The sequence below is a fragment of the Rhinolophus ferrumequinum genome, chromosome 17 (assembly GCF_004115265.2).
Source record: "Rhinolophus ferrumequinum isolate MPI-CBG mRhiFer1 chromosome 17, mRhiFer1_v1.p, whole genome shotgun sequence".
In the NCBI taxonomy this organism is placed as follows: Eukaryota; Metazoa; Chordata; class Mammalia; order Chiroptera; family Rhinolophidae; genus Rhinolophus; species Rhinolophus ferrumequinum.
In genome coordinates, this window is record NC_046300.1 from 4,415,441 (window position 1) to 4,956,292 (window position 540,852).

A 540,852-nucleotide genomic window follows, 5' to 3' on the forward strand; every position below is an offset into this window, starting at 1 on the left:
AAGAACATTGCTGTAGGTGTATCACTACAATCCAGATTTAGGTTTTCACTTATAAAAACCTATCTACAGATGTTCCCCAACTTGCCCTAGGGTTACATCCCGATAAATCCATCATAAGTTGAAAATATCCCAAGTCGAAGATGCATTCACTACAGCTAAGCTACTGAGCATCGTAGCCTGCTAACCCCGCCTACCTTACGCGTGCTCAGAACACAGTATTAAACAAATGCTGGGAACACACTACATTGTAGACCGTGGGTTCTTTATCCACGTGACGGCCTCGCTGACCGGGAGCGACGGCTCACGGCCACTGGCCAGCGTCACGAGAGAGGATCGGACTGTCTCTTGCTCACCCAGGAAAAGGTCAAAATTCACAGCAGTTTCTGTTGAATGCGTCTCGCGTTTGCACCATCATAAAGTCAAAAATCTGTAAGTCAAACCATCGTAAATTGGGGACTATCTGTATTGCAAATGTTTTCAAAGTGTGACCCAGGGACCCCTGGGATCTCTGTGACCACCGCAAGTCAAAATCATTTCCATAATAATACTTAAATGTCATTTGCCTTTGTTAACTCTCAATCTCTCATTTTCATAAAACAGTGACCTCTCTCAGCCTTGTATATTTGAATAAATGAATACATAGAAATGTCTTAAAAAAAATGTCTTATAGAAGCATATCCTTAACAACTACACGAGGATTTATACGTACTAGGTTGCTAACGTACTATCTGGTAGGGCGGTGGGAGGTAGAGGGAGGAGGCAGACCAAAGGTGGCAGAAACAGAAAAACTACTTTAAAAAATAGGTACGTGATAACATTTGTACATTTAGATAAAATAATGAAGAAAAATACATGAAAGCTTTTAGGAAGAAAGAAAAACAATACAAGTAGTTTTATAAATGATTTAAACTATAGGTTGCCAAACTATTTTGGTTCACAGTAACCTGTAGCGTCTGACTGTTTTTTTCATGACATCCCAAGGCCAGAGGAAATTCAGAAGAGTTCTGTTAGGTCCAAACAACTTAGTAACTATTTATGTCGCAACTATATAAAAGCCATTTGGAAGGATAATTCACACAAGTGGAAAAAACTGTATTTTATTCTTATCCATGTTTACTTACTAATGGGATGTGTGGGCCGATTGGTCACTGCACAACTTCTCAAACTTTGGGATCCGCTTGAACACTGTCATTCTCAGCTCCTGTTACTCAGTGATTGTCACTAGTCCTTGCTTTGCAGCACAGTAATCACCAAAAAGCCAGTGTCACACAGGAATCATAATACAAAGGAAAATGCCACAATCTAATGCAATATTAGATCTAGTAACTGGCACAGATGTTCAGTGTCACTGTGTCCCCTGAATATTTAAAATATCCTTCAGTAGCCTCCAACTTTCCTTCAACACCCCAAGGCACCTCAGTGCACTTGGGGAACAACAGATTTATAGCACAGAATGCTTTTCCTTGTCACCTTGGTTTGTTCTGCATTAGCCAGTTGTTTGTACCTAGAAAATCCCCTTGTTATCAACTAAGCAAAGCTTAAAGTAAATTAGCAAACCTCCCAGTAGAGGGGAAGACATGTTTCTGAAGCCTTTCTGACCATTCACGGATTTGGATAATGCCTGCTGCTGTTCTGACACACATGCTTCTTTTTCTCCTTGTCTGCAGAGCTCCCCTTTCCTAGCTCTATGGTAACATGAAAATTTTAAAGACGATTCCATGTAAAAACAAAATAATGACCTCTGAGATTTTAGGCACCTGCTATCTTCAATACAGGTCTATGACCTAGAAGTCTCTCACCAGAAAACACCTAGGGAAGGTGAGGCTTATACAGTGATATAAACTAAGTTCTTAATTGCTTCATTGTTGATGCATAAATGCCAGTTTCCTAATCTCAGAGAATATATCTGAGCAGTATGCAAATGGCACTGACAAGTGGAAAAACTATGTATGGACAGAATCTCCCTCTTGGATAACACAAAAATATCATCAGCTTTAGGCAAAGAATTTAGAAGCAGAAATTGTTTTATGTGTCTTTCCACTGTAAAAAAAAAAAAAAAAAAAAAAAAAAGAAAGAAAGAAAGAAAAGAACAGAATAAATATTCTAAAGCCTTTGGGTGGATGTGGAAGGATTCTGAAAGAATGACTCTGGTTGGCTTCCATCCCAAAACAACCATTCCCGGCAGCTTAGCACCTGGTTCGTCCCTCTAACCTCACTTAATATTGCAATATAATCATGTCACTCAAAACACCAGCAGTTATGCAGCCCTTTATTTCTAAATAAAATGCATTTCCTCCTACCAAGGAAGATGGTTTTGAGCTTTGCAAACTTCTCTTTACTTCCCTCCTTTCTTATTTATGGCTCATCGATGATTCAAGAAGGGCCTCGGGCCCAGAACTACCATCCTCTCTGCTGGCTCTGTCGTTATTCATTATTATCCAGCTCTTTTTTCCACCGCGCGTAGCGTAAGCTTCTCCTGGTGGGCTGCCGTCACACTCAGAGTGAGGGGTATTTTAACCTTACCCCAGTCAAACCAGAACGGAACTGGATTAAAAACAACTGGGGCGTTGGGGTGCTGAGGAGGAGGATGATATTGACAGATAGAAAGCCTGCGACGCTCAGACTGGAGGGAGGGGGCAGGGGGAGGCCAGGACAGCTCACCTGCGGTGGGGCCAGAAATCCACAGCCCCTTCTTAGCACTTAAGAAGCACTTTCCAGTATTTCCCGCCTAATGAAATCTTCGGGCCTGTCCTACGCGACTGGTATTACTATCGGTGAGGAACGGCTCTGTGAGAGCAAGGGCCATACTGGACCCGGAGTGGAAACTGGCCACTCACAGATGGCGTGCGGAGGGCAGGCCTCACAGTACGGCTGCGACACTCGGACACCTGAAGGAAGACTGTAAGGGACCTAAGAGGCTGGGCTTCCGCTCTGGCCTTCAAGCCAGGAGATGTCCAAATGACACCCCTTCTGTTCTTGAAGATTTCCTGAGAAGCACCAGCCCCCACCTTCCCCCTCCGTCCATCCCCCATTCCAGAGTTTCTGCTGTTGCCGACTAAATCTCCATCTCTCTTCATTTAAACCCATTTTCTTTGGTACCATCACCCCTATGGGGTAAAATGTCTGGTTATAAAGTTTCTAGCTGGAGGACACTATGAATTAAATATTGATATTTAAAACAGCACCTGGCACAACGGCCAACACACAGCAGGGGCTCAATCAGCATGTGTTGAATGACATGAAAAAATGCTAAAAATTAATATTTCTTATTATAAATGATTGTAGCATCGAATACATCGTGTTACCCATAAAAATGCCATGTTTGACAACTTGTACTATAATTGGTCAAGTTGCATTTTTGCAACTACTGGCAGATCCAGACATAACGAGCTCCAGACATAAGGGACAACAGGCAGATCACACGTGGCGTGACGACTGGCACGCTGCAGCCATTCAAATCTGGTAAATGCGTTTAAATCACGCTGGTATGGCTTTTTTATCACAGTTAAACTTAGACATTCCCAATTCTTAACACTGGGACAAACAAAATACGTTCCCAAGTTTAGTGTCTCTGAATGCTACTTTATATCTTTGTCAAATGTGTTCCCTCAGTCACATCAGAATGCCATGCCTACTCAAGTTACACGAATTTTAGATTGTATATACATGTGAATCTAAACGGATCGTGGCAAAAGAAAGCATTTCTCTGAAATTCCTCACCACAATTCCTGCGAGCATTTTCACACCCCTCACTTCAACAGGGAAAAACCTTGTCCAGTTTATGTAAGATGGGTATTCACCGTTTGCGTTCAAGTGGAGAAAAGGATAGCGTTATCCCGCCACCTTGTGGACGATTAGGGTATTGCTGCTTCAGAGCCCAAAGTGTGTTTTAAGAATGAGAACATTGAACAAACAGTGCTTGTTCATGCTTTTCCCATCCCCTCCAGCTCTTCTGCCCCTAATTCCACATCTTTGGGTCTTACCCATTCCTCAAAACACAGTTTAAATGTCCCCATCATAGAGCCTTCTCTAACTGCAAGTGAAAAATTTCAAGAAAACGGCTAAATGAAAATGTACGTCTGCTCACGACTCCTCTCATTTTCTGGTTGGCATCACGTAGTCCCGTCTCCCCTACTGGGGGCCTTCGGTGGTGTTCTGCAGCCGGCTCATAGCTGCTCTCACCAAGTCCGACACTCAGAAATTGTGCGAGCCAGTTGTTAAACTGTTCGCAGATTAAAATCAGCCACGGGAAGTATATTTATACAACAGAAATCAGAAAACATACAAATCAAGACACTTTTAAAAAATTTTCCCAGCTTTAACTTCTCCACATGTCACTTTCTCTACGTGTGATGTGCAGTGAGGACAAGTGGCAATAGTCCTACCTCAGAGGGCGGTAAGGACGAGACGAAACCCACACAAAAGGCTTTGTCTAGTGTCCGGCACACAGGACGTACTCACCAAATATCATAAGTATTCCCCACACCCATGACAGTGCCTTGCAAGAGGTAAATTCTCAATAAATACACGACTGTTAAGTGACAGATAAAATCAAGAATTTCAATGGGAAATTTTAAGATATGTTAACCCTGATAGTAGTCCCAGGTGAACAACAGGACAAACCATCCCCAGGATCAAGCCCTCTACTTCTTGGCCTCTTCCTGCTCTAAATCGATCAATACCTCTCTCTCTCTCTCTCTCTCTCTCTCTCTCTCTCTCTCTCTCTCTCTCTCTCTCTCTCTCTCCATCCCTCCCTCCTTCCCTCTCTCTCAGATATGAGAGAGAAGAAGAAAGATGAGATGGAGATGAGATGGAGATGGAGATGGAGACAGAGATCCTTGTCTCTTTCTGCATTTCTCTCCTATTCTGATTTACTCTAAAGTGCCTTCCTTTCTCTTCCTCTTTTAACTTTACTTCATAATGCAAAATAAATAATTTATGCCTCACTTTGTTCCAGAAAAGGTTTCTGGTGAATAATAGATAACTTGGTTTCGTGCTCAGTGAATAAGCATTTTCTATTTCTCCAAGGGAAGAAAATGAAGCAGCTTTTTACCACCTCTCTCACTCATCCCATGCTCCTGTTTCATTGGCCCTTGGCAGAAAATGGGTTCTTTATATTGACCTTTGGGGAAAGACAAAATTAAGTTTCCAAGTACAAAGTTGAAAACTGAATTACCATGAAGTCCAGACACTTTCCAAAAAGGGAAACAAGAAATGTCCTTGTCCTGTAAGGCTGATGTCACTCTCATAGCTCTTCACCTACCTCACCCCAATGCTAACACAGTGTTTCTTAAGATATAAGGCTGTTTCCAGAAACTAGCTAGGTTTAAGGGTCTGCCATAGCTCCATCTGCTTGCTAAAAAACTGAAACAACTAAGTAGTTGCAAAAAGGGGCTTAGAATGTGATTTACTCCAAATGGTTTGGAATTGCAATTGTGCAAATGTAAACTGTATTCATGTACAATAAGTTTTTCCTTACTTAGCTATACTAATTAGTGCAGACTTTTTTAATGGAGGAAAAACATTAAGTATTGGCTTAGTAATATCGCTAAAGACTATGTGTCCTAGAATACAGAAATTCTGTCCGGGATCATTTCTGATTTAAAAATACATGGAGGCTGAAACAAATAGCACGGCACAAGGCACTTTGCTGAGTGCAATACCTGCTTTAATGTCGGTTGACACAGTCCCCTTATCCAAGAACATGTAGATGACACAGCATGTGACAGGAAGGGGCTTCTCCAAGAAGGAGAAATAAGGTAGGTGAGTCAGAAGTTAAAATTCCAACTAGCCTGCAGGCATCTGTGAGAAGAGGTGATCTGTTATATTTGATTCACCTCCGGTCTGTTTCCAAAGGACACTGTCAAACACGATGATTCTTTTTCCCACCAGCTGTCACCAGCAACTTGGCTATACTTTACAATTTCCCTTTGTGTTTGAAAGCCAGACCTAGAGCAGATGGCTGGACTCAGTGCCAGAGCAAAGGTAAAATTGGCTGTCTCACCTGAAGAGGTACTGCCAGACTTTATTAAGACAGAAGTCCCAGCAACACCTACAAAATCTAGGGTCTGGAAAGCACGGTCTGAACTTCCTGTTTAATTTACCAAGTAAAAACAAAAGACCACTCTTTTGGGGAAAACTTTAATTAATTTGCTAAGAGGTGATGAGAAAACTCACATATTTCATCCTCCATGAGAAGTGGTTTCCTGTGTCATCCACCAGGTTATGTCCAGGCCCTGTAAGAAAGCAAATTATATTCAATGTTCTTCTAAGCTGACCTCACAGGTAAATTCCAGAACATGAAATTTAATCTTCCAGAGCTGAAACTTTATTAAAGCAAATAGGTTTGAAATTATTTGACTGAAAACAACCCCAGCAAATTAGAAATTACAAGGGAACAGCTAAATGAAAAGGGAGACTTTCCAAGTGTAGGGATTAAAGCTATAATCAGGATTAGAGAAAGGATTCAGGGCTATAAAATATGATCAGTCATTCATTAGTCACATAGTGAAATTAAAGTATCTAACTGAGGTGGAAGATTTAGGATGAGAATGACCCTGTAAAAACCCTCTTACTGTTGCAAAAAAACGTTTGGTCTCCCATAAAAGTAACCTTCTGGCCTTTCATTTTGAAGCTGAAAGTTTCTAGAGTTCAAAAAGCCACCTATTTTTGCCTCTCCCGAGTGCCACAGGAATAGAGTAATTTGTTGCTTCCATTTACTTATTAAAAATGCCTAAAAGATTAACAGTAGAACTAGAAATTGCTTCTATGGCCATTCATAAATTGGTGATTTTCTCTGAATTTTTATTATTATACTACCAAGAGAGACAGAATGATATATGCAATAGATTTGTTATTCAGCCCCCTTTCTCAGGTATATATAGTAAACCTATAGATAGATAGATAGATAGATAGATAGATAGATAGATAGATAGATAGATAGATAGATAGATAGATAGATAGATTTTATAGTAATGACGGTTAACTGTTACAAGGCTGAGACCTCAGAAGCTGAATAGACTGTCTCAGTAGTCAGGCTCCAGGAGTAGGATAGCCAGCAGTGGGATCAAGAATTCTTTTCAGGCAGACTAATTCAACTGATTGTTTTTTCAAAGTCCAAAGGCACAGCCCTTAAAAAATAACAAAATAAAAACCCTCAAGTTACATAATGCTCTTCACTACATGACTTACTATACTTTCAAACAAGATGAAATATTACATATTTTAATTTCATGATTTCTAATCTTTTACTTCCTCCATAGCAGCTGGAAGACAGACAACCTCTGAACATGGCAACACATTGCAGTCTTCAGATCTGGTCCCCAACCCCACTCATACATGTGGGAATCTATGAAAAATTGACTTAATTTATCTGAACTTCAATTCAGTTCCAGATCTTGTGCACTAGTGACAATACTGCCTACTTCAAGGAATTATCATGAAGATTCAATAAGAAATGTATGTAGTTTAGTGATACTGTCTACAAATGTGCCGTCCAATACAGTAGCCACTAACTATATATGGCTATTTAAATCAAATTTAAACTCATTAATGTTAAAAATTCAGTTCTTCAATCACACTACCCACACTCCAAGTAATGAACAGTCACTTGTGGCCGGTGGCTAGTGTATCAAACAGAATACAGAACATTTTCACCATCGTTGAAATGTTGGGACATTGCCAGAGGAGGTAGTAAGTGCTCAGTAAGCGTTCATTTGATCTGCCTGGCATTTTCTCTTCAGCAATTCCTCTAAGGTTCTGGCTCAAGGCGTCTCCTTCTCGGGAAGGAAAGGAATATGATAAAACGTGTATGGGTCTGCCACTTTTCTCATGCCCAGAAATATTGGAGTTCTAAAAGAACAGTGTGGTTTGGAGAAAGCAATGTTGACACAAGTGGGAGAACGTGTCAGGATGGGGTGTCAGGCACTGCGGTCAGACGCTGGGAAGGTCTCTCTGGACCATGGGGGCAGGGGAGCAGTCTCCACAGCTCATACTCCTCAGTGCATGCTTAAATGCCCACCTACTCACAGAAATGACGCTGGCTTTAACACACAAACACTTGCTGAGATTATGAAAAAGAAAGGGCTTTTTCCTCTGTATTTCATACCAAATTTTTCCTGGTTGAAATATCTAAAAATAAATATGTATCATCAACTTTTTTTCCTGATATGTTAGCCAAGGTTAGTCTTGAGCACTTGAAAAGAATTCTTCACGTTAGTCTTTCAGTTGCTTTGGTTCCACCTCCAAATACCAGAATCAGAGCTAGAGTGAAAATGCTGATAGGGGTCTAGACAGTGGCAGGAAGTAGAATTAAAAGAAGCTGAAATTTAATGTGATCCCTAAGAAGAATTCTGGTCTCAGATCATACTTGGGAGTATCTGGTGAAATAACCCTGTAGACCCTTGCAGATATGGGCTTAAAGATTCTGGGGAGCCTCCTCTGAAACAAGACATTTGTGGTACTAAACTTCAAAGGATATACATCTTTGCTTTCAAAACCTCAAGTAGCAGAGGTTGGCCCTTGTGTCGCATTATAAATGAGAAGGAATGTCTTGGACATTTTAAAAGTCATGATGTGCTGCTCATAGGTGGTATCCTTCTAGGTAATGTGCAAAGCTTCTTTCCCAAGTCAAAATGAAAATGTGTGAAAAGCTGTGCCTTTCAAGGTCAACTTGCAAACAAAGCAAGTCTGTTCTCATAGCCTTGGTAAGAGTATTTGAATACACCTGGTTATAAATTTGATCGTCTGTCTTTGGTGAGTGAAATTAATTTCTTGCTGGTGACATTTCAGGTTAAATAAGTACATAATTTTCTTCTTTCACTTCTACACCTATTATCAACAATCCCCATTTGATCGCATGCCATTATGAATTACTATTCTACAATCATCCATTCTGGATATTCACAACTAAAGTACTTACACTAATTGTTCTGATTGAGGTTATATCTGATTTTTGTTGTTGTTGTCCTATCAATAAGGAAATTTATGGATTTCATTAAACCACAGTGCAATGGTAAAAAACATATGACAAGATGCAAGTCTTCCATTCTGCTGAAAACATATATTTACTAGCAGACTAAGCACAAAAATATAAACTACTGTCTTTTGGGACGTATAAAGAACACAGGATCATAATTTTGTAAAATATGACTTCAAGTCATTTTAATCAACTGCCATAATTTTTCTTATTGCAAAATGATCCATATACCACACACTTTGACATAAAATTTCAGCTACTAAAAAGCCATTTTTTTCCAATTTATTTTCTATTTTGCTACCTTTTTATAATATTGGGCATATATGAGAAATATAACTATTATCTATTGCTACTACATTATTATCCCTTCCACTAGACAGAAATTTCATATTTTTTTACTACTTTTTGATATAAATTTTTATTCATATTGTTTTGGGTAAGCATTCTTTTTTTTTTTTTAAAGATTTTATTGGGGAAGGGGAACAGGACTTTATTGGGGAACAGTGTGTACTTCCAGGGCTTTTTCCAAGTCAAGTTGTTGCCGTTTCGATCTTAGCTGTGGAGGGCGCAGCTCAGCTCCAGATCCAGTTGCCGTTGTTAGTTGCAGGGAGCAGAGCCCACCATCCCTTGCGGGAGTCAAGGAATCGAATCAGCAACCTTGTGGTTGAGAGCCCACTGGCCCATGTGGGAATTGAACCGGCAGCCTTCGGCGTTAGGAGCATGGAACTCCACCCGCCTGAGCCACGGGGCCGGCCCCAGGTAAGCATTCTTTAGCAAAGACACATCAGAAAGGTAAAGTGTTCAAAAAACTTACCAACTTTAAAAATATATATAAACTTATCAACTTGTAAAATGAACAAAAATTCATAGACATCAACTCTGTACAGTAGCTGGTTATCCAGCCCACACTTTCTAATAATAATAATGGTACTAATAATTCCATCATTTTCACCGGTCAAAATTCTTTGACTAACGAACAGAAACCACACTGACTTAATCTAAACCCAAAGGAAGAATTTGTTACAAGAATACAAATATGTCATGCGAATCAGAAAGGGCTTGGAACCAGAAACGGACAGGTGCCAGGAACTAAGAAGTCCTCTCCCCTTGTCACTGTCTGGTTCATTTTTGTCTTGGAAGACTGACTTTTCTCTGCTTCTCCATCAATGTACCAAAAAAAGCTACCTGTCAGCTCCCAAGTTACACACGCAGTTTAACTGTTCTTTGGTCTCAGCTACTCATCAAGAGAATCTCATTGGCCTAGCTTGAATCAGGTGTGCACCCAGAGTCAAAAACGTGGGCCAAGGCTTAGGGGGTTGTGAAATATAAACATGACTGCCAGTGCGCCCAGCCCATATGATGTGCTGGCATGTTCTCAGAAGGGATAGAGTCAACGAATTCGGCAGAAACCCTAAAAAGCATCAACCACTATACACTGTTCTCTTCAAAATGATTTCATCACACCATCTTGTTTGATGAAAAAACCCAGTGCTTATACTAGGCCTACTTCATATCTAGTCGTGATTGTTATTATTGGAAAGCTAAGATGTTCCAAACTATTCTATTCATGCTGTCATTAACACCAACAAATACATAACTTCTGCTGACTTTAGACATTTCATCACTGGCTATAAATTATATTCCAGATTAAGCTCAGATAATGCTAGCGAGACTTTGATGAAAGAATGGCTTCTGAATATAAAATCATGCCAAATTCATTTAAAAATACTGTCAAAAAAAGCAGAAGATAAACATCTCAATTTAAGGCCATTCTTGTTAAAAGCAAACAAACAAACGAAAAAAGGCAAGGTCATATAGTCATACTCCATAATTTAGCCAAAGACAATTGAACCTATAGAATGTTAGAGTTTTACTATATTGTATTATTTTCTTTCTCTGTATTTTTTTCTTTATTATTGATCAGATTAGGTTCTCTTCTGCCAGTGAAAAAGCTAAAAGAAATTTGAGTAATGATATAACATTCAGACGATGCTTATTTATAGCAGTCAATCTGGGCAACTCATTCATGTCTGGGTATACATTTTTTTCACCATGTAGATATAATGGTTTTCAGAACAATTTCGAGGATCCGGGCTCCTGGTCAGTGAAGAACACTGTCCAGAGAAAATAAGATCGGTTCTTAGGCCTGGAAAAGATGAAAAACTGACTGCCTGAAATTCTAAAGACTGGTACATCGGCCTGCAAACATCCTCTCATTATTTTAACCTCAAACTATATAAATACTTTTGGATCCTTGCCAGCAAGATAAAAACAAATTAAACTGAAGGGCTGACATGAACTGAAAACTTTATTCTGGAAGCACCATCACTAACAGCTTCAGAAAATAAAATGAAATTGAATGGATTGTTCAAAACATTTTTCCAAAGGGCAGACAATACTACCAAGAAAGACTCAAAAAATAAAAACAGCATAATAATTCACAAGCACAGGTTCTCCTCACTGCTCCTATAGTCTTTCTTCTTCCACTCTCATAGATCTTATTAATTTCTGGGTGGATATAGTTATTTGTTTGCTGGACTGGAAGCTCCCCTCGGGTTCCACGTCCTCATCATGGGTACCTTCCCCAAACTGGTTAACAGCACTGTGCATGTAATCAATGTTCAAAAGCTTGTCTTAAAATGCAAGAACAGTATGTTCTTTTGCTATTTACAAAATTCCTTGTTTATGATTTTTGAAAAGTGAAATAAACCTGGTCTCCAGCCAATCTGACATGACTCTTTCTTATACACACCTTTCTCTTTATTCCTTTACTCCAGCTGTTCCTTTGGAGCGCCCTTTCCTAATCTTTCTAAATCCTATCCACTCATCAAGGCCTATGGCAAATAGCCCTTTTCCCATGAAGCTTTCCCTGATTTCCCCAACTAGAGTAATCTTTCCCTCTGTTGAAGTTCCACAGTACTTTCCCTAACCTTCCCTTACATCCTTTAATTACACTACAGCCAATTGCATTACACAAACGACTAATTCTTAGGAGCAAGTGTGCAGCCATATCTCATGGGGTTAAAAACAGAGCCCAAAGAAATAGGTAGGGTCTGGATCTTCAAGGACCCCATAACCAGGATGTAGAAGGTGGACTCTGAGATAAACATGGAGCAAATCCAGGATTTTAAACAGTGGGATATAATAATTGGATGTGCATCCTCAAAAGATCGCTGCAGAAGCAGCCGTAAGGGTATTTGGGGACTGTCAGGCTTGAACAAAACCTACTTCAATAGTTCAGGCAAAAAAAAAAAACGAAAAAAAAACACAAGAGCCTGAGACTAAGTGAGAAGAAAGGGAAAACGTGATGCAAGTAGAATCAACAAGATTTGGCGGGGAAGTTCTCGGTTCTGGAGGTCTGAGCGGAGGGATGCGAGGAAACGCTTTGCTGACTCCGCAGCTCCTCGCCAAATCACTGTCTCAGTTTATTCTGAAGGAGAAAAGGAAGATTTGCAGAACCAGTCAACTCGGGTCGTTCGGAGCTTGAGGTGCTTATGAGGCAGGAAGCAGTACCGTCCAAAACGGTTGGTTACCGAGTCCGGGCGGCAGGCTGGGCACCGAACACTGTGGCCCCGCACGCGGAGCTGTGGTCACCGAGGAAGCCCGGAGGGGGGAGGACAGGCCTGGGGCGGACACCTGAGTGACACGCCGCGCACTGCAGGGAAACTGAGGCAGAAGGAAGCAAGGGCGCTCTGCACACTCTGGAACGGAGGGGCACCCAGGGCACGGCCGGCACCAGCTGCGAGGAGAGAAGCTTCCAGAAGGAACAGGACTAGGGGCAGAACTTCGGTAAGTCAGACAGTATTCCACTGGATTCAGCAATCTCGGGGACGCAGAAACGTTTGGCGGGAGGGGTTTTTAGGGCGGTGAGGGGCCCCTAGGGAAGACAGCTGTCAGGGAGGGGGCGCCCCACAGGCCATTCTGACGCCCGAGAGCGAACCCTGCCGCGCGTCATCCAACCTCCTCGAGGTCCAGATCTTCAGAAGCGCGGGTGCATTTCCCCATCAGGCGAGCGCCCCCCTCACCCCCACCCCCAGCTTCTAAGCCCTCAGAAACCTGGACGAATGACCTCGCCTCTGAAGCCCTCCCTGAGGCTCACAGGAAAAATTCAATCACTTGATCCTGTGTTTCCAAAGCTTTGTCCATACCTTACAAGGTTTTGCATTGTTTGTTGTGCATTTGGCTCAAAACAAGGGGCGAGCCCGACCAAAAAGTTAAGGAAGGCTTGAGGGTCCAGGGAGGAGACGCGCTCACAGGCCACTTGTGACAGGAAAGGAAAAAACTGCATCTCCCATGAGGCAGTGGGGCCAAGGGACCACGACTCCCAGCAACCTCTGCGAGGCTCAACCTCGTCTAGGCGGCAGGCGCTTCGTGACCGGACGAAGTAGCTTTGCGGGATGGCAGCTTCTGAAGAGGACCCTGAAGCCCCCACGGAGGAGCTGGATGTCGCCTGCGGCCTGGAGAATTTGCCTGTCAGCGTGTGGCCCCCGGGCGCGGGGCCAGAGCCCTTCCAGGTACGGGGCGGGGCGCGGACTCCGAGAGAGTGGTGCGCGTGGTCCCTCGCCCTCCAGTGTGGGGCGGGGCTTGAAGGCCACGAGCGCTGCGCGCGCAGCCACTGAGGTAGGGGGCGGGGCTAAATGGCCGCGAGAGCTCTGCGCGCCCCTCTCCCACGTGGTCGTACTTCTGCGGGTGACTTACATTGCAGGTGGTCTCCAAACTTCTCCACCTTTTTTCTTACCCCGTGGCACAGCTATTTGCGGGCGGGAATAGCTCTTAAAAGCACAGATTTGGGTCTTTTTCTATTAACCCTCCATAACGACCTTAACAAGAGTATTCCTCTTTTCTGCCCATAGTCTGGCAGTTCCCTGAAAGGCAAAACTAAAAGTTTGGTGAGGTCCTTTGGAAAAAGTCCTGAGAACCTGGCTTTTTGCCCTTGTTCTGTCCCCAGAACTCACTGGGAGGTACGGGGCAAATCATATACCTCTCTGGTCTCAGGTGTCTCATATGTAAGGTAAGGTATGGGGCTTATTAAGGGATCTCAGCCAAGTGTCAAGGTTAAAAACTTGGCCCTTAGAGTCGGACTTAGCTGTGTCTCCCTCATGCTGTGAGATCTTGGGCAAATACAAACCGGCCTCAGCTAAGCCTTAGAGTCCTCCCGTGTACAATTATAGTAATAGTACCGCTCTGCCGGGTTGCTTTGAGAATTACAAGTAAATACAGTTCCTGGCTTGCTGAAAGAACTCAATAAACATTCACTACTATTACTACCTCAAAGCCCTTTCTTCTCTACCTTTCTCACTCCTCTGACTTGACCCGCATGCTCCCTAAGGAATAATGACCAGAAAAAGGAAAAAAAACAATGTTGGAGTGGAAAGAGCACTGGACTTGCAGGTAGGGGAGACAGGTTGAAGTCTTAGCCTCTTAGCTATTTCTCAGAGCCTGAGTTTCTTCATCCGCAAAATGAAAATAATTAAAACTTTACAGCCCTTGTCACGTCCATTGCAATCGAACCCTGTCTGTCCGTCCTGCTTCCTACGGTTGTTTGAAGATCAAATAAGACAGTAGACTCAATAGCAGTTTTGAAAGAGTAGAGCAGGATGTTGAGTCGGAAATGGTTATTTTTCCTCAAACTACCCTAGACAGTTTATGGTTAATGACACAGTTGGCATATTAAACACCGATTCCTAAAAGCTTATTCAAAGCCAAATACTGCTGAATATCTGGTCAAAAACACTGATACGTGTTTCTTTATTCAGCAAATAATTGAGTGCCTATAATGTGCCAAGGCACCATGTTAAGCTGGGCATATAACATAAAATGGTGACCACCCACAATTCCTGCCCTTGACCTTACAAGGGCAGATAGAAAGCACTTGATTGCTATAAAAAAAAAAGGGGGGGGGTGAGTAAGCCTTGTGACTGATCCTTACACCCACAATTGATGGGCATAAATGAAAATCAGGATACAGACTCCATCTCACAGTGCTCTAGCTGCCTGGCTGTATGCACAGCTCTGGGCAGAGTTAAGAGTTAAAGAAAGAAGACAAGATCCCTTCCTTGGGGAGTTTATAGTCTTACCAAGAAGATAAAAGTTGCTTGAAACATTTAAATGACAAGCCTGACAGTGCCTTCAACTAATTTGCTTCCATATATTAATGGAGCACAAAAAGCAGTCTTATAAAGTCAAAAAACAGCTCGCTTGCCCCAAAACGTGCCTTCACAGGCATATGCACACATAAGAATTAAGGCATGAAAAATTCAAGTGAAAAATACCTTTGTGTCTAGTTAGCTTTGGGGTACTCTGTGAAAAGGCAAGAACACTCAGATGTCCGGATTGAAAGCAAGCATATCATAATGCCACTGGTGTTGAAACCTAAGTAGAAAAAAACGCACTGATTTTCTTGAACTAAGAGTGAGATCTAGCCATTTTTCAGGTTTCTGAAACCAGCTTCAAACATCCTTTTTAAGATCTCAACTTGGCCTTGAAAAGAATTATCTGGCTCACAGTCTCCTAATAGCTGCTTGGAGCAAAAGCAAACTCATGGGGCTAGAGGCCAAGTACGAAGATTCTTGTAGCTGGTGTTTCAAAACAACCAAAAAAGGAATGAAGATTTTCACAGCACTTCCTTAAAATTCAGAATCAAGGCCTGGGTTTTAAGCCCAGAATATTGTGAGGTATCATACATACTTTAGTTTCTGGGGCTTCTACAGAATGTAATTCAGAAAAGTCAGACTCCCATCAAAATTTATCAAGAACTGCAATCAAGCAATCAAAAACTATTTCCTGAGTCACCTGCTCTGAGTTCAATGGATAGGAACCTGACCCCCTCGCCCTGCCACACCCCAAAGCGCATGACCACGCCTGTCCTTGAGACATGTAGTTGTTGAAAAGACAAGACCCACACACTTAGTACAACTAGAGAGCCCCCAGTCTATGCCATTACATCCCACAGTTCATGCCATTACATGCAGATCTAGTTCAGAGAAGAGAGATTGTGTATGACAATAGCAAGGAGGTGTATTTGCTCTTTAGCATGCTGCCCCCCACCCCCATTTTGGCTTCTCGGGTGACCGTGGTTTATGAAAAAATTTTCTCTAAGGTTTCTGTCAAAAAACTTGGAATCTCTACCCATTTTTTCAAGGCTCTGGTTTCTGGTGCATCCTTTGCACTGAGCATTTTCCATTCATTCTCAACTCTTGCATGGTCAATTTTGCACTTCACTACATTACCAGGAAAATGTAAAGCTTATGTTCGCACAATACAAAAAAAGAAATGATAAAAATCCCATCGTCCTTACCTCTTTTGTGTTTTTCTGAGTGGTTCTTCCTAAGTCCCAGCAAGTGCATGTAACAGTCAGTAAAACAGTATTTGTGAATGAACGAAAGAAGTCTGCTGGGGCAGCTCTTGGTTTTTCCCCCATCAAGTAATGAAGAACGGGAGGAGAACATGGTTTCCTACACATAATTTTGGTTTGAATATGTTTGAACCTGAGAAGTTTAACTGCAAAACCTGGGGGTTTTTTTTAACACCCGATTAGATAACCTGCATAGTTCATATCAAACACATACGTCCCAGCCACTAGAGTAAGCTTTCACATGGACTCATTTTTTTCCTTCACGGCAACCTGTGAGAAAGAAAGGAAATATTTAGAGAGATTAAGTGATATGCCAGAAATATATGATGTCTTACATATAAAATCTAGAAATAATATCTAGAAGAATGTAATGAAGCTTCTATTTGAGAATCATAAAGTGCCTGGCACTGACTAGTGTTATGTTATTTAAATTTCATGAGAACTTATCCAGATGTAGATATTGTTCCTATTTTACAGTTGTTAACCCAAAGCTTAGCCAGTCACTTGCCCTAAGTCACATGCTAGTAAGAGCCTGCTTCTGTATGTGTGTCCTGCAGGACATTCCGTGCTCTGCATTCACACGGTCTCCACTGCTGGCCCAGGTCTCCGGGCCACATCACAGTTTCCCTGTCTGGCCGCCTCACACCACTCTAGTCTCACCTCCCAATTCGAGACCTCACTGCTTATTTGCCATTTATGTCTTTCTCTAAATTGTCCAGTCATTTCCTGGAACCATTCTCAGCTTCCAGCCTTTGTAGATTAATCAACACTCATTTGTTTGCAAGAAACACAAATACGTACAATACAAACTAACTCGGGCAAAAAAGGGAAGGAATTTTCTCACTTAACAGCCAAGTTCAAGAGTGGTAAGCGGGCATATCTGGACCCAAGGACCCCAGCAGTGTCATCTGAATTTCTTGCTACCACCTTCCTTCTTTGCACCCCTTCTCCCCTTTCCTGTGGTTGGCTACACACGTCTTATGTGTGTGGCAGAACTGGGCATGCCAGGTGAGCACGCTACAGTTGCGTGACCCCAGTGGAAAAAGAGTGCGTCTTCCCTAATGGTTTCAGCAGCAGTCTCAGAATTGTATTTCATTGACCTGCCTGAGGTCCTGTGCCCGTCTGTGAACCAAACACTGTTGAAAACATGAGTAATGCTCCAATTAGCCGGGTTTAGGTCCCTGCCCAATCTGGACCCCCATCCAAACCACTGAGACAAGAAGTGTTCCCCTGGGAGGAGTTGGGGTGCTATTATCAGAAGAACAGGAAAGGATGCTGGATAAATAAAAACATATCTTCTATGGTCGCATCCCGCAATCTTCGCTCTCTCCTTGGCTTAGCAGAAGCACAGAAACCCTTGGGGTACCACCCTTTTGGATCAGTTTGGCCCTGGGCTTCATACCAGGAAATAGGGTACAGACTATGGAAAGAGTGTTACAAGTGGGAAGTATTTAAGCTCCTATCAGATGACTCCCAATTTGTAACACATTTAACGTTAGTTTTCAGATATTCAAAATTGGACAGTTCACATGGCATATAAATATTTGAGTAGAACAGGTCAATGACATCAGATTATTTCTGAAAAGAATAAATAACTTCAATATATAGTTCGATACCTGAAAGGATGGATAGTTATATAATCATGTTAAATTAGACCACAGTTTTCAAGGGTATACTTTAGAATAGCCATTTTTCTAAGTCAGGTAAATGCCTTTCTGGAATGGTATTTTACCAGCCTTTTTGGAGGAGAAACTGGAAACATGGAGATAATATGATTTGTGATGGTTATTGGTGTCAGGGTCAATGATTACGTGCATCGGGGAAAAAAATACTCTCTTTAAAGGGGAAGTTTATCCAGAAGTTTCTGTTATCCTTTGGAAGATGTCTGCAGTTCATTTGTAATAAGTTACGATTTGTAATCTGCGTCTCTAAAGATCTTAGATTGTGCATCCAGTTTAAATTGCGTAATTTTTTTTAAAAAATGTGATTTGGAGAATCACTACAGTCTCCAAAATCTTTTTAAATCTATAAGTAAAACTAAGCAAAAGTATTTTCGAAGCCTGTCCACATGCAAATAAGTTCAGCAAGGAATAATACGCTCTCCTGGTTAGACAGCTGCAGTAAGTCAGGCTTGATTTTAAAAGGAGTGCTTTACTTCAGAGTTTAGTGATTTATATAATACATTAGCACTATGTGTGCCTTTAAGAACAAATCATTTTAAAAGAATTGTTCATTAAAAGTTTAAGAGAGAGAGACAAATCTTCATTTTACAAGTACTTCTGAAAATGTCTACTAACCACTTACATTTCTATGTTGACTCTTTTAAAAGCCGGAAGTAGATTCTGTGTCCACCAGCAGTCACTGAATTTGACTGATGGGGCCTCTTTTTCTAACCCGTCCGTTATCCCTTTAGGGATCTCTGCTAAGCTAAAGCTGTAAGAAATGACACAGCCCAGAGAAGCGAGTTGCGTGCCCACCCCCAGTCACATTTTGAGCAGAGTGTAGGCCTGCTCTGCAGGCGCACCCCGCATCCCCATCTCTCAGAAGACGTCACTCCTTCCCACCAGCTCGGCATTTTTTCAAGTGCAGGGTTTTGTGTCTAATTGTGTAGTTCCACGGAGGCCCTTATGCTGTTCAATATCTTTTGTAAAGTTGGCCTGGAGACACGATATTAATGGAGGGTTAACTGAAAGATACAGCAGTTCCCCCCTTATCCTTGGAGGGTATATTCAGAGACCCCTGATGGATGCCTAAAACCACAGATATTACCAAGGCCTAAATATACTGTTTTTTCCTATACATATATACACATCTATGATAAAGTTTAATTTATAAATTAGGCACAGTAAGAGATGAACAACAACAAGAAAATACAACAGTTAAAATAATGTACTGTAATGCAAGTTATGTGAATGTGGTGTCACCCCCCACAAAAATATCTGATAACCACTCTGATAATGGAGAAGGCTACTAAGTGACTAACAGGTAAACAGCGGGAACACACTAGACAAAGGGATGATTCACAGCCCAGGTGGGACAGAGTGGGATGGCGCGAGATTTCATCACTCCTCAGAAAGGCATGCAACTTGAAACTTACGAAATGTTTATTTCTCGAATTTTCCATTTAAGATTTTCAGACTATGGCTGACCCCAGGTAACTGAAACTGTAGAAAGCAAAACTCCAGAGGGGGAGGGAGGCAACACTAGGAGGTTCGAACATTCCTCTAGATACTCAAATCCATCCCTGAATGACAGGCAGCGCAGCTGGTCCCTTGCAGGACTGCTCTTCCGACTGCGGTGGCAGCATGCCCACAGGTCAGAGTGAAAAACAGCCATGAAACTCTTCCTGGAAAAGAATGGTTTAGATGGACACTTTGGTTAAAGTCCTCTCCAGTCTCCATACAGGAAACAGTCAGTGCTGCTTCTGAGCAGGGAGGTTGCTCCTTATGGACAGTGTAAGCCACATGTCTAATCACATGTCCCTCTTGGAAACGGCTGCTCTCAGGCCGACAGGTGTCCAGCCTCCTCCTGCTGCACACTGTGTGTCTCAGCTTGCTCGACTAGCTTGCTCTTGTTTCAGCAAGAAACAAAGAAGTGAGCTTCGCCTCACTTTTCTTACCTATTGTTCATTTATCTACTTCTTCGTAGGCCTTATTAAACCCTTTTTGGAACTGAGCAGGTATGATATTATGATATATAATAAGAAAATATTTGGTCTTTGTCCTCGTTTCTGGCACAGAGCTCCTGAAACTCTCATAATTTCCTAAGTCTGATGAGAACCATAAAGGTGACTTTTGTTGTGCACCTAAGTGTGGGGACTGGTTGCCAGTAGAGGCAACATGTGATTGGAGAGTTGGAACTTTCAGTCCCCTGCACACACATGAACTCCGCCCCCCAAACTCCAGGGACGGAGAGGCGCTAGAGGTTGAATCAGTCACCAGTGGCCAATGCTTTAATCAATCCTGACTGTGTAATGGAACCTCCACACAAACCCAAGAGAACGGGGTTTGGAGAGCTTCCAGGTTGGTGAACACGTGGAGGTGCTGGGAGACCCACGCACCTGGGGACCTGGGGAGGGCATCGCTTCCATCTGGCTGTTCCTGAGTTACATCCTTTCATGATAAATCGGTGATCTAGTGAGTAAAACGTTTCTCTGAGTTCTGTGCGCCACTCTAGCCAATTAACTGAAGCCAAGGAGGGGATCTTGGGATCCTCTGACGTCTAGCCAGTCTGTCAGAAGCACAGGTGACAACCTAGACTTTCAACTGGCTCCTAAAGTGAGGGGTTGGCAGTCGTACAGGACTGAACCCTTAAACTGTGGAGTATGATGTCACCTGGTAGAGTGTCAGAATTGAGTTGAATTGTAGGACACCCAGCATCGCTTGTTAGACAGGTGGGGAAACCTCCCTCTCCCCGCCCCCAGTGAAACTGGGTCCAAGAACACTAACAGTGGTTATAAATACATGATTTAGGTTCCACATAAGCAAGAATTATTCTATTCATAAAGGAATATGCTGGGCTCATGAGAGATACTTAATCTGTAGGGTTTGAAAATATGCTTCTTTATGCCAGTGAGGAAATAGCCAGAGATCCAGGCTTCACACAGAGGTTTTAGATGTAGGACTTTCTTCTTTTCCTGTAACATTTTATAAATGTAAAATTTTGAGAAACTTTTTCATATTATCCCTTTCTCATTAAGAATGGAATTTCTTTACTTGCATACATCTACAATAAATTTAAATATCTGTTAATATCTATGTAACAAATATGATTTTTAGAATTCCATCTGCAATTTCTTAGCCAAATGCCTGTTTTTAACATTGTGAAGATTCAAATAGAACTATAAATAATGTCATTTTAAAACAGAATATTTAAGAATTTAGATAATCTTCAAATTAAAAACAAATTATTTCAAAAAAAATCCATGGAAGACTCTCTCCCAAAGGCCATTTTTCATTGATTTATCATTTATGAGTTTCTTAAAGGATCTGAAGTGACTCACAATAAATAATACATAAATGCATTTGTATTATCAGATAAATGTAAAAAGATCAAAAGCCAAGGGCAAAACACTTAACAGCATTCAAAAACTAAATTCAGCACTGATTTTCCTGACATCCAAAGCTAAAAGGGAAACAAAAGGGATCACAAAGCTTTAAATTTCTGACAGGAGGAGGAAAAACAACATATGTATATGTGTATATATATATATATATATATATATATATATATATATATATATATATCCGATTGTTATATAACAATCCGATTGTTGTCCCTATACCTAAAATGAAACCACAGAATTTTAAATCTTAAAATTAATCCGTATTTTTTTAATTAGATGTCTTCAGACTATTTTTATTGTTTTGTCTTATTTTTATATACTCGTATGTTGAAATAACAAGTATCTCTGCCAAAAGCTGCAGGACATCTCTGAACCACGTGCCAAGCCACGCTGACTTACCGCACTGTTTTCCGCAGTACACTCCGAACCACGTGGCTGGGCCCGGAGCGGACGCGGACCCGGCTCAGATCACCTTTCCCGGATGCACCTGTCGCAGCGCCCCCTGCCGCCCGGGTACTTGCTCCTGTCTGCGGCGTGAGGACAACTATGACGAACGCTCACGCCTCAGACACGTAGCATCAGACGCGCAGTGCGCCCCGCCAGTGTTCGAATGCAACGTGTTGTGCCAGTGCCCTGACCGCTGCAGGAACAGGGTGGTCCAGCGGGGCCTGCAGTTCCGGCTCCAGGTGTTCAAGACGGAACAGAAGGGCTGGGGCCTGCGGACCTTGGAGTGTATCCCAAAAGGACGGTTCGTCTGCGAATATGCTGGCGAGGTCTTGGGAGGCTCTGAAGTCCGGAGAAGAGTTCAGTCACAAACGATCCACGATTCCAATTACATCATAGCCGTAAGGGAACATGTGTGGAACGGGCGAGTCATAGAAACGTTTGTGGACCCTACGCGTATAGGCAACGTCGGAAGGTTCCTGAACCATTCTTGTGAGCCCAACCTGCTGATGATTCCTGTCCGAACTGACTCCACGGTACCGACGTTGGCCCTTTTTGCAGCCAGAGACATCTTGCCAGAAGAAGAACTCTCTTATGACTATTCAGGAAGGTTCCTTAATCGAATGGACCGTGAAAACCAAGCAAGGCTAGATGACGGGACACCAAGGAAACCTTGTTATTGTGGTGCCCAGTCGTGTGCTGCGTTCCTGCCTTATGACGGTTCTCTGTACTGCCCCCCAGAAAAGCCAGGCGTCAGTGAGGAAGGGAAAGTGTAGAAGGAACACGCCTGGCCTTTCTAGGTAGGAGAGTGAGAAGGCAGCAAGCGCGTAGCTCGGCCCTTTCTGGGTTCCCCTCGAGGGAAGTCTCTGCTCCGGGTGAGTTGCCTGCCCCCCACCATAGGGGCCAGTGGTCTTCTTAGCTCTGCCTCTGCCTCTGCCTGGCTGGGAAGTTTAACCCAGGAATGTGGCAGAGAGCACAGGTTGTCCAGAGGTATCCTTTCTCCACTCCTATAATGGAATTCCCAGTTTTTAGCTGGGTACATGGCTGTCCAGCTGAAAACTGGGCACTTTTCCTAGTTAGATGGGGCTGACCACATTCTCGCTAATGAGATATAAGCAAAAATGGTGTGTCCTTAAATGGAGACATCCTGCCCTTACCCCCTACTTCTTCCTGTCGGCTGGAATGTATACACGATGGCTGGAGCTGGAGCATCCACTCTAGACCCCAAGATGCCCTTGGAAAAGGAAAGCACAGGCAGCAAATCAACAAACTGACAGGAGTCTCAGAACACTGTACAACACCTCTGGACTTTTAGGTGAGAAATAGTCTCTCCTTCATTTATGCCACTGTAATTGTCAGTTTTCTAGCACTGGCATCAAACCTTTTCATAATGACTTCAAGGGAACCCTGACGGCTGCACAGCCAAGCCCTGCTTTCCAGTTTTATCAGTAATAAAGCTGATAGTTTGGTTTCTGTCTGTCTGACACCTGCATCTTATTTCTCATTTGTTTCTAAACATGAATCAAGGAAAAGGGCATGGATTGATTATCACCTGCTAAAACCCTCATTACCAGCAACAGTGAAAAATATAACCAGGACAGTGACTTCCAGTTATATAACCAGAAGTCCTAAAAAAAAAACAAATTGTAAAATTTTCACTGTGCACTTGGCTGTACCTCAGAGCTTGTGAAGTTAGGCTTCAAAACTTCAAACAGCCTCGTTTCTTCATGTACCGTGTTTCCCCGAACATAAGACCTAGCCGGACCATGAGCTCTAATGCGTCCTTTGGAGCAAAAATTATAAGACCTGGTCTTATTTTACTATAAGTCCGGGTCTTATATAATATAACAGAATATATTTATAATATTAGGTCTTATATTAATTTTTGCTCCAAAAGACGCATTAGAGCTCATGGTCCAGCTAGGTCTTATGTTCGGGGAAACACGGTATTTAAAACATGTAAATAAACCTGTCAACACCACTAAAGGGAATGGCAATTTTACGAGTATAATTCCAGTGAAATTTCTGGAGGGGCAAACATCTCAAACTCCCTTTTGCAAGCAAGAATGTTGCAAAAACAAGTTACTTACAGAGGTTTATTAGACATTTTGAAAGCTAAAGTAATTATTTGGGCCCTATACTGTAGTATTATTTAATCAATTAACATCTTCACTAGTACATTGAAACCCTACCACCAGGAGGCCCTGTACTTTCAAAGTTATCACATATCATCAGTACCCAAATGATACAGAACACTCCACCCAGGCTGATACAACAAGCATGGCTGTACACGTTAAATGAGTAAAATGTACGGCATGTGAATTATCTCTCAATAAAGTTGTTAAATAATAAGTATTTAGAGTTTGCTTGTTTATATAACATTATCAGGAAAGGTTCCATGTGACTAGGAGATACTAAAGTGGTCACAAAGTGTCCCAAACAAAGAATGAGTAAAGTCTTAAACAGAACACATTTTTCTTCCAAACTAAACGTTTCTCCCTACCTACCTTCCTCTGGAACTTCGACTTCCCCAAAGCGCTAAGGCAGGCTTGTAGCCCTCATTGAAAATGGCCTTTCTCCTCTTCACAATCTCTTCTAATAACCGAGCTACTTCAGAAGCACAAAGGAAATGCTCAGAGGGAAATGACGGGCTCACTGATTCCGCAGGTCCCCTCCCCGCCCCCTTCGGCCTTTACTGAACGTCACGGTCTGTGAATGAGACACAGGACAATCTCCGGGTCGGAGGCCTGGCCCTGGGCAGTCTGTCCATCATGGTGCCTCTGACAGAGACAGAACTACTGAACAGAGACCCTTGGGAGTTTCTGTCTTCGTGCACAAGTTTATTCTTAAATAGCACATAGACCTGTAAATCAGATTCCTACGGTAAGATTCGAAGACTCTTCACTCCAAGTCTTATGTTTTATTGCCGTGCTGTTAAAGACTGTTGACACTTCTACTTTTGAGAGCAAACATCAAAATGAATATATAGCGTTTCTTCTCTTTTTTTTCCATTATGATACCAAATAAAAAGGTGTAGTTGTTTTTTTTTTAATTTCAAAAAATTAAGGCTACAAGCAAAGTAGACTTGTTGGCACCTGTCATTTGAAATGGTTTAAAGTATAACAAGCATGCATTAGATATTCCTTACTGGGCAGAGATCAAATGGATTCACTTTTTTTAAAATTTCCTTTAAAAAGACTCTATTTCTTTACCGATTGTCATGCAGGGCGGCCTGCTGGGTTCTGTGGGGTCTCTGGTCCCGCTCCCCACACAAGAACGCAGGATATGGCTAGGCCAAAAAGGAACACCCACGGAGCCATAGGTAGGGGAGTCATACCACTATACTCTCACTGGCGGCTGGGTTGGAGACACAGGAACCAGGAGCCACACAATTCTCAACCCTCACTGTGCCGCTTGCAGACTCAGCCACCATCTTCTTGCTAGCTCCCCCTATTTCTGCTAGCCTAGCCACAGCAGTTATATTCATGGCTAATGGCTCACTAGTTACAGCTGACGGCCAACTAGCCACAGCTGATGGCCATTTGATCACAGTCGATGGCCATTTACTACCTGAGCCAGCACCTTTCTATGTGAGGCCGAGAGCCTGGAAACTGCTTTTTGGGGCTCTGTCCCCACACTCCACCCCTACAGGGTCTCACCTCACAATCTATGCGACAAGGGTCTTCCGCGAGGGGCCCTGTGCGAGCAGCCTGGAGATGAATGCTATTTCCTGGACACAGCCAAGCTCTCTGGTCACAGCCAGGGTTTCTCAGGGCACCACCAGTACTTCTGGGCACAGCCAGACTTCCTGGACTTCTTAGGGTACCACTAGTCCCCCCGGGCACAGCCAGGGTTTCTCAGGGCACCACCAGTACTTCTGGGCACAGCCAGACTTCCTGGACTTCTTAGGGTACCACTAGTCCCCCCGGGCACAGCCAGGGTTTCTCAGGGCACCCCCAGTACTTCTGGGCACAGCCAGACTTCCTGGACTTCTTAGGGTACCACTAGTCTACCCGGGCACACGAGGGCCTCTCAGGGCACTGCCACTCTCTCTGGACACAGCCAGACTTCCTGGACTCAGCCAGGGCTCTCAGGGCACTGCCACTCTCTCTGGACACAGCCAGACTTCCTGGACACAGCCAGGGCTCTCAGGGCACTGCCACTCTCTCTGGACACAGCCAGACTTCCTGGACTCAGCCAGGGCTCTCAGGGCACTGCCACTCTCTCTGGGCCTCTCAGGGTACCGTGCTGGAACAACAGCGGCTCACAGTCAAGGTGCTTACATATTCTCGATGGCGGCCGGTTAAGACACAAAAGCAAACATCCGCCAGTTCCACTACATGGTGGTATGTTCCCAAGCAGTCAAGTGGTCCATTAAATTAGGTATGGAAGGCAATTCCCCATAGTCCATAGTCATTCGCCAGGGCTGTCCTGGGGGTGAGGGATGACCTTGACCTCACCCTCAGCTCCCACGGAGGACTCAGCAAGTGTTTCCTCCTGGGACTACAAGTCCTGCATCCAGGCTGCCTCAGCAAGCACTTTCCAGCCCACAGAGCCACAAGGACCTTCGCTTTCTCCTGGTTGGGGGATCGTCCACGTCTTCCCACCCCTCCACGGGGTTCCAGCTCTCAGGCAGCTGCTCCTCCTGGTCTTCCTGCAACTGAGTGTTCATAGGCACAAACTGCTCCACCGTCCTTCGGAGAGCTTTGGCCGACACCGTACCCTGCTCGCTGCGCCATGTGTAGTGCAGGGGATCCTGCCGACTACGCCAAGTGTCGTGCAGGATGGCCTGCAGGGTCTCTGGTCCCGCTCCCCACACAAGAATGCAGGATATGGCTAGGCCAAAAAGGAACACCCACGGAGCCATAGGTAGGGGAGTCACACCACTATACTCTCACTGGCGGCTGGGTTGGAGACACAGGAACCAGGAGCAACACAATTCACAACCCTCACTGTGCCGCTTGCAGACTCAGCCACCATCTTCTTGCTAGCTCCCACTTCTTCCTTTTTTTGCTAGCCTAGCCACAGCAGTTATATTCATGGCTAATGGCTCACTGGTTACAGCTGACGGCCAACTAGCCACAGCTGATGGCCATTTGATCACAGTCGATGGCCATTTACTACCTGAGCCAGCACCTTTCTATGTGAGGCCAAGAGCCTGGAAACTGCTTTTTGGGGCTCTGTCCCCACACCGATACATCTATACTTTTGTGGCTAGACACCTAGGGCACCTGCTACAAAGCAGCAAGGGTGAGAACAAATGCTATTAACTTTTTTAAAAGTAAGAAATTCACTGGACTTCGCCAACTGCAGTTTCAGCACATTCATTTATAAACAGTACCACTCTGAGGGCATGCAAGGCAATAAGCAAGAATGTATCCCTTAGCACCAAGCCGACCTGATTACAAGAGTGTTGCAGACATTATGGACGGGAAAGTTCCAAAGCCTCAAGCTCATAATGCAAAGCCCACAGGGCCCAACACAGAAGCCCAGGCCACGGGTAACCAGGGGCCACACCCCACAGAGAAGCTGCCAGCCGGCTGACTGAGGCCTCAGGCCCAACAGATGTCAAAGCTCGGGGCATTTAGCCAACACCTGCGCTACATGCCAGCTACTGCTCAGGTGTGTCAGTACTTCCATCAGCTTTCTGCCCTCGGCGTTTGAAGGTCCCACAAAGCAAAGGCTACTCCTTAGCTTTATGCGGCTGCTTTCACCGTTGGGTTCACTTCACCCAGGGCCACAGTCACAGAATTTCAGAGTGAACGGGTCCCTAAAGGTTGTGCAATGAGGGGTCGACAACAGGTCTGTCACCGGAGGCACACACATTTGTCTTGCCTTCTTCCCAGCTGGGTTTGTCACTCCAGAAGGGAGTCAAGACATAGAGCCACAGAAGCAGCATCTCCTTCCAGGAACAGGGCCACAGGGCAATGCGCTGGTCGCCCCAGGGCCAACTGTGCTGTCCCGCCTCCAGGCCCGACTGTCCTGACAACCCTCCTCTCCTCCTTTCCCTTCAGGACAGTTCAGTGCATTCAAGCCCTCACTTTACAGAGAATGCAACTCAAGCTCCCAAGGGGCTGGGGTCCCCAGTGCTCAGGGGAAGAGGATGGGGACTTGGAAAAGTATCTAATCCTGTGCCTCACTTTAGCCTTACTCACTCAGTCTTCTGGGGGGAGGGCTGAGGACAGAGCACTTCTGACAATCTCCCCCGAGTATTTCTATCACGACAAACCAGGCAGGGCCCAGGAACCAGCTCTGAGGACATCAGATGGCGAAGGGAGCTGGGGGAGAGGAAGCTGGTGCCAGATAACACGTAAACTTCCTGACCTTCAATGATTTTTTTTAACTTTCAGGGAAAAGTACGTGAGGTCAGAAGCAACCCAAACAAAGCCATACATAGGAAAGGTCAGAATTATTACCTCTAAAAGGGGCTCTAAAAGGGGCAGGTCTCCAAACCACAGGGAGAAAAATAACATGGTCATGACAGGCAGCTAAGAGGTCACTGTGGGCTGTGGGCAGGGGTGGGAGTGGAAACAATTTACTCCCAAAGACTGATTTCGTTACCAGTGAATTACTTTTGCAGACTTGAGTCATTTGCAAGCAAGACTGGGCCCATTAGCATGTCTCAGGGTTGTACTTCAGCCACAGAAGGCTGAGAATGTCCTAGTGCTGAGGCCAGATGACGACCTGAGTTTGATTTCATTCACCTCCGATGACAACTATTCCTGAATCTGGCAGAATTTCCCCTATGCCGAGATACCTTGGTGGTTCTCAGATTTGTTTTACGATGAGAAAAAACAAAACATTGAAAAGCTGCAGATCGTGTGTGAGAATGTAAATGGCACAGCCGTTCTGGAGGGCCGTCAACGTCCACCACAAATTAAGATAACCATACGCTTTGACACAGGAGTTAGGCTCCTGGGAACTTCTGATGCAGAACTGTCTGCACAAACCGACAAAGATGTACCATGTTTCCCCGAAAGTAAGACCTAGCCGGACAATCAGCTCTCATGCAATCAGCTCTCATGCGTCTTTTGGTGCAAATATTAATATAAGACCCGGTCTTATTTTACTATAAGACCACATCTTATATAATATGATATGATATATGATACGGTACAATACGATATAAGACTGGGTCTTATAAGATTGGGTCTTATATTAATGTTTGCTCCAAAAGATGCATTAGAGATGATTGTCCGGCTAGCTCTTATTTTCGGGGAACGGTACGTAGGTACAACTAGGTTTACTGGAACATTGTTTAACAATAAAAACTGAAAATAACCTGGTGGTTACTCCTCTTGATGTTGTCCCATAGGTTCCTCAGGCCACCTTTACTTTCCGAAATTCTTCGTTCTTTTTGCTGCTCAGTTTGGGTGACCTCTACTGACCTGTCTTAGAGATCGCTGCTCCTTTCTTCTGCTTCCTCTACTCTGCTGTTAAAACCTAAGGCATTCTTCAGTTCAGTTACTGTATTCTTCAGCTCTGTGTCTTCTGTTTGATACATTCTTGTATTTTCTACGTCTTTGTTGAAGTTCTCACTGTGTTCAGTTCCTCCTGAGTTCAGTGAGCCTCTTTATGACAATGAACTTTTTATCAGGTAAATTACGCATCTGTTTCATTAAGGTATTTTCCTAAGGTTTTATCCTGTTCTTTCGTTTGAAACATATTCCTCTCTTTCCTCATTTTGCTTGACTCTCTGTTTCTATTAGGTGACACAGTACCTCTCACAGTCTTGTAGGAGTGCCCTTGTGTAGGAACAGCTTCTTGTTCAACTCTGCCCTAGCTCTTGGTTGTCCCTCCATCTTTTGTTATTGTCTACGCAGCCTGATTTATTCTCAATAGGTCCCAGTTGATGATGTGCCAAGCCCTGCCAGTGTCCCAAAGGGAGGGACCTCAGTCAGCCCCTATTTTCAGGCTGATTGAAAGCTAGACCCTCAGGCAACAGCTTTTAAAGTATGCAAATATAGGGGCAGCAGGATGGCTCAGTGGCTCAGTTGGTTAGAGTGTGAGCTCTCAACAACAAGGTTGCCGGTTCAACTCCCATATGGGATGGTGGGCTGTGCCCCTGCAACTAAAGATTGAAAATGGCGACTGGACTTGGAGCTGAGCTGCGCCCTCCACAACTAGATTGAAGGACGACGACTTGGAGCTGATGGGCCCTGGAGAAAACACACTGTTCCCTGATATTCCCCAATATTCCCCAATAAAATTTTTAAAAAATAAAGTATGCAAGTACTGTATATGTATAGTGGTCCCACAGGACTGTGTGTGTATATATATATATATATATATGAATATATATATGTATGTATGTATGTGTGTATATATATACATATACACACAGTCCTGTGGAACCACAATCATAAATCCCACTGGTCTCCAGACCAGGCAATCTAGAGGTGTCTCCTGGACCACAGCTGCAAAACTGAGGGCTCCAGATAAGTGTATAGGCTCCTTGCTGGAAGGTACCAGCAAGCTGCTGTGAGGATAAGGGACAGCCAGCTGTAGTGGGGCCACTGGGGAGTGCTGTGACTTTGAATGCCCAGCGGCTTTAGTAAGATAGCTAATTCAGCTATTGAGAAGGAGTTAGACCTATATAGTACTTTCATGAGGTGTACAAAATATATTAAATGAAGAGTATTTATAGTATGATTCCATTTTGCTTTATACAAACCAAACGTAAATTGTATATATTGTATGTGATTTGTGTGTGTATGTACATATTTATACATAATCTGTATTCAATATATATCAATATACACATGTATAATATGTTTGTAAATGCATAGAAAAGAAGTCTGGGAAGATACAACTAACAGTTGCTGCTAGTTACCTGCTGGCAAAGATTTGGGAGAATACCGGACCTCAAAGAATAAAGGGCTGCTAAGGATGCTTCGCATATATTTTAGAGTTTCTAGCTTTGCCTTATGCATTTTATTGTTCTTACAATTTAAAAAAATGAAGGTTTTTCTAATAACACTTGATGATTATTAATAAGAATTATTAATGAAGGCAGTAGAAACTCAGAAGATAATCAGTGTAAGAATTCCAGAGCCTTTCCTCCCATCTACAGATCACATTCTCCATTTGCATCTTTAAAAAGGTAGAGATCGGAACTGGAAGGTTCTCTAACTCTAGGTATTATTCATACAAAAACAATGTGGCCACTAGAGGGGGAACGTTACACACAAAAGCGTTCTGAGTTGCCACTTCACAGAAAAACCGTTCCCACATGTGGAGCCACAAGGGCTGATGCCAAGAGACCGTCCAGAAGAGCCAGGAGCCCACAGCAGTAACCAATGTGATTCAGCGTCTGGCTGGCCTAATATGTCCCGAAGCAAAGGCTCTCATTAAGAAATATAAAATGACAAATGTGAATATCGTTCCCACACTCGTGCGGTTTATTACCTCCCCACCAAACTGACTATTTACAAATACCCTGGAACAGAAGCAAACGCCGAGCTGGAACTCTCTTTGCAAACAGTGTCAGCTCTGAGCCCAGCAAGCAGCAGGGGAAGGAGTGGACAGTGAGAAGCTGTAGCTGAGTTTCACAAACACCAGGGATTTCATCTTATCAAGGCCTCCTGTGTGCGTTTCCAGAAGGCCATTTAACAAGCGAGGCGCAGGACACTTTTGTGTTTCATTCTTCACACGTGATCTCAGTCATCTTTATCAGCTGTATTCTTTACATAGATTGGAGCCTGGGGCAAGTGGGCCGATAATGCGCCTTTTGATCTTATTTCCTGAGGAAGAATGTTTCCCACAGACCCAGGCTTCTCCCACGTCGCCTCTAAACAAAACTTAAAAATCACTTCTTTATGAATCCATAATCACTTTGTAAAAAGAAGTGGCACATGCTGGGGCTTGGGGGTGGGGAAGGTGTGATGAAAGCACGCTTTTTGAAAAGGTTACCAACCAAGTCTTAACCTTGGACATTTCATTACCACATTGAGAATAATGATTGCACTGACCTTCAAAGTTTGGAATGGACGTCAAGCAGGTCAAAGGTTTACACACAGATCACTTTATACTATTTTAACCCTCCTGCCTGGAGTCTACCTTTTCTAGAAGAATTTCCACTTAATTTTCAAAATGTGAATAGGTTCAGGAACTTGTCCAAAGTCACAATACTAGCAAGTGGCAGGACAAGAACTGAAGCCTAGACAGTCTGGCTCCAGTGTCCACGCTCATAATCACTAAACCATTCCTGTCCCTCATTCTGTGTCTTTCTCCCTTGAGGCCACCTCCCAGGAATCTCCCCTCTTCAGCCTCCCCCCCGCCCGACCCCAAAGGCACAATAAAACTGCAGATTTAACAGTACAGTGGAGAGAACAGAAGTCAGAAGAAGGGTGAGTCCTGGTTCTGCCTCATTCAGCCATGTCACCCGGGCACCTTGCAAACACTCTGAGTCCTAGTTTCCTAAGAATGGAGGTAGGACAATCATGATTCACAGCAAAACGAAGACAAAATCCACCAAGAGAAAGTGAGCTGTTTCATGAAAGCAACACTTTGACATCTGTCACGGGCTTTATCATACAGCCACCATCTGAGGGGGCAGACGTTGGTGACATGCAGGGTCCATGTCACCTCCAGCAGAGGCTGCAACAGTGGGCAACCTTACACTACATATTGTGAAGTCATTTTGGGGGAGTCCTATATCAAAGTCATTCCAACGACAACTGGAGAGATTATAGGGGCACCCTTCCATGTCATTTAAAAGTAAATAAATAAAATTATATTTGGCAAGTGTCTGGAGCAGAGGAAAATTGTGGACTCCAAAAAATCAACCACAAAGGGCCCTTCCTCACAAGCCCCAAACTAAATGCAGGTGACCCTCTTATCAGCGCTACCTGACCAGGCAGCTTATCTCTTTTCCCCTGACAGTCTGCCAGCTGGTTTCACTTTTCCCCTCAGCCTTGATTCAGCGCTTCTCACGTTACCCTGAGGAGGTGCCCAACTGACATGTTGGAAAGAGCAGCTCTGATCCGTCTTCCATTTCCTCAGCAAAGAAAACAAGGAGTTTGTCCAGCATGGCCAGGACCCAGGGGCGGGAGCGCAATGATACCCGACCGTCGATGACTGTGAAACGGAACGGCCGGCCTTCCTGACAACTGCAACCAATTCCAAAGGCCCAACCAGCCTTCTCAAAATGATGACTGGGGTCAGTTACCATTTGGGGGCAGATGAGAATCGGAGCTGACGCTGAAAAATGCCATCCCTCGGTGCTATTCCCCAGAATTTTCCAATCCAAAATAGGGCAAGTTTCAGAAAGGAGCGTTTCTCATTTTACCACCTACCTGAATATTATCTGTAACGGTTTCACTTAATCAAAAAATTAATTAGACTCCTGCTCTAATGGTCCGAACACAAGAGTCAGAGGACGTCGGTTCTGGCAGCTGCCCCAGCTCCTCTCAGCCTCTTGGAGTTTGTCATTTCCATGGGGATTTAAGCATCTGAAACAACAGAGGCCAACTTTCCCTAATAGCACGACGGATTCTGGCAAACCTATGGAAACAGGGCCTGCTCTGGAGTAGTTTCTACTGCAGAGAATAAGTTTAATACATGCAATGAAACCAACAGTCAAGAAACTGACATTTCTGCTCTTCTTTGGTATCAGTCTGTAAACTTAGCAGTAAGTATTTAAGTTAATAAAAATGGGCCGTCAGTGGCACTGCTGAGATTCCCAGTGGCTGTGAGCATTGCTGGTGGAAGGGGTGGGGATGGAGTGGCGGCGCCCAGGTGAGACGGCGCTCAGGTGAGATGGCGCCCAGGTGAGATGGCGCCCAGGTGAGATGGCGCTCAGGTGAGACGGCGCCCAGGTGAGATGGCGCCCAGGTGAGACGGCGCCCAGGTGAGATGGCGCCCAGGTGAGACGGCGCCCAGGTGAGATGGTGCCAAGGTGAGACGGCGTTCAGGTGAGACGGCGCTCAGGTGAGACAGCGCCCAGGTGAGATGGCGCTCTTGGGCCAGCCACTGCCCTTCCTCACACGTGGAGATTCCTACCTGGTACACTACTTACGTGATTAGTCATTTTTCCAACAGAAATATATGGAATTTTTGTGCTTCATGAAATGAGTCGACTTTTCATCATCTAGGTTGAGAGTGGCACCCCACAGGCTGGATCTGGCTGCAGAAGCAATTTATTAGGTCTTCACAGGGTTTGGGATTTTTCCATCTGAATTGGTTGCCAACCCGAAGAGCTCAGAAGCCTTCACACGAACATGTGGGTGTACAACTGCTCTTGGAAAGTGGACGAACGAGCAGTTCTGGGCCCATTTGTGTGGCAGCAGTGGGCGCGAGCAGAGTGGCTGCAACCCCTTCAAAACGGACATCACTCACCCTCAGACTGCGTGAGCCAGGCTCTGTACCACTGGCCCCTCCAAACAGCAGCCGGCAGGTTAACTTCCTAAGAGAAGTAGTGCCGCAGGGAAGGTTAGTGCTTGTTGGAAGGAAGGAAGAAGTGCATGCAAAATATCATTTTATAAAGACAAAAAGAAATCCCGCACTAGCCTCTTGTGTGAACTACCTGAAGTTTCAGAACAGACAACACCATATTTCCACGTTTTTCTATCAAAATACTCCTTTCATTAACTCAGCTGTGGATTTTACCACTGGCAACAATTCTGCGTGTAGCTTGAAAACATGATCTGTTTTCACAAGGTGATTAGCAAGAGGACTAGAATTCTGAGGTTCTAGTGGAAGAGAGGTCCATTGCCTTATTTTCTGTCGACAACAGAATTCTCAGTAAAGACAGTCTGTGGAAAATAGAATTTACCAAAACACTAGTTTGGAGTCACTACTCCATCATACACCAGCCCAAATAAACACTTACTGAACAGCACCTTCCATTTCTTATTTTCCTGAATGGTCAAATGGACAACACTGATGCCTTGTCAAAAAAAAAAAAAAAAATCAGGGAGGGGAGAGGAGGAAGACAAAGAAAAAATGTCTAAATTGATGCAGATCTGTATTCCACTTTGAGCTGTAGGCTGAACCACACAAAATTTGAGGCATCAATGTAATTTGACGTTTTCCAACAAGGAAAAGTGACTCTGGGTCATGGTACCACCACCATCAGACCTTGTTCCCTACCTCTTTCTAATCATGTTTGCAAGGTTTTGTGAAAGAAGGTATGACTTGCTTCCCACTCAGCTCATCATGTACACCCCTGATGATAAATTAAGATTGTCCAGGATTCGGGACCAAGGCAGATTTGAGAACAAACCTCAAATTCCTTCCATGCTTCAGTGAAGCAGGAAATAAAGAGTTAGAAGCACAGATCCAACAAAAGTGCTCCTTGCAAAACAAACAAAAGCTGAGCGTGCAGATAAAGATGCTGCAAAGACACGGCCCACACCCCTTTAAAAAAATGACTGAGGAAGAAGTCTACACATGGATGAGATTTTGACTTTTGATGCAGGTCGTCTCCATCAAAAGCAAACGCCTTCAAGGGGCCCAGCTGAAGGCGGCAAGGCTGTGATCTGGCTACAGACGCCCCTGGAGATTTAACTGAGCGACTGGTTTTATTAGGAGAGCTGTTATTTTGTCAGTGCTCTACTTACAAAGTTCCTTCAGCTTTGAGTGGTCTGCCTCTAGCCCTATGTTTCCCGTACGTCCCCTACTTTTTGCATGCAGTTTTGCAGGAGATGAGGTTCTTCAGGAATGCATAGATGGCATTAAAGCTGAAATATCATACTGTCATCTTGTTGGCCTGTTCATATGTCGATATGCAATGTTATACAGCGTAGTAGTCACAGCTGTCTGTAGTTTGGCGCACTCGTTAGTTGGTCATATAGAAATGTGGTTCTGAAATGAAGGGCTTGTTTTGTTTAAAATGCTTTCTAATATTATGCTGCTGCTAAAAATGCAATTCTAAAGACAAAGCCAAAACACACCAAAAATATTTATGCTGTGTAACATTAATTAACAAGAGAAGAATCCAAAATATACACAGTAAAAATATAACCATGTAAAAAAACATAAGCAGGTGGGAGGTAACAAGTAAAAACAAAAATTCTACTGAGTACTGGTAACTTTAAGGATAAGATACGTACCTTATATTCTACATTAGCTTTTTCAATTAAGCAAATTTTTGCTTGTTTTGCTTGGAATTAATCAATTGGTGAAAGTTCATAGTGAGACATTTCACATCCACCAACTGACATTAATAAATGCCTCAACACCCTGGCAACAGAACTATTTTTCACAACAAATGTTTTGATGTCAGGAGGCTATACATAAACTGGCAATCAAGTGTCAGTTGAACACTTATGAACATTATTTTAGTTACTTTCTGAACAACAAACATAAAGACCAGCCATTTCTTTCAGATGACGGGCTAGAAATGTCTCAGGGGTCTTCCAGGGCTGGGGGTCAGGATGGAGTCCTGATGACAGGGACCTCTGGTGAAAAGCCATCACTCTAAACCAAGGGGCTTTCCTGGCATGTGAAGCAGCTGTCGGATGTCACAGGGTCACCCACCCCCCCACCCAGGCAACACCCTTGATGTTGCCTCCTCTACTCAGGCATGAAGCAGCAAGTTCAGAGTAAGTTCCCTGGAGAACAGCCTTGCTCTTGGGAATAAAAATTGCCACCGACTGCTCACGTGTCAAAGTTATCAAGTCGCTAATGGACACGAAAGTTTTCTAGCAAACAAAACACACACTTATCACAAAGTCATTTCTTTAAAAGAAAACACAATGAGGAAAACACAAAAGGGACCAATGAGCGTGAAGGATGATTTAGCAGGTACCAGTTTATTCGACACAGTGCATGATTCAAAGCGTCCGCTATCCCATGCCAACTCGGTTTCCTACATCCCTGTTACAAAACACTGGATACCCTGCGTGTACTTCATTCAAGGTTCTTGTTCCTTCTCTCCTACATCTGATTGTTCCACGTACCACACATTTCACATCCACCGAAGGCTTAGGGCAGAGAGGGAAATACAGCTTATAACTGCCCCCTGAACCAAAGGCACTTAATAGTAAAAGATAAAGCGCAGCCGAGGCACCCCACAGACACCCCTGTGTGTTCAGAGAGCGGAACGTGAGCGCACCCGTCACTGGCCCACGTGGGATTCATCACAACAATGTAACAGACACTCATGTCCTTGACAAAACAAAGTGCAGTATGAATATAAAGCGTCGTCACCGCCACTCCCATCCTTTTCTGGAAATAACACATCGGAGAACTCTTTACATGATTAGAATCACCCAGGTTCACACATGGAAAAAAATAGCTCAAAAATAATCTGTCATAAATTCTCACTATGAAATCACACTAGAATCTGAGCTAGCCATAGAATTTGTGAGGTGCAGAGAGCCTCCGCGGTCCTGGATAGAGGGGGTCCGTGGGAGACCCTGAGGTGTCACCCCGGGGGCAGAGCTGGGGGAGAACGCAGGCCTCCTGAAGCCCAGCTCCGGGTCCCCCCACCCAGTGCTCTTGGAAAAGGCTCTGCAAAGTGAAACATGGCGATGAGCTCGGGAAAGGCACCCCCGAGAAAGCGCGAACGCACGTGGGCGACCTGGTCTCCCCAGGGGGTTCCTCTGGCCACTGGGCGGGTACGAACCCACCTTGGGGCGGGGACTCCGTGGCCTCGCCGTCCCGAGGGAAGCCCAGCGCGCGTCACACGCGCCCTCCTCTGCTCCTTCTGGGCGCTTAGCCGGTGCTGGGCGGGCGGTCGGCGGCGCAGCGGAAGCCCAGGTTGGAGGCGGAGCTGTCGGGCGTGTTCTGGCTGCGGGCGGCGCAGCGATACCTGTAGCAGTAGGACTGTGCAGAGAGGGGAGGAGGTGAGCGCTCCGCGTGCTGCCGGGCGCCCCGACACAGCCCCCTCCCAAACCCGCTCCTGACGGCACCCGTGTCTTCAAGGGGCAGGCGGCACAACACAGAGGTGTGTCAGCACGGCTTCGCACGGTAAGAAATTACCAAGCCACGGTCACACAACTTACGACACATCCATGTTACTTACACTAGTAAGCAGCCATTAAAAATCATGTTTTTATGTAATACTTAAAGACACGGAATATTCTCATGATACAACGTTAAATAAAAAAGTCAGAATACAAAACTAGATGAGGTACATAATTACATGTGCTGAAGAAAAAAGACTGGAAGATTCGAAATGGCACCCCGATACAAACAGTAGTGACCCTCGGGCAGTCGAGTTTCAAATTTCCAACACAGAGTCTATGATGAACGAGCTCAAAAAATGTCTGGAGGTTTTGTTAGAAATAGATTCAAGGGTCTTGGAGTTGGCAAACTGGGAACACAGCTAGGCAACGCCCCAGAAGTGTTCCAAAGAAGAAAAAGAAACTCAAGGGCTTGGAGTCAAAAGTACATCCTTGAGAAGTATCAGCCCTGCATCCTTAGCACTAGGATTGGTCCAGGATGGTGTCAGTCTGGATGATGGATGCCAAGTGGTCCGGGAGACGGGTGCTGGGAGGTCTGGCCAGCCCGGTGGTCGGGACAGTGGCTGCCAGGTGAGTGTGTAGGTGAGTCCTTCAGAGGGTAACCAGAGGCTATCTGGAGGCCCACGTGTATATCCAGGCATTGACACAGGAATGGAAAGTGCAAAAAAGTTTAAGTTCCCAGGAGAGTTAGAACTAGAATGGAGTCGATCCTCATGCCTCAACCCTCGTGATGTTAATCATTTTAGCCACTTCCTCAAGGTAACTCCATTATATACTGTGTTTCCCCAAAAATAAGACCTAGCCGGACAATCAGCTCTAATGCATTTTTGGAGCAAAAATTAATATAAGACCCGGTCTTATTTTACTATAAGACCAGGTATAATATAATAGTATAATATAATACCAGGTCTTATATTAATTTCTGCTCCAAAAGACACATTACAGCTGATTATCTGGCTAGGTCTTATTTTCAGGGAAACATGGTACATTCACTATCTTCACTCTTTCCTCACATAGACTACTGTTATAATTCAAAAAGTTATTTTACATTTAGAATAGTATTTGACATTAAACCAAGTGATAAAGCTTAATGGCGACTGAGAAAAATATTAACTCAGAGCAACATTAAGACCCGATTTCACACCTGGCAAAGTGGCAACCACTGAGCCACAGGCCTAGAAATGTCCAGAGGAGGAAGGGTTGTGGAACACGTTTTTTTCAATACGGTGCTTTGGGAGTTTAAATCATTACTCATAAAGCTACACATTGGCGTGCGGGGTTGTTTAGCGTCTGTTTCTTTTGCAGGAGCAGAGTCCAAGCGCACAAATGCCCATGGACATCGAGCGCCTGGCACAGGCCAGGCATTGTGCCAGGTAGCACGTTTATCTGAGAGTTCACATGATTTTAACAGCCCGAGAACTTAAATACGTCACCGAGATGACAGAGTTGTGACAGAAAGTGGACTCAAACCCAGGTCTCACTGTGCGCTGGCCTCCCTGACGAGACTGTGTGCTAGATGTAAGGTATCGCAGGCCACGCTCGTCCCCACCCCCAGACATCCATCCTGCAGGCACACACAGACCTGCACAAGGAAGAAAGGCTAACATGGCCCCGGCCACCCAGTAGGTTCTCAGTGAATAACCACAGATTACTTGATTTGAATATTTCGAAAGTTGCCGTATTTCAAAAATAACCATGTGCAGAACTCTTAGGTCCTAGGATTGCTCTTCAAAGTAACAGAGAATGACAAGAAACTACTTGTCCTGTGTACCATGTGTACCAACCCTGGGTTGGCCCAGGGGAACTCCAGTCCCCGCCGGCTGGTTAAAGAAGCTGCACAAATCATCATGGGGAATAATAGCTTAGGGACTCATGAAGGAGAGACCCTTTGTGGGGGGAGAATAGGTCAGCACAAAAGAGGCAGTCTGTTTTCTTAATTCTTATTACCCTCCTTTCTTTTCCAAAAGTTGAATGTTTCCAATCTTCATAGAACCTATCTAAAGCTGACACAGGAGTTTCCCGGGGCACTTCCACCATAAAAAGAAAGACAGTACTTTACCTTCTGTAGATGGTGAAACAATAGCAACAATTTTCTCATTTTCCCTGGGGCCGCTGAGAAACCTAACATATTACCAATATCCGGCAGGCGAAGGGAAGATGAATAAAAACCACGCCTGAGAGAATGAAAAAAACGGATGGCATCGGCTACAATCTGGGACTGGCATGTGATGGAAGCTCTAAAAGGACGAGAGGTGACCACGCAGCAGGAGCCTCGGCCCCCACCCCTGGGCTGCTGTGAGGCGACACGGCTTTGGGACTTCTAGAATCAAGCTGGGGGGGTGGGTAGTCCTGGGCCCCATGCTCCCAAGTCCTGGGGGAGGCAGGCAGCCAGAGGGGACATTCTTGTTCCATAACTAACTGCACCACACCTGGCAAGAAACGACCAAGCGTTTCCTGGTTGCCCGCCATGCACACGATTACACATCAAACGGCACCAGAACACTCCAGGGCCAGAAGGTTCTGAGGTTATTATTAATTCATGTGAAGGGACGTCCCTTGTAGAATTACAAGACTTTTGGAAGGCAGTACTTGGCCGAGCGGGATTTACACGACTCTGGGCGGCAGTGGTCTCCTGATTTTAGCAAACATAGTAACAGCCAGGACAGCGTGTTTCAATACCTATTCCTGAACCACCACCCAGAGATTCTGATTCAGGAAGTCGAGTGTGGGGTCCAAAATTGGCGTTTCTAACAAGCTTCTAGGTGCTGCCGCCACTGTGCCCATGCGACACAATTTCAGTAGCACTGATTTACAGGATTTAGAAAGGAGAAAAGACAGTACCCTTAGTGGAGAAAACAATGATATCAGAGGCATGAACATGGAACAACTCAGGCAAGTTAAGAAGATATCAAGGCCCTGCCTGATCACGTCAGAGCGTGCTTTACTTCTTCATTGACTTTGAGAGTTTACAACATGCTCCACGCCGTTCTGCACACGAAGGATACCATGCGAACAAGACAGATGATGCATCTGTAATCAGGAAGCTTCCAGAAGCAGCCAGACAATAAATCACCCTGTAAATTACAGGCTGTTTCCGGGAGTGGTCAGCTTGGAAGAAAGTAAAACAGAGAGAGAGGGCAGGCGTGACTAGGTGGGGACTTGAGATAAAGTGGCCTGGGAAGGCCTCTCGGTGGGGGCACCACGCAAGCTGAGTTGCCCAAAGGTTTGGACAATGAGAATTCCAGGCAAAAGCAATGGCTGGCAGAAAGCTGATAAATGATAAAATGCAGGAAACGCGGGTGGATAAAAAAACGAGGCCGTCAAATTACAGGCGGTTGTCTCAGTGGAAAGAGGAATTGGGGCTTGATACAAATGGAAATCGTGACAAACATTTTGCTAATTTACTCACCAGGCAAAATCTAAGATTCATTAGCTATTTAATCTTCGGGAAAGCCTTCCTGAATCTGTTCCCTAATTGATAAAATGGGGCTCTTAATGGAATGTTAACTGCTCCATCTTATCTTTACATAAAAAAGTAAAGCACTAGACACGTGGAGGCACTGGAGCCGTTACTTTCTGATGAACATGACACTCCAGTACAGAAAGGAACTCGGCCTGTCTTCTCTGACCTCTGCAGGTTAACCTGCTTCCTCACTGAAACAGAAGCGCGAGCCAGCTTCTCCGCAGGTCTTCGCCATCTCGTTTTGCAAAGATGATACGCTTGCCAGCAGCTGAACGTGGGTCTACACTTACTACGCAAACGCGAAACTTAATTGCTATACAAGTGGGAAGTTGGGGGACACCCCTGCTGGTAAGGCACGGGGCTGAGGTCTTCGTGAGACCTCAGCCCCTGTGAGGCATATTTCTCTATGGAACTCATCTCTCAAATCACATAACAAACTTTTAAAATAAGATGCTGTTCACGTGTACAAAACACAGGCTGTAACAACTCCGATGCACTGTTCAGAAGGGTTCTGAGGCTGTCACATAAGACGGTAGAAAAGAGAGCCAGGAGATCCAGTATAAGATGTTTCCCGCTGCCGTGTTTGAAGCCCCTGGTACATACAGAATAATTCCATTTGGGGAAGGAAAAAAAGTGCACCAAAAAGTTTGGTAGAATACTATTAACAGTTTTCTTTAGGAAAGAGGACAAATGATTTTGTTTCCATTTTTATGCTTATTATTTATTTTCTAATTTTCAATGCAATGAAAATGTTTTGTTTGTGTAACAAAAAGCTTAAAATCAGTAACAACACAAAGAGCTAGTCCTTTATTAGATCACAGCAGTCCCTAAAATCTTAACCTAAATGGCTGTGAAGAACTAAACCCTAAAAGAAAGTCTCACTACAAGTTGGTGTAAGAGGTCACGACCATCATATGAGAAACCAGTCAGTTCACATCATCATTCCACTTCACACGTACTCATTCACTCAGCAAATATTAACCAAGAAGTAGTTCATTTTAAATTCCAATAATGGGTAACTAATGGAATACATAATTAAAGAGGAAAATGGCCTGATTTTAAATGTCCTCATTGCTCTTTTTTTCCAACTCTACTTTTAGCACCAGCAATGGTTATTAATGATGTTAGATCTCAGAGTGGCTGAAATATGGGTCATTTTATTAATTAAGAACAGAGGCAGTGGGAAGGACCTGCTTAGCCCTATTTCATCAAAATGGCTAATTACCGTATGAAATTGATCTCAGTATCTGTGCTAAGAATGTGATCCTGGACTCAAGAACAATCCACTTAAGATAATGACCTACCAGCCTTGGGGCTTTGAAGTCAAGTGGGACAGCAACGTGGTTTTTATGAGAGGAAGACTTTTAGGGATAAAGGAAAGCTTTAAGGCAATTGTAGCTCATTTTAAACAAAATCGTTATTAAAAAATCACACCGCTGAACCTAGGTCTCTTGATTTCCCATACACTGACATTAGATCAACTCCTGTTGCTGGTAATCTTGCTGTAAAATGGTGGGAGGGTGAGGATTTCCTCAGTGTTGTGGGTTGAGCTAAAGACCTCACAGGGATTCATTTAACAACAGTCAAGGACAACAACTAATATTTCTCGAGTACTTACTATGTGAACTATCCTAAGAACTTCACATATATGAACTCACTTCGCCCGCCCAGTAGTCCTACGGGTCGGTATTATTGGCATCTGACTTGTACATAGGAGGACAAACTGAGGCACAGGGATGCTAACAGTGTGTCACCTGGCTGACAACTGGTAGACCCAGCCTTACAGCCGTGCCAGTCCGTACCCTTAACCTGAACCCATGTTGCCTCACAGTTTTTCTTTCTGTGACCTCATCTCCTTGTTGAAACTGTACTTTGGATGGACTTTCAAAAAGTTATGAATAATCATCAGAGATTATCTTAGTCATGCAAACTGGCCCTGGCCTATGATCAAAAGTAAGTCACTTTCTAAGCAAAGTGAATTTTTTCAAAATGAATTACAACATTATTCTTTCTTTGTTTTGATTTTCACCTGCGCCTTAAGAATTACCAGGACTCTGCCTATCTAGTTAGGAGTTCATTAGCTACATCCTTGTTCAAAAGGGAAGTAGGGAGAAGAGCAATCTAATTACAGGAAAGATGATGGTTAAGAAAGATGGTGCTAACAGCAACTTTTATCATGAGCGAGGCACTGTACCAAGTGCTCATATACCTGGTCCACTCCTTCCTCATGGGAACCTGACAGTAGGTGCAACTATGAGGTCATTTTACAAATGTGGAAACCGAGGCTTAGAAAGATTAAGCACCCAAGGTCACCGACTAGCAAGGAGCAGCTACAGAACTGCAACCTAGATCTAATTCCAGAGTCCACACCTTAACAATTTAGTTATAGCTGCCACTTTTAATCTACTGGAAAGGAGAAGTGCTCTGAAAGTAATTCACAGCCAACACTGTGCTGTTTTCCTGGTATTCTCTGTTCTGGAATATTCTCTTCATCCTTCTGAGTCTGACTAAATTAAAACTTACCCTTCAGGTAGACTAAAAATAGTTAAATATACATACCATAAACTCTAAATCAATCCTTAAAATTTTAAAACAAAGAGCTATAGCTAATAAGCCAAAGGAGAGAAGTAGAGTGATGAAATAAAAAAATGAAAAATAAATATTTAATCTAAAAGAAGTCAAAAAAGAGAGAGAGGGGGGAAGAGAAAAAGAAACAAAAAACAGATGAGACAAAAAGAAAAACAAAGATCAAAATGGCAAATTTAAACCCAATCATATAAATCATATTAAATGTAAATGGCCTAAACAGCCAATGAAAAGGCAGATTATGCCAATAAATTCAATAACTCAGATGAAATGGACAAATTCCTTGAAAGACACAAGCTCATAGATATTAATCAAGAAAAAACAGATAATCTGAATAACTCTGCAGTTATTTACTAAATTAAAATTATGGTTAAACTCTAGGCCCAAATGGTCTCCTTAGCAGAATTCTATAATATTTAAGGAAGAAATAGCTAGTTCTATTAGCTAGTTCTAGACATGAACTTGTCTAGAAAATTTAAGAGGAGGGAATATTTTCCAATTCAATCTATGAAGCCAGCAATACATTGATACCAAAACCAGAGAAGAAAACTGACCAATACCCATCATGAACATAAATACAAAAATGTTCAACATCAAATCCAAAATATATAAAAAGGATAATACCTCATAACTAAGTGAATGTAAACCAGAACGGCAAGGATGGTTTAACATTTGAAAATTTAAAATCAATGAATGTAATTCACTATATTAACAGTCTGAAAAAAAAACCCACATAAACATCTCAAGAGCTACAGAAAAAGCATCGGGCAACATCCATATCCCTTTCAGGTAAACACTCTCAAAAAACTAGGAACAGAAGGAAACTTCCCCAGGCTGATAAAGGCCATCTTTGAAAACACTGCAGCTAATATCAAATTTAATTTTGAAAAGTTGACTGTTTATCCCCTAAGATTCTTATCTCAAAAATGAGTTAAGAATGTCTGTCCTCCACACTCCTATTCAACACTATATTCGAGATTCTATATAAAGCAATACAGCAAGAAAAAATAATAAAAGGCATCCAGATTAAAAAGTAAAAAGTAAAATTGTCTATATTCACCACCTATGTAAAAAATCCAATAGAAACTACAGAAACGTTACTCATAGATGAGTTTAACAAAGCTTCAGGACATAAGATAAATATACAAAAACCAACTGTACCATGTAAATGTATTATTAAAAACAAATATTAAGTTAAAACATATTTTAAAAGAATAAACTAGGAAGCCTATAAAAATACAGACTTAAAATAAGCAAATAAACAAGAAATGTTAAACCAGACACATTCATATGCATGGCATTGGCATATTTTAGTGTTCATGCTTAAAATGTTTCGTACACACTTCATTTTTCTCCATTGTTTCTTGAGGAAAAATCTTCTGGTCCTCAATTCTTACATAGTAAATGGAATCCCAATTAAGAAAAGTGCCATAGGTCAGAGACATAACTGGTGGAAATGAGGATTTTGAGATACTATTGTGCAAAGAGAAATTCACATGTTTTTCATGGAAGTCTAGCTCCCCAGCAAGAGGATTCAGATACTCTTGTAGTAACAGTTTGAATTAGAGAAAAAAATCTGGGACTAAAGACTGATGTGTATATATGAACATTTAAAAGTACTGGGACAAGGCTTTTAACTTAAAATTAGAATTTTAAAGATAAATTTGTCCATATCTTGTTACAAATGTAGGTGTAAAGCATATAGTGAACTCAACTTTATGAACTTCCACCCAAATAACTGGATTAAAAATTCTAAGAAATGCAAAAGAAACACACACCTCCAAACTCACATATATACATAATCTACAGAGGTCCTCTTTAGACCAGTGGTTCCCAAACTTTGCTGTGTGTTATCATCACCTTGAGAGTTTTAATTTCCTGATGCCCAGGTCACATTCCAGAAAAATCAAATCAGAATGAAACAAGAGAGGAAACAGGCATCCGTATTTTTATAGATCCCAGATGACTAATGTGCAATCAAGTCTGAGCACTACTGTTTTAAGGCAAAGTTTAACAAAGCCGCCAATATCAAATTAGTAACTCAATTTGGAGACATTATAGGTGGTTGTAAGTCTCTAATTGCCTGGACTGACTCAATTACCTTGGGAAGTGTCTTGTAATAACAATTTGCAAAATGCCATCTTTGCACAGGAATAGAAAGACAGAAGCTGAAGTGCTGAAGACACTAAAAATATATGACTTAAAGGAAAAAAGGGAGAGAAGTGGCATTTGATTTCCAAACTCCTTAAAATGGTTACTCATGAAACACCGAGTCACTTCGACTAACCAAGAACAGGCAGCTCTGACACTGAAATCTCAGCCCAAAGAGCAGAAACTCTCTCTGAGGTTGATGCCTATTTCAAAGCACTCTATGCCTAGGACACCTGGAATGTTTCCATTCCACACAATCCACCCTCCACTTATAACTCTCACCTAAATCTCAAAGGAAAATCCAGAAATTTACAGGGGTCTCAAATAAAACAAGGGCATTACTCCAGACTTTCATGCTGGAAAAGGTACATAGACCTGGTTCATGGACAGGTGTCTCTCAAACGGTCAAGATGCAACAGACATCTTGGAATTCGGTTGCCAACAGGTCACTCGCAACCTCTGCTTCCTGTACCACATTTCCCCGCACCTGTGCCCAAACTTGAGATGATGAGCCTACTTTCCTTCTGGCTTCACTGGGGACAGGTATGTATTAGCGGAAGTGGCGGGGGGGGGGGGACATCTGCGGGCGACTGTTTACCGCGGATCTTAAACCTGCTGTTACAACACCAATACAAGAGTTTAATGACTTGACTTACCTTATGGCACATGTAGGAGCCACCTTTCTTCACCCGGTCCTTTCCAGAAGGGGGGCCTTTCTGTGGGGGAGAGAACTCGTTAGTCCAGAGAACACAGGTGCCCCTCACACAGTGGGACAGAGTCCATTTCAGTCCAACCAGCTCGCTCGTGGCGTTTCTGCCCCTGGGCCTTGCACCTGCACCCATGTCCCCCCGCCCCGTCCCGAATGCCCACCTTTCTACATCCTATCCATCTTCTAAGGTCCGGCTCAAGGTCCCCTCCTTGGTGAAACCTTCATGACCCCGTACCCAATCCCACCTCTACATCCCTACAGCATTTCTCATTTCTCATGGGATGACGAATAAGTTGCTTGGTGGTGTCTCCTACATCACCGCCCCACGCTGACATGCAAATTTACCCTGTATTTAGCCGATCGAAATCGGCTTGCTCAACTACACAGGCGAGCCTCTCTGAATTATGTCTCTACAATCCTACTGTGCGAGACCTAATAAACCCTTCGCTGACTGACTGAAGTTGCTTTTTATCTCAAAATAATTTTAGGTCAGATTTATTGGTATAATTTACATACAGTAAATTTTTTAACCGTCTTAAATGCACATTTCTGATGAGTTTTGGCAAATGTAAACACCACCATAATGAAAACATAGAATGTAGTTTATCTGTTCAAAATGATTTATATAGGGCTCACTATGAGACAAGCATGGTTCTAAGTACTTTGCAAATATTATAACAACTCGCGTCATCTCCATAACATCTTCTGAGGCAGGTTAAGCAAGTGGCAGAGCGTGGACTTACAGGCAGCCTGGCTCCCGAGTCCACTGCTCCCAGTTTAGAGACCAGGAGTACAGGAAAAGAGGCTGGAGTCAGAAACCAGCCAAGGGGTAAGACTGTTTTTACTAGGTAGAGCTTTGGATAAAAGTACAATGGAAATGAACACCCAGAAGCTTTAGTTACCAGAATTAGAGTCTCAGCATCATGCAAAGAGCATCTACCAGGTCCAGACAAGCTCCCACAAACCAGAACCACACCTGGGAAGCCTGAGGAAACTAGTAGGATTCGTGGCTTTTCCTTTGTTATGCAAAAAGTCAGCTAACCATATAGCCGCCTGCTTGTGGTTTACTGAAAACAACAGAGGTCCCATAATACCTCCTATCTTAGTTCCCCTTTTTTTCTTGTCAACTACCGATTGTCAAAGGCCCAGCCATAAGTGGCATTAGTTCGGGGAACCGTGTTTTCTCCAAGCCTGGCTAATACACTGACTTGCAAATACCAACCATGTGGGCAGAAGTTTGTGTTTTCTAAGCATTTCCAGGTCCTTAAAAACGGTCACAGACTGAGCCCCTGGCTAGTCTTCATTCCATGGCAGGGCCACCATATTTCCATGACTTTAATGTTCAATGTTACACTAATAATGTTTTATTGATTATAAACAGGCAAGCTATAAATGAGAAAAGGTACACGTGACAATGGTGACTAACAGCACAGCTTTCGTCCCCAGAATATCTGCCATCTGACAGGCACTACATCAGAATCTACTGGGTGAGTTAATTATTCTCTAAAAGCACGATCAGCACCAAGAATTCAGTGAAGCAGTGAAGGCCCCCGCAGCACCACCATGGCAAGTGAATCCATGTGCTTCCTAGCAGCCTTCTTCACTGTCCAACATTTTTTAAAGGAAATTCATTTATTTACCTTTAGTACTTTAGAGTGTACATTAATATGTAACATGTATCTTACTACAGTTTATATATCTGTATCAGTTACATATCTGTATCAGTTTTGTATGTATCAGTTTATATCTTATCAGTTATATACATTTATATATGTTATATATGTATACACGTGTGTGTGTGTGTAGATCCATGACAATGTATAAAACCTCATTACTGATGTTACTTTACCAGTTCCAGTGAAGTATAAAAAATGTACCTCCCTTTACATCCCTTAGCCTCTCCTGTTTATAATATAATTGTATTAAATACTTCCTCTAAATACTTCCTCTAAATACACTTAGAAACATATCAGGCAATATTATAACTTATAATGTTTGATGCTTCGACCATCAAACAAAATTTAGAAAGTTCGATAGAGGAAGGAAAGCCTATAGAATATATCCATATTTCTTCTTACTGGGTTCTTGCTTACATCATGATGTTTAAAGTCCCTTCGTTAATCATTTCCTCTCAGTTTAGGGAACTTCCTTTAGCTATTTCTTTTGCATAGATCTGTTAGTGACAAATTCTCTGTGTTCTTTTGAGAATGTCTTGATTTCCTCTTACTCCTAAAAGACATTTCACTAAAGAATTGTGGATTGGCATTTTTCCTTCAACACTTAACAAAATATCATGCCACTTCTGGTCTTCATTAGGGTCTCTGATGAGAAAGCCACTATCGTTCACAGCGGGTTTTTTCTCTGGCTTCTTTCAAGACTTTCCTTTGTCTTTAGTTTCCAGAAGTTTAATTGTAATATTCTTGGTATGGATTTCTTTGGGATGATCCTGTTTGGGGTTCATAGCCTTTGAAATCTATAGGTTTAAGTCTATTCCTAAATTTCGGGAGTTTTCAGCCATTATTTCTTTGAGTTCTCTCTCAGCCCCACCCTCCTCCTCTGCTCTGGGACATCCATGACACAAATGTTAGATGACCTTTTGTCATAGTCACAAAGGTCCCTGAGGCTCTGTTTATTCATTCTTTATTTTCTATTTTCTCTCTGTTGTTCAGTTTGGGTAATTCCTATTGTTCTAGTTTCCAGTTCCCTGATTTCCCGCACCCCACCCCACCCCCGTCTCTTCAATTCAGCTGTTGAGCCCATTCACAGCGCTTTCACTTTGGTTATTCTATTTTTCGGTTATAAAATTTGCATTTAGTTCTCATTTATATCTTCTATTTCTTTTCTGAAGCTTTCTATTTTTTGTTTGTTTTTTGTTTTTTTTGTTTTCAAGCACCTTCATAATGGCTCACTGAAGTATTTTTATCATGGCTGCTTTAAAATCTTTAGCAGGTAATTCTAATATTTCTGTCACCTTTGTGTTAGCATCTATTGAATGTCTTTTTTTCATTTAGTTTGGTATCTTCCTGGTTCTTGATATGACAAATGATTATTCAATTGAAACCCGGATACTTTTTCATTATGTTACAAGACACTGGATCTCACTTAAACGTCCTGTTTTGGCGAACTTTCTATACCACCACATGGGCAGTGGAGACGAGGGAGGCATTTCATTACTGATAGGTGGAAACAGAAGTCCAGGTTCCCTGCTCAACCCCCACTGATACCTCCAAAGGGACTTTCATTACTTATTGCTGGATGGAGGTGAAAGTTCCAGCTCCCCACACCGTCTCCACTTACAACACAATGGGGAGGGCCTCATTACTTCAGGACAATGATGAAAGTCCTGGCTCCATAACTGACCTTCTCTGACACCACCCTGGCAGGGGTATCATGGCACCTCAATAAGGCCTCTTTAGGGTGCTAGTCTAGGCTCCCCACCTGGCCTTTGCAGGCATGGGTGGGAACACGGTGTTTTCTTGTGGTGTGTGGAGTGGTTACTGCCTAAAATTTTCTATATTGCTAGACTGTGCCTTTCCTACTTGCTCCTTCAGCTACAGATAGCAGGCTTTTCTTGGGACTTTTTTGTCTACATCCACTGGCATTTGTGGGTTGATAGCTTCTTCAGTTCCAAGACTGGGACATGTGGGGCAACAAGAAAATCCAAGGAACTCACCACCAGGTCATTCCTAGGGTCCCACAGTCTTCAACTACTCTGCCTTCCTCCCACCTTTCAGGGTCTTCTTATGTTTCTTTTATATGTAGCGTCTACAGTTTCAATGGTATTTAGTGGGGAGAATAGGGAAATGAACATCTACTCCATTTACCCAGAACCAGAAGTCAGACCTCCTTCATATTCATCTTTTAAAGAACAGTTTTGCTGGATATACAATTCTTAGTTGATAGTTGGATTTTTTCAGCACTTTGAATATATCACTCCACCATCTTCTGGCTTCCATTGTTTCTGATGAGAAATGAGCCATTCATCACTTCTTGTTGCCTTGGATGTAATAAGGTGTTTTTCTCTTGCTGCTTTCCAGATTTCCTCTTTGTCATCCAACAGTGTAACTCTGATTTATCTAGGCGTATTTCTCCTTGTGATTATCTTAGTTAAAGTTCTTTGAATTTCTTGGACCTGTAGATAATTTTCATCACATTTGGTAAGTATTTAGATCACGTCTTCAAAAATGTCTTGTCCCTTTCTCTCACTCCCTTTCCATCTGGGACTCCTATTATTACACTTGTGTTGGAATTATGTTGAAATGTTTAATATTGTAGCACAGGATTCTGTTGATTTGTCACCGTATTTTTCCCCCTCTGTTCTTTAGTTTGAAAAATTTGTCTTGATTTATCTTCAAGTTCACTGATTCTTTTTTTTTTTCTTTTTTTAAAGATTTTTATTGGGGAAGGGGAACAGGACTTTATTGGCAGGACTTTATTGGGGAACAGTGTGTATTTCCAGGGTTTTTACCAAGTCAAGCTGTTGTCCTTTCAATCATAGTTATGGAGGGCACAGTTCACCTCCAGGTCCAGTTGCCGTTGTTAGTTACAGGGGGTGCAGCCCACCATCCCTTGTGGGAGTCGAACCGGGAAACTTGTGGTTGAGAGCCTGCGCTCTAACCAACTGAGCCATCCGGGAGCTCAGCAGCAGCTTAGCTTAAGGTGCTGTGTTCAATCTTAGTTGCAGGGGGCAGAGCCCACCATCCCTTGCAGGAGTCGAACCGACAACCTTGGGGTTGAAAGCCCACTTGCCCATGTGGGAATCGAACCAGCAGCCCTTGGTGCTAGGAGCACGGAGCTCTAACCACCTGAGCCACGGGGCCAGCCACGTTCATTGATTCTTTCTTCTACAAATTCTAACCTGATATTGAGTTCATCTAAGGAACTTTTCATTTCAGTTATTACATTTATCAATTCTAGAAATTTCACTTGGTTGTTTACTTTTTTTAAATCATTTCCACTTGTTGGTTATGAATCCCTATTTGTTTACTCACATTGTATTTTCTACTAATTCTTTGAATATTTTCCTTTAGTTCGTTAAAAATAATAGCTGCTTTTAAGTCTTTCTTAAATCCAACATCTGGGCATACTCAGAGTCAGTTTCTATTCAACTCATCTTTTTTCTTAGTATGGGTCACACTTCCCTGTTAGTTTGCATGTTCATTATTTTTAAGGTAAAAACTAGAAATCTAGATTATTTATATACACACATATATATAAAATAGCAACTTTAAAGTCACTGTGTAAGGTCAAATCTCTATAGTAAATTCCTTATTACATACACTCTAATAGTTCTACTTCTGCCTGAAGCAGGACCGATAGAGTTAAAAATTGTTGAGGCTGAGTTGTACATTCTCTCTACTCTTACTTATTAGCATTTCCATAACAAAATCCTAAAACAGAAACAAAAACAAAAACCCTCCTATACTCATATATGCTAATATAGGCAAAGACTCTCCTCATTAAAAAAAAAAAAGTCATTGAAGAACTATTAACAACATTGCCTGAGGAGGAAAGAAAGGAGAGGTTGGGAGACAAGGGTGTGAGTTTTTCACCTTTTGAAATTCACATTCATGAATTATCTATTCATTTTTCAATTAAAAAAAAGGAACACATTCAGTGCAATGAAAGGCTCTAGCATGTATTGGTTCTGCTTCAGTGACACTCAGAGATAATATTGTTTATTAAAACTTAAAAGCATCTTTTATTTTGCATTTACTATCTCCTCATCATAATCAGTTCTTACTACTAAATCGCACAATACGTTTTTCAAAGCAGGAAACAAGGGTTGGCCTCGACAAAAGGATTAACCACCACATCATAGACTCTCTTTTCACCCCATCATCCTTTCAAGACTCCAGTAAGTGAGGCACCAGTCCAATGCTATGCAAGTGCTAGCTGACTGTTCGCCTTTCAGCTATTGTCAGGGTGTGGGCAGGTCTGCGAAGACTCTTCGCTTTAAAAATATTAAGACTATTCCCTTTAACCCGAAAGGGAACCCGAGCTGAACGGAAAAGTTGTGGACAGTGGCTTTACTCCTGGATGACAAGATTGAAATCAGAAGATGCCTTTGAAAGGAGCGACTCCAGAAGCTCCCATCTGAGCTCGTTGGATCTAAGAAAATAGAAATGGAATCTCTTGAACTTGTACAAGATTTCAAAGAGACTTTTAAAAGATCTCATAAATTTAGCTATGAAAAAGCTGCTCTGGCGAAACAAAAAAGATGTTTTTTAGGCCCAGTGACTTTCTTTCTTACCAACACCGTTTCTCACCATCACCCCCGGGACAGTGAGTTTCTCACGCCCCCACCCCAGTGAGACACTTGATTCTTTCTGCCTAATGTGCCCATCCCCACGGTTCATGAAACTCCTCTTCATCTTGCAAGATCCACCTCAAGTGTTTTAATGAAGAGCATGGGCTCTGGAGTCAGGCTACCTGCCCGAGTTCAAGCCATGGCTCCGACACCAATTGTGAGGCTGGTCTAGTTAGGTAACCCCTCTATGTCCCAGTTCCTCCCCTGTAAAATGGAGACGATAACAGTTCCTACTTCACTGGGTTGATGTGGGATTAAATGAGATAATTCATATAAACCACTTAGCAAGAACCACAGAAATCGCTTGACCCAGTTTTCCTAAGGCCAAACCCCCAAAGGGAGTCCGAGTTCTATTAAAACAGCTGACATGTTAACAACCCTGTAGAAGTAAGACAGATTACTGTATATTACAATGAAATCCACATAACTTATCACAGCATGCACAGGTTGTCACCACAGCATCAGATTCAGCAGGACACAAATATTTTAATGATAAAACCAGCACAAAAACATTCTGGGGGCTGTAGAAAGAGTGGAGTGAACTTCACCTCAAGAAGCTTTTAAAGGTCTGAAAATGTGATTTGCCTTTGTCCTACTTTCTCTCCGTTGGCAAGTTCAAACGATACCACAAACAACTCAGCAGAACACTGAAATTCATTATTTTCTATTGGACAATGGTTGCTAGCTTTTATTTAATAGCATTTCGGAGAAGACACAGCAATCCTGGGAATAGCTTAGAGTTTTAAATATCGTTTCCACCTGCAGATTAGATACTACTTAAGACCAACCAACGATAACACTAATAGCTTTGAAAAAGCAATGGAAACCCAGTCAGGGATCGAATTAGGAAAGGTCATACCTATTCCTTAGACTCTTCCTCAATATCGTTACATTCTACCCATCTGCTCAAGCTAGAATCCCGACGAGTAATTCTCGATTCCTCCCTCTCCCTCACCCCCACATCAAGCTGGTCTGATTAGTTCTACCTTCAAAGCAGATCTTTAACCGATGGCAGCTATCATCTCCATGGTAACCACCCTGGTCCAAACCACCATTTCTCACCTGGACTACTACAACAGCCTCCTAACAGGTCTTGCACTTCCAAAATGGTACCGAGTAGGAGGACAATAGTATTTGTAGAATAAATAAAAGACTATGCCATTGTGAAAGAAGCAAGAGAAAAAAAATACATACTGTATGATTCCATTGATCTAAAAGTCTAAAAAGTACAAACGAATCTACTGTCACAGACAGCAGATCAGTAATGCTTGGGTATGGGAGACAGGGAGGGGTAGGATGGAGGAATCACCAAGGGACACACAGGAACTTCTGGGTGATGGATGTGTTCACTACCTACATTGTGGTGGTTTCATGAATTGTGGTGGGTTTTGGGATCAGTATATACATAAATGATAAAACTGCACACTTTAGATGTACAACTGACACCAATTACACCACAATAAAGCTGGGGGCTTTTAATGAAAATAAACAAAAAAGATGGTGTTTTTAATAAAACATAGTGTGGGATTTGCTTCAAATAATCCAGGGGAGGAGGGGAGCAGGGGTGAGTAGGTAAAAATATAGATAAAACGCGATCACCACGAGTTGATAAATTATTAAACCTGGTTACTAAGGACATGGGGGTTCAATACACTATTCTCTTGTTTTGCACATTTAAAATTTTCTATAATCAAAAACAAGTTTTAAGCTAAAGGAGCGAAAATCATAAGCCAGGAAAAACTAAAAGAAGAAAACTGATGCCTTCCACAGCCCCAAAACACTAGGAGTCAAAGACCTCCCTAGAGGTTTAAGGGCAGGGGGTATGAATTTTAAAGCACAGATTTCATGCTCCACTCGCTAACCCTGAAATGCATGCATGCTCCTTTGAGAGCTAAGGCACCCTGGCCCTGGTTGGCTAAAAGCTGGGCTCTCTTGCACACTTGACTTCTTTTCAAGCCTTCGAGCTGTCAGATCACACGGGTTCCCACAAGCATGGTTCCAGCAGCCTGGAGTTTAGAATAAAAGCAAACGATGTTGCTTCACATGTGAAGCGCTTCACACACGATGAAGCAGATCCTACAGCAACAGGCAGCTCAGAAACACACAAACAGGAGCGGCATTTTTAGTTCTTCTTCCAGCCTCTGCCCCTATGTCGCCTGAGAGGAGTCTTCTCAGTCACCTTAACCGTTTCTCAAAGAAAGGAATTCTGCCTACATTTGCTTAGACCCTGCGAACTCGGTAGCACTGCACCTGATTCTCACAATAAGCTTGGGAAGCGGGAAATCTCATTATCCCCATTCTAAGGATTAGGAATACTGAAACTCAGAAAGCCTAACAGTGGAGTGGCCAAGGTCACAGACTAGTAAGTAACAGGGCCAGGAGTCAAGGTCCATCCCGCCTTTGAGCCTGTCCTGCTCGACTGTCCTCTAGGCACAGGTGCAACTCTGCCCAAGGTGGTATGCGAAACAAAGTCAAACTCCCAACAAGTCACTTTGTTTTCACATCACGTCAAACAAGACGAAGGATTTTAAGAGTGGGTAGCTGAAACCATCACTACTTCAAACAAACCCTTTGAAACTGTGTGGTTTTGTTTCTCTCCCACCACAAGGATCACTGAGGGGACCCAGGTAGCTGTAGACATTGCAGGAGGAGAGGAAAAGGAGGGTGAGTCCCAAACAAAGGTCAGAAAGAAAACTAGAGATCAGACTGGAGGAAACAGCACATGACGCAGCCAAACACACTGACAAGCCTGCAGGACTTTCTCTGTAAACCCCACAGGCCGGTGTGGCAATGACCCTGCTGGAGACATGAAGGAAAACGGCCATTTCCTCCAGGCACTCCAGGCGTTTCACCCACGCCAGGTAAAAAGGAAGAGAGTCTTCAGAACAGTGTTGAACTTGCTCTCACTGTGGTGGCTTTCCATTTTCCAATAAAGTGTCACTTCCATAGCCCAAGGTCCTCAGTAACGATTCCTGCTCCTGGGGTAACACATAAAACTGTGTATTCAAACGACTGAATCTTAGGGTAACTGCTAAGACTTACTGAGCACGTATTATAATCAAGGATTGTTTTTAGTATTCTTCATCTTCAAAAGGATCTTCTGAGGTAGGTTCTGTTATCGGTCGGGCTACCATGTATTTTATTCTCCAAATAAGGATACATTTGGGGATGAAATGGGGTGCTAGTCACCACTGTGCCAGGCCCAGGCAAGAACCAGCAATGTCTGGACACGCAACCATCAGCCACATTTTAAAACAGAGAATTAGCGAACAGAAAGGTTAAATGGTCCGTCCAAGGTCACACAGCTAGCAAGCTGCGGAGCCAGGGTTCAAGGCCAGGCCGTCTGGCTCCAGGCGACTCTGCCATCTGCTTCTTGTGAGCTGACACAGTATTGTGTTTTTAAATAAATCATTCTGCTGCTCCAGTTTAAAGCGCACAGATTTTTCTGGATTTCACAAGTTCACTGCAAGAAAATGGCTAAAACCCAAGGAGAACTATGAGTCAAGAGTTCATTTTTTTTTTTTTTTTTAATAAGGACATTCATTAGCTTTTGGAGCTGCAATATGTCCCTTGTTAGATGTGCTTCTCCTGATGGACTTCTCTCAGCACATACCTGTTTATTTCACTCAGGAATAAACCTACATTTAAAGTAGCAACACCTACCACTGAAACAGACATGCATATACTTAAAGTGACACCACTGACATCCTTCAGTTTCACTGGCTAGAACCCCACTAGGTTTGGGGATCTCAACCTCATACTACAATAGCAACTGTTCCAGGTCACAATCCTGCTTGGTAAAGTCTCCTCTTTGTGTATCACTGTAAAGGTTTTCAGAAACCTCCAAGGAAAACTCATGTCCCAGCCATAAAGTGGTAAGTAGGGAGTTCATTTTCCTTTCATGACAAAGTAACCTACAGATGCCATAAACCTCAGTGTCAGGTTGGTAGCCAGTGTTCTGGGCCTGCGCTAGACAGGCGGCTGTGCAAGGCCCTCTGGTAATGGTGTGTTTCCATCATCCCTCCTCTGCAGTCCCTCTGTGACCACTGAGCTTACACTCCGCTTCCTATATCTGCCCTCAGACACCTGCCAGGCCTGTGTCTCGACCATTTTGGGTCTCTTCAAATGACACGTCACTAGCCGGGCTGAAAGAGCACACCTCCCTCCACCTCCATCACGCCCACTCCTTTCGGCCAACACATCTCCTTCTTCCTAGCTGTGGTCTAATAAAAAAACAAGTATTTGGTCTCAGTCCCTGGTTCCTGGCACAGAGTTCCTGAAATCCTTGGAATTTCCTGAGAGATGCCTTTCTTTTGTAAGATAATGACATGTCTCATATCTCTGTGGTATGGGGGGTGGGGAGCACGGGGAGGAGTACATGGCTTCAGGATGGGGCCTGGTGGCCAGAAAGACCAAGCCATGATTAGACGGCTGGAACTTTCAGCCCCACCACGACCTCCAGGGAGGAAAGAGCGGCTGGACATTGAGTTTTATCACCAAGGGCGAAGGATTTCATGAATCCTGCTTACTTAATCACCTCTAAGAACCGCTCAAGGATGGGGTTCAGTGGGCTTCTGAGGTGCTGAACACATGGGTGTGCCGGGAAGGGGACACGCCCAGAAAGAGCAGGGAAGCTGTGTGCCCGACTCCCACGCCTTGCCCTCTGCAGCTCCTCCATTTGGCTCTTCCTGACTTGTAGCCTATTAACCACTGGTTGTACGTGAAGCGCTTCCCTGAGTTCTGTGAGTGGTTCTGGCAAATGATGACAGCCGAGGAGGGCATCCTGAGAACCTCCACATCTGTAATCCCTCAGGCAGAGGAGTGGCTAACCCATGCCCTCACTTGCAGCTGGCATGGGAAGTGGGGGCAGAGCAGCGGGACTGAGCCTCAGTGTGCGGGGAACTCCACGGGGTCGGTGTGAGCACCGAACTGAACGGAAGGGCAGCCTCGTGACGGCCAGAGAGTTGGAGAGTTGGCTGTTGATGGGAAACCCACACACATTTGGTGTCACAACTGTTGTGAGTCAAAATAGTTCAGCCCTTTATAATTCATCGATATAAAAGCACGTCATATAAAGTCCTGGCCTTAACAGAGTCTGCGAGTAGAAGGTATGAGCAGGGAAACTACAAAGACCCGACAGGACGAGCGGAGGCAGGGCACTGCCAGGGAGGTGGGAAGACCAGCATCAGCCGGTCCTGTCACTCCACTCGGCCCGAGCGTCCTCCCTTGGGACCTGCAGCTGCTGCCCTGGAGACCTGAGGAGGCCCTGTCGTCACCACCATTCAACATCCAATCCCTCCACCTTGAAGCTTCGCCACCCCAGTCACTTCACTTCCTGCAGGGTCGCTTCCACAAATTCGTGCCAAGATGGGACACAAGCAACACAGTCTTCTTTCCAGGGCCTCACTCAGAGACCTTAACTTGTTTTTTAAACTGGGGTGAAACACACATAACATAAAATTTACCACCTTAACCATTGTTACGTACACAGTTCAGTGGTACGAAGTACAATCAAATTGCTGTGCAACCATCACCACCAGCCATCTCCAGAACTCTTCTCATCTGGCAAAAATGAACCTCTACCCATGAAACACTAACACTCCATTCTCCCTTCCCCCAGGCCCCTGGAACCCACCATTCTGCTTTCTGTCTCTATGAATGTGACTCTCTAAATACCTTATGTAAGCAAACTCATACAGAGTTGTCTTTTTGTGACCGGATTGTATCACTTAGCGTAATATCCTCAAGGTTCATCCATGCTGCAGCAGGCGACAGAGTTTCCTTCCTCTTAAAGGCTGAATAATATTCCACTGTATACACACCACATTTGCATTATCCTTTCATCTGTCGACACTTGGTTGCTTACACCTTCTGGCTGTTGTGAGCAACGCTGCCGTGCAAACATGTGGACCGCTATCTCCTCAAGACCCTGCTTTCAATTCTTTGGGAACATACCCAGAAGTGGAATTGCTGGATCGTATAGTTCTATTTTTAATATTCTGAGGAACCACTGTGCTGTTTTCCATGGCAACTGCACCATTTTGCATTCTTACCAGCAGGGCACAAGGGTTCCAATTTCTTCACATCCTCACCAACACTTGTTACTTTCTTTTTTTAAAACAGTGCCCATCCTAGCGGGTATGAGGTGGCCGTGGGCCTCAATCTTTGTAGCCACTCTACCCAACTTCCAGACAGAAGGAGAACGAGAAGGAAGAGCAGTGAGATCCCTGGAAAACGGTTACTACTTGGACCAATAAAATGGTACGTACATATGATCTGTTCAAGAGGCACGGACTATAATAATTGTGAAAATAAATGGTAGTTTTTCAACAAAAGGCCATAAAACATCTGTGGCTGAAAACCAGTCAACATAAACACAGAAGAAGCAACTATTAAGGGGAAATAAGTAGCAGCCTGGATCTCTGCAACAAAGGACTAACCTTTTCATCACCTGCTAAGGACTGTACACAGACTAGTGGAATAGGTCCTCTAACAATGCAGGTGGTCCTTAATTTCAGAAAGCTTAATACGCTGATGGACAAAAGAACATTCATGGTCCCCATTCCTGGGTGGATTCATTCTAAGGCGTAGAGAAATCCGTCTGTTTCACCCTAAACAATGTCTGGCACACAGTAGCATCATCCTAAAGAAAGGTGGCTTCTGGGTCAACTGAAACCAAGCCACCGACACCCCAGAGTACAGACGGCGCGTGCTGAAAGGTTTGCTCCAGACTCAATCACATCACTTTCATCGCTCAGAATAACGGTGTCAAGCTGTTTAGTCCCGTTCGCAAAGCCAGCTATGGCTCTGAGCACTGCTTGAAGTGAGAAAAATAAACACATTTTAATCTTCCTAAGGATTTCATTTATCACATTCTGTCATACCCACAATCTCGCGTCCTTCAGTGACAACTCATTAGCGAGTTACGCGAGAGAATAAGCAATTAGCTTATTCCAAATGGTATGTGTGTTGAAACAGTATTTCCAAAGAATTCTCAAAGACTGCCATGATTTTATTTTGGACACTGGAGAGTGGACAAGTGCTAAGGGCCCAACTCCTCCGTAACTCCGGCCCCTTCATCAGAAGCAGTGTTTACTTCCGTCAGTGAGTATGAAGTTAAGACTGCCTGGAGAGGAGCGTAATTGATACCAGATGGCTAATCTCCATTCCACTCCCTCAAAACGTCCACAATAAATGTTTCCCACGGATTAAATTTCAAAGTGAGGTGTCATTCGTAGCTTGCTGGTTTACTGTATTTAAATTTCCACTACACATACAACATAGCAGTCATAATTAAGATTTATCAAGTGCTTCCCACATACCAGCCACTACAATAAACATTTTCTTTGTGGTATCTCCCAGAAACCCTTCACTAACTCCACAGGGGGTACAACTATTTCCTCACATGTAAATGAGGACGCTGATGAGAATTTAAGTGAGTTGCCCCAGGTCATTCAGCTAGAAGGTGGCTGAACTAGGACACCAGGTCTGACTCCAAAACGGCAGGCTTCTAACTCTCCCACTATACTCCTCTTTACGTATAATAAATACTTAACGCACGTTTATGTAATTACGTGTGTCTGCTTGATTCTTCAGCACATGTCAGCTCCATGCGAGCAAAGGGGTCGTATCTGCTGGATCCCCGGAACCCAGCCCACTAGTCTGGCATCCAACAGATTGCCAATCAATTTCGCTGGATGGATAAAACTATATATTTACATAGAAATCACACACGTGGATATGTATACCTATATTATAAATCTGTCCACATATCCACATTAAAAAAATCCCCAGAATAATCTGGTAAAAAAGACAACTGAACGGTTCTATTTTTCTCTTCTCAATAACATGGTTTTATTTCCAGATCCTTAGGGAAAGGACGAGTGAGGCACTATGGCACAAGAGTCACAAAAGGTAAAGCTATAGAGATGGAAAATGGCACTACATTACTTTACAATTCACTATTAAGTCCAATGTGAGGTACGAAAACCGACTTGCCAAATCAATAATTTAAAGAACAATTTAGAGGAAACAAGAGACGAGGAAGGTAAGAAGGGGAGGAAACTGATTTAAAATCTCAAGCTATAAAAGGCCATAGGTACAATATCTTGCCTCCGCCTGCTTTTGGAAGAAGCCACTGAATGACACAGCAATTCACATCTCTTAAATTATCTTTCATATTTATAACACTTCCGGAAATTCCTGACGTATGTAGCTTGTGATAAACGTATGCAGCTTGTGATAAAATACTACAAGGAAGTGAGCAGACCTTCACGTTGTATATTTCAAAACACATCTGGAGTCCAGTAAACCCTACATGAGTCTTGAGATGAGAACACCTGGCACTGAATTCTGACGCTGCAAATCAAATTCCAAATCTGGGGCAAAGTCCACACTTCTCTCCACTCCAAGAATTCTCATAAGAAATGGGACGAAGACCACATGCCTCCTTTTGTACAATCAGGAACATTTTGAGGATATGAGAAATAAACAAAGGGAGAGAGAAAAAGCACGTTGAGCCCTTCAAAGCGGGAGTGGGGGGGCCTATAATTGCAAAGTATAAGCGCTTTGACTTGAGTCCCCTCAAAAGCTCTAGGCAGCAGGGGAAAACAGGCCTCTCGCACAAGGAGGCAGGTCTGAGGCATATCTCTTCTTTTGTACCCCAAAACACACTTGTCACTAACAATCTAGAAAGCTCGAGTGGAGACAGGCTTGGCGACTGACTTCACATTGACAGAGAGCACGTTTTCTTCCCAAACAACTGTTAACGATTGCACACCTCTGACTAGGAGTGCTGCGGGAAGGGTTTATGAAGATGGGCTGTAGGGTGTGAACCACCATAAAGAAGAGAATTATCCTGTGTCAGAACACACAGATGTGTTAAGTGAGCCTTTGACTGACGAGCGTGATGAGATCAGGCCTTAGCTGAAAACATTAAGTATACACCAGGGGCTGAGATATTGGGGGAGTGTTGGGAGAGTCATTGTAATACTGAGAACCACAAGCTGTCCGGGGAAGCCCCGGGTATGAATACGACGGAAAGGGCGGCCCACAGAGCTGGACACGGCACGCCACGCCTGGTAGAGGGGTCTGGTCTGGACATAGCGCCGAAGCTGCTGGCTGTGAATTCACACCCCAAACCACATCAAGACAGGAAACAAGACCGCAGGCAACTGACCCAGAATGGAGGCCGACTTCCCCCCAGAATTGGGGGAATACCCCTCCTCTGCCCAGAAAAGCTGCTTAGGCCTGGCCTGTCAGCAGTGGACCCAAACAAACAAGGGGCCAGGTGAGAACACTGCAAGCCCTCCCTCCCCGCCCCCCACGGTTATTTCCGGGTGAACAGAGGTGTAGGGAAGGAATAAACCACCTCTGAAAGGAAGCCCAAAACCTGGGCTTGGGTTCTGACGTCCTAAGCCACTGGGGCAAAGCGTCAGTTGCCCTGCAAGTAAAGAACCATAATGAGGGAATTGGAAATTCAAACTCTCTGTAGACCAGGATTATGTGCTGCTTATCTCTGTCCCAGCACAGAGCAAGTGCTCATTTAATAAATGCTTATGAAATAAATGAAAGAAAAGGAACATAATCTGGTCTAATAAACAATAAGAAGAGCTGAAGGGGAAGGATTCTCACAAAGGAAACGGTCCAGCTGAGAGGCACGTGGAAAGGCATGTGGAAAATACCTGTTGTCTCCATTTACTGAGTGGGACAGAGCTAAGAGCTCTAATCTCTTCTCAATCCTCAGAGCAGCCTGACCGCCTTCAATTTTATTGTCACTCCCATTTTATAGATGGGGTCACAGAATCAAAAGATGTCCCTCCTTCCCCCAGGCCATCAGGTGGCAGGACCAGGATGAGGACGCAGGTCTGACTCCTCCTAACCGCGTTACGACCAGCTTCTTCTCTACCCACTTTCACCTACACTCCAGGCCAGCACACACCCCAGGGCAGCTGTCCAGACTTACCGCCAGCACCCCAAGTGTACTTTATAGATGAAGCACGAGCCAGACGAGGGCGAGATGAGTCACCTAAAGCCCCAGGACATCTGAAAGCTAAATCTCTACGGAAACATGGGCTACTGGCCTTGCGTCCATCATGGAACGGTTCCGTTATCCAGGGCAGCAAGAAGAACCTGCCCGGGGACAAAGAGCAAACCAGCAAAAGAGCCCACTCTGTTCGTCATGTCTGTTATGACCCAGCCCCCTGGGGGCGGGCCTCTGCCAGCCCAATCTTACAGCACATGCCTCGCACCCCCGCGAGTGCCGTGTGCCGTGGAAAAGCCTTTTCACAGAGCACACTGGGCTAAGGACGACGGCTGAAGGTCATTCCCCAGTGGCCCTGGCCAGTTAGCTACCAGTGTTCTTTGAACAGCTCTGATGCACCCATAGGAGAGGAAACACACCGCAGCAGAACTAGAAGGAACAAGCGGGCGTACACACACACACGCACACACACACACACACACACACCCCTTCACTGCCCTTCGGCTCTGAGCATCACGCCTTGGAACTGAAGGGTAAGCAGAGGGCAGCGGTGACTCACGGTACCGACGGCTCAGAATTTTCTTCAAGACACTGAAAGCGGCGGGGAGGGAAGGACGAGCCCCACCCCCTCTGCTTATCCCGAATTCCTTAAAACACCGTACCCTGTCTTCCCCACATTTGGAATCCAAGGACCGGGCACAGTGACCTCGCCAAATGCTGCCCCCTCTGACGGGCACCTGCTCAGAGGAGCCCCCATTCACAGCTCCAACCTGCAGAGGACAGGGCTCACCAAGGCGCCCACGCCAACCATGCCAGCGCCACGTCTTGGCACCGTGCGTCTCCATGTAGCTGATGACTGCCCAGCCTCTCGCAGGACTGTACGCTTCTCAAGTGCCAGGCCTGCCTCCTGCCTTGGCATCCCCAGGAGCAGAGGCAACCCCAACACACCACGTCCTCAGGCCACGTGGGTGGGTGCTCTGCCTGGAGCCTGTCCCATTCACCTGTCAAGGACAAGCACACGGGCGAAGCTGACGGCTGTAATAAGCTGGAAGGGGACGCCGACTGATGGTCACAGCGATTTCTATAAGCTCTCTCCACAACAAACTGAATTTGATGGAGAGACCAGATAGGCTCTGCATTAAGCTTCAAAACACAGCCACAAAACATAAAGACAAAATTCAAACGGTTTCTTTAAAAATCACTTTTTTAAAAAATAGGTGTATAACAATAATATTTGTGGGACTTAGCCTAAAATCAATACATATGAGGGGAAAAAAGGGAAGCTTTCGTTGGCCACAAGCTGACGAGGTCACAAGCTGTCACCACAGCTCGTGATGACAGTAACAGGACTCACGGGAGTAACAGTGGAGTACTGATGATGACTGACTGACACAGAGCTGCCATGGGAGGCAGGCATACTTTGCCAAGTGTTGTGCTAAGAGCCTGGAAACATTCTCTCCGTTCCTCGTAACAACTCTCTGAAGGAGGAACCTTCACCCCCATTTAAGAAAGAGGCAAACTGAGCCCCAGAGTCGTTAAGTGACTTGCTCAAGGTCAGTCACCTGGTAAAACCACAGTTACAGCAACAAAATTCAAGCCCCCCTAGATTGGATTCCAGCGGCTCAACTCTGAACCGCGGACCTACTCTGACAACTGATGAGAGAGAATGATGAACCGGACAGCCCACTACCATTTGCGTCTATCGGGGAACACCGAGGATGCTGTGTAGAATTCTGGGTGCCCACTTAGAAAGAGGGGCTTTTTTTCACTCATGTTATTCAGAGGTATGTAACCTGGGTTGCCCGGGATGGGAAACCAAGCTATCCAAGGCACAGCTGAAGGAATGGGGACGCTGGTCTAGAAACAGCAAGACAAGGCGCACTCACAGTGATCACCTTCGGTATCTGAAAAGCTGTCACGTACAGGCAGGAGAGAAGAGGTGTTGTGTCCTCCCCGACCGCAGAGTGAGGACCACTGGGAGGAAGCTCGGGGGCGGGGTGGGGGGACCACAGGAACCCTCAGTGACATCACCTGTCTCCACAGCTGCCCCAGGGGTTAGAGTGCCTGCTCTTCCTAGAAGCCCACAGCTGTCGGCCTCGGACAGGGCTTCCTGCCGGCGGGGGAGGCAGGAGTTCCCACCGCCACTGACCCTCCAAACTAAGAGGGGCCGTGACACATTTGGGCGTGCTGCTCTCGGCGCTCAGAAAGGCAGTAGCTGTAACATGAGGCTCTGAAGGTAAGTGTGTTGAGAAGTAGAAACCAACAGCATTTTTACAAAGTTCCAGATAGCAAATGGAAGTCAAGCAAGAAGCATGTGTTTGGATAATGTGTTTAGAAACGTGTTTACAGGATCTAAATATCTGAGCCATCGACATTCAAGCTCATTTCTATTTCTCAGCAGCTCTTCTTTGTTGGATGAGCAAACTTGCTCCAGAACGACAAAGAAAAGTGGCAACGAATTCATTAGCTCTTTCTCCAGGAAGGTTCCCATCTTCCATTAGGGAGAAGATGAAATTATTTTCCTAAACATAATCGCAATAATTTCATGCGATAGGTGTAATTCTTCCCAATTTGTAGGTAAGGAAATCTGAGATATATTCTACATTCTACATATATATTCTATATTCCTTTAATATTGAGTGGCAGCTATCATCCAAGTCACTGTGACATATTCCAAGACTGAAGTTCTTTCTCTTAGGAAAAAACAGCTGCCCAAATGAAACCGTGTCCCGTTAAGTTAGCTCAGCCCCTCCTGTCATGTCATCAGCGAGCAGGGCAACATGGCACGTGGCAGTGAGAGTGAGGCTGCAGGTGTGGAAAAGAAGGATGCTACATGAGCTCGCCACATTCCTTTACTGAGGGCACCACAGATGCCACAGACTAACCAGGGGCTCAAGGTTAGCTCGCTGCGAAGGAAAAAACACACAAGTCACTGCTTTTAACTTAAAATTAGCAGCAGCAATGGCCACACCCTGGACTGTGTCTGCATGGAAAGGGGTGATGCCATCTTAAGCAGCTTTAGAAAACACGTACGCACGTGTACACACACAATCCCCATAACCTCCGACCAGCTAAGACCAAACTGACCCTCACTTCAAACAGCCAAATACCTCAGCCTTTCTCAGGATTGTGTGGACACAGCACACTGGCTTCTGCCACAAATGATTGCCCAATAAAATAAATACTAGTCATTGGCCTTTGCTTCCTGGAAGACACTGAAATCAGAAAGAGAGAGTCCCTGAACAGCCTTTCGTACACAACACTGACTTTCCCCAAGCTCTCCAAAGAAGCTTTAAAGTGATTTGCCATCAGGAGTTAGTCTTGGAGCTGACATACATGCATGACACTGAAGAGGTCTGTTCCCATAGCAGAATGTTTACTAATCACACAGACATTTTGGTTCAAATCTTTCCCTGACATTGCCTGCTTCTAACAAGCCTTTGCTTTTGAAACGCTTGGAGTAGGAACAGTGGTCAAACCTCCCTCAGTTCTGCATATCTGGAATTGGCTTTACTGTCGGACCCACTACTATGCACCTGCTTCTTTGCCAGCCACTGGAGATGCACAGTCCAGCAGGGAAGGAAGCAAAGATATTAAAACCTCAGAGGAAATAGGAGTTTTAATCAGACCCGATTAGAACTAGCATAGCTGCAAGGAACTGCAAGGCTCGAATCCCAGATAGAAGGGAAGACCAGAGAGGTGAGCCTGTTTTCCCCTGTAACAGAAGTTTCCAGAAGCAAAGGTAAATCCTCTCTAGAGAAAGATCAGATGATCCAGATCTCAATAATCTTTACAGCTTTTCACATACAATGTCTGGGACTCATCAGAAATAACTAGGCATGTGAGAAAACAAGATGTGACTGAAAACCAAGAACAATAACAGACAACAGAAGCAGATCACAGGGTAGCCTAGAGTTATCAAATGCAGATTTTAAAATACGGTGACTGAAAAAACCACAGTGAGGCAGTACTACACACTGACCAGAACAGCTTAAATTAAAAATACCAACAATACCAAATATTGACTAGGAGAACAGTTTTTGTTCTTTTTCTTTCGTTAAAAGAAATACAGTAAATACAGTAAACTGTTAATATATGTTAAATCTAAATGGTAGGTACATAGGTGCCTGTTATACTATTTTGTGTACTCTCCTGAATTTTTGTAACATGTCATAATTAAATGTTGAAAAAAGAAGCAAAAGGTATGGCTAAAGAGAGATCAGCAAGGGCTAAATGATTTTAGCCTTCAAAACTCATGTTCAAGCGTCTGTACTTCATTCTTCCTACCAGAACCAATTGCAGGATTCTAATCGGAGGAGTAATGGTGCTAGATTTGCTCTCTGTGAGGACGGTTCTAGCTGCCATGGAGCAGAGGGAGTGACGGTGGGGGCCCAACAGGGCGCTGTCACTGTCACCCAGAAGAGAGATGATTGTGGCTTGTCGGCTGCCGATGAAGGAAAGTTGCAAAGATTTGAATGACGGGGCACGAGTTTTCTAGAGAGCTGGGGTGTAGTTCTCAAAATCGTTCAATTTTATCTGTCAAGTCAGGAAGCAACGAGGCCACCGTGACAAAGAGACAGCTTACATGAGCACAATTTATAGAGCAAGGACAACATCTAAGAGAGAGCCTGGGACTGGTGAAAACAATGCGAATTTTCCTGTAAATCCTTAGGAGAAACGCAAGCAATTATAAAACGGAAAGCTAATAAGTGCTCAGCTCAACAACAGATGGTCGGAGAGCTACATTCCCAACTTGCCAGGACTCTGAAGCCTGGTGCAGCCCCTTCCAAACTGGCAGATGCTTTCATCTGAGGGGAAAATTCTATTTCTGATTCTGACAGCAAAGGCCAAGTCACACGTTGCCAGTAGAAATGGCATTTCTCCGCCACAAACCCAGGGAGACGTTCATTATCTTGTTCTCACTTTGGAGACACGGGCTTTCTCTGACCACTACTCCCACCGGCCCTGCCAGAAAGTACAAGGAAAACAAGGGAGAAAGCACAGTTTCTGAAGAACTCAGCTTTTTCATCTGCACCCAGGAAGGCAGACCTGTGTATCTAGATTATTCATGAGCAGCCCATGGGTTCTGCTGTGGAAAGAAACCCAAGCACATCAAACAAATGTACCCCAACTTCTGAAAAAGGGCCTGAGGCACAGAGTCTGACAATTTCTTCAATTGCTCTGAGCTGTTTAACCCTCCACTAAGAAGAGATGGAAGAATCCATTTTCTTTTCAAAAGTTTACGGTGTCAAATTGAGCATATTGAGTTCCCAGTCAAGCTGGGTTGGGTATGAACACACATTGACTATCTAGTTTGCTAGAGATAAGATGTTTGCGTGGTGTTTTTGCCCCAATCTGTTCACACAACAAAAAATATTCAGATGTTCTTTTTCAACAAAGTACTTTGCACACACACACCATGTAGTGTCTCCATTTTTGTTTATTATGCTGGGAGAGCGTGGTTTCAGGAGCAGAGTAGTATGCTAGTTGCATTCAACATTGTTCCCATATCGGAAAAAATAAAACTGAGATGAATGTGGCTGTCCTGAATTTCTAAGCCACGTGATGCATGGACCCAATACATTGCAGAGTTCGGGAAATAATTACTGAATGACTCAACTTCCTGACCCAACCACTCAGGAAGCAGTACCCTTTCTCGTTTTCTCCAAAGAATGTTCGTCAATCAAAATTTCAACCGGTCAAAATTCAGGCAACTCATTACATGATAAATACCATCTAGCAGATCTCACTAGTCATCAATAAGACATTAACAAAGTTTGCATAGTTATTTATATATCTCACTCTGATCAATTTAGGGGACTGAATAGAATTTCTAAAGCTATCGCTGATTCCCTGAAATAATCATCCTCATCAGCATCGAGCAGCACATAAAATGCACACAGACACTTTTACACAATGCTTTCAGGTTGAAATAAGAGACATGTGCTTAATATCCCTCGGGGGAAATTGTGAGATTAATTCCAAGGTGGCGAACACACAATGAAATATAGACGATGTATTATAGAAATGTACACTTAAAACCTATATAATTTTACTAACCAATGTCACCCCAATAAATGTAATAACGAAAAAAAAAAACCAGATGAATTCCAAGAGTATGTAAATACCCCTCAGAAACACAGGAAGTTCTTGCCACCGACTACTCGGGGAGGGATCCGTACTCACGTACTCAGGACCATACTCACTGGGTTCAGCGTTTCTTCAGCGGAATGGTGCACGGACCACCAGTCTGAAGTCCACTCCCACGCGTTCCCTACTATGTTGTATAAGCCATAACCGTTGGGGGGAAAGGCGTCAACCTAAAAACACAGAAAGGAAAAATGCTATCAAACTACTCATCTTGTTTAGAAAATCTCTGTGGTGCAGAAATGCACTAAGAGCTATGACTTCAAGTCTGAATATTAATTTTCACCCCGACAGTCAAAATACAATTTGGCCAATGTAAAAATAAAAATATAGAAAATAAAGAAAGAGACACTGTTTAGCTTTGAGCTCTCAAGGGGAGTTGAGAAACCTGAGGCAAGTTTATACATATTACATCGTAAGGAAGCCAGCAAAATTATTCCTAAGAGAGGCACGAATATTGATCATAAATCAAATCTGTATCTGACTGGGGGATAGATGATATTTAGATCTGCAAAGCATGACAGAAGCATTATATTAGACCAAGTATAAGCGTTGTCATCAGAGCTCAGCTGGCCATACAATGTCTTTTAGCTCTGAAGACCCCAGGGCAATTCTGTGTTCTCCACCAGCCCCTTCCAACTCACACTATCTTACCTTTAAGCCTCAGCCACTAGTATCAAAACACTGAGGGCACTTATTTTTATACAGAAAATGTGAATTTATTATCATATGTATTTGTAATAAAGGGTTTGCAATCTCTGGAATCTGGAAACATGAGGCAAACTGTACAGTTCTTCAGCCAGCAATTATATCACATTTCAAAGGCACGTCAGACAGTCTGCCACATAATATTGTCACAGACACAGAACCAAAGTGAAAAATTTTTGTAAGGGGTGGGAGGGCGGACAAGAGAAAAAACTGTAACTGAACAATAGTCAATGCACAACAGTTTTGTATTTTAGTGACTTAAATTTTTTTTCCAACATTTTTAATGGAAATCCTCAAACTGAAAGAAAAATTTCATTTTTTCAAATGAAAAAAAAATCAAGTTATCTTTGAGGCTTATCTAAAAAATATTTTTGTAAATTCATATTGTTTTTTGTTTTTTTTCTGTACTGATGGAGAACTAAAGGAATGAACAAACTGAAATTCATTTCTACTTGGCTTCAGGTTTCAGGTGTAGACATGGATACGGAAACATCTGAGTCCTGGGCGATTGATTAGTATGGAGAACGTAAGCTGAGGAAGCTGAGGAGGCGGGAAGCTGAAGTTTTCACTACTCTGCCTCTGTACTCAGCATTCATTACGGACCAACACTACCTGGTCGGTGGTTCATCGGGTAATTCCATGCACGTGGGCTCCAGGCAGGAAGGAGTTCAATCACATAAGACGTCAAACTGCTTAATGAGGAAGAAAAGAAGAATGCACCAAAAATAAAAAAGTCCAATTCTACAGGGCAGAGCGGGATGAGTAGGAAAAGAGAAGAGTGGGAAGAGAATGGAAGCAAACGCCCCAGAAATTCCCAAGAGGGAGAGATTTCTGGGTGAAGGTGCTTCCTCCCCAACAAAGGTAGATGTGTGTGGGTAGCCCTGGGAGTTGGGGTCAGAGTTCAAAGGTCAGAGGGACAGTAAAGGAGGAGAGGCCACAGGCACAAACTGTTTCAAGAATCTGGAGATGATCAGAGAGCGCAGGTGAAATAACAGCTGGAAGGCACAGGAAGGAAAAGAAATTAATGTATTTCAGGGAGAGAAGGGAAGGAGCGAAGGAGCCAGAGGCAGGAGCAATGAAGAGATGGACATCCCGGGGGACTCACTTTTCAGACTCATAGAACGTGGGGGGGGGCAGGAATTTAATCTATCTGGCCCTATTAAACCATAAGATGAAGAAATAATAGTATCCACTCAGAGGTTTGCAAGCTCTTTTCCCTTTAAATAATTTGAAGTTCAGGTGATGTAAAATCAGCAGGTGACCACCCCCAAAATTATCATATGTGGACCTGCCACTACAAGGAATACAAATTTTAACTGCTTGTTGTTAAGTTAATCACATTAACCAAAGCTTCCTTCCAGGAATCTCAGCAGAGAACAAGCGTACATGAGAAATACTTCAAACACACTTATTTTCAGGTGAATGAGCTGAAACGTATTAAAATTAAAACACAGTAATAACCGCATACCAGTAGCCTAGCAAAATATAAATCCAGTTCTTTAGTGGTCAGAATAGTTGACTCAGTTTGAAATCACATGGGAAATAAAATACATGAAACGTGGGTGATTTCACTGTCACCTACCCCATCATCACGGCTAAATTCCCGCTCTCAGAGACCAGAGCATGTGCCACAACAGGGCAGCTCACTTGCCGTGCAAACAGTCCCCATCTGAGATACAGATCTTAAGTCTTGTTCCAGACACAGGTGGAAGCCACCTCCCTGTAGCTGGCTTGCTCCTCTGTCCTCAGGTCCTGTTTCTCAAACCGGTTCTTTGAGGCCTTCTGGTAATTGTTCTAACTTTGTCTTAGGAAAGTCCACGGCAATTTCTTCAGGTAAGTTCTGCTGAAAATACCCCAAGTGGACATCTGCTGAACTCCAAATTCACTGTACCAACTCGAAGCATCGGCAGAGTGTCCTAATTTCATATGGAACACTGTGTTTTCTGAAAACTGCACTCCCCTGAGAATTAATGGCAATTTTCGTTGGATGCTCACGTCCTTACACAGCGATATGAAATTCTGTAACAGTAAGTACTGTAAAACACTCATAACAGCCAATACAGCCTCCTCTAGAATTGACCTTTCACTAGCACTGACAGGCGCTTATATAATGGGGTGTTCCGAGGCTCAGGCCTTAGGCTTCAAGGCTTTGCAGGGGCGCTGCGTCTCAGAGCCTACGGGTCCAGGAAGGGGATCCAGGCTGTGGAGGCCCTTCTTGTGCCAGACTCCCCCATGTGGCCCCTGCCGAAGAAAGCTGGGTTTGGCCCCAACACTCCAGGCCCGTCCACGTTCAGGGTTAGGGCATTGCAGAGGACGTGCGGCACACTCCTTAGCAGTGTGTAATGCTCCGATGGCTGCTGTCCTGCTGTCGGCATCAGCCAACGTCTTTCCTGGGGTCTCACGAGCCTCATGGGGCATCTTAACCAAAATTCTGCTCATCCTGCCACACCAGTTTTGCTGACGGAAAGTACCCAGGAGCCACAGACTGGGCATCTTACCCACGCAGAGTTTGAGAAAAGTTGAGATCATTTAGTCCCCAAGACCTCTAATCACTTGTTTTACTGAATAATCGAAGTGTCTGTGAGCACCAGCGATCCTGAAGGAAACTTCGGAGGAACCAACTACCAGGTCTGAATAGTATTTCGCCTCCACTGAGCAATGCAGTCATTAGCCATTGACTTGTGTTGGTTCCTTCACCGTAAAACTCACTCAAATAAGGGACCTTACGTACACACGCAGGTGCTGTCATACCTATTCCAGGGCTACCTACGCATTCTCATGCAATTTTTTTTTTTTTTTACTAAAAATAAACCTGTAATGTTTTAACTGCTATAGCTCGAAATGTTTTTAAATTTCTGGTAGGTCAAGAGTCTCCTCACGCTTCATCTTTTCCAAAATGTCTTGTATATAGCAATATATACAAGATAATAGATTTATTATTTAATATTTCAGTGGAAATTTTGCAATCATTTGATTATGTTCTGATATGTAACATATCTGTGTTACACTTATGAATAAATTTTGGAAGAATTATTTTTGTGTGAAACAAAATTACAAATATTTAAGAAACGACAGCTGTTTGAAAGATTGTTGAAAGAAAATTCTTCTCGGAAACAACAAACTCAGGAAGGTGCGAATTCCCCACCACAAGACTGCTTTCCTCGCTGTGTTTAGAGAAAATGCAATGTTTTTAACATTGTTTCATTATTGTGTGATTTTGCCATCAAGAGAGCCGTGAGAAAGAAAGCTTTGTACATGCGTGGAGGGAAACATGCCCCACGGATTCTGGAAAACACTTTGGCCATATATCTAAAATGCTCACCAAGAAAACTTTCTACTCTTTGACTCATTAATTTCACTGCCTGTAGTCTAGCTTAAAAATATCATCAGAGAGACATTTAATATTTATGTACAAGAAGTTCACTGTGCTATTTAGCAAAAAATCAGATATAACCTAAATCAGGGTTCATTCAAATGACAGGTTATCCAGCTGCTAAAAGGCAACGTATTTGTGAAGAACTGTTTTCAGATAAAATGTTCCTGATGGTGAGCAGGGAAAAAGAGTAGGATGCTAAGTATTGTGTTTAGCATAACAAAAGCACTGTGTAAAACACATGTACGTACACACACCCCAGAAACACACGCACCGGCACATACGTGTAAGGCAGGGAAGGGCACCGGCTTTCGGACCAACCACCTGGTTCGAGTCCCCGCTGTGCTGCTTTCCAGCTGCTCACCTGGAAAACGGGGATAACGGTGCCTACCTGACAGAGCTGAGCCCACGCGAAGCAAGTATCATGAACCGGCTCAGCCCCCGCCGCACACGCAAGCACCCCCTGTCTACCAGCCATCTTAGCATCAGCTCCGGAAACGCCCCAGGGGCTGACAGGGGTTGTCTCTGGCTCCCGGCATTCCAGGGCCTTTTCATTTTCTCCTCTATCCCCTTTTGTTTTTCCAAAGTTTCTATTAGGTTGGTGCAAACGTAACTGCAGTTTTTGCAATTATTTTCAACCTTTTAAACCGCAATTACTTTTGCATCAACCTAACACAACAAGCATGACGCAATCAGAAAAGAAAATACATTATGAAGAGAGACCGCTTGCTCGCTTCTTAGTGTCTGCTCCGTGTGGTCATGGAGAACCCAGGAAGGGGGCAGCCGGGTGGTCAGAGGGCCAGCAAGGCCTCGCACGCACCCCCGCTCATTTCTGCGTGCCCGTCGCCGCTGCCCTCCTTGCCAGCCTCGCTACTCACAGGCGCCGTGCCGCGGAAGCCGTCCTCGCCAGTGTTGGTCACAGGAAACTCGCCCTGCCACAGGTTGGCATAGTGCTGGCCTCTCGGCTGCAGCTTGTTGCCCCAGGGGAAGAGTCTGTCAGGAGAGACACAGGTGTCAGACTGTCACAGCGGCACTGGCGTCTGGACTGAGGGCAAGGGCGGGAGTGCCATGAAACGGGGACCCCTGCTCACTCCTTCTGAGTGAGATGTTTTGCTGTTACTTTAAATATGTTACATAAATAAATAAAGCTTTTAAGCAGTATTTTTTTCACTTCTGCGTAACTAGCTCATGTCAAGTTCACAACAACCTCCGTCTCTCTGGAGCCCTCAGGAGGCCTGAAATAAATCACGTAACTGAAAGAAGGGCTCAGAGAAGGCTGGGTAGCCGGCATCATTCTGGACTTATATGGTAGCGTGATCAGGCACCGTCACACCACACTTTTATAAAGCTTCGCTATTTTAAGGAGCCTTGCCTAGAAGATGTGACCCAAACATGAGCCTCTGTCTCGTGGCTCTGGAAGCGGACAAACAACGCTGCCACAGGAGATGTCTAAAATGAGAAAACGCTAAGGCAGGCAGCCGGCCAGCAGGATGTAAGGAGGACCATGGAACCCCAGGGGCCTGGACTGCTGGGGGCCTTTGGGGCCCCAGGGAGCTTTGTGGGGCTGGGAGGGGTTGTGGGCCGCCCATGGGAGTCTCCCGAGTCACTTCACGGACATGAGGAAAGCCCAGGACCCAACAGCTGTGGTTGTGGTTTAGACCAACTGCCTAAGCAAAGCAGTCCCAGGTTTAGGGAAAGGCAGCACATGGCTGGGTGGGGCGAGCCCCTCAGAGTGGTACCTGTTCTGCAGGCCTCCTCGACAGCTGTACTCCCACTCGGCCTCCGTGGGCAAGCGCTTTCCGGCCCATGCGCAGTAGGCCACGGCATCGTGCCAGGAAACGTGCAGAACCGGATGGTCTGGCCTGTGGAGAGCGAGAGAGCCGCTGAAGCAGGGAACGGGACCCGGCTTCCTCTCAGCACCCTCAGTCACCCTCGGGTCACTCGTGACACTGTGGGGTCCTGGTCGCCAACACGAGCCCCAGCCGTGCCACATCTGTCCCCTCCACCGCAGGGTTCTGACATCCCAGACTCCCGAGTGGGCGATACTTCCTCTTTGAAGTACACTCAAAACATTTCTTCACTTTGTGCGAGGCCTAGACCCCCCCAGAATCTCACCTGGTCACTTGGTAGGTGGCTGTGGAGATGCACAACCCGAATCCCCTTTAAGGAACGGGTGCTGCCCCAGCCACTAGGAGTGCTGACAGCTTCCAGCCGTCGGCTCCTTCGGGGTTTTCCACAGCTGCAGAGAGCCAGCTCAGAGCCACCAGCGACTAACCACAGCAGGGGCATAAGGCCCAGCCACTTCAGCCCCACAGCGCAGTCCTGCAGGATGGGCTGGCTGGGATCCTTGGGCCTGCACTGGAGTCTTGGCTTCAGCCCCTGCCCCGCCCTGCTTCCCCCCTGCCCCTCCCACGGGTGTGAGCCCCCCGTAAGTACTCAGCACCCCAAGCTCCATCTCAGCCTCTGTGTCAGAGAACCCAATCTGTGACACTTGGCTTTAAACTTTGTGTCTTTCTACTACAGATTAGCCAGCTAACCTGCCTCACTCTAGCAGATTCCAAGCAAGTGTTTATTTTTTCTAAGGGTACAGAAGGCTAGGGAAGGTCAAGGGGAAAGTTTGAGAATAGGAGATACACACATTTACCCAGCACCACGTCACTTTCATTCCCCTTCACTCTTTTCCAAGTGGACACACATTCCTACTGCACCCCTCAAACAGCTCTGAATTCCCTGCAGTAATCATTCCGTGGCTTTACCGATTCTTCTAACAGTGTTTCCTGAGTGCCTGTTATGTGCCAGTCACTGCTTCAGCACTGATGAGAGAAGCACTTTTCTCAGAAGACAGACGCAGTCAGTAAAGCACACACCCCTCTGGGCTTGCCTTCTCCCCTTAGCTTTTTCTTCTATTAAATTCGGGGAGGAAAGCATTCACTGGGAGCTGAGCGGCCTCGTCCACCCAAGGAACCCAGGAATCCTGAGTCTGACTTCTCACCTTGCAGCTCTTCCCACCAGAGGCTGCTGACTCAGGCTCCGCCAGCTCTGTGCCATTTCTCAAGGGGCTGTGGCCCCACAGCTGAGCTCCACGTGCTCCCAGGTCCCTGACAATGAGCACAACACCCAAGAAAGTTGGGAAAAATAGAAGCTCAAACTCCCGTCTGAAAAAGTAGGTTAGGAGAGCAGGCTTCTTGGGCTGTTGAGACGCTGAGTCCTGGGCCAACCCTTTCTCCACCTCCAGGGCTTAACGGGTGACGCTATTTTTGCTTGAGATAATTATTTCCTTGCCACCCGAGAGACATGCTGGCCGACTTGCCGCTTGGCGGTCTTTCAGTCAGATGGAAGCTTCGAAGTATGTCAGTCAGCACCAGAGGCAGGGAGCAGGGCCCCACTGCCAAGGCCTGAGTGCCTGCCGTGGGCCCCTGGCACCACACAACTACTCATCTGTAGACGGTCTTCTTCCTCAAACCGACCCACTCAGGAGAGGAGCAGACAGGTTGCAGAGATTAAACACGTCATGAGATTTGTAACTGGTCTGCAAAGGGGAAAACAAAATCTACACGACAGGACAGAGGGAGGAAAGAGGCCACTTATTAAGAGTCTCTGTGAGCTTGGCAGTGGTTGGGGCTTAACGTACGTTATTATTTCCTGCCATTTTATTGTCCTACCTATCAGAGTTTGTCATTCTTGCCCCGTTACAGATGCAGATGGCATTAAGTCCCTTCGCACCAGCACAGGAATCGATTAGGCATGAAACACGTCCCGGGGGGAGACCCAGCCTCACCTGTGCAGGACAGTCGAGTCGGGCCCTTCTGGGTGCCTCCAGTTGGCGCCTTTGACAGGTAACCACCAGGGAGCAGCTGCAACCTCAAAGTAACCCAGAACAACAGCGGTTAGCGACGATGGCTCTAGAAAACACTGACTCAGTACGGGCAGTGAAAATCTCACAGTCTTCAACTTCCACTTGAGCTACCAAACAAATACCTTTACCAGCATATCAAAAAAGTAAAGATTTTCATGTAAGGAAATCTTTAACCAAAAAGGATTATCTCATCACAAAGCACCACAGTGACCAAATAAGTATGTATTTAAATGGTGTGTTTATGTCCAAGAATTTTTAAAAGATGCGCTGCTATGTAATCCCCTATCATGTATAACAAGTGAGAGCTGGGTAGTACAAGTCGTGGTTAAAAGACGGGGAAACAGAGTTAACCTTACAATCAAGTGCTGGGCTGACGGCAGCCCAGGTGGCCAGAGATCAAGCTGAAACAGGGTAGAAAGCTGGGGTGTTTTCAGAAGACCCTGGCTCCATTTCCAGCCCCAAACTAGCTGTGTGGCTCTGGGCAAGCACCTGCTTACTTGGCCCTCAGTGTCCTCATCTCTGAAATGGGGGCAGCCACTGCCTCACCGATGACCTCAGACTACAGAGGAGGCTGACGGAGGTAGGACTGGGAAGTGCTCGGCCAACTGTTCCCAGGACCTCAACTCCTACTTTACAATTCTGCAAACCCAAATAACAAGGGCAAGTGGGCCTCACTTAGTGCCAGGTTCAGAACATGGCTTTGGAGCCAAAGATTTGAATCACCTCTCTGCCACTCACGGCATGACCCTGGGCACCTCTGACCCTCTCGAAGCCTGTTTTGTCCTTTGTAGATGGAGACAGAAACCATACCAACCTCCCGGGTAATTACAAGGAAGGACTGTGACATAAGCAAGGGCTTATGACTGTGCTGGCACCGAGCGAGCCCTCAGCAGAGGGCCAGCAGCAAGCACGGCCTCAGGACCAGCAGCAGCACCGGGCCGTCAGAGAACGCCAGCAGCGCCACGGCCGCTAACACTGACTGACGAGCAGGCGTGTGCACATGACTCTTCCAATGTAAACGGGAGCAGACTCAAGGTCATCCCCAGGGCACACCTGGCCTCCTGACGAGCTCGCAGGAGGGGACAAGAAGGGGGTTGTGTTCCCACTGACAATCACAGCAATCACCAAACACACTGAACCCTGTTCTCGTTCCTTCTTCTTTTCACATCAGTACAATCAAAACATTCATGGTATTCTAATCACAATTTGATGGAAAAAGCCAGATTCTTTCATTTTTCAACAAAAGAGGCATTATGTCCTTAAAGGGCATTACTGCGAGGGGTTTTATTTTTCAGAGAGCAGGAGAGGTGAAAGGCATGGTCTCTTCCTCCGTCACCTGGGGCAGGGCCCAAACTTTAAGGTGGAGTGTTCTCCTGATTGGACTGCTTGCTGCTCAGGAGCCAGTGACGCGTAATTCATTCCCTGTCAGGACAGGGAGTGCACAGAAAGCCCAGGTCATCCCCTTGGGCTCCGGTATCTTCAGCTCACTCAGCCAACTCTACCCCACCCCCAACACTGATAAACTAGGCCACCAGAAGGTTATATTCTTAAATTTAAAAAAAGAACTAAAAAACACAAATATGGCAGAATGTTAACCTGAGTTCAATCTGGGCAGTAGAAGCTAGAATGCCTGCTTTCCTTGTATCTTTGTGTTTTGAAATATTTCATCATTAGCAACTTAGAAAAAAAGCCTGCTTTCTTGAAGCTGCTGTACTACTGATGGACATTTGGGTAGTTTCCTCTTTGGGGCTTTTCGGAACTGCGCCATTCCTCTGAACTTTCTTAAGCGCTCCTGACTTGGGGTTCATGCACACGCACCTCTGTGGATGGCACAGCGTGGAGGGGAACTGCCAGGGCTCAGGGGCTTGGGGCACATATGTGCACTGCTGTAATAGAGACCGCCAACACAAGTCTGCAGAGCAGAAGCCTCCAAGCCTGCCACCCCTTCTTCATGGGGGCACGTGCATGGACTTGGCGTATGGACAGCAGACCCCAGGGCAGCTGCTCAAGCCGCCTCTTAGGACATGCCCCGTCCTCTTTCCTTCAGTTCTCTCTGGTTACAAATACTTCCTGAGACCCACGATCAGCCAGGCAGTGAGCCTAATTCCCACAGTCCTCAGAGTATGATTTCCGACTCTTGGTATATTGACAGTTTTTAAATTATTTATATATTTATCTTGCATGGTAAATTGTACAAAGTGGGGTACAGAATGTGAACCTCTTTTTTCCTTCAGAAATGTCTACAAAACTCCAATTGGTGGGTCCAGGTAGTACCACCTTACACACATCAGTGCTTAGCTCAGACGCAGTTAGTTTCCTCCCCACTGTACACACACACTTTCTCTGTTCCTAGAAAACGGCTTTTCCTTTCTCCCAGCATCCCTTTTTTCTGACATCTTTCACATTACCTTAGAAACCCATCCAAAATGGACCACTAGCTCCACTTGAAGTCAGAGGGCTATGCAATGATCACCTGTCTCGGGGACAGGTGTGCAGTGAAACAGGACGAGCAGACACTGGCTGAAACATGGGGAAGGGGAACCCGTGAGAACACTGTGCTCGGCCCACAGCCACAAGCTGGTCTTTCTCCAATAGTAAGACCTGCAGTGAGTACCCGAAGATGTACGGACGTATTATAACATTATTGCTCATTACACGTTACAAAATAACCCATGCTTGACATCCATCCATCCGAAGAAAAACTATACAATTATCAAAACACACTCCAATGTGGACACATGTATATGTCATAAAGATATCCTGTAGAATAGAACACATTTGGTTGTTTTTCTGTAAAATATATACATACGAATGTATGTTATTATAATCAGAAGGGAAAAAGTCTGGAAGAATACACATGCATTTAACAGGGGCAAAGGCTGGGGGAGTAAGATTATACTTTTTCAGAATGAACGTGTGTTACTATAATAGGATTTCTCAACCTCGCCACTACTGATACATGAGGCCAGGTCATTCCTTGGTGTGGGGGGGCCGTCCTGTGCATTGTAGGATGTTTGGCAGCGTCCCTGGCCTCTCCCCACTGGACACCCCCAGTTCCCTTCCCCCCCACACCCAACTGTGGCAACCAAAAATGTCTCCAGACATTGTCAAATGCCCCCTGGAAGGAACAAAATCACCCCCTGCACTATGATAATCAGAAAAACACACTGTTCTTCTTAAACGTTAACATACAGTTCTTTGTGGCACAGAGGTAAGACCATCCCACCCTGCGGCCAGGCTGCCCGAGTCTGAACCACAGCACCACCATTTAAAGCCACATGACTTGGGGCTCCTTACTTATCCCCTCCGGGCCTCCGTTTCCTCATCTGTAAAATGAGGATCCTACCACTAGTACCTATTTCCTTGGGTTGTTGTGAGGATTAAACAAGGAAACTCTGTGAAGAGCTCCGAACAGTCCCTGGTACCCAGTAGGAATCACACAAGTGTTAGCTCTCATTATCACTGTTACTCATTCATGTCATTGCATGTTGCAATATTCTCTCAGAACTTTCAAAGAACATCTAATTAGTGAAAATCTATCCCCAATACGTCTTTAGCATGAGCCCCAAGCCTCCTGCCAGCTCACCCTTTTCAGAAGACTGACAGACAGAGAAAAGGGACAGAACATGTGTCGTTCCCAAAGAAGTGTCAGGAAGAGTGTGTGTTGTCATCTGCCATCAGAGTCATCACATGAGAAGCAGCTACACGGAATCTCACCCATTCCCTGAAGCGGGCAGTACCATGAGAGTGGGGCAGGGGCGGGGTGGGGGTGAACAGGAAGGAGAGGCATTCCATTCACCAAGTCGCAGACTAGACAAAGCTTGGGGCCTGCGGGCGTACCACACCAGCGCCCGTCTGTGAAGAAGACCTGCCATCCCGTGGTCGTGCTCAGCTACACTTCCCCAGGTGACACGTGAGCAAAGAAAGACAAGTCGTGGAAGTCACCCCACGACACAGGTAAGCCATCCCAGTCAAGCTGCCCTGGGAAATCCACAATGTTCTCTGGCCAAATTTATGGCAAATCCCATCCAATGTCACGAGATGACTTCCTTTTCTATAGTTCGCTGTTAACTCCATGTTTTTAAAAATGTGTTCTTAAACTCCTGGTCGTGTCTTGAAAACAAATATTATTCTACTTTGCTTTGGTGCTTATGAGATAAACATCTTTTGAGAATCACATATGAGCCAGTTAATCAAGGTTATACTGCAAATTATGTCATCGCTTATTCCTTTTCTTTAACAGGAATAGTTTTCAGGTGTGTTGTGTGCAGGGTGCCAGCAGCAACGTGCGTGGACTGGCATCTACCCTAAGCCTCATCCTAAAGAGAAAACTATTTTGGATGTGGTTGCCCACATTTTCTGTTCAACTGAGACACTTCTAGAATCATGGCGTTCCCTTATATCCAAGGGAAAAGGACTTTAACGTGACCTATTTCTAGTCAACCATCTCCATAGCAACTGTCTTGGGTTTAAGTTGAAACAGCTGTCTGTCCCAGACAGCCAGTGACCAGTTACAATGTAAATAGGACCCATGTGAGCACTGCTGTCCCTTGAGAAATGGACCTCAGAGAGCAAGGACGACTTTTCCCACCTCTCCCCAGGGACAGAACGAGACATGTAGTAACCGCTAAAGAAAAGAAAAGGGGAAGCTAGCCAGGTGCCTTCGTCTTGCCAGCTGTGGTCAATGATTCTTCGTATACACACAGTCTAGAAGAAAGTCAGCACAGGAAAAGGATGGCGCACTGTGTAATTATGCATATTCAAGTGTAAAGACGGCAAGTTCACAACTTTACAACTCTCCTCTTAAAGATTAAATGCGTTAAGACAAGCAAATTAAAAAGATTGAAGTGTCTCAAAATGTAGTATAAACATGACAGTTGCCCTATAAAAACAGCCTGGGAGGATTTTTCAACTGGCACCAGTGAACAATAAGAAACTGCAGATCCACTCAAATTCATGAAATATAAATAAAACCGGAGGAGAATCTAACAACTGAAGGAATCAGATGGAACAGAAAACACACCGTGACTAAAAATCTCTTTGTTCAGCACCCACCAGAAATGTGGAAAGTGGAGAACAAGGCTTGAAAAACAGTAAAAACAAATTCATCCGTAAAACAGATAGGTAGGCAAGTCTGACAGCTTAGTTCAAATTAATCCTAATCAAGTACCATGACTACTTAATAGAATGTGTGAGAAAAATACTGCTTTTTCAAATAGAGTATAAATATTTCGAAACTTAGAGCAAATCTGAAAATTTTCAATATTCTTTGCCTCAGTTCTTAGTGAAATTCCTCGAGCTAGAACACAGCGCATTCTCAGGGCACCAGTGGATGTATTCAGACACCCATGGCAAGTCCTCACAGGAGGCCTGGAGGCCCTAGGCAGTCATTCATTGTAGACAATGTGCAAAAAAAAACGGCCAAGGAATGTCTGGGCTCGAAGAACACTGGAAAGTGATCCAGTTTCCTCATTCTCAGTTGAGATCTGCATAAATATGGGGAAAGTTGATGTGGGCTTTTAAATTAATAGAAACAAGAGAAAATGACTTTTTTTATTGTCCAAAAATAATTTTTTACTTCTTTAGGCAAAGAAGTGACCGTGTAAATTGATATAACCTATCTTAAACACAACTGGACAGCACTCAGGACTATGTCACGTGCATACCCAGCGAGGAGACCATTGAGTCCCTTATCGTACATCCATACGAAGGAATACAGCCTAGTCATTAAAAATTATATGCAGATGGGGCAGCCAGTTGGTTCAGTGGTTAGAGCGCAGTGCTCATAACACCAAGGTCTCTGGTTCGATTCCCACATGGACCAGTGAGCTGCACCCTCCACAACTAGATTGAAAACGACGACTCGACCTGGAGCTGATGGGTCCTGGAAGAACACACTGTTCCCCAATATTCCCCAATTAAAAAAAAATTTTTAATTATATGCAGGAACAGTGTAATTACTTGGATAAATGTTCACCCTCTGCAGAAAGTGAAAAAAGCCAGTATATCTGTATAAGCCACTTAAAAATATGTTTATATATGGACACACATGCACATACCACCACCACCCCCTCCCCCAAGAAAAGATCAGTAGTACATACGCATACTGAAATGTCTGAAACAGTTATTGCTGGATAGTGAGACTGTAGGTGATATTTGATGTTCTTTTCTGTGCCATTTTTTTAAATTTCTAAATTAAGGCCGGCCCAGTGGCTCAGGCGGTTAGAGCTCCGTGCTCCTAACTCCGAAGGCTGCCGGTTCGATTCCCACATGGGCCAGTGGGCTCTCAACCACAAGGTTGCCAGTTCAATTCCCGCACGGGATGGTGGGCTCCGCCCCCTGCAACTAAGATTGAACACGGCACCTTGAGCTGAGCTGCCCAGTTGGTTGGAGCGCGTCCTCTCGACCACAAGGTTGCCGGTTTGACTCCCGCAAGGGTTGGTGGGCAGCGCCCCCTGCAACTAGTAATGGCAACTGGACCTGGAGCTGAGCTGCGCCCTCCACAACTAAGATTGAAAGGACAACAACTTGACTTGGAAAAAAAGTCCTGGAAGTACACACTGTTCCCCAATAAAGTCCTGTTCCCCCTCCCCAATAAAATCTTAAAAAAAAAAAAAATTCTAAATTAGCTACAGTGAACATATTTTTATTCAGACTTTCTACGGTTTTTCTTTTAATGGAACTAAGACAATTTTACATTGAAAAAAACAAAAGAAATATTAATTTTTTAATTTAATTTAAAATTACTTATATTTACCATTCTACTGAAACTTTATTTTTACATTCATTTTCCAGTTTCATCAATAAGCATACACATTTTTACATATTTTTCCAAAATTATATATTAATTGTTTGCACTGATTTTATTATTTTTTTACATTTTATCTGGACTTCAAAACAAACATTTTTCGTGGCTACACAACCATTTGTCATGTTGATATACCATAATTTACCAATCTCCTAACATTGAACCACTGAAGTTATATTCAACTTTGTTGCTTTTTTGCTGTTATAGATAACACTACAGTGAACATCCTCAAAGATCTTCATTTATGTTTTGCTTCTACTAAACTTCCAGAAGTGACATCACTGTACCTAAGAGTACAGCTCTTGCTAAAAGTCATCATTTAAAAAAATCCATAATGGGTTTTTATTAACTAAAGTTAAAACTTTACTTGCCATAATAATTTTAAAATGAAAATGCGGTATCTATGCTGTGTGTGTCATCCTGTTATCTATTCGACTATCTGTTCTACTATCCTGTTAGCTATTCTACGTTACAGTGATGAGTATTTACACATACTGCACTGGGGCTATTGGGGACACTTTGTGGGTCTCCCCTCTGAGGCTGTCGTTTTCCAAGGCAGAAGTCCTGGGCCTCTGGAGGTGCAGTAAAAAAATCTTTCTTTGAAATCCTATCTGTAGCCACAGCCCTGGTAGTGATGAGAACCCGGTTGGTGCACAGAACTGTCATAAATTCTGCAAGTGGAAAACTTATTCTTTCTATAGGGATCGAATCTTGCATTTTTTGAGGTCAAACCTCCATTTCCATTCAGCTTTCTTCCACCACTTTCTGGGCCATTCCTTGCACCATCTTTCCATGTATCTGGAGTGACAACATACCACCCTTCCACGAAGATCCCCTCAGCCACGGAAGCAGGGACAGTGTGAAAACATCAATACTACAGCCAGGGAAAGATCCCACTTCCGGGTTACAGCAACCCACTTCCGGCCCCTCTGCCCTGCCCATTCTACCCCAGGAAAAGCCCACAAAGGATTTTTTAATCTACAACATAATAGATGGTGTGGCCAGTCTCCCTCTGGAAAGAGGGTGAGTATATGTAAAAGCCTGGCAGCCCACAGCAAGGTGTTTCGTACGAAACACAAGCAGGCTCCATGGAGGCGCCTGAAGTTGCTATTGGCTGACTTACAGATCTTTGTCAATGTGTAAAACCGGGAAATTACAGAAAGTAGATTGATTGATTGAAAGCACAGTTCATTGATTCTGTGCTTTCCTCTTCATGCTTTACAAGCTCTGAAGCTTCTGAGAAAAGGGGTCAAAAATAGAAAAAGGCATCCTAAGCAGGAGAGATTCTGTCACGCAGGCTGTTTTGGAGGTACACCACCACGTGCACCTGTAAGAGAAGGAAAGGATGAGTGCCATCACCCCGCAGGGCATCGCAGGAAGGGACGGGCTCCTGCTGCAAAGGCGGCCCAGGCTCACACCAGACATGCTCTCCTGCCTGCGGGTAGACGGGCCTCTGGCCAACAGAATGTTCCTAATCCACAGCCAAACCCCAGTGCCTCCCAGCGGCGGTCCATCGCCAAGCCTCATTATGCTCCCATGGCGCACGTGGAATGCCGGACACTCCCTCTGGACCACCTTCCACACGTCTGTAGGACGATCCCGGTGCCGTCACTGCTCAGTCTTCTCCAGGTTCCGTTACAGATCCAACCGCCCAGGCTCTCCCATCTCAAGCTAAGGCCCCACCACCTCTCAGTCGCTCAGGCCAAAGCCTAGGAGTCATACTTGACCACTCTCTCGCCTTGCTCCCCTGTACTCTCAGGTTACTTCCAAATGCCAGACCGCTTTGGGCATGTCTCCTCCCACCGCCACGCTTCACGGCCCTACCATGGGGGCGGTGGGCACCTGGACTCACAAAACCCACACAGAAGCCACAGTGGTCTCTTTAAGTTGGATCCAATGGCTTCTAACTGCACTTAAGACACTCTGGCTCCTCGGAGGCCTGCTTCTCCAAACCTAACCCATCCCCACACCACAGCCCCCCTTGTTCATGCCTCCCTCGTCACTGGTCACACCGGTTCCTACTCATCATTTCGTTTCGGCTCAGGCGTCCCTTCCTCAGAGAGGCCATCCCAGACCCTACAAATCATAGAGGCAAAGAGCCCAAACTCATCACACCCCCATTCCTTTCTACCCAGGCCTCTGCATTGTTCTAACCACAGGTCATCAGCATAGTCAATTCTAAGCTCGTTTAGTCTCTTACTAGAATTAACACCTCCATGAGAGAGAACTTAGATCCGGTTCCCTGCTGTATCCACAGTACTTAGAAAACTGCCTGGGCCAAAGCACACACTGGATAAACATTTGTTTAATGAATAAACTCACCTGTTCCTGAGGTTTCTATGGTTTTCAAACCCCTTCCCATGTTGGCTGAGCTTCTTCTAGGTAAACACCAATCTGGAATATAACATTTGAGTGGGATATCCTTTTCTGTACAGAGAGAATCAGCCCTGGCTTGGAGGTTTTACGCAATCGCTACAAAAGGTGCCACCCTCTGCTCTACCTATTCCCCTCTGGGGCCAAGGCTGCCTCTTCTAGAAGACGAAGGCTTTCTTCCAGATGATTCTAAAAGCTCCATCCATCCTAAATTCTCATTTTTAAATACGACTCTCTTAAGGATGGACATCCCTTGCCAGGACTCCCTACTCGCTGGTCTATCTTTGTCTCATCATGGAAGTTCACGATGCAAATGCAACGTTTGGGAGGTAGGGGATGTCAGAATAATTTTTATTTCTTAATCCAAGTCTGACTTTCAAAAGACCCTTGTCTTGAAAAGAAACTTAAGGACACCTTCAACAGATATTTCAAATCTGAGCCTCTGGGACCCCAGCATGCTTCATTTTGACCGGGTATCTTATTTTGGAGCAGGGTGGAAAAAAACCCTGTGTCTGTTATCCTATTCTACGGGGTTCTCGCTTTCCAGGGTTATCATGCTTTTTGCTTCCTGAGCCTACGCCACACACTGACTCCTAGGTCAGGTAGACAACTACTCTTTTCAGAAACAGACACAAAATACAGTTGTGTGGCCATGCTCCCTATCTTATCCCATCAGCCATCCCTGGACTGCCTTTCCCAAATAACTCGCTCACTGTGAACCTACCCCAACCCTGACGACCAGGCCAATGTTCTCCTGCCAGGGAAGAGCTGACTGTGCGACATGAGACAGGTCATACCAGGTCTGAGCTGTGCAGCGTTCAAAAGCTAAAGGGAGGCTCCAACAGGTGGTACCAAATGGCATTCTATCTTTTTTTTGATTTGACAAATATTTATTAAGTGACGGTTACTCTGCTGGGGATGCAGTGGTGAATAATACATACGCATACTCACTCGCCTTCATGGTGCATATCGGAAAGGGAACGGCATTAGACAACTACCTACACACATGATTCTAAGCGAGACCAGTGACATGAAAGGGAGGCACGAGAAGCCATAAGAACAAATAGATGGAACAATCTAAATCTGGAATGTGGGACGACAGAAGGGTATTTCAAATGGACTTCCCAGAGCGAGCGTAGCTGGGACCTGACCGCACACAGTGAATGTGGGGACTCGGCAGAGGGGCACAGACACTTTGCCCTAGTTGATCCCCAAACGAGTTCTTCCTCGTCTGCAAGCCTTCTTCTGTGCCTCTACCGCACCCAGGCCTTCCCCCATCCACCCGCCAAATGCAGTTTTCCAGGCACCTCGCCCAACTCCTCACCAGGACTCTTTACCACAGCTCCTGCTGACGTCCTTCTAACACTTTTCTCACTTGGTCATTTCCCACCTGGACACTCCAGGATGCTACGGATTTCATACACTCTTATTCATTTTGATAATTTTTAACAGGTAATATATGTGTTTTCATTTTTGTTTCTCTAACATAGTTGATATAAAATATTCAAAAATCAGGTTAACAAAATATACCTAATTTTGGTTCCAAGTCTATGTTACCTCATTCCCTAGACTTGGAGAAGCTGAAGGGCAGGGAGGATATCTTTCACCCCTGTGATCTCAGGAACAGCATGGCACCTAGAAGACATTTCTGCTGCTTTGCTAAAAACCAGACCACATTTTAAGGCAGAGAGCACATCTTCAAACAGAGGCAGCTAGACTCATTTCCATCCTTAGGAGAAGTCAAAGAACAGACCCGTTAAGGATGGCAGACGATCAAGGCGGCATGAGTCCAAACGACAGTTCAAAAGCTATGTCATGGTACATACCCAAAAGTGACGTTACTGTATATACCCAAAAGCTATGTCACTATACACACCCAAAGACACCTGACCACCAGTGTTCGGGGCAGCAGTATTCACAGCAGGCAGAACTGCCATTGGCTCTTAAATAGCTGGAAACCACCCAAATGTCTGTCCACTGACAGATGAATGGACAAAAGGTGGAACACTGGTCAGCCTTAAAAAGGAATGAAATTCTGACACATGCTACAACATGAATAAACCTTGAAGACATTACGCCGAGTGAAAGAAGCCAGGCAGAAAAGGCCAACAACTATTGTATGATTCCACTTCTATGAGGCATCTAGAACAAATGAATTTATAGAGACACGAAGTATCACCTTGGTTATACCAGGGAATGGAAGGAAGGGAGAATAGGAAATTGTTGTTCAATGGGTACAGAGTTTCTGTTTGGGATGGTGAACAAGTTCTGGAAATGGACAGTGTGGATGATTGCACACCACTGGAAATGTACTCAATACCAATGAAATGCACGTTTAAAAATGGTTAGAATGATAAATTTCATGTAATGTATATTTTACCCCCCCCCACCCTGGTATATTCCTCTAACCAAGGACTCTGAGATAATCCAAGAGGAGATTTATTCCACAATAGCCAATCCTTTCAAAATATCACTGGAACTTGGCAGAGCAGCTCTCACAAATGGGCACCAGGAAAGCAAAAGAAATTCAACTCAGTTTTCAGTTAGACCAGGCCGAGAGATATTTCACTGGAAGAAACCAGAATAGTGACATTTAGAAAGAGGCTTTTTATGTGCTGGGTACTGGACTAGGTGGTTCTGAGTACATTATTTCATTTGGTCTTTACAATACTCTACTAGGTCGGCAATATTACCCCTCAAAGGAATGGATCAAAACAAGTAAACTGCTAGTTACAATGAAGAAAACGAAAATAACTACAGCACTGTGCTGGCAAGAAAGGAGTGCGCAAACACAGCTACCACATGGGCAGTGGGGAGTCAGAACTTGGGGTCTGTACCTAACCAGCTTAACAGGTTGATTGTCTTAAAGGGCGGGGGGGGGGCACCATTCTCGAGAGAATTATAACAGGACCAAAGACTCGATCCGGAAGGGAAAAGAAAATGAAGAGGTGCCAACCCCAAGATGACCCAGATGTTAGAATTGTCAGACGAAGACTGTTAAGCAGCTACTATAACCACCGGCTCTGAGGTAAAGGGGAGTCTCTGGAAATGAACAGGAAGGAGTTCCTCAGCAGAGAAGAGGAGCTATTTTTAAAAAGGAAACTTCAGAACTGCAAAATACAATATCCGAAATAAAAAATTCACTAGATAGGCTCAAGAATGGAATGAAAATGACAGAGAAAATAGGCAATTTGAAGACATCAATAGAAAAAATAGACACAATCTAAAGAATAGAGAGGAAAAAACCTATTTTACAAGAATGAACAAAGCCGAGAAACCTCTATCATAATATCTAACATTCATACACTAGAGTGCCAAAAAGAGAGAAGAGATTGGTGTTTGAAAAAAAAATAAAAATTTGGAATAATGGCTGAAAACTCCCTGAATATGGTTAAAGACATAAATTTAACAGACACGAGAACCTCAACAAACCCCAAAGAGGGTAATCTCTAAGAAACCAATGTCAAAATGCATCATAATCAAACTGCAAAAGACAAAAGATTTTTTTTTAAATATTGAAAAAAGCCAGAAAATAATAATACAATACATAAAAGAAAACAGTGGTTCAAATGACTGTTACCAGAAATCACATGACCAGAAAAGAGCACAACAACATTTGAAAGTGATGAAAGAAAAGAACTGTCAGCCCAGAATTCTGTATCCAGTGAAAATATCCTTCAGGAATGCAGGTGAAACAAAGACATTCTCAGACGAAGAAAAACTAGGCGAAATTATTAACGTAAGACTTGCTCTACAAGGAAGATTTTTAGGCTGAAGGGAAATGATACCAGAGGGGAGCATGGAACTCCAGGAATGAAGGGAGAGTAACAGAAATGGTTTAGGTAAAAATATAATAATAAATCATTTTTCTTCTTTAAAGTAAAAAAATGTATAAGTATTGCAAGCAAAAATTGTAACACTGTCTTGGGTTTTTTCAAGGTTTATAGATGTACTCTACATGACAAATGTAAAATAGGCGGTTGGGTAAAGGAAACTATATGGTTATAGGGCACGTATATTTACTTGAAGTGTTAAAATGTTAACTCTACAGTACACTCTGTGTGTGTGTGTGTGTGTGTGTGTGTGTGTCTGTGTGTGTATTATAAGTATATATATTATAAGTATATATGTTATAAGTATATATAAGTATATATATTATAAATATATTTCATATAAATATATATAAATATACAACAAAACTTGTGGAACTGAAGAGATCACTGAAACAAATCAGCAGACTTTTAGTTTTATGTTTCCATTGAAAAAGAAGACTCAAAAGTTTTAAATTAAGTATCAAACTTAAGAAGTCAAAAAAAGAGTGGCAAAGAAAAGTGACTTCACCCCAAACCAGCTGGAAAATAGCAAAGCTGAGATTCAAAACCAGGTCTCTTTGACTCAAAGGTTGTGATCTTTTCTTTATGGCTGCTTTGAATAAACAAGCCCCAAAACCAGTTTGGAAAAGAAAAGTCTTGGTGGTCGTGTAAAAGAAGAAAACTTCTCAAAGTTGAACTAAGGCAGCTCAGGAAATGATGGTTAAGCTACAAGCAAAGTACAACCTGGAACATCCAAACTGATGCCCAGCAAATTATCCACTGGGCACAGTTATTTTGAGTTATTTTCATTTAATTTTCCTATGCACTGGAACTTGCCTTTCTAACCACTTTCTGGCTTGGCTTACACTGTACTCACTAAAGTTTTTCTAAAGATGATTTTTGGGGTGTGACTTCAGAATCCTGCTGGGGTGCAAGGCATTTCTCATTAGGTAACTGAACCATATCCTCACCAATGGCTCTCTTTCTGGCTTAGAGTCTTCACCCCACTGTAATAATAAAAGAGAGGGTTAAGCTGCACTATTCCTTGCCTTTGACTCTGGCTCAGGTTATTTGTTATCATCCACATAACAACAGACCCAGCACTATTTGGACAGATATGAATATCTGAAAATTGTTTTTTATTTTAAAAAAAGAAGAAGCCTTGGTAATTCTGATTCCTCAATGAAATTGGCTTTGAAAAGAACTTCTCAAAATAGCTTACCCTCCTTCATTATCAAGGACACATATTCAGGAATTTTTTTCCTTATAATATTAACAATTTAGAAAATGTCAAACCACAAACCAAGAGATAATCATTGCTTCTCAGGCTCCCAGCAAGAGCAACGGCTTTCTCCCCATCACAAAGCCATACCTCCTGCCAAAGATTTATGAGATATCTTAGTAACACAATTATAAAAATGAAACATACTTTTTAGATATTAAATATTTTAAATACTATCCCTTCAACAATAGGAGGTAACATACCCTTAAACAAACAAAAATACAAAAAAGCTAGCATTAATCCTTTCTAGAATTTAATTTCTATACCTTTTAAGATTCTTGTTTCAAATTCAGCATCCAAATAATAATCACAACTAAGTCAATTTCATTAGGCATGTGTGCTCTGTTTTGAACCATTAAATTCATACAATTTCAGACATATTTTACAAGCAAACCCTAAAAGCCAGCTCAATGTTAAAATGAGTAAATGATAAAAACTCTCAACAAAGTGGGAACAGAGGGAACATATTGCAACATAATAAAGGCCACATATGACAAACCTACAGCTAATATCCTACTCAATGGTGAAAGATGAAAGCTTTTCTCTAAGATCAGGAACCAGACAAGGATGCCCTCTATCACTACTTTGTTCGACATAGTAGTGGAAGTCCTAGCCACAGCAATCAGACAAGACAAAGAAATAAAAGGCATCCAAATTGAAAAGGAAAAAGGAAAACTGTCACTATTTGCAGATGACATGATACTATATATGGAAAACTCTAAAAACTCCACCAACAAAACTCTTAGAACCAATAAATGAATTTGATAAGTTGCAAGATACAAAATCAATATACAGAAATCTGCTGTGTATCTACACACCAATAACAAACAATCAGGAGAAATTAAGAAAACAATCCCATTTACAACTGCATCAAAAAGAATTAAATACCTAGGACTAAATTTAACAAAATAGGTGAAAAAGACCTGCACTCTGAAAACTATAAGACACAAGAGAAAGAAATTAAAGAGGATACAAATAAATGGAAGGATATACCATGCTCATGGATTGGAAGGATTAATATGGTTAAAAATGTCCTTACTACCTAAAGCAATATACAGATTCAATGCAATACCTATTAAAATACCAATAGCATTCTTCTCAGAACTAGAACAACTAATCCTAAAATCTACATGGAACCACAAAAGACCCCAAATAGCCAAAGAAATCCTGAGAAAGAACAATGTGGGAGGTATCACACTCATTGATATCAAACTATACTAAAGAGCTACAATAATCAAAACAGTATGGTACTGGCATAAAAACATATAATGGAACGGAATAGAGAGCATTATATGGTCAATTAATCTATTACAAAGTCAGCAAGAAAATACAATGGGGTATTTTCTCGTCAGTAAGTGGTGTTTGAAAAACTGGACACATGCCAGAAAATGAAACTGGACCACTTTCTTATACCCTATACAAAAATAAACTCAAAATGGATTAAAGACCTGAAAACATAAAACTTCTAGAAGAAAATATGGGCAGTAAATTCTTTGACATCAGTCTTAGCAACATCTATTTGGTAATGTCTCCTTGGGGAAGGGCAACCACAACAAAAATAAATGGGACTACATCAAACTAAAAAGTTTTTGCACAGTGAAGGAAAACATTAACAAATAAAAAAGACAACCTACTAAGTGGAAGAATATAATCTCCAATGATATATCTAATATCATGCTCATGGATTGGAACAATTAATATTGTTAAAACGCTTTGGTTAATATCCAGAATATATAAGGAACTGATACAACTTAACACCAAAAAAAAAAAAAAAAGAAACAATTTAATTAAAAAATGGGCAGAGGACCTGAATAGACATTTCTCCAAAGAGGACATGCAAATGGCCAATAGACACATGAAAAGATGCGCAATATCACTAATCATTAGAGAAATGCAAATCAAACCCACAAGATATCACCTCACACCTGTCAGGATAGCTATCATCAATAAATCAACAAATAACAAGTGTTGGCGAGGATGTGGAGAAAAGGGAACCCTTGCAAACAGTTAGTGGAAATGTAAATTGGTGCAGCCACTATGGAAAACAGTATGAGAGCTCCTCAAAAAATTAAAAATAGAACTACCTTATGATCCAGCAATTCCACTTCTGGGTGTTTATCCAAAGAAAACAAAAACACTGATTCAAAATCATATATGTACCCCTATGTTCACTGCAGCATTATTTACATTAGCCAAGGTATGGAAGCAATGTAGGTGTCCATCAATAGATGAATGGAGTATTACTCAGCAATAAAAACAGAATAAAATCTTGCCATTGTGACAACATGGATGGACCTCAAGGGTATCACGCTAAGTTAAATAAGTCAGAAAGAGAAAGACAAATACCATATGGTTTCACTTATGTGTGGAATCTAAAGTAGTAAAACAAATCAAAACAAAAACAGACCTGCAGATACAGAAAACAAGCTGATAGTGGCCAAAGTGGAGTGGAAAGAGTGGATGGGTGAAAAGAAAATGTGTATGAATATCATAAATAAATAAATAGGAAAAGGACTCATAAGAACTTGAAGAGGCAGTCACTCCAAAATAGGAAATTTTGACTTTCAAAAGGCATGATCCCAAGTGAATAAACCCATAAAATATTTTTAAATCCATTAAGTTCATGAAAATATTTTTTTAATCGGGTGATTACATAAATCTACATTTGTGATAAAACTACATAGAACTAAATACACGCGCGTGCACGCACACACACACACACACACACACACAAATACATATAAAACTGGTGAAACCAGACAAAGCTAAGGGGTTGTATCAACTGTCAACTTCCTGGTTGTGAAACCGTCCTCGAGTTACACAAGATGTTATCATTGGAGGAGGCTGGAGGAAAGGTACACAGGACTTCTCTGTACTATTTCTTATGCCTACATGTAAATCTACAGTTACCTTTACATGTTTCATTAAAAAATATCAATTGATCACTTTTGGAGAGTAGTAGGGAACCGATTCATTGTCTTAAAAGCTGGTAAAGAATCAAGCATTGACCATACCTTCCTACCTTTCCTACATGAACTGTACCAATGGTTAAGAAAATAGCGGGTGGAGGGGACCATCTCTTCACAAAAGTACCTCAATTAATAAACGACAAAAATAAATTAGATTATCAGCATCTAACAACCCCCAATGAATTCACGGGTCCGGTCTAGGCACGGAGCACCAGAAGCAGGTAGCATCACAAGAGGGACAAACATATCTTAGGAACCTGCTGGTGAAAGAACACGCCACGCCCCGAGGTCTTGCCACAGGGTTCAAACACAAGTCTGCTCAGACCTGTGGATCCGGCTACCGGGTTGCAGGAAACACAGAGGACAGGAAACAGGTGAGCGAGGGCAACCAGCAAAATGCAGGCCATGGGAAAGTCTACAGGTTAAACGGCCTGGATTCTTCCAGAGGTGAACTGTTGGGAAGAAAGGGGAGACAGCTGAGCAACGGAAGGGAATCCTAGAGTGAGTGTAAGACGACACAAACTTCCTTTAAGTGGGAAAGATTAAGCCACGGTCGTCGCGGGATGTACAGCTGGTGATACTACTACGTATAAAGAAACGCAGGGACGTGTCTACTTTAAAAGGCAGCATAGTGACAGAGAGAGGTCATGATCAGGGTGGCACACGGACGGGGTAGCTGGGCAGGTAGCAAAAGTCCAATCCCTGACTAGGGGATGGTCACGAGCACGTTTACCTTAGGGTAACTCAGTCAGCTGCACACCTGCTTTGTGTGGCTTCCTGTGTTTGTGTTTTACTTTACAACAAAAAGGGTTTAAAAAAAAAAAAAGGAAATTTATCTCACTATTGTAACCTTATGACACATTTAAATCAATTACATTTATTTAAAATAATTATATGAAACATTTAAACTAATTACATGAAAGTAAATATTATAAAATAATTATATTTAAAATAATTACGTGAAAGTAAACCCAATTATTACATTCTAGCTAGCTACAGTAGCCTGGAGAAGGTTCCTAGGGGCCTATTTTCTGTGTTAAAAAGGAGACTAAGGAGTGTTAATGACAGGCTAGCACCCACAGGAGACTTTGCCTTGACTTAACCAGGGCTTGAAAGAGACCTGGAGAGGGAATAACTTCCTCATCCCGCGAGCAAGGTTATCTTCCGCTGGCTGTGGACCACCGTAACTCATCTCCTTTGTCACTCAGTGTCAGCTCATGGACCATCTGCTGAAAACATGGGGTTAAAAACAGGTCTGGAGCACGAGATACATCAGACCTAAGAGGGGGCTGAAAAAAACAAAAACTTAGCTCCCTCGGATCATTAGCAGGTCCCATTTATTCGTTCCGACCCTTTTAAACATGCGTAAAAGGTTTGCTTTTCCATTATGAGCACTGAAGCAAGTGGCTGGCACTCATCGGTGAGAGCTGCTCACCCTGGTCCTGGCTACGAGCACACACACCTCGCCAGGCACTCACGGGGCACCGCAGAGCCCACGGTCAGCCTCAGCCTTTCCGCCTAACGTGTTTGGAGGTGCTCGGTGACGAGAGGCCCTAGATCCGAAAGCGCAAACACAAAATTACGTGCGAAGGCCCTCCCCCATCTGAATTCCCTTATCTCGAAACAAGGGGCCACATCCTGCGCTGCTGACTCATCAGCACGAGGCCAATCTGACCTCAAAGCCCTTTAAAAAAAAGGAAAGAAAGCGTGTATCAGATTATATAAAAGGCCTGTAATATGAACTTGTGATGAGCTCAGAAATCTGTGACACTCAAATGGAGTTCAGACGTGTTTTCAAAACATTTATCTAAAATGCATACAAAGAAGTGGCCTGATCTCCTATAAATGACGTGAGAGCACGTCTGGTTTTACCTCGTCTTTTCCCTCCACGTTCTGCTACATTCGTATGAAGCGAAAGAACAAGAGAGCTAGGTCAGAGGAATTTTTCTGACACTGCTGCTCAGCAGAGAAGAGCGACGCCAACACAGAAGACCAAGTTAGGGCAGGAGTTAAAGGAACTTGAACAACAAAGGAAGATTCGGGCTGATTCCTGCCTTCAACGCCCGTGTTGTAACCCATCTCCCTGAGTGGCTGACCCGTGTCCACTCTTCTCTCCGCCCCAAGGCCTCTCCTGCCCTCTCTGGCCTCCTTGTAGTGTGACGCCTCCACTTCCAGCTCACCCACACTCCTTTCCTGTTATTATCTATTCTGCCTCCTCATGAGACGTGTGTGTAAACACGCACACACCCACGGGCCTGCTAACAGGTCTGGAACAGAAGCTGCAAAGCCCACTCCCCACACAGCTGCCTGTAGAGACGCAGTCCACTGGTGTCCACGATTTCTGAGGGAAACGCACCTAGATCACATCCCTGGACCCTCTGCATGAGAAGGGCACGCTCCTGGGTGTAGGGGCCGGTCCCCTGGGTGGAGGGGCCGGTCCCCTGGGTGGAGGGACCAGTCCCCTGGGTGTAGGGGCCGGTCCCCTGGGTGGAGGGGCCAGTCCCCTGGGTGTAGGGGCCGGTCCCCTGGGTGGAGGGGCCGGTCCCCTGGGTGGAAGGGCCGGTCCCCTGGGTGGAGGGGCTGGTCCCCTGGGTGTAGGGGCCGGTCCCCTGGGTGTAGGGACAGGTCCCCTGGGTGGAGGGGCCGGTCCCCTGGGTGGAGGGGCCGGTCCCCTGGGTGGAAGGGCCGGTCCCCTGGGTGGAAGGGCCGGTCCCCTGGGTGTAGGGACAGGTCCCCTAGCTCCAGTTCCCACGACTATCCAGGGCGAAAAGCCCTTTCATGAGTAACACTCTGGTCACATGAATTCACGATTAAATAGGAAGCTGTCACTCCACACCAACACCTGACGCGACGACAACTTGAAGAACAGAAGTTAAAACTAGTCCCATTTTAACCCTCCATGGCAGCAATGGCTAAGAGCAAATGGAACCCAGAAACATCTAGAGCCTGAGTGCGCCCTACTTAGCAACACCACGTGTTCTCAGTGCACAGCACAGAAGCTCAGGTCAGACCCGACCTTTCAGCCACCCTCCTGGGCTGCGCCAATTTCCTCAAGATAAGGTGCACTGGCCGCTGGGCGAATCTACGGTGACAGATGGGTAGGTGCTGGGGGAGGGGAGGGTGGCTTTGTCACCCGAGCCCTTTCCAACGAGCCGTAGAGAAATACAAGAGCCTGATTAAACATTACTTACTGCCTGCTGGATATCAGTCTTCACTTGCTCACTCAACATGCCTTCGAAGACAAAGGAGTCGCCAAACTTCTCAGCCTGTGAGGAAAAAGGAAATACAACCCTGAAAAGGGTAGGAACGTGTTCCACGTGTGCCATTTTCTCTGCACGTTGTTAACATGGATCTTTTAGTCCAAGTAAACTTAAGTTTCTCTTGTGACTTCCCAGAGGATTCAGAAATGCCTTAAAAGGATCTGGATTCGTTTTAAAACAGGTGACTGTCACTTACAGAGACCATTTTCAGTCAAGGCTCATTTGCAGACAGGAAGAGATTAGCTTTTGAGAACGCAATTCTTCCTGTTGATGAAACACACGTCCCCAAGTATTACAAATGGCTTTGGAAAATGCCGTATTCTTTACACTAGAGAATTCACAAACCACCACTGTCCTTCACTCCACTCCTGGAATCTGGCTGAAAGAATTGTATGGCATTGTTTGCTGATATTCTGACACATTCTGGCTCCACTAAGGTGTCAACCGTGCTTATAAATGTCAAGCAGCCAATGGAAATCCGCATTTCATTGACTTTTATCTAACATGACTGCATCTGCCTGGTTCTCTGTTATATGGGACCAGACCCCCCTCCTCATCCCTTGGTCTCCTCTTCTAGTTTTCCTCCTCTGTGTCTGACTCTTCCTACCTCTCCTGAAACCCACGGGCTCTCCTTCCAGCCCCTAAACACTTGCTGTCAGGGTCCTGCTCTTCCTCCTCTACACCTGAGCCCTCGCGCTCTGTGCAGGTGAGGTCACCTGGCCAGCTGGTGACAGGCCACACAGCTCCCCATGCCCTGAGACTGATTCGGGAGGTCTGGGGTGAGGGCAGGGCCTGCACGTGGGGACAGCTCAGCTGGGGGTTCTAACACCGGCGGTCCAGGAGGTCACAGTTTGAGACCCAGGACCTGCTGCCGGACACCCTCTTTCAGTCTCATCGTCGTCAAGGCGGCCAGAACATCAAACGACTCTCCATGTCTCCCTCCAGGCCTGTTCTGCCCTCCCTGGATGGTATCAGCTGCCTCCTGGATCCCAGGATTTCAGCAAACTCCTTTTCCTGCAGGGAGCCCCTTGTGTCCTCGTCACCCCGCTCTTCCTCCTGTGCTCCCCATACCACCCCCATCCTGGTACCTACGCCAGTCCTTCATCCAACAACATGCACCAAACACCTACCACATGCCCAGCTTTGGGCTGAAGGACACAGATTCGAGGTCAATATTAGATAGGCACGGTCCTGGTCCTTCTAGCACTTACATGTGAAGGCACAGACAAAAATCAAGTCACAAAAGGAAGAAAATAATTACAACTTCATTTGACCTTGTAAGGCAAAGAGTATCGAGAGAAGACTCTTTTGGAGAGAGTGAGCAGACGAAGAGTCCACAAGCTAAGATGACTCAGGAATGAGAAGGAGCCAGCCATGCAAAATGGGGGACCGGCAAGGGGGCAGGAAATTCGAGGTGGGAGGAAATGTGGGCCCCCAAGATGGAGAAGACTGTGCAGTTTTCAAGGAACAGAAACAAGACCAGCCGGGCTAGAACATGGTGAGTGAGTGGAGTGTGACGTAAAATATATTTGGAGGGACAGAAAAAACTGTAAAGTGCCATAAAAGTATGAAGCATTTTATCCAAAGCCGGGGTTCTTCACCCTTCTTGGGCCCCAGACCCCTCTGGCAGTACGATGAAGCTTAAAGGACTTCCTTCTCAGAATGAAATGTTTAAATATGTAAAATAAAATCAATACATTTACAAAGAAAACTCATTATATCAAAATATTAATAAAACAAATTAGCACTATAGTAATATATATGTGCTCTTTATTAATATATTGAATGAGATCAAGTGGCAAGTCTCATAATTATCACCATTTCTAAAGAGGGAATGAACACAAACAATATTTCGAGATGTCTGCAACAATAACGTGACACAAAATGTCTGATTTCTACCAGTGAAGTCGTAGGTCCTGCTACTACTACGGCTGGTTGTCTGCTTCATAATTAAAGGAAATGCTGAATTTCAGTTAAAATTAGTGAAAATCCAGATGTAATTTTCCCCCACCCCTGTTCCTGGACGCCCTAACTTCTGCTTTTTCTGTCTAACCTTTATGGCGAACCCTGGCCTAAGAGCCTGTCCTCAGAAGTATTCTGCGAACGTCAGCAGCCTACTGCGCAGCTGGACCTGAGAGCATCCTTACAAAATAGAAAGAACGGGCCTTCCGCATAATACAAACAGGTATGAAAAAAGACAACTGCTTCATACATTTTAGGAAATTCCAAAGCAATTTCCTAAATGCAAAATCAAATGTGATAATAATGCAAAAGTCAAATTTGAATGCTGTTTTGCTTCCAGCATTTACTCTCAAAATTTTTTTTAAATAAAAAAAGGATGTTTCGGGCTTTGAAAAGAAAATAAAAAGGACAGGGACTCCACAAACTGAGGGCGAGGATAGAGAGAAAATGGGAAGCCCACAAAACAAGTATTGTTTAGATACTTACAGAAACCTACATAAACTAGGAGACCTCTCTCTCTTCCTACTGCCATTTAGAACAGACGTCCACTTTCAGAACCTGGTGCATGGCTCTGTGACAATGACCACAGAATGAGTAGGGCCTGGGACAGCCAGGGATGGCGTACAAGTCATCAGGCCTTGGAGTAAAACCACAAAAGTCCAAAACAGCACTTCTGCACATGTCGCTCATGAAATACAAAATGCTCCTGGAACAAACGAACTGTAATTTTCAGAGGGGAAAGTGGCCTTACTTCATGTCAGGAAGCCTGAGTGGACAGTGCACTGCCCGTTATACTAAAGTGCCGACACAGGATTGTGTAATGCTGAAAAACACGGGCCCTGGGTCACGCTGGCCAGGCTGGAACCCCAGCTCCCCACTAACTCGCCGCAGATCCCTTTTCTAAGCCTCAGTTTGCTCCCTGAAAACTAACCTGCCTTGTGGAGTTGCCCTGAGAATTAAGTTCAGTAAAACCATAAGCAAAATGCTTAGCGCGGCACCAGGCGCACCATAAAAAGTGGGTTGGAAGGCAGCTCTCCCTCCCCATGTGACCCCAGTACCTCGGTCAAGTAGCCGGTGGAGTTGACGAACTTCTCAAATTCGGCGTTACTGACTTCGTAGGCGTCCATGTAAAAGGCATCGATGGTGACGCTCCTTGCGGGTGCCTCCCCGTCCTGCTTTACCTGAGGGTCGTCCGTGCCCATGGTAAACACGCCGGCAGGGACGAGGACCATCTGCAGGGAAAGGGGAGCGGGAAGTCACGCCGCAGCGCCCGACCGCCGGCGTGAAGCTCAGACCGCTGGCACTAAGAAGCGCCCAGGAGCCAGCAAAGGCCCGTCACGGAAGTCACTGTCACATCAGCCAGATCACCCCGTGCTCCAAAGGCAGGCAGGCCTCGTCGCCAAAAGTACAAGTCTTTAGAAAAGTAGTCTCTTTAGTCTACGTGATGCATGAAAGCATGTCCACAAAAAGGCAGGTGCGCCACCATTCATAGCAGCATTGTTCCTGAAAGCCAAAAAATACTCAGAGCAACTCACCTGTCCATCAACTGAAGAACGGCTCGACAAAATGTGGTACGTCCTACAAGGGAATACTATTCGGCCAGAAAAAGGAATGAGGTACACGTACACGCTACAAATGGATGAACCTTGAAAACACTGCACTGAGTGAATGAATCCACGCACAGAGGCCACATATTGTATGACTCCGTTCACAAAAAATTCCCAGAATAGGCGAATCCAGAGAGAGAAACACAGGTGAGAAGGGGAATGATTGCTGAAGGGGTACAAAGATTCTCTGCGGGATGATGACATGTTCTGGACTTAGTGATGATAACTGTGAAACCTTGTGATTATACTAAAAACCACTAAATTGTAGACTTTGAAAAGGTGGATTTTATGGTACGTCATCTACCTCAAGTTTTTTTTAAAAAAAGAACACAATCATACCATCTGTCAGAAATATACTGTGCAGACACATTATTTGCTAATCATTTGAGTGAAAAGTCAACTCATTGCCTTCTCAGCAGCTTAAGAATGGTCAAATCTCTGATCCAGAAAACACGGGTTCAAATTTAGAAAGGAAATAAAGGAAACCAAAGGAGATAATGAGTGGGAATAAAAGGAGAGAACGTGGCTTAGCAATAACAGCAGGTAAGTTAGGAAAACGAGATCAGAAGACACAGAAATGACCAATGAACAGCCCTTGGCTCCTACTTCCTATTTGCACCAACTGTCTTTGCTAGTGGTTCCCTTCAATTCTGTGCACGTATTTCCCAACAAAAATGGAGCTGTTTGCATCAGTGACACACGGGTAATAAATGTCCTATTCTTTGTCCAAGGTATTACCATTATCCTAAGAATTCCTACTCGACTACTCCCAGCCCTTATCCCAACATTACAGGTCACCTAGTCGGACCGGATCTCCCAAACATCCGTCCCTCTAGTCTCCCCTTTTCTATTCACGGACACTGCAGTCACTCACAATTGGTCTCTCAGTCTCGTCTCGTCCTTTCATATCCCTCCTTGCTCCTAAGCCACCCGCCTTCCATCCACTCATTCATTCCACAACCTGAAGCCCTTACTGAACTTTCTGAAATGCTAGTCAGTCTTCTGCACCCGGTACAATTTATGACAGCTATTAGTAACCGAAAAAGACTGGGGACAACCTCAGTGTTCATCAGCAGTGGAACTGTGATGCTTTTACTCTCCTGACACGGAGAGATGTGACCCAGGTAAAGAGCTAAGTGAACAAAACAAGACACACTCAGTGGGCACAGTCTCCTGTCACGGGGGTGAAAACGCGGCGGGGGGAGAACGCATCTTCCCACGTGTTCCTGTTTGCTTGTACCTGCAGACATAGCTCTGGGAGGACCCACGAGGACCTGAAGCAGTGGTTGTCTGAGGGGGCGGCTACCAGGCAAGCAGGAAACCTTGAGCTGCACACTCTTCTGTATTCGTTTTCACTTCTATTGCACGTAAATGTGCTGAGTATTCAAAGAACGAAACCACCAAGTAAGGTATCAGTGTGATCACGCTACTTCCCTACTTTAATTCTCCAGGCAGCCCCGTCTCCTCTCAGGGTAAAATGAAAGAACTAAACCTCAGAGCCTGATGTCTCACCATTTTGCTTAAATGAAGTCCACGTGCACTCGGACTGTTTGTAAACAACACACAAGTTCAAGGCTCAGCTCCTCCAGGAGGCCTTTCCTTCCTGCATCCCCCTCCCCTGGCGAGGTCACACACCCCTCAGGCGGGCCCCTCTGATGAATGCCTCTACCTGACATCTGACACACACAGTATTTTAATAACGTGTTTTCACCTTCCCTAGATCCCGGGCTCCTTGGGAACCAGAAACAAAGTTTTCCATTTCTATATCCCCAGCACCTAGCATGGTGCTTAATTCACGGCAGACACTGAAAAGGAAAGAAAAACTTTATTGACTGAACAAGTGAGGTCATGAATATAAAGAGGGATTTATCATTTGAATTATTCCAAATTGTAACAACAGGGCCGGCCCGGTGGCTCAGGCAGTTGGAGCTCCGTGCTCCTAACTCTGAAGGCTGCCGGTTCCATTCCCACATGGGCCAGTGGGCTCTCAACCACAAGGCTGCTGGTTTGATTCCTCGAGTCCCGCAAGGGATGGTGGGCAGCGCCCCCTGCAACTAAGACTGAACATGGCACCTTCAGCTGAGCTCCCAGATGGCTCAGTTGGTTGGAGCGTGTCCTCTCGACCACAAGGTTGCCGGTTCAATTCCCACAGGGGATGGTGGGCTGCGCCCCCTGCAACTAGCAACGGCAACTGGACCTGGAGCTGAGCTGCGCCCTCCACAACTAAGATTGAAAGGACAACAACTTGACTTGGAAAAAAGTCCTGGAAGTACACACTGTTCCCCAATAAAGTCCTGTTCCCCTTCCCCAATAAAATCTTAAAAAAAAAAAATTTTAACAACAAAAATTCCAATTCTTTCCCAGCACAGTCTCAGACACAGACCGCATGTCTGCCCACAAGTGAGACCTCTGAGACAGATTCTGCTCGAGGACTGAACCAGGTTCACACGTTATTCTCGTTAATTCCCCAAGCATCTGAAGCACAAGATTCTTGAGCCCTGAGAAAGTAGGGCTTTACACAGGTCTGCAAAGCAGCAGAACAACAAGAGGCCTTGGAGGAAAGCTTTAAGTGCAGTCTTAAGATGACTATTAAAATGATTTAACGAAAGGTTTCATAAAGACTTACAGAAAAAAAAAAAGCTTCCAGGCAGCAGACAATCAGGTCCTGTTCTGAGGACAGGTATGCAGCCCTCGGCCACAGGAAGCTCTGCCCGCTGCACCTCAGACCGCGCTCCGGGCACCTCATTTCTCATCCTCCGCTCCGTCAAGGTGAGTGAGTACCAGCAGTGCTACGACAATCTCGACTTCCGCTGTGGGCTCCTAGCCTCGTTTTGTCTTTTTCTTTTTTCCTTTTCTCTTTTCCTCCTTTCATTAACCATCAGAGATAGCCGGCCCTGAATAAGCCACATTTCCAGTCTGGAAGCTGTAGATAAAAACCGTCTGCATTGCTCTGAGTGGACCATAATTTCCCATCTGTACTAGTGCAGTGAGGTGTCCTGTCCTACACACGCGAGAAGCCGTTCGAGTGAAATCCAGAGGGTCAGGTGTCTCACTGCACAGGCTCTTAAGCCACAAAAAAAGGAACCGATTTAACCAAGGCCTCACGGAAAGTCCACATTCAAACAACCCACTCCTCCTCAAAAGTAAGTTCAAACGCCTCTACCACCCCAGTTGCTGCCACCGCCACTCAAGCCAGAAGCGCAGGTGACGTCTAGAATTACTAGAACCGTACTGGGCTACACTCTCCGGCCAGGTGCAGCGGGCACGTACTTTTACCCACATGGCACCAACTCCCCCATAAAAATCCCTGACACCCCTTGGAAAACCACGTCTTCCCCAGCGTAAGGACCTATCAGGCCTGGCCAATCATGGCTTTCTTCTGACCACAGACGTATAGTTACAGATAAGCCCGTGACCAATCAAGTTCATGAGAACTTTTGCTGGAGCTATGAGGACAGAACTTTCTTTTCTGGCTATTTGATCAGTAGGAATAGGGACATTACCTGAAAATGAAGCCAACATAGGAGACCAACCAAGAGACAGCCAGAAAGAGAGACCTGGCGATGCCGCCTGAGGCCCTGGGTCCAGCATGTCTGAGGTCCTTTGTACTCTTCAACTCGCAACTACGGAAGCCCATAAATGCCCTCCCCCCACCTTTTTCCTGCTTAAGCCAGTTCTGTCATTTCTTTCACTTGCTCCTATGAGATTTTTGTCTTACACACAAAAATGAATTAAGTTTACCTGCAACTCTTCTGTGTAGCTCTTCCCCCTTTCCCTTCTTTCCTCTCCTCAAACCTAACCACCTGAAAAGCAAAAGCTCAGGAGAAAGCCAGGTGAATAACAAAAGCAGCACGCTCCTTGGATCAGTCCAGGAACTGTGGCCTTCTCTGTACAGGGCTTATCTACCTCCACCATTCTCTCCCTCAATGGCCTGCACAGACAGGCGCTGACAGATGGAATGGCATTCGAGTTTCCTCAGGCCCTGGGATTCACGGTTCCACTCAGCCTCAGGTGCCTCAGCTGTAAAGTGGGAGATAATTATTCTCACTGGATTCTCGGGAGGATGAGACACAGCAAAAGAATACTGCACAAAGGGTTCTTTAAAAAAATACCTGATACCCTTTATTCTCAATATTGTATCCACCACAAATGTAAATAATCATTCAAGAATTGTTCCAGAATGCCTAAAATGTGTAAGGCATTTGGGGGATACAGAGATTGAAGCAGGTCTAAAAACGTTTCCCACGTAGAATGAGATATCAGACACTACACAAATAACATAACATTAAAGAAAATATACAAGTTGCCATCAGACAACAAAATGCTACGGGAATTTAGAGAAAAACCAGTACTTCTTCCTGGAGGGAAGGTTTCATGGCAATCAAAGCCATGACCTGATTAGAAACATCCTCAGACAGGAAATCGAGACTGAAATCACCCAAACATACAGAGACACCACAAACAATTTTATTATCCATCATTCTAAATGACTTTCAAACAACTGTTTTGAAAGATACATGGAGATTAAAAAGTTTGCTACTTTGTTACAAAATAATAAGCTCTGTAGAAAATTGTTGGGATCATTTTCTCAATGAGAATTGTATACTTTTTCAACCAGAGGGAACTTAAATGAAAAAATTCAAATATCTACATTGTTTCCCACACCATTTTTACTGCCATAACTTTTTAGTGAAACTGCAAATTCCTTGAGGATAAAGCCCGATGCTATTTATTTCTGTCCCTCATCTCGCCAAGCGTTCACTAAATGAGTATACAAAATAAGACACACCTGAAGTGTTACATTTAAAAGTTTGACATTTCGCCCACAGAACCATACTTGTTTCTGTTTCCCAGAACACTCCTTGCTCTGGCACAATGCTTTGTGCCCATGCCATTCTCCTTCCTGGAATGTCCTTCCACTTGCTCATCCATCTCAGCTCCTGAGAATGTCTCCCCCAAGGCATAGCTCAAACGTGACCTGATTTGTCCAGGAAGAAATGAATCCTTTCTTCCTCTCCAAGTGCTTTGTACACACTTCTCCTACAGTATTGTCACTATAGAAAAATGATGCTTACATGTAAGGTTTGAGAGACAGACAGACAGACAGACACACCTTCCAGAGGGAAATGCTTTGAGGGTAGAGCATAAATTTTTTTCTTTATGCCCAGGACATAGGACAGAGTTTTACATAATATATATGCCAAATAAACATTTGTTGAATTAAACTAAATAAACAGAAAACAAAGAAAAAACAGATTCAATACAACCTAAATCAAAATCCCAGGAAGTTGTTTTACGGATAAGCAACAAGACGAATGCAAAGTTTATATGGAGAGGCATCTGACACGGCATCACCAATACGATGCAGAAGGAGAAGAACAAGGTTGAAGGGCTGCCAGTTCCTGACTTCAAGACTTCCTATACAGTGATGGTCATCAATACAGTGTGGTATTGGAGAGAGAGACGAATAGATCAACGGGACAGGCCAGAGAGCACAGAAATAGACCCACATAAATAGTCAACTGATCTTTGATGAAGGAGAACAGGCAACTCAATGGAGCAAAGATCGTCTCTTCCAACGATGGTGCTGGGACAAGTGGACGTCCACATTCAAGAAAAGACTCTAGACACAGACCTTACACCCTGCACAAAAAGTAACGCAAAATGGATCATAGACCAAAATGTGAAACATGAGACTCCTAGAAGGTAACTTAGGAGAAAACCCCGATGACTCTGGGTTTGGTGATAAAACATCAAGGGCACCATCCACGGGAGAAATTGCTGAACTGAACTTCATTAAAAACTTCTGCTCTGCAAAAGACAATGTCAAAGGAATGAGAAAATAAGTCACAGACTGGGAGAAAAGATTGCAGAAGACACATCTGATAAAGGACCATCATCTAAAATATACAAATAACTCTTAAAACTCAACAGTAAGAAAACAAGCAATACAATTTTAAAAGGGGCCAAACTCCTTAACAGACACTTCACCAAATATAAGCAGATGGCAATGATGCTCCATATCACGTGTCAACCAAAAATGCAAATCAAAATAATGAGATACCACTACACTCCTATTGTAACAGAAAGGCCAAAATCGGGACCACTGAAAACACTGACTGCTGGCAGAGTGGGGAGCAGCAGGAGCTGTCATACATTGCTGGTAGGCATGCAAACTGGGACGGCCACTTTGGAAGACAATTTAGTGGTTTCTTATAAATTAAGCTTACTCTTGCCATTTAATCCAGCAATCAGGCTCCTTGGTTTTTAACCTAAGGAACTGAAAAGTTATGTGCACACAAGCCCTGCACACGAATGTTTATAGCAACTTTATTTATAACTGGCAAAACTTAGAAGCAAGCAAGATACCTTTCAGTAGGTGACTGCATAAATCAACTATGGCTCGTATACCCAAACAAGGGAATGTTATTCAGCAATAAAATGAAATATGTAAGATATCAAGCCATGAAAACACAAGGAGGCAACTTAAATGTATACAACTAAGTGAAAAAAGCCAATCGGAAAAGGCTACATACTATATGATTCCAACTATACATTCTGGAAAAGGCAAAACTATGGAGACAATAAAAAGATCAGTAGTTGCCAGTGGGGTGGAGAGGAATGAATAGGCGGGTCACAGAGGATTTTTAGGGCAGTGAAAATACTTTGCATGATACTATCATGATGGATACACATGTCATTATACATTTGTCCAAAGCCACAGAATGTACGCCACCAAAAGTGAACCTAAAGAAAACTCTGAACCTTGGGTGATTCTGACATTATCAATTGTAACATACCAGTTTGGTGGGGCATGTTGACAAGAAGGGGGGCTGTGTAGGTGTGGGCACAGGGTGTCTGGGAAATCTCTGCACCTTCCTCTCAATTCTGCTGTGAACCTAAAACTGCTCTAAAATAAAGTCTTTAAAAAATAAAGAAAAAAAAGTCCATCACTACAACCATGTACCTCTCCCATAACATTGTACTTCCTGAATTTAGAATAAATAGCTAAGTGTCAGATTTAGACCCAAGTCAATCCGCACACGAACTAAAATATGTGAAGCCAAGGAAAACGAGAGATAAAGAACTGCCTCCTATGAAGTATTTTTGTCTTGATAACAAGGCTACTTCAGGTTCAATCATTGAATTAAAAGTCTTCGAAGGCTGTGGGCTGTGTTCACAGCACCCCTAGCTTATTAACAGCTTGGGATGCCTCCAAACATTATAGGGAGTGAATGCAACAACTAGCCAAAGATGACCCACACAATACCCAGTCTGGACACAAAGCCACTCTAAAGGGATGGAAAAAACGTACATTTTATAGATGTGATTCAAGAAATATTGCCGCCCACATCCCATTCTGGAGCCAATAGCAAGTTGGAGCACTTCAATGAGGAATGTTCAGTACTGGCCAGAAGGTTCTAGGCAAAGTCTTGAGACCGACCAATGTGTACATGCAAATAAGGCAGCGGCTCTGTTAGTTACAAAGTGGACAAAGAGATGCAGGGCTCCCTCTTTAGGAGGAGAAACTGATCCTCAATCACCATGCAGATTAGAGAGGAATTAAAATCAACTATGGCCGATACGAGGACAGTAACCAGGGCTCCCCACCACACAAAAGGTAAACGCTCATAATGCAGGTCATCCTCTGAGGAACAACAGGAAATAGTTTAAAGGCCTGTAATTACACAGGATGGAGAAACAGTGAGAAAGCCAGCCACCAGCCTCCACGCACTCCGTACCTGAGACACAAAGTTCCGGTCCTGACCCCACCAACTTCCCAGCCTGCGTGGGGAACGGCACTCACAGACAAGCATCTCTAGTGACTGTTCTGTCAGAGTAAACCCGTACTACTGGGTCGGCAAATGGAAATACTGAAGGGGAAAGAAAGTGGGACGGAAAAAAGGAGGAATGGGTGCAGTTCTAGGTCTACTGTTAATAGAAGGAGCACTGCTTTGGGAGTCAGACACCTGGGTTCTCCTCCCAGGAGTTTCTCCACAACCGCACCAATGTGCAAAGTACCTGGCAGATAGAAAGAATAAAGCAATAGTTGTTCCTTACACATCCTAGCTCCTAACACAGCCAGGCACTGGGCCAGTGAAAGACAAATAACAGTAACAAAGCAACTTCTGCACACTGGGTCCTTCCTGGGTACGTGCTAACGGGCTGGGGATGACAGGATAGGACAAGTCCTCGCCCACAGCAGCAGTCTACTGGAACAGACAACCGATAAGTTTCCAAAAATACCAGAGACACTGAGACCCAGGGCCCTGGTTCCTTCACAGCTACTAAGAGAGGAGCGCAGGCTTCAAGCCGAATCCATCTGCCTTCAACTGGAGAATCTCACCAATAAGACAGGGTGAAGGGAGGAGGAAACAGGGAGTGAGAAGTAGGGACATGAGGGACAACTGTCCGCGAACCACACGCCCGGATGCTCAGAATTAAGCTGAGCCCCGAGAGCCAGCCGGCTGGGGGGTGAGGAAGGAGGAAGTCCTCCTCACAGGGGATGAGCAGGCGTGGTTGGCGGGGTGCCTCCAATCCTCACTGGCCTTCCTGCCACCCCATGCCAGCCCTGTCCACACCCCGGCCGCCCCACCCGCCTTCTAGGAATCGAGGGAGCACCTTAGCGGGCACCTGAGGTCGCTCTCCAGGGCCCGGGCCCGGGGCGTTCGCCTCACGCGAGTACCGGTGCGCGGCGGCGGCCGCCGAGCTGCCAGGCGCCCCGGGCCGCTGGGGAGTCCCGCAGCCGCACGAGCCCGCGAGGGATGCCGCGCCCGCGCCGGCCTCTTCGGCCCCCGCCGCCCCGCCCAGCAGCAAGAGCAGCGGCAGCGAAAGGACGAGACCGAGCCCGGCGCGGGGTCCACCAGCCGGCACTACCGCGGGCGCAGCCATGTTGTCCCGCGAGCCATGTGACTCTCTGGGTCACGTGGCCCCGCCCTCCTTAAAGGGCCTGAACCCCAGGCCGACAGGAAGTGGACGTGAGTCACCTACCCTCTCTCCAGGTACCTCTTTTTTGGTGCATTCGTTCCTCCTTGGCTCTGCTGACGTAAAAACCCAACAAAACCCTACAAAACTCATGGCCTTCCACAGACTTCCACTAATGTGCTCCATTATTATTTCTTGTTTGAAAAAAATCATAATCAAATTTATTTAGCACTTGCTAGATGCCAGGCACTATGCTAAATTAGCACTTTACTTTCTGCAATCTCATTTAATCCTCACAACTTGCCCAAGGTCGCATGGCAAAGAAGTGTCAAAAACGAGATTTAAACCCAGCTGCTGTGGGTCTCAGTGTCTTTAACACAGAACTTCAAACCCTGAGTTTTAAGCATTTTACTGTACTGTAGGCAATTAAATAAGCTTCTCTTAATAGGAGAATGAAAGATGAACGTGTTGAAGGACATGCCACCAACGGACGCAGTGCCAGGAGCCTAGACTGCGGGGTATGACCGTCTCTGAAAGTGGGGTCCCAGACCAGTAGAAGCCGCACCTGGCAACCGTTGGTCAGAATCTGAGACAGGACACAGCAATCCATTTTTCACAAGTTCTCCAAATGATACGAATGCACGCTGATACTCACTGAAGTTTGAGAACCACTGTTTTTATAGAACCCGATTTCTTCAGGGAACAAACAAAAAGGAAATGAAAACAAAAAGAAGATGAAGTGGGAATTTAACAGATTAAAAATAAAGTCTCAACCAACAGCAATATATGAACTTTATCTAAATACTGATTCAAACCTACTGATCTCAAAATTTTTAGGATAATCAGGGAAATGTGACCACTGAATCAAATTATGATAATCGATAAAATTAAGGAATTACTGTCAGTTTTGTTTTTAATTTTTTAAGAGTGATAATGGTATTTGTGGTATGTGGTTTTTTGTTAAAAGAATCCCTTCCTTTGAGATATATGTATTGAAATATGTATGGATAAAAAGATATGCTCTCAAGGATTTGCTTCTCAAAATATGGGTGCAGGGTTTGGGTGGCTGGAAATCAAACACGATTGTCCATGAGTTGATCACTGATGGCTGGTTTATGGATATTTGAGTATTTATTGCACTGTTCTCTCTAGTTTATGTTTGAATTTTTTAATATAAAGAAAAGTCCTGTGGTGATCATTGCTCAATACATACAAATACCAAATCATTATTTTGTACCCCTGAAACTAATATATGTCAATCATTTCTCAATTTTAAAAAGATGAAATTTTCAAAAAAGTTCTTTCCTCCGTATTTTACAGTTTGCCAAGAGCTTTCACATGTTTTCTTATTTGAGATCACCACCACTTGGTAAGAAACCTAATATTTCCATACCCATTGTACAGCTGGTGAGGCTAAGAGGTCAATGCTTTAACCCAGGTTTTATATATTCACTGTGCACAATGTAGATTCTAGGGTCTAGGTGACGGAGAACCTTTTTTAGTCTCTCTGCAAAAGTTCAGTCTCTGCACATGCAGTGTCTGCTCCCTCTTGAGACCCCAAATGCCTTTGACTTAGGGGGCTGCTACGTTATTAGCGATAAGCTTCATGAAGACAGGATCCTGCCTATTTGTTCACCACTGTATCAGCAAAATTCAGCCAAGTCCGGAAACATAAGAAACACTCAGGGAATAATTACTGAATTGATGGATAAAAGAATGAATGGCAGTAACCGCGATATCTTTCTTATAACGGGAAGCAAATTGTTGAGAGAATAATACAGATTTTAGACAGAGAGAGCAGTGTTTAAAGCTGGCCACCCACAAGAGGTATGACCAGGACGAATGACTTCACCTTCTGAGCCTCTATTTCTTCATGCATGAAATGAGGGTAATAATAGCACCTTCTTTGAGATTTTCTGAGGGTGAAATGAGATAAAGTATGTACAAGGCTTAGCATTTCACAATAGCTCAAACATGTTTGCTATTATTAGCAATCATTATCAAGGATGTAAACTAGTCAAGTCTCAATCTTCTCTCCAATCCATTAAATAATTTCTTACTGGTCAGTAATGAATGCATAAGTGGAAAAAATTGATGAGAAATCTTAGGCTTGGAGGCCTGTGCTAGGAATTAAGAGTTAAAAGTACAGCACATCACTGAACTCTACATAAATTAGGGCAATTTATCTAGAATTTCTCCAATCTCTGGTTGAATGCATAGACTACATCCCTACAGATGTCCCCACGCGAGCAGAGAACGGACTCCAAGCTGGCATCTCAGCTGTGCCTTCAGTCAGTTGTTTCTGTTCTCTGAGGCCAGCTGCTTTGGGTGGTGGGACGAGACCATCAGATCCCACGGCCGTGGTCTACCCCTCACTGTGAAGTGGGTCCCCTGGTCAAATGCTATGTTCCGTGGGAACATTTATTTGCCTGTGGGGAAGGCATTCTGTCAGTTTCCTGACAGTGGTGCTGGCTGAGGCTTTCAGAGCAGAAAAAGCATCGCTCAAAATAGGGTTAATTGCAAAGCTTTTCCATGGCCACTGTTTGGAAATGTCACTCCAGAGCATGGCTGTGATGCAGTCGCCATCTTTTTTTGAGTTGCATCCTGAGCCCAGCCATCCCTAAAGCCAGCTTGGGCATTTTTCTCCTGCTCCTGCTGCTCATACGAGCCGCCATATGACCACAGATCTGAGCAGAGGGAGGGGCACTGCGGCCATGTGGTTACGTGCAGGTGACGCAGGGCCTCAGGTGTTGCTCCGACTTGATTTGGGATGCGGCCTTTCCACCTTCTAAAGGATTGCCGCCGAGCCTGCCCGAAGTTAGGACTGGGTGAGTCTCACAGAACCAGCTAATGATGGCAGTTCTATATATATGATTACTTGGTGTTTTGTAGCCGACCATTCTATCTCTACCAGGGCCCAGTAGCATGTCAAGAACTGTGTTTTTCTTTTTGTTTAAGGTGCATAGTTGTATTAGAGGTCTCTGGAGAAACAGAATCAACAGGATGTATATAGATTTATATATAGAAAGAGGTTTATTTTAAGGAATTGGCTCACCGGATTACGGAGGCAGGCAAATCCCAACATCTGCAGGGTGAGTCAGCAAGCTGAGGACCCAAGAGAACGGATGGTATAAGTACTGGCCCAACAAGTCCACAGGCCCGAGAACCAGGAGAGATGATGGCATAGTTTCAGTCCAAGGGCCGGCAGGCTTGAGACCCAGATGTTTCGGTTCAATCCTGAAGGTGGGAAAAAGCCAATGTCCCAGTTCAAAGACAGTCAAGCAGGAAGAATTCTGTCTTACTCGAGGGAGGGTCAGCCTTTCATTCTATTCAGGCCTTCAACTGATTAGATGAGGCCCGCCCACCTGAGGGAGAGCAATCTGCTTTACTCATTCTACCAATTTAAATGTTACTCTCATCCAAAAGCACTCCACAGAAACACCAGGATAGTGTGTGACCAAATATCTGGGCACTCCATGACCCAGTCGAATTGACACATCAGTTTGACCATCACAGTAATTCTTTGCTGTGGCTGGCACAGCTTTGCTCCAGAATCCCAGGACCTAACTGTTGTGAATCTCTCACTGGGGCTTGCCATCATCTCTGTCCTGCCTCTTCCCCATCATTGCTAGTACCTCCAACACCACAAAGGCCGCCAAATATTTCAGGCTTCCTGGGCCACCTATGCTCTTTTGCATATTCTTCTTTGATTTTGTTGTCATTACTTTACAAACCTTTAAAAATGTACAAACCATTCTTAATTCAAGGGCCAGAGGAAAACAGGCTATGGACAGCTGTGTGTGGGATTTGGTCCCCGCTGTAAAGCAATATTTTACCCATTCCATTTTCACGTGAACACTTCCTAATCCTGTTCCCTTATTGGGATAGGAAACAAGAAGAAATGAAACGTATTTGCCAAACCCGTGGCAGTACATCATCTACCTGAAGCCTTACACATCTGCTCTGGTGGTGAGGCCACACCCAGCACAGCAGCTCAGATTGGGGCAGCCCTGGCTGCATGTGCCCTTGCTTAGGTGCAGCCAGGGGCCGCACTCTTTCTGAGGGGCCAGCCATGCTTAGCATCCTAACGGTAGGTGTGAAGCAGCAGTCTTGTCGGTTACCTTCCTGTTTACCACCCACACGTGCCCTGTGGGTCAGGTGTCCTTGGCTGCCCCTCCTACCGCTGTTACACTCATTGTGGCCCTGCTTGTGGCAAGGGCTGCCAGCTGGCTTTTATTGCCCAGGCCCCTGTCATCTCCGTCACGATGAGCAAGCTCCCGCTTGGTGGCTGCCTCACGCAGTCAGCGTTGGCCTGCAGGGACAAGCAGCTGAGTGGTGTGGGCCCCCTTGTCCAGTGCGTGCCCGATGGCTGTGGGGAATGGTGTGTCCTCTGGGTCCTCTCATGGAATCTAGTCCTTGGTGGGTCTTCTGGCCTCTCAGAATAAGTCCCAGCAGCATCCCTACTTCCCTGTACTGTGGAGTCCTTTCCTCCATTGGCTTCAGCAACCCATGCAGTTGACCTTCATTCAGAGCAAGACATGGCTTTCTCTTGGCTTCCAAGAGTGCCTCTGGAAGCCAAGTGTGTTTGCCCCTTTCCCTGGGGTCCGTGCCCAGGTACGAGACCCATGTCCCAGGTGAGTCCCTCCAAGTCAATACATTCTTGCTCATCAGTCTTACAGCCTGGCAGCCACAGAGGAGGCAGGGCAGCTCCTGGAGTGGGCAGGACCTGTTTCTTCCTGAGGGGGGGCTCTGCATTGTCCCCCCTGGGGGAACTGCTAGTTCTCAGTCGGGAGGGATGGGCCACCTCTGCAGGCTGTGAAGGCTCAGGAAGTCTGAAGAGCCACATTTCTCAGGGGCATCCACCTCTGCCCCATGTTTCAGGTGCCAGGTTTTTCCAACCTTATCCCTGATTTTTGGGAGACCTGCCTTGGCTGAGCAGCCAACATGTCCAGAGCTCAGGTTTCCAACAATTAGGTCATCAGCCTGCTGCCCAGCTGGGTCTGCTCTTGCACAGCTGTAGATTCCTGAATCAGCACACTGGCTCCGACGTTCCTTTCCACAGGGACATTCTCCAAGGTCACCACGAGTAAACTGCCTAACAGTTGTGCCAGGGACTATTCATACCACACACACCACTCAAGGTGGGTCCTCATTGCAGGCCCGGCAGTGGGGGAGCCAATCCCCAAGCCCCACCCATCTCGTGACCTGCTTCCTCAGACCCCTTCCAGGATCAACTGTCAGTGTGGCTCCTTTTGGAAACAGAAACCAAGATGTAATTAGAAAGGCCAGAATTATTGGTGGTAACACCTGTGAAAACTAAAGGGGCGAGGGACTTAGAAGGAATAGGCAGCAAAAGCCTGCAGAGTATGATACAGGTCTGACACCTGGGAAAGGAAGGCGCACTGGGCAGGAAAAGCCTCTGAGTCTGGTGATGGGGATGGATAATTTTATGGGTCACCTTGGGTCACCTTGACTGGGCCACGGATGCCCAGATACCTGGTTAAACATGACTTCCGGCTGTGTCTGTGAGGGTGTTTCTGCGTGAGATTAGCATTGGCGTCGGTGGACCGATCAGAGCAGACGGCCCTCCCCTACGTGTGTGGGCGGCATCACCCAGTTTCTTGAGGGCCTGCATAGACCCAAAAGGTGGAGGAAGTCCTCCGGACCCGGGCTAGAATCGGCCTTGGCTCTTAGGCCTTGGAACTATACCACGGGCTCTCCTGGTCTCAGGCTTGCAGGCAGTAGGTCCTAAGACTTTTCAGCCTCATTATCACACGTGCCAGTTCCTTATAATAAATCTCATTTTATATTTTTATATATATCTGTCTATATAAATGTATATGTAGGTATATAGATGTGTCTCCTATTGGTTCTATTTCTCTGGAGAACCCATGCAGTGCTGTCTAGGCCAGTCCAACAGGAAAGTCGAGAACAAGGATTAGAAGAGTCTTGCATTGAGCCAGAATGGCCGGGCCTTAGTCTTCCCACCATGTTCAGTCATTATAGCTGCAGCTGCCCAGGAAGAGGGTGTTGTCAGCTGGAACACTGGCTGATCCCACAGGAGCTGCTGCTAGAGGCTGTCGCATCCTATACTACTTATGGCAGGTTCGCTTTTCAAGGATGACCTGAGCACACACCTCCTGGCTGCCACCATGGCCGACAGACAAGGCCCCACCTCTTATTTCATCTTCCCTCACAGTCGTTGGTGGCCATGGTCCAGCCGAGTCATCCTTCTCACTGCTCCTAGAGCACAGGCTTTCGCACGTGCTGCTCCTCCTACCTGCAGCGCTCCACCCTTCTCATGGCTGCTGGCTCCTACCATTCCGGTCTCGACATGAATGTTACCTCCTCGGTGAAGCCTCTCCTGGTTCCCCAATACAAAGTGACCCGTCCTTTCCCGTTATGCTCTACCACATCTGCTTGTCTTCTGCACGCACATGTCACTACCTGAAATGATTCTGTTTAGCGCTCCTCATGGGGGCAGGTACAGCATTTGAGTGTTCGATGCTATGTCCTCCGTGCCTAGAACAACACAGCGTATGTGTCAGTGTTCACTCCATATTTGCTGAATGAATGAATGAATGAATGAATGAATCATAGAAAGAATTAAAACCTTCAGATGGTGATAGGATGAAATCTGAACATCACTCTTCCCCCAATACATCTGTAAGACTGACCCCGAAGTCAGGGTCTTCTTCCCAGCAGAAGCTTGCTGCCTGAAGCTCACATACCATATGTAGACAGTCGAGACGTGACTCTCCATCTGTGTGCCACAAGGGCCTGCAACTTGGATATCATAGCACCTGCTGTTGTATCCAAACCTGAAGGGTTTTGTGATGATCCACTTTAATTCAGTCAACAAGTATTTATTGCTGGTTGACTTGTTGCCAAACACGAATCCAGGCCCTGAGAATACAGCAGTGAGCAAAGCAGATGAAAAGTCTCGTCCTTGTGGAACTGACATTAAATAATTTCAAACATGTGAAATGCTTTGAACGTTGCTCGATTTATAGGAATAGCTCAAAAATCATTAGTTATGATTATGACCCTTATCAATCTATTTAATATGCGTATATAAAATAAGCATTCCTAAGTATTTTTTTAAATAATAGGTCACTTTTCTCTGTAGATTTAGACAACAGAAATGAGGCAAAAATGTTTTGCCATGTGGTTCTTTCACCGGGCATCCTTCAGAGTCAGGTGCTGAAATCACCTGATTGGAAAGCCTGTGAATGTAGGCTTCGTAGTTTTGCTGATTTGTGCTGCAGCCAGTGAGGAAAAGTGACAGAGAACTTTTCATTTCCTTTTTGTTTGGTTTTTGTCTTCTTTTCTTGTTCAAATGGTTTGGTCTTCACTCCCTCCTTGAAAACACCAAAAAAGGGTGGGGTGGTTCCTTAAAGAAAATGCAAAGATAGATACGTTTTAAGGACACATGGACGGAACAGGAGCTGCAGAAAGCGGAATGGTTCTGCTTTGGAAGGGACTGGAACACTGTGGAGGACAGAACCAGAACCTGAGGGTCAGCGGGAGCCCCCAGGACCTCAGCAGCAGGTGCCCTTGGTCTTCCTGGGGAGGGGGGGTCCCCAGTTCACTCCCACCTCTCCAAGGTCATCTGTTCCCTGCACACTTATTTCTTCTCCATCAGTCATTTTGCCTTCCTCACTCTCTCCTCAGTGTCTTTTTAAAGTTTGCTTCACAGCTTCTGCTTAGTCACAGTGCAGTTCCTGTTTCCAGAACACTCATGAACCTTTGTGGTCTCCACACTACTGCACAGGCCCATTCCACATCCAGTGTGCTAACACCCAAGATAGCAGTTTCCCCGTTCAACTGTCACAAAGAGGAAGGCTGCTCTGCCAGGCTCCGCTTTTTCACACCACTGCCCACCACAGGCCCGGAGCCTGCGGTTTAGCTGCACTGAGTCAAGTTGTTGTCTCTGGTCCAATCAGCTGTAATGAGAAGTTCAGGCGGAACTGACGTGTGCCTCAGCAATGATTGGTGGGCCCAGCCATCATTCAGCTGTTCTGGGGCAGGCCCGAGAATTTGCATTTCTAACAAGTTCCCAGATGTTGGTGGCACTGCTGACCGTGGCCATTTGTAAACCACTGCTTTCCTAAAATAAACCACTAGCACTCCCCTCCAGTACCTGTGCTGTGGGGCATTTTGCTCAGTAATGCCACGGGCGTGGCAAGCACCACGACTGACAACTCCAGCACAACCTATAATTTTCCTTCTCCGTACTTAGCATCCAGTTATCTTTCTGATGTTCCTGACAGTGGTGAGTGGAGAGAAAGATGAGAAGAAGCCAGAATGGCACCAAAGGAAGTTCAGAGCAAGTAAAAGATGCTTTCTGTGCCTTTGGAAAGAGAGAGAAGGACTAACATAAGAAATCAGTCATGGTTCCCTTCTCGATGCTAGCTTTCACAATGTTTGAAGTCAAGTAAAATGAAGGAGAAGAATAATCCCAACTTTGTCAAGAAGGAGAGCTCAATTGTAAAGGGGAAGTATACATATGTAATATATATATGGTGCCCAAGAAAAGTATACACATTTTAAGAAAGGAAAACTATTAAAATTGTAATACGCAATATACACTGATAACAAAAGATGAATACAAGTCACATTTGACTTCTGCAATTACAAGAGGTGCTCAGAGTGGTTCCCATCAGCGTCCAGACACTCCTGATTACGGCGAACCACTGCTTGAGCAACGCTGACCAAAGTGTCCTCTTGTACACATATAGTATATATCAGATGGTCTTATCACGGCAGTTTTACTTGTAGTATCCATTTGTTTTGAAAACGAAAACAGTACGTTAGCAAAGGAAACTGTATATTAAACACATCAGCACCTGTATAAATTTGAAAGGTACAAATGCGTATTACCTTTTCAAGCTTCAAACAAAACATATAAATGAGCTCCCAGTCTTTATAATCACTCTTTGGTTCCCCAGGGATCTGTGACCCCAAGCTTGGTGATCACTGAGGAAGTAACTTCTTTCTGGGGAGACTACAACTATCACCCCCCACTTGGGCAGCCTTGCCTCATACAATAGAGCCCGGGATTCATGTGAAAGGCTGGGCTTCGGGTCCCAGCGTCTGTTTAGGAGACTGTAGGTCTAGTCACTAAACTTCTAAGAGCCTGCGTTTCCTTTCTTGCCTACTTCATACTAGTACTTTATGGCGATCAATTGGGCAGGTACAAGAAGGGCAAGAAACCTGGTTGGTGTTATTGTGGCGTCACTTTGATTCTGAGACACACTTCCATCCCATTGTATCATTTCTGAAATCTGGATGTATGCTATGATCTATGGACACTTCTAATAAGACAGTGCTTCTTTTTTTCTCAAAAAAATGTTTTCAAAGCAGAGGTATATTTCAGTAAACAGTCTTAGAGTCAAGGAAACATGGCGTTACACAGTCCTCTAATTGACAAATAATATATGGATTTATCTTCTCTCCTTGTTCTTATCCCTTGAAATTTGCTGCTATAGTCTTTAAAAGAGAATGTCACCCTAGGCTACAAGAGAAGACTCTGCCAGGCAGCATAACATAATAAGCTGTCTGTTATTAGGACACAAAGATGTCTGTGTCCTAATCTCAGAAACTGTGAATATGTTACCTGGCCAGAAGGATGTTGCAGATGTGATTAAGCTAAGGTCCTGGAGGCGGGGAGAGTACCCGGGATGACTGGGGTGTGCCCAATCTAGTCACATTGGGCCTTAAAAGCAGCAGAACCCCTCCTGGCTATGGTCACAGGGAAAGGCGAGTATGGAAGAATGGTCAGAGAGGAATGGAGAAAGGGGCCATGAGCCAAGGAACGTGTGTGTCCTCCAGAAGCTAGAGAACGCAAGGAAACAGATTTTCCCCTAGAGCCCCCAGAAAGGAACACAGACCTACTAGCACCTTGATTTTACCTTCGTGAGACCCACGTCGGATTTCTGACCTATGGAACTGTAAGAAAGTAAGTCTGCGTTAAGCTGCTGAGTGTGTGGTCATGGCAGCAATAGGAAACGAACAAATAGGTGTTTCAGTCCTAGCATTATCGCTGGAGGCAGGCTGGAATCCACAGGTGCATGGGGCAGCCTCTGCAGGATCAGGCGATGTGCTTTGGCTGAGACACAGCTGGACCATGGAGGGTCTGTGCAGGAGAGGGGACTCTGCCCCTCAACCACTCACCCTCAAGTTCTCCTTTGTGGCTAGGAAAGTGTGGGTGTCTTCGCATGGCGTAGGGGCAGGAATTGGAGAGTGACGATAACCATTTATGATTCAGGCAGACAGTCTGAGCTCTGATGCTAGCTGTTCAGAGGAATTCAGAGAAAGGCCAACTGCCCCGCCCCTGGAAGTCAGGGGGCCTCAGCTCTCCTCCTGAGAGACAGGAAGCCACAGGTCCCAGCCAGCCCCAGGCCAGGCAACCCAGAGTTCCTGGAGTCATTTCCCAGATAGACTTCCCAGCTCCCTGTCCACAGATGTGATGTCTTCCTGCCTACAAAGCTGATTCTCTGACTTCAGCACCCATCAGAATCCCCAGGAGGGCTGGTGAAAACACGGGTGGCTGGGCCCCACTCCTTGAATGTCTGACTCAGTAGATCTGGGAAAGCAGCTCAAGAATTTGCATTTCTGACGATATCCGAAATAATGCGAATGCTGCTTCTGCAGTTTGAGAAGCACGGGCACATGGGGAATAAGGACTCAGGCAGTCATTGCAGCTTACAAGCTGAATGATCTTGGGCAACGTACTTAAATTTTGAAATTCTTCACTTTCTTCATCTATCTTATTAGCAGGGCTAATAAAACCCACCTCTTAAGACCATGAAGAGGATTAACTAGCATGATCTATATAAAGCACTTAGCACATAGTAAGACCTCGCTAAATGGTTTCTGTTATAATGTGTTCACCGTTATTACGATGAGCAAGGACAAGTTACTGAGTGTAACATGCAAAACACCAGAGGCACATCCCCGGATAAGCCAATGGCAGGAAATAAACGTCGGCTGGGAAACTGGCGCCTACAACTGTCAACATTTCTCAAGGTCTCCCACCCACGAAATAGCATTTAACTTTGTAACTCAAGAGGACACCTGGAGGAAGAGTCTGAATAAAATGCTTCACCCACAAAACAGAATAAAGAGGAAGCAGAAACTTTTCAAATCTTTTGAGAAAATTCGTCTAACAATAGAAAGAGGAAACTCATTTAGGTGTGATGCAATGGCTCTAGAAATGAATAGAAGTAAACTGGGCCAGCAGCAAATTAATCTGAAAATAATTGCAGAAAAGAAAAAGGAACTGTGCCATGCTCACTCCGCTGGGAAATCTGACAAGAAAGGAAGGGTTTGGAGCGTTTTTTCCCCTCCCAGTTCTAGGATAATTGGTGTTACAATCATGTAAAAAACAATGTAAGTCGCCCCTGGGACGACTCCACTGTCCTTCCTCTATGGGGAATTCTTTCTCTGGGTCACAGCAAGGGAAGAACAGTTTGGGTCATTGGGAAACCAGGACCTTCTTGTGATGTCCCCATGGAGAAGGGTCCCTGGTGGAACATGGCCACAGGAGTGGACCAGCCAGTAACTCAGTGGAATAAAACCCCACTACAATAAATAGTGGATGTATTACCATTTGTACAGCAAAATTAGTATAATAAAAATATGCAGTAAAGAAGTAAGCAGCCTTAGGACTTTAATTAGGCCTTCTGTTTGAAGCATACTAAGAAGAGTACAGCGCTGGTTAAGAGAACATGGGAAGTTTGCTAAGTGAGTTCAGTAACACTGTGTGGTGATCCGAGTCGGTGAACCGGTCGCCCCTGGGGTCAGGAAGCCTGGCCTTTCATCCCCGCAAGGCCTCTGTTTGGCTCTGTGATCTGGAAGGACCTGCAGATCTTTAGATGTCTGTTCCTTCATCCGCAAAAGAAGGGACTGAGTAGATCACTCAAGTGAAATGGGGGGTGGCATTTCTAAAATTTTCACTATCAAGTATTCTTTTATACAATTTCCCTTTCAACAGAAGGACTGCATGTTGTTAAATAACTTCATAGAACCAGCTATTTAATTAAGTACTTTTGCTTGCAAGTAGTAGTTACATTAATAATAAAAAAAAAGCGAAGAGTATTAACGAATAATGTCTCATTTATTGAGTATTCCCTATATGCTGAGTCTTTGATGCGTTATCTCATTTCATTCTTCCAACAACCCTGGGGAGTGGGGGGTTGGACAGATAAAGGCGACTGAGGTTCCGAGAGCTCAGGGAAATTACTTATCTGAAAAGGGGCCCCTGCAGTGCCTCGCCCAGCGTCACAGAGCTGGTACGTGGTCCCTACGCTGGGACGTGAAAGTGGGTCTTGGGCCTGTGATGTGATTGCATCCGCCTACTATTTAGCCCTTGGCTGTCTTCACAATGCTGGTGGCATAGGGCATGGTGACAAACGGCTTGGGATTGGACAAAGAAATGATCAGGAATTCAGGCAGTTCTAGGTTCTGGCCACCCCCACTTCACTCTTGGCAGTACTCCTTGTCCCCAGCATCTCTCTCGCAGGCCCTGCTGTCCCCTCAGGTGTTTCTGCTCCCTCATCACTTTGATTAGCACAAGGCTCACCCAACCCCTGTGACCCTGAAATTTAAACCTCACAGTCATTCACCCAAGTCTCTCTGTTTTTCCGTTTCAATCTGAAGAGCAGGAATGTGATTGGCCCAGGTCACCTTTTCACATGCGGCTAAGGTGCAGGCTGCAGGGCATGGGACCTGGGGTGCACCCTCAATGGTGTAAAATATAGCAGCATGGGCTGTGGACGGATCCATGTCCTTTCATAATGAATGATAGCTACCACTTACGTTCTGGGCATGTTTCAGGCTTTTCACCAGGATTACCTTTTAATCTTTACAGCAACAACCCCATGAAGTAGATACTATCTACTGTGTTTCCCGAAAATAAGACCCAGCGGGACCATCAGCTCTAATGCGTCTTTTGGAGCAAAAATTAATATAAGACCCGGTATTATTTTAATATAAGACAGGGTCTTATATAATATAATATAATAAATATAATATAATACCAGGTCTTATATAATACCAGGTCTTATATAATATAATACTGGGTCTTACATTAATTTTTGCTCCAAAAGATGCATTAGAGAGGATGGTCTGGCTCGCTAGGTCTTATTTTTGAGGAAACACAGTATATTGACCCCTTTTCAGATAAGTAACTTACCTAAGCTAGTAAGCAATAGGTCCTAGAATTCAAATCCAGCATTTTTTTCTTTTCACAGCTCTATTCAGAAATAATTCCTGCATCATATAATTCACCCATTCACAGTGTACAATTCCATGTCGTTTCACAGAGTAAAACGTTTCACAGAGTTTCATGAATAATCACAGAGATGTATAGTCAACATCAGAGTCTATCTGGAACATTTTCATCACCTCAGCAGGGAACCCCAAACCCTACAGCAGTCACCCCCGTCTCCCCCTGCACCCCACTCCCTGCCTGCCCCAGGCAAACACTGATCCCCTTTCTGTCTGTATAGACTTGTCCATTCTAGACATTTAGGAATCATATAACATGTAGCCATCTTGACTGGTTTCTTTCACGTCACATAATATGCTCTATGTCTGTATCAGTAATTTAGTTCTTTTAATGGCGGAATAATATTTCATTGTATGGATAGCCCACATTTTGTTTATCTGTTCATCAGTTGATGGACATTTGGGTTTGTTTCCACTTCTTCCTATTATGAATATTGCTGCTATGGACATGTGTGCACAGGTATTTTCATTTCTCTTGGGTAGACATCTACCTGGGGTGTGCGAATCCAGGCACGTTGACGCCACGCTGTTTGCAGGCATGGTCGGCTTCTGAGGACTGGCCTGTCCAGGATACAGAGAACTTACTAGTTAGTACTGGATGTATCTTAATTTAACAAAAAAAAAAAATTGAATGAATGAATTTCTATTAATATATACAGTTAAATATTAAATAATGAGGGCCATTTAGTTTCTTTATAGTACTTTAGGGACCTCCATGATCACTTTAATTGACCCTTAGAGATGCAGATATCCCATGCAAATAGAGATGCTAAGGAATATATTGACTCCATCGGGGTCTGTATGATAAATATATATTAAGTGTCCACCATGTGCTAGGCTTTGTAGGAGAAACTAGGGAACCCATGGAATCAAAGAACATAGCACTGGACATTATTCTGAAAGCCACCCCTGCATTCTAAGTTCTACCCAAATCTGCCCGCTGTCTTTGCTACTGTGTGTTTTATGGATGCCAACATTTGCCCAATATGTGTCATTAGCAGGGTGTCCCATCCTAGGAACAAAAAGTTTCCTTTGCTTCCTGAACAGGTTTCTTCTCCATGGGGGAATGATAGAAACCCACGATTTCTTTCCCTCAAAAATGGACTTTAAAGGCAAACTCTACAGTTTCCTCATTTCCCCCAAGAGTTTTCTGCTTTGACTACATTTTAAAGGAAATAGTGACACAAAATAAGCTCCATATTTAATGGCTGCAATTAATCAGAATTTAGTCGCTTGCTGACGGGGTTATTCCACAAAACACACGGAAGTACTTTCCTTCTTCCTTCACTTTGCAGTGTGGATTGGCCTGTCACCAAGTGCCACACCAGTGCTTCAAAACCTTGTTCCAATATAGATTGGCACTACAAGAAGTCTTTTTTTCCCTCCCTTTCCTTTTTAATATTGGTACCTCTTCCCTTGTGATAATGCTCTGAAAATAAGTTAAGTGGAAGAAGAAGGAAGGCTAATTTAACCTGGGAACCTACTTTCTCAGACTGATTTGGGATCAGAAGGTACACAATCTTTTTTTTCTTTTTTTTTTTAAAGCAAGGACAACCGTAACACAAAGATTTTTCTAACAGCAGCTTCTCACCCTACTTCTCAAACCAAGTGAAGTTTTCCATAACCAGAGAAAATTAAACATTTTCCTTGTTCTGAAGGCCAACTGATTATTCAATGATGCACAAGTTAAACATAACTAGCAGATACTCACCTGAACCATTTTTTTTGGAAAGACCAGATCTATTTAGTACTTGTTACTCCACGGAATTCTTTTCATTGAGGCTTATTACAACATGTCCTCATTCAGGTACAAAACAGTATACTCAGAAACTTAGAAACTTGCTTTTCCTGTGAGTGAGATTTCTTTTGGAAACAATAATCTTTCCCTTTTAACCATCCTTATTTATTTTTGATGGTAAGAGTACTATTAATATATACTTAATTTTTCCCCAAGGAGCACTGATCTTCACAGAAGGGCTCATTAGCTCCAGAGGTAGCCAATTTTGTCTGTTTCCCAAGGTATTTCAGGTGTCGAGTGAGGCTTAAACTGCCTTGAAAATACTAGATACACACTTTCTGCTTCCTTCTCCTTCTCCTAAGAGGTGACACAGTTATAAATGTAAATAAAAGGGCTTGTCTGGGAGAGAGTTGAGAAGAGAAACTACTTAGAAGAAGCTGTTTCCCTCCCTCACTTGCTTGATTACGTTCAATAGAAGTGTTTCAGTAACAAAGTGTCGTCTTGACAATGCATACCTTTAATGGAGAACTATTCCAGGGTGAACAGTCAGGTGCCCGATGGATGGTGAGGAAGGAAGGCAGGCCAGAGGACTCGGACAGCACCTAGGCAATGTCCGGGGTCACAGCTGATAAGTCTGCAAAATATTACTGGAAAGAAGAAATAATGAGGGAATCGGAATGAAAGACAAGCTGAGGACTACAAGCTAGGATTACAAAGCAGCCAATCTTCCCCTTTGTTCCCCTCCAAACACCATGTTTGAAATTCCTCTGGAGGGTGGAAGGAAGGTAGCAATAAAGAAAAAGGCAGACGGCAAAAGCATGTTGCACTCTACCCCACCTTTGCTCCTCTCCCCAGAGACCAGCACAGCACCTGTAGAGGGCGTAGGTACCCATTCACTACCAATTTAGTATACAGCCAAGCCCTTAAGGAACCAACAAAACAAGTGTTCCTGTAGAGAGCCCTCTACCTGTCCCCATCCTCTCCGACCCCTCTTCCTGGGCTGACTCTCCCTAACGAATCTGCTTTATGAAGGATTGACCTCAAACTCTCCATCTGGGTTCAACTGATGACATAGGTTACCCATATCCTAAAACTACAATTAGAGGGAACTATTTCTTTAAATCTGGGAACAAAATTAAGTGGGAACAAAAGGAAGCAGTAACGTTGCTTGAGCCTGGGTACACTGATACGGCACAGGAAGTGAAACAGCTCTCAATTCTGCTTGCCTGGTAACTAAACTGAGTACAAGTCAGTGCTGGGTCACTGACTAGGTCTACTGATCATTAAATCACTTTCCCAGGAGAAGGGACAAAATGAAGCCTCTGAAAATTCTCAAGCTTTCCACTTCCCTTTTCTCATGCATAATTCCCTTTGCTTTCCTGGTTGACTTGAAAAGACCCTAAGAAGGATATAGTGCAACAAATAGGATTCCTCATGAATTGGAGACTGCTGACACTAAAGGTGCCTCGCTATATAGTACCCAGCTTATCTTTCATTTTACCTAAAAAGTTAAATGTAGTTTTAAAAAATAATTTCTTGCACTTAATTAGCACCTTCAAAGGTATAAAGTAACTCTCCAGCATAACTGTAAAATGCCCACAAAGATGGTCATAGAAATATCTATTAATGTGGCGAGATTGTAGATAGCTTTTTGAATAAGTATAAATAGATTTATATACATATACACACACATATATGTTTATGTATATACTTTGGATTAAATAGATACGCATTGTTTCGATAGCGAGTCCAGACATCATGAGGTTCCACTTCTACATACTTTACGGTACCTCTCCTACGGAAAAGCGCATTCTCCTACACAATCACAATACCATTATCACATCTAAGAAAATTAATAATTCCACAGTTTTCCTTAATATATATATATAGTGTAGATTCCAAGTTTTCCAGTTGCTGAAAAAATGTCTTCTATCGAGTTATTTCTTTCTTTTAATCCAGGATCCAATCGAGGGGCACATGCTGCATTTCACTGTAATGTTTGTTGTAGTCTTTTTTCATCTAAATAGTCCTCCTGCCATTTTTTCTTTTTTCACGACACTGATTTCTTTGAAGAGCCCAGGCCCATGGTCTTGTGGAACGCCCCACATTCTGGGTTTGTTTGATGGCATCCTGAAATATTTCTGGCAACAACATTTCATATGTGATGTTGGGTACTACTTATAGAATCGTATCGGGATTCAAAAACTGTCTGGTTGTCCCAATGTTGTTGGTGGTAAGCTTGATTAGAATCTACACTATATATTAAGGAAAACTGTGGAATTATTAATTTTCTTAGGTGTGATAATGGTATTGTGATTATGTAGGAGAATGCGCTTTTTGGTTAATGTAGGAGATAGCCACATTGCTTCCTCACTGTAAAGCTCCATTTTTCGCTTCATAATTAGTGGGGAGCATGGGGGCTGATGTTTAGGATCGTATGAATATCCTGTTCCTACCAACCTTTCATCCTGGGGGTTTGGCATCTATTGATACCTTTGTCTAAATAAATTCATACACTGGAAGCTGCAAAATGGTGATTTTCTAATTTTACTCTTCTTTCTACATGTACTAGCTGAATTCTTCTGTAAAAAGAGCTTTCTGTTTTTCTTTTGACAACCAGATTTCCTTTCAGTTCAAACACTAGGCTAAGATAATAAGGCCTTTTCCAAGACTTCTTCAATTCTCCAGACTCCGCTCAGCTCCCAGAGCAATTTAGGATGACAGTCTTGCAGATCTGAAGCAGGAGATGGGGTGGGGAGGGTGTCTGAGTTGATAATAAGCCCCCGGTGCTGCATGTTTCACAGGCAGAGAATGTGGAAGAAAGAAAGTAATCGTGTTCTTTGTCTGCTTACATGGTCCCAGACGAGGTCGGCAGCAAAATCAGAGATGGTATCGCCATCACTTCCATGTGGTACAAAGTGGTAGTAACTGTTTATGTTTGTCTTCTTCTGTAGCTACTACGCTGCCTTCCGGATCCCACATCACTGGCGATGTGTCCATGGTCCCTCCACGTGCAAGGTTACTGACCAGCAGCCTCTTCGAATCTCCAGACAAGGACGGTGAATGTAGGGCTGCTCCCTGTTCTGGCTTCCCTTGGCCTCACAGGATGCCCAGAGCCTGGGCTCGGGAAACACATCTTACTTTTCTTGGCTCCACAGAAAACTGGTGTCTCCTGCTCTTGTTCAAACACCAACTACACTGTTTCCATCTCAAGTAGGGCTGTTGTGCATCTATGGATCATTTCTTCTGGTCACCCTTGTGGCTCCAATAGTCACCTAGCCGGAGCTGAGCTAGATGTTAGAAGGGTACACAAATATAGGATCTGATCCCTATGTTCAAGGAGTTTATCTGGTTGGAGAGACAATGTCACAAAGATGCCGCTGAAAGATAATCTAGTCTTCTGGGAGTGTCTTCCAGTGAATTTTGCGGGACTGGTACAAGAAACTGCAAGAACTGCTGCTAACATTTTGCATACCTGCGTTGTGCTGTGCAGGTGTCCATGGGTTTCATAAGATCCTCAGAAAGGGCTGTGATCCCATCCCGCCACCACACAGTTAGCAATGACCAGGAGAGACGAGTTGGAGGACTGGCTATACAGTAGCTCTTTCTCTTTACTGATAGTTCTCAGGTGCAATGGCCTTTTATCACACACCTGCGCCAAAAAATAGATTGACGTCTACGACTTCAGTGTCAGTCGTTCTGTGCTGTCATGTAAGAGTGACCTGGAGAAGCTATTAATTGAAGCACGCCAGGCTCATGGGACAGCCACAGGCGATTCTAATCTTTTGCCCGCGAGAAACCTGGGATTATCATCTGAAGTGTGGTTTGGAGCCGAGCACTGTATTAGGACACCAGCATTTTCTCCATGCCTGTTGCTCGCATTCTCTGACTTTGGTATAGCTTCAGTCAGCTTGCAGAGCCCTTTCATGTCCAATGACTCGTTTGATCCAGTGAGGTGAGCAGGGCAAGGAGTAGCGGCTTCACGCTATCAAACAACGGAGTCTTGGCAGGGTTAAGTGCCTGGCTAGGGGGTCGTGGACGTGCGGGTGCAGCTGGATGTCAAGCCCACTTTTTCTGACCCCTGCTTTCAACAGCATATCTTGCTCTCTTAATGAGGGTAGTGTTTGAGGATGGGCTTCTCGGCAGGTAATTCAGATACAGTTTTCAGCTGTATACTGCTGATGAGTCCCTGTTTCTATTTGTCTGGTTTCCCTTGGGGTAGGCCGGTGTGCTGGTTTCAGACATTCTTCCCACTTCTGCTCAGACTATGATACTATGCTGATTCTACGAAGCCCTCCCACTTCCCTGCATGGGCATTGACCAGGGCAAAGTAATAAATGGCAATTTCCAGAACTGGTCATCATTCGGAATCTGATCTGTAGAGTCAGGTTCTTGGTTTTCCAGACCAGCGTTGTCCAAAAGCATATGAGCCACATATGTCATTTTCTAGTTTCCTAGTAGTTCATTAAAAAAAAAGTAAAAAGAAAAGCAGGTGAAATGAATTTTAATCTACTTTATTTAACGCAATATATCCCAAGTATTATCATTTCAACATGTGATCAACGTTAAAATTACTAATGAAATAGTTTCCTTTTTTTTGTACTAAGCCTTTGAAACTCATCATATATTTTATACCTGTTTCATGTCTCAGTTTGCCACATCTTAAGTGACAAAATGATTAGTGGCTACTGTGTTGGGAAGCACAGGTCTAGAAAATTTTTCCAAGAAAAAGAAACCCTTTTCCCTCTATTGATAATGGGGAATGAGTTGGGCAGTGGCCTTTCTTTTTGTTTGAATGACATACTTCATCATCAATCATACATCCTCACAGAGAACCTCTTAGCATCACAGCAAAATGTGCAAAACTACTTTCTAGTGACCAAATAGCTTCTAGAACCTGATGCCAATTGCAAACTGCTGCATGGGCTCATTCACACATACACAGAGGTGAGGAAACAGTCTGTGATGTGGGTGGACTACAAGGTTTATGTGTTCAAAAAACATGTTCACCTAGCCTGCCGTATGTGTGGCACACCTCCTGTTAAAACATTTCTTTTAAACAAACATTTTTTTTTTCCTCACATATCTACTAAAATGTGCAGACAGAGGATGAAAGTTTGCTGGATTGGGGAGGTAGAGAACACGAGCACGAATAGAACAGTCTCTGCCTTCAGTGAAACTTGTGGTGTGGGAGGGAAGACGGTGGATAAAGTTAAGGCTCCAGGGTCCACTGCGTGGTGAGGATGAAAAGCACCGCACTCCAGCTCTCACACAAGGCCAAGTTTTCTTCAGAAAAACCACATTAAAATTCCATTGTGTTTCTGAATTAGAAGCACATGAAATAACTGCCCTTTTAGTATTTACCAGTTGTAGCAGCATAGACCGATTTGGTGAATTGGTTGAAAAAGAGAGCCAAAAACCCTTTAGAATGGTTTGTTTTCATGGGGGAAAAGAAGAGAGGGACCAGATGGGAAAGGAGTGGACCCCTTTGTTTTTACAAGATGGGGGAGTTTCTTGAGGATGGGGAGTGGTAGCTTGCAGCATCAGGCGCGTGGCTTTAGTGCCCAGTGACCAGGGGACAGTGCTAAAAGAGGGGAGGGGAGGAGGGACTATAATAGACATGGACTCCGTCCACTGCAGAGCTTTGCCCTTTCCTGGACGGGTATGAACTGCTTAAATGAGCAGATACATGCAATGCAAATGTTTACACTGGGGAGGCTGTGAAGGGTAGTAGTTAAGGTCCAGGGTTTGGCAGTCAGACAGCCCCACCCCCTGTGTGACTTTGGGGAAGTTGCTTAACCTCTCTGTGCCTCAGTTGTCCCATAAGTAAAAAAAGGATGCATTAATAGGGTTTCATGAGATAATATACATAAAGAACTTAGAACAACGCCTGGCACATGGCATGTACCCAATAGATGCTCGCTGTTATTTTTGGCATTATTTTGTCAGTAATAGTTATTAGCTATGGTGCTTCCCTAATTTGTTCCTGAAGTTTCACAAGACTGTTGACTCTGTATCAAGCAATCCTGATTAGAAAGTAGTCATATTCAAATGGTTTTCTCCTAAGATGGCAAAACTGGGGCAAAGAGATGAAAAGGACTTGCCCATGGGCTCAGAGGCTGCTTCTCAAGTGGCCAGGGAGGCCGCTTAAGGCAGTGCTGATGGATTTCCCCAAAGACGAGGACTTAGTACACTCACAGGCTGGAACTGGAATGCAGGCTGCACGACTTAATTCACGGTGTCGTCTCGGGAAATCAGTTAATTTCTCTGAGCCCTCGGTGTGCACCTATCACATAGGGATAAAAACACATGCCTAAGGGTTGTTAAAACTCAAGCAACACGATGCACGAAAAGTGCATGCGGTCTGGGTTCAATAAAAATCTGTCTATTACTATTATTATTATTATTATTTCTAAAGCAGATCCTATGCGGCGGCAGGCAGCGCCTGCCGGGGATGCTGTCATGTGTTTTGGCTCACTGTCGTGCCCCAGCGCCCAGCACAGTGCATGGCACACAGTAGACACTCAGGAAATGTCTGTGGAATGAATGCACATCGTCTGAGGAAGGGAGCTCAGCCCTTGCCCTCTTTCCAAAAGACCATGCACGAAGCAGCCTGTAGCCGAGAGCTCAGGCACTTCTTGGTAGGGGGCTGAAACCCACCTGGTCCCTGACGCCGGTCGGAGCTGCGCGAGGGCGCCCCGCTTGGAGGCGCACCTCAGTGCAAAAGGCTGTCTCGCAAGCCCTGTTTTTCTCGTTTGCGGTTTATTTATTTAAGCATTCAAGCTCCCGGGAGTAGAGGGGCTGCCTGAAGCAGGGTCAGGACCGAGGTCGCGGTCTGTATTTATTTTCCGCCTCCCCAACTCAGCGCTGGCAAGTCACAACACGGCTCCTCTATTTGTGCACGGGAAGGAGAGCTCGTGTTCTTTACCTCCTGCGGGGCGAGGAAGGGCACGCGCAGTTCAGCTCAGGAAAGTGCTCTCAAGCCACTTGCCTGCGTGTCCCCGCTTGCGTGGACCGTCGCTTCCAGACTTAGATTCCTGCGTAAACCGAGCACATTAAATAAAGACAACCTCGCGCCTTTAATCCTTGACCACAAACACTGGCGTTGTTGTGCCCCGGATTTCTGAAATTCTTGGCTCTGGACTCCAGGCGGGAGGAGGAGGGAGGGTACCAGCTTGTAAAAACTTCCCAAAGCAGAAATCTGAGCTGCTCCCCACCCCCGGCTCCCAGCAATACCTGGGTTGAAGGGAAAGGGGGCAGCTGGAGGAGGAGGATCCCCAAAGGTTAGGGGCGCCCCCCAGGGGTGGCTATTTTGGGTGGCGTGTTCCAAGCCCAGCCAGCTGCAAACCAAGAGCAGAGTTCGCAGCCGGGACGCCCCGCAGGACGCCCCTCCCCGCCCTCGTCTATTTAGAGCCTATCCTGGAGCCCGAGGGATTCTGGGGTTTGTAGTCCATCCCGGAGCCCGAGGCGCCGCCGTGACCTCCGCCTCGGACTACATTGCCCAGGGAGCTTGCCGGCCTATATAAGCAGCCGGGAGCCGCTTCAAAGTGCAGTAACCATGTGTGTGTGCTGCTGAAGCGTTCCCTCAGGCTCGCTGGGGCGGGAGGAGAGGAGGAGGTGGTGGTGGTGGAGAAGGCAGAGGGTGGAGAGAGAAAGCCACGCCAAAAGGAGGTGTGGGTGTTCGCTTCCATCCTAACGGAACGAGCTCCTTCTTCGCGAGCATGGAATTACCCAGCGGCTGCTGACCCCTCTCCTCGCTCTGCTCCCTCAAACCGACGTGGCTCCCCGGGCTCCAAGGTAGCGACGGGGACCGGGCTGAGGGCGCGGGGAGTTGGTGCCGTCCCCCCGGACGCACAAGTTTCTGCCCCGCACTCTGGGAGTTCTTGGTGGATTTGCAAGCACTTGCGTGCATTGGGGGGTTCTTTTTCTGCGAGCATTTTTTTTTGGGGGGGGGGGAGGTTCATTTGAGGTAAAGAAAACGTTCTGGAGTCCAGGGACTGGCTTTGAGGGCTACCCAGTCGGGACTGGAATGGCAGTCCCCCAAGTTGGAAACTGTTGCAGCAACTGCAGGAAATAGGGTTTTTGTGTGTGTTGGTGGGGTGCGGGGGTTGTGGGGGTGTCATATGTGAGTCCGCTCAAGGAAACCATCTTTCTTTAACTGCAGCCCTCCCTCGAGCAGCACGGTTGGGAGAATAATGCTTGTGTGGGGGCCCCAGTGGGGAGGGTTTGAAAAAAAACGGAAGAACCGCGGGGGAGCGGTGAGGAATGAAGTGTGGACGCAGCTCAGGCCCAGTGAGGACGCGGGCTTCGGATGCTCGGCCTCGGCTGCGGGAAGCAAGTGCTTGGGGATCGGCCCGGCACTTCCCCTGGGTCCGGCCCCAGGCACGTTCCAAGCCCGTGCGAGCCCGGCCTCGCTTGTCAGTTACTTACTGGAAGTAAGTGCTGGAAGTTACCTGTGCTCTTCGCCCACGTGATCCCACCAACCTGCCTGTCAGCTGCGGCTTGGGGTGGGGGTTCTCTCCAGGAAGCAGGTTAAAGAAGGTGGAAGCCTGAAATTTGGAGCATTTGTTAGGGACTTACCTCGTGGTCTCACACGCAGTCTTTCTTTCTAAAGCCTTAGGAGCTGACCGCAGAGGAGCAGGATTCGCACACCTGGCTGAGCGAGTTTTGACATCAGGTCCCTGACGACTGTCAGGTGAGTGTGGAAGCCTGAGCGCTACATTCAATGAGTTTTTGTCCCGAGCCTGTTTTGAATCCCCTCTAGTGAGCCACGGAGATGGGGAGTAGGAACGAAAAGGAAACTCTGGCTCTATCTTCATAACCTGTCACTACCTCTGGTGGGGGCTTGAGGGAGCAGGGGATACCCAGGGGTCAGTCCTGCCCTGCTCTTTGGCTGCGGCTGGGAATGGGAGCTGCCTCAAGGTTTAGGAGAGCAGGGGAAAAGCCATGCAAAGGAGCAAAGGGGTGCCCGTTGGTGGAAATGGAACTTGCCAGGCAGTGTGCTGATGATTTAAATTCTGAGGGAGGCAGTACGGCTCATCTGCCAAGATAGGAAAGCAAAAACCAACCGCTTCTCTCTTTCAAAAATAGTCACTTTGTTTTTTCTTACTGTGAATGTGTGTTTAATCAGAGTAGGTTGGACTGCAAGAAATGAAAGTGGTTGCTGGCAAATTGAAAGAATTAGAGCTTTAAAAAGGGAAGTTAGTTCTCGAAGCATATGATAGCGTCCAGCCCTTGACTTGAAGCCATCTGAATGTCGAGGGATCTGACGGGTTCCTGTTGTCAGGTGCCTGTCTTGGGATATGAGCCAAGGGTAGCATTTGTCTGCAAACACAAGTAGCTCCCATTTGTTTTTCCCTCCGAAATGGCCAGAATGCGCTTCGAGAAAGGGAGTTTGAACGGGTACATGTACATTCCCATTGCTGCAGATTCGGCCCTCGAGTTTTTTCTTCTGAAATGGAACAGGGTAAACAACAGGGTAATAGGGTGGGGGTGGAAAGGAGGGCTGGCTTTTAGTAACTTCTATAGCGTTCTAAATATTTAGCTGTTCCCTGGGCTACAATCTTTGGGCTTTTCTAATTAGGAAAGAAAAGCCAGACACTTCATTATGGTAGTAGAGTGCTTTTGTTTCCTGTTGATAAGATCCTCGGGAGTGCGGGTAGATTGGATGTGTGAGGTCCAGTTCCTTCTTGGAGTTCTGGTGACTCACATGGCTACGTGGGCACTCAAAAGTCCAAGGACTGGGTTTAGTCCCCCTTTTCTGAGTAAGCTAACAGACCAGGAGAAAATGGTCCACAGACTCTAACTGGTCGATAAAAGTACTAATAGTGACACGTTAAGTACTTGTGAGTCAGGTTCCGAGCCATCTATCACAGAAGCCCTGGGGGTCAGGCTCAGGTGAGGAAGCGGAGGTTCAGAGGGAAATCACTTGCCGCGTAGCTAGTACGCAATGAAAGCCACAGGCTGGGTGGCTCTACTGGGCCCCCAAATGCACCTAAGTTGGGTGGTGATGGTAAAGGAGAAGCTAGGAAAAAGAAGCACATTGCTATTGGTGAAATAACTCCTGCTTATGTCCCACCAATGATGAATGAGCAAGACTTACCTTGATGTAAGCAGCAAACAATGTAGCCACAGGTGTGGGGATAACAGTGTGGATATTTAAGGAGGTGTTTGTTGTGCTGAGTTTGTTTGGGAAAGCTGTGTGCTGAAAGCGTGAATGAGAGTAAAAGAAACCGAATCAAATCACGAGGAACGTTGTCCGAGTTCAGCTTCAGGTTCTTCTCATACTTGAAATCCATCTTGATAATTTAAATCAAGGCATCTAAGCAGGTTAAAGGAATTAGGCCTCCTGCCACCTGAATAACTTGAAAGTTTAAATCGCAGTGAGTCTGAACTGTGAAATGTCGAAATCTTTTCACATACCCTTCAGTGTGTGTTGTGGCCGGTTGTACAGAACACTTTTTCATTTTTTTCGTGTGTGTGTGTGTAAAGTACAACCCGCTCTTTGACTAAATTCAAATCAGAACAGAATATCCTGTCAAGATTTCCTTCTTATCAGGCAGGGAAAGTTCATCATGCTCTCACTGAATCACACCCGGCCTTTGAGTCCCATGGAAGTTGTTGGGGTTGACAAGGTGTTACTGTGCCAACAAAGTGCTGCCTCTGAGGGAATTGGCATCTTTTCTGTAGGAACGAGAGACGGAATGGGTGCTAAGAGGAGAAGAAATAGATGAACTCAACCAGACACATCTGTTGCCTTTTCCCTCAAAATATTTTCAACTCAGGAAGACCAGGGTATTAAAGTGAGAGAGAGGAAAGAAACTTCTAACCCAATGGTGTATAACCAACTGACTTCCAGAGAAAAACATCACATGGCTGTTTTGCTTATTTATCATGATCTCATGGAAACTCGCATTTCTTTACAAGCAGCTCTTAACAAACAAACCAACGTGAAACAACAAACACCAAACATGAACAACAGAAAAAAAATAAATAAAAGTCGGTCTGGAGTTAGGTTTCTAGGTCAAGCTGTCCATGGATCCGTCTAATTAAGGAGTCCACACAAGGCCAGTGTCCCGTCTTGTTTGCTGTTGGTTTGATCTTTTAAAATAAAACACATTGCATTCGCAGGCCCTTTATTCCTGGAAGTGCATCCAATCGTTTAGTTCACTTGTGCTGTTTGAAGTTTTTGCATGGCTCTTTTGATGAAGTTAATTAAGGCTTGAAGCCAGTGACATGATGGACAGGATCTTGATGATTTCTGCCCGTTGTCATCGTGTCTGTGGTTCTGAGGTTATTGCTCATGAGCTGGAAGGACGCTGAAGCCATCACCTCCTGCGCTATAGCTCATTGAACTGTGTCAGCTGGATGTAGTTTAAGGCATTTAGTGTGATGAATCTATTCAAGGAGCCCGAGTCGTTTTGGTCCAAGGGTTTCTTCGCTGAGCATCCGCTTTGTGCCAAGGTGTGTTCCAGGAGCTGGGGATCCTCCAGTGCAAGTCCTGTGCCCAAGAGGCTCACCTCCCAGTTGGGAGGAGGCAGCCCGTGCACATAGGCATTGTAGTGAGACAGGTCATAAACGCTATGGAGAAAACCCCGCGGCGTAAGGGGAACAGGAGATAAGTGTTGAGGGAGAAATTGGGACCCTCGTGCTGTAAAATAGTGTCACTGCTGTGAGAACCGTGTGGAGGTTCCCCACAAAAATGAAACAGAATTCCCAGATGACCCAGCAATTCCACTTGTGGGTATGCATCCCAAAGAACTGAAAGCAGGGATTCAATCAGATAGTGGTACACTCACGTTCGTAGCCGCGTGATTCACAGCAGGAGAAAGATGGAAATTACCCAGGTGTCTACTGACATGATAAACAAAGCGTGCAAACATGCAGTGGAATGTCACTCCGCCTTACAGAGTAATAAGGTTCTGACACATGCTATGACATGGGTGAAGCCTGCGGACATCACGCTAAGTGAAAGGAGCCCGACACAAAAGGACAAGTAGTGCATGGTTCCTTTTAGAAGGGGACCCAGAGCAGTCACATCCATAGACAGAAGAGAAGAGTGGTTGTCGGGGTGAAGGGAGGTGAAATGGCGAGTTTGTTTAATGGGGACAGTTTTATTTTGGGGAAGAGGAAAAAGCTCTGGAAATGGATGGTGGTGATGGTTGCACAACAGTGTGAAGGTACTTAATTCCACTGAACTATACACTTAAAAATGGTTATAATGGTAAATTTTGTGTTATGTATGTATATTTTACCACCAAAAAAAGAAAAAACAATGACAAGAAGAAAACAGGGTAAAGGGGATAAAGGAGCATGGGGGGTGGGGGTGGGGTGACCAGGGAAGGGCCCTTTAATGTGCCAAGGGGGGTAGATATGTGGGGGACAGGGTGTCCCAAAGGGCTAGGGCAGCAAGTGCAAAGGCCCTGAGATGGGAGCAGGAGTGACCCATTGGGGCGGGCGAGAAGGCCAGGGGGCTGCAGCTGAGGGAGAGGGAGTCAAGGTCAGGTCATGCAGGTTGGTGCAGGTTGGCAATGATGTATTTCCCCAAGGAGTTCTCAACTCGCACAGAATTCTCACTGTGCTCAGCCTCACGGGACGAGGTCGTCCTCTCTGAAGAGACCAGTAAGGACGTCACAATCACATATCAGATTGGAACTTGATGGGGGCTGAAACCCAGATTTCTAGACTGTCTGGTCAAACATGTGACTTACCTGGGATCCTAATTCACTTCAGTCGGAAAGCAATCCTCTGATAAATAGATGAACCTACAGTTGGTTCGGACAACAAATTCTAAGAACCTACAGGTATTCTTGTGGGTTTATCTTCGACACATACCTTCTGACTCCAGTCTGTCCAGGCTTACTTCAAGGAGTGACACCAGGATTCAAGCTCTGCTCTCAAGTATCACCTTTGGGAAATAGGAAGTCCCAGGTAAGGGATGCTTCCCGGTAACTAAAGTGGACCTTTCATGTGTACAAACTTGTAACACGCAAGCGTTTTGTTACTTGTTACACAAGATGTGCATATTTAGTTGTAGTAAAACATTAGGAAACAAAGATAAGCAGCAAAATCGGTCACCCTCAACCCCACCATCCAAGATTAGGGTTTCAGACTACCCCACCCCACCCCATGCAGACATATATTGAAATGGTGTGTATATTTATATTGCGTAAGAAGGGACTCCTGCAGTACCTGCTGTTTGGTGCCTGGCCGTTTGCACGCCGTATGTTGGACATTTTTTCATGTTAAGTAGACATGTGCATCTTTATTTTTCCAAAGGTGGCTGTATGTTTGATGGGCTTTCATTTGAGTGGTGACATGTATGGAATCACCAGGTAAAAAAAGTGTTGTCCTCGAGGTTCCATCACCATCACAGAGTCCAGGTTTTCTCATTCGGTTTATACTGGTTTTTAATTTTTTTTTTTAAGAGAACTAAATAGAAGCACTGCTCAAAGGTTAGCTATCTTATTACAGGGGTAAAGCCTAGTAATCAATTAAATATAAAATTTCTCATTTGTTCTTCTAAGTAACTTAATCCCATGAGATAGTGAGGGCCCAGGCACTCTTTTCTGTTTGCACTTACAAGGGAACCTCAACTATAGAAAATCTGGACCCTGGGATTGCAGAGATGTTAGTGTCATGGGCCTCTCCTGACTCCTCATCACTCGCTGTGGTTGTGGTTCTTGGCTCCTCTCTGTTCCCAGACACACTGCTCTCATCTTGGATGAGGGACACAGATCCCAGACATACTAGTTCATCTGTATTTTAGTCAGTATCCCTAGTGTTGGGATTGTTTTAAAAATCATAATCACAATACTATTATCCATCTCAAGAAAAAGCAAAACATTTTTTAATCAAGTCTGTGTTCTCACTTTCTTGATATATACATGTATATGTATATATATATATATTTAAGTACATGTTATATATGCATCTTTAGCATTTTGAATTAGGATTCAAATAAAGTTGATATATTACAAATGGTTGATATGTCTTTATTATTTTCTGTTACACCTCTTTTTTTCCATGCTTTTTTTTTTGGTCATTGAAGAAACTGGGCGATGTATTTTCCCACAGTTGGATTTGGCTAACTGCATCAGGGTGGTGTAGTTGAACTTGTCCCTTTGTCCCCTATATGTAGCATACTTTGGCAGTTAGATATAGAGGCTCGAAGCTTGATCAGAGTCTGGTTCTTTTTTGTTTTCCCAAGTCTATTTTGCGAACCTCACTCGGGAGTGTGTGACATGATGTGTCTGGATATGTCTTCTTGTGATACTAGTAACCACGTACTCATTCCTGCAATCGTAGTTTACTTGTAGTTGCAAAAGTCCTCACTCTATTTTTCCTTCTTCATTTATCGGCTGGGATAATTTATAAAAAGAAATTTTTTCCGCTTAGTTTTTGGTTCCCTGGGATGTAGTTCATATAAGAAAGACAAGATCAGTCCTTGAATCTTTCTTTGTATTTTACTAGTTTTCAAAAATAAGGAATTGATTGTCTAGTATGATCCCTGGTAACGGGGGGATACCGGGTGTTATGTGGGGACACTTTTGGTTGTCACGTATGGAGCGAGGGTGCTAATGACATTTAGTGGTTACGGGCGGGGAGGCTGCTGAGCTGCCTACCACTCGTTGCATGGCGTCCACCACACACAATTATCCCAAATACCACCAGGGCCACTGCTGAGAAAGCCAATACCAAAATGACCAATGTGGATGTTTTTTGTTGGTATCATTCTGAACTCATAGATTTAAACACATTTTATATGTTTCACTTTGCATACTCCCCTTATTGATGTTCAAATTGTCCATCTTTGCTCAGCGAGTAAGAGAGAGAGACTATTCAAGTTGGTTCAAAAGACACAACCCCAGCAGTCTTCGGTAGCTTTCTTGCTTTCCGTGTGACAAGGGGTTCCAGGCTCATCTGTATTTCTTGTCCCAGACCTGGAATCAATTTTTCTCCAAGGAACCCTAGTTCTTTTGTATAGGAAATGGTATGTAGAGACCTCCGCTCGTGGCCAGACAGGTATTCTTGTCATTCTCATCATACAGGTAAGAAAACAGAAATTAAAGTGCCAAAAACTTAAAACCTGACATTTAAATTTTTATTTTTCGATTACAGTTGACATACAATATTATATTAGTTTCTAGTGTACAACATAGTGATTAGACACTTATGTAATTTATGAAGTGATCACCCCGATAAATCGAGTTCCCACCTGACACCATACGCAGCTATTACAATATTGACCATATTCCTTACGCTTACTTTACATTCCTGTGACTACTTTGTTACAACCAGTCTGTACTTTTTAATCCCTTCCCCTTTTCACCCAGCCCCCCCAGACACCCTCCCAACTATCAAGATGTTCTCTGTATCTACCTATGAGTTTGTTTCTGTTTTGTTCATTTATTTTGTTCTTTAGGTTCCACATATAAGTGAAATCGCATGGCATTTGTCTTTGTCTGACTTTCTCCACGCAGCACAAGACCCTCTAGGTCCATCCATATGGTTGCAGATGGCAAGATTTTATTCTTTTTTTTATGGCCAAATAGTACTCCATTGTATATACGTACCACCTCCTCTTTATCCATCATCCATTGACAGACACCCAAGTTGCCGCCACATCCTGGCCAATATAAACGACGCTGCAATGAACACATGGATGCACATGTCCTTTCGAAGTAGTGTATTGGGTTTCTTTGGATAAATACCCAGAGTTGGGATTACTAGGTCCTTGTCTCTTATAGCCTTTATTTTAAAGACTGTTTTGTCTGCTATAAATATTGCTACCCCAGCTTTATTTTTTGGTTCCATTTCCATGAAATATCTTTTACCTCCCCTTTACTTTCAGTCTTGTGTTCTTTCCAACTGAAGTGAATCTCTTGTAGGCAGCATATATATATATGTAAGGGTCTTGTTTTCTTACCCATTCAGTCACCCTATGTCTTTTCATTGGAGCATTTCATCCTTTTACATTGAAAGGGATTGTTGATATGTAGCTTTTGCCGTTTTATTATTCATAATTTTCATCTTTTTCTATTTTTTATTTTTTTCCCCATCTTAAAGGCAAGCCTCTAAGATTCCTTGTAATACTGGTTTGGTGGTGATGAACTCCATTAGTTTTTTCTTGTCTGAGCAGCTATTTATAATTTATTTGATTCAAAACCATAGCTGTGCTGGGTAGAGTAATCCTGGTTGCAGTTCCTTACTTCTCATCACTTTGAATATTTCCTGTCAATCCCTTCTGGCCTGCAAAGTTTCTGTTGAGAAATCAGCTGGCAGTCTTATGGGAGCTCCCTTGTAGGTAACTAACTGCTTTTCTCTTGCTGCTTTAAGGTTCTCTCTTTGTCTTTAACCTTTGGCATTTTAATGATGATGTGCCTTGGTGTGGGCCTCATTGGGTTCATCTTGTTTGAGCCTCTGCACTTCCTGGATTTGTATGTCTATTTCCTTCACCCGGTTAGGGAAGTTTTTCATCATTATTTCTTCAAAAAAGTTCTCAATCCCTTGCTCTCTCTCTTCTCCTGGTGCCCCTATAATGCGAATGTTGGTATCCTTGAAGTTGTCCCAGAGGGCCCTCAAGCTATCCTCATTTTTTTGGATTCTTTTTCCGTTTTGCTCTGATTAGGTGTTTTCTGCTACCTTCTAAATCACTGATTAGATCCTCTGCTTCATTTAATCTGTTGATTCCCTGTAGCGTATTCTTCATTTCAGTTACCGTATTCTTTATTTCTGACTGGTTCTTTGTTTTGTTTTCTATCTCCATTTTTATGTTTCATGTCTCTCTGTTGAAATTCTCCCTGAGATCACTGAGCATGCTTATAACCAGTGTTTGGAACTCTGCATCTGGTAGATTGCTTGTCTCCATTTTGTTTAGTTCTTTTTCTGGAGTTTTGTTCTGTTCTTTCATTTGGGACACATTTCTTTGTCTCCCCATTTTGGCTGCCTCCCTAAAACCTGAAAGTGAAAGCTTTTCCCAAATCCAACTGACACATCCTTGCCTTTTTAAAAGGAATTCTGGACATTGAACTTTGCAGTTTGGTCTCTGTTAGCCTAAGCATCCTGGAGCTAAGTAAGACACAGCACTCCCCAGATCACCACGAGGTTACTCTTGCTCTAAATTAGGCTTTTCAATCTTCGTGGCAACGCATTAAGAGGTGGTGACATCAATTTAGTGGGTCTTGGTCAGTGACGTTTTAACGAAGTAGAGAATAGAAAATAACAAAGTACATTGCACAGATACTTAAAAAGAACCATGTACATTGTAGTAAACTCTCTCATTCATTCTTTCTCTCATATACACAGTGAACATTGGCCGGTAAGTTCAATGTATTTCTTACTGTGGGTTGCAGTCCAAAGTTTGCATCTTGCTGCATCTTCGTCCTGCATCTTGCTACTCCATCTGTGGTCACCAGACCAGAATCACTGGCTTCAGCTGGGACCCTGAGAGCAATGCAGACTCTCAGGCCTCACCCCAAACCCACTGAATCAGAACCTGCATTTCAGTAAGATCCCCAGGGGATTCACATGCGTGTGACAGTACTGGAGGCTGCTTGCCCATGTGCCATTTCAGTACTTGTCTTATTTTTGTTACTTGCTTTTTTACTGGCTGGTTCTCACCTGTTGAAACTGAGCTTTGTACTTTCCCCCAGCAGTGCTCTCCTTTCCAGTGAAGTGAAGAAGTTGGTGAAATCACCAACCTGAGGTGCAAAGAGATGGTCTGGCAAGATTTCTCTGATGTTCTTACATTTCGGGATAGTTTTACTGGCTGTTGGGATAGAGGTAGAAAGAGATGAAAAGCTACATGTGAAATCCACTTAGGGTTGAAAGGACACAGAAATAAACAAAACTGCATTGGAACCTGCTGTCGTCAGACGCTTTGGGAACTTAGGTTTCCTAGTGTTTTATGACCCTGAACTCCTGGACTGCTCTGTACAGTGGTCCTCGTCAGAAAATGATTAACGTACAAAAAAATATCACTAGTCTCCAAGTTCCTTGGTGTTCTTGCATTTCAGGAGGCACTTGATCTGGGAAGTGATTTTGTTTTGCAAAAACAGCTTAAAACATCTCCGTGCACAGGTTTCTGAGCAGAAAAAGCAGATCCAACACAGACTTAGGGGCATTTGTTGATGTGCCTTGGTGTATGCACACGTTCTGCCTGTGCACGGGTTGTCCTTTCTGCTGGCTGTGCCCTGCCCCAGCCTCTATATCTACCTTGCCAGATCCTTCTATTCCAGCCCAAACGCTTCCTCTCCTGGGAAGCCTTTCCTGATACCTGAAAATCTTTGTCATCTGGAACTCCGGGGCACTTTGTATCTGTTTTCCAAATGGCCCTTTTGGATTTTTAACCCACAAGAGTATCTGACACATGGTAAGTGCTCACAAAATATTTGTTGAATGAAGTTATCTACATGTTTTATCTGCCTTTGAAGGCTGTAGGCTGCTTCTCAGACAAAGCTAATTTTTTGTACCCTCTCCTGATTAAATATTGCTTGAATTAGCATATTGCTTTGAAAAGCCCCTTTTGCGGTGGAGAGCAAAGTGGGGTCAATATAAAAATACATGAAACAGTTCTTTTTGACAGCTTTATAGACGTGGCTGGAGGGTACTTTGCTTTGGAAATTGGTGAGTGTTAATAAAAGGCAGTGGAGGTAAGGATTAGGCTGGGAAACAAAGTTGCTCCCAGGCTGTAATTGTGTGGCCCTGCCTGACCGCAGAATGGGGCTCCTGATGACCCGTGTTGCCTGTCTCTTGAGCACAGGCAAAATATGTGACATCTGTGTGTCTGTTTCCTCTTCTGTAGAATAGATGTAAAAATACCTGCTTTGGGTCATTGCTGCCAAGTTGTAGAATAATACATGTTTGCAGAGGCCTTAGAGATCAAAACAAGACAAGAACTGTGTCCTGTTAGAACAGTGGTTCTCAACCCATGGGGTGATTTTGACCTCCAGGAGGGACATTTGGCAATGTCTGGAGACGTTTCTGTAGTCACAACTGAGGAGGACGGGGATGCTGGCATCCAGTAGGTAGAGAGCGGGGGTGCCGCCAAACACCCCCCGTCCACACATAAGATGCGTCGCCACAACAAAGAATTATCTGTGCCACCACGTCGTTAGCCCTGAAGTTGAGAAACTGTCTTTGAATGATTTCCTCAGACTTAGGGAGACTTTTATCTCTCTCTGAGGATATTAACCTAACTTGATTTGCTGGGGTTTCTCTGTTTTGTTTTGTTTAGTTTTTCTGTGGTTCAGGCTGTGGGCAGAGGGGTGTCTCCAGGCTGGCGCTGACTTTGACTTTTTAATAAAATAAACACCCTCCCCTCCCCCTAAGCACTGGCCTTGGTTTCTGGAGCCCTTTGGTCTTTGGCCACTCATTGGCTGTGTGACCTCCAAGAAATCGCTCAGTTTATTTTGTTGTTGTTGTTTGCTTTTCTGCCAATAAAATGAGGAAGTTTGGCTAGGTGAGCACTACCTACCCAAAGTCAAGTTTCCTGACTGCCAGCTCTGAGCTCTGGGTTGGCGTCCCTTACGCTGGCCTCTGTGACCAGGAGACGCGGAGCACATGGCAATGTTGACATCGCTTCTGGGGAAGAACTGTGTAGATAATGTACCTGCTTCAAGAAAAAGTCATTCACTGTTTGTGAAAAGGCCAGTGTGTGTGTGTGTGTCTATCTGTCTAAGTGTCTAAGGAACAACAGTTGAGCAGGAGACCCGCCCTGCACACTTTCGCTGCCCTTTCTGAGTTTGTCGCAGAGGGAGGGCCCTGCTTCAAGTCGAGGCTTCTGTGTCGGTGACTTCCTTTGGGACTGGCTGAAAACGAAAGCAGAATGTGTGACTTTCTAGGCTCTGAGAGAAGTGCTTTTTGCAGTAGAATAAATTATCTCTTGATGGGGACACGCTGCGTTTCTGAGGACAATCTGATTAGCCACTAAGGGGACAAGGAGGCTAATGAGTATTGGGGGGGCGAGTGGGGGGGCGGCTGGCCAGGGGTCCAGCTCAAAAATGTGCTGCTCATCCTGGCTTCACAATAAAGACGGCATCATCAAGCGTCTTTGCTCAGAGGAAGTTCCTGAATTAGCTGTGAGCGTCCCCAGTGACAGAAACCCCTGTAAAGAGAACCTATTTCTTTCTCTTGGGGAGTGAAGCGAGAATGCGGTGGGCTCGCACCTGTATTTGCAGCCATGCCCCCACACGTGCACCTGGGCCAGGGCATTTTAAGAAGCCCTGGGCTCCGTGCGGGGAGTGTCCGTGGCCTCCAGCCAGCAGGTCGATCACAAGCCAGCAACTCTCCCTTTTTCTGGGCGTGCTCTTCTTTTCCCTCTGACAGCCCTTGTGGTTTGCCCCGCTCTGCCCACTGGGGGCTGCTTGACCTAACAGTTAATGGTGAGTGACCATGCCTTGCGTTTGGGTGACAGCTGTGGCCGTGGCCCCTGAGGCCCTGTCTGCGGGACCAGCTGCCTGCGGCCTCTCGGATCTCCACACGCTTTTAAGTTTTCGTGCAGAAGCCCTTCTGGTTGCTGCCTCACTTTAAAGGAAGCCTTTTGATTTTATTCTTTGAAAAATGGTTTTGAAAGCAAGCAGCAATAAAACCAGTGCTAAAAGACTGTTAGAAGCCCTTTGTTTTTCAGGAGGTGGAGGCAATGTGGCTATGCCAAGGCAGAGCCGGGGAGGCTGATGGGTTTCCTTCGGCTCTGTTTTCTCCGTGGGAGAATGATTTTCCAGGTGCATCGAGCTATGGGGCCAGGTGACAAAACTTGGTGACTGAAGGTAGACCCCGAGGGGGCTACATCGGTGTGACACAGTCACCCCTCCTCTGCCTGGTACTGCTTTGGGCTCCACTACGAGTGGGGAGAACGCCCTGCTGGAGTCGGCATGGACCCGTGCACATAAAGGCACCCTACAGTGTGTCCCTGGCTACGCGCCCTTACCCGTGGACTTGCCGGCCCACAGGGCTGGTCCTCGGAGGACTGGAAGCCCTAAGACGCTTAGTGAGAGTGGTTTAGAGAGTAGAAAGTACAGCTGATGAGAGTAACAACAGCAAACAGGAGTGTTTCCTGTGTTTTACTTCCCATGCACTAAGGAAGCCCGTTATGTTCTTCTTCTCATTTAATCCTCAACACAACCTTCTGAGGTTTTGCTCTCCAGATCTCCTATCTGCAGATTGGAGACTGAGGCCCAGAAAGAGGAAGTAACTTGGTCAAGGTCACGAACTTCCGATCACACTTAGGATACAAGGCAAACTGTCCCCGTGGCTTCTCTCTTCTCTCACCTGTCTTGCTCCTTCCTTTTCCTGTTGGTGTCCAGACGTGACTGGCAGTTTCCTAAACTTGCCAAGCTCTTCTCTGCCCTTGAGCCTTTGTCCTATCTGTTTGCGCTGCCTGAGATGCTCTTCCGCCTGAGGTTTTTTTTTTTTTTTTTTTTTTGGCGTGACTGCCTCTGTCTTGACATTCAGGTCTTTGCTTAAATGTCTCAACTTGTTCTCTCTGAGCCAAAATGAAGTCGTCACCCAGTCGTGCCCCCCAGTTTTGGTTCTCTTCACGGTGTTTATCACTATCTGACTCGTCTTACCTGTTCGTTTTGCTTCTTTGTTTACTGCCTCTCTGCCCTCACTAGAATGGAGGTGTTGTGAGACCTCGACTGTCTTCTGTAGACCTACATCCCCCACACCTGGAGTAGGAGCAGCACATAGTAGTTGCTCACTAAAAGTGTTGAATAAAAAGGAGGATTTCGGTTTCAAATCAGGGGTCCTCTAAAGCCCTGGCTGTTCCATTGTATGTTTTGCATTTTACTCCTGTTCTATCCAGTTTCTCATGTTTATACAGTAGGGATCCTAAGCACAGCCAGCGCACAAGCGAATCTTAAAGAAAATTTATAGCTGCATGTTCTAAGCTCTTGGGTCTCCGAAGCTCTTTACGTGCTTACAAATGACTGAGGACTCCAAAGAACTTCTGCTGATGTGAGATATAACAATGTATTGTATCAGACATTAACACTGAGAAAATGAAACAGAAAACAAAAACCACTCACATGTTAATGCAGTTCATATCCTTTATGAACAATAACTACATTTTCTGAAACAGTTCAGTGAGAAGAGTGGCATTGTTTTCCTTTCGTTCTCTTTTTCCCCTTTTTTTGGCAAATTGCTTTAAGATCTGGCTTACTAGATGACAGCTGGAGTCGCATGTCACATATCTGCTGGGCCATCAGTCTCTTCTGACATCACATGTCACATGCTCTGCAAAACTCGGCTGTGCGCACGAGAGACTGAGTGCCGAGGCAGAGTGTGCCCGCTGTTGTGAAAGTGGTTTGACGTTGCAGATCCTCTGGAAGGCTCCCCGGAACCCCGGGAGGCCCTGAGGGCACCGCTGAGAACCCCTGACTTTGTAGGGTCGCTTGGTCATTTTGAAAGGTTGGGTGGTGGCGTGGGCCATCCGAGAGGAGGAGAAGTTGGGGGCGCGCGTGGCAGGATGCAAGTGAACATCCCAGGGCTGGGTGTTGTATCACACCTTTCTGTTCAGAAGTGTGCGCATGGGGATGCACGTCAGCTGTTCGTGCAAAACAAAATTGCTTCCCATCGAAAGCGCCTCCCGAATGGCAAGGGGACGCTGAGGACTGCAGGCTAGTGGTGCTGTCTCGTGTCCCGCGTTTTCTCCCAGCATCCAGAAGGTGCAGCTCTGGGGGCATGAAAAATCACAGAGCCCAGGTTCCTCGCTCTGAGAACAGGAGCTGCAGAGGCGAGTCCCACTGTAGCTGGTACTCTACCGCCCTTACTTGGGTCTCGTGTAGCTTCTGACCGCAGATGAATTTGTGTCCTATGGTAGACGTGACATGGTCTCGAAGCCTTACTGCTCTCAGGCTCCGTCACACTGGTGCCAGAAGCACCAGGGTAGAAGCTGATAGAAGTGGATGACCCCACTTCATGGACGGTGTAGATGCCTGGCCACTGCACTGTACACCTGACGCCGAAGCTGAATAGGGAATGTCAACTATGATTTAATACATATATAGTCACGGGAGGTGGAGTACAGCACAGGGAACAGAGTCAATGGAACGGTAACAGCTATATAGGGTGTCAGAGGGGTAGTGGATTGGGGAGGGGGGCTTATCACTTTTGAGGGGTGTAATGTCTTACATTGTTTTGTACACCTGAAAATAATTTTTAAAAAAGTGGATGACCCCACTTAAACAGACAACCTGAGTATTGAAGGAAGGTCAAGTGTTACAAAGCCCGGCCTGTTGGGAGTGTTTTGCGTGTGTCTTTGGTGTCCTATATAAATGGTTAAAGTGAAGGTAGTTGGGTGGGGACACACACGGGAGCTTGCACAGCAGGAAATGAGTGGTGCCCTGGGGACAGGTGTGGCCGGGGTCCTTCGTTCCTGGCACCAGGGGCTGGAAGAGCCCAATTTAAGGGCAGTGTTGGTGGGACTGTGGTTTTGGGGTCCATTCACTGGAGGAAAGTAAGACTTTGGGTGTCCTCCCAGGTCCTTCCGCCCTGAGTGATACTTAGGTAGCTTCTTGATGAAGGAAAGTGTTCTAATTCAGTCTCATTTCAAGAGTTGCTAACTTTTAAATTCTGCATTGTGTGTAGGCGTAAGTCAAAAATTTTTTTTTTTTTTTAGAAAAATGAATATAATGCAATTAGTTAAGCGTGTGCGGAAGAAATAGATGGAAAAAAATTATAATAAGTGAGTTTTCTGCCACAGTCAAAGCTTTTAGCCAAAAGAAAAAAAATCTAAAACCTATCCTGAGCTGCTTAAAATGAAATGAACATGCTTGGTTTCCAGTGAGGCTGTGCTCAGGCTGCCTTAACACCAGGTGGAAGAGGTTCTAAAAATTGAATTGTGATGACTTTGAAGAGGTGGCCACCCTCACCCTCCCAGCGGGGGCCTGGTTGGATGTTAGAAGGGGGAGTGGAGCCGAGGTCCGGCTGTCTTGGGTGTTGTGAATTTGGGGTTCGAAGAGCAGTGAGCCTCAGCCCCTCACAGGCTTCCAGGGCACTTCACCATTCCTGGGACCTTCTCTGTGCGGATGGGTCTCCCGCAGTGCTGGCAAAGTAAGAAAAGCTTTTTACTTACCAAGGAGAAGAATCACAAGTTATGGGCAGAAGTGAGTGCAGACTTCGAAGGAAGAAAAGGGAACTATTTCAGTTCCATTTGAACAAAAATGAGCATTGAATAAGGGCCGGATGTTGTGCCTGCCTCATGTGGACGGCTTGGTTTACCCCTCTGGTTTACCCCTCGCAATGACCCTGACAGGTAGGAAGGGCTGCCCCCCCTTTCACCCTTCCTCCCCTTTTTCTAACAGATGAGGGAGCTGAACTTCTGAGAAGTTATCCTAGTTGCTGAAGAACACACAGCTGCTAATTGATGAAGCTGGAATTTGAACCCAGATGTTCTGAGTCTGTCGTTAGCCTTTTGGGACACAAAGGGGATGGCGGTGGGGGAAGGCTACTTCTTACCAGGAACAGAAGTTAGAAATGTTGTTTTGGGCTCCCAAATTTCTCATAAAAATCTACTGAACGGCCGGCAGGCCTTGATCCTACAGGATAAACTTGGCTTGAATTAGTTTTAGGAAAAGAGTCACCTAAAGAATAATTGACACTCTTTTAGGCAACAGATAAGATGACGCTACAGTTTCATTGAACACTAATTTGTCCGCTTGTCAAGTCCTGGGCACCGGACTAGGGACTGGGACACAATGGGGAAGAATTAGATTATTTGCCTCACGGTCACAGTCCGGTGGTGAAGATGAGGCAACAAGCAGACACGTGAACGAGCAGCTTTAGGACAGTGGCAGTGGGCTCAGCTGGGGTGAGTGGGTGCTACACAGAGAAATGCTGGGGACCTGTAACCCAGATTAGGGGACTCCGAGAGGGCTTCCTGGAGGTGGTGGCATCAAGCTGGAACTGAAAAGGACTGGGAGTCCCCATGCCAGGCAGCAGGGACGGCCTATGCAAAGGCCCCGGGGGCCAGGCACACCACACATTGGGGGATCTGGGAAAAGTTCCTTATGGCTAAAGTGTAGAGGGTAGTGGGAGAGAACAGAGAGGTGAGGAGGCAGAGGGTGGAGGCACTAGACCAGAAGCGCCCGAGGAGATGTGAAGCAGAGGAATGCCGAGGTCTGACTGGTGTTTCTGAAGGATCGTACTGGCCGTGCGTAGAGGAGTTTGAGGGGACTGATGGCTTCGGAGAGATGACTAGGAAGGCTTTGTGGGGCCCAGCTGAAAAGTGATACTGGCTGAGATTTGGGGGGAGGCAAAGAGACACAGTATCGGAAGAGTCAAGAGACACAGTAAAGTTTAACATCGGTAAGAGTTCAGGCTCAGTGAGACTTCTTCACTCACGTATTTGCTGAATATGCGGAGCACCTCCCATGTGCTAAGCATCGCGGAGGGGAATACGAGGTATGCAGACAGGTCCCGGCCTGGGCAGGGCTAAGTGTGTCCTAGGCTGGTGGGTGGGGACAGCAAGTGCAAAGGCCCTGTGGCGGGTAAGGAGAGAGGGACGCCAGAGGGGCCCCCAGGTGTCGGAGAGGAGGCGGGCGAGGAGGAGGAGGAGAAGCTGGCTGCACAGGCAGGGGCGTGCTCCCTGCTGCTCTGACGTGCTCTGGGCACCCGGAGCTGAATCCCACCAGCTGTTGCCATGAGATGCAGATTGGGGATCCCCCTCACGGAAAACACCCTGGAGACAGTAGAGTGGACGAGATGGCCGCCGAGGTGTAGAAAGGTCAGGGCGTTACAGGCTCCAAGCCCACAGATGTGGACGACCAGCACCTCCGGTTCTGTTCTCCAAGGAGGTCTCTGAGTTTGTGTTTGTATTCCCACCTTTAAGAATGGAAATCAGACGTCCCTTTTCTTTACACATTGCTCAGGGAGCAGTTTCAGGGGACAGTGACCTGCTGCTGAGGCCTCCACAGCCTCCTGTGTGAGCACCTCACCGAGAGCCGCCCCCTCTGCCGTGGTCAAGTCACCCCAGGACCCCTCTGAGCGAGGTCCATCGGCTGTCAGCGCTGGTGGGCGGTGACAGGCCTCTAGTGACAGCTTTGTACTTTGCTGAGTGCTTTGCAACCATGACCTTACTGAACCTCAGGAGCAGTTGCCGAGGGAGCTGCTCTGTGCTCCCCATTTTATAGACGGGAAAGCGAGGCCTAGGGAAGTTAGGGAACTGGCCTGAAGTCCTCCAGCGAGAAGGTAGCCGAGCTGGGCTTGGACACCTGGCCCTCTGCCCCTGGCGCCTCTGCTCCTGCCTGCCCTGGCCTGGGGTGAGGACCGGGGAGGGTGGTGACGCTTTGCTCTGCAAACAGAAGCAGCGTCTGAAGGAGAAATCAGTGCGCATTCACTACTCAGAGGCCTTTGAGCGCCAGGGGAGCAAAAGCGCTGGGGACACTGCCCCGGTGGGGGCAGGGAGGAGGCTGCAGTGTCTTCTGAGCCGGCCCCTGCGCCTGGCACAGGCCCCATGGCCAGGTGTTCGAGCAGAAGCCGTGTCCTTCCATAGGAGATGTGGGCAGGGGACGGGATTGCATGCTTTACAGGTTTCCTCCCAGTTACTCTGTGAGTCTGTGTTTCTGGAAAAGCCATGATGCTCTGGGCTAGGGAGTCGAGTATAAGTCCGTGTACTTCAGCTTTTTCTCGACGGGTGAATTAAGGGAGGGCCATTATTGTCCCTAAAGCAAAACGTGTCGTCATGGATCACACAGGAGTTCATTTGCTCTGATACCTAGTTGATGTTTTATACAGGAGATCCTTTTCTCTACTGAGTTTAAATTTTGAAGCCCTAAAACCTCCCAGAATTCCACCTCATCCTATTACAACATGATGAAAACAGCAGTGAAGGCCTGCCAGCCCCTGGACAGGCACTTTTCCTGCACTGTTTCATCTGTTTGCCACAACAGCCCCTTGCAGTGAGGATTAGCCCCGAGTTACAGATGAGAAATGGAAGCAGGTGGGCTGGGGGCGCTGATAGACAATAGGTAACGGCTGCATTTTAACGCGTGTTCCGGGATCAGGGCTGATGACAAGCTCTGCTGAGAGCCACGTGGACCTGGGTTATGACCCTGGCCTTCCTGCCTGCTTGTTAATTACACACGACTCAGGTGTCTTCCCCTCTCTGTGCCTCGGTTTCCCCAGCAGAGAAATGGGACTAACGGCAGTGCCTGCCTCGTGCTGTGGCCATGTGGATTCAGTCAATGTTGGTAAAGCCCTCAGCACAGCGGTGGGCATGAGAATGCTTGGTGGCTGTTCGCCGTCGTTATTATTAGAAACGCTCATCATGCAGGACCATGCTGGAGAAACCCAGCGTCCACACGTCTGTCCCAGTTACCAGCTGCAGGCAACGCTAGGGACCTCCCGCTTGCTCGTTCCAGAGCACTGAGTTGGGTCCGCGTCTTCCATTTAGGGCCTGGCACCTTCCAGCCAGGTAACCAGGTGGCGAGGAGAGTTCCGAAAACACGGTCACTCTGCGCTGGCCTGGCCTGGCCTCCGTGGAGGCAAAACGCTCATGCGAAGGTCAAGGCCAAGCGAGGTGGACGCGCGGGACAAGCCCTCTGCCCTCTTGGCCGAGCACATGTCTGCTCTCCTCCCACCAGCGCCTCCTCTCCAGCGTCCTCCTGGGAGCCCGGTGTGCACATACGAGTCGGGTCTGACCCCAAATTCGAACAGAACTTGTTTTCCAAGAACCAGCCTGAAAAGTACTCTGGCTTCCTGCCCCTTTCTGCTAAGGCTTTGAAATACACGCACATAAGGGTGATGGGAATAGCCCTGGATGGTTTCATCTGTGCAGCTTTCTGGGTGTTGTTTAAAGCATTGGTTTGCCATTAGGCATAGAATGTCCCCTTAGGAAGCAGTGACCTGACAGTAGACTTGGACCTGGAAAGTGGCACTTGGCACGTGCCCTCTGCACATTCTCTGTGCGTCCTTCCCCAGTGTCTCAAGAGGCTGGGACTTTGCTTTGAGAGTGTGTGTTTTCAGTGCTGTCAGGTTCACGTTCAGTGAACTGCTCTTTGTCTCCCCTGCAATATCTGGGTTGTGTCAGGGGGTAAACCCGTTTTTCCTTGCCCTTCTCCCACGCAGTGAACTGCGGTTCTTTACCGGTCTGTGTTCAGAACCCGGCACTCCTGCTAAGGCAGGAGAGGTGCTTCCAGAACCTTCGTGCTGCCTGTGCTGCATACTACTTCCGGAAAGACAACTTGGCACCCAGAAAGCAAATTCAGGAGTGAACACTTTCCACGCCATTGCAGCTCTTATGCTCTGCTGCGTGGATGGTTTCTGGCAGGGTAACCTGGGTGAAGAGATGAGAAGCGATTCTTCGGGGAGTCTGGGTTTGCAGGAGAGCTCTGGGAAGACCTGGGTTGCCCGGCACGTCTACACTGCAGGTGCCTGCAGGAGCGATGGGAGTTACCTGCAGTCCACACCAGCACACGCTTCCCACGGAACTGAGCTTGTGTTTCCAATGTCAGTTTAGCTTTTCATAATTGGCTCCCAATCCTGAGTCAGGTTGATATTAATATTTTTGTTGGTGTGTGTGTGTAACGATTGCTGGTATGTGTAGAGAGGTCCTGGAACCTACCAGCCTTTTCTAGGACTGCCCCTAACTAGCTCTGTGCACTCCTGACTCAGGTTCTTACCCCCCGAGCCTTACTATTCTTACTTGCTTCGGGAAGGGTGTGAACGAGGGCTAAGGGCCTTTCTCCCTCCACACGTGTGTCTTGGTGACGGATGAGAAGGAAAGACGTTGAGATAGCACTTGGGAAGAGCGTGGTCCAGTTTGGGGGATTCTTAAAAGGCTGCCAGAGCCTGGTGGTATTTGTTACTAGGTTTCCTTTGATGAAGTTCACATTGCTGCTTTCACTCTCAGTGGGGGCCCCCCTGTCCCCCTGACACACACCTCCAGACCCAGATGTTTCCTTCTGACTTCACAGTCCCCGAGGCTGATTGGACACGTTAGTGTTTCATAAGTCAGACTTTCCAACTCCTAATGGCTGCAGGTTCTGGGCGCGCGTCCTGCCGTCTTTATCGTTTACATCGTGTTTAATACGAGGGTCCTCACCTAGCAGGATGGGATTTGGGTGTGGTTGCTAGAAACAAGTGTCACTGTGCTTGGAATAGCCTGAAAGTCAGTGATATGTGGGGGGAGCTGTGGCTGCATATGTCCTCACTTGGCTCATTTAATTGCCTGTCACACTCATTGAAATTTGACTTTCAAGTAGGGCGCTTTGGAAAATTGAGCTGAGCTAAGCTCAGCCAACTCTCAGTGACTTTTTTTCCTTCTTCTGAGCATTTCTTTCCTAATAACGTTGCATATTTTACTTTGTCTAGGATTTTCGAGAAAGATGTCTGACAAGATGTCTAGTTTCCTACATATTGGAGACATTTGTTCTCTGTATGCAGAGGGATCGACAAATGGATTTATTAGCACCTTGGGGTAAGAACACCTGATTTCTTGTATGGCTGGATTTAAGACCTCAAAACAGCAGCTGAAAAACTGATTTTTCTAAGATAAGCATGTTACCCTTTTACTTGGCTTTTCTAGGGGCGGTTGGAATCATGAATACCAAATCCCATGTTAATTCAGAATTTATTATTTTCTTCCTTCAATTGGAAGGGGGAAAGTGCTAAGCATATGGGATAAAATTTAAGATGAATATCTGCAGACCCACAGAAGTGCTTTTGAGCTTCACAAGAGCTCTGCCGTCAAAGGGTCACTTGCTTGTATTATAGGCCAAGACCAGTCTCTCCAGTGCGTATCTTTCTTTGAAGTGGAAATTTCCTACTTGAAATTGCACTTGAAAGTTACAACTGGCACAGAGTTCTGTAAATCAGCTTTTGCTCTTCTGTGCTTTCTTCAATTTTTACCCACCTTTTAACGGTATAAATATATTCCATGACGTGCTCTTTTGATTAACTTCTCCCTTCCCGTCCTCCTTTTGCCTAGAAGAGAAAATGAGAAGCGCAATAGCTCCAAAGGCAGAGAGAAGCAGAGAATCAAGGTGGTTAACCCCAGAAAGTCAGGCATGGGCTGTATTGTCCTGGTGGAGGAAGGAGTGTTGGGCCCTGGGTGGCATTGTTGGATTTGGCAGGAGCTGGTCTCGGATAAATGGGGGAAGGCAGGCCGGCAGCTTCCCCAGGCCCCTCCTTCTCACAGCGGCCAGAGTGTCCTGTTGGCCATCGTGTTACTTACAGCGTGCCTCTTGTCTGGAATTGGTGCAGAGTGAGGATATCTGCAGGCTGGCATTCAGGCGACTCCAGCCTGAAGGAGCAAATAATGTCAGATCCAGAATTATAGCTCAATGGGACCTCGCTGTGGAACAATTTCTTTTTCAAAAGTCGTCCGATAGAAAGAAGTCATCCACGACTGCCTGCTCCCCAAATCCAGAGACTGTTTGTCACCCGTATCTTTTCCTAACCTCTGGACGCTAGAGACCCACCCTTCGCAGTTGACCGTTGGCTTTTGGCCAAGCGGCCTCCTGCTACTTGTCCTCTGCGTGTGCCTTTCCTCCTCGTGGCCGACTCCTTCCCTGTCCCATCGCCCACAGGACACTCCTGCATCCTCCTCCTCTTTTCCAGAAAGATAGTCGGCAGTGGGCACCACTGGCATGTGTCCCGTGGGCGCCCCCAGCACTGTCTGCTGTACAAACATCACCCCTTGGGCCCCCAAACAGGCCTGGCAGTGAGCACGGTCGTATCGCTGCTCAAGGCAAAACCTCTGGGCATCAGAGAGGTGCGGTCACCTGCCCAAGGTTTCACAGCCACAAAGACTCGGGGCTCCAAGAGCAGAGCTCTATCAGTGCCTGTAGCCCGTCCCCAGCTTTCCCGCCCCCCTCGGCCCTGTCTGCCCACACCTCTGACCTGGGCGCCCTGTTAATCCTCAGGCTCACCTGAGGCCTCACCTTCCCTCTGGGGCCCTGATTTCCTGAGTGGTGTGACCGCCCTCGCAGCCACCAGCCTCACTTCCTGTCAGTTGCCAAGCCCCCTGCCAGCCCCTGAAATCTTGGTGCCTTCTTTCCCCTATGTCCTCTTTTTCTAGAAGATTCATTCTTAGAATACCTATGAGGCATAAATTCTTTATAAGAGAGAGTCTTTCTCAAATATTATAAATGAGTGGTCAGGTCCCCCCCTTTTTCCTTTACGTGAGGTGGCTCCTTCTTGGATTTGGGGCTCTAATACTTCCTTCAGATGAGTACTTTCTTCCCTTGGTTCCCTGCACATAAAATTTGAGGATAACTGGTGTAAAAGTAGGTTTGGAAAATTCAGCTTGACCATCTTTCTCCTTTTACTATTTTTCACATTTATGGCACCAGTTGTGGGTGATGATGAGTGACCCCAGTGTTTGTGGAACGCGGCCCCAGCTCCCTGGCCTGGTCCTTTTCTACAGGTGGCCGTTACCTCCCCAGGGCTTCACTGACGCGCTGAGCTTAGAACTCGAGTGTGATGCTCAGGCCGCATCCGGTGGGCTCCTGGGTCACGGCCTCAGTAAGCCAGGGGATGGTGGGGACCTGGAATCCACGTAGTCTAGAAACAGTCTGAGGAACATGTCCGTACTGGAGAAGCCTGGAGACCTGGGGGGTGAAGTGGCAGAGTCCCCGTCATGCTGCTGCTAGGTGGCAGCGTGCCGGCTCCAGTTCCTTTGTCTTCTCACCTCAACTGGGGCCCTTTCTCCTACCCCTTCCTTCCTCCTCACTGGAGAACGTGATGACTAAAGAACCCGGCCCTGCTCAGGGTTCCAGGCACCCCTGCCCCTCCTCAGCCTTCCTGTGGTACGGCAGCTCTGGTGACATTACCGTGTCAGCACTCGAGGGGCTGAGTGCGGCATGATGTGTGCACGTTCTGCTCTTGATTTGTGCAGAAACACTTGGGCCACGGACCACGCTGCCCTCTTGGGGACCCAGAGACGTCTGTGTTAGCCTGGGCAGGAAGGTCTTGAACTACTGGGGCATTGCCTAATTCTGGCCTGGTTACTTATTTCTAAGTAACCACTTTCCCCACTGGTTGCTTTTAATGCTCTGAAGACCTTCTTTCCATGCACTTGCATTTCCTCTGCCTGCAGGGCTCCCCTGTCCTGCCTCCTCCCACCTTGCTGTCAACTTCCAGTAGTTCCAACGTGACCTCTTCTGCCAGCAGCCTCTCCAGTGGCCTCAGTTAGTTCCTGGATGTGTTCTGTTCTTCCTTCTCTTACTGTCAGTTTACTTCTGTGGCTCCCCTCAGGGCAGGGGCCTGGCTCAGAGTGGGCCCCTCACTACCGTTCACTGAGTGCATTGCCCCCCTCTATGCCTGCCTTCTTGGGCACTGTTGCATGCCACACTCAGATCCGTCATGGATGTAGGGAATGGGCCGCAGGAAACAGTAGCTCAGTGTAGCCATTGGAGGAGCAGGACCCAGGGCTGTGGGATTCGGCTTAGGTTCCTGCATAGACCGAATAGTGGAAACAGCCCCCTGGCAGGAGAACATGGCAGGTGAAGCTTTGCCCAGAAAGAGCCCTGGGTGTTTGATTTTGGCCTAGTGCTTAGGGTTTTGTTTTCTTAGACTTGTCTTGATGGTGTGTTTACCTTTGTCACCCATGCAGGCTGGTTGATGACCGCTGTGTTGTGCAGCCAGAAGCTGGAGACCTGAACAATCCACCCAAGAAATTCAGAGGTAAGTTGGTGATCTTCCTGGAGTGGGCAGCTTGCCTCGCTTGAAAATTCATGACATGTGTTGCTCTGTGTAGTTTTTTTTCTTTCCTTTTTTGTAGGTTTATTTACCTACGTATTATTTTTTTGAAGTATGATTTCAATTCCGAGCTTTATGACCTCTTGAAAATGTTGAAGTTCAGTCAGTGTCAGGATTGGAATGACTTTTATTAGGCCCTTAATTTGTCTATTGCATACATGTTGTAAGTGCTAATTCAGTTTAACACTTTACACGTGTGCAGCTATGTTTCTAACCAAGTAGTTATTTGTGGATCTCGTCACAGGACACATGTTAGTTCAGCAGATCTTACTGCCCCTTTGGGGGCTCTGATATTCTCCGATGCCTCAGCCTGGAGCGTGTTCTTTGTTGCACTTTCTTTTTGTGGAAAAGACACAGGACAGCCTTCCTACCAGTGTGGCGGCCTTTCTAAGCCTCTTGCCTTTGGGGTCTTCTTTGGAAGGCACCTGAGTTGATTCCAGGAGACGTTTAAAGTATGGGTGGTATCTTACAATGATAAGCAGTTCGTTTTTCTTGGTGGTGGTAGTGGTGGTGGTGGTCGGTGGTTCTCGGCGGTTCTCGGCTCTGGCTGCGGAGTGGAATTTTCTGGAGAGATTTTAACCAGATGCTCAGGGTCCCACTCCAGACCAGCCAGGTGAGTCTCTGGAAGTGGGGGCTGAGCACTGGTATTTTTCAGGCTTCCCCAGTGATTCGTGTACAGCTGGGGCTGAGGGTTCTGACTGGTTTCAGTATTTGACTAACACCTCTGCCCCGCAGGGCTCCAACCTTGCCATTCGCAAATCATATCATTTGAGTTATAAGTTCGTACGGTTAAGTGGTTTAGCAACTGACTTTTGGATACAAGCTAAAGAAATGAGAATAAAATAGCAGACGTCCAAGTGGAGAGAAGCCATTTGGAAGACAGTGTTGAGTTGCTTCCATTGTGTACGATGCCATCAGGAGAGTGTTTTCGCCTGGGGGGGTCAGTTTAAAAACCCCTGTTGACATGGTCTGTGTGACAGGAACCTTGAGGCAGCTGTTACTTCTGCTGCCTTTTTTCTCAGCCCCTCCTGCACATCTGCCTCCACAGCAGAGACCTGAGAGCGGGAAAATGAAAGCTCTGGGCCAGCGAGCGTCGTCCAGTCGCTCGCAGAATGAACTCCCTGAAGAGCAGAGCGTGCCTCAGTCGGTCTCTTAACAGGGCCTGGGTGCCAGGCATGGTGCTAAGGGCCGTGTGTGCATTTTCAGCTCGTGGAGGCGTCTGCCCACCCTGCGAGGGGGTGCAAACCCTCCAAGGTGGAGGCTGAGGAACTTGTCTGGGGTCACAGCTGGTAATGGGGGACAGAAATCACCTTGGGACTTTCAGAACTACCGGTGTCTGAGTCCACCCCCAGGGAGTCTGATTTAATTGGATGTTGGGAGTTTTGACATCTCCCAGGTAAGACTTTTGCAGCCCAGGTTCAGAACCACTGCTCATGCCATGTTTCCCCGAAAATAACACCAGGTCTTATACCGTTTTATCCCCAAAAATAAGACCAGGTCTTATATTAATTTTTGCTCTGAAAGATGCATTAGGGCGTATTTTCAGGGGATGTCTTATTTTTTCATGTACAACAATCTGCATTTATTCAAATACAGTCATGTCATCTTCTGTAACATCGTCATAACGTACAAAATGCGTCCGTCTGGCTGACAATCTTAATGGGGGCTTATTTTCGGGGAAACGCAGTAGTGCCTGGGCTGTGAATTACTGGCCTTGTTACTTTGGGGTGAGTGGATTCAGGTGCGGCTTTTGGGACGCAGTGGTGGGATGGGAGTCAGAGGAGCTCAGAACTCCTGCTCCACACAAGCCTTGGGAGTGGGGAGGGGAACCTGGGAAAGATGTTAGTACCTGTCAAAGGGAGGTGGCCGTTTGAGTGCAGGGATAGAACATTAAAATAAACAGGAGCATCCCCCGGGGGAGTCAGAGGACATACGCTTTCCTGGCACGAGGGTGAAAGTGTCTGGTGCTTACAGGTGTGTCTGGTGGGTGATTTGAAGGGACCGTTTTCAGATAAAAGCAACAGTCTGATAGAGGTCATTTGGAAAGAGCCAAAGTCCATTTATGGCCTGGTCTGGGTCTACAGGTGTTCACGTGACAGAGACTTGCTTTGTTGACTGCCTTTCTCCATAAATTAATAATAAAGGCTGCTAGGTGCTGAGGTGCTTACAACTGGTGAGAATCTGGTTCAAACCAGCTTGCCTGCGGGCCTTGGAAAGTAGGGCAGAATTGCCTCCATTCCTTGTGTAAACCGAGGCCGTGGACCGCGGGGAGGGGCCCGGGCAGCTCTCCCTTTGCGAGCTGCAGCCCGGGCGCAGTGAGTTCCTGTCCACCTTGGAGCCTGGGCAGCGAGGGGCCACACATTTCCCAGAGCGTCCCTTCGGTTCTGGTGTAGTGCTCTTTAAGCATTTTTTTTTTCTCTAAAATGAAGAAAAAGATCTCTTTTGGAAGGGATGACTGCCTTTCCAAATGCAAGTATATTTTGAAGTTGAAGTCGTTTCAATGTTTAGAAATTGTGCAGAGGGCAGCTGGGCAGTTTGGAGGCCTTTCTAGTGCATTGCCTCGCTGCGCCCTTGCACCCTGCAGGGTCACAAACACGCAAAGCGAGGTGCTGGCAAGCAGCCGCACACGATGAGGGGAGCCTTTATCTGAGCAGTCAGCAGAGCGGCATTCAGTCCTTCGGGTTTCTGTGGCTTCCATCGTTCCCTTGCCAACTTATTTCTTAAACTCGATTGAGAACCGTCACCACCTGTTCTTAAGTAAATGGGAATCAAAGGCCTACGTAGGCAATACTCGCGGTGTCCTCTGACTTTCTGGGTTTGTACTTTGTGAACTCCTCTTGTAACCTGCCACCCTAGTGGCGAATAACATGGGCCCTGGGATCAGGCTTCCAGGATTCCAACCCACGTTCCACTGAGTCTTAGCTTTGTGACACGTGACAAATAGCTTAACCTCTGTGAACCTTGGTTTTCTCATCTATAAAATGGAAGATGGTAACAGTTCTACTTGATACAGCTATGGTGAGGATGAAATGTGTGTTTTGAATCGAGTGCCACGGCAAGCCTTATTATCTTGTGATTTCCAATACTGAGGACAGAGCTTGACTCATAAATGGTGGCAGAAGGGCAAGGAACTATATATGACTCCTTTAATGATGTGACAAGCATCCTATATTGTTCCGTTTTTTGTCTTCAAATGCCATTGTGGGTAGGAGTGTGCACACGGCCCAGCTGTGAGGCCCAGTGTTCCCGTACACACGCTGAGCGACGTGATGGATGCTGAGTTTTTCCAAGATTGTTTCCTCGTCTGTCACGGGGAGGAAATCATTCCTTCCCTCTAAAGGTAATAGGATTGAAGATAATGTGGGTAAAGAGCCAGGCAGAATACTGGGTGCCCGAGACTTGCTCCGTGACCGCCAGCTATTACTTTTCACAGTAGACGCAGAGGACGTCAACTATTGAGCACATTTCCTTTTTTTCTGATGGTAAAATGACATTTCCAAGTGCACTGTTTTCTTTGTAATTCCCTTGACTATATCTCCAGTCTCTGACTTCATCTGTAGGAGGAAAGATGGGCTGCACGTCTGTTTCACATAAGCCACGTCTGTTTCATTATCTGGATGGATTTTCGACAGTGTCTCTGTCCTCTAGGTAAGAAGAGCTGAGAGCTGGAACAATTAAGTTGCTTTTGTCCTTTTGATAATGTGGTACCATTTTGAAGCAGCAGCTGACGGAAGGGAGGCAGAATCTCTTTTCCCCCTGATCTGTGTTGGCTCTGCCCAAATCTTGAACGCATAGGGAAGGCAAACAAACATCTGATTGAAAAAGCGGGATTAGGAACTTCGTGATTTGTGAATTCTGTTCTCTTTATGATCTTTTCCTCTTCCACTCCCACCCATCCCTTCCGCCTACTAAATACATGGTATCTTCTACAAAGAAAAGGTGGAAACAGCCAGCCAGCCTCCACTCTGATCCCAGAATCTCCGCTATTGTAAATATAACCTCCAGGGTTGTTGGAGCAGAAACAAGGCCTGGAGCTTTGTGGAAACCAAACAGGCTTTGGTGTTGACCACACCATGTTCTGTGCCAGCTCCTCCTGCAGGCTGGGCCGGTGGTCACATTCTTGCCACAAAACCTGGTCTTTTCCATTCGGTTCAAGAGGCAGATCTTGGCCCTAAGTTCTTGGTCCTGGACAAGTGCTGCCATGCCACTGTCACCAAAGCCTGAGAGGTGGTTAACTTTGGAGGAACTCCTTAGTTACAGAAGAAAAGCCATTTGACGGGAAACTCACAGTTTGAGATGAGGAGAAGTTTGGGCCGGAAGGAAGGTGCATGGTGACGTCATTCGGTGAGCTGGGGAGGAGGCCGGAGATCAGCTCAGTGTGTGGATGGTCCTTGTGTCGTCCTTGAGCCCATGTTTGCCCCACTCAAGTTCATTTCCAGCACAGGAATCCACTAAACTGTTGTGAAAATGAGTGTTCAGCCCAAGAAGCATTGAGGCCCTACTGTGCCCCAGCTGCTGGCCTTGGTGATGGGGTGGGGAGACAAGAGGCCTTAGACGCCGTCCCCTTTGCCTTCAGGGGTCCTGGGCTTTCCCCGAGAAGCAGACCCACATTGTAAATAACAAGCCAACATTAACAGCGTTTCCTCTGTGCAAAGCTCTGCCCATGGATGAGCTCGTGGAACCCGTGGAACCTACCTGTGAGGTGCAGGCATCTGTGTTCCCATCATGCAGGTGAGGAGATGGAAGCCCCAAGAAACTGAGTAATTTGCCCGTAGTGTTAAATGTCACTTCTTAGAATGATTAATAGTCATTCCACAAACATTTATCGGCCGCCTGTCATGCACCAGCCACTTATACTCCAGGGAGGAAGGAAAGATACAACATTCTCAAGGAAGTCACTCCCCATACACAGTAAAAGTTGTTAAGGAGCTCGTTTAGAGACCTTGTGGTCCACAGGCAGCTGTTTATATGCAGGTAGAAGTGGAGCAGGTGACCTGTCTTCCCCCCAGGTGTACAGGTGGCCCCTGCAATCGGGCAGTTGGCTGGCCCGAGCGGGTGAGGACACTTCTCGGGTGTTGTCTCCTTGAGCTTGGAAACACCCCCTCAACCCAGGGTGCGTCTGTTTTGTGCCGGGTGCCAGTTTGGCTGACAAGGGTTGAGCCTGTGGCCCTGAGTCACATGACTTGTGAGTGTCCGAGTCAGGCTGGAACCCTCTGCAAAGACCCGGGCCCACTGCTTCCCCGCGTCTGCCCACGGACCCTTCTCCACACGAAGTACAGGGTTCCTTCAAGCTGTGGCCCCTGTCACCTCCAGTCTCTAAATGAGAATGGGCCGTGTTGTTATGGCTGTGCTGTCTTCCGAAGCTCTTCCTAGCTGTGATTTTGGACCATTTAAAGGAGGAGGAAAGCTACATGGGAAGATGCCAGCCTTTGGATGCTTAGGACTGAGCACGTTTAGCCACTGCCACGACGAGCTGTGGGGCTGCCTTGTGCTGGCTGCAGTGTGACTGGAGCCCTGTTTATAGTGCAAATGAGGGTCTGCTCTGGGGCAGGGTAACCTGGCTTCTCGGCTCCTCCAGAGTGAAACGTCAGCTGAAGACTCCTGCTTAGAACTGACAGCCTGGCATTGGGGTCTCAGGGTGACCCTGGGTGAAGGCTGTGCTGCTTGGCTGTGGCAAACCACTCCTGGACCTAAAGCATGGCCGTGAATTTGAGGATCGGGCTTGAGGCCTTTTTATTTTTTCTGGAAATTTCTTTCCTCGGTCCCGGGGTGCTTGCACTAGGTCAGGCCACCTTCTGGAGAGCTTATGGATTGAGTAGGATGGCTGGGTTCAGAGAGAGCAACAAGGGTTTCACATCCCATGCAAACTCTTTGTGAACTGGCCTCAAACCTCGCAGCAGCTTTGAAGGGGCCTCAAATAAGAAGGGAGTTTTTCCTGATCAGGTGACAAGAAGTATTTGAGTGCCGGCAGCCTACTGACCTGCCCATCGTCTTGCCTACAGGTTAGGCTGGGCCACGGCCTTGTTCTTAGTCGATACAGGGAAGCTGCTGATGTGGGACAAAGAGCACTCACTATGTGACATGACAGCCAGTGCCCAGCCAGGCTCTGCCACCAACTGCTCTGATGCCCTGGGGATGGAGGTAGGGCGGTCATGGCATTTCTCCAGGCCTCAGCTTTCCCATCTGTTTAATGGGTCAGGTGAAAGGACTTCCATGATTTCTTCCAGCTTGAAACTTTGTGATCAGTGCCAGAAACAGGACGGCTCTCACAGCACAGGAAGGACTGGCCTCAGGAACCTGTGCTGTCCAGGGGTAGGTTTCCGTTTCTTTGGGATTGCAGGCCTTCTTTGTCAAGAGAAGACAGACGGCTGGAAACTGCCAGGCCTTCCTCTGAGGCCAGATGGGGACACAGCCAGGATATTGGGTCCCAAAGGTCATTGTGACTAGGGTGGCCGTCACCAGCTCACTGGTTCAGTTTTGTTTCAAGCCACCCTCGTTGCACACTGTCTTAATTGTTGCTAAGCAACATTATTTCTTCTTGTTGTTTCTTTTTGACAAGGTATGCTAGGAATGAACCCATATCTTACTTAGTTTTAAAAACCCCCATGCAAAGGGGAAGGCCTACCTTGAATTTTGTTTGTTCTCTGGGTCCTAATCCATGACTGGCCTTTCGCAGTGAGGGTACAAGGCTTAGTTTCTGCCCTTCTTGTGAAATAAGGCAGAAAAACCAGTCTATTTAAGGCTCTTGTCAAGTACGAGCCTTGAGGCGTGTTGGAGGTTTTGTGTGTGCACTCAGCTGCTTTGTAGGAATGTCTCTGGCAACTTGTACTGTATTCACAAACAATTCAAATTTAATGAAAAGATTAGTAGGTTTTTTATAATCCTCATTTCGGATTTACCAGCTTTTCTCCACCTTGCACCAGCAGACTCCATTTGACGAGAGCAGCGCTGTAATTTACAGCAGTTCCCTGGGCAGCATAGAAAGCTCACAGCGCGTGCATTGCACAGTCACGGGTGGTGCCTGATGCCTGATTGTGTGGCAGTCCCACACACTGCTGCGGGGTTTCTGCCCACCTGCTCAAAGCTTCGAGACGCTGGTTTGCAGGCCCCGGGCACCCTGTGCCCAGCACAGAGAGCCGATGCTAACTGGTGCACTGCACAGCTTCCTTTTTGAGTACCTGGGCCACCTGTGGCAAGGTTCCCCAGGACCCCTGTTTTATATTCATTGCCTGTAACAGTTCATTTGCTAGTGGAGAACATATTCCACTCAGCTCTGTATGCATAAAATACTTTAGTGCACCACATGTATTCACCTTGCCGGCAAATTGAACCTCAGTTTCGCCGCTGCGGCTTTCTCCAAGGAGAGCAAAATTGACTTGGACCCCGAGTCCTGTAAGGGGGTCGCATGTCATATGCTCCAGGTTCTCCTGAAAGCGGGATGCCGCGGTTGGCTAAGGACTTTTTCTTCTGGCAAAGGCTTTTGTAATCCGGTCTTCAGAGCGTTGATGAAAATACGTGGTAAATCACTGAAGCCTCTGCTAACTCTTTCTTTCTTGACAGATGAGGAAATGAGAGAGATTTGGGGAGTCTCCTGGGGTCAAAGAGCCATTCTGTGTTAAAATTGGGATTTTACCCCCCCCCGCACCCTCCCACACTATCTTTTAGGCTGCTGTGTTTGGACCATGGATTAAAAAAAATTTTATCACATCATCCTGTGTAGTTAATGATAATCTGTTTTCTGTAAATGCAAATAATAGTGAATACCTTGTGGGGTGCTTACATACATTAGTTAATCTTACTTTAATTTGCATAGTTTACATACGCTGATTTTTTAATGCTCATACCTCTCTGCAAGGCAGCTGCAGTGCTGCTACCAAGCTTCCCTGCTTTTACAGATGAGGAAACTGACACACAAGCTGTTGAGGTTCGGGCCAGGGTCCCATAGACGTGGCAGAGCCAGGATTGGAACCCAGGCAGCCTGACATCAGAAACGTCCTTTTAAAACCTACCCTAAATTGCCTGTAAAAGGGGACTGGCCTTAACGTATTCTTTAATTAAATTACTGGATTTCTTAATCGGTTTCCTCCTGTATTACCCCCAAATATGTCATTCTGAGATGTGTTGACACAGGAGCACATGTCTGCCATCTAGAGATACACGCCACCTGCCCCCTCACAACCTCGAGGACACTTGACCACGGCTGTCGTCGTCTTCCCTCTGGCCAGCTCGAGGGACCAAATCTCAGCGTGCACTCCCGGCTGAGTGCCGTCATGCTGGGTGAAAAGGAATTAGTGTGTTTTCTAAAATGGTTTTCACTGTTCCCAGTTCTAGCAGTGTTTTTTCGGGGATGACAGTTCAGGTCAACTGACGGTTGATTTTTTTTTTTTTCCCCCATGGATGCCTTATGCTGTCCTCTAATCTCTCTCCAAAGAGTCGGGTACTTCTGAGAAGATTTCTTACAGCTGACCTGTCGCCTCCCTGGGCAGGGGACTGGCCTCATCCAGTGAGGGTGGCTTCTCCTTGATCTGCCGTGTTTGCTCATGTTTCTCTCTCATGCCTATACCATGTTTCCCTAAAAATAAGACCGGGTATTCTATTAATTTTTGCTCCAAAAGGCGCATTAGGGCATATTTTCAGCGCATGTCTTATTTTTTCATGTACAACAATTTACATTTATTCAAATACGGTCATGTCATCTTCTTCTGGAACATCATCATAAACGTACGAATTGTGTCCATCTGACTGACAATGTGTCTATCTGGCTTAAAGGGGCCTTATTTTCGGGGTAGGTCTTATTTTCGGGGAAACATGGTAGTTTTGAGACTCCTTGGATTCATTTCATAGGTGATCATGAAAAACAAATCCTTATAAGTGCCGTCCTCCCCGGTGGCGTGCCTTCTGGCCGGTCCTGGCCTGCGTTTCTTGGTCATCGCTGCACCTCCGTGCTGCGGGTGGCGTTATCCTGCCGTTTTACAGTCGGGCACCCTGAACCCACAGCGGGTCAGTAGCCGTGCTGGGCCAGGAATTCGAATCCACGTCTGGAGGGCGACAAAGTCTCTACTCACCCACTCAAGTGGATGAATGGAGTTACGCTCCTCAGGAAACCACTGACGCCCTTTACCATGTTTCTACTTTTAAGAGGCCCATTGTTCAGTGGGAATAAGGTAAAGGAGGGGTAACGAGGAGGACGGTCTAAAACGATTCGGTTCGCGCTGAACGAGTCGTCGCGAGAACAACACACACGTTAGACCAGGCCGAGCAGCATTTCTCTCCGCCGTGGCTGCTGTGGCCGCCTCGCCAGTGTCGCTTTTCCCCCTTTGCCTCCTTTGTGTGTCCCCTCCAGCCCGCCATTCACTGCGGCTCAGAATCAGTGCAGATCCGAAGATGTCATGAAGCTGCCTGGAGCCCTCGGGGTCCCCCAGCTGTGCTTAAAGGACATTCTTGTGGGGTTCGCAGGGTCACCCTGCTTACCTCTCAGTCCCACTGCAGTCCCCACGCCAGGTTCCCTGCTCTCGCCAGACCGATGCGTTGCTTCCTGGCAGCCAGTGTCCTTGCCATAATGCTGGCCCTTTGCGTGTCCCCTTTCTTCTCTGAAATGATGCCCTGCTCCATCGTTCCTCCGGGAACCCTGGTCTCCCTAATACCCATTCATCAAGCAAGCCTCAGACATCCCCTCTGGGACAGCCATGCTGACCCCAGGTGGGCAGGGAAGCTGCCCCTGCTTTGCACAGGCTCAAGCTGGCATGTCACCTGGGACACATCATCTAACCCCTCAGTGCCCTCATCTCCCCTTGAAAATGGTAAGATTATTGGACGTGCCTCACAGCGTTTTCTCGTGAGGACCAAAGGAGCCAATCTGTGTCCAGCACCGAAAGGCTACCTGGCCGCCCTGAGGGCCATGAGGCTGTGTGCTGATAGTGCTGCTTTCTGACTTCGCTCTTGCCCGCTCCCTTAGCAGGAGCTCAGAAACGCCAGTGTCACGGCCTAAGCGTGGCTCTTAGCTGTAGAGTAAATGAGAAGACACCTCTGCGGCACCACTTCTGGAAGTTGAATGCACGGGAGCCTGTGGAAGAGCCAGTTCTGACTCAGTCGGTCTGAGGTCAGGCCTGGGAACCTGCATTCCTGGGAAGCTGCTGTGCTGGGCAAGGCTGGAAGGAGCTGCTGACAGTTGTCCTCCCTTTTCTCAGGCTCTCATTCAGACGAGGGGTATCTTGAGCCCAGAAAAACAGAATTAGGGCCAGTGGATGACGATGAGCAGAGGCAGAGTTTCAGGTTTCAGGCGCTTGCTCCTGAACACTGAGAGCTGAGGCCTTACTTTGGGAAGAGGCTTCCTTCAAATTATTGAGTTTCCCCTCATCCAAGGGGACTGACCGTTTGTCAGGGGTCCTGGAGGGAAAGTGCTCTGGGACGGAAGTGAGGCAGATGACCCCATCTGACTCGAAGTGTCTGTGTTTTCCCACCAAAGGACCCAGCTGTTCCTTCTGGTTTTGCTTCCTGGGGACACCTTGTGGTTGGGGTGCTGGGCGAGCCAGCAGCTGGGGAGACAGCAGCTCCCCTCCCCCAACCAGCAGCTCTCAGGGACCCACTGTGCCCAGGCCAGTTGGTAGAGAACCTCTGAAAGCAGTGAACAGTGTTTGAAAAGGTGAACAAGTATAAAAATACAAGCAAAAAGAACGGCCCTGCTGACACTGGTTCTGATGAGGAGGTGAGATGTGCCGGAGGCCGTGGAGAGCTGCGGGTGGGGACGCTGGCGGTGCAGGTGACACGTTCAGTCCCTGCTCCACCTCTGAGTAGCTGTGTGCCCACGACCACAGGCAGGTGAACCTCTAACGTGGTCTCTCCACCTGGTAACTAGGTAATAAAGGTATGGGGTGGGGGATGGGATTGTTTTCGGCTGAGATGATGCCTAATGGTGCAGTTAGTGACGTGCCTGGCACCGCATATGGTAGCTGTGTGGCTGTTGTCACTGGATTTGCCATTAGCGTCTTCCAGGATGTCTCTCAGAAGACCCAACACGGCCCTTGCCATCTGGTAAAACACTGATGTGTCTGTCTTAAAGCTTCAGCATGTGCGGTATGAAAGGTATCCGTAGCCACGCACGCTTTCCTCTTCTGAATTCCTGAGTGTTATTGAGTGTCCCTCACTAAGAGGGAGCTCTGGGTTCTGTGGCCTCTCGAAGAGACGCCATCGGGCTCGTCTCTGGTCAGGTCCTGATGGGACCTTTGCTCGGGATGGAAATCCCACCTGACATCCGCCTCACGGGTCGAGTGACCGGAAGCTGCGTTTACCCCGCTCGGCAGGCATTCCAGCCACTTGACAGACAGAAGGACACTGGCAGTCTGTCTGCGGCTTTCCGAAAGCCCCTCCTCCCACTGTGTTTGGTGAGTGTGGACGGTTCCTGCCAGAGGGACCTTCAGAGGGAGGTCCTCTGCCTGGCTGTGAGGACAGAGCTCCCGGGAGAAGGATGTGCAGGAACTGCTTCCTCAGTGGTCCTGGCCAAGCTGGAGCCACCGGTCCCCAAGGTGACCGGCCAGCATGGCTCGCGTGGAAGGCCAGAGTCACGCGTGTGGCCTGGGGCACTGGTTCAGGGAGGTACGTGGAGAGTGGCCACAGGTGTGGGGAGAAGAGTGTTCCTTTTGACAGTCAATCTGTTTCCTTTTACAGAGCAGTAGCCGGAGGTTAGTGCAGAAAAACTCCAATTTAAGCGGTTGCAATAATTGAGAAAACTAAGTTGGGCAGTTATTCCCCTTATTGAGGAAAGGGGAAAAACGTTCCTTTTTGCATCTGCTATTTTTCCGGGTACATGTGAGTTCCAAGTTGGGTGCTTCCGAAGTCATGCTACGTGCTGCTAAAATTCTATGTGTCTAAAAATGTCACCAGGGACGACACTTGTCCACAAGCTCGCCTGGACTTTGTCGCCAGTGTTTGTGACGGAGGTTCATCCTCCCCTAACCGGTCCCAGAAGCAGGGCTCTCAGCTAAGGGCGGAAACAGACCCAGCACAGGTTGTGCCGTCAAGTGCAGGCCTCTCGCTTGAGAACTTTGCTTCAGTCTTTCGACAGAGAACACTGGGGTTTTGTTGCCATAGTTTCAGTGAAAAAATTTGACCTTAGCTACAATAATACAGTTAGAAAGAACTAGCTAATCGGTTTTCTAAAATTAGTGTTCTCTACGTAGTACATAAACCAGTAGGAACAGGGTATGTAATTAAATATTATACAAGAATATAAAGCCCAAGGGAATGTGGTTTCCTTGATCTGAGCAGGGGGACAAAGGAACCTGTAACTGTCCTTTTCTGGTCTCTTGTAAGCTAGAACTATCTCTTTCTTTTTTCACGTTAGCATTGATAATATTTTCAGATCTGTCAGGAATTAATATAGAAAGCTTGTTGAGAGAGCAAAACAGAACAGTCGGCATTATTTCCAGTCGGCATTATTTCCCTATAGGGTCCAGAGAAACCAGGTAAATGGGAAAACGACGCTGGGCCGGATTCTGACAAGGATGCTTGTTGGTGATCTCGTCGCCTCTTGTTGAGAAGGAGGGGCATTTGAAAAGTTATTTCCTGTCTGAAATCTGGGCTTTTTTGAGCAAGTAGGTTCTAGACTCTTGTTCCTCTGAATGTGTGATTAAGGGCTAACACTTGGTGGGCCTCATCCCGACATCTGAGACCAGCCCTGTTCTGTTTCTCTCAACCCCACCCTCCATTAGGCATTGAGTGCTGATTTGGCCCCAACAATGATCTGTATGCAGGAGTAGGTTATGTAAAACGTGGCATCTCTGGTCACTTACCTCTTAAGGTCCCTGCAATAGCTCATCTTTTTGGCAATGGCTGAAATGTTACCAGTATTGTGCCAACCTGGAGAGCTGTGGAACCATTTCTACAGCAAAGTAGGTTTCAGGTTTTGGGGTTCCAGAACATGTATTCAAGTCCCTAGTTGACATTCATGTCTCCTTTTGTCATTACCTGCCGTGAACCTGCCAAGGGGCAGCTGAGTTCATTTCTTTGCCAGGTTTATTATGGACTGGAAATGTTGCTGGGTTTCTGGGATTCCCATATTAGTGATATCTTGATAAATTTTCTCTCTCAATTTCATTTTCATGATTTCAGCTATTTTTCTTTTACCTGAAAACAATTCTTTAATAGAATTCGAAGTGTGGGATGTATTGAAGGGAATAAAACCTTTTCCATTTGAATTTTTTCTCCACTTTGCATGTTTCTATATTGGCATCTGAACCATTGCAATGGAAAATATGTCCTTGGCAAGACGTGCAGAAGCATAGTCACAGAGGTCACTGGATTGTGCAAGCGTCTTGACGGTTTACAAGGTCATCTACCTGGTCCCAGCCCTGAAGGAATTTGCAGTCTGACGAGGAGAGAGAAGGGAGAACTACTTGGAGGATTTTTCTCAGAGAACATTGAGTCCCAGACATATTTCTCTTCCCCCGATGGTCCCGGCAGCTCACTGCCCACATAATTTGAATTCATCTTAACAATAGCTTAAGAGAAACGCAGTTTGAGAGCTTGCTCGAAAAGTGCTGCACGCCGGGCTTTGCTGCCAGACGTTGTCAGGCTCTGCATCAGTGTGGACAGTGGAGTTGAGGACAGTCAGCAAATGTCACTGAAGAGGTTGGATGTGACGGGTTGGTGGGTGAAATGGTGAACTCGTCAGGAACTCCTGATTCCGGCTGGGAGTTTCCAGAAGGAATTAGCTCCAACCAAAAGGGGGTTTTCCTGGCTCAAACCGTCTTGGCTGAACAACTGAATTGCATGAAGGCTGGGGGTGCAGCTGTGGCTCAGGCACTGAGACCTCAGCGGCCTGTGTCCATCTCTTGTCTCTTCTTCTTCTCTGCACATCTGCTGCTTTGGGTTCTTGTCCTGTTCTCATCTAGTCTTGGCGCCAAAGTTCTACTGTGCTCTTCAGATGAGTGTGCAGCATTCCCTATTTTCAGTCCTGTGGGGAGTTGATGTTGCTTTGATATTATCTGCTCTTGACTGTTTCGTGGCCCCAGTGAGGAGAACATTCTGGCCATTTGTCTCCTTTATGGCATGATTAACTACTAATTCAATTTTTCTTAAATGTCTTTTAAAGGCTATTTCTTCTTGGGTCAGTTTTATAAGTTGTGCTTCTCTAGACATTTACTAGTGTCATCCAAGTTTTCAAACCTGTAATATCCTTTTATTTTGTTAATCCCTGAAGTGTCTGGTTTGATCCCTGTAGTGGTTTTGAAAATATCCTTTCCCCATCCCCCGTGATGTCCACTTTGTAATCCCAGAGGCTGTGATTGTGTTACCTTCTTTGGTGAAAGGGACGTTACAGGTGTGATGAAGTTCAGGACCTTGAGATGAGAACCCCTGGATTTCCAGGTGTGCTGATGTGATCACAAGGCTCCGTAGAGGAGGGAAGCAGGACTAGAGTACGGAGAAGGAGATGTGAGGATGGAAGCAGTTTGGGGTGATGCATTTGTGAGCCAAGGAGAGCAGGCAGCTGGAAGGGGCAGGAGATGCTTCGCCCAGAAGGAACACAGTCCTGCCCTCATTTTAGATGTCTGTTGCTTTAAGCCACCACCTTTCTGGTCATCTGTTACAGTATCAAAAGAATTGCTGTAATAATCGCCCTAATATAATTTATGTGTGTGTTCCTTTTACTGGATAAGTATTGGACACATGTTTTTCTGTCTTACTAGTCTTCAAAGAAATTTTGGCTTTATTGATTCTATCGTAGGTTGGTTTTCTTTTTTTTTTTTTTTTGGAAAAATGTATTTTTTTTAATTTTTTTTTTTTAAATTTATTGGGGTGACAATTGTTAGTAAAATTACATAGATTTCAGGTGTGCAATTCTGTATCACATCATCCATAAATTACACTGTGTGTTCACCACCCAGAGTCAGTTCCCCTTCCATCACCGTATATTTGATCCCCCTTACCCTCATCTCCCACCCCCCAACCCCCTTACCCTCTGGTAACCACTGAATTACGTTCCCCAGATTAATTTTCAAACCCATGGCCATCCTGTGGTCACCGACTGCCCTCCAATCCGTAGGTTGGTTTTGAAGTTCATTAATCTTTGCCTTTTATTATTTTCTTCTGTCTTTGTTGAATTTGTTCTTCTCTTCCTTTACTACTCTATTAACTCCAAATTTTGAGCTTTTCCCAAATTGTAAGCATCTAATGCTATCAATTCCCTTTACATATTACTTTCGTTGCATCCTATATGTATTTTGACATTTAGTATTTTTATTCTTATTGAGTTCTAAATACTTTCTTACATCTATGATTTCTAATGTCTATAAGTTATTTAGAAGTGCCTTGTATTTCCAATTGTATGGGGGATTTCTAGTTCTCTCCTGTTCAAAAACTGTTTTTTGACTTACTTGTTTGTCAGATAAAATGACCTGTATCATATCAGTCCTTTAAACCTGGAAGGTCTTGTTGTACGGCTTAGCATGTGCCCAGTCTTTACCACTGTGCTTGAAAGAATATGCTTGAAAGAATTTTCTAGCCTGAGGTGCAATATCCTGTATATGAGTTCATTAGTTTTGTTTGTTTGTTTGTTTGTTGTTTGTTTTTTTGCCTGTTTGACTTATCAATTGTTAAAAGACATTTTTGTGGCATTCTAAAACCATTCGATATCCTGAATATGGTAGTTGTTATAATACAGGTATATCTCATGGAAGTGTATACCAAAGGAAAAGTGAATTATAGTATATGTAAAAATTTTTAAAGGATTAAAAATTTCCCACTATGACAGTGGATTTGCAATGTTGCCTTGTAGTTTTTAAGTTCTAAGTTTCCTGGAGTTACGCTAATAAAGGGCTAACACTTGTAAAGTTGTTTTAACCTCCTGGTAAACTAAACATGCTAATCATTATGTAGGGAACATTTTTATCTGTTTTATGATTTGAAGTCTTTTTTCTGTTATTACTATACCCACACCAGAATTGTTTTAATTAGTATTTTTTGGTATAACTTTTTCTGTATTTTAACTTTTAAATTATCTGCCATTATGTTTTACAGATGTCTCATGAACTGCATGTAAATAGATTTATAGAACTACTCTGACGATCTTTGTCTATTAATTGGAATGTTTACTTCATATACATTTGTTGTAATTACTAATAGTTTTGGACATAGACTCTGTGCTTTTCTTTGTCACCTCAAACATTTTTTGGTATCATTTTTCTTTCTTAAGTTTCATTGAAGGTTTTTTTTGTTGTTGTTCTCCATTCCATTTATTCCTCTAGTAGCTCGAGGGTTATACTTTATGTTTATTACAGCAATTACCCCAGATATTTTAATGTGTGCATTTAATTAACCCTATGCCTGCAACTATCATCATTCTTTGCTATAATAACTCGTACAAGAGCTGTAGAACCCTGTGGTGGTTTTGAAAATATCCTTCCCACATCCCTCGTGATGTCCACTTTGTAATCCCAGAAGCTGCGACTGTGTTACCTTATTTGGTGAAAGGGACTTTACAGGTGTGATGAAGTTCAGGACCTTGAGATGAGAACCCCTGGATTTCCAGGTGTGCTGATGTGATCACAAGGCTCCTTAAAGGAGGGAAGCAGGACTAGAGTACTTCATTCCTTCACCGTCTCTCAGCATATGCCCGTTGTTCATGACGTTAGTAGTTTACTTTTTATTTAAACTTGCATATAGATATGGTTTTGTTTTATAGTCTCATTCTTTTTATTGACTTACGTATTAGTAAGTGTTTACCAGACCTTCTGTCTGGGATAATTGTCTTCCTGCCTCAAGGCCATCCTGTAGAAAAGAAGGGTTTATTAGTAGTAAATTCTCTTATTTTGTCTGAAAATACTCAGTTGAATTTGTCTGAACATTTCGCTTTGATTCTCAAGTGATAATTTTGCTTGGTATAGAATTGTAGGTGGATGGGTATTTCTCTCAGCAGCACGGTTTTCTGGGTTCCATTTTTGCTGTTCAAATTGACAGATACTTTGCTGTGCATTTGTCTCTCTGGTTGACTTTGGGATCTTGTCTCTGCTTTTGACTTTCTGCACTTTTATTGGTGTGAGTCCAGGTGTTGGTTGGTTTTCATTTTTCCTGTATATTTGTTAGATTTAGAATCGAGGTTGTGTTTTGCTAACAATTGTGGACATTTCTGAGCCATGTAAGGGTTACTCCCTTACAGAGTGGGTCTGCTTTCTTCTGGAACTTTAGTTAGACTATGTCTCTTCACTTCTTCATCTTTTCCATCTTTGCTCTCTAGGCTGCACGCGGATAATTTCTTCTGATCTATCTTTGTTTACTAATTCTGTTCTATTCCAACCTGCTCTTCATTCTTTGGGAGTTTAAGTTCAATTATCTGTTTCATTTCTAAAAGTTCTATTTGGTCATTCTCATTCCTCCATATTTTCAAGCCTCTATTTCATGTTACATAAAAACCATTGTTTTAAAACATTCTAGCTCTAAAAATTTTGTAGGTGAAATTTCTGCAGATCTTATTCTATTTTCTGTACTGACTGGTTCTAAAAAAATGGCATCTTATTTCGCCGTGTGTTTTGTGATTTTGACAGTCAGCTTGTGTTTCCTGGAATTTCATATGCGGGAATTGTTTGAGGCCTGGGGTAAAGCTATCTTCCTCCCAAGAAAATTGTTTCCTTCTACCAATTGCCTGAGGTGCCACAACTCAGCACTTCTTAAATCAAATTGTCTGCCTAAAGTTTTCTTTAATTTTTGTTTTGTTTGTTTGTTTCCTGCTGAAAGTGAAAGGATTTCCCACATCGTGTGCATATGGGTGACAAACCAGTCCGAGGAGGGCCCACTTGTGTGATGAATTATAGGAGACTTTTCTATACCTAGCACCAAAGTCCAGATAGACAAGTGACCCTTCCCATTTTTCAGGGCGGGTTTGTTTGTTATTCACCATTGCTTTGAATGTAACTCTTTGAGTGTAGCTCTGGGGATCCAAGCTTTATGCAAGATTTTCCTGGAAGACTTTGACCTTGAGTCAGCTCAAAGCTATAGCTCCTGTACCCAGCACAGGTGTCAAAAATAGAAGCTTAAGGTCACTAGGTTTTCCAGATAACCACAGGGTGAATGCTGGTTTTTAAGACTGGCTTAACTCTCAGGGTCTTTTTTTGCTTCAGTATTGGACTTCCTACTAGCTAACAACTTCAGTAGATAGTTTTAAAATGTGTTTTAATATTTTATCGAGCTTTTTAGTGTGTTTAATTGAGGGGCTCATTCAGGTTATCTAGTCTAGTCTGTCATACTATAAGAAAGGGAAGTCCACACTTTTCTACTTTCTGTCTCACTGCAAACTGTCATTTTCTATGTGATGGAAAACATGGCTGCTAATAGCTCCTAACGTTTATAATTTTATAGCTTGAATCATTGGAGAGAGGCTGATTTCTGTTGCTTTAATATTCACAAATTCCAAGAAAAGGACTCTGGTTGAGTTTGGGTCAGATTTCTTCCTCTGGATCAATTAACTTAAACTGGGGGATGAGGGTTACCTGTATTAAAATGGAAGCTCCCAAGAAAACTATTTGGGCTACAATCAGTTCCTTAAAAAAGAGGTAATGGGCATACAATCCAGGTGTCCACTGTAGAGGTAATCAGGGAATAGGGAAGATGTTTGCATCTAGTAGGAATGATTTTGACTACAAGTAAGAAAAAAATGCACCTAACGGTGGCTTAAAACATAAGGATGTTTGTTTACTTAATTAGAATCCAGAGATAGATAGTACCGGGTATAATGAAGGACTCTAAAGCCCAATCTTTTGTTCTACATCATCATTGTATGGACTTTTCTTTTCATGGGTTTGTCACCTCATGCTAACAGAATGGCTGCTGTGGCACCAGGCATCCTGCTTGCATTTATGGCAAGAATAAAGGGGTGAGGGTAACATAATGAGCTCTCCTCTCATGCTTATTCCTTTTATATGGCAACAAAAGCTTATCGTCCTATTCCCCAACAGTCTACTTTTATTTCATTGTTAATATTCGGTTCTATGCTTACTCCTAGCTGTAAGGAATTCGGGAGAAGTGATGCTCCATCTTTCCAGCCTCTATATCAGGAAGCAGCCAGGGTTAGAGGCGTTGGCAGTGGTTTTGGTAGACAGAATGGTTTCCATATTGTGGTCTTTTGATGATACCTACAGGGCTCTATATGATTTTTCTTCCGTCTCATTTTTAGTGTTTTGGTGATTGAATCACCAAATTGATTGTTGGCTTTTATCAACAGTAAATAAAGTACCTGCCCATAAGAGTAGATTTTTTTCCCTGTTGAAGTTAGCCATGAAAAGGCATCCTAAATGTACGCAAGCCACCACGTGTGTCCATCTGACGCCAGTGTCCAGTATTAATAGTATGACTGAGAGAGCAGAAAATTTAATGAGTAATAGCCGCTTGATTTGTTTTATTGGCTTGCATGTGAGAAGTATACCCCAAGCTAATACTTTCTGCTATTTGTTTGCAATTCCTTAGTTTGTCTAGATAACTGGTGCTAGGTGAGGAAAGGCATCTCATACACGCCGGGGTTTCGGTCCACCGAGTCCGGAGCCATCCATCTCAGTTGTTCTGGAACGACACTGCCAGTTTGCAAAGGGAAGTGGACAGTTGTAGATTTTAGCTTTATCTGCCCTCCCTCTTCTGTGGTGGTGATGTTGGAGGGTCATTGATGTTGGAGGGTCATTCTCTGAGCGTGCCCGGAGTTTCGCTTTCCTTGGAACAGCTTCTTAAGAACCAAAAGCTCACTTGCAGTACCCAGAACAGTTCGTTAATAACTTTCATCCTCAAAAAGATTAAGCTTGAGAGAAAAACCTGAAATGAATTAGATTATTTTAAAGTCAATGTTTTTTCCCTTTTTATCCTAAGGGGGAAGCAGTTTTTCCTGGAAAGCGGTCAGGCAATGTTTTCTTTTCTTACTTGCAGTGCTTGTGTGTGGAGGCTGTGGTACAGGAAAGCATTTGGCTCCGGAAGCATCTGTATGGGGTTCAAATCCTGGCGAGTGTGTGATGTTGAGCAAAATATTTAACTTTTCTGTGTCTTGATTTTCTCATCCATGAAATGGGGACAACAACCTCAGAGGGTTCGGGGGACTAAAGGATACACGAAATGCTCGTAGGGCAATGCCAAGTGAGCATGTACTCAATGCCCAACACTGTTTGTCACAATGATGATGATGGTGAAGTATTTCCCGTTTTTGAATGTGCCCCTGAGTGGGAAGAAGGCATTCTCCTTTCCTTTGAAAGGATAGCGGTGGAGAGCAGTGTCTTCTCAGGGCCTCCTAAGCAAACATTGGTCAGGATGGCTGGTACATGAGCGTGTGGACCCTCAAAACTTCCATCAGCCTTACATCTGTTGATCTTTGTCTCAACTCGTTGGACTTGGTGGGTTATAATCATTCTCTGGTTATAGGTTATGAAACTTGCCCAAACTCAGAATTCTAGCAAATGGCAGCGCCAAGGCTCAAAGCTAAGGGCTGGTGCCTGAACCTTTCGTCCTCTCTGCCTCGGAGCTCGTGTGTTGGCTTCATCTCGTTGTCGGACCTGTTCTTCTGTCCACTCAGAGTGCCGTGTGCTCCACCTTCGTTTGGCCCACGGAATCAGAACGCTGTGTTCACTTGTTACCATTTCCTCCTAAACTTCGCGTCTGTCTTAAGAGTGGGCAAATAATGTAAGGGCAGAGGGTAGGGTGATGCTTAAACACATTGAAATAAGCCCAACATGAGGACTTGGCCTTTTCCCCTTGGGAATCACGGCGTCTTGCGCTCTGTCGTACATCTTGACAGATGCCCTGGAGTTCATGGCACGTGAAGAAGTGTGGGCAGGGGAGGTAGGGCAAGGGGACGAGAGGGCCGCCTTCTAGGTCCAGAGCACAGCCCACGTCAGGCGCGGGAGGTTCTGAGTCCCAGGCTTTGCTGGTCCCTGACCAGTGGTGTGACCTTGGCAGTGCTTGGGCAGGTTCGGGCCGTTGCTTCTCCATCTGCGACGCGAGTGTGTTGGATAAGGAAACACAATGACTCTTACTGAGTGTCCATCCCACGCGAGGCCCCGCTAGGCACCCTTTGTATTGCAATTGTGTTTATAGTCTCTTAAATCACTCTGATTGATTTTAATCTCTCTTTTAGGAAGGATTAGGTCTAACATTTTGTTCTTGCATCTCACTCGTCAAAAACACATAACAATCCCTCAAATTGATCTCCCATACTTACTTAGATGAATAAGCACCATATATGCGTTTGTGAAAACCATTTGGCTGAGGAGTTATGACAGTGTCTGAACATATCTTGATGGAAAGCTCTGATGTGAGCAATGAAAAGGCTGACTTTCAATGCCTCTGTTGCTTCTGGACGCCCCACCTCTTTCCTAGTGACGTGGACCTGTCCCTCTTAATGGTACCTTGGTCAAAGGATCTTGGGGACAGAGTGGTATGGTTGCGATTTCAAACACTCTCACTTGGGTTCAAATAATTGCTTTGCCATTTCCTTCATGCTCATGGCTCAGTTACTTAAGCTGTGAGATAATATCCCCATCAAAAAAGATGGTCTGCTCTGCATCTCATCACACACAGCAAATGTTCATTCTCAACGCTCTTCCTATCTAGTTATAGTGGGGTTATACGTCACTGACCCAAACCCAAGGGGTTTAGCCTCAAATGCACCAAGTGAAACAGGAAGCTAGCCCATTTCTTTGCAAGGGGGCTTTAGATATCATTTAGATAATTGCATTCTGCTTAATTAAATTCACATTTTCTCCTGGACCCAGTTCTGAGGCACTTCTACACACGTGACTCAGTCCGGGTACCTGCCTGAGCCGAAGCTGGTCTACTTCCTGTTTCTCAGGGAGAAACAGGCCCTCTCTTAGCCCCAAGCACTGGACGGGATTAAGGAGGGTCACCCGGGGAGCCTGGCCGAGAGGTTATTAGAAAACATCCTTTTTTTATTCCTCTAAATGTAGTCTGTCCCCAGCATCGCTCAGGTTTGCTCTTCATAGTGGATGAGGTTAATAAGCCAAGGTGGGATTGCAGTGGAATTAAAACCAATTCACTTGAATTTGATTCATTAGTTGAGAATTATGTCTCGGTCACTGTTCATCTTCGGTTTTTCACTTTTGTTTGTGCGGCTGTCGAACACCCAGTTTGGGTTGGTTACACGTTTGCATTTCCTTTCCCACGACATTTCCTAGCTGAGTTATCCAAGAATTTGTGAAGTAAAAAAGGGATACGCATGTGTGTGAAACGAGGAGAGTCTTGTCTTTCTAGTAAATACTCAGTCCTTTATTTCTCATTTCCCAGTGGCGTTTAAGTAACCGCGTTTCTCAAGTTTAGCAGCTGTTTAATTTCCCGCATGCAGAAAATAAATCTCAGCACCTTTCCCGTATGGAAATGTCCAGGTGGCGAATAATGAACCCTTTGTCCTGCTGATGGGAGTTGTGCCAGTGACCCTTTCACTGGTCACTTCAGTTCTTTCAAGGTGACATGAAAGACATTTTACTGGGAGGAGGAGAGGGGAGCATCTCACCCAAATCGTGAGTTTCGTTTTGGGGCTGCATTTTGGGACAAACAGCTCAGTAATCTTTTAATCTAAAAGAACTTCTTAGAATCCCATGTTCACTGCAAGTCAGTGAAGAAAGTTTCAAGTGAGGGTTTGCATTTTACACTTGGAGTTAAGACTGTTCCAGTTGTCACCTAATCTGGAAAGCCTGTGAAGCAGATCTGGGTTCTTCGCTCTCCTTTCTCAGCAAAAAATGACTTCTTGCAACGGAAGGCTGATGTGTGTTCTCATGTTACGAAGGAATCGCTTTTCAGGAGAGCCCGGCTCATTTTTCTTCTTGGTCACAGAAGCCAAGGAATACCAGATGGAGCCTTCTTCGTTGTCAAGTCAGCAGAAAAAATCTCGGCCCTCTGAGTTGTCTCCTTTTTAGAAATCATTGGTTAATAAGAGAATTACAACATGCAAATATATTTTTTAAAGCCTCCGAATATGAACTTACTCTATAATAAATAGTTTAAATAAATATGACAGTTGGCTTTTTTCATAATAGACAAAAGCACTGGCAGGGCTATTTGGTATTCACCCTTTCCATTTCATCCCACAAATATTTGAAATTAAAGCCCCAGGTAACTTCAAGACTCACCAGGGCTGCTTAAACTAGAGGGGCTTGAGACCATTTTTCTGTTGCAAACAAACCTGAAAATATTAAAAAAGGTCTTATAAGCTTCTGAAATCCTGACAGCTTCACCAAGTATGAAGCATTAAAGTCCTTCGTTCTTCTCTCATAAATGTCTGTCTTGAAGCTTGAGTGTTGTTTTGTTTTGTTTTGTGTTTTAAAGCATGGACATTTGGGTGTCTGAACACTGATTTCCCCCACGTGTGCTGGATGTGTCCCCCCACTGTGTGGCTGCACTGGCCAGCGTGGGGGCCGGGGAGCCCTCCTGGATGCAGAGGGGACAGCAATCTGTCTGGTCCCTGATCTCATGTTTTCTTCAGGAACCTCGGACTCTTTTTACCCCCAAAACATGGAGAGCTGAGAAGTAGCCAGTTGTCAGCATTGACTTGTTTTTTCTTGGCCTTTTCTCTGCATTTTCTCCGTGGGGTTGATTCTAGTCTGGTAAGTGCCCCACAGCACGTGAGCCCCTGGAGATGGACATCGGAGAAAGAAAGGACACGGCTATTCTCCGTCCCTGGAAAAGCCACGGGGCGGGGGTGGTGGGGGGGTGGTTTTCTCCTTGCCCCCGAGAAACAAGACAAGACTTTCCTGTTGCGCCAGCCCTGCAATGCCCCTGCTCGCTTTGCAGGACTGTTTTTGCTGATGAAGTCAGTGTCTGCAGCATTTCCTCTGCTTTCTGGCTCTTTCTTTGTGGTTATAACATTCACCTGTCACTGCATCTGCGAACAACTTGGCCCAGAAAGAAAGCCATCCTTGGGGGAATGTTGATTTCTTGCTATTCTATATTCCCCGAGACCCCAGAACCCTCTGCGCAGGGCCCTGTGCTGTGCAGACCCCACAGGCCACAGCACGCTTCCTCCAGACAGCAGGGACACGAGAGGTGCCCCAAGCACAAGTGACAGCACAAGGGCCCTGACGTGTGATGCCCGAGTGCACAGTCACCGGCCCATGTGCCTGACGGTTGTGGCAGCGATTTATGGGCTGCTTCACAGAAACCGTGTCGCGCCTGGTGCACAAGGAAGGATTGCACACTATTGCTTCCCTTGTGCCTGGTACATCGGAAATGTTCCTAAACTGATTAAAGGAAAAAAAATCCCTGAGCGCACAGTTAGACCTTTAAGTGACGTCCTTTAAGTGACGTGTCCTCCACGGTGCAAGTGACGTGCTTGCTCACACGGCTGGCGGGTGAACGCGAAACGCTGGTTTGGTGAAGATCAAGGTGACTCCACAGGAACCAGGATGGCTGGAGAAGAGGCAGACGACCGAGAATAGTGCTGTGGGTCTTGTGTTTACATCTTCCACGGGGCGGACAGAGCCGACGTGCTCTGTGCACGTGCGTGGGGGTGGGGCTTGGAGGAGAAGGTGCCGGCTGGGGCTTCTCTGCTGGTTTGGAGGCCGCGGGCAGGGCTGCAGGGAAGCACGTCTTCTATAGCATGTCTTGTTGGTCTCATTCTGGTCTCGGTCTGCATGTAACAGCAGCAAAAACAAAATAAAAAAAGAAATAAGGAAAAAAAAAGAGCAGCTCGAGTCTGAAAAGGGAAAGTCATGGAAACGGGGCGCGTTAGAATGGCCCTGTATCACTGTGTTTATGGCATGAACTCTTATTCACGCCTCACGGTTGGTGCTAAGACTGAGAGATGGGAAATGATGTACCGAGTCAGAAATGTTTCCTTGGAAAACACTGTCTCTCGGCAGCTTCACCGTGCATGGATTTTTATGAGGACAGATCTCTTCTAATCTCTCAGCATTGCCAAGAAATGCCTGTACTGCTTATTTAAAGTTTATTCCACGTCTTAATTATAAAGGGGTGAGGAGCTGTTTCAGGGTTGACGTTGGTCCTTGCTTGTGAAACAAGTTCATACCAGAGCGAGCCCTGACCTTGGCCGGTGGTTTGGTTCTCACTCAATAAATACTTCCCAAATTCTTGCTATATTTACAAGATGTACTATCGGTGGTGGGATAGCGACAAAGATATTCCGCATGCAATGCTCTTAGCAGTTTCTAAGGGTTGATTCTTTCCTTTGTGACATTAATATATTGAATTAATACTTGTGTGCCAGGCATCACAGTACGTACTGGGCCCGGCCGTGGTGAGCTCAGTGGGGGTCGCGCTGCAGGGGGAGAGGTTGTTGGGGGGGGGAAGGAGGGAGGGCTGAGGTTGCAGGTCTCCTCGGGGAGAGGGTGGGTGGAGGATGGGCAGTAAAGGAGATTGAGGACGGAAGCTCTGGGTCCCTCAGCAGTGACCAAGAATCAGTGACAGAAAGCGTCTCTCTCAGTGGTCATTGGGAGGTGATGGGAACATGAGCCTGCTTTTAAAACAGTGATTTCTTGTCTTCCGGCTTGTGGGTACATTAATTGGGTTACATATGTCTGTGAATGATGGTATGAATGTATATCTGATGACAAATCCAGAGAAAAAGCGAAAACGGCAGTAAAGGAACTGTTGCTCATGTATCAATTGGTAAAGGAACTGTCTTCTGTGAGAACACATGGCCCCGATGTGGGGGCAGGGAGTGAAGAAAGGCTGTTACCGAGAGCGTGATCTGAGTGGGAACGGCGGCCACGCGGCGTGCTTCCATCTGGCACGGCTGTGCTTTTCAAGCAGTGCGCCCGCTTCCTGGGGTTTCTGATCAGTACTGAGGGGGTGTGCTGGGGAGTGCGGTGTTGTCACTTACAGAAAGCACCAGAATCCCATACTCAAGTCAGGGCATTTGGGGGGTTGGAGTAGATGGCGGGGTTACAAATCCGGTCACCCTAAGTCCCCCGTCTTTTAAGCTGAGGCCCCGGTCCTGGGGTGATCCCTGAGTTTGGTGACAGCCGCAGCTGCACAGCTCATTACTGCAAAGACAGGACCCAAACCTGGGTCTTCAGAGGTAACTGGTCGTTTTTACCACTTGGGTGTGTATCTTTCCAGAATGTTTTCTATTCATTTGAAAGCTTATCGATATATATTAACATGTACATTTTTATGAGTTTTCTTAAATCTGTGGTTATTCTTTTACAACTTGCTTTTCTTCACTTGGCAGTACTTCTCTAAGTCACTGTTTGAGAAAGTCAGTCTCTAGTTGTTTTCAACTGTTGAGGATTATTCCATAGTATAGATACACCAGCGCATGCGTAGCCACCCTCTGAATGATAAAGTTAGAAGTTGTTTTTTGTTTTTTTAACCGTCGTGAGCAATACTGCAATGTATTTGTCAAAAACTGACAGCCCCTACCTTGTGCCACATGCTGTACATATACTGACTATTAATCTTTGTAGCTGCTTATCTGTTCTGCAGATGAAGAAACTGAGACAGGGAAGAAGTTAAGTAATTTGCTTACCACCACGTGGCTTGAAGGCCGGATGTGAACACAGAGCCTGGGAGATGCCGTCAGGCCGTGCTGCCTTTTAGCGTCGTGTACCCCGGACATAGCTCTGTGTTCACAAGTGCAATCGGGTAGCACAGAAGCAGGGTTATCAAAGAAGCGGTTTTATGGAGCAGTGGCCAGGCATGCAGACACGAGCTGGCTTCCAAGTTTTGATCATCACATCAGCGACTACCCACACTTGCTGCTCACATCTGGTCAGACAGAATCTCTTTAAGGAAAGTACAGCGTGGTTGGTTTTTATGGCCAGATGTCGATCACTCCTTTCTTTCTTCAGCTTTATTGAGGTCTAATTGACCTATAACATTGTGTAAATTTAAGGTACACAGCGTGTTGGTGGGACACACTTATATGTTGCAAAATGATTACCATCATGAGCCTTAGCTACAACCTGTATCGTATTTCATGACTACCATTTCTTTCTTGTGATGAGAACACTTAAGATTTACTCTCTTAGCAACTTTCCAGTATATAATACACTATTGGTCATTGTAATCACCGTGCTGTACGTACATTAGATCCGTAGAACTTACTCATAACTGGAAGTTCATATTCTTTTTCTTGTTTTCCCCCTGGTGCAGAGGTCCTTTGTTTCTTCACATTTACTAGGCCATGATTTCATAGGCAATGGGTTCCCGTTGGTTCTCACAGTGTGCTTCTCTGGGTGGGGCAGGCTGGCACTTCGTTTGGACCCAGATACCTTTCTCTTGGGCTTCCTTCTTTTTTGATCATTTTCCTTCACATGTTTCAGGAAGCTGTCCTGGCTCTTAGACTGCATAATATTCTCCATATGTACATCAATTTTCTTGGCAAGAGCCTTGCCCTTAATGATTGTTTATAACAATCATTGCCCAGTGCATGCTGGGTAGCACTGTAGACCCTTCCAGTTTTGTCATAGTGACATTTGTAGGGCCTTCCTTTCTGAACAGGGCCCATTCCCTTGATGTCTGCAATGTCACCTTTCTTGTGATTCGCATGTATGTGGCCAAAGGAACAACTCCATGTTTTCTAAAAGGCCAAGAGAACACACAGCAGGGATTTCTCCTCCTCCTCTTAAGATGGTCATTGTGGCAAATTACTGGAAGATGGACGTTTGGCCGAAAGCTGGAAGTTTTTACTCTTTTTCCTCCTCCCCCCTCCCTGCCAGTCCCTGGTAACCACCATTTTCCTGTTTCTATGATTTTGGCTTTTTTAGATTCCACATGCAAGTGAAGTCATGCACTATTTGTCTTTCTCTGTCTGACTTATTTCACTTAGCATAATACCTCAAAGATCCTTCCATGTGGTCCCAAACAGAAGGATGTCCTTCTTTCTTACGGCTGAATAATATTCATAATATGTATGAATATATGTGTGTGTCTATATATTACTGTTATACGTGTGTGTGTGTGTGTGTAAAATCTTGATCCATTCATCCACTGATGGACACTTAGGTTGCTTCCATATCTTGGCTATTGTGAGTACAGATATCTTGTAAAGATACTGATTTCAGTTCCTTTGGATATATACCCAGAAGTGAGATTGCTGGATCACACAGTGGTTCGTTTTTAATCTTTTGAGGAACCTCCATACTGTTTTCCACAATGGCTACACCAATTTACATTCCCACCAATAGAGATCACCCATTTAATGAGTGACAGACAGTTGGTGACTTGAATGCAGGTTTTCTAATTCCAGAGCCTCATTCTTAATCTTGTGTAATTTCCTTTTGACTACTTTCAGTTGGGCCTCCATTTGATGAAATATTTTGGCTAAAGCTTTGATTGGACTTCTAAATAGTCATCTATGGCTTTCTAACTTAAGAAAAGTATATTTCTTTGGCATTTGAAATTAAGCTTCGAAAGTAGAGTAATTCTGTTCGAGGTTTCTTTTTCCTTCAGATTCCTTTTGCAGATTTGGTATTTTTCTTCCCCTCTATCAAAGTTATAGCGTAAGGCTGTGACTCAGGAGCCCAGGTGAGGGTAGGGGTTTCCAGTTATTGTAAATGTAAACATGAATCAGGGATTTCATATGGATACACACTTCACTTCTGTAAAAATGCTGTTATTTCAACATTCATTGTAAATTCATTGATGTTCATAAATCCATGGCATGAATCCCTTGAGTTTTAAAATAAGCTTTATTACAAGCACATAAGTTGCTCTTTCCTGCCCACCCCCTTCCTCCGAGAACACCCTCTGCCCTCTCTGAATAAGTTTATAGAAGTGTTTGGACATTCCTTAAAACACCTTCTCAATTCAGTTAAAGAACTGGGAAAATATGCTTTGGAATAGATATTCCGAATGGGAATTTCTCCTGTAATCTGACAGGTTTAGTATGTGTAAAACACAGGAGGAGAAAAAGCTTAATTGGAAAGAAAGCCATCCAGTAGAATGCCGGAGAGGAAGAGTTCCAAGAAAGTTGAGGATATCTTCAAGGCCAATAGTGCAAAGGGGGGAAAAAGCAATTAGAAAGTTCAGGAAAAGCTAAAACTGAACTAAAAAGGAAATGTTTTCATATTACATTATTTGATTTGATTTGCTTTGGACAATGTTTATATGGTCAGAATAATATAAACACAGAGAAATTTATAGACAAAGCAGGAAGCCCATGGTTAGAAAACAATGTTGCTGATCAACCTTGATGAGGTAAAAGCAAAATTAGTCAGCTGGACAATAAGAGATGGAAAGACGTGGCAAAGTGAAGGCGGAGCCCAGTATTCTCCAAGAGGGCAGTTAAGGGCTACTGTCGGTGATGCAACAGGAATTGAAAGGGACTATGTTTTTAAAACTAGAAAGTTAAAAAATACACGGACAAGGAAATAAGGTTTTTAAAACAGAAAGAGACTAGTACTAAGAAATAGCAAAGAATTAAGAGTGCATCCTCTGGCGAGGCGTTTGCGGGGAGGGGCTTCTCGTGCAGGAGGAGGGATGAAGGAATGTTGATTCCCATTTTAAGCTAATTTGATTTTAAAAACCTTTTTTTTTTTTATCCCAGTGGGAATTTCCAAATCTGAACTGCAGATGCATGGAAAGCCCAGACCTCTGTGTCAGACTCAGTGCTCTACACTTAACCATTTCTGTTTTGTCTATTTTTTGCTCATATACTTTCATGCCATTTCACCTCTAAATACTTCCAAATGCATCTCAGAATAAAAAAGACATCTTCTTAGGTAACCACAGTACCATCATCACACCTAATAAAACAATTGCTATCATTACTATATTGAATTTTCTCTGATTAGCTGAAAATTTTTTTCGATAATTAGTATGTTCAAATGAGGTTCCAATAAGGTCCCTTCTTGTATATGGGCGTTATGTCTCTTTAATCTCTTTTAAATCCCTTTTAATCTGAAATAGTCCCCTTTTCCTTGTTATGTCATTGACTTAGTGAACAATATTTGATATTAAAAATGTGCTTGTATTAATTTTATTAAAAACTTTTCATTAATTTGACTAAAAACTTTAAAGGGTTAAAATACAGATGACTATATATTTTTTAAAGTCTTACTGTGTTCTTAACTCCAAGTATACTTTCATTAAAATTCCTTTTTAATGCCTATCTTTAAACGTCTCTAATGCAGGAGCGTTTCTTTATCAGCTCTTTTGGGCAGGATTCTTTGCATGCAATGGTGAATAAAAATAATTGTTCTCAAGGATTTTACTGTTTAGTCACAGATGGCAGTGTGTGGACATCCCTGCTGAGACTTTTGCTGTATGGAATTGTAATTATGTTTCTTAAGCTAATGGATTCCTTATTAGCTGCCAGTCATTAAGGGCTTCAAATGTGTTATTTTATTTAATCCCTACCGTACCCACTGGGAGAATGCGCAGTCGGCACACAAGGAGCCTGAGACCCACCGAGATGAAGTACCTTTGGGTAGGGTCCCCTCGCTAGTAGGGGACTCAACCTGCATGTGAACAAGGTTTTACTGGTACGGGGCTCTGAGCTCTTCATGGCTAAACCACCAGGCCCCCTGAGGTGGCGCGCTGCTCCTCCCTGCAAACAGGCAGCATCTGATACTGGTTCAGAGTATGGACGCCAGAGCCAGACTGCCTGGTGCCAGTCCCGGCTCTGGCACTGAGCATGTCTGACCTTGGGGAGTTTCGTCATCTTTATGTGTCTCAGTTTCCCCACCCGTAAAATGGGAATAATAGGCGATGCTGAGGATTAAGTGGCTTCCTGTTTGTAAAGACCTTGGAGTGCACAGCACCTGGCACATATGTAAGCAAAAAATATTTGAGTAACTGCAGCCTGGGAACACCCCATAGCATATATGTGCATGGATGGGCAGATGACAGATGGACAGATAAGAAAACGTGGAAGCAAGTTGTAGGCTGTTTTTCGTTATTGCCTGGCAGTAAAGTAAGAGTCTCTGTCAGGTCCCGTAACGTTTTGTTGGTGGATTTCTTGATGCTGAATGTTCATATCAATTTTCGGACCATTCCTTTTTCATTTGTTTTTCTCTTCTTTCCTCAAATCCTATGAATCATCAGGAAACATAACAAGCTACTGTCATGTTAATCTTTCTGGGGAAGGAAGAAACTGGGTTTGGGACAAAATATTCGTGACAGGACAGCATTGGAAGATCTCAGAAGGTTCTGTAGGAACAGATTAACTTTGGTACAAGGGTCATAGGTACAGCAGTTGAGCCCCTGCCACGGAACTCCTCCCCAAGGTGTCACGAAGGAGTGGGGGGGCCGTGACAGTGAAGGACAGTAGTGTGACTGAGTAGCTAGTGACGTCTCCAGATCTCGTTGCTTGCTTTCACCGACTTCTTTGTTTAACCTTTCCAACCTTGCTGAAACACCATTGCGAACAATGTAGGAGGCCAAGCAGCTTGGCAACCAATGAATTGCTTCCAAGATGGTGCTTTCCAGTTGAGAGGACGCAGGCGGACGTGACGTTGGGTCCTGTGTTGATTCTGCTGGAGACGCACATACAAAGGTGGAGAGTCCTGCGTTTAGTTCTCCTGATCATTTTCAGCCTCTGACCTGGTTGGTTGTGACTAGCTGGTGACTCTTGTGTCCTAGCAGCTGTCATTGCCAAGTCATCTCAGATGAAAGGGAACGCTCTCCTTGGCCTGGTACAGGGCTGATTCTTCCTACTTGGTAAGGGTGTGAGTGAAATTCCATCTTTACAAGTGCGACCCCTGCCCTAATTGAGAAGGACAGTGTGGAATTTCCCACTGTCCGCCTTTATTCTCCAAGTACCATCCCACGTGGCAGTGCCTGCAGTGACCTGTGACTGAGTGGTGAGTGATGGCTCCAGAAAGCCAAGCTTGTGGGCACTGTTCTTTTTAAACCTTTTGAACTTTGCTAAAACATAATTGTTTAGAAATTGTGTGCTAAGAATCCAAACTCATTAAAGTACGTTTCTGGGTTCAAAGTTACTGACTTTTTTGGGACCCATGTGATATACTGACCAAAAGGAAAAACTGAGAGTTTGTGTAACAGTTAATTTTATCTCTTGAGTTTTAAATCTGGAATGGATTTTGGATAGCATTACGTTTGCCTAGGGACATCTTTGTTTTTTTTATTCACAGTATTGGCTTGTAATATTTGTGGTTTAGCCTGAATGACTTAAGGTTGTTTGTTTGTTTTTTTAAATGTGGGATAAAAGAGCATGAGTGACAGTCTTGCCAATAACTATTTTAAATGTAAACATAGCTATTTTGCTGTAAAGGTCGCATTCAGGATTCAGAGCTTGTGAAGCTGTTTTTCTTAAGGGAATGGTGTAGACAATTTGAGTTGAATAGCTCCTAGGTCACTGATGTTATTCAACTTTGTTTTTAATGTTTGTTTACTTTCCAAACATGTGAAATGTTGGAATTTAGATACATCTGCTCAAAATATCCTGATATTGTGAAAAATTCTTAATTCCTATTTTTATAAGGAAAATTTTTAGACGGAAATGTTAAATTGCAACAACCAGCTTTGCATTTTGGTTTGTAATAGTCTCCACTTTTATTAAAAGCTTGTCTGTGGTAACCAGAGATGTTTTGTTTTTAGCTGATAGTGTGTGGAAAAAAAAAATAGTTGGTGAAGCAGTTGGACTAATTGTTTAAGCTGAGATTGCTCAGGAAGGGTTATCTGACATGTTTACATTACACTGAGCAAATTGTTTAGAGTAGGGATCATTTAAATATGCATTACCAATATCTCAGGTTTTACATTGGCCAGCTCTGTATGTGGGGACTTTCCAGAACCTTAGAATTGCACCAGCTAGTGGTTCTCCCTTGAATAAACTGCAGGACTAGCTGACTGTAGCTCACCTTGGAAGGTGGTACTCATTTATTCATTAAACAAACATTAAGTGCCTGCAATGCACTCTGCGCCGTGCTGAGCCCAGGAGATGTAGTGAGTGAGACAAATGAGGTGTCTGCCTTCATGGGACTTACACTGAGTGGGTAAGACCGACACCAAGCAAGTCAGCACTAAAAAATACACAAGGTGCATCAGAGAGCGCTAGATGCTGTGACGAGTAGAAAATGAGACGATGGGATGCAGTGTGACTGGGGTGGAGGGGGTGGAGCGTGGGGAGGGAAGGCGCCTCGGGAGGAGGGAACGGGGCGGGGTTGAGACCAATCTGTGAGACGCCAGCTGTGGGGGGCACCCAGGGTAGAGCTGTGAGTGGGTACGTGGAGTGTTGGAGAAGTGGGAAGAAAGCTGGACAGCAGGGAGCCCATCCACCTGTCCCCACTCATTCCCACTGTAGAGTGGGAGTGGAGAAGGAATGTGTCCTCTCTGTACCGATGTTGGCAAGTGTTCACGAAAATCGGGTTTTGATGCCCCCGTTAACAGTTGAGGTGAAAAAGTTTGGTCAGGTGCAGGGGCGCTGGTCCCCAGCCCCCTAGCTGTGTGCATTTCCACGGCCCCCTTCCTGTTTTGCTCTCTCTGTCCTTGGTGGGGAGAGGAGACCATACTGGGCTTGTTCATTCAGGGTGTTTTGGGGTCTGGCTCGACAGGCCCGCATACTTGCCTTTGGAATTTGGTGGGATCGTGCTTGTTTATTAAACAAAATTGACTTTATTTAGCGGTTGTATGAGTTGGCGAGGGCTGCTGTAATAAAGCACCAAAAACTGGTGGCTTAAACAACAGACATTTATTGTTGCACCTAAATTAAACCTTTGAAAGCCGCAAGGAAGAATCTGCCTCAGTGTCTGTCTCCCAACGTCCGGTGGTGAGCAGGGATTGCCGGGCTTCCTTGGCTCCTCCTGCGTCACCCTGCTCGCTAACTGCGCTGTCACACGGGGGCACTCCGCACGAGCGCGCGTGTGCGTGTGTGTGTGTGTGTGTGTGTGTGTGTGTGAGACAGAGAGAGAGAGAGAGAGAGAGAGAGAGAGAGAGATTGGACCGGGGCCCCCCCCCTCACTCCAGGATGACCTCATCTTAACTAATTATACGTGCAGTAACCCTCTTTCCAAATATGGTCGCCTTGAGAGCTACTGGGGGTTAGGACTTCACATGAATTTGGGGGGCACAGCTCAATCCATAGCAGAGGTGTACGTAATTTGGCTAAATTCATCGTCTCTCGCAAGTGGGCATGTGGACAGTGCCCACAAATTTCCTGAAGCTGTTGCCCCAGTTTTCAGCGCAGGTCCCGGCAGCCATGGCGCCCTCTCCAGCTGATAACGATGAGTGTTTATTGAGCGCTTCCTGGGCTCCTCTGCTGAGCCCTTGACAAGGGTTCCCTTGTTGAGTCCTTACACGCTCCCTCTGGAGGTGGTTCTCCAGTCAACCTCTCTCCCACCTGAGGGAACTGAGGCGGCTTCTACGAGGCGCGCTTAGCCTTGTGACCACATCAGCGCTCGTTTCGACACTACGTTTCATTTGGATTTGAACCTGAGACTTGGTGGTGTTCTGGGAGCCTGCCATAACCACTCACAGCGCGTTCAGGTGGAAGGAGTTTCTTATTGTTGGGGTTGTTTCTTACCTTCTGAATTGTACGCTATGGCCGGCCAATGCCCCCCTGGGTCCTTATCCTTGAAAGAGCTGCAGTCAGAGTGGAGCAGAACTGTGAAGATTAATTAGTTACTATTTGTGAGGCACTTTGAAGATGAAAAGCTCATGAACATGAAATCAAATTAAATCTTCTCTCCTGGTGCCAAGAAATAAACAGTCTCTTCTTTCCTGCTTGGATGCAGGAGAGCGTGTCCTCCCGGGGAGCAGGCTGGATTGATTATCGACCCACGAGGAAGGCCTGCCTGGTTAAAATTCTCTCTTAACCTAGATTGGATTCTGCAAACGATTGAACAGTGGACTTTCTGCTGAGTAGAAATGCGATCGATATCGAAACAGGCTCTAAACTTGAACTTCTAGGGAATTCAATTGAGTGCACCCCCAGAAATTCAGAGATGAATATGGAAGTAGTTTAAAAAGTGATTCTGGTGTTTGCCTAAGTAAGTGTATGAATGCCGGAAGTGACATCGATGGCTCTAAACATCGGGGGCAGTATTTTCCTCGTCCTTTTGTTACCATTTTGGCTGAAGGTTTGTGCCGGGAAGTTTAGACGTCTCCTTCTTAATGGATCAGTGACATAATGTTGGTTCTGCTTTGCCCACTGCTCTTCTTGGAAGCCAAATCCCTCTGAGCTCTGACATGTCCTCAGATGAACTTCATGCAAGTGTGTTGGAGATGAGGGAGAAGACAAATGCACAGGACAAATAAATGCAAAGATGGTGACTTGGGAGAGTTTGTGAGCCAAGTTGGAACTTGGATCTTGGAGTTTGAGAGGACTGTATTCTTTCCTTCTCCTGTTGGACGGATTTTCTGAGCACTGCCCTTATCTCATGAGCTTGACAATTGCTTGTCTAAAGGACGTTTTAATGACCTCTGACTATATGGATGAGCAATATTTTTCTGCAAAGCAGTCGTTTTCCCAGAATATATTGACCTTTATTCCAGTTTCCCCATGAGCAAGCAAGCCTCTGTCTGTGGAATTCTTCTAGAACCTTGGCTCTGAATAAATAGGGAAGGGATAGGTGACTCAGTTCAGCCGAGAGTGAGGCCAGGTCGGCCCAGAGTTCACAGCCAGGTCAGAGTTGGGAGTGGAGAGGAAGAGCCAGCCGTGTTTGGTCCGACAGACAGACGGACACATGCACACTCACACAACTGCAGAGTTCCTAACCTCCTGGACGCAGTGCACGTGCCTCCCCTTGCCTTCCTCACACCGTCACACCGGTCCAACCTGTGTCGTTCTGGACAGCCACCAACCTGCCCTGGGCTTTGGCCACTGTTGCGTGTCCTCCTGGCACCGAGAGCAGTCGAGACCAGTTCTCCTTCTCGTCGTCTCTCCTCAGGAGGCCTGAGTGTGCATTCAGTTCCCTCCTTTCCTCTGCCTTCCTCCACTCCCAGTCTCGGCATCCTCCTTTCCTGTGTGTCTCCCAGATGTCCACCCCCAGAGCTGATGCAGTGTAGAGTAAGGCTGCCTGCGCTGGAATCCTGGTTCTGCCTCTAATATGACCTTGGGGAAGCTATTTAGTCTGTCTTTGCTTCAGTGTCCTCTTTAGTAAAATGGGGATATTAGTACTTACTTGATCACAGTGTGTTGAGGATTGAATGAGTTAATATGTGTTAAACTCTTAGGATGTGGCCTGTAATGTGTCCAATTAGTGTTAACTGAAGAGGAAGCGAATTCTCCCCTTTATCCCCTTAAATTCTTACCTAGGTAACACTGGACAACCACGATCTATTTTTTCTTTAGTTCTTCCTTTTTCTCATGCATCCTCATAGCACTAGTGCTAAGGAGAAGAGACCTGATTGCCAATAGATCAATTGCTTGTTGAATTCTTGTAATGTTTCAGGTTAGAGGTGAAAAGATATAGCATATGAAGATAAATTCTCTTCTCATGGAACTTAAACTGTAGTAGGAGAGGAGACATGCCAACAAGGGATTACACAGTATAATGTAAGGTGTTAGACCTCAAGTACAAATCAAGATTAAAGACAGGACAAAGGAAGACAATAGTCAACTATTTGAAGTAGACTTGGGGTAAGAGTTGATCCTGGAGGGCTTCATAGAGGAGGTGACATTTGAGCTACTCTTAAAGTGTGAAGAGGCATTTTCCAGGCACATGAGATGGGAAGAAGAATTCCAGGAAGAAATGAACTCATGTGTGAGAGAATGGTAATACAAACAGCATTGGGAGGACTGCAAGAAGAGATCCACCATGGCCAGAGGGAAGGAAGGTGAGGCTAGATGAACAGAGACCAAGGTCATGGAGAGTCTTGTGGGCAGTGAAGGGGCTTGGACTTCACCTGTAGGCAGGGGTGTCACTGAAAGGACTTAGCACGGGAGTGCGTCTGGCGTACTTGCATTTGGGGGTTCAGCTCGGCCAGCATTGTGGGTAAGATGTGTCATGTGGTGAAGGGATAATTTAGAAAAACAGAGACCAGTTATTCCACAGTACAGGTGAGAGGTACCATGTTTCCCCGAAAATAAGACCTAGCAGGACAATCAGCTCTAATGCATCTTTTGGAGCAAAAATTAATATAAGACCTGGTGTTATGTTATGTTATGTTATGTTACATTATGTTATGTAATAAGCCTCAGTCTTGTATTATAGTAAACTGAGACCGGGTCTTATATTAATTTTTGCTCCAAAAGACACATTAGAGCTGATGGTCTGGCTAGGGGCGACACGGTATCTTAAACTTTGCCATTGTAATTACAGTGTGTCATGGTGTGTCTCCTTAGGTTCATCTTACTTGGAACTCACTGTGCTTTCTGGAGGTCTGTTTCCTTTCCCAGGTTGGAAAAGTTTTCAGCCATTGTTTCTTCAAATACAGTTTCTGTTTCTTGTTCCCTTTCTTTTCCTTCTGGGATCCTATAATGCAAATGTTTGTGCTCTTGATGTTGTCCCAGAGGTTCCTTAAGCTAGCCTTGTTTTCTTAAATTCTTTTTTGCTTTTTGCTGTTCTGTTTAGTTGATTCCCACTAGTCTGTCTTCCAGGTCACTGATCCATTCTTTTGTCTTACCCAATCTGCTGTCGAATCCTTCTTTTTTTTAAGTAGTGTACACAATATTATATATTAATTTCAGGTATATAGCATAGTGATTCAACATTTTTATACCTTACAATGTGATCACCCTGCTAATTTTAGTAATCGTCTGTTACCGTGCAAACTTAGCACAATATTAAAACTATATTCCCCTGCCCTTTTTTCACCCTTCCCCTGCCATCCTCCCCTCTTGCAACCATCCCTTTGGTCTCTGTCTCTATGAGTCTGTTTTTGTTTTATTTTGTTCGTTTCTTTTTCAGATTCCACATATAAGTGAAACCAAACAGTATTTATTGTTCTCTGATTTATTTCACTTAGCATAATACCCTCTAGGTCCATCAGGTTGTCGCAATTGCAAGATTTCATTATTTTTATTGCTGTGTGATATGCTTGGTTTTTATTATGCTTTCTCTTTGTTGAATTTCCCTTACGTTCCTCTATTCTACTTTCAGGTTTAGTGAGAATCCTTTTGACTGTTTCTTTGAATTCTTTACCAGGCAAATTACTTACCTCTGTTTCTTTAGGGTTTTTTTCCTGGAGTTTCTCTTGTTCCTTGATTTGAGAGATCTTCTGTATTTTTCATTTTGTTTGAGTTTCTATGTTTGTTTATATGAGTTAGACAAAATAGCTATCTCTCCCAGACTTGAAAAAGTGACCTCATGTGGAAGCGACCCCTGTGTAGGCTGTGTGTGCTGAGTGGTTTGGGCCAGCCGGCAGTAGGAGCAGAAAGGTGTCCAGGGACTGGCCCACCGAGCCGGAGTGGCTCCAGGTGGGGAAGCCAGGTACATATAGGAATGGCCTGTTGATCCCACTTGCTCCCTTTGTTTGGGCAGAATGGACTCAGGAGATGTCTGGGAATGCACTGCAGTGACCTTACAGGCTGGAGCACCTGGATGGAGCTCTGGCATATCTTGTCCATGTGGAGTGGGGCGTAAGCAGTGGTGCTCACCGCCATCTCCAGCCAGAGAATTCCTGCAGGTCCTGGAGAGCTCCGCAGCTCCCAGCCTTCACTCCATGGTCTCTCTCTCATTTGTTGTACAAAAGGGAATCTTGTGTACACACGACCTCTATGTGAGCCGAGTATGCTGGATATTTTTGGCCAGTTGGAGCCAGACAGGTGCAATGGCAGCCGGGGCACCAGCCTGCTAGGCTGGAGGCCCTGGCCAGGTGTGTGTGGTGAGGACGCCGTGTTGATCCTGTTTGCTGCAGCTGGTAGGAGTCGAAATGCGCCGTGGTGATCCTGCAGGTAGACCAGCGTACCTGGATAGCGCCACCACCTGCCTGTCAAGGTGGAGGGGGTCATAAGCAATGGTGCTTACCGGCACTTCCATCTCGGACAGTTCCTGCAGCTCCCAGAGAGCTCCGCTGGTTTCCCAATCTTCTCTGTTTGGTCTCTTCCTCTCGTTTGTGGTTCAGAAGCTGTTCATTCAGCCCTCCACTGTCTCTCAGCAATTGCTCTATGCGTAGGTTTCACTGTGCTCTCGGGAGGGGGCTAGTTCAGTATCCTCCTGGGCTGCCGCCGTCTTGAGCTTTTCTGAACACCTGTTATGTGCCCTCGGGCGCACCTAGCTGCGCGAAGAAGATTTTCCTGCCTTGGAGGTGGTCTCACCTGAGCGGGGGAGAAAGTGGTGTGAAGAACTAATGACCGTGTCAGGTGTGGCCGGTGGGGCGCAGAGCTGTGTGTGCTGAGGAGGGCAGTGTGTGTGCGGCCCAGAAGGAGGGCGGTGGTTTCAAGTTGACGTAGGTCTTGCAACATGGATAGAGGTTGACCAGGTGGAAAAAGGCACTTCAGCAAAGGGGGCAGAGTCTGCAAAGTCAGGAACATGAAAGGCCAGAGCGCGAGTGAAGAATGGGTGGGGTAGTGTGGCTGGGGGAGCGTGTCAGGCAGGAGGGGGTCAGATGAGGCTGGGAATTCCGATGAGGGCTATGGGGACAAGTGCTTCTGTGCTCTCTTCAAACGTCTGAACTTTATCCTGCAGAATCCAAGGATTCCATGAAAGTTTGTAGGCCAGGAAGTGGCTTAAAAAAGTCATTAAAGTTGTCCTTTTTAAAAAGGAAGTTATTTCTGGTGATGGTGTGGAAGATGTGTTTCCTTACACTCAGTCTTTCATATAAAATGTAAAATTAGATTTTTAAAGCATTGTATTTCTAGCACAACTATATGTGTGTGTATATATGTATGTAAAATACATTTCTTGCAGTTTAGCAATAACATTATTGCAATACTTTTATACGTTTTTAAGCAATCGATATTTTAGGTTTCTGTAAATGAAGTCATTTTTGTGACCACGCTTTCTATGGAAAGGTGACTATTGAGTGTCAAAGAGCAAAGCTGAGTGTGTGAGAACCGTAAGCTAAAGGATCTTAAACTCACATCTCTGGTGCCTTAAAAAAAAAAAAAAGGTTTGCTTTCTTTTTGTGTCTTATGGGAGATTCCAGAACCCGTGGTCCCAATCTGGGAACGGGTGATTCCGTGTTTGCCAGCACAGGTCACACAGCTGGTTTATAGGTGTCTTGGAAGGGGGTGTGGATGTTTTGGTGTTGAAGGAATAGGTCTTTGAGCTTGTCATGGGAGTTGTGTAGCTTTAGAAACCAGTTTTGAACCTTAAACTTTGTTCACATTGAACCCTAGAATAAATGGTTTTTGAAGACCAGCTGTTGAATTCATTCGTGCATACTTAATTTTTACTTGCATGGCTATTAAAGATTTGAAGACAGTTGTATTCGGGACTTCCTGTGGAAATTGAATCTTTTTAAACTGTTGGCTGACCAAGGACTGGAATCGACCAGTACTCTGACTTCAGAAGTCCCAAGTGTAGCCGCGAAGGGTTGTGTTGCTATTCGTTTCCTCTCTTTTCCCAACTCGACAACTGAGCTCCCCTTCGCCTTGGGGCACCACACAGACTAACAGTCCAGGTTTGAGGCTTGCTGTTTCAACATCCGGTACAGATGCAGCTGCTGAGAGAAAATGGCAAGATTTCAGACTTGATTAGGAGCAAAAGTGGACATGCTGGTTGGGCTCCTTTCAAGCTTCTAAGCTCCTGCCTGAGCTCATGATGTTATCAAATTAAATGTATAAACCAGTGAGTGTTATTTCAGTTCATTAAGAGCTTTTGCACGTCTCATAAAATACCTCTGTGGTCACAATTTCTTCTAATCTATGAATAGCGTTTGCGAAGAGCTATGCTAACTTGAGTTCATATAAAGTCGTTTTCCAAGTAATGCTCGGGGAGCCGGCATACAGGTTGACCTACGTACAAATAGACCGTGTAAGTGCTCATTGAAGATGGATGATGCTATTATGCTGAAAGAATAGAGGATTGTTTCTAAAAGAAAAACAAGACTGCCTCTTGAGTTTTGAACCACCTGGATCATGCTGAGAAGAGTCTGAAATGCCCAGTAGTCTTCGGTATTATTTTCCTTGTTTGTCTATTTACTTGCTTATTTATTTTACAATACCTTAAAATTATAGCTAATTATACAGTAGTTTGGGATGGATCAGCCAGATTCTGTATCATTTAGATATGTTTGAAGCTCCCCGTTTTGCTCTATCAATTACTTTTTGTCCATATTTGGCCATTTTGGGGGTGGGAAGTTTGTCCTCACTTTATCAGTGGTGATAACTGTGCATAAGAAATACATGGATGAAATACAGTCAGTGTTTTTACCTATGATGTATCAGTTATCTTTGCTACATAGAAACCACAAAACCTCAGGGACATGCCACAGGAGGTGTCGGAGGTCGGGGGGGGGGGCCCTGAGGTTCTGCGGCCCGAGGTGGGGAGTGAGGGTGCTGGCTGCTGCATGTGCTGAGCTGACCGGGTGCTTGGCTCTGCTCCATGTGTCTCTTGTTCCCCAGCAGCCGTGGCAATGGCATTGGCTGCAAAGGGCAGGCCCAGTGCATCAGCCCATGACGCCTCTGCTTGCGTCATGTCTGCTCCCCAAAGGGGCTGAGTCCAGCGTCAAGAGGCCGAGCAGGCCAGCCACCCGTAGTGGACTGGCACTGCATGGTTACATGGCAAAGGGCACGGCTGCAGGGAGGAGGGCCTCCCTGGGGCCAAACGTTGCAATCCACCACGTGTGATTTTTATTGTGAACGATTGATTGCACTTCTCACCCACCACATACATCGTCTGCTTTCTTTAGGGTTCCACCAGTGGTTATTTGCTAGTAAAGAACAGAAGTCCTCTGAAGTTGGCTTGCAGGTTACTGTAAACAGAACAGGCCAGCTCACAGCATGAAAGTAGGAAATCAGGAAGAGGCCGGTCTCCCTGGGGCTGCTGGATGGGAGACTTGATTGTCCTGTCGTGAGCGTCCGCGTGTCTTCTCTACGTTCTTCTCTCTTGCTCAAGACCCGACAAGGCACCCCAGTTCCAGATCTGTGGCCGTTCAGCCCAAACCCCCCCACGTGTCACTGTCTGAGTCTGTCCGTCTCCAATCTGTGTTCCGGAATCCTAGCTCATGGATTAGTATGGTTATTCTTAGGCCGACTCTTTAAGTTTCCCGGGGCTGAGTTCTCAGCCTTCCTCTCTCTTCAGTCCTTCACTTACTGATCTGGGCCAGTCCCATGACTTGAAATGTTGTCCTGGTGCTGGTGACTCCTGGACGTCTCTCCAGCCACACTTGTCCCTGGAACTCCAGACTCACATGTACGATGTCTTATTCCACATCTCTACTTGGATGTGTCTCACGGGCATCTCAAACCTATGCCCCAGATGGACCCCAAATGGACTCTTTGACCCCCCCCCATAAACCTGCATTTCCCAGTTTTCTCAGTAAATGGCAATTCCAGCTTCCCATTTGCTTAAGCCTCTGAGTACTTTTTTATGTTTGGGTACATAATTATTTTAAAATTTTATGTATATACTATATACTTCTAATGTAGTACATGCGTTATAAAAGACAGCACGTTTGCAAATTTAATGGTACAGATGAAGTAAAATTGATCTTAATAGTCTTGCTAATCAGAATGCCTCATATTTTTTATTTATGAATGCCTGAAATGTAATAGTTACTTAAATGTACCTTTAAAAAAAAATGTGAGTTTTGTTTTTTATTGTGCTAAAAAAGCACTTAACATGACATTTACCATCTTAGCCATTTTTAAGTGTACAGTTCAGTAATGTTAAGTATAGTCACGTGGTGTGAAGCTGATCTCCAGAACTTTTTCACTTTGCAAATCTGCACCTTCACACCCATGGAACACTGGCTCCCCTATCCCCACGCTCCCCAACCTCTGGGAACCACCATTCTGCTTTCTGTTCCTATAAATCTGACTACTTGAGACATTTCATATAAATGGAATCATACAGTTATTTGTCTTTTGGTGACAGGATCATTTCACATCACATAATATCCTCAAAGTTCATTCATGCTGGAGGAATTGCTTCCTTTTTAAGGCCGAGTAATAGTCTGTTGAACGTACAGACCGATTTTGTTTATCCTTTCATTCATCCATGGACACTTACGTTGTTTCCGTGTCTTGGCTGTTGTGAGCAATGCTGCAGTGAGCATGGCTGTGCAAATATCTCTTTCATTTCCTTTGGATCAGCACCCAGAATGGCTGGGTCATAATGTAGCTTTATTTTTAATTTTTTGAGGAGCCCCCATACTATTTTCCATAGTGTCTGTGCCAGTTGACGATCCCCAGAGTGCAGGAGGGTTCCAATTTCTCCACATCCAAGATTTGGAGTCTTTGTAACCTCTCTAATTTAGACGAGATTGCTAATGGAATCCATCAGCAAATCCTCTTGATTTATTTCCAAACTATATCCCCGCTTCTGACTGCTTCTCACCTGTTCATCTTGGTCTCCTTTCTCCCACTCAGCATTAGGTCTTGTCTGGACCCCTGTGTTAATCTTCTAACTGACCTCTGCGGTCTGTTCTGCACACAGCAACCAAAATGGTCATTTTCCCACATGAGCCACATCTTATCACTGCTCTGCTCAGAACCTTCCAATGGCTCCCGTCACACTGAGGGTAAAACCCAAAGTCTCTCCCTTGGCATATAATGTCCTAAAAACTCTCACCACTCACATGGCTTCAGACACACTGGCCTCCTCCTGTGCCTTAAACATAGTAAGGTTGTTCCTGCCTCAGGGCCTTTGCACTTGATGTACCCTCAACCTGGTGGCTTTTTATTCACATACATTGGCTTGATTCATTCTTTCCCTTCCTTAATTCAGGTGTCCGCTCAGTTGTGACCTATTCAGAGAGGTCTCCCCTACTACCTTGTCTGCAAAGGCACTCACTGCCCACCTTCTCGAGCCCTTATCACTCTCTGACATCATGCTATATATTTCTCTGTGACTTTATTATTGGCTTTCTCCTGCAAGAGCATGGAAGCGCCATGAATTCTACCTCAGTGTCTGGAACCATGTCTGGCACTTAGAAGATGCTCCGTAAATATTTGTTGAATAAGTGAATAAAAGAATACTTTGTGCTCCCTGTGTGTGAACGGTTTTGGCCACGGTGACAGAGATGGCGTCCTAGGTGTAGCTGACCTGGAGCAAAGCGCCTGTGGTGTGTGTCCCTCCTCTAGCCAGTGTCTCCTGCTCTTACTCACCTGCACTGGGCTGTTGCTCAGGAGATCCGACTGTGAAGGTCCAGGTGCCTCATGCAACCTCTTACTGAAGGACACAGTGCGAGGCTGCATGGGAATCGTTTGCCGCTGTCCTCCTGGCTCCCAAGCATCCTTCCGAAATGAGTCCTGGCTGCTTTTTATTACCTGCAATCACATTTCCTGTTGTAATATGAGGGCAATGCCTCATTTGCACGATGAATGCTGGGAATGGGTTTTGAAGCATAAAGCACAGCCAGAAATTCCTCCTGCAGGGGAGGTGGTAGCTTGACAAGTCTGTGAATTATATAATGCCATCTCCGCTTAGCCTCGTACAAAGGGTACCAGAATATCAAAAACAATGGGCTTTTCTTCCCAGTTTGTTGAGGATATTCCTGGCACTCTCCTACCTGCTGCCCCATACTTAAGGGGCTCTGGAATGAGAATTATGAGTGATAGCTTTGTTTTTCCCCAGCTGGGTGTGTGATGAAGTTATTCTGGTGGAAACACTCAGTGAGTTCTAAGGGATCTGCATGCACTTGCTGAGCAGAGGGCCTCTGCCTTAAATGGTCTTCGAGGCTGTGGAAGCGACCCGGTGATAATGTCCCAGGAGGGGACAGCATCTTTGTCTGCTCACGCCTCTTCACGGCCTGGAGAAGAAGCCTGTTTCAGTCTTACTGGTCTGTTAGAAACGATGATATTTAAACCGGGTCCGTAGACGCATGGGGTCTTTGGGCGGGTAATCCGGTGTCTGTCAATTGTGAGAGATTCAGAGGTGACTGATGGCACACGCAGTGTCTGGGGTCTCCATGTGGGTGCTGCCTACACGAGCATGGTCGTTTGATGAAACTTGAGGTTCTCTGCTTAGGTTTGTATGCTCTTCTGGGTGTGTGTGATACTTCAGAAAACAGGCTTGCTTAAGAGAACAAGCCACCCGTCATGCCACGCGCAAGAAGACCTCCTGGTGGGTATGTTCAAAGGGAATGTGGCATCCTCAGATTAGTCCTGGGATTAAGGACAGCGTCTCATAGGAGCACAAGTAAAAGGCATCAAACTCATCTTTTAAGGGGAAGATGGAGGAGAATCAGAGAGAAGATTTAAATGGAATCTGTCACCTTTTCCTGGCTTCCTCCCTACAAGATAAAGAGCCAGCCGGAATACGCTGGTTCAGCTCTTGTTCTGTGATGGCACGCTTGTTAGAGAAAGAAGATAGCATTGTCAGAAAAAGCAAAAAAATCCATTGAAAGTATGATTGCCCTCAGGGCGCTTGTTGATGGTTGTCTCCCAGACCTACTCACTGTTGCAGCTAAATGAGGAAGAATTGAAACACGTGACCGTGGGTTGTCCATTGCTGTGTTTTGTTACTGTGACAAATTAAATATTATTCATGGCTGGCAGTGACTCTCTTGGAGGAAAGGTGCGTTGCTGTTTGTCATGTGTGTGTGTGTGTGTGTGTGTGTGTAGGGGTGGGGTAGTAATGGCTAAGGCTAATAAAGAATTTGATGTCACTGTTTTTTTTTTTTAATGTTGCTGACTGAAAGAGCCTAATGAGACACAAAATGGTTTTATTGTTTCTTTTCATCGTAATGATTGATCAGAATTGTAACAGGCAATAATTGTCAAGCATTGCAAGCTAGTGTAAAGCTAGTTTCTCTAGTGCAAATGCATGGGACTCATAGAAGGAACTACTGTTGGGCCTTGTGGTCATTAGACAAGAGAATAGTCTTTGAACAGTGGTGTCAGGCTTGCTGGCGCACAAGAAATGCCTTGATAACAGGTTTAAAATGTAGATCCTTAAGTCCTGCCCCCAGGTTCCGTGGGTCTGTGGGAAGCCCAGCGTTATGCTGGGGTAGGTGGCTCACACACGGTACTGTGAGAAGTGACGGCCGGAAGTGAAGGTAGGGAGAAAGGGGGAGGATTGGTGGAAGGTAAATGCTTGGAAGTAAAAATTGATAGCTTTCAGCAAGGAGGCAGGCTAATTCCTAAGATAGAAACAACATTTATCTAGAAGGAGCAGATGTGGCGGCAGCCTCTAGCATTGGACAGACTGATGGTGGGACAGACAATAGCAATTGAACCTGTTATCTTTAGAATGCTGTGGTCTGTACTTAAAATTGAAGGTGGCATAAGAATGAGTCTAAGATTTAAATGCAAACGTCACTCTAGAGGAATTTGCGTCTCAACAGGGCAGAGTTGGAACTAAGCTCAGAGAGTAGCTTCCTGTCCTAGCCTGTCATTTAAAAGGAGAGAAGCCTGGGAGCCCTGGAGTCAGGGAAGTAACTTGTGCGAGGGGTCACAGAGCTTTGGCTAAAACTCAGAGGTCTCCCATGAGTCCATCAAATGCTGACTAAGCACTGAGGTACTATATGCTCAGTCCTGGGCTGAGGTCCCTGGAATCTGCTATAAAAACAAATGATACAGTCGTTGCCGTCATGGAGTTTACAGTCTAGTAAAGGTGTTGGTTTTGAAACAAGTACAGGCATTTCTCCTGGTGTGAGCTCTTTTCCCCACGATGCCAGTTAATTGTAGCAGGGTTGTTTGATCAGGCTTGCTGGCGCACAAGAAATGCCTTGATAACAGGTTTAAAATGTAGGCTATTCTTCTATGAGTTGTTACCCGAAGCGCATCCAACAACCAATGCTGATGAAACTGCACGTTCCATACGCTGCTTGAAATATTAGCCCTTTTATTTCCGGTTTATAGTTTGTTTAGAGCAAGCAGAAGGAAAAAAATTACTACTTTCAGATTGCTATAATGCTCAACGCTGTTGGGCTTCTTAAAGGTCATAAGTGAATAAATTGAGCTTTCGTGTAGGCGTGTTTCTTTTTTTAAATTGCTATGAGGTTAAAAACTTAATTGCATAAGATTCTATAGCAAACAGATTTTTTCTGGCACTTTGTGTATTTTTTTTTTAAGAGAGATTTTTCCCCCATCTTTGGAGTGACGGGATCAGAGAATACAGAAAAGTCACAGGAGAGGCAAGTTCAGTTTGACTTTCTTGATTAATTTCCTTCTATTGTGTATTGGCCTCCATGTTCAAATCGGAAATTTCCATGGCTGACAACAGGGCGTTAATCGAGTTGTTATTCCAGGTTCCTTTGCCACTTAGAAGTGTGGAACTTGTGACAATCTCTGGAGCGCGACGGGGCCTTACCCAGCCCAGTGGCTGTGTTCTGCGGTGGCTTCCGCATGTCTGAGCCACGGCCCGTATCTCCTCCCCTAAGGGCTCTGTGTTCTGTAATCTTCCGGGCGGCACTGGTGCAAGAGACTTGACCGCTGGGGGCTCTCCAGATTGCCGTGTGAAATGTGTGGAGTTTCTAAGGAACAGCAAAGTAATTATAAATGTTTTTCTTACTGTGGATTTTTTTTAATGCCCTTTACATTTGATCTGTGTGAGCACATAACCCTTGTCACTGGTCGGTGTAGAGACAGACCAAATGAAATAGATGACACTGAACTTTGCAGTGTCCTCAAGAGGGTGGCGCTCAAGGGATCAGCCATCTTTGTTTTTTTCTCGGGATTTTGAAACTCTGCAATTCTGACGAGGAAACAAATTGGTTGACCCACGTGACCCCACCACTTTTGACCTATCAAAGTGATTCATTTGGTTCTGCCTGCCCAGTTGTGTGACTTCTTCCATGGCTGTCGTGACCTGAATATTCTGATGCCAAGAAGCTCCATTTGCACAGTGACCTCAGGTGGCAGGCTTGGGTCAGGTTGCCCGGCTGTGCTTCCAGCCTTACAGCTCATCAGCCGCGTGATGTTGGGAAGGTAGCTCAACCCCTCCCGCCTCCCCGTCGTCTTCCGAAAGGTGTGCCGCTCGGGTGATGAGATGAGATGACACTGTCAGGTCCTCACCTAGTCCATAGGGCATTGTCTGCACTTAATAATGGCAAACAAGCGAGCATATGTTGAGCTCTGTAAATAGTGGTTATCATTACGATGATCATAATACCTCGTTAATATCAGTCATATTTCTAAGTACTTGTGTTACACTTTATGTGTCATATATAACATATATATCACTTAACAGTTTAGAAGCATAGATGAGAGGAAGCGTCATGTCGATCCAGTAACTTGACTGAGAGCTGTCTTCATGGAAACCATGCTTTCTCCTTTCGGGATAGATGTTTGTGACGGGTCGTTGCTGTCTTGGATGTGTTCAGAGAAGGGACATACTGGTCACTCACTGACCAAGTGCGTCCATCTTTGCTGGTTTCCCTTTGAACAGGTTGCCTGTTACTGACCTAGGTTCCTTTCTGTAGGAAAGTTCCTATTAGATAGTGGCATTGAGCTAGGGTGTTCGTTGTAATGATAGAGAATTGGCAAGTGCCATTCTCAGATGTCGTGGTGGGTTCTTTCTGGTGCTGTATGAAGTGAGATTGCAGAGACTTCATATGCAGTTGTTTTCCTTCCCTTGCTTTTTCTTTAAAGCACATCCCACTCTCTGCAAATTATCTGCATATTTTATGTGGATTAGATGATTCTACATAGTTGCATTTTGAATATTAAATCAAACCTTAAAAAAACAACAACTATATGATAAGTTGCAAGACGCTGATGGAGAATCTTAACGTTATTAAGCGTTCAGGAGGAAGGAGGAAGGTTAAGGTTCAGGTTAGCTAAATAAGGAATTCAAACCTACCCATCCAGTTATTCCTTATGGCCCATGTCACCCTTTCAAAGAGGAGACAGAACAAGAGAACCCCACAAATCCCCCACATGTTGCTTTATAAAACTCCCAAGCCTGTTACACAAGTCAGCAGTTATTTCTTGCTGTCCCTGGCAGCGAGAACAGTCTCCGGGGGTTCTGGATGACACCCGTGTTCTCTGCTCACTGGTAACGCACGTGGAGGATGAGGCTTTAGCCCACAGGCTTGTTAACAGCCCCTCACCCCTGTCCTTATCGCCAACCCCGCGCAGACACAGTTTCCATGGCTGAGCTGATGAGAGCAGACCCACGCTGCCAGCAGGCCCCAGGGGTGCACTGAGCATGCCCCGCCTTCTCCGAGCCGCCAATCACAGAATGGGACTTCCTCCCACTGAGAGGAGGGATTGAGGGGGCTGGAGAGAGGCTGGGAGTGTCACCCTCGGGCAGATTCCCCAACCGGGGAAACCTCAGGCAAGAGAATGAAGGTTCCCACCTTGTCCCTGCAAATACTTATTGTTTCTGTGAATTCCAAGCAGTACGCTGGGTGCTAGAGCAGGTAATTAAACTCTGTACCTCTGGACTCTATAACCCTTAGTATCTAACAGCGTTGACACTAGGATATAAGCCAACCCCCGCTTCCCACACACCAAACTCAAACAGGGCAGAAACTTACATACTACCTATTTCAGGTGCTGGTAAAATTTCAAAGTCATCCCCATAAGTACCACTTTGAAGTGACCCAAATCTGTCGTGGGAGCACAGCCGTGTTGGAGAGTGTTTTTGCTGAGACGGCATCAGCAGGATAGAGGAGGGGTGTCGAGTGGCCGTTCGTCCTGTGCTCCTGAGGCGTCCACGAGCTTCTTGTCCCGGAAGGCTGCCTGCGTGGATGAAACACATCTCCTCGGGCGCTGTGGGCTCATGTTCCTAGGTTAGCTCCCTGCTGGAAGATGTAAAATTCCCAGGAAAGGCTTCTTGGTTGTTCCCAGACTAGTGTTGTATATGTCGGTCACTTTTACATAATTTTAGGTTGCTCACCGTATTCTATATAAACCTGTTTTAGGAAAATTTAGCACAGTGGTGGGAGTCTATATTGGGAACCATCCCTCTGCAGTATTAAACGTGTCTGGGACAACAAGCACCGCCCACCCCATTACAAGTTTTATGTGAAGCAAACAGCTATTTTTGCTTTGTGCAGACTCCACTGGATGAAGTGCTAAAAATAACCAAATGCTCAGAAACCATTTGTGATGCAAAAATGACTTAGGGACAGCCGTGTCGTTTCTGCCCTGGTTGTGACTCCGCAGCACAGGACAGAAATCATGCCCTAGAACCAGTTTTGCTGGTTCTGACCAAGGCTTTTCTGCTCATCAAGCGACCTACAGTTTTCTCTGTGGACTTGAAATGTCATCTTGCCCACACAAACTGTTAAAGAAACTTAAAATAATTTAGATAGGCTTTTGTTTTTTCATTTTTGCCTAAAAGAAATGATCTGTTTGGGTCTTGAAGACTTTGTGAGTTTTCTTAGGACTTAAGAGAAATATAGAGAAACAGACCAGGTTAGAGTAACCAAAAGCCAGGGCCATTCTTCTAAGCTTCACATTTCTAATGCTGACATTTTTTTAAGCTCTGCTTCACCCATGACGTGAGTACCCCCCTGCTGGCCTGTCTTGTTACCAAGAAGTGGACGCGCCAATGTTGTCAAACCTGCCACAGGTCAGAGGTTACACACCTCTTACTTTTATTGTCAAGTAGACAGACAGTTTCCCTCCCCCTGGCATCCAAGCACGCTTTCAGGTCTGGAAATGCTGGAGTGTGTCCAAGCGACAGCTGGTTATCTTAATGCCTCCTGGCTGCGTTCCTGATGCCTCCGTGGAAAAAGCCCCTTCTCCCAACTGCCTGCCTCCAGGATGAGCCCCGCTGACCCACTTCTCACTGTGCTGTGACTCCTTGTCCTCTGCACCCCCCGCCAGCAGATGTGCTTTCAGAGATGGACTTGTAGTCCTGTGTACCTCTTGCTACCATTGCGATTTGTGTTAACGTCTCCAAACTTCAAGGGGGAAAAAAGATCCAAGATGGTAAGTGGCTGACTGTGCTGCGTTAAAAGGAAGCAGACCGAGAGACTCCGGTTCCGGATTTAAAGGGACAAGCAGTGGACCTGCCGAGGCATTCTCCCTGAGCCTCATAACCCTTTGAGGTCATCCCTTCGTGGCTGTGAAAGTTCCTTGCCAATTGTTTGGTGTTTCTGTGAGATGATTAGCTTTCGGAAACCTAAATGACCTGAGGAAAGTGAAAGCAATACTAGACTTTCTGGACACATTTATGGAATGTGTTCGTTCTGCTCATGGCCGCGTGGCTCCTCTGCTGTAAGGGGCCTTCACCAGGCGGGTGGCGTGTGTGCAGGAGACAGCAGCCGAGGTCTAAGAACCCTAGAGAGAAGGTTTTTACCCCCAGCCTTTATTTTCACAATATTTATTTAAATTTGTCTTTGGCCCATAAAAGACTCGTGGTGTCAGGGGGCAAAGGAAAAGAAGTTTTAAAACCCAAGCCATTTCTCCTATAAGGGAGATTTACTAAAACTAGAAACTGGATTTGGAGCTTCAAAAAATGAACATGTACCGGGTCGCCTCATCTATAACACTCTCCGTGTTAGATCTGAACTTGAGGCTAGAAAACCATACATACATGATGATGTTGGGGAAAAGAATGAGGGTTTGACTCATAGCACCGACTGGGTGCAGTTTTGAGTTGCATGTTTCACAGGAGAAGGGTCAGCAACTGAGTGGGTCTGAAACATCCTGAAAGTTGTAGGGGCCAGATCCGTAGGTACAGCCTTTCCTCAGCAAAGGACCGTCCCCGTCATTTCTTCTCATTCTCTCTCCCCATTTGCAATCCACACGAGAGGAATTGGGGACACTCACATTTCTGTCATCCAGCTGGCCAGTTTTAGGAAAGAGACAGCCCAGCCAGCTTCTCCCGGGCTTCTAGCTTTCACTTGCCTTATTTGGTAAAGCTGTGGGCTTCGTTGTTCCTGGAAAGGGATGTTTCACCAGTTTTAAGGACTCTTTCCCACTTTCCTCTAGTTCTGAGCTGGGAACCAGAGCCTGCTTGCAGCTCTGTGGTGTCTGTTTTGAACAGGGGCGATTGCAGGGTTGCCATGTCCTTAAGAATTCCCGATGTACGTACAGTTTGGACGGTGATGCATTCCTCCATCATGAGATGTTTACACAGAATATATAGAGTGCAGTACGAACTTCCTTTTGACACGAGGGGCTCACGACCGCCGCTGGCTGTTGCGCTTTGTCCAGTCCAGGAGTGGACACGCCCTTTTTGCTTTTCCCAGTATCTCGCGATCTAGATTGCCTTTCCCCCAGTTATTATTTCCGGTTCTGCTTTGTCTCTACTTCTTTTGGGGCTTTTTCCTATCCCTTTTAAGGATCCTCATGTTTTGCACACGAGAGCCCCACATCCCGAGTTTTGAGAGCGCCCAGGTCCATTGTTCGCGCCTCTTTTGATGATCTTTGTAGGAAACCTTACGATGCTCGTTCTGTATGAAGTCGTGTTCTTAGCTCCCCCGTCGCCTCTCACACGCTCTTTCCTTAACCAAGTGGAATCGAGAATTCTGACAGCACATCCTTCCCTGGTTTCTAAAAATAATTGTTTTAAAAGTAATGAGTGTGAGTTTTAGAGAAATGAGCTGTGGCTTCTTTGTCAGAGCTTATATTTGTTTTATGTTTTAGCCTAAAAAGGAAGTTTGTAGACCCCCCCCCCCCCAATCTCAGAAAGATAGTTTTTCTCTTTCTGTAAAAGATGGGCATAGAGAAGGGGGAGGAGAGGAAGTGAGGTTGATGTAAACTAATCCCTTGCTCTTTGCCAAAAGCAGTCTTTTTTTTTTTTTTAATTTTTGGTTTTTGTTTTCTTTAAGTAGAAGGAAGTTGGATTCATTAAGGGTTTGGAGCAGGGAGACCAAAGGAAATGTGTTTACCTCCCAGCCTGGGGAGACTGCCGTTCAGGGGGAGAGCCCAGATCTCACTTTCGTTTTCGAGGACCTGTGGGTGGAACGTTTTTTCGTCTTTGCTGCATTTCTCTCTTCACTGTGTCTGTCGCAGGAAGGCTCCCCATTCCTCTTGCTCATCTTGAGATTCATTTCCGGTGTGTATCTGAGGTTCGGGGATGCTAGTACCATAGGGCACCCCGAAAGGTGAACGAGGCACATGTGTGACACCCAGAACGTTCCTGAGGCTGAGGCCAGAGGAGAACAGCCGCAGGGCAGCCCCTGGACGTTAGCCGCCAGAACTAAACTGACCGAGGTCCTGCCAGAGTGTGTTACTCACCGACCCAAACCAGGGTCCCCCACCCACCTCGGGTGCGAATTCTGTGCCATCCCCTGACTTGGCATTTGTTATGGCATCTGGACATGTCGTGCGGGCCTGTCAGGTTTGGGTGTTTCTGTTTCCTCTGTAGAAAAAATCAAGGTTGGCGAAGAGTCGAAGCAGTACACTAGGTTCATTGTGGACACGCTGGCCTAAGGCTGGTGCAGCGTCTCCACGGGATGTGCAGGAATATTTTGATGTAACTTTCGGTGGTCCGTCTGCACTCGAGGTCAGTGTCTCTTGGCTGGAGTTCATTCCTTGATCCTCGTCCTTGCTTATTCCTCTCCATCCTGGAGCCCAGAACTCTGCCTGATAGTGGTGGTTCCTGCTGACACACGTAATGCCTCCAGGGTAGCTGGTCTGTACCAGAAGTTGGCCTGCGTGTTCCCATTTCTTCCTCACTGTGGCGCTGTGCTGGCTATATCTTTGTTTTACTGCTGGGGAAACTGAGGCTTGGAGACCTAACGTGCCCAAAGCAGCACAGGCAGCAGGAAAACACTGCCTTGCCCATGTTTTGCTCCGCTGCCACGTAACCCAGGTACCTGCAGGTACAAGGCCTGTGTGATTAAACACATTTTCGTTATGTGTTGTGATTGAGTTTCTTTGATTGAGGGGACCCCTTTGCCCAGCTTTGTTGCTGTGCGTGCTCCCTTTTAAGCTGTACTTCCCTGTCACCTGGCTGTGCTTTCCTCTGACTCAGGTCCACCTGCTTCTCGGGTGCCTCTCAGACCTGCGGGTCCTCTGAGGCTCGTTCCCCAACCTCAGTATCCCCTGAAAGGGCCACAACCTGAGATTGCCAGCCCCCTCCCCGCAGCTGGGCTAGGGCGTGGGCATCAATATTGTTTACACTTCCCTGGAGATGACCCGCCCGTGTGGCTTTAAGACAGTGTTTCTCGAAAGTGACCTCGTTGGCGAAGCCGGCAGTGAAGGCGTTGGGAGGCGGGCTCTGACCGCTGTGCGTCTGCCCAGGGTCCTGCCTTCCTACCAAGCACCCAGGCGACACCAGACCTGCTGGTTCACAGTCTTCGCTGGGGGTAGCTGGTGCCTGGGCTGTGCATGCCGACTGGGCTTCCTTTCGTTTCCCACGCAGTTTCCTGAGTGAATGTCCCGCAGTGGCTGGAATTATGGCTTCCAACAGCTGCTGGAGGTGATGGCCTCTGCAGTCAAGTGAGGACAAGGGGCAACGTCCAAGGTATTGCGAGGGAAACTGTCTCAGACTGGGAAGGACTTGCTAGAAAGGCAGGCGCCCCTCGCGAGTAGCTCAGCGGCCCACGTTTGTCACGTCACCGGGGCTGCAGATGAGTGGCCTGGTGCACACCTCCCAGCTGACACCTACCCAGCCTGTGACATCTGCAATAGAATCTGTGTGGGGAGAGCCCCCCTGAGACGGCCCAGCTGCCACGCGTGCTTTGGTGAGGTGGCACTGGGTTTGTTTGTTTTTTCTTGGTATGAAATCAGTCCCATAAAATCTCAGCCCTCTGAGACCTTTGGTTCAATCTGATATTTGATGCTGGAGTGTGTCCGTTCGAGTGTTCCCACACAGTGACCCCGAGACCTGGCAGCCTCTCGGCATCAGGGAGGAGCTTAAAATGATGGGATTTTGGTTTTGTTTTTGTTTTTTAAGAAATAGATATAGTCTCCTCATAAAACAATAAGGTATTCATGCGAAGATGTGCCTGCTTTTGTTCCCTTCCTGGCCCTAGCTAGCCTCTATTATCAGATTGCTCTTGTAACTTTCCACACTGCTTTCCCTGCATTAACACACAGACGGTAAAGTATGTTTATTGAGGGTGTATTTTAACATAACAGTGGGTTCTTAAACCTGTATTCAAAGCAACAATGAAGTCCTGTTTTAGCCGCCTGACTCTGCTGGCTCTCTAGAATCTTCGCCAGGCTCTATCTTCCCGACGGTTTCATCCTCTTTCTCATCCTACATCTTGGTCTGGTCCAGGGCTTGATTCTCGGCCCTCATCTCTTCTCTGCCTATATTCGCTCTCTGCATGATCTCACCCAGTCCTGCAAGGTTAAACGTGCTGATGACTAATGAACGTGTTTCTCCAGCCCCCATCCGTCTCCTCAGAGCTAAACACACGCACATCCAACTTGCTCAGACTCTTCCACTTGAGCGGATCTCAGAGGCAAATGAGACTTCGCATCTGTCTCCAACTGGCAGGTCTGGCTGCCCCGCACCTGCTCCCCCCGGGCGCCCCTCCCAGTGTCCGGTGACTTCCTTTTGCTCAGGCCCAACCTATACTGTCTGCCTCCTTCATCCCTTGCCCCTCACCGCTGCGCCCTCTGAGGCCTTGCCCTGCCTGCAGTCATGTTCCACGCGTGCCCACACCCCACCACCCCTTGGCAGCTACAGCTCAGTGCTTCTCAGATTCCTCTGACGGGACCTCATAGCAAGACATACGTTTCACATTGCAACGCAGTGGACGTGTATATGTGTGTATGTGAGTGAAATGAAAGGGTCACAGAACAGTTTGTAGAGTACCCTGATTCTTCATTTTATTTGTGGGGAAAAACGATGTTGCTTGAGACTCACTAAGTTGATTCCATGACCCCATTCCTATCACGTCCCGCAGTTTGAAAAACGTGGATCTGGATCTGTGCGATTTAAGGCGACCCGAGGAGCCAGCACCCTGGGCGTTGGCTGGGAGCTCTTTAGAAATGCCAGCCCCAGCCCCTCTCCTGGCCCACCGAGTCCGAATCTGTACTGAGGGCGATCCCAGGGCTTTGCCAGCCCGTCGCCAGTGGTCCGCATGGTCTGGAGTGAGCGCTGTGGTCTTCCAGTGGCCCTTTCCCCAGCCGTGCCCCCTGCGGACCTCTGCACTGTGCAGAGTTGCGGGGCGGGGGGGGGGGGGAGGTGGGGGGGTCCTTGTCAGCCTCTCACATCAGGCTCTTCCCCTGCTTGCAGGGCTCCATCCCTCGCGTAGAATAAAACTCTCCACCAAGCCAGGTTCTCATCCCTGGCCGGCTGCATATTAAGATCTCCTGGAGGATTAAAAAACAAAAAGCAGCAACAACAACCGAAACCCCATGCCTGGGATGCGTCACAGAGGAATTGGATCAGACCGTCTTCCCCGTAACCAGGATGGAGAGCGGCTGTTGGACGTGATCTGGCCCCCGCCTGCTGCCCGAAGTTTTAGAACTTTGCCTGCGTGTGGCTCTCCTGGCTCAGCTCTAGCCGTACTGGCTGTGCTGCTGTACCTGTCACGTCGTGAGCTGCTTCCTGCCCCAGAGCCTTTGTGTGTCCTGTCTGGAATTGTCTGCATTTGTGCAGGGCTCACGCCCTCGCTTGATGTGTCTGCACACGTGTTACCACCTTCCTGTCTCATCACCCTCATCCCTTCGGCTGCTTCCCCCCCTTTTGGCCCTTCTCCTTTATTCTTCTGCACAGCAGTTGTTATTCCCAGCACTATGGTTTGCGCTGTTGCCTTACTTACTTTTTCTCGCCCACTCTAAAGTTTAAGCAATGTAAGGACAGACCCGTGTCGGTCACCATCGTGTTTCTAGTTCCTAGAACAGTGTCTGGCCCGGCGGGGGAGCTGCCTGGGTATGGGTGAGAGTCAGGAGGGTAGGACGATGGCTGTGTCATGGTGACTTCCAGCTTTCACCGCTCGATCTGCCCCCGCTGTCTCAAGACCCGAGGCAGGAAGAATGCGTCATCCGTCTCCATATATTTTGATTCACAACAGTGTTTCCTTGTTTCTTCCCCAGGGAAGAAGGTAAAGAGGAAAGGAAAAGAATGGCAGGATGACCTGATTATTTTTCTGCAGGGACTCGACTGTCTTCGGATCACTGGATGTTTTCCTTGAGCTGGTTTTGCTTTTTTCGTAGGCTTTAGAAGACTTGAAATTTTTTCAGTTTGAAGAGAAGCTTCTGACTAAAGAACAGAAACCTACTGCCCTTTGGACTGGCACCCGCCTGTTACGTGGCAGGTTATTCTGGCTTGGGTTTGGAGTTGAGGTGTTTCAATCATGGCTTACTTCAACGCAGCTGACTTTTTAATTCCTCGTGTGGAGCGGTGGCAGGTGCACAGGCAGATCTGACGTAGCCGCGTTACGTGATTGGGCTCCTTATGGGTGCACATGGGGAAGGCACTGCACTTAGCTTGGAGACCTTCGCTTATTTTCTACACTTGGAGGACGGGCTTCCTGCTTGTGAAGTTCTACCTTTGGTCCCTCCTCCTTCAGGAGGGTAACTCAGAGCTGGGGGCTAAGGGATTCTTCAGCTGCAGAAAGAGCGCAGTGTGGATAACGGCGGCATCAGGGAGGAAGGTGCATGAGGGCAGGGCCTGCACCGGCTGGTTTAGGAAGCGTGGCTGGCACCTGCCACGGCACCTGGGAAGGCCAGGGCGGTGAGGGTCAGCTCTGCACTCACACTGCCTCTGCCGCTTCCTGTTCCAGGTTCATAACTGTTGGTCTGTTACGCGCCTCGTCTTTCAGTTTCAACGCTTGGCTGATATTCATTGTACCTTTAGTATTTGCACCAAAGTTTGCTCATTACTTGTAAATCTGTCGTTTTTCATCTGCCGAGAGATCATTCGTGGCTGTTTAAGGAAAGCAGTCCTGTTCGCTTTCCCTTCGTGGCCTTCCTGTTACCCACGATCCTTTGGGTGCTGACAGCCCGAAGCCCCGCTCTGACCGTGTGACCGGCGGGAGCCCGCGGCTGAGACAAGGTCGCTGTGTCTTGAGGGGCTGTGTCTGCCGCGCTCTCCGTCCTCTTCCCTCTGGCTGGGCCCCCTTCTCAGGCAGGTCTTCCCTGTGTGTGTTCAAACTGGGCTACAGCTCTGAATTTGCACGCTCTCCTTGGCCACACCAGGGAAAGGAAAATATCTCCGCCCATGTTCTCCACAGGTTCAATCCCAGACTTGGGGTCGCAGGCTCTTAGTGCTGCGGCCACAGGTGCGGCCCCCACTTTGACCAGGGCCAGGTCACATGCCCACCTTTGAAGCAGAGAGATTGAATGAGCCCCACCCAACCCCCCACGGGCCTCTGGCGAGGCTGGAGGCTGGTTGCCTGAGGAACCATGAGTGTCATTGGAAAAGTGAGGGCCGGGAGGCTGGGCTTGTCTGGGGGAAGCACTGGAAAGGGTCGCACGGCCTGACAACGCAGCACATGCCATGTGCTGGGACGTAACTGGTGCACAGGCAGGCGCCCGCAGCTCCTCTGAGCCTCGCCTTGGCGCTTGGGACTGGGTCTGACGATACCTGCTGTGGGTGCTTCACCCATCGCTCCCACCTGTGCTGTGTACTTGCAGGTTTGGGGAACTTAGACACGTCACTCCCCTTCTCTGAGTAACTGTTACAGTGCTTTGTAACCGGGAGGCCGAGAAGGGTCACTTTTAGCTCTAACTTCATGACGTCATTTAGGCCACACCCTCCATTTTCAGAGAAGAAATGTGACACTCTGAGCGCGTGAGCTACCTGAGCCAGTGGCAAAGTCCAGCTTGCGTTTTGTGTTTTCTCCGAGAGCTGAGATGAGAAAGAACTGAACACAATAGCAAAAGGCTGGTGATAGATTTTGTTTCCCTCATAGCCTTGAATTTGATTCAGCAATAGACATAATTATGTGTAATGTTCTGACGCTGGTGCCTTGGAAGAACAGCGTGAATAAGATGGCCTTGATTCCCTCCGGGTACAAACAGAGGGGGCAGCCGTATTCTGTGACCGTTCTGTTGTCAAGCGTGAGAAAGTGAATACCCAACATACTGTGTCACGTACCCAGGGAGCCTTGAGCAACTGGAAGTGTGAGACGTCTTGTTAAAGGTGCAAGGGGGGGATGAACAAAATGGGGATTGAGGCCCCCTCACCTTGGGTGTCGGTTGAAGGAGCTCAGGCCTTTATTCTTGGCAGTGAGGGTCTTTGAAGATTCCTGGGCAGGGAAGAATGTGGAAACACGTGACTTTCACGTGTTTCAGAAAGTCAACCCTGCCTGAGAGGGGGAGCCTGCAGCCCGAGAGGCTCCCAGGAGAGTTGCTGAGAAATGGTGGGATTGAAAACCAAGGCACAGGCAGCACGAAAGGTGGGAAAGCCATAGGTAGAAGGTTGCTTCCCTAGGAGCTGCTCGCTGGCTTTGGGAGATGGGCGGGAGAGACGGGGAGATCACTGGAGCACACCGTCCTGACTTCCCGGCAGGGTGGGAGTGCCAGTAACCAAGATAGACGGCTCGCAGAAGGAACGCATTCAGGGTGGGACAGGGACAGAGGGCACCTGTACGCACAGATGTGGAGCTATAGACCAGGCACGTACACTCGGGTCTGGGGTCAGGAGAGCTGTTAGGGACGGAGGTGCACCTGTGGGTGTCTTCAGCCAGGAAGCTGTGTCGCTCAGGATTAGGTCTGGCTGTCGATCGCAGGGACCGAAACCCGAGGAAGTGGCAGTGGCCGCTGTCAGTGCTCTGCCCGGTCCCCTGGAGTCCCCGTGTGGGCCTCCCCCGATCCGTGGGCGTTTACCCACTGGAGCCTGAACTCCTGGCTCATTGCAGAGGGAGCCCAAGTGGCCGGGAGCCTCTGCCATTGCCACCCTCACCTGGGACTGACCAGTAACAGAAGAATGAAAGCGCAGCCACCAGCCGCAGGTCAGGAAAACAGGAGGCATCACAGACCCTCCAGGGCTTGTCATAGGACCAGGCTGAAGTCCTCCACTGACGAGCTCTGTCTAATGTCCCCCCTGCTGGCCTTTTCTCTCTTTCCTGTGCTGTTCCCCCCACCTCCTTACAGGTTTATCCTGGAAGTGTCCTTACTAAATCACTGTACATGAATCCTTTCCCCAATCCCCTTCTGGGGGACCCACCCCAAGATAGGGGTTCGTCTTTATTTCAGGTAAATGACATCCAGGGATAGGTGTCCAGATCTGCGTGGCAGCTGTGGGGTTGACGAGAGCCAGGCCCCGTGCCTCTTTCTGCTCTCGCTCCCCTGCTTTGTGCCTGTCCTCAGGTTGTCTCTCTGTCATAAAATAGCTCCTTTCGCTCCAGCCATCATGTTCACATTCCAGGAAATGGGAAAGAGGAAAGGGCTGGACATGCACCCACCCACGGAGTAGCCACAACGGAAATTTTTGGCCCAAAGCGCCTCCCGGTGGCCATCTCGCTGGGAGGCTGGGCAGTGTCTATGTGTGGACTTGTGTGTTTGTTTAAATCTGGGCCCATTGCGACCCCCCTGATAAAGTGTCCTGTTAGTGAGGAAGAAAAGGAATGGGGACTGAGGAAGCAGCAAACAATCTCGGCCACAGAAGTGAAAATCCAAACGGAGCATGTGGATGGTTTCGCGCCTGGAGGCCTGGGTGAGGGGAGGGAGTAGAGCAGGAGTTGATGGATTCTGGCTCTGGGTTTAGACCTGGTGTCAACCCCGCCCTCGCCCTTCGCCGGTGTTACGTGATGTGTAACTTGGGCCGATTGCTAAGCCTCAATGTCCTCATGGAAGAATGAGGGCGGTGGTGATAATGGAACCCAGCTCAACAGGTAGTGAGGAGAATTTGTTTAGGTGGATGTTGTACATGACGCGCTTGGCAGAGTCGCTGGTATAATTACTGTTGATTTGGGCCATTGGAGACGAGCCGTGGAGGCATCGGCTCAGGGCTGTTTAAGGGCAGAGAGAGGAGAGGGCTCGAGGGCTAGTGAGACAGAGGGGGCGCTTGAACAGTGCAGGGGAGGGAAGTGCTTTTGGGGGGAGGGTGACAGGCTGTCAGGTGGCACCAGGATGGGGGAGGATGAGATCTGAAGTCAGGGGACTAGCATTTAGGTCACTGATGACCTTAGAGAATTTTGGTAGTGTGGCTGGGGCAAATGTTCTTAGGAAATAAAGGCCGTGTAGGACGGTCATTTCATAGATGAAGAACGTGCGTGTGTGTGTGTGTGTGTGTGTGTGTATGCAGAATTTGTCTAAGCACATCCTGCCAGCCACCCACCAACTACAAATTGAATGCAGACCCCCGGCCTCTGAGGGCTTTGCTATAACTGCAGATTTAATGGCTTAAAGTGGTATCTATCTTATGATAGGTCAGCCTCTACAGTTCCCCTTTGAGCCACGAATTGAGAAAAAAGTCCCGTAGGGTTTGTGTGAAGGGTCTACCTTGAGGATTGAAAACCAGGTTCATAAACCAACAGATATATTCTTTTCATGAGTTTTCTGCTTTTAAAGTATTAGTGTGGGGACAGAGTCCCAGAGAGCAGTTTCCAGGCTGTCGGCCTCACATGGAAAGGTGCTGGCTCGGGTAGTAGATGGCCGTCAGCTGTGACTGGTTGGCCATCAGGTGTAACTGGTTAGCCATTATCCACTGATGTAACTGCCGTGACTGCGTTGGTTGGTTGGTTGGTTGATTGATTGACAGACAGAGAAGCGGACGGCAGGTTGCAGATCGTGTGGCTCCTGCTTCCTGTGTCTCCAGCCCAGCCTCCAGCGAGACTAGAGTGGTATGAACCCCCACCCGTGGCTTCGTGGGTGTTCCTTTTTGGCCTCATCATGTCCTGCGTTCTTGTGCGGGGAGCGGGACCAGAGTGCCCGCATGACAATTAGTTTGCAGTAATGTTTATAACCGCCCTGTGTTTCAGCCTCTTTGGTTCCAAACCCCGGACCTGGCAGCTGAGTGAAATAAGTTTGCCATCCATGTGAAGAGAGGTCCGTGCCTTGCTGGTCCCTTGTTTCCAGGTGGCAAAGGCAGAACATGGGGTTTATTTGTGGTCTGAATGGTTTGCTAACTGGTCCCAGGTGGGTGTTCAGTTCTCGGAAGCAGGCAGTTACTGTAATACAGGTGTGAAGTGTCACCTTCTCAGTTTGGGGCTTTGTGGGTTCACTGACTGCCTCTTTGCTAGAATCCTTTGAATTCTGTCACATGGGGATGTCTCTTGTCCCTACAGCCTCAGCCAGTCCTAGGCGCAGAACTCGTCACTGGCTGGTGGGTCTTCCCACAGTCACCACAGCCATTGCTGTAACCCGTCGTGTTCACACCCAGCACCCACTCCAGGCCCATACACGGGACAAGATGGAAATCACAGGGGCGGGTGGGGAGGCAGGAACGTGGCTGTCATTCCCATTGAAACCAGTTGACTTGATACTGTTTCTCGGGTCAATGAAACTATGTAGCATCCGAGAGGCCGACAGCCTCAGTGTGTTGCTGTGTCGACAGGACGAGTGTCCTCAGTGAGTGTCCTCAGTGAGCGTGAGTGAGGGCGGCGGAGCAGTGAGTGAGCGTGTCCGCTCGGAGAGGGCGGGGCTGATGAGGAAGTAAGGGTGTCCTGTCTGAAGGGGACCCCTCCTCAGCTCCAGCGACTTCCTGCCACACGGAAATATGACCCCAGAGTTGCCAGTTCCTGTCCTTGTTTGTCCATCTGTTAATGAAAAGCTGGAGAGGTGGATTTCAATGTGAAATTGCGTCCTTTTTAAGCAGTGGCGATTGCATCCGTCCGTTTAAAGCATCGAGCAGGCCAGATAGAGCGCTGTCTGCGAGCTGCATTCGGCCCCGGCCCACCAGCTGGCACCTTTCACTTAGAATCATGTTTTTCAGTGAAGCTACTGTTGGTTCAGTGAACGTGTCCATATGTGCAGAGCACTGAGCAAGGCTGTGTGGGGATGACAGTGTCACCCCAGCCCCCGTGGAGCTCACAGTACAGTAGACACACGAGACATAACCCAGGGCTGGACGTGAGAAGCATGGTGCCAGAGGGGACACAGCAGTGCCATGGGATTTCCACATGGGAAAGATGGCTTCTGGCTGGCGTCACCCAAGAAGGGGGTCGTCTGGGTTCTGTTACGACGGTGATGGAGCCCCAGGCCATTCTAGGTACCGAGGGGCACGAGGAAAGTGGTGGGAGTGACAGGGCAGCTGCACTCAGGTCCGTGGCCAGGGGCAAAGTCCTGGTTCCTTTTTACCGGAAGCTCTGACCTGGTGTGTGTGATTTTATTTAGCGGCTGCTCCTTGCGGGCCACCCCTCCTAGCTTGGCGGCCGCTCCTGGCTGTCTGGGGGACTGAAGGAGAGTCACAGCAGGCTTCTGTCTTGCGCGTGGTCTTGCACACGTCTGCAGCCCTGTGCGCTGGCAGGCTGATGGTGTTCGATGGCTCGCAGATTCATGCAGCTGGTGGATGGACCGTCCTGGAGCTCGTCTGCCGTGGGATGACTGCCCGCCCCCCCCCACCCCCAATCCTCTTAGCAGGGAGCAGACGGCATGGCTTTCAGCGCCCATCCAAGGTCCACACAGCCTTGCACGGCTCTGGAGAGTAGGGTGCTGAGCGGTGCCCTGTCCGTCCTTCTCCCCTGGTGTCAGGGAGGCAGCCCGTCCCTGTGAGCTGTCGTTGCACTGTCTCTGCTCCCGGCTTGTGGCGGTCAAATCTCTAACTGCGTGTGTGATTCTTGAGGGCTGCAGGGAGGTCTTCTCGCTACTTGCCTCCCTGTGTGTTTTTCAGGAAACCCAGGTTTGACCAGAGGATTAGAAACTGAAGGCTGAAACGTTTTAGGAAATGTGGGTATCGCATCCACCTTTAAGATGCTCATAAAGCGTGGGAGTTACAGCAAAGGCTGTCGAGTGTGACAGTAAGAAATTGTTTTAACTTTGTCCGAACAAAGAGCATCCAGAGGTCTGGCCCTGGATTTGGAGTACTTCGGTTTAGGTGCGATCTCATGGAAGTTACTTCAGTTCCCCGAGCCTCACTTTCCTCCGAGAACATGAACAAGTCCACGGGGCGTCCTGGGCCCTCTCCAGCTATGTCCAGGTCACTCGTGTCTCCTCTAGGTGTGGTCTCATGAGTCGTGGGAGCGTTCGTAATGTGTTTTCCTTTCCTGGCCACTAGGTTTTGGTGCCACACGGCACTGACCCAAGCCTCCCCTCATGTTCCCATTCTTGCTGAGGTGCTTTTACCTTCTGTCTTACCTTGGGAGTGAGGGTTTGCTCTCCGCATGCATAGGTTTTCACATAAACTCACGTTTCTGTGTGATGAGGGTTTGTCACCTTCCTCTGGCCTGTTGAAGTCCGTTTGCTGTTACCCAGTGTTCTTATTTCTTACCACTCCAAGCTTCATGCCATCTGCAGCTTCAGTGTGAAAGAGAAATCTATTTTCAGAAAAAGACTTTTGAAATGAGGCATGTTCTCATTGGAGAAAAATGTTGCCAGGATTTCCTGAGGGATTTTTCCGTGTATAAAACGGTTCATTTTTGCCATAGCCCTCAGAATGTGGGGCCTTCGTCGTTAGCCCTGTGTTGCTGGGACAGGGGTGGGGTACAGGATCTTAGAAAGGCTGATGAAGTTACCAGCAGTCCCGGAGCAAGTAGGAGTAGAGCTGGTCTTGAACCCAGGGCCTCTGTTCCCAGCCTCTCTGTCCACAGTTGCAAACCAGTGACCCCTAGCCTGGCTCCTGTTCAAACTTGTTTTTGTTTAACCTGCGCAGTGTCTTAAAAATGGAGTTAGTTGGTTCATCATTCAAAATTGCAGACTTTGCACAGCACCGTAAGTGTCTGGCTTTTTTTTTTTTTTCCTTGAAAATTCTGAAGACCTGGCCGCATTGTTTCAGCATTCCCAGACAGCAGCGGCTGTCGGAAACTGAGCAGCTCCCCTTTGCAGGCGGTCAGCACCCGGCAGTGGCTGACAGCCTCCCCATCCCACGACTGTCGCGTGGCTGCTGCAGGCACCTGGGTTTGGGATGCCTTCCTTGATTCGTGAAAACAGGACACGAGAAGTCACGAAGGCGAGAAGTGAGAAGTGTTGACTGAGACTAATTAACTGACGCCCCATCCCCCGCAGGAGATGGTGGCAACGTGCTTGCTGGGGTCCTCCCTGGGGTCTTGGCTTTGGCGCCTCTGCATGCTGAGAGGGTCGGATCTAGTCGGCATGGAGTCGGCCTCACACGAGACACTGACGGAAGCAGTGTGTGTGGTTTTTAAATAGGTTTATTGAGATATAATTTGGCCTCCAATGGACTCCACATTTAAAAACAACGTTGTTGCTTCTATCCACAGCCTGCTCGTTTTTCAGTGCTGAGCACAGTTCCATTGCATACTGCAGCATGTTTATCCACTCAAGACAGCTTTTTGCATGTTATGGCCCCGGTTTCTGGCCATTCATCGTGCTCCCTTAAGCTGCCCCCTGGGTTAGAATTGGGGTCTGTGATTTCCAAGGTCTGAAACAATGCTATGATTCTACAGAGATGCCAGCCCTGGACCTGGTTGCGGGCAGCCTTGCTGGGGAACATACAGATGGGCTCTCTGAAGGTCTACAGACTGGGTCTCAGAAAGAGTGCTGTCTCTGCGGACCTTCCTGTTTTGTGTTTTTGGAGAAGAGTTTAAATAGCTTTAATTTTTAGCTTCTAAATTGAGAACACTTTCCTGGCATTTGTCACATATATGTGAATGTTTATGTGTCTTCTGCATAAAATGATAGCCTGTGGGCTGTTTAGAAATGGTCATGTGGAGATTATGGTGTGCAGGGTGGTATTCTGGGAACGGAAAGCTAATGGTGGTGACACCTTCCTTGGAAGAAGGTCAAGATCGTGGCTGACAAGCTAAATTCTATGGCTGTCTCTCTAAGACTGATTTGTTCCCCAAAGGCGAGTTCTACGAAAGGACAGTTAAGGGAGAAATAACTAGGAGCTTCACTTAGTTGCTTGGTTTGATGGTGCACCTCAGGAACTCACATCATAATTTTGTGGTCTTCAGAGAAACTCATTCAAGGTTTTACAAGTTGCATTTATTCCTGGAAGAGAACTTGGTCAAAGCTAACTTCACCAAATATGGTGTCATATTCATTGTTTAAAAGTCATTGAGAAGAAAGAAAAAGGGTTCCGGGAATGTCATCTCACACTGTCTTATGTGTCAACAAGGCCCGTTTTGAAGACCTTTCTTCCTCTTCCTATATTTGAAAAGCTGGGTTTTCAGATATAACCGCATCACCTCACGTTCTTACAGAGTAGAGTGCGTTATAGATAGTGTTTTTTGTTCTTATATGCTATGTTTGTGTAACTTTTAGAGAAGCTATGCTAATTTTACACTTTCAGATGTCCTTAAATGATATTTGTCATCTTTCTTGGTGAGCTTCTAGAATCTTTTTTTTTTTTTTTGAACAGTTGAGTAAGGAGGGTTGGGTGGCATTAATTGCCTGTTAGGAGGAGAAGGAAACCCATAGTTTACAGTTCATTGATTTTTCAACATGGGTTCCAAGATAATTAAATGGGGAAAACAGTCTTGTTAACAAGTGGTGCTGGGACAACTGGATTTCCACACACAAAAGAATGACGTTGGATCCCTACCTGACACCATATATAACAGTTAAAGCAAAATGGATCAGAGCTAAATCTAAGAGTTAACACTGTAAACCTCCCAGAAGAAAACATAGATGTCAGTCTTCATGACCTTGGATCCTTGGATTGGGCATCGTTTCTTGATACGATACCAAAAACGTGAGGAACCAAAGGAAGAGCTAAATCGGACTTCATCAGACTGAAAACCATCTGTGCGTCAAAGGGTGACACCAGAACGTGAAGAAACAACTCACAGGAAGGAGGAAACACGAGAGACTGGTGTCTAGGACAGATAAAGGATTCTTACCACTCCACAATAGAAAATTTAAAAAAGCCACCTATTTAAAAGTAGGCAAAGGATTTAAACAGACATTTCTCCAAAGAAAGTACATAAATGGCCAATGAGCACATAAAAAGGTACTCAGTATCATCAGTCATTAGGGAAAAGCAAATGGAAACCACAGTGAGATGCCACAGGGATGGCTAGAGTCCCAAAGGTGGATAATAACAAGCGTTGGTGAGGATGTGGAGGAACGGGAACCTTCATACTCCGGGCTGTAAAATTAGGCAGCCACTTTGTAAAAATACTTTGGCAGTTAGTTCTTCAGAAACTGAACACAGCTACCTTCTGACCCAGCGATTCCACGGCTAGGTACCGACCCCAAGGAACTGAAAGCGTGTCTGCATAAAAACTGGACACAGATGGTCGTGGCAGCATGACTCGTAAGAGCTCAAAAGTGGAAACCACTTGAATGTTCATCAACTAAAGAATCGATCAAATGCGGCCCGTCCACACGTGGAGTGTCGCTCAGGCGTAAGAAGGAATGAAGTGCTGACACACGCTACGCCATGGCGAACCTTGAAAACATGGTGCTGATTGAAGGAAGCTCGTCACCAAAGGCCATGTGTCGTATGATTGCATTTATGGGAAGCGCCCAGAACCCAGAGACAGGAAGTAGATGAGTAGTTGCCAGGTGCCGAGGGGAGACGAGACGAGGGAGAGACTTCTACAGGGTGTCGGGCTTCTTTCTGGGATGACGCAGGTGTTCTGGAAGCAGGTGAGGGTGATGGTGGCACCAACTCCGGATTTTCTTTGCAACCACTGCTGAATTGTGTACCTTAAAAGTGTGAATTATGTTGGAGGTATAATGCTGTCTCAACTCAGAATGGCTACATATAAAAACGTTCAAGCTTACTAGAAACAAAGCATGTGAGAATAAGACATGTTAAGTAAAATACCAACTTTTGACTAAAAAACAAGTGAGAAAAGAAGTGAAGGGGAAGGAAACGGGGCGCCCCCGCCTTCCTGGATGATCATTTTTGAATGAGTCTGAGGACCCATCTAGGTGGCAGATACGTTACAATTCATTTGACGAGGGGGCTGAAAGCTTGTGTGCTGGCCTGGCCCTTTGGAGCAGTCGTGGGTGAGAGCCAGGACGTGTGTTCATGGGCGTTCGCTCAGACGGGGGGTGGGAGGAGGTCGGATCAGGTGGGGAGGGTGTAAGTCACACGTCTCTGGGAGGCCCCAGGGCGCAAGGGACGAGGCATTGACAAAGGCATTGACTGACAGACACTTACAGCGGGTTCCTTGGAGAGCTGGGAGTGTGTGCGCTGCTCGGGGAGGCTCAGGGGTGTTTCTGACCAGGGAACGTCTAAGGGCCCAGAGGGCTGCCTGGCTGCATTGACAGAGGAGCAAAAGGGCATTTCTGCTGCTCTGGCATCAGTTTGCCCAAAGAATTTGTGATGTTTCCGTTGGGCACACACGGGCCACGTGTGCGGAAGCTGGTGCGGGCTTGTCTTAGCCAGAAAGGGGGGCCCTGCAGAGGAGAAGCTAGGGGCCACATGTGGGGTCTCCAGAGGTTGACGAGGGACTGTGATTTCCAGAACAGAGGCTTTTCCCCCGAGGAAGGGATGCACAGGCACCTCTCACAAGGGCAGGCTAATCTCCAAGATGCCTGTGAAAGTGCCAAGGAGGCGGAGGGGGCCGTGTCCCTCCAGAGGTGACGCCCTGAGCAGGACACGGTGTCCCTGATGTGGCGTTCCAGCTGGAACTGAACCAGGAGGAAACATCGGACAGGCCCCAAATGAGGACTATTCTAGTTTCAAACATGGGCGACTGTATTCTTAAAAAAAGAAAAAGTCATAAAGACGAACAGCTGTAGTAACATTACAACTAAGTGCAGTCCCTGACCCTGGACTGGAGAGGGGAAAGTGCTAGAAAGGATGTTATTGGGACACATGATGAAACGGGAATGCGGACCACAGATTGGATAAAAGCATGGGATCGGCGTTAAATTGGCCGGTGGTGATGACTCTGCTGGGTCGCGTTAGAGAATATCTTTGTTCTTAGGAAATGGACACTGAGGTAAGTGTGAGAGGGAAACGTATGTAACTTCCTCCCAAGTGGCTCCGGAAGTGATTCCAGAAGTAGGTAGGTATGGTACATAGGGAACATTCTATGTGGCGTGTACTGATCAAGACGCCATGGATGACACAGCACATCGGCAACTGTTAACGTGACTTTGGGTGAAGAGGAACTTATGTGTTATTACTGTCGCAACTGTCCTCAAGTTTCCAATTATTTATAAATAAAAACCTAAGAAAAAGTGCTCATGGATGAAGCCAGCTTTTAGTGTCTATCATCCAGCGCGGGAGCATGAAGCCTGCTCGACACCTGCAGCTCAGTGAGAACTTGCTGTCCCTTGTCCCTCATCTCCCCCACAGCCCAGGTGGGATCTGAAAGTGAAGTCGGCAAGACGGGAATAGAGTGGATGGAGGTACAAGGCAGGAAGGGGGAGCTTTGGCCGTTATGTGTGTCTAGATTTAATTTCTGAATTGGCTGCGTTCACAACTTGGGGTCGACAGTGCCTGGGCTGCTGCCAGAGTCTTGCCCATTATTTTTTCCATCCGGGGGCAGAGGAAAGCCCATTCTCCACTGAAAGCACTTGAGAACAGCTGTGGAAGACAGATGTTCTCTGATTCACTCACCTGGGTCCCTAATAGCTACCATGCCCATTCCACCGACAGGGTAAGGGAGCTCCGGCACCGGGCACTGTCCCGGGTCCTGGAGGTAGGATGGGGGCAGGGAGCCAACGTCGGGGTGAGCTGGAAGCATGAGAGGCGAAGAGTGGCCTGGACACAGCACGGTGGTGGTGCTGCTCGGGGTGGGGACCTGGGGGCACGGTTTCTGACAGGGAACCACTGGGACGTGTGGCACACGTTTGTCGCTGGGGAGAACTGTCAGTAGTTTGGGTGGTTGGAGCAGGGTGCCGCTGGAGGAGCTCGTAAAGGGTGAGACCGGAGGTGCAAGGGCCACGTGAAGGAGCACGTCTTCCCTCCACACCCGAGCAGCTGAGCCGCGGGCGCGTTTCCTTGCTCAGCTCTTGGAGATCCGTGCAGGGCGTGGGACCCACGGCGCTGGCAGTGACTTGAGTCCATAGAGCCCTGCTGAGCCGTGTGGCCCCAGACCACCATCCTCCACGCCACCTGGGAACTTTTAGTGTCGCAGACCGTCAGACCCCTCCCCAGACGCGCTGAGACAGTGCCCCCCTTTTAACAAGACCCTCCGGTGACTGGTCTGCATGTGACAGGCTGAGAAGTGCCGGTCTTAGACGCCACGTGTTCTGTAGGTCAGTGCGGTCGGGGCCCCACATTAGAACCCCCGGAGAACTTGTCACAAGTGAGGGCTCCTGGGTCCCGCCCTCCGCCCGGGCATCTGTGTTGTAATCCCCCCCCACCCCCAGCCGTTATGAAAGACCCGCGCGGAGCCCTGGGATGTGAAATCCTAGAGGAGCGCTGCTCAGTGGGAATCCCCTGGGAAGGTGTGGGGGGAGCATCACTCAGGTCCCACCTCCAGTGAGTGAGAGTCCCTGAGGGAGGGGCCAGAGCGCCCCTGTGACTGGGGCTGTGGCCATGAGGTGTGAGGTGTAGCCACGGCTGAGAATCACAGCCCTACAGGATTTTAGGCAGGAGAGTCCAGTTTTAGAAAGTGAGAGGTGTCACTGTGAGGTGTCTTCCTGCAGAACCTGCGTGAACGAGCGCCTCTCGGGAGTGGGAATGTGTTGTATCTTTCAGCTCAGTGTTCCTGGGGGACAGGAACACTTGACAGTCTTTGTTATTGAGAGAGCTTTGGACGTAAAAGGCCATTTGGTGGGAGGCTGTGTTTGCCAGGATAAAAATACAGTGTAAGTACAGGAAACCTCAGCCATGACATGGGTGAAGAATATGGCTTTTCTCTCCACTGAGGGTGCATACATGCTGTCTGCGAGGGCCTCCTGGTTTATTCAGTCAGTTCCTTTTCGCCGGTTAGAGTTGGCGAAAGGGCCTCTGTGGAAGGGATCTGGTCATTGATCAGATCGTTCATTTGAGAAAAGTCAACACTGTGGAGGGAACGGCCCAGCGCACGCGTGGTGGAGGCTGGCTGAGGGCTCCGAGTTGGGACACTAGGTCTGCAGTGGAGACCTGGAGAGAGAGGACCAGAGCCAGACACATGGGGCGGCATCTTCCTTTGCTCACTGGCGTCCACCTGCCCTCTTGTCTTTCCCTGGAGAAATGGGTCCAGTCCAGCAATGACGCTCTGCTAAGCCGGCCTTGTTGTTCTGAACACCACATGGACAACGTGTTGAGGTCAAATGGCGATACCACCCCCCGCCCCAGGTAGGGGAGGGAGGCGGGACAGCAGGTTGGCCGCATTCATTGTCCCCATTCAAGACCCTGGGCCGTGTCAGGAGGTCTGGCCTATTCACAGAAAAGGAAGTTAGTTCTCGGAATCCTGTGCTGCCTGTGGTGCCCCAGATTTCTCTGGCTGCTTCTTCCTCCTGTGCTGTCCATGCCTCTTCCTGCCCTGCCCAGGGCCTTCAGAGGCAGAGCTGCAGAGCTCCAGCAAGGAGCCTCCTCACCGCCTCTCCCATCTCTCCCCAGGTGTGGTCAGGGAGTTACCTGCTGGCTCCTCTGAGGACACTCACACGCCAGGTCTTACTGACTTTCTATCTCTAAGACACAAGTGCTTAATACATGTTTGTTGAATGAGGAGAAATCAAATTCCTTCCGGAGAGACAGACCGCGTTTCCTTTGTGTAATGGAGTTTCTGGGATAAGTAGTTTTCCAGGAGGATCCCGGGATGACCAACCCAGGCACTTATGTAACGCCTTTCAGATCAGACGTTCCAAACCTTCTGACTGTGCTTTTGCAGAACATGTGGCACAGCCTCAGAAGTTCCCAAGTGCTAGAATGTTTGAAACAGCCAGGGCTACACACAGGAAATTTCCTTTGCCTTGAATTCTGAGAGGGGCTGAGAATGTGGGGATCTGTGCAGAAGGCTTCAGACCCAAAGTCCATGGAAACTTGCTGTTCACAGATCAAATCGAGAGCTGGGCTTCCTCGCTCGCTTTATGTTCACTCCTGTCTGTCGTATATTTCTTATTTGACAAGCCCGTCCAGCGATTTCCTCCTATCCAGAATCTATTGGTTTTCTGGTAGATGGGCAAATCAGACCAGCCTACCTATGTAGCAGACCCTTCTGTCCTCCCTTCCTTCCTTTTCTGCCTCCTTAAATTGGTACTTAAAGAAAAATAACCTTGTTTTGAACTTGGTGAATACTTTTTTGGTCTTTGTAAAAATGTCGTACTTGAAAAGTAAATATCATAGCTGATTTTAAAGACTTCTTATTGTGCAAAAAATGTAAGCCTCTGCACAAGTCGAGAGGGTAACAGCGTCGTGAACCTCCACGTGCCCAGGGCTCCCCTTTAACAATGGCCAGTCTCATTTCATCTGTGTCCCCCCACGCCCCTCTCCCTGATTGTTCTGAAGCAAAACAACAGACATGAGAGCATCAGGCCAGCTTACGTTTTTAAATGGCTGCCTATACGAGGTGCACAGCCACGTGGGTAGAACAGGGAGTGAGCAGGGAAGGCCGCCTTGGACCTGGGGCCAGCGCTGCTCACCGCCCAGTGTCCCATGGGCAACACACACAGCCCAGGCCACTTGGGGAAGCAGTGATGCCATCTCTTTCTTCCACCTTCCCTCCTCTCCATTATAAACCAGCAAACGCCCAACCCAAATCCTGACAAAACAAAGCATGTTTTCCCAGTGATGGAAATCAGACACCGTTGTTGACCTTTTACATGAAGGGAAAATTTGTTTCATTCTCTTTTTTGTGAGAACAGCTACTATTTCATTTTCATCTTTTATTGGGGTAGTCCACACACACCCACCCCTTAAGTGCTCAATGAGCTGCTGCATATATACCTACATGCCCCCCACCCCAGAAAGTGCCTCTTCCCAGGAGAGCCACCCCCAGCAAAGGGAACCACCATTCTGACTATGTGTAGACCGGTTTGCCGGGGCTTGAATGTCACGTCAGTGGATTCATGCAGCATAAATGGACTCCTTTTCCTGCTCGGCTCCTTCCGTGCAGTCACCTCTGAGAACCCATGCGTGTTGTTGTGTGTGGCGATGGCGTGTTTCCAGCTGCAGTGCTGCGTGCGCACACAGTTGTTGACCCGTCTGTCACCACGCCTGGTGTTGGCTGCGCGTTTACTCTGCCGGGATCTGCACTGTGCATCAAGGAATTAATTGAACCTTTTCAATTTGTTTTCGAGTTAGCCATTGTGGCTACCGCCCTTTCATAGGCAAGAAACAAACACTTACAGAGATGATGCTTTGCCCCCGGATCGTGTGCCCCACATGGGATAGAGCAGAGGTCTAAACCCAGTCCTGGCGCGGGGTGTGTGCTTCCACCTGCTCCATGTGGTCCCTTAGGAAAGATCCATTTTCTAGAGAAGACATGGGAGCACAGAGCTGCAGTAATGCGGCCGAGGCTGCTGAGCTGGCGAGGGGTGGAACCGCGTTTCCAGATCCCATCGCCCGTGTGGGGGGCATTCTCTTTGGTGATGGTGGAAGCCTGTGTTTATTTCTGTTGCCAAGAGAGTGCGATGTTTATCAGGCTACACATCAGCCTGAACTCTTGGTTGCAAACAACAGAGACTGACTCACATGAGCCAAAGAGGAAACTGCTGGAAGAATATCGGATTGCTCCCAGAACCAGGAAGGAGGCGGGGACCAGGCTCAGGCGCGAGGGTAGGGACGGTGGCACTGCAGGCTCTTGCTTAGAACCCTTTGGAAGGGTCCGCCTCTGTCCCAGGGACCGTCACCCTGTGTTGACACTGTCCACGTTGGCCCTGGCCATCCGGCCCTGGTGCCACAAGTAACTTTTAACTGGTGCTGGGTCTTTGCATCCATCTGTCCAGGGCAGAGCCTCCCACTGTCCAAGGAAAGGCAGGTGGCCTCTGGCCCCTCTGTCTTCCACAGTGGGAAGACGCCTTGCCGTTCCAGCTGAGGTTTCACTGTCCGTCTTGGGGGTAAAGCTGATCCGTATTCAGTAATTCTTGCCAATAGGTAAATGAAGATTTAATTGGCTGAGCTAAAGTGGATCAGAAAGGAAGTTTCTACCTGCACTTAGAGTTCATTCGTGTGTGTATGTGGATGATGGTCCCGCAGTCAAGGGACGCAGAGCAGCCCTGGCTGTCGTCAGCGTGCAGTTTCTGCTTTTTTTAAATGTTTGTTTTTTAATTGAAACAGTTGACATGCAACAGTGTATACATTGAAGTTGTACAACATGGTAATTTGATACATTTATACATTGTAACATGATTGCCTTTGTAGTGATAATACCTCTATCTCGTTACATAATTACCCTTTTTTAGTGATTAGAATAATTAAGGTCGAGTCTCAGCAAGTTTGATTAGAGCACAGTATTGCTGTCTGTATTCTCTCTACGGTGCGTTAGATCTCGAGGGCTGTTTACTAACTGTCAATTTGTTCCCTTAAAATGACATCTGCCCTGAGTTTTCTACTCAGAAAAAGTGTTTAGTTGCCTACGTGGGAAAAAATTGCGTCATTGACTATTGTCTCTTAATAACAATGTCTGTGTTTGTGTGCAGACAGGTAATGGAAGATTTATTTGCTGTCCCAATTGGAAAATGTCACTTCTTGTTAATGTCACATGACCTGGGAAATGCGATTAACATGAAACAGCCATCCATCTTGTTGTAGCGGTTTCTTCTGTAGTGAACTGGAGTTAACATCTTGTTCCCGGAAGGCTTTTGTTGGGAATAGGTGTAGTTTTCCTGTTGTGCACTGCTGTTTTAGAGTGTTCTTCCTCCTTGAGTACCCTTCGTTCATTCACTGGCCCCCTATTCGCTGAATACCGTGGGGACAGAATGATGCATGAGGCAGATAAAGCCAGCCCTTGTGACACTTTCAGTCTAGTAAGTTTGAGTCGGGAGAGTTCTTGAAATATGGATTGCTCTGTTATTCCCCTTTCACTACTTCTTTTTAAATCTTTAGCCCCCTTGGTGGGGACGTAAGTAATAGTCCCCCTTCTCTTTGCTAATTACATTGTCTGTTTCCTCTGAAATTTGCAATCTGTTGCCTCTTACCCTTTTCAAAAGAAGGCAAGAGATGAACAGTCAACACTTAAATGTTTCATGAGTGTAGCTCCTAGAAGTCTCCACTTGATTCCTTCCTGTATAAAATTATGGTGATGTATACTGGCTGAATGAAGAATTTTTTAAAAAATGGTAAATTGTGTTTCTTTTTGGTCACTGAGGTGGGCCTGAGATTTCAAGCTGTGTGAGAGGGGTCTGTTTGTCTAGTGAAGTGGCACGCCACCAGCCGGTGAACATGGGTGAGAGAGTGAAGTGGACCCTTAGCACCCCTTCCGGGGTTTCGGCCGGGATTGGCTAGGTGTGCGGCCCACTCATTTCTTCCTCCTGGGCGCTCAGCTGGACCAGCTTTCTTAGCTCCTTTGCAGCATGGCGGGGCCGTGTGATTGGTTATCACGGATGGCTTGGGAGGTGTGTCTTCACCAGCCAGTGCGGCTAACAGCAGGTGTGCCTTCTCGAGGCTCTCTGCCCTAGAACATCCTCCTGTCTGTGGAAGTGTGACACCCAGGACCCGCGAGGGATTTCTTTGCAACGTGTCCAGCAGCAGAGTTGCTGGATTATCATGTGCACTTAGCTTGACTCGTGTCAGGGTGCTGTCCACAGCAGCCACCCCAGTCTGTGTGCTGTCAGTGGCAGAGGGTCTCTGGGCAGCACCCAGCTTGTTGCCTTTGTCACTCTGTGGTTGTCAAGTGATAGCTCGGTGAAAACTGAACAGTGATGGCGTCCAAAGGGCTCGTTTAAGAAAGTTCAGTATTTTCACTGATACATGCACATCCTTTAAAAAGTGAAATATTAGGAGCTGTAGGGGAGCTGCTTCCTCGGTCCAGAGCTGCTTGTGGGGGTGGTAAAATGCTTCGGAAATACACAGAGGTGGTGGGTGCACAGCACCGTGAATGGCCTAAAGGCCACTGAACTGTTTGCTTTAAAATGGTTAACTTTATGTTACGTGAATTTCACCATAATAAAAAAGGGCAAATATTGATAAAATGAAAAATAAAAATAACAGCCCTATGTCTGAGACCTCATGCTTTCCACCTCTCAGCGGCAACAATTTAAACTAACATTTTCTTCTGGTATTTACCACTGTGTTTCTAGATGATGTGCGCCTCTCGATGTCTGTAGATTAATCTATTTTAAATACCAGCCTTTGACTTCCTGTTGTTACAGATGAGTTTGGCTTTCTGACACTTTCTCTTTCTCTTGCATCCTCCCATTGGAGTGATACCACCTTTTTTTTTTCTGGCTGAAGTAATATTCAGCCTTAGACTTTCCTGAGTGTGTAAATATTGTTCCCTGCTGAGCTAAAGACATATGAGATTTTAATATGCAGTTTTCTCCTGGAGTTCGCGCTAATCCTGTTTTTCTCTATTTGCTTAGCTCTTCTGTGGCATTTACCGAGTCTTCTCTCACTCTGACCGCCCCAGGATGTCTCCGTGTCACAGATGAGGGACAGTGTGTGATCTGCTGTCCCGGTCGTCACCGCCGCCCTCGGGCCCTTGCGTCCCTGCCCCAGGTGGGGCAGCCGCGTGCTCTGTGCAGTGTCAGCGTGGGTTCCTGAGCCTTCTCGGGTTCCCCTGGCAGATCGGCCCGCGTCTCACTGTACCCACCCCCTGCAGACACACAGGTTCACGTCCCTCCGTCTGTCCAGCCCCACCCCCACCCCACCTTCCTAACTCCATCCTCATTTATTGCAACTTGGGGAGCTGGAGTTGAGTTTCATAGAAGATGGAGTTGGGTTTTTTTGTTTTTAATTTTCCTGGTGTTGGTTCTTTTGGGGGTGAGGGGAGAGGAAAGGTCTTTATTCTCCCCTGTGAAAACTTCGAATCAAGTTCAAGCTTTTGTCAGCCTCGGTGAACATATTCTCTAGATTTGGACAGATGTCTCCGGTGGCAGATGGGAGCCACACTGTATCTGTAATACTGACTTCCTGCACTCTTCTCTCCAGCACCCCCGTCCTTCCTCTTCCATCTCCCCCTCACCTCCTTAAATAACTGACTGCTCTGGGGCGTCAGCCCGCTGGTTGATGGGGGCCCCAGTGAACATTTCAGCTGGGGTGTTTCACAGGCGTTGGAGACTAAGCATAGCTCAAATGAAATTCTGGGATTTTGCTCCTCTCCCCCACACCCCCTCCCCCCAGCCTTCCTTTTCTTAGCAGGCACCGTCAGCAAGAGAAAGCTGCCCAGGCTCTCTGCTCCAAGCCCTTGGTCGCTGCCCACTGCTCACGCTGCAGGATACAAGCCTGCCCCCTTCTCCAGCCACCTCTGCCCAACACGCTTCCGCCCGCTATGCTCCAGCCATCTTTTCTGTTGTTTTCTCCCTTGTCAAGATTTTCTTGCAGCTCCGGGCCTTTCCACTTGCTCCTTGCTCTGCCTGGCAGGCTTCGCCCCCAGATGTTTCTCCTCTTCCTTCCAGTCTCCCTTCAGATGCCAGTCCTGGCGATGTCTTTCCTGATGACCCCGTGTCCAGTGCTGCCCCCACCCCCCACCCTGGCCACTTCGTGTCCTGTGGAGTCCCTGCCACCTAGTACTTCTCACTCGCTGCAATTCAACTTGAGTGTTGGGCTAGGTTTTTGCTGTCGCTAGGATGTTATTAAGAAACTTGTACGTGGTTCACTGTTACATTTCAGGCACCTGATACTGTGCCCAGCACACGGTAGGCACTTTAACAAATGGTGATGGAATATATGAATAGGCTGCTGGGGGCTTCGAGCTGGAAGTGACTCCAGAGGACAGACCCACCCTCACCTCTGGAGGCTGAGGGGTTACAGCACATTTAAATGATTAATTCACGGGCCGTCACCGCGTCCCCCTCTGCCCCTAAACCAGAGCGTGCAAGACAGATGAAAATGTCCGCCCTCGTGGTTCTTACGCTCTAGAGTTCAACTTTCTAGTCGTGTGGAGAGTGTGGGCTTTGGGCTGCTCTTCTGGCAGGCCACCTTGGCTCTCTGACTTAGTCCCTGGCGGGGCTCTCTCTGAGGTCAGCTCCTCAGCCTTCCCCCTCCTCTGGGGACACGCAGAGGGCCCCAGGCACACCTTGGTTCCTCTTGCTTCCATCTTCTCTTACCTGTACACTGCGTGCTCGTGTCACAGTCGCTGCATGGACCAAGCAGTTGAGCGTTCTCCCTGCTGCTGCGTTCTAGAATGCCGTTTAAAGCGAAGACGGTCACCCATGGCCACCCTGTCTGGTGTCACCGCACACTGCTCCGTAACACTTAACCCATCTCTTCAGCAAACTTCTTGCTGGCCCAGTGTGGCGTCTGCTAAAGCTCAGGAATATTCTGAAGTAGTTTTTTTTGAAAGCTTAGTTTAGTTTATTCTTCAAAGGCCAAAAATAGCACTTGTCACATAAGATCTTTGTGGCATTTCTTTGGAGTGAGATCAAACCACAGTGCATGTGTACACACGCACATATGTATACACACACACACACACACACACACACACACACACCCTTCCCCAAATGGGTATTGTGTATATTCTTCTACTGGATTTCCTGTATTTATATGTTTCTATACTTAGCCCAGTATGAGGGTCCAGTGGGACTTTAATTTCACCCTGTGCTGTGCCATCCGAATAGAATGGGTCAATACAGAGCTGCTGAATCGCAGAATTTCAGAAGGTAACTTCACCATCACATTCGAATTGCTTGATTTCATTTTCGCTTTGAATCAGTTGCTAAGCAACCAGGAAGACAGGACCAAATCAGCAAGGCGAAGCTGGTTCCGGTTCGAGTCTGTTAGCCTCTCTTACGTGTCCATAGGCGTTTGGTTGTAAATACACTTAGTCTGATACAATGCTCTGTGTTGCCCAAGGAAAGTAGCTGGCGTGGAAGTTATAGCAAGGATTGGGCTGGATTGGCCGTGCTTAAATTCGCATCTCCCTGAAGGTGAATGTCAAGTTACCTGAAGTCTTGCGCCTGCGTCGTGGCCCTCGTGTGTGTTCGGTGCGGTGCGGTGACTGCCCCGTGAGCTGTTGGTAGGATGGTACTTGCCTGGGCATGTTAGTTCTTGGGCATCACAGATCAAGCCTGATTGTTTCCCACATCAACCAAAATCCAGTTTGGTTTTGGAATGCATATCGTTTAGCTGTCATCCTATGATGTGTGCTGGAGGGAAAAAAATAGACCGTTTCACTCTCAATGTCTATTATTGATGAGATTTGAAATTGTGAATCCCATTTGGTCTGTGCAGTCCAGTAAGCCTCGTGTCGAATATTAACAGTGGTGACTTAGGTGTTCTGAAGGCTTTGTAAGTCGTCTGGTCATCAAGGAGGCCACCACCCTCTGTCCTGTGTCAGCGATGGGACGTTTCACGCTGGCTGGTACTCTCGTGGTCTGTGTCCCTGTTCCCGAGGTGAATGGGGACTTCACATACAAGTGTATACTCGTATCACACTGGTAGAAAACCATGTGTCTCTCGGTGACGGCATTAAGTCACCACGGAGCTAGTCCATGACAATGGCCTGTGGCTTTCAGAAGAGGTGGGAGAGCAGTCCTGTCTTTCAGTAGGTTTCCTGCTATGTCCTTTGTTCTCTAAAGACCTAGATGGCCTCGTCCATGTGCATTAATAAGTACGTTCAGATGGATTCTGTTTTTGGCAAAGATGGATATCAGTGGCCTTATATTTGCCTTATACCTGCTTGTGACTAGGTAGAAATGTTTAGTGAAGAAGGATGTTATAGAAAGGAGAAAAGTACCTTTTAATTCGACAATTAAACGATCTTTTTTTTTCTGAACAATGTCAAGTATTTGTGCAGTACTGTACTTGGTAAAAATTTATTCCAACTAGAAGGAAGGGTGATTCAATTTACAGGGAAGGCCCAGTGTCCATGTGCTTGAGAAGACAGGAAATTGTATCATTACTTTGATGTAGTTATTTGGCTAAGACAATAACTAGGTGTTTACCTGTTCAGGGTCCTTTAAGGGAATCTGTTTTAATGAACAGATAAGAATAAGAGTCTAGCTAGTAGATGGAATTTCCTTCAAGTTTGTTCTGATCTATGTTCAGGGTGCAATTTTTCAAATCTAGGTATTCATTTGAAATTTATTAATTTTACTGTATAAATATTTACCATTTGAAAACCCAGTATGTCAGAATGCAAACTTCTCAGAGAGTGCCAATTTTATTATTTTTATTATTATTATTTTCAATTTTAGTATTAGTTTTTTAGAGGAGTTATTTCTAAACTTTTTGGATAACATATCCCTATTAAAAAATTTGACAAATATACCCTTAAACTCTGTGTGTGTATTTAAAATTTATATACACATAACTATATAGTGCTACTGTACTAATAATATATTGTATACATTATAAAAACAAGCAAGAAAGTAGACGTTGCTAAAGAGATTAACATTAAAGAATAACGTAGTGTCCTATTCATCAGGATTATTATATGACCATCAGTACCTTACGGCACACACGTGCTTTACGGTAAGGTTCATCATTAATGATAATTTTTAAAATGGTTTTGTGTGTGATTTTTAACATCTGGGTGACTTTGCAGCCGCCAGTCCGTGTTGTGAGGGTTCACTGTGCGTAGGACAGTGTGAAGTCACATGAGCCCAGGCGCACCTACATGGGAGGGTGTCACCTCCCTAAACCGGAGGGTGTCACCGTGCACTGAGACTAAGGGGCAAGGACACATCTGTCTCTCATCAGGTCCAGATAGTTTTATTCTGCTCCCAGAGAAGCATCTTGTACGCGAGTCTCCAGAGACCACTGCCCTAGGAGGTCCCCCCAAATAAGCATCTACAGGATTATGTTAAATGCAGGTGGATTTCCGTGTGAAAAGCCCTGCATGTGTCTCTGTGCAGTGAGGATGTCCGTCCTTCCTTGTGTCCCGCAGAAAGGAAAGCAGACAAAGGTCGGGCAGTGAGTCCCAGCTCTGCCACCCACCGGCTATGTGACAGCTGACTTACCCTCCAGAAACCTCAGTTTCCTCATGTGTAACCTCACACTGTGGTGGAGAGAATTCAAGGTCAAAGGGAAAGTTTGTAAAGGGCCCTGTGCCACGTGTAGTTAATAACGGCCTCTAAGAATCCCAGGGGAAGGTTTTCCAATCGCAGGATGTGTCCTTCCTCCGTAACACGTTTTCTTCCTTTGTCTCCTAGATTGCCTCTTCAAGCTATGTCCCATGAACCGATACTCTGCCCAGAAGCAGTTCTGGAAAGCGGCCAAGCCAGGGGCCAACAGCACGACAGATGCCGTGCTGCTCAACAAGCTGCACGTATGTGCGGGGCGGGGCTGCGGGCCGAGGGTCTCAGAGCGCTGCTGTGGGCTGGGTCCGAGTGGACTGGGTGGGGGGATTCGTTTTGCGGCCCTCCACGTCGGGGACCGGCCTTCGTCTATTCTTGAATGAAGGGATAGAAAGCAGCTGACCCTAAGCAGAGATGGGCCCTCATCACCACTCACGGTGCTCCAGGTTCTATAATACGTCCATAGATGAACAGACCAGGCTCCGACCCTCAGGGAGCTTATCGTCTGGTGTCAGCAACACAAGCCGTCACTCCCACTGCACTTCACATGCCTTCCGGGCTTTGCACTGCTGGACCCTGCTGTCCCCTCGGGGCCTCTGGACTGTACCCCCTACGCACCAGCCACACGGGCTCTCTTGCATTTCTTTCTTGTTTTTTTTTTTTGGAGCATCACAGAATGGTTTAGAATGTTTAGAACACTGCTCCCAGATCTCCCTAAGCTAAGACCGTCTCCTCCTTCGTGAGCGTCATGTCAGCCCCGCGTTCTGCTTGCTTGCGTCCATCACAGCGCCCTGTTTGTCGCGCTCTCAGCACTGATCAGGCTGCAGATGTATTTAGCAGTTTCCTGAATTATCGTCTGTCACTCATGAGAACCCAGCGCCATCAGATGAGAGGCATGTCTGTGTGCTTCACTACTGCATCCCGTGCCTGTAATGGTGTCTGGCACACAGTAGGTGCTCCAGAGATACTTGTGGAATGAATGAGCACTCTGCTAGGTGATGGTGATAAAACTGTGACAGCGTCTTAACCCCCTGGGAACTGAATAGCCAGTAATAAAGAATAAAGAGGTAGTGACAAGGCAGTGTGGCAAGTGCTGTCACAGGGCCAAGCACCAAGGCTGTGCGAGCTCCTAGAAGGGGCGCCCATATCCCTCAATGTGAATAAGGGTGTGTGATATGGTGGTCAGGGAGGGCTTCCTGGAGGAAGAGGAAGTGACAGTAAGCCTCAGTCTGAGGCATCTGTGGGCGTCAGAGGGTAAAAGGAGAAGAAACAATGGAAACAAAGAGATTGCTTCAAAGACTTCAGGAATTGCATCATCATTTTAATGGTTTTAGGGCAGACATCTTCAACCTCACCAGACCAGTTGCAAATATTATGTACAAACAGGAAATAAAAGTCATAAATAATATAACCTCTCATGATACTACATTAAAAAATGAATTATCAAAGAAAAGCAAAAGTGATAAATTGTAGACTTCAGTAAGTCAGTGCTCAAGCACGACCACTGTAGAGGACATAGGAAGTCAGTGCTTGTACCTATGTGTCCAGACCCCGTGAACAAGGCAGTCGAAGACAGGGACCCACAGAGCGTGTTTCCTGTAATGTCATTTTGCAAAATGGTCAGCAGCTCTTGGTAATGTTATCAAGAAAGCAAAGTACACGCGTTTCCCTGGATTAAATTGCACTTGCATCTTCTCAAACTGCATTCACAGCAGTATTCATTAAACCGTGCAAAACCGTCTGTGCGGTGCTGTCAGGTGGAGTTAGGGGTCGGCTCCGAAATTGTAGACCTCTTGTTAACCTCTGTTAACCTCTGGGAACGTCCACACAGACACAGAAGGGTACGGACGAGCGTATAGGACTGTTCCGTGCACTTCAGGATGTCCGGCTCCCTGGCTCCCATCCACTGCGTGTCAGAGTGCCCTTTTCCCCCCAGTCACTGTGCCCGTCAGAAGGCCCGGAAGTCTGTGCTGGGAGCATGAAAATCCCGTGGAATGGCCGGGGCAGGCCGCTGGGTCCTGCAGGCTCCGGGTGAGCCTTTCAGTGAGTGCCTGCTGGGGCCACCTCCGTGGAAGGAGTCTTCTGCAACCCTGCCTTTCCTTTTCTGGTCTGAAAATCACGCTGTTCCATTGAGATCTTATTAGTACATCGCAAACCCTTTCTTCTCCTGTGTTCTTTACAGCAGGGGCTGTAAATTCGCATTCCTCTTGGCTATGCAGGATGCCAGCTGGACTGAAAGGGACTTGGTGGCCAGGTTGCTAAGTGGAGAGCTCCTGTGTGGGCCCTGGGGGGTGGGGGCAGCTCCACCCCCTGCAGTTGCTGTGGGGGCAGGTGAACTGAGAGCTGCTGCCAGGTCCCGGCTCGTTCAAGAGGAGCTAAAACTCTGCGCTGATGTGTCATATCGCAGTTTAAAATATATATATATATATATATATATATATATATATATATCAGCAACTGATTCAGTTAAAATTTAAAACACGCACTTGACACCGACACGCAATGGCTCCGGCTGGATGGCATGTGTTATGCTTCATCAGCCATTCCTTGCGATGCTCCTTTCCACGAATGAAGGGTGGAAACTCTGCACAGTTGGTAAAATGCCGTCCTAAAGGTGTTCAAGAACTTTGAACTCCTTGTTGGAAAAAAAAAGAGACGACTCTCTTTTATGCTGTTTGTGCTTTTAAAAACATTTAGACGGAAACCAGTCCTTGATTCTGGTTTCATTGCTGCTGTGACTTTCGGGTCTTGGGTGTTGACCTTGTGTGGTGCCGACTGGCCTGTTTAATTGGACCCTTTTCCCCTGGTGTCTGAAAAGCCTCTGTCTACATGTGTCAGTGCCGTCATTAAGATGCTGTCTTTTAGGCAGCTGCTCGCCTCTGAGTCTCCAGTGGGCTCTCATTTTTATTTTGGTCAACGACTGTGCAGGACCCCGGTCAAAGGTCGGGTTATTTTAAATTAATGCCATTTAAGGAATTATTTGTCTAGACCACTTGACTTCCTTTTGACTGGAATACGCAGCACAGAAGCAGCGTCCTGAAGGACAGTGACATCTAGTGGCCGCTTGCTGTGTGTGTCCATTCCCTCTGCGAGACTGACAAGTCCTGCCTGTCACGTAACACCTGGGGCCTGCCCTACTTATCTTCAGAAGCTTTATTCAGCATCACGTGACGAGTTCAGAGCTTGTTGGCCTTGAGTAAATAACCCTTCCCCATCATTCCAGTGGCTTTTCTGTAGTAATGTAATAATGGTTTCTCTGTTTCTGACATAAAATAACAGGCGACTGTTTTGGGGGTGACCTAGATGCCGCTTAGGGAGCATGGGAATGCTTGTGTCGAATGGCGGTGGCGAGGACTGTAGCATAGAGTGCAGTTGCTTCCTTAGGAATTAAAAACAGTCCACAAGCCATTGTGTAAGGGGAGAGAGTAACACGCACACGTACTATAATTTTATCTCGCCAGTCCTTATGGCGGTGGGCGGTATTCAAGATCCTGACAATTTTTGCCATTCTGAAAAAAAAAAAAACAAAAACAAGTTGTTACAGCCTTGTGTACGTGCCAGATTGTCTTTTTAGGAGAAACTCCTGGAAATGGAATTGCTGAGTTGAAGTTATGCCCATTGAAAAACTTTTTGGTGATATTGCCAGGTTATCCTTCCAGGAGATTGTAGCCGTTTCTGGTCTTCCAGTGCTCCCCCACCCTTAGAAAGTACTTGTGGGATTTAATGAACCAGCTGTCCTTTTCCAGTTAAGGGTGGGGGCAGCTTTGATTTACGGGCCCAGGTGTACTTCCAACCTTATTTCCCCTTTACCTTTTGTCTCACCTGTTGAACTTAATAATCGGGATGGACGTCTTTGTTTAAAAGCTGAATTTGACAGTGCTGTATGTCAATTACTATCTCAGTAAAGCTGGAGGAAAACACCTGACTGGTTTTGTGGAGGGAGTTACCTAAGGATTGCTGTGCGAACTCAAATGAACACATACAAGGATTCACACGTTTAGTAAAAGGTGAAATGATTTGGAGGGTTTTCTCCTTAGACAAAGAGAGCTTGTAGGAAAAGTGGATTCTTAGAATGATGTATAAGCTTAATACATGGACTATTAAGTGTTCACTCAGTAGTTATGTGAAGGCTTGGTCATCAGTAAACCTTTTATCAGTTTCAGATGTGCTATTTGATATTTTAAGAGAAGTTTGTAGATATTTATCCTCCAATTTTGTTGTATTTTCTGTTCTAATTTTACCTTTTGTATGTTTTTGGACAAACGCCCTTAATACTTAGAGCTGCCGGTGCTTAATTAATCTTTAATATAGAGTGCCTTCTTGATGACTAATTTGACATTTCTTTTGAGATATGCCAGTGACTATTGACTTGCCACTTTTATACTTAGTCCAAGCGTAGGTAGGAACTTAGGATTTCAGATCACTGTTTCTGAAACTGAGGCCCCTGGCGGTTCTTGAGAGGCAGCGGAATGTCCCTGAGAACTTTCCCTCTTCAGGAGGGCCCTGATGTCCTTTAAGTCCAAGAAATGCCACTTTGTGATTCTTTGAGGGTGACTCCTTGCAATGTGGTATGTTGAGCAGAGAAAAACCATGTTAGTTTGTTTTATTTTCCTGACTCTATTGGTTCCCCGCCCCCTCCCCCCCCATTGACAGGCTTTTCCTTGAATTTCCCATCTGTGTCAGCTGAGAACGGTAAGAACAGATGTCTGTCTGCAAAGTAGAACCCTTTCTTCTCCTGGATTCAGTCCAGGGTTTTGTTTGGAGAACTACCTGCAGGAAGGGGTCTCGGAGGGGGTGGGGTGCACGCACAGAAACAGGCGGGACGAGAGAGGGGCGCACCTTCAGGGGGTGTTCCTGGAGTGGGGAGAGCATGGGAGGGCGGGGCTGAGGGCAGGTTGGAGGCCAAGGGAGCCCTGCCTGCACGGCTGTGTCTCCAGGTGTGTCTGGAACGCTGTGGCCTTGACCCTTTTGTAGCTGACACAGAAGACGGGTCACTGATTCCCAACGAGACCGGGGAAGCTGTGGCTAGAGCGCTGTGTGGCCGGGGGTAGGGGGCAGATGCCATCCTGGGATGGTCCCACGGAGACAGACCCTTTGCTCCTGTCACACGGCTTCTGTTTGGTTTAGGATCGCTTGCTACAGCGCATTTTTCTCGAATGATCTACCTTCCTAAAAATACCTGCACTCCAGGTCTAGGTGGAACAGATGCAGAATTTTTCTCTATAGCACAGCCCTGAAAGGCTTGCATTGTCCCCGTTTTGTGGACGGTGAGGCTTGGCAAGGTTGAGTGACCTGGCTGAGATGGAAAAGCGGTATGTGGTGGAACCAAGAGCACATCCAGAAGGTCCCGTGACAATGCAGACGCGCTCCCTGGGAAAGAGGCCACTGGCCCATTGGCACCCTGGAGCCTCTCCCCTCAAGGAACGGGGAGACGCAGGGACACAGTGCTGAAGTACGCAAGTGGTCGTCAGGTTTATCATCCATCACATTAGATACTGAGTTTCTTCCCTGTAATTTTACTTCTGTTTCACTCGTCTAGGTTTGGGAGATGGGTTGAGACAATAGTTTCCTCATTGCCTAGGATGAAACCAGTCCCCCTGGAGCATTATTATAACATACTAACAGTACTTTCACAGTTGTACAGGTAAACGAACGAAAAATGGCCGTTCAGTGGCCCTGGTAGAATATTCTGGGAGCTCTATTCAACTTGACCATTTTCCCTAGCCTGCCAAATTTGTACTGGTAATACCTGCCAGCCTCATTTGTAACGGCATAAATCTGGAGTTAAGCCACATGTGGGTTTGAGGACTATCTTGGCTACTTAATAGATATGTGACTTTTTAATGACATTATTTAGCAAAATTTCTAATATACACAGAAGTGGCAAAAATAGTATAACCCCTTTTGTACCCATCACCCAACTAGCTATGCAACGTTGACCGAACTTTTTAATCTCCCTGAGTCTGTTTCTTCTTTTTAAAAATTGGGATAATGATCTTCTCCCCAAGGGGATACTATGAAAATGAAACAAATGATAATTAATGCCCAACAATAGTGACGAACACTCCATCAGTGCTGCAGTGACAGGTGCTGTGCTCCGTGATTCCTACGAGGTGTGGGTACTGTTTTCGTCGTCTTTTCACAAAAGAGGAAACTGAGGCTCACACCTGTTCAATAACACATTCCAGGTCACAAAAGCAGAAACCACCCCGAACCGCCGTTTAAATTAAGTTTTATTTTACTCCAAAGCTTCAAAAGAGGACTTTTACAAATCAGAAGCGTGTTATGCAAATTCCCTTCCAGCCCTACCCTATTTTTTAAAAAATACATAAGCTTTTGACTTAGTCTTACCCTAAACCGATATGTCCATGAATTCCTTAAAGAAAAAAAATAATAAAAGCATTTTAAAAGAGCCAAAAAAGCCAAGAAAGCAAGAGCAGGGTGGGCTGGACTTTTGGGCCCCTGTTGCCTGCACCTTGCTTCGCCTCGGGTGCTCAGCTTTGCTGATTCCTGGGCTTTTTGTACAGACGGGCTGCATGGGCTTTGCATCACTGCAGAGAAGTGTAACCCACTGTTCCCGCTTCCTGACCAGTCTTCCCTCTCCATGCACAGCATGCTGCAGACTTGGAGAAGAAGCAGAACGAGACAGAAAACAGGAAACTGCTGGGGACGGTCATCCAGTATGGCAACGTGATCCAGGTAGGTGAAGGCCGCACGTCCCTGGAGCTGGAGCGTCACCAAGAACAAAACTGGGAAAACACACATGGGGCGGGGTTTGGGCCTGCTTCCCGGTGGGACTCCATGGAGACGGCGAGTCTCTTCCAGGTCTGGTGTTTCTTCCTGTATGGGCTGGACTGTTGGGCTTTCAGGTGGTTGGTCTCTCTTGGTGTCAGAATCCATCTCTCGCCCCCACAGCTGATAACTTAAGATCTGTCCAAACACTGTAAATGGGAAGCTTCCTACCTGAAAAAGAGCCTGGCTGTTGCTGTTTGGTTTAACCCGTGTTGATTGAAAGCTCTTCGTATTCGGTGAAAATTGGCTCCTCTGTCACGGCAGAGGTAGTAGGAACCATTGTGTGCCTTCAGGTGGAGATTCTGATGTTGGGTCTCCCGGGTGGCGAGGTTTACGTGTGTATCTCTCGTGCCTTTAAGTTTGACTTGGGGATAAAACACAACCTAGGAAACAGCAACTGTGGGGTTTGCTCTGAAAACCCACCTGCGTCTATCGTTGCAGAAAACAGTGTGTGAGGAAGTCCAGAGCCAAATATGGCCGCTTTCGATTTGTCCGGTTACCAGATGGTTCGGGCCCAGGCACAGAGGGTCAAAATCATTACCAACTTTTGAGGACCTGACCCCTTTCGTTATCTGGCTTCACTATTTCCCTTTTTGAAAGATTTTGCTTACTTTACTGATGTAAATGTAAAATTCACTAATTACAAGTGAATCCCTTCCCATTTTCATTCCTACCAGCTACAGAACAGTGCTAATCAGGAACATGAGAAAACCAGAATTGCCACATTGGTAAAAGCAACCTTGTATGTCTAACTGGGTTCACTACCCTCAGGCCTTGGAACACGGTGAAAGTAGTTTCCAGAATCTGTCCGAAGCTTAGGTCCTGCCAGTGCCTCTCCGCCTCCCTTTCAGGTTCTGGCCAGTGGAGAAGGGACACGGCGCCAGGTGGGCCTCAAGTTCAGTGTCAGCTTTCTTACTGGGCCAGGCTGGTGCCGTGGAACTCAGAGAGCAGGACTTCTCAGTTAGACTGGAGAGTGTGACTTGAACTGAAGACAAAAGAGGGGTCTAGGGGCCAAGAGCATAAACTCTTAAGAGCGGTCCAGTTCAGATTCTGCTACTTCCTGACTGAGATTTGGGGCAAGGAATCTTGCCGTACTTCAGTTTGCTCACTAGCAACATGGGAAGAAGAACGGTATCGGCTTCCTGGGAGGACTGAGGAGTACCTGTCACAGAGTGAGCTCTGAACACACACTCGCTAATGTTACTTGTTATTCCTCCTCCCCAGCCTGGATCTTGGGCTTCACCTCCACGTTATGTGGGTTTATAGACCACCTGAGTCCAGTACCTGGACAGGTGTGTGTCACGGCCAGGGGATGTCAGGCTTGCAAGGCAGACAGGTTACTCCTCCACCTGCAACGACCCTGAGGGAAGATTTGTGGACCAACTAGGGCTGTTCGAGAAACTGGACCTGTTAACGTGAAAAGGAGAATGTTGGCAGTGGAGTCGCATGCTGGCCTCACCGTTTCTCCAGGGGTCGGGCAGCGGTTCATCTTCCCTTCCATCTTCTCTTGTAGCCTGTTGAGTCAGGAAGCCTTGGCCAGCACTTCCTGGTCTGGACCTACCATGAAACAAGTTGTTTCCTATCTCGAGCTTTGGTTTTTCCATCTCCTTCATGTAATGATTACCCAAGCATTAAGAATAAAGTGCTTAGAAATTCAAGGTAGAAACCCGTCACAGCCATGTTCTTCCACATGAAATGACTACTCCCTCACAGGGTCCCCCACTAAATTGCAGTGTCTCTTGTGCTCAGAAGTGTCCTTCCTTCGCTCCCCCTCTGTGCCGGGGGGAGTCTGCAGCCCCTCAGCTCCAGCTCTGCCCATGCGTGAGGCTCCTTCCCACTGACAGGTGGCCGGTGCTGTTCTAGCTGGCGGGGCCCTCGGCTGGAGCATCTTCCGTCTCATCCGGGGCTACGTTGGGGAAAAAATAAAATAGTTCTTCTCCCTCTACTTCTGCTCCCTTTGCTCTTCTTTTCTCATCATGCCCTGCCTCAGGCACTGCTGTGGTTCTCTGGCTTCACGGTCAGCTGCACGTGGGGAGGGATGTTTGATACATGTTTTATTGTCCAGGAGAGAAATGGCAGAGAGTGAAAAGTCTTGCTGATACTCGCCTAACTGTCTCGGTGGGTTTTCAGCTCCTGCACCTGAAGAGTAATAAGTACCTGACGGTGAATAAGAGACTCCCGGCCCTGCTGGAGAAGAACGCCATGAGGGTCACCCTGGACGAGGCTGGAAATGAAGGGTCCTGGTTTTACATACAGCCGTTCTACAAGCTGCGATCCATCGGCGACAGTGTGAGTCACATGCCAGCCTGGGGACGGCTCCGTGCCACCCCGCCTGTCACCGTGTGTCGGAGGCCACGAGGAGAGTGGAACCAGAGGCTTAGCCTGTGTGAAGACAAGCAGGGAATTGCTATGGAAACCAGTGTTTGGGAAACAGGGAAATTGGGAGAGAAGTGTGACCTGAAGCCAGTAGCTATGTTTTTCTGTCCGGGCTTCTGACAAAATTGTCTGAACGGCCCGTTACCTCAGTAACTTTCCCATGAAAACAGCTGCCATATATGAATATCCTGGCGAGGGCCCCCTGTCATTCTAGATCATCGTGGAGTAGAAATGCCTCTCTAATTTGGAAATTAAGTTGGTGACGGAGGACCTGGGAAACAAGTAGACAAGGCGGGGAGGGCCAGAGCCCTGTAGGGTTATGTTCTCTTGTCTCCTCATCCGGCAGCCTGCAGGCTCTGCACCCTGCTCAGGGACTCCCTCGGTTGTGAGCTGGCCCCTCCCCTGAGGGGTGTGTGGGTACAAGGTCACAGCAAAGCTTCTCGGTGAGACTTGGAGCAGTTCCCCTACTTGCTACAGACATTTGTAAGTCGTTACATCCTCAACACTGTTGAAATACTATCAGCTATACTTCTGACCTTGTTAAGATTCTGAAATAGCTGTTTTTCACTAAAAAGAAATATGTGTCTTAAACAGCAGGAAATCTTCTCAAAATGCTCAACTAGCCTTCACCTAAAACTGGACTTTGCCATTTCTCAGTATTGCCATTTAAGTTTATAAGCTTTGGGCGCTTGATATAGTGGGAGTGCCAAAAAAATGTATGCAAGTGGGCACTTTGGTCAGCGTTGCTCAAGCAGTAGTTCGCCGTCATCAGAAGTGTCTGGACACTGATGGGAACCACTCTGAGCACCTCTTGTAACTGCAGAAGTCAAACGTGACTTGTATTCATCTTTTTTTGTCAGTATATATTGAGTATTAGAATTTTAATACAGTTGTTCCTTTCTTAGAATAATGTGTATACATGTTTTTGGCACCCTCTGTATGTGTTAGGTGATGTGCGTGTGTTATATACAGTATCCCGGTGGCATCCAGCACCAGCCCGACCCTTCCCAGTCGGGGTGCAGCAAACATTGACCCTCAACTGAGAAGGGAAGAACAGGTCCAGTAAAGCTGAGGCTCCACCAAAGCATTGGATTTTTTGACGTACTTATATTCATCGCAGTTAGAAAAGACGTAGTTGTATATGCCCCGCCCCCAATGTATCAAACTGCAAACAGATGAACTTGACACCTTAGGAAGCCGCCACTCCCATAATAAGACAAGGGTGCTTGGTTTCGAGTTTCATTTTCAGCACGTTCTTAGCTTTCCTGCCCTTTCAACTTGCCTGTTTAGCAGTACCTTAGTGGAGAAGGTAAGATGGACTGAATAGGCATCCTTGTAGAACAGGGTTTTTAAACGACAGGTGTCGAGCTCTTTGTGGGTCGTGGAATGGACTTAGAGGCCCGCGACTGTCCTTTTTGAAAGTGGACAATCAGGCGGTGATAAACACGGTGAGGATAAGAATGGGTGTGTGGTAACTTTATTTTAGATAAGTATCGATATCTGTGTCCACACAGAGACACACACGTGCACCTACGCATGGCTGACAGGGTCATAATAGGAAAACGTGCTTCTTAACGTGGCTTGCACTCAGAACAGCATGGAAGTCATGGCTTTAGGTGTATAAAATCAGGGCTCCATCCCTGCAGAGATTAAGACTTCCTTTGGACAGTAATCTGCTCCACTCCTAAAATTGAATTAGAGCTTTTTTACGTATATCTGTTCACATGAAAAGGGGGACATTGGCAATTGACAGTGATGTCCCCTGCTGGTCTTGCCACTTCTCAGGGACAAGGCAGGGGTTGTTGGACGTCACAAGGTGGCCTGCACTACGAAGGGTTTGGCTCTGCTGGCCGGGCCGGGGACACGCCACCTCCGGGGGGGCCTAAGGACACCCACCTGCCCTCCACCAGGGGCACCTGACCTGTCAGTCCTTCCTTTCCAGGTGGTCATAGGTGACAAGGTGGTCCTGAACCCCGTCAATGCTGGCCAGCCCCTGCACGCCAGCAGCCACCAGCTGGTGGACAACCCAGGCTGCAACGAGGTAAGGGGACCGAGTTAGGGCCTGAGGGCAGGCACAGGCCACAGGAACAGGCCTTGGGGTGGAGTGTGTGTGTGTGTGACAGGGACTTCGGCAGTGGCGTGCGGCCCTGTGCCTGTCCTGCATGCAAGGGGACCGAGGCCCTAGTCAGGGCTGCCACAGGAGGTCGTGCAAAGCCAGTTGTCGCCCCAGGGTGACGTTGACGAGCCTTAGGTCACTGGGGGATTGTTTTCTAATTGTTGAGCCAGAGAAGGGCCCCTCATAAGGAATTTTTCTGGCCAAAAGGGCACCTTTTCCTAATTATCTCCCTAAAAGATGCCTTTTGCTAGTTGGTAGGAAGGGAACACCGCAGGCAGTCAGCAGCCCTGCGAGAATGCCGTCTTACTTGTGGCAATACATCTACTTAGCCTCTAAATGGGCAGATACTGGGCACAAGGACAGTAACTTGACGGGGACATAAGTGCTTGTCTAATGGTTGAGGACACAGGCTCGGAGTAAGATAAAGATGTGGCTGCACACCCCACATCTGCCATCCCCCAGCTCTGTGGCTGGGGGTTAGTTCCCAGTCTCTACATCAGTTTTCCTGTCTCTGAAATGGGCGCAGTGGTCATTCCTATTCTTAGGGTGTCACTGAGGACCAGATGTGCTCGTGGGTGTCAGTCCTCAGCCCGTGCCTGGCAGATGTTTAGTGTGCAGACAGCGGCTGCTGCCGTGAGTGCCGTTAGCATTTCAGAATGGACACTCGGGAGGCTCTTTTACCTCTGGAGTTCATCCCGTCTTATAAGTACTTTGGCCTTTACTTTCTGGCTACAGCACAAGAGACTTGGAGAGAAAGGAAGAGGTCATCCCAGAAGAGCAGGCAGCTTGCTTCCTGTGGTCAGTTGGAGCGTACATAGTGATTGGGCCAAATGACCCTTTTCCCGCCACACACTTCTGACAGGCCACTTGAATTTGTAGATGCTGTGATCCTTAGGCTGTCAGCCCCAGGATTTGGGGGTTGGAAGGCACAGTTGTTATGAGGGAGATGTGAAACTGTAGTTCTCGTTTGCTTTCCAGGTCAATTCCGTCAACTGCAATACAAGCTGGAAAATCGTCCTTTTCATGAAGTGGAGTGACAACAAAGACGACATATTGAAGGGGGTGAGTTTGGTGCCTGGTGGGCGGGTGGCGCGTGGCCCTTCCTGGGTAGCAGTTCAGTTCTCTTTTAAACGTCCCTCTCCTTGGTTCCTGTGTGTGTGGACTCCTAGGGTGACGTGGTGCGGCTGTTCCACGCTGAGCAGGAGAAGTTTCTCACGTGTGACGAGCACAGAAAGCAGCAGCACGTCTTCCTGAGAACCACGGGCCGCCAGTCGGCCACGTCCGCCACCAGCTCCAAAGCCCTGTGGGAGGTGGAGGTAAGAGGGTGGCAGGAGGTGCACAGGTGGGACTCGTGGGCTTGTAGCAATAAATCAGAGCCACCCCCCTCGTGCCCTGGGGCGACTCAGGAACACGTGCATCGTGCCCGTCAGAAGGGCGCTGGGTGAGCCTGTGGGGAGTAACATCTCCTTTAGAAGCAAACTTACAGCTGGAGCTGGACGTTGCTGTCTCCGGGCCACCTAGTCGCCTCTGCCTTCCGTTTGTCTCTCCCTTGCTCATGTGTCTGTCACAGTATGTAACCACGTGCCTACCCCACAAGATACAAAGGGACTCACACACTGGGGGCAGAATGACAAGACACACCCCAGAGAGCGGGCTGGCGGGGTGACAGGAGGACATTGCCCGGCTCTGCAGATTTAGCTGACGGGGGAGCACGTCAGGTGGGGTGAGTGATTCAGGAAGGCTTCCTGAGACGGGAAGCGTCTGAGCTGGCAATTACACGACAGTCTGTACTCAGGAAGGAAGAGGCGCTGAGGCCCCTTCGTGTGAGATGGTGGCGTGGACAGAAATATGAGGTGGCCTCGGGATACAAGTCAGGGACCCACTTTGGTGGGGAGCAGGGCTCGGCGTGGGGCGTCAGACACACTGGTGCTGGAGACCAGGCGCTTTCTGTGTGTGTGGGAATATCTTTATTTTGCCTTTGTTTGAAAAAAAAAATAGGTTTATTTTCCTTTTTTTAATTAATTTTCCTTTTTAAAAAAATAACAGCTTCATTGCGATACGGTGCGTGTACTTCACAATTCAGTGATTTTCAGCAGGTCCACAGAGTTGTGCAGCCATCACCACAGCGGATTTTAGAACATGTTGTCATCGCTCTGAAAGCCCTGTACGTGTGGCTGTCTCACCTCATTTCTCCTCCAACCTTGCTACCCCTTCTGCCCTGGCAACCACTCATCTTCCCTCCTACGTAGATTGCCTCTGCTGGACATTTCCTGTGTGGTCCTTTGTATCTGACTTCCGTGCACCTCGCGTGACGTTTCCCAGGCTTATCCGTATGTCCCCATCTACCTCAACGTTGTGTTTCACTGCCGAGTAACACTCCCCGGGATGGGCCGTTCAGTGCCATTTGGCTTGTTTCCATTGGGGCTCTTCTGAATAACGCTGTGCTGACCACGCATGTGCAACTTTTTGTGCGGACATGTTTTCAGTGTCCTTGGGAGTGGAATTGTAGGTCATATGGTAACTCAAGGTTCATTTGTATCCCCACACGTGGTGTGTTAACATCCCGGTTTCTCCAGGTGGCCTTCATGTGTGCAGGATAGTTTTGTTGGCTATAGCATTCCAGGGAGACAATCTCTTCTTTCTGTACTTGAAGGACGTTCGTCCATTGTCGTTTTGTGTGCATTGCTTCTTTGATGTGAATTCAGTGGTTGTCACCTTTGTACCTACATGTAGTGTCTTTTCTCTTCCATGGCTGCTTGTAAGGTTTTTGTTTCTATTTCTGCTTTACGTTAATCTCACGATGATGCTTGTGCACGCGTGTGTGTGTATCCCACTTTGAGTTCACTGAGTTTCTTGACCCTGTGGGTTTGTATCAAAAAGGAAAAAGTTGGAGTCATTATTTCTCACGTTTTTCCTGTCCCCACCAACCCACACACACGTGCTTACGGATCATTTGCTACTGTCTGACAGGTTACTGAGTGTATGGGTCACATTCTCCTGCTTCTTGCCTGTCCATGGCTTTATGGTTATACGCTGAACATTGTGAAGGATATTATTGCTGGATATAGAATTCTAGCTACACAGTATATGCTACTTCGTTGAGTGTCTGGATTCTGTTGCCTTCCTTTAAAGAGTGTTGTATTTTGTTTTGTCAGACAGTAAAGTTACTTGTGGATCCATTTAGTCATTTGGAGGCTTGTTGTAAAGCTTTGTTAGGTCAGTTGAATTGTAGCCTTCTTTTAGGGTCGGATAAGTCCTGCGACTAAGGTGTGACCTTTTGATGTCGCTACTGAATGCCCAGGTGTGTGATGGAATCTCTTCACTGGCTTGTCAGAATGCAGGCACCAGCCAGCCCTGAGTGAGCTCTGGGAACGCTACACTCACGGCTCCTCCTTGTTCGTTATTGGTGGGGTCTCACCTTACACATCTGCAGCTTGGTATCCAGCCAAAGAGTCAGGCAGACCCCTGTATAGATTTCTGGGGCTTTTTGTCTGGGTTGCTCTGTGTTTTGCCCCCACAATTCCAGCCACTTCAGTCTCCCTAAATTCTGGTCTGTCTCCTGAACTCAGTGAGACCAGAGTCCCCTGCTTGGTTTCCCCTTCCCAATGCTACCATCCCGAGAAGACCTTTAGGAGCAAACTGGAGCAGTCACAGACCTCGTCTTGTTTCCTGTCCCTCAGAGATCACACTGTGCGCCCCCATCGTCCAACCGCTGAGAGTCACTTCATGTATTTTATGCAGTTTTCTTGTTGTCTGTGGCAAATCCAGTTTCTGGTGCGATGTCCAATTGCTTCTGGCACCAACTACCAGGACCAGGTACTCCGTCATGACCAGAAGCTGAAGTGACGTTTATTTTGCTGGTGAACTCTTAGGCTCTCGGGCTCTCAGCATGGGCCTGTGTGTGTTTTTCAGCACGGCAGTTCCGTGTGTGGAGGGCTTTCACAGTTTCCCACGAAATCTCTTTATTTGTCGTGCCTCTCATGGATGGATTTCCGAATCTTAACTTCTGCTTTAGGGTGATTAAGGCAAACAACCTGAAAACCGTTGAGTGTTTCACTACCGTTGTTTTACATTAACTGGGAGACTATTTCTTCTTTGGAGAAACTTAGCACTCCCGTATGTTTAAGTTCTTATGTTACACATGACACTTGCAATGGGTTTGTTGGAAGATACTGATTTTTGTTCAGCTAGTAAATCGCACGCCTGAACTATGACCTCTGTGCAATGTCTCAGATTCGGTGTTGTCCTACTGTGGGCTGACACTTCTCCTCTCCTGTTGACCATTCATTCCTCGTCTTGCAGGTCGTCCAGCATGACCCGTGTCGGGGAGGAGCGGGATATTGGAACAGCCTCTTCCGTTTCAAGCATCTTGCTACAGGGCATTACTTAGCAGCAGAGGTAAGTAGCAGCCCCGAGTTTCTCTCTTTCAAGGCTGACACACTCCCTTTTCCTCCCTTACCTGTAACCATCGGGTGATTGGAGGGTTAGGGTATGCCCAGTCACCTTGCTTTCCCTTCTGCTTTTCTGTTTCCTTCTGCCTCCTTTCCCTGCTTATCGGCAAGAAAGGGTAACAATGGTTAACACATTTGAGTACCTCACAGGGATTTCCATCAAGATGCGGGGAGACCGTAAGTTAGAAAATAATGCCGTCCCGGGGATGGCATGGGCAGCGTGGTGACTGCAGTTAATTAATAATAGTGTATTGTGCACTCGAAAGTTGCTAAAACAGTGGGTCTGCAAACAGAAAAGAATGCTGCGTTTTAGGATTACCCTTGTTTTGCGGATGCAAACTGCTCTCCTCACATCTTACCTACCGACCCTGCCCCTAACAAGAATGCCTGACACTTGGCTGTCGTGAAACGTGCTGTTGAAAGCCAGCAGTGTTACGACACGTAAGGAGTTAGACAGCTTTCTGAAGCATCCTGGTTCTCAGAGCACGGGGGAGTAGACCCAGTCTAATCGTTTACTTGTAGGACTGTCAAAAATCAAAGAAATTACCTTAAATGCCTGTTAAGGGGTTTTGAGGAGAGGCAAGACTCAGTGCTGAAGGACGGGGGAGGGGGGAACCTACCTTTGAGATTTTGTGTCAATTTAAGGAGCCACCCTACTGTGTGACAGATGTTGCGTTTTACTCTGATTTGCTGAGAGATGTACGATGAGTATTCACATCAGATTCTAGTCGTACATCAGACGACACCCGTTGTCTGGTGCCGCTGGTGGGGCTGCTCAGAGATTTTCAAGGTGACGCATGGGTGACAGCACTGCTCCTGCAGCTGACCCCAAGAAGCCTGACTGTCAATGTAACGAACCCCTGGGGTGCCTGACACTTACATGAACTGATGAGTTCAAAATGTTCAAGAACCAAAGAGCAAAACTAAGCTGATACTTAATGTGGAGCCAGAGCGGGTTGCAGAGCTAGCGAACCAGCTGTGAGAAATGTCAGTTCCGTGGTTTGCCAAAGACCAGTGGTGGTCGCGCTGTCTGCTACGCTCTGAGGTAATGTAGCTCTTGTTGGAGGCCCCAGTGTTTTATTTCTAACTAAAAATAAGCAGGATTATCAGTGACTGGGTCTCGGTCTTTCACGTACCTCGGGCTTCTCACTGTTGTTTTGCTGGTGACTCCGTCGTGTTTCTCTGTCTATACTTGAGAGCCGTCTCTTGGTGACTGGGAGATTGTCCCGTGTGTGTTGTACTCATGTGACATGTGTCGTCGTTGTGGCATGCTGGTTTCGTGAACGCAGGGAAGGGACAAGTTCTTAGCTGTTCAAAGATGCCCGCAGGCCTGGACATCTCCTGCAGGTGGGGCCGAGTCCTTGAGAAAGCAATGGGTGATTTAATTTCCTAATGGTTCTTTTTCATCAGGTAGACCCTGACTTTGAGGAAGAGTGCCTGGAGTTTCAGCCCTCAGTAAGTATGGCCAGGAGCCTCCTGGTCTTCATCCCGTAGGGTGAGACCAAGTGTTCTGGAGCCCCACGTAAGGAGCACCGTGGTCACTGAGTGTGGGGAAGGGAAGCTTTCCGCTGCCTTCGAAGAGGGTCTCCTGTGCTTCCCCTGCCGGCAGGCATCTCTCCTGTGTCCTGATTGGTTCAAGAGCCTGTCAGTCATGACGCTCCTTCTGTGTGCTTAGTTAAGGGGTCTCCACCTCTGAGTTGCAGAAGTTCGCGGTATCTCTTCGACTACCAGAGGCTGGAGGCGGTGATGGCCCCTGTAGAAGTCGGCCTTTCACAAACGAATGCCCTGTTGCTGTTGACCTCAATCTGTGACTCATTCAGAATTTGTGAGGAAGGAGCGTGTGAGGTGGATGGTGTCGTGTGGACGGTGGCGTTCACACAGGGGCACAGAGCACCGGGCGTCTGACTGGACACTCCGTTGTCGAACCCGCTGCCCTTGCTCTCTGCAAAGTCAGAAATAGGCGTTAGAATGTGGTTTGGAAGTGTAATGCCGCCTGGATCTTTCTTTGGAGGCCAGAGTGCCAATTAGTGCTGAAATGGAGGCAGCCGGGGGTTCAGGTGTCCGCAGGGCGGCACTGAAGAGGGCAGAGGTGGTGGTCCATGGAAATGACGGGCACGAACAAGGCTGTTCTCTTGGGCAGTGCTTCATTCTGCTCTAGGATCAAATAGTGATAATAATAATTTCAAGCAGTTGCTGTTCTGTGTGACGGTGTGTCCGTGGGATCACCTCGGAGTGCTGTGGTCGATGGTATTGAAGGTGTTTCTCTTTTGTTTCTCCCAAACTTTGAAAGAATTGGAGGGACTTGAACGTGGGCACGTTCGTGAAGGGAATTGGGGTGGAGCTAGCAGAGAAGGCCGCTGACTGGGAAGTGCGAGTCCTGTAGTAATGGTGAACCTTCGAGTTACGTTAGCTCTGGCAGAAACGCAGACGGCTGCTAGCGGAGGGCGCCCACGTGGTTCCTGGACTGGCTGGGGGAGTTCGTCTCCTCTTTCCTGAGGGTCCTGGTCTTCCTTTCGTCCTCTTTGCCCTCACTTCTGGAGCCCATTTTGAAAGCTTGCCTTGCACTGTTAATGGAGGCAGAAAACACCTGGTCCCTCTTTCTGCCCATGTGCAAGGAGGTCCTGGCACAGCAGCTCTGTGGAGGCTCCTGTGCTCAGCCCGCCTGGGCTTGGGTGGGACGCCTACATTTCCTAAGGCAGTCGTCATCCTTGCGCCTTCTTTATTTTGAGAGAAAGAGCTGCCTTTGTCTGACTTGCATCCGTGGTCTTAGTGGTGCCCTCTGAGGTGACCGACTAAGTGTACCCTCTGAGGTCACTTTGAAGAAGAGCTGTGCCATCTTGCAGTGACAGCTGATGTTTGAGTGAGCCTTGCACTCCGTGGGCATGAGGTCGCTCTCCTGACCCGTTGGTGTGTGAGGAGAAGGACCGGTATTCTTAATGCAGGAGGAAGAACACAGCGACCAGCTGTAGGGCATGGGGGAGAGACAGACTGGGTTCCGAGAGCAGGTCCGCTGCTCATGAGCTGTGTGACTCCGGGCAAGCTACTGTCCATCTCTGAGCCTCCATGCCCTCATCTGTAGAAGTGGCGGGCGTGCTTGCTCTAAAGGACAAAATGAGATGTGCAGGTGAAGTGGCCCATACTAGGTGCTCAATAAATGGCACGTTTGTAAGTTGCACAGGATCGTCCACATTCTAGTGCCCTGACATCACCAGTTCGTCTGGGCCATGCGTTAGCTCCCTGAAATGACTTATGGCAGGTTTTACGATCTTCGTTGGACACATGGGAAAGCAGAGAGTGGTCCTGAGTTGCACCACGTCTAGGGGTCTCTCGGAGTTCCGTCATCTTTACTTTGTCGTGCTTCTCCATGCCAGGGTGGCAGGTGTGCCAGCTTAGGGGCCGGTCTAGACTGCATTGCTCCAGCTACTCAGGCTGTGGCTTGGGTGGTGGTCCTCATTGGAGGAGGGGTCTCTGGGGGGCTCACCTTTCTCCACGAGGCCAGCAGTGCGGCCAGGTGTCTGCATTGGGAGGGTCTGGCCCCCATTGCGCTCCTCTTGGCCTGGAAACTTGGCTGGAGAAGCTCCAGGGCGTCAGCCTGGAAGAGGAGGCCTCTCTGTCGTTCTGCTCTGCTTACTGCTCCTTGTGTTTTCCCGAGACTGGCATCCGGCCCTGTGGGTTTGGCCTAGGACCTCCCTCAGCTTTGTCACTGTTGTCCTAAATGCAGAGGCACTGGAGCCATGTGTTTCGATGCCAAGGGGTGAAAAAGGAGAAGCCGAGGCTGGCTCGCGTCTGACGGCCTTTTGCCCGTGTGCCTTTCCACCCACTAGGTGGCAAACGCCGACTGCACACAGACAGAATATGAACGCACTGTTTGCAGCCTCGTTTCCAGACACAGTGAACTTAATGCAATTTCCGTTTTTCTCTAGACCCTTGGCAGGTCTCCCCAGCAGCCTGCAGCAGCCCTGTGTCTCCAGCCAGCACCGGGTCAGGCTTCACCTTGACCTTGAGTGTGGCGTGTGGGACGCTGCAGGTTACAGCAGTTAGAAGAGGATTCTGTGCAAGTTCTTGCTCCTTAGCTGAGCTTGTAGAGACGTTGTGGGGCCCTCCAGGCTTTTCTCACTCTGCTGTGAGTGGAATAAGAGTCGAGGTTGTTTGGAGAAAGCCCCATGGTATTAGAGGCGGGAGCTTGAGAGCGGGAGGAGACAGAGGTTTGGGGTATAAAAGCAGCTTTTCTTCCTTTTCCCTTTTTTCTTTTTTACACAGATGGATGTCGGGGCTGCAGATGAACTGCTAAAGCAGACTGTTGCCCGCAGCCCTCCAACTCAGGCCCCGGGAATGAAATGTTCCCGTTTCTCTGCTTTGCCTGTTAGATTTCATATCCTTTCTCCACTTCCCATCTGGAAAGGAGGCAGCGCCTCAGCCCGAGCAAAACAACTTAGGGACAAAGAAAATGTGGTTTTCCTGGTAGACGCAGGTGGATGCCGTCATCCTGCAGGCGTGTTAAACGTGCAAAGCGAGCCCGTGGAGAGTCACAGCGCTGAGAGGGAGCTCGTGACACTGGTCACACTGCTCCGGGCGTCTGCTTACATGTCCTCGGGCAGATGGGCTCCGGGGCCCAGACTGTCTCCAGAGTTTCCCAGGAACACTTTCGTCATCCTTCATCCGCCTCCACTGAAGATTTCCTTCGGTCCCAACCTGATCCCCAAGGCAGCAGGCGAGCCCGTTCCCCTGCCCTGTCGGCAGCCCTGCTTGATTAACAACGGATGTTTTTTTCAGGGCTAGTCTGACTTTCAGATATTTTCCTTGGCCACCCTGGGATTCACTGCTTACGAACTCTTGGATCCAGGTTTCTTTTTTATTTTTCCTCCTGGGTAGTAGCTGTATCATATGACGGCCAGACAGGTTCACTGTAGGTTAGCACAACAGCCCATATCAAAGCCACAGGAAAGTTTTCTCAAAGTGCTTCTCCTCCCCGCACTGCCACCATTGGCTGTGGCTCTGTGGAGCTCTTTGTCACCGAGAGCATTGTCCCCATGGACCTCTGTCACCGTAACCCCATCGTTTAAGCATTTTTATTGCAACACAAGAAGGTGGAGCATAGCTGATCTTGTCCTGGATGGCCGGTGAGACTTGTGTGGCTGACCTGAAACACGCGTTCCCACCGACGGCTGGCGCTCACTGTTTCTTTTCCCGTCCTGTGGACTGTACGGTGGTCGTAGTGAGTGCAGGGTCCCACACGCAGCGTCCTTGACTCGGTGACCTTTCCTCCTCAGGTGGATCCGGATCAGGACGCCTCTCGCAGCAGGTTGCGAAATGTCCAGGAAAAGATGGTGTACTCCCTGGTCTCGGTGCCCGAAGGCAGTGACATCTCGTCCATCTTTGAGCTGGACCCCACCACTCTCCGTGGAGGTGACAGCCTTGTCCCCAGGTATGGTTCTAACACAGGTTAGCCCAGGTGAGTCAGGCTTGGCGTGCGTGGCCTGGCCTGGTGGCTGGGAACCCCCGGTGTACAGTGCCTTCCTGGAAGGTTTTATACGGGGTTCGTCCTGGCTGCCCATTGCAAGGGTGTCTGGAGTGGTTGTTTTTGACTCAGCAACTGCAAGTTCTCAGGGGTTTGATAAGAAGTGCTATTTTTAGGTAAACAAGCCAAACCTTAAGCTCAGGTGGCTGAATGTTTCTAGTTGACTTTCTTCCTTCTTCCTAAACCTGAGTGATCACCCAGTCAATTGAATAAGCACTTGAAAAGAAATTCTAGAAAATGGAGTATTTGAAATCCACTGAGTACAAAGTAAATTTCAAGTGTTGAGAAGTCAGACCAGTCTTCTCTGGTTATTTTATTCACGTTAACTCTTCGTTTTGTTGCCCAAGCATGCCTGTGGGGGGAGGGACTATACGTGGGACAAAGGGTCACGCTGAATCAGCAGTATTACCCACAGTGGCTCACGTTTATTGAGTGCTGACTATGTGCCCTGCACAATGCCGAGTGCTTTACTCGTGTTCTGTAATTTCATCTTCACAAACACCTCTGTCAAGTAAGTATCATTATTGGCCCCTTATAGAGACTCTGAGGCTCAGAGAATTTAAGCAACTTATCACAAGTCATCAGGTCGCATCGCAGAGCCCCAAATCTTAAATGCTTAAGCCAAATGGGCTTGTTCGGGCAATTCTGGCTCTTCCCCAGAGCGTTGGTCGCCGGCATTTGGAGGTTGTCCGCACGGCCCGTCTCTCTGTTACTTCGTACTTCGTTATTCAAGTGCATCATTGCAGCTCACGGGCTCCGCCTGGGCTCGGCTGCGAACCTGATACCTGTAGCCTGGGTGCCGTGAGAATTAGACAAGGACCTTGTGTTGTTCAGGCTGTTCCTGCCCACCCGCGTGACACGTGGGGCGGTGTCCACCTGGAGGGGAGCCTTACACGCAGCAAGGCCTTCCGCCACCACTCAGTAAACTGATCGCTGCTCGTTCCACTCTGCTGGGTCAGAAGCCCCATGAAAGTCTGGGCATAGCTAGAGATGCTCTAGAAAACTCCAGCTGTGTGCACAGATGTGCATACTCCAGGTTTGGGTTGCCCTTTTTAAATAACAGACTTGCCGAGATACAATATATACTGTATATTGCACCTACTGAGGAGCTCGATTCAGGGTTTTCAGTAGATGAGCAGAGCTGAGCAGTCAGCACCACTGTTGATTCTAGAACAGTTTCACCCCCCGCAGGGAGCTCCGGACCCCTCAGCCCTCACTCTCGTTTCCTAAAGCCCCACCTCCCGCCTTAGACCCATCTACTTTCTGTCTCTGCTGAGCTGCCTCCTTTGGACGTTTCATTTAATGGAATCACTCGTGGTCTTTTGTGATTGGCTTCTTTCACTGGGTGTTTTTAAGCCTCATCCACGTTGTTGAGTGTGTTAGTACTTCATTTTGTTTTATTGCGGAATCATATTCTGTTACACGGTTGGTTATGCCACATTCTATTTATCCATTTACTAGTCGATGGCTGTTGGGGTCGTTTGCCCCTTTGGCTATTATGAACAATGCTGCTGTGAACATTTGTGTATGTGTATTGGTGTAGACATCCGTTTTATTTCTCTTGGGTCTATACCTCGGAGTGGAAGGACTGAGTCCCGTGGAACTCCATGTCTAACCTTTTGAGGAACTGTCTGACGACTTTTCAACATGGTCGCACCATTTTACATAAGGGTTCCAGTTTCTCTACATTCTCTCCAGAACTTATTGTTTTTCTTTTTCTCTCTCATTTTTGAACCATCCTAGGAAATGTGAAGTGGTATCGCGTGGTTTTGATTTGAATTTCTCTAATGACTGATGATGCTGACCATCTTTTCCTGTGCCTCACGGTCATTTGTATATCGTCTTTGGAGAAATATCTAGTCAGTTCTTTCGCCCATTATTTTTACCTATTTAAATAATAGTTATTTGTCTTTTTTTTTTAACTGAGTTTTAAGTGTTCTTTGTTGTAGATACAAATGCCTTCTCCCATTCTGTAGATGGTCTTTTTGCTTTCTCGAAGCACAAACATTTTTAATCTGTCAAAGTCCAATTTATTTTTTTCATTGATTGCTTATGCTTTTGGTTTCTTAAGTAGCCCACTGCCTAATGCAAGGTCACAAAGACTCATGCTAACGTTTTCTTCTGAGTTTTTCAGTTGTGCTTTTCACGCTTAAGTCTGATCCGTTTGAGATCGTTTATTACCATGGTCTGGAGTAGCGTGCGTTGCTTTTTAAAGCAGCCTTTCTCGTTGACTGCCTGTTTGTTTCCCACATAGGCACAGGTCTGTAGAACCCAGTGGCGTTTCAGTTGAAATAATTTTCCATATGGTGCGTGTGCCCTCTAGTCTGGAAGAAATGTAATGAATTTTCTTAGGTTTCCAGAAGACAAGGGAATGACATTTGTAGGATATGCTAAATGTTTTAGTTCATTTGGGATAACAAAGCACAGAACCTTGTGATCTAAAATGTCACGTTGCTCCATCAGAAGGCGCCTCCTGGGCTTCCTGTGGAGAACAATGAGGTGCTAGTTGGCCATATTCCCTAAGGGTTGGAAATCGCCATGAGCCTGTCTGTGGAGAGGGGAAGTTGAAGCTTCTAGGTCATGTGGCCAAGCAGCTTTGGCTGCTTCGAGACCCCTGTACCTGTCCCCTCCATTCCTTATGTTTTCCCTGTTGAAAACTTTCTTGTGGGCAGTTGTCCATAGGTAGACTGATTCCACATTCATTAGCAAGGGGACGCCTGTGGTCACCGTGGAAAAAGTGTGTGGTATCGTCTGCCAGTGTGTTCCCCACCAGTTATGACCCTGGACTTGGTCTTAGCTTTCTACATTTTTGTCCATTCTTGCCGGTGACCACCAACCTCAGAGCTAGACGTGAACGGACCTCTCACTCACTGGTCTTGCAGAGTCATGAAAATTCTTAGGGCAGTCATTTCCCTCCAGGTTACTGCTGTGCTGAATTTTGTTTAAAGATCAGCAAGTCTGGGAGTAGACATGTGAATGTCCCTGAAATGTTGCCAGCAAAGGAATTTTTGTGATCATCACTCGTTCAAATAATCCTTCCACACCAAAGTGAAAAGGATAATGGCAGATCCTGGACACACTAAACAAGATAATAAAATGGCAATATATGCAAATTAGATGCATTAAATGCACATTGGGGGAGCACCCAGCTTGTGGCTCTTTTGTAATTGGGCTGGCAGCATGTCTGTGGGGAAGGACCTCTCAGGTGGATCGACACGATGCCCTTTGTGTCCTGAGTGTAATTGGACGTAGAACTCTATAGAATGCAGTCATCCAGTGAAAAGCTAAGCGCCAAGCTTTGGTTATACTTTGAAAATAGGAAAGTGAGTCCAAGGCACTCAGAAGAAAAAATCGGAAATCTCTCAAGATTCTTACACTGTTTGATTTACAGTCATGCTAGTGAAGGAAATGTCAGTGTGGTTGCCCTTACTTGTCATGTTCAGGACGGTTACGAGAAAGGAAGGGAGAAGGCAGAGGATCTGCTCTAGAGAATGCCTGGTTTGATGCCATCGCTCTAAACTCCTCTTAATGCAAATGACTTCCGCGCTCTCCTGCTGCCCCAGTCCCACCAATGTTTAAAGTTCCATCTCAAGTTTTCCGTAACGAAAGGCTTCCCTGCCTCTCGGAAGCCGCCTTCATCCTCTCCTCTCAAAGCCCTTCAGACCTGACCTTGACTGTCTCCCAACTTAATGCTTTTTTAATGTGCGTTTTCTGTTCCTTGCTGTTGCTTGGCGTGCATTCCCGTTGTCTCGCTAATGGGGTGGTAGGTTCCTAACACACAAGAATTATGCCCTTCCTACTACTTCTTTGAAAGGAAAGCAGCATGGAAAAACATCGTATCGTGAGCCATGGTCACTCTAACAGGAAACAAGAAATACGGGGTTTTATGTTGTTTCTTTAATTGAAGTTTATCGGGGTGACAATGGTTAGTAAAGTTACATAGGTTTCACGTGTACAATTCTGTAATACATCATCTGTATTCATCGTTGTGTGTTCCCCTCCCAGAGTCAAAACACCATAGAGAACAAAGAAACAAGTAAAAATCACATAAAATTCAACCATAACATTTTGGTTTTATGTAGTGTCAGACAGGTCTCTGAACACACAGATAACCTGTATATAATTTATCTTAAATGGGATCATAAGCTATTTTTAATAATTTTTCACTGAGCAGTATGTTCTGTACATATTTCTAAGTAAATGAATATCAATTGTCATCATTTTGAATAACTATAATATTCTACCTTATGTATTAGGTCAGTGGAAAAGTAACTGAGGTTTTGCAATTTTTAACCTTTTAAACCGCAATTACTTTTGCACCACCTAATACTACCGGGTTTCCCTGAAAATAAGACCTAGCTGGACCATCAGCTCTAATGTATCTTTTGTAGCAAAAATTGAGACCCAGTCTTATTTTACTATACTAGAAGACCCAGTCTTATATTAATTTTTGCTCCAAAAGACGCATTAGAGCTGATGGTCCGGCTAGGTCTTATTTTCGGGGAAACACAGTATCATTAGTCCATTATTAAGACATTGGATTATTTACAATTTTTTTACTACTATAAATTGTGCTTTGTTGAACATCTTTAAGCCTCAGTTTGTATCTGCTGTCATCTCTTAAGGGAAAAAAATCTGAAAATGAGATTGCTAGAGAAAAATACCAGTGCATTTTACAAGTTACACAAAGTGCCAGACTCCCTTCCCGAGTTTTACCTGTTCACACTCTCACCATGAGTGTGCAGCAGAGCTCCTGTCTCTGAGCTGTTGTGGGCACTAGGTTATATCCATCTCTAAGATCTTTGGTATATGATACAATAAAGTGTTACATTGTTTTAATTTGTGTAAATTGTTTGCTAAGGAGGTTGAATGCATACTTCCCAGTTTACTGGCCATTTATATTGCTTTATTAAATCACTGGTTTATATCCTTGTCCGTATGTGGATTAATAATCTTTTTATGTTATGTGTTACTCTTTTATTTTCCCACCTTATCATTTTTCGTTCAATTTTATTCATGATTTTTTTTCTGTACAGAAGATATAAAATATAAACTTTGTAATAAGATTTATGCATCTTTTACTTTTAAAATTTAGAGATCTTGTATTTTGTTTCACTCTTCAAAGGGCTTTCTCTACCACAAGATTATTAAATATTTACTCACGTTATGTTTTCCCCAGGAATTTTATGATTTTACATTTTGCTTTATTGATCCATATGAAAATTGTAGTTATTGCTTAATCATCTCTCACATGAGCACTATTATACACTCAGTAAATACTACTTGTTCCTGTCTCATGCTCAGTTTGTTCAAAGACCTTCATTCACAGGATATAATCTTAGAACTACAGCATATCACAATGTGGGAGTCACTGTGAATGATTTGCTGTTGTAAATACATCAGAAAGAATCTTGGACCAAAGCCGTTTGCTCTTATGTTTATATTGTGCAATGTATCTAGCAGAAAACCATTTGGGTATCCATTTTTATTTTGATAGAATATATTCTAGGCTGGTGGAGATAGAAAACCTAAATATTCAGATCCCTAAACGCTTCTTTCGTTCCCCCTCTAGAAACTCCTACGTGCGGCTCAGACACCTATGTACTAATACCTGGGTCCACAGCACAAACATCCCCATTGACAAAGAAGAAGAAAAACCTGTGATGCTGAAAGTAAGTCCTGGAACTGGGCGCCCTCCCCTCCCCGCCCCGGCCTCCCCCCTAATGAAAGGACTCCTTTGAGGGCAGATCGGGGGAGAGTGTGAAGCTGTACAGTTGTGTTGCTTTGGCAAGAGTGTGGTCGTGGACAAACTCCAATGTGATCAAAGAATTCCGTCCAAAGGACCTGGCTAAAGCAAGCCCAGGGCTTTTAGAGTAATCAGAACCTTTTATTTTCTTCCATGGCTTCTGCCCGAAGGGTTGAGCAATTGTCTGGGTTTCATGTCTGAAGGATGATTTTAGCTGGAGGAATGTTTGCTTGGGCCTTGAGGTCCATCAAATACTAGTTGATTCCCGCAATCTTTATTATTTATTTCTCTGTGTACTGAAGCATATACTATTTTTATTTCTTGAAAGTTCTCCCACCTTCTCTAATTTCTCTCCCTGAAGCCTACCTCTCTTTCCCCACCTTCTCCAGGATCACAGAGCATAAATACACAAATACAGGGGTTTTCTTTTTAAAAAATGGAATGATACCCTCACACAATTTTTTTGGGGGGGATGGGAGAAGTTATTGGAATTTTTCTTTGACTTTTATGAACGTTTTTAGGTATACAGAAAACTTGAAAGAGTGGTACAGTCTATCCTTATGATACTGTCTGTCACTTAGAGTCAAGACTTATCATTTTGCATATTTGCTTTTCCCTGTGTATTTATACACATAGATTGCATTATAAGTCTTACCTGTAACAAATGAAGTTACACGTTATAACACCACCCCATTTCCTGCCTCACTGTACCCACAATCCCAGTCTCCAGAGGAGACAACTGTGAACGACTTGGGGTACTTTCTTCCAGATGGTTTCCTACATCTGGTTGATCTGGACGGCAGAGAGAGCCGCAAGCTCTTTGTGTTGCCGACAGCCCCGCGGGGAATGTGTGGGGTCACGCGCTCTCCGTCCGAGACCGCCCTTCAGAGGCCCCCTTGCATTTCAGATCGGCACCTCTCCCGTGAAGGAGGATAAGGAGGCCTTTGCCATCGTCCCGGTCTCCCCCGCCGAGGTCCGCGACCTGGACTTCGCCAACGACGCCAGCAAGGTGCTGGGCTCCATCGCGGGGAAACTGGAGAAGGGCACCATCACGCAGAACGAAAGGAGGTGCGCTTCCTGCCAGGAGCCCGGAGCGAGGCGCCACGCCTCCTCCCCACGCCTCCTCCCCACGCCTCCTCCCCACGCCTCCTCCCCACGCCCTGTGGGTTTCAGGCCCCTCCCAGAGAGGGAGACCGTGGGGGGGGGCGGCTGAGGGCTGCGTAACAGGGCTTCCCCTCATGGGGGTGGGTCAACCTGTGGTGTCCAAGAAATGGTGTTCCTTTTTGAAAGTCCCTGAAATTGTGAAGATCGCTCTCTTTCTCTGTGTCCCACTTGGTCCCTGGAACTCCCGTACTAAATGTCAGGGGTCAAGGCGACTCAGACAGTGTCAGATGGCCCGTGTTTTGTGAAGGTGATAATCCTTTTGTGGGCAGTCATGTGTTGTCTGTATTTCACTCTGTTCGGGAACGGGCCTCAGTTGTCCATTTCCAGGAAACTGGGAGGAATGGGTCTGCTTTGGTTTAACTGGTTCACTTAGGCCTGAGGTTTCTGGGACATCGAGTACGTCCCCCCTCTAATAGCTTCCTTCCCCCTCAGGTCGGTCACCAAGCTGCTGGAAGACTTGGTTTACTTTGTCACTGGTGGAACGAATTCTGGTCAAGATGTGCTTGAAGTGGTCTTCTCCAAGCCCAACAGAGAACGGCAGAAGCTGATGAGAGAACAGAATATTCTCAAGCAGGTCGGTGACACGTGACAGTTTGGGTCAGCTTGTAAGAAATCAGTGGGGTCACTGCTCTTAGGGACATGGATGGTTCCACTTGGAAGGCTTGATCAATTGATTAAAAAAAAAGAAAGAAACAGACTATTTTTTGGAGCAGTTTTAAGTAAACAGCAATAGTGAGTGAAAAGTACAGAGTTCGCATGCACCCCACACCCTTAGGCATGCACCCCACCCCCTCAGGCGTGCACCCCACACCCTCAGGCGTGCACCGCCTGCCCCATCGCCACCATCCCACCAGAGGGCACGTTTGTAGCAGTTGATGAACCTACACTGACACGTCACCCAGAGTCCATAGTTAAAGGACAGCTCACTCTTGGTGGTGGACATTCTGTGGGTTTGGTCATGTGGGTAATGACACGTACCCACCGTGACAGTGTCATACAGAGCAGTTTCACTTCCTAAACATCCTCTGCTCTGCATATTCATCCCTCCTCCTCACCCCTCCCGACAGACCCTGATCTTACTGTCTCCATAGTTCTGCCTTTCCCCAGTGTCATCTAGTTGGGCTCCTCCAGGTGCAGCCTCTTCCGCTTGGCTTCTTTCACTTAGCCGAATGCATTGAAGCTTCCTCCCCTGTCGCTTCATGGCTCCATAGCTCAGTTCAATTGAAAACACACTTGTGGAGAGGGTAGCCAGTTAGCTTAGTTGGTTAGAGCCTGGTGCTGGTGGCACCAAGGTTGCTGGTTCGATCCCCACATGGGCCAGAAAATACACTTGTTGAGAATTTACCTATTAGGAACTCCAAGAAGAGTTCATTTGATAACTTTATTTTCCTTAAAAATAATATCAAGGGCTCTGTGTCCTTAAGGTTATTTCCTATGTCTGGAAGATGTGAAATATGGATAAACTCAGGTCTTATAGGTTCTTATAGGGACCTGTTGGTACTGGAACCAACCTCCAAAGGAGGTGGGGCGGAGAGACGGATGCAAGAGGCTGACAGCTCCAGAATGAAAGAATTGTTTAAGGGAACGTAGGACAGACGCAGAGTCTTGGGTGATCTCTGTCTCAGAAAGGGAAGGGGGGCGCGACATCTGCAGCCTCCAGGAGCCCATGTGGCTTATAGCCAGTGGCTTGTGCTTGTTAAGAACCATATATCCCAAAGCAGCAAACAACTTAATGGCCCTGCTTACCTGTGTGAGAACATCCCTTTCAGGTGATACAGGCCCACCTCTCCGGAGGGGAACTGGTGGTTACCAGAGCAACTTCCTTCTTAAGATGGTGCTGATCACGGCAGGCACTAGAAACCAGTTTGCCTGACAGGACCCCACAAGCCACCACGAATCTCACCGTAAAGAATGAGCAGTGGCTTACAGGAAATAGACAGACAGTATTATCTTGTATAAATTTAAATCAGCTGGTGTGAAGTCAAGTCAGAGGGAGGACAGTGACACCCTTGGGTAGATGAGATGCACAGACACACACACCCTGTAGTTCTCTGAAGCTGCTGGAGACGGGGCCGCAAGCTGGGTGTGGGGACAGAGTCCCAGAGAGCAGTTTCCAGGTTCTCGGCCTCACGTGGGAAGGTGCTGGCTCGGGTAGTAGATGGCCGTCAGCTGTTACCAGTTAGCCATTAGCCACTGATATAACAGCCGTGGCTGAGCTAGCAAACACCGAGTGTGGATTGCGGATTGCAGAGAGGCGGATTGGAGTTAGCAAGTGAGGTTGGTTGGCAGAGAAGCGGGCAGCAGGTGGCGGATCCAAGTGGCTCCTGCTTCCTGTGTCGCGCCTGGCTGCCATGGAGATTATAGTGGTATGACTCCCCTATCTATGGCTCCGTGGGTGTTTCTTTTTGGCCTCCCCATATCGTGTATTCTTATGTGGGGAGCGGGAGCAGAGATCCCACCTGACACCCTGCATGACACTGGGCTTGGAAATTCCTGACCACTGAAGCCAAAAGGAAAACTCGAGTTCCAGGTCCCCTGGTTCTCCATCGGACCTTGAGCTGTGACAGTCCTTCCTCCTGTCAGCCTGTGGTAGACAAAACTTATTAACACTCCGTCATGTTTCAACAAGGATTTCCAGCCCAAGAATAGATGGTGTCCAGCTCTTCCATATGCTGACCCCCACGTTAGACTCGGGCTTCCCACCCACGCTCGTTTCCACCACAGCAAGTCCTTGAGGGGCCAGAGTGAGCTGTGCTTATGCAACAGTTATCCTCTCCTTTTGTCCTGACGACCCTTGTGAGCTAGGTATGCTGTTCTTCCATTTTACCAGCGACAGCACCAAGGTTACCAGACTGCCAGGAAGTAAGAAAGGTGTGTGACTTCAGCCTAGACTCTCCTGATTCCAGAGTCTGTGCTCTGAACCACTGCACTAACCACTGCACTTGCCAGTGTTTGAGCTCCGTTGAGGTCCAGGTGGAGCCACAGGGAGGAGCCAGCCCCTGCGGACGGGCAGATGCAGGGATCAGGTTACGGACGTGCTGGATGACAGACGTGCTGTGTAGTCAGACCGCCTTGAGGTTTGTTAGTTCCAGATGGAGGGTTAGCCATTAAACTAGGTGTGCCGACGGATCCCAGAGAGCAGTTTCCAGGCTCTCGGCCTCACCTGGAAAGGTGCTGGCTCGGGTAGTAGATGGCCATCACCTGTGACTAGTTGGCCATCAGCTGTAACTAGTTAGCCAATTAGCCGCTGATGTAACTGCCGCGGCTGAGCTAGCAGGCACAACAGCAAGTGCGGAGAGAAAGCTGACTGTGGTTTGTGGATCATGTGGATCCTACTTCCTGTGTCTCACCCGGCCGCCACTGAGACTAGGGTGCAGGAAGACCCCTCATTGGGGTACTGGTGGATGTTTGCTTTTGTGTCTCGACCAGCCGCCAGCGAGAACATAGTGGTATGACTCCCCTACCTATGGCTCCGTGGGTGTTCCTTTTTGGCCTCACCATGTCCTGCGTTCGTGTGTGGGGAGCGGGAGCTGAGACCCTGCCTAACACCAGTGATGACGGTTTTCACTCTTCCTCCCCAGATCTTCAAGTTGTTACAGGCCCCGTTCACAGACTGTGGTGACGGCCCGATGCTGCGGCTGGAGGAGCTCGGGGACCAGCGGCACGCTCCTTTCAGACACATCTGCCGGCTCTGCTACCGGGTCCTGAGACACTCGCAGCAGGACTACAGGAAGAACCAGGTCAGGGTGGGGTGCAGGGTCCGCGGGGCACGACTGCCGCTTTCCTCCCTGAAGTTCCTATACTTTCCTCATGAGTCTTAAGTGTCACATGTGCATTTATGTACTGGCTAGAGAAGAGTTCACTAAGTTTGCTCTTAGAAAGGAAACTGTTTTTGCAAGCCCAGGAAGATGTACTATAGAGTCCTTAAGAGAGATACCTGAGAATTCCCGTCTGCAGCCTCCTTGCAATGAGGTTACTTTATATTGACACTGCTGTTACATTTCTTTGTCATGGCAAGTTCCCTTAAGGCTTAGGGGCACGATTCCACATGTTTATATTGAAGACAGAGTGGAATCTTTTCTCATGCTTCTTGCATTGCCTCCATTTCTGCTGTTAACGTCTCTTTTTTGGTTCTGACTTGTGTTTTATGACTTTCTAAGTCATTATCTATGTCATGACTGTGTGTATATTTTTTCTCCCCATGAAATAAATGTTCTTTGGAGCATCTTTGGAGACATCTTTGGAGCTTCCAGACATTTTGAGATTGTTCCCCAGGGGACACTGGGCAATGTCTGGAGACTCATTTAAGTGTCACAAGTGACATCTAGTGAGTAGAGGCCAGGGATACAATTAAACATCCAGCAATGGACAGGACACCCCGTGCAACAAAGAATTATCCAGCCCAGAAATTGGGTGGTGCAAAGGCTGAGAAACTCGGCTGCATAAGGTGCAGCAGTCCCCCCCTTATCTGTGGGGGATGTGTTCTAAGACCCTCAGTGATGTCTGAAACCACAGATAGTACCAAACCCTCTCTATTGGGGGTGCCAAAAAAATGTATACAGGTGGACACTTTGGTCAATGTTGCTCAAGCAGTAGTTCACCGTAATCAGAAGTGCCTGGACGCTGATGGGTGGAGACAGAGCCAGGAGTGCAGTTTCCAGGCTCTCCGCTTCACGTGGAAAGGTGCTGGCTCAGGTAGTAAATGGCTATCAGCTGTGGCTAGTTGGCCGTCAGCTGTAACCAGTGAGCCATTGGCCACTAATATAACTGCCGTGGCTACGCAGCAGCAAATGGGGGCTAGCAAGAAGATGGTGGCTGGCAAGCGCAGATTGCAGCCAGCAAGTGAGGTTGGTTAGCAGAGAGAAGTGGACGGCAGGTTGCGGATAGCGTGGCTCCTGCTTCCTGTGTTTCCAACCCAGCTGCCAGCGAGACTATAGTGGTATAACTCCCCTATCTTTCACTCCGTGGGTGTTCCTTTTTGGCCTCACCATGTCCTGTGTTCTTATGCGGGGAGTGGGAGCTGAGTCCCTGCATGACACCCTGCATGACAGATGGGAACCACTTTGAGCACCTCTTGTAATTGCAGAAGTCAAACATGGCTTGCATTCATCTTTTGTTATTGGCCTATATTGAGTATTACAGTTTTAATATAGTTTTCCTTTCTTAAAAGGTGTATAATATTTTTGGCATCCTCTGTTTATATACATGCTGCTTTTTTCCTATACATACACACCTATGATAGAGTTTATAAATTAGGCACAGTAAGAGATTAACGACATGACTAATAAAATAGAACAATTATATACGATACTGTACCCAAAGTTACATGAATGTGGTTTCTCTCGCTCTCTGATAACCAGTCTGATACCAGGGACGGCTACTAAGTGACTAACGGGCAGGGAGCGTATACAGGGCGGACACGCTAGTAAGGGGACGGGTCACGTCCTGAGTGGGATGTGCAAGATTTCATCACACTGTTCAAAACCATGCACAGTTTAACACTTACGAATTGTTTATTTCTGGAATCTTCCATTGAATATTTTGGGGCCGTAGCTGACCATAGGCCACTGCAACTGCAGAAAGCAACACTGCAAATAAAGGGGGACAGCTGCCCTGCAGGCGCGCGGAACAGTGCTTAGTGTAACCTGGAGTCCAGTCTGTGCTGTGTTTTGTGTGTCAGCTTTTGCTGCCACTGTAGTGGCCTTTAGATTTCAGCTCTTCTCTGTAGTGAGTTTTGTCATCAGACAGGTAGTGCTGACCTTAAGCAAAGCTCTAAAGTATTAGATGTAATTTTGTGAGCAAGTGTTTCTAATCCCTCGACTTTGCTATTGTTTAAATATGAAGCACCGCGCAGCTGTGATGCTTCGCCCGTTAGTCTGGAGGGTGCGTCTGGCGCTGTGGTTTCTTTAAGCCCCTCCCGTGCACTGGCACCGTACCCAACAGTGCCCAAGAGATCGTATTCTGCTTCTCTCTCCGTCTTCCGACGGCCGTGCGCCCTAGGACAGTTTGCTTGTACATGGGAGACTAGCCCCATCCTTCTTGCTGCACTGATGACAGGCACTGATGACTGCCTGTTGTTTGTGGACCCAGTGGTACCTGCCTGAAGGCTGATGAGTCCCCCAACCTGCATCCTCACTGAGTGGGGGCTGAAAAGTGGCCCCTGTCCACGTGCTCATCCTGAGCAGTTTCCAGGACTTGGGAATTAATAATAATAATAATAATTAATAAAATGTCCACTTGAACTTTGGGCAAACAAATCGTCTATTTTGGTCAGGGAAAATATCTTTGCACAGAAACTAATATTCATAAGAGGCTTCCTTGAGTTCTCAAGGATTTCTGTGCAATGCGATGTCTGATCCCCAAAGAGAGTGGTTTTCATATGTTCTCCAAACATAATTGACTGGCTTACTGTTCCTAACTTCTCCCCATCAGCTTTAAAAATGTATTTTCACCCCAGATAAAGAAAACGAAACCGTAGCGTCGTCCTAAAAAATCAGTGTTTATGCAGCTTTACAGTGCCAGGAGGCACAGCTGAATCCTCTTGCATTAGGAGTTAAAAGCAGAGCTGAAAAACAGCTTCTGGCCTTTTAGAAAAATAAGTCACGACCTTAAAGTTTATACTGTGCACTTAATAAAAGGGACATTTTTCTGAATGACGTTTGTGAGGCAGGCTGAGAGAAACCAAGGCTGAGGGTATGTGCAGCTGTGGCCTGGGGAAGGTGGGGGGGGCTCCCCGTGATGTCCCCGGGTGGGCAGTTCTCAGCGGCGGGATACTGCTCCCCTCCTCCTTTTCAGTGTCCCCCTGCTGACCTCTCTTATGTCCTTTGAAGGAGTACATAGCCAAGCAGTTTGGCTTCATGCAGAAGCAGATCGGCTACGACGTGCTGGCCGAAGACACCATCACTGCCCTGCTGCACAACAACCGGAAGCTCCTGGAGAAACACATCACCGCGGCCGAGATCGACACCTTCGTCAGTCTGGTGCGGAAGAACCGGGAGCCCAGGTGAGCAGGGGCTGGGGGGGTCACAGCACGTCTGTGCACTTACCAGGTGCAGGCGCCTCTGGTTCCTGGGCTTTCCCCAGAGTCCCTTTGTTTGGGGACCTGTTTTGACCAGGCCGGTGTCAGGAGGGACTTTGACAACTCATGAAAAGACCATGGTGCTGGGACGAGAAGCAGCCATTCCAGCTCTAACATTTACCAGCTGGCTGACCTTGGCTTTCCCTCGGGACTTCAATTTCCTCATCGGCTAGATGGGTCGTTGTGCAAACTAAATGAGGATAAATGCATGATGTGCCTGGCACTGAGTAGAGAGCTGTACAGTAAAGGACAATTACCCTTGTCTTGGCCCCTCGTTTACTTTTTCGCACCCCCGATTATCAGAACACCCTCCCCAAATGCCATCCGTAAAGAGTCGTTGGCAAGCTCAGGTGTTACTTGAGTGTTTGTTTTTATTACGCATTATCATATGTAGAGAGAATGCCATCCTTTCTGTCATGTTCACATAGATCCCTCCGCCACCACTCTCTTGCTCTCGTCTCCTCATTAAGATCCACACCATTTCATATAAAACGTGAAATAGTTTACATGGTGGGTGTCACGCACGGTCCCACTGGAGAGCCACAGTGTTGTAAAATGACTCCCTCTCCCATGAAAACATGTTCCTAAGCGTTCTCGTGGCCACAGGTGAGCTGAGGGAGCATTTTGCAGGGATCATTTAATTTCATCCTCAGAACAGCCCTCTTAGGTTACACGTTATCCATTTCCTAGGTGACAAAGGTGCGGCACCAGGAGGTTAAGTTCCCCAAATAACAGTGCACCTCAGAATGTAACGGGTGAGAATGAGGACCAGATTCCAGCCGGGCAGTCAGGCCCCTCAGCCTTTCAGCCCCTCCCCCCCCAGTCCGATCCCCCGCCCCCAGGTCCTCCTGATGGAGCTCTCTTTCCGGTCTCGTTCCTTCTTTGCATTTTTACCTCATTACCTCTTTGTGTTTCCACAATTGCTTGTCTCTTTCCTCTCTCTGGTGATCGGGTTTCTGATGGTGCCGTAGAGACCATCAGAACCTAAAATGTCACTGCTTTTCTTAGAAGGACATCAGATCTGTCCACATGAGGAAGAGTCGCGCTCCGCCAGCCGAACCTCTGCTCTGTCTTCAGAACACGTGTTGTTTGGTTTCTCTTCCTCGATAGATTCTTAGATTACCTGTCCGACCTCTGCGTGTCCATGAACAAATCGATTCCGGTGACCCAGGAGCTGATATGTAAAGCTGTGCTGAACCCAACTAATGCCGACATCTTGATTGAGACCAAGTGAGTGGGGCTGGGGGCTTAGGGTGAAGAGGAGGAGGGACTTAGATGGGAGACTAGCGGTTCAGGGGGTGTGTGTGCTGGTGCGAAACGAAACCTAACCCCTCGGTTTCTTCCGACTCGGTCTGCAGTAGGCTCGGCTTGCGTTTGATCTTCCTTTTGCAGAGGCCTGGCTTAGGGGAATGAAGTCAGCTTTGGCGTGGCCGCCTGTGTGCGAGCTGTCCCTTTGCACACTGGTTTCAAAGGAAGGAGAATTGACCTGGGAGCACTTACACACACCTGGTTTAATTTTAAGAGTTGAGTGTACTCTAAGAACGATCGTCAGTTTTCAGTTTTAACAGCAGTCATTCAGTGTAGATCTTATGTCAGTGTTGGGAAGAGCTTTTCAAATCCTCACTGTTTAAAAAGTGTTTATTGGTCCACAGAAGTAGTGGTTAATAGTAGTGATTCATTTTTAGGAAGGGAACAGTTTTCCTGAGAAGTACAGTGCCGATAATATGGACAATGTGTTTAAAAAAAAAAAAAGAAAAGAAAAAAAGAAAACTAAATTATGCCCTAAACTAGTGATATTTTTTGTTTCTCATGTATAACTTGATGTAGGGTTTCTCAAACTTGGCATTTTGACGTTTGAGGCCGAGTAATTCTTTGTCGTGGGGACGGTCCCCTGTATCATAAGACGTTTGCAATGGCTTCTACCCCCCGGAAGCCAGTAGCACCCAGTCCCACTCAGTGAAGAAAAACAAAATGTCTGCAGACATTGCAGAGTCACCCTGGGTTAAAACATACGCAGACCTTAATGTCCAGCCCTCCTGTAGTTCTGCCACAGGGAGAAACAAAACGGCTTCCTGTGCCTTTACGCTGACAGTGAAGCTCGATTTCCATCCGTCGCTGTCGTTGATCAGAGACTAGCAAGGATTGCAGAACAAATGAATTTGCCCTCCTCGTTTTATTTTCCAGGTTGGTTCTGTCTCGTTTTGAATTTGAAGGTGTTTCTACTGGCGAAAATGCCATGGAGGCTGGAGAAGATGAGGAGGAGGTGTGGCTGTTCTGGAGGGACAGCAGCAAAGAGATTCGCAGTAAGAGCGTCCGGGAGCTGGCGCAGGACGCGAAGGAAGGGCAGAAGGAGGACCGGGACGTCCTCAGCTACTACCGGTGAGGCTGCGTGCAGGCCCCGAGGCGCTGCTCCGAAAGGGCCACGGAGGAGTGTGGTGCTGGTTGGTTGATTATTCCAAGGAATTCCAAGGGGGTGGTCTGGTGTGCCGTGAGGGGAGCAGTTTAGTGTAAGATTGCATTGCTACGTGGATGGTAAATTGATGTCTGGACGCGGCGGGGTGAAAAGGAGGTGTGCCTGGGTCAGCCCCCAGCTGCAGGTTGCCCTCAAACAGCCTGGCACATACCTGCATTTTCTAGCAAAGAGTCAGGCCATGGGGTCATGCTGCATGGGGTCAAATCCTGACCTCGACTCAGTAGCTTTTTTACTTCAGTCATGTTCTAGATCTTTTTGTGCCCCAGTTTCTTTATCTGCAGCATAGAGCCAGCAGTCTCTTAGAACCCTAGCAGACAGAGCTAGGAAATGTGTGTGCGTATATACGTTTCATCTGTCTGTCTGTCTCTATCTGTACACTCAGCGCCTATTTCTATATCAGTCTATGCAAACATAAGAAAAACCGTGCGTTCACACCAGTACTTCCAGTTCCATTCCAACACCATCCGCTGCTTCTAGCCATCACCCCGTCCAGAGTCCTAACTCCTTTCCCCCAACAGTGAGAAACCTGGCTGGCGTGATCCCGGTATGTTGACTGTTTGCTCCGACTCCGCCCCTGCCAGTCACCTCCTCCATCCCAGTGTCCCCGCTCTGTGGCCTTCTGGCCCTGCCACCTTAAGGGAAGGATGGGAAGGAAAAGAAGGGAGAGGAACCAATGGATACCTTTAAAGAGGAAGGGAAAGGGGCGGGGAGGCAAGATGGAAACGTGCTTATAGAGGAGACACCTTTGCCGTTGCACTGTCCCTGTTGACTCCTGTTCTCCTTGCCTCCATCTGTACACATGTTGTGCGTCCTTTCGCAGTCGCTGTGCGCTTGTACTTCCCCACATTGGAATGCGGTCAGAAATAATATACCATATTTTATCTGTTCTTAAAATTCTGTGTAAACAGGACCGTACCTTCAGTTCTGTTCTGAAACCTGCCTTGTTTTTTCGGTATTGTCTCTGAGTTGTCTTCATCTTAACGGAGGTTGATTGATTACTTTGCACTGCTGAATGGCGCCCATGTTATTAATGTACCACATTTTCATTGCTCTTTGATACTCAGTGTATGCCAGTTTTCCATTGCAGGGCACCTCCCCGTGCAGATTTATGCAGGCGGCGTGTAAGAGTTTCCATTCCACACCAGGAGTGGAATTATGGGATTGGAGGCTGTGCATATTTTAAACTTGATTAAGCAGCTCCGAATGGGATATTTTTGTGCATACTCTCAGCAGTCGTAAATGAGAATTTTTGTGTGTCTTTGCTAACTCTGAATATCAGGAGGCTCTTTTTATTTTTGTTCGTCGTCTGAGTGTGCCATAGACTCTTGTTTTAATTTGCATTTCACTGCTATCTAGTGAGGTTGAGAATGTTTTCAACTCATGGTCCTTGGAGATAGCTAGGGCTTTAAAGTCAGAAGCCCGCATTGGCCGCTGGGGAAGCTCTGGCTTTCTTCTGTCATGTTCCAAGTATGTTTACTTTTTTAATGCTCGATGAATCTTCTTGCGAGAATGAAGGAGAAATAGTGCCTGAACTGGTCAAGTTCGGAAGCTAACAAAGTTCACGTCTGATTGGACGAGGAAGACAGCAAAAGACATTTCAAGGAGCCCCTCCTTTTTACACCACGTTTTTCACACGTGTGTAAAAGTCAAAGAGTAGATTTAGATGAGATAAGATCCTAAAAAATATTAAAACTTTCTAATGAGACTTATAGGGGCCGCCTCTTTTACGTTTCCTACATGGTATCTGATGAACTGTATAAAGACACTGCTGAAGAAATAGACAACCATTTTCTTCCCATGTATTTTATAAGATACACAAGGGCAAAATGGAATCGAGTGGTCACATAATTCCTGCAGCACAGCAGGGTAGACACGTGAAGCTGCCTTGACCTGTTCCTTTCTCCGCTTGGTATAAAAGCCGGAGTTTGGTGACCAAGCATAGGGCGTGTAAGGGTGTAAGTTCAGAGGGCCAGATGTCACTGCTGTGAGCGTCGGGGCCACCTGGACTTGCCCGCGCTGCGAGCCATCCTCCCTCGGTGGTTTCGGGACCTGAGCGTCACGTGACCCCTTTCCTCCAGGTATCAGCTGAACCTCTTTGCTCGCATGTGTCTGGACCGGCAGTACCTGGCCATCAATGAGGTCTCAGGCCAGCTGGATGTGGACCTCATCCTGCGCTGCATGTCGGACGAGAACCTGCCCTACGACCTGCGGGCGTCCTTCTGCCGCCTCATGCTTCACATGCATGTGGACCGCGACCCCCAGGAGCAGGTCACGCCCGTGAAGTACGCCCGCCTGTGGTCGGAGATCCCCTCCGTGATCGCCATCGACGAGTGAGCCCGCGCCGTCTGCTCCTTGCCCCGTCAGGCCCCGTGTCGCCCCACACCCTCCCGGTCACACTGTTCTGCGCAGCCACGGGCGGGCGCACGGGGTCAGGTGGAGTCTAGTCACAGACGAGAGGGGACGTTAGTTGTTTTATGCTTCATGTAAAGTGAATGGCAGACATGATGTCTTCAAGGATGTGGAAGCTGGCACGATTGCAGTTTTTACGTCTTGTTTATCATTTTTATTCCACAAATATTGGTGTCTCCCGGATGCCAGGATCAAGGAATATATCAGCGGGCAAACTAGAACACTATCTGTACGCTAGTGGGGAAAGACAGACAATAAACAAGGCAGATGACGGGGATGTGTATCTGGGTGGCGCGTGCTAAGCGGGGACACGTAAAGGAGGGGCGGGGTGGGGCTCGGACGTGTTGGGAGGGGGTGTTCACTTTTGAGGCTGAGCGGCTGGGGGAGGCCTCGCTGGGAAAAACTTGAAGCCTGACATCCTTTTCTCCCTCCTTCCCTTGTAGCTACGACAGCAGTGGAACTTCCAAAGATGAAATTAAGGAGAGGTTTGCTCAGACCATGGAATTCGTGGAGGAGTATTTAAGAGACGTGGTTTGCCAGAGGTTTCCTTTCTCTGATAAGGAGAAAAATAAGCTTACATTTGAGGTAACTCATGGTAAAATGATCTGTGTTTTCTCTGCTTTTCGTTAGTCTTTTTTTCGATGGGTAAATAGAAAGTACTTTAGTATGTGGTGATTTTTATCACGGTCCTCTGGTTTTGTAATAAAAAAGAATCCCGCTTAGTTTTGTTCCAGAGTAAAATAGAACCGATACTGGTCACGTGGCTCAGTGGTGGTTATGCTCTTAGAAGAAATACGCAGGGTGAATTGAACCATGTAAAATGATGGAAGATTGCGCACACGCTCTACATTGTTATATTGAAGATGACAGGAAAGAGAGACTGCTTGGGACCTGTCATAGATTAATGATTTGAGAGACATAAATCCTCATGACCTTTGTGTCAGTGTTTCTCTTTGAGACCACTTTTCCTTCCGAGGATTGCAGTGTTGGCATCTGTGTCCTGCTGGGTATAACTAGGCTCACCCTGTGTTGTCTTTGGGAAGCTGCACAGACCAGATGATTGGGTCAGTTTTTTACTAACTAGTCATCAAAGCGGATCAGTAGCTTTGCAGGTTTTCATTTCTTAGTTTTTCTCCGTATGAACAAAACGAAATCTGATCAGAAATTGGTAAGCAAAATGTATGCCTTCTCTTACCATAAGGAAGGCTGGAATCGGTCATTTTATAAACTAGTCAACTTCAAATGGAACTGAAGGATACAGTTTATTTAATTCTTTCTCTTTCTCTCGCTTTCTCTTTAAATACTATAGGTTGTCAATTTAGCTAGGAACCTCATATACTTTGGCTTCTACAACTTCTCTGACCTTCTACGATTAACCAAAATCCTCTTGGCCATATTGGACTGTGTGCACGTGACGACAATCTTCCCCATCAGCAAGATGGCCAAAGGGGAAGAGAATAAAGGTGAGACTGAGGCGGAGAAGCTGCAGGGAGGCCTGAAGATGCCCACACATTTGGGACATGCCCTCCCAGCCTCTCCTGTCACTCCTCTTGGGACGTCGTGTCCTCTGTTCCTGACTTTTCACTATGAGCATTTCAAATGCAAAGACAAATAGGAGTCGGTGTGTATATTCTGCGGAACCAACTGAAAGTTATCTAACGACTTGAATACTTATCTCTTTAAAATCCGTGCCCTGTCGTAGTTGTCGGTGTAGCACGAGGCCCTCAGTGATTATATTAGTGTATGATGAACTGAAATCCAGGCTTATCTGGGTGTCCTGCTTCCAGTTTGTGACTAGGAAAGTCTGCCTTCATATGGTTTTTTCCCTCTGTTTGAGGTCAGAATAGGCAAGTATAATCCAGGTACTCACGGCTGGATTATTATCTGATTGGGCCCTACAGCTAGAACAGGAAAATACGGTCCTGAACCTCCCAGTCTCTGTGAGGGCCTGTGCTCAGTCATCCCGCATAGCTTTTACCATTCAGTCCTGTCACTGAGCTCCTTTATTCGTATTTACCAGACGGCGAGACTGAGCCTCAGAGGGCACCCCATGTGCTCAGAGCCAAGCGGCCGTTGGTGCAGCACCAGCTTTGTGCCTTGTTAAGTCCTGTCGTTTTATGCACAGCAACAAACACGTAGTAGGTGCCCAGTAACATTTGGCAGGTGAATTAATACACACACACATGTTCCCTTGGTGATTTCAAAACCCACAGTTGCCTCACTCCCTGAAGCCCACAGTCTTTGGTGGGTATTAACCTTTTCAGGTTCCTGGGGTCCTGAGAAGGTATTGGAACAGGGAGATGGTAAATATTTTGTTCCAAATTGCCCAGGCCCCTTGCCAGGGGCCTCAGCACGCACTAGGGACATGATCACCACCCAGGTCTGTCCTCGCCCCTGTAGGCAGTCACGTGATGCGCTCCATCCACGGCGTCGGAGAGCTGATGACCCAGGTGGTGCTGCGGGGAGGGGGCTTTCTGCCTGTGGCCCCCATGGCTGCGGCCCCCGAAGGCAGCGTGAAGCAGGCGGAGCCGGAGAAGGAGGACATCATGGTCATGGACACCAAGTTGAAGATCATCGAGATCCTGCAGGTGACGATCAGCCGGGGGGGGCAGGGAGGGGGGCGGGCACGGAGCGGCATCACGGCCTCCACTGAGCGGCAGTGTCCTGCTTTGGTGGAGCCCAGGCTTCTGGGAAGAGGAAGAGGGTGAATGCTCAGCTCAGCCTCGTGCCACATGTGAGCCAGCCCCTTCGCCCTCTCCTGTCGCCTCCTCCCTTCCCAGCATGCCCTTGTCCCTCGGGCATCCCAGAACTCCTGGTAGGTTCCTCAGCGTCCATGGCGTTGGCCGCTGTGTCTTCACCCAAGCCATGCCCTGTGCTTAGAACTCACCCGTGCTTCTGCGTGGAGCTGACTTCCCTGCTTGCTCACTGTTCGGGACTCATTTCAGGGCTCTCTGAACTCTGCAGTGCTTGCCTGCCTCCCTCACTCCCACCTTTCTTCCTTCGTTCCTTCATTCATTTATTCATGCAACACTTACTGAAACTGGCTCTGTGCCAAGTATGTTTAAGCATTAGGGATCCAGCAAAGAGAAAAATAGATTAAACTCCTGCTTCGAAAGAGCTTTCGTTTTGATCGGAGGCATGGACATATTTTTAACAATGTGTATACTGTGTCAGGTAGTGATGAGTGCTAAAGATGTTAGGATATAAAGGGGGTTCAGGATGGGTGGGAGGCCACTGGGGGCGGGGACCAGGGACTCTGTTTTTGATGGGTCGTCAGAGGCGCCCGCTCCAAGGAGCAGAGACCCAAGTGGAGTTAGGGAGCCAGCATGTGGATCTGCAGGAAGAGTCTCTGAGGCAGAGGGAACAGCTTAGGAAAAGTCCCTGAGGTGGAAGCATCAAGTGTGGGAATAGGTCGGGATTGGAGGGAATGGGAGAAGATGAAGGAGGGGACAGGCTCAACACAAACACTTGTGAGTGGATTTGCTGGAAAGACTCACAGAAGGTGAGAGATGACTACAGGCTGGCTTTGCTGTAATATTTTTAAGTTGGGAGGTGAGGGTAAGCTGGGGTGCTCAGCGGGAGCAGTCAAGTAGAGAGGGAAAGCTTGACATAGGAGAGAGAAGAAAATGGTCGGAGCAGCGTCCGTTCGTGGGCGAGGGGCTGAGAGCCCATCCCCCGCAGAGGCCTTGGGCTCAGGTGGGGGACCCCTGCCAGCCTCCCAACAACCTGTGTTTTCCTCTTCCCGCTCCAAGGTAATTTTCATTCATCAACAAAGTGATTTGCTCATAAATGAAAAAACATTGTTATCTTTCTCTCTTATCCCAAGCTGCCTCATCCTAACCCCAGAACATGTAGTAGAGAATTAGAAATGTTTACAGACTTAAGGATTTTTTTATTCTGACATCACATTTCACCAACTGTTGGAAAGCATCCATGGGACTAGTCAAAATAACTGCTTACGGCAGTAAAGAATGACTTAAGAAGAAAACTCACAGAATTTATGCCTGACCAAAAGCAGAGAAGGATTTCTTAGGCCACGGCCTGTGTGTCCCACGTATGTTAGTGTCATGGATGTTTATCAGAAATGGTGTGAAACTTGGTCCCATCTTCAGGGCCACGCGCCGTAGCCATCTGAGAACGATTGGTTGATGGATTCATTCTTTCAGCAAATACTTACGGATCCCCTGCCACATACAAGGCACTTTCCTGAGCATTACAGTGTTTCCCCGAAAATTAAGACCTACCCTGAAACTAAGCCCCAGTGAGATCGTCAGCCAGACGGACACATTTATTACGTTATGACGATGTCCCAGAAGAAGATGACATGACTGTATTTGAATAAATGTAGATTGTTGTATATGAAAAAGTAAGACATCCCCTGAAAATACACCCTACTGGAGCAAAAATTAACATAAGACCCGGTCTTCTTTCGGGGAAACACAGTATAAGGAATGCACAGGTGTAACTGAGACCCAGGCTGCATCTACAAGGGGTTTATAACAGGAGGTCCATGAGGTGTGCTGAGGCTGTGTGTGTGCAGAAATAAACCACGCAGAGTGTTCTGAGATACGGGCGGCTCGTGTGATCCCAGCTGGTGAGGACCAGAGGAGGTGGGATTTCAGCTGAGCCTTTAAGCCTGGATGGGATTTGTAACATAGAAACAAGGGCACAGTCTCAAGTGAACGGAGCAGGTTGAACCAGCGCACCATGGCACACGCGTCAGTAAGCTTTTCTCCTTGGGCGGGGGACGCACAGTGTGTCGAACGGAAGTTGTGGGGAATGAGGTTGGAATGGAGGATGGGACCATGCTCTAAAGAGCTCTGGGTGGCTAATGTGTCAGGACATTATTCTGTGGTGAGCTCTGGACGGTGCCAGGCAGGGGCTGAGGTAAGATAAGCACGCGTGGGAGGTGGGCCTGGTAAATTTGGTTCTGTAGTGGCTCAGCAGGAGATTGAGAACGTGAGCAGGTGTAAGTGACAGGTGTCAGTGACACATGAGAAGTGGCAGAGGTAGCACCAGCAGGATTTACCATTGGTAAGATGTGTGTGTTAGAGGAGGAGGACTCAGTGGGCCTGAGGTGACCCGAGGGCTGGGCGGACACTGTTAGTTGTGTACAATTCTCGGTTTGCGCTTGAGACTCTGAGAAAACACCAAATGTGATGCCCAGTAGTCAGGAGGACCAAGAGCTTGGAAGGCAAGGCAAAGGCCGGTCGCAGTCTGGAAGAGGTGACAGCCCTGCGATTGAGTAAGGTCACCAACAGGGCAGGCAGAGACGAGGGGAGAATGTCAGTAAGGTCCTCAAATAATGCCAGGTGGTTGATCTTTCTTTTGGGCTCTAGTAGCAGTCATGGAAGTGACCTTGTGTTGGAGTAGAGGGCAAGGTGAGAGAAGAGGGAGCCCAAGGGCTTGCAGCTAAATCAAAGGAAACAGTCAGAACGGAAAACGTGAACCAAGCTATTTTCAGGAGTAAAAACATCTTTTTCCCCGTTAACTGTCTTCAGTGAAAAGCAGCCCGCTTCCCCCTTAGTCAGGCCCTGCAGTGGCACTCGGTACGTGCTGAAACGCGGCCGTGTTTGTAGAGGCTGGGTGGAGGGCAAGTGCTCGGTCCTTACAGTTATTAGATCCATTGTGGGTGCTGCAGTTTGCACTAGAAGCGAGGTGCTGCGGGCAGACTTGCTCTGTACCCCACAGAAGTCGGTTGATAAAGTGACAGCTGAAATCCAAGCCAAATGTTTGGCTTGCTTAGTGTTTAGGGTAATTGATGTAGCAGGTGGCAGTCCCAGCCGTGGGCAGTGGCTTGGCGATGGGTCACAGGTGTCTTTTCATGTAACCAATCTGTTTCCATTTCCACTTGAATCTTTAGTTTATTTTGAACGTGAGGTTGGACTATAGGATCTCCTGCCTCCTGTGTATATTTAAGCGGGAGTTTGACGAAAGCAATTCCCAGACTTCAGAGACGTCCTCTGGAAACAGCAGCCAGGAAGGGCCCAGTAACGTACCAGGTTAGTGCTTCCAGAATGGTCTGCAGCCACAGGACGGGGCCTGGGTCTCGGGAGGACTGGGGTCCAGACGGTATGCTCTAGAAAGAGGGCAAAATGTGCGTGTTTTCAGAGGTTATTGGATTTGAGAACGAGATGCTCAGGGTGCTCCTTTTTGGACCGGGGAATAATTGAAAGAGCCCAGACCGCTTCTGGGGTAGATCTTTTTCCTTCCGTCCTGGAGTGTCTTGGCCATAAGATGGCCAAGGGTTCTAGTGTGTGGTTACAAGAAATGCCAAGAAAAAAAGCTCAAGAAAATTCACTGTCCACTAGCAGTTTCTCCTCCTTTCTCTTGATGCATATTTTTTCCCTGCCCAGGAAATAGCAGTAAAGGCCCAGGGGAAGGGTGGCAGTAGAAATAATCCCACCTCTCGAGGCCTGAGCTGCCTTGGGACGAGGGCATCCCTCTGCCATAACGAGAGGTCACCAGACAGTAGAAGCCGGTCGTGGTGCGGAGCACCGCACACCAGAGCCGTTGGGCAGTGTGGTCTGAGTTGACCAGGCTCAGAGCTTTGCCGGATAAGACCCTGAACTTGAGGTTGACCCCTGGGCAGGGCAAGTGGACCGCGGCACGTTTTCAGACCGCCCTGCATCTGAAGTCATGTTCTCTGACTTTTTAGGTGCTCTGGACTTTGAACACATTGAAGAACAAGCAGAAGGCATCTTTGGAGGAAGGAAAGTATATTTTCACTGACTGTTTTGGAGGTGGTTCTGAGACTGGGAAGCTCCTGCTCTCCAGCCTTCGAAGGGGCTTCACTGCACGCGGAAAGGCTCAGTCGTTGGGTTTCTGTTGTTTTCCTGGTGTCCGTCACTCTTAATACTCAGGTCCTAATGATCTTAGCTGGCTTGGGGTGGGGGTGTGTTTCCTGCCTACGATAGAAAGGATTTAAGGAGGTTTCCCCAAAATACACACGCTACAAGGTTAGTTAAATGGTGGGAAATAGGGTCGTAAGAAAGAGGAGGGTCACCGGGACGAGGTTAGCAAGCTGGCGTGCCTCAGTGCTGTTGGGCTATAGTTTTCACCTCAGAGCTCCGTGGAGCCCGGGGCGCACCACCCACAACCCAGGCGTGGCTCGCTCACTCGTCCCGAACCTGAGTGTATGAACCCCTTTTACAAGCTCAGATTGCTCAGTGTTGACTTAAAACATGGTGGTGGGACTCAAACATCTGCAGACCTGACAGAAACACCCTTCGCATACAGTTCTTAGAACGTACACACCTGGCTCAGTTGTCTCTTGCTCTGTGACACACTACCCCAGAAACTCACTGGGCTATAAAGCCTCAATCGTTTGTATTGCCTCTCACAATTCCATGGGGTGACTCGGCCTACGCTGGATGGCTCTTGGGCTGGCCACTGCCGGCTCTTTCGTGTGCCCATGGTGAGCTAGTGACTGAGGCTGGCACTTCCAACTGGCTTTACTCACATTTCTGGCTCCGTGGTGGGGCTATCTGTAAAGTGGGGACCTCTCTGTGTTCATGAATACTGGGGGCTTCTTTGTGGCTCTAAGTGCAAAGAAAGGTCCCAAGAGGCCAGGCCAACAATGTGCAAGCACTAATCAAGCCTCTGCTTGCTTCGTGTTACTAATGTCCCATTGGTCAAAGCAGGTCACATGGCTGAGCCCAGCAGCAGCGTGGGTGGGGCTGGCATAAGGGTGTACCCCAGGAGGGCCCACGTTGTTGAGGCCGCCATAGTAAAGAGTCTACCTCAGCACTCGATACAAAACCTGTGAAATTTGAATTAGCGACATTACTTACTACATGGAAGATGTTGTTTTTCTGAAACACCGGGCGTTTTGGGTTCAGCATGACGACACTTCCGTGTGCTGGGTCGTGTCTGAGCTCTCCCGCCATCTTCCTGACATTGAGCGGCAGCCAAACCTTCACACCTTTCTGGAGCATGGAGCACGGGGAGAGTATTTACGTGTTAAGTCCTCTGCTTTTCTTGGGGCCTGCCACCGTGAAGGTCTCACCATTTGACGTTCGATTGTAAACACAACACAGACGCTGACACAGCGATTCAGTGGCGTGCTCAGTTATGCGGTAGCCTGCCGTTTGATGCAGGACATGCTTATTAGTATTTGAGTTACGTAAATAACACACGGATGGTATTTAATTATAAAAATAACGCCGTGGCACTATGCTGATCACCCCCGTTGGAAGAGCACTGACTGGTAATGGTTCGTGGCAACACCCCTCAGAGTGGCGCCTGTAGGTCTCAACTGCTCACCCCCAGTTTGTGACGGGATAAGTACGGAGCATGGGAGTCAGCATTGGGGCCCTTTGGGGGCCATGTGACACTCCCTGGGCCCAGGTGCGTGACCGGTGGACCTGGCGCGGGCTGAGACATCAGTCGGCTACAACCTGGATGCAACGAAAGCCGGTCCCTCACCACAGACGTGTGGTCGGCCCTGGGTTACGACATCTTCAGTAACCAATCAGCTAACAGCTCAGGAGAAGCACTATTGTGTGCAGTTCCCCAACCCCAGATGACGCCCAGAAGAAAACCCCCAACCGAGGATTTTGCTGTCATCTGCTGGCAAAGCCAGTCCTGTCACTATGGGAAGGTGGGGACTTGGGTTTAAAATTTGACAATGGTGACATCTTCATTGTCCCCTTACCTCCCAGTAGAGTTGAAGACGAAACAAGATCCCATGAGGGAGACTCCAGGGTGGGGAAGCTACCAGTTGAGTCAGGTCTGGGCCACGGTGCGTGAGGGGAGGGCGTTTGTGGCTCACCTGGGCTTTCCCCTCCCCCGCGCTGCTGCAGTGAGGAGAACACCCCACTGGACCTGGACGACCACGGCGGCAGAACCTTCCTCCGCGTCTTGCTCCATTTGACGATGCACGACTACCCACCCCTGGTGTCGGGCGCCCTACAGCTGCTCTTTCGGCACTTCAGTCAGAGGCAGGAGGTCCTGCAGGCCTTCAAACAGGTAGAGTAGGTGGCCGTGCGTGCATGCGTGCGCGCCACGTGTGTGCGTGTGTGTGGTCTTCTGTGGACGGGGCTGTTGCGTGTCACTAAGGGACTGCGTCCATTCAGGTTCAACTGCTTGTCACCAGCCAAGATGTTGACAACTACAAGCAGATCAAACAGGACTTGGATCAGCTGAGGTCCATCGTGGAGAAGTCGGAGCTGTGGGTGTACAAGGGGCAGGGCCCCGACGAGGCCATGGATGGCGCCTCGGGAGAAAACGAACATAAGAAGACAGAGGTGGGTGACGCAGAAGGGAAGCTGCCACAGGAGACAGATGGGTCCCTCGAAACAAGTAAACATCCTCTGGTTTTAGATAACAATGCAGGTTAGAGGGTGGGCTTTCTTCTCAAGAGACCTGCTTGTGAAGCAGCCAGGGTAACGGCCGTTCTCCTAGGAAACAGGCTGCACCCGGACGTCCAGCTTCTGCCCGGGTCACCTCGGACCCCGCAGAATAGACGGCACTGTGGCGTGCAGTACACCAGGTCTTCCTAACATCCCCCCTGGGGCAAGGACCTGTTTTCTACCCGTGGCCTGGCCCACCATCCTCGCCCACATCAGTGAAGTAATGTCAGTCAGAAGGGAGTTGCCTGGCTGGGCACGAACCCCGCACGACTGTGGGAAAACACTGCAAACCTCCCGTTCTCACTAAAGGTGCTGTTAACCCTAAAAAATGGACAGGTGCCCAAGAATTGTACAAACACCCCATGTTCACTTTGGTCCCTAGGAGGGGAATAACAAGTCACAGAAGCATGAGAACACCAGCAGCTACAACTACAGGGTGGTAAAAGAGGTGAGTGTCCCCACTGCCGTTTTCCCTTCTGTATTCTCTACGGAGCTGGAAGTTGGTGGTAGTCAAGTGGAAGGTGCACACGAGCTTTGTCTTCATGTAAAGTTTAATAAGGAGAAATGACGATGAGCACATCCACCACTGACAGCTGTTTGGGGTCGGGGGTGGGGAAGGACGTTTAAGATCTGGTGTTGCGGCAAATTACAAGTCCACAGTGTCTTATTGACTGGGGTCACCATGGCGCATGTCAGATCCTCAGCACTGAGTGTTGGTGACAGGGCACAACCGTCCATTTTCCCCCAGATTCTGATCCGGCTCAGCAAGCTGTGTGTGCAGGAGGGCGCGGCTGTGAGGAAAAGCCGGAAGCAGCAGCAGCGTCTGCTACGGAACATGAGTGCCCACGCGGTGGTGCTGGAGCTGCTGCAGATCCCCTATGAGAAGGTGCGCCCCCTCCCGGGGAGGGTGGGGCCCCCGTGTTCTCAAGCCCTGCAGGATGGTGCACCCCCTCCCAGGGAGGGCGGGGCCCCCCGTGTCCCCAAGCCCTGCAGGATGGTGTGCCCCCTCCCGGGGAGGGCAGGGGCCGTGTCCCCAAGCCCTATGAGAAGGTGCGCCCCCGAGGTGGGACGCCCGCTCACAGAGCAGTGTGAGGTATGGTGGCTCGCAGGCAGAACCTTGTGCATGCACACGTGTGTGTTGTTTTGGGTGGGTACAGACGTCCCAGTGTGTAAGAACAGCCGAGGGACTCCTACCGACAGATAACCACTATTAAGCAATGTCTTCAGAGCTTACTTGCTTGTAAAGTCCGATTCACACGACAAAGCCTCGTTGGTTTCCATGCACCAGCAGATTCCATGTGTAGCTAAAGAAATGGAAGCCTGCAGAACCGTTTGAGGTCACCGATGCAGTGTCTGTGTGTCCCAAGAACTCTGATTTCGTAGAGCTGGAAGGTTTGCCCCTCTCCCTGTGAATGGGAGACAAATGTGGTACCCACTCTGTCCTGGGACGTGCTGTTAATGTTCTCTCTAATTCTCCTGTTTTGTTTGAGTGGCCAAGCTGGTAGCTCAGGTTCCTCTGTCAGTGGTTGTTGACAGGCATGTCCTGCTTTCTCACAGCGTTGTTGTCTGGACCAGGGGGGCAAACCACAGCCGACCACCTGTGTTTGTACAGCACACTCGCTAAGAGTGGCTGTCCCAGTGTTGGTGCCGGAGTACCTGTGTCACGTTCTATCTTTAGCTTCCTGACCCACAAAGCCTAAAATTATTTTCCTGGCCCTTTAGGATGAAGTTTCCTGACCCTTGGCCCAGACCAGAACGGGTCACTAACATTTATCTTGTAATTTCTGTCTAAGCACTTGACATGAATTTTCTCTTTTAAGCTTCATAACAACTATATAGACTATGCATTTTTATTGTCACCATTTTACAGATGAGGAAACTGAGGCCCTGAAAGGTTAAGTAAATTGCCCAGGGTCACACAGGTAGGAAGGTGGAGATCTGGGAAAAGAGCTCAGCAGGCTGATTTGGGGGCCTGACCCCTAACTGCTATACTCTCTGCCTCTGAAGCGAGGTGATGTGTGTGAGCTGACAAAGGGAGACTGATGTGGGCTCAGTGGACATGAGGGATGACATCCAATGTGGGAATTCTCATTTTGTTTTTACCGTCTTAAATGTTTGCTTGTTTACAATTGGTCAAAATGGCAGTAGGTTTTATGTAGTTTTCTTATCATGGATCTTCTGACTCTACAAATATGAAGTGTATGTTTTTAATACATGAAATGAGAATTACAAAATCACTGTGTGAAATGCCCAAGGCGGATAGTGTCCCCATTTTGCAGATGGGAAAACTAAGTCTTAGGTTAAATGGTGTGCCTGAGGTGACAAGGAAAAGAGTAATGACAGGTGTATGTGCCCTAACTTATATAATCTGAAGAGATTTCCACTATGCCATGTTATCTACTGCCAGAAATCGATGTGGCCATAGGTTAGCAACTTAAAAAGGTGAGCTGGGGAAATGGGGTTCACACCGGTGATGAAGTTGGCCCTGCTTTGCCATCAGTCCGTTTTCAGAAGTTGCAACCATGGCTAAAACTGGAATCCCAGAGGCTTTCTCTTACCGTGTTTTCCCGAAAATAAGACCTAGGTGGACCGTCAGCTCCAATGCTTCTTTTGGAGCAAAATTTAATATAAGACTCGGTCTTACTTTGCTATAAGACCGGGTCTCATATAATATAATAATAATGATATAATACCACATATAATATAATATAATATATAATGTAATCTATAATATAATACCGGTCTTATATAAATTTTTGCTCCAAAAGATGCATTAGAGCTGATGGTCCGGCTAGGTCTTATTTTCGGGGAAACATGGTAGCTTCCACTCTTCATTGTCTTTTTCCTTAAATAAAGTGTTTTTGCTTCTGCCCAAGGCTAGTGGCAGAGAATTCAGGGGGATTCGGGAAGTTCCTGACCACTTTTCGGCATTCTCACAAGAGTGGGCCCCCAGTAAACGCCTCGGGAACCCCCTTAGTAGGGGGTAGGCGTGTCGGAGAACCCGGTCTCCTGGCCTGGAGCTGAGTGGTTTCTTCGTGGACCTCTGTCGTTTGCCGCACAGCCCTGATTTCTGCACGGTTCTGTCTGTCCCTTCCTACGCAGGCCGAGGACACCAAGATGCAGGAAATAATGAGGCTGGCACATGAGTTTCTGCAGAATTTCTGTGCAGGCAACCAGCAGAACCAGGCTCTACTGCACAAACACATCAACCTGTTCCTGAACCCGGGGGTAAGACCCAAGGCCCAGCTGGAAACCGTGCGGGGAGGCTCGTGGGGCTTACGAGGGACAGCTGGCTGTCTGCTGCTGTGGCCGCTGGGACTTGTCACAGTGCGACACTCACGGGGATGGGGGTAGGGGGCATTTTGATCCCCATCTTTTCGGGGGAGAAGGGAGGGGAGGGAGAAGAAGGTGAGTAGGGGCAAGGTAAGATATATTTACATAAAATATTTAAAAAATAGTATTCCTCATTACAAAAAATGGAAAAAGACAATATTCCTCACGACGTCACACGAGCGACAGAGAGGTGCTGATTCTCACTGTCGGCCACACGCTCCCAGGTCAGACATACGCTCTCCCTGTTGACACCAATGCATCACATCTCCATGCGCAACGTAGCTGCGTAACAGCTTAGTTTGTTAAATACGTTTTTAAAGTCTATTGAATGTGTTACGCAGCTCTTAAAGACAAATGGGGGCACACTCCACACATTGTTTTGCATTTTGCTTTCTCGTTTAACACATCGTGGCTGTCTTTGCAAGTCAGAGATGCATGAGTTTGTCTCATTTGTTTTGATGGCTACGTGGCATTCCATAGAATGGCTGTCATTTTTTTTAAAACGTGACATTCTCATATTAACAGACAATTAGGAAGTGTCTGATTTTTGTTTTATAAACAGTACTACAAAGGACATCCTTGCGCGCTCGTGCGCGCGCGCACACACACACACACACACACTCTCACACACTCATTAATATTGCTAGAGCTTTGCAGAAAAAGGACTACTGGATAGTGGGGTCATATTCCCTCATTGTCATGTTGAGAGATGCAAAAGGCAAGAGACAGAAAGGTTAAAAGCCCACTACCTCACACACACCAAACAAAAATCTCAATAAATCTGGGTAAGAAGTAGAAAGTAAAGCTTCTAGGGGATAACATGAAAATATCTTTGTGACCTTGTGGAAAGAGAAGTTTTTTACATAGTATGCAAAAAGTACACTCATCATAGTGAAAATGTTGATAAATTGGACTTCTTTGAAAACTTCTGTTCATCAATGACACGATTCAAGAATGTCCAAAGATAAGCTGGGGAGTGGGCAGAAACGTATGCCATGCACGTGTCCCATAAAGAATTCATACTCAAAATATATGAGAAACTCAGAAGAGTCAATAAGGAAAAAGTCAACCCACTTTTTTAAATGGGCAAAAAAACTTTACAATGAGACACTCCACAACAGAGGACGTCCAAATGGCCAGTAAAGGTGACAACATGCTCAGCATGGTTAGTCATCAGAGAAATGCAAGTTAAGTAAGATGTGACTGAAATTAAAAGACAAGGTTTTAGCAAGGGTATGGAATAGCTATAATATAGAATGTGAACTGTTAACATCTTTTGCAAACTATTTGGCTGTGTCTTCTGAAGCCAAACTCATTTAAACTCTGCAACCCGGCAGTTCCTCTCTTGGGTATAAACCCAATAGAAATGTGTGCATTAAGTTTCCCAGAGGTCATGTGCAAGAACGTTCAGAGCAGCGCTGTTCATATTTGTAGTAAGAACAGTGTCACGACTTATTAAAACTGGAATCTTCCCCAAATGCCCATCACCAACAGAATAGATACATACATTGTGGTCTATTCATACAATGAAATACCCACAGCAGTGACAAGGAACCAACTAGTGACACAAGCGCCAGCACAATGACAACGTTGCAAACGTAATGGAACAAAATGAGCCACATAGAAAAGAATGCATGAGGTTCAAGAACGGGCACAACACATCGATGGTCACAGAAATGAAACTAGTAGTGGGATTGGGGGGCGGGGCCCTTTAAGGCGGCTTCGTTTCTGGATGTGGGTGTGGTGTTCCCTTGGTAACCCATGTAGCTGTTGCTAGTCATTTGTTCTGTGTGTTCACTACACGTGGTGGGAAAGTTGACTAAAACAAGGTACCAGGAATAGAGAGGGAGACCTCATGGGTGCAGACGCTTCTGTGTTTCTGGTGGACTCCTCCTCTCCCAAGTTGCACTCTGCTCCAGCCTCCTGCGCCTGCCCCAGCCTCCTGCCCCTGCCCCAGCCACCTGCCCCAGCCACCTGACCCTGCTCCCTTTCCCCCAGATCCTGGAGGCGGTGACGATGCAGCACATCTTTATGAACAACTTCCAGCTGTGCAGTGAGATCAACGAGAGGGTCGTCCAGCATTTCGTCCACTGCATTGAGACGCACGGGCGGAACGTCCAGTACATCAAGTTTTTGCAGACGATTGTCAAGGCCGAAGGGAAGTTCATTAAAAAGTGCCAAGACATGGTCATGGCTGAGGTGACAGCTCTATTTCTATACCTTCATCTGCCATTCCCTAAAAAGCTGACATTATTTAATCTTACCTGTATGAACTGGCGCACTCCCTTAGAGCCGTGTAAAGGGACAAAAGTATGTGAGAGAGAGAGAGCGCGTGTTTGTGGGCTTCATCTGCAGATACGGGCAAGAGTCTGATCTCATCCTTTAGAGCAAGAAATCGATTCATAATAAGGAAGTCTGGCTCACATCCTTCTGAGGGCGAAAACAACCCAAGGATAACGAACTAAACTGTAGTGCATGGGGATTAAATGTGGATGGAACCCAGTGAGCCAAAGCACTCTCCTTTTTTATGGGTTATATGACTTTAATTATGCACCTAATTAACTAGGAAAATTGTGGCTTGATGCCTCATGAGAAGCTGGTCAGTGGACTCCTTGGAGCCAGTACCACTTAGTTCTGTGTGGGAAGTCAGCACCCGTGCCGTACCTGTGACTTTGGCTGTCACGTGTACTCGGCTTAACCTTTCCACCTTTTGAAAAAATGAAAACTTAAGTCACTCCACTAACACTTGGCTTTATAATCCCGTCTACACGTGTGTCATGCAGGGGTGTCATGCGGGGTCTCTGGTCCCGCTCCCCACATAAGAACGCAGGACACGGTGAGGCCAAAAAGGAACACCCATGGAGCCATAGATAGGAGAGTCACACCACTGTAGTCTCGCTGGCGGCTGGGTTGGAGATACAGGAAGCAGGAGCCACGCTATCCAGAACCTACCATCCACTTCTCTGCAATCTGCAACCCACACTCCGCCATGCTCACTATAACCTGCGCTTCCTAGCTCAGCCACCATCCTCTTGCTAGCCCCCATTTGCTGCTAGCGTAGTCACGGCAGTTATATTAGTGACCAATGGCTCACTGGTTACAGCTGACGGCCAACTAGCCACAGCTGATGGCCATTTACTACCTGAGCCAGCACATTTCCACGTGAGGCCGAGAGCCTGGAAACTGCACTCCTGGCTCTGTCCCCACAATGTGCGATTCCAGGGAAGGCAGTATAGTGCAATTAAGAGTCAGCTCGTCCTGGGATGCAAATATCAGCTGTACCACTTCTCCGGCTGGTGACTTGGGACATGTCACTTGACTTCTCAAACCCTCAATGTGCATTTCTGTAAAATGAAGGTACGGCAGAATTCACTTGAGGCGCGAGTGGAATGAGATGAGGATGACAGCTGACATTTGTTGGAAGCCAGCAGACTCCGTCACTGCCCTCGGCAATTTCTGTTTGTTCATTTCATCTACACGACAGCACCATGAGTTAGATACCATACCTTTCCTCAGTGTTACAGACACAGCTGAGGCACGACGAGGTTAGGGAATCCATCTAAGGTATTTGTCACAATGTCTGGCGTTTAATTAGAGCTCATAAATGTGAGTTGTTACTATGTCAATAACATTGACCATATTTATTTTGATTTCTGTACCGGCCCTTTGGAACTTTTGTATTTCATGCAGTGCTGAAATTGATTTATTCTTAAAGAGATTTAGGAGAAGCTACAGCCCTGGGAGACAAGTTATGAATAGGAGCTCCTGACTTTTTCATGGGTGTTGAAGACGTGTCTTAATTAGAAGTGGATAATTTGTGATTGTGAAGAGATGAGGCTGTGTATGAAAGAGTTGTGGGAGGGATACTTTTAAAACTTAGAAAAACATTTCACGAAGAAAAATCACAGCCTAAGGGTTTGGAAATACACGTGCAAGCTTGCAATCTATTTTCACTTGATGCGTGAACGCTGGTATGCCTTCCTCTGGTAGTGTTTTTAGGACGCTGTGATATTTCTGAATCTAGGGATTGAAAGGATGGGGCTGAAGCTTGTCCGTTGCTTAATAATACAAACAAATGCAATCAGATGATACCGTGACACAGAATCAGTACTACCGTGTTTCCCTGAAAATAAAACCGGGTCTTAGATTAAGGTTTGCTCCAAAAGATGCATTAGGGCTTGTGTCCAGGGGATGTTCTCCTGAAAAATCACGCTAGAGCTTGTTTTCCCTTTAGGTCTTATTTTCGGGGAAACGCGGTATAGATGAGACTGGTTGGGAAGCTAACTGAACCCTTCTTTCTAGGCAAAGAGCTTTTATTTTCACACTGTCCCCACCCCTACAAGCTCGTAATACAAACAAGCCCTGTCCTCTCCATAGCTGGTGAACTCGGGCGAGGACGTCCTCGTGTTCTACAACGACAGAGCCTCTTTCCAGACACTGATCCAGATGATGAGGTCGGAGCGGGACCGGATGGACGAAAGCAGCGCCCTCATGTACCACATCCACCTGGTGGAGCTCCTGGCTGTGTGCACGGAGGGCAAGAACGTCTACACCGAGATCAAGTGTAACTCCCTGCTCCCGCTGGACGACATCGTCCGCGTGGTGACCCACGAGGACTGCATCCCCGAGGTGAGCGAGCCTCGGGGCGCGGCGCCCTTTCTGTGTGTCTCCACGAGACCCGGGGGCTGGCCCACGGGGGACCTCCCAGTTTTGAGACCGGCCGCTCTTTTGGCGGTGAGATTTCAGTCGGCTGAAGCAGCATCTTCTTGAGTGTCAGTTTTACGCAGAAGGAATGTGAGGGACGGTGGTCTGTCTTTCTGTGTCTGTGGGAAGAGTGGGAACTGCTGTGGGGCCCAGCTCTCGGGGACACATTAATTCAGTCTGTTGAGCAGAGAGGATTTGATCAAAATGAACGTCTCAGAGATGAGATTAAAAGTGGGTTGAGATACGTAAGACGTATAAGTTTGATTTAAAATGAAAACTCATATTGCAAAAATAACAAATGATATAAAATATGTAGGCACTACAGATAACCAATAAGAAAATTAAAATGCTCTCTGATTCCACCACCCATAATGGTGATTCCTTCCACGCTTTCTTTTCCCTGTTTATATATGTTGGCTAGTAACAACAAGAAAATGGGTCCTGCAGTATATATTTTATCCTTGTGTGCTTTAAAATACGTACTATTCATTTATATTTTAAATTTAATATATACACATTTATATCTAGCATATATAGTATATATTTGTTCTTAGATTAATTTTTGAAAAGTTAATATACTTGGAAAAATTGAAATAGCAAAGACTGTAAAGGATTAAACTATGAAAAATCTCCTACTCGGTTCCCCTCACCCCACAATCATTTATTACACTTTTGCATATCCTTCCAGAGTTTTCCTTATAAACAAATATAAACATACACACACTTTATTCTCCTACCCGTTTTTTTTTTAACACAAAAGGCAGTATTCTAGGTATACTATTTTTCTTTTCATATCAGTCCATAAAGAGATTCCACATTCTTTTTTATAGTTACATAAAATTCCATTTATGGTTATACTATTATTGCCTTCCATGAATATTGAACCAATTTATAATGATATAATGAGATAAGAAGAAGAACGTAATGAGATTGTGTTTTTCTCGTAGCCTTGTACACACAATATGCTATCAAACTTGAATTGTCACGTACCTGATAGATGAAAATGCTGTTTCAACATAGTTTTAAATTGCATTTTTCTTATTACAGATAACGGAGGTATAATATTAGCTTTTTTTAACTCATTTTTGTTTGAAATACAATGTAAGTAGAGGAAGGCCCGTAAGTCCCAATTGTATAAGAATAATTATGAAGAGAACAACTGTGTACCCACCACCCAGATCAAGTAATAGGACAAAACCTCCCCCCCCCCCCGCCCCATGTCCTTTCCCCATCCCCAAACTGCCCTAGAGGGCTCCCTCCTGAAGGTAGCCGGGAGCCACGTCTATGTAACCCCGTAGATGCTTTTCTTTATATATCCCCAAACAATGTAAGTTAGTTCCGCCAGTTGTCAAGCTTACATATTATTTTGTGCCTTTTAAAGTGCAGCTTTGTGTTGTCGAGTTTCCTCTGCCCTGACATATAGAGCTGTGTTCATTTCCTTCGCTTCAGAGCGTTCCTGTGTGTCCTCGTTCCATGATAGGATTTTTCCTCTGTTGGCACTCTCGTCAGCTGTTTCCAGTTTTTGCCTCTTAGAACCACAGTAACTGATGCTAAGCTGGCTCTGACGGACAGTGCATGCGTCCTGGCCACGTGTACCCTTCTCCAGTGTACACTCAGGAGTGGCAGTGCTGGCCCACAGGGCTGCTTTTCTTCCATTTGACTTGATAAAGCCAAGTGGCTTTCGAGAAGTTGCTCCAGTTGCCATCTCTCTTCCTCAGGGCTCTCTCTGTTCCACAGCACTGCCAACTCTTAGTATTGTCAGGCCCTTTGTTTTGTTTTTTAGTCTGGTGGGAGTGATATCACACAGCGGTTTTAATTTCTACATCTTCAATTACTAAATGAGGTTGAACCCCTTTCCATGTGAAGTTTTTTTTTTTTTTTGTCATTTGATACTCCTTTCAGAAACTATCAGATCAAACTTTTTGCCTGTAATTTTTCTCTTGGAGTGTCCATCTTACACACATCTGAAGGAATTCTTCGCTGGGGTATGCATTGCAAACAGCTCCTCCCAACTCATGCCATTGGACTCTCTGGTCCCGTTTCCTGAACAGAAATCCTTCATTTTAATGTAGTTCACTTGCCCGTCGTCTCTTCTACGGTCCGAGTTTGTCATGCTGTTCTTTGCCTTGAGGTCATGAAATTATCCTCTTCCAAAAGCTTTATGTTTTTGAATTTTACAAATGTGAATTTTCAACATCAGAAGGTCACGTAAATGAGAGCTGGCAGGGGAAATGGACTGACCACTTCGTGCGTACAGCTCATGACTGAGACGAGGCAGCTGACCAGTTGCTTGTATAGCCAGTGGGCTGTTCACAGAAGCCTGCTCCTGTCTTCCAGGTGAAAATCGCATACATTAATTTCCTGAATCACTGCTACGTGGATACAGAGGTGGAAATGAAGGAGATTTACACCAGCAATCACATGTGGAAACTGTTTGAGAATTTCCTCGTGGACATTTGCAGGGTAAGGAGGCAGAATTCAGTGTGTGGGTGTCCGGTGTCCTTGTTTAGATGTAAGGAAAACAGTCTTCTGTTTACATCCCACTCACTCGTGGCCCAACGAGGCACACGTGGCTCTTATCCTTTCACACGTCTCATTTCTTTTTGCCCTCGACTCTTAGCTGAGAATAGAGTTTATTTGTCAAGCTTCAGGAAGGACAGGATATTTCTGGTTTTCATTTCATCCTTTATGCGTTGGTTTGTGAATGATCACCTGGGACGTACTCAAATCGAATTAATAAAGATTTCTTTTCCTTGACAATAAGTCTCCTCAAAGGAGAGCATTTATCTCCTCCAGTCTGATGTTGAGGACTCTGCAAAGCCTTCACTTTCCGTCCGTTGCTGTCCTGACCCGCAGGTGGGGTGGGTGTCACGTGCTCTCAGTTTGGTTTTGCACTGGGCTTATTCCTTCTGAGGCCGCAAGACTGCTACACTCTATGCATTTAATATGGAGTTGGGGGCGGGGGGAAGTAACCAGGTTCTTCAGAGAGTAATTGTGAGATGAATCCCAGTTTGAGAAATGTTGTGATATTAAAAAGAAAAAAGAGGCATTGTAGAATCCTAGAGCGTGGTATTTTCTGCCTGAATGTACAGTTCCAGTGTGAGGCAAGGGACCTGCAAGAATGGATTTTCCTTCTAGCCAAGAACTGTATTTAATAATATTCAGGTGTTGGTGTCACAGACACATATATACAGAAGATGCCAAAAAAAAAATTATACACATTCTAAGAAAGGAAAAAACTGTATTGAAAATGTAATACAATGAATGACGCTAACGTTCATTTATTTGATTAACTCCATCTTTTGAGCAAACATCGTACCACACATTGCTACGTAATTCGATTCAACTTCGAAAAGTGTGTACATTTTTTTGGCACCCTGGTATATTTTTTAAAATTCAAATTCCTCCTCGTCTTTTAATCACATAGTTCTGGGGTTTTAGATTGGAATGGAAGGCCTGATTTGTTTCTTTAAGTCAGGGTTAGGAAAAGTTTTTCGTAAAAGGCCAGATAGTAAATATGTTTGGCCTTGTGGGCCGTCTGGTGTCTGTCACAGCTACTCAGCTCTGCCGTGGAAGCATGAAAGCAGCCATGACAGTGTGTGAGCAAACCTCCAGCCCTTACCTTGGCTGAGCTCTGCATTAAATTGTTCAGAAATGCTGTAAAGTCAGTTACTAATGTCATTCTCTGAATGTGTCCACCAGCTACTCAGCATTGAGCTCAGATCATGGTAGTCAGTGAATAAAACTTGGTTTATTTATTTTTTCCCTTTGCTTCATAATATTTTTATTGTAAGCAAAAAATTATGCAGCAGTACCTCGGTTTTCGAACGTCTCCGTTGACAAACATTTCACTTTACAAACGCCGTAAACTGGGAAGTAAATGCTCCGGTTTTCGAACACTCCTGGGGAAAGTCAAACATGTCACATGGCTTCCACTGAATGCAAGATCCTGAGGCCTAACTGTCGGCTGTTTTCGAATGTTTCAGATCTCGAACAGTCTTCCAGAACGGATTATGTTCGAAAACCGAGGTACCACTGTATCTGAAAGGATAGGACTAATGAATTTGGTGGTACAATTCTATTTTTCAAAATGTGTTTCTAAACCTGTTCTTCTAAATGTCTGATCTTATTCTAAGCAGCAAAATTCAGTTGGGTCCCAGTGAAATCTGAAGCGTGTCCTCACCCCAGACCTGTGCAGTCAGCCATTCTGACCCACGGCCCTCCTGCCAGCAGCACTGCTTGTTGGGAAAGGTGTTAGTGGCAGAAGAGTGTAGTAGGTTTGGAGAAATCCTGCACAGTGGGTTCGCTGACACACTGGATTCTTTGGAGGACATGGGTTAGGCACGCACTCCCTACGCCAGATGACTGCCTGAAACAGGAGGACAGTTTACCGTGGGGAACATTCAGGCAACTGTTGGCTGTGCCTCCTCCCGCCGTTTGGGGGTTCAGATGTGCCACACGTGGGTCGGACTTGGGAAGCCGTGGCCGTGTAAGTCCCACGTGAGTTTTCACGTTCTCTTCGGGACATGTGAGCTGACCTGCTTCTCTCTCCATGATCTGTTTGGTGATTATTGCTGTCTCTTCTGAGGAGAAGTAATGACCTTGCAGGCCTTTCCCTCCCCGTGGCTAAGGCTGAGCGGCAGACATGCTCACAGACTGCTTCATTTCACAGCTGACTTTGGGGTCATGTCTAAAACTGCCGATTGTCCTGCAGGCCTGTAACAACACGAGTGACCGGAAACACGCAGACTCGATTTTGGAGAAGTACGTGACCGAGATTGTCATGAGTATTGTGACCACGTTCTTCAGTTCCCCCTTCTCAGACCAGAGCACGACTTTGCAGGTGAGAACGCAGGTGTGAGATGGGCGGAGCCGCCTGAGCTCGCGAGCCGTGCTCCACAGCGGGAACGTGTGCAGGCTGCTGCTCCCTGGAGGGCAGCGGAGTCCCGCGGCAGGGGGTACCTGCGAGGGCTCCCATACCAGCTGCTTTCATTGGTGGTTGGTTTTCTCCTGAAGACGCCTCCTTCCCCTCCAACCCTGAGTCCTGTCCATCCTTCCCCTCCAGTCTTGGAGAAGCAGTTCTCAGGTCCTAACATGTTATTAACACTTTTTTTAAAAAAATGCCTGAAAATCTGATTTAACTCTGATGTGAGCCTCAAGCTCATCAGAAGCGGCTCCTAGCCAGAGTGAGAAGTCACTTCAGAGTGAAAACAGTGGCTCCACTGCATGGCTCACAGGTGCCATCCACTTGGACTCGCTCTCCAGTGGCTGGAAAAGGGATATTAACTGTCCTTGCCATGGACAGAGACGGAGGCTGTCCTGGGGCTGATGGTTCATGACCACTCTAATCGATGGTATGTTAACTAGATACTGCCTTAGTCCATTAACTATGCAAGGGCGTTCAGATAAGCTTCGTACAGCCTGTGAGGTAGACGGTGTTACCCCATTTTGCCCCTGAGTATAGTGGGGCACAGAGGGTTTAATTACCGTGCTCGGCCGTGGGCACAGCTAAGTGGTTTAACCACGACTTCAACCCAATTCTGTGTGACTCCAAGACTTGAATTATGAAATTCTTAGTGAGATACGCTTTCCTAAGACTGTGGGTAACCCATTTTGTTTAAACATAATGATAAAAGCTAGCAGTTTGGCTAAAGTATTATACAGGGAGAACGCTGCTTTTAGAATGTGTGTACACACTCGGAGTAATTGGGGGACGGGAACTTGTCAGATCCCGAGCATGTAAATTACTCCTTACCAAGAACGTGCTCCTTACCAAGTATTCCTGTACCGAGAGCCAGCCACTAAAGCCGCTTTGGTGAATAAGGTTGGACATGCCTCTCTCGCAATTCAAAGTGACTATGCCATGGCAACTGCCCAAATCTCCTGTAAGACTGAAATGCTATTGCAAAACCAAAATGTCAGATCCGTCAAATTCACTGGAAAGTTGTCACACAGGAGCTCGGGTTTTGGGTTTTCATGTTGGTCTCTCCTCTCTCCTTGCCCTGCTTGGTTCTGCAAACAATTTTGGGCCCAACTAGTAAGCAGGAATTGTCAGAGATGAAATCTTCAATGTAAGTGTTCTAAATCCCTAGCAAGGTTGTCTACACATACGTAGACTATGAAGTCCTAGTTGGGGTTGTAGTTTGCTTTGTTTTTTAAGGGGGAGCTTATGGGTCCCTAGGACCTTTATTATCAGGGTAACCGCCGTGTCGTAGGATTGTCATCTGGGCCCACGAGAAGTGTATTGCATTTAACAAATGGGCCTTATCTAAAGTGTTTATGGAGGAGGTGCTGAATTTTTATTAGCCTGGTTTTTGGGTGTGTTTTTCTTCTTGTCATAGACTTCACTTTGAATTGTTTTTTGTTCATCTTGGAATCCTCTCTAGAGTTTTTCAATACTTTTTTTTTTCTGTATGAACTCCCGCTGTTTGCTTTTTTTTGTTTATTTTTTTGGAGGGGCTATGTGAGTCCTCTCTCCCAAAACTAAAGGCCAGTGGAGTCGCTCACCATCCACAGTGATCTTTCCTTGTAGGTCCAATGCTACCCTAATCCAGGGAGCTTTGGATGGAGACAAGAATTACAACTTTTAAATGTATTCACAAAGGTCAAATTGATGAGGTAGATGTTTGAGTTCTCATTTTAAAATGAGTACAAATTTATACCGTCTTAGAGAGGAATGAATAAAGCCTGCCATGTGTTAACAGGTAAGTTAACATTCATCTATAGTAAATTAATACATACAAAGAGCAATTATTAGAATTTCCTCTCTATATCATTGAAGGTACTACCAGAAATAAAGAAGTAAGGAGCATGCTCGGTGAGATTCACTTATCAGTTTGTTTTTGCTGATTAAAAATCTAGGTTCCACTCATAGGATAGACTGGAAAGAACTTTGAGCTTAATCTGCCTCAGTTTCCTTATATATTGAACAAAGCTAAGGCTCAGAGAGGTGAAGTGATTTGCTTCAGGTCCTGCATCTCATTAGTAACTGGACAAGAATACCAGTTTTCAGGCTTTGCTTCTACTGCCCTTTCTTGTGGTCAGACTTACGGAGATAGCATCAAGTTTGTGCATTGCCTTAAGATGCTGCTGCCATTTTCGCCCTTCACCGGGCAACATGGAGAATCCAGCTCAACAGTGCAGACCCTTCCCACCGTCGCGGGCGGGCCCATTCACTCCTGGTTCGGGGCAGTGTCTGTTTCCGATTGGTGCATCGTTGAGCCACAGATACATCTCCCTCGGCCTCTCTCTCTTGTCAGACTCGCCAGCCTGTCTTCGTGCAGCTGCTACAAGGTGTGTTCCGGGTTTACCACTGCAACTGGCTGGCGCCAGGCCAGAAAGCCTCGGTGGAAAGCTGTATTCGGGTGCTCTCCGATGTAGGTAAGCTATTGGTTCAGTTTGGATTGAGCATGATGAAGAGAATGGCCCACCAGTTCTAAAGGCCGCCGGTTAGTGAGCACCTGGTGTGGCTCTTCTGAGGCTTCCCGCACACGGCACTTTGCAGAGCCAGACCCGGCACTGAGGTTGGCTCGATTCCTAACCCTCGCTTTCATCTCCCAAGCCAGCCTCTCCCAAAGTGAGGAGCCAGTCAGTCCCAAAGAAAGGCAGGCTCTGAGAAACAAGATTCCACGGCTAAATATGAGGCAACTCTTGGCAAGTCCCAGTGCTTATTCGAGGCCCTGGGAAGTCCCTGGTTCAGGAAACTCATTTGTGTCATCCGGTAAATGTATTTGACCCCATGGAAGCTTGATTTCTGGCAAAGCATACGTCTAGTCCCGAGGAACAACACCCTTTCTCAGAAACGGTGCCGCAGTGACAAGTGGGTCTCCATCCCAGCGCCTCTCCCGTCACATGGCACCTTCACAGGCAGCTTCGTAAGGGGGTCAGGAAAATGCTGCTGTCCCCTGACAATCAAACTCCGTTACTTTGCCCCGTAAATGCTATTCAAAGGGTGGTCATCCGACCTCAATCTGAGGCCTCACCTGCCTACGGTAGCTCTTCAGATCCCTGCAGAAATCACCATCCAGACAGGTGGGGTCCTCAACACTGTTTAGTAGCCGTCCCGCCAGTCGGGATGGTGTCTGTTAGGGCTCGTTGCCTGATTTCCTTTGCTGTCATGTGTGAGGTGTTGGTGTCTTTGTAATATTGATGTGGCACTATTTTCCAAGAAGGCAGTGGGCTTTTGGAAGCGTGTACGCTACAGGGTCATGACGTGCTGCCTCAGGAATGGGGCTCCGGAATGGCGTCTGCCCTTACGAGATCATGCATCACGAACTTGGTGGTTAAAATTTGGGCACGTCTCCGCGTTGGACAGCTCAGTGCTCGTTAGGGAGAGGAAGTGTTTTAGTAGTCTCAGTAGTGATCAGAAAAAGACGAGCATGAAAGGGCATGAAAACACAGCCGTTAACTCCGGAACTCAGCCTGCGCCCCTGGGGGAATGCCTCCTCCTGACAAAATGACACCCAAAGCCCGCTGTTTTCATTGTTTAGCTTGAAAAGGGTATGCCAGGCCCGTGGTTTCTAGCTGAGATGAGAGGATCCTGTGCATCCTGTTTTACATTTTCATATTATTGGTATATATATATATATTTTTTTTTTTTACAAATTTCCCACCTTATATATTAAACTATTAAAAATTTGTTGGCTGGCTGACGGTTCCTTTCCCTAAATTGTGATTTTATTGGGATTGAAATAGTTGCTTTGCAGATTCCTGTTCCAGGGGGCTGGAGCTGTTTTCACAATTAGATCCACAGTTAGATCTGCTTCTAGTGTTAGGAAGCATTGAAGGCAGGAAGTAGTCAGGCTTTTTGGAGGCTGGTAGATTTCCCATGTGGAAAAAAGGATTGTTAGTCTGTTCTCTTTCCTTTTTAAATGAGCTTTTTACTTTGGAATCATTTTAGCTTTATAGGAAACTTACTGAGATAGCAGAGCTCCCGTGTACCCTCACGCCATTCCCCCACTGTCAGTGTCTTACGTACGTGACCAGATTACAACGGTCAGAACTAAGACACTGACGTCGGCCCCTTGCTGTTAACTACACTCGATTTGGTGTTCACCACTTTTTCCACTGATGTCCGTTTTCTGTTCCAGAATTCAGTCCAGGCGACCACGTTGCATTTAGTCGTCTGCCTCCCTGGTGGTCTCTGGTCTGACAGCTGCTCAGACTCTCCTTGTTTCTGACCTTGACAGCCTTGAGGACTTGACGTGTCCTATAGAATATCCCCCACTGAGGATTGGATGTTTTTCTCATGATTAGAGTTCTTTCCCCTGTTTTTAGAGGGGGAAAAAAGCGTCTCCCTGGAAAGACTAGCTTACACCTTGTAAACGTTCTCAAGCGTCATGCTTGGCTTACGTTGGCATTTTGCAGATTGCTATACAGAACACCAAACTTGAGAGAATTTTTGGAGAAATACTTCATTCACCAAATGAATGCCCTGTGTTGAGAATTCTTAAACTACATGAAAACCATGGAGACCTTAAGAAGCCGTTCATTGAAAAACCCATTGAACTTGAACTTGCCTAACCCGTGTAACCTTAGAGCGTTTTAAAATCCCTCAGAGCTGTTACCCCCCAGAACTCGCGGGAAAAGCTGAACCTAACAGGTGACAAAGTGGAGTTGAGCTCGTCAGTACCCACACTCAGTGTCACGCAGGCTGAGCTGTGACATGTGGCAGAGCTGCCTGGTGGGGGAAGGGGACTAGTCTGTCTCCAGGCACCTGCTGTGAGAGCAGAGGCTCACGTGTCTTCTTCTCCTGCGCAGCCAAGAGCCGGGCCATCGCCATCCCCGTGGACCTGGACAGCCAGGTCAACAACCTCTTCCTCAAGTCCCACAACATCGTGCAGAAAACGGCGATGAACTGGCGGCTGTCTGCCCGCAATGCGGCACGCAGAGACTCTGTTCTGGCAGCTTCCAGAGACTACCGGAACATCATTGAGAGATTACAGGTAATGCGTGGTGCTGAGAGAAGTGACCTTCTGCTACCTGGCCTGAGGCGCTGCCCAGTCATAGCAGAGAAAACCCAAGGGTGGCCCTGGGGGGAGAAGCCGGTGTCGTGAGCTGATAGTCAAAGGCAAACGTGTGTAGGACCAGGGGCAGAGCCGCTTAGGCAGAGCCAAGCCCCTGACGAAGTCATCATCTTCCCAGGTTCCTCATAGGTTCACAGATTGCTCTGTGAAGAATGGGCGCTCTGCTCTTCCTAGGAAGGCAGACTCGGGAGTTACAGGAGAGCTGAGAATAAGGGCATAAGCCTTCCATTCTCCCATCGTCAGCCTCTTGAATCAGCAGGGAAACAAGTGTAATAATCCCGAGAGAGGAGTTTTATATCAGAATGAGCCAAATGAAAATACAAGTGGTGTTAAATTCTAGCTAGATTATCCTCTTGGTTCTCGGCACCTACAAAGAGATCTGCTCTCCCTTTGTTAAAGGGGACAGTAGCGAGTATTAGATAGATGGTAAACACTTAAACATTCGTCTTAACATCGTTTTAACAAGCACCGCAAGTGATTCACAGAATCACAGGCCCTTCAAATGAGCTTGGTGCCGTGGTTAAGAGCGGGATGTCAGGCCGTGTTCAGATGCTGTCTCCACTGCTTAGAAATGGTGTAACCTTGGGAAAGTCACTGCACTTCTCTGTGCTCCGGTGTCCTGATTTATACAACAGGATAATACCCTGTTTCCCCGAAAATAAGACCTAGCCAGACAATCAACTGCGATGCATCTTTTGGAGCAAAAATTAATATAAGATCCGGTCTTATATTATAGTAAAATATTATAGTAAAATAAGACCGGGTCTTATATACATTTTTGCTCCAAAAGACACAGTAGAGCTGATTGTCTGGCTAGGTCTTATTTTCAGGGCAACAGGGTAGTGACGCATACCTTGTGGGGTCGGCGTGAGGGTTCAGGAGAGTTGAGAACACGTTCCGTTGTCTGTGCCTGCACAACAAGTCACGGTAGCAGTGACTTGACTCTTTCACTGTCCCAGAGGCTGACTGGGCTCCCAGCCGTCTCCTGCTCGGCTCCGGTGTGTGTGCAGGCAGGTGGTGGCTGTGCTGGGACTCATCGGGAAACCTTGCTCAGTCACATGTTGGGCGCTAGGTGCTGGCTGCCGGCTGGGCCTCAGCGGGAGTTGCTGAGGGAACCATCTCCCTGTGGCCTCAGCGTGTGCTCCGGCCTTCCTCACAACCTGGCAGATTCCAAGAGGAGGGTCTCCAGACAAGTGAAAGCTGTGTTGCCTCTGTGACCTAGCTTCAGAAGTCACTCCTGTCACCTGGTCCATCGAGGCAGTCACAGAGGTCCACTCAGCTCCAGGAGCAGGGACGTAGATCTCCATCGAATAGCATGGAAGTCAGTGACACGTTAGAAGAACGTGCGAGGTCTCTGGTGTTGGAAGGAGACAGACGTTAGTCAGCTAATCACACAGACGAAGGTCAAATGACAAGAGACACGACTGCTACAGACGAGTGAGTGGTGCCACGCGACACTGGTGAGGTAGCTCGTCGTGCCTGGGGCTGGGGTGGTGATCAGGAAGGCTTTGCTGAGCAAGGTGCGTTTGAGCCAAGATCAGGGGAATGGAGGACGCACCACATTTTGCCGTGTATAATGTGCACCCAGGTTTTTGGCCCTAACTTGCGGAGAAAGAAATCTTTCATTTTAATCTTCTAATTCAAATTTTTATTTGTTTATATTTAGGTACTTGTTTTTTGTATTATAAAGGAATTTTAGTGTTTATTTTGTAACTTATGGTACAAGAAATTTTATGTTACAAATAATTGCAATACACAAGAACAGATACAAGGTACAAGAAATTTTATGTACTGGTAACAAATTTACGATATTTATATATCATAGAAGGTCAAGAATTCTTCCTTGTTGCAAGTTTGTCGTAAGTTCAATATAACCGATGATCCTATTCCAAGGTATTATTTTGCATACGGATACCGTTACTGAGTTCTAGAGTTACACTTTTAACCCACAAGCATACATAAAAATTAACAACATTTATATAGATACAGAATTAGTACTACCCATGTATAATGCGCATCCTTATTTTTCCCTCACAAATTTGGGCCAAAAACATGCACATTATACACGGCAAAATACGGTATTTAAAAAAGAAAAATTGAAGGAAAACAGACATGAAAAGACCATGGTACAGGAGAGAATATGGTGCAAAGACGAAAGGAAGGTTAGTGTGACCGGAGCCCACAGACCTGGGGAGGCAGCAGGGTTTCGCGGCTCCAGGAAGGACTCATCCCTGCTGCGACAGTCCTGGGCCTTAGGGGTGACGTGGCTCCTAATGAGGGCTTCTTGGCCTCTCTGTGCTTTTCAAAAGACGAGGGACATCTGTGGGAACACCCAGTACTTCCTTGCCTGCTCCAACACACCTGCAGCCAGACACACCAGTTTCTTGCACTCTTCTTGCATGTATTTTGCATATTCTTGAAGAGTGAAATAAAACACAGAAGTACAATATTGCTTGTTGTAAAGAGTTGACCAATAACTCATTACGTAATGAGGTATTGCCTGAGTCCCTGGAGTTGCGAGATTCCCAGGACGGCAGCCGTTGTCATAATGTAAGAACCTTCACGTGCAGACAGACCGTTTATGTGATTAATCCCCATTCAGACACCCCCTCACTTAACTAGCACCCTTCCCTGCCCATCGCTTCGCCATCCTTGTCTGTCGGTCGCTCGGATTGCCGAATGTTACACATTTGACGATACACTGCAAATCGATTGCAGTGTAAAGTTCAAACCGTGCAAAAGATGCAGGATTCCCTGAACATGATGCTGAAGAACTACTCCAATCCTATCAAATGCTGTAAACTAATAAAGATTTGCAAGTTAGGACCGGTCACTATTGAAGAGGAGAAAATTGGGTGCTTTCAAAGAGGAAACGGTTGGGGAAAACTGATGAAACCCTCAAGGGAATTTTGCAAAAGTGACCCTTCTTTGTACTGTGCGAGTCAATATGAATTAAGGAATGCTGCAGTGTACTCTTAGTATGTCAGGGGAAATTGCCCCCCCCCAAAGAAACAGTTTGATTCATTCGTGCGTTCTTCATCCTAAATATTATCTAGTGATTATAAATTTGATAACATATAAGATAAAATATCCACGTGTTTTTTTGTTTTTGTTTTGACAAAAGATCAATTGGTTCTTCACTGACTATTACTTAGGAAATTTGGGTCCCTAGTTGGGGTGAATGCAACCAAAGTGGCTTTTTCCATGCAAATCGCCTTCGTTTACTGGGTCTTCCTACATTACCCACGGTGCTGTGTTCTACCTCTGTCGGAGCCAGGGGGGCCCCCAAGTTAGGTTTTCGGGTACCAAGCCCTCTAGCCAACGCAGCATCTTTTGGAGATAGTTTCTCATCTGTTTTCTGCCATTTGCCTTTTATACGGTGTTTGTTGTGTTGGTTTTGCTGCTCTTTCAACTTCTCTCTGTTTTCCTTTCCTACAGCTGTGTGTTTTGCATTTGAAGACCATCATGCTATCAGGGTACATGTATTTGGCATGTTGATACAGCATGTTCATTTGTGTTCTCATTTTTATGACTTTTTATTGTGTGAATAATTCATGCTCGTTGAAATTTGACAGTACTCACAAGTACCAGTATATAGCAGAAAATTAGAATCGCCTGTAACCCCACCTCCCAGAGAAAACCACTTAGGGGTGTCTTAACAAAAATTGGTGCATATCCTTTCCATACTGATGTTTATAAAATCAGATTATACCGTCCATGCTCCTGTTTGCCATCTTTTGTACTCATATCGTAGACATCTTTCCATGTGGTCGAATGTATCTCTTGCATCGTATTTTTAAACATATGGAATGATCCCTTGAGTCGCATAAAGACCATGTCGCAGGAGGGGCTGGTGGGAATGTCGACCTGTTTCTGCTTTGTTTGCTGCCTCGGGGCTAATGCTTCAGGTAACCAACCACTGGGCAACGTTTACTAATTTGAGATGAATGCCAGAGGGTCCTAAAGTTCCTCTAAGCCAGCCTAGTGTGTGGCTGTGTTTCCGGTCAGACGTGAATGTTCTCACCGCGCTGTAGTCAGCGTGGGCCTGAGGTGCTCACCCAGGCTCTGCTTCCTTCCAGGACATCGTGTCGGCGCTGGAGGACCGTCTGAGGCCCCTGGTCCAGGCCGAGTTGTCCGTGCTCGTGGATGTCCTCCACAGACCCGAGCTGCTCTTCCCAGAGAACACAGACGCCAGACGCAAGTGTGAAAGCGGTGGCTTTATTTGCAAGTAAGTGGCCTCGCTCTTTGGGGTGGTCAGTCACAGAGCTCTAGGGACCAGACAAAGCAGTTGTTCCGGAAGAGGGGGACGCTGGCCTGGCTGTCGACTTTGATTGAGTCCTGTTCAGACCTTCCCAAACGGAATGTGTAGGTTCACTGTGGTCCTGGTGAGAATGTCTCCTTCTGACGGCACGCCCATCCATCCGTTTTCCACTTAACAAGCACTGACAGATCGGCCACCAGGCGCTGAGACACAGAACCCCAAAAAGTCACGACCCTCTGCCCTCCAAAGTCTGGGACCTACCAGGGCCTCCCCACCTTTTCCCAAGAACTTTGTAGTTTGCACATTTATGCCTCGGGGCGTGATCTAAGAGAAACAGCTGGCTCCCTGACCAGAACCCTCCACTTGATTTTGACCCTAAGGCTAGTGGTTTGCTGAGCTGGAGGGTGGGCTCTGCCCTTCTTCAGTTTACTTTTGGGGGCCTCTCGAAGGACGGTCCTGTGGCCCAGGGAGCAGTGTCTGTTTGTCCCGACCATTGTCGTCATGAGGCTTTTTTGCACTGCTGGCACATTTTAGCCACGTTCTGGCCAACCCTCAGTGGATAAGCAGCTGCCCTTCCTGAAGGGCAGGTGTCCGTCCTCTCCACCGGGTGGGGCCACCGCCTGCGCAGCGGGCGTGTTTGCTGTGACTGACCAGCAGGTGTCACTATTGAGACACCGTCATTACCTCAGTGCCCTGAATGCCCAGGCATGGTTAACCTGGGAGTCCTTGATAAATATATTTGTTCCTCAACTGACCAGCTCCTGTAAGCTGCTGATGAAGTGTTTTTTTGGTTTTTTTATTTTGTTTTTTTTAACTTGAAGATCGTTTCAGGGATGTAACGTGTGCCCCCTCTCCCGTTCAGGTTAATCAAGCATACTAAACAGCTGCTAGAGGAGAACGAGGAGAAACTCTGCATTAAGGTCCTACAGACGCTCAGAGAAATGATGACCAAAGACAGGGGCTACGGAGAAAAGGTACGCGTCTTACGTTCATGTTAACAGCAGGCGCTGCTGTTCCACTGAGGTGGAGGGCCGGTTAGAAATGCACCTGAGTTCAGCCATACTGACGGACGGTTAGCTTCCTGTTTTTCAGCTGTTTATCCTCTCCTTCAAGGTAGCTAAAGCACATGACCCTCCTTTTTAAAAGTCAGATGTATTTGGTTGTCTCTTACAGACTGCCTGCCACATAATCTATCGTCAGAAAAAAAGTGATGACAAGATTTTCCATCTGTTTAAATTCCCAATGAGAATGCAAATGCCTCTTGCGTGTCAAGAGATGAGTTTCTGGACGTGGGGTTCCAGCCAAGCATACCTGTGGGCTTACTTGCTTCTTTCTGGAAAGGTGTTGCGCAATCCTTCCAGTGTGTCTAGAAACTCCCTCTAGTTCTAACTGGAATTAAGGCAGGCAAACGTGTCACTGTTTTTACTTGAGATTGCGACCTGGACAGTCCCTGGGATGTGACACTTCTTAGCATGCGCAGTGAGCAAGGGTGTGCAGAGAACATGACTCAGACTTCCGGTTTTGGTCCAGGTGGGATAAAAACAATCCCATCGCCCCTCCTTCCTGTCCCCCCAGAAAGCCTGGGCCTGAGTTGAAATCACACTAGTTTTCATCTGAAGGTGATAATGTTCGCTATTGTCCCCTAGCCGCTTTCAGCAGCATTTCTGAGGAGGTAAATACCCTGACATCATTGACTTACTGAAATACCCAGTGACTCAGGTATTTAACTGTGGAAAAGCAGTGGCCTTCCTTGTCAAAATGATGGTGACAATCAGAGTATTGCAAGTACAAAAGTCTGCAGGAAGCTTGCTTTCTTACCGAAGCAGTATCTGCCTTAATATTCGCGGAATTGAACGTGTGCAAGTCTTTAAATAAGAAAAAGCAAAACAGAAAAGAACACACTCCTTTTTGCAGCTACATTCCTCGATGGTCCCCAAACCACAAGGCTTTTAAGTGTCACTGTAAACTTTTAAAGTATATAAATTAAAAGATTGAATAAACGTTGACTAATTAGAAAATAAGTATAGAAGATAACTCAGTAGAAATTTTGTGGAGAAGGCTGCCAGAAAAGAGTGAATAAGTATAAATAATAAAAGCAAAGAACCCTGGTACAAGTGAGAAAATAATGATGAGGTGACATGTTCCTACAAACACCTGAATAAAGGAAAGGCTAATGGAAAGGACACGTACCAGACAAATAAACAATAACCATTTATTCCACAAGGTCTTTTGTTTTCCTTAAAGTGAGCTTCAAGAAATGTTTTAAACATAGGATTCTAGATATAGAAATTCACTCTCCGTAATAGGGTAGGATCCACTAAAGGGACCTTAACCAGCTATGAAGATATTTGCACCTTTGGGGCATAAAACTTCATTTTATCCCGTGGAGACCACAGCTCTCTCTTCTCTCCACCTGTCCCTTTGTATCGCTGAGCTGCTTGACGTGAACTGGTGTCTCTGCTCCAGTGAGTACTATGAGTCGACACTTTCCTCTCCCTCACGTTTTCTTTTCCTACCAGGGCAGGTAGGGGCGTGAGGAGCCGGGTGAATCTGTTGCCTGGCGGCTGAGTAGGTCAGGGTCTCTGGGGCCCCATGAAAGGGGTGCCTCCTCGTTGCCTTTCCTTGCCCGTTAGTGCCAATTGGGCAGCATCGTCAGGGACCCCGGGCATACCGGACCTGAGTTGCTGTGACACTGCCTGTTACAAAGCTCGTGGAGGATGACAGAGCGCAAGGCTGTAAGAGGGAGGTAGATGGAGATCGCCACGAAAGAGTAAGTGATCAGAATTGAGAAAAGGTCCGTAGGCTGTGGCTTCCGTCCCTCTTCAGCTGGCAGAGAAATTAGTCACACCCACAGTAGAGAGGGACTAGGAGGCAAGGTGACATTTCTTTCCAGTCTGGTTGGGGCTGTCATCCCCTTTAAGAAAGAGAATATACTATAGTCATGTACGGGAACTGCCGTGCCTCCAAAGACATTCTAGAAGCCCATGCCACTCCTGTGCTGACAGCACATACCTGTGGCCCTGTGCTCTGTGTGACTGCCGCAAAACGCCACTTCACATTCACTGAACTTTAAAAGAGGGCGATGGGGGAGCCCTAAACCCTTTGTTTCCCCCGCTCTGGTAGTGAGTGGGCATTAACTTTGCTTGTTTCACTAGGCTTTTTGAAAATGCCTTTGACAGTTTCCTGGCTACCCCTGTTGGACTAAAGAAACATGACATTCAGAGCAGGTCGTCGCTTTCCGGGCGGGCAGGACCCAGGGCCACAGAGCTGCCGCCCTCTGCTCAGGCTGTAGCTCATAGAATAAATGAGGTCTTTGCACTGGGTGCTGAGGACACAAGGGCGAGTGTTGAAGCTGTTTCCACCTTATTGGCCCAGTTTTCCTATTAGTTGCTTCTTAGGTGGAACTTGTGCCATGACTAACACCTTCCTGGGGTTCCCGGGGCTCTCTCGCCGCCTCCTGAGTCTTGTTTGTGGTCACAGAATCCGCTCTGCTGGGCTCTGGCAGTGCCTGGCCAACCCTCCCTCTGCACACCAGGAGGCCATGGCCGAGAGCTGAAGTGACTTTGCAAAGTCACGTGCAAAGTGTGTGGCAGGATCCAGGCTGCCACCCGAGGTTCCTGCGCCCAGTGCGGGGTCCTTGCCGGCCTTCCCTGGTGGTGCCCACCACGGCTGGGGGCCGTGTAGCCTTGTCACTTTTTTCTGAGCTTTGATCCTTAAAAATGATGAGACTTAGGTCCCTTTACTCATCCCTACTTTTTCATTCAACATTTAGGATTTAGTCAAGGTCATAAATGGAAAAGAAAGTTGAAATCACTCTTTAAAATCCCTGTTCAAAAACGTTGGTGTGCTTGTATGGGTCTGCTTGTTTGGGAGAAAATAAAAGGGGGGGGGCCAGTGAGAACTGCCAGCCATATGTTTTACCGAACAGACTAAAGCATAACAGAATCACTGTAAGACTGGCTTACGCTTTTTAAATGCCATAGTGCCCACCAGTGTCCTCAGTATGTCTTAAATAACAATGATATGCCAGCCACTATACCAAGCACATCAGGTCATCTTTAGAGACAGATATCACTACTTACTATTTTATATAAGTGTGGGGTTGAGGCCGACACAGGCTCAGAGAGGTTCAGAAACCTGTCTGGGGTCACACAGCTAATAATGAGCCAGGAATTCCAACCCAGAGAGACAGTTTGATTCCAGAGTCCAAGCTGTTCCCCTCCGCCTCACCAGTGAATAGATGGACACCATTTGAATGTTTTGAGGTCCACCCACAAATTTAACATTTAAGTTGCGATTATGTTACCTTGATTATGTAAATGACAGAGGACAGTGGCCCTGAGAGCACTGAGTGTAGCAGAACTGAAACATCTGGTCTTTGGCGTAGTTCTGATTTCTCACCCAATTGAAAACAGTCTCCAGTTGAGGCCAGGTGGCTTTACAGATTGTGGTTGTCCCAGGGCCCCCCAAAACCTGTGGTTTGGGTCAGGACCAGTAAGAAAGAGTCAGATGAGTGAGTAGTCAGTGGTCAGTCCACTTGTCTTGGGCCACTGCCCTGAGAAGTACTTGTCCTGGAACCATTGCCTATGATGGCAAGGAAGGGGCTGGTGGAAAAGATTGTCACAAGAATTGAACCATGATCACTTGGGATTAACAAAATCTTCTTTAGATATCATGTCTCTACAATGCAGAGGACCGGCAACGCATATTCTTCTCAGAGAGTGGTCCATATAAAATAAGGAAATATTAAAAATGATCCCCCAAATAACAATGAAATACATTTTTATAGGGTACTTATAGCATCTTTCTTCTGAATTCAACAGTAGTAAACTTTAAAACTTGATCAAGACTTTACAACCACTTTGTGTGTACAATGCCTACTAAACTCTGCTTTTAATCAGATTAAACCATGTCCATGTTTTTAAAACAAAAAACAAAAAAACTTCCACAGCTAACCATCTCAAATGGAATCTGAATTTCTCTGTAACTCATAGAAAATCTTCAAGTCCCTGGACTCTGCTGGAAGGGAACATAGTTATTTTGTGTGTTGGCTACTCCATAGCCTGCTGTGGGTTTTTATTAATATTAAGCTGCTGTTGACTTCAGTTATTAGTCCGAGAGTTTTGGAAAGAAACTCAGAGGCCAGGAATTAATGTAAAAGGATATCTCAGAATTTATTTAAAATCCACGTTCCCCTCTGAACAGTGGTAGCTATTTTGCTGCTAGCGAGTTTTTGACCTCAAGTAATGTCAGGGTTTCCATTTCAAATTGCCAGGCCCCTGTTAATCACCAATGCTTATTTTCTCTCTGTGAATAAAGTACGTGTTAGCATTTCCAGGTACCAGGGTTTCTAATAGCAGCTTAAATTTGCAAAATGGACTAAATATTAACGAAGCAGAGTAAAAGTCAACAGACGACTAGCCATCTATCCTTAAACAAGCATCATTGTGATTAATGGTCTTATTTGTCCTTTTTCTTGAACTCGATGCGAATAAATGGTTTACTTGTTACTAATATCATTCAAGTTGGCACTGATCGTCTTCGGGAAGAATTTTTTTTTAATCATCAACAGTAGCAGGGCTTGAAGCTTTTGAACTCGAGACATACTCGTCTTACTACTCGCTCAAGTTGAAGGTGATTCTATAATACTTGGGCCCAACTGCAGTCTAGACCCCAGCCCCCACTGAATGGTGAAATGAGTCTAAACAGAGAATGGTGTCCTGAGCGGAGCTGATCCGGTGCTAGCCTTTTCCCCCGCCCCTTCCCGTCCTCTTCCGAGAGATCACGGTTCTCCACTGGGGACTGTGCCATGCTCCCGGCTGTGTTCAGTGGTCGGTGCTCTTGGTCAAGTGACCTGCGAGGCAGATGCCTGCCGTGGGAGCAGTGTGGCAGCCTCCTGCCATGGGTTCCCGAGCAGCACGTTTCAGAGCGGGCGTCACTGAGGTGCGGTGGCATCCAAAACGCCCGCACGTCGTAGGACGGTCACCGCCTACCAGGCTTCTGCCTGGCGGAGTCAGAGGTGACACGCGGACAGTGATATGACACTCAGCTCAGTTGTGTTTCCTTTCCTAACGTTTCCTTCTTTTTCTCTCTCCTTTTTTCTCTTTTCCAGCAAATTGCCATTGATGAATTGGATAATGCTGAGGTCCTAATTTTCTTCTTTTTTAAATGTCCCGTGGTGATGTTTCCATGACACTTTTCGGTGCCCACTGTGCTGTGTCCCCTGGTCTCTGCACTGTCTCTTACCTGTGTACTGTGCCTTCTGGGAATGTGCCTTCTCCGTGTCTGCTCTCAGCTGTTCCCATGACTTTGTTTGCCATTTGTCCTTGGAGATCCCATCTGAGTCTAGATAAAGATTTTCTAAACTGAGATATGATGTCAGTCACTCACTGTCTAGAATCTCAACTGAATTTGTGGTTGACGTTCATCACCCTGCCTGCAACTCAGTGCTGATGTCATAAAGAGCTTCTGTGTCTCTGTGGAACGCATCACACGCAAAATGAAATAGCTGCACTGGTGCCGCATGAAAGTGTTTTAAGAAACCGCTGCTCTCTTGGTCTACATGTTGGAAAGTATTGCAGGTGAGGGCGGGGTCACATACAGTTTTGTCCGAGTGCAGATTCCACGTGCTCATTGAGACGTCCCAGCTGCAGGCTCGCGGTGGGTTACGAACGTCCGATAGCCGTGGCTTACTTCTCTTCTAGGAAAACTACCTAGAGATCAAGGAACTGAAATGTCACCTGAGGCTGTCCCCGCTGATGTATGAAATTAGTTTCACTTATTCACTTACTGGAATCAGCCTGCAGACCAATGGATGAGTGGTCATTTTGTTTGGGTTTTGGGGGCCTCTTAAATATTTTCTGTTTTGTGAATATTTTTCAAGGTTTCTTGCCATGTTTTTAGGATGTGATACATGCTCCATATATGGTACTAGAAAAGATTAATGTGGGGAATCGATGCATATAATTGCGGGCGTTTAATTGCTTGGCAGGTCGAGTACACTGGAAGGAAATGTTATTTGACCTTTAAAAAAAATCACTTTTGGGTCTACTGCTGTAGATACCTGTTCCTTCTTGTGTTGGGTCATCCAATATCTTACTTTGAGTGGGATAGAGCCACTAAGTAGAATATGTTGTCTACTCAACTCTGTCAGCATCATTTCAGAAACATTAAGGGATGGTTCAGATATACCCTAGGGGAGTTTGTATCCCAGACATAAAGCTGAATGCAGCATGAGTGGTTATGAATTTGGTCCAGTTCCCTTGGGAATGGAGCTCAGAGAGGCTAAGTGACTGGTCTTAGCTCACACAGCTACATGGTGGCTAAACTAGGACTAGCAGTGCTGTCTTATCTATAGACTTTTCCTTATATTAATCAAACATGAGCAGATGTTGGAAATGACGGAACCACGCCCTCTGGGACGAATAGAAGGGGAGAAAAACAAAAGTTTGTGTTAGCAGCTTAATCAAGCGCTTGAGCTGTAGTGCTTTTTGCCATTTCCTGTCCAGTTTTCCCTCTTCTGGGTTGTGTGCCAGAAAAACATCTAATGCTGAATTTGCACCCTTCGATTCTCTTGTTTCCACCTAGAGTTGTAAACGCCTCGCTGATTTAAATTTTTCCTCTGGAATATGGAGGTTGAGTTTCCATTTGCTGAAGCACAAGTGAAGTCAGAACAGGAGAACCTTCCCTAACCAGAGCTTGCAGTGTTGTGAATACACTGTTTTACGCTAGAGTAATCAGTTGATGAGTTTGCTTGCCCGAGATAGAACTCAGGTCTCCTGGCTGGGGGTTTACTGCTCTTCTATGGAAAGATTCCACAGTTGGAGCAGGTGTGTTTATAATTATACCCTAGGAAATAGAATACTGTCTGTTTATAAAAGAAGAATGTTCTGGCAGCTACTTGGATTCTTTGAAAATTCCCTGAGGAAGCAACTGTGGATCCCTTCTTCGTTGTTACCGCTGGCAACCGTAGGAGCTCTAGAACACTGGCACTCTGTCTCCAGGCCCCTAGGCCGTTGGATGAGGCCCTAAGCAGAGATGCCTGATTGGCATTTCTCATCCACGGCTGTTCTGGAAGCTCCCACAGCCCCTGCGGTTTCTCCCCCACCAAGCCTTGTGTCAGTGTGTGCTGGTGGAGACCTGCAGCCTACAGCTGGAGCTCTGCAGAAGCTTAATGAGAGTTCCTGCTGGCCCGGGGTCCAGGCAAGGCCTCACGCTGAAATTCCAGAGCAATGATTCAGATTCTGCTCGTGCTAGGAGACCGCCTCTGAGACAGTGGAAGGCACACCTGGCGACCCTGTCATCCCGATTGGGCAGGGGCCACCACCCTTTGGTGACAAAGGCCAGTTGGGCATCTCAAGAGAAGTCGTGTGCAGTGAACGACTTGGAAAAAAGCATGGTGCCTGCTGAGTCTCCCTCACTGCTCTGAGCAGTCCGCAGGAAATGAGAGCTGGGTCACAGAGTCCCCGCTAGAAAAGTGCATGGTGTGGGGCCTTCCCAGCTGTCTTCTAGAAGAACTCTCACTTGAAACCAGGAAGAGGAGGCTTTCCTTCCTCCCTCCCTCCATCCCTCTCTCCTTTCAAATAAAGAGGCAGGGTCTCCATCCTTACCTCTGATTTTGCCTTCTCCTTGAGGGGTTGGGGAGAGGTATAGGTGAGGGGAGGAGAAAGGAAACTTGCATTAGTGTCCCTGCTTGTTCTGAACTTGATGGATTGTTACATATGTATCCACACAGATCAAGATATGGAACGTTTCCATCACCCCAGAAAGTTCCCTCATCTCCCCACGTTCCTGGCTTGACACAGACACCGATTGATACTGAAGACATGCGTTTATATGACTCAGATCTGAGTGTCTGTTACATTCCAGACACGGGGCCAGGGGAGCAGGGTAGACTGGTGCCCCAAATACAGTGTCTGCCTTTCTGCAGTTTAGGGGGCGACAGTGTACAAAGAAACGGTAAATGACAGCCATCAACCCCGAGAGGTGTAGAAAGGTGAAGTAGAAAAGTACGTACGCAGGGTCATGGGAACTTGTAATTTGGGGAACTTCTACCTAAGCAGGGAGGTCAGTGCATAGCCCCGCAGGTGGCCACAGGGCCACTTGTCTAAGCGGTGAGGTGCTGCGCTGACCAGAGGGCTGGAGGAAGCAGGCACAGCTCAGGCCGGCGGGCGGAGCGTGCGGCACGTGTCTTCCTGTGTGTGTCGGGAAAGAACGGGGTGTTGGGTCGCTTGTGCGGCGGCTCAGTGGGCAGGCGGCCCTGTGCCCGTTCGCGACGTGATCCCCATCTAATGACTGTCACCTGGAACCATGAAATGGCCAGAGCCACCGGTGTCAGCCAGTGTCCTCACCCTCCTGCGTTGCCGCAAGAAAGCACGGCTGACGTTGCCACGTGTTGAGGGCAGCTGCAGCTTGCTCCTGCTGAGTTGTCAGCTCCCACCACGAGCTGCTTCTGCAAGCAAAGGGTGCCTTTGTAAAATCCAGGGGGGAGAAAACGAGGAGAGGAGCACAGAATTATTAAATTTCACCTTCAGGGGGCGTTCACATGACGTGCAACCCCGGGCGGTGGTGTCCTACTTTTTGCTGCGAACTGCTGGGTTGGGCACCTGCCAGCATTCAGGCGGCAGTTACATAAGGGCGTCTTTTTTTCCTGGAATTTAGGCCTACTGCTGGTGTGTGACCTTCGGCAGTAATTGCCAATAAATGCAGTGGGGCTGTTTACTGTTAGACACTGGCGACCGCAGAGCAGACGGGCAGGCTCAGCACGGGGACCCAGGAGCTAGTGCAGAATCTGGGGAGGTCTCTCTCTCTCTCTCTCTCTCTCTTTCTCTCTCTCTCCCCCCCCCCCAAGATTATTCCAAAATGACTGGTTGTATAATTTAGTCAAGTCAGAATGCGTTTTTTTCTTAAATGAATTTCACTGCTAAAATTATAAAATAGAGGTAAAACTAAATAATTTTTACTTCTTATTTTGTTTCTACAAACAGCTGCCATTAGCGAGGGGCATTGTGGCAGCAGATATGATCTAATGTTCTGCTCAAATGCTAGATAAGTCCTATTTTAGCTCAGTTTTCTTTCAAGGTTTCTGTTCTCGTAATGTGGGTTTTCAAAGGCTCGGCCCAGCAAACATACTTGTAAGCCCATTCACTGTTTGCTTGCTTGCTTGTTTGTTTTCTCTGAGGTTATGAGTGGGTGAGGGGGAACTAAAGACTAATTCAGGGGGGTGAGAGATGATAAACTCCCTTGGATGTGCTGATAACTCGACCTACAGGACAGATACATTTCTTGAACTGCATTCAGCTTCTGCTGGGGTGGTCCATGGTCGGAGACATCTTATTTCAAAGGAAAATTGTCAAGCCCAGGGGTGGTAGAGAGGCTCATGCTGAAGGCAGTAGAAAACAAAGGGTGGTTACCTGCCTGTGCTCTGTGCTACCTGTAATAGGCACACGTGGAGCGAGTGGGTGCAGGGGTGGATGGATGGATGGATGGGAGTGGGTGCTGTTGTCATACCCCAGGAATAGTAACCCTAGGAAGTCTGCAGGCTTCTTTTCATTTAAGAATGACAGAAGATCATTTTCTTCATTACAGTAGAATTCCCTCTCTTGATAAAATGTTAAGAGCATTATGTATTGAAAGGGAGTGTGTCAGTGTCTTATGTGCACGTATCTGGTTACTATTCAAGTACCACAGTCATGACTGGTGGCCTCATCTAGGAAAGACCGTTGGGATTCAGGGACTTGAGATTCTTTATGAGTTTCTATTTCAAAGCCAGTCATTTGAAATCTTTTTTATGTTAAGTTTCATTTTGCTGCCCTTGTCTAAAAGCCCTGGGAAGACTTAAGATCAAAGGAGACCTATGAAGTGGCAGTAGGGGGCAGTCGTTGGTTTCCAAGTTCAAAAGGCCGGTAATGTCAGGTCACCGCCAGCCACCTATTGGTTTGGGAGGCTTCGCCTTGACCGGAGGTGTCAACCCCTGATCCTGGGATTAAGGTGGGAGAAGGCAAGACTTACGAGGTTCAGACTTGCCTGTTTTCTCTAAACATTCTCCCTTACTGTGCAGCCATGGAGGGTGACTTTCATGGAAAAAATTAACTTCTATAATAACAATGTGGTGAGAAAATTCATTGAGAAACATTGTCTTTTGCTTTGGGTATTACATATTGTATTTATATAGGTATTAATCTCATTTGAATATATACAGAGGGTGCCAAAAACATGTATACACATTTTAAGAAAGGAAAACTATTAAAATTGTAATACTCAATGTATGCCGATAACAAAAGATGACTACAAGTCACGTTTGACTTCTGCAATGACAAGAGGTGCTCGAAGTGGTTCCCATCAGCGTCCGGACACTTCTGATTACGATGAACTGCTGCTTAAGCAACACTGACCCAAGTGTCCATTTGTACACATTTTTGGCACCCCCAGTATTGTTTATTAGTATGCTTATATATTTCAAAATTACGACTTACTGCCATAAAATAACCTTATCCTCAAGGAAGTATAGCAGAAATCCTCATAGGAGGAAGTGCTAGTAAAGGTTGTTGGGTGCTTTTACCAAATTATATGCCAGGTCTGTTGTGGCCTTTTTTATGTCATGTCTTCGTGGGCTGTATCATTTAGAGAACGTGCCTGTTAGATACTATGAAATGAGGATTACTGCAATATACCAAGCATTACTTAGCGGTTTAGCTGCAAGGAACTCCATAGACTGTTTGCTGTGGTCTCCTTGAGCTGCTGATCGGGGGCAGCCTGGCGCTGGTGACCAGCTCAGGGGCGCACCCAGAGCCACTGCCTGCGTGAGCACTGCTTACACGACCCCCGTGCAGTGCGCTTGGGCTTTCCAGCCCTTCCTGTGAGAGGAGAGCATTCAAACAGGGTCCTTCTGTTTAAATAGTGATTCCTGAAGCTGATCGTCTGTTGTTTCACACGGCTTCACGCAATCCTCAAAGAAGGAAGAAAATAAATTTAAATTTAATTTTTGTTTTAAAAGTTGAAGGACTTTAAAAACAAGCCTGCCAGCAGTTTCGGGGAGACCATAGAGTGTCAGTGCAATCATAAAACATACCAGAAACCACTCATCTCTGAGTGGTTGAAAAATAGCTCTATTTCCTATGACATTCTGAAAGAATTCAAGACGCTTCTTTGGACAAAGAGATCTCATGCTAGAGAATGAAAAAGAAAGAGAGAGACACCAGTTCCAGTTCCATCTTCTTCATTTCCTTCAGCTTTTGTTTTGATTGGCAAGGGACGGGACTGTGGGTTCCTACCATAAATCCGTACCTGCAATTCTTTTGTCCTCCTCAGCTCAGTATAAAGGATGTGTTGCTGGGCACCTGGCCAATGCAAATAGAAGATAATACTTTTTTCCATCCGTCGATATCTCTCACTGCTCTAAAATGCACGGGCAGTTGCTTTACCTCTGCCTTTTCTTGTGTGTCAGTTTTGCACTGACGGCAGATAGCACAAATGTTTGCACAGGTTTCATTCTGGAGCCCAGAGCGTACAGAATGAGAGGATGGACGGAGTTGAAGTACATTCTTGGACCAGTATATTATTTATATCGTCTCCCCGGTTTTATTTTCCTTGCTGTACTCCTGTCCTTCCTCCCACTCCGTGCCCCCCACTCCCACAGGAAGCTAAACTCTCCAGAGAGAAATTTTCTGCCTGAGGCGAGTGGGTTGTGCTCCGTCTGAAAGGTCTTCTGTCCAGAACCGAGTGAGCAGCCCTCCCCATATGCCTCGTCGTCCTTGATGAACTAGCTCAACCTACGTGCTTAACAAGATCCCCTGTATCTTGACTTCATTTTACCTGTGGGGAAATAGGGAAAAAAAAAAAAAGAAGTCAGTCCGCGACATAGTAAGTCTTAGATGAAGAACCTTTTTTCCATCTTGGGGATCAGACCACCATGGGGCGGCGGTGGGCCGGGCTGAGACAGCACCTGCCTCACCACCCCGCACGCTCGCCTCGGGCGGCGCTGGAGCCCGGGAAGGAGGCCAAGGGCACAGAGTTGCAGTGTGAGTCTTGGCCTCCTTCTGGGGCCCCAGACTGCACCTTGGACCAGCCAGCGAGCCGGGTGCGTGACTTGGGTCCCGGCGGCGCAGGTGGGGCCTGGTGGTTACAGCTGACGTCAGCTCCCTGCTCCGAGCACGTGCCCTCTGGGGGACAGAGTTGTGGCACTGTCTCCACGTGGAGCCGTGGACATTTCTCCAGCTACGCCTTCTCTGAGCCGCCGCACGCACCCTCACTGTTACCTTCGGGGGCATCTTCGTCTGTCATACCGTGTTTCCCCAAAAATAAGGTCTAACCAGAAAATAAGCCCTAGCATGATTTTTCAAGATGATATCCCCTGAACGTAAGCCCTAATGCGTCTTTTGGAGCAAAACTTAATCTAAGACCCGGTCTTATTTTCAGGGAAACATGGTATATGGGTTGGAAATAATGAAATCGAGGAAGGTGGAGGAGGGGATGTCTTCATTGTCTGGCAGGAGTGGGGCCGGGGCGCCCGGTTCAGGGCACTCCTGAGGGAAAGGCACGGGTGGGATGACCCTTTCCCTTCCCAGGACTCTGGAGGGGGAGGAGTCCAAAGCCTCGGCTCTCAACCTGAGGCAGGCACAGGCTGCCGGAAAAGGGGAGCCTGGGAAGATGCTCGTCTCGAGGGTGGTGGTGCAGGGTGTTCTCGGCTCAGACTGCCCCCAGGGCCCCTCTTGCCATCACCCACCCCCTTCTCCTTCTCCGAGCCTCTGGGGGGGTGCGGCATCTTGCTTTTCCTCTCTCTGGATGAACAAAACAGATGTGTGGTGGCTCTTCCCTGGGCATCTTTTTTAAAAGACAGATTTCCTCCTTGGTCATGGTAGACAGTTTCATTTCTCTCCTGACTTGGCACGTGTCCCCATGTCGGGCCAGCTGTCTCTCCCAGCACCTTCAGTCCCTTTTAACAGAACGTCTCGCCCCTCAGCTGCTGAAGCTTCCTCACAGGTGGGACAGCCAGGTCACCTTGTCTTTCACCTTGTCTTCTGTGTCCCGCCCTTGAATGTTGGTGTCTGGACGTCTTTGTGGCCTGCAGGATGCACGTGCCATAGCTAACCTGCCTTGTTTTACTCCCAACCAGCTGCCACAAGCTCCGGACCCTGAGAACTCCACAGAGGTGTGTGTTGCTCACCGATATTTGCGATGCCAGCAAATACGGGTGCTCCTCGCTTGTCCTAAGTGTCTGAGTTGTCGTGGAGACGTGCCTGTCCCAGTGGGAGGAGGGGAGGGAGGTGCCTGGCCTGGCCGGGAACTGCTTGTTGCTGTCACTGAGGTGGCTCTGGGGACAGCAGCAAACACTCTGAGCAGCTGGAGCTGAACCCAAGGCCCCCGCAGCTGAGGGGGTGGCTCTCTGCAGGCCCTCACCCGGAGCTGTCCTCTCGGTCTTGAGGGGTTCCGTTGAGAAATTCTGGGATGCCAAGCCCCTTCTGTTGCCATATGAACTAGACTCGGGGTCCGGTGCCAAGATCACGGGAATGTAAGGTTCTGGGGGTGAAGGTGCAGTTTTGGTGAAAGCTGCCTGTAGAGTTGTGCTTCCCCAGTGGGGTCTGTCCTCTGTCAGTAGCTACACTTACTAAATGAGGGGCTGGAATTAATTGAGGCATCTCAAGCCATAGAGAAGTTTTTTGGGGAGGCATCTTGTCAAGGATCCAAACTGGCTCTCAGAAGCTGATCTCAGATCGCAGGGGTGGAAGCCAGAGGAGGTGCACGGCGCTGGGAAGAGTCTGGGAACCTTAAGGACCAAACAGATAACCAGCCGGCGGAGCTGCGGTGGGCGGGCAGCTCCATGGCGACACCGACCAGGGCCCTCCATCGTTGGCAGCTTTGATTAGCATGCCGTGCACTGTTGCTGGGGACAGCCAGCATCCCGTGACTGTGTGCTCAGTGGTGTCCCAGTGACGTTCTCACGCGTGTGCTGTGCGGGCATGCTTGTCTGAGCCAGAAGGACCTGCCCCGTTGAGTGTTGCATTATAACCCCTTGGGGTTCCTGTAAAAAATACATAATATAGGACTTCCTTTTCATAATCTTGGCAAAAAAATGATGTTGACCAAAGTCACGTGCCCGCTCGTTTTCAGCAGTGCCCAAGGGTTGGGGGACGGGCTGCCTGTCAAACCGTGTGCCGAGTGATGGGCCATTGACGTTTAGCTGAGGCAAAGCAGAAGGCGTCCCGTCCCCTCCGTGTGAGTCTCGGCTGTCTGCGAGCGCCCGCTGTGTGTCTGTGATGGATGCTGATGGTGGCAGTGTCCCTAGTGTGCACTCAAAATGGAATTTCTGCGTGCTTGACAGGAGCAGGAGGCGAGTCCACCCCTGAGGCAACTGGAAGACCATAAAAGGGTACGTACGTAGTCCTGGGTGCTGGGTGCTGGCTCAGCCCCACACTGTGACTAAAGACCACTTTTGTTGTTGTTGATATGGCTAAGCGTTCATTGGCTCAGGACCAGTCACAGCCATTTGTATAAATCAAACGGACCCACGATTCCACCTGTTAGCCACCTGCTCTAAGCACAACACCCAGCCAGTCTCCAGATAAGGCCCGGGTCAGGCTTACAGGTCCTGTCTTCTGTCTGGCTTTCTATTCAGGCGAAGCCTTAAAATTATTTTCTCTGTGAGTAACTGACGATCACTATGGATAATTTGTAATAAAGTATAAATGACAGCAAGTTTCCTAGTTACAGCACCTATCCCTGAAAGCGACTTACTGTTTCCTTCTGCCCACTTTCTGACACGTGAGGATGTGTGTCAGCACACACGCTCCGTCATTGTCATCGGGTCCTTCTCAGCGTACAGCTTTCATCATGCGCTATGACATCGGAGCATTTTCTTTGAAAGTGTCTGAAAGTCGTCAGCTGCCAAAAGTTCCACAGATTAACCAGTGGGTTGTGATTTTGTCCTTGGGCAGGAAAGTCTGCCTCTGGATAGGTTTCTGGGAGGGAATCCCCAGGCCAAGGGCAGATACTTCCTTACGGCGCTGTGTGTCGCTGAGGCTGTTTCCTAGGAAGCTACGCATGTCGTCAGCACACCGACCGGCGCTGATTGCACGTTACCTGTGTTTGGAAGGTAACCCGATGTCCCGGGTTTCTGAGCGCCTGAATTGTGCCGACTGCTATGCTCAGACTTCTCCTTATGTTAACGCACCGATTTTACTGCTGATGTTGACCCAGCGACACAGCCTTCATCCCCATTTCACAGATGAGGAAACAGTGTTGGGGAGGTTAGGTGCCCTCCCCAGCGTCATGGCGTTAGGAAATGAGCAGTCACTGGAATCGTCCGTGTCCCGGAGGATTCATGCCTGAGATAAATGGGTAGCCCCTGTCCCATGCCACCACGTCCCAGACCCTGTTCGTTGTCTGACAAATTGTGATTTCTCAGGCGATGACCAAAGAGTGACTCCCAAGAGGTTGGCATTTAGCCCTTCCCCTCGAGCATCCTACATGCCCAGCAGCTGGGACCATGGGCACAGGGCCTTCATGCATTTCCCATCCTCGCCTGTCCGAGGTGTCAGAAGCTCTGGTGCCCCACGCCCCCAGGAGATGGGGTACTGAACTCTGCCTGAGGTGTGTGATTACAGACAGGGTCGAGTCTCCCTTCGCGAGGCGTTTCACCTCCCGGTGCCCCCGTTTCCTCTGCTGTAAAGTGGGGGTGATAACAGCGCTGAAGCAGGACCACAGTGAGGAGCCTTAACCACTGTCTGCCGTGTAGTCACCTCGCAATGGCGACCTTCAGGGGTTTGCTGAAAAGGATGGTATTTTTAAACTGAGGCCATGTCTCAGTGCTGACAAAGGTGTGAAAGGCTCAGAAGGTGTGAAAAGCTCACTGCTCCTATGATGGGGGTTATCTTTCCTGATCTTTCCCCAAGCACAGGATTTTTAACTGGCTAGAACCTGGGAAATCAAAAGGTCACTTTTTCTCACCTTTGCTTGTGGGCATTATTAACTCCTTGGTGCCTGATTCAGCCCTCGGCCGTGTTCCCTACACAATTCTTTAGCCACCAGTCTCATTGATAGAAACGAAACTCTCTTTTGAACAGAGCTGCAAGGCAGGAACCTGGTTTCGTGACTCCGTGGCAGTGTTGTAACATGACACATGCTGTAAATGAAACTCGCTGCCTTTTCTCAGTCTTCGGTAATAAATAACGTGTGTGGAATTTCTTATCAGAGGCAAGCATCTGATGTTTGCTTGCACACTGTAGGTGTAAACTGCTGGAAAAAACTAGTATTATTTTTTTCATAAGGGTTGCGTGGCCAAACATTACAGCTGAAGAAGTGACGTCATTTGGGAAGCCATTTTTCCTTCTCTGCAGTCAGGCTTTTCAGCCTGGCACCCCGGAAATAGCTCGGTGCTGCTGAGTAATTTATATCAAGATGGTTAGGGAGGATTTTCTCTTCAGATTTTAATTTTTCCTAAATTAATCCACTGGCTCAGAAAAACAATTCTCCTTGAATCTAAGTTTTCACGCTAGGGATTTGTATAACTTCTAGTAATGCTTATCCATTTTCTTTTTCTGCCCCCTTTTACCTAAAATTCTCAGAAATCTCTCTTTAAAAAAAAAAAATCCCACATGCTCCCTGATTTTCTTTTATTTATTTATTTTTTTTTTCTTGCAGTTTAAAATTTTTGGTGTGTGGAGAGAAAGTGAGGTGAATATGGGCCAAAACCTTATAATTAAGAGGGGGAAAAAAATAAAAGTTTGTGGGGTGGTGTGTGTGTGTGTGTGTGTGTTTTCCATGAGCACATTTCATAATCTCTTATGGGGAAAAAAATGTACCATTGGCTGCATCCATTGCTATGGTAACTGCTAGGGGTTTTCTGGGGAATGAGAAGCCAAATGGTGATGTGAGATCCCTATGTAACGGGTTTGGCATCCAGGCTGCACAAGTTCCTGTTCCTGGGTGTCCATGTGTTCCTGAATGGCACATGTCCCTTTCTTTATCTCCTGCTTCCTCAATTGCAAAATGTCCAGGCTCCTGCCAGTGACCCTGAAAACCACACGGAGCAGAAAATCTAACTAAGTGGCTCCGGCCTTTGGAACTGTAGTGCCAGGGCTCTGGTGGGGACTTCCCTGAAAGGGGGGGGAGTCGTAGTCACCTGGCCATTCCACCCTGTGACCTCCCCTCTTCTTGCCGTGATGGCTCCATGGGCCGTCTTCTGTGACTGCGGCTTCCATGTCTCACCCCAGCTAGGCATCTGTCAAACAACGTCCTGGGTCAAAGGGGATCAGAGCATGAGGATGGTTTGCTGCCAACCCTCCCTCTTGGGGGCTCCAAGTCTGCATCTTATTGAAAGACCATCAGCTGCCGGCATCACTAGTTGAAAAGGGGAAATCGCATTTAATCTATTACTTTCAAGGTCAACATGGGGGTGACCTTTTCTTTCCCCTTTTTCTTTCTTAGTGGGCTTTCTTGAAAATTCCTTTGAAGTGTTTCTCTTGTGAAGTCATCCTTTCAAATCACCATGCTCTTGGTGACAGCTTGGGGCAGTGCTGATGGGTTTGTAAAGGTACTGATTACTTGAGCAGCAGAAAAACTTGCTCATTTTACTAAAATGTGGTTTTCTAAGCCATGAAGGAATATTGTACCAAAGGCAGTTTATTCAAAAAGTACTTGAAAACACCACAAATCGCTTCCCCGTTGGAAGCACTCTCAGAACTTCGAATCTGCAGTTGGTTGAGGTCAGAAATGAGTTTCCTGAGCCAATAGAAACTCCCTCCTTTGCAGAACTACAATAAGAGACATAGTTGTGGGTGGAATGAAGAGAGGAAAAGGGAGATTTTTCTTTTTTAATTCCCTGAACTTTCGTTTAAAAATCAGCCCCCCCTTCCTTCTCTTTTGTACCCCATCCCAGTTTGTCCCCGGAGTCTTTGCCCAGCAGCATGGATTAAAACAGGAGAAGATCGGGCAGTGGCCCTGGCACCTTACAGGGGCCCTTGGCCTCCCCACCACCCGCAGGGCCCCGCTCCCTCCCATCTTGTTGCGCACACACTTTGCTTGAAGTCCCCAGACCTATTCTCAGAGCTTATTAAGGAATCACCTTAAATTCTTCTGACTCACGTTACAGTTGCAGGTCTCTTCGAAGGACTCCCGAGCCTCCGTTTTAGAGACCTGCAAGATTTTGATACTTCTCTCTGCTAGACGTTTCTCACTTGCCTCTCTCCATGATGTACCAGAGCAACGCCACGCCTTATGGCTTTGTCCCTGGGAAGGAGTCGGGGAAATCCATACAGCCTTTGGCTTGTAGAAACTTCCAGATTGGGAGCTGGTCTGGAGTCCCGCAGCATAACTGCAAGTGAAATAGAGCTGGAGATATCCTGCTGCTTTGTGCTGCTTTGCCCGTGCCCGGGATTAGAGAACAAAGTTTTATGTTTTTCAGTTGGAGATGTGGGAAAGAGTGATACAGCCCCTGTCCAGAATTCCTTTGCTATCTATATTTTTTAAACTTTTTATTATGGAAATGCTCAAATCTCCACAAAAGATGTCAGAAGAGTTTTGAGAACCCTCATTTGTAACTCAGCTTCGAAACTATAAGCTCGTGCCCCCTCTTGTTTCATTTACACCCTTTCTTATTCCCCACCTCCCCTATTGTTTCAAAGCAAATTGTTTCAAGTGTTATTTCTTCCATGATGCTTATTTTCTGATTGACATATCTGATATCGGCCACTAATTTATTTTCTATAGCATAATTTTTCTTCTCTTGGCCCACTATTTCTATAAGAAAGGCTTACGTTCAACTTATTTCATCATACTCTCTTATTCAGATATCTTAATATTTTCATAGGATCTTGGGACTCAGCCCTGTGCTTCAGTAACATTTTTATATTGCTCTGTGGAAGGTGACCTGTAAAATTTTCAATTTACCCAATTTTTATTGGCTTACCCCAAAGGTACTTTTTTGTTTGTTTTTGTTATTGTTAGTTGCCCTTCAAAATTAACGTTCTACCTTTATCACTGTGTGAGAGAGTGCTTCAAATATTTAATATACTAGATTGCTGCCTTTTTTTTTATGATCCAGTTTTCTGAGAAAATATTAAAGAAGTTAACTTTAGAGTTTCCAGATGCTTTTGTTAATAATTTGTTTTTTTCACTGAGTGAAACTGAGCCAATTATAACTAAGTACCCCTGTGCTTTTTGAATATTAGTCGCTCAGTTATGCATTAAATTCAGAACCTGATTTCAATATCCTGTTTGAATTAAGGGTGAGGCGCTCAGGCAAATTTTGGTCAACCGTTACTATGGAAACATCAGACCTTCAGGAAGAAGAGAGAGCCTCACCAGCTTTGGCAATGGCCCGCTGTCTCCAGGAGGACCCAGCAAGCCTGGGGGAGGAGGTAGGCTGTGTGGTGTGCTAACCAGCTGCACGTGTGAACTGGTGTGCCCCCAGGAGAGCTGCGTGTGTCTGTCTGCTCAGCACGTCGAAACTTGAACAGATGGCATTTGTGGCGCAAGTGTATTTTTGAGCAACCTGTTTTGTCATTGGTCTGCCATCAAAACATTGGACTGTCTCAAAACATGTCTCTGCAGTTAGATATTGGCTAAACCTGCTGCCCCTCTTTCCCATGCAGTGCCCTCTGGGTGACTTCTGAATGACTCAAGGAACTTGGCTTTATTACATGTCTTCTTGTGGTCTTTGAGACTCACGTTGTCCCATCAGGTGACCATGATGTTGGCAGTGAGGACGGTGAAGCTACCAGGTCTTGTATATTTATCAAGGACCAAGGTCTCTCCTAAGCCTTTTGCATGCCTTGTCTCATTTTCTCCTTCACGGTACCCTTGATGTGGTAGCTACTGTCATTACCCCAGTTTAACAGGAAATGAATCTTGTTCATGAGGGGTCTACAATTTGAACCCAGTGTTATCTCATTCCAATGTCGGGGCTTCCCCAAACTCTCATGGGGCTTTGTCCAAAAAAAGTCCCTATATGGAAATCTTAGAAGCAAATCCTTAAAGGGTTCCAAAACATCGTAAGCACAATTATAGGTAGAAATAGCAGAGATGCCGGACTCAACTGTGGGTGTTAGTTTTGGTTTTAAGGGGGTGGGGAGCGCAGTACTCGAAACACAAATTTGAGTCGCCTGATTTCTTGTCTTACAGTGATGTTTGCTAGGCTCTGTAGGCAGCACAGAAATACTAGGTGCTGAATAGATTGATCCCAGCAGCTTCTGGGGAGGGATCTTGGGTTTCTCACCAGATGAAAACTTGAAGCGTGTCGGCTCAGTTCACGGAGCGTGCGAAGCTGCAGTTCTCAAGCCGTCCCCAGAACAGGACCTCAGCTTTTCCTCCAAAAGTTCCAAAGTGATTCTAAAGCACAATTTGTTCACACAACATCTCAGACGGATTCCTCTTTGCTTTCTGTAGTGAGGTCATTCAACAAATATGTGTGGCCCTGGAGAAGCATCATGGTGGGGGGTGGGGGAGGACAGTTAGAAATGCATCAGAGGCAGATTCTGCTTTAAGAAACTGCAGAAAGATGTGCATCCCATCTTGCACTGCACACCTAATGGATCAGACAGTCACGACGCTGCAGGAAGGAGGTGGCATTCGAGCTGATCTCTGCAGGGAAGGACAGAGGTGGTTTTCCATTTTCGGAAGTTGATGGGCCCATTTTCCCATGTACGTTGTGGGTTCAGTTCTTGCCAGTAACAATGCAAGTTCTCAAACAGGCACTGTCCACACACACAGTCCATCCATGCTCTGAGGGGCAGAGCCTCCTCCTCTTAAGGCTACTCACGTCATCTGAAGGTCACTGAGGATGGAGCTCCGTCTGTTCTGCTCACTCCCCACCCCCCACCATGGCTGTGGCTCTACGCCCAGCACTCAAATATTTATTGAATGAATGAATGGATGAATGAATGAACAAATGAACAGCTACGTGATGTGGAAGGGTGAGTTTGGGGCTAGGATGGATTTGTTTGAAAGAGAGCTGACGTGATCCTTACAGCCTGTGTTTTCTTAGGAGTGTTCAGAGAAGTGTTTAAGTTTGGCTCCTCTCTTAAAGCAGTTCTTAACGACTCTGCCCCAAGTCACTGTATTGTAACGTAAGGGACAGTCTTGGCTTGATGCTTGTGGTTGCACGCTGGAAAAGTACTGTTCTTCATCTCATCAGCCTGCATTCAAATAACATCTCTGCTACTGACACAGTGGGACTTTTCGGACGAGTGACTTCATGTTTGTGCTCATAATCAGTACCTTCCACGTGGAGTAGTTGAGAAAGTTAAGAGAAACAATGCCCTCAAAGCATTCGTTCCTAAAGTGTCGGTACACAGTGATAGCAGTAAATGTCAGCTGCTGTGGTTGTGGTTCATAAGAACAATATTCCATCTTCCCAGGGGCCGGTTCCGGGTCCAGCGCCATGAGCAGGGGGGAGATGAGCCTGGCTGAGGTGCAGTGCCACCTTGACAAGGAGGGGGCCTCCAATCTCGTCATCGACCTCATAATGAACGCGTCCAGTGACCGAGTGTTCCACGAGAGCATTCTGCTGGCCATCGCCCTTCTGGAAGGGGGCAACACCACCATACAGGTAGGAAGGGGGTGTGGCTGCCGGTGCCCAGGTGGTGCCGAGACTCTTGTATGAGTAACAGCTCGTTCTTACAGCATCAGATTCTGTTGTTCTGAAAAGTGAATTCTGTCGAGCCCTTGCTGTGGTCAGTCAAGTCCTAGTTCAGACTTGGTTCCAAAACATGGGTCACAATTGCAAATAGATGAAATGCGGAGGATGGGCAAAGAAAATTGGCCCGGGACCTGGGGCATAGTAGGTACTCCATCAAAGTTTATTCAGTGAATGATTGATGAAGTATATTTACGGTTTTTATGCACAGTCATGGACAGTCCCACCACAAGATGACCAGAAAGGAGTTTCCACTGTGTGTGCTGTTCAGATTTCATTTTTATATCATTAGACACTGCAGCTATTACCATAAATTTCTCTGTCTTTTGTCTGAACAGTTCAAGAAAACCAAAGCAATGTGAGCTAATACAGAAAAGCCAGGCTAGGCTAGTCAAAGATAAGTACGTGATTTTTTGTTAGCTGGGCATAGTATATACTTTGAAACAATAAATACTAGAATAATACTTGGTCCTTAAAGAAGCAATTTTAATGAATTTCCATAACATATACGTAATTTTCATGTAGAAATGGCAATTAAAATGATTCCTTTAAATATTTTTAATACTCCCTTCTTCATGCATTCGTCTTCCTAGGCTCTCTGAATAAGGGTTTACGTAGCTGTGTATATATTTTGATAACAGCTTTCTCGACATCACTTACATACATTGCAATTCACCCTTATGTATATATTTGACTTGACATCATGTTCTTGGTTTTGAATTTAAATCCAGAGTCCGGACTAATGAAGCTTTGGTTCTTTGTGCCAATTAGGAAAGGGTGTTTCTCGCTGTGGGCAGGTGCGCCCCAGGCCAGGGCCCCCGGCTGGGCAAGGGGAGCACAGGTTGATTTCAGCGCCCACTCGCTCTTCCAGCCAGGCGCCCTACCCCTTGCACGATCGGCACACCTGTCTGCGTGTCTGGTGGCCCCGTCTCCTCACCCTCAGTGCCCGGTCACCTCGACACATACCTGTCGAGTCCATCGTTACGCAAGCACGAAGTCGAGACTCGCGCCCATGGCAGGGGCCACTGCATGTCTGGGTCGTCACATGGGCTCCTGCGTTGTAGTGCGTTGGGACTGGCGTTTGAATTTGTCACACGTGAGGCTGATGCAAGTCGGGGTGGGTCCTGCAGGCCTGTCGTCCCCTCACTGCTCTGTCCGTGGTGTCCAGTGCCTGTGCGGAGATGGAAGCCGGGCTGCGACCCTCCTTGTCTCTGAACCACGTGATTCCAGTAACTACATCAGTGACCTCAGCATTTATTGAGTGCTTCCTCGCTACGTGGTTCTCGACTGGGGAAGTGCAGTGCAGTGGTTTCCAGGTGCTGGAGCCAGCCAGTCCGTGAGAAGCTTCTCCAGGCATGGCCAGAGGTGAAAAATGAGGGCAGTGTGGCGAGTTTTTCCTCTACCAGATAATCCGTTTGAAGGACTGTGACCATTTTATTCGGAGATTGTAGTCTCTCCATTTTTTATTTTATTTTTTTTTTAGCTCCAATATCTTTTATGAAATGGTGTTGATAGTGGGTGACAGTTCTGGTTTGTTTTTTCCTCAATTGGCCAAATAAGAAGTTGGAAACCCTAAGTCATTCCCTTCCTGCCCCTATTTTTCTTAAAGCTTTGCTAATTTGAGAAATCCCAGAAACTTAAAGATTGAAAATCTAGCGAGGGTGCAGGGTGCCTTTGCACGCACACAGGAAGCGGGGTCTCGAGATGCATGTGTGGGGCCTTCCCAGAGGCAGGGGCTGTCGCTCGCGGACCCTCAGTAAGGATGCTTGTGCGAGGAGCTGCTGACAGGCTTTGGGTGAGGTGGGCTGTGAAGGAGAGCCATGGGTGTGAATGGTGGGCTGGGCACGTGGCTGGGCCGTGGGGGACGAGGCCCACGGCAGGTGTGCTTGTGAGACGGGAACAGCGAGTCGGGGAGGGTGGACGGGGCCGGGCTTTGCACAGCAGCAGGCCAGCCCTCCAAGGGACCTTGGAGCTGTTACTTACGGACTCTAAATCTGGCATGTAGGGCAGATAAACTGAGGAATGCAGTGCCCAGAAGGAGGCAGTCCGACAATGAGGAAACTAATTAGCACTCATTCAGGGCCGAGCTCCTGAAAGCCTGAACTCAAAATGAATCTGTGACCAAGCTGGTCGTCGCTGGGAGAGGATGCCTGCTAGCAGGGACACAGAGGGGAGCCTTTGGGGGCGCAGTAGATGGTCTAGGTGGTGGTTGCGTGTGTGTGTGTGTGTGTTTCAAACTCAGTGAGCCATGCAGTTAAAATAGGTGTGCTTTACTGCACCTAAGCTATACCTCAGTGAAAAAAAAATGGGAAGAGAAAGAGATCCTGAACCCAGTGGGGTACAGGGGTGAGGCACAGGATCTCATGAGTGGAGACTGCTGCAACACCCCCTGCTCCAGGCTGGTGCCTCGATCCTTGATAGCTAGTGAATGTTGGGGGTGGCACCTGATTGGCTGCGGGAGCTGAGGTTGGAGGTCCCAGTTGGCTGTCAGGGCTGTGAAGAGTCTGGATGACTGGGCGTCTGAAGACACTGTTAATTAAGGAGTAATGAAGCGTGGAGCAGGCTCGGGGCTGAGGCTGAGGCTGGCTGGCTGGCGAGCTGCCGTGTTTTTCACAGCGTACCCTGATGGGGATGGCAAGGCACACAGAATCTGTTTTTCCTTCAAGTTCTTTATCTTGTAAAGTAATTATGAATATTAGTTTCATGTTTTCACACATTTCTTATTCATGTGATCAGGCTCCAGATGAAATGCCATGGTTGAGCTCCAGTCGTTCAGGCTGTCCGGGAGGCGAGCTGCTTTGTCCCGAGGGAGGCAGTGAGCTCGCGAGTGGGTGGATCTGGGTGTGGTGGCCTGCGTGCCCTGCCAGGACAGAGGACACGGCACTGAGGGCGAGCACGCTCCCTCCCTCCCTCCCTCCGAGCCTCCCTCTCCCCTCCGCCCCTTCTGTGATCCCCAGGATTGGAGGGGAGAATCTAACCCTAAGCTACCACCTCATTAGAGCCCTGTGGTTCCAGGAAACTATGCTAGCCTCAAGTTGGTGCATGAGATCCCCTTGGCCCTGAACTTCTCTTTCTGGAGAAAATGATGTGGAACTTGGGGCGTCTGAGGCCAGTTAAGGACGCAGAACCTGACGCCCCGGGGGGAGTGATTCAAAGTTTCATGTTACTTGAGAGAAGCCAGTTCAAAGTAGTCCGTGACCAGCTGAGAAGTTAGAGTTGGGTTAGAACTGCAGTTGTGGCCATTAATGATTGCCGACATGCTGTAATCCAGTAAAGGTGGGGTGGGTTCCAGCGGGAACTCACCGCCTGTTATCACTTCCTGTTCAGAGTGAGGATGTGCTCCAGTCTTAGGAAGGGAAATTGCTCTGTGGTCAGGCGGGATTCCCCGGCAGCACCGGCCCCCCGAGTTTGGCACTTGTTTCTCACAGAGAACGATGGGGGAATGAGACCTGCCTTCCAGCCCCATTTTGTGTGGGATGAGGGAAGTTAGCCCTGGGTTTCTGTTCCTGTGTCTAGCGAGTGTGAGACCTACGTGCGGACTCCTGGGGCCTTGCAACTTTGAGTCAGGACTTAGTGGCAATTATTAGATGTTTTCCCGGGAATTCTTAGAACCCAGTAGCGATGGCTGGCTGGTTCCATTTCTGAAGTCTTCCCTGGTCTGTGGAAATCATTTTTTAAAATCCGGTGATTGAACAAATGATGGTCCATCCACACAGCAGAACACCACTCAGCAATAAAACGGGATGAGTCTTGATACATGCCGTGGTCTGGGCACATCTCAAAGGCAGGATGCGGAGTGAAAGAAGCCAGTCTCAAAAGGTGACACACTGTATGGCTCTATTTTCATGACACGCTCGAAAGGAAAAGACTGCAGAGAGGGAGGTCAGTGTTTGTCAGGTAGAGGTGAGGGGAGAATTGGATGCTAAAGGAATAGCACAAAGGCGTTTTGGGGCGATGACACTGTCGTGTGTCGTCCTTTTGCTGGTGGCCACACAAATCTATACATATGTGACAATTTGTAGAACTGTACCCCAAAAAAGTCAGTTTTACTGTGTGATCCTTTAAAACTTAAAGTAAAAACCATAATGATGATAACAACCAACATTTACAAAGTGCTTCCTGGGCCAGGAAATACACTTAAGTGCTTTCCAGGCATCATCTCCCTGAATCCCCACAACCTCCCTATGAGGTCCGTGCTGTGTGCTCAGCCCTTTCCATGGATGTGGGAACTAAAACGCCCCCTAGTTCAGGAACTTACCCCAAATCACACAACCAATAAGTAGCAAAGTCAAGATTTGACCCGAGGCTATTTGGCTCCCCAAACTTCTCCTTGCCTGTTGCCTGTCATGGCTTCTTTCTTCAGAATGATGGTAAAGATCTGAGGAACGCGGCTGGTACCCTGTAAAGGAAGATGGCTTTCTCCTCCTTACACAGTAACTCCTGTCATCTCCAAAGACAGGGGTAAGTGGGTTCCCGGCTGCTGAGCTCAGTAGAGAAGACAAGTATCTTGGACGACTGTGTACAAAGTCCTTTCGCTCAGGCTCTGTCATCTGCGTGTCCCCGTTGTGCTGTGAGGTGTGCAGGGCACAGGTATCCCTGTCACAGCGACGAGGAAACAGAGCTCAGGGAGGGTGATGACGTACTGAGGCCTCCAGAGTGACACAGAGCCCAGGAGAAAAACCCTGTGCCTCTTGGCCCCTCCTCCCTCGCCCCATTTCAGTTGTCTTATCGCTGAGGAACTAACCGTCTCAGGACTTACGGCTTAACGAAATGGCTCTTCTGACACCTGTCATGGTTCTGTGGTGTGGGCTCAGCTGTGCGGTTCTTCTGCTCCACTGATCTTGGCTGAGGCTCCCATCCTCGGGCTGGGTTGGGCTGGAATGTATGGCTCTGACTCGAGGAGCTGGCCCTCAGCTGAGAGCTGAGCTGGGGCTGGCACCTTGGTTCTCCCCCACGTGGCCTGTCCCTGTGCTTTGGGCTTCTTCAAGCATGGTGGCTGGAATCTAAGAAGTAGTGTTTCAAGAAGCAGGAAGTAGACTCTCCCGATCCTTTTAAGTCCTGGGCTTGGAATTCCTCGCACGACACTTCTGCCACATTCCGTTGGTCAAAGCCAGTCACGAGGCCAGCCTGGCTTCAGAGGGAGGGGAGAAAAGCTCTACCTTTTGTTGTGAGAGAGAGGGAATTGTGGGGGCCACCTTTGGGGACTGGCTCCCCCATATCACCATTGTAGTTGATTGAGCACCTACCATGGGTCAGTCAAGCCCCCACGTTGGGTGCTACAGCTGCAAAAAAGGGAGACACCATTGTTTCTGCAGTGAAGGGGCTTGGTTTTCCCTGGAGGTTTAAGCCCATCTTTGCGGAAGTGTCAATTCATGTCCTTCCCCTTTGGATGGCGGGTGAAAATTCAACCCTGTCCTCGAGGATGAGGTCACTGGAAACCATTGCCCTTCAGAAATTCTGAACTTCAGTGCCCAGACCTGAGAGGGTTCAGTGTATGGGAATCCAGAAATAAGACGTACAGTCTTGCCAGCACCTTCCCATGGTGTTTGCTCCCGTATTCAGAAAACTTGGACTCTGTCACATCATCTCCTGAAGCCCTGAAGTGCCTGAAAGCCAAACGTAGACTACTTCCTGGCCTGGCACAGTGGACTCCTGGGACGGTGGCCCCAAGTCTTGCAGCGTCTTCGGTCTCTGCCCTGGCTTCTCTGACGACAGTGACATTTGAGGATGGATATTGCCTCTAAAACTCCTCCGACGACAGTGACATTTGAGGATGGATATTGCCTCTAAAACTCCTCCGACCTCAGAGCAGCTCAGACTTGACGGTGACCCTCTGCTTCTGGGAACAGGGAGATGGTCCCACTGCCCCGGGGTTTCCCAGGAATGGGTGACACCATTGAGCTATGGGATCAGACTTCTCTTTAAGAGTGACTCCTGCTGTCTTTCTCCCCACTCCGGTGCCACCCCCTTCCTGCCAGCCCCAGAAGAAATCTTTCCTTTCTGCTTGTTTTGTGGCAAGTGGGAAACTATAAAATAAGCATTTGCTTATGAATTAATTCTTGGCACACGCAGAGCTCAGTAAGCCTCACGGCACTCGCATATCCGTCCTACGAGTCCTTGCCAATTTCTGTGTTCCTTCCTCCTGCGATGTTCCCACCGGCACCCGGGGGAAGGTCCCTCGCTTCCTCTTCCTTTCGGGAGAACAGAGCTGTGCTCACCTGGGGAAGAGGAGGAGTCAAGTACATCTGGAACATACAAGTATTTGGAGTTTTTTTGGTTTGTTTTTTTTTTTAAACAAATACAGATGTTTGGGAGTATATGTGCTGGGGTGACCACATAAGAGAACCCCACAGTGAATTAAGCAGACTAGATACAAAAAAAAAAAAATTGGGGGGACTAATTGCTTCCCGTTGCAGAAGCACAGTGAGTTTTGCATGTTGAATGGCTGCCCACGGGTATTCCTATGCCAAGTCTAGCCTACACACACACCCCAAAAGCTTTCATTTCTGCACGTACACAGCTGGAGTTGCAAGTACTCTGTCAGGAAACTGGCTTGCAGAGTCAGCCGAAGGGCCAACATTAGATAGGAACTCTCCCACCCCTTCCAGAAGTCACCGCCAGGGTGAGGGTGGGAAGAGCATGCGGCCGGGCTCCCTCTGACCCCAGTAGCAGCGGGTGAGGGTGGAAAGAGCGCTTTGGTTTTTCCAGGGCCAGCTTGTGAGGAAGAGCAGCCTTCACTTGACAGGGCAGTTACCCTGCGGAGGTGGAAAAGGTTGGTGTGTGAGCAAGTTATGTAAAAGGGTGTCATTTCTGGCAGGGCAGTCAGGAGTGAGTCACTTCTAAGCCGTGATTTCTGACCTCAGGTTTTGTCCATGTGGGAGTGTATTCAGCCAGCAGTGGAGTCAGAAGGCGCTTTCTCCAGCTTGGGAGCTGTAGGAGCCGTGGGCATGAAAATAGAGGGAGGCAGATGGCCTGGCCCCAGCAGGCTCCCTGGAGACTGTGCCCTTCAGGGGAAGCCAGAGGGGTCTGAACAGTGAAGCCGCCCCCCTGGGTTCAAGGAGGAGTGTAGACTCTGCCTGTGGGCCGCCCTTTGAGAGTCGGTGACTCAGTGGCGCAAGGTCACGCATTTCTGGGGAGACCCCTGGGAGGGAGGCCTGGGGCCTGGGAAGGAGCTTGGCCTCCAGAGTGGAAACACCTACTCAGAATGCCAGCTCTGCCCCCTGCCAGCCGGATGACCTTGGACTTCCTCGCGACACTTTGACACTCAGTTTTCTCATCTGTAAAACGAGGGTTAGAAAAGCCAAGGCCCTCCCTTCTGCAGTTGTCAAGTGCGTTAAACAGTAACATGAACTGGAGGGCACAGGCCAGCAGACAGACTGCGGAAGCGGAGATTGTGGCGTGAGGGCGCCCTGTGCAGCCCTGCCATACCCCTCGGGGCACGGTCCTTGAACTCCCAGCCTGGCTCCTGACTGGAGGTGCCCACCTGCCAGGGCTCCTGGGATGGTCAGAGAGTGTGGCCCACAGAAAGTGCCTCATGTGGTCTCGGGGTCACAGAAAGAGCTTCAAATGTGGTGGTGATTTTTATGAAGAAAACTTTTATTATCTAAAAGAGGGTTTCATTTTATTTGTTTTCTGTCCGAAATCTGAGTTCTGGTCTTTTGCTTTCGTGTAGTGAGCCCGGGGGTCTGTTTTGTGTTGTTTTCACACGCACCCCACCCATGTCTGTGTGAAGAGATGCCCGAGGCCCACAGGCTGGGAGACGACCTGGCTTTGGTGCTGAAGGGGTTGTGGGCGGAGCCGAACGAGGGCCACCAGCCGGTCACTCTGTGGCTTTAAGTCCTTAAGGCTCCCTGACCCGGGCCTTTGTCTTTCCTTCCCTTTTGGTCCAAATAATTCCTAGGACCAATGCACCTTATCCTTCCTTTTCATTCCCAGGAAAGTGGCGTGTCATTGGACAAGGGTCTTTTAGGATTACTGGTCTAAATCTGTATTTTAAGGTGGAAACTCAAAATTCAAACGTGGTTACCTTTCTTGGGAATAGGAGACCTGAATGACTTCTCCTGAAAGGGACAATGACATATCCCACCTCTCCACCCAGGTCCTTACTGCCACCCTCCAAGGGACTGTTGGCTCAGTTTGGCACTTCAGGGTAAGAAATCGGTGCAGGGATTGTCCACGTTCACGTGGCCCCTTGTCACTGGGGTTACAAGATGCACAGTCCTGCTGAGGTGGCCTGAGGGGACGGGTGGGCGTACCCTGCTTGTGCTTGTAGAGGAGTTGGAGAGCCTGCCTTATTTTTCTTCTTTCCTGAGCAGCCAAGCCCACAGTCTAGGCAAAAGTAGACAGTATGTGTGTCTGTCCTTCCGTCTTACAGAGGGCTGCATGGTTGGGACACATCTTCCTTCCTTCCTGTAAAACCCATGTACAGGAATTCGTTTCTGAAAAGAGATGTCTCCAAAGTTTGACTAAACAGCAGAAAAAGAGGTCAGAGAAGACTTGAAAAGAGCAGTAAGTTGAGCCGTCATCTCACTGTATCCTGTTACATCCACAAGGCGTGATTTTCCCTCTTTCTCTTCCTTCTGGTCTAGCAGGTCTCTGTCTCCCCAGTTTTCCATAATGACTCTGGGTATGGACCTTCCGGCTGACAACAGAGTCTTTCCTGCCGCGTGTGACATGGCAGTCCAGGGCTTGGCACATTGTGGCTGGCATTTCCAGTCCAGCTGGCTGACTGCTTTTGTAAATAAAGTTTTATTGGGACACAGCCACACTTACTCCTTTGGCCTGGTCATGTCTGCTCTCATGCTACAAGGGCACTTGAGTAGCTGTAGCTGAGACTGAATAGACCACAAAGCCTAAAATATTTACCATTTGACCCTTTGCAGAAAACCTTTGCCAGCCCCTGAGCGCGTTGAATCTTTGAAGTTCAGATATGAACCTGCTTGAGGAAGAGAAGCGTGACTTGCCACCTTTCTGTGCTGTTCACCCCCTGGTGTGGCAATGATAGGCTCTAGGTAAATATTCACCGGGTGACGAAGATCCTGAGTCCCGAGGTATTTGGGTCACTTGCTCAGCTAATAAAGGGGAATTCAGGGGAGGAGAGGGCTCCGCCTTTTCTTTCCGTTTGGGAGGCAGTCTCCCCTTTCCTTCAGTGCCTCTCCTGGGGGGTATCCCATCGCTCCTTTCACCACCTTTCAACACAGGTATGTGTGTGTGGCCCGAGCGTCCGGACCCCCGAGATTGCAGTTTTCATCTGTCAGGCGTCTTTGCCCCTCCTGCCCGGGGCACGTTTTGAGTGAGTCATTTCCTCATGGCCCCCTGCAGAGGTTTTCCTAGTGGCAAACCCAGGGTCTTCCGGGCAGCGTTTACACTTAAGCCTAAAATATCTGAAGTATTGAAGCCTGGTCTCCGGCCTGTTTGTCATCTTTTCCTCCAAACTCCCTGGGGGATCTCATCCACTCCTGTCACATCCAGCTACCATTTATGGCAACAGCTCCCAGAGGCAGGCTCATGGCTCCACCTCTCTGCGGATTCCAGACTTCTGTGCAAATCCCCGTGACTCCCCACCTGTGTTAGCGCTCAGTTAGTGTGACCCCAGGCACACCTGTCAGCTCCCCTCCTCCACCACACCTGCCTTCTTTATTCCATATCTTGATCCGTGGACTTACCACTGCCACTCCTCAGGCACCCAAGCTGGAAACGGATGTCGTTGGCTTCCTCCCTCTTGCTTTTCATCAGGAACTCATTCTGAGCCCACTCTACACTCCAGTGGTCATACAGTCTGCATTCAGTTAGGATTTATAGTGAGCCAGACGGCTGGCACCTGGAGGTTACATGACACGCCCAAAGTGGCCCCACCGGCTGTGGAGGAGCTGGGATTGGCACCACCTGCCACTGTGGGGTCGTCAGGGTTCCGAGCCCGGGTGCCTTCCACCTGGCTGGCTGACAGAGCCTATCCCGCTGCACAGCCCCGCCTCCGGGCATTTCCCTTCCACAGCGCTGTCTGCAGGGTCACCACCTCATGTTAGTCCCTGTCCTAACAAACTGCTACAGAGGACCGAATCCATGCCGCCCTGGTGCCCTGCGTGACCTGGCCCCGCCTGAGCTTCCACACGCACGCCCCCCACGCTCGTCGTCCACAGCTCCACCCACTCGTTTGCCAGTCACAGTCTCCGATGCCGCTGCTCCGTGTGGCACGTGCCCTTTGTCCCTTTGCCCAGCATGCTGCCCAGGCGCTGTTTGAAATGCCTCCTGCTCTGGAAGCTTGCTCTTGGTCCCGGGGCAGAGGTGGAGGTCTTTGTCTCTGTAGCAGTCACCACACTTTAAGTGGAGGGTCATCGTCAGATCCCAAGGGACAGAGACCAAGTCGGTGTTCACCCCGAGTTCCTAGAGAAGTCGCTGCATGTGTTAGAGGAAGGGAACTCAACCAGCATGTATGAATCCATGTGGAGAGTCCTACTCTGGACGGTTATTCTGGGAACTAAATAAGGTAATACGTGGAAAGCGCCCCACTCAACACGGAGCACAGCACACAGCAGTGTCTCAGGGTGACTTTTTGGTGGCACGTCTTCTTCTGCCCTCCAGTACTTCCTCCCAGGGTCAGGCCTCTCTCCCTCCCCAGCACCTGGACGTGGTGGGTGGTCAGTAAGTGTCCACCAGCTGAACTGAAGTCCCGACCCTCTGTGGCCACCCTGTTCCTTTAGACTTCTCAATCCTTTTCTGAACATAAACATGACAATGTGAAATGTGAAAATGTGTTGTCAATGGTTGTTACAAGTTAAAAGGGACACCTTCTTTACGTGTAGGAAGTTTGTGTAAACCCAGGGGAAATACCTACCGTCGATTTGGAGAAACGTCCTGGATGCTCAGTGGGTCTTTTCCGTCGTCTGTTCTCCTTGCTGGTACCCAGGGACAGTAGTGATAGTACCAGAGCCTGTGTGCCCGTGGGCCAGGCGCTGGGCTCGGTGCTCCCTCTGCTTGATCTCTCTTACTCTTCCTGGTGATCCTATGGTGTGGGCAGATACTGCCAGGACCCCTTTGGCTCAGAGGGAAATAGGGGGTTCGAGACGTCAGGTTACTTCTCAGGGTCACAGAGCTAGCAGTCGTTGCGTCCGGGTTTGTTTCCTGCTACAGCCTGAGTTCCAGCCTCTCTGTAGAGCTGCCTTCCTGGATGGAAAGGCTCCACCAGTTTCTCTGGCACAGACACGGCCCACAGCCCCTCCCCGGGGACTGAGGCAATGGGCCGCCTACCCCTGCAGGACCTTGCTTCTATTTGTTGGGCAAATTAGAGTTCTTGGCTTTGTTTTTGGTGGTTCTTTCTGTTGGCGGGCACCTCATGGAGGGTGCTCGGCCTTCTGGGCACGTCCCACCACCACTTGTGTGGCTGGTCTTTGCTTTGGTTGTAGGTTCGGCCTGTGAATGACAGAGGAGGAAGCCGTGAAAGACTTCTCCTTAGAGGCTGGGCATCTCATTTGCCGAATAAAAATGGTACATGCCATACATGCTGTTTGACTTCCAGTGAAACAGGCCCCCAGGTCTGTGGAATGAGTGAGAAGGAAACTCCCTGGGACAACTTCCTCTCTGGAGACAGAGGGCAGTTCGCTGAATTAGGGCGCTCATGTTTAGTCACATTACCAACGGTTTTGTCTCGTGCTTGCATCTACAGGAACATACATCCTTCTTGGAGCGCAGTGCACTGGATTCTCCCCACATCTGCATCTTGGGTTGAAGAATAGTCATGTTTGGAGAAGGAAAAAGAGGGGACTTCTTGCCTTGATAACATGCCCTTTCGAGGGTAGGCACGATGCTGTGATGTCTTTTATCTCAGCTAGATGGGGTAGCCCCGATTACAGATGAGAAAACTGAGTCTCAGAAGACCCAGTCACCCGGTTTGCAGAGCTCACATTTGAACCTGGGTCTGTCTCCCTCCAGAATCTCCCAGCTTTCTGCCACGCAGGACAGCCTTTCTGCGTGGGCAGGGTCGGGGCTGGTCAGGGCCATCTCCACTGTGGCCCTGGGCGTGCTGGCGGGCACTGTCTGTCTTGTTGCTGGGTGGGGGGACGAAGCGCTGGTTCCTGGACCTGCTGAGTGATCCAGGGCATTTTACAAGTAGACGTACCAACTACACAGTGGAAGCCCGTTGTTTATATAATGGATGAGTTTTTCTTTCACTTCCACCAATGACCTTCCTACGAGGAGCTTTCTCTGGTCAGAGGTGAACTTGTCCCTGAATAAGAAAGGCTCCTGCTCTGTTATATTTCTCTGAGTTTTCTGGAATTTGTGTTGGGAGCGGGTGGGGGGGGGGTAGTAAAAGCTAGGGTGCGTTGCAAATGGCTGTTGCAAACTCCTCTACTATCTCCAATTAGTGGGTGCGCGTGTGCTCTGTATGCCTGCCTTGTGTTTACAAGAGGAAGTATCCTGTTTAATTTTATTTTCACACCCAAAGCCTGGGTGTTAAGAGAACACGGTGTTTTAACACTCCCTCGGTTATCAGCTGCAGATCGGAGGTTGTATATTGTCACAGACAGTTTTCTGAGTATATTTCCACACTCGTTACCTGGCAACACTGCTGCTTCGGGCCATGTATTCGCTCCTATGGGATCTGCACTCTTCAGACTGTAGAAGGTAGAGCCGGTTTTCCTGTCAGGAATTTAGAAGGCAGTTGTGGGGGGAATAGGATCCTGGGGCTTCGTTGACAGATGGCCAGTGCACTTCAGTGACCGGCCAGGGACGGGGGTTCAGCAGCAGACATGGACACTTGTCCCGCATGGATTTATGCATTATTGAGTTGTTGACCACCCACCTGTTCTGATGAGAAAGGAAGTCCCACAGTGGAGATGACAGTCACAGTGTCTCTTGCTGGGGTCACCCTCTGAGCTGTTCCAGACCCCGGAGGGTCTGGTTCAGTTGCTATGATTATTCAAACCACTGTGGATAGAATTGGAATGCTGACTGGGGCCTGCAGGTACTCTCAGGCCACCACAGCACAACCCTCCCCCCGCAATGTCCTGTGGGATTAACCCCTGTTCCCAGAAGATGTTTGCATTGGAAACACTTGCATCAGAGCTTTGAAAGTCCTCTCCGTTGAAGCCACATGTTCTGAGATGCAAAAAAAAAAAAGAAAGCTTACTGAGACCAATGGCATTGAATTCTCCAGCACCTGTAACGTTTCTTGAAAGATGCCGGAGAGGGAAAGTTCCCATGGTAACAGTTTCTCAAAGAGTTTTGTGGCATCAACAGGTTAGGCAAGATGGCAGAGCAGTGGGGCTCAGCAGCAAACCCCATAAGCACACACTCGTTTGCAGCGACCTTCAAGTGAAGACACCAAAACCAGGTTCTGCTCAGAAGCCCGGGCTGGCACGGGGTCTGCCAAGGGTGGGCTGGGTGTTAGGGCGCCTGTGTGTGTGTCTCCCTCTGCTACTCGCTTAGGTCTCGTCGGCATCTCTGAGGAGGAGGCTTTTGCAACCCACAGACTCTTACTGTCTTGGCTTGTTAAGAAAGAAAAAGACAGGGCTGGCCCAGTGGCTCAGGCGGTTGGAGCTCCGTGCTCCTAACTCCGAAGGCTGCCGGTTCGATTCCCAAATGGGCCGGTGGGCTCTCAGCCACAAGGTTGCCGGTTCATCTCCTCGAGTCCCGCAAGGGATGGTGGGCTCTGCCCCCTGCAACTAAGATTGAACACGGCACCTTGAGCTGAGCTGCCTCCCGGATGGCTCAGATGGTTGGAGTGCATCCTCTCAACCACAAGGTTGCTGGTTCGACTCCCGCAAGGGATGGTGGGCTGCGCCCCCTACAACTAAGACTGAAAGGACAACAATTTGAAGCTGAACGGCACCCTCCACAACTAAGATTGAAAGAACAGCAACTTGACTTGGAAAAAAGTCCTGGAAGTACACACTGTTCCCCAATAAAGTCCTGCTCCAAAAAAAAAAAAAAAAAAAAAAAAACACTGATTATGCTGGAGGTATTTAGAACCCATGTGTTGGCTTTAAGTATATCTGTTAAGTCCTGCAACCTCCTTTAGAAAACCCAAGGAGCCAATTCTAATGGTTCTTGTTCTTGGGGGTTCGTGTTAATCCTGGGCTCATCCCAAAATGTCTAAGAGGAAACCACAAGGTTCCTTAAGATGCTGTTTCTAGCGGGAGAATGGATCCTTTTTTCTACCTGAGGAGGACTGGACCCCCAGGGTCACGAACTTGGACGAACGCCCCGAGTACCCTTCACTTGGAAATCGATATCCTGCCGTTTAAACTTTAAGAAGATCCCCAACCAGATTAAAGCCCTCCGCCAGTCAGCCGAAGATAAAAACAAGGTCATGCTGCATTTTTTTGGTAAGCACAGGAATCAACAAAGGGATGTTATATAACTTCTATTTATAGCCTCCTTGCTCACTATCTGCAGGCAGACGAGAGCCGAGAGCCGCTGAGAAGGGATTTAATGAGCTCTCTGGGTTTGCTCCCCTTCCTGAGCTGGTAGAAAGCAGCTTGTTCTCAAGTGCGTCAGCAGGGTCTGGCTGTGGGTGGGCGGCCGAGAGGTGGACGTACTCGTCACCATGGAGCCGCTCGCAGAGCTCGCTCCCCCTTCCCTGACTCCTTCCTTTCCACCTTCTTTTTTTTTTTTAATCTATAAGCATCCTTGTTTCTCACACCTACTCAAGGTTCTTGGACCTGTCACCGGAAACAGCGCATTTTTCCTTCCCCACTAAAAGCGTCCCATTGTGTGGCATCAGGACATTCAAAGAGTTTGGGCTAAGGTGGATTTTTCCCCACCCTCCCCTTCTCCCATGGTTCTTTTGTGTGTGTGTGTGTGTGTGTTTTTCCCCACCAGCAGTTCTAGTGGTCTTTACTCTCACCCAGTAGTAGCTGACTCTCCATCATTGCTCACCCCTAACCGAGTGGACCCACTGCCAGGGGGGCACACAGTGGCCATGTCCCGGGGGGAAGCACTGTCTGTGTCCCCACGCTTCCTCCGTGGTGCTCACGCCCGGGCAGGTGATGGCTGCTGCCTCGTCTTGCACACGAGGAACTAGACGCACATGCAAACGAGAATGTGTTTGTCCCCCAATCAGAAGTCCTGGAGCTTGTGCAACTTCTGTCACCTGAAGGCCGTAGGTTGACATTACTCAGCTTGGGTTTAAAATAACCGAGGTGGCTGCCCCATCCAGTTCTCAGCTGGGCAGCGAACCCCTTTCTCAGAACCAGGCGGTGGGTGGCAGCCCTAGGATGGCCCACCTGTACCCTGGCTGTTGTGCTGGTGGCCGCAGAGCCCTGCGAGCTGGTCTGGTGGTGTCAACCACATTCTCACCCAAGCAGAGGCATTTAAACTGTGTGAGTAGGGAGGTTCTCATGAAATGTTCTTAGAAAAGCAAACGTGGTTCCCGTGAGGACAGGCTTTAAAAAAACAGAAGTCCCCAAACCCACCCCAAGAGTTGTGCAATTCTTCATAGCAGTAGCTGTTGGAATAATCAAAGGGAGCTGACTTCCCCTTCTTAACTGCTGTTAGGGCATCTGCATAAAATGCCCCCAGATTCCAGACCAAGAAGGTCATTTTTTTTCCCCTCTGAGTAGCGGGAGGGACTTTTCCCGTCGGAACTCTTCCAGTGACTTAGCTTCACGGGTGGGACTGTGTTCTCATTAGAAACTTCAGCAGTGAGTCTGGCTGTGGGGGCATCAAAGGCACCTCGTACCCAAGCCGGGAGCCCCAGCCTCTGAGAACCTCTCATTGCGTGGCAGCTGGCTTTGGCACTTCTGCCGTGACCCTCCTCTTCACACACACGTCTATGCCCACTTACATTTCCTGAGGTCCTCTGAGTTCCGTTTTGAAAGTGTCAGAGGCTCTCTTGATGTTTCCACCCGTTTCCTATGTCTGGGTTTTACACTTTTCATCAAGATGTCCCAGACGCCGAAGGGGATAGTCCTATAAACCATCTGACGTCTTCAAGCCACTGGTTTCCCTTTGAATTCAGGACTTTAAAACAGATTATGTTGCTGTTGGAGGAGGATGTGTTTCAGCTGCAGTCACCACAGTGTTTGAGAATTGCGTTTTATTAGCCTCCTTGCAACGCAGGTCCACAGACTGTCAGCCAGAGCTTGTCGTCACCAGGGCAGCAGAGAGAGCCTGGTCTGGGACACTTGTCCTCCCTGCTCCACAGTTAATAATGCAAATGTCAGCGAGGCCAGAGGGTCAGCAGCAGGTAACTGGACGGATGAAGGATCCCCAGCAGGCCTGCGCCCATCACAGGTGCACAAACCTGTAAGCCTCTGGGAGGTGAGAAGGCCAGGCCTGCCACCTTCACTGGTGTTTGGCAGCTGCACTTCCCCATTTGGCAGGCCTGGCTTTCACAGACAGGGACCGTTGGTTATTGAGTGAAACTTCAGTTGCCGTAGATGCAAAGCTCCACTCGAATAGAGTTCTTTGGAATTCCTTCAGGACTATTGTGCATTCATCCAGATAGCAAATAGTTTTTGAGCATCTGCTGGGTGCCAGGCACCAGATGAATTGGCCGTGATACAGTCAAGGGTGTGATCCATATGGGCCCGGCCGTCTAGGAGCCTACAGTCCACTGGGGGAGATGGGTCCTGAACCAGTTCACAATTAAAGAAGTACATTGGGGGGAGCGTGAGGAGGGGTGCGGAGTGTCAGGAGGAACCCACTTAGGGAGGTCGGGGAGGCTTCTCTAGGGAGGTGCCGTTTAAGCTGAGACCCAGCAGAGAGGAGGACCAGCCCTGTGGAGGGTGTCCGGGCGGAAGGGCTGTGTGGGCACTGCAGGGGTGGAGGAGGCCGTGTGGTCAGAGCGCAGTAACGGGGGCTGGGGATTGAGGGTGTGAGGTGACTGCTGGACCCAGGTAAGACGCTTGTCACCAGGTGGGAGGCTGGATTAGCTGATCTCCACGGGCCCTGCCAACCCCGAGTCAGTGCTTCTAAAGGGCAGCAGCTTGGCTCGGGCCGTAACCTGCTTGGGTCCCGTGGTGGATGCCAAGGCCGTAATATACTGAACAACACTTACACAGATGGGTGCTGTGTAATTCCATCCCGCCATCCAGCCACTCGGCCATCTGCACGTCTTCCTGTCAGGTCCCCAGGATGTTCTCTGCAGCCAGATGGAAGCCACCTGACGGGCCAGAACCCGGGGAAATGGGCCTGCAGGGTTGGGAGAAATGGAAGTCCGGGGACGCATCCTTTGGGTCCACGTGGGCTGCGACCTGAATGCTGGTTGGGCGGAGCAGAGGACTGAGGGTGACTGGCCCACATCGGGAAGGCACTTGCTTTGGTTCACGTTTTGCTGTTTGTCAGGCAGTGTCCTTGCCCCCGACAGGCCAGAGATACTTACGTTTCTTTGCATTTTATGGTCGAGTGGATTTGTCACAGTTCAGTTCGTTGAGAACAGGGAAGGGAAAGTGGCAGGCTCTGTGCCTGTGTCACCTCCATCCTGAGGCCGCTCGAGCGCGTGTGTCGTCCTCCTTCCCCATGCCAGATGAGGAAGCCGAGGCGGCAGGTTCATCAGTGACCTGCTCACAGCCAAACCCGCCCAGTTGCACCATCACCCTGTCCATCGGTTCCCACCTTGCTAAGGATGGAGGACGGAGAGTCCTGTCCCTGAGCCCCTATCACTCTGCACAAACACAGAAAGTGGCAAAGGAATAGTCGACATTGACATGAAGCTCGAGTTGGATGCCCTGAGGAACCTTGGCGCTTTTAGGGCAGGAAACGTCAGTCAGTGTTGGTTAATAGGCCCTCAGGCACAAAGAGCAGAAATAAGACCAATGATCAGAGTTCTTAGCCTTTCACTTCCTGTGTCAGCCCTGTTTCTGGAAGGCCCTGGTGAAGCGGGAAGGCACAGCCGAGGCCCTGCCAGGCCCTGGGCAGGGGACCCACCTCCCGTGTTGAGGGCTCTACCCCCTGGGCCGTCCAGTGCTGAGGGTCATTCCCTGGCACCTCCTGCATCCTTCTCAGGTCTCATGATACAGGTCGTATGCTTACGGAGGTCTCCATGGCCTCCCTGTCACGGATGCCATGGCACGTCTGTGGGTGAGGTGACATGGGACCTGAGAGTGTCACCCAGATCACCGGGAAATAACATTGCATTGAATCAGAGAATCGGCCCTCAGAGGCTGACGTGTCTCTGGCAGCTGTACACACGCATGTGAAGTGCATTTCACCGTCTCAGGTTGAGCAGATGTCCACGGGCTGAGAGTCCAAAGCCTCCCCGAGGACTTCAGCAAAGTCCTTCCTGCATCCCACCACGGTCCCGTGTCCTGTCTTCCTTTCCTATAAACCTCATGCTCAGGAGCAACCAGAACCCCTCCTTGCACTTGAGCAGGATTCCCAGGGACGGCCCCACCCCCGTCCCCCGCCCTCAGGCAGATGTCGGGTGCACCTGTTCCACCCCCCACCGCTCACCTTTGTTCTTCTCTGGAGGTAGTTGTCCTGTCTTTAGCTGGAAAAGACAGACCCCTGCCAGGGACCCTCACAAGATGTAGGCCTTTGGCATCTGTAAGCACATGTGAGAATCGAACCCGGAGAACATTTGGAGTCTCCTTGACGTCTTGCCCCTCAGTCAGAGGCCCAGGGTTCTCTGGGATGACACCTGACCTGCCTCCCCAAAATCTGTTTGGTCTTCCTGTTACGTATTGCTGGGCGTGTGACGGCTGGCAGTTCACCCTCACATACAGGGACTTTGTAAGACGACACCTTTAAAAGAATTCTGTTTTAGGAAGTAGATTTTGTTGGTTGAGATGTTGTTGAGGAACGTGAGAAACTTTTAGCTTTGTCATCCGGGCTGGGGCAGATCAGATGCTTCCCACCTCGGGCGCTCGGGCGGACTTTCCGTGCCCGTGCTCATTCGTGGGCACTGGGAGACAGAAGGGGAAGCGTGTTAAGCTTCCCGTCTCGGGAGGAGTGGTTCTCATCTGACAGGTTGGATTTTGCTGCTTGCGGAAAATGGAATTAATTCACCAGGCACCGCATGGTAAAGACCCACTGCTTTGACTGGGGCCATCCCTGGAGCCCAGTGGCCAGATTAATTTGAGTGACGGTCTCCCGTCCTCCACCCTTCTCTCAGGCACTAGGGGTCAGCGATGAGCCAGAGAGGCTCTCCGCCCAGCCCTGGCATGCAGAGCGGGCAAAGCAGTGTTAGTGCCTCAGGAGACGGCTCTGCAGGGAGGACCTTCTCTCAGGAAGAGGAGGTCGAAATGGGGATGCCTCTCCAACCCAGACTTGCTTCTTTTCTGCTGTGAAGGTTATATTATTTCTGAACTTGTTAAAGCTGGAATCGTCCTCAGAGAAGTTGGTGGGCTGAGAACTCCAGATGTTTACTGATTCAAACCCATCTAACCAAAAATGTCTTCTTAGAGTGAGTGATACTTTATACCAAGGGAGTATAAATTATCCACTGCCTTTTTGTTAGTTATTAGGCCCGTTTCATACATCGTACTTTTCCTAAAGTCAAGAATGGTTAAAAATACTGGAAAAACAGTTCATGTTGCAAGATTTGGGGCTGTCCAGGAGGGTGCGACCCACACCCACATTCTGCCTCTGGGTCTATTCATCGTTGAGAAGTAGAGGCACAATTATTTATCTCTGTGTCTGAAGCAACCTGAATGGCTTCTGTAACTAGGAAATTCCAGCTGGATTTCTTTTTTAACTTCCCTCATTGTGATGGTTATTGGGAATTGCTCTCCTGTGTGTTTTTGCTGTGAATTCAGAGGCCATCTCAACCTACTGGTATCAGCTGGAATTGTTCATCGTGGGCTGCTTTTGGACACCCGTCGTTGGTCATCGTGTAACACCCAGCAGTGAGTTAGGCTGCCTGTGTCAGTCCTGTGCCTGTCCTTTGAAAGGGGTGTTGAGCGAGAACACCACCACCCTGCGTCAGAATGGGGTCCCGTGTAATCACAGGGATTTTCGCACAGCGTTTCCTGCAACCTTGATGGGCCCCCAGCTTCCATGTGGTGCAGACGAGGCAGGTGGGTAGGAGTCTCGTTTGTCAGGCAAGGAGCCCAGGGCACAAGTACAGCTACCTGCACCGCCCAAGGTCAGGTGGCCGGCTAGTGAGCCACCAGGGCGAAAAGTGAGGTTCGCAGACTTGCGGTTATCTCGGCTGCCGTGCCTAATCATGTGCATTTGACCGCTTAGAGTTCATGGTTCGTGACCTTTGGCTTTTGATTGTTGTCACTGATTTCTGAGAAAAGGACTGAAGAGTCACAACGGTCCCTGTGTGGCAGTGGCTTTGTCGACAATATATAACCCCAGCCCTGGCAAGTCTGCAATGAGCAGAAAGGGCTTGTTTGGGAACCCATATTAACAAGTGCATCTAGCAGGCATCGTGGGGAGGTTGAGGCATTCACATGTGTACCCACCACAGCCACCCGCTACTGTGGAGGGGGGATTAGAGGAAGCCAAACGGGGCTGTGAGAGTTTGACAAACTCTTGCTCGGTGACAGGTGTGTGACAAAGCAATGGTTGAGAGCATGGGCTGAGGCGTCAGACAGGTGGGGTGGAGTCCTGTGGCACCACCGCCACTCCCTAGCAGAATGACTTGGCAAGGTGTTTTCCCTCTAGGAGCCTCAGTTTCTTCATCTGTAGAATGGGACTACCGAGAGCACCTACCTCCCAGAGTGGTCATAGGATTAAATGAGATCATGTGTATAAAGCATGTAGGCAGTGCCTGGCAAATAGGAAGTGTTCAATTACCCTTCACTGTCGTCTGATTTACAGGGTGAGGGTCCCCAGGAAGTGGCACACTCTTGGTTAACCACAGGTGTAGGAAGAGAGCCCAGAAAGTAGACCCCACACCTTGGTAGCCACTGCCGTCACCCTGTCACCTGCAGAGCCCCAAGGCCCAGGCTGAGGTCCCCGTGTGCCCGAGGCCAAGAGTGATGACAGAAAAGTCAGGCTCCCGGGAAGAATCTCCACCAGCCCCTGGAGCTCAAGTGCTGGCTCACCGTGCAGCACTCACATTTTTCACATTCCTGGGCTTTGCCTGAGAACTCAATTCATTTTGCAGCAGTCAGTGAGCGTCCAGACTGAATGTCACGGGCTGTGTTGTTCAGGGTCACGTCATCCAAGGCAGTGAAGCGGAAAAGCTCGTTCTCTGGATGCTCTCAAGGCCCAGTGCGTAGGCTTCCAGGGGGTGGAAAGTTCTCGACGCTGTCTCGGCTCTCCTTGGACTGCTCCTCCCAGGCCACCCACACTCCCGCCAGGCTCTGTCCTGGATCACATCCACCTCAGCTTCCTGCCATCGCCCCCTCCTTTAGCCAAGACGCCCACAGAGGGCTCCTCGGGTCAGGATGGCCTCTTGTCGTTGCAGGTGCAGGCTGGCTGGCTCTGCGTCCGGGGTACAGAGACCATCTTCCCCGCCCCCCGCATCTCTGAACTGTGGGAAGATGGCTTTTGGATACGGGGCTCATCTGCTTACCTTCCCTGGTGTGTGTGCAGTGCAGGGGGGGCCTGGGTGTCCCGGACCCCTTGCCTGCGCAGTGTAACTGGGACTCAGACCTCTTCCCCTGAGAAAGGAAGGCCCACCCACCCCCTTCTGCCCACTGCCCCCCTGTTGTCTGTAAAGGGGCTGCCACTGCTGGTCCCTAACTGCAAACGCCTCTTCTTTCAGAAGCTGGGCGGACTTCTCATAAACCATACTCTGTTTCTTTGCAAGAAATTGACTGGACATAGTGGGTGGCTGCCGGCTCCTTAAGCAACGTTGGATGATGTTCAAGACAGATCTGAAAGGGTGGTTTCATTATTTTAATTTAAGACCTCAGTTCCTTAGCCCTTGTCCGGCCCAAGCAGCCAGAGGAGGGCAAATGGTGTCCACTTGACAATGATCCGAGGGCAAGAATGTAAACTGAGGCTGTGTTCCAACCACAACCCAGTGTGGTCAAGGGGACTGCTTTGGGCAGTCAGGGAGGAGGGTCCTCGTGGCCTTTCCCCTCGTGGGCCTCAGTTTCCCCTCTGTATAGTGCGGAGGGCTGGACTAAACTAGTTTCCTAATGAAGTTGTGTGGAACATAGAGACCGGAGAAGGAGGGTGGGGGGGGTGTCCCAGGGGCGAGAGGGAGGGTTCTCCCCACCCTGTTTCAAACTGAGCGGTTCTGTCTGTATTTCTCCTATAGACGGTGTCTTTATCGAGGATGGTGTTTGGGGAGAAAGGAGGAGAGCGGGGTTTTCCTGCTGGGAAAACATTTGGAAACTGATGGAGTCGAGTGCTTCTGGCTCTGGCATTCTGCGATCTGTATTCTTACTCTTTTTGTTTTATTTTGTTTTTAAGTTTGGCTTACAACCGCCATGCCTTGTTCCTTCCCCCTGCTGCCCTCCAGAACGGCCACAGAGATGGCCACTGCCAGCTGCACTTCCTCCCCTGCGCCGACCCCCGACCCCCTTCCTTGCAGGCAGCCCAAGCACACACGTGTTGGGACTTGCACTCTGTGTCTGCCCCCAAACCAGCCTGCCTTTCCTTCGAATTCCCTGGCTGCCACTGGGGCGGGTCTTCCGTGTGTCTCTTGGAAAGGTGGGATGGTAGAAAGAGCCCGGGGAAGGGGGTGGGAGGGCTGGTCGTGGCTCTGCCACGAGTCACCTGGGCTCGCCTCACTCATCTCTCTCATCTGTATGTGCTGGATTTATTCATGATGCTATCTGTCTTGGCAGTCTCCTGAGATGCTGATGAGACAGCTTATGTGAATGGGGCCTGGGAATCAAATGTGATTTGGAGACACGTGGAGGGTGCAAAAAGGTCGGCCATGCGGGCGGCAGCCCCAGTTCCCTCTGCGAGGGGAGGTGGCCCCTTGTCCAGGCCCTCTGGCTTTCTGAAAACAAAGCAGAATCTTTGCCTCTGTCCCTTTTGATTGTTATGTAATTTACAGACAATGGCAGGCGCAGTTTGATCTGATTTGACAAATGTTTATTCCTGTTGTATCCATTTTTCTATGGCTGCTCTAACAAATGACTACAAACTCAGTGGCTTAAAACCACCACCCTTTCTACCTGGCAAGTTCAACCTGACTCTGAACTGGGCTACAGTGAAGACGTGGGTCGGGCTGCATTGCTCCCGAGGCCCCAGGGGAGTCCATGCCCTTGATTTCTGGTCTGGAGGCCGCCCAGCAGCCCTGGGCTGGCGGCCCTTCCCCCATCTTCAAATACAGCAGTGGCAAGTAGAGTCCTGTCACTCCACCTCCTCCCCGATCCCCGTATCCACTTATAAGGACCTTGTGGTTTCCTTGGTCCCTTGGAATAATCCAGGATCAGCTCCTATGTTAAGGTCCGCTGATTAGGGATCACAGATCCATCTGCAACTTTAATTCCCCTTCGCCAGGTAACATATTTCCAAGTTCCAGGGAACAGGACGTGAGAGACGGGGCGTCGTGGTTCTGTCTACGCACCTGTGTGACCACCACCCTAATGGAGACGTCCTTCGTTGCAGGGAGCTGTCTGGTTACCATTCCAGTCACTTCCCACTCATACCCCCCAGGGGCGATCACTGTTTTGGCTTCTCTCTCCAACTAAGGTCACCTAGGCCAGATTTATTTTGAAGGGTCACCTCAAACCTGCCAGGTGGATGGAGCGAAAACCTCGGAGTGAAAAGTAAAACAGTCTCTGACTGTGGCTCTTGGTTTGGGGTGGGAGCAGGTAAGGCCCTGCTCCACGCACGCACGAGCCTGAAGGCTGGGGGTGGCGTCACCCTGTCGAGCCTGAAGGCTGGGGGTGGCGTCACCCTGTTCTGGGAGACGGTCCTGAGGAGGGCGCCCCTCCCCCTCCCAAGCCCTCTGCACACTTGATGACAGAAAGAGGTTGAGTGACCAGGTCTGCGAGCTGTGTGAGGGCCCTGGTCTCGCCCAGTCCCCACCACGCTGGGCAGCACAGGGGCCAGTGACGGCCTCCAGGAGCCCCTGTGGGCCCTGCTCCTCAGCCCACCCCCGCCGTTTCTCCCCGTGGCCATGCTGCCTCCGTAGGAGGGGTCTCTTAGTCCCCCACACTGCCGTCCTTTCCACATCTTCCCTTGTCCAAGGCATCCCTGCTCCCCTTCCTGAGACTAGACTTTCCTTCCTGAGTATCTTCAGTAGGTTCCTGGTCGGGGGGCCTGTCCCCTCTACTGTGCCACCTCCTTGCCCGTTCTCACCCAGGTGTGCTGGCGAGAGTATATTCATTGAGGTGCGGTGGGCCTCAGGGTGGGCATCACGGGAGTGGACCCTCCAAAGGTGTGATGCCAAGTAGCACTTGCACAGGCTTTGTGAGGTCACGCCCCTGAGGAAGGATTTGCTCCGGGTGCCGGGCCGCTGGGTCAGGAAGCATCGGCCACTGAGCGTGGTGCTGGGACCGTCCCGTTGGCACTTCAGAACCACCCAGAATCCTCCCATTTTGCAGAGGAGGAAATTGGGGTTTCAGAGGCACTGTCACTTTCGAAGGTGACACGAGCTAGTGAGCAATGGAGCTGAAAGCCAGGTCCTTGTGACTCTGGAGACAGAGTTCTGACCACTTGGCAACCCCACCCGAGCTGCTCATGGGGACACCTTCACTGTGGGATCTTCACGTGATACTAACATGATGGCAGTAGAAAAACAAAAGGAGCACAGGGCTGAGCAGCTTGTGTGGGCTGCCCCATGGCAGCCCTTCCACATGGGTTCAGGGACGCGGCGTAACTGCTGGGGTCACAGAGCCAGTGGTGAGAGAACTGGGATGAGAACCCAGGTGGTCGGACTAGAAAGCCTGCCCTGCTCACCCTCCATTAAGAAGACTTTTCCTTGTTTCCTGCTGCTGTTTCTGCTTCTGAAACAGCAAGAGGCACAGTGGACTATGCCTCTCGTTTCATCGTGGCAGCCAGGCACGTCGGAGCCGAGCCCGAGGCTGGCCCGAGATGTGTCTCCCTCCTTGCAGCCACCACCGTGTCTGGTTGTGCTTCACTGTCCTCATGTCCCTGGACCCTGTTGTCCACTTTGTTATTTCATTGACAAAGCATTCTGTTTATAAAGCTGCTTCAGATCCTTGACTGACTGAGCACTGCTGTAGATAATGCAAAATAAATATACTGGCCACTGCATAAACCTACAAGGAGCCCGGGGCCCTCAGTCTCTTTCCTTGCCCTGACTTCCTAAGAGGCGTCCCTACCCCGGCCCTGTCGGTGACATCCGCCAGGGTAAGCAGCTGGATGATAGGCAGTGTGGTTTGTAGCAGGCAATCCTGTGTTGTGATTGGAAACAGCCAGCGGTAAAGAAGAACAGCAGGAGGGAGAAGAGAGGGCACAGGAAAGTGCGTTGTGGTCAAAGGGACAGGTGTCTGTCAAGGTGGCATATAGGCCCATGGCGAAAAGAAGGGTCAAGGTGCCTGAAGTTGCATGGCAGAAGGAAACGTGGTGTCTTTCCAGGGTGGGGGTGCTGCTGAATGAGGCGTTTGGTGTATGTGCTGGTGAGAGAGGGAGGAATTTGGGGGCTTCACGAGGCTGCTCCGATTTTCGTTTCTTCTGGGATTGGCAGCCGAGGGCCACCTTGTATAGGAAAGTGCCATCTTTCTTGATGGGTGAAGGAATATGAAATTGGCAGCGTGATCCAACTGGGAGAAGCAAATGTATTGTTTGGAGGTTGTTTTATCCCTCTGGAAATGACTGTATTGTATTTTTATGTAAATAATTCACAACAGTGTGGTGTTTGCAAAGGGGTGAAAAGCGAACACTCATACGTGAAGTTGACACACCATGTTGTATTTTTATATCAACATTATACCATTGTTTGCAGTGGGTCCTAAACATCCTTACCTGTCCTTCGATTCCTGATTTGAAATTCACCTTTTCCATGAAGATTTTGGCTCAGTGCCCAGCTTGCCAGCTCTGAACTTCTATAATATAATCGTCTTTGTAGCTTCTGGGCACTTTTTACTCACACGTTTTAGTCTCACTTGTGGCCGTGTCATCCTAACCTGGTAGGGAGCCCCTATAGAGACAGGTAGCACATGGATGGGGTTCACAGAAGTCATTAAACAAATGACTGGCCCTGAGATACTCACCAAAAATACATTTCGTTTCCATTGTTAATGGAGTTGTTTTGGGTGTGTGCAGGGGGCTGCTCCTAGCTGGCTGAAATCTGCCCACATGCCGCCGCATGCCCTCCAGGCCTGTATGACTGCTCCAGCAAAGACAGCCTGTGGCAGTTTGCTTTAAAGGCTCTGGAGAAAACCTCACGCCAGAGAATCCAAAGAACAGTAGTGCATACAGTGGTGTTTGACTTCAGTCCAAACTCAGACCATTTGTGAGGTTTTGTGGCTGGCTCTGATCTCCCTGAGGTTTTGGTGTCGTGAGTGGGATTCAGTCACTGGTCTGTCACAGTGTTGACAATCTGTGGGTTTCCCTTGGCAGCACTCCTTTTTCTGCCGGTTGACAGAAGATAAGAAGTCGGAGAAATTCTTCAAGGTCTTCTATGACAGAATGAAGGTGGCCCAGCAAGAAATCAAGGCGACGGTGACAGTGAATACCAGTGACTTGGGAAATAAAAAGAAAGACGATGAGACAGACAGGGATGCCCCATCTCGGAAAAAAGGTAAGTGCCCCCTGGCAAGCAGCTCTTCCATCATCTGGTGTGTGGGCCTAGAGGAGTCTCTGGCTCTCCTTTCATGTTTTCATTACTTCTAGACTGCAAACTGTATTCTGACTGGGGCTTTCAGAAGAAAACCAATCTTATTTATGATATAATTCTTCCTACGTAACATGAGCTGAATTCCTGCTGCTTTGGAGGTTCTTCTTGTTTAATAAATTCGTATGCATTCTCCTTGGTCAGACTCCAGGTTTTATTGGCAGGAAATCCATTACTAATCCTTTGCTGTAATTTTCCATTAAATGTTAGAGAAAGTTGAGGAAGATACGCGCTTTAGAACTGGGTGTGCATCATTTGTCAGCTAATTCTCCCTTATTTTCTAAAATATGTGAAAGTTTATGAAGTTTTTTATGCATCATCTCAGTTGAAGAGAAGTAATACTTGAGACCCACCAGTGTTAAGTCCAATGACCTTGAGCAGGTTAGTGAACCACTCGTTTTTTAAGGCTAGATTGGGTTTCTCGGCCACAGCACATCTGACGTCTGGAGAATTCATGGCTGTAGAGGCTGAACTATGAATTGAAGGATATTTAAGATGCCAGGAGCCCACCCCCACCCCCAACCAAAAATGTTTCTAAATATTGCTAATTGTCCCCTGGAAGGGGTTGAGGGCAAAATCACCTCTAGTTGATAATCACTGGTCTAGAATGGGGAGAAAGAGAAGAAAAAGAATGGCTAATGTTTTCTAAGCACTCCCTAGGAACCAGGCACTCACTGTTCAAAGTCTTTTACATGTGTTGCTTCACTTAGAAGGTAAATTAACCCTGTAAACTGTCGTCTCCATTTTACAGATGAGGAAACTGAGCACAGAGCTAGTAATTAAGTTGCCCTGGTTAAAGACATGCAGCTAATGCGCACTAGAGCCTGGATTTGGACCCAGGCAGTCTGGCTGCTGGTCTGACACTCCTGACAACGCCCAGTTACCTGGCTGAGGATTAGATGTGGTAGTGCGTCCACTGTCTCCTCACATTACCTTGGCACCTCCTGAAGGGCTCGATGAGTTGTCGCTCGAGGAACAGTCATTACTGTCATGGTTAACATTATGGTGGCACTCTCAGGAACCTTCTCTGGGTGGAATTCACCAGTGCGCTCCCATTTGACGGATGAGGAAGCCGAGTCCCAGAGCCATTGATTTGTGAGGTTGACAGAGCCTATTCTAGGGCTTTTCCTCCAAAGCACAGATGAGGTGTCAGAGCCACAACCAGGCTGGCAGGGCCTGGCTCAGTGTGAGTCCTGCCTAAGGCCTGAGAGAAGAGGGTGACTTCTGGGAGCTGTCCTGCTGTCCATGCGTCCATCTGTTGAACGGACAACCGTGAGGATCCCTGCCACACACAAGAGCTTATGTTTCTGGAGGTCGCCCTTGGTGTGGCGAATAGCTCTCAGGAACGTTCCATGGCACTGATGGTCTCCTGTTTGCATTCCAGCCAAAGAGCCCTCAACGCAGATAACGGAAGAGACCCGGGATCAGCTCCTGGAGGCCTCTGCTGCCACCAGGAAAGCCTTCAGCACCCTGAGGAGGGAGGCCGACCCCGACGACCACTACCAGTCGGGGGAGGGCTCGCAGGCCGCGGCCGACAAGACGAAGGATGACCTGGAGGTGAGCGCGGTCATCACCATCATGCAGCCCATCCTCCGCTTCCTGCAGCTTCTGTGCGAGAACCACAACCGGGACCTGCAGGTGAGGGACAGTCAGTCACGGGCCCCAGGCCGCCACGGTCCCCTCCGCATTTCAGCTCCTCCCACTGCGGCCAGCTTCCTGGAGTTGAGGACCCGGGATGGTCCGCAATGTCTGGCTCATGGCAGGTTCTCCATCTGTGTCGCCCCACGTCTCCACAGGGACAGGGACCGTATGTGTCGCTCACTAGTGTAGGTGCCCTCTCCATGTGTACTTGAGTGTGTGTGTGTGTGTGTGCGTGTGTGTGTGTGTGTCTGCTAACACGCCGCTGTTTGGCATATAGATGCACAGGTAGAACTTGGATGGATGGGTAGGTGGGTGGATGGATGGTGGGTGGGTGGGTGGGTGGGTGCATGGGTGGGTGCATGGTGGATCGGTGATACACTCGACTTACAAAATCTGGTACTTAGAAAGTTTTAACTAAATATTTGTTGGGTGAATGAACAAAGTGGCCTTCTAGAATTTTATACAAATAGGTACTCTAAAATATTTGTTGAATTGATTGTTCCAGAAATCTTTCGTTCATTTTGTTGTTGTTGTTCAAATGACAGTGGCCAAGGAGCACTTAGAATCTCCTGGATGCTAAGAGTTGCCTGTGTTGTTACACTTGTTTTATAGATGAAGGAACTGAGGTTTGGGGGACACAGCAGGGAGTGCAAAACTGGACTTGAAGCCGGGCAGCCTGGTGGTAGAGAATGTGCTGTCAGCCACCGTCTTCTCCTGTGCCAGTGTCCACCCTCCAGCAAAGGCTACTTAGGAAAGGCCATAGGTGGACTCAGAGTTCTGTTTCTTTCCGCTGACAGGGCACAGGTTGTGGAGGAGAAGCAGGTATTGGCCAGTGCCTGCTGTGCTTGACCTGGGGGGGAAGCCCAGTCTGCTTAGAAAGGATGAGGATGAACGAGAAAAGGCCTCTGAACAACTCCTCTTGAGATCGACTATTTCCTCCTAAAATAAACAAGTCAGTAGTGCGGTTTAGTTTATTTGAATAATGATGGTATGAAAAGGGAATGACTCGGGTCCAAACGTGGCAGGGTGAACGCACAGCCTTTAAATGTTTGCGTTGCTGACTTAAGCCCCTGGGTGGCTTGATGGCCTTTCACACATGGACTGGCCAGAACGTTCAGTGCTGCCGCAGAATCTACGCCTGGAGAAGATGAGTCAGAAATTGTGTTGTTGAACAGTAAGCAGAGCAGTGCGATGGAACTGGGTGTAGTCTGCAGAGCTCATACCTGCCACACTGGTTTTCGTTTGTAATCAAATTGGTCTCAGGAGTCGGTGCTTCAAAAAAGTGGCCCAAGGTCACTGACCAACAAATCCAGCCCATATATAAAAAGGAAGGGATTCCACAAAACCCCGCTGTTGGCCACATGGGGCCGGTGTTTTCTACTCTTTGCTGCCACATCGCTGCCTCTGCTGACATCTGCCTGACGCCTGGTGACATCTGAGTTGGGATCTTGGCTGTCAGTTTTCTTTCCTTGCCTGTTGTTCAAACTTTCCTCCTTTAGACTTGGAACCTTCGGCCCTAGATCCACTTACCTGGGACTGCTGAGCTCAATCAGGGAGGGCAAAGCACCCATGACCCAAAGGTCCAGGGTTTGTTTACAGTCTCACTGGCTGGTGTCTCTCTGAAGGCCAGCTGTGTCCCCTCCACCGTCCATGTCTGCACTGTCAGTCAGGAGGAGACAGGCCATGGGAGTGTGATGACACCCTGAAAGCCAGGCTGTCCTACCCGCTTTGTGGGGGGCAGGACCACCCTGCTTCCTGCGCTGTTTCTAGGCTGAGCTTACGGTTAGTGCCCTGGACTGTCCCCCTGGAGCAGTGCACGGGTCTCACCAACCGTGGCCACAAAGGGACAGTACGCTGAGACCCTGCCTGTGCGTGTGCACCTGCCCTGGGCCCAGGCCTGGTGACAGAGATCTCACCCCCCCTCACAGAGCTGAGGGTCTAGGGCAGGAACCATGGGCAGCTGCAGATCGCAGGGCAGTGTGACAAGTGACACAGTGATGTCGTCGGATTAGGTGGGTTCAGAGCAGAACCAACCCTGTGTGCTGGGCCCGGGAGGGCTTCTCAGTGGAGCTGAGAGCTGCCGAGGAGAAGCCCTCCGTGAACGTCACATGGCTGTTTCTGTTCCCCGGCTCGGTTCTGGTTTCCTGGACCTGCTCTGCCCACCTCCCTACTTGACCCCTTTCCACTGAGGAGCGCTTACAGGGGCCCAGCTCGCCATTTCCTATGGGGACGTCGTCCCAGTTTGACGTGTGTACCTTGTCTCTTCGCAGAACTTTCCTTTGACCTAATGTCCCATGGGCAGAAGCACCTTTGAATGGGTCCTTCCAAAACTCCACCATCCGAGCCACTGCTCCCTGGGAAACAGTGGAGTTGAGGGGCCGGGGGTGTATGTCGCATATTTGAATACGGTTTTTCAGAGACTCAGCAGTTGGACCTTTGAAGGTACTGTAAGGATGGCCCGAGTCAGTGGTTTCAAACTTTGTCATGTTGAACATCTCCTGCAGAAATGGACAAGTAAAGCAAGGCTGCCCTCAGAGGAGAAAGTACGCGATCCTGGAACCTTCCTTTCCTCCTTCCCCAGGGAGATGGGGGCGTCCCAGGGATCCCCCAGGGTTCTGCAGGGCCCAGCTGGAACACCAGTGATCTGGGCTGGTGGGCAGCCCACGGACCACAGTTAGAATCCTCTTTAAAGATGCCCACTCAGCCAGACACAGAGGGACTGAGGAAATTGTCAGTGGGAATCCTTTTTCAAAATGATGGTTTTAAGCGGGCTCCGCAGCTCTGAGTGCCGCCCTGTGGGTGGTGTTCCGGACACATGGTGTTTCTCTGGGTCAGGGTCTCCTTGTGGGTCGAGAGAGGAGAAAACATTCTCACCAGGAGAGAGTGATCCGCTCCCTGGTGTGAAGAAATGCAGATAAGCTCCGAGAAAGATGGAACTGGCCTTTGGAAGTTGCCCACGGTTTTTGTCATATTTCTAGCCTTACCTTCCGGTTGGTACTGGTCAGTACAGATAAAGCCACCGAGTTTCACTTGGCCAAGTGGGCAGTGGCTGCCTTAAGCGAGCTTCGTTCACAGTAGTGAGAGACTCGATGGGAAGGACTGACCTAGAACCATTTGGCAGGTGCTTTTGAACCTTCCCGAGATGGCTTTGCTCTCACCTGGGTTAGAGAATGCAGGTCCTGGTCTCTCCACTGAAGTCTGTATAAGCACAGACTTAAAGTCTTTCATTTCCTTAATCCACCCGTCTCGACTCGGTCCCTGCCCTCCAAGGGAGACCTTAGAATGAACAGGATTCGGTAGCCCAGACCGGGCCGGGAGGTGGTGTGCTGAGGGGAACTCTGTTCCCTGAGCAGAGAAGGTGTTCCTAGGGGCCTCCTAGCGAGTCGCGTGCCTCTGCTTTGTAGAGGACAAGAGGAAGTGGAGCTGAGTTAGGCAAAAGGGGCTCTGGCTAGACATTCTGCAGAGCCGTGGGGATGGGAGAAGCCTTCATGTTGGCAGCCGACTGGCCTTCATGGGGTTTGGAGCATGTCACCTTGGTGACTCCCCAAGTCCCCTTTCCTCCATCCATTCAGTTTAATTCAGGTGATTTCAGTCATGTTCATGACGCATCTGGTCCACACGAGCTCCGTGCCAGCTGCTGGGCACCTGTCAGCATGGTCCTGGGCAGAGCCAACAGAATGTCTCTGTAAGCACACGATGAAGTGTGAGCACGGCTGAGAGAGGTGTGTGCCATGCTCTGGTCTCACTGGGTCAGGGAGGGCTTCCTGAAGGAAGTGACTGGAGACCCCTCTAGAAGGAAGAGGAGTTAATCGGGATGGAGCTAGGGAGAGAGTGACAGAGGGAACAGCATGGCTGAAGCCCTGGAGGCAAGAGAATGGAGCATGCTGGAAGACAGGAAGCAGTTCTTTGGTGCTAGGCAGAGAGGGGCATGGTGACAGCGGTGACGTCACTGGGCAGAGAGGGGCATGGAGGGAGCGGTGACATCACTGGGCAGAGAGGAGCATGGAGGGAGCGGTGACGTCACTGGGCAGAGAGGAGCATGGAGGGAGTGGTGACGTCACTGGGCAGAGAGGGGCATGGAGGGAGCGGTGACAGGAGTCTGAGAGGCGAGTCAGCCTTGAGAGCCGCTGTGAATTTCAGCCTTGGGTAGTCACGCCCTCTCCTGCCTTCTTCCTGAATGCTCCCCGACCCCATGCTGCGTGGGGAGGGCTCAGCCAGACCCTCAAAGGTGGCATCTTCCCTGAGGAGCTGGAGCAAGGAACGGCTGCGAAACTCTCCTCTGGCTTCCTGTGGCCCTTTGAAAAATAGTCACCTTCCAAAAGCCCACATGGTCCCAAATCGTCTGTCCTTCCTGCACCTCCCGCCCAGATCTGAATGAGGTTCAATTTTGAGACTAGTTGGGAAGGCTGGAGCATAAGGGACTGAGGTTAATTCGGGGTGGGGGGGGTAGTTTGATGATGAGTCGGACGTTAGACTTGTTTGCCAGCTTCTAATCTGTGCGTTTATAAATGTTTCAATTATATAAGGAGTACACAAATATGTTGTCACTATAAATGTTCAAACGAAGGTAAGTATTTAGTTAAGAAGAACTGCCCCTCTTCCCATTCCTACCCCCCTACCCAGAAGAGCTGTTGTTGGTGTGGACTGTAGCCTTCTATCCTTTTTCTAGGTATTTGGATGGGAGCATTGAATACATATTCACCTTGGCCTTTTCGTTTCTGTAACTTAACAGTATGTCCTAGAGATCTTTCCATATTGGCACAGAGGGACCTGCCTCAGTGTCTCTAATTTACGATATGAAGTGATGTTGATACACTGCAGTGTATGTAACTCCTCCCCGACTGATGGGCAGTTAGGTGGTTTCCAGCCCTTCGCTGCTGCAGACAGTGCTGCGGTGATCACCCAGCACATGCTTGGTGACAAGTAGTCAATAGTTCATAGAAGTGTAATTGCCAGGTCGAAGGTCGCCTTCGTTTGATCGTTGGATTCTAGCTTTTGTGGAACCAATTTTCTACAGTAAACACGTGTAACTTTTGTAACTATGCACAAAAGAATATTTGTAGTTAATTTGTGCTTCTTTTTAAGAAGAGATTAATGGAGTCTCTGACAAAAATCTCCTCTTTCTCAAAATGGACTCTGCTCTTTAAGGTGGTTGGATGTGGCTGGCTTGATTTTGTTGAAGAAGTACCAGCTCCGTGTCACTTGTTAACTTTACTCATTTACCTGGATAACATGTACATTCCCCGGGAACGTGCACACAAGCCCACACACGTACTCCCTCGTGCCTTTTCCTTTAACAATGGAAATGGCCACGCAAGGTAACCCAGGTTCTCCAGCCTGGCGCCAGCCTAACACCTTATTTTGTGGTGAACCATCCCAGTCCTAGGCTCTGAGATCCAGCATTCAGACCACACCATCATCGTTCCGGCATAACCACTGCCCTTGGGAATGTCAGCTGCCTCTGAGCTTAACACTGGTGGGAGGACGGCTGGGCTGGAGGGGGAGACAGAGAAATGGGAGCTTGAAATGGAGTCTGACGTGGGTTGTCAAAGAAGAGCCCTCCTCCACCGCATCCCGGATCAAAGCACCCTCGAGGGCCCGCCCGGTGTCTGGCCGTGACCACAGACCACGTCTGTGGTGACCACCCTGGGGGCTGGCCCTTCCGTTCTACCCAGTGCTGTTCCTCTCTGCGTAGTTGTTGATCCATCCAGGACACCAACCCATTAGATACTATCAAAATGGCAGGGTGCTGACCTTTTCCCTCTTCTCTCTGCCTTTCCTTCTCCAACCTGGGGACTGCCTGATTGCAGAACTTCCTGCGTTGCCAAAATAACAAGACCAACTACAATTTGGTATGTGAGACCCTGCAGTTTCTGGACTGTATTTGTGGAAGCACAACTGGAGGCCTTGGTCTTCTCGGACTCTACATCAATGAAAAGAATGTTGCCCTCATCAACCAAACCCTGGAAAGTCTGACCGAATACTGTCAAGGCCCTTGCCATGAGAACCAGGTAATCCCATTTTTATTTTGGAATGGGGGAGGGGGTTAAGAAGGAAGGTTGTCATTTCGGAAATGTTGTTCCCAGGGAACTTCCTAGTTCAGAAGTCACATCACACCAGCCTGGCAGCCTAGGTGGTCAGTAGAACTGGAGGCCATTTCCCCAACAGTCAGGAAGGAGCTCTGGGGCTTTTTATGCTTCAGAACTTGACCTAGTCACGGATGTTGGTTTGTCCTCACTTGGCTCGGCTTGGTTTAGTTTGAATGTCTAACTTGAACTTGACCAGGGATAGATATTCAAGTTGGAGTTAAATTAAGACCAGAAGACTGAGTTCTATCTTAAATGCTAGGGAAGACTCAAAACGTGGCTACTTCACACAAGGAAGTTTAAACCCAGCTAGAGAGAAACCTTGCTATATGTAAGACAGCTTGAAAGTCATGTGAGAAAATGTATGGTTCAGATTTTGGCACCTCAGACATGCAGAGAAGAGAAGGACCCGTTAGTTTTGACCTTGGCCTCTCGGGAAGTGTAGTTTGAGAGTGGAACCCAATAGTTTCTTGAGTAGAGTCATTGCTTCTCCCAGGTTTTATGAGTTTTTGTGGTAGTGCAAGGATGAGTATGATTTTTACGCAAATTACAGCTCTATGCTGGCTGCAAGGGGTAGGCCGCTGTCTTAAATGGCCAGTTCTAAACCCAGTGGCCAGGGAAGGTAGGATGTGGTCAGTTACTGGAGAACAAGGCCAGAACCTCCCCTCAGAGGAGCAGAACGGCTTCCAAGAGGGACAAGTCACTGTATGTTGAAAACCTGGTCTTAGTTGACTGAATATGAGGCTAGCATTTGGTTAAGTCTGCTTTCTTCTCCCAGTTCCCTGATGAGACAGAGGGTGTAGTCCGATTTAATGAATAGGAACCAACAAATTACAATAGTCTTGTGGGAAAAGGCTTTATCTCACATCTGAGTGTATTTCCTTATAACCTCAAGTTTGCTTTTCTGCCAAGCAATGTTCCTGTTAAAAGGAACATTGGACTGAGGTCTGCCGCAAACGGGGATCTTACCTGGGTGGAGATGATTAATTTTTATGTGTGAATTGAACAGGAAACTTGCTTTCCAAGCGTAAGCCTTAAGTAAAAGCACGCAGTATGAACACTGAGTGATGTACAGAGAATGGAACACACCATGAAAGGGGAAAACGGGGCCCAGAGCCCAGAATCAGTCACACACCATATTTTCCCTTAAGAACAAAAGCCGACTCCCCTGCACTGTCTGGATTAGACACGACCAATTTATCAGTTCCAGTGTGTGGGGACTTTCCTACTGTTTACTGTTAATTCTGAAACTAGAGATTTTCATCTGTCTTTTATTTTTACCACTTTCTCACGGAAAATTTGCAGCTCTCCCCTAGAGACATTACTGGGAGTGGCGAGCATTGTGTTGAAATAGCAGTTCAGCCTGTTGGCGTTGACGTCTGATTTATGACCAGCGTGTGTGTGTGTGTGTGTGTGCGCGCGCGTGTGTGTCGTCTCAGAACTGCATCGCCACCCACGAGTCCAATGGCATTGACATCATCACAGCCCTGATCCTCAATGACATCAATCCTTTGGGAAGGAAGAGGATGGACCTGGTCTTGGAGCTGAAGGCAAGTAGGCCCTGACAGCCAAACACAGTAGCATTTGGAAACAGTCACTTTTGCGTTCTGCCTCAGCCTGTGACCTGGCCATTGTTGTGAAACTAAATATTAAAGGCAGATCTTTTCAACTAAATGAATGGTCCACGTTGCAAGTTCTGACTAAAATGCAGAACTTCAGTCTTTCGCTTCCAAGTAAGGGTTTTGTGACGGGAGAGCAGCTCGTCACGTCTCGGGTCACAGAGAGTGAGAAGTCATTGCTCCCAGCTGACAGGCCCATTCGAGCCGCAGGCAAGCCCTCAAAGCCTTGATTCCGAAAGGCCTGGCCAGGAAACAGAGGGGCGACCACTCCCTGTGTGAGCGTTTTCCATTGAGGAAAAAGGGCCTGTTGAAGATCATACACTTAAACCTACGTAGGCCCCAAAAATGCTGTTTTCACATTGCCAGGGAATACTTTTTTCGATTCTGTTGTTGATTTAGCAGAAGGTGGCTCGTAAATGTTGGTTTAAAATGAGGACAGTTCCCTGGCCCGCAGCGACCTGGTCTCTGACAGGCTTCTCGGAATCGTGTACAGATGTTGAGCTCCGGAAGCCTGATGTGCGAGCTCCACTGACACGGCGCCACTGTTGCACCAAATGGTTTCAGGCCTAAAAGTAGTGACTGCTGGGTGTGCAGGCCGGCCTCTCGGATATTCGAAAAGCTGTTATACCATTCCTGAGGTTGATTTCTTAAGCGTAAAAAACCAAAAACAAGCCCTCACTCCTGTGTCAGTGTTCCAGAGTTTCTCTAAGAGTTCAAAACACCAGTTCTGAGAACTGAACTTGCAGCCCACCCTAGGGTCTAAAGTGTATCTCGTGTCAGCCTCAGTGAGCACTTTTCCTTCTTCACCGTTCCCATGTCGGGGCGTGTTGGGGTCTGTCCTGTCATACACCGTCCACAGCAGCGAGTACTTGCTCATGTCACAGAACCGCCCAGAACAACCGGGTTTAGCCGCAAAGCGGGCCCGTATTTGTTGCGTAAATGGTGTCACAGGAGAGAAAGGTCATTGCAGAGGTGTTAGTAACACAGAAGCATAGGAATTGCACCGTTATTTTTCTTGTTCCCTTAGTATTTAGTAGCGAGAGTCCAAACTAACAGTTGATTTGGGTGTAGAGATGAAATAGAAGCTTTTATGGCTATTTTTACCTCCTTTTACAACTTGTGTTGTACAGGTGACACCAACGTCATTCAAGCTCCCATCCCTGACTACCATTTATCAGAGTCTCTATAAGCACCTGAAATAAACTGGGAATTCCGTGTGCTCCTGGTCAGCATTTCCGTGACTTTTTCAACTCACCCAGTAATCTGTGGATTAGTACAGAAATGTCTGCCCTTTGAAAAGCCCCCGTTTGATAGCACAGCAGCCTGATTGCACTGCTGTGACTTTCACTTGGGCAGGAAAGAAATACTGCCCCCTGTCACCCAAAACAACGATTTTCACATCTTAACACACACAAGCCTGCAGATGACATGGGCCAGGCCCTCAAATGAGGTCACGCCAGGAGTGCAGGGTGTGGACCCGTGAAACTCTGCGACGGGAAATCATGTTTTGGCACGCACAGGGCACCCGGCGCTCCTTTCGTCCTTTTGTGAACTGCTCTCAGCTGTACTCTCATTATAATATTAGGGCTTTTGAGACTGATGGCAATATTTGAAGGTCCTCAGCTCTGCCCTTTTACTGGGTCACCTTGGGAAGTCACCTTCATTGTCCACCTTCTCTGGCCTCCGAGGCTGAATGACAGCGTTTCTAACCATGCCCCCCCCCCCGGGAGGCATCCTGGGTCTAGAGAGCAGGTTCTCCCTGACAACTGTCACCATGGGGGGCCCACGTACCCACAACACTCATGTTAAATTTCTAGTTTCCGCCAGGACTGGTACCAGGAAACACTGGGGAGAAACTGTGCCCAAATGACTATACACCTCTAAGACCCACGCAGAGCCCGCAGACGTGTTTCGGGGTCTGAAGTGGCGCATTGTCCGTCCGGGGCAGGCTCTCCCGTGGGGTGAAATGTCTGTCTGACCAGGACGCAGCACCGTGTCATGGGCACGTGCCTGCAGGCCGCCACCCATGAGGCTCCCTCCATTCCTTCCTCCCTCTGCTTCCCTGATTAGAACAATGCTTCCAAGCTGCTCCTGGCCATCATGGAGAGCAGGCACGACAGTGAGAACGCCGAGAGGATACTATATAACATGCGGCCCAAGGAACTGGTGAGTCGGAGGCTGACCCCTGGCCGTGGCGCCCGGTCGCCGCAGAGCTTACTTTGTGGCCTGCCGAGCGGGAATGGGCTTCCTTGAGCTTCTCTGAAAGATGCCCCAGATCAGATGAGCAGCATGAAGAGAACGATGGCCTCAGGCCTCTGGCTAGGAAGGGAGATGAGGCACTGCCCTGGTGAGTGGCGCCCTGCCCTCTTCCCTTGGGCATGACCACAGGGATGCCACCCGCACCCCTCATGGCAGACAGCTCAGGCAGTGGCCCAGGAGCCCACAGATGGGAGTCGAGGTCCTCAGCTGAGCCCTTTTGCTGGGTCACCTTGGGCAGGCCGTAGCCCGGGGCCTGCCACACCCTCCAGCCTTCTCGAATCGCAGCCCCTTTTCTTCTCCTTCCTCATTCACAGCTGCTCTTTTCACCGTGTCTTCATCCAGAGCTAAAGAATTCACATCTCTTCTTGGTGCCAATAGTCTGGGCAACAGAAGAGTGTTTCTTGGGTGCTGATGTTTTGAGGGTTTTTTTTGTTTGTTTGTTTGTTTTGTTTCAAAGAAAACACCATCTTGTTTGTTTCTGACGGGTGACGTTCACAGTTGGCTGTGCCTGCCAGGAGGGGTGCTGTCGCCCCGGCCTGTGAGACCGGCAGCTCTCAGACAGTGACATGAGCTGAGGACAGGACTCTCTACCTGGACTTTTTCCCACGCAGATAAACTGTAACTGACAGACTTCAAGGAGGGCACTAAAATGTTTCTGCCGCCTGTGACCTAGTGTGCACTCGGGGCCAGGCCAAAGTCCCTTTACGTGTCCCTTTAAGTGAAGTTCACAGGAGCCCAGCTCTTTGATCTCGGAGTCAGGAGGAGTCCTCCGCCTAAGACGGGCGTCCTCTCGCATTTACATAACAGCTTATGTAACTGGGGTGGAGGGGGCGGCTAGGGCTTGTCACGCTTGAGTAGGGACGGATGGCTTCGCAGAGACCCCGTTCCAGCTCCCGTGAATGGGGAGCATGCCCCCATCTTGGTGGGGAACCGGCAGCCCCCACCAAGGGGCAGTAGGTGCCACCGGTAGGGAGTGACACCATCCCAGCTCAGGGGACAAGAGTCAGGGGCTTTCTGGAACAAACCTGGTTCTAAGACTCCATCTACAGAGCAGGGAAGCCCTGATGTCCAGAATGTATGCACACGTGTGTATACATGCGTGTGAGAGGTCCAGCTCCCACGTCCTAGGCAACTGGTTGTCTGTTCCATTTGAGAGAGCACTGTCCTAAAATCCAGCTCAGAGAGCAAGGAGCCTGTCTCCAGAATTATTTCCGGGGCCTGACCTGGTGTCAGCACAGAAGTGTGGGGTCCCCCACACCCTTGGTCTCGGATACTGAGAAGTAGCCGAATGTCCTGGGGCATCGTCCCTCGCTCAAGTAGAAGGGCATGCGCCACCCGCAGAGTGTCTGTTGGTCAAGGGAGAGCGAGTGGTTTCACTTCTCGTGGCAGTGGAGGGTGGTGGGTAGTGGCTGCCTGTGGCAGTGCTGAGAAGGGTTCTGGGGCTGTGCCCACACCAGTCGGAGAGAGTGCTGGGGGGAGGGGCTGACGGCATGCGAGCTGCACGTGCCGGTCTGTGCGGGTCCTCCTTGACGCACGGCTTTTGTTCGCTTGGCCCTTCTTGCAGGTGGAAGTGATCAAGAAAGCCTACATGCAAGGGGAAGTGGGGTTTGAGGACGGAGAGAATGGCGAGGAGGGGGCTGCCTCCCCCAGGAACGTGGGGCACAACATCTACATACTAGCTCACCAGGTACCACCTCTGCCCGGGCCCCCTGACACGTGCCACAAGTCTGAGCAGGACGTGCCCTTCCCCTGGCTCTCACCGACGCTCGTTTGTGTTCATGACCACGAGGCTCCCAGGTACCAGGGCAGCCTGACCCGCTGAGCTGAGTCCCAGGACTGATGTGTTCCCACTCCGGTGGGTCACGTCCCTGGAAATCCCCCCTCCCCCCCCCACTTCTAAACATAGTCACATAGAGCTGCAGCACGTACACAGTTGGTGACTGTGTCTGGAGACAACTGAAAGGAGTCTCAGGCTTTTCATAAATATTGATGAGTCTGTCTTAACCATCTAAAGAAATCAACCTCAGCTGCCTTGGCTATCTCGTTTGGAAATCTTTAGCAGCCGACTTGTCATTGTGACTTCTTTTTGTTTGCCTTTTGGGGGATGTGGTAATCCTTCCTAGCCTGGCATCAAAATGCCCTGTTGTGTAATTCTCTTCCCAAGGGGCTGGGCTTTTGAAGACACTTCCTGTTTCTGGAGGTCACTGTGCCTTCGCTTGCCAGTGTGCAAGCAGCCTGCCATCGGCTGCGGGCTGGTGCTTCCTGTCCCTGTCACCTCTTAGGTCCAGGAATTAGAACTGAAACAATGACAGTGTTGGGCCGAAGGTCACTAGGCGCTGCGACAGCACACGCTGCTGGCAGAAGAGAAAGCCTTCTCCCGCCCTTATCTCCTCCGTTCCTGGCACTTGGCCACCGAGAGGGTGTCTGAACCTTGTGAAGGGACGCTCCAGGGCCATACAGAAATCCCGTCGCCCCTCTGCCTGGCTAAAAAAATCGGGGGGACGTGGGATCTTGCGTGGGTGTGAGCTTTCTGTGCTGTCCTGCCAAGCTCCCAGAATAGCTGCCGGGCGCCTTGATGAGTGAAGGCTACCTGCTGCCCCTGTGCCCTCAGCCCGCCACCCGTCCTTCTGCCTCCTTTCCACCCGCGTCGTTCCCCTCGCAGAGAGACATGCGCTTCCTGTCTCCCTTCTGTGTCCTAGCTGGCCCGGCACAACAAGGAGCTGCAGAGCATGCTGAAGCCCGGGGGCCAGGCCGAGGGGGACGCCGCCCTGGAGTTCTACGCCAAGCACACGGCCCAAATCGAGGTAACGCGAGCAGGCACTGGGCTCAGGCCTGTGCTGGGCCCACACGTGTGTCGTCTGCACAGTGAGGTGTTGTGAGCACCTGCTGTGTACCAGGTCCTGCACTCGGGACTGAACGTCTAGTGATGGCCAGAGCAGTCCTGGTGCAGGAGGCGGGCACTGAGCAAGCCCGCACAGGGGGTGGCATTCAGTACGAATCCTGCCCAGGCCACGAGGACAAGTGGAAGGCGTTCTAAGAAAGTCCAGCAGGGGGACCCGCGGTCGGCCGTGGTCAGGGAGGCCTGTTCTAAAGAGTGACTTCTGAGCACAGACCTGAAGGAAAATGAGGGTGGAACCGGCAGAGAGTGCAGAGCAGAGCTTCTCAGACATGGGGGTAACAGCGAGGGGAGGCCCTGAGGCGGGAAATGCTGGCGCAAGGCCCTGTGGCTGGACTTTAGTGAGCAAGACGGCGGGCAGTGCCGATCAGAAAGGAGAGACAGGCAGCCCTGCCCTGCAGAGTCGGCTCAGCCTCCAGAGAGGGCTGGACTTTACCCCGAGAGCAGTGGGGACCTGGGGACACTTCTGCACAGAGCAGTGGCACGGTCGGTTCCCCATTAAAAAGACACACACTCCAAACCCTACTGGTCCTTTGTGAGTTCAGCAGGGTCCGCTTCATTTTGCAGGCGGGAAAACTCTGAAATAAGAGGCAGAGGCTATGTCACTTGTCCAGTTACCAGTGGCAGGGCTGGAATAATAATAACCCAGCTGTGCCCGCCCAGAGCCTGTGGGTGCACTTCGTGTTCCCTGCATTGTCTCTGTGCAGGTAGAATGGACTTCTGACTCCCGACTCGAGGCAGTCGGGGCGACAGGCCTTGTTTGGGTGATGAGGAAATGCACAAACTCACTGTCAGTGTTGGAACATAGACTCTGAAGGACGGAGGACCCCTTCGGGCCACATAAAGTATTCAGGACGGAGACTTGTTAAGACTCGATTCTTCCCCATGTCTCCAGTCTCTGGGCTGTAATAAAGTGCGTCGTCTCACTGATTATAGTTACCCATGACCACGTAAGTGGGCACATACTCTTAATGTATTGTTAACGACTATGGTAGACGCTTGATGGAAGGGCCAGCTCTCCTCTGGGGCCCTTAAAGGACAAGCTTCAGGTGTTTGCAGAGGGGAGTGCAATTTCAGACATCACCTCACGTTGCTCCTCGCTTCACTGGGGAGACGCTGAAGGTTGGTCAGGCTAAGAGGTGTGAACAAGGTCACACACACACACCCGTTAGGGTGGGAGAAAGGCTGAGTGTGTTCTCCTGACTCCCAGTTGTACGTCTGCTGAAAACATGGTGTGGGTGGATCTTAAATGATCAGGAGAAATGACCAGGCCTGCTGTGCCCAGCTCTCCAGTCCTGCCCTGGGCCAGCCAGCCATCTCTTCCAGTTTCCCGAGGCCATTAGCTATGCAACGCCACAGCATGGGGGCCTTCAGTGAGGTCAGTGAGGCTGGGTAGCCCTGACCCTGGCACTCAGTTCTGGCCAGCAGGCCTCCCGTCTCCTCCTCCGTTACCTCCCGAGCCCAGGTGCACTTCTGAGGTCCTAGCATGAAGAGGGGCTGAGGCAGAGCCCACCTGACTGTGAAGCTGGCAGGCTCTGAAGCCTTGGTCCTTGAGCCTGTGTGCACACCAGCGTCACGTGGGGGCTGGATCACGGGCGGGCTCCACTCACCAGCCCGACCTCACAATTCCGGTTCAGTGAGGTTGGCTTAGGGACCAGGATCGGTGTGATAGTGAAGCTTCCTGTAACCTGATCTCCAGCTCGATTTGGGAACCATTGGTCTAAAGACCACGTCTCCCAGAATTTATGGAGCCAGGGCTGTGGGAACCTGTCTCACCCCTGAGAGAGTTTCCCACGACAGCTTGACCTTGCTGCAGCAGGGAGAGCGAGAACCAGATCTTCCTGTAGGGGTGTTGGCCCTGGGCCTCAGCTGACTTCTCCAGGCCCTGGAGAGGAAGAATAAAGAGAGGCCGTGTCCCTATTGTGCAGCACCCTGGGCCCCTTTGGAAATCTCTAGCCCCCAGGACTGACTCAACACAGTGTCTTAGAATTTGAACAATCCTGACCAGACTATCTCCTCTCTGGGGACTGAGCCAGTCTGGGAACGGTGTGGAGAAAGCCCGTGAGGTGTCCCCCTGGGGCCGGACAAAGCCCGTGCTAAGTGAGCACACTGGTTCCTGCATCACGCATTTTATTTTAGACACTGTGACAAGTAAGGGGTAGGACGTCACCACAACTGGATAAACCAAAGATCTCTGTAAAGCTCCTTCCTAGGAAAACGACCCAATCTTTCTGTCTGAGAAGGGGTCTTAGAAGAGGTGTACTGTCCAATGCAAGAGCCATTAGCCATGCGTGACTGTTAAAAAGCAAGGAAAAGGAAACATTCGGCCCTGCTGTCCCCCAGCCACATGTGCCAGTGCCCGGTGGCCACGTGGGACTAGTGGCCGTGCCTTTGGACAGGACATACACACACACACAGAGCTGTGCCATCACTGCAGCACATAGCATGGGACAGCCCCAGCCTGGAGCCCCAGCTGAATGTGTGTACAAAGCACAGCTTATGTCGCTCCAGGTAAGTTAGTCCCAGTAAAATGAATTGGTCTGAGGTGAGAAAAATAACTCGTACAGACTTGCCAAAACTGTTCTTTGTGAATCTGAGACGCAGCCCAGTGTGGACGTCGTCCAAGCAGAGAAGAGTCGAGTCGAGGTCTGTATTCCGCCTCGTCTTGGACACTGGGCCGTGGCCAGGAGGCAGGCTCCTGAGCGAGAGGTTTGTGCGGACCGCTGTGTCAGCCCCTCCGTGTCTCCCCCCAGATTGTCCGACTGGACCGGACCATGGAGCAGATCGTCTTCCCCGTGCCCAGCATCTGTGAATTCCTAACCAAGGAGTCAAAGCTGCGAATATACTATACTACGGAGAGGGACGAGCAAGGCAGCAAGATCAACGACTTCTTCCTGCGCTCCGAGGACCTCTTCAATGAGATGAACTGGCAAAAGAAGCTCCGAGGTGGGTGGGTCCTGCCTGCGTGCTCCGCGGGGGGGGGTTCTGGGCGTGGCTCTGCCTGCAGGTGGGCGGGGCGCGCGTGCTGCTCCAGGTGGGAGCGGAGCTGCTGTGATTAAGATGCTCCCACCTCTGGTCACACACCTGTGTCGCGCCGAATGGGCTCCCGCCTCAGGGGGCACCTCCCCTAAAAAGCTTCCTTCCAGCTGCGCTGGCTGGATTCCGTGGAATTCCGAAATGCCCTTTGGGTATCTTGACATAGGGAGCAGAAGGGAGGGAGAGGAGGCCAGGCCCTGAGCGCTCAGGAGGGCGCACACCTGAGCAGGGAGCTCAGCTGGCCAGACGGCCCACGTGCCAGCACACCTGCTCGGAAGACGCTGCTCTTCCACTTTCAAACGGCAGCTCGGGTTTTAGACTCGAGTGTCCTCTTCTAGGCGGGGGGATCAGCTGCCACAGGAGCTGCGTCACTGCTCAGCAGCAGGTCCCCGGATGAAGCTACTGCCATCCCGGTGGAAATTGCTCATTAGAAACACTTGGACGGGGCTGCCCAGCTCCTGGTTTTGTTAGCGTTTTAATGTGTCCCTTCGGTAAGCGCGCACCGACTGTTGTGACCCGCTTAGGAAGGTGGGAGCTTTATTTCCGTCTGTCAGTCAGGAGCTGGGTTTTTTATTGGAAGCCCTGGATTCCAGCTGCAGTTGTGATCTTTGGGGAGCTCTCTGTGGGGTGGGGCAGCGGGAAGGGAAGCTGGGTTGGAGGTCAGCTTCTGGGAGCTTCTATCCTCTTCCTGCCCCCCGCCAGTCTGACCAGGAACAGACCAGCCTCCCTTACTGCAAGCTGCTTCTGTCACCGCTTTTCTCCCTATCTCCCTGCACCCCAAGATTTGGCTGGTGGCAGAGAGGGCTGTGCAAGCAAGTTGGCCAGAAGGCCCGTTCCCTTCTCACCCCACCGTATTTTTTCTCACCTCTGAGGGACATGTCATGGTCCAGCACTTGAAACCATCCCAAAACGTCTTGCCCAGCCAAACCCATTCTGCCTCCAGCCCTGTGCCCGGGGCATCGGACAGAGAGGTCAGGGGGCCGTTCGCAGGACAGCACACGTGCCTCCTTGGTACGGACCTCGGGCAGATTCTCCCCTGTCGGCGTGTCCTTGTCACCCACTGCGGGCCTCACTTGAGCTGCTCCAACCCAAGCACCGTGAATAGTGTTGACCATCCACACAGCTCCATGCTGGGGCAATAAGAGAAAAAGAGACACCCCAAAATAGGTAGACCCCGCCCATTTCATACTCTCCAATTTTCAGCTTTGATGTTAAATGGAAGAGAACTTCCTCTTAGTTGCTGCTTTTGTCCTTCACTGGGCTGTTCATGGTTCCAGGAGTTGGGGACACTTCTGAATTCATGGATCCGAACCTGCGTGGTAGTTACTAAAACTGTGATTTCACCCTTACCGGTGCAGGGGTGCACTAGGGCTGGTCTGATAGATCCCTTCTCAGAATGATGTGGCTCTGACTTCTGTTCTGCTCGGCCACCCCCACCCTGCTCTGCACCCCCTGCAGATTACATAACTGCTCCCAGACTCTCACCTGCAAAGTGGGGAGTTAAGAGCTCCTGACTAATGGATTGACTGCAGCATGGCCGTCTCATGCTCCCAGACGTATATTACATTGTCGCTGATACTTTGTTTAGTATTTCTTTGTTCCAGAATCAGTTTTCGTTTCAGTGAAACTTAAACACAGCTATAGTTGTCAATTGAACGATTTCAATGGGCTTGAGCGCTTCGGATGGGAAGAAAAAAATTGAAAATAACTGAATTAAACATTATTTGCATGTTGAGGGAAGGGAGAGATGTCAGAAGTGCAACTAAAATGAGGTACATGTCCCCTCTGACTAGCTTATTTCTCTTCACATGAATCTGCTGAAAAGATTTTTCTGGCTTATTCGTGAGGCTGCTGTACCTTTTCCCGAATGTATCACACACACAGAATCGTCTGTGCTTTGGCCAGTCTGCAGCTGGGGCCAGACAGAAACCAGGTCTGAGGGTGACATTGCTTGGTATTTTCTCCTGCAAGTGTTAAAATGCTCAATTCCTAGGCTTTCCAGAAGAAATCCTCTTCCCCGCTCCTCTTTCTGTCTCTGTCACACACACACACACACACACACACACACACACGCACGCCCTTCTGTGCATTCACATCCCCTCTTGATCACGCCTCTGACGTCTTCTCAGGCCTCGCCCCAGTGCAGTGAACACTCCAGGCCAAGAAAATTCAAGGACAGTGAGCAAGGGAACGGAGGCAGAGCTGCATATGCTGACACTTTCTCAGCTGGGGTTCTCGCGGATGGTTTGCCCATGTGTCAGAGTGGAGCTGAGAGTTCTGTCGCCACACGGAGTCCAAGTCATCAGCAAGGCCCACTTCCTTTATAAGCAAGCAAGCAAAAAACTAGGAAAGACTGTTACCAAGGGATGCCCTGGGTTGCGGTTATTTCGATTGCCCCGCCTACCTGGGATCGTGGCAGTCTGTCTGTCCACTGTGATGTAGCCGGTGTGTTGATCCAGCCAAGTTTTAGGCCCTCGTAAGTAGAAATGTGCTAGCGGGGAGAGCGGAGAATTGAATGATGGGTCAGCTCTGATCCCTTCCTGAGAGGACGTCCCATCTGGTGGGGGCAGACCACACACCACGTTTTCAGTGGCTGTAATTGAAGTGGCCGATTCCTAGCAGGGCGGTAATCAGGCCCTGCCACATTGTGGACATGTGGGAGACTGAGGCTTCTGAGGAGAGGTGAAATCTGAATGGCAACTGAAGGATAAACACGAGCCTGGGAGGTAGGGGGAAGGGAAGGCCTGGTCATTTCCTGCTGCCGCTGTGACAAATCACCACAAACTCGGAGCCTTACGACAGCAAACATTTATTGTCTTACGTTCTGGAAGCCAGAAATCTAAAAAGCTCCTCACTGGGCTACACTCAGTGTGTCGGCAGGGCCAGGAGCCTCCTGGAGGCTTTTTCAGCTTCTAGAAGCTGCTGCCGTTGCTCAGCTCTCAGCCCCTTCCTCCGTCTTCAAGGGGCCAGGAGAGACTCGTGCTGCGTCCCTATGACTCTGACACTCTGCCTCCCTCTCCCACTTACAAGGACCCTGAGGTGGTGCCGGGCCCACCGGGATAACCAGGGTCGTCTCCCCATCTCGGGGCCCGTAGCGTCAGCACGTCAGCAAAGTCCCTTTTGACACAAGGTGACAGCCCCAGGTTCTGGGGAGTAGGATGTGAGCGTGTTTGGGGCCGTTATTTTGCCCACCACAGAAGGTGTGTTAGTTGCATTCCATTGCTGTGTAATAAAACTACCCCAAAACAGTGCCGTAAATATGTTCTCGGTTTTTCCAGATCAGGAGTTTGGGGGTGGCTTAGCTGGGTGGTTCTGCCTCAGGGTCTCTCCTGAGGGGAAGCCAGAGCTACTGTCATCTGAAGGCTGGACTGGACCGGAAGGACCCACGTCTTACTCACATGGCTGTCGGCTCAGTTCCTGTCTGCATGGACCTCTGTGGGGCTGCTGGAGAGTCCTCACAATGGGGCAGTTGGCTTCCTCAGAGCAAATGACTGATGAGAGAGGGAGGGAGAGAGGGAGGAAGAGAGGAAGGGGAGAGAGAACGCACGTGGGAAGCGGCAGCTGCAGTGCTTTTTAGGACCCGGCCTCAGGAAGCCCGCCCAGCACTGCCACTCGGTGCTGTTTCTTAGAAGCAAGTTGCTACCGTGGTACCTTGTGCTTACAGCCCACACTCGGGGGGATGGGATTAAGCTGCACCCCTTGAAGGGAGGGGTATCAAAGAATTTGTGGACATGGAGGCTGGAGACTGCAGGGTGTTTCAGGGACCGTCTCTAGGCTGGCGTGCAAAGGCAGTGTGTGCGGGGCAGGGAAGCGGGAGAAGAGTCTGGAAAGGGAGGCGACGACACGGTTCCCCCATCACAGGAGATAGCAGACCGTGCACATCAGACAGGCTCTAGGTGTCTGCCTGCACCTGGACAGACACCCCATTGATTCAGAGGGCTGACTTCACATTCAGAGGGACACTCCATTTCAGTGGCATGTTAGCCTTACAAAAATAAGTTTGTGAACTGTCTGCCGTCGTCGCAGGCCGTTTGTCGCAGTTGTGCTACAGCAGCCTGCAGGGGCTACTCCCACATTTGCTGGGGAGAACCCCGTCTGAAGAGTGCTGGCTTACACAGACCATCACCGACCTCTGCCATGTCCTTTGTTTTTTTCTTTTGACGACTGCTTACGTGCTTTTCACACACACACACACACACACACACACACACACGGAGAGGGTGTTGTGAATTCCCGCACACCCCTCACTCAGGTTCAGTGATTCCCGACCTGTTCCCATTCTCGACGTCCCTCTCTCCCCTCGGAGTTTTCCCATCCAGACCAGAAATGGGCTGCAGTCCCAGAGAAACGCCAGTGGCCATTTTTCCAGAGCCGTGATTTCTCGTCTGCTGTCTGCCGCAGCCGTTAACTCACCACAGGTCCCCGTTATCGGACCTTGGCAGACTCCTGGTCAGCTCCTCCGTGGAGTGGTGACATGAGCCATTTATCTCTCCACTTGTCACCCCCAGAGGGTCACTGACCTGGGTGACAAGAGCACCACAGCGTCTGCCCTCTGCTGGGCCTCAGTTTCCCTCATTTATAAAATGAGAGTTTTTTGTTTTTTTTTAACTAGATGGGGCTTGTTGCTCTAAAAGTACAGCCTGGAAACTTCGGCTGTTACCACGTGCAAACATGCAATGACCAATTATGAAATTACCCGGGCTCCGTTTTCTTGTGCTCGATTCTAAGCAGAGGCTTCCACAGCCTTGGCTGCTGCTGTGGCATCGTCGCAAGGTCACTGGGTTTGTCATTGCTGCTGTCTCTAAAGTTAAATGACTTCACTGGGGAAGAGGAACACACGATAGAGGTCCCTCCTCATACGCCACGCTCTTCTTTGGAGGGGAGGGTGTTGAATGAGACTATCTCTTGGGAAGTTTGCCTCTGGCAGGGAGACTGCGATCATTCTTCCACGTGTGTTTTTGATCATCATCTAAGCGTAAGGCGCCACCCAACGAGTTCGGGGGGGAATGAAGCACCAGGGCCCCCATCGTGCCACAGGTTGGGGGCTCAAACACTGAGAATGTGTGACGTGGTGTCACCTATTGGGAATAGCGGAGTAAGGTGGCAGCAGTACAAGCGTGTCTGTCACCCGCTTAGTGGTGGCATTGGTACCACATTCTCTCTCCACTGTAGCCTTTGGGGAATGGGGACTCTGCTGTGACCACCCGGTCGGCAGCTCTCCCTCCTCGTTCCCCCGCCCCCCAGAGTGGTCATCAGACTTCAGGAAAACGGCAGATGACTGTGTCGGGAAAGGGATCTGGTCTTTTAGCACCGTGAGTTAGTGGAGAACTTTGGGCGGGAGAACTTTGGCGGGGGGCGGCGGGGGCATGCGGAAATGACAGCCGTCCTAGTCTGGGGCCCAGCTGGGCCAAGTCTGATTGCCACGTGCCCCCCACGACCAGTGCCCACACTTCTCATAGGCTCATTGAAGCCGCGGGTCTCTGGGCATCTCCGCTGGTCCTGGAGCCCTGGGGGGGCCTCAGGATCCAGCGCGTGAGCGGTGGGTACCCCCAGGTGCCGTAACTGAGGGCGTTGACCAGGGCCAGGCAGGGTTCTCGATGTCCCAACTTGTCTCCTTCTCTTCCTTATCCCTAAATACATCTTCTGCTCCAGTAAGTACTCCGAACAGAAATAAACCGATCTGCTGTCGTTAGGAGCCTGTGAGTCACCTTCAAAACACACGGTCGTTTTTGCTGTTGTGGTGGAAACCGGGAACGAGGGCCTGTGGGTGCCAAGCGGGCAGCGGGGTGGTGTGGTGCCCCCGGCTGGGACCTCACCGGCTCGCCGTGTCTCCACAGCCCAGCCTGTGCTGTACTGGTGTGCTCGCAACATGTCCTTCTGGAGCAGCATCTCGTTCAACCTGGCTGTCCTGATGAATCTGCTCGTGGCCTTCTTCTACCCGTTCAGAGGCGTCCGCGGAGGTATTCTCGCTGTGATGTCAGGGAAGGCTGGGGCATGCATCTTCACTGGGACCCCTGGCAGGATGGGCACAAACGTGGGGTCCCCGTTACCCATCTCAGACCAGCTGAGACTGAAGCTTTTAGTTTTAAATTTAACTTAAAAATAATAGGAAGTTTCTGTCTATGTTTATTGACCAAGAGAGAAGCTGTGCCCTGTTAAAACTGTAAGAAACCGTCTCAGTCGCCTTCCTCATTGTATATGGGGGAAACTGTGTCTCAGAGAAGTTCAGACACTCAGTCAAGTCTCACAGCGATAGCGAAGCCCGGAATCGAGATATCTGACGCTCAGTCCAGGAGATTTTTTTTTTCCTCTACAGCATATTTCTAGAGTGGATTTCAGACAACGAATTTCTAAGAAATCTCTGGAATTTTTGGGGGTGGGCAAGGGGTGGGGTGAGGCAGGGCTTGAGTGACTGCAGACTGTGCCTCCTTGGGCGTTTAGTCATAAGAGTGACATGCCATGACTCCCAGAATAACACGTGACATCCATGTTTCTTGTGGGCCTCCCCCCGCCCTCCTTCCCGTCACCTGTATACGCACTCTCCATACTTGGCTGAGGACAGGCACACAGTTCAGAGGGGGCACGTGTGCACCCGTGTCCTGGAGGCATTCAGGTTCCAGGAGAGGTGGCTCCTTGGTCATGGTCCACGGCCCCCTTTCTGACACCTACAGCCACCTCCTGGGGGGTCGACTTTACAGCTCAATGTTTCCTCAGAGCTTCTTGGCAGGTCAGCTCGCATACATGTGTGACAAACGCCAGGAGCCACCTTGTGTGAAACATGGGATAAAGGCCCCAAAGTAAGGCACACAAACAATGCAGGAGTGAGTTCCAGGCTGAGCTCTTGAGCCGGATAGCGCAGGTGTAGACACGTGTATGACAGCACGCAGACACTTAGCCACAGTACACGACAGTCCGGTCTGACAGCAATGACGTGTTGTGAAGCGTGTGTCTCTAACTTACCCATTTGAGGAGCTAGCTTTTCTGTTTGGCCTTAACTTACATTGAAAGCTCTGTTTGAGTGATTTTCACCTAAACACAGGTCCGGGGGCTTTTCTTTGAGATGCCATGTCAGGAATCCTACGTGCCGTGGCTGGAAGGATTCGCCAGGCCCACAGGGCTGCCAGGTCTTCTCCAAGGGCACATCTGCCCAAAGTGAGCGGCCAGTCAGCAGAGGCAAGAGTGAGAAGTGGTCAGCCAGGAGCTCGGTCGGAGATGACAGAGCCCAGGCTTACTTTCTCCGCAGGGGAGTCATCATATGTGTCCCAGTAGGTTCTTCAGCCATGACTGGATATATTTTTATTTCCACTCCATTTCTTTAAAAATACTTTAAAGCAATTTTTATTATACCTTGACCATTTTCTTCACTGGTCAGTGTGGCAGCCTTGAGGCAGTGTCTGGGGACAGTAGGGGACAGCTCCTCTCCCCTGCAGTGCCACGCCTGGTCCAGTGGGGACCTGGACCTGGAAAGTCTGGACTTGGTGTCCATACCTAGGAGAGCAGCTCTGTGCTTATCACTCTCTCTCTCTGCAAGGAGCTACAAGGAGCCAGTGGTTGTGGAACCATGGTGTGGACTTGGAAATTCCTGTCGAGTTCAGGGACAAAAAGTTGCTGGCCCAGCCAGGGTCTCTGGGGCGTCCTGTTTGCTGCCGAACCAAGTTTGACACCCACTGAATGAGATGATATAGGTCCTTCCAACTCTGCACAGTGGCTGTAACGTGACACCAACTCAGGCTGGGCTGCAGGAGTCCAGGCTTCCTGTTTTGGCAACGTGGGCCTTAGAGCTTCATGTCGATGGACTGAACGGGAAGCACAGTTAGATCTACTGGGAGAAAAAGAGGGTGATCGGACCTCAGTGACCGAGATCGCCTCCGACACCGCCAATCACTCGCAGGGAGATTTATTTTTTTCTTTTTGTGAGGCATTGTGGAGGCGTCTTCTAAACTCACTGGTAATCATCTTAAGAGAAAGGTGGTGGTAGCCCTACTTACCTGAAAGTATTTCTTTGAGATCAGTATTTTTTCTTGTGAACTCCTAAAACCAGGGTTTCCAAAATGTCCCTCTGGAATGTGTAGAACGCCAGGTTACATGTGCTGATGTGGCTTACAAGACCTGTGGCCGCCAGGGACAGCAGTGGCCTTAAAAGCTCCCATCAGAAGTATCATTTCAGAACAGATGAGTTACACAGTCTTTCAAAAGCATGAACCCTGGACAGCTTCAGGTTCCACACTGAATTTGTGAGCAGGTCATGATGATTAAAGCAAACACAGTACTATTTTTTAAACTTACTGAAATTTTCAAATGTATGTGGGAAGAACAGCATAATAAACTGCCACATACCCATCAGCCCAGCTTGAACAATTACCAACATTTTGCCAATCTTGTTCATCCATCCCCTTACTATATTTTCTGAAACGTTTTAAAGAAGTCTTGTTGTTTTGCCCATAAATATTTCATTGCACATCTCTAACTTCAAAGGATATTTCTAAATATGTACAATAACCATACCATCATCATATCTAACAAAACTAACAGTAAATCATGTAATAGCCTGTCCATTTTCATGTTTCTCTAATTGTCTCAGAAACATCTTTTTATAATTTTTTTGTTGTTGTTTATTGAATCTAGCATTATTTTCTAACACTGTTTTTATGTTAGGGACACAGCAGTTTTTTATACTGGCTCCTTCAGGATTTGTGTATGTCCTTTGTAGTGGTCACATTTATTATAAGATCTTAAGAGTTAAAGATGGTGGTTAAGCACTTAAGAAAATGAAAGGCAAGCCACAGACTGCAAGAAAATATTTACAAAGCAGGCATCTGACAAAAGGCTTATATCCAGAATACATAAAGAATGCTTACAACTCAGTTATAAAAAGACTACCCGATTAAAACAATGGGCAAAAGACTTGATCTGATACTTCACAAGAGAAGATACACAGATGGCCGATAAGCACCTGAGAAGATATTCCACATACCTAGTTATCAGAGAAATGCAAATGAAGACCACAATGACAGTGCACTACAAACTGGCTAGAATGGCTAAAATTAGAAAGACTGACAACACCAAGTGTTTGTGACGATATGAGAAGTGGAACGCCCAACGCTGCGGTCACTTTGGAAGACAGTAAGATAGTGTCTTATAAAATTGGACATAGGAGTCAAAACTATACTTCCATGTATTTGTCCAAGAGAAATTAAAACATATGCCCTGCCAAGGTTTATACTTGAGTGTTCCCAGCTGCATCATTCGTAATAACTCCAAATTGTAAACAACCCAAATACCCACTCATTGTTGAGCAGATAAATGAATTGTGGTATATCCATGCTGTTGAACTCAGCATTAGAAAAAACCGAGTATTAATACATGCAGTAATTTGAGTGAATATAAAAAATTTGCTAAGTGAAAGAAATTAAAAGACTACCTACTAATGTGATATCTTTTCCATTTTTATGAAATTCTAGAAAATGCAAAGTTGCAGGCTAGGAAGCAGATCAGTGGTGGCCTGAGGGTGGAGATAGGTCCAGGTACCACCTGCAGGGGCACGAGGACACCTTTTCGGTGATAAAAATTCTTCTGTGTCTTGCTTGTGTTGGCAGTTATGTGTCGCTACATGTGGTGGTTGCGTGACTATGTAAACTGCCAAAATTCATCAAATTCTACACGTGAAATCAATGGGTTTTTCTTTTTACAAAAGAAGTGGTAGTTAAGGACTATGGACTGCAGGGGCACGTGGACTGCAGCCACTTGCTCTGTCTCGGGCAAGATATGTAACCCCAGGCTCAGTTTTCTCTCGAGGAAAATGGAGGTAATAGTGCCGAGCTCGTAGAGTGGTGGAGAGAGTTAAGTAAGTGATCGTCAGTATAAAGGGCTCACGTGATATCTACCCGTTGTTAAAAGCACAGGAAGTGACACACATAGGTCAGTGTCCACTTCTTCCTGAATTAGCAAAGAGCTTCTGCCTCTCTCTGCCCATTTCTAATCAGGTTTCCCCTGAAGGATATCAGAAGGGGAGACTAGGAAGCTGGGGTTGGGGGACTGATGTTAGAGAGAAAATGAGTCTCAACGGGTGTGGAGTAAATGGACGCGGGCAGCCAACAGGCGGGGGAACAGCTGTCATCTCCAAGGGCGTCTGCTTCCTGGGTGGTGCTGCAGTCCCGCCCGGGAGAAGTGACACTCCTTTATGTAAGTGGTCTTAGTCGTGGAGCACTGCTTGTTTACATCTGAAGGCGACTCAAAATGTGACAGCGTTTGAAATAGGGTTTTGTTATTTTTTTTTTAATGAGTGTTTTACAGAACTATATTTTTAGCCATGTTGGCTCATGTTATATAACCAAGCCGTCTCGTGGGACACTGTAAATAGAACTTGCAATAGCAAGAGATGACAAGCTGGTATCGGCTCTCTGACTACAAGGCTAATCTAATGGTAGGATGATGCTGATACGGATGATGCCTTCCCCTTCCCTTGAAGAAATGTGATTCAGGCAGAGGACCTGCACATTGCGTGCTTTTAATAGAAATTAGAAGTTTAGGCTTGCAGTTCACCTCCCCTAAGAGTGAAGTGTGACACATGGATGAGCTTACTTATTGAACAGTCATTTGACGGGTGCCTCCTGGGTGACAGGTGGCCACTAGAAAATAGTATCCTGTAGGGATGACCAGGGAACACAACTCAGAGGAGGAAGGAGCGCCGGGCATGTGTTTTGAGGAGGCAGGGGATGCAGGGGGCTTCCCAGAAGAGGTGACGTCTAAGCTCAGACCTACGGTGACTAGGAAAGGGAAAATTTCCCAGGTAGAAGGACCGTGTGTGAAGGTTTGCAGGTGGAAACAGGGATGGGACTCGTTATGTCCAGGGCAGCAATTTGGAGAGGAGAGTTGGGACAAATAAGGCCAGAGAAGTGATTGACAAATGAGGCCGGAAGTATGATGAAGCCCGTGTGGATCGGTCACTGTCCTCCATGGGGCTGTGATGCCCCACCGTGTCTTTCCAGGGACGCTGGAGCCACACTGGTCGGGACTGCTGTGGACAGCCATGCTCGTCTCCCTGGCCATCGTCATCGCGCTCCCCAAGCCCCACGGCATCCGAGCCTTAATTGCTTCCACGATTCTCCGGCTGATATTTTCTGTTGGGCTGCAGCCCACGTTGTTTCTCCTGGGAGCTTTCAATGTAAGTATGGATACCTTGCTTTATGGTTGACACAAGACGAGGAATGCCTCCCTCCCTGGTAGAACTGTGGCCTGCGCTTTCCGTGGCGACAAATATTGTGTGAGTCAACTATTAAGATAGCAGAAGCGAGGCAGAGCTGCCGGTGGACCGGTTCCTCTCACCTCTCACAGTGCAGTGACCCTCTCGATGCATTTCCAGGCCTGGCCCATCTCACTTTTAGGGAATGTCCCTCTCAGACCTTCAGCAGGAAGGGAACAGCTGAGATTTAAATTAGTCTTGCCAATCTGATCATACGTGTACTGGCTGGGACAGGAGATTTGAAGCCAGTAAATCAAATGATCAAATATTAACACAGCGTCCACTGCTGGTGAGGCCACACAGAAGAGAGGAGACGTGAGAGGAATATTCAAACCGAGAGGGAGCCAGTAGTGAGGTTGGGAGAGAGCCGGAGTGATTTCAAAGTCAGTGGTGACTTTCGGAAATGCCGTTTCACTACAGCTGAAGCCAACTGACGATGGGAGAATTCTGAGGCAGTGGAGACAGCTGACATGAGATAGCAGATGTGCTGGAGAGGTTTCCTGGTGAGAGGAAGGAGATTGGGACGTGTGAGGCAATGCCTTCCAGAAGTTTCTGCCGTGAGCACATGAGGCTGGAGGTTACTGTACAAAACCGGAAGTCATATTGCAAACTCAGGTTAATATAGTGGTGCAGTGCAACAATAAATGTGCCCAGATGGGCATTCAGATGGCAAAGGCAGCAAGGACTTTAGGGGAGGGCAGCCCTAACCAGCCGACAAGCTCAGGGAGGACGCCAGGGGGAGGCTGTGTCCTAAGGGCAGGAGAGGTGCCGGCCAGGAAGCGGGCTGAGAGCAGCACTCGCCCCGGGGCCCCCCAGGCCGAAGCAGCGGGAGCCCAGGTCGGCTCCGTGTGGTTCATGCAGTGGTGGGCAGGACCGCTTCCGGGATGAGTGACCTGGCCCTGGGCTCCAGGATCTGGCACTTGGCTTTATCCTCCAGGTCTGCATTCCCGAAGCACGTTCCAAGCTGGTAAGTCGTGGGGGGCCTATGGTCAAATCAGTGTGGGAAATGCTGGCTTAAACAGAACGAAAGGCCCTTCCACGTGCCCATGTGGGCTGTGAGTCTCCCAGGAAGGGACCTGGTCTCACGGTGTTTCCCAAACTGATTTGCTCGGTTTTTTTTTTAAGTATCACTTGGAATTAGTGTACAGACTATAGGTCGGGAAAGTCTGCGCCCAGTAGCAGGAAATGGCTCAAGTGTTTTTGAGGAAAGGAACGATAGGTACAAAGAAGTACTCTTGAGAAAGTACCTTTAGTGGTGGCTTGTGTGGATTCAAGTGAGAAGGGCCACCAGCAGGGTGGCCATGGAGGCTGCAGCAGAGCTTTCCATTAGGTGTGCAAAGCCTGGGAGAGGTAAGAAGGCAGGTACAGGTGTCAGAGCTGCAGAGGAGAGAGTAACAGTGGTGGGCGTGGACTCAGAGCCTCACACCTGAAGACAACCCAGGGCTCCATCCCGGTCCCTGTCTGGGGCGGAGGAGTTAGTGCTGTCTGATTGGGGGGGCAACTGGACCTGCAAATTTTGTCACAGAGAATTGGGAGGAGAATAATGTCATCCACTAAAATGAAGTCGTGCAAAGACCTAGTTTTCAGGGTGGAAATACACTGAAATTGTTGACATATTGGGCTTGAGGTGACAGGACAAGCTGTTATGATAGCTGTGGCCTCTGGAAATGCATGATCAGAGTGACACAGACATACTGGTCTTGGAGAAAGGAGTGTAAGTGTCACCTGCAGTGAGACAAAGCCACTTAAGAAGGAAATACAGAATAAACAAGTAAATTAAAGGAAAACTCAGTGTTTCAGAAGTTGTCTTGGATGGGCTGTCTGGTTCTTTTGTTTCTCTGGCCTTGAATCGCCCCACTGTTGTCTCTTAACATAGATCAGTTGGGAGAAAGGCTCAAATTATACAATTAATAACCACTTATAACAATATTAGCTTGGCGGGAAATGCTGAAATAACTATAATAAGCAATTAGAATTTAAAAAGAGGAACACGTGGAGCATAGGGGAGAAGAAAGATTAGCTATGGACAGAGAAGGAATTTGGAGAACTAAGCTGGCGGAGCAGGACGGTGGGGGGGACAGTGATGGGGGGTGGGGGGGGAAGCCGTGACCTGCTGTAGGATCTGGGAGACCCCCGCAGGTGCCCCTGCAGAGTCCTGTGTAGACGTGGAGAGGTGGGACCGAGAGCCGGATCGAAGACTGATCGAGCAGCGTCACCAGGACGTTGGGACCACAGACTGAGTCCACGAACAGGAGAGTTTTGCTGGTGGAGAAAACTGGGGCAGAGGTGAAAGGGGAGGCGACTGCTCTGTCGTGCAGGCGCAGGAGCCTGGGCGTGTTAGAGCGACTGGAATGTCAGCCAGAGCGTGGCCATTTTTTTTTCCTTTTCTGCAGCTGCATCAATGCAGCTCATTCAGAGTCAATGATACTCTCTCACCCTGTGAAAGAGCCTACACTGGTGAAGTGCAGAATGTTAGAAAGAAAGAAAAATAACCACCTGCTGGGTTGAACGCGTACTGTCTGAGAAAGCCAGACACGCTCCGTGTCCTTACTTATCTGATTGCAGAGCAGCTCACTCACACTGAACCCCCAGATTAATTGGCAGAACCTCCCAGCCAGTGGCCAGGCCAGCTAGGGTGGCAGACGGTGGTTTTTACCAAGTGTCTCTGGAGAGCTTTCTCTCCAGCCTTCTCCTGATGCAAGTTTTTGTATCTGCACGTTGCTACACTTCTAGGCATGGGGCTTCTGTCACAGGTGGGCTACATCATACAGTACATCCGCCTTGCGTGGCCGGTGCCGGAAAACCGAATCCACACTACTGGAAGCACAGGAGGAAATGTCTGGGTTCGAGTGACTGAGAAATCGAGAGGCTGGCTTCAGGTGTGGCTGACGCCCGGGGCCTGGGCAGTAGCGTCAGGGCCCAGCTCCACTTGTCCCTCTTGGGTCTGCACTGGTGCTTCTCGAAGGCTCCGAGGTATGGCAGAACGGATGCCGGCAGCTTCAAGCTTCCTTTCTCTCAGGTTCCAGGTCAGGGGTGATGAACAAAATGGTATTTTCTGCGGTCCGAGGAAAGGTCTCAGTGGGTACCAGGGGCTTCACTTGGTCGTGTGCCTGTCCCAGAACCAACGCTATTGTCAGGGGCAGATGATATTCTGATTGGCCAGGATGGAGCCCCACCTGGACCTCAAGGACTGATAAGAAATTTCCCCGAGGAAAAGGAGAAGTTATTCCCAGAAGGGGCAGGAGAGTTGAACTCATCCTGAAGTCCCTTTTCTCCCCCCAAGAAAAATCTCGTTTTCCTGGTGAAGTCACAGCAGGTGCGCGTCAAGGACGGACTGCTTCTCGTTCAGTTGTAACCCTCTAGTGCCTAGAGCGCCACAGACACTCAGAAAACGCTTTTCATCACACCCATCACAGGGCTCATGGATTGAGGTGGCTTCTGTGTTTGACTAACTCATATAAGAATGTTAGAAATGATTCATACCTCATTTTGGAAATCATCATTTCAGTACATGCTAATTTTGTTTTTGTCATATACGAATGCCACTGGATGGCTGCTGTCCATGAAGTGATTTGACTACCCATAACTTTTAACATGCCTGAAAAGCAAAGGAATGAAATGACTTAGATCCGCAAGATGGTTCTTGGCGGGTCCGGTGGGCACTTGGCTCCAGAGGAAGCTTCGTTTGGGGCCAGTTACTGACACACGTGACCACAAATCGTCCTTCGCGCTCACGGAGTGTCTGAAGGTTGGTATAGTCCTGCCTGGGTGACTGTCCCTCTCATTGTTCCAGGTCTGCAATAAAATCATCTTTCTCATGAGCTTTGTGGGCAACTGCGGGACCTTCACTAGGGGCTACCGAGCCATGATCCTGGATGTCGAGTTCCTGTACCACTTGTTGTATCTGCTCATCTGTGCCATGGGGCTGTTCGTCCATGAATTCTTCTACAGTTTGCTGGTGAGTTCCTGGTGGTGTCCACAGATGCTCCACGTTGAGAACCAGGAGAGTGTCTGTCCTCCCTCTCGTCCCTCCTTGTAATGGCGATGGGTGTGCCTGGTGTATTATGGTCATAGCCTCCCATCTGCAGCGTCTGGGGAGCTGGACAGGAAGCCGCAGGGAGCTGGGCAGCCGTCAGGTGCCCAGGTGGCGCCGGTCACGCTCCGTTTACTGTTTGTGACAGACGTGCCACAGCAGGAGATGTGTGCCTGTGTTTGTCTTTGTTTCTTAGACTCAGTCAGTGCTTACCGAGGAGAGTGTTTTTGAGACTGTCGTCGTCTTATAGTCCCGCTGGGCTCCATTTCCCAATGAAAACATGGAGTGACAGCAAGAGCAGGAGCTATTCCAAACTCCCAAGACCTGTGCCAAGGAGCTTGACAGATTTCCTCGTCCAGGAGACCTTTTCAGTAGAAGTCATTGTGTGCCAGTGTGGGCCAAGTGCTTAGTGTCTTGATAGCCTGTCACACGAGTTGTGCCCGTCCCCTTCCTCCTGAACGGTCATTTTTATTTTTAAATTACAGACCAAATATCTGTGTAGTCTCCTGTCATTAGAGGGATTCACTCTAATTGTGCATAGAAACCATTTCCTTGTACTACATCATACGATACGAAGCGTAACATGGACCTGTCTGCAAGCAAAACCATCCCTCAAGGGATGAGAAGTATGAAAATGTAAGGATAAAATAACGATCGAGGTCTTAAGACGAGAGACTTACAAAAGGGGGACAAGGAAAGCTCTTCAGGGTGGGCTCTGGGCTGCTTACTGAACTGCTCTGAGCCTCAGTTTCCCCAACTACAAAACGAAGAGGAGGATATATGACCCTGACAGGGCTGTCGTAGGGATTATACGCAGCTGTGTATGCCAGGGTCTTGGGATGACGCCGCCTCACCGTCCGTGCTTAGCTGTTGCGAGCTATCCCTGTTGCCTTTGTCAACGCCTGGCCACCCCCCATCCAAACCCCACCAGCAGTCCCTGTTCGGGTCAGCAGGATTATTAGCTCATTCCTCAGCAGGGACATTGGCAGGCCGAGGCGAGTGGCCTTTGAGGTTTTAGGCAAAGAAGTCTCTGGACGTACCTGTGATCGCTATTTGTGTGGCCTCTTTTGGTCGCTCTATATCAGACATCTTAGGGCTCAGTATGTTTCTGAGCCTTTTTGCAGTGATGTTGCTGGTTGGGGTTCCAGGGTGTGAGGCAGGGAGACACGAGTCTCCAGGCAGGAGGCAGTCCAGGCGGCAACCTCTCCCGAGAGACAGGAGGGTCTCCTACAGACAGTGCCGTCTCTCCCTGGGAGAGTCCGCTTTTTCCCACAGTCTCCATCCAGCTGGCTTCATTTCCTTTTCTGTTCATTCACGTCCCCTTCCTTGGGTCATTAGCAATGCCAGCCAGTGCCAGCGCTAAATGTGGGGGCTGTCACGGTGAGACAAACCAGTACCATCCCTGCCCTCCGGGACCTCCCCGCCCTGAAGATAAGGTACTCGCATTATTGAGTGTTCACTGTGTGCTTGTTCATACTCTCTCCAGCTACCTCTGAGGTAGATGATACCTGCACACGACAGGTGGTGAAACGGAGGCGTGGTCAGGTTAGGGAACCTGCCCAAGTCCCGCAGAGACGGGGAGCAGCCCAGCTCTGCTGGCCCAGCCCTGACTGCCTTTCACCTGAGCTTGTGAGAAAGCCCCTGCTTCAGACAACTGGTGTTTCCCATCACGGTTTGCTCTCAGATCTCATCTGTCCCAGCAACAGGAGGGGCTGACTCGGGGCTTTCGATGACATCACCAGAGCTCTACTCACTTTTAGAAAACTTAACAGGACCAAATGACACTGGCTGGATGCCTCTCGTGTGCATCCAGGGTTTGCTAAGCTGTCTGGTCCTTGACTTGTCTGCGACCTCAAGTGACGTGTTTCTTTTGGTGTCAAATGCAGTATTTACCACGTCTGTTGAGAACCACAGACAAAATACTGAAATCATTCAAATTATTACACAAGTACAGAAAGCCTGTGGTAGAAGGCACTGGAGAGAGAGACCTCCAGGGAAAACCCACGTCTCACAGGCATGAAAGCTCCACGCCAACAGGCCAGAAACGGAGAGTGGGTGACGGAGGCCTCCGACGAGGGCTGGGGCTCCTGAGACTGACTGAACCTGGCCTCGCGTCTGCATTCAAGCCGTGTCCTTAGAAAAATATTAACGCCCCAAGGTGAAAATGTGCAAAGTTCATAGACAGGCAGGTAACAAAAGGAGAAATCCAGACAGAAAAGCTGGGAAAATGTACATCCTCGAGGCTAAACAAAGACATGCTAATTAAAACAGCTGTGAATCTTCCATTGTACCTGTGACATTGGGAAGTGTTCAGAAGCGTGGCCGTGGCCACGTCTAGTGAGTGTGGGCTACACTGGGCATCGCAGTGGGGAGTGTAAAGGGCTCCCACCTTTCTGGAAGGCAGTGGGGTAACATGTCTATTACAACATTCAACCCAGCAACTCCATTCTGGAAATTCACCAAAAAGAGAGAACGGGGCAGGTATGTATAGAAGCAAGTACGGAAGGGTTCATGACAGTCTTGTTTTTAATGACATATAATTGAAAACATCTTGACTGTAAAAAAAAGAAAAGATAATTAGTTAACTAAACGGTGGCTTTTCCATACAGTGAAATACGAGGTGGTCATTTTTGACATGAACGTGCTCACGATTGCTTGGTGAAAGAGGCTGACTACATGCCAGTATGATGGTATAATATTTTTGTAAAAGTACATATGCATATATTACATTTTTTTCAAATGTAAGTCTAGAAGGAAATAACTTCTCGAGTAGATGTCTATAGATGGCGGGGTTCTTCGTGGTTTTTGTTTTTCTTTGTGCGTTTCTGTGTTTTCCAAGTTCTCCTCATGGAACTTGTGTAATTTCCTGATTAGAAGAACGCTTTTCCTTTATAAAGTCATGCACATCCATTGTTTTGAAATCAGAAATAATAATGAGTGAAAAGAAAAAAAATCACTGTCACTTCCATGATTGGTGGGAAGGGCTGGCATGTCATCTCTGTGGTTCACCCACAGAAAACGCGTCATTTGTTTGTTGTGTGACATTGCTGTCACTTGCGACTCGGCAGTGTGTTGCTGGGAAATACCTCACCAGCCTTAAAAGCTGCATTAGCCTTTTGTGCTCTCCTGCTGACTACACGCTCGCATCCGTGTAAGGTTCCTCCTTGACCGGGTGCTCTCCCCACTGGTCTCAGGCACAGACAGGTGTTGCGGAGGCAGGAGGGCTCATGGACCAGAAAATGAACTCAGATGCAAAATTCTACGTTGGGAGGGATGGGGACGTCAGCAGGTTCAGTCCACTGGTTTTACAGACGAGGAAACTGAGGCCCAGAGATGCGTTCAACATCTTGCGACAAATGGAAAGCAAAGCAGAGTCAGGATTCAGCCTTGTCCCCTGACTAACTTGGCTGTGTGCAAAGCTGCAGTGGGGAAGCACCTCCAGGGGAGGCCCAGATGTCAGCACAGCTGTCGGGGCTGTACCTGTAAGGACCGACGGGGTTCCTCCGTCCCCCATGAAGCCACCTTCTTGCAAAGGGTAGGCCTCGTAGCAGATGGCAAGCCGAGATGTGAGCACGCCATGACTGCAGGGGCTTCGGCCCCCACCAGGGGGTAAGAAGGGCCTAGGCTTCCTGGTGTGTCACTGCCACCATTGTACCTGCCATCGGCTACTTGTGTGACCGTTCTTCATCAGGAAATTAATGATAATGATCTATCGTCTATCATGTACTTAGCACATAAGTATGACCATACGCTAAGTACTATATGTACATCATCTGTTTATTCTTTACAATAACTCTTTGTCCTTCAGTCTGAGGTGTCCTGCAGGTGAGGAAACTGAGGCTCGGGGTGTGGGGGGAAGGAAATTCCTAGCCCAGGCCACTGGCCACAGGTTGCTAAGATCTGAACCTCTGTCTAACTCGGGAGTCCTTCCTTGCTCCCTGCACTGGCTCCACAAGGCCCTGAGCTCCAGGCAGGCGAGCCCGGTACCCGGGGCGACTGGCCCTTAGTTCAGACTCAGTCCCCACGGCCTGAATGGAGCCTGCCAGGACCTTGTCACTTTCCTCGCCCTTGTTTCCTGAAACTCACTGGTACGACCCTGTACTTTCTATAGTGCTAGGACTGCTCACCTGTCTGTGTGCCCCTGAGATCGCTCTTCTTTCCTGCCTGCCTTTTCTGTTTATCTTTCCTCACTTTTCCCATCTCACTGTTGACTGTGAAGACAGCATGTGAAAAGTGGTAGGCTAGCAGTATATACTGCTTTGGGGTTTTCAGAAGGTTAAGTGCCTGTACAGCAAGCTTTCATTACAGGACAGTGATCTCTGTGTGTCACAGAGGCCTCTGAAAGTGTCCCGTCGTCTTCTTTCTGTTTGCTCCACAAGCTTTTTGATTTAGTGTACAGAGAAGAGACTCTGCTTAATGTGATTAAGAGTGTCACCCGGAATGGACGGTCCATCATCTTGACGGCAGTTCTGGCTCTGATCCTGGTGTACCTGTTCTCCATCGTGGGCTATCTTTTCTTCAAGGACGATTTCATCTTGGAAGTAGACAGGCTGCCCAACGAAACAGTTCTCCCAGGTGGGTGTCGGATCGTCTCGCCTTTTTTAATGTTAAAAGAACGTTTCCTGATTATAACTGAACTGAAGGGAACCGTACCTTTGTGGAGTAAGTATCTCCCTGACACCAGCGTATGCGCAGCCTGAACGTGAGACAATGGTTCGCTAGGTTAGGGGCCTCCCACGGGGACCCTGCACGTGTGGTGCGTCTTTATAAACCTTCCTGGGAAACGCCCACAAGGTAAGGTGGAAAACCGCAGACTAGCTACAGGGGGACCCGTGTGTGTGTGTTTTTTAACTAAAAAGTTCACATATGTCTCTGAGAGTATGGGAGAATGGACCCTCCGACTGCTAGCAGTGGCCATCCCTAAGGCTTTCTGACTACATGCAGGTTTTACAGTGGGCTTGTGTTATGTTTGTATAAAGCAAGAACAGAGAACACATGCGATTGTGAGAATGAAAAAGAAATCATACTTGAGTGCTTTTTTCCCTCAATTAAAATATCTGACACTGGTCAGTGAAATATTACTGGTTTTTCATCAGTTAGCCAGGCACCCTAAGTCCACTGAGCACACCAGAATCACGGAGACTAAGCCAGGCGGCCTTTCTTCCTTCCCCGCACGCCACTCCAGCCTCCACGCTGACATGGAATGGCCTGTGTTCCAACCATCCCAGGGTCTGAACTAAACTGATCCGGCCCATGGATTTGCGCTAATGCTCACCGACGCTTCTGTGCAAAGTTGGTGTAAACCTTGCTGGAGTTCGCACGTTCAGCCATGTTTGTCAGAGTTTCAACTGTTGAAAGTTGGAGAGGTGCTATTTAAGTGCGATGTTTCTAGTAAGCCTCCAGGAATTGACACTTCAGGCTGTTCTCCCATCCAAGATCACCAAATGAAAGTGTAAACTGCATCTCTACTTGGAATTTATGTGCAGGAGTGTAGGGTGTTATTTGTGTAAAGAATTGTTTAATCAGCCGTGAATCAGGGACTTCAAACATTTTAACCATCTGCTCTCAGATTGTGCATCATGAAATTTCCTTCTCTCTCCCAGAAGCCGGAGAGAGTTTGGCAAGCGAGTTCCTGTACTCTGAAGTGTGCAGGGTAGAGACAGGAGAGAACTGCTCGTCTCCTGCTCCCCGAGAAGGTAGGACCTCGTAGCCTGAAGCCGCACGTTGGTGCCAGGCTTAGCGACCCCTGATGTTGGAATCAGATGAAAGCAAAGTCGCTGCTCAGAAGCAAGGCCAGTGGCAGAGGCTGGGAGAGCAGAGGGAGACGAAAGGAAAGGAAGGCGCCATGGGATTCAGCCAGTATTCCCTGAGTGCCCACTGTAGCCAGAGACTGTGCTGTCCTCTAAGATACCGTAATATGGGGGGAGGCAGGCAGCTGGGGGATTACTTGAGAGTTGCTAAATGCTGGGAATAAGGGTGGGATGCAGAAGATAAGCACCCGGCCTCGTATTGGAGTAAGAGTATCACTGAAGAGGTGATAGCTAAACTAAAACAGAATCTTGGGTGAAGGAAGAGGGGCAGGTGTTCCAGTTAGAGGGAATAGTGTTGTCTGCAGGCTTAGGGAGAGACTGTTTATGAGGAAGAAGAGGAGCAAGAAAGGAAGCCAGAGAGCTCAGTAGAGGGCCAGATCATGAAGGGTCTTCCATGTCCGGCTAAGGAGGTTAACCTTCATCCAAAGAATGACTGGAAGTTGTTGAAAGCGGGTGATAGGACGAGATCAGTGTTTTATGTTAGCAAGACTGCAGCTTGTCACTGCAGCTGGAGAAAAGAACACAGCAGGCAGCAGGGCACACAGCAGTGAGAAGGGACAGCCTCCGATGTAAAGCGGTTTGTCCAGAGGAGGTGCTGTAAGACTGGCTTTAGCCCTCACAGCGTCCCCAGTAAGGAGCCTGGGTCCGGTGGCATTACCGTCAGCCGAGTGAAGAGAGAGGCTCCTGCTTCAGTGTTAAGCAACTTCAGGTCCAAAGCCTCGTCAGAGCTGGGACTAGAGTTTAAAATCTGCAAATAGGACACATTTTAGATTTAATAGAGGGCAGGGCAGTTCTGAGACGCTCGGGAACGAGCAAGGGGCAGTGATGAAAACAGAATCGCCCCAGATGCCTTCATCGCGTCAAAAGAACGGATGTGATGCGTGGAATCCTTCCTTTTGTTCTTCCTTGCCCCTGTCGCTCAGCTGGCGAGGTGGCTTTCAGGGGCCATCTCAGAGCGCTGAGCCTGCCTTCGCTCACGTCTGTCCGTCACTTGCCGTGTTCACAGAGCTGCTGCTGGCCGAGGGGACGGAGCAGGACAAGGAGCACACGTGCGAGACACTGCTCATGTGCATCGTCACGGTGCTGAGCCACGGGCTGCGCAGCGGCGGCGGCGTGGGCGACGTGCTCCGGAAGCCGTCCAAGGAGGTGCTGCTCCCCCCCCCGCTGGGGGGGCGCGGGGGGAGGGGCGGACGGGGGGAGGGGGGGGGGGGGGGGGGGGGGGGGGGGGGGGGGGGGGGGGGGGGGGCGGGGGGGGGGAGGTGCACAGCCCGCGGGCACACGGGCAGCCTGGGCGGGGGCTGCAGGCCAAGCAGCCACTCAGGGCCACTTCCCTCTCGGTCTGTCACTGACACCGTGCAAGGGGGCCAGTGCTCCAGTCACACTTAAATGACTGCCCCCTTTTGGGTTGGGTCTGGCCCCCCTGAACACGCTCCACAGCCCCTCCGCGCCCAGGAAGCGCGGCTCTGCACAGGTCACGTGACACTCGGGGACGTCACAGTGGAACCGGGCGTGGGAAGAGCCGCGGTTGTGGCTTCTCAAGTCTGACGCCCTATTTCACTTGGGCCAAAGTCAACTGAGGGCTGCTGCCGGGGCTCAGGGTGTGCCACGGGGTCGTGACGTCTGACTGGGGTGCGGGGAGTCGCCCCTCGTGGCCTGGCCCTGCGGACCCGCGGGCGGGGGGTCACCTGGCTGACGGAGCCGCCTCTCCCCAGGAGCCCCTGTTCGCCGCGAGAGTCATCTACGACCTCCTGTTCTTCTTTATGGTCATCATCATCGTCCTCAATCTCATTTTCGGGGTCATCATCGACACCTTTGCGGACCTGAGGAGTGAGAAGCAGAAGAAGGAGGAGATTCTGAAGACCACGTGCTTCATCTGTGGTGCGTGCGGCGGCCGGCTCGTCTTGGGGCGCTGCCCGTGGCCTTGGGGGGCTTCTCCTGGGAGTAACTGGGTGCCGATGGGCCCCGTACCGCAGTGGCCACTCTGTTGTAAGGAACGGGGCCCTGGGAGCAGGCGCATGATCGCGTACCGTTTGGTATGAATGCATCTCGGGGTCTCGTTGGGCCCCCGAGTGTCCCTTGGCCCCAGTCTAAGCGACTGCAGGGGAGGCCTTCGCCGCAGCCGGTACCGAGCTGCACGTGAACAGAGGCCCCTCGTAGAGCGAGCGTATGGCCAGAGGTCGGGAGTCCGACGGGTTCTGGGTAAGCGTCTGCCACGGCCTCGCCGTGCCGCCTTGGTTTAGTCATTTCGCTTCTCCGAACCTGCACTGCTCATCTATCTGTGAAATGGGTGCAATAGTATGCTTCCGCATTGTGGTGGGACTTAGGAGAGCTCGTTTATGTGATGCTCCTCGGACAGACCTGCAGTCAGGTGCTAGGGGATGCGTAGGGAACGCCCACATGGGGGCGCGCCACCAAGGAGGTCATCTGGGAGCTGAGGGATCGGTTCAGGATTGTCCGTAATACACTTAACTAAGCATGTACATTTCCTACTGGTACGCATGCTCAGATGACATTTTCCATTTAAAACTCCTTTAAAACCTTTTAAAGCATTTTTTTGACATAATTTCCAGAGTTACAGAAAAATCATAGCAATAGTACAGGGAATTTCTATATACTATTCACCCAAATTCCTCCAATATTAATATTTTGCATCACGGGCTGTATTCATACATACGCACACACAATTTTTCTGAGCAGTTTGGGAGTGGCTGACACAGTGCCCCTAAATATGTCCGTATATAGGTCCCAAAACAAGAGGCTTCTCTTACATGTCTGCAGTATAATTATCAGAATTGGGAAATGAACAGAGACACCATTCTATTGACTAATTTAGATGTTACCTTTTCTCCTGGGAATGTCCTTTGCAGCAAATGAAAGTCCCAGGTCACATGCCGCATGTAGGCCTCATGCCTCTTTAGCCTCCCTTACGTTTTTGAAGAATGTAGGTCGGTTATCTTGTAGAATGTCCCTCGGGTCAGGTTTGTCTGATGCGTCCCCACGGGGAGATGGAGATTATGTGTTTTTTACAGGCACCTCAGAGTGGTGCCCTCAGGGCGTCACCTGAGGCCCAGGCTGCCAGCTTACCTGTCACTGCTGCTTAACCTGCTGCTGTTCACCAGACTCACCTGGGGAAAGTGGCGACTGCCAGGTGTCCTCCCCCCGTGCAGTTACGGTCTTTCTCTTTGCAGTTAACAGCCATTTTATGGGGAGATACTTTGAGACGATGTAAATATCTTCTTCTTATTCAAAGTACACATAAACCTGCTAGTTCTAGCATCCTCTGATGACTCCTGCCTGAGTCTCTTATCATGATAGTCACCAAATGCTGATTTGCGTACTATTCTTCCTACATTTCTTGGCTTTTTATTTTTAAAAAGTCACATTCTCTTCTCCCCACCTGTGTATGTGGATGTTATATGTTTGTATTTTTAACAGCATGGATTCATAGGTTTTTGGTTTAGTGGGTTATGATCTTTCACTGTCATTATTTATTTTGATGCTCAGATTGCCCCCAGTGTGTCCAGTGAGCGCGTGGCAAGCTGGCTGCTGTTCTGTCATGGCACCATCGTTTCTTAATGGGCTTCCTTAGTGTTTTAACACCGTAAGATGCTCCCGGCTCAAGCTTACCAGGCACCTCCCCTGCCCTGCTGTCAGCATTTCTCCGAGGAGCCCTGGTTCTCTGCAGTACAGAGTGGTAGCTAGAAGCTCTGACTGAGGGACGAGGCGTGCTCGTTCCCACTGGTTTATTAGGACGCAGATTTAGAGGATACATGTGTGTGTGTATGTGTGTGTGTGTGTACACACAGCTGTCACACACATACCTCTGTACCTGTTTCCTTACCTGTATGAAAAAGGAAGACTTTGTACTGATGCCTCATTCCAGTTCAGCTCTACAGCATTTATTCTGTCTTTCTCCCTTTATATATTGGTGTTCTCTTCTGTGACAGGAAGAAATCTGGCTCCATTATCCTCCGTATATACTCATTTATTTATTTGCTCAGTCTGAGACTACATAGAAACTATTTTCAGAATTGCTCACCCAGACCTCTGCAAAGTATAAACTTACCAGCTCCAGTTCAAAATGTGTTCAGAGATCTTTTTGTCCTTATTCTGCCCCCTCCAGAACCTTTTCACATGCCTACGTGTTGGCATTTACTTGGGAGAGGGGACCTCACATTCACTGGTTGCCTGCTGTTCGTGAGCGTGTCACACCCCTGCTCAGGGAGCCCCCAACCGCGCCTGAGCGGAGCGGCAGTCTTCCCGTTCCTTGACAAGGCAGCGGCCCGTGGCGAGCTGGCGAGTGGCCGGGGTGGGATTCAAAGCCCAGTCGCTCTGGCTCCCCGTCCGTGCATTCCTGCTACGATGTGGCAGTGACTGCATTGAGGGGCCACCAGAACCCCAACTCTACAAAGATGGGCATGGAGCCACAGCCTGCTCAGACAGCTCTGCGGTGGGTTTTTCTTCACATGGCTTGGGGGCTTTCCGTGTCTTTTCAGGCTTGGAAAGAGACAAGTTTGACAACAAGACTGTCACCTTTGAAGAGCACATCAAAGAAGAACACAACATGTGGCATTACCTGTGCTTCATCGTGCTGGTCAAGGTCAAGGACTCCACGGAGTACACGGGGCCCGAGAGCTACGTGGCCGAGATGATCCAGGTGAGCTGCACGGGTCCCCGCCGGCCTGGGAGCCAGCGGGGAGGTCACATGGCAGCGTCACCTCTGCTGCCATTTATCATGACCGGGCGCTGGACTCGAGACCCTGTGTGTCCTCCCAAGTGACCTTCAGAAGCGCCAGACACGCAGTGTCATCCCCATGTTAAAGGGTTGGAAACTGAGGCTCAGCGGGATTAGCACGCCGCCCGAACTGGGCCGGGGGTTTTAACCGAGACCTGCCAGGGTGGCCTGCCTCCCTCCTCTGTGCCCCGCCTCGATCCCTGGCAATGGATGCTTTTGTTGCTGTTGTTTTGGGGGGCTGTTTGCCTTAAATAAGACCGGGTCTCTGAGAGGTACGTTTATAAAATGGTCGCCTGGTAGGGTTCAGTGTGACTGATGTGTTTGTTTGGACCCAGCCACCTTTCAGGGCCGCTTGCTGCTCCTCAGGCAGAGAGCACAGGATGGAGGGATGTGAGTCCCCAGTTAGTCTTTGTGCCGACGGGGAGCGTGAGCGCCGTGTCCCGGGAGGGAGGACGCTGCCCGGGCCTTCAGAGCGCCCTTCTCAGGCAGGGCTTTGTGGAGGCCCCCAACGCGTGCTGGGGGGTCCCTTCATACCTGTGGTTTCCGCCTGTCGTTAAACCGTTCGGGGGCGTGCTTTGGAGTGAGGAGAGGCGCCCGTGAGGCTTTCTGGGGGGCGGGGGGTCGTGAGTGACTATAAAGATTCCCAGTTACCGAGGACTCGGGCACTCTGCCCAGCCACGCTTTCCTAAACGAGCTCTTCTGTGTTCCCCATGCAGATGTGATTGTAAAGCTTTTTATGTGCAGAGACCCCAGGTGAGGTCTGTTCATATAGGTATCATTCATACGCCTGGATGCGGGCAGGCTGTCGGTTTTATTGCCAGCAGGTCGCAGGCAATCACATGACAATATTTTCAAACACCCGTGTGACGCCGGCTCGGCGGCCTCTCGGTGTCCGGGAGGGCTTTCTGGGGATAGTGTGCCGTCGGTCCCCGTGAGGTCCTGCAAGTCGGAGTCTGTGCTTCTCAAATCTGAATGTACATGTGAATCACCTGGAGACCTTGCTAGGACTCAGGTTCCGATTCAGCGGGCATTGGCCAGGCTGCGACCTGCACGTCCACGTCCCTCCGGCTCCCAGGGCCGCGAAGCTGCTGGTCCGGGCACTGCACTTTGAGTATTGAGAGTGTAACAGACGGCACGACGCAGACACTGGGGGTGTGAATGCTGAGGGGACGGACTCCTAACCGCCTATGTGTGTTTGGCCCTCTGCGGTTTGTAAAGCTCCTTCACGTCTGTTACTGGGTTTGATCATTAAAATTATACCCCACGTGGGGAACCAATAAGTGAGAACGTCAGGGATGAGGAGAAAGAGCTGAGGTTTCACCGCAGAGATGACTTTTAAAAGGGGTTTGAAGGAGAGACGGGTAAGGAGACAGGGGTCATAGATTAGCAGAGGGAAAGAAGCAAAAAGTGAGCCTCGGAAGCGGGAAGAAAAAGACCGAGTTCCAGAGTTCGGGGGATGGGTCTCCTCTCTGACAGATGACACCCAGGTTCCGGTTGAGTGACTTGCCCAGGAAGAGGTGAGAAGAAGCGGGGCTGGGAGGCACGCCCGGGTTTAATGAGTAGGAAGCGACTCCATAATCACTGTGTGTGAGGACACAGCGCCTGCCCGCCCGGCAGGTGGGAGCAGCGTCTGTTTCTGAGGGGTTAGGGACTCGGAAAGTGTCACAGGTAAGATCTCGGGGGTCAGGACACCCCAACTGACGTCCTCAGCTCCTTTCTTTTCTTCCAGTTGTTGAAACTGCCAAGTGAAACCGTACCTTCCCCGTGCTCCTGCTGACACACACCCGTCTGCGTCCACATACAGTGACTTTCATTTGCATCCAGTTTCTTAGGGTTTAGAAGAGGTGGCCTGTGGCTTTCACCCTTGTCGCATGTTCCTTTTCCGCCGTCACTTTGTGTTCTTCTCTGACGTGTTTGAATGTGCCCCATCTTTCAGTCTTCGGGGGCCAGTTCGGAGGTTTTCTGATAATCACCTTCCTTTATGGTCACAGAGGACTCCGGCCCAATTCCGGGTTCTGTCTCAGTTGTGAGGATGTAAAGGGGCCTCTTGAGCAGTCCCCCAATGAGGGTTAAGACGCAGAAGTTGCCCCCCGCCCACCCCCAGCCCACGGTGGGCTTCCCCCTCCACACTTCTTGGTTTGTGTGAGAATTTCCTGTCAAAACACTTACAAATCTATAGCATCAAAGAGTTCCTAAGCCTGAATGTCAAAGTTGCTGAGGAAGCACCCCCACCCTGTGCGCTTAGTGGGGGCTCGGGGGTGTTAGATCCCCGGCTGCAAGGAAACACTCTTCAGTGGCACGTGATACCCAGCTGGGGACTCCAGCATGGCAGGTTAGGCCTGGGGGTTCTCAGCCGAATCATTCAGGGGGCCTGGAAGCCCGTGGGAGCTCAGAGCTGCCTGGAGCAGGCTGCACGCCCACCTGGACCCACCTAGTCCTTCTCCCTAAGGGGGCGGCACCCTCCCAGGTGATCTCTCTGACAAGCCAACCTGGGAGGCTGCAGGTATGCCAGCATTAAGGCACAGAAGGCTCAGCGAGAGAGCAGTGTGAGATGACAGGGAAAGTCGGCTGGGGGCTCACCTTCTCTTACCTCCCAAAAGAAATCACTGAGGCAGGCTCTCCTGGGACCGGTGTCCTTAGGAAAACCCTCCTGCCTAGTGGCAGAAGCTGGGGGTACGTAAGTGTCCCTCAGGTCTCCTTCAGCCCACTGTCTAAGATCCCAGACAGCCTGAAGACCTGTGAGCTCACAGCCACCGAAAGACAGCCCAACAGAAGCAGGTTGTCTCGGAGAAGGTGGGGCAGCGTCACCACTGCCCAAAAACAAGTCCTTGCAGACAGCGGCATCAGGGACGGCACGTAGGTGTTCATCTCAAAAATCCAACAGCTGCTTCATAGACTCCGTTTTGAGAAGGGTTCTTAGAAGCCCCAGTCAACTTGGAGAGAAGGACATCTGCCCAGCTGGGAAGAATGGGGTGTGGAGGGAGGCCGCCCCTCCCTCTGTAAACAGGAGCTGTGCCTTTCTTGCCATCGCTGGAGGGAAAGAAGGATCATTTGAAGAAGCTCTGCCTCAGAGTTGAGAACTTAGCAGCGAGATGGTCACCCACAAATTAATTTTTATCTTTAAACATAACAGAAGATCGTAAGTTCTCTTCTCTCTCTTTCGGGTCGTCCTTTCTCTCCTTTCATTGGGAATATTGTGGGAGCCAGGGCCAGGCTGAAGCACCATGAAGCCACCCTACCTGAGGAATGGATTTGGGGGCAGAAAATCCAAGGTTTGGGCTCTAGCTCTGCTCCTTTCCGGCTGCATAACCCTGGGCAAGCCGTGGGACTTCCCTGACCTGGGTCACCATCGGCACCCAGAGTTAACACCGCCTCACACGTCCATTGGGGGGTAGAAGTGAGAGGCACACGCAGGAGGGGACAACGGCAGGACCGGATAGACAGAGAGCAGGGGGCCAGGAAGCCAGGCTGACAGCTGACGCCAGCATGGATCGTTTCCTACACTTCCAAGACTGGAAGACGTCTTGGCTGTTGGCACGCTGTTGCTAAGAAAAGTCAGAGTGGGCATCCTGACTCCAAGAATTCCTCCTGTGGAAAATTCCTGTGTCTTCCTCCCTCTTCAGTTGAGCCGTGCTGAGTGTCTTTAGATGCTCAGGCGGGGCACACTGGACACTGTCGTTCTTCCTGCATGCAGTCGGCCGCAGACAGTGACTGCCATCTGTGTGCTGCTGCGTCCTCCACCGTGCTCACAGCCCAGCGCCAGGGCTTGGGCGATCTGGGGAGTGGCCCCTGGTTCTCGGTTGGATTCCATCATGATTATACTGGGGCCATTGGTGGATTTGTCCCTCAACTCGGCTTGTGTGACAGGGTGGCACTGGGACCAGCAAGACTATATGGAAGCCAAACCTCCTCCTCCTGAACTCCAGCGCCTCTAGGAGCACATGCAGCCTGATTCGTCGTCTTGGGCCGCAGACAAGGCTGTCCTTTCAGAGAAATGTGACTACAGAGTGACCTCACTTAGCCCTTAGTTCAGGGCGGGAGAAAAAACACTGAGTGGCCTCTCGCCCCAGGAACTTGAATGTTGGGGTTCTCAAGTAGAGTTTGGGTGACAGCCTGTATAAGAAGCAAACGTTTACAAACCACGAACTGCAGTGAAGCGTCCTCGGTAATTTATGTACTACACACCCTCATGTGAGTAATTTTAGGGCTGTTTGGCTTTCCTCCGGTGCCAACTGAAATGAGAATTGGTGAGGCCATCAGTGACGGTTTGATGGCCCTGCGACTGACCCCGAGTAAGTGGTAAAGGAGGGTATCTTTGCCTGAAGGAATCAAATGCTGCACAGTGGGCAGGTTGCAGGTAAAAGATCAAATGTATGGTTCCCAGCTGACCCTCGGCAGCCTGATTATCTACAGCGGTCAAGTTGAGGACAAAACCCAGTCCTTACTTTGATAAGCAGACTAAGTTACTCTTGAAAACTAGAAACCCAAGAAGCATTCCAAAGGAAGGTGGGTAAAGAAGACCAAACAAGGGCTCAGCTGCAAGGCACCTAGTTTGCTGACGAAATACAGATTTCCCCTCCCTTGTTAGCACAAGCCCTGCTCAGGTGTTCCTGAGGGAGCTGCATTTGCAAACAGGCGAGCAGAGGGAACGCTGCTCACCTGTGTTTCAGAATGGCCTGATGTCTTCAGTGCTCTGGCTCCTCTCCAGGATGGCATGTTAACTGACAACGAAACTGCTCCGTGAGCTGGCTGGGGACAACCTGCTCCCACGATGGCCCCAGTGACCTGTCACAGGCGCTGCCTCAGGAGGGCCGGGCTGCACCACCACAGCGGGCTGGGTAATAACTCTAATTGTTGGTCGTGTTTTATCAGCACGCGCTAGTACATACACCGGGTGTGGGTGAGCCCACTTAATCCCCATCGATCACTGGAGGTGGCACTGGGACCATCTTACAGATGGGCCACCCCGCTGAGCGTGCTGGAGCTGAGCTTCTAACCGGGGTCTGCTGAGTCCGAGCCCAGCCAAGCTGTCCTGACACGCACATGTTCAGTGAGGCTCCAGTGTGCTGCGTGCACACCACCCTCGGTGTCCAGAAGCTGCACCGCTGGTCCGGCTGCACCTGGCTGTCCTGACTTGCTCTGGCTCCTCCCTGCCACCTGCCCCCTCCCCCCGCCCCGCGGTGGTGCTCAGGTGGCTGCCCTAAAGCGGGGCGAGGCCCCCTGGGGGCCGGGAAAGGGGTGGGAAGGACCTCAGAAATGCTGCGTGGCTAACACATAAATCAACAGGACAGAAGCCTTGCGTTGTGGGGTGCAGGTCTCCCAGCAGCGCTGCCGGCACCATGGTTAGGCACCCACCTCCAGTGCTGCGGGCGGGCATGGGGACGACTGGCGGTCAGGAGCAGCCCAGCTCCTGCCCAGGGAGTGTCTGAACTGTCTGGTGGCGCTGACTCCAAAACTCTGGTCCACTCCCCTGCCCTCGCCTAACCTTGGAACAGGGGCCTGCAGATCCTTTGGTGGCCACATCTGGGGAGAGAGAGGGGTGTCCCAGTTACAGGGGAAGGACGATTCACCAGAACCACAGCCAGACTTGGGCCTCCACACCCAGGTGACTCATCTGAATGGGTCTAACTCCCTGATAATTAAACCCTGGAGCGTCTGATCCATCGTCCTTTAAGCCTGGCGCTGACTTTTTCTCACAGGGCTCGCTCTCTCCACCCCCCACCACACACGCACACACACACTCACACTCACTCTCACTCACTCACTGTTTCACTGGAGATTTTCCAGTTTGTTCCATCTTGTATTAGTTCACTCAACTTCTTCAGACACCAGTTGTCCAGGGACATAAAAGCAAAGAAGCACTTTTGCAAATCACAAGTCGTGCCATTGTGGCTGCCAAAGGAATGCTCGTAGAAGATAGGGTGGCACTTGCTCTCACACAGGAGGAGGGTGCCCAGGAGCCCGCATTCCTGGAAAATGCTTTGCTGAAAGCCCTTGGCTAGGGGCATCAGAAAATCATGTGAGAGAAGCATTTTTGCCTGAAAACACCTCTGGGTAAATTTTCCAAGCAAATCAATTCCATTAGCAGACTAAACACTATGAAACAGCTATAATGAGAGAACTTTGTAAGAAGATTGAAGAGCAGTGGGGCGGCCAGCCTCCATGTGGTTTATCTGTACTGATAAGACTTAGGACACAAGCCGTCAGAAGGCAACGTGTTAACAGGGGCAAAAGATCAAACCGGAAATTGAATACCTGCGTGTCACGACCTTCTGTTTGAAAGGGGAGCTGGCCTGAGTCTTGCACCTTTCTCAACCCAGGACAGAGCCTGTGCTATGAGACCTGCAGACGGGCACTTGCCAAAGTGAGGGCAGCAGCTTTCTCCCCGAGGTGGGCCAGGTGACGTCCCCCCAGTGAAGGGGCCAGAGGGACAACTCAGGGCTAACACAAGACCGAGAGCTCCTTGTAGACCACAGATACCGCGAGGCCCTGGACGGGGCAGGGCAAGTGCTGGCAGTGGCGACATGAGCAGAGAAGTGAGCCGAAAAAGTTCACACAGCCGTCACAGGGTGTTTCCGTTCAAGGCCATGAGAAATTGGGGGCCCCCAGCAGACGGGCCCTAGAGTGCAGGAGAGGGGAGGAGAGGTGTGCAGGGCGGACACCTGGCTCTCCCCTGCCTCGCCTGTCACTTGTCCCTCAGCTGTGCTAAGCTCCATGCCTGGCGGGCGGGTCCTGGCTGTGAGACGGTGCCATGGAAACTGCTTCCCTGCAGATGGGCAGCAGTGGACTGGACTTTTATTCTGGAGTTGCAGTGGGATGCCAGGAGGAAGGCAGTGCCTGGCGATGCTCCTGGGACAGAGATTTCCGCGTTGGTGGTGTACACCGTCAGCTTTCCTGAGGCCGCAGCCTCGGCGAAAATGTCCACGGGGCTCCCGGAGCCCTGCACGGTGGCTGAGGATGCAGCCTGTGCTGCCCTCTGACATGATTCCCAGAACGCTTTCTGAGGCTCGCCGACAACCAAGGCAGAGTTCAAGAATGTCAGGGCGAGGGAGAGTGAGGACGGACTTGGCACTGGTTCCTCGGTGGCTGGAAACAGCGTGTCAGCACCCTTGGCCTCGCCTCCCAGCCAGCCAGGCGTGCTCTCGCCCCACCCTGTGCACTGGGCTTGGGTTCGTGTCAGTGGCAGCTGCACAGAGCAGCTGCCAAGCCTGCGTCTCCCCCGCCCAGGCTCATAGCACGGCCTGCCCTGTGGTCTCGGGGCTCTGCCGTCACCCCATCCGCTCGCACTTCCGGGCTGCTTCCTCGCCCTGCATTTGGACCCCGGGTCTGCCCTCACCTCCCAGCTGTCCCCTCTGACCTGTCGCTATTCTCACCTTCGTGGAGGATGGGCCAGGCGCTGTTTGTGAGTGAGTGGAGCAGAGCCATATGGGCCTGAAAGGAACTTACGTGCTGAAACGGGGTACCGGGCGTCAGGCAGACCCGAGTGTGCTCCCTGAGCCTGTACAGAGTGTAAGAGGTGCACGCGGCACCGCAAGGTCAGTCCGCCGAAGGTGGGGTTCACGCCCGCCGCAGGCCCCCATTGGTGAGTTAGCCCAAGAACTTGTGTAAGGACTTGGTTGTGCCTGCTCACATGTGTCCATAAGACACTTGCTTCCAGGCATTTCCCGCAACTCGCACATTTGATAAATTCCAAAACGCGTGGTTTTCGCCCTTCCCTCCCTTGGACCCAATCTGTGGGCTGCCCTCCGGCCCTCCCACCCCAGACACCCTAACTGCATGTGAGCTCTCTGCCTCACCCCTTCATTTCCTCTTTAAATACTGACCATGTCTGACGGAGCCAGACTAGTGGCGGAAGCTACTGAGAGGCGTGTGACCGTCTGGCCTTGATGAAAACGCTCTCACCGGAAAAATGTCCGGAATTCGACCGTCTCTATCAAGTGCATGTATTCAGGATTCTTTAAAACTACCTCTTTAGAACGAAACCTTCCAGCAGGCCTGTAGGGCACGCGAGGGAGAGGCCAAGCCAGCTGTTACACTGTCACCACTGACATTTAAAGCTTATGCACCTGGGCAGGGCACTCAGTGTCTCCTGTCACAAACCTGTTTCCCATCAGGCTCTCAGTGTCACCACCTAGAAAATGAGAACATTGAGCCAAGGGGTCTCGTATGCCACCTGTAACTCTACAGTCCACAGAGCAACTTTCCAAGTGGCGTTAGGAGTTGCAGAGCACCTGAAGAGGGTCTGTGTCGGGGCAGGGGTGTGGCTGTGAGAGAGAGACCTATGGGAACAAGCTAGTAATCTCAGCGGTCAGAGGACGAGGGGCACGTTAGTCAAATGGGGGTTGGGAGGACGGAGCGCTGGGGACAGTCTGCATGTGGCAGATGAGCTCTTTCCCCCAGGAGAGCTCAAGCGTGTGGCCTCTGCCCTGACCCACCCAAGTACAGAGCAGTGCTGGTGAGATTCCCCCAACTCTTACTGAAGTGTGGGCAGTGGCCAAGGTAACATCTCGCTGTCACTTCTGTCTCAGAGTGTGTCTAGGCAGGGCTGACCAAGTAAAACCATTTCAGTCAAGAGGAATTTTCCAACATGTAAACCAACAGGATGGTAAACATTGTTTAACGGGACACTTGTGCGTGAAGCAGCTTGGTAGTGAGGGGGGTGTGTGTGTGTGTGTCTTTCCCTGAAACAACAGTAAAGACCTTTGGAGAGCTGTTTACGTCTGCTTTAAAACAAACAACAAACAACAAACAATGTTACTGTATAAAAGTAATAAGAGATCAAAGTTTAAAACTCATAGAATCAAGGGAAGAATAGAGAGAAAGCAATAAAAATTGCTACAATGCGATCTGTAACCCCGGGGAATGTTCTGGTGGGTGTCGTGGCTAACAAACAACACAGGGGGAGCTGCCTAACTAAACGTCAGGAGCCGGCTTGAGAGAAGAGCAAGTGGCCTGACTGTTCTTTACCAGGAGCCTCCAGTGGGCCGGCCCTGCCCTTGTCGGGCTCTCAGGGCCAGCTCTGTGACCTCTGGCGTCCCCCACTGGCAGCCCCAGGTGCCAGGACTCAGTGGCGAGTGCTCCTTCACACAGTTCCCATGGGGGCCCCAGAACCCCTTCACCTGAGGGCCCAAATGACTTCAGCAGTGGCCCTGCAGCTGGCTTTCCAGGGGATTTCATCAGAACTGGGTGCGGTCCTCTGTTGGCACGGGCTGTCCTGGTTATACGGTCTCATCCAAGAACAACTACTGGCTGAGTCTGGGGAGGAGAAGCGGTCATTCCAGCCCAGCTGAAGATTATATAATATGACCTGTGGGTGGTGTCATTCAGAGCGCAGAGGGCCACACTGACGCCTCCACTTGGGACAAGCTGCACCGGGGAACAAGAGGCCTGGATCTCTGCAGTTGCTTCTGGAAGGAAGGAAGGAAGGAAGGAAGGGAGGAAAAAAAGAAAAGAGGGAGGGAGGAAGGAAGGAAGGAAGGTTACAGAGAAGTCAAGCACTGTGCCTGAGTCAGCACCTGGACAGCCAGCTGAGCTCTGTGACCGCGGGCTGTGGGCCACTGGCTGAGGACCCTTTTGCACAATGCTCTCCTGTTCATGGGACACTTGCTCACCGCCCTCTGATCCCATAGGAAGCAGAGGCCCAGGCTGTGGCCCCCTCATTCACTGTCCTGGAAACACAGTGGGGCATCACGACCCGAGTCCTTAGCTCCCCGCTCAGGACCAGCACGCTTCCCTCTGACAAACCCACGTCACAAGGCTGCCATAGAAATGCACCTGCGAAATATAGGGACATTGTATGGGGTTTGGAACAGAAGGAACCAGATCCTTGAATTTGGGGCTGGCCAGCAAATTCCGGGTGTGCGATCCGTTTATTTTTTAACGACTAGACTTTATTTTTTACAGCAATTTTAGGTTTACAGAAAAACTGAACAGAAGTGCCGAGTCCCCATGTCCCAATCCCCGCGGTTTCCCCATCGTTACCATTCTGCGTTGCAGCTGGTGAAGCAACATGGCTACGTTACTGTGAACCGAAGGCGCAGTGTACCGTAGGTTCCCTCGCGGCTGCGATGACGCAGATCCACGTGGCGGCAGGCAGCCCACTGCCCTGGGGACGCTCTGCATCTCCTCGTGCCCTTTCCCCACAACCGTCCATAATTAGGATCCGTTTCTTGAGTTCAGCTTTTTAAAAAAAAAAAAAAAACATCTACCAGGTACTATAAATAGCAACTGCAGTGTCATTAGGCATCGTTGGTGATCATTACCACGGTTTCTCACCCAAAGCAGCAGATTCTGGGTTGGGTTTGGGTTTGCTCTTCGCTCTTAGAAAAGGGGCCTCTGAAGATCACTCCTTTTCAGTGGAAATCATCAGCCTGACCCACAAAAGGGGCAAATGATTTCGAGCTTGCGTGTCCTGTACACCTGTCTTTGCAAGTTAAGGATTAGCCTCAACCCCCCGCCGCCCCGTTTCAGGCGTTTTCTGAGTAGGTACAGGGGGAGGCCAAGGCTGTTTCCAGGGCTCCCCTTCACCCCACTCGTCACTCCTGTCACCTAAGCATCTGCAGGTATTCCGGAAAAATCTAGTTTATCGTCTTGCTTGGTAAGATAAGTGGAAATTCAGTTGCCATTTGAGTTGAAAGGACAGGCTTTGCCTTGTGGAAGCTTCCCAGAGGGAATTCTGAAGGGCGGAGCAGCAGCAGGTCCGTTTTTACCTGGACCCGTCTTCTCTCCCATGACCCTTTCTTTCACCCTCATGACCCCCCCGCCCCTCCCCCAAAATCTCAATTCTCTGGCTGTAGAATAAGGGATTCAACAGTAAGTTTGTTGTTTACATAGTAAACAAAACTGTCTACCTGAATGGACTTTCTCTGAGTTGGCGATTATCTCAGTTGTCTTTCTTAGAACTGCCTCTTCAGTTGAACCTGGGATGAAAAAAAAAACAAAAAAAAACGCTTCTCAGAATGATCAGCATTTGCATCATACAGTCCAACTTCCTCTCTCCCTCTCTCCCTCTCTCCCTCTCTCCCTCTCTCCCTCTCTCCCTCTCTCTCTCTCTCTCACACACACACACACACACACACACACACACACACACACACACCCTTCCTGTCAAGGACATTCCCAGATGTCAGTGCCACCCCTGTGTCTCAGACTTAACTGTTTGCCTCTGCAGGGACTTTTCCCACTTTACCTAGAAAAGAACTAACCAGAACCTTAGCACTTGTGGTCAGCCTGCTTCCGGCTGTGGCTGCAGTCTGTCTGTGCTGTGACAGAAGAAGCTCGCTGTGCCGGGAACTGCGCTGGCTGGACTGCAGGCGCGGCAGACGGTGCCTAATGACATCGGCATGCGGGTGCCAGCAGCACCGAGCATCAGCCCCAGAGCAACAGGGGCGGCTGACAGATGCCCAGTGAACCCAGGAGCCACCCCAGCGCCACCCTTCCGACCACACACAACACACACACACACACACCCCCAGGGTGAATCCATGGATAAACAAAATGTCTCAGTTGAACATGACTTTCTCAGAAATGCAGTAGAGGCCAAGACAGATGTTGTGATCTCGAATGAACACAAAGGCAGATTCTGCAAACGTGTGTAGACCCCTGACTCCAAGTGGCTGGACAGCCACGGGCGACAGACATCCCCGAATTATTTAGCCTGAGACAAGCCTGGCATTTTGTGTGCGTCTGAGCTAAACAGAAAGAACATGGCTGCAGTGTCCTCTCTGTTCCTGTACTTGTCCTTGGAGGGTCACACAGGGTCACTTGGAGACTCGGACTCGTCCACGGGGACCTGTGAGTGGGGAACCTCAGACAGTCCAGAGCTGACCCTGCTGTGCAGGGCGCAGAACCACGTGGAAACAGGACGGCTTGGCTGGAATTGCTAATTAATTTTCACTGCGGGCGCTCCTTGGGAATCTGCGATTTGACTTAACAGCCCCGATGACACTCCGCATGTCAGGTCTGGGGATCCACCCCCTCAGCAGCGGTGACAGCAGGTGCCCTGTGGAGCGCTGGCCTTCCCTGCAGTTGAGCTGTTTGTATGGTTTGGGTTTAGTGGGGTCCCCCCTCAGCTCTTCATTGTTAGGTGTTCTGGTTGGAGGACAGCCGGAGGGAGAGCCTGTGTGGCTGTCCTCGGTCAAGGTCCTGGGGCCTCTGCCTCTGCACTGAAGGAATGAAGGGTGACGGCGTATCCCTAGATCAGGCACAGGGCCCGGAGTGGCCTGTGGCAAGTATGACATTTCTTTAATATCGTAGGTTTTATCTTTCAAATTTGATTCCCTTTCATGTTCTGCCCCAGGGCATCTTCTGAGTTTAATACAAAAGCATTGTCACTCGTTTATCATGGACTACAGTGGACATTCTGAAAAGCAGCACTGTTTCCGTCTACGCCTTTAGGCACCCCTTGGGCAGGGGTGCGGGAGCCCCGTGTTTGGAAGCACAGGTGAGACAGGCAGGGTCTGGACGCCTCTCCTTAGCCACTGAGGCAAGGGGCATGGATGCCACCTTCATGCGTGCGGCCCATTCACTCGTCCATTAGACCCTGGAGGAGGGCTGCAGGGGCTCCACAGAGCAAAGAGCTGGGCGCTAGGGCCGCATCCCAGCACCAAAGCCCTGGGGGCAGGGACCTTGTCCTTCTCATCCTTAGACTCTCAGCACTCAGTCCTGTGCCAGGCACAAAAATCAAGAGTGTTTAGTAAATGATCACATGGAGCCTGCGTTTTGCGTTGGCTCTAAGACCTTTCTGAGGTCCTTGCTTGGGAGTCCACGGATCACCTGTGCCATTAAAGAAAGCGGGGGTCTGTCACAGACAAGCCCTCCTTTCCATCGGTCGTCATTTGGTCACTCGCTGTTAGAATAAGGAAAAGACGCTGTGTGCACGCGCTCGGTTAGTTTTCTTTGTTCTTTGGAGACCTCATTAATGTGGACCCTGTTTGGAAACCTGTGTTTTCTATTTTTACAGAGTATTTGCCAAGCAAATGAACATATGAAAGATTTAAGGCGAGATTCGGATGAATTCTCTGGCCATTTTAGGCGGCTTAGTGTTCATTTGCATGTCGGTGATAATTCAGCTGCAGATGAGCTCTAGCTGAGGGCACCACACAGGTCTCTCCCCCATCCAGGCAGGTGGATCCTTCACAGCTCACGTCTTGCCCCCTCTTTCCCTCTGCCGAGCCCCTGGCCAGGCCCTCTCCATCCGGAACCCCCACTACTCGTCTCTCTCCTACGCCAGTCCCTCCCACATAACACCCGCATTCTGCGGGCTGAGCTGCCTCTACCCAGCTACCCTCGTCTCCAGCCAGACTCATCTCACTGAGCCAGTCCTGTCTGCCGAGAATGGCCTCATTCTCGCCCCGAGTCTGGCCAGGCGCCAACCTCCCTTCAGGCCTGTCCCTTTCGGGAAGAGGATTCCAGCCCCCCTGAGTCACTGGGGTCAGTTCTGACCTTGACCCTCCTCTGTACACTTGACGGAGCCCAGCCTGCTTCATTCCGTTCTTTCTTTTCCGTTTTGAATGTGGAGGTCTGCTCTGCTCTCCTTAACCACATTGCAAGTGCTTAGATGGCTGGAAGCCTCTGGTACTTAGCTTTCAGGGCCCTTCCCACCTTAGCGAGTCCAGCAGGCAGTGGCCGTGGGCGTGGCTCTGCTGTGCCCTCTGCACCATGCACGTAAGTTATTGCTCCTGCAGTATTGTCGAATGTGTTCTAGTTTTTAAAATATTTTCTGCCAAGAGAGCTAAGAGTGTTTATACTTTTGATTTGAATCTAAATAACTATCAAATATCTCCCCCAAAATATACTCAACAGTGGTCATTCTCAGGAGCCCCTCTGAAATGCAGGAGTTTGTTCTGTCCCCCCACCCCCTCCCGAGGACAAGCTCAGCTGCCTCTCAGAGCCAGTACCTCGCTCCAGTGTTTTCAGATGTCTGCTCTCCCTCCGTGCTGTAGGCACACAGCAAAAAACCAATTATGGACCTGGCAACACTTCAGATGTCTAGGCTGGTCATCTTCGAGATGGGAGATTTTACCCAGTGGGCTTTTGCCCGTTGCTCTGTGGTGGGAAATTGATGAAGATGAATACAAGCTACCATTACGTCCCATGTGAATGAATCGTTCCTCCCAGGACCGATGGGGAAGGAAGACAGAGTCCTTGCTCTCCCCCGGCAGTCACGTTCAGCAACCGAGGTTTACCGGTTAAGCATTTGTCATCAGGGCCCAGGCAGGAAACGGCTGATTGATCATTCCTCGCTTGCACGAACACTGATCGAGTGTGCACGCTGTTCTCGTCACCACGCTGAGACGGCTTCCTGCGCTGATGGTGCTGCGGGGCCAGTGAGCGCCCACCTACTGGGTGCCCCAGGTGCCTTTGTGCACGTGGCATAGATGTGACGCCGTGCTGCCGGTGTGGTCCGTCGTCGTCATCACATTTTCAGCCAGTTCTTGTTTGGCTTCTAACTGCTATATTGCCTTAGGTCAAGACACTACCTAACTGTCTCGCTTGCTTTGTGATACTTAGACACGTCTCACGGGATTTTGATTTTAAGGATGTTGATGCCGTCTCGTGTTGACGACAGGTCGGCACACTCTGGCTTGTGGGCCAAATCCCGCCTGCCACCAGCGTTCATAAAGAAAGTTTGATGGGGACGCAGCCACAGCCCTCCGTCCGTGTACTGTCTGGGGCTGTTTTCGGGCCATAATAGCAGAGGCACTGTGACAAACCACATGGTCCAGAAAACTGAAGATACTATCAGAAAATATTTACACACACAGACATCCTGACCCCTCGTGGACGCCAAGCAACAGTAACACATTTTGTGCGTGTGTATTGGCGGGGTGGGGGGTGGGCAGGATTTGTGTTAAAACGTGTATTAGAATTTATCCCAATTGATGAGATCGAATGGTCCCGGGGAGCAGCGACCCCCGATACACGTGGAATGAGTCCGTTTCTCTCCCTTGTCTCGTGCTGATTAAGCTTTTCTTACTGCTCCCCCACCTCTCTTTGCAGAGGAGGAAGGCGTATGTGGGCAGGAGGAAGTGAGGTGGGAGGAGGTCTGGTCCCACTACTCGATAACCAGTTGTGAGAACGACGCTTGCAGGCATAGGCTGCAGCTGGCAAAAGACAAGGATGGAGATGGGCAGGGGCTGGCGGGGCCTTCTCCTCCCGACTGATGGCACCGTCCGCCCACTGCTTCAGGCTGGAAGGAGAAGGAAACAGGAGAGAGGGGTTTCCATAACTTCACAAAGACGGCAAACTGAACAAGGAGCCCAAGTCCCCGTTTTCCGCCTCTTCACAATCCCCTACCAAGCGCACACACACACATATCCAGTAAATCCAGAACATTCAGGATCTTAAAATTCATTTCACTTCCAGAATGTTTGCAAATGATTTTCCAAGTATAGTGCTTTTAAAAATACAGGCACAGTATGAGGTACACAGAGTCATCAGATTCAGAGACAGCAAATGGAAGGCGGGGGCTGAGGGACAGAGTTATTGTTTCGTGGCGGTGGAGTTTCTTCAGTGAGGGAAAGAGGAAAAGTTCTGGAGACGGGTGGCAGTGGGGGCGGCACAACAGTGTGAACGCACTAAGGCCACTGAAGTGCACACCAAAAACTGATTAAAACGGGAAATTTGTCATATGTATCTTACCACAACTTTTTTTAATTAGTTTCAGGTGTACAAAACAATGTAATAGTTAGACATTTACACCCCTCCCCCAAGCTACTACCCCTCTGGATCGTATACAGCTGTAACAATTCCACTGACTCTATTCCCCATGCTGTACTCCACATCCCATGACTATATATATATATATTAAATTATACTTGACAGTCAATATTATTCAGCTTCATCGTCAGGTGTGCACTGCAGTGGTCAGACATCTACACCATCCATGAAGTGGTCTCCCTAATGATACATGTGGCCGTCTGACACCCTACAAAATCTTTACATTATTGATTATATTCCCCAAACTCTTTCGTGTCCCTGTGGCAATCTTGTGGCTACCAGTTTGTGCTTTCTAGTCCCCTCACCTTCTCCCTCATCCCCACCCCCTCCCATCTAGCAACCCTCAGTTTTTCCTCTGTATCTCTGACACTGTTTCTGATTAGTTTGCTCATTTATTCTGGTCTTTAGAGTCCCACAATTTTAAAACCCCAAACTCATTAGCCTTGTACTTTGCTAAGATCAGATTCTCAGTGGCAGTATTTATATTTGCAGATTAGAAATCTTGTTTGGAAAGCTCCCTTTTCCCTATCGTTTTAAAGTGACTTCTTCTAAGAATTAAGAGAGCTCCATTGTATTCAATTAAAGAGATATTCACTAAATGGCTAAAAAAGACACAGTGCATTAGTTCTGCAAGAAGCAGAGGCAGACCGTGAAAGACGGCACAAAGACAGAACCACGTGGTGAGATGGCCTTTGTCGTCCCTACCCCTAGAAGTGACCCCACTTTGTTATTTCCCATGTGGCTTCCAGGAAAGAAACCTGGACTGGTTCCCCAGGATGAGGGCCATGTCCCTGGTGAGCAGCGACTCCGAGGGTGAGCAGAACGAGCTGAGGAGCCTGCAGGAGAAGCTCGAGTCCACCATGAAGCTCGTCACCAACCTCTCCGGCCAGCTGTCCGAGCTAAAGGACCAGGTAAAGGGAGCGGTCCCACCTGCCTGTACATGCGTGTACCACACAGACGTGCATGTGTACCACACACACACACACACACACACACACACACACACACACTCCACGACACACGCTCAATGTGTTGAGGAAAACATCAGTAGTGCTCATGTTAAAATGCTGACGTTTCTGTCACCAGGGTAGAACAGGGACTGGGCAACAGAGGACGAACTCACTTGGTGTCCCCCTCCCCACCCCCCATTTTCCCTGCACGGCTCTTTCACAGGATGAGCCCATGACACTGCTTTCCATGCTGCTAAGGGCAAGGTTTTAATATGAAAAACAAAAGCAGAAAATGGGAAAGCACAGACTGCTTCGACGAAACACTGTGAAAAACGCAGGTGTGATGCTGTGCTCGGGTTCCTTTCCTCACTGACGGAAGGTGAAAAGCTGTTTCAGGTTTGCTTCGTAGCCCTCAAATCTACCACCTCTGCACACAAGATATTTAAGTGCAGCCTCCGGGGTTAAACCACAGTCGTGGAGAAGCTCCTTTTGGTTCATTCCTCGGCCACATCCCTGTCGAGTGGCTGCCACAGCCCAGGCATCGTGCCAGGTGCTGAGGATAAAAGCGCGAGTGGTGTAGACGTGGCCCTGCCCTCACAGAGCACACGGTCTGCAGAAGCCCAGCCGGCAACCTGGCCGACAAACGCTGTGCCCGAGGGCTGCGGGGGCAGCTGGGAACCATCCTGTGCACCTCTCCCCCTTCTAATGAACACGCAGTCACCAGGAGGTTGTCCAGTGGCGGGAGGCGGCCGTGTCCCAGGGACGTGCGCGCTGGGGGTGCACAGCAGCCTGGGCAACCTGGGCTGCTCGGCGTTCTGCACGGGCTCTCCAGGCCTTCGCTAATCAGCTCCGTAGACAAAACTCTGAATTTTGCACAGCAAGTTGTCCAGCAAGGCTGCCTGGACGTAAGGTGCCAGGTGCACCCCCAGGTGAGGGGTCACTCTGAGGAACGTAAGAGCCATGAAGACCCATCTGGAATCCACTCTCCTTGGAGGTGGTCTCCAGAGCACCTTTCACAATCTCCCTTTGAATTATATTTCTTTTCCAACTAAATTATTGCAAACTACCCCAAGACACCGTTTGGCCTCCGGTTCTGATCTTTCACCTGGATGAGAGTGCAAACAAACAAATGCGAGCAAGGCCTTATTTGTGAAGGCTGAGTACTGAGCGCGGTTAGCCACCTGGAGTAACCTCAGTAAGGAAACCCGTGAACGTCTAAGCAGATGATTCTTTTATTGTTGCCCCTGCTGTGAGACACGTGACAGACGCTCCGCAGGACCGAACTGATTCATGAGGCACTGTCTGCTCCAGCTGCTTTTGTCTGTCCCCCGAAGAGCCAGGCGAACCCCCTAAACCATCTAGCGACGCCCCAGTTAGCTCCTCCCTTTTCAGAGAGCTGTGGCTCCGAGAATCTCCGTGAAGTCAGATGTCTTCAGTGAGGTGCCAGAAAAGCTGACAAGTGGATCCAGTGCAGACTGGAGTGGAGGCCCTTGCATTTCGGCTCTCCACGCAGGCTCCACTGGGAGGTGTCTCTGGTGGCGACCCCACGCGCCCTCTGTAGGCACGGCCGGTCCCACCCGTGCTGAGAGCCTGGTGTTCCGAACTGCTCACTGAGGGAAATTCTGGAGCTGCTTCGATGTGCAGACCAGCAGTAGCCGGGGTAAAGGAGGGAGCTGAGTGGAGGAGTTAGCAGGAAGAATCAGAGGTGGAGGAGAGCACCCAGGGCCGCAGGTGCCATCTCGCCTTGGTGAGGACACTCAAGTACACTCCGCAGGCTCGCAGCGAACGGATGCGGCCCCAGGTGACGTGCCAGGGCAGGAACCCCCACCGTCCTGTCAGGTGTGATGTTTTGCATGGCACGTGTCTTTATTTTCACGTGTTCTGTCACCGTACCATATATGCCTGACTTTTTAAAATTCTTAATGCATGTTTTTCAAAAGAGCCGTAAAGTTTCGGAAGTTACAACCTGCACTTAAAACACTGGGGAGGAAAACTCACCGCCATTTTACACACAGCCGAGCATAGTGGAGAGTTGGGCATTTTTAAAATGCAAAGTAGAATTGTTCTTATTATGCCCAAATGTTGGCTTAAACAAAATATGTAAGACTTGACTGCGTATGGACTACGGTTCATTAAATGACAGTAAAACCAGTATGGTTTAAACCAGTATGGTTTCAGCCCTTTGTGTATTTTTGTTTTAAAGTTGGCAGTTGGAACCACTCTTCAGAAAAACCTTTCCCCTGTGAGTGAGTTTGAAATTGAACCATTTTTTCTTGGAAAATACTCTAAGCTAAAAAGAAATATGAGACCAGTTATATATTTTAAAGTGCCTTCATCAGGACTGAGCTGCTTAGGTTTTAAAGTGCCCAGAATTATGGGGACATTTCACCATAGCTACATTTATTGGGGAAAATTTGCTTCTCTCAAAAGGAATTAGTCAACATTTCCTTTTGATTATGTAACAAACCTTTAATGCATTTATGGAGAATTAACTTATTGAAAAGATTTGGATTTTATTAAATTTAGTGTGTGACAATCACGAAGATTTCTTAAATTGTTCTGCGTAAGAAGCCACGCACGTTACCAGAGCTGCTAGGGCCCAAATGGTCGTTGGGAGAACGCCTGCCTTCTGAAGGGAAAAAATTTTGAATTAAGAAATAAAAACCCCGCGAATGATTAATGAGCGAGGAACGCTGATAGACTTTTTTTTTTTTTAAGCAGCTATGAAAGAATACCATTCACTGATAAAGTGCTGGAAAATACAAAAATTGCTTCATCGCTTAGATATGTTTTCAGACTTTCTGGTCCAAAAACCAGCATCATGGAACGATAACAGCTTAAGTGTAGGAGTCTTTGGTTTTAGTCTTTACTGTTATTGACCTCTTTGGTGGTTGTTTTCTTATAAATACCAACTTGAGGAGAAAACGTTCTTGTGGAGGATATTAGTGAAAACCTGGTCCATGCTGTTACTTTGTCTGTTATTGCGGAGAACAGCTGAGTCAGTTGCTTCCTAAGTATTACCTGACAATGCCTGTCGTCTTGAAGTTTCCCTCCCGAGAGATTCTGAACACTACATGTGATTCTCTTACATTCTTATTCCAAGGAAGAGAACTCATATAAGAACCTAACATACATATATATATATATATATATATATATATATATATATATATATATATAAAATTTTTTGCATGTTTTCTTCATAATGCAAGAGAGCAAATACTGAGAGAAGGGTTCACTTTCTTGAACATGTGACTGGCTTCCCATGGGACCGTGACCTTTACTTGTCAGGAATACAAGGAGTGCTTCAAAATTCAGATGCTATTAACATGTTACAGCGTGTGGCATTTTTCGTGCAACAAGGTTATCTGGTTCACAATAAGTGTGGGAGGAAGGAATTACAAAAGATGAGAAAAGCTGGCCAGAGCTGGAAATGGAATGTTTAGCAAACCTTTCTTAATGTCTGTGTTCCTTACACAGCACTGGGACCGAGGGGACATCTGCCCCCTGCATCCCATAATAGGCCTGTAACAGTGGGAGACAGTAGGAAAGGCTCCGACCAGGGCACGAGCGGAGCACAGCCAAGTCTGTAGTTAGTCCTCCGTGAGGTTTGGAGGCTTCAAGGAGTCGAGCGTCGACAGTCTTACAAGCAGGTGATTTCCGAGCTGGCAGAGAAATGCAGTGGAGGCTTCCCAGGAAAGGAACCAGCATGACAAAGGCACGGGAGCACACGGCATGCTCGGGGAATGGCACCGTGTTCTGGATCATCCAGCTCGTTCTCTGAACCACCTATTGGCCAGGTGCAGCCCAGGTACTGAGGTTACAAAGATGAAGAGAATCTATTCTCTTTCTTCACGGACTACCAGGCTAGAGTGGGAGACAAAAAAGGAAACAGATAAATTACAGTTCAACGTGGTATGTAACAGGGATGTGAAAAGATTGCTCAGGGATGAAGAAAAGGGAGCAATTCGTTTAACCTCATCTCAAGGAGAGGTCTCCACAGAAACGCTCAGAGGTGGTAATGCCGGAGCTTGGTCTCCAAGTTTGAGAAAGAGTTTGCCAGGTGAAGTAGGAACAGAACTCTAAGGATGCGAACAATATCCAAACAGTTACATGAAATCAGTATGATTAACTGCACTCAGCAGACGCTTCGCTTTGAGTTCTCAGTATTTTCAGCTCGTCCTGTGATTACGTGGACTATCAAAATTCAATCTGATTACTAGTTTCCTGGCTGTTTGGAATCTGAGTAACCACAACCTTACCGCGGCACCAAAGCAGTTTTTCCGAGTGTTTCGATCTGTCCTAAAGCAGATGGGGCACTGGTGAGCTGTGGAGTCTTCCTTCCTGTGCCAGCCTGTAATGGTCGGGGTCAGTCCTGGCACACTAGTTTGCTTATTTACACTGGGCACCGAGTGTTTCCATGAAAGACCTTTCAGGGGTTTGGCTGCAGTAGTCTCTGCTTCTTGTTTAGACTGACTCAAAAGAGGGCAGGCTGCACTCAAGCTAGTCTGTGTTTAGATAGAGACGAAAAAGAGCACTGCTTCAAAAGTTCGTCGTCAGCTCAATGGGAAGTGAGGATTTTAAATGTATCTGCTACAAATGGGACATTTCACACCATTCAGAACAGACGTTTCAGTATTAGAATTTTGAATATAGTTACCTTAGAAGTGAATCTGATGGATATTTTGTCTAGTCAGTTTTGTTTCAGGCATCCAGGGAATACTACGTGAGGATATGCTACGGATAGACTTTGGTCGTCATTTCTATTTGTTTTGATGTAGGTAATATAACAGATAATCGTGATGCCGCAAGTAAGATTGTGTGTGTGTGCACGCACCTGTGTATAGGTAGGTAGAATTGAGCTAAGAAAGCCAGAAATTGTGCAAATTTGCGCTAGTGGGCCAGAGAAACCTAACAGGCCAACAGTGTTGATCTTGCTTTCTCACGGGCCAGTTTAGTCCTTAGGGGTTTTGTTTTTGTTACTGTTCCCTTACAGTTGTAAATGGACGATGCCCACTGACAAGACGGCCAAAGACTTTAGCAGTTGTCCTGTCCCTCTCACTTGTTAGTCACTTAAATAATAGCCAGTCTGTCGAAAAGGACACGATTGATCAAAACAGAATTTAGACAAACTTGTGTGCCTGCTACGTGCTCAGCTGCATACGGTCTTCCTCAAGATCTTATGTCATTTGAGACAAATCACATATTTACCGAAAATACTTTTTAAAAAGTGTCCAAGTATATGAAAACATATCCACAGTGACGGTGACCTATTTTGGAGAAAATCAGTGAAAAGCTCTCTAGGTAGAGCACGTGTATTCCCAGGCCAGCTACACTGCCTCAGGACATGTGAGAAATGCAGAATCAGGAGTCTACCTGAGGCCCTTTGATCTGAGTGTAAACAAACCTTCTGGGGGAGGTAATTCTGGTGCACACACACATTTAAGAACCATTGTTCTAGCAAAAAGTAAAAGAAACTTAGGTGTGTATTAGGTACTAGAAATCACCAGGACTGTGACCTCCCGAGCTAAGAATTTGGCCCTCCCTCCAGTAGGGAGCTTTCAGGTTGATGAGAGAGGGCGGGTGGGGGTTCAGGATCTTAGGAAGATGAAGCCAGAAAATCAGAGCAGGCCCCCACTGAGGCAGGACAGGTCGAGGCGGGAAGCGAGGGGCCGGCAGCTGGAGACACATTTGCTACAAGAGGATACGGTTTTAGAGGCGTTTAAGGGAACAATTGAATGACCAACAGATTGAAAAGTCAAGAAATGCCGATTTAACAGACGGACATGAAGCTATGCGTAGATAAAATCTCAAATGCAAGTAGTTAATTTATAGACAAATTAAGGAAAAAGCTGGAATGGCCAACTTGGACAGTTGGGATAGCGCAGCAGCTTTACGTGGAAGCTTTGAATACAGTGTCTTCAATAGGGGCTAAGCCCTCCAAGACCCCTGAACCCATCAGAATGCTTGAGATTAAGTTTTATTGGACTCCCTCTCGAGGTTACCTGCCAAGGGCATAGTTGGGGGGAGGCAGGGGGTGCCTGAGCTAAGTATCTGAAGTATCAGGCAGTAAGATGAATGAATTACTGACTGCGTCATACGGGCACACCTCGGAGACACTGCTTGGGTTTCAGACCACCCCCGGAACGCAAGTGTCGCAGTAAAGCGAGTCGTAATCCTTTTGCTGATGGACGGTCTTGTTCTCAGTTTGTGAAAAACGCGACATCTGTGAAGTGCAGTAAAGCGAGGTGTGTCTGTCGTCTAACTGGGGGTTTATTCCACGTATCCCATTCTCCTTCCTCAGCTGAATCCGAAGTGTTCTGTCCTGTGTAATCCTTCCTTTCAAGATTTGTTGCTCGTGTAAAGAAGCTTTAGAAGCTAGCTGGAATATCCTAAATCAATTCTTTATAGAAAAGCTTTATTGAAAGCTACCTTTTTGGAAATACTGACTCCATGTAAATCATCTAAATTTTAACGGAAGGCATTTCACAGGAGTCTGAAAATAGTGTTTTGATTTGAAAGGAAAATGCTATGTTTTAAATAAGGAAAAATAACCACTTTAAAGTTGAACTTAGGTGAGTTATTCTTGTTTTGTGTTCACGCAGGATATTTTGTACTAAACCCTAGTCCAAGTTAGAAATGAGATTTAAGCACTGACCACGTGACAGGCCCGTACTGAGAAATTCACAGACATCCTCTCAATTCTCTACCACGAGAGGAATGACCATGCTGATTGTATGGATGAAGAAACAGACTGAAAAGTTAAATTACGTAAAACCATAAGGAAATGGGTCCGTCTAATTCCAAACTCCACTCCACCCTAACACCTCTCTGATTTTAGGAAACTGCAGATCTGGGAGCAGGACCTTACACCACTTGTGGACGATTTTATCTAATGTGTGTTTCGTAGGAGCCTTTTTATCTTAACTGATTCAAATGCCCAGCATTCAATCCAGGGCTGGGCCCATCTGGGCTGAGAACATGTAAACGCGAAGAACGAACAATGCTCCCAAACACCCAGGACGGAGCTCGACACCCTCCACTGAGGGTGAGACCCGATTTCGTCTGGCAGCCACATGACAGGCCCAACCTCTGGTCCTGGGTTTTGACAGCACTGTGTCACTGGACCCACCTGAGGCCTGGGCCCCCCTGCCCTGAGCGGTATTGCCTCGGGGTCTGTGGTGGCCCCAGCGACTGTGTACTTGGAGCCGGGTGAGGTGTGAGGACACCTTGTCTTCCTAGAGTTGCTGCCTTCTCCTTTTCTCGCAAACCCGAACCAGCCAGGAGTCCCTGGACAGAGGCCTCGGAAACCTGAAGGCCAGGGCTCGTCCCTCAGACGCGGGGCCCCACTCACACTGCCGCTCTTGGTAGTTGCTGAGCTGTTACTGCCATGCAAACCACCATTTTCCAGTGAGTCTGCGTCACTTGGAAACGGATCTGGGAAACAGGCAAGAAGCCTGCGCTTTTGCAGTTTTTGTTTCTTTCTGAAACGGAGCAGGCGACACTTCTGAATGTCGCGTTGCATGACTAGGTCACAGAATTCCCCGTTCTGCCGAGAAACATGTTCTTTTTGAAGTTCTGTGTGTGTTTGATGTAGTGTCAGGACACTGTTTGTAGAAAGTGGGTTTCAGTACAAACCATAACCACAGAGGTAAATCTATGGTTCAGGATATGATCTGACGCACAGGAAGTGTCTGGGGCTAATGATGAAACTTTTTAACTTTCCAGATGACAGAACAAAGGAAGCAGAAGCAGAGAATCGGGCTTCTAGGACACCCCCCGCACATGAATGTGAATCCGCAGCAACCCGCATAAGCAAGTGAAATCAAGCGTTGCATTTCCCTTTTTAATGATCATTAGTGTGGGGACGCTGATCGGCTCTGACTCACCCCCAAGGTGGCATTCATGCTCAGTACATTTGTAAATACTCAGTTTTCTACTGTATGTATATGATTGCTACTCTACAGGTCTAGATATATGTATTGTAATTAGAATTGTTGGCATGATGAAATTTCATTTGTGCCAAAACTATTAAATGCTTTTTTTGGAAGGACTAAAGAAAGCACCTGATTTGCACTTGAACCAGACTATAGATTTAAAACTACATGACATGTATTTTGTATTTAAAACTAGAATAGCCAGTATTTATGTTTTTTATAAAACTGTGCAATACGGATTATGCAATCACAATAAATTTATAACTCCTGGGTGTCCTACGGGACTGCACATCTTTGAAGCTGGTGTGAAAAACGTACTAAATGGTTACATATCAAATGATGCTGCTGCAAGAATCATACTATCAGTGAGTTCAGGCCCAGGCGTCTGTGCCACGGCGTCGTCACCCGGGCTGATACTGTTGCTCGTGGCACGTGGCACGAACGCCTCTGTCTCGTGACAAAGCTCCAATCCTACGAACTGTCCAGTCAGCATTCGTTTTCAGAAAAGCAACTTTAGTTTCAAAGATACTTTTAAGCTTCTAAATTGATCATTTAAGCTATTTCTTTAAATAAGAGCTACATTAGAGGCTCAGACTTTAGCTTGTGCAGTTAATGAAGCTTTTAAAGGGGACTTTTTATGCACTGTTGCGGGTACACGCAGACCGCTGGCCCATCAGTGTCAGCTCCTTAGCTGAATTCTGGTGTCAGATTATGAAGAAATGAATAACTGCTGGTCTCTAGATTAGCTAGGCCACACAGGAGGGTTGAATGTTTTCTTCATTTGAACAACATGCTACAGTAGCTAATACGTAGTAATGTGTAATCCAGAGATGAAATGTGCCGTCAGAACTCATAGTTGAGTACTGACGTTATTCTTGTGAAAGAGCCATGTCTTGGTTTTGTTTCTTTGTCACGTGATTTCTTTCGTTGATGGATGAAAAGTGTGAAAGGAAACCTTTATGTCTGTTGCTTCGTTTTGTACATGGATCTCATTTTACGAGAGACTGCAAAAAAGTTTTAAAATGTATTGAAAGCAGAGTTCCAAAATGAGTAACGTTTGTAAATGCATATATAAAAATACATATTTAATAAATGATGCAGAATAATATACAGGACCAACTGGTGGCTTTTGTTTGGACGTTCCTTTGTGTGCTAACAGCTACTCCGATGTATATTTTCTTTAGGGCCCATCTAAAGTGCTGCTGCTTTGTTACTAGATGAATTCAGGAAATGCCAGCCGGCTGGTGAGAACTGAGGAGAACAGCCTGAACATGCCGGGCGTGTCTGATGCAGTGTCCTCCATTTCCCCGGACCCGCGAGGGCGGCGGGCGCCCGGCACCACGTGGTGAGGGGGAGGGCTCTGCCGAGGCCCCTGGGCCTGGCTCCGGCGCGTTCGCTTCCAGTTGTGGTGGTTCGTGGCCAGTGTGCAGTGAGGGCCCTTCTGCAAGCCCATCCTGACGGTTTACAAAGCTAATGCTTCCACCCAAAGGTCCCAACACTTGTTCCCTTTTCAAAGCAACCTTGTCGGGGGGGCTTTGAGCCCCGGTTTTCCCCAGGTCTTGGTACATAACCAACGCTGGGAACCGGGTTGGGATTCAATTCCGGCTACGTGACTGATTTCCTAAGCAGTGCTTTTACTTTATAAATTTGACAACATACGAACACGGGAAGAACGTCCCAGCCCCTGCAGCGTCCGTCCCCACACAGCTCCTCCCCGACCAGGTAGGCCCAGGACAGACCCACGCGCAGCCATCAGCCAGGCGGCCGTGTCCCAGCACCTCCTCACCGCTCAGCCCGCAGGGACCTGCCCGTCCTCTGCGTCTCTTTGATTCCCATGCTGCCCAACTCGACGTGCCAGGTGTGGGGTTTGTCTCCCAGCTCCCATCCAGCTCCCTGGAAAGGGCTGCATTGACATGTTCAGGTTGCAGCTTTTACAGGTTTGTCATGTTGCACTTGAATCCTGTCACTTCAGATATAAATCTTCCTCCAGTTCACTACCTTCAGCAGAAAATAAATGGAATGGATGCATCTCACCTGACCTGACATGCGGTAGCCGCCAGCCTGGGAGTTTGGGTGTGAACACAAAGCTACTAGTATACTTGAAACATAAAAGTCCCGTGGCCTTTGATGTGTACCTGTGAGTTCACCTTGCTCCACACCTGGCCTATTCAACACCTGTAGTTCAAGGGCTGAGGCCCAACTCCCTTCAGAGGGACCTGCAGATGAAGACTTAGTGTTACCAGGCCAAGCAATGGACGTGGCAGCATAGTGCTAACGTGCAAAAGCGTCTTTTGGCCTTTGATGATTTAATTTTAAAAGTCTGCTCTAGCATGAGTTCAATTTTCAAGATCTGCCAGTTTCCTTAACTAAATCCCTCGTTAAATCAAAGGGCATTCCACTTTTCCAACATTTATAATATCTTGCCCTCTTCTACTTCTGTCCCTAAAATTATGTAGTGATAAACCTATTTTCCCCCAAATAAAGCTTCCACTCTTGGTCCCAAAACCTTCAATGATATTCTGTCCTGTACAATTTTTCTTAGCACTGAATCTGTCTCCACTCCCCACCACACACACAAAATACAACTTACTTCATTCTTTAAAACTTTGATTCAAGTTACTTGGTTTGTTACCAAGTTCATGTTCCTTATTCATTGTTATTCATTCACCAATTTTTATTTGGTGGTTCCTTCTGAAAACAGATTGCTTGCTTTTGCTCCTGTAAAGCCCACTCTTGCGCTCTGTGTAAATGTTGCCAAACATCAATCATAAAGCAAGCAGACTGTCCGTGGAAGCGACCCAGCAACTCAGTCTCTGCAGCAGCAAACAAGGTTTTCCTTATGTGCTAGTGGAAAATAAGCTTTTCACAGTCAACTAAGGAATTAACTCATTAAAAACTCACTCCTAGATCTCTGTATCCTCTTAGTGGGAAACAGCCAGAAGTTTCTGAAACAGGCAGACCTCAGAGGGATGGTGGGTTCGGTTCCAGGCCAACACAGGGAAGCGTGTTGTGATCTTTCTGCTGGGGGCGAGCCTTGCCTTCAGTCTGTGAAAAACGCAACACCTGTGAAGCACAAGAAAGGGCAGCTGGACGAGACAAGGTGTGCCTGGGGTTACTTGAAGGCTAATGATGAAACCACTGGCAGGTCTGACTTCGGGGCTGCAGACGTTGGGGATTCAACAACGTTAACTACAAAAGGGGCATAACTGCATACTTAGAGACGTAGAGTTGGGTTTTGCTAAAATAATGTTCTTAATAGATCTTAGAAAACGAAACATGTGCCTGAAAGAAGGCTTAACTTATGTATGGCAGTGAAACTCACCTTTACATAGATCAATAGCAAGAGACCCCTGCTGAAGGCTCTGAGACTGTGCTCTGTCTGCCAGCCATTCAGCACAAGTGAAACTCATTTTCAAGATGAGAAGCGGGGCCTTACAGAGGTCAAGTAACTCGCCCAAGGACTCAGCCCCAGAACAAAGCTCTCCTGACTGAGCCAAATACCGAGAGAGCCCTTCCTGCTTGCAATCTCCCTTCCAGAAAAGGGCCCTAGTGTCTTCTCAGTAATCAGTTTCCCATCCCAGTTCTCTTGACAGACAGTTCTTATGCAGAATTGTAGTCTGTCCTATGATACGCATTGCTTTGCTTTGCTTTTCAAATCTCTTTCATAAGAGGATCTACAAATCAGCAAGTACTGGATATGAATACTTGGTCAAGACCAGAAACTCTGTCGCAAAGATAAGCAGCTCCTAAAATCTCTCTCCTTTCCAACGGCAAGTGTCCTAGAAACAGCACTTCTTTAACTGCCCTCTGCAAAAGGAGAGCCTGTCTCAATCAAGGAGGCTTGTCCAGGGAGAATATTCAGTGAGAAGGGGCACTTATCCTACCACAGACTCTTCTTCATGATTCTGATCATTTGTTAACAATCGACTAGGATGTTGGAAAACCCCCATAAAGATTTCGATTTTACAGAAAGTACCCAAAATTCCACCAGTTTTGCATCACAAAGTAGTTGTTAAAGTTTTGAGTAAAATGCCCTGTGTGGTTTTTGTGGGTGGTTGCAGCTCAAAAGGACTCGTCGGCCCCTCAGTGATCTGCAGGGGAGAGCTGTGATGGCAATTACAAACGAAGACAATTGTGATCGTCCTCACAGACAGTTCTCCTCTTGGGCACTGTGAACCCAGGAGCTCATTCAGAAGCACAACTAGACTTCACATCTGCACCCCAAAACCTGCCAAAAGGAAGAAAATGAAAAGGCAGACCTGGGGCTGGTTTTCACATGTGGCCACCTCAGACACCGCTTAGGGACTATGGACGCTCCAGCTGCTCCTGATTTAAACTCCGGGGGCAAAACAAATCTCTAGCTTACTGGGTACTACATTTAAAACAGAAAATGACAGAGGGAGAAGCTTCCAATACTGAAAATGCTTGAAGGTCATGACAAACAGTGTGAAAGAGAATCCTAACACCTCGATGAGAAACGGCACCATCCACCCTGCCTGGAAGGAAAAAAAAGAAAGCTCAAAACCACTACAGAGTAAGAACGCAGAGTTTGAGAAAACCCCTAAGGTGAATTCTGAACAACAAGAGAGTCCCACAACACAAAAAATGCGTACTGTGTGCAAGAACCTTGAATGGAAAGAGTTTGCCAGCATTTCTGTACTCGCCTCGCAAAAGAGGGCGGGGCCCACAGGGAGCAACTTCAGACCGTCCAGGAGTGGAACCTGCTCAGGCCGGGGTGTAAGCAGGTTACTTAGTGCTTTCTTCACAGACTTGTCACCTTCAGCATCTCATGGGAAAGAGCTCTGGAAGAAAACCAATGAAGGTGTGGTAAGAAATGGGGACCAGGAGACGGAACCACGAAAGGCTCAGGTGCTAAGTAGCTGTTTCCTTCAGAGCCCACGTGGCAGCCTGGACCTTGAAGTGGATCCGTCTTCATACCAGCTCTGCCACTTCAGTGCCACGCCCCTGGGCAAGTTCTTTAATCACTGTCATTACACCCCCAACCCCCATCTAAAGAGGGGACATACCACCACGTCTCCCGGCCAGATGGAGCATGAAGGCAGACAGTACATGTCGCGTTTAGTATGGACCCCATACACGTTCCTCCCCATTTCTCTGCAAATGACCGTTTCCTTTCTGCCACACCCACCACGATCTCAGCTACAGACTGTGGCCAAAGCTGCTTTCTCTTCCTGCTGCACGGGCTGGACGTTGTTACCAGGGGGTCCTGTGTCCCACTTCTTAATACGGCGCATTTGGGCCATACTGACTCATTTGTTTCTATGACAGCTCTAAGACCCAAATTATGTTTTACCTCTCGGTTTGAACTGAATTCATGAAGGAAACTGTCCTGTAGCTCATGACTTCCAGACAATTGTTCACACATTTGTGATCGGTGTTGAATTCAAATGTGACATCTTTGTAAAACAATCTTCACGGAAAGGTGTTTTACCGTAGGGATGATAATATATTTCCTTGGTTCGCGATGTGCTTTCACATAAACGTCCCAACACTGTGAAGAGACATTGTCCTAAATTGTACACTCTCTCATTTCATACCCACATGCAAATTTGAGACCATTCTCACCCGGCTGCCCAGGACTCTCCTCAGTAATTTCAAGGGCCTTAAGGACGGTGCTTACGACCAGCTTCCTAGTGAGTCCTTGCCACTCTTTTGCCCTAAATCCTGACTGCAAGCCACTGCTCATCAGCTCCTCTCTCTAATCCACTTGGCCCCTGGTGTAGATGCAGCCCGCATACTCTCTGCCTCCAAAGCACATTCTTGTTGGGAAGAGCAGGTCCTTACTGGAGGAAGATTATAACCCACAGGAAACGATTTAAGATTAAGAATCAGACATCAGAGCTCCCTGTCCCCATCCTTCTCTGCCACTGGCGTGGCAATTTTTCATCCCTAGACTAATGCTAGGGCCCCCTCCCTCACCCCTGCCCAAACAAAAGCACAATAAAAAGTTTTCATCCAGCATCAAGTGAAAACTGAAAATTATTGTATCTTGATTACGCAGAGCAATTTTAGCCCCCGGGCCCCAACCACTCCCATCTAGGTTAACCCTTTGCTTTGACCAAACAAAGAAAAGGACCATAATTCAGCTGTCCTTAGCTTCCCAACAAAGAGCAACCAGCTTTTACAATAACACTTTTTTTTCCTTCCAGATTCATCCTTGTCTTATAGAAGAAAAAATGAGCTTAGGAAGGTGAAGTGCTTTGGCCAAACTAGAACAGCAGACTGAGGTTCAAAGGCAGACCACCTGTCAGGTACATTCTTCTACAGCCCCTGCCTCCCTGCCCAAGTGCAATCCCACTGATACGGTGCTGGGGCCTCCACCACCACCCCCCCCCCACCCCCCACCCGCCCACCTGTTTGGGGAAGACCTGCAAATGCCAGATTAAGTCCTAAGAGACTCCAAGGGAAGTCAGGCTTAGGGGTGAGGGCTCCACCTCCTTCCTGCCCCTGAGACTAGCGCAGGAAAGAAAGATTCTTTGCAAACCTTCATTTAATCTGCTTGAGGGTTTTGGAGCCAAGGCCAGTTAGGAGACTTTCACTGAGGAAGAAATACCCAGCAGTGGCCCCAAAGGAGTTCCTCCACACAAAACAAAGCATCAGGCAGTCACCACTCCTTTTGATGCTCACTGACCATTTAATCCTATAACGACCCATTAACCATAATGCCTCTGGCTCAGTCTTCTTGATTCACAACTCAAAACCATCCTCCATTGCTCCCTCTAACAAGGGACCCCGATCTTTCTCCCCTCTTCCGGTTCTTGTAACAGATGGAGCTGTTGTCTCCGTGAACGTGTACATTCAGGCCTGCACGGCTGTCCTTCCTCTGTCCACCCCGTCCCGTCCAACAAGGCTAGCAGGCACTCCCTCCCCACTCCCCAGGACTGTGGCACTTCTCCGGTTACACCCCAAGAGACAGAACACGTGCTAGGTAACACATGGAAATGAGGGCCATTTGAGGGTAAGAAAGGGTCACGGTTCGTGTACATGTGAACATAGATACAACACGGAGCAACTTCGAAAGCATTATGTTAACAAGTAAATGAAGTCAGACTGAAAAAGCTACTGTGTCATTCTATGGATGTGACATTGTGAGCAAAGCAAAACTGGAGGCACAGAAATCAGATCAGTGGTTGCCAGAAACGATGGGCCTAGAAAGGGGACTTATTACGAAGGGACACTAGGGAAATATTTTGGTGATGGAAATATCTCCAGTGTGTTTGTGGTTACGTGACTACATAAGGTTCTTGAAATTCAGAGAACTGTAACCTAAAAAGGGTAAATTTTACTATATGTAAATTACACCTCAGTAAACTTGACTTAAGGAAAAAAACCCTAGTGAGAAGGGCGAAGGGCCAGTCCCAAGATTTTGGTAGCTGGGACGCACTGCTAATGGGGGGGTCACAATGCCTTACCCTTGTGGCCGTGCGCACGTGCACACTTTGAACCAAACACCATGTCACAGAGGTGGGTAGGAGCGTTAGGGCTAAAACTCTGCTCGTGAGGAGCCTCGTAGGACTAGCAGTGAGACTCTTTTTTTAATGATTTTTTTTGAATTGTCTGTGTTTTAGAACTTGCGCATGGAACAGCCCTGAAGTATCCTGCCTTCATTTTCTATTACGTACCAAATAACCAAAAATCTAGTGTCCTAAAACAACACAAATGCATCAGGTTCCCCTTCCGGTTGCCTAGTCTGAAATGGGTGGGCAGGGCTGCCTTCTCTCTGGAGGGCCTAGGGGAGAATCCACTGCCTTGCCTTCTTCAGCTTCTGGAGGCCGCCTGCATTCCTTGGCTTGTGGCCTGCTCCCATCTTCAAAGCCAGAAATGGCGGGGCCAGTCCTTTCACACCCTGTGTCACACTGATTCTGATGCTTCCGCCTGCCTCTTTCACTCACTGGGACCCTTGTCATTACATTCGTCCCATAGGAATAATCCAGGGAATCTCATCTTAAAATTCATAAGGTAATTACACCTGCAGCATCCCTTCTGCCATCTGAGGTAGCATTCGCAGTCTGAGGAAGGGCCATCTTGAAGGACGCCACTACTCAGCCTCCCACAGACGCCTAAGCAGACCTAGGGCAGGGGCTTAGGTTTAAGACAAGAACAACAAATCACCCGAAGTCAAGCTTGACTGATTTGAATACAATTAGGAAGGTGGGATCTTCTTATGGCCCAAACAGGCTGAACCAGTCGGTTCTTTATCGTGATCATGTGAACCGCTCAAGTGATCTATTGCCTGAGACCGTCTTGCTTCCTTTTCCTTCACCACTGATACTCCTGGACAACCAGAAACAACTATAAAAACAGGTGTGTTTGCTTTTTTAGACACATGCACACACGTCTTATTTTCCTTAGGTTTTACTTGTGAGAATTAGCACTTTAAAATTAAGTAAGACTAGGTGAGCTACAAAGAAAACAAAAGTGGACCATAAACATCCCAACCAGATAACCCTTCTTTTTAAAAAAAAAAAAAAAAAAAGCCAATACATGTACAAGATCAGAGAATTTAAGTAATGTGCCATCCACATCTCTTTTTTTGGTGAAGTGTCTATTTAAACTTTTTGCTCACTTTTTCATTTCTTTTGCTCTTACTGAATTTTGAAAGTTTTGTGTTTTATATTCTGGTTGCTAGTTCTTTATCAAATACATTTTGCAACTTTTTTTCCTTGTCTGTGGCTTGTTTTTCCCTTTTCTTAGCAGAGCTTTTCAAAGACCAAAAGTTTTTAATTTTGATGAAACCCAATTTATTGAATTTTTTTCTTTGATGGTTCATGTTTTTTTGTGTCCTAAGAAATCTTTGCTTAGCTAAGGTTCCAAAGATTTTCTCCTGTTTTCTTCTAGAACAGCCGTGTACAATAGAGCTTTCTGCAGTGATGAAAATGTGCTCTAGTCCAAGCTCACAAGTACACCAGGCAGAGTTAGACTCATGTGACAACTGGGGACTTGACAGTGGCCAGGACAACTAAGGGGTGAGTTTTAAATTTTATTTAGTTTTTAATTATTTAAATATAAATAGCCACATGTGGCTACCACATGAACAGGAAGTTCTGCAAGTGTTATAGTTTTAGGTTTTACATTTTAGTCTATGGCACATTTTGAGTTAAGTTTTGTATATAAGGTAGGAGTTAGGGTTCATTTATTGAAATGTGGACATCTAATAATTCTAGCACCATTTTGTGAAAAGACTCTCTTTACTCCAATGAGTTATCTTGGCACACTTGTCCAAAATCAACTGACCATGTTCATGTCTATCACTCTGTACTCTGTTCCGGGGTTTCTGTGTCTGTCCTTTCACTGATGTCACACGGTCTTCCTATCTGGTCAATTGCTGTTCAACAAGGGCACCAAGAATACACGATGGGGAAAAGACAGTCTCTTCAACAAATAGTGTTGGGAAAACGGGATGTCCACATGCAAAAGAATGAAACTGGACCCTTATCTTACACCACCACACATAAACACCAACTCAAAATGGATTAAAAACTTAAATGTAAGACCTGACTGTAAAACTCCCAAGAAAATGTATAGGGGGAAAGCTTCAAGGACTCTTGTTTCTTGAATATGACACAGCAAAAGGACAAGCAACAATAGACAAGTTGGGACTACATCAAACTAAAAAGCTTTTGCACAGCAAACAATAGAGTGAAAAGGCAACTAATGGGAAAAAAGAAAATATTTGCAAATTGTTAAGGGGCTAATATCCAAAACATGCAAGGAATTCCTACAACACAATAGCAAAAACACAGTCTTCTTAAAAATGAGCCAAAGGTTGAAACAGACACTTCTCCAAAGACATAGGTGGCCAACAGGACCATGAAAAGATGCTCAACATCACAAAACATCAGGAAAATGCAAATCAAAACCCAATGCGATACCACCTCACACCTGTTAGGATGACTGTTACCCAGAAAACAGAAAATAGCAAGTGCTGGTGAGGACGTGGAGGATCCGGAAGCCTGGGGCACTGTGGGTGGGAGTGTGAAATGGAGCCACTGCCGTGGAGAACCATATGGAAAGTCCTCAGAAAATCAAAACTATACCTACCACGTGACACAGCAATGCTACTTGTAGGTACTTAACCAAAAGAATTGAAACCAGGATCTCAGAGAGACAGCTGAACTCCCGGGTTGACTGAAGCATTGTTGGCAACTGCCAAGCAGCGGGCACAGCCCAGTGTCTATTGACAGATGGACGGAGCGAGAAAATGTGGTCTGTACACACCGTGGAATATCATTCAGCCATAAAACGGAAGGAAATCCTGTCACGGGCTACAACACAGATGAACCCTGAGCACATTGTGCTGAGTGGAGTCAGGCAGCCCCAGAAGGACAAATACTGGGTGATGTCACTTCCATGAGGTATCTGAAGGCATCAAGGTCACCAAAGCAGATAGTAGAAAGGAGGTCGCCGGGAACATGGGGAGCTGCTACTCAGTGGCTGTAAAGCTCCAGTCGTGTACGATTGAAAAGTTCTAGAGACCTGCTTGTCCACCTAACAGTGCTGTCTGCTCACTGAAATTTATTGAGAGGGTAGAGCTCATGTTATGGGCATTTTTACCATCGTTTTTTAAAAGTCACTTTAGAGTAAGTCTTGAAATCAGGTAGTGTGAGTTCTCCAACTTTGCTTTTCTTTTTCACAATTGTTTGGCTGTTCTAAATTCTTTGCTTCTCTGAAACATAAATTTTAGAAATAGCCTGTAGACTTACTTCCACAAAGTCTACTGAGGTCGTGACTGTAGTTTCACTGAATCTGTCCATCGATTTGGTAAGAAATGACATTTTGACAATATTGAGTCTTCCACCCCAGGAACGCAGCATGTCTCCCCACTAATTGAGGTCTTCTTTGATTTCTCTCATCAGTTTTGTAGTTTTCACTACACAAATTTTGTTATATTTATCCCTAAGTAGCACAACAGTACCTGTTTTATCTCTCCTCTCAGTTCACAGTACTAACCTCCCAACTGCTAAGATGGAAACCAGGCATCGCTCTCTCTTCTCCCTTCATCCAACCTATCACCAATTCCTCTTAATTCTACTTGTACACATTCTTTTCAAATATCTTCCCTTTTCCTTCCCCACCTTATCTGCCATGTCACTACCCTTTCCCAGGCAACCATCATTTCTTACCTGGACTTCTGCAATACTCCTCACGGTGGTTCCTCCCACTAATAGTTTTGAAGCTCCCAGCATTCTCCCCTACTCTCCAAAACCTTTATGCACAGACTCAAAAGTCCTTTGACTCCTTTCTCTTCTCTGACAACTTCATCCTTCACTGAAGCCACCGCCCCCAACACACACACACACACACAAATCTACAAGAAGTAACATTGTACTTTCCAGGTCTTTTCACTTGCTGTTCCTTCACTTAGAACATCCAGCTCTTCCTGCCTTCACTTGACCTTTCCTTATCCCTTGGGGCCTCAGTTAAGGCCCTTTTTCTGGGAAGCTTTGTGTAACACCCTAATCTGGGTTATGTGCTCTTAATCCCTTTAGCACTTAACACACTGAAATGATGTTTCTTTCTGTATCTCCCTCTATGTTGTAACCTCCATGAGAGCTGGTGTCGCTTTACGTCTTGTTCATCACCCTTTTCCTGTTATGGTTAAATTCAGAAATCCTTACTTTATTAATAGAAACAGGTACAAATCAGCACAGAGGAGTCAATGGCAGAGGAGGTATTATAATCTAGGTATACTGCCTACACTGACCAGGAGCTCGGTCACAAATATTCAGTGTCTTTTTATTATGGCACGAGCATGAGACTCCAAAGACCTTGGGCGATTCCCTGCATCTTCTCTGAAATCTTTTCTTCCTTTCTTACATGGGTTAGGCAATACGCATATCGCAGTAATATAGGAGAATTAGATGAGAGGAGATAAAGTGAAAGCATTTTGTAAATCAAACAATGATACATATACATATGTATCATTATACATGTATGTATATGTATGTAGTTCATGACATATATGTATCAATGTATCATTAACTAAACCATGGTGCCCAAAGTCTAGTAACTTATTTTTATCCATCAGTGCTCTCTACTACTATTCATTTCCTACACTCTCAAATTTATTTTTACTTTAATGAAGCACTGAGTAAATACAAATTAACCTTTCCTTTTCTGAAGTCTAAAACCCTTGTTTTACAATGCTCATCATCATCAAGTATAAATTTTATGAGCGGATTTTAAGTACTTGCTACATGTTAAATTAAAATTATTGATCCTTTTATTGAAATAAGAAATGATCAGGTTTGGCTAAGGGCCACACTAACACTGTAAGGTTTATTGTCTCATTTGAAACAAAATAAATGAAGAAAAACGTTCAAGAAAACTAGTATTTCTCAGTGAAACATTATAAATATCCAGGATTTCTATCACAGTTAAAAGTCATAACCTTTCAGGAAGACTTTTCTCTTAAAAAAAAGAAAAATGGAGAAGACCATGTCATAAATTTTCTAAGGTTGAAGAACATACACCAACCACTGTTCTAGTCCCCAGTGTTCAATATGGTGAAATGAAATCATGAATGTAAGTGACATATAAATAGTAAATATAAATGGTACCTTCTCAGCGAATGTTATGATTGTTGTAGAGTCATCATACTCTCCGTGGAATAATGTATATTGAACTGAAACCGATTGAGGCCAAACACATGTAGCCCTTGTAAGTCAATTTCAAGAAAGGAGAACATCAGCAGGTGAACTCCACAACTGTTTAAAAGATGGAAATGGAAAATTTAAAAGCAATGGAAAAGTCAAACCGTGGCACCTTTTATGCTTCCAATGATATATTTTTAAATGATTCATAGATAATACCAATCAAAAGGCTACCTTTTCCAACAAGGAGCTACCTGTGGGCAGGCCAATGGCTTCTGCAAACACCTGCCAGTCACTCAGGGATCAGGACCAATCAGCTGTTTATCCATATTTCAGGCACAAGGCATCACACACTGTGTGTAATCGTCGTAGGCTAACCAACAGCAAGTCACATTCTGGCAAAGCATGTTGTATGATAAACAGACCATAAACAGAAACTATCACCACTCAGGGGCAAAATCCAGCTGGGTTTCTTTATCCCTAATCCCAGTTTCAGCTGCAGGTTTTTTCCAGAATGAACAGTAGTCTGATTTACTCAACACTCTGCAGAAGCCAGGGTGTGGTCATCCTTCTCTAAGTCATATTACAAATGGATTTTCCCTGAACTCTTGTAGCAACAGGATTTTAAAGTGGTTACTGGTAAGAAAAGGTGAGATTAAGGTCAAAATGCATGTCTACAAAATTAAATCACAGCTTTTAAGGACCACGGTAGCAACAGTGGAGGGAGGGGTATTATTGAGACCAAAAAAAAAAAAAAAAGGTTAATACAACCCAGAACACGAATAGTTTTCCAGCTTTCAACATGGAGCTACAGCAACTCTCTTAAATACCGACAGTGCTATCCCAAGGTATTCCAGGCCACGAATACCTGCCCCAACTGTATGCAGGTCAGTCACTCTTCCTTCCTGTTCATCAGAATGAACTCAGAAAAACCAATGGAACGTTTCCTTCAGCCTTTCTAAAACAGCTAGAGACCGGGAACGCTAGAGCTTTTCTAAGCAAGGGATAAACAGGAGTGTGCTTAATAAATTAATGATTGCGTTCCTTGCCCCTGGCTAGCCGCCCGAGTGGAAACCGACCTCTGTTCCGGCTCACACCGGGGCTCGCACGGTCTGTTTGCATTGCCCCAGACAGGCTGGCTGCTGCGAAAGCCACAACTGCCTACCAGCCCGGGGCGCTGCCTGAAGCCTGTAACTAGTGTGCGGAGCCCACTACGTGCCAGGGAGGACGCTTAGCACTGCGCCTTCTCTTTTCATTTCCTTCGAAGCACATTCTAGGCCCTGATGAGGAAACTGAGGCCCAAGCTCGCACAGGCAGCGCGGCCACGCCCCCAGGGGGCCCGTCCACGGGAAACCAACTTGGGTCTTGCTCAGTGCCCGCACTAGGCACCCGTCTCCCTGAGGGCAAGAGCATGTCGTAGGTGCTTTACACACTCAGGAGGCACGTACAGTGATTGTGACGTGAGCTCCTCTAGAGTGGGGAAACTAGGCCCGGGCTAAGTGCCCTGCAGGGGTCACAGAGCCGCTACCGGTGGACATGGGCCCTGAAGCCTGGTCTTTGCGATTCTCAGTGCCCGTGGGTGACGCTGCGCAGCGCCGCTGGCTTACTCGGCCTAGGGCCCCGCAGCCTTCCAGGCGACCGGGCCTGGGCCAGGACGCTCCCTCCTGGAACGTTTTCCCGGCAGCAGCCTCGTCGTCAGGGGGAAGCGGCGGCCCGCCCGCCCGGCGGCCCCACCCGCCGGCAGCGGCGACGCCCCGCGCCAGGCATATGCAGCCTGTTCCCAGGCACTCCCTCCTCCGCCTTCACCCCTTTGCCACCTCCGCCCTCGCTCCAGCCACGCGGCGCGCCCGCCAGCCCCGGCCCGTGGGCCTCCACATGGCCCGGCCGCCAATGGCAAGGCGGGGCCTCGCGCTCGCCCCGCCCCTCGGCGCCCCGCCCCCTCGGAGGAGCGGTGGCCCCCCCCCTCGGCTGGCGCATGCGCCTCCCCACCCCGCCGGCGGCGCGGTCGGCTTTGCCGCGTGATGTGTGCGCAAGCGCGCGGTAGGGGTTTGGCGGGGTCGGTGCGGGGTTGAGGCCCCTGAGGCTGCAAGTTCTGGTGAGCGCGGAGGAGGCGGCGGTGTCCTGGCGGGGCTCCTCGCGGGGGGGGGGGGGGGGCCTTTCCCCAGTAAAGGGAGGAAATGGCTGCCAAGGGCTGCGCACACTGCCCTTTTCACGTTGTCCGGGAAATCGGAAAAGAGCGGTTCTACATTTTTCCCATTTATGGCTAAATGCAAATCATTTGAGCCCCCACTAACTCCCTCGGGTCGGGAACGTCAGCACGTGCTTGGGAGGAGCTGACGCGGTGCAGTAATCGCGTGACCACTGCCAGCTGTGGGCCAGATGTCCCATCGTCCAGGGGGAGTAGCGAGCTCAGAGAGACGGCGCACCGCGGGGCACCCACCTGGCCAGCGGCCTCTCTCAGGGCCCGGCTTAGAGCTTCAGTGACGCAGACTCCTTCCATCAACCCCACTACAGGAATTCTTGGGCAGCTTTCTCATGGATGGTTTTATGAAGAAAAGATAGGGCTATATCGAGACTGCATTGCTATATTCAAAACGCGAAAATTGTGATGCTTGTGTATATTCTTATGCCATGGCTCCCTCATTAAGCCACATGTCCCTTGAGAGCAGGAAGCTTTCCGTCATTGCTTTTAACACTAGAAGGTGTCGTGCTGGCCTGGGGTAAAATAGGGCGTTCCTGATACAGGCTTAGCTAGACGTGTGTCCCACAGTCGTCTCATCCGGCAGCATTTACTGGTCCTTGGTCATGAGTGGACAGTTTTTTAGGTTGATACCTGGGTGCAAATACCACGGGAAAATAGCTCCAGATCTGCTACTCTACCCTCGAATTTCATTTTCTTGTTAATACAGAATTGTTGCTACTCCTGTTTTTCCTTCTGTCTTCTCTTAGGGTGGGTAGTTTTCCTGAAGATTGTGGTCAGAAGATTGGAAGGAGGATAGGAGAAGGGTTAGGGAATTAGGAGACTTGAACAAATAACATAAAACTTTTACAGGCAGACATTGGAAACATTGCAGGTCTGGGTTCCAGAACACCGCAATAAAGCGAGTCATAATCTTTTTGCTGGTGGAGGGTCTGGCCGTCAATGTGTAAAAAACACAACATCCGTGAAGAGCAGTAAAGCCAGGCACAATTAAGACGAGGTGTGCCTGCACTGATTTGAGGTCTTAAAGTTCTGGGGCCTCTTTGTCACTGTCTCCCCAAAGATTCTAGCACTCAGTGACTGTTCACAGATTGATTTTAATCACATCTTTCTTCCTTACTTTTGAAAGAGTATCTTTCCTACATTTGTATTTGTGTAGCCTAAGTTGAAATTTTGACAGAACGGAAGCACTGGAAATAGGGTGTAGGGGAGACAGGGTCGGAGATTAAGGAAAGGAGGGTAAGAAGATCCTGGTTAGGGGAGAGGATATCGAGAGCTTAGAAAAAGAATGAAGACAAAACAATAGAGCGGGTCGCCGATTAGCAGATTGTGTTATGTTGTGCTAATAATGATACTCTACATTCTTGAGCACGAGAATTTGTCCAGTGCTTATTGTGACTGAAAAATACCCCCATTGCCTCATTTGAGGAGCCCTGAGAATTCTGGCCATAAAGGAGGAAGGCAGCCTCGATAGCTGACTGCCACCCAGAAAGGTAATCTGGGATCCAGGGTCCATATTGTTTTAGTGTCTCCCACCCCACCCCCAAACTGGAAATCGAAGACTATGGGGAAGGGGTAAGTGTGTAAGGTACACAGGACTCTGCCTGAATCTGGGTGCCGTTGCTGGAATTCCAGGAGCGGAGGCAGCCAGTAAGAGCTCAAATGCTGCGTCTAACTTAGGAGACAAATTGGAAGGCACCGGATCGCTTCCTGAATGATGAGGTCGTTCAGGTAGAAGCTCTGTGCACCTGCCATAGATCTTAAACCCACCTGAGCCTCACCAAATAATGATCGACCATCTAGCTCAGGGGGGTCCTGGTGGCAACTTGTAGTCCTCCTGAAATGAAGTGTTTTAGAATACTTGCTGAAGGAGTTGTGTATTTCAAAAGTATAAAGATCATGCTTGAGGAGTCTTAAAGACACACACACAAAATCAGTTTCAATTCCCTTTAACTGTTCGGCTGTGTTTATAGAGGTGTTCAGTTGGCTAGATTATTTGTCCAATTTTCACTCCAGGATCCCTATCCCAACTCCCTTTGGAGCCCTAATGCTTCCTGCTCCCTGTAAAAGATAGAAACTTCGCTGTAACCCTCAACAGTATTTTCATATCCCACCCCAGGAGGCTGAAGAGAAAGGAGGGAGGGCGGTTGTAACAGGACCAAAGTTCTAAAGACAGAAGAATAGGCTTCAAAAGCTGAGCTCATATAATAATTGATTAGGGAGATGTCACAGGCATAGTTAGCCAGCTCACAGATAAATATTAAACAGAGGCTAACAACAGTCCAGAAGAGAACACATGGATAATTCATGTATTGCGTTTCTGTTTACATCCTCCCCTACTTCCTACCTTCTAGGCTAATGTAGACTCTGCCTTGATTATAGAGGAAAATGTGGGGAACTAGACAGGGTCTTGGAGCTCATGGTTCATCCTCGTGACCTGGGATGTGAGCAAACGGTTAAGCACTCATAGGTGACTTGGCCAGCACCACACAGGTAGGTAGTGGCAGAGCCAGAATTAGAACCACTATTTCTCTCTTCAGAACCGATTACTTTCTCCATGTTTCAACAAAGGGGCCACCAACTTCTTTCCACTCTGTACGTCCACGACCCGCCATCCATCAGGGGTGGAGTCTCTTTTCCCTCCTCTTGACTTGGTTTGTGACTTTGTTTGACCAATAGGATGCAGTGGAAGTGATTCTAAGACTTTGTGAGCTCAGACCTCAGAGGCCTGGCAGCTTCTGGCAGCTTCTGTGTCCCCCTCTGGGAAGCCGGCCTCCGTGCTGTAGCAGAGCTCAGGCTGGACGGCTGAGTGAGGCAGGAAGGCTTCGTGGACCCTCCGGGCAGCCCAGCCTGAGGCTGAGTGCTGCTGAGTGACCCACCCAATCATGTGGAACAGAGCTCCCCATCCAAACTCCTGACAATTAGACAACTGAAGGACTGCTCCGTCCTCTGCTTACTCTGTTAACACTAACTCGGTTCTCATAAGCAAGACATCAGAACAGGAGACTGGATTTAGGTTCCAGAAGTCTTATTAAGGAGACTTAATAACCAACACTTCATATATGTCAACAGCTCTTATCAAGACAAGGAGGTTTTCTGCTCTAAATTAGTGCAGACACTAAAATTGTAATTTTAATTACAGTTTATTAATTTGCTGATCAACCAACCCCGCTGTGAGTAGATTAATTTCTACTTAGCATTTAACTATAACAGAAATTTCTCCAAATGTTCATACCCTAGTTATCAAATGCTACATTTCAGACCACCAGAAAACTCAGCGGCCCAAGACAACACTCCTTATTCTGTGGCCTATGTTGCAATGTGGGCGGGGCTTCTAGGGGGCATCCCACTCTGCTCCACTCAGCGTGGGCTCCGGCTGGCAGGAAGGCGGGCTCCCTCTTGTCTGGTGGGAAGGAGACCCGGACAGCTGGGCTCCTCGGGCACTGTTATCTTGAGGGAGCCTCTCCACATGGTCTCTCCAGCGTTGTGGCTTCAGGATGGCTGGTCCTCTTACATGTTAGCTCAGGGATACTAAGTTGTAGTCCCAAGAAAGGGATCCCAGCAGAAGCTGTACTGGCCCACCAGTATTCAAGGATGTGGGACACAGGCCCACCTCTTGATGAAAGAGTGCCAACGGCGTGTTAGCAGAGCTTGTGGGAGGGCCAGGTTGATGCTGCCATATTTGGCAAACACAATCCTGCTTCACCCAGCGGCCAAACTGCATCTGAATTTCACGCTAGCGACACAATCTTGAAAACCTAATTCCAGGAGTTCTGATACTGTACCAAAACGTTACTGCTAACGGCAATGCCTACAGAAGTTCAATCATTTTCCTTATAGAGGACTTGGTTTGGGGGCTACGGTTTATGTCCCTCTCTCCTCGGGGTTCGGATGTGAACTGAGGAAAGAGGACTGTGAATGGTCTCGTGTGACTGCTGTTTTGTAAACCTCCCTCTTTAAAAAAAAATAGATCCACTGCTTACAGTTGAAACAAGTAGGGTATTCATAGCAAGGTTGAGACATTCTGAATTTAATCTGGCTCTGGCGACCACATATTCTAAAGAAAATTCATTTTGTATGCTCTGTACCAAGTTTTGGATGAAATGAGTAACTTCCCTTACATGCACACGCATGCACGACACACATTCCTTCAGTATCTTTTATTCCTAAGGGATTTCCAGTTCCTCAGCCCTGCTTCCTTGCTATCATTTTTTTTTATAACCTGGCAAAGCCACACCATAGGTATGTGGTCCCTTTTTAGCGGTTGCCTGGCAACACCCAAATGCTCAGGGCAGTAAGTGTGCAGAATCTCACTATATCTCTGGTAGAAACCATATTGTGCCTAGGACTTCATTAGCTAAATTGAAGTCATTGTGTGACTAGCAAAACCAACATTTCTCTGATTGCAAAAACGTGCCCCAGGACACGTGCCAATCAGAGAAGAGCTTCTCTCTTTCTACAGCATTTTCCGGTTGTTTTGAAATCATTACAAGTAAAAATAAATAAATATCCAGTAAAGAGTAGCCGTATACTCCTTGCAGATTTTTGTACCTATGTCAAATACTTCTCTGTCTGCGGCCTGACCTCTAAACCTAGTTTTTCCAGCTTATTTTCCTAAACTGTGTTTTCAGTATAATCTGAAGATAAGATTTTATAAATATTAAACGCTGGCTTTCCAGACTATGTCCACAGACCCCACTTTGAAGTTTACCAACCACACAGCTGCACTACCCATAACTTTGGTATGTCTCAAATGTTTGCATTTTAAATTGTCTTCTCAACAACGTGATTTCAGAGATTTTGCTATTCAACTGACTCCTAACATCTCATGCCTGTAAATGAAATGTGTCACCAACAGAAGCCATCAGGGAACAACATATTCTTTAACAACGCTGTCCTCACCCTTCAATTGTGTGTGGAGAATTTTTTCCCTTCCATGGTTTATCTCTTTTAAAGCTCAGCAGTCCGAGAAAATTTTTGCAAGAAGCACAGCAACGAACCAAAGAGTGAGATCGATCCTAGCTGAAACATTTTAACATTTCAGTTCACTTCCAGAAGAATGAATTTGTTTTCAAAAGGGTTTGTTAGGACAAAGAAAATCAGGTTACACGCCAAAGAATGGTAAAGCGCGCTGTGAGAGAAATGTAATTGCTAAGAAGAAACCTCAGAGTGCATTCTTGCCCCAGCTGATGAGACGCACGGCTTTTACAAGCAGTCTCAAAAGAACAGCCCTGTCATAGAACGCTGCTGGATCAACACATCTGGCCGAAGGAGGTCAGGGCCACCCAGCGCCCTGTGGTTCAAGGCCTCTGCTGCCCCTTCTTCAGTCACATTACCCAGGGAAGCCGAGTCTGGAAAGTAGCTACACACTCACAGAAATTCTCAGCAAAGTCATTTTCATTGAGAATTGAGAAAGTTACTGAAATGAATAGAATTAATTTGCAGCATTTCTCTACCACCAGCCCCCAAAAAGTGAAGATTTGAACCTGCCTTGTGGATGTTCAGCTCAAGTTGCACTTGGAGCCTTTAGCTCCTGACTCTGTAGAATATCTGATCGGGTCAGATCTTCACTGGTTCTCTCAGCCGCACAGGGTGGTTAAACGGGCGTTTCAGTTTCCCTAGAGAAAGGTCCCGGTGAACACACCGTTTCCAGGCCTGGCATTAGGACTGGAGCTCCGTTTAAAAACCAAAGAATCGCTTGTCATTTCTCCTAATCTCCCTGAGCATGACGTTCCCCTTGGGTACAATGAAGATAATCCCACACGCTCTACTTTTTCACAAGAGTGTTGTTAGGGTGGGGTGGGGGCGTCAGAAAATAAGTAATGTGAATTAAACATTTCCCACGATCTAGACTCTTAGGGCATTATGTGCATTGTTCCACCAAATCCTCGTAATAACTTTATGACATCGGTGCAGAGCTCACGCTGAGGCTTAGGGAACCTCAGCGCCTCGCCAAAGTCGTGCCTGGTACGTGGCAGAGGCAAGACTTGAACTTCTAACTATTAAGCTAGTCCACCTCCAGTATAGGATATATGGAAACAACTGTTAAATGGGGAAATGATAGGTCAGACATCACTATTAAAACTTCCTATGAACATTTATTTAAAAGATAAATATATATATGTGCGTGCATCTCCATGTATCATTTTTCAAAGTTCCCATTTTTGTTGATTTAAGAGGCATGATGTTTTTATTCAGATTTTTTAAATGGTAGTAGTATATGATCAGTGTAGAAAATCTGGGAGATACAGTGAAGTCTAAACTAAAAGAAAAAATGTGATGCCAAGTGAGACATAGAAGCATGTTGGATAAGCAGCAACCCCATTTTCCCCTCAAAAGTAAGGCCCTGATAGCACTTTTCTTGGGGGAATAATAACATTTTAATGGTAGCACATAGTTAGAAATCTGATACTTGTTCAATAAGGGTGTTAACCATTGCATTGTCATAACTTCTCAGCTGTAATTAAATAAAAAGAACCAAAAAAAATAGCTTGCTGAGCAACAAAATACTTGAGACAGGTGGGATTTGGCAGATACCCCGAGCCTCTAGATTTGCTAATACCCCTGGAGAAACACTCATTTCTAGAAACTCTGGGTCTAGGAGAAAGATTGTGTCCATAGAGTAGCCTGGGAAGGGTGGATTAGAATGGATTTATTTGTAGAGAATGCCATGAGTATTGACTCAGGCAAACATTCATTCTAGGACAAGAGCAAAGGGTCAGAGAATTCCTAGAATTCAGAGCTGTCCGGAGGACTTTTGAGGGACATGTAAGGCAGAAATGTGAGTAGAAAGTAGGAGACTGGACTCTGAATATGAGCGGTTCTCTTCCAAAGGACAAGATTCTTCCTAGAGCGGAGCCGTCAGGAGTATCTGCTCCTATGCTTTCAGTTAATTGCTGGGAGGAAGAAATCTAAATCTAAGACAGAAACCAGAAGATCACCAAGGGCTGGAAAGGCTTCCAGGGAGCCTGTTGAGAACGTACTCAGAGATGAGAAACTCGCTCCATGACGTCAGATGCATTTGCCTCTATCTCCATTCCTATCAGAAACAGAGGCACCTTTTCTTTCCCTGAGCTGTCTTGAATTGCCTTCTAATGTCAGTTTCACTCACACTGAGAAGAACTGCATTTTCCTGTTGTTTTCCTGGACAAGTTGCCACCTACAAGGCCTTTCCCCGGATTCGGGGCCTGCCATGGACCCTCGGAAGCCAGCACATTTTTGTTCAAACCTAATCCTAGCCATTCTCTGTACTCAACTCCGTCTCTGGCGTCTTCAGCTACTGATTCAGGAAAGGGAAAAGTTCCAGGAAAAAAATGATTGGGTGGGAAACACACACACACCCCACACACCCTCCAGGTGCCCCCAACGACAGGTTAAGCAGTTTTCCCAGGATTAGGTACAAAATTCTTGAATCCCATAAGCCCTGCCCTTTTTCTTTTCTAAGCATGAACAACCCAGTCCCATGGTTGCTGGCCAATTTCAGGCACCATGTGGGAGCAGAGAGAAGAACTGACATTCATCCCTTACAGGAAAATTTCCTGAGCCGATATCTCTGTAGGTGTCCTCATTCTGAAATTCTGTGACCTGAATCATCTTAGACACGTAACACAGACTTAACTGTTACATCTAAGGGAGCGTAACCTTTGTCACTCAAATGACTCTGCTTAAAGGACAGAGACCAAGCCTTATCCCCTTAAGCACAGAATGTGCTTAATACATCCGTTGATTAAAAACAACCCACACATCCTAGAACATCTTAAATAGCAGAAAACGAAGTTTTAAATTAAGCAGTTAGATTCCGTTATCCAGTAATCACACAGTAAATTTGACCTGATGCCAGTCTCCTTTTCCTTTTTTTTTTTTTTTAAAGAAAAGTCTTCCCAGTTTTCATTTTGCACATGAGGTTTTAATGAAGAACCACGAAAAAGGAATCAAATGGAGATCCATGCTGCTCAGGCAACAGAATCAGCAAACAATGAAAGCCATACCAAAGGTTGTAAAGAGAAATAGAACCTGTCATCTTTGCCTTCCATGCTTTACCACAGAATAATCAGCATTACCCACTGCTTCCTTCACTCCATGCCTCATACAAGCAGCTATTCAGCTGCTCTCACCTACCCTCTTATCCCAGTAATTTCTTCATCCATCAGTAGGAACTATCGATTTGCTTCTTATCAACTGTGTAGTAACCATGTAGTTAGGACACATTACCTCCTGTAGGTTGTTTCACTGTCATGTCTGCGGCCCCGGAGAAGGGTTAGTTTTAGAGCAGAATAAAACATTTAGTTAGACACAGCATTTAAATCATCCAGTTTCCTAATCCCAATTTTGATTTGCCTATTTCCTTAGTCTCAGAAAAAAATTCACACATTGGTCAATCACATGAGGACATATAGTTCAGGTGCTCATATTTGATAAACTTTCTTTCCAAGAAATTTGGATATTTTCTCAGTAATTCTTATTTTTTCCTCCCCTTAGGTTATGAAAAATATAAAGCTATACGTTTACTGAGCAGATTTGAAATTAATTTTGGCTTCGTGTATTTATGTTTATACATAGAGTTATTTATGGGCAAAAACTTTCCAGTGTATACAGTTAGTGAGATTCTTCTCAAGCGATCATATTATGTTTCTGGTGAAGAGATTGAATTTGCATTTTTCATGTGTTCACTTTAAATTCAGGATCAATATTCTAAAGAAGAAAGATATTCTGATACAAACTTAGAAAATAACTTTGATTTCTTTTTTTATTTCCATTTTTTTATGTAAGATCTGGTTAAGACTGAGCTCTACTCCATGTTCCAACAGAAATGGAACTGCTTTCTCTTTTTTTGACCATACTACGCAATTCTTCCCCAATTGTCAAATAGCTGTTGTATTCTTATAAATAGCCATGTCCGTGCTAAACTCACCATATGTTTTGAAAATAATTCAATAAACCCTGTAAAACACTAGTGTTGACATCTTCCCCAGGGAGAGTCAGAGAGGGCTGACTTAGGTTGGGGCTATTTATGATGACAAACTTGCAAAATAATCAAGAAAAAAAGAGAATTGCAAGTTCCTGTTGTATTGATTTCATTTACAGAATGCCAGCTGGTTTCAGCATTTCCCTGTTCATGCAAATGGTAATTTCAAGCTTTTCGAACAGGCTTTGTTTGATTATGGAAAATTAGGAATATGTCCAGTTAGTGCCACCCAGGGGCCCCACGCTTAAAACTGGCTCATGAGAGTCTCGTGCTATTTGTTTGATCTCTTATTCTCAGCTATAGAATCTTCCAGATTAAACTGCTCCAGAAGTAATCTGTGTATTCTCCACAGAGAGCAAATCATCCACAGACATAACCCTGCTCCCCCGGCTTTTCCACTCTCACTCACGGCTTTGCAAATAGGTGATTATCTGAAACCTGCAGGCCTGATACTTGTACTAAAATCCTGCAGTTACAACAAGTATTATATAACCAGCCACTGGTTATATAATATTTAAAAATATTTGTAAAAAGTGACAAAACCAGCCGGCAATAAATGTGATTGAAGGTCTAAGTAACCTCACTGAGGGATTCTGAGATAGATCTAAACCCTTTTTTCCAACTCTTTGCCCAATGGATCCATCTTTCACTTTAAAGTACATCATGTATACTCAAAAAATATTTCTGGTCTGAGTACAGGGGGCTTCCCGGAGATGGAGGAGACTTCACTTGAAAGAGATTTTTCTTGTTCACAAGATTTCAGCTTTTGCAGAATGATCTCTGATTATATTTTTACATAATTGCAAGCGTATTTTTCATTCTCTGTAACTTTCTAAAGATGTTGCTCAAGAAAGCAATGATACAAGGCTTGTAAACAGGAAAAAACATATTTAAAATAAAAAGTTAAACCATGCAGTTACCTAAAAGGAGTCTAAACACAGAAACAGCACAGGATCATTTTTAAGAGTTGAAATATCGGAAAATATGTATATAAAAAACGTTCAGAAATTGATCCAAATAAATATGGGATAAAAATGACATCACAGAAATGACATGTGGAAATATGGACAATTCAGTACTTGATACTGAGATAACTGGGGAGCATTTTAGGGGAAGAACTCATCTCTTATACCAGGACAAATTCCAAATGGATAAAATCATTTAAAGACCAACAGTGAAAACTATTCAAACCCTAGAAGAAAATACAGGATACTCTTAATGACCTTGGAGTATTTTTGTCCTTTCCAGTGATGGAAGTCAAATCCAAAAGCCATAGAAGAAAATATTGATAAATTCAACTACATAAAAATAAAACTTCTGTGGCAAAAGCCACCACAAGCAAGTAAAAAAAAAATGATAAGGTGAGATAAAAATATTTGTGACTTATGTTACTAATGAAGATCTTACCTTCCTCATATAAAACAGCTTTTGCAAACTGAGAGAAAAGGAAGACTAATAGTCCAATAGAAAATCTTAAAAGAGATAAACTGTGAAAAAAGAGATGCCATTTTTCTCCATTCACCAAAAAAAAACCACAAAACCCTAAAAGACTGATCCCACCAAGCGGAAAATAAACGTTCTCTTATGTTGCTGGTGGAAGTGTAAATTAGTACAACCTTTAGGTAGGACATTGGCAATATCTACTAAAATCACTAATGATTATGCTTTTTGAGTAGCAATTCTAGCTCTGTAGATATACTTGTGAAATAACCATACACAGGGTTGTTTACTGTGGAATTGTTTATTGGAAACAACTCAAGTATCTATCAGTAGGACACTGGTTAAACAAATAATGGTACATCCATACAGTGGAATACTGCACTGCTGCAGAAAAGAAAGTGAAAAGATTTGTGTAGTGATACAAAACGATCTCCAAGAAATAACATTAGGTCAGAAAAAGGGGAGGGCACAGCAGTGTCTTCAGTATGCTACCTTTTGTATAAAAAGAAACAATGAGACCTTTATCAAGATTTGCTGGTATGTGCTAAAGAACGTGTGCGTACACGCACAGGTCATAATGACTCCTAGTGTGTGGGCGTGTGTCTCTGTGTGGTTCAGGATGATTGGGAACAGGATTGGGAGAGAGACATTCACTTGTTGTATTCACTGTTTTTTTCAATAATGTACATATTACCTATCCAAAAATTAAATTTAAATTTAAATTTAAGCCTAGTAGATAGTTACATTTGCTTTACTTCTGATTATATATCTAATTAATGACACATTTTCTAAAACTGCATGTTGTGCTAAATATTTAAAATTAATTCGGTTTGGTTGAAATTCATTACTGAAAGAGTGAATTGCAAAAATTATTTTAATCATACACTTGACTTTTCTTAGTCAATTTAGGCTTTCTTTGTACAACTCTGTCCTTATGCTTCAGTTTCAAATATAATCATTCCATTTTGCTTAGAAATATGTAAGAACAATCACTGATCAAGGAGTCTAGCCTTGTCACTGAAGAATTTTAATCAATTTGAAGCTTTTATAAATATATAAGCATGTTAGAGCTTTTTGTTTTGTTTTGTTTTATTTTGTTTGTCACGTGCACAAAGTTTAACTAAAGAAGTTAATTGGCCATCTGCCTTCCTTATCCATTTTTCCTCCTTCTAACGTGGAATATGACAGCCTAAGATTGAAAACCATTTCCTCAAGTGGTAAGATATTGTCTTCAGGACATGCAAGGGTATTTTCCTGCCTGTATGAGACTCTCACCAAACTACACCGTATTTTCCTTACACATCTTTTGACTCTTTACCGTTAAATCCAAAAACTCTTTTTCTTTTAACTTGACACGATTAAGATTTTATCCCAATTGATTCCACATGTAACTTAAACATCAAGAGTTCCCCTAAAGAAAGGCTGGCTCCTCCAGTTTTCTGCCCTCTACCCATCATGTGGAAACACTTGCCGTTATTATTCAATAATTAATTGTATAATTTGTTTCTTCATGTTTGTCTCCCTTATAGAATGCAAGAATATGAACCAAATCTCTCCTATTCACCACAGTGTATTCCCCGGCCCCGAGAAAACACAACAAATTGTCTGCCCACAGTTGAGTCACCATATATATTTGTTGAATAAATGAACAAATGAATTGCCTTTATTTCTTCCCAACATCTTTTCATCTGTTACAAATGCAAGCTCCTAGAGGTTGGAGACTGTTTCGTGGGAGTTGGTTAGGTATAGCTAGTTCCCAACCAAACTGTATACCTTATTCACTTCTTACTAATGAAGCAGTCATACGAGAATATCAGTGTCAACATTAAAATTGACACACCCAGTAATTCAACATCCTTAAGTAATAGGACTTGGCTATCTTCATTTTTAAAAAGTCATACACTTTTAAAAATGCGTTTTGCACCAATAATCCTGACAACTAATATTTCTTACACTCTACTAAGAATATCAACTAGAGTACTGAGGTGCCACCCACCTCCAAGGTGGGTTCTAGATGAAATACAGTTCACCTCCAACAGGCAGTATTTTCAGGAAGACCAGCAAAACTGAGTTGAATATTAAAAATATTTACAGTATGTACAAATGGAAAGTGCATTTTCCATTCAAAATGGTTTAATTTTCCTTGGGTTGTTATAAAGACAATTTCCTCAACCTGATGATAACAGATTTTTAAAAATGTAATCATGTATTTATTTTATGGTTTGTACAAGATGTACCTTTAGTACATCCAGATTTTCATAACCCATCAAACAGTTTTTCAGTATGTGTTATGGCAGGATATTCTAGAACTGCCAAGAAAAGTAAATTCACAGGGCTGCCTGCAACTCACTAACTATAACAAATTAGCATAAGCAGCCCCATTTTAGAAGGAATGGCTTTTACAAGTTACACAGAAAAATAATGTGATTTTTGCATTTATGTCATTAAAAACTATCCACAAAGTATATGGTTTCATCATGAATATCAAATACAGCGCAGACAATTTAACATAGCTGGTCTATTAGAGGTGGAACTCATTAATAAATGGAATTGGTTATGATCTTAAAACTAACTAGGAAAACTAGCTAACAAGTACCTATTTTTACGGATTTTCTCTACTTTAAAAAAAATGCATATCAAATAAAAAACCTCTCAACACTTGTCAGCTCTCCTGTGAACGTACCATATAAATGGACTGGCACCAACTGCAGGAAAAATGAAAGGCCAAATTACTCTCTTCTATCCATGCTGTGAAGTTCAGAGAGAAATCTGTCCTAGGCCCAAACCGTACAGATAGCATACAATGAGCCATTTAGGAAGAGAAGAAAATGGGTAAAATTCTTCAGATTTCTCTGCACAATAGCAAAGATCTCATTTCCATAGTCACCCTCACAATTCAAAAGGCTTCTGGCTGGTTGTTCACAGCACAAGACCAAGGTGAGTATTTCCAAATATCTAATTTGCTTAAGCCCTATTAACTCCAGCAAATGGAATTAATAATTCCAAATACGTATTTTTAGGCCCCTCCCTGGAAGTTCTGATTCATGAAGCTGGAGGTGGGGGCTAAAATATGTGTTTTTAAAAGGCAGAAAAAAACTATGGCTGCAGGCTTAGTGTTTCCAAACATAACCACAGTGCAACTGGTTGCCAGAGCGATACTAAAGAGGTACCCAGAATAAATAGAAAACTAAAAAGATGGAGGTCCGTTTCCTACACTGTTCTGCTACTCAATTCTGCTGGCCAGCTACTGAACTTTGTAGACAGCAGCTTACAATACAGGACCATCCATCCAGCCCTTCCACTCCGAGGAGTTCAAAGGACTGTTAGTACCAGCCTGCTCTAGAAAGGGCGGGAGGGTGCACGGCAGGAAAAATCAGGGGTGCAGGCAGAGAAGCGAACTAAGTAAGCTTTAGGGAGAAATCTGGAGCTGCCTGAGCAGCCATGGGCCACCACCAACAGACCCATATTTCTCAGTCGGACTCTAGTTTTATTGAGCTCTTTGCTCTCTCTTCCTGCAACTCAAAATGTCAAACTCATCCTTCACTCTTCCAAATGCCTTTTCCCAAAGTGTTTTCCCACCTGTGTTCCCCATCGAAGTGAAAAACACCTGATTGCCCATGCTGGAAATTTGGGGGTGTCCCAATTACATTCCTTTTCCACCAAGTCCTAAGAATCTGCCTTTTAACTAACTTCGAAATATTTCCAGTTTTTTCAATCCCTCTAATGTCCATCTAATTCAGGCCATTCCTGTCTCTTTCCTGGATTTCAACAACCTCCAAAATTCTCTCCCTACCTCCACTCTTACCCCCTTCCAATACATTTTTTAACATCAAAATCCACTTTTACCCTGATTACATCATTCCCAAACGTAACACCTCACTTTCAGAGCCATCATATTTTTTCCCATCTTATTTTGACCTCGGTTTACTTCCCCATTTCATCTTGACCTTCTCCCGCATACAAACAGCAAAACGCTTTCCTTTTCAGTTGCCTGAGAGCTGTGTGCTGGATGGAAACGTGGGACCTTGGCATTTTCCTGCTTCCCTCTGCCAAGAAACCTTGCCTTCTGCGTTTGCCCTCTTGCGGCTGCCTCACCCTCCTCATCAGTGAGGAAAGCACTTCCTCTCCGAAGCCTCCACCCACCCGAGTGACCCTGAGCTGCACTGTCAGCCTATGTGTACCTTTCTCATAGCACATGGGCTGGAAAGGGGCTGTTTCCTCTAACAGACTGAGTTAGTTCCCTGAGCTGGGTCCATTGTTCTCCACTGACCAAGCCTGGCACATAGTAGGCCTTTGTAAATAATGATTCAATGAACGAACTTAAATAGAATATCCAGGATAGAATTGAATAAACACATTTCATACAACTCATGCATAACCAAGTGAAGTTTTCTAGGTGTTTCAGTTTCTTATGGGGTGTCTCAAACAGCCCAGAGGATAAGAATGACCTGAGTTGCTTGTTAAGTGAGTTGATGTTAAAATGCGTCCTAGCTCTGATAGAGACACACAAGAAATTGGCAAAAGTGTTGGAAGAGAACTGGTGATAAGGACCAAGAATGAACTTCCTTTTCACTGTATACTCTTTTGATTTTTTATTTGCCTTAAAATTATTTCTAAACATATTGACTTTGTATGTTTTATATATTCTTGGATAAATACTACACAGGAAAAACCCAGTAACCTCTTGCAGGAAAGTGAATTGGGTGTTGGAAGGACGAGGTTGGGAAAGAGACTTTTCAGTAACATTTTTTTATAGCTTTTGGAGTTTCCAATTATGTCGAATGGATGACCTAGTAGGCCTTTGTAAATAAGTATTCAATGAACAAATTTTTGTCAACAATTTTTAAGCAGAAATACGTATTTTTAGGCCCCTCCCTGGAAGTTCTGATTCATGAAGCTGAAGGTGGGGGCTTAAATATGTGTTTTTAACTAATTCCCTGGGTAACACCTATGATCTGGAAAGTTCAGGGAACAGGACTAAGGTTGGACTTGACCCTCAAGATCATGGAATCCAGAAGTCCCCAAACCTGGGCGTCAGATTTAACCAGGATGGCCGGGGAAGGGGTTCCGGAAACCAGTGTGGTTTGAAGTCACTCAGGTGGCTGACGCAGGCACTGGCTTACAGCTCAGCTTGCATTGAGACCACTGATCTCGTGCAATCGAGATGTGAATTTCCTCTCTACCTTATATGCACAGAAATGTCTCCCTCATTATGGCGGCCAGCTTCCTACACACACCTGTGATTCCCACCTCCCAGGGTTCACACGCTTATGTCGTCCCCTCCCACACTGAATAGAAATGACCCGTACAAACAACAGAATGTGGTGGAAATGACGGAGTAGGAGTCCCAATGCTGGATATAACAGGCACTGTGGTTTCTGTCCTGCTCTCTTAGGACTGTCCACTCTGGAGAAGCATCTGCCATTTTGGGAGGACATTTAGGAAGCCACAAGGTGAAAAATTAAATCCTCTTGCAAACATCCAGCACTGACTTGGCGGTTATGTGAATAAATCATCTTAAAAGTGGGTTTTTCAGCCCCAGTCAAATCTTCAGATGACCGAAGCCTTGTCTGTCACCTTCACAGCAAACCCATAAGAGATGATGAGACAGAACCAACAAGCTAAACCACTCCTCAATTCCTGAGCCATTGAAACTATGTGAAGGAACAAATGTTGTTTATTCTCTTAAACTGCTAAGTTTGGGAGAACTTGTTACACAACCTCAGATAACTAACACAATCATATTTTCCCGTAAGTGTAGTTCTGACCAGTGGCCCCATTTCCATTTCATTTTCATCTCCCACCTGGCAAAAATGTTGTACTTCTTTTCCCTAAGCCTGCGGCTACGGAATCGTAGTGTGATATTTGCTCTCAGGCGAGAGTCAGTTCATCACAGGACATTCCTACTTGGGCCTGGCTGCTGCTTAAATAATGGGGGTCAGCCCATGAGGACTCGGAAGTCCTCGTCCTATGATTCTCTGAGGTTTAGCTGGAATGGATGCGGGGAATCAAGGGATCTTTTTTGTACTGACGAAGTGCTGTGCGTTTGTCCACTGGAGGCCCCATTCTGGCATTCTCCTTGCCTACAGACGCTTCTCTCCGACCTCTCCCTAGAAACAGAGGGCAGGAGGACTGTATGTGGCTTTAGTTAGGGCCACGGGGTCCATTCACTGTACACTGCTAAACTCCGACCTACAAGGATTGGTTTCTATGTTGACAGAGGAGGTGTGCACCCGATTTTGCATCTGGCAAATTGTACATGTGCAACAACACCATGGGTGTTCCATCTACAATTCCCCTCCACCTCCTAGGAGGACTCTGGAAGGAAGCCGGCGTCCTCTCTCTCCTTGATGTCACCTGCTAGGTCAGGATAGCGAGCATCACATTAGAGTTCACTAAAGCATTATCAGTCAAAGTCTTAAAACAAATATGAGTACATGGCTCATGCCAGTTCTCCCACTTTTCCACCTGTTTCTGACAGGTATGGTCATTTGGCTTTGAACTGTGTGGACATCTGGTCACTTAAAAAGCCCAAATCCTAAACCCACTGGCGTTATCTGCTTGCATAGAAAAGCAGAGGTCCATTTGTGAAACAGCAAACGGAATTAGGAGAGTGTGGGATGTGTGTTGCTTGGTGTTGCCTAGCAATCTGGTTGGGGCACAGGAATCACAGAGAGGACGGAATTCACACCCACAAGGAAATCATATGCTTCATAAACACAGGCGCACACATGCACACACACATCTGACATCTCAGGAAGGCTGGCACACACTGTGAGGACGGGGGGACAGGTACAAGCAGGACAGTCTGCAGAGTACAACAGTGAACGCGCCAGGCCATCTGTTATTTATACTTCGGTGTCTATGTCAGCACACCTGTCACTTAAAGGAGATCATATCATGTGCCTGTGAGGGGACTTCACAACATCCCTCGTGGCCACGAGCCCTGGCGCTATAAGCAAATCCCACATTTTGAGAATGAATTTGTTAATATGTACAATTATAGGGAGAAGTAGTTAATATGGAGAAGCAACTTTAACCTCTTCGCCCATCCTTATTTCAAAATATTGAGGTTTGCCATTAATTTTAATAAAAGCCAAGTGTGGTGATAAAATGCATGATCATCAAAGTCGGACACTTGATTTCCAATCCGGGCTCTGTCTTGCCATGTTATTTAGTTTTTCCTGAACCTGACTTTCCTCGTCTATGACTTGGAAATAACAGTAATATAGAACGTATAGGGCTGTGGTGAGGAATAAAATAAGGGGGTCCACCTAAAGGACAGAGACAGGGCGGCACTCCAAACACAGCGGCCTGCCTACTCCTTCCTGGTGTTATGAGCAAAAGGCCTTTTGGTGCCTTTCAGGAGATACATAGGCCGCCAGTTGCCCCCTGCAATGTGACCAGTAGGGGTTGTGCCTGTAGGAAGGTTGTTTGGGTGTCAGCAAGGGGAGAAGGCGGCAGCCGCAGTCCCTTCCCTGCCTGAAAGGAGAGGTGAGAAGCACCCCACCCTTTCCTTTCCTAGCCCAACCAGTGGTTCTTCCAAAGTCAGAGAGCCAACCAACTCACTGCTAGGGAGACCCAAGACTCTAAAGCGGCCACTCACCGAAGCCCGAAGCACCCGAAGGCTCCACAGCCCCCTCCCACAACTTACCCCTCCCTCCTGTGTCCTCCCAGGTTACAAATCTGGAAGTCTGCCAAAAGAACTTGCCTCTTTCTTCTTTCCATCTGACCTTGGACATGACCTAGGACAATCTACTTCCGGTAGAGTTGTGACTTCCTGGATACATATCGCTTTCCCAGGCTGTGAGGAGTGGAACTGGTGGGGAGGGGAAGCGGGGGGGTGGGAGGGAGGCAAAGGCCATCTCCTCTGCGTGAACTGCAAGCTCTAGTTCCCAGCCATGTTTATCTCTTCAGTTCGAGGTGACAAAGAATCAGAACCAAAGGTTGAACTGCCAGCCTTCCCTGGGGAGAGACAAGCAATTAGCAGCGCCCCTGAGAAGCACTGCGTCAAAACAATATGTGCACCCTACTAGGAGAAGATGAACAGTGAGTGAGTGGTTTGGGAGAACAAGAAAATTATATGGATTCTATTTTAAGATTAAAGCATTAATCAAGAAACAATTGTGAAAAGATATTTTAATTTATTCATAATATCCTTTTACTTGCATGAATTTGAGAATTTTTTTCTTTTGAACTATTTTGAACAGAATTAAATTACAAGTGCTAAGGTTGCTTACTGTGGTTTAGAAAATTCCATTTACTAAGAATGATTTTTTTTTTCCCTTTGGTTCCTAAAAGTCCTTGAGACAACAATGTTAGAAAACATAATGAAAGAAAGGACTCCATTTGTATTAGCAACAAAAAGATTAAATTCCTAGGAATAAACTTAAGAAGTGAAGAGCTATGTGAAGAAGACTGCGAGCTACTGAGGGTCAAAAAGCAGACTTGAATAAATAGAAGGATATCCATGTTTTTAGATTAAAAGACTTTATAAAAATGTCAACTCTCCCTAAATTATAAATTTTTTAAAATCTCAATTGAAAAAAAACTTTTATAAAATGATATAAGCTGATTATAACATTAATATGGAAAAATTAAAAAGCAAAAGCACACAGAAAAATCTTGACAAAGAAAAACAAGACTTGTTTAACTGTATGAGATACTAAAATGTAAAGCTACAGTAATTAAGAGGACAGTACATGAATAGACAGCTCAATGGAACAGAAATGGACTCAAATATAAAAAGAAATTTGATATAAGATAAAATGGCGTCTCTTATCAGTGGAGAAACATGGCCTATTCAATAAATGGTGTTCGAACAACTGTGTAGCCTTCATGGGGCAGGGAGAGAATCAAAGATGGGTCCAAACCTTACACCTTTCACCATGATAAATTCCAGATGGATTAACATTTTTTTAATTAGAGAAAGAAATGATTTTTCAATGCACATCATGAGCATACCAGAATAATTGTTAGATCATTTTTATGTAATCTTGGAGTATTTAGGCCCTTGGAAGTATAGAATAAAAGCCAGAATCCAGAAAAGATTGACATACATAAAATCAAACATTTCTGTATGGTGAAACAACAACAAGAACATTGGCACAGTTGAAAAACAAACAGCAAACTATTTTTCAGAAAAAGAAATAACTGGAAAAAAGCTCCAGTTCACTAATAAGATATCATTTGCATCTATCAGATCGGGAAAGATCAAGTAAAATTCCGTGGAAAGAGCATGTCAAACAGGCACTCCAATTTTACTGCGGAAAGTTTATATTGGTACAGCACCATCATGGGCAATTTGGCGACAGATAATCAAAGTTATACACGAACATATCTTTTGATGTATCAATTTCATTTACAACGATTTATCCTGCATATGTGCTTGAGCATATGTGAAATAATATGGGTACTAATTTATTTAATACATCATTTTCTGTAATAGCAAAAGATTAGAAACAATCTAAATGCTCATCAATAGGACATTTGTTAAATAAATTGTGCTACATTTGTATGATGAAATATTACACAGCTGTTAAAAAGAATGAAGACGCTCTCTACATACATCCTGATGTGAAATGATTTCCGTGATCTGTTGCAAAGTCAAAGAGAAACAAGGAACTGCAGTCATCAGTTATCTCCAGAAAAGAGACAACTGGAAAAGAGATTTTTTCACTGCACAGCCCTTTAGCTTTGGAAATGTGAACCCTATGAGTATATTACTTTGTCCAGAGATAAATAAAATTTTAAATAAATAAAAGCCTTTGCCACTCTGATCGCTTTTATGTGAACAGTATTTTATATGGCATAATATTTGGCAATCCTGCCACAGCGAATAACTAAAGATCTTTCCAGACTTCCATGTTGTCTGGGTTTTTACGGAGTTGGGTGTTAAAGATAAATCCTCCAAGCCCGAAGAATGCCAAGCAAAGCCCATTTCTTCCGACTGTGTGATTTTCTGTGGTAATGTCACCTGATTGAATTTTTCAGGTGAAAGCTGGTGGTCGGCAGGATTCTGAGATGGCCTCTGAGTTCACTGAAGTTTTACCAGGACACGGACGTGCTCCTTTGTTCACAACTGTCTGGCTGCTTTCAGGCTACAACACAGAGTTGAGAAGTCGTGACAAGAAGCCACGTGGCCCCTAAAACCTGTAATTTTTACTATCTGTCACTATGTAAGAAAAGTTTGCCAACCCCTGGTTTCAACCATTGGCGTTGGGTCTCCTGTTATTTGCAGCTTAAACGCATTCGTGTAATTTTGATCTCTTTTATTCTGATGAAAAGTGAAATGACACTAAACCCAAACTGATAACAATGACTATGCATATTCTTAAGTGAACCTTTGCTGAAGTATACATGCATATATAACAGTTTACAAATCGTTATTGTACAGCTCAATGAATTTTTACAAAGTAAATGTACTCACATAAGTATCACCAAACCAGAAGTCCCCTTGTCTCATTAGTCACTAGGTCCCCTGCCTCAAAGACATCCCCTGTTCAGATTTCTATCAGAATAGATCTCCATAGACTAATTTTGACTGCTTATCAACTTCCTATAAATGGATTCATACATATGTGTCCTTTTATCTCTGGCTTCTTTTACTCAGTGTTTCGCTTCTGAAATTCATCTATGTTGTGTGTAGCAGTGGTTCGTTCATTCTTCTTGCTAAGTAATATTCCATTGTATGAGTAAGTCACAATTTATCCATTTTACAGTTGATGAACATTTGAGTTGTTTTCAATTTTTGACGATTATGAATGCAAATAATATAATTTTGGTGAACGTATATAAAACATACATATAGATACATACATAACTTATATACACTATTAGAGTGGCATTGTGGGTCACCCATGATTTTTACTATAGATCTGCAAGTAATTCAATGTCAGAAAGCACACAATTTCACTGAACAAAAATTGGTCTTTTTCCCATTTTATTTTACCATCGAGATTAAGTTCGCAGAGTATCAGGCTTGAAAGACCACATACAACCAGATGAATAACTAATTAACTGAAAAGTTAATCACCACTAAGCTGACTTCCTCTCCAGAACATATACCATTACTTTAAGGAAGTTTCGAGCTGCCTGCTTGGAAGTTAATTGTTTAAGTAGCTGACTTCAAATCAATGTTTCCCTTGGAACGTGGGGATGGTCTGGGCACGTTGCTAAGTCACTGAGGTGCATTTTCTGGGACATGTTCCTTACTCTGAGGAAAAAGTGATGAAAAGTGATATAGATAGATAAATGGTAGATGGATAGGTAGACGGATGGATGGATGGATAGATAGATAGATAGATAGATAGATAGATAGATAGATAGATAGATAGATAGATAGACAGAGATAAATAGGTGATAAATAGATGGGGTAGCAGGGAGCCTCCGGAGACAGAGAGCTCCCCCAAACATACAAACAGCCACATTGCTGCCATCAAATTCCAGTGACTTCCCGACTTAGCAAACCTGTTATAAAGACAAGCCACAGAAAATCCAGATTTCATTAGAGGGCACTTTCTCGTATTAAAGCCGCCTCTGACTGGTACTCCTGCTTTTCCCTTCGTCGCTCGAGCAGCAGTCCCAAAGGACCTGAACACGGTTTATCTATGTGTTTTCTCCAAGCAGCACCCAAGGATTGCGTGGAGAGCACTGTCTTAGACATACTAGGAAAATTAAGAAAACCAAGAAAGAGTCTACAAGGGCAGTAAGGAGACCAATTATTCAGCCTGCACCTTTGATTGAAGTTCTTTTTCCACCATCAGGTGTTATCAAACCAGCAGAGAAGATTCACTCTGATAATTACCAAGATGAGTCATCGGTAACCCCAAAGTGCCAGGTGCAAACGCAGGGCTTTGTGGTTTCGAGCTGCTGGCCTTCCAACAAGAGAGCACATTGCAAATTGAACTCCTGTGGCCTGTCTCTCCTGTTTGGCCAACGACAAGGACAAGGTAAAGATGTCTTTAAGAAAGAAAGGAAGAGAGGCAGAGAGAAAGAGATTGAGGAGAAGGCAGAGAGGGAGAGGGGAGGAAGAAGAAGAGGGAGAGGAAGAGAGACAACGATAAAAAAAAAAAAAGGCAAGCGTTCTTGGTGGGATCCTAATACTTCACCAGCCAAACTTTCCAGAGCAGAGTAGATCGTGTCTTCTGTCCCCGGGCCTGCTCCAGGGGTGGTATGAGCTCCTGTCAGGGTTGGTTCTTCCACTTTCTTTAGACTTTGGTGTCTCTGTCAGCCTCCAAGGGCCCGTGACAGACTGCTCGCTCCCAGGCAGCTCTGTGTCGGCCCTGCACAGTCTCTCTGGGACAGAATACGGAAGTCTGAAGAGAAAGGAGAGTGGACAAAGGGCTTTTCCCCTCTGCACCTTCATGACGGGACAATACACAGGAGAAGGGGGCAGGACAGTCCAAGCTTTGGAAGTGCAGACACAAGCAGCCATTGTTGGCCACTTTGTCCAGGCCGGTGCTGTGTGATTCTCCATAGTCGCTCCCACCATTGAACCAAAATCACGTGTGTCCTGATGTTAATATTGAGAATCCTGTCACAGAATTCTACTGGTAGTTTATAGGTACCGTTAGCAGTCTGTAGGCTCTGTATCATCCATCCGTAATCATTTCTGTTTTGCAAAGCTCTTGGCTCTTAGAAGCTGTGAATAGCGTCCTATTTTAATTTTGAAACTCTCATTTTTTCCCCCTAAACTCTTGAAAGAGAACTCCTCTCCACCCCCACCCCACCCCACTTTCCAAGAGCACCTAACCTTAGAAGTTTTTACAGACATTTATTACTCTTCGTCAGACTCCTGTGAGGTGGCTAACGTCTGTTATCCCCATTTTATTGCCGAGGAAACTGAGATAGTGGGTTGAGTGCTTTGCCGAGGTCGTGCCTGAGTCAGGGGCAAACTCAGGGACAGAACTCACTGTTCCTGGCAGTCTCGCCAAGCTCGGTGGCCTCGCCTCTCTTTGAACTGCCTTGAAAATAGGACTTGGAAGAGTTCTGATGAGTGGATTGGATCGCTACATTGCTTTATTTGTTAAAGGTGACTCGGGTAATTAAATGCCTATATTAATGTTGTTCATTGGCTTTCAGCCAAAAGCCATTCATTTACTAGATGCTCAGCCTAAGAGGAACCATTTCCTCAATTTTTCACTGATTATAATAAAACACTGCCCTGTAACCCTCTGAGAGGACGGTTACATCAGACACCAAAGTGACACCATGAGTTGTCCTTTTAGCCTCTCAGAGAATGAATCTGTCCCTTGGTACAAACTCCCTGTCATGGCCTCTATTGTACCACCTTCAGCTCACTTCCCCACCTGGTAGGCCACCCTGCAGCCTCCCAAGTGCTTCTGAAAGTGAATCACCCACTGGTTCCAGAACACACCCCTGCATTCTCTCCAAAGCCCTCTTCACTCCACCCACCTCTATCCTTCAAAATCTCTCTTATCTTCAAGGTTCATCTTAAGAATCACCTCTCTAATAAGCCACTCCCTTCTTCCCCACCACTCTGGCTCTCTTCCTTTGAAGCCCTTATCTGACGCCATCTTCTTTATGATCTAGGTGACTAGCCTTATGCCCCTTCTGAGTAGATTATCAACTATTTACTGCAGGGTAGGCTTTACTCATTTTTGCATGGTCTGAGATGGAAAACACAGCTCTCCTCAGAGTGGGGAACCACTTACTATGGGGGTGGGCAAAATTCTTCTGCAAAGGGCGGTTCAGTAATATTTTCGGCCTTGCCAGCCACAAACAGTCATTGCGGATTCTTCTTTGCTTTCTTTGTTTCACCTTTGAAAAGTATAAAAACCATCCTTAGCTCCCAGGTTGGCTGGGGGTTCGATTTGACTCTCAGGCCCTAGTTTGCCTGATCCCTGGCTTAGTAACTATCTCTCGAATTGTCATCAGTGGTCTTGAATTATGTTGGCACTTACTTACCTTGTATTTGCAGAAATGTTAGCATAATTGATGACTTGTGTACTGGTTCCAAATAGCAGCATTTGTAATGGAGAAGGCTTTCTTCCATCCCTAATGCTGCGGAAGGTCCACTGTGGCACAAGCCGAAGGTCTTCACTTTTATACTCTTCACTTTTTGTACTTTGTAAGAGAATTACATTCTATGGTATCTGTCTTTATTGTGTTTGAAAAGTCCAAACAGTTAAAATGTGGGTGAAACCCAGCATGGATGTGTGTGTGAAAGCGTGAACTTGGAAAATCCACGTGTGCATCGTTTTGCGTCATTCAGGGGCCAAACTCCATCACCTTCACAAAGATTCTGCCCGAGTGACTGGGGCCCGCATGGCTCTTTCAGGAAGTGGGATCATAAAACTAGCTCGCAACACTGATAGGATTGTTGTTTTAAGGTGTTGCAACATCGTTCATTTGTTCCGTCAATGATTGCTCTAGAGCAGGATCTTGGACCAGTTAATATTTAGAATGCCTGAAACTCAAGGAAGAAGGACAAAGAAATGGACCCTTTTAGGTCTCACTGGCCTGGGTTAACGTTTGGTGCCCACACAAAACCATGCTCACCACCTCTCTGGCCCCAGGAATACTGCGAAGTAATAAGCAGATTAAATGTTTAGTCATTTCCTGCGTCACGTTTGTCAGACATTGTAGCCTTCCCCTATTCACATATCTAACTGAGTTAGAGTTCAAACAGCCAGTTCCCATATCAGCAGCTGTTTGGTTTAATGTCTTTGCAGCAAAGATGCCATAGGGAGCCTTTCAGAAAACCTCATGTTAATATTTCAGCCTGTTCTCCTGAGGAGAGCCAGCTGAGAATAGCGTTGACTGACTGGTACTGCTGATAATTTGCCAGTGTGTGATTTCTGAAACTTTTGCAGATGAAGTCGTCTTAAAGATGTCCTATGTGAACACCTCTGAACTTTGGTGAAATTTAATTGTGTGTGGAAGGGCACGTCACGGTTTTATTAGTATGCTGAAGGTTCGTCTGTCTTGGGAGAGAAGGCATATACAGCATAAAGAGTGGCTGCTCTGCCGAAAGAAAGATCGACAGGGTGTAATAACCCCAGCCTTGAGACAGCATTAATTACACCACGTTGACTTCTCCCTTTTGGCAAAAAAGCCATAATGTTTCAAATAGAAAGTTCTGTTAGCTAGGTGACCAATTAAGGAAACAGAAAACAGCAAGAAGAAAGGTATACATTTTTATTTTAAAAATACTCTTCAAAATTCGAGCTATTTAACACGTAAGAATAGTCTAAGAGAGTAGGGAATTTTATTAAAAATAACCTTGTTCTGTGAAAGTAAAACTGATCTATGGTAAACTTTTAACGTACCTTTGTCTCTACAGTAGGCATTCATGCTAGAAATAGCCACAATGTTTTTCTAAATATCATTTGATGTTTACTTATATTTTATATTTAGAAAATGCCATTTCCTATATGTAAATTGGCTTTTGAAGATGGAAAATGCAACAAATTGAAATTGTGCTGAATTAACTGTATTTTCTAAACTTTGAACAACCCTGATGAATTGCTGTTTCCCATCCTAGTCTGTATTTTTTGCTATATATTTGTTTCCTGTGTTTTGCAAGTAGGTGAGAAGAAATGGTAGAAAAAATATTGTCTGCTTTGGCTTTTAATTCTTAGGCTAGATGTGTCTGGGTTCAGAATCTGTCAGGTGGAATCATATGACATTGCCACTTGTTTAGGACAAAAATCTATTGGCAATTTCATATACATGGTTGCTTCACTTCACTGTTTCTTCTTAGTTATCCCTCTGATGCTGTCTTGGACGCTTATCCATTGGCCAGGGGTAACTAGGACACTTACAGGATAAAAATTGATTCTTGCATAATAGAATAATAGATAATATATAACAGATAGAAATAGATAATGATAAGTAATAGATCTATAAATGATAGTACATAGAGAATGAGATAGATAATAGATAGATAATAATACATGATGGGAACTCAGGCTCCAAGCATTGTGCATCTCCAGAAGACTGTTTATCCCTTGCAATGTTTTGGAAGAAACAATAGAACTTTCTTTTTTTCCAAAGTAAACACAAGCTTTCTCTCAACCTGACCCAAGTCAGGGGTTTTGAAGTTCTCCATTTTTTTCCTTTATGAGCTGATAATAGTAGGTAACATTTGCTGAACACCTACTAAGTGCCAGTGTCTGTAATAAGGTCTTTACATGTCCCATTTTCTCCTCCAAACAACTCTATGGGGTATTAGTATTAGAATTCCTGTTTTACAGATGAAAGTTTTGGGAAAGCAAGACAGCTCAAAACTTGTTTTTGAGCCTACATTGTATTTGATTAAGTGGAGGGAAGACTGGAAAGATAGAGAAAAATCTTAGCCAGTCAACCTGTATAACCTTATGTCAAATAAACAACCTTGGTGTCAGAATCTGGGAATCTCTATTGCTCTGGATTGGTAGCAAATCATACTTCTGGTCCTCAATTTTGAACTTTAAAATCTTACTTTGGGGCATAGCAATATGACCCCAGGACTTAATTAACCTGTCAAGTGCATCAGTATCCTTACCTAGAAAATAACATATGACCATCTACCTCACAGAGGCATGGAGATCTCCCTGATGTTTAACATCCTCAGATGAAGACGAGCACAAAGCAGTATAACCCATTCCAGCACTGGAGACGATCACTCTTTGCTTGTTCTGCTTTCACAGGAATTGCTATTTCTCATTTGTAAGCTTGTGGCAACAGATGCATAAGAAAAGAATTAGAATCCATAGAAAACTTACCGACATATATCAGTTTATAGATTTGTAGTTTCTTTTCCTAAACTGTATTGTTCAACAAAAATAACAGAAATATTCTGAATATGAGATGCATTTTGAAGATGTATAGAATTTGAGTCATTTGGAGCCCCTGTCCATACTCCACCTTCTATATTACAAAGACTGGGAAAGAAAAACAGACAGAATTACTGCTATTCTCCAAAGAACGTATGTAAATGGGAACCTTCCTATGAAACCTAATCAGCCACAAGAAAATGGTTTCCTTCTCTGAAGATTTCTCGTGAGTCAACCACACAACTAGACAATGTTGTCCTAATTCGCCAGGTTGCAGAATTATCCAAAGAAAAGAGAGCTGATTTTTTAAATGATAGCTAAAGACAGCTTTGAAGGCAGTTGAATCTGGGTTGGCAAGGCAAAAAGTCAAATGGCAGATCAAAACAAGAGAAGAAAACTGTGACTAAAATAAAAGTGATGATATGTTCATGTAATTTAAACATTCCAGTCTGTGTAAATGAATTCAAGAATTTTCTTTGAAAGGTTCTGGTAATTTCTCACCAGTTGTTAGATAGACCAAATAGTTTGAAACAGACAATCTGTAGACGATGAATTAAGGTCCTGATTTTTAAAACATTGTTAAGGTAGATGAGGACCTAAATGTCCCAAAGTAAGGGTTATGGACACAGCTACCTCAAGCTGCCCAACTGGCATTACCCATGCTTGCCTAGTTTAATGTCAGCCCCACGCACACCTGTCCTGTGAGTTCCAGTTCTTTGCATCAACAAGGAACCAAGTTGTTTATAGAGCACAGCTGTCAAAAAGGAACACCCGCAGAGAGAAGTAACTCCAGAGGGATGGGACACAGGATGCAGACCCGTTCCTAAAACTCCACAACCGACACTCACCTATACAGCTAGACTCAAAAGCAGAGAAGCACTTTTCGTGAAAACATTGTATCGCGACGATGTAAACACGTGGCGTTTTTCCAAATCACCTAACTCACTTCTCTTCCGATTAGCTAGTTTACCAAAGAATATAATTGATGAATAGAAAACAGGCTTGACTAATGAGTGAGCTCTGGAATAGGCTTCCGGGGATCCGAGAAGCACTAACTCATACAAATAAGTTGGCACAGACACCAGCTGGAGAAAGGACGGAGCTGGGACAAGCCGTTGCCTGGGGCAGTGAATTGCGGAGGCAGCGGACTCACCAAGTGGCTTCCGTGGGAGCAGACGCAGACTTTGAATTTGGGGGTCCACACTTCACTGGAGGTAGGTGACTCTGGGTCGGTACTCACTGGACAGGTTCAACAGCCCCTGCACTGGGTTCAGTGGGTGGATGACCGGTGGAGGTTTTAAAGGTGAATATTCAGGATTCAGGGTGCAATTTAATGCTTTCACTCGTGTGGCTCCGTGGGCGTGCACGGCATCGGCTGTGTGGCAAGCATGCCTTCTGCGTGTCCCTCCCGCCCAGCACAGACCGCTGAGAATAAGCCAGGTGCCAATCACCAGGTAGCAAAGATTGGCTCACTCTGGCTTCTAGGAGGCTTAGAGTCTCTTTTGTTTCCCCCCTTTCTTTTTTCCCACTTCTGGCAACTGAGCTGGGCTATTGAGTATATTCATCCGGCAGTTTATCATATTTCCGTTTCCATATTTTTTTTTTTCCGCTAAACTCACTCCACTTTATTCTTGGACAGAGCTTATATTTGTATGAACTGCTTCAAATCCCTCTGTGGAATGTGGCAAGCACACACACAAAAAAAGGTATAGAAAGACTATTAATATGATAGATCATAAGAGTTCAGAGTCCATGTGGCGAAGCAGAGGCATGGCTCAGTGGTTAACCCTGGAGAGTAGCTACCTGCACAGAGATACTGCAAGTATTCAAGGTGCAGGGCTCGCAGACTTAGGGAAAAGGAGAATGATTTGGTGGGTGGCTGTAATCTTAATGCAAATCCTCAGGGCATCATTTCCATTTCCTTCATTGAACAACTTAAGCCATTCTTTGAGCAATTTTCTTTTCTTTAGCTAAAAGGCAAAACAGTGCTGGAAACTGTTTTAAAAGGGTTTCATTTGGCTAGCTTGTTCATAACCGATCTCTCTTAGCATTTATGTAATGTTTTATTACATTTGGGGCATCGTTTTAAGAGCAATGGTAGAATCCAATGTTCAACAATAGCTTCGTTAGGCGGCTGTTGAAGAAATCTACAAATCTTGTTGCATTCTGAATGTCATTCTGAATCTCTCTACTGGAAGCTGACTCGCACCGTTCTCAGGAAGGGTAGGGCTACCTGTCCCTAACACACCTGAGGAAATCACTCAGCGGCTCCTAGTTCCTGATCTTCAAACAGAGGGGCATAATGATAGGGCTGTAGAATTCACCCTCTGCTTTCACAATCAGTAGCTCTTTTGATCTCCATAGCAACCCGGAAAGGTAGGCAGGACACTTGTTAAACAGGTGAGGAAATGGAGGCTCAGAGATTAAATACCTGCTTAAGATCTTAGAGCAATTAAAATAGAACACCTGAAACCAGAACACGGTTCTAGCTCCAGAAATCCCTTTATTGCACTTTTAGCATAATACAGCTCTCCTGGAATCCCCTGCCTCACCGAATGTGTGGAAAAATAAAGAGAAAAGCATCCCTTAATGCCAGTGTTGCAGCGGACACCAGGCTGAACACACTATTGGGCTGAGCCCTTCTGGATGGATCTTTGATCTTGTAAAAGCATGTATCATCTAACTCTAGCGAGAGCAGCTGATTGACAAGTCTGGGGGGGTCAGGGGTGTGGGTGAGAATGGGTTGAATCAGCACCGCCTTGCCTTTGGGTGGGTGCTTGGCAACAGTGCCGCCCAGGTGGTTCCACATGGTAGCATATGCTCAACCTTTCAGTAAAGGCCACTGTCTTATTTAAAAACAAATATCCAAAATTTCTATTATGAGCTTCCTAAACACGTTAAATGAAATGCGGTGTTTTCCTCACTCATCTTCCTATGCTGACATTTTAAAATACCATTTTCCTGTTTCATTTCCTATCTTGAGAGAGGAAACTGTGATGCAAGAGAAGGAACCCCACTTGGAATTGGAGAAAACTGGGTCCTCGACCTTGCTCAACTCAGTCCTTTGATTGTGGGCAAGTTACTTAACCTCTTGGGGCCTGTTTCTGCACAGGAAATCTAGGGGGTTTCCTATCTAAGCCTTGCGATCTCTTCAAACTCAAATTCTATGATTCATTTCTAACTTAGGTTTCTCTTATTTAATGTTTGCTTTTCTTCTGTTGGATGTTAATTCATTTTTGTAAGCCTAGTTTAATTTCTAATTGATAATATTTTCACGATGGCATTCCATGATTACTAGTAACAGGATCCCATCCCTGATGGACTCTGCTTTGTCCTTCGTGTAAACGTTATATCATTGATCATCTTCTGATGAGCCTCGTAAGTATCAGTGAGTTTATCACCTGCATCAGTTAGAAAAAGTCAACTCAAATTGCCTTAAACAATAAAAAAGATCTATCAACTGATATACCTAGAATTAAGCTAAGTAGTAGTGCAGGTTCAGGCAAGGCTTATCAGGGTCCTCCATCCATTTCTCTGTGATTTTGTTGATACTACCAACCTTTGTTCGCAACTTTTATCCCCAAATAGCAAGAGACTACAGCGGTTCTGGGCCTCTGGGAAGAATAATCCACTCTGTTTTGGGAGCCAGGGAACTTTCTCTAAAACCCTCAGAAAACTCTTTTGTGTCTCATTGGCCTAAACTGGGTCAGACAATCGTTCCTGAACCAACCTCTGTGACCCCAAAAATGCTATTTAGACCTGAGTGTCTGGACCAATCATTGGTGAGGGGGTGGGGCTACCATAACAGGGTTAGACCAATCAGAGCCCACCCTGGAACCAAAGTCCAAACCCTAACCTCCATCATCGCTTCCTGTGGTGCAGGAAAGGATGCCGGGGAGTCAATCTCATTGGTCCATTATGCCCTGTCTATTGGACTCTAAGGACACGGGGGCCGAGGTGGCACGTTCTGACCCTCTGCGTGCCAGGCACACAGTTAATGTTTGTGAAACTGAATTGAATTTCAGGTAGTGGTAAAGACACAAACCAAAACAGAAACAACACGCAGTTCTCCTTACCTCTTCCTCTTTAGTCTATTCTTGTAATGGCTGCTGTTCATGCTCCCTAACTTTTCCCACTATTTATATCTTACCCCTCTTATTTTTCAGCCATAGTTTTACTCCGTCTGATGATCACCAAATATTTTCTGAATAATAAGTCTCTGAATATGCATATTCTCTAAATATGAATATAAGCCTATTTGCAAATCTAGCACTTACATTTAGAGTGTTGTTGGCAGGACTCTGAAAACCAGTTTTTCTTTTCTTTTTTTTTTTTTAACGGAAAAAAAAAATGTACCACAGCAGAAGGATTGTTTTCCACAAAGCAGAACCAACTTTTCTGACTTCAATGATTTTGATATTTCCATATATACATACGTAGTCCTAAAATATCAAATAAATAAATAACAAATCAGACCTTACGATTATATAATCCTCTGCCACTAAAGACTGAATTTAGGACTGACAGGTGCGCTTCAGAAAGGAGAAAGTGTTGTAGGAGGAGGTGGACATGCTTTTTTTTTTAACGCTGTCGCCAACCACGCCTGGAACACCTGGGTTGATTCAGCTCCTCTCTCCCCTTCCAGGCCCTCAGGCGGTCCCGTTCTCACAGAAGGAACACAGGTACAGGGGCGCGGCAGGAGGTAACTCGGGAATAGGTCAATGACGAGGACGAGGGAGCCCCCTCTGGGTTTCGTAGCCCCCCTCTCCCACACAAGACCACAGCAACTGGCTGATCAGGGCCAGATGTCAGCAAATGCTGGGTACACAGCGACTGACACCAACAGCCCAGTCCTTTATGAGACTCTCCTGAGCACGACCTCTGTCAAGTTCAGCCTTAAAAGATACAGTCCCTGCACTTGAGGAGAGGTAGACAAGGACTCAGGCAGTTGCAATCAGCTGAGTAAAGTCAGAGGAGGGGGTAAGCCCGGGGTGCTGTGACAGCACACAGAGGGGTGCACGGGGAGGGCTGCCTCACTGCCTTAGCTCCAGGAGGCACCATCCACCTAAAACACAATGGGAATGGCACCCCTGCACTTGTGCAACGTGGCAGCCGTGACCCGTGCCCCGTATTGGGCTGGTTGAGAAAGACTTCCCACAGGAAGGGATATTTAGGCTGAGATGTGGAAAAGAAAAGGGAGAGGGGCGGGAGGGGAAGAGGAGAGATTGTTTGGACGTTGCACACCAGGTTCAGGAGGGTGTGTGTGCGCACACACACACACACACACACTGTAAGCATCACTAGCCCTTAAAGAGAAGTGTGGATAGCACATCCTCAGGTGAGTAGATGGGAAAGGAGCACTTCCATCCTTGCCCTCTCCAGTTGCCAGTGAGACAAAGGCTGTGGTGATAGGTTTCTCGGATGTATACAAGCCTTGGGTCTTTGGGGTACTAGCTCCTACTTTATCAACAATTGTCATCCTGAGTCTTGTCATATCTGCTAACACTGGAGAGTTTAGGGAAAGAAGAGTCCAAACTCAGAGCGTGTCTCAGGGGTGCCTTAAAACAGATTGTCACTGTGAACACCAGGGATAGTTCACTTTATTAAATAATAAATCCTTCTCCATGGTAATACAGTCTCACTGAGTTTATGTTTGGCAGCCCAAACTACCTTTAAAACAATAAAAGAAAATGGATTAGTAAATATCCAAATAATTTTGTCTGCCAGATATGTGAACTTTGAGAAACCCCCTGTCATAATTCAAGAACCCTACTCCGCACAGGTTTTAATAGAAGTAGTTGGATCTAAGCAAAATCACATAAGCGGAACCATATTCATGGACACTGATGGGTGGGTGTCTTGCACAGCCCGAACTGACAGAGATGAAAGGAGAGCATAAAACCATTGGCATTTTAAAAATGTGATTTACATAATTTTTGAAGCCAAACATTGTAACACCATATCATTATTAGAAAATCTGGAATCAGATTCAATTTGATCACCAGTTATCACCATGTTTGTGACATAAGTCACAGTCCTACTTGTCTCTCTTAGAGTTTTAAAAATGGAACTGCTGGCTTTGGGCTCTTCGGAAGCAGGCACACTTAAAAAGCTAAATTATGAACTGTGGAGTCATTTTTGGAAGGATTTGTGAGATAAGTGCTGATAGTTATAGAAGCATCCCTAAAGAAAAGACAATTGATGGAATACGTTTTACCCCTGGATGAATGCCTCCTCCGGTGTTTGTTAGAACTTCCATGAGACCAGGGGAAGGCAGTATTTCGGCTGATAGTGTCAAAGTTATGTCCTTCGGGCTCGTAGGAGTTCATTTCGGTTTTCACTTGTTGGTCTTTGTAGCATTGTGAAGCTAAAGGGGGAAATCTGAAGCTTTCATTCTTCTTATACCACTACAGACATTGAGCATTGTGTATAAAATCTGGGTATTGATTTTCCACTCCAGATTCTGTGCCTAAGCAAACCGCTCTAATTCCAAGCACAAAGGAAGCAGTTCTGTTGTGGCCTTGTGATATCTACACTAGTCATGAACCATCGTAGTCTTTGGAAGGAACACACATCCCTCATGTCTCACCAGTCACTTTACCTCTACAAAACAGAATTGTTTTACATCTTTATTTTTGCAAGATGATCTTCTTTTGGGGCAGATAAGTGCATTTTGCTTAAATTTACACGGGGCCTTAATTACAGACATGCAAATACACGTGAACTTCTACTCATCGTAACTATAAAAATCCTGTTATCATCCCTTTTCTGTTCATACCCATCAACTTCGCTGGTTAAGTCCTCTGGTATTACCACAGTACGTAATCAAAGACATGGACAGTTAAATTTTTATAACAAAACCCCAGACTAGTTTGTTAGGTTTGAGAGATGATTTTGTTTTTAAAAATTACTGACAAGGCTTAGTCAGAATGTCAATCTTGAAAGGCCATATTTGAAAAACTCGTGCTAGCACTATCTCCTTATGCCATTATTTATGTTAGGCTGATAGCATTTTATAAATGGAAGAATCAGAGTGAGCATCAGGGCACAAAGTACAACAATTTATACTGTTAGAAAAGATGAAGCAATGCCCGTAACACCACTAGGTCCATATAATTTCCTGAAGCCACTCATGCAAACCAAACAAAAGCATTTTTGCATTTGTGTGCTTTTTAACTACTTATAGAAGTATAACGTGTATTGAGAGTTCCACATTCTAAGATTATGGAAAATTTAGAAATGAATGGAAATTCGTGGCAGGTCCTCTCTATTCTTCAGAGGTCTTTTCTACTTAACCTCTTTATATCTTTCTATGGCCATCTTGCTGTGTATCCTAGAGGAAGTGTCAGATATTATTGAGATTTTTTTCTCAAAAGTCTGAGTACAATTTCTTTTGTATTATAGAGGTGACCATACGCATGCTAAAACAATATTGCATGTGAAGAAATAGGGTTAAGTTAATTTTTTTTTTTTGCTGGAGTATTTCCATAACATAAGTGAGAAAATGAAGTGAATGAAAGGGCCTATTTTCTTTAATAATTTTTATAGTGTCCTACTTAATAGTAGGGGTTAACTAAATCACAGGGGTTAAATAAATGTTTACTGGTTTTGAATTCATATGACCAATGTTGCTGATGGGTAGATTTTCCTTCCATAGGGGATGGATTAAATAAATTATGGTCCTTCCATATAACTTAAAACTAAGCAACCACTTTTAAAAATAAGGAAATTATTTAAGTACATGGTCCAAGATATATTGTTAGGTGAAAAATGCAGATGAAGACCAGGATATATAGTCTAACAGTTATATTAAATACATTTTCTTATATATAAATAAATCACCTCTGAAAAAACATACAAAAACCTCTGTGTTGCATCTATGAAAAACCCATAGCTAACTTCATACGTCATAGTGAAACACAATAAGCTTCTCCTCTCAGATCCAGATCCAGATAAGGACCCTGTTCTCACCACTTCTAATCAACCTTGTACTGGAAATTCTAACTAGTGCAATTGGGCAAGAAAAAGAAATACAAGACATTCAGATTGGAAAGGAGGTAAAGTTGTATATTCACAGGTACATGATATATATTTTGAGCCCCATTAAAAAATCCACCAAAAAATTTATTAGAGCTAAAGAACAAGTTCAGCAATATAAGAAGCTCAACATCCAAAAATCGGTTATATTTCCATACACTAGCAGTGACCATGCACCAGAAAGGCTATAAACAAGTAAAATAAAATAAAAACATAAAATAGTAAGTATTGGTGAGGATGCAGATAAATTGGAACCCTCATGCATTGCTGGTTGGAATGTAAAATGGGAGCCACTGTGGAAAACATCTTAGCCGTTCTTCAAAGAGTTTAACAGAGTTGCAATATGACCCAGCAATTCCACTCCTAGGAATACACTTAAAAGAATCAAAACCATACATCCACACAAAAGCTTGTACACATTCATAGCACCATTATTCATAATAGCCAAAAAAGGAAATAACCCAATGTCCATCAATGGACGAATGGATAGACAAATGTGATCTATCCATATAATGAATAGCATTGAGCCATAAACAGGGATGAAGTTCTGATACAAGCTACAACATAGATGAACCCTGAAAACGTTATGCCAGATGAAAAAGCCAAAAACACAAGTTGCCACATATTGTATGATTCCATTTATATGAAACAAGCAAATCCATAGAGATAGAAAGTAGATTAGTGGTTGCCAGGGAACGGGGAGGGGGGATCGGGAAGTGTACAGAGTTGCATTTTGGGGTGATAGAAATATTCTGGAATTAGATAGGAATTACGGTTGCAAAACACTGAATATACTAAAAATTATACACTTTATTACACTGAATTATACACTTTAAAATGGTTAAATGATGAATTTTGTGTTATATATATATGTTTTACTTCAATTAAAAAAAAACAAAAAACTGGGCCCCAGAGAAGGAAACTGGATGGCTGAGGCACAAGAATATAAGAATAAGAGGGAAATATTTCACCATATACTCTCTTGTCCCTTTTGAATTTTGTACCATGTGAATTTGTAAAACAAATTTTAAAAGTCTAGAGATTAAAAAATAAATTGCTGGGCTTTAATCTTTACTGACAAAAAGTGGTAAATTCCAGATGTGGCAATTAATGGATGATTAGACAAGATTTTTAAATTGCCTACTCTGAGGGCTTTTAAAATAAGATCGATCCAGGCGGATATGAATATCCCTGCCTACGGATCAGATCATCTCTCAAAGCCCATTTTCCATCTCAGATTCTAGGTCAGTATTCTGAGAGACCAGACTGGTATAGAGAGAACATAGCCTTCCTTTTGATTCCCTTCCTCTAATCAAGGACAAAAGACAGTCAAGTATTATAGAGTTAACTTCATTCACCTCTGCCATGTTTGCTATGTGAACACCAGGCTGCTTCCCCTGGAACCCATTCTTTCCTCAAAGGAGCTAGATTGTGTGTGTGAGTGTGTGTGTGTGTGTGTGCGCGCGCGCGCGCGCGCGCTTTTCAGAATCATTAAGAAACTTAATGAAAATGCAGAGAACCAGACCACACCCAGGTCCACTGAGGCAGAATCTCAGTATCCCCGTGGGCACGACCCAAGAGTGGGTCTTTTAAACCACTCTCTAGTAAAAAGAAGTCCAGTGTTAGAAAGCACCTTCCTCCTCTTCTTGTCCCTAACGCATCTCCCTCCAGGTCAAGAAGTCAGCAGTTTGCAAGGGGGATCTTTCCCAGGACTTTGCCTGCCTTGGGGTTTAAATGTCCTCATGTGAGGAAGCTAGCTATTCCTTTGGGTTAAAGCAACGCAAACCATTAAGCCAGTAGCGGTAACTAATGCCTCAGGTACAAGTGAAATTCTGAGTTTGCTTTCAAGCCCATTAATTGCCTGCAAGGCTCTTAAAGGTCAGGCCGTGGTAGAGGTGAGTTTTAACGTGGGGTAAGACAGAGACAGGGTCGGCAAAGGAGGCATTGATTTAGACTGGCAAGCCAGAGATGTGTCCACGAGTGTGCCTGTGTGCGTGTAGAGGGGAGTTGGCCGTGGGGACACCTTGGAAAGTTTGAAGGAGTATTCGTTACAGATTCTATGTGTAGCAAACCGCCTAAAACGTTATGGCTTAAAACAATGGTTGATTATTTCTCACAATTCTGTGAGTCATACTGGTCTCACCTAAACTCAGTCGTGGGGCTGCGGTCAGCAGCAGGTCCTCTGGGGCTGGACTCCACAGCTGGAATGTCTGGACCGCTCTTCGATCATGGTATTTCATTCTAGGATTCTCCATAGGATGGTGGTTGCAGGGTAGGGTTCCCAGGGGCAAAGCAGAAGCTGAAAGTCCTCCTGAGGTTCCTGAATTTGCATACTATCACTTCCAGTACACTTTGTTGGTCAGTGGAAGTCACTAGAGCAGCGCAAAGTGTGGGCGAGCAGATGCTGCCTTTGGACGGCAGTCGCTGTAAACTATTTTTGCCACGTTGTCTAATCTACCACAGGAGGCAGCGTGAAGACCCTGGACACCCAGAGAAGAGCTTCAAAGTCGGGGAGGGAAGAAAGACATCACTACGAGAGGTTCAAAGACATGAAGGTAAACATTGCTTAATTCAAATCTTTTCCTTGGACCTGCCAACTGTACATAAATCCAAAGGAGAGAAGAGTCAGGTGATGCATTCTCTGCCTTTCATTAAAGCTACAACAGTAGTTTCCATTTAGTAGTAAGGAAGTTGGGGCTTTTATCAATTCCAAACTGATTAAAGTCACATAAAATTTAGAACTGAAGAGCGAACAGATTGCTAGCTGGTCAAGATTGGGATTGGTTTTCTATATAGAGAGTAAAGGTCTGTACTTACTCATAGACACCATTTGGGCTTCATTTTTACACTCTATTGTGCTTTTTACACATTCTATCATTTTGTCTTTGTCCTATGACAAACTGTGGGGGGACGGAGTCCCAGAGAGCAATTTCCAGGCTCTCGACTTCACATGGAAAGGTGCTGGCTCAATTATTAAATGGCCATCAGCTGTAATCAGATGACCATCTGCTGTGGCTGGGTGGCCATCAGCTGTTTCCAGTTAGCCATTAGCCACTAATATAACTGCCGTGGCTACACTAAGGGGTTGGTTGGTTGGGTGGTTGGCAGAGAAGCAGACAGCGGATTGCGGCTAGCAAGTGTGGTTAGCAAGTGGACAGTGGATTGTGGATCGTATTGATTCTACTTCCTGTGTCTCGTCCGGCCGCCAGCAAAACGGGGATGCAGGAAGACCCCTCATTGGGGTACTGGCGGATGTTTGCTCTTGTGTCTCGACCAGCCTCCATCGAGAATATAGTGGTATGACTCCCCTACCTATGGCTCCATGGGTGTGCCTTTTTGGCCTCCCCATATCCTGCGTTCTTATGTGGGGAGCGGGAGTTGGACCCTGCATGACACAAAGGTACCATTCTGAGTCCCAGTGTATTCATGAAAACACGGCTAAGGGAAGCTAAGTGAGTTGTTCGAGGTCACCTGAGCTAGTAATGGCAGAGCTGGTGTTTGAACCCAGATGGCTGGCCCAGCCCCCACTCTTGTAACCGCCGCACCATCCTGCAGTTACAAGTGCTTGTTGCTGATGATAATGTAGATGGTGACGATGGTTCTCTTCTCTCAAAAACCAAGATGTACAATGGTTTCTATTCTGCTGCTTGAAAAGAAAGGACTGTGCAAAGAGAAAAAGAAAGCAACACTATGCAAACGATTACCACGGGGCGTTTTCCATGGGAATAAAGAAAACATTTATGGAGTGTGTCCCAGTTGGCAGTCACTGTCCTAAACGCTTTGATATGTTGCCTTAAAAGACTTTTGTAAAGAAGCTCTTCTTTCCCTAACCACACCCTGTAAAACTAAAAATTAATTTGAAGATAGTTTTAAAAACGGCCAAACACAGGACTTTACCAAATCCTGCTCAGGTTATCTTGTGAAGGTATTCCCTCTCCCATCACATCCATCAGAACCATTTAAGGAGCAAATGCTTCTCTGAAAGTTTAATAAACGAAATTCCTCAAATCCTTTACACACCCGAAAATGAAATCTTCAGTAACATTCTTTGAGGTCACCAATTTACTTGGGGACAGACATAACAGTTCAGGGAACAGAAATAATTTCAGATCCTAAATCCTACTTGGAAAAACTGAAGAATTGTATAGTTATTGAGAAAACCTTAAATAATTATGCTTTTTTAAATAGCTTTTGACACTTTAATTCCCTTTAAAATAGAGAGATTGAGAGCCTTTCAACATATATTTGTCACAGATAAAGCAAGGCATATCAGCAATACTGGGACATTTTTCCCCTCCCCTTCTGCTCAGGGAAAAGGTTTTCGATATTGGTCCAGCAAGACACCTTTATCTTCCAGAGAGTATTAAGTACTGGACTTTATCCAAGCTGCTGATGAGGTGCTTTTCCATAGTATAAAGTTCACCTATGTCAAGTGTACAATTCAATGATTTTTAGTAACTTTACCAAGTGAAGCAACCACCATCATAAACCGGTTTAAGTTGGGTTCCGTCTCCCCTAATAAGATCCCTTCCGCCCTTTTAAGGGTGGTCTCTGTTCCTAGCCCTAACCTCAGGCAACCACTCATCCAGTTTCTGTCTTTATAAATTTTCCTTTTCTGAATATTTCATGTAAATACAATAGGTGCTCACTTTGCATGTTTCTGAGGTTCATTCATGATGTGACATGTGTCAGTAGTTGTTCCTTTTTGGTGCTGAAGAGGATTCCACTGTATGGATATGTCACATCGTGTGGTGGACATTTAGGTTGTTACCAGCTTGGGGCTGTTATGAGAAAGCTTTTGTGAATGTTTGTGTGCAGATCCTTGTGTGGACCCGTTTTCATTTCTCTTGGGCCGCTACCTAGGAGTAGAATTGCTGGTCGTGTGGTAGTTTTATGTGTAACTTTTTGAAAAATTGCCAAACTATTTTCCAAAGTGATGCGGCTGATTTTTGAGACGGGGAAGATCATTTGCTCAGAACTGGTCTAAAATCCAACGGCTACTTCCTACACACCCATCCGGAAGCTTCAGCCTGTACTTGGGTGGGCTCCAATCTCCCATCCAGATTACAGGTGCAAGAATAAGTCCTAGGGACAGAACTGCCGGAGTCACCGCCATCGCTTTCCTTGGGTGGAAAGACGTCTATCTACAGAGACTTTCTAAGAAAAGTCATACATAATAAGTACACAAAATGTAAAGGAACGGGAAATTACTCCACGTGAGGCAGCCCGCGGTTCATAGGGACAGAGTTTCTGTTTGGGATGATGAAAACCTTCTGGAGATCATTAGTAGGATAGTAGTGATGGTTATAACAACATCATGAATGTACTTAATGCCACTAAATCGTTTACTTAAAGGTGGTTAAAATGGTAAATTTTCTGTTATGCATATTTTGCCACAATTTGTTTAAAACGCAGAGAACAGCATCTGGTCACATCGTTCCTTTGCATTAACCCTTCACTGTTGTCTCATCACACTCAGAATAGACTCCCAATTTCTTACCAAGGTCTGGGAAGTCCCCCCTGAGCTGGCTCCTACCCCTCCCCCCACCTTGTACCGATGTCCTGCTGGGTCACTTCACTGCAGCCACTCTGCCCTGCCTGTTTCTTGAACTTGAGTCCTTCCTGCCTCTAGGTCTTTGCTCCTGCTGGTACCTCTCCCCCGGAGGCATTTCCCATTCTCCGGGAAAACTGTCCTTCAGGTCTCAAGTCAAATTCATCTTCTCAGAGAGACCCTCCTCCAAGCAGCCGCCGAGTCTCTCCCTCACTCGAGCCACTGTTTATTTCCTTCCTCGGACTTACGACAAGAATGGCTGTTTCTTACTATTTAATGTCTGCCTTCCCCACTGGAATTAGGCTCCATGGTGGCGAGCTCCTTCTGTTTGTTTATATTGTCTCCCTAGCACAAGCATACTGCCCGTTACCCAGCACGCCTTTGATAAACATTTGTTAAGTATGATAAATAAATAAAAAGAGCTTTCAAGTGTCAAGGAATGAGACTTAATTGTGTTTTTAACTATGTTAAGCTTGCATTTAAACATCCATTTTGAACTTGATTTTCTAATTAAAAAAAATAATAGCTCTCATTGGCCTGGTTAGTTTCAGATTAATGATTTTACAAGCCTGTTTCCCACATATAAGTATGATATGGGAAAAATATAATCTAGGCAGACTTGTTTCCCTCGTATCAATTATTAGTTTTAAAAACCACTTATAAGACTCAGACACAAAAGATTAAGATATTTCTTAAGCTCCTTTACGCACAAATTATTTAAAAAAACAAAGATCATGGGAAAAGGAACCACACACCCTTCTGACTAAATATTTTCCAGAGCAACACTAGTTCCTTTGCTAAAAGTCAAAAGAATGAATGCCAAATTCCAAAATTATAATGGGGAGTGGACACAAAAATTCCTGAGATGGAAGAAAATTAAATTCACATATTAAAAGTCTGATATATACAAAGCCTTAACTCTTACATACTGGCTACATGAAAAAGTTGCTATTTATAACAAAAGTGACCGTTTCAGAATTATGTGTCGCTATATTACCCAATGGCAAAAGTGTAACATACGAGGAATTCATGCTGAAAATCCCATCCTCTATCCTCAGGGTTTTTAGAGTCCCATCAACATGGCACACTGCCCCGAACTGTCTTCCAAGGCAGCATTCCATCATCCTGTCTAAAACCTACCTATCCTACATCCAACCCTTCAAGCCACCATTACAGGCAGAGTACGTGATGAACTAAAACATAATGATGTGTTAATGGAACCTAAAGCATTTATGGGCCAGCACAGGTTGTCCACCGACACGTGTTAGCAGGAGCCTCAGAAAGAGAAGGCCTTAAGAAGGTGTGGCAGCATGGCTTTTGTCTTGACATAGAGGGAGTGCGGAGGAGACAAAGCTTTGTGGGGAAGTGCGGGGTCTGAGGTGCCCGTGGAACACAAGAGAGGAGATGACCAGTAGGTCTTTTTTACATATGTGAGCCTGAAACTCAGGAGAGCAATTTGGGCTGGAAAAAAATAGACTTGGGATAATTAGAGCCATGGCAGCTTTAGTACCTCAGATTCTGCAGGAAAAGTGTGTCCGGTGAGAAGAGACAGTCACTCCTCTCGGTTTCTACCGGTCTGTGTGTCTCCCTGCCACCTCCATTCTCTTCTCAATTCAGCAGCCACAGTGATCCTTTTGATGACTTGATTCTTTTCCTCAAAACTCCCCAAAGACCCCCCCCCCCCCCCCCCCCCCCAGCTCACAGAGAAAAGACAAAGTCCCAGCAAGGGCTTACAAGGCCCCAGGGGATCTGGAACCTGTTATTTCTCTGACCTCACCTCCTTGCATTCATGCTGTCCCACCACAGGGGCATTTTTCCTGTTCAAAACACCCAGGCATGCCCCTTGTCTTAGCATCTTTGCACTGCTGCTCCCTCTACCTCAAATGCTCCCCTAGATCCCCACATGTCAGTTCCTTTACCTTTTCTTAAGGCTTTGCTCAAACATCGTCATCTCAAAAAGGCCTATTCTGATAAATTCCTTAAGTTCTTTATTCTTTAAATTCCCGCTTCCCCCAACCTCATCCTCCTCACCCCCCAGTTCTGTGTGTTTTCTTATCTAAAGCACTTATTAACTTCTAGCTTTTGTAATAATTTATTTTATTTATTATGTGTACATATAAAATTTTCTCCAAGAGCATGGATTTTTGTTAGTTTTGTTCACTAATGTATCCTATGCACCTAGAACAGTATAGTAGGCTCAGTACATATTAGTTAAATGTCAAATGAAATCTGAAAACAAATCCTAAGGATCTATAATACTAAGTGCTAGGCAGAAGATCAGGCCCCAAAAAGAAACGAGCTTCCTGTAAGATGAAAGAAAGTTAGGAGAGTATGGTTTAAAGGAATAAAAGGGAGATGTTTCAAGAACAAAGAAATAGTCAACAGGGTCAAGTGATGACCGAGTCAAATGAGATGAAGACTGAAAGACAACCAGTGCGTTTAGTAACGAAGAGGGTATTGACCCTGGTGAGAGGAGTTTCAGTGGTGAGACGAGTTTCAGTGACACATGGGTAAGACAAGTTAGAAAGATTTCAGTAGAGCTTACTAAAAGTTAAGAGAAAAGAAAAGAAGTTAAAAATTTAAACCATGAAATCATCAAGCTTATAAGATACAGATAACAGATTTTATCGTCTCTTTGTGTCTGGATAACAAACCAGCCCCAAACTTAATGATTTAAGATAGCAATCATTTGACTATTGCTCGAAATTCTGTGGGTTGATTGGATTCTGTTTCACACAGATATCAGCTGGCACAGCAGCCATTTAGGGCAGGAGTCAGCACACTTTCCTGTAAAGGTCAAATAGTAAATCCTTTAGGCTTTGCAGGCCGTAAGGTCTCTGCCATGACTATTCACTCTGCCAGTATAATGAGAAAGCAGCCATAGATAATATATCAATGGATGGACATGACTGTGTTCCAATAAAACTTTATTTACAAAATCAGGTGGCAGGCCACTTTTGGCTGAAAGCCATAGTTTGCTCACCCTCGATTTAGGGGTTGAATGAGGGTGGCACATCCAAAATGGCTCACTCTTGGAGTGCCTGGGTGTCCTCAGTGTGGCTTCTTCATGTGGGGTGGCCTGTTTACAGCATGGTGGCTGGTTCCAAAAGTGAAAAGAGGAAGCTGACCGGGCTTCTTAAGGTTTAGGCCTAGAACTTGCATAGCATCACTGCCACCACTTTGGATTGGTTGAAATGAGTCCCCGAGCCTGCCCAGATTCCAGGAAGGGGGCTATTCAAGGATGCAAATGCCAGGAGGTATAGCCTCCCTGGAGGCTACCAAATGTAACAGACTACCACACAATTCTCAGAGTTTTGCTTATTAAAACCACGTTCCATTTCACATTCTGTCGAGAGACCCTTACCTCAGGAAAAGATTCGGTGACTTGTGAAGCCGGACTTACCCTCCAACAACACTCTTTTTAAGAGTTCTTTTTTTTATATCATCAATTGAAAGAGTACATGATTTATTTTAAGACAGCCTGAGAAATTAGTTCCTTCCCAGTAGCCTAGAAAACTCTAGGTCTTCTGACACCTACTCTTGAGCAATCTCCAAAGCATGGTACTCAAGCTAGAAGGCACCACAACCCACCGAATTTAGATTTTAAGTGTCATGGAAAAGAGGTTATTTGTAGTGAGATTAAAACATCCCCACTGAACTACTTGAAGATCTGTCAGAGTGATGTTTCTTTGCAAAAGGAAGTGAATTATAATGTATATGTAGTAGATTCATGTATTCCCTCATCAATTTAAAAAGTATTCATTGACCACTTATTAATTGTTAGGCTTTGTACTAGGTTGTGGTGGACAGAGCCATGACCTTGTTCTAATACAGGGTTAAAACAATTAGGTGACCTTGAGCAAAGAGTGAAATAAAAACTGCATGAGAGTATCTTCAGGGGACTGAAAGAAAGGGAGGGATTTAGTTCTCATAAAACTATCGAGTGTATATAAATGTTTTCAGGTTGGTATTCTAGTGAACCAATATGGTTTGATTTATCCGGACCACTTTAATCAAATACTGTCATTCTATTGATAAGAAAGTAACTAGAATATTTATGAGAAAGACTGATACCACACTTTAAAAAAATCCGACCAAAAAAATAAACGTGTGCTCATATGCCAGGGGTTACCAGATGAACATACTACATCTTCCCCAAGGTAATTTTACTTTAATGTTTTGTGAGAAAAAAATGTTTAAATTGATAAGTACTTTCAAATATAATTCTTATCACAATACAAAAAAAGAGAAAAATACTGTAAAGGCCTTTACAGGTGAAATTAAAACAATCTCTATTAAACAACACTTAAGTGAAAGTGAAAATAAAAACCACAAGAGCAGTATTTCTAAAAAATAATAATAATGAAAGCATTATGTATGAGAAGTCATAGCCTTAAATACTTATATTTGTGAAAATAAAAGAAGGAAAACAAGTGAATGACATTCCAACTCAAAAAAGCTAGAAACAACAATTAAGTCATCCAAAAAGAGTTAGGAAAAGAAGTGATACATATTAAAGCAGAAATTAATGGGGTAAAAACCCAGAAAAATAAGAGAACAAATTAATAAATAAAAATGGCAGTTCCTTGGGGGTAAATGGAACACCAGCTAACCTAAGTAAAAAGACAAAGAAAAAGCATAAATATACAAAACAGAAAAGTGAGAAGTAAGTTTTAATATGGAAAAAATTTTTTAAATCATGAGAGTCCACGTTGCACAATCGTACAAAAATAAATTTGAAAACTTAAATGAAACGGATAATTTCCTAGGAATACAATTTTACAAAATTGACCCCAGTAGAGAGAAAATGCTTAAGCAAACAAATTTCCATACAAGTATTAAAGAACATTTCAAAGAACTGCCCCCCCAAAAATAATCACACTCAGATGGCTTCATAGGGGAATTCACCAAATATTCAAAAATTGAATAATCTCAACACTGCATGAATTTTTCCAGAGTATAGAAAATAGAAACTCTTTTATATAAAGCAAGATTAAGATTTATACTTAAAACTAATAAATACAGCACACACTCTAAAACCTAAACATCACTTATGAATATTAATGTAAAAAAAAACCCTAAAAAAAATTAGCAAACAGAATCCAATGTCATAATTAAGTGAAATTTGTATCAGAAGCACAAGAATGGTTTGATATTAGGAAATCCATTGATATAATTCACCATATTAATTAATGGAAAAACAGTTATATGATCATTTCAATAAATGCTGAAAAGGCTTTTTAAAAAATTCAACGCTCATTCCAATACTAAATAAAATAACATAGATATTTCCTTAACATGATAAAAAAAAAAATACCTAAGTCCAAAACCCAGCTTTCTATTTAATTGGAAAACACTAGAGACATTCTCACTAAAGTCAGATATACAGCAAAGACACCAACTACCTGTACTGTTTAAACAGCATGTTGGAGACCTCAGTCAGCGCATTAGACAGGAGGAAGGATTTTGAGTCACAAGAATTAGAAAAGCAGAAGTGAAACCAGAATCGCAGATGATATGATAGTATACCTGCAACACCCAAGTGGTCCAATGATAAAACTAACTCAAACAGTAACTCAGTAATATAACAGGATATAAAGTGAACCTACAGAAATCAATAGGTAAAAGGGATGAGAGCAAAAATCCCACTGGCAATGGCAACAACAACAAAAATAAAATACTTAGGTATTAACTAGAAATGTGTAAAAGTTAAGTGAGGAACTGTCACATGAGCATTTCTGAGATATATAAAAGTTATACTTCATGGAAAGACATCCATTCTTTTTGGAAAGCATGACCCATCACAGAGATGTCACCCATCCCTAAACTATAAATATAGTACAATTCCAATAAAAAGACCAATAAGTTTTTGTTTCTGGAGCTAGACAAGTTGACTCTAAACTTCATATACACTGAGGGTGCCAAAAAAATGTATACATGTGACTTGGAGTCTTCTTTTGTTATCGATATATATTATTACAATTTTAATCCAGTTTTTTCCTTTCTTAAAATGTGTATACATTTCTTTGGCACCCTCTGTATATATTTTTTTAAATAAAGCACACAAGAGTAGCTAGAAAAACTGAAAAAGAAAGGCAAGGAGGGAGGACTAGCGTTAATGGACATTAAAACATACTGGAAAACCTCTATGATTGAAAATGTGTGGTATTGGAGCATAAATAGAGAACAGCAGAAAAAATAGGAAGTCCACAAACAGACCCAAGAACATGTGGAAATTTAGCATTCAACTATATAGTCAGGATAAATATCCAGAAGTGAGATTGGTAGGGCAAAGGGCAAATATAGCTATTTTCAGAAAGTTAGATATTTTTAGATATTATGACCTATTTCCTCCTGGTCTCACCAACAGTGGGTATTGTCAAGCTTTTCAATTTTTGCCATGTAGGTAATGAAAGTGCAGGATCTCAGTGCAGTTTTAATTTGCATTCTCTTATTGTGAGTGAAATTGAATGTCTTTTCATTTGTTTAAGAGCAATTTTGCATATTTTGATATCTTCCTTTTTAATTAAGGTCTCATTTACATACAACAAAATGTGCAGCTCTGAAATGTGCAGTTCAGTGAATCCTGACGATCGACTACACCTGTGTAACCACCACTCAGAACAGACCTCGAACATTTCCACCAGAAAATCCCCTCATGCTCCTTTCCCGTCAGTCCTCCCACCACCTCCAGAAACACCACTTTCTGATTTCTGTCACCATAGATTAGTTTTGCTTGTTCTTGGACTTCATATAAATGGAATAGACTGTGTGTGTGCATCTCACTTTTTTGTGTGTCTGATTCTTTGGCTCAACATTGATGGATTAATCCATGTTGGGCATTGTTCATCCAGTTTTATTGCTGACTAGAATTCCATCCTATGGATATAACACAATGTTTGCAAAATTAAACTCCATCTTCTATATGCTCTCTCACTGTTGAAGGATGGATTTGCAAACACGGAAAGGGAGAAGAATAGAAGAAATTCTGTGGTGATTGACTAGAACTGGAGCTATCTGTACGTGTGAAGAGAGGGAGAAATAAAGTGGATATGACAAAATAATTGTTGAAACTGAAGGAAGGTGGATGTTGAGTTACTATTTTTTCAACTTTTCTGTAGGTTCAAAATAAAAGTTTGGGGAAAAAATCATTATTTTTACATTAAATGGATACAATTCGCAAAATGTTTTTCATTTGAAACAGGAGACTTTCAAAAATGTTTAGACTGACTAATGCCTGCTTTGAACTATGATCCTAGACCCCAGGAAATAAAATCTCACTGTCTTCAAGGTGGAAGGTCCTTTAAGGGGAGGTTTAAGGGGCTTGCCAGGGGATAGGATGCATCCCGTTAGGGCTGGCTGGCTGCCTTCGTCCGTTAGAGCAGGTCAAGATCATCGCTGGGATACGTGTTTCATCTCCACAACCATCACTTCCAGCTCTTCTGGCAGGAGCCATCATTTCTTCGGGAAATGGCCGATTCTCACTCCACGTGCTTCTGTTAGGGTTGTCAATCATAGGACCATCCTCTGGCCAAACGATGAACAAGTAATGCAGGACTGGCCAACAATATACCCCAGCCTCGTGGCCGCCGAGCTTAGCTCAGGGAGGGGTATGTGACCTAATGACCTAAGCGGGCTCCATCAGGCTCCTATCCTGATATTTTATTAACAGATGCTGCAAGAGAGATGCTTTACTTTCCTCTAGCTTCCTTGGACAGCATGATGTAAATCTAGAGCTGTCTACAGGGTGAGCTGCAGGCAAGATGGGAAGAGGCCACTTTGCTTCAGGGTCCTTCAGGTCACTGCAGCCCTGTGGTACCAGTTCCCTCACGGTGACCTTGTGGCTCCTGGTCCTTGCTTTTTCTCAGAGAGCCTTTAGATTAATGGGGACGACAAGGCAATTCGGCTAATGACTCAATGCAGCAGAAATCAGTGAGGCATTGAGAGAACATGGCGGAGTCACTTGAGGAATCTAAAGTCGACCAGATGAATGCAACACAGGTCTGTTGATAGGGGCTCCTGGCTTATCTCTTCTAGTTATTATCTCAAACTGTGCCCTCATGTTGGAGATTGGGGAAATCAGGCCATTTAGGGAGCTGCGGCTGGTGCCTTTTGGAGAGGGGTGTGTGTGTGTGTGTGTGTGTGTGTGTGTGTGTGTGTGTGTGTGTGTGTGTGTGTGTGTATGGTGTGTGGTAGGTGTTTGTGTGTGTGTTGTGGTATGTGGTGGGTGTGTTGTGTGTGCATGTGTATTGTGGTGTGTGTGGTGGGTGTGCTGTGTGTGTATAGCCTTACTCAGGGCTCTTGGCCTGCATGTTTTCACCCCAACCTTTCAAAACTATGTTCTCAGCAAGGAGAGAATGTTGATGAAGCCATATAAAGCTCTAAGTGAACTTTTTGTCAAATCAAACTACCATTTATGGTAACATTGTGGACAAAATCACAGTGAATTGTAGTCCTAATAACTGTAGTTTATTGGACCCTTGTTATATGCCAGTGAATAGCTGCTTTTCACACATTCTCATCTAATCCTCTCAAGAACCCCATGAAATCAGTACTATTAATATTATCCTTATTTGATAGATGGGAAAACGGAAACTTGGAGGGGTTAATAAAACCTTTTGTTTGGGTTTATTTTTAAACTGTGTTTGCAAGCAATCATTAACACATATTATAACCTAATGGACATCAATGAAGTTGTAGGATTTTTCCTCATCTATCATCTATTGGGCCAATACTTATTGAGCATCTCTTATATGCATAGTTCCTGCTAGGTGTTACAGGAAAGTTTGAAAAATATCACATATATCTCTTCTCCGTAAGAAGCAGCTAATTTGTCTGGAGGTATAATCATAAAAGGATATTTCTGTGAGCTCCTTCCTTATTCCCGTTGCTCTTTTATAGCAATTATCAAATGACATTTGGACTTTGGGGCATCTCTCTGCTCCACCTTAGCCTCTTAGGGGTGAGGAACTCCATCTCACTCAGCTTTATATCTCTAGTACATAGTTGGTGCCTAACCAATGTTGGTTGAATCAATGAACTGATAACCTGTGAGTTGGAAACTACGAAAAATATTCTCACCCTTCCCTTATTCAGGTACTGGAGGATTTGGTGCAACTTGCAAATGAGGTCAAACCCAGAATAGAAAATAGTGTTATTCACCAAAGAAAGGTTTTCAAAGTAATGAGTATGTTCTAGATGCTACCGTTCTGAGGTCGTTCTCCACCAGCTTCGCTGAATGTCCCATGAGACGTTAATAAGACTTCCATGGAGGTCTGGCCAAGGGCCATGGAACCCGCTGGTGTTCACAGCAGGGCCAGGATGCCCCTGGGCGCTGGTTCAGGGAAAGGAAATGCAAAGGGAAGGTGTCCATTCCACACACCGGAAGCCGCTAGCCGATCCATTTCTTTCATCCCTGAAAATAACAGAGACTAAGAAAGGATTTCCTAATGACTAGGAAGGACAATGTCTGGCACTCCGTAAATTGAATGAATGAGTGAATGAATGAATGAATGAGTGAATGAATGAATGAATGAATGAATGAATGAATGAATGAATGGAAGAGGAGCCAGGGACAGAATTCCAGAGTTAACAGATGTGCGTCAGCTAGAGGCCCCTGACTGGCCTTTCCAGTCTCTCTCCGGAGCCGGATGCCCTGCTGAGGTCTTCGCTGGTTTCCATTTGCACATCCTCGTTGATAGCCCTGCCAATGTAAAGTCCTGTTTGATCTCAGGGCAAACGACCGAAGCTGGGTGTGGCAAAAAGCCCGAGAACAAACTGTTCAAGAAAGCCTGCACATTCTACAAACTCACTTTCTAACCCTCTCCCATTTTCTTCCTGTTTCTTTAGGTCCATGAAAACAGTGGTCTTAAAGGTTCACAGCGGCGTATACTCAGATGCACTTAATATACTCGAGTTCAGTGTCACTTTAACTCTTACGCCTTTTTTTTTCTAAAGTAAAAAAACTTCAGGGCAAATCCAGTCCAGATAAATGTAGTAAAATATATGGCTTTTAAATACCACATTGGCATGGCAACTAAGCTCATTCAGATGGTCTGCTGAAATATTAGATAATAAACAAAGCTTCATTTGCTTGGTTATTAATCTAACAAGATTCTAATACAAGCAATGGGTGATATTAAATAATTCTGTGTTATAGTCCAGTGCACGAGAGACTTAAAAGGCAGAGAGGGCATATGTGCAGAATTAAAATGGTTACTATGTCCACTAAACATCTATATACACCCTGGGTGATGATTTGGGTTTCCTGCGAGCTCACATGCACGCTGAGGTCTAGAAAGCTGAAAGAACCATTTTGTGTTTCTCGGGACCTAGTCTGACTCGTCGGCGTAAATGGAGGCTGTGTTTGTACTGTCTCGAGATGATGCATTTGTCTTGCTCCCCAGATATTTTCAAATATTCCTTCTCTTTTCAGGATTTGCATTTCAGTCACTCAGAACCTTTTTCCCTGGATGACTAAACACTTCAACTAGCGCTTAGATGTTGGTGACACATTCAATACCTTCTCTAATCCAGGGGTTGAATCCATGAGGACCAATGCGATGCCCCGGTCCTTAAGCACTAACCCTTACCCTCCAAAGTGCAGACACCGGAGATAAAAAGCCGTCAATTCCACAAGCTGCTCGAGCATTTTACCTTTGTATATTTTACTGCAACACATAAAAGCAGAGAGCGAGGAAGCCCTCCTCTGGGTGAGGAGAACCCGCGGCTCTATTCCTGAACACTCCATGACGTTGGGGACATCACTGAGCTTCTCTGAAGCCCCATGAAGCCAATATTTTCTACGTCTCGAGCATATCATTGGCACCCACCAGGGCTGTGTACAGAGGCCTCTTGGGCTCTTGTGCCAGAACAAAAGATCCCCTGTGCTGGATGAGGAGGGAAATATGCCTGTTGGGTTTGGGTTGTCTTGGTCATGGACGGAGGCAAACAAGCATGGGTTTTCATCACCGTGGGTCATTGTGCTGCCTCTGACCTGGCAAGTCACACTGCTCCCTAGCTCGAGAGGGTCAGCATCCAGTCCCAGAGTGTCGGGTTTGGTCACACCATTGCGCATGGCCTCTTATCCCGAACTGTGTGTGGTGTGCTGTCAGACGCGCTAAGATTTCGGCATTAACTCAATCCTGACAGCCTGCCTCTGGGAACTGACCTGGTTGAATTTGTTCCTTCCTGGTGATGGCCTTGTACATCTTGAGTCTTTCTAAGTCACTACAGGCGGTTAGGTGGCTTGGTGTCAGAGGGTCTCCGTGTAGGCAAAGTGAATTGAGGAAGCTGAATTGTCAATAAACATCCTACAGTATTGAAGGTGATTGAGTTGAACTCGTAACACGGGCCAAGGTACCAAAAACCACCTAGGTATTAACTACTGTCACCTCAACTGCTGATCATCCAGCCTTTGACGTCCACCACCATCTCTTCTTCTCACTCACCCTTCAGTCATGACCCTCAAATCAAAATGTCTTGTATCAGGTCCCAGAACATGCCAAGGCCCTTCCCGCCTCAGGGCCTTTGAGGACCCCTGTACTGAATGCCCTTCCCCTGGCTAATCTTGGAGGACTGGCTCTCTCTCATTCCTTCCGTCTCATCCTAAATGCTCCATCGTCAGCAGGCCCAGTGGCCTCCTCATCTTCTATCCCCTTGTTTTCTCTCTCAGTACCGTGTTCAATTCCTTCATGGCAGTCATTGTGATCAGAAATGAATTGATTTTATGTGTTTACTCATTTATTGTCTGTTCCCTGCACCAGGTGGCTAGAGGTCGTATTTATATTCCAGTACCAAACACAGAAAGGCTCTTGCTGGAGACTAAAATCCGTATGTTGAAGCCCTAACCGCCTCTGGGAGGTGATTAGTGTTAGATGAGGTCATGAGGGTGGAGAGCTCATGATAGGGTCGCTGCCCCTATAAGAGTCACCAGAGAGACCCCTGACCCTCTGCCCCCCCTCCTCCCCTGCTCGCCCTCCTTTCCCTTCATCCCTCTTCTCCCTTCTCTCCCTCCCCCCCACCCTCCTTTCACTCCCTCCTCTCCTTTTCTCCTTCTTCTCCCTTTTCATTTCTTTTTTTTTTTTTTAAATATTTTATTGGGATAGGGGAACAGGACTTTATTGGGGAACAGTGTGTACTTCCAGGCCTTTTTTCCAAGTCAAGTTGTTGTCCTTTCAATCTTAGTTGTGGAGGGCGCAGCTCAGCTCCTGGTCCAGTTGCTGTTGTTAGTTGCAGAGGGCACAGCCCACCATCCCTTGCGGGAGTCGAAACCGGCAACCTTGTGGTTGAGAGGACGTGCTCCAGCCAACTGAGCCATCCGGGAGCTCAGTGGCAGCTCAGCTCAAGGTGCCATGTTCAATCTTTAGTTGCAGGGGGAGCTGCTCACCATCCCTTGCGGGACTCGAACCGGCAACCTTGTGGTTGAGAGCCCACTGGCCCCTGTGGGAATCAAACCGGCAGCCTTCGGAGTTAGGAGCATGGAGCTCTAACCGCCTGAGCCACCAGGCGGTTCTCCCTTTCCTTTCCCTCTCCCTTTCTTTTCCCTCTCCCACATGAGGGCACAGCAGGAAGGCAGCTGTCTGCAAGCCAGGAAGAGAGCTCTCTTCAGAACCCAACCACGCTGGCACCCTGATCTCAAATATCCAGCCTCCCAAACTGTGAGAAGATAAATTTCTCTTGTTTAAACCACCTGAGCAGACTAATAACAGCATTCGATAAATCTCTGTTGAATGAACGCATATATAATCTCCTGTATGTAATCAAGAGTTTACATTTTGTAATCTGAATGGTCCTGGATGATTTTCTAAAGTGTCAGTTGGCCAGGGTTTTATACTGTATTTGTTAGGCCACTGTGACGTGGAGCTTCATTAAACACAACTTGTCTACTTGTCTTTGCTACTCTTATCCCAAATCCCTGTTATTGCTAAATGTATTGAAAGATACATCCAGGCAACGTCCATATGCACAGCTGGCCATCGGATCAGATGTCTTAACTAACCAGGCTTGTCTGTCAGACAGCTTTTATTTTATTTTTTTAAAAATACTGGCCAATTGTTTGAATTGTTCAAAAGTTTCAGTGCCATGTCGAAAAAAGCACAGAGCTCTCAACATCTCCATGGAACTGCATGATTCTTTGTGGAATGAATTTATTCAGGTTAATTCTAAAAATTTCCACGACTTCTTTAGATTCTAAGGGAAGATACTTTAAAAACAGGTCTAATGTTTTTTCAGTCATCACAATTCTTATAAACGTTAATTCATATTCCTCAGAATCATCTATTTATCTTTTTATATACTTAAAAGCTACAAGTCAGGATTTTCCTCGTTTATTTTTAAAAGCCTATTAAGTTATCCAGACAACTTCTCTGTGCTGGGGAAGAACAAATAAAGTCAATGTTACCTTTTTCTGGGCAAAAAGTTCAGGACTCTGAAATTGTTTCCTTGTTTGCTGGTTCCAAAGAGCCATCGACAGTTTGTATATAAAACACATCCAGTCTGGAACCCCAAGTCACCTTCAGGACATTTAATAGAGAAAATTCTGTTTGTACAACTAATGTCCAGATTACATCCATGTGACTGAATGCTCGAATATGCTAAGCAATTACTGGCATTCCACTAATTAAAAATAAATAGTATTGGCTGGCCGGATGGCTCAGTTGGTTAGAGCATGAACTCTGAACAACAGGGTTGCTGGTTCGATTCCCACGTGGGCCAGTGAACTGTGCCCTCCACAACTAGATTGAACGACAACGATCTGCCGCTGAGTTCCTGGAGGGGTGGCCAGATGGTCAGTTGGTTACAGCGCGAGCTCTCAATAACAAGGTTGCCGGTCCAATTCCCACCATGGGATGGTGGGCTGCGCCCCCGGCAACTAAAGATTGAGGGCGGCTCCTGGACTTGGAGCTGAGCTGCGCCCTCCACAACTAGATTGAGAGACAACGACTTGGAGCTGATGGGCCCTGGAGAAACACACTGTTCCCCAATATTCCCCAATAAAATTAAAAAAAAAAAGAGAGAACAAATTATTTTTCAGTTAAAATGCCCTTGTGTGTATGCAAAAAAAAAAAAAAAAAAAAAAGATATTTTGAATAATTCTTATCTACTCATTAAACAGTTGCCCAAGGGGAATAACATGCAATAATCAGTTAACGTAATTCAAACTACTTGTATGCTTCAAAGTCATAAAATTGCCACCCACCAGACTTGTAAGCTCCATGAGAGTACAATCATGAAAATTTTGTTCACAAAGCATGTCTGGTATGTAGAAAACACTCAGTAAATGTCTCTGATTAAATAAATACAACAATCCTTTAAGTTTTCTTGAATTAGATGTCACCAAAACTGTACATGACCTCCCTCTGCATTGTTTGAGTGGCAAAGTTTTATATAAATTGAATCTTTACCTTCAGCTGGTTTATAATGATTTTCCAGATTTCTCCACACTTTCATAATCATTTTTGTTTGAGATTCGTGCTAAGCACAGGAAATGGAGGAAAAAGTATTCTCTTCCACGAATGCATGAATTCCTTCTGTAAATAGCGTGGGACCGAGAGCTATAAAATTCCAATTGGCAAGTCTCTTCTGGTGAAAACCAACCAACCAACCTGGTTCCTGGAAGGAAAAAGGGGTGGGGGGGACCTCAGGTGCCAATTTATAGCCACTCAACAGGATTCTCTGCGCTCCTGAATGCCAACCTCGCCCCCACTTGAATGGCCAAACTCTTGGCTGGGCTCCCTGATGCCACCCAGACCCTCTCCCTGCATCCTTTCCTCATCTTCCCTCCCTGCACTGCTGCTGCACCAGGCTCTCAGGCAGACCGGACAGCAGAGCTGCAAAGGCCTGGTTCCTTATGGCAGTGAACGTGCCCCTGACCCCAGCTCCCAGACTGGCAGCCGCCCACTTCAAGAAAAACTTAAACCCCCACCAAAGAAGCCAGTTTGATGAATTATGGGCCTGCCTCACACTAGATTTTCTCAATACTAAAATATCATTTTTCTCGACACCTTCTGTGCCTGTAAGCCCCATTCTAGCTACTTCTTGAGTGTTCTGGATTACTGGTTTTATTTAGTTAATTCAGTTAAAATCTTTCCTCTGTTTCCTTCAGATTGTAAACTCCCCTTAGCACAAATGACCATTGCTGTTAACCCCCTAAGGAGGAAGGTGGACATACCCTAGGACCTTGCTGTTGGCAATATCATCAGCATGATGTGGGAGCTTGTTAGAAACACAGAATCTCAGGCCCAACGCCCGACCTAATAAGAGAGCATCTGAAGTTTACCAAGACGTCCAGGTGATCTGTCTGCAGAGTAAAACGTGAGAATCATTGCACTAGGAGACACGTGAGGGAGTGGACATCATCCAGAGAAGAAGACAACACACTTTGGCACACTGTCCTTTCTCTGAAAATCAATGCCTGCCTGTGGGGACAGAGCCCCAGAAAGCAGTTTCCAGGCTCTCAGCCTCACATAGAAAGGTGCTTGCTCAGGTAGTAAATGGCCATCGACTGTGATCAAATGGCCATCAGCTGTGGCTAGTTGGCTGTCAGCTGTAACCAGTGAGCCATTGGCCACTAATATAACTGCCGTGGCTAGGCTAGCAGAAAATGGGGGCTAGCAAGGAGATGGTGGCTGAGCCTGCAAGCGGCGCAGTGAGGGTTTGAGGATTGTGTGGCTCCTGTTTCCTGTTTGTCCAACCCAGCCGCCAGCGAGAGTATAGAGATATGACTCCCCTACTTATGGCTCCGTGGGTGTCCCTTTTTGGCCTCACCATGTCCTGTGTTCTTATGTGGGGAGCGGGAGCAGAGACCCCGCAGGCCGCACCGCAGGACACTGCCTCTGCCATTCTCCCTTTCTCTCTCTCTCTCTTCACTTCAGCTCCTGTTTGATAGACTACAACACAAACTTTTACCATCCTCCAGTTTGTCAGCTCCCTGAACTGGCTTCATTTTTCAAATGTTCAGCTCCTACCAGTTGGTTGCTTCCTTCTGATCCCTACACATCTCTTACTTATCTCTAAGTAAGACAGTTGTCTGCAGGATTTCTGCTTTGGGTCAGATCTATAGGGTTACAAGGCTGCCGTTCTCACCCTAACAACCAAACCAAGCCAGGTAAGCCCAAAATACTCATCTATTTTTAAGACCCATCAGAAAACTGAGGGCACAAAGAAACCTAAATGAACTTTATAAACTCAAGAAAGTGAGAAGCTCTCCATAGGAGAGAACAGACCCATGGTCATTTTCACCTGTGGTGGAATGGCAGCAGGAAGAGTTTGCAATCGGCAGGGTAGGAGAACTCAGCTGAAAGTGAACAAACTTGTAAGGGCTGCCTAAACGTACCTGCCTAAACCCTTCACATGAGGCTGGGATAGTTCACCAAAGATGGGGCAGGAAGAAGCGCTACAAAGAATTCCTTGAAGCATTTTGGGTCTTCAGAGTCTAGAGAGCTGCAAAGGCCTGGGACGGGCGAAAGAGCTAGAAGAGATCTCCGGGGATACAGAAAGCAGGAGACAGAGGGCAAAGAGAAATGAAAAAAGCCATCAGCTGGGCACAAAGCACGGAGAGACTGCCCACAGTTCTCAAACCTGTTAGCTTGGTTTTCAAGTGTAGGCAGAGCTCAAGAATTTCAGCAGTGCTCAGACCCCAGGCTCTACTGAAGGGAAAATCCTAACCCCTCCCCGCCGCAGAACATTTGAAAGCCACAGAGAACTGAATCAGACTAAAGGTCCCGCAAGGCCAGAGCCAGATCAGTTATAGGTCCAATTGACTCAGTCTCTCACGGAGGAGGGCGCTTGTTCTTTGGGGAGGTAAATATTATTTACTTTGTATTCTACTTTTCTTTCCTACAAAATATTCAACATGCAATAAAAAAAAATTCAAAACCTGTGGAAAAACAAGAAAATATGCCTTCTGGTTAATATGGAAGAGAAGCAATAGAAGCAGACCCAGAGATAGGTTAGAAGTTGCAATTATCAAAAAGGAACATTAAAATACAAAATACCTATGATATAAGAATGTTGAAAGATCTCAGAGAAAGCAAGGCAATATGCATGAAGAGATGGGGAATTTCAACAAAGTAGTTGAAACCAGAAAAAAGAACCATATGGAAATGCTAGAAATGAAAAAACACAATATCAAAAAACAAATTCAGTATATGACTCAACAGCAGAGGAAACTGAGCATCTGACAGGGTTTGGGCTAATTTCAAACAACCCAACATACATGTAAATGGTGTGCCAGAAATAAGAGAGGAGGGACAACATGGCAGAAGAAACTGTTGAAGCTTTCTTAGCTAAGGTTTACCAAAACCCATGAAAAATATCAACTCACAGAACCAAGAAACTCAGCACGCCCAGTATAATAAATGCAGAGACGACCACACTTAAACAAATCATAGCCAAACTGCTGAAAAGCAGTGGGAAGTGGTAAATCTGAAAAGCAGTCAGAGGGGAAAAAAAGGCATAAATATAAAGGATTAATGAAACAAATAACAGATGACTTCTCTTTACAAGCAGTGGAGGCCAGAAGACAATAGAACATCTTTAAAGTGCTAAAAGAAAAACACTATCCAACTAGAATTCCATCCCCACTGAAAATATGCTTCAAAAATAAAGATGAAATGGTTATTTTCAGATAGACAAAAGTTGGGGTAATTCATGTCCAGCAAACCAACACTACAAGAAAAGCTAATGGCAGTTTTTTCAGACTGAACAGAAAGGACATCAAAAGGGGACTCAGAACTGCAGGAAGATGTGAAGAGCAGCAGAAAAGACACTCGATGGGTCAGTGTTAAAGATCTATTCAAAGGGGTAGATCTACATCTATGTCTCTGTGTGTATGACATTTTAAAAGACTATTGACAGTTTAAAGCAAACCCGCCCCCCCACCCATGTTGTAGTACATGTAGAAATAAAAATGTAAAATAAGAGCAGAAAGGTTGAAGGGGGAATAAATAGAACTGTATGGTTGTGAGGTTCTGACACATCTGTGAAGGTGTGTAATAGTATTTTGAGCATACTATTTGAAGGCAGACCGGGATAACTTAAAGACACAAAGCATACTCTCTAGAACAGAGATTCCCAAACTATGGTCCCCAGACATACATCAGCAGCAGCATCTGATATGCAGATTTTTAGCTCTATCACAAACCTACAGGGTTAGAAATGCTGGAGGGATGGCCCAGAAATCTGTTTTAATGAAACCGCCAGCTGTTTCTAATGCATGCTAAGTTTAAGAACTACTGCCCTAGAACAGTCACCAGAATAAACCACAAAGAGGTAGAGCTAAAACCAGGACATAAAATGAAATGCTGACAAATTGCAACACACCCAACAGAAGGCAAGAAAGTAGGAGCAGAAACAAAGAATAAATGGGATAAGTAGAAAATAAGTACCAAGATGGGAGCTCTAAGCCCAACCAGGTTAATAATTGCCTCAACTGTAAATATATTAAACACTCCAATAAAAAGGCAGAGATTGTCAGATTGATATAAAAGCAAGTTCCAACAATATGCTTTTTATAAAGATACAAGTTGAAAGCCCAGAGTAGGAAAAAATGTAATTTGCAGTCACTAAATATAAAAAAGCAGGTGTGCTATCTTAATATAAGACAAAGTCGACTTCAGAATAAGAATATTTATCAATCCTAACTGTATATGAAACTAAGAATAGAGCTCCACAATACATAAAGCAAAAATTGATGAAAATGGACAAAATCTCATAGTTGGGGAGATTTAAACATTCCTGTATCAATAAGAATAGGACAAATAGACCAAAAAAATCAGTAGAGATATATATTTGAATAGTTCTGTCAACCAACTTGACCCAATTGATTTGATAAAATATTTCATCCAACAACTGCAGAATATACATTCTTTTCAGACCCACATGGAATATTCATCAAGATAGACTATATTCCGAGCAATGAAAGATGTCCTAATAAACGTCAAAGGATTAAAACCTCATAGAGTGAACCAATTGTAATAAATTGGGAATCGATAATAAAAATATATCTATGCACACCTATTTGGACAGCTAAAATAAAAAATACTGACAATACTAAATGCTCGTAAGGATGCAGAGAAACTAGATCTCTCACACATTGCAATTGAGAATGTAAAATGACACAGCTGCTCTGGCAAATAATTTGTCAATTTCTTAAAGAAAACTAAATATCTATTACTATGGTGCCCAAAAATTATACTCCTGGACATTTATCCCAGACAAGAACACTTAAATCCACACAAAAACATGTACACATATGTTCACAGTAGGTTTATTTCTAATAGCAAAACAATTGGAACCACTCAAATGATCTGCAATGTGTGAATGGCTAAACAAACTGTAGCACATCTATATCATGGGATACCATTTATCAATAATAAAGAAACCATTGATACACATAACCACATGGATGGATCTCAAGAGATTATGCTGAGTAGGGGGAAAAGGCAGTCTCAAAGGTTACATACTGTAAGACTCCACTTATATAATATCCTTCAAATGATATTATAGAGATGGAGAACTGATAAGTGGTTGACTGGCATCAGGGGGCGGGAATGGGTGTGACTATGGAGGGATGGCAACAGGGGACTTTGTAGTGATAGGACAGTTTTGCATCTTGATTGTGGTGGTGGTGACATTAATCTACACGTCATAAAATTGTATAGCATTATACACAAACACACACATAAATGAGTGCATGTAAAGCTGGTGAAATCTAAAAACTGTGATTATATCAACTTCAATTTCCTTGTTTTAATATTGTTATAGTCATGTAAGATGTTACCACTGGGGAAAATGGCTGAAGGTTACACAGAACTTCTCTATATTATTTTTGTAACTTCCTGTGACTCTAACAATTTTTTCAAAAGAAAAGGAAAATAGTTTTGGAAAAATTCACAAATATTTGGAAATTAAACACTCTTCTAAAAAATCCTTGAATCAAAGAAAAATCACAAAGACTATTAGAACATATTTTGACCTGAATGATACTGAGAAAACTATAAAAACCAAATATTGTGGAATGCTGTGAAAGAAGTTCTTTGAGGAAAATTTTTAGCTTAAAATATTTATAATAAAAGAAAGGTTTAAAAATCAATATTACCTTGCATCACAAGAAACTAGAAAAAACAAGCAAATTAAATCCAAAATAACTAGAAGGAAGATAGAACATTTATGAAATATAAGGTGAACAAACGATAGAGAAAATCAAAAAAATCAAAATGTGGATCTTTGTAAAGAATAATAAAATGATAAGCCCCTTATCAAGTGATCAAGAAAAAAAATGAAAGAGAACATAAATTCACCAAAAAAAATTTTAAAGAGTGAAAAAAGGGTTATCACTATAGCTTACATAGACATTAAAAGGGTAAAACTTTACACCAATATACTGACAAATTGAAACAGACAAGTTTCTTGAAAAACAGAAATTACCAAAACTGACAGAAGAATTTAAAAATGTAAATAGCCTGATATCTATTAAAGGAAATGTATTCATGGTAAAAACCTTCCCTCAAAAAAAATAAAAAATAAAAAAAAAAAAACCTCCAGACTCAGCTAGCTTATCCCACTATTTAAGAAAGAAATAGCACCAATCCTACATAAAGTCTTCTAGAAAAGAGGAGAAGGAATATTTCTCAAGTTGTTTTAACAGCATTACTCTGATACTAAAGCCTGACAAAGATTATAAGGAAAACTACAGATATATATACCCTTCACAATTACAGACATGAAAATCCTCAACAAATATTAGCTAATCAAATCTAGTAGACAATATATTATGATCAAGATTGACTTATCTCAGGAATTCAAGGCCGGTTTAACACCCCAAAAATTGTAATTCATAATATTACTAGAATGAAAGAGAAAAAACATGAGTGTCTCATTGGATGCAGAAAAAGCATTTGACAAATTCAACTCCCTTTCATGCTGAACTCTTTCAGCAAATCAGTAATAGAAAATTTCTTCAACTGGATGAAGGAGATACATCACCAACATATAACATCAGATGTATTGACGAAACTCTGAATATCTCACCCCTACAGCTGAGCATTGTCTCCTGAATGGAGACATCTCTACTACTGAATTCAACCAGGACCAGCAGTCTTTTTATAAGAGATGTGGAAGGTCTTCAAGTGTGCAGACACTATGATTTCCTTCTGGTGGGGACAAGCCAAAATTACAACACTCTCTCTAGTGTACAGCATGTTTTCAAATTGCAGGTCAGGATTTATTGGTGGGTGTGAAGTCAATTTGTAAGTCAAGACTAGAATTTTTGTTTTTAATAAAATTTATTCAACTAGTCTAGAAAACATCAAAATGCATATAGCAAGGGGAAGAAGTATTGTTTAGTGAAATTTTTGTCTGGAATACATTAGACTCTCTTCTTCCTAAGTGACTTAACTTTTTATTTTTAAGCGATCACTGGTTACTCAGGAGTATGAAGGAGGGGGCAGTAGTTAGTTACTCATTGTATGGCCCAACCAAACCTTGTCTGCCCTAAGCTTAAATGAACTTAGTGTGTGTGTGTGTGTGTGTGTGTGTGTGTGTGTGTGTGTGTGTGTGAGATGAAGTAACATGTAGTTCTCACTGTGAGCTGTGATAAAAAAAAAACATTTGAGATTCTTTCTCATTTTACTAGGGATAGATATGTGGATATTCAGCCAATGAATGTAAAAGTTATATTTGTGTTTCAGAGGGTTTTATAATATATTTAACAATATTAAATTATGTTTATTCATGTGTCTTTTCTGGAGACATATTTTAAAGGGAAATGATTTTCCCAATTCAACTATTCTATAGATAAGATTTTAAAGAAACTAATCTTGACTTTGAAATCAAATTCTCTAAAGCTATGTCAAAATAAAATATTTTAGAACTATACATAGAAAGCATCCCCATGAATTCTAACAGCTGGGATAAATGCATTAGGATACACAGTGTTATTTATAAAAAATTATTTTAAAAAGAAGTTCACCACATTACTACTAGCAATAGCTTAAAATCCAAAATATTTTGCAATGCTTTAAAATCCTCTAAAGAACCCTGTTTCATAATCAATAAATCTTCCTTAGCATTTGCTAATTTAACCAGTATAAGCCATTTCAGCAAATTCTAAAAAGGGATGAAATCATAACAAGGATTATCATAACAATGTTAGATCAGGTATACCGAATGAGCTACATTCTCTGAGTCCATTAACAAAATCTTTAGGAAATTAAGGGGTTAAAAAAATTTTTTGAAGTTCCATAAATAGGCAAAAAATTATATCTGAGCAAGAGAAGTGTGAGTACACTCAGGGGGCTGTGAGAGTAACGGTATAGACTGCCCAACACACAGCATAACCAACCAAAACGCTGAGCCCCACAAGGAAAGAAAAGAAAAATCGGTCCTTGCCTTGTACAAAATTATGTTCTCTCTACACTTGGAAGAGACAAAACAGAGAGAGGGCTATAAAATGTCAGGATTACCCAGTGCAGCTGGTCAGTACTACATTGCACAACTCTAGAGGGTGCTCTGCAATGTGAACGGCTCCCCCTGGAGTTGAGCAGTGCACAACCCACACAACTCTATCAGGCAGCCTTGAGTGTAGTAATTAAAAGCACAAGCTTTGAAGCCCAACAAACCTGGGGTCAATTCCAATTCTAATTCCAGGCTGTATAACCTGGGGCAGGTTATTTATCGGCCCCAAGCCTCAATTTGCCCAAGGGAACACATTCTATATTCCTAGGACTTAGTTCAGTACCTGGCACACAGTGGTTCTCAATCAGTATGTGTGCTATAGATGTGAAAATGAGCTTTATAAGGTGGTAGTGAGGAGTAAATGGATTAACATGTACAAAGTTTGTATATACAGTCTAAAAACTAGCACACAATAAGCACTAAACAAATATCTATATAGGATGACAAACTGAAATACTGAGCTTCTTCAGGATGGAAAGATGCATGCTGGGAAGGAATTGTTTTGTTTGATAAAAAATAATCATAGGACGACCAGATAGCTCAGACTGGTTAGAGAGCTGTGCTCTTAACAACAAGGTTGCTGGTTGGATCCCTACATGGGCCACTGTGAGCAGCGCCCTCCACAACTAGATTGAAACAACTACTAGTCTTGGAGCTGTTGGGTCCTGGAAAAACACACTTAAAAAATAAAAGTTAAAAAAAAAATCATAAGCTATTGATAGAAGAAAACAGATTAAAAAATAATAAAATCTGGGTATGGTAGAACTTCGTTAGAGTGAGGATAATTCTTGAAGCTTGAGAGTACAGCTGAAACAAATAAAAAGTAGGAAATGCATATATTTTGTTATTTCAATTGTAGATCAAGTAAGGGCAAGAAATATTGATAACTTCAACGAATTCTAAGAAAATTGTCAGAGCCCTGAACCACGGAAGCAGAGAATTGTGGGTTCACTCCTGGCGTGGGGGGGGCGGTCGTGGGGGAAGCAGGGGACAGCTGAGGGGGACATGTGTTCCTTCCTCCCCGCTGTGCTTATTTCCTGGTGGAATTGTGGTTCTGACGCAGTCATGACAACTCTTCATCCTTATTAAGGTCGCACAACAGAGCAGGTCACCCTAGATTGAAAGCACAAACGCAGGACAGACTCCAGTCGCCTCCTTGGCCTGTGGTTCTGCTGCCCACCTCCTGGCAGGAAGTGGCGGTGCAGTCATTCCCTCCAGAGAGATGGCTGATAACAAAAGCCAGCAGAAGTACATTCCGAGAGGGAGGGAGGGATCGCTGAGCCCCCAAGTGAGGTCATGCCAGTCAGCAGTTAGAAAAGCAGGCATTTCTCACACTTGTTAATGAGCCTGACGCTCGTGAAACATAAACAGGAAGTGGGAGCTCTCCAAAGCGGCCTGAAGGAAATCCACTCCCAGTTTGGTCAACGTGTGAAGCCCAGTTCTCTGGATTGTCAAGGTCATTGCCAATTAAGACCGACATCCTCCCCGCTCCCCCCGGCGCACCCGAGGCGCATCTGGACCCAGCCCAGCAGTGACCCCCCCCCCTTTTGCAGTCTTTCCCACAGCCAGGTCACTCGGCGGCGGGGTGACTGACCCAGGCGGGGGAAAGGCTGACAGTCATCTCTCAAGTCCCGGGCGGGCGGCGGGGCAGGGCAGCGCAGAGGTCAGTGAAATCCCCGCCGGGCCTTATTTTAGTCATGAATTTCCACTGGCTCCCTCCTCCGACTGCATCAGCGGGACTCGCGCCGCTGCCTTGGCCTTTGAGCGGTTCTCCCTGCTCCAGGTCGAGTGAGAAGGTCACAGAGACCGGACTTTTCCGGGGGAGGTGACGAGGTGGGGGCCTCGGCGAGCGGCCTACGGAGGATGGCAGAGACCTGGGGCGCGTGGAGGGGGCGTTTGGACCCCGGGCTTCTCCACTCCTCCTCTACCCAGGCATCTCAGTTCGTATGAAATAAAATTATAAAACAAAACCACAACGCCGCAAGAAAAAACGGGGGGAGGGGAGAAATTATTTTCTCTACCAGCCAGTGGCCCCGATATAATTTTCCCAGGCTGCCTTCCCCTCGTTGCCCAATCTGTCCTCTTCGCAGCGGTTCCTGTAAATTCCCTGTAAATTCAGGGGCAGAATCTGTGTTTGATGCCCCCAGTTTCTGTACAACGGGTACAACGCCGGGCACAGAGTAGGGGGCTCGCTCAACGACGCGTGTAAATGCTACGATTCACGGTGACGGGCAGGCTTCTCGCCTCTCCCCCCTCCGGTTCTGCGCGCAGACCGCACACAGCGCCGCCAAGTTCCTGGCAGGCATAAGACTTGGCCGACCCGGCGGGCACACCGAGTCCTGGGGTTCGGTCTCCCAGCCGCGCACAGGGCCGTGCAGCCCGCGACGTTGCGGCCCGAGCCCTAGCCACGTGAAGCGTCCCGCTCCGGCCGCTGCAGGGCAGGCGTCACCGGCGCGGTTGTGTAACTCTGCAGCCGGAGGGGAGGCGGCCCGGGAGCCTTGCTCCCGAGGGGGCAGAGGAGGGAGGAAAGGAAGGGAGCCGCGCCGGGTGTCTTTTTGTGCTTGACTAGTGAAGTGGGTGGGGGGCACCCGGGGGGTGCGCACGTGGGTGCCCGCGGCCTGCAGGCTACGCCCGCCAGCGGAGCTCGTGGGAGCCAGGGACCGCGGCGCACACGCTCCGCGGTCAGGTGCGCGCAGCGTGCACGCCGGCGGCCTCGGCTGCCCCTGCGCTTGGCCACCAGCCGGCTTCCCATGGGGTGACATCCGCCCCGCCCCTCGGCCCCTCCCCACGGCGGGCAATTCCTGGACGCGGGGCAGCGGGGTGGGGGCAGGGAAGCTGAGACGGAAAGAAACCCCAGCCTCTGGGGAAGGCATGGGGCCGGGCGACTCCCTCTGCAGCGCGCGGGTTCCTGCGAGCGGCCAGGCGGGGGAGGAGGAAGAGGGCTGGGCTGGAGCGAGCGAGGGGATATTCCTCTCCCAGCTTGAGTCAGACGCGGGCGGATCCGTCCTCCCCCGTCCCCTCCCAGGAGACGGGAACTTACTTCATTTCCCTGGGGCAGGTTCGCCCACGTTACCACACACCTCCCCCCCGGCTCCCCTTCCAGCTTCCGCGCCCCTCACCCGGCTGGGCAGGACCCAGGCCGCGCCGCCACCCCCTCTTCGGGGAAAGGCAGCCGCACCGCAGACACCTGGGGGCCGGGACTGGGGGTGGGGGCCCCTCGCCGCCGCGGGAGCGCTGTCCAACACGTGAGACTCATGTGATGAAGCCGGGGGAGGGCGGGCAGGTCGCTCCTTCCCTCCCCGGCAGCGGCCAGACGTGCCTGGAGTCACAGGGTAGAACACGTAGCTCCAACCCACCCACTCGCTCCCATTTAACCCAGCCCGCAGCCTCTCCATTACTCCACGGCTCCCCGCCCTCACTGCCCCCCCGCGCTTCCCTCCCGCCTCCCCGCCCGCCCCACTTCTCATTCACTTGGCTCTCACGGCGCAGACGGCACAGGGAGCACACACCGCCAGGCTGTGCGCAGAGTCGGAGCCAGAGGCCGCGGGGACACCATGCACGCCCCCAACTGAAGCAGCAGCATTTCGTAGCCGCAGCTCCCGGCAGCCAGCGGATTTCAGGGAGCTCAGATTCAGAGGAAACCTTGCGGAGAGAGCTCCGAGGCCCCCTCCAGGACAGTCCTCACCCGACGATCTCCTGCAGACAGGAGCGCGTTGTGGCCCCGGTTCGCCGTGCCATGGAGCGGATCCCCAGCGCGCAGCCGCCCCCCGCCTGCCTGCCCAAGGCGCCAGGACTGGAACCTGGAGACCTACCAGGGTAAGTGGGCACCCCTGGCCCCTCAAGCCTCAACTCCAGCCCCGCGTTCTGCTCGGCGCTCTACTTGGAGCAGCTCTGGGCGCATCCGGGGGTTCCTGCCCGCCAGGCTCTGCAACCCGGGCTCACACAAACTCACGACCCTTCCTGGCCCCTCTCCCTGCAGGATGGATTTCGCCCACATGTACCAAGTGTACAAGTCGAGGCGAGGAATAAAGCGGAGCGAGGACAGCAAGGTAAGAGCCCCGCGCCCCTGGGGACCCCAGCCCCTAGCATGCGCTGAGTTTCCAAGAAAAGTTTTCTCACTCTGAGGCTGGAGGGGTATGCGTGGTGCGGGCTCGGCGCTTCTACCGAGTGGCTTGGAGAAAAGGGGGCAAGAGGCGGTTCTGGGTGTGACTCTGCTACGCTGCCCCGACTCTTCTCGCGCACCGGGGTGGGAAGGAGAGGGGCTTCTCACCCCCTTCCTTTGGTGCCCACTGCCTGCCCGTGCGCCTTGCAGGAGACATACAAACTGCCGCACCGGCTCATCGAGAAAAAGAGACGTGACCGGATTAACGAGTGCATCGCCCAGCTGAAGGATCTCCTACCCGAACATCTCAAACTTACAGTAAGTGAGAAGCTGGCGGCTCTCCAGGCTGGCTCCTCAGCCCAGAGGGCGGGCGGGGGTCACTCGCCGCCTGCAGGCCCAGCCGGGAACTGCAGGCCCCTCAGGGAACTGCCGAGTAGAGAGCTGGATCGGAGCCCGGGTGGCTCTATTTGGGGGTACCCTTCCCCAGCCCTGGGATTTTCTGGCAGCCTCACGCAGAGGAGGTGAGAACCGCTTGGACTTCTCCAAGTTGCCTCCAACACCAGCTGGCCTTCTTTTTCCAGAGTTTTAGATTTTCCCGTGTGGTGATTTTCAGGGTTCTCGAGTTTTCCTGACTTGAGCAAACCAAGCAACACACAGATCTTATTTACCCCTTTTTCTCCTTTTTTTTTTTTTTTTAAGTAATAGGACTTGTTTTGGTGTGTGATTTTTACATCCTGTCCTTTCTTGGGAGTAGCCTACAGCTTACTAACTTGGCAGACTTTGGTTGGGGAAAGGAAAAAAAAATAGTATTTGAGGAGGAAAAAAAAAGACTGGATGAGTTGGGAGTTATGAACGGGTGTCAGGAAAGAAACGAGGGAAAACCTCTTGGCTGTAAGACACAGTAGAAATCCCTCCTCGGCTGACACCACTGCAGAGAAATGTTCACTTGATTCCCGAGTTAAGGTCAGCAGCCACTGCTGGAGAAATTTATCTATCAAAGATTTTTTCCTGAGGTAGCCGCTGCTTCTAAAATGCCTCCAAAGATAGGTGGCACTCATTTTTTTATTCTTTAATCCGATATATATGTGTGTGTGTGTATATATATATACATATATATACATATATATATAATCTATAAATTTTAAATTACATTTAGCTAGCCAGGAAAGGCTAGTTCTTTTTTTTTTTTTTCCTTTAGAGACATTTCTCATTGCTAATAAGTGTCTGAGAGGTGGGACTTGTCTGAGCTCATTGCTGACGGAGGCTCTTTTGATTCCAGACTTTGGGTCACTTGGAGAAAGCAGTGGTTCTTGAACTCACCTTGAAGCATGTGAAAGCACTAACAAACCTAATTGATCAGCAGCAGCAGAAACTCTTGGCCCTGCAGAGCGGTTTACAAGCTGGTGAGTGCCTGCGTCTGGCTGTCATCTCCGGGGAGTTCTCGTCGCACAAACAGAGCCTGTGGGCTCAACATCTGCTATAAGAAACAGTGCTGCAAGGAATTGCTTGTGCATGTTTGTTTGGGGGAGATGCCATTTTATCGTTCCTAAAAGGTCAGACTTCTTATTTGGAATGCTGCTGTGTGCCACCTGGCATGAATACACATTAGTCAGATGATAAAATATTACTGTGACATTTTGGCTTAAGAGTTTCTGGGTTCTGGGAGATTTCCCCCCTCCCTTTTAAAATGCCAAGGCACCTATAATTTGCATCGTGGGTGTTTTAGTTGGTCCTCTTAGCCCTCTTTCAATGGAGAATAAATCAGAGGTATGCCCCAGTGTTTTCCTGTTTCTGTACTTCCTTATCTCTCGGTGTGTGGTATGATCCTGGCAGGATGACAGCAGGAGTTTTTCCTGCATTTCATGTGGTTCCCTGAATAGCCACTAGGCATCTTGGTGAATTGCACAATCTAACGAAACCACTGAAGTTTCATCATTCGTTTCTACTCTCTTCCAGAGAATCACACTCACCTTCTAACCTCCTCGTCTCCCTGCTTCCAGATAATACTGTACAGACTGGGGAAATTCTCCTGCCCACTCCCTCATTCCATTCTTCTCTGCCATCCTTGCCAAGCCTAGTGGGATGAGAATCACAAAAATCTAGCATGTGCCTCTGCCAGGTCCCCCACTGAAAATAGAAAGATGATCGTACCTAATGTCTTGGGGGTCCTGGATCGAATACATAGAAAAGGCTTAGAAAGTGATTAGCTCCATTTCAAGATGACTGCATGACTGCAAAGGGTAGAAGTCATTGAAAATCAGTTTACTTAAGGTGACATCGTTCGCTCATTCTTTCTCATTTTATGACTATCTCTGTCCATCTTGCTATGATGAGATTGATGTTCTATAAATTGACTCTTTGGTTTGTAAACAAACTAGGATGTTCGCTGCTGTGTCACTTATAGTGAAAATTCAGGAACAACTTGCAAATTCAACAACAGGAAAAAAAGTCAATATTAATTATGGTCTATTTCTATGCTGGGCTACTATGCAGACATTACAGTCATTTTATCTCTGGGTGGTAGGATTCTGGAAGATTTTTATTTTATTCCTTGTACTTTTCCGTGCGATCTACATTTTCCCTGGTCGTATTACTTTTGGAGTCAGGCACACAAATGAGCAAATATATTAACAATGAGGGGAGCCCCCAGTCTTGGGAGCACAGGTGTCCAGGTAAACCTCACGGCCTGCTGAAATGTCTTCCTGTGTGTCTGTTGATCCAGGTGAGCTGTCGGGGAGAAACATCGAAGCAGGTCAAGAGATGTTCTGCTCGGGTTTCCAGACGTGTGCCCGGGAGGTGCTGCAGTACCTGGCCAAGCATGAGAACACTCGGGACCTGAAGTCTTCACAGCTGGTCTCCCACCTCCACCGGGTGGTCTCGGAGCTGCTGCAGGGTGGTGCCCCCAGGAAGCCGTCAGACCCAGCTCCCAAAGCAATGGACTTCAAGGAGAAGCCCGGCTCCCTGGCGAAAGGCTCCGAAGGCCCTGGGAAAAACTGTGTGCCGGTCATCCAGCGGACTTTCGCTCACTCAAGTGGGGAGCAGAGCGGCAGTGACACAGACACAGACAGCGGCTATGGAGGCGAATCGGAGAAGGGAGACTTGCGCAGCGAGCAAGCGTACTTCAAAAGTGATCATGGACGCAGGTTCATCGTGGGAGAAAGGATCGGTGGTATTAAGCAAGAATCCGAAGAACCCCCCACAAAAAAGAGCAGAATGCAGCTTTCAGATGACGAAGGCCATTTCCCTCGCAGTGACCTGGTCAGCTCCCCTTTCCTGGGCCCACACCCTCACCAGCCCCCCTTTTGCCTCCCCTTCTACCTGATCCCACCATCAGCAACTGCCTACCTGCCCATGCTGGACAAGTGCTGGTACCCCACATCCGTCCCAGTGTTATACCCGGGCCTCAATGCCTCCACTGCAGCTCTCACCAGCTTCATGAACCCAGACAAGATGTCGGCCCCCTTGCTCATGCCCCAGAGACCCCCTTCTCCCTTGCCGTCCCATCCGGCCATCGACTCCTCTGCCCTGCTCCAAGCTCTGAAGCAGATCCCCCCTTTAAATTTAGAAACCAAAGACTAGACTCTTTAGGGGGGATCCTGCTGCTTTGCTTCCCATCCTCCCTACCCTCCCCCCCCAAAAAAAAATGTTTGTGAGTGCAGCGAGATTGTTCCAGTGTGTGTGCCAAGATAGTCTGAGGCATGGAGAGAAGAGTTGGGGTGTGTGTGCGTGTGCATTGTGTGTTGGTTTAGGACATTAAAGCTCCTTTTGGCCGAGGGAAGACATGAAGGGTTGCCTGCCATCAGGAGATTTAGGGAGACTGTAGCAGACCTCTGGGCTTTTCCCCACCCAGAGAATAGCCCCCTCTGATACAAATCAGCTGGATTTTCAAAAGCTTCAAAGCCTTGGTCTGTGAGTCAGCCTTCACTTTGGGATCTGGGTCTGTGGCTTTGAGAAAAAGGTACTTTCAAAAGAGGGCTTTCCAGAGTGCCCTTCCCAGCCAGCTCTTCTGACCCCACCCTTCTCCCTTTTATTGTCGCTGTGACTCACCGTAGAGGGAGAGAGCAGCCAGACTGAGCTTTCTGCAAAGTGGTGAGGTAGCAGACACTGGCATAGCACGGCAGTGGTTTGGGGAGATTTCCGCAGGTCTGCCCCCCACCCCTGCCTCAATGAATAAAGAGAATGTAGTTCCCTCCTCAGGCTCTTGTAGTGATTAGCTTACTAAGGAACTGAAAGGGCCCCCTGGTACAGGCCAAGCTGCCAGGGGATGAGGGAGAAGTCCCCTGGGCCTCTGGCACCTGTTTCTAGAAACAGCCTTGCTGTCCAGGGAACCACACCAGGGTGTGAGAGATGCAGACGCCTAAGTTCCAAGCACCCCAAAGTGCAAAAAGCTGAGCAACAAAATTCTACTTTCAATAAGCAGAGCTAGACTCGGTTTTCAGTTCTACCCTAGAACTCCTCTTAACCCAGCTTAGCTTCTTAAAGGCCACGTCCAATCCTTTGACAAGATCTTTCTGCAGGCTAATTCCCCTCGCCTGACGGCATATGGAGTGTCCTTATTGCTGAGAAGGATTGTCTCCTTCAGAGAAGTTTTCTTTTTTGGTCCAGAGTACTTGCTTTCTGACTTGTCCAGCTAGCCCTGCACCAGCTTTTCAAAATGCAGTATGCCTGATCGCCCATCGCGTTCTAACTCTTTCTTTTCCTGTCTTTATTTTGGGATAAAGTCGTTGCCTTTATTTGTAAAACTGTTATATATTATATAAATATATTACAAAGAAAAGTGTTTCAGATGTTTATTTGTATAATTACTTGATCTACAAAGTGAGAAAAATGAATGTATTCCTGTTTTTGAAGAGAAGAATAATTTTTTTTTCTCTAGGGAGAGGTACAGTGTTTATATTTTGGAGCCTTCCTGAAGGTGTGAAATTGTAAATATTTTTATCTATGAGTCAATGTTAAGTAGTTGTTTTAAAGTACTTAATAAAATAATCCTTTTCCTGTGGAAGAGAAAGATGGCCTCCTGCATTTTTTAAAAATAACTCGATCGTGAGATGTGCCTGTCTCCTGCCCTCCCCTCTTGTCTGAGGGCAACAACTAGTTAACCTTGGTGTCATTTCAGTCAGCCCCTCTCCTGTGCCTTGGATGCTCCGAATAAGCTGCGTCAATTTAGTAGGTAAATATGTAAGTGGGTTTTTTTTAACCCTTGCCAGAGGTTTACAATCATCCTATTCCTCATTCCAGAGTTAAGCAAAAAAGGACATTTTCCCCCGAATCTGCTTTTGTCATGGTCCTTGGAACTTGACAGAAAATCAAAGTGTAAAATTGTGCGTCTTCAAGTCTGGGCAGCTTGGTGGAGGGGTAGGCACCCTGAGAAAAGATTTAATGGATTATTATGCAATAATAATGGATGCTGGCATAGCAGCTCTTTGCCAAGGCAGTCAAACTTTTTCGAGTCGAGCAAGGTCTAATGGATTTGCCATATCCTGTCTTATTACTGCTGAAGGCAACATCCCATAATTATTTTCTACATCCTTCCTGGACTTCCTCTCCCTGGGTGTGTTTGTGCGTGAATGAATATTGGTGTTCCGTGGTCAAGTGCTCTTACGAAAAAAAAATTCCGTGGGAAATGACCTGGCTGAATATTTTCACCTCTCCCGCCGGACCCCATCTCTCTCCCAAAGGTGTCCCGATGTTTCCTGAGGGACAGTGCCTGGCTCACCGTGCTCCAGACCCCACAGCATCCCAGGCTTCCAGAACCTTCTGTTGTCTGGAGTCCATGCAGGAACTGGCCCCAGGCCCTCGGGAAGCAATCAGCCAGGCAAAGGCACCACCTGCCTGTCATGACTGTTGGCTTCAAATGTCACCTTCCCTGTCTCCTACGAGCCAGCAAGCAAGAGTGAACATTGCCTGGCTTGTGCGAGATGCAATGCAGGGTCTAGAAGGGACAGTCGTCCCCAGGCAGCACAGTGTCAGGAGACGAACTGGTGTCTGTCACCTCCTATGGTGACACGCCTGTTTTTGACCAGGTGAAGTACTGGATTCTGAGCCTCCTCAGATGCCCACTAGCAGGCAGCTGGCAAATTCTGTAAATTCCTCTTTCTCCCAGCGCTTTGGGGCCTGGGAGTCTAGGTTTCCTGCCTGATAAGCTCCTGGATTTCTTCATGAATTGCTGGGTTTTTCTGGCTAGACTTTTTTGGGTAAAAACCTGAACAAGTCAAGTTTACCCTGGGGATTGGAGCACAGGGTTGAAGTCTGGGCCAAACTTTTGCATGCCCCGCTCTCCAGGGCCACCACTCAAGGAGTAGCTGTGGGGACAGAAGGAAGTGGTAGGAGCAAGCTGCACTAAAAAAAGTTTTGAGGGTTCCACACATAGCCAACCCAGAATGCCCCTCCTGGCGTCTGTGCCTATCAGACACCCCCAATGGCAGCTGTCCCTGAGACTCTTTGCTGCTTCTAGCTCGCCCTTGACCTTCCTCTAGCCCTGCTGCGGCAGGTTCCAACTGGCTCAGAGGGAGATGGGAGGAGGGGCTGGCACCCCAGCCTGTTGCCCACTGGGGACAAAGAGGATCTTGTTTAAAAAGGGGTGTGTGAGTGTGAGGGGGTGAAACACTGGTTTGCGGCCCAGGAGAGGTGGCAGGAGGCAGGGGAGCCGAGGCTGGGGATCTGGCCGCCTTCAGACAGGGCGTGATCCACCGGGCCTGCCGGGATGGTCTCACCCAGCGCTGACCTGCCTCGCCTGTTGACACAACGTCACGTTTCCGACTGCAGCCCTTTCATGTGCGGCCCGCGGCTAAATGCGGCTGCTGGTTCCTGGAAGCAGACGTGCCTGGCACCGCGTCAGCAGTAACCTGATCCCCGGGGAAGCTTGGCACGGCCGCGGGATCGCTCGGCCCCCGGAATAGAGCCTGGCAGCGGCACCGGGCAGCAACCCCTCGCGCCCAGCAGGAGGGAATCCAAACGCTCGTCCTCACGGGTGGGGTAGGGAGCTGGGTTTTGGCAGGGCATTGGGACAAGAGCCTAATTAACGAGAAGCTAGAAGCTTCCCACGGATCGTCGCTCATTAATGAAGCCTAACAACCTAGAAGTACCATTATGAGTACTATTATAATTTACATTTTGTAGATAAATGAAAGCAGGCTCAGAGAGGGGAGGTAATTTTCCAAAGGTCACACAGCTTCTGTCACTGACCCATTCGTGGGATGGTGAATATGTTGGATTGTGCCTCTCCTTAATGAGATCCAAGGTGAAGACTTTCACAGAGTCAGGCTGTTAATAATAATAATAATAATAATAATAATACTGATACAACCACGACTAACAACAACATGTTCGTAGCACTTACTATGTACCAGGCACTCTTCAAAGCACTCCACATACAAAATCTTAATTTTCACAGCAATTCCATGAGGAAGATGTAGTTAATGTTCCCTTTATATGGTTAACAAAACACAGGCACAGAGAGGTTAAGGAACTTGCATAAGGTCACACCGCTCCAGGGGTGAATTGGGGTTTAAACCTAGGCAATTTGGCTCCAGAGTCTGTGCTTAACTACAAAACCACACTGCCCGTCTCACTGAATAATAGTTGTAGTAATAGTAATAACAGTAGTAGTATTACAAGTAGTAATAATTGCAACTATTACTACCATGCTTTGAGTACTTTCCCCATGCCAGGCACTATTAAACACCTTATGTAAATCACCTCTACTTCCTAGATCAACTATGAAGGGTAAATAATGTGCCCATTTTCCAGATGAGAGAACGAGCTCAGATTGGGGAAATGGCCTCATCTGAGGCAACACACATGTAAAGGACAGGGCCATGCCGTTGCTTCTAAACTGAGTTGCAGTGACCTTGGGCTTGAACACTCATTATCTCATTTAATCCACAAACATAGGCCTGTGGAGTAGTTACTATGACCCCCAGGGTGCAGATGAGGTAACTGAAGCTCCGAGTAAAATGTTTTGCCCAACTTACAAATGCCCCCACACACCATCTCATGGTCAAAGATGGGCCCTTTCTCTAGTTAAAGAACGAACCCAGCAGAACTCTTGGGGCAGAAGAGGGAAGGCTTACAGGTTTACTGTGCTGAGAACCAGAATTTGGGTTTGAGGAAATTCTATATCCAAGTCTTCTGGGGTGTGGGCGGGGGCACTGCTTTTCTCGCATCTCTCTTAAGGTGAGGAGAGGTGCAGGCGGAAGGGCCGGGGCAGTAGCTACATATGGACGGCCCAGGTCCCGGGCAGTTCTGATGGAGGGAGGGTGGGAGGGCGGGAAGCCAAGACTGAGTTTCAGGCTCTCAGGCTCTCTTGCTGGAAGGGAACCTGGGCGACTCGGAGACCAGGCCCTGCTGCTCCCATCCCTCCCAGGTTCCCTCAGCCCACCCACACCCTGGCCCAGTTCTCCAGCTTTTGGCCATCTCCCCAGTATTGGCTGGTGAGGGGTAAGCAAGAGGCCGCCTGGCTTTGTGGAGTAGGGCCAGTATCTCAGGTTGGAGCCTGACACACTGCCAGGTCTCTCCTCAGGCCTCTGGATCCCACAGCGAGGCTCACAGAGACAGAATGTGTTGAGTTCCCAAGTGGTTTCACATAAAGACTATGTGTTAACAGGATCGGCGTGTTCTCCTGAGACCCAGAAGTCCCCAAGGTGCCACGTGGCATGGAGGAAGAGAAGGCTCTGGGCTTCTCACCCCTTCGGCTGGAGCAGCTCCCTTTTCCTCTGCCTTATGTATTGTAATGGTTTGTTTGAACAAGAGTTCCATTGCTAAAAAAAAAAAAAAAAAAGACACAGACATGTTTGGAAGGCACCAAACTACAGCCCCTTCCTCCGGCACAGCCTTCACTTCATCCGCCTCTTTCTCCAGGATCCAGAGGGAGGCTGAGGCCACACAAAGCCACCCCCTCAGCACCACCCCCCTGTTTATCCCAAGCCATCTGTTTGGCCCGACTACCGCAGCAGAACTTGAGCCGGACGAAGCCTCTCCCATTGGCCATGGAAGCCACTGACATGCTTCTCTCACGCCTGGGCCATCCAGTCTTGTGATGTGGCTGGATTTGGGCCCAAGGGTTTCTTCCGCTATAGATGGGCCCTCCCTTCCTGGAGGAATCTTAGCAAAGACATTGAGGTGGGACATCAGGTTGAATCATCTTGCTGCTGGTGGGGGCAGGGGGGAGGGGATCAGCCTGAGGCTGCAGCCCAAATGATGGGGGCAGCCAGTTTCTACTGCACCTAAGTCCTGGGCCTGCTCCCCAACCCTCACGCACCTTTGAGGGGTGAAAGGGAAGAAACTTGTGCTTATTTATTTGTTGGAAGAGCGAATACATGTTTTGAAACCATTATGTATGCTCTATGCAAGGGTCTATAGGGAATTCAAGTGGGGGAATAGTACTCCTTTTCTAATTAAAAAAAGTGTGTTTTTTAAAGTTTTTAATAAAATATATAATATCTTTGTATCTTTTTTTTTTTTACTGGAGAATTGAAAACATATACAAAAGTAGACAGAAACAACAAAACGAAAAATGACCCAATTGAAAAATGGGCAGAGGAGCTGAATAGACCTCTCTAAAGAAGACAGACAAATGGCCAACAAGCACAAGAAAAGACGCTCTGCATCATTCGTCATCAGGGAAATGCAAATCAAAACCACAGTGAGATATCACCTCACACCCACTAGGATGGCTGTCACAAAGAAAAAACAAAACGGAAAATAAGTGTTGTCGAGGATATGGAGAAATTAGAACCTTTGAACATTGCTAGCGGGAATGTAATGGTTCCGTTGCTGTGGAAAACAGTTTGGAGGTGGCTCAGAAAGTTAAACATAGAGTTGCCATATAACCTGCAATTCCACTCCTAGGTATGCACCCAAAAGAATAGAAAACAGGTGCTCCAACGTGGATGCATGCTCAGCACTGTCGTCATAGAGGAAAACAGCTGAAATCTTCATCAACGGATGAATGGGGGGTGGGCGAATGTCGTCTATATAGACAATAGGCTCAAAAAACAAAAAAATGAAGCAGCAGCGATCTATGCTGCAACATGGCTGAACATCACAAACAGGACACTCAGTAAAAGAAGCCAGACACAAAAAGTCATATGTTCTATGATTTCATTTGTAGGAAATACTCAGAAATTGCTTAATGAGTACAGGGGTTTTAATCTGGAGTGACGGAGAGGTTTTGGAATGAGATAGAGGTGATTGTTGCACCACATCATGAATTGCCACTGAATTGTTCACTTAAAAATCATTCATGTTATGTGACTTTCACCTCAATGAATTGTTTTTTTAAGAAGTAGCATAGTGAACCTTTGTCCATCAGTCTCTTAGCTCTAACCGTCACAATTCATGCCCAATCACTTTCATATGGAATCTATTTACCCATGTGCTTCCCCTGCTCTTATGTGATTTTGAAGCAAATCGGGACACAATGTAATTTCATTTGTAAATATTGCAATATGTGTATAGCTAAAAGGTAAGTATTCTTAAAAAATGACTACAATAGCATCTTCACACCTAAACATATTTTACCAATACTGGAAGGCAATTTTTTAAAACTAATTTTCTGAATAGAAGTGCACAATGGTTTCAAAAGCTAAAATAAAATAAGATCGGTGAATAAAACTGTTCCCTTGTCCCGACTCATCCTTTCATGCTGGCCGCTCGTGCCCCACCAAGGTCACCCAGAAATAGGCAGGTGGGAACCATTTTAACTTCTTTTAGAGTTTATTTGTGTGTATACATGCAAATGTGAATATGAGCTATCATTTGTTACCCTTTTAATACAAAAGTAGCACGTTATTACACTATTCTGCACTTCGTCTTTAACAATGTATCTTAGGGAGCTTTCCCCTGAATACATAGAGGAAGGAGCTTTTCATTCTTTTTGGCACCTGCATAGTATTTCATTGTCTAGATGTGCCATCATTTATTTGAGCAGTTGCCTATTGCAGACATCTGGATTATTTATGATCATTTGCTATGACCGACAGGTCCTCAGTGACTAATTTTATGCGCATGTCATTTTGCTTGTGTACAACAATATTTACGGGATAAACTCCCAGCAGTGGAAGTGCTAAATCAACACCGTGAGCATCCGTCATTCCGATGGGTGCTGTCCACGGGCCCCTGATGGCTCCCATTCCTTTAGCAATCCGGGAGAGTGCCTGTCTGGGAGGGCGTTTGCAAGAGATGTCAGAAGTCTCAGAGCTTGCACATCTTAAGAGAAAAGGATTCCACTTCCAGGAGTCATTCGAAGGGGTTATTGATCAGGTTTGCAAAGATTAAGCTACAAGGATAGACATCACTGTGTCATTCTTTGTAAAAACTACATACATAAATAAAATATATACGGAAGGTGCCAAAAAATGTGTATACATTTTGAGAAAGGAAAATGATATTAAAATTGTAATACTCAATGTATACCGATAACAAACGATGAACACAAGTCACATTTGAGGGGCGGACAGGTGGCTCAGTTGGTTAGAGCGCAAGCTCTGGGCAACAGGGCTGCCAGTTCGATTCCTACATGGGCCAGCGAGTTGCGCCCTCCACAACTAGAATGAAGTCAATGAGCGGCCGCTGAGCTCCCGGGTGGCCAGATGGCTCAGTTGGTTGGAGCGCAGGCTCTCAACCACAAGGTTGCGGGTTCGACTCCCACAAGGGATGTGGGGCTGCCCCCCTGCAACTAAGATTGAAAACTGTGACTGGACCTGGAGCTGAGCTGCGCCCTCCACAACTAAGATTGTAAAGGGCAATAACTTGACTTGGATGGAGCTGATGAGAGTCCTGGGAAAAACACACCACTGTTCCCCAATAAAAAGTCCTGGATATACACACAGTTCCCCAATAAAGTCCTGTTCCCTTTCCCCAATAAAATCTTTACAAAAAAAAATAAAAGTCACGTTTTACTTCTGCAATTACAAGAGGTGTTCAAAGTGGTTACCATCAGCGTCCAGACACTTCTGATTATGGCGAACTACTGCTTGAGCAACGTTGACCAAAGTGTCCACTGATATACATTTTTTTGGCACCCCTGGGATATTTAGATAGATAGATAGATAGATAGATAGATAGATAGATAGATAGATATAGATATATTCAGAAAAATGGTCCAGAGGAGACTGGTTGAGTAATTTATGGTATGTGTAAATGCTGGAATACCAAAAAGTCATGAAAAATTATGTTGGGGAAGTATATTTATTATTATTTATTTATTGTTAAGAGGGGGAAAGGTAGGTCACAAAACAGTATCTTCAGAATGATCCTCTTTTTAAAAATAAAGAATAACATGTTTACGTTTAAATGTCCTCTCTCTCTGCCTCTGGTGTCACTCCTGTAGAGCGAGGGCAGTAATGTCAGCTCGTTGAGTTGCCATGAAGATTCAGTGAGTTAAAATGTCTGAGATGCTTAGACCAGTATCTGGCACAGAGGAAGCTCCCCGTCAGGGCTAGCTAAAATCCGTGTTGTCATTATTATTGTCATGATTAATTATGTTACACTTGCGTAAGGAAAAGGTCTGGCAGACAATACAACACAATTTTAACTATCTTAGCCAGACTTAGAATGACTGTTACTCTGGAAATTTTAGCTTTTCTGTATTTTCTTTTTCTACAATGAACATGTATTGTTTCTGCAATATGTATTATATCACGAAGAGCCATAAAAAGGACAGAATGGAATTCTGAGATAGATTTGGAAATCTGTACCCAGCAGAGCCCAGGGGAGGATGTGAGAAGAAAGGGCAGTAGGCTCTTTGTTTTGCCAGCTCAGCCCTGCCCACAAGGGAGAGGGCAACTTATTCCAACAGGCAATGGAAGGGTCTGGGGAAGCCTCTCCCTGCCCACACGCACAAGCTTTTATCAGGGACTTGAACAATGGGAGCAATGACCAAAAGGTGCCAATACACTCAGTAGCCCACGAGGGTCTTAAAATCAGGGCCCGACTCATTCGCTGCTGTGTGTGTCCCGAATACCCAGCCTGAGACAGAGAAGAAATTCAGTCAATGTTTCCTGAATGAATAAGTGAATCTAGGCTCTGCTATACGACCTTGGGAATGTTCTTTCACCTCCCTGAGTCTCAGTTTCCTCCCCCAACGGATAGGGTATTCATGATGTGGTGGAGACCGTCGTGAGGCTGAAAAGAAAAATCTGTATGTGGAGGACAGAGCAACTAGCTCACTTCACATACATGGCAGGTGCACACGCATTTGTTGAATAAGTGAATGAAAAGAAGGAATGTTTATTCACACTACACTGTAATGACTGACGTGCCATTCTTTCCTAAAAGAAGCTTTGTAGCGGATAAAGGGAGAAGCTGGAAGAGATCTGGTATATATACCAGACTCTGCTAAGGCCCGTACTAGATACTATGCATGCATTATCCTATGTGATTTCCATTCTACACGTACAGAAATTGAGAGTCCGTGAGATCAAGTGACTTACCCAAGGTTACACAGCCAGCAGACGGCACAGCCAGGATTTAAACCAACGTGTGACTCAAAGTCCTTGCTGAGGAGCCCTGGTTGTCAGCATGAGGAGGGAACAGGGTCTGCACCGTGTGAACTACCCCACGGGCAGACCAAACGTGCTCGGGAGACCAGGACAGCAACCTCAGCTCCCTTCTGTCCCTTCAAATTGGAAAATTATTTCCTTCTGATAGTCCAAAGAAAAACATTGAGACCACCTCATGAAGAAAACCAAGACCTTATTGGGTTTTTCAACATTTATTTCAGTTTAGTGTTGTTTTCCGTTTGCATTTCCTGGGGGGCGGGAGACAAGAGCACTCAGACCTCCAGTCATTCAGGCGTATTTCCCTCTTCAGCCCGGGCTGTCTAGACCTTGCCAAGCCTGTGCTGTGCAGGCCCCCAAGAGTCCAGGCGAGGGAGGATAGGGCCCCCAACACCCCCACACCCACTGCTTCCTTCACGGCTCCCAAGACTACGTGAGGTGTCCCCGGGCAGTGGCCTCTGCCCCCCTGGCCTCTGGCTTCTCACAGACTAGCCTTTCAGACAAGGCGCTCACTGTCCAGGCATGTTCCAAGCCACCAGCTCGAGTCCCAGCCAGCCCAGGCCTGTTGCAATGAGTCAGCCTTTCACTGGGGAAAAACGTGGTGACTGGCCTGCAAGTCACTTTTTCCAGCTTGGCCTTCACCCTGGGCTGGGTGTTGGGAGGCCTTCATTTTTTCCTTTGGGATTTACTGCCTACGATAAGTCCCGGAAGGGTCCTGGGAAGCATGGGAGCTGGAATTTGGGGGTTGGGGGAAAGGCAGGTTGAGTTGCTTTCATTGAGCCAGATGAAGGTCCCTCAAAATGTGTACCTGGTCTCCCCAGCCACAAAGGTTAAAGCTGCATCTTCTACACAAGTGATCCCAGAACGGCCCCTGGGGGAGGGTTGCCTCCAACAAGACCCCTGTCACTTTTCACAGGCCATGCTGGCACAGCACCCCCAGGGACCTGGAGCTTGGGGCACACTTGGCCCCCTACCAACTAGAGTGCGTTCCTGAAAGACGATGCTCCCTCGGGCGCCGTTACCTTCCGTGAACCTGTCCCTCAGCCCGATGCCAGGGGTCTGGTTTCAGAGCTGTTCACTTTACCGTCCCTTCTGATTCACCTCCACTGTCCCTGAGGTTGGCGAGGCCTTCCCAGCAGGACGGTGCTGAGATGGATTCTCCCAGGGTAACTGGTGGGAGGGAGAGGCGGTGACCATTAGTCAAAGTCTGGCCAGGGTGTGCGAGGGCGGGAGGCCGGCCATGGGTGGACCCTGGAGCAAACTCCCTCTCTCTGCAGGGAACACGAGGCTCTCTGCCCTGAGGCCCTTGCTTAGAATCTCCCCTTCCTCTTTGTGATTAGCAAAGATTAATGTCTCCGTGATTCCTTCCTTCATTCATTCCGGCTTCGGGGCCGCAGTGGTGCATGGAACAGTCACGCTCCTGTCCTCATGAAGGGGACAGTCTGTGGGGGACACAGCTGCTCACCAGACAATCACACAAGCAGAAACCACAACCACACAAAATGTAAAGGAGAGTATTGAGGATGACAGCAGGGCTGGGTGTGGACTGGGGTGTCCAGGAAAGCTTTGCCCAAGATGGGATGGATTAGTAGGAGTTGATAGGTTGGGGCGGGGAAGAGGGTAAGAATAAGCTTTGTTCTGGGTTGAATCGTGCCTTCCCCGCCCCCAAAGACACTGAAGTCCCAGCACCCCAATACCTCAGAGTGTGACCTTATTTGGAAACAGGGTCATTAGAGAGGTAATCACATTAACATGAAGCCGTGAGGGTGGGCCCTCATCCAACGTGACTGGGGTTCTTATAAAAAGGGAAAGTTTGGGCACAGACACACCCAGGGAGAAGGCACGTGAAGATGGGGCAGACATCAGAGCGCTGTGTCTACAAGCCAAGGAGCGCCGAGAAGCGCCAGCCAGCAAACCACGGGAAGCTGGGAGAGGGCCGGAACAGGTCATCCCTCACAGCCTCCAAAGGAACCAACCTGCTGACACCTGGCTCTCAGACTTGCAGCCTCCTGAACTTGAAACCATCTACTTCTGTTCTTTAAGTCACCCAGTTATTACAGCAGCCCCAGTAAATGAGGACAGTGTTCCAAGCAGAACCACCAATGAAATGCAAAAAGCTTGCGGTGAGGCAGGGAGGCTGATTTGGGAAAGAAGGTTACCTTGGCTGGAATGCAGAGTCAAAAATGCCTTTATCTCTAATGAGAGGGAAGTGGACCAGTGTGGGCGCCTCAGGCGACAATAAAAATAACAATAAAAATAATAACCACCTTGAAAATGTTTAGAGTGTATGAGTTAAGCCTGGGGAGGCAGGAAGTGACTGGCTCTTAGGAGGTTTCCTTGTAGAGAGGAAGACTGGAGACTTTAAGACAGAGAGAGGGAAGGAGGGAGGGAGGGAAAGAGAGAGAGAGAGAGAGGGAGGGAGAGAGGTAGAGAGAGAGAGAGAGAGAGAGAGAGAGACAGAGACAGAGAGACAGACAGAGACAGAGACAGAGACAGAGAGAGATTAGAAATCACAGGGCAGGAGGGAGGGCCCGGTGGCTCAGGCGGTTGGAGCACCGGGCTCCTGATGCTGAGGTCGCAGGTTCGATTCCCACATGGGCCAATGAGGTGCGCCCTCCACAGCTAAGACTGTGAACAACGGCTCTCCCTGGAGCTGGACTGCCATGAGCAGCTGAAGGTCAGCGTGCGCTGCTGTGGGCTGCTGTGGGATGCTGTGTACTGCCGTGGGCTACCGTGTGCCACCATGAGCGGCCGGCAGCCAGTGAGAGCAGCTCACTAAAAACTGGCGACCGACTGCCTCAGCCGGGGGGAGCTCAAGGCTCATAATACCAGCATGGGCCAGGGAGCTTGTCCTACACAACTAGACTGAGAAACAACGGCTTGAACTGCAGTGGGGCGGGGGGCAGGCGCAAGAAGGGGAGGTAAAAAAAAAGAAATCACAGGGCAGGTGACCCGGAGTCGAGTTTGAGCTGTGTGACCTGTCCTCTTAGAAAACTCTCAGTGGGGTCAAGGGAGGCAGGGAGGCCGTCCTCACTCTGTACTAGACAAGGCATTTGAGGCTCCATGGTGCCGCTGTGAGCCTTGCTTCATTTGTTTTGCTCTGCAAACCCTAAAGGGCAGAAATTATTCCCCCACCTCTCCTCTTACAGATGAGGAAACTGAGGCTCAGGGGGGAGAAATAACTTTGTGTGTAAGTGATAGACCCTTTCGTAGGGCCTTGGTCTTTCAAACGGTGCACACAGGACAGCGGTAACCCTGAGCAGTTCAAGCTCTGATTAGGGAAGTAATCGTCCTTCTCTCCTGAGTTCATCAGTGGACATTTTCCCATTGATATGGAAGAGCAATTACCGAAGGTTAGCGTGGAGTCTAAAGAGTGAGCTCAGGAGGGCAGGCACCATCTTTTATCTTGAAAATCCCAGTAATAGTTAGACACACAGTGCTGGGCATAAATTAGATGCTCAATAAATGTTTGCTGAAAAAGAATAAGAATAGTGTCTTATTTATCAAGGGCTTACTCTGTGCCGGGCACTGACCTGAATGCTTTGTGGGTACTCACTTAGCAGACTGTCACAGCCTAACAAGGCTGGTACCGCGCTATGCCCATTTTCGAGAGGAGAGGGCTGGGGCAGAGAGAGGAGGTGGGTCACTTACCTAGCCTTACGTAGCTGGTGTCAGCACGACCTCCGGCTGCCTGTCGCCTGTGTACACTCACAACCACTGCACTTTACTGCCTATTTTCAAATGAATGAATGAATGAAAGCATACCAGGTAACTACAGACACACACATAGCCATGTGCTGAAAGAGAACTTGCAGTGAAGAGGAGCAGATGGGGAGGAGAGCCATGGAAGAGTGGGGCCCAGAGAAATGTCAACCCCAGAAAATTCCGCAAAGGAGAGGGCTATAAATGAGCCTTAAACTTGGGTAGGACTTTTGAAGGTCAAAAGAAAGTGATGGACACAGGTCTGGACTCTCCTTATTATCAAATCAACACATTAATTGCTTCCGTGCGTGCCCTGCACGTTACCTCCTTTATCTTCTGAATCTTCCCACCTCTCAGGGTCAGAGGCCTATCTAACCACGCCTCTGTACTGCCCCCCTGCCCTTGCAGTCGTCGGTCTTCTTTCAAAACCACAGAATCTTCCCTTGATAATGACCAAAGTTTCTAAGGCAAAAATTGACATGTGTTTGTGGTGTCCACCAGCCCCAACGGTTGAGGCCAGAAGGCCCCAGAACTCCGGCCTGTGAGTTGGCTGACGCCCAGACCTGGACCAGATCCACTAATGAGGGTGGACAGGCCTCAGTGGGGATTGCAGAGCCCGGGGCGGTCACTTTATCTGCTGGCTGCCTTTGCTGGACGACTAGATTTCACTCGCTTATCTGCACTTCAGATCTCTGGAGCACCCACTTCACCCTGGTGAGGGAACGAACTGCTTGTTAGCTTTGAGGCCCTGCCAACCACAAGACAAGAAAAGGCACATCCCAGCTTCAAAGAGCTGCTGAAGACCAGGGCCGCCAGCACAGCCCTCCCCACCCCCACCCCCACCCCTCCACACTGAATCCAGCTGTGTCAGGATCAAGGCCGCCCAAGGCACGCTGGGGCGCCGGCCTGTAGGCTGAAGGGGTGTCTAAGTTTCAGGGGGGGGCTTTAACAGGAATTTATTTTCCATATGGCCTCACCTTTCAGGAGAACAACTGCTGAGGTCTTTTGGGGGAAGCCCAGGGAAAAAAGTCCTTTTGGAGAAAAATGGCCCTTGGGTAAAAAAAAAACACACACAAAAAATGCATCCTCACTCTTAGACACAGGACAACTTCAATAACACTGAAACATTTTCTTAGTTCCTGGAACCCTGGTAAGCACTTTACATGCGTGACATCACTTGGTCCTCAGGACACCCTGATGGAGATACCACGACTCTCCTCATTATGCGCACTGGGGAGACTGAGGCTCAGAGACTTTTTTCAAGGTCGCACAGCTCCTAAGTGGCAGAGCCAGGAGTCAAACAGGCCTGACAACCAAGTCACTGCTTTTGACCACGGTGCTGTCATTCAGGCACATTCACTGAAACCTACATGCTTTGCTCTCACCTGTTCATCCAGCAAATATTTCCTCACTCCGTGGCAGGCACTGTTTTAAGTGCTGGGGATAGTGCCATGCATAAATAAACAGACAAAAACGCCTGCCCTCACGGAGCGGGCATTACAGCCACGAAATCGAAACAACATCGAAAGGTAGCGATTGTCCCCAGTTTATAGATGAAGCAACTGACACAAGTGTTTCTTATCATCTGTTTAACCCCCAATCCATTGCTCCGTGTTTTGTTGTTCAGTGGACATTCCCTGAGACCCTACTAGGGGTCAGGCACTGTTCTAGGTTCTGGGGCCTCCGGAGGGAACCAGGTCAGATGCAGTCCCGGCCCTCGTGGACTTTACCTTCTCTTCAGATTGCCCGCGTTTTCCTCACCTGTAGCTGCAGCCCCGGGGACATGACTGGACTGACTGGTGCCCCTGGCAGGCCAAAGCCGTTTCTCAGACAAGCCTGAGACAGAAGGGGCAAGGCCAGCAGTGTGTGAAACAACCAAGTCAGCATGAGGGGTGGGGATCACAGATGTCCTTCGCCCTCCCTCCCTGGATGGTGATCCCTGTACCAAGGTGTGTTAGAAGGAGCTCCAGGGTAAGTCAGTAGCTCTGAGTCTTAACTAGCTCTGTGACTTCCAGTCACTCACTTAAACTCCCCAAGCTTCACTCTCCTCACCCAGAAGATGGAGATAAAGCAGTTGACTTGCTGGCAGATTAACAAGCAGGTGATGAATTCAAATGAAATAATGGCTGTGTGAGCGTCTGTCTGTGAGTTTACCTCCTCAGTTTTGTGTTCTACTTAGTGTCTTCCAGCTCTGCATTTCCTGTTACTACAATGCTGCAGATAGGCTCTCAGAAACTCATCCCCCTGAAGGTATAAATAAGTGATGAGCTTTCAAGCCTTGCCTCTCCCAGGCCTGGAGTCCTTTTCATAAGGAAAAACTTCTGACTCTGGCCAAAACACAGCCACAGGGGCCAGATTTCCTCTCTGACCTGAAACAGTTATAAAGTACCCTAACTATGTCCTAGACACAACTCAATATTTAAGAGGGAAAAAATATCCATTGCCCAATGAGGTAAAATTCCCAATGTCTGCCTTCCAATCAAGAATTCCCACGGTGCATCTGGGAGTTGGACCACAGGGCTTTGCCTGTTTCATTCTCTGCTGTATCCCCAGGTCTTAGAAGAGTGCCTGACACATAGTAGGCACTCAGTTACCATTTGTTGAATAACAAACACACGACAGGGACGTCAGACGTCAGGGAGGATAATGCAAAGTACTCTTCTGGGCAGGGGTCTGTCCCAGAGACCTAGGAACGCCCACATTCCTCAAAGCAGCCCACTCACGGGAGATGAGACCCTCTAGGCAGTGACCGCCTCTAGGGGAGGGAGCCCTGTCATCACGCAGGGAGGAAAAGGAAAGCTTTTACTCAGTGATAACCATCGCTGTGAACTGCTCCTCCCCACAGCACCCCCTCCCTTCAAGCCCCGGCCTGTTTACTGGAAGACACGACCCTTTTCTACATCCTGAGCGCTGAGAGATTTCATCACTGGCTCAAGGCAAGAAAGAGACGGCTGGTGTCAAGGCCCAGTGATAACTCATGTCAGATCTGGGGTGGTTGGGGTTGAGGGGGCTCTCTAGATGTCACACATAGCTTGAATGAATCTCCTCCTTCGTTTGTTAGTTCTTCCATTCCCCACCTAGTGATTTGGGTCATGCCTTGTGCGTGGGGGGATCCCGAGACAAACATGAAAACGAGGATGATTAAAATAATTGTAAAATTCACCATTTCCTGAATGATTGCTTCAAAAGGCAGTGTGCTGGAGCGGCCAGGAGCTCGGGGTTCCTAACCCCTCTCTGCTTCCTACCTGCAGTGTAACTCCGGACAAGTTTCCTGACCTCTCCGAGCTTCCACTGCCTCATCTCTAAAATGAGGTTGTTGTAATTAAATGATGTAGCACATTTAAAGCACGTAGAAGAGTACTGATTATTTCTTTACCTCTGGTAAACACCTTCCAGCCCTTCTCTGCAGAGCAGGTGGCACTGTGGTTACCAGCTCTGAGTTGGAACTTGGGTACCCATTAATCACTGTGTGTCCTTGAGCAGCTAACTTACCTTCTCTGAACCTCTGTTCCCTCGTCTGGCAAGTGACGCCAAGTAAACTTCACGAGGGTGGGGAAATCTGTTTCGTTCACTTTTATCCCCCCAGGGCCTTAAACCCTGCCTGGATCATTAAACATTTCTTGAATAGATAATAATCTGGACCATCTACAGAATTTGCCTGGCCCAGTGCAAAATGAAACTGGGGTGGGGGGGCTTGTTGAAAAATTATTAAGTATTCCAGAACAGCAATGGCTGAGCATAAAACCAAGTATGGGGACCTTCGAATCTCAGGGCCCACATGGGAGCACAGGCCCTGTGTCCACAAAGCTGGCTCTGATAACAGTGCCCGTGTTGTCGGTTTGAGGACAAAGTGAGTTAATGCACGGAAGGCAGCTGGCACGTGCTGGCCCAGGGCAAGCTCTCAGTGTCAGGTGATATCATTCCCATCATGTTTCACGTTCACCCACAACCTTGTGAGAGCAGAAGGTGTTACCCATTGCACAGGTGAGGGAAGTGAGGTTCTGAGAGTTGATTACAGTGGTTACAGGATTTGAACCCAGGTCAGGTGATGCTGACTCTGCTGTGAGGGCATAGAAGGCGGGGGAAGGGAGAAGCCTCGGGGAGCTGGGAAAGCAGAGTCCTGGGTTTGCACGGCTGCTCCTTCCTTTGGGGCTGATTGTCTGATTGCCTCAGACAGGCTCCTGAGCTGGGGAGCAGAAGTGGCTCTGCCTGTCTTATGGCGCTCTGTGAGGAGAGGTGGCTACAGCCAGCAGGGAGCCAGCGGAGTCACCCCTGCCCGAGCCCAGCTCAGAGTCAGGACAGACCTGGGTCAAAGGGGCAGAGCCTGGGCTGGCCATGGAGGCCTGGATTTACAGATGAAAATCCAGCCTGTGCCCCTGACAGCCCCTGACAACCCCACCCCTTTCCTGTGGTCCAGAGAAGGCTGTGACCCAGGCCGACCTGCTTTCCCACCTCCCCTACTCCCTTCAGTCCGTCCTTGGACCTCCTGGAACACAGGTTCATTGCCACCCCAGGCCCTTTGCCCTCACTGTTGGTCCTGCTGGGACCAGCCTTTCTCAGGCACCTTCTCACCCATCCAACCCTAGCTCAAATGTCACCTCTGAAAACAAGCCCTCCGTATCACCCTTTCTAGGACACCACCACATTCACTCCGTACACCTCCTTGCCCTGCTTGTTTCCTATCCCAATCTGTGATTACCTCCCTTATCGATTTGCTTATTTGCTCCTGGTGGGATCTCTTCACTATTACAGACACAGAGAAACTTGAGAGCAGAGACCATACTCCGGGCTCGGTCCCTGTCATCTACAACAATGGCCACATATGGCAGTGACTCGATAAATATTTGTTGAATCAGTAGACAAATACATAGCTGTATGACATCAGGAAAACAATTTATGCTCTTTGAGCCTCAGTTTCCCTGTCTGTAAAATGGGATTAATACCTATTTAAGATTAATCTCAATGTGGATGTGTGGATTAATGACAACTATTACTTATATTATTATCGTTGCTACTATTACTAAACTTCATAGGTTGGGGTCCTTGAATTGAGGAGCTGGACCCTGGATCCCGAGATGTCCTCCAAGAGACACCATGGCAACTCAAGGCAGGGAGACAGTCCTGGGGCCAGAAGCAAACACAGCACTCTGGGAAAAAAAGCTAGTCTGAAATTCAGAGGGTTCCTTCTTTCTGGATTTCTCTGTTTTCTCCTGACTATCCCATTCCACTCCACCCCTACTCGGCCCCGCCCTTCCCAACCACACTCTAAGAATAAACCCCACACCCTGCGTGCCTTGGGTGTCACAGTTTCCTGCTTCTATGGTCACGGTTGCTTGGGCCCTGAGGGATTTTCCAGCACAAGGCAATGCTGGTGGGACCAGCGGCAACGTGACCTCAGAAGAGCTGTGATGCAGGCCCAGAATCAGGAAAACCCCAGGCAGGCACCAACAGAGAGCTGGAGTGGGGCCCTCTGAGGGTACCTGGGACAGAGGCCCCTGGGAAGGGGAACAGGCCTTCTCTTGGACTTCACCCAGGGCCCAGGCCGGCAGTGGCTTGCTGTCAGCACAGGCCGTCCTGGTTATTGGCCAAGGGCCTCGAGACCGACCAGGCCCAGAACAAGAAATTCCACTTAGTGTCTGGAAAAATCTGTGGCCAGACTAGATCCAAAGGGATTCCAGTTTAAGGACCCACCCATCCCCTGCGGAAGTCCTGTTTTCTGCCTTTTCTTCCTTTCCCTTCAAACAGTCACCGCGAGCTCTCTGGTGCCCTACCCTAACCCCTGGCAGCCTCCCTGACACCTTCACAGTCAGATACCATCCCCAGGGAGCCGTTCCCCCTCCGGCTCTCCCTTCTAATCTCCACTCCTGATCTCTATCTCAAGGGACCTGGTCTCTAGTCCTTTTCTGGTTCTGACTTGGAGCAATTTCCCACCCTTCTCAGGGCCTCGATGGCCCATCTGTGAAATGAGTCCTCCTTTCAGCGCTGACATTCTAGGGTTCAAAGTTTAAAGAGGCGTGCACAAAAATCCTTCCCGGACAGGATACGCCCTCCACACTCCTGGCCCTAGAACCTGACAGATTCACACATGGCAGGACCCAGCTGGCAAGGATGAGAAAGGTCCCTGCCTGCCATTCTAGCTTTGTGACTGGGGCCCAGTCTCTGTGAAATGGACAGGGGATAAGACGTTTGGAGGATACAAAGGGCAAAATGTCTAATACGGTGCTTCATAACATTGAGGTGTACAGTAAAAGGAAGCCATTACGAATTTAGAAGAAAAGAATGAGAAGACAGCAAATCTAAAGAAAAAGGAAAAGCGTCCAAAGAATAGTGCATTCAGCAAACATGTGCAGCATCTCCTACGTGCACTGAGCTTACAAACAGGAATATGGACCTCAAGAACTCAGAATGCAAGGAGGCAGATTTATCAACAAATGTTCTACGGTCTTCTGATTTCTCTGTTCCCCAGAATCCTATGGCCATAATGTACAGTTGTATAGGTTGTTCACTGCACAAAAATACTGGCTCAGAGTTACTGGGGGTTGAGATTCAGGCCAGACTCCATTCCCTAAGCATGGATCGACAGGGCTGCGTCTTCCCAGGGGGGTGTCTTCTGCTAATTCTCATAAATGTGCCCTATGGGCTAGCCCAAGCCCTTGCAGAAGGTGCCTGTGCCCTGCTCTGCTCCACTCGGACCCCCAGCAACCAGTGTTCGTTTTATGTGTAAGAGGATAGCATCACGCCACACACAGAGACACACACACACACACCCCTACCTTGGCCTTCAAGCTCCTTTGTTTCCTGCCACCGGCTCCTTCTCTCCCAGCTCCCTCCCCCTCGGACTCCTCACTCTACACAGACCACACTGTAGTCCTTTATCCCCTTCAATAAGCCAGGCACCCCTGGCCTTTGCACATGCTACGTCCCTTGTCTGGAATAACCCCATTTCCCTTTTTGACCAGTGAATGCCTCAAATCTCCAGCTCTCAGTTTGAACACGAGTCTCTCCAAGAAGAGTTTTTGAGTCGTTGGCACTTCCCCCTTGTGTCAGATCACATTGTTGCTTATATGCCCTCACAGTTCCTTCTCTAAAGCACTTGTAAGAATCACAATTAAATGATTAATAGTATTAATACTTGACTTGTCTGCTAGGAAATCAGAAGCTCCTGGAGCATGGAGACCACGTCTGTTATGTGCTGTATGTTATCTACGCCAACTTGCATCTATTTATCATCTATCTACTATCTATCTATCTATGTGCTTGCTATGTGCTATTTATTGAGTCAGTGCTCAATAAATAATTATTGAATAAATGAATGATGGTAACTCAGCGTTAGGAAGGCCAGTCGAGAGGTGATTCCTTATCTGAGGAAGGAGCACTGCAGACGGGGACGGCTGTACACAGCGGGTCTGGAAGGACGATTACACGCTGGATGAAGGCTGAAGGTCTGTGCCCTGGGCCCTCGAGGCCACTCCCGGACACTTGGCCGGCACGTGCAAGTCAGAGGTCTTGTCTTCCCCATGTTCTGGGTGTCCCAGCACGTGGGCAGCCACTGTGCTTTTGCTGATAACATTTATGAGAGATTCTCCAAAGGTCCTGACCAGGCAAACACGAGCCACGTCCCTGCCCACATGCCATCACCGAACCACAGTGCGGCTTCCGGAAGCCTAACCCGCAGTCTGCCCTTGGCCGGCAGTCTGGGCGCAGATTGTTCTCTTGGATGCAAAGAGGGCCCTTGTGTCCAGGGAAGGCAGAACCAGGAGGCTAGAATGAATGCCTTCTCCAGGTGACCTTACAGTGCTGTCAGCTGGGGGGCAGGCGACACACGGCCAATCCAGGGCCTTCCCAAGGCCCATTTCTTTCGCCTGAATCCGTGACTTTCTAAATATAAAAGTTAAATTACATTTTTAAATGATCATGGACATTTCCAAACAAGTTCACAGTGGGGGAGAACAGTATAAAGAAGCTCATACCCAACTTCAAGAACGATCAATTCATGTGCAATTTTGCTTTATTTATATTCCCCCCCCCCAAAGAAACAGGATTAGTTGAAATCAGATTCCAGACAATATATCGTGTTATCTGCAAATGCTTTGGCTGGTTACTCCCTTTTAAAATGCAAGCAATCCATGTTAATTCTAAGGGGGAAATGTTTTAAATTAAAGTAGACAGAAAATCACCCATATTCCGATCACCCAGTGTTGACTTGAATGGATTGACTCTGTCAAAAGGAGTCACTCCAATTGGGTTTGGGTGTCTGCTTTGTCACCTGCAGTTGCTGGACCCTGAGCAAGTTGCTGCTCTGAGCCTCAGCTTCCGTGGATATTAAAACGACGGTAATCAATGTGTGTGCCTGACCTAGGGCTGTGGGAGGAACGCGATGGTCACTGCTGGCTCGTGCCTGGCCCATGACAACCAACGGAGCACCCTGCCTGGTCTAAGCCTCCGACCCAATGACGTGCTTAGCCTCCGAGCTCTGTGGAAAGCCCAGCTGCTTCACCCACAGGACCGGTGCAGAATTGCTCAGGAAGGGAGGCGGCCAGTGTGGGAGGGAACACTTCTGCTTGCTTATGGGGGTTTGGAATCTCAGATCCCTGGGCTGCTTTAAATTGCTTCCAGAGGCTGACCTCAGTGCTGGGTTATTGACTAATCCACACCATTTGATCAGGGTGACTTTGCCTTAGAATTCCACACCCCTTGCTCTGGAGGGAAAGGAAGAAGAGGGACTAAAAGGAAGATGTAGCCCAAACACCTCCACTCTTCCTTCCCACAGATGGGAAAACTGAGGTACACTTGGGGAAACCACTGGGATCCCAGAGCCAGCTAATGGCAGAGCTAGGACCAGAGGCCAGATTCCAGCCTCAGTTTCCTGTAAAATGGGTAGGCTGAAAGCATGGACAATGCCAACTCTCGTGAGAGGCTAAAGGTTCACCGGGCAGAAGGCCAACCCCTGGTGCTGGTCAACAAGCCGCAGAGAGGTTTATTCGATTAGGATGAAGGCAGCTTCTAAGAATCAGGGCCACGTGGTTTCTCCCTAAAGACTTTTGAAAACGAATTTTGCAGGGACCCCTCTCCATAGTGACAGGAGGTCACAGCTGAGGTATCTGGCCAGATGCAAACAACTTCCCTTTCTGTTCTTGTGAATGCTGATAAAGGGCTTCCTTCCTCATTCTCAGGACCAGCTTTCCACCCCTGTCACCTCAGTCACCAGTCCCCCTCTTGTCACACTATCCTCCCACCGCCTCCACCCTCTGTCGCCCTGGGCTTGACCTTCCCCTAGACTGTTTTTGACAGGATTCGGGGGCCACTCGACTCTCCTCAGCTCAGCTGGCTCCTTCTCTTCTTTCTGACACGGATCGGTTTGTGTTTCACTTCTCCACCAGGCAAAAGGTGGGGGCAGGGGTGGCGATACGTCCTTACTTCTGGCAGCTGTGGTGGGCCCTGGGGCCGAGGTGTCTTGTTCTGGTTCTGCCACGAGGCACGCCTCTCCACCTGGCCAGCTCTGGTTTCCTCTTTTGCACCCTGGGGAGAATTATGTCTGCCTCACAGGGTTGGCTAACACGAACTGGGCATCTTCTACGTGCTGGGTCAGCAGGAGATCCATCTCTTTCAAACCTCACAACCCCTCCATTTTACACATAGGAAAACAAGCTCAGAGAGAGGAGGTGGCTTGCCCATGATCACACAGGGCGTGAGGGGTAGACTCAAGATTCACACCCAGGTATTGGTGCTCTTTGCCACATCACCACAATGCCCTCCTAAAAAGTGACATCTGTACGACACACCTGGAACTACCAGCGACAGAGGCTGCAGACTTTCCGAATCGGAAAATGTCTGCTCCACTCACATTTCTGCCATGTTCGAGGGACAGCCACAGACTGGGTACCCCCGCGCCCCCGCTATCTCATTCCCCTACGGAGGTGGGAGCAAGGCATCTAGTCTATACTTTTGCTGGCGCTATCCCATTGTACTGAGGAAGGAAGCAGGAGGTCAGAGGAGTTAAGGGACTCGGGCAGGTCACACCGCTCGTCAGAGGCAGCAGGGAGATTTGAATCCATGCTGATACATTCACTCAGTTATTAAGCACCGACTGCATACCAGCCTGCATGCCAAGCGCTGGGTGTATATGTACCGTGGGGTCCACAGTCAGGCTCCTGCCCTCTCAGGGCTTACGATGGCCGGGGGGTGGGTAATAAACTGTTGGGTGACAGGCCTTTGCAATGACTGATCCCACTCTGCAGGGCTGTTTGTGTTTCCCTTGCACTGCTGACACTGACATCACAAAAGCTCACCAGCCAGGTCACCTTTCATGGCCAGAACGGATGGAGCCACCAAGCAGCAGGGCTCTGGAGCTGGACCCTATGGCCACAGTTCAGTGGGAATGTATTCCAGGCCCCTCTGCCTCACTCTGTGTTACATCGGTAACACCCAGCAGCTGCCACACCCGTGGGTGAGAGGCCCCCCTGGGGCCGGCGTGTGGGGGGGTGCTGGGTGGGGCCCTGACTCACCACCACCAGCAGAGCTTTGTCTGAACACTTCCCCACTGGCCTTGGGAACACCCATTTGGAAACCAAGGTGAAAAGCGGGCGGAGCCCAGCAGTCTGGGATTTGAGCGTGGGGACCTACCTTTCTGTGGTCTCTCTACTTGTCTCCTCCTCCTTCCTCAGTGAGTGTGCTTTCACCTGGGCAGAGCCAAACAGGTAGCTGCCAGAGCCTGAAGCCGCAATCTCCCCTCAAATGCTTCAAATTATGTCACCCCCTTTCCGCCTTTCCCCTCTCTCCCCTCTCTCACCCACTCCTCCTTGGCCACCGTACTCCTGTTTATTTCCCCTTCTCCTCTCTCTTTCCTCCTCTGGCCTGCCTTCCCTTAATTCTTCGGTGGGGTGGAGGAGAACCATTTTCCCCTACCTCTCACCTTTCTCCTTGTTTATTTGTTGAGGAGCAGTGGCCTTTGTCTTTGGCTACAGGATAACATTCCAAGGTTGTCTTCTCCCTTTAACACACATTTGTTTCACGTGCTTCGATCATATACATTGGAGGGTTTGCTTTTGTGGAAAATGTATTCTAGTTACCTTCCTCTCGCCAAACAGAAAGAGGCACCATTAGTCCTACTTACCTGTCAGTCTCTGCAGGCCTGTCTGTTCAAAGCCATCCACTGCCCAGCCAGTCGTCCGCAGTAGGACAGAGGCACGGGCTGGGAGTGTGCAGGGAGTGTCCATCCCCTGGATCCGGAATCGCCCAGCTGCAGGCCTCGTGCCTGTGTCCACAGGTGTGCCCAGCACAGTGTGCAGGAAGCACAGCGCCCGGCTCGTCTGAGTTCTGCAGGCCCAGACCCACCACGAGTTACTGCAAACACACTCGTCCACCACAGAAGTGTTTGTGTCGTCATGGTTGGTAAGAGCGCACACGACAAGGAGAGAAGGAGGGAGAAGAAGAGAAGAAACAGGAGGAGGAGGAGAGAAAGGGAGAGCAGAGAGATGGTAAGAGAGAGCATGAGAAGTGCAGAGACAGAAACAGAGAACACTCGAGAAGGAGCACGGTGAGAGACACAGGCAGGAGAGACAGACAGCACGCAAGGGAGAAAAAGACGAGGAGGAGAGAGAGGCAGAGCAAAGGAGACATGAGAGTCCTCCAGGGAAAGGGCAGCACCACAGGGTGGGCAGACTCGGGAAGAAAGGTGAAAACAACAGGAAAAAATAGAGAGCCAGAGGGTCTGAGTTGGGAAGGATCTTATAGCTAGTTCTTGGTTTCCCAAAACATAGTTTCTAGACCCAGACTGCCTTGGTTCCCACTTCCTATGTGTGCAGTTGGGACAGGTTACTGACACATCATGCCTCAGCTTTCTCATCTGCAAAATGAAGACGGTAGTCCCACTCTGTAGGGCTCTTGGGAGGACAGCATCAGTTAACACATGAAGCAAATGCTCAAAAAATGCCAGTGCAGTTATTATCACTTATTGAGCATTTACGTGGCAGGAAGTGTGTGACGTGGGACGGAAAGATGCCCAAGACCCTGCGCTATGATTAGGGGAGTGTGTGCCCCCGTTCTCCCGGGTCGTCCTGCTGATTTATCTTTATAAACTGCATTCTCCTTTCATTCTCAAAAGTGTCCCTATTTAGATGCTAGGCTTATATCGTCTCCTTATTTCTGGGGCAGAGGGTGTGAGTAAATGGGGTTGGGTTGGGCCTGCAGCAAGCTGCCTGCCTGAAAGTGACACTCCTGCAGGTGCCTGTGGTGATAGTGATTTGTGTTAGCAATTTCTGATTTTCCAAGAAAAGCTGGAAACCCAGGTTTTTATGTGAAATCATCCTATTGTTTCAATAGACTTTATTTTTTAGATTTTTTTCGTAGACTTTATTTTTTAGTGAATCACTCTATTTCCAAAGTTCAGCATCCCATTGAAATGTTTCCCAATGGCCCTGTAGTCCATCTGAAGCATACCTGTGGTTTGGGCCAGCAGGTGGTCTGTTTCCAACCTCTTGACCAGAGGAAGTGACAATCTATTGAGGGAGCAAGACAAGTAAACAGGCAGTTACCACACAAGTGATAAGGGTGGTGACAGAGGTAAGTCCCGGGTGAGTCAGAACCCAGAGGCGCAGCTACCTCTGCTGGCAGGTGGGAATCAGGGAAGGCTTCCTGAAAGAGGGTGACAACTGAGCTGGTTCCTAAGAAATGAGTGGGAACGGGTCCCAGAAATGTTAATAATGATGGCAGGACTTTTTTCCTGGTTGCCTTCCAGATGTTGGGCACTGTTGTTAACAACTCTATAAGTAACTTGCCCAAGGGCACACAGTCAACACGTGCCATGTGACCCACCACACATGTTCTTCAGCCCTGCTCTAGAAAACTCCACGGAAGAGCAGAATGGCATGTCCAGAGACTGCAAGTCCATGGAGAACAAGGCACACTAACAAAACCAAAGGCAGGCCATCGCAGGGGAAGCTTGGGCGGTCCTCACGACACGGGGCAAGGAACTGGCTTGCAGGTCAGGAGACAGAAAGGTGGCAGGAGTACAACTGGGCCCTGCTAAGGAGCTTCAGCTTTTTCTTGAAGACTCAAGGGAGACACTGAAAGATTTAAAGATCTGCACAACTCAAACTCCTCTCTTCCCCCCACCCCCATTTTATAGAAGGGAAACTGAGACCCAGAGCACTTCCCTCACTTACCCAAGGTCACACAGCCCAGCTCTGGGGCAAACGCAGACTGCCATCAATAGAGGGCCCCACCCCAGGGTGTGAAGGGTGGGAAAGGGAGAAGACCCAGAACCATGGCTTTCAAGACTTCATACTGAAGATTAAAGAGTTATCTGAACAAGAGAAATTAATCTGCCCAATTCCTTTGCTTTGCACGCCCTGGGTGGACCCAAGTTGTTCTTTTGGCCTCACCCTCCCCACCCACCAGCTTCTTGTGAAGGGAGAGGGCTGAGAGATGACTCTTCCTTAGAAACCCTGGGTCTGGGTTTCCAGGGCCCAGCAACTGAGGAAAGGCAGCCCCTCAGACGGGCTGGAGCCAGCCCTTTGAAGCCACCACGGGTGGTAAATGAAGGCAGTGGAAACCAAAGCAGTCTGGTCCGTGGAAGGCTTGCCAGGGCAGGGCGGGCTGGTTGCAGAGGTCTGAGGAGCCCTTCAGAAACAATTCCCATCTCTGCTGCTGATAGATTGATTAGCGTGCAGCTGTGAGGGCAATGCAGCCAAGATGTTTGGAGTCTGTCTCGTCCTAGCATGTTGGCAGGGTGGAGTGGTCTCACTGCATTATTCTGCGGGGCCGTGGCAGGTGGCCTGCGCTAATTTGCACGGATGAATTCAAACCACCTTGGTGTTGGCTCAGGTGGTTAGAGAGATACTCAATGTAACTACAGAACGCTGAGCCTACCTCATACCAGGCACTGTTCTAGGAGCCACGGGCAGGTGACGTCCCTGGTCTCCTGGGAGTCAGATTCTAGTAGGGGGACACGACAACAAACAGACAAGTAATAAAATTGCTGCAGAGACCGTTGGTGTGATTCTAGACCAGCATTTTGCAACCTTGGC

At 47.1% G+C, this 540,852-nt stretch overlaps 4 protein-coding genes and 1 long non-coding RNA gene across 12 annotated transcripts; 3 read left to right on the forward strand and 2 right to left on the reverse strand.

Moving 5' to 3' along the window:
• Positions 1-6,148: 6,148 nt before the first annotated feature.
• Positions 6,149-110,026, reverse strand: SUMF1 (sulfatase modifying factor 1). Of its 3 annotated transcripts, none has more exons than XM_033132304.1 (9): positions 109,732-110,026; positions 100,561-100,734; positions 97,472-97,546; positions 76,959-77,041; positions 74,920-75,042; positions 74,059-74,173; positions 69,159-69,272; positions 46,608-46,667; positions 6,149-6,236 (listed from the first exon to the last, which is right to left on the reverse strand). In XM_033132304.1, exons 1-9 carry the CDS (start codon positions 109,999-110,001, stop codon positions 6,183-6,185), a joined length of 1,068 nt encoding a protein of 355 aa, XP_032988195.1. In that variant the 5' UTR covers positions 110,002-110,026; the 3' UTR covers positions 6,149-6,182. The 3 variants fall into 3 exon arrangements, with proteins under 3 accessions (XP_032988195.1, XP_032988196.1, XP_032988194.1); XM_033132305.1 differs by lacking the exon at positions 6,149-6,236 and adding an exon at positions 16,091-16,601; XM_033132303.1 differs by lacking the exon at positions 6,149-6,236 and adding an exon at positions 36,554-37,611 and having other exon boundaries at positions 109,732-110,023.
• LOC117036888 (histone-lysine N-methyltransferase SETMAR) lies at positions 12,263-23,123 on the forward strand. Of its 2 annotated transcripts, XM_033132306.1 has the most exons (3): positions 12,263-12,766; positions 13,248-13,491; positions 21,813-23,123. In XM_033132306.1, the coding sequence occupies exons 2-3, from the start codon at positions 13,375-13,377 to the stop codon at positions 22,614-22,616; spliced, it is 921 nt and encodes a 306-aa protein (XP_032988197.1). In that variant the 5' UTR covers positions 12,263-12,766; positions 13,248-13,374; the 3' UTR covers positions 22,617-23,123. The 2 variants fall into 2 exon arrangements, with proteins under 2 accessions (XP_032988197.1, XP_032988198.1); XM_033132307.1 differs by having other exon boundaries at positions 12,263-13,491.
• A 7,265-nt stretch (positions 110,027-117,291) lies between the features above and the next one.
• On the reverse strand, positions 117,292-125,787 carry LOC117037020 (uncharacterized). Its single transcript, XR_004425464.1, has 3 exons — positions 125,581-125,787; positions 123,819-123,888; positions 117,292-117,427 (listed from the first exon to the last, which is right to left on the reverse strand). It is a non-coding gene; the product is annotated as an uncharacterized LOC117037020 (long non-coding RNA).
• A 6,829-nt stretch (positions 125,788-132,616) lies between these two features.
• ITPR1 (inositol 1,4,5-trisphosphate receptor type 1) lies at positions 132,617-428,313 on the forward strand. 5 transcript variants are annotated; one of them, XM_033132948.1, is made up of 62 exons: positions 132,617-132,862; positions 133,686-133,760; positions 154,379-154,484; positions 157,623-157,693; positions 238,617-238,732; positions 245,094-245,180; positions 247,404-247,562; positions 249,592-249,690; positions 250,744-250,827; positions 250,935-251,081; positions 254,068-254,163; positions 255,627-255,671; positions 259,487-259,641; positions 265,307-265,406; positions 266,388-266,548; positions 267,077-267,218; positions 270,226-270,384; positions 273,475-273,647; positions 274,833-274,952; positions 275,907-276,101; positions 278,274-278,525; positions 279,048-279,189; positions 279,914-280,067; positions 281,005-281,192; positions 284,468-284,606; positions 285,263-285,317; positions 287,409-287,574; positions 287,682-287,852; positions 288,340-288,405; positions 288,706-288,843; positions 291,060-291,185; positions 293,289-293,489; positions 295,668-295,919; positions 298,332-298,457; positions 300,709-300,837; positions 303,254-303,374; positions 305,754-305,938; positions 310,099-310,247; positions 311,143-311,254; positions 316,393-316,425; positions 324,394-324,429; positions 325,600-325,647; positions 330,502-330,634; positions 332,633-332,823; positions 359,239-359,419; positions 360,897-361,150; positions 366,964-367,164; positions 368,679-368,789; positions 370,929-371,024; positions 372,682-372,804; positions 373,817-373,921; positions 376,767-376,959; positions 382,887-383,009; positions 388,038-388,213; positions 392,085-392,249; positions 396,704-396,899; positions 397,928-398,020; positions 399,141-399,280; positions 399,847-400,012; positions 402,631-402,791; positions 419,339-419,500; positions 427,268-428,313. In XM_033132948.1, exons 3-62 carry the CDS (start codon positions 154,393-154,395, stop codon positions 427,352-427,354), a joined length of 8,247 nt encoding a protein of 2,748 aa, XP_032988839.1. In that variant the 5' UTR covers positions 132,617-132,862; positions 133,686-133,760; positions 154,379-154,392; the 3' UTR covers positions 427,355-428,313. The 5 variants fall into 5 exon arrangements, with proteins under 5 accessions (XP_032988839.1, XP_032988840.1, XP_032988841.1 ...); XM_033132949.1 differs by lacking the exon at positions 255,627-255,671 and having other exon boundaries at positions 427,268-427,976; XM_033132950.1 differs by lacking the exons at positions 316,393-316,425; positions 324,394-324,429 and having other exon boundaries at positions 427,268-427,976.
• Positions 428,314-508,992: 80,679 nt separating this feature from the next.
• Positions 508,993-514,246, forward strand: BHLHE40 (basic helix-loop-helix family member e40). The gene is made up of 5 exons (XM_033132853.1): positions 508,993-509,338; positions 509,502-509,571; positions 509,835-509,942; positions 510,904-511,027; positions 512,347-514,246. Exons 1-5 carry the CDS (start codon positions 509,259-509,261, stop codon positions 513,201-513,203), a joined length of 1,239 nt encoding a protein of 412 aa, XP_032988744.1. The 5' UTR covers positions 508,993-509,258; the 3' UTR covers positions 513,204-514,246.
• Positions 514,247-540,852: the final 26,606 nt, after the last annotated feature.

What these genes read in the sequence shown, in the direction of transcription:
- LOC117036888 (XM_033132307.1), top strand. Translation starts at nt 13,375, where the DNA reads ATGGCAGCTTCTGAAGAGGACCCTGAAGCCCCCACGGAGGAGCTGGAT. An exon ending in CGGGGCCAGAGCCCTTCCAG is followed by an intron (nt 13,492 to 21,812) that starts GTACGGGGCGGG and finishes TGTTTTCCGCAG; the next exon opens with TACACTCCGAACCACGTGGC.
- SUMF1 (XM_033132303.1), bottom strand. Translation starts at nt 110,001, where the DNA reads ATGGCTGCGCCCGCGGTAGTGCCGGCTGGTGGACCCCGCGCCGGGCTC. An exon ending in AGACTGATATCCAGCAGGCA is followed by an intron (nt 77,042 to 97,471) that starts GTAAGTAATGTT and finishes GGTTACTTTGAG; the next exon opens with GTTGCAGCTGCTCCCTGGTG. An exon ending in GCTCCTACATGTGCCATAAG is followed by an intron (nt 37,612 to 46,607) that starts GTAAGTCAAGTC and finishes CTCTCTGCACAG; the next exon opens with TCCTACTGCTACAGGTATCG.
- ITPR1 (XM_033132948.1), top strand. Translation starts at nt 154,393, where the DNA reads ATGTCTGACAAGATGTCTAGTTTCCTACATATTGGAGACATTTGTTCT. An exon ending in AGGACTACAGGAAGAACCAG is followed by an intron (nt 270,385 to 273,474) that starts GTCAGGGTGGGG and finishes TGTCCTTTGAAG; the next exon opens with GAGTACATAGCCAAGCAGTT. An exon ending in AGATCATCGAGATCCTGCAG is followed by an intron (nt 281,193 to 284,467) that starts GTGACGATCAGC and finishes TTGAATCTTTAG; the next exon opens with TTTATTTTGAACGTGAGGTT.
- BHLHE40 (XM_033132853.1), top strand. Translation starts at nt 509,259, where the DNA reads ATGGAGCGGATCCCCAGCGCGCAGCCGCCCCCCGCCTGCCTGCCCAAG. An exon ending in GAACCTGGAGACCTACCAGG is followed by an intron (nt 509,339 to 509,501) that starts GTAAGTGGGCAC and finishes CTCTCCCTGCAG; the next exon opens with GATGGATTTCGCCCACATGT. An exon ending in AGCGGAGCGAGGACAGCAAG is followed by an intron (nt 509,572 to 509,834) that starts GTAAGAGCCCCG and finishes TGCGCCTTGCAG; the next exon opens with GAGACATACAAACTGCCGCA.